At 46.4% G+C, this 576,716-nt stretch overlaps 2 protein-coding genes across 5 annotated transcripts; both read right to left on the bottom strand.

Annotated features, from left to right (window-relative positions):
• Nucleotides 1–76,440: 76,440 nt before the first annotated feature.
• On the bottom strand, nucleotides 76,441–104,083 carry CYP26B1 (cytochrome P450 family 26 subfamily B member 1). Its single transcript, XM_090035138.1, has 6 exons — nucleotides 103,634–104,083; nucleotides 101,358–101,582; nucleotides 87,310–87,585; nucleotides 86,044–86,199; nucleotides 83,595–83,876; nucleotides 76,441–80,985 (listed from the first exon to the last, which is right to left on the bottom strand). The coding sequence occupies exons 1-6, from the start codon at nucleotides 103,835–103,837 to the stop codon at nucleotides 80,593–80,595; spliced, it is 1,536 nt and encodes a 511-aa protein (XP_089891264.1). The 5' UTR covers nucleotides 103,838–104,083; the 3' UTR covers nucleotides 76,441–80,592.
• A 36,464-nt stretch (nucleotides 104,084–140,547) lies between these two features.
• Nucleotides 140,548–571,558, bottom strand: EXOC6B (exocyst complex component 6B). Of its 4 annotated transcripts, none has more exons than XM_090035133.1 (23): nucleotides 571,440–571,558; nucleotides 498,642–498,807; nucleotides 493,041–493,088; nucleotides 490,844–490,934; nucleotides 490,713–490,758; nucleotides 482,208–482,412; nucleotides 371,845–372,021; nucleotides 363,741–363,809; nucleotides 324,848–324,931; nucleotides 324,647–324,693; nucleotides 322,770–322,890; nucleotides 319,655–319,726; nucleotides 318,806–318,903; nucleotides 317,764–317,869; nucleotides 316,556–316,665; nucleotides 306,347–306,458; nucleotides 300,080–300,214; nucleotides 298,469–298,648; nucleotides 289,285–289,314; nucleotides 261,111–261,252; nucleotides 245,462–245,535; nucleotides 151,760–151,872; nucleotides 140,548–146,304 (listed from the first exon to the last, which is right to left on the bottom strand). In XM_090035133.1, the coding sequence occupies exons 1-23, from the start codon at nucleotides 571,535–571,537 to the stop codon at nucleotides 146,178–146,180; spliced, it is 2,451 nt and encodes an 816-aa protein (XP_089891259.1). In that variant the 5' UTR covers nucleotides 571,538–571,558; the 3' UTR covers nucleotides 140,548–146,177. The 4 variants fall into 4 exon arrangements, with proteins under 4 accessions (XP_089891259.1, XP_089891261.1, XP_089891260.1 ...); XM_090035135.1 differs by having other exon boundaries at nucleotides 371,920–372,021; XM_090035134.1 differs by lacking the exon at nucleotides 289,285–289,314.
• Nucleotides 571,559–576,716: the final 5,158 nt, after the last annotated feature.

Genomic DNA, 576,716 nt, shown 5'->3' with positions numbered 1-576,716 from the left:
CACCCTGATTTATTTCCAAGACGTGTAGAAAAGTGGAGATGTTTCACAGAAAGTCATTGCCATTTTCTGACCGGCCAGATATCCGAAGGGCCTGCTGTGGCTACTCTTTTCCTTGGTCGCTGCTACAATGGCAAGGTGATCACTGCAGAGAAAAGTGACGTGAATCCATTACTCACAAGTGCTGGAAAACTTGCCATTTCTTATTTAATTTGACAGCAGACACTCACCACCCTTCTCTGAGCTTCTTTTACAGGGTGCAATTGAAAAAGGAAAGGAAAAAGGCTCCAGGCCTGTGGAGCTGGACTTGGCAGGGCTCAGCGTCTTTGTAGGCACATGATACATTCACCTCCACCCCACTGTAAATAGGAGGTGCCTTGCTTTGGCCTGGAAAATGAGTTGCCAAGCTGACTTCCAGTTCCCAACGGCTGCATGCAAACCATCATTAGATGGAGAGGGCGTGTGGAAAGTCAGTTAAATATTGGATAGACTGGATGTTTCAGCATTGTGCTGACCTGCTGCATCGTTACTGGGTTTGACAAGGAAATATAGTAAGATACTCAAGGGAAAAGAGCGTCTATCTGGGTGCAAAGTAGGCATTTCCTCTTACTTTCCCTGTCTGCGTGACGCAAGGATGTTGCCGTCACTGCTCTGAAGCACGGCCCCATGATGATCCTAGAAACAAGACAGAAGATCATAGATTCAAAGGAAATGAGGGCTTGGAGGGAGCTCAGGGGGTCACATCTAGTCCAGCCCCCTGCTCCAAGCAGGACTAGCCCCAACTACATCATCCCAGCCAGGGTTTTGTCTAGCTAGGTCTTAATCCCCAAGGATGGAGACTCTTCCACCTCTCTAGGTAACCCAATTCCAGTGCTTCACCACCCTCCTAGTGAGAAAGCTTTTCCTAATATCCAACCTAATCCCTGTGCTGCAACCGGAGCCCATTGCTCCTTGCTCGATCATCTGCCCCCACTCACTCCAAACCCGTAAGCCCATGCCCACCTGCTACGTAACCAACCACTTGGACACAATGCCAACAGAAAAAACAAGGTGCATGCATTGTGTAAACTCTGCTTTTATATGCAATCAGGACCTGCTCTTCATGAAAACCAGAATATCTGTTGTAAAATGCAAATCCAAGCCTGGACAAGCAGGTTTTAAAGATGGTGAAACCACCACCCAGCTGAAGAAGAGCCCAGAGTCTTAGCACACAAGGCCTGCCGAAATGCACAGCCGGAAAAAGCACAGCGCGCCCGCAGCCGAGATCCTTCGAGAGGCGCGATTCGGACCGGTGCCGCCGGGCTCCCCGTCGGGCGGTTCTTAGATGTGGGACCGCTCGGCACGTCAGGCCGAGCCAGGCCAAGAGCGAGTTACCAGCATCACAGCAGCTTCCCCAGGACTGGCCGTCCCGCGTGGGGCAGGAAGCTGGGGACAGACGACGAGTGTCAGTTAAGGTCAAGCGGCTGTGGATTCAGCAAGGACCAGAGCTGGTCAAAGCTTTCTGGATGAATAGTTTATTTGCTAAAGAAAAAAATAATAATAATCAAAATGTGGTTATGGGTCGACCCAAACGATGTGCAAACTCAGCAAATAGTTTGGGCCAAAAACACGTCAGAAATGCTCTGCTTAGACATTTTGAAAATGGCTCCGTTTCTCACAAGGGATGTTTTCAGACCCGCGTGCCCGAATGCAAGAAAAATAACCCCAAAAAGCTTCGTTTCAGGCTGGATGGCCGCCCCCTGGGTGGGAGGGATGTCTGCCAGAAAACCAGAACAGCTCTTTGCACAGCTCTGGGAAGGACTGGTGAGACTGGCTCAACACTGGGGTGCCGGGGCTGCTGGGTCAGTGCAACATTGAGGGGAAGGACCGATGCAGCCCCTAGAAATGCAGTGATCCACTGCATTGCCAAAAGCATCTCACAGCAGAAGCCCCCATCAGAAAAAAAGGAGAAGCCCACAGGGGTGGGTATGAATTCAGCGGGGAGGCATGAGATTGAGAAGCAAGCAAGAGGGCAAACAGAGTCGAGGAGGAGCAAGGGGTAGGGAAGAAGCAGCCGTGAGCTAGTTTAGGGCTCCACTAAGTGGACAGCAGCTGAGGAAAACTTGCAGATGACTTAGCTGCCTGCACCTGAGGACACGATGAGAGAAAGGAGCCGGCTAGCAAACCATGAGCAGAGTCCCCAGGAGCTCAGGCGAGGCAAGAAGAAGCAGCCTGAGGTCAAGGACAGCTCCTGAAGGTCCCCAGAGATGTTTCTTGTTGAAGAGGTTCGTTCAACATCTACCAAGAAGGCCATCAGCGCTTGGGAGGGCAGAGTCCTGCCGTCATCCCAGCTGCAAGAAGATGCTCCAGGGCCCAGCTTTGACCACCGGCAGCTTCTCAAGCTTGGCGCCCCTCTACCCTCCTTCGCCTGGCTTCCTACCTGGCTGCCAGCCCATCTTCTCCCTGACCCTCCTGCAACCAGCTCCGGGAAGAGCTCCTAAATCCTAAATGCCTTGCGCCTGGCATCCTCGGGGTCGGAGGAAACAAGGAAATCCAAGTGGATGCAATCTAGCATTTCTGACCTCGGAAAACGGCGTCTGTGCATGTGGGTTATCTCCATGCAGTCGGGGGGTTGGAAGCAACCCGATCTCTATCTGGAAGTTCAAGAATGTTGGAGTTGGCCACAGAGATGTTTTGGACGTGTGCAAGTGCACACACACACACACACACACACACACTTCTATTCCTTGACTGTCCAGACACAGAGGGAAAGCATGGGACGTCGACACATAAATCAGCACTCAGTATGTTTGGCAGCTCTGCATGCCAAGAGGAACACGCAGCGAATCCGGCAGGAAGTTCACAGGCTGAGAACGGTTCCAGTATCGAAGCCCAGGCCACCAGCAAAGCAACTGCCAAGAAAAGAAAAAAGTTGGGGCGGGGGGGAAGTTTTTGAGATTATTGTGCTGAGATTTATGTAGCTGGAGCGTCGTGAATATGTCAATCCCTGCAAGAGGCGGGGAAAAAATGGGAAAGGTTGTTTGAGTAACGGCCTGCTTGAGGCTATGTTGGGACGAAAGGGCCACTGCAGGCCTCTCTGCTTCAGCATGCAATGACCACCACACGGCAGGATCCAGCACTGCGATTCTCCAAGCAAAAACAGAGATGGCTCTGGAGTTCCTTCCAAGCCCTCTCCTCGCAGGGCTTTAGTCCCTAGGGCCAGATACTTCCTTCCCATTGCATATTGCAAATGCCACGCCGGTGAGAGCTGCCACTAGCCAGCAAGTCTCCCGAAGCTCCCCACTCATACCTGGTGGTCCTCTTCCTTTCCACTTGCCAGCTGCTGCCCCAAAGCTGCCATAGATTCCTCCTCCTCTTCAAGAGATTCAAGCCTGTAACAGTCAGCCTCCAAATCACAGTCACCAAAGTCTGGGGCTGGAAGGGACCTCGTGAGATCATGGGGTCCATCCGAAAGACTGCGGGAGTCAAATCACCGCAGCAAGATGTGCGTCCAGGCTCCTTTTGAAGATCCCCGGCGTCGGTGCCTGCACCACCCCCTTGGCTCGGGGTCTATTCCAGAGTCTGGGCACACGAACCGTGAAGAAGTGTTTCCTTATATCCAGTCTGAACTCTCCTTCTAGGAGTTTATGACTGTTGCTCCGGGTTATCCCCCAGGGCACTTGGGTGCATAGTTGCTCGCGTAGCCCCTGATGCTCTCCACCGATATATTTGACACCAAATCCCCATAAAGTCTTCTCTTTCCTAGGCTGAGCAGTCCCACTTCTGTCAGCCTTTCCTCGCATGGCTTGCTCTTCAGGCCTCTAATTATACAAGTGGCTCTTCTCTGGACTCTCTCCAGCTTCCCCGCATCCTTCCTGAAGCGTGGCGCCCAGAGCTGGATGCAGCGCTCCAGCCGCGGCCTCACCAACGCCGAGCAGAGCGGGAGAACGACTTCCTTAGTTTTGCTTGAGAGGCATCGGTCAGTGCATGCCAGCGTATCGTTTGCTCTGCTAACACTGGCATCACACTGGTGGCTCATATTCATTTTATAGGCAATTATGACCCCCAGGTCCTTTTCGGATGTGGAGCTAGCTAGCGTAGCACCACCAGGCCTGTACATTTGCTGTGGATTTTGCCTCCCCAGATGGAGCACTTGACACTTCTCCGGTCCTGGTCTGCCCATCTAACGGATCTGTCCAGGTCCTCCTGGATACGCTGATGCACGGCCGCATTTCCCCAGAGCTTAATGTCATCGGCAAACTTTGCGAGTGTGCTTTTCACCCCCTACAAACTCAACTGTTTGCATTGCCATGAAGCCCGCAGCCTGACACGAACCAGGGCACAACTGCACAAGCAAGGTACAGACATGGAGTAAAGCTACTGTGGCTGCCCCGGAGCATTTGCAGTCTAGCAAAGAGCCACCTCTGCTGATGGTTATTGAACTGGAAACCCCCAAGACTATGCATTGAGCTGTCTGGGCTGACTACACAGCAATGCAAGGTAGAAGAGGCCTGCGGGCAATAAGGCCTGCACTGCACCATCACACTGGGTTACTGTACAGACCCAGAAAACTCAGGTAAGATTTGGGGAAGGAATCATAGAGAAGTAGGGCTGGATGGGACCTCCATGGGTCATCTAGGAATGTGTTTCTGGGATGCTTTACCCTATGCAATCCTCTCCAGGGACTGAGACTTTGTAGTGGTGGAAAGGCTTGCATATCCCAACGATCCTCAGAAATACGTCATGCAGAGTCACCCACGGTAAACAGGCCTGAGGGGAGGCTCCAGTCAAACTGCAGCCCAACACCAAATCCTCAATGGCAGACCAGGCAGATGTCAGGCCTTCAACTGCTGGGAAGGCAGAGGAAGCCTACAGCAAGACAGAGGTCTCCTTTCATCTAGGATTCTCTCTTCCCTTTGGGTCCAGATCCCCTCCTTGCCAAGATTATGGGGTTGCAGTTTCCATGCACCAGCTTCTGCACATGACACACAGTCGCGTGCAGGTTTCTACCACGGGGAACAACACTCTTCCATACCAACCTCCAAAAGCCCTATGGCAATGGACCGGTGGTGACAGACACAGGGCCAGCAACTCCAGCAGCTCCCAGCCACAGATCTGCTTGCAGGTGGTGGCACCTTGCTGGTTGCCTTGCACTTGGTTGAGACAGGGGTGCAATTTGGCAGCTGCTACCATTACCTGCAGCTTTTGTGGATGGATTCAACTCAAAACCAAGCAATGAGTCACATCAGAGAATCCAGTCATCCTCAAATCGAGGTATTGCCTGTGCAGAGCAAGTTTAGCAAGACAGATCATACCTCCCATCTGTGACCCTGTTGGGTAGCCATCTCTCCACGGATGGTTTAGGAGCAGCACAGTTTCTTTACAAGGGCTACATGACTTCCAGGTGCCTTCCAACCCTGTGCTTCAGGCTGACAACCTGTCTACAAGAACAAACAGGTTTCATTTTGCCACACAGGGCTCTTGCCTGTATCATTCATGCGAGGTCCCTTCCAGCCCCAAATGTCTCTGAAATCTATTCAAAAAGTCCCTATTTGGAGGAAGGAAGAAATAAAATCAGGACCTTGTCCCGTGTTGCACTTAGGGCATGTCAACTGCACTTCAAATGTGAGTGCCCACGCATTCAAGCGGGACCACGTGGGCTATCATCGTGTGCTAAGTGTGATCGCATTGTTGCAAAATTAAACTTTTCAAGGGAGGAGTATCTCTAGGTCTTCTTCATGTGTGTTCACTTATCACCTGACCAAGACAATACCAGCACAGCTTGCTGGTGGTGGTGCCAGCCCTGGCACTGTGTTGAACCAGCTCTGGCACCATACTGGAGGGTTGAATCAGCTCCTTACTGGCTTGCATTGTGTCATAGGGACTGCCATTCACTGGATCAAGACATAGATCCACCTTGCCCATCTCCCAACACACAGAGGCCGAGAGAAGAGGCTGAGAAGAAGAGTGAACTGGGTCTGATCACAGTTTTTCCCCCCTCACTGTTCCTCTCTCACTTTCAGCCTCCAGCATTTGAGGTCCAAGAAGATGACCGTGACCCTGACTCCCCGGCTCAATAGCTACCGATGCCCTTTTCCTCCAAGAATATGTCCAATCCCTATTTTGAATCTGGCTAAACTGTCAGCTTCCTCCACATCTGATGGCAACGAGTTCCACATCTGAGTGACAGCCTGCATGGAAAAAAGTTTCCTTCTGTTTGTTTTAAACTTACTACCTGCTAGTTTCATGTGATGACCCTTAGTTCGTGTACTGAGAGGCAGTCAATAATCAATCCGTATTTTGTAAACCCTTCTCATGTCCCTGCTCAAGCATCTCTTTTCTAAACTGAATAGGCCCGGCTTCTCATAGACACATAGACAAGGAGGGCTGGAAGGGAGCTCAGGGGGTCACATCTAGTCCAACCCCCTGCTCCAAGCAGGACCAGCCCTAGCTACACCATCCCAGCCAAGGCTTGGTCTACCCAGGTCTGCTCCCTCCTGGGGTCTCTGGCGCGCCGGCTGGAGGAGCTCCAGGCCACAGTCCAGAGACTGCGCGCCATCAGGGACTGCGAGCAGGAGATCGACTCCTACTGCCAGGCCCGTCTCCCCCGGGAGCCGCAGGGGAGAGCTCCGTCTCCCTCCAGGACTAAGGAGGACTCTGGGACCTCCCGCTCTGCCCAGTCAGGGGCACGGACCAAGGTGGTCAAGGGCCCCAAGGCCCGCCGCACCAAAGCCCCCCCTCGCCGGAGCGTAGCAACAGGTTCGCCCCTCTTGCAGCCCCGGCAGAGCCCACGCAGTTCCCAGCTCCTGCAGGCAACCCAGGCTCGACCGCAGCTACCGGCCCCGCTCTCCCCAAGACAAAGCGAAAGGTGTTTGTTGTGGGAGACCCCGTCCTGCGGGCACTGAGGGGCAATCTGCCGCCCCGACCCCTTAGCCCGGGAAGTCTGCTGCTTCCCGGGGGCCCGCATCTGAGACATTGCGGAGAGGATCCCGCAGCTCCTCCGGCCCACAGACCACTACCCCACGCTCCTTATTCACGTGGGCACCAATGACACGGCTCGGCGCACCCCCGGCCAGGTCATGAGGCGCTACAGGGAGTTGGGAGCGGGGCTAAAGGGTCTGGGGGCACAGGTGGTGTTTTCGTCGATCCTCCCAGGCTCGGGCTATGGGCTGAGGAGGGAGAGGAGGATCCACGCGGTGAACCAAAGACTGCGGCGCTGGTGTCATCGGGAAGGCTTTGGCTTCCATGACCACAGCCCGCTCTTTGGCGAGAGAGGCAGTGAGCTGCTGGGAAGAGATGGCCTCCACCTCTCCCCCCTGGGGAGGAGGCTCTTCTCAGCCAGGCTGGCTGACCTGCTCCACCGGGCTTTAAACTAAGCCCGCCGGGGGACGGGGGGACTACTGCCACTGCTGACCCGCTGAACGGCCCTTGCAAAGCCAGCGGACCAAGGCACTTAAGGGGGCACTTAAGGGGGCCCACCCCTGCCCCAGCCCTGGCACAATCTGTGGGCAAGGCAAGAGCCCCCAAGGGCACACTTGCCTGCCTGTACACTAATGCCAGGAGCCTGGGCAACAAGCAGGACGAGCTCGTCCTCCTGCTCAGTGCAAAGAATTATGACGTCACTGGGATAACGGAGACCTGGTGGGACTCCACCCATGACTGGACCACGGGGATAGAGGGCTATACCCTGTACAGGAGGGAGCGTGTTGACAAAAGGGGCGGGGGTGTCGCTCTCTATGTGAAGGAAAGCTACATGTCCCTGCAAGCTGATGTTGGCGACCGGCATGGACAGCTAGAGACCCTCTGGGTAAAAATTTGTGGCGAATATGGCACCAGGGTCACAATGGTGGGAGTCTACTACAGACCTCCCACTCAAAGTCCCGAGCTTGACCAGGAGTTCGCCCGGGAACTGACTGAGGCCGCTTGCTCCAGGACCCTGGCTGTCATGGGTGACTTCAATTACCCGGACATCTCGGGGGAAGATCACTCAGCTAAATCCGAGCGGGCGCAAAGCTTTCTCTCGTGTGTGGATGACCTCTACCCGACTCAAGAAGTGTATGGGCCAACGAGAGGCAAAGCGCTGCTCGACCTGGTACTGGCTACAGGGGATGACCTAATCGGCGACCTAGTGATCGATGGGAAGTTGGGTGACAGCAACCACGAGCTGATCACCTTCACCATCCACCGTAAAGCTGGCAAGTCAGTCAGCAACACGGAAGTCCTTGACTTCAGAAAAGCCGACTTTGACAAGCTCAAGAGGCTTGTCGGTTAGGCCCTCAGGGACCGTGACCCCAGGGAGATGGGAGTTCAAGAAGAGTGGTTGCTCCTCAAGGGAGCAATCCTCAGTGCACAAGCCAAATCTATTCCAACACGGAGGAAAGGCAGCAAGAGGGCACAGCAGCCCCCCTGGCTCTCCAGGGAGAGCGGACAGGGCTCTCCTGGCTCTAGCGGACCTCCTACGGCTAAAAAGGAAAGCCTACAAAGGATGGAGGACGGGATTCACCTCCAAGGAGGATTACGCCGCGCTGGTCCGGTCCTGCAGGGAGCAAACCAGGAAAGCCAAGGCTGCAACTGAACTCCAACTAGCTTCAGGCATCAAGGACAACAAAAAGTCCTTTTTCAGATATGTGGGGAGCCGGAGGAAAAGCAAGGGCAACGTTGGACCCCTGCTAAACCGGATGGGGCAACTGACAAAGGACACCCAGGAAAAAGCCAACCTATTAAATAGGTACTTTGCGTCAGTCTTTCATCAGTCACACGGGATGCCCATGCCTGCTATGGGACAGGGAAATCTGGGTGAGGGGGATCCCCTACCCTCCATCAATGCTGACCTCGTGAAGGAACACCTTGAGAAGCTGGATACCTTCAAGTCAGCCGGCCCTGACAACCTGCACCCCAGGGTACTCAAGGAGCTGGCGAGCGTCATAGCCCAGCCCCTGGCACGGGTCTTCGAGAGCTCCTGGCGCTCTGGTGTAGTGCCCGAAGACTGGAAGAAGGCCAATGTGGTGCCGATCTTCAAGAAAGGGAGGAGAGTGGATCCGGCTAACTACAGGCCCATTAGCCTGACTTCTATCCTGGGGAAGATCTTAGAAAAATTTATTAAGGAGGCCATCCTTGAGGGACTGGCCCAGGCTAACATCCTAAGGGATAGCCAGCACGGGTTTGTTGCGGGTAGGTCTTGTTTGACCAATCTCATTTCCTTCTACGACCAGGTGACCTATCACCTGGACAAGGGAGAAGAGATTGATGTCATATATCTTGACTTCAAAGAAGCTTTTGATCTGGTATCCCATGATCACCTCTTGGCCAAACTGCCCAGTTGTGGCCTTGGGTCCACCACGATCCACTGGCTGGGAAATTGGCTCCGTGGTCGGACCCAGAGGGTTGTGATTGATGGCAGTCACTCATCGTGGTGCCCTGTGACCAGTGGGGTCCCTCAAGGCTCTGTCCTGGGACCCATCCTGTTCAACATCTTCATTAACGATGTGGACATTGGAGTCAGGAGTGGACTGGCCAAGTTCGCCGATGACACCAAACTTTGGGGCAAAGCATCCACGCCAGAAGATAGGCGGGTGATCCAGGCTGACCTGGACAAGCTCAGCAAATGGGCGGACGAGAACCTCATGGTGTTTAACACCGAAAAATGCAAGGTCCTCCACCTTGGGAGGAAAAACCTGCAGCACCCTTATAGGCTCGGCAGTGCTACGTTGGTTAGCACTACAGAAGAAAAAGACTTGGGGGTCATCATTGACCACAAGATGGACATGAGCCTCCAATGCGATGCTGCGGCTAGTAAAGTGACCAAAATGCTGGCGTGCATCCATAGATGCTTCTCGAGCAAATCCTGGGACGTCATTCTCCCCTTGTGCTCGGCCTTGGTGAGGCCACAGCTGGAGTGCTGCGTCCAGTTTTGGGCTGCACAATTCAAAAAGGACGTGGAGAAGCTTGAGAGAGTCCAGAGGAGAGCCACGCGCAGGATCAGAGGTCAGGAAAACAGATCTTACGATGACAGGCTGAGAGCCACGGGACTCTTTAGCCTGGAAAAGCGCAGGCTCAGGGGTGATCTGATGGCCACCTATAAGTTTATCGGGGTGACCACCAGGATCTGGGGGAACGTCTGTTCACCAGAGCGCCCCAAGGGATGACGAGGTCGAACGGTCACAAACTCCTGCAAGATCGTTTCAGGCTGGACATAAGGAAGAATTTCTTTACTGTCCGAGCCCCCAAGGCCTGGAACAGTCTGCCAGCGGAGGTGGTTCAAGCACCTACACTGAACACGTTCAAGAGTAAATTGGATGCTTATCTTGCTGGGATCCTATGACCCCAGCTGACTTCCTGCCCTTTGGGCAGGGGGGCTAGACTCGATGATCTCCCGAGGTCCCTTCCAGCCCTGATGTCTGTGAAAAATCTATGAAATCTATGAATGGAAGCCACGCCATACTTTTTCCCACGTTACACTTGGAAATCATTGAAAACTTTGTGCAGAACACGTTGCAGCTCTTAACATGGCCTGGCAAATGGTAATGCGTGCTACTGTCCGAATCCAACACATGCTAAGCATCCCATGCAACAAGGGCCTCACATACCCAGCCTTTTTCACACGGTAAAGGGAAGTTAAGGTTTCAGAGAAAGTGTCTCATTGACCAATTTGTCTTCTCCAGTGAATTAATCTCCTGCATGAGATCCCATTCGTCCCTGGCCTTGGCTCTGCCTTTCTCTTCTGTGCCTCCAGCCTGCAATGGGTGTCGTCGGAGAACCAGAACCAAACCCTGAGTGCTGAAAGGTAGCATCTGCATTGCGCCAAGGGTTTACAAAGGCAATGCAGGCGGCATTAAAAATGTTTTTCGAAGGCAGAAGCAGGGAGTTGGGTTAAGCTCGGGCTGTTTCACATCAAGTCCCAACAAAACGCATGGAGCAGAGGAGACCAGTCCAGTTGCTCCATCGCTCTTCTGTTCCAGGACCGTTTGATTGTGGGGCACTCCTATCATCCTTGGCAGAAGCAGCCCACTCTGCCATTTCCTTTCCAAAATTGTGTCCTGGAGAGCTGCCCGTTCAAGTCGGTTTATGTGAGCTGAGACAAGATCTGATAATGAGTGATTAAGACCGAGATACAAATAGACATCTCCCTGACAGGCCTAAAGACAGCTGGCAAAGATCCCCGAAACATTCACCGAGGCTAATGCTTGCAGGTGCATACGCTAATATTTGCTATCAGCCAGCTGGATGGCAAACAAGGCATACCTGGAGTAGATAATGCTACACCTGGGAATGGCTCTGATAGACACAATTGCTCCCGTACTGCCCCACCGCAGCTGAGACAAGAACGGCAATGGAAATGCAGCTTATAGTAAAACAAGGTGAACAGGGTATGCATCAAGGTCAGCGTCCTAGCCAGGCTACTGAATCATCCCCACCCTCCGGTCAATGAATATTAAGCATCCCCAGGAGAAATGGAGGTGGCCCATGCCATCAACATGCTAACCTTCACCGGGGGCACCAGAAAGCCCAGTTCAATTCCTATTCGAAGCAGTTGACTGCCGAACTACGGGGTAAAAGCAGGACTGCTCCTCCTCGCTGGCTTTGGGGACGCCAGTCAAGACCTTTGCTTGCATTGCTTTGCTTTTGAGAGAGGCCCGAAATGGAGGTGCCGTGTTTTGTTTCGGAGCAACCCGAGCAGGCAAGATTTGGGTTTGACGTTATGGGTTGATCCAAACTGGTTTCTTTCTTCTCCTTTTATCCATCTGGTGGCTGAATGAAGAGACAGAGGAAAGCTGCGCAAGTAGCTATCTGCACGCTTGTGTGTCCGTTTCTTTCTAAGCTTAGGCAGTTGCTAGCAGTTTTAACCCTTGGGCTTCACGGCACGATGTCACCTACTATAGTTTTACCCCAATTACAATTAAACAGAAAACAAGCAGAAATAGCTTGGGCTTTCAGAAAAGAAATCCTCCTGAACACTTGACCTCAGGATTTCCCACGTTAATTGTGTTACAAAAGAGTATTTATGCAGTTTGCTGCTGTTTAAATTTCATTGGTGTCCCATTATAAGGGAGACTTTTCCTCTTTCAAGCTCATTAGTTTTCATATCTGTCCCCTCTTGTTCAATCTTTCCTACGTTACAGTCCTATTTAGTTCCTCCCTATCTTAGCCTCCTTGATGCTTTTCTTTGAACATGACTCCTGATACGATTTAAATACCCCCAAAGTCTTTGGGGAAACATTTGTGTTACAGCAGGGCCCCAAGATACAGCAGAACAGAGTCCAGATCTTGGCTAGGAAACTCTTCAGCATAAGCACAGCAGAAACACAGAAAGACAAAACCCCCAGAAGTCTTTGACCAGTGGTTCAGGTTGATCCCACGCCCATTTCACAACCTGGTGGCACCGTTAACAATTCATCTCTTTCCTTAGTCTGCAAGAGAAAACCCAATGTATAGTCCTTGCCCCAAAAAGTTTACATGCCAAATGAGACTTGAGCAGAAAACTTACTGCACCTATTCCAAGGGAACCCAAGGCCAGATCCAGAAAGGATGACATCCCCCGACTCAGAGAGGATTCAGATGATTTGCCTAGATGCTACGGTGATGGGTAAAAGGAAGAGTAAATTGTTCAACAACTTTCCTACTTACGTAGAGGGCAAAGCTGCGATCCAAAAAGAAGAAACACCAAGCAACAACGCAAGAACAGCGGAGAGGATTAAATTCAAAAGGTGAGAATAAAGGAAACTTTACAGCCGGAGACCGTACAGCTCTCTGGATTCAGCTTACTCCTATTTGTGTGACAAATAATGGCCCTTACACAGATCAGGTCTTCATTGCACTGCCAACACATACGTTTCTATTAACTTCGCAGAACTTACTCTTCAATAGACAAGACCAAAGGTGGGTGGGAAGGCACAAAATGACTGGACAAAAGCCACGTGGCAGCCTGATAGTTTCTTGTTCAGGACTCGACGATATGTCAGCAAATGCCCAATTCAAGGCCAGAGGCTCAACTCCCCCTGCCGCAACTATAGTATCCCAGGGTGCAAACTATCAAGGATGCTTCTAGGGCAGTGGTTTTCAACCTGTCATCTGCAGACCCCGGGGGGTCTGCCGACTATGTCTAAGGAGTCCGCAAAAGAGGACTATGATCCATCAAAAGTATGTGAATACCCACACTTAAAATTCAAAGGGGTTTGCACCTACATCCAAAAATTTTTTAAGGAACCACAAATGAAAAAACAGTTGAAAACTACTGCTCTAGGGTGCAGGGATCAGAGCAACATTCAGGAATGGGTGGGACTTAACTTGTGGGCAACCTTTTTGGCAGGTGTGCCACAACTGCATTAGATATTGTTTCCTCCATGTCAAAGATTGGCTTCATAGAAGGCAGCAGCACAGGGATACTGCTAGAAGCAAGTGCTGGGAAACCACCCAAGTATGATGCATACAAAAATATTAAACACCAGAACAAAAGGCAGCTAGAGGATCCTAAAAGGCATCCTTCAGATTTGCTAACATGTAATTCTTTGAAAAGGTAAAAAATGTTCAAGGAACAGAAAGTGGACAGCTTGGCCAGGAGGACCCTGGCTTAAGCTAATAATAAGCATATATATGCTATATCTAGATATATACACATACACACGCACACATTAGATAGATAGATAGATAGATAGAAAAGTAGCATGGTGGTACATCTTATACTACTATCTATATCTAGAGAGAGAGAGAGGATATCGGTATACTGCTGTATCCATAACATTGGTCTGTATATATAGGATAGATAGATAGATAGATAGATAGATAGATAGATAGATAGATAGATCTGTATATACCTATGTCTCTATAGATTTCTCTCTCTGTGTCTATATATATATATGACAGAGAGAGATACAGATATTTATATAGAGAGAGAGAATGATCTATATATAAATATATCTATAGATATCTCTCTCTCTATAGATATATCTATATATCTCTATATCTCAATATCTCTATATCTAGAGATAGATAGATAGATAGATAGATAGATAGATAGATAATCTTCCAGTATAGATAGATAGATAGATAGATAGATAGATCCAACTTTTTAACTGAAAAGATTTTCCAAAGAAAGTATCCCTGATCCATATTTGTGAATAAGCAAAGGAGTGACTGGTCTACATACTTTTAATGAGAGGATAAAAAACAGTAAAAGGAAGCAACGTTCATTAATAACAAGGCCAATAAATACACTTAATGCTCACTCCAGAAATATGCAAAATTGATGCTTTTTAGAAATTTTCTTTCCACCAGCCAAGAATGATCATTGGGAAGTATGATTATAACAATAGCCAGTGATAAACAGGAGATGTTTAGAAACTGTTCCTGCTCACCAGGGCTGGACTGGGTATATACAGCAGAAGCGAGGTCAGATCCAAACTGTGAAGCTCCTCGCAGGCCGGATCTGGATGCAGCATTGCCGGGGCAAGCCAGGGCAGGACTAATGCAGCTGCCAGTCACTCCAGGCAGCTAACATGTGCCCCACTGGGCTCTGCCCTAAATTCCCAACCTCTGGAAGCTGTGAAGGCCAGATATTTGACACCTCTGTCCTAAGCAATTAGGAAAGTTAACAGGAAAGTTAATTAGCAAAGTCCACCTTCGTAATTTGAGAAGGTGAAAGACACCAGGTGGGAAAAGAAGGGAAATTAGTTATGATGTTAAAGGAAAAGAAAGAGGACACATTGTTTTAACTCAGTATACAAACACACAGAGAAAGAAGGAGCTGGGGAGATGCTGAAGTGGTCACTTAATAGTGATCCTATGACCCCAGCTGACTTCCTGCCCTTTGGGCAGGGGGCTGGACTCGATGATCTCCCGAGGTCCCTTCCAGCCCGAATGTCTATGAAATCTATGAAATAGTGAAGTACAGTATATGCGCATAGCCTGTGATGTGTCAAAAGGGCTGATTCTTTTTTTAAATGACTAAGAATAACTGAAAGAAAAGAATTAGCCAGAAATTAAAATAGCCAAAAAAACCCTATAGTCCCACAATCAACTTGTCCAAGGCCATTTGGGTTTTGTGGCAAAATGAATGCAGTCATCAGGAAAAATGAAAATAGACATAAAAATATAAACATCTGAAGTCCTGACATTTAAAAAAGATTAAGACAGGATGGTAAAGACACTAGGGAAAGATCCACAGCTGGCAGCTGAAAGGAAAGTAAGGAAGAGTTTGAGTTTCTTTGGTTTAGAAATGAAGAAATGTTAGCAATGGCATAGGCCCAGCAGTAGATGCAGAAATTATTATGATTCAGAAAAAGCTAAAGTGTCCGATATCTATTTCTACTGGTGTTTGGAAACAACCTACTGTAATAATAAAAATATACTAGGAATAAACTTTCTAAGTCTTCTGGACCAGATCACATGCATCCCAGGATCCAGAAAGAACTGGATAAGAAGATCTCAGATCTAACAACATTAATTTTTAATACATCCTAAAATAAGGAGTGCTAATTTTGCACCAGTATTATAAAAAAGGACAAATGCCAGAAAGTACAACTCTAAGCTAGTTAGCCTGACATCAGTGTTGGGCACACCAATAGAAAGGCTTATACAGGTTTCAACTGATAAAAATAGGGATTTAGTGCTTGTGATTCAATATGTACTTATGGAAAATGAAGTCAGACCCGCTCAATAAGACCTGCTTTTCATTCCTTGAGATTAAAAGTTAGGTAACCTAGCAGATGTTAGATGTATAAGGTAGCTGACTACGCACTACACATTCTTTAAAAGAAGTTAGCACTAAATAGTATCAATAAATAAAGCGTTAAATGGCTTAAGCTAACAGATGTCATGCATTAGTCATTAGCTGGGAAATCAAAGGAGGGATTATGCAGGGATCAGTCCTAGGCCCATCACCAGTCAACATTTTCAGCCCTGACCTGGAAGTCCGTCACCTCTGATCCAGTTAGCACATCACAAAGATGTGTGGAATGATAATGACAACGCCTGGACAGTCAAACACAGCAATACAGAGTGCACCAGGGCATGGGCCCATGCAAACCAGATGCATCAAAATACAGCCACAGGCCAAGTTAGGCATTTAGAGAAGAGGAATGCAGGCCATACCTAAAAAATGGAGGGTGGGGGGCGCTGTACTTGGGAAAGTAGTGAATGAAGAGGCCCTAGGAGTCCTAGGGTGTATTTACACATGCAGATTTAAGGTGCATTAAGGGCACAGGCGCACACCCTTAATGCGCCTTAAAAATGGCAATTTTTAGACTATTCACACCTAAATTGGATACCTGATAGCTATTAAGCTATTCACACCTAAATATCTAACCAGCCAAGCTTTTGCAGGTATCAAAAAGCAAAAGTACCTTACTACACATGGCAACGAGGTAAGGTGCATTAATGCTGTGTATGTTGACTGACTTGGGACTAACCTGAGTCCCAAGTCAGTCCGCACACCGTGTCAATGTGCCTTAGCACGTGCACATGTAGATGCATGCCTAAATCACCTTAATGCGCATTAGGCAAATACGCATTAAGTTTAGACACACGTAAAAGCACGTGTGGATACACCCCAGTCAATAATTTGAGAGCCTAGGGCAATGCCACAGGCAGACAAAAAAGACGAAGTCAATGCCAGAGGTAAGGCAGATGTTGGGATGCTACGTACAGCTCTCACTTTTAAAAGGGCAGAGACATGCTTGATAATCTGGTGGTAGCACCAGACGACAACACTAATCTCTTTAACAGATTCTTTTCTTCCATTTTTCTGAGCAGGGACAGGGACATCCCCCCCCCCCCAAACGGGATCCCAGACAGACCCAGGGGAGGCACAGTCAGGCCCAGGATCAGGGAGGACCTCGTCAGGGAACTTCTGGTGGGACTATATGTGTTCAAATCAGCAGATCCTGATGATCTCCACCCCGGGGTGCTGAGGGAATTGGCTGAGGTCATTACGGGACCCCTGGCATGGCTGTACGAGCACTCGTGGTGCTCTGGCAAGGTGCCAGAGGACTGGAAAAGAGCCAATGTGGTCCCCATTTTCAAAAAAGGGAGGAAGGAGGACCCAGGAAACTATAGACCTGTTAGTCTTACCTCGGTCCTGGGGAAGCTCTTTGAGAAAATTATCCTGGCGCATGTCCGCGAGGGGCCACCCAACATGGGTTCATTAGGGGCAGGTCATAGTTTCACAGCTGCTAGGGTCAGGAGGGACCTGAACAGATCATCTGGCCTGACCCCCTGCCACAGCAGGAATGAATGCTGGGCTCACAAGACCCCAGACAGGTGATCATCCAACCTCCTCTTGAATTTGCCCAAGGTAAGAGCAAGGACCACTTCCCTGGGAAGCTGGTTCCAGATTTTGGCCACCCTAAATGTAAAATATTGCCTTCTGATCTCTAACCTAAACCTGTTCTCCATCAGCTTATTACCATTGTTCCTCGTCACCCCAGGTGGTGCTGGGGAGAAAAGGGCTCAACCTGTTTGCTGATGATCTCCCCTGATGAGTTTGTAGGCAGCCACCAGGTCCCCCCTCAGCCTCCTCTTGCTGAGGCTGAACAGGTTCAGGTCCCGTCGCCTCTCCTTGTAGGGACTGTCCTGCTGCCCTCTCACCAAGCAGGTGGCCTCCTCTTGACCCTCTCCAGGCTGCCCACATCCCTCCTGAAGTGCGGTGCCCAGACCTGGACACAGTACTCCAGTACACCACCAACCTGGGGACCTTCTATGACCAGGTCACAAAATCCTTAGACACAGGTGTCATGGTGGACATAGTCCTTTGGGACTTTCAGGAGGCCTTCGACGCTGTCTCTCACCCCGTTCTTATTAAGAAACTGGGGGCTGTGGTGTCGACACCCACACAGTCAAATGGGTCGCCAACTGGTGGGAGGGCCGCACCCAGAGGGTGGTGGTGGATGGGTCATATTCAACCTGGGGGAAGTGGGCAGCGGAGTCCCCCAGGGCTCGGTCCTCGGGCCCGCACTGCTCAACATCTTCATCAGCGACTTGGATGAGGGGGTAAAAAGCACCTGTTCAAATCTGCTGATGACACTAAAATGTGGGGGGATGTGGCCATGCTAGAGGGGAGGAATAGGCTGGAGTCAGACCTAGACAGGTTACAGGGGTGAGCGGATGAGAACAGGATGGGATTCAACACCGACAAGTGCAAGGGGCTGCACCTGGGGAAGAACAACCGGCACCATACCTACAGGCTGGGAACTCCCTTCTCATCAGGGCAGAGGCAGAAAAGGATCTTGGAGTCATCATTGATGTCAAGATGAACATGGGCCGACAGTGTGGGGACGCGGTCAGGAAAGCCACCCGCACCTTGTCCTGCATCCACAGATGCATCTCGAGCAGGGCCAGGGAGGTGATCCTCCCCCTCTATGCGGCACTGGTCAGGCCACAGCTGGAGGACTGCATCCAGATCTGGGCGCCGCACTTCAGGAGGGATGTGGCCAGCATGGAGAGGGTCCAGAGGAGGCCACTCGCATGGTCGGGGGCAGCAGGGCAGGCCCTATGAGGAGAGGCGACGGGAGCTGAACCTGTTCAGCCTCCACAGGAGAAGGCTGAGGGGGGATCTTGTGGCCTGTTACAAACTAGTCAGGGGGGACCAGCAGGCACTGGGGGAGTCCCTGTTCCCCTGAGCACGGCCAGGAGTGACCAGGAATAACGGTCACAAGCTGGCAGAGGGTAGGTCTAGGTTAGATATCAGGAGGCGCGACTTCACGGTCAGGGCGGCTAGGGTCTGGAACCAACTTCCAAGAGAAGTGGTGCTGGCCCCTACCCTGGGAGGCTTTAAGAGGAGACTAGATGTACACCTTGTCGGGGTTGTTTGACCCCAGTACTCTTTCCTGCCATGGCAGGGGGTCGGACTCGATGATCTGCTCAGGTCCCCTCCGACCCGACCAGCTATGAAACTATGACACAAAAGAAAACCACAGCAACAAGTCTAGGGTGGGAGAAAACATTTTGCAGCAAAAGACTTGGAGCTCTCAACTGCTCTGACTCATCACAGAGAAGACTGAGGGATGGATTTCTTATCTCGGATTTACCCAAAAAACCTGGTCCGCTTAGAGAGAAGATAAATTCCCATATGGGGAAAACATCCTGCGTCCTCCAGATCTCCAGCCTGGCAGAGAAAGCCAGGCCAAGAACCAGTGGCAGGAAGTGCAAGTCAAACCATCCCAGTCTCAACATTGCCAGTCATGAACTTGGAAGAAATTCCCAAGGGAACCTCTTGGCATCTCCAAACCCAGACCAGATGCCTTAGGGGAAGTGATGCATCAGCCTGGGGTTAAGTGGGGAAGATTGAAGGGCCGGCCCTATACAGCAGGACAGAAATGATCTCATGCTTCCTTCCAGGATTAGACTCGTTGACAGTCCTCTCTGCACTCAGGGCAGACTGCTTTTACCTGCCCGCTCACGCATTGTGCATGAGCCTCTACTGCCTCGCGCCCTGTGAACTCACCCACCAGCCTACCCTTGTGATACAGGAGAGCTTACCCCACGTTGGACAGGTCTAAGCACCACCCCAAGGGGTAAGGACGTGGAGAATGCAGCTTTCCGTGCACAGAGGCACGACGAGACTGAAAGGGTGCCAAGTTGCACCCTCCCCCCAAGCATGGTGCAAATGCAAGGCAGATATTGCCTATGTGTAACCCACCGCCAGCAAAGGGGCTTGGGGTTCCCAAGTGGAGCCCCGTAGCTGCTCCACTGCAAAATGCCCCAGCAAAAAAGGTAAGCCTGGCCTCTAGATTGAAGGCAACTGTTTGGGGGCACCAGTGCTTCTGATCGAAGTCAATGGGTGCAATTTGCGTTCTGCTCCAGAGTTGCAAGCCTATGACTACCGAGCCCCAGGTGTGTGTGCCACAAGAGAAAAACCCATCCTGTTCCTCAGACCACAAGAGCTTTGAGGGATTTCATCACCAGGCTTTCCACCCCTGGTGAACTGGAGAACAATGCAGGCCAGGCAGGTTGCAGGCTGAGTCAAGAGGCGAGAAGAGGCAGTTTAGCATTCCTCTAGTGCTATATGAAAGAGGAATCTGCCACAACAACCCCGGCATGTTTTTATTTGCCTTATAATGCTGGATGGTTTCCTGAAGAAGGCTACCAGGGCTCATGCCTGGCACTGCAGTATTTGAGCGAGGCAAAGATGGACTATCAAGCCCATTTTGCAGCTTGGGAAAACAGAAGCCAGGAAAGCTGAAGCTGCTCACCCAAAAACAGGTTTAGCCACTCACCCAAGGTCACCAAGGGAAGTGTGAGAACTGACCCTAGGATGCCCCAGCTTCCTAATCCAATGCCTTAGCCTCCTCCTTGCTGTTATTACCCTTCGGTATGTCAACAGGAAGCTGCTATGTGCTACCTTGGAAAGCAGGAAAAAAGGTGTTACTGCTACAAAGGTATCAGACCCACTTCTGATGTGGTGCAAGACTTCACTGCGTCACACACACGAGAGGTGCTAAACCCTCCTGGTGCTTTCCTGGGTGAGGTCTGCTGACCCATTATGCAAGGAGTTAATGATCCAGGCCCTTCCTGGCCCTGAAATGGATGCAGGAGGGCTAAATGATTCCTTCCCCCAGCCCCCTCAAGTCAACAGCTCGCCCAGGGTCATCTCCACACCTCCCACCTTCAAAGGGAGCCCGTACATCCTGTGTCCTGCAACCCTCCCCAGCACCTCCTATCTGACATAGCATGCTATCCAATTAACCCTCATAGCTCTGTGAGGCTAGCGAGGTCCTGCCTCCTTTACAGCGGATGGGGAAACTGAGGCACAGAGAAGGGAAGCCACTAAGAAAGCAACACGGCCGCGCCATTGCCAAACTTGGGGTTCCCGAAGAACTGCTCCTAGAAGCCCACTCTAGCCCTTGAGCTCTAACCATTAGCCCCTGCTGCTCTCCTCCACCTGCGGTGCCCTGAATGCGGCGCTGCGAAGCGTCTTTTCACCCGCCTCTGCTGCTCCCACATCTAACCCAGCAAGCAGGAGCGGAGAGGGAAGCTTTATAAAATACAGCTATTTATTTCTCTCTCTCTCTCACTCATTTTTTTTTCTTTTAAATTAAAATAGCTGTAAAGAGCCAGCGAGTCCAATGCAGCAGAGGATGTAACAGAGCAGTAAACATCTCCCGTAGCCATAAACACCTCCGCCTGCTGTGGCTCCGGTGTTTACGAGCGCTGCAGGCTTTTCTGGCCGCGTGCATACTCTGCTACCAGCGGCTGGTTATCGCCGGAGCAGCCAGCGCTAGGAAGGAAGAGTCACCCCGGAGCAGAGGCAGCACACAATGCCCGAGCTTCACCTGGGACTTACTATGCCAAGGACTGAATTACACCCGGGGTAATTGCAAAAGGCACGCTGGCTACAGCACGGTTCTCTGCCAATGTCAAAAGACCTTCACCATGATTATAGAGGCAGGTAGAGACCATGAGGGTTGGGAGGGACCTCAGGAGGTCACATCTGGTCCAACCCCATGCTTAAAGCAGGACCAGCCCCAACTACATCATCCAAGACCTCCAGATTATTGCAATCATTGATCATAGAAAATGAGGCTTGGAAGGGACCTCAGGAGGTCACATCTGGTCCAACCCCCTGCTCAAACCAGGACCAGGCCCAGCTACATCATCCCAGCCAAGGCTTTGCATCTTAAAAACCCTTAAGGATGGAGACTGCACCACTTCTCTGGGTAGCCTGTCCCAGTGCTTCACCACCCTCCTCATGAGAAAATTCTTCTTAATAGGTATAATATATATAACCTCAACTTCCCTTGCTGCAACTTGACCCCGTTGCTCCTTGTGCTGCCACCTGCCCCCACCAAGACCAGCCCAGCTCCATCCTCTTTGCAGCCCCCCTGCAAGGAGGTGAAGGCTGCTAGTCAATCCCCCTTGGCCTTCTCTTCTGCGGACTAAATAAGCAGCAGTAGGATATCACAGCAGCAGCGATAGTGTTAGGATTGTGCCCACATTTGAGGTGGGTGGTGCTTGCCTACTTGCTGACAGATTATCAGGAAAGTGAATGGGTCATGCACGCTGGGTGTAGCACAAGGCTGTATCCCTTGCCCAGACTAACGTGGCCTTGGGGATGGCCGCCAAGATTTTAGTTAAAGTTTTAGGCAAACATTAGCAAGCTCCACATCCCCTAAGGGACTGAGAGACAAGGATATTGTGGAGGGAAGGGGAAAAAATGGTGGAGCTGAGCTGAATTTTTAGCAAGGCTTAGCTTGGCAGGAAGTGCCTTTCCCATCCCAGGGCTTTTGGCCATTTCAAAAACTTCCCTTTTGTCCATTCAGATGTACCAAAGACCCTTGAGAAGGCTTAATGGGAATGAGAGAGGAAAAGTGCCTACAAGCAGATGAGTGGTGTGGAGAGACACCCGAAACATGAAAGACCCACGTTGAAACCCCTGCTCGGTGCAATTCAAAGTAGAGGCTTGAACCTTGGTCCCTGACATCTCAAGGAAGGAAGGGCCTCTCTCATTGCATGGTTGGTTATTCTTGTATTAGGTAGGAAAGGAGGGTAGTAAAACACTGGAGCAAGCTTCCCAGAGAGGTGGGGGAGTCTCCATCCTTGGAGGTTTTCAACAAAGCCTTGGCTGGGATGATGTAGTTGGGGCTGGTCTTGCTTGGAGCAGGGGTTGGACTAGATGTGACCTCCTGAGGTCCCTCCAACCCTCATTTTCTATGACTCTGGGCCTGGCCTCTGCTCTTAACCAGAAATTTCAACCTAGACTCAAGCTTTCCCAACAAACATCCGAATCAGCATATTGCCACCCCAAAGAAGGCTTTTGTTTCAACATAGCCGCATACCCTCTAATCCTCCCCCTAAAAACAGGAATTGCCAGGCAGCTCTTGGAGCGCTGTAAGTAACAACATGGACGAAAGGAACCAGACCTTAAGCTAAACACCAATCAGATGCCGGGATCCCTATGGATTTCACCTCTATACACCCATTTAAAGGAAGAGTTAAAAACTGACCAGAGATGCCCCAACCTGCTAGGGTAGAAACCAGGGAGCATGTCTTTATGCAGAACTGCCCCAACAGATGGGAAAAAGGCCAGAACAAAAATGAGTATGATGCTTATCTGAGAATAGGCTCATGTGTTGCACCATCTCCAAGGCTTCACGGGCCTTGCCTCTGGTCTCCACTTCGTACCACTTCCTATGGGAGTAATGAGCAATTGGCTGCACCTGAGGCTCTCCCAGTGGTCAATAACCATTGGTATCACCCACTCCCGGGTGCACGTGTTTGGCTTTGATTAGCCAGACCTGTAAAGCAAACCCTGGCAGGGCAAAGGACAATAAAAGCTAGGCAATGTCTTCCACAGGGTTTGGAAGGGATCTCAAGGGTTGCCAAGCCCTTGCAGAGCATCCTTGAGAAGTGTCTATCCAGGCTGCTCCAGAAAACCTGCAGTAAAGGAGATACCTCAGCCTCCCTGGGCAGCTTCTTCCATAGTCCCACTGCCCTGGCAAGTAGGAGGCTCCTCCTGCAGTTTAAACCCGCTGCCACATGGCCTGTTGTCTGGGACAAGGAAGAACAATGTCTCCATCTTCTTTACAGCAGCCTTTCAAACACGGGGAAAGTGCTATCCTGGCCCTTCTGAAACACCCTTTCCTCCAGAAACCTCCTTCAGCCTGTCCTCATAAGGCTTGCTGCGAGCGGGATAACTCCTGAGGGTCACAAGCTGTGGGTGCCTGTCACCCCAATCTCTCCAACAAGGCAAGGCCATCCAAGTAGGTTGGGAATTAGGCACGCTTCAAACCCACAGCTAGGTTCATCCTCTAGTTACTGCTGCTACCAGGTCTGCAGGCAGGTCCCAAGACCCGGTGCATGAGTTAAAAACCAACCAGGAAGCAAGTGTCTCTGCTTTGAAGGACTTGCCATCAGATGCACCAATATTTAAGATCAGCAGGGAGCTGGCACAAAGCCTAGGCAGCAGGTTAGGCTCCATTTTATGGACCATTGTCACCGGGGGGGGACTTTTAGGAAGTCTTCACATGATCCGAAAGTCCAGCCTTCGTGCCAGCAGCCCACGTGGGCACCGACTCCAGACTCCACTTCTCGCTGCTCCTTTGTTGCATTCAATTTTCCAGTTTCATCTCCAGTTTAGCCTACACCGAACCACAGAAGAGCAAACACTGGCCACCCCTTCTCCCCCTCGGGAGCTCTAGCTTCTATTTATGGGTCCCCGGGGGAGAAAACAGTCACGGCCATTGTATTTGTTTAAGGGTTTTCTGTAATTTCCTTGGGTTTGACCACAGCCTCTGAGGTTAACCACAGCCAGCTATTGTGGCTGAAGACATCATTCGCTATTGTTCCACGCTAGGTGGCTCTGCCTCGTTTTCTTGGAAGGTTTCGAGATGGTTTGTCGTTTCTGGCCCGGCGTCGAAAAGAGACCGTGCGGCGGGGGGGGGGGGAGAAAAATCGCTTCTTCTTTTTTTAGGACTGTGGGTTTCTGAGAAAGACCAGTGTCACTGCCCAGAGAAGGTCAGGCTGAGGTTGCTGCTGGTATTTGCAACAGCGAGAAGCTGTAACCGGCTTTCTTTGTTGATAGGATTCCCTTCAGGCTTCTCAGGAGATATTTGAACCGTTCCCATTTTTTGGCCTCTTCTACTGCGCCGCTCCAAAAAGTTTGACCGCTGCAGGATTAGCCACATTTGTCCTGACTCCTGACCCTTTGCTACTGTAACTCGGAGCCTGTGAGAGGTTGCCAAGAACTGATCCTATTCCTGGCTTCTAGTCCCGCTCCCTTATGGGAGGACACAGCCATTCTCTGGCCACATAAGAGACAAATTCTTCCCAGCTGCTCCCTGTAAGCCTCCAAGACTGGAAACTTACCTCATCTGCATGGACACATCCTGCAGCCAGGGCCTTTGGAGACCGATTCAGGCCTGGGGGGACTCCGTTGACTTTGCTGGAGGCACACCAAAACTGGGACCAGCAAGGCAGTCAATCTGGTGCATGCAGTGGTGGCCTTAGGGTTGTTGGGGCTCTGGGCAAGAGTCATTTGGGGCCCCTTAGAGGCTTAATTTGGATGACCTATGAGCAGGTCGGACATTTTCCATTTCACTTTGCCCTATCCACGAAACTGCGATGAAAGTATCTTAATGCAATATTGATAATACAAATATTCAATGCAATTCATTTGTACTATTATAAAGTGTGGGGCCCCAGGCAGTCGTCCGGTTTGCCCTCCCCTAAGGCTGCTACTGGTGCATGGGACACTGAAATGGGCATTAGAAGACCTGGGATCTAATTCTGGCTTCCCTCTCTGAGTCTTTCCCTCTCTGTGCCCTCACTTTCCTTCATTTAGACTGTAGTCTTGGGCTCGACCCAGTGGACCATCTCCCTCTGGGTGCCTGGTGCTTGCAAAACAAAGCAAACTTTCCTTTTCACCAATGAGTGAGTGCAAAACTTTCCTTTTCACCAGAGCTATGGTTACTTATGCCAGCTAAAGGTCTGGCCCATGAGGATGAGATGAGGAGCTGAAGAGTGACAGGGGAAACACAAGCCCTTTTTTATGAATGGTAAATGGTTCTGCACAGGGACTCTTATGTACTCTGCAAGGCTGGACAGACAAATGGTTTACCTCTGGGGGAAAAGGGCAGGGCTTGACCATGCTCTGGTTGCTCCCAGAAATGTATGGTTGGAAGGGACCTCACGGGTCACCTCTCCAGCCCCTGCACAGAGGCAGGAGCCCATGTTCCTGTTACCAAAAAAGAGCTAAACCACATTAGACCAATGTTGGTCTAATAAAAGATATTGGATTTACCCAAAGAACTTTGTCTGCCGATGTCCTTAGACCAACACGGCGATAACCTGCACCCCTAAATCATATTAGAGGGAGGTGTAAGGCCTTGTGGGGTAAGCTTTCACTGATTCCCAGGGTAACAACAGGCATATGAGCACTCACCATGGAGCAGCTGACCTGTTATAAAGCTTCATCTCCTTTTACTCCTCATTACATTGATCATATAGGTCCATGCACTTTATTTGGGCAGCGCCAGCACAGTGGGTCCAAGATCCTAACTGGGGGAAACATTGCCTTGCAGTAGTGCCTGATAACGGAGGTGAGAGCAACTTAATTTTCATGCATCAGATTTCTTTGCTGAAAAAAATGAAAGATACTCAACTAAAACAGAGCTCTTGGGCAGGGAGCCCTGGCTGGTTGGTTGGGCGGGGATGTGGCATATAACAGTTCAATTGAAGACTATGTATAACCCACCCATTACAGAAAAAGGAGGCTGCCAAATTCAGTAGTAGTATGTCTTGATCCCCTTGGATCTGGTTGGATAGCCCAGGCAGTGGTCAATTAGCATATTAATTACATTTTGTCACGGGGCTGGTTAAAATACCCTAGACATTGTGCTAGGTGTTTTAGAGTACAAGTAGACAGACACAGAGTCTGATTGCTCTTTGCACATAGCAGAGACTCATCCAGCATCTACCAGGGATGGGTTAGGAACAGCAAATCCTGCACTGGTGCAGATGCTGCCGTTTCCTATGAACTCTTCTGGCTTTAACTCCATTGACAGCAAAGCAAACAGGAGCTGGGACTGCAGGTATAGGAGCCAATGAGAGGGGAGTCGATGGAGATGACAAGTGAAGGAGGAGAAAACGAATCTCAAGTGGAGGTGGTCAGAGGATTTCCACCACAAGCTGTTTTTTGCATTAGAGCAAAGTGGGAGATAAGTGATTCATGACATAGGGGTGGCAGGGCAAAGCTTGTAGCTGAGCAGAGGTCAAAAGGAGCAGAGTGTAGGACTGTAAACCTAGGAGATTTGGGAAGGCAGGCAGTCAGGCACTAGAGCAGCAGTTTCCGGCACAAAGTCCTGAAGTACACAGACTAGCTGCCTTGAAAGTCCACCAAAGTCAACAGTACATAAGAGGATCACGTGGCGAGTTTCACATCCACCTAGGCCACTAAATCCCCATTTCAGCTGGGCTGGTGGGCAACAGGCTTAGGTACAGAGTCAGGTTTGAGCTCCTGTCTGCAGATTCATAGCAAGACCATGTCAATGCTCTGCCATCCCACCCTAGCAATAGCATTGGAAGGAAGATGCACACTCACCTAGTCCAACCCCAGGCAACCACCCCAGGTAGATGCCAGCCCAGGTCTTCTCAAAAATCTCCAGTGAAGTCGGTTCCACAAATCCCAAGCATGTGATCATTGTATCCTAAAGAAGTGGGCCTGGAAGAGACCTCCAGAAGTCCTGTCCAAACCATCCCATACAATCCATAACCCAACTCTTCACAACATTACCATCAACCCTGACACAGCATGTCTTTCCAGCCCAAGTGCAGAGGGACTGGACTCCATGACCTGTAAGGTCCCTAACAATGACGAAACATAAGACATAACACCTTAACCTGCTACAGGTAAAGCAAGGGGACCACAGCAGCCAATGCCCTGCTCCTATAACAGTTTGCTAATATATGCTCAAGAGAGACCAGATAGAGGGCTACACCATGCACTGCAGAGGAAGACAACCCACTACAGTCGATACCGGTCTAATTGTTGGGTAAAAAAACCCATCACTTCTTTTAGGCTGAAAAGAGAAATGTTTTAGGGTGCATCCACAAGGAAGCATGGTGTATTTCAGCTCTTCAGTGGGCATATATCATCACTCCCCTGAAAGCAGCGGAGCAGCACAATTTATACCAGCTGAGTATCTGGCGCAGAATCAATCATCCCCAGCAGGAGTCGTCAACGGGGGAGATAAAAGCCCCATAATGGAAGACAGAGCCTTTTGGCACAAGGCCATGGACTAACATTGAACCTAGGTATGGCATTAACTATAGGTCGTTCCCAGTGAAGACCTGTACGTGAACTAACAAGGTTGATTTCAACTTTTGCCTATTTCCACATTGTAAAAAAAGGCTGCAGTGGGCACTAGAGAGCACATCCGCAAAAGAGCTCCGCTCGGATTTGGGCACCAAAAGCCATGCACGGCTGATTTTCCCAAAATATCTGAGGAGGATGAGTGGCCACCTCGACCTCTGGGATCCCTTAGCAAGCAGGGATTATCGTGGGCTCTGAAGACTTGAAAAATCAACCCTCCAGTCTTTTTGGTCCTAAGTAGCTAGCTCAGCTCCTATAGCTATAGCTACATTGAGTGTCAGAAGTTTAATCGGGAAAGACTATTAAGAGGATATCAAGGACCTTAGGTTGGAAAGAATGGCTCATTTGCCAACTTCAGGTCTACCCAGTGAGATAAATTGCAACCCTGAAAGCAAGCCAAGAACATGAATTGCCCAGTTCAGGGTCAACTTGGGAACACATGAGCCAGAGAAGTTGTGGACGCCCTGTCAGTACACGCTGGTCAGACTAACATTAGCCTAGGATGCTCTGGACAGGGATGTCCTTCCTTGAGCAGAGGGTTGGCCTAGAAGACCTCCTTTGGGCCCTTCTAGCCCTATTCTTCTCTAACGATGCTATACCAGTTCAAGAAACAGCTGAACAAGGAGGCACTTAATTTAAAAGGACATGTTATTTTCATCCTGCGCCCAGCGTCAGGGCGTGCTGCTCCTGGGAAGCGGGGGGGATTTATGCCGGTGAGTCTAACTACTGCACAGCTATGCTGGATAAAAATGGCTATTAAAGCAAAGCTGATGAGTCGCTCATCTCAACCTTCAAGAGCCATCAGCCCTGGCTGCGTAACAAGCTGTTGACATACCACTGGGAAATGAATGTTAGCAACAACAGCCTCTCGTCTCTGCCTCAAGCCCCCTTGACCCTGCTTTGAGATCTCACAATGGCCTAGGAGACATATGAAGTCAATTACCTCCGCCTGACGCGGCTTCGTTCCAACATACACTTTTTTCCCTTCTGCTCTCAAGCTTCTGAGTGTCATTCAAAAAAAATCCAGCATGACAAAGTCCACGTTTAACAGCCTGAATGATGGCCAATGATCACAAACTTCGCAATTAACTGTGGAAACAGCCACCGGCCCGCAGTGCCTTGGGAAAGGGAAACCAAAATTGTGGACAGGTGTCAACGTGGGGTTAACTTAGTTTGGGGGCCCCTGTAATGAGAAGTGCCACTGGGTTTCACCTTAACCTTCACAAAACTGCTGCACGGGTCAACACACATGGTGGTTTTCTTGTCTATAGAAGACCAAGACTTGGGTATGTTAAGAAGGCCACATTAGTCAGGCAATGAATCCTTCTAGCCCAGTATCTGTGGGTGCCAGGGTGCAGCTTTCTTCCTCCTCCTCAGACTTCTTCTTGAGGTTTTGGTTGTGCTTTTCCTCATGCCATTGGATTTATGCATGCCCCATCCATAACCCCATGAAATCTCATGTCTTTCTGGTTTACCTCCTACTGGCCTTGGCCAAGCTGTCCATCTTCCAGACCGAGAAGGAGTCGCTGGCCAGAGGGAACCAGTGACTCTCTTCCTTTCCCTTGTCCATGCACATCTCCAAGCAGAGTTGCACTGGGTGGCATCCAATGGCTCCTTAGATGCCTTCAATGAGCATTCAACTTCTCAACTCAATGTCCTCCCTTGGCACCTGGGTGATTAACCTGCAGCTTGCACTACCCTTCCTGTTTTGCCATTTGCTGTCCCAAGAAATCAGTGGTTGTGCAGCTGGTGACCTCCCTGTAGCCACTGATGGGAGCTTGTAGCTCCTGGTGAGCCTAGTATCTCATGGTAGCACAGCTTGGATGCTGTGGGGAAGGTATATCTGCAGGACCTATCCACCCTGCCCTTTTCCCTCTTCTTCCCTGCCCCTGTTGCACTGGAGCTGAAACCCTGGAGAGGGGAAACAAGGTTCATGCAGCTACAGGGCAGGACTGAGATGCATCATTATCATCAGGAGAGGATTTGATCATGGCAAAGGGTGCTGCCGAGCAGGCTAAGAGTGCATTGGTAGGGTGGCACTGAAGTGACAGACCTTTGGGTTGAAAGACACAGGCCCACCAGGACCTAATGAGTGCAAGTTCATTAGAAGTGACGTGGGAAAACCCTGCAAAGCTCCCAGTCCATATTGTGCCACCATCTGGACTGCTCTCGCTTTCATGATCACAGAAGTTACATTGCCAATTTGCGGGGATGGGACTTAATGCTGAGCCGGGCTGAAATGCCCTGTCTGAACTCTGTTCTCACACACAGGGGCCCTATGCCCCTGGCTTCAGTGGAGTTACTCCGGACTTATACCAGGCTCGTTAAGGGAGAGACGAGTCCCCGTGGCTCTGCCTCATCGCATGCAAGAACAGCAGCTGCACAAGCTCTTCCAGTGCTGCCGCGTGCCAGGGAAGTGGCAAGGGATCAGGGATAAGTGGCATTGGCAACCCCGAGTGTTTTCCCAGCTTGCACGGAGGCTGCTGCCAGCCCCATTAACCCCTGATTTCCTGCATGCTGCAACCCCCGCCAACAGGCTTGTCACTACCAATAAGTCACCCACTTCCTGTATCTCCAAAGGGCCAGTCATCCCCACATCACAGGCGCCACATCCCTTCTTCAAGAAGAGGGTTGGGGCGGGGGGAGAGAAAAAAGACGACTTAGTGTGAACTGACAGTGACCTGCTAGAAATATGTTGTATTAAAACTTTCCCATAGAGCGCTGAAAATTTGTTCCTTATTAAAGGGGGGGCGGGTGACGGCATATCCAGTTCAAAGGAGAAGTTGGAGCAGAAAAAAATTCTGTGGCTACTTTTGTGGTGTATTTTTTTCCATTCTCCCTACCCCCCCCCAACCCCAACTCCTTTACGGCCGCCCTGAATGTAATGATTTCTATCCAGTGAAAAGAGGAGGGAAAATCTCCAATTTGTGGGAACGGTTGGTGTTGTAGTGGGAAGGCAGAGAGGCTTTGGGACTTTCCCATGCTTTTCGCTCAAAACTCTATTTTTACAATTGCCGTTTTAACATACAGGGAAAAAAAACTGAAATCAGTGTTAAAGAAATAAACAAACCTGAAAAGTCACCGAGTCAGCGGCTCACGTGTTTCGCGAGGCTGGCTATTATTGTTAGCGTTCGTATTGAGGGCTTGGTGCCCCTCTCAAGGACCAAGGCCTCGTTGTGCTTGATGATGCACAACCACGAAGCAGAAAGACGTCTGTCCCGAAAAACTTACAAGCCCAATATTTGTGGCTGATGGGTTTTGTTTCTTCCTGAAACAACCGGTGGCCCATGGGCTACATCTGCCCCTGAGGGGTTAACCTGAGACCCCCAGAGGCCTGGTCCCAGGCACTACTTCCACTATGGCTCCAGCTCCTACTGCCGTCCCCATCCCACCTCTGACTTTTGCTTCCTGCCCCCACCCCCAGAAGAAAAGTTGGGATAGAGAGGTGAGGCCAAGGGTCACATAGCCAGGATGCTTGGAAGCCCTCCCCCGCTCCAGCCCCATGCAGCAAGGTGTGGGGGGGCACTGGTATGGTATAATAGGCTCTCGCATCCTAAAGATACAGAGAGGGAAGGACAAAGATCCTCTTACAGGTAAATCTTGTATGAAAAGCCATGAGCTGCAATAACTGTCCTATACTCTGACTTATCCCAGCTGTAAGAGATGGTGAGCAAAGGGAAGCTCTTACATGTTCGGAGCCTCGTTATGCATCTGAAAAGCACCTGGCAAGGACCATGTGTTAGTAACCATAATCATTAGCATTATTGCAAAAATCATCATTACAAATAGGTTCAAAAAAAAGAACAACTCCTGAAATATCTCCATTGATGTGCTACAGGCAGCCCTGCGAGGCCAGCGCAAGAGGATTTTCAGTACAGCTAACTGGTCCAAGCTGAGAGGAATATGAAGTTATCACTGAAGAGCCCAACTGAAAGGGTTGCACGATGTACAATTTCTGTGCAAGCACTGTTCCTGGTTTCCCTCTCATTGTCGCACAGCAATAAATGCTACACCCCCACAGCCAGGCAATGGTAAGGCCCCGATCCAGCAGTGTATATTGGCACATGACGTGCTAAAGTTACATACATGCTTAAGCATGTTCTGAGGGTTTCATCCTGCAGGCCTCCGCTGCCGTTTCTGAGCACCTTCCATGGAAAACTGAAGGGCAACAGCGAACTGAGTTTTATGGGCCCTGGCTCTTCTCCCCTGAGTATAACAGCTCTGGTTGTGATAGAGTTATGTGTTGGTTGGTTCATTTAGGTTTTGTATATCTTAGCTTGGTAGGAAAGGGTTGAATTTTAGAGGATGAATAGGACCGAGACAGGCAGTGTCAAAGTTGAGACCACCTATCCCGCTATTGTGGAAAAGCACTGCCAAAAAAGTAGAGTTTGCAGCATCTCCTAAAACTCATCAGATGCCAGGTTCACCCAGTTTCCTACAGAAACTGCTTCCAGGATTGGTTCCCTTTGGCCTATAATTCCTTTGGCCTTGACCAAACCTTGACTGGGATGATGTAGCTGGTCCTGCTTTGAGCAGGGGGTTGGACGAGACGTGACCACCCTCATTGTCTGTCTCTCTATAATGCCTTGTCCCCAGCTCTCGTTAACTTCTTGCTGTGCTTTATGATCCAAAATGAACATGAGCCACCAATGCAATGCCATAGCTGGCAAAGTGAATAAGACACTGGCATGCATCTACTGATGCATCTCAAGCAAGACTAAAGATGTTATCCCTCTGGTGTCCTGTCCACATAATCAGCTTCAAATCAAAAGAACCCAGCCAGGACCTGACAAAGAGGTAAATCACACTAGCCAGAAAAAGTTTCCTGGTAAGCCATAGGTGTAAATAATTATTTTAAGGCAATGCGGTTACCAAGCTTAGTCAGAACTCAAACAGGATCCTCGGGCCTCACACCACTTTGATGACTGGGAGCAGAGTCCTGGGCAATTCTTCCAAGCTGTCTCCTTTTCTAGCCATCATTGGGAACGGAGCATGTTTTCCACCCCATCCCCAGACCTCTCCAGGCAACTGTTCCCCATTTCTCAAGTGAAGATAAGAATCCTTCCTTCACCTGCTTTCCTATTCAGGTGGTAACATTTTGGGGCCGAGGATCTCCTCTCCCTGTGCAAATATAAAATAAAGGCCCACTATGGTACCACTCTTACAAATATGATACGTGCTGAGAGTCAGGTGAATCAATGATGACACTTATATGACTAGTACCAGGGCATTTTGAAAGAACATAAGGACTTGCATTTTATGTCTCACTAGATGTGGGCGCACAACTTACCATGAGGCAAGCTAGGGTATAAACTTACAAGGCAGCAGCTTCTCCAAGATAATTGCTTGCATGCACATTCATAGTGAGCACATCTACATGTGCAATTAATTCATATTATGTTTACTGTGCAATAAAAATACTGAGCAGGAAGGGAGTACGTCTACACATGTTCCCCCTTGGGAGCAGATTTGCTCCCAATGGAGCAGCCTGGAGAAGTCTGCTCCTACCCTGCTCTGCCCCCCTGCAGCAGGCAGTAGGAGCTCCAGGCTCCCCCTGTGTGCTAGCCCAGGGGCTGGCAAGGAGCTCGGGGCCAAGAGACAGCTCTGTCCTGGCCCCATACACATTGGGAAGGGTCCTGATGCACACCGGGTGGGAGAGTGGATGCTGAAGAGCTCTCCTGCCCCATGCACATGAGGACAAGTCCTGCACCCGGCAAGCCTTCCCCATGAAGCCTCAGGCTGGCTGGGACCTTCCCACTGTGTGGCAGGTCCCAGCCAGCTCCAGGCTGCACAGAGACTGCTCTACAAAGCCCAGGGCTGACTAGACCTGCCACCCCCCACAGCTGATTCCCAGCTAAGTCTCACTGCTAGCTGCCCAGTCCCAGTGTGCTCAGCTCCCCACTCCTGTGTGGAGCCAGGAGCCCCACTGCACCGAGACAGGTGGGGGGCAGAGATGGACCCAGTCCCCGCACTGGTCAGTTCCTGGAGGAGGAGGGCTGGTGTGCCTAACTGGGAGCAAATGTGCAGGTACTAACTGCACAGTAGACTAATTTGCTGTGCAGTAGCTTATTAGCATGGTTACTTAGTGACATTTTACTGCACAGTAATTTAGTCTGCTGTGCAGTAAAGTGTCTCACGCCCTCTCTGTGGTACATGCAAGGAACCTTCTCCTACTTTCGCCACACTAGGTCATGGATGGCCAGGTCTGGGGCTGCTTGGGGATCAAGGTGCCAACTGGGGTTGGGAGAAACAAGCAGATTCCAGGGACAAGCTAGGTCAGGAAGCTAGGAGGTCAGTCTGAGAACAGGGTCTAGGAACAGGCCAAGTCAGGAAGCCGGGAGATTGGAGCTAGTCGTAGGGTTGCCAACTCTGATTGAAGCTATTCTGAGAGATTTTTTTTTTCCAACATGATGTAATGTCATTAATTGTAATTCAGCCCGTTCACAGTATCCATCTCCCGGATTGCTTTCAGTAGTCACCAGGAGATCGATGCCGATTCCGGTAGACTCCCAGCCAATCCAGAAGGGTTGGCAACCCTACCTAGTAGAGTCAGAATACAGGCCAGAGAGAAGAGCAAGGTAATCTGGAATCAAATTCAGCCCCATTGCCCAGACATTATCTATTCCCAGTCAAGGGGAGGGAACTGGAGGGCCAGCTGACCCTTCACAGCCACGCCAGTGTTGGTGACTGGGTGAAGGGCTAGTTTTTGCTGGAGGCTTCAGGATAGCCTTGATCAGTTATAGGCAGCAAACTGAGGCCCCAAGTTCAAGGCTGTAATCAGACCACCTTCCCTGAAGGAGAAGCTACCTCAGTGTTTTACTAATAATGTGCACACTTGCTATTCCCACAACACGTTCAGTCCATACACTTGCTTACTTCACAGAGACCTCCCATCCACACCCCAGTCCTTCTTACCTGAGGGGAGTGAAGAGACCGACAGCTCACAGTTGCTTTTCCAAGTACCAGGAGGAGGCCCAACAATGGTCAAGGGGGTTCATGGTGGACAAGGGACGCTGAAGGATGACATGACAAAAAGTTGGACCCTCGGCTAAGAGAAAACATCCCTAACTTCCCTGAGTTTGACAGAGCTGTGCTGATTCACACAGCTGATGCCAGCCGTGTCTCAAAGCCAGGAGACTGCCCACGTTGGCCATCCTGCTGCCCTGCATAGCCTGGCCCTTGTTGCCCATGCCCGCCCCCTCTCCACTGTCATCTATCACACAGGTCTTATCTAAGCTAAGAATAAAGTTATAATTTCACGCACATCAATTAAAATATGTTCAAGCCCTACTGTAGACAAGCCCCTTTAGTGCATGTCAGTTGGTCAAGGAAAAGAGTATTAGAGGAAATGACCTCCTTTGCACTACAGATGCATGGGATCCGAGTCCTGAAAACTTTCTTCTGTGATCAGACTGGAAAATTTCTGCAACATATCTGTAAGCTCTTTGCAGTAGAGGCTGCATTTGCCTACAGGTTGGTGCTTTGCCTAGCATAACAAGGCATCTCAAATGAGTCCCTTTGGCATCACCATGGATAACCATCAGCCTCCCAACAGGCTACCAGCAGTAGGAGCTGACTTTTGAGCCGTTCCCAGAGCCTGAGTTCAATGAAATATCTGAAAGAGAACGTGTATTGGCAGCATCGCTCCATCCATGTCTCAGGGGTAGCACTGAAACCATATTTCCACCCCACCCAGTGGAGAAGGCTGGAGGGATTTTCTCATAAACAAAGAGCTGGGGGCTATGTCGCTCTCGTCCTCTTCCTCTGGGAACATTGGGGACTGCATGTGCTCTGGGTACCTCAATACCATTAGTATTTCATCAAGTTTGGAGGGAATTCAAGGCAGGACAGTGAGGATGATTAAGTGGCTGGAAGGATTGACTTATGAGAAAAAAACCGAGGGAGCTAACTATGTATAGCTTGGCAAGATGACAACAAAGGAAAGCAAGGACAACTGTCTGTGATGATTGGATGGGTGTACATGCCAAGGAGGGAAAGGAATTGTTTAGGTTAGCCCAACAGGGGAATAACCAGGAATCACAAGATGAAATTAAGAAATGGAAAATGCAAGCTGAATATCAGGGGAAACATTCCTAGCAGTGAGATCTACCATGTCGGGCTAAGGAACATCCTCCCAAGGGAAGTGGTGGAAGCCCCGTTGTCTAGGACATTTAAAAGTGGATGAGAGAACAGCCTGTCAGGAACAACCCTTCCTTGACATGAGATGGATTCAGAATTGGCAAACCATCTTCTGCTAAGACCACAGGGCTTTGCACCCATCTTGGTCCAAGGGAGCCTTAGGCCTGCGACCTGCAGGGACTAAGGAGGTGGTGCTCTCCCCTACCTTGGGGGTCTTCAAGAGGAGATTGGACAAGCACCTCATTGGGGTCATCTGACCCCAGTGCTCTTTCCTGCCCAGGGCAGGGGGTCAGACATGATGACTTACTGAGGTCCCTTCCGACCCTACCCTCTATGAATATCTTCATTTTCAGATGCTTGAGAAGAAGAGGCACCAGGGAGGATCGCGATTGTAAGAGTGGGACACTGTGCAGGAGAATGATGGGGGTCGAAGTGTATTATCATCCAGTGTTGCATCCAGGGTGGGTTTTTTTAAGTTATGGGCCTGAAGGGTATCCACGCACAGGTCCTTTAGCGCCTCTGCAAATCTGAACAAATATACGACATAATTAATCTTTTCTGGCTGAGGGTCTCCAGACTGTGCCAGCAGGTCAGACTAGACGGCCAATATGGTTTCTTCTAGCCCCATAGTTCTGTTCAATGGGTCCTGACTCCTCCAGTCCCAATGATTCGGAGAAGAGACTGGAGGGAAAGCAATATACATCATCATAACTGAAACCAGCTGCATATCTTTGCCATTTCTGACCTTGCTCCAATACGTATATAGCCTTGGGTCTTTCTTCAGCACCCCTGGATAGGCTCAGGGTATCTGGGTAGAAATAATCTGCTGAAATAATCTGTCTATAATTTGGCTGTGGCACCAGCACTGACCGTGTCATTTTTTTTCCCTTCTGGCCCTTGGCTGATACATATTCAGAGCATGCTTTCAATGCTGCGGGAAGCATTGGCCTAAAAGATCTCACCTAACACAGCCAGGGTTTAAAGATGAAATCTGAGAAAACCCTATCTGCTCCCTATAACTTACCCCTCAATGACCAAGAAGCTGACTACAAGCTTGGTCAGGAGTTGTGCTCAATGGAGATCCTATTCTTTTTTTTCCTCCCCCCATCTCCCCGTCTAGTGGGCATCACAGTCCTGAGGCCCACGCTATATTGTTCAGGGCTGGTGAACATTTCTGATTTAGAGGCTGATTCAAAGCCTAGGCCAGCACACAGGCACTGGACAGCAGATAGAAAGTGGGGTGAGTTCAGGAGTTAGCATATGGTTATCTGAGAAACCCCGGATTAGGAGTCCTAAGAGGACGGATGTATTTCCTGATGGTTTTCCATGACTAGGGAGCACAAGAAGCTCTGCAGAGCAGTCTCTCGATGAAGCATGAAGGAGAAACTATAACAGGCAGAGCTGAGATTAGGGGCATTAGCCAGGGCTATAACTGGTTCTTACTTCTAGGTCCCTGGTTGAAACACTGGGGATGGAGCATGAGATGTCTCCTAGTGTCACACCAGCTCACCCATACAGCAGTCTATGACACTTACTTATCTGCCCCTTATTGTCATAATATCAGAGCATCTCACAATCTTGAATGCTTTACCCTCACCTCAAATATGAGCTTTCTACCCAGAAGAACTTTTATAATCTTTTCTCCTAGGCCTGAAGAAAGGTGTTCGTGCCCAAAAGCTGGCAATTAAAGATTTTTTTTTGTTTTGCAAATATCTAGTTGATCTAATAAAAGCTATCACTTCTACCATGAGTCTTGATGCCTTTTACCCTCACCAGGCATTGTGAGGATGATTTCCATTTTACAAATGAGGAATTGAAGCACACAGAAACTCACCTGAGGCCACACAAGAAGTCTCTGGCAAAGAAGGGACTTGAACCTAGTCTCCTCGAGGCCTAGGATAATGTCCTAAATACTAGGCCATCCTTCTTCTCATGTCAGCTTCCAAACAGTCCCTTCACAATGAAATGATCAGGCAATTCTTCTCACCTGGCTGGGTGCCCCAACCACCTGGGCCAATATCACAAAAGCGGCCATATAACTAATGGTTTGTACTGAGCCGTCCATTGTAGAGTATGACCTACATAGGTGTGACAAAAAAGTAGGGCTGGAAAAAGACTTCCAGAGGTCACATCCAGTCCAACTTACTACCTGAAGCAGGATCGTCCCTCCCCAGATCCTCGTACACAAATCCGTTATCAAACCTCTTAGTAAAACCACACCTTCAACCATGACACAACCGCAGGACATAACCAGGGACCTACTTAACTTGCGGCGAGACAAAGCCATTCTTATGGCTTTGGCGCAGCATAAAGAGCCCATTTTGGCTTTAACGTATTTCGTAATGCATTTCACAGCAGACCCACCCCTTGGTGCTGATTGGCAGGAAGGCCCTGATTGGTGGAGAGGCCCCAGGAAGGAAGAAGGGACAAGGGGGCAAACCCCATCTTGTCCAGCCCCACCCCTTAGCACTGATTGGTGGAGAGGCCCTGGGGAAAAGAAGGGAAGAGGGGTAGCTGGAGCCCTCCGCTCTTGGGGAAATAAAATTTGTTTGTATTAAATTTTCTTTTTCATGGATTTCATGGGCAACCCTGGATTTTGTGTGCATCTGCCTAGCCACAATTTAGACAGGTCCCTAGACATAACACCCAAACCCACCCCCAGTAAAGCAGGGACACCGTGGAGGCCAACATCCTGCTGCTGCAAAAGTTGGTAAAATACTCCCAAGACAGCCAAGGCAGAGGGCCACACTCAGAAGAAGGCAAAAAAAGCTTACAGTCCATATCAATCTGACCATGGGGTAAAATTCCTCCCTGACCCTAAACATGGTGATCGGACTGATCCTGAGCAGAGGGGCAAGACACTGGGTGTCCTTCCCAGCAGGAGCCCAGCAAAATCCCCAGTTTTGGCTGTAGCCAACACCCAGTACTTCTGAGGATAGTTAAAAAACAAAAAAAAATGATGCATGTAGCAACAGGAGGGGGAAAATATTCCTTTCTGGCCCCAGAAGCCTGGGAAATATCCCTAGTAGAGCATAGGCATAACTACTCCTAGATCATTCCTGTGCCATGATTATCCAGCCTCTTCTTGAACCCCCCGTTTTGGAGATCCACAACTTCCCAAGTGCCTATTCCTCTCCATCCTGCTTCTGACGGTGAAGCGGTTGAAGACCCAAGGTCCTTTTATGTTCTGTATGGCCTAGTCGCCATGCACAGCAACACTACCCAAGAGTTTAGCACAGGAAGTGGGGAAAAAAACACAGAATCCGGCTCACCAAAATCTGCCCTCTTTTGCAGTCACTTTTGTCCGCGCAAAATAAAAATCCTGGAAGGTCGGAAATCCCAGTAATATTTAATTAGAGCTCCTTGTAATAAATTAAACGAGAATTATCTACATTTTCTACACAAAAGGTATTGCACCCACCATGAGGGAACTCCATTTGGGACAACGGTAAAGACAAATTAGTCAGTGCGCAAGAAGTGGGCGGTTGCCCCTGAACTGGTGCTTGTAATCTCATTATCCACGTGGGAGTTCATAGTTATTTTTCTGTATTTTAATCAAAAGCGGCATAGCCCTGACAGATTTTTAATGTAAAAACAAAAGTTAGAAAATTGTATATACAACTCTTTAAAAAAAACACAAGTAAAGGCCTCCCACAATGCCCATCGTGGCACAAAGCTCCCAGGTGTCTTCTTCCCCATCTGATAAAATCAGGGCAGTAATTTGACAGGGCATCGATGAAGATACATGAATACTGCATCCACTTCGGTGTCTGTGCTTTAAAAAAGAAGTTTAAACACTGGAAATACATAGAAAATAGCCGCATGACGTTTCTGAAGGCTGGAGGAGATGCCTTACAGTGACAGCCTCAAAGAACGTAGTCCATTTAGTTTACCAAAAAAGAAGATTAAAAATGCAGTGTCTGAGCACAGTCAGGGAAAGACAAATCCCACGCATGAATAGGCTCTTTAATCTGGTGAAGAAAGACTTAACAAAGACCAGGAGCTGGAAACTGAAGCCAGACAAGTTCAAATTAGAAATAAAACACCACGTTTTTTTAAAGTGAAGATGATTAACCATTGGCCCAGACTATCAGGAATGTGATAGATTCGCGGTCTCTTGTTATCTTTAATCAAGACTGGAAGGTACGTTTTAGCCAAACACAAGGTACAGAGATCAAGTCGGAGGCAATTAATTCAAATTTGGGGTTTTAGGCTATACCAGATTGTCTGGTGGTTCGTTTTACCTCGTTGAGTCTGTGATCAAAAATGCCAGCAGAAAAGGATGTGTTGCATGTATTTTGTGTCCCTCTTAAAGAACTAAACCAGTTCAAACTCTACCTAGAAACCCTGGAAGAAGCAAGGCACCATCTGTAGGTGCCCAGATCCACTCATAAGTACTCTGAGACTTCCTAGAACAAACAAGGAAACCCTTATTTAGGGATAGGGGCATAGTTGTAAACTTGGGGAAAACATGCAGCTAAATACGCACATGCATATATTCCCATATATGTGGCCGCATCTCCATGAGATGCTGATTGTGCAGCAGCATTGCGTGGCATGAACCATGACGCAGTACTAATGAGCTACTACATCGTCAGCATCACCAAGAAGCCATGGACTCGATGATCTTCCAAGGTCTCTTCCAGCCCTAATGTCTATGAAATCTATGAAATTATTGCTCGGGCATTTAGCACTTGTGTATGCAAGGATTAAAAGACTGTGCAGTGACAACTGTGCAGTCAGCACCTCGTGTAGACGCGGCCTGAATATCAATGGCTCTCCACTTTTTCAGTAGAGGAGCCCCTTGATAGACTGAAGGCACCCCTCAGAAAATGTCAGCATTTCATTATAGAAAAAAAGCATTTCCCTATAGAAAAAAAAAAAGAGCAATTGTTCTGTCGAAAAGAACTCAGAAAGACCACAGCAATGCAGAACAGCTTTGAGACTATGGATCCCTGTTTTAAATCTCTGTGAATCATGTGTACCTGACAGTGTACAGGAGCCATAAAAGGATCTCACAGCACCCTGGCTGAGAATCACTGATATGCATACACGGCATGAGGAACTGGGCTGACTGAGTCTGCAGAAGAGAAGGCCGAGGGGGATTGAAGAGCAGCCTCCACCTCCCTGCAGTGGGGCTGCAAAGAGGATGGGGCTGGGCTGGTCTCAGTGGGGCAGATGACAAAGAGAAATGGTCTGAAGTTGCAGCAAGGGAAGTTGAGGTTGGATACTAGGAAAAACTCTCTCAGAAGGAGGGTGGTGAAGCACTGGAGCAGGCTCCCCAGAGAGGCGGTGCAGTCTCCATCCTCGGGGGTGTTGAAGACCCGGGTAGACAAAGCCTTGGCTGGGGTGATGTAGTTGGGGCTGGTCCTGCTTGGAGCAGGGGTTGCACTAGATGTGACCTCCTGAGCTCCCTTCCAGCCCTTGTTTTCTACGATTCCAAGTATACATATAAAATAAATACCTGAAAATAAAGAACAAAATACCAACACGCAGTTTTTAGGCAATAAACAACTTAAGTTCCTTCTATCAGTAAGACTGTTGCACAAATAATAGTCTCGTGGCCACCCCGCCTCACCCATCCACACCGTCACAGCTGGGCTCTGTGCATAGCAGCAGTCCGAGGGCCTGGGGACCTGCCTATAGTATCACAGTATCATGATTTAGTCTGTGGAAGAGAAGACTGAGGGGGACTAAATTGCTTGCTGGACCCCTCTAGAGAAGCCAACATCTAATCCAGGTTGGTGCTTCAGCTTCATTACAGCATCACCTAAGTCCCTGCAGCTTTGTAAATCCTCTGTGCCACTTCACACTGGGAAGCCCTCCGAAATTGTCCTTGCTCCAAAGCCCTCAGTCTTGTCCTCCGGGTCAAGTCGCACCGCAAAGCCCTTCATCGGCACCCTCTCTCCAGGCAAAGCCCTCATTTAGCACCGCGTCTCACAACAAAATCCCCACAGGAGAAGAACCAAGACGACTGACAACTCTCTGTCAGAGTCCTAGCCAGCTACTTCCAAACCAGCTCTCCTTCTCTTTAGTTTAATTTGTTCTGTTGAAAAAGCAGCCAGCTGTTATAAGCCTTTCTGGAAGTCCATTCATTCCCCCAAAACACAAGTCAAGGCCCACGAGGGTGAGATCTTGAGTGGCCTTGGAGGAATCGTGGCTAGGTAGCCTATGCAAATATAGCTCTCCACATCAACAATATCCTCCTTCGACCGCAGAGGAAGTAGGGAGCTTCCAGCCACAGGACTCGTGTAGCTGCCTTGTAAAGGCCCTAATTGCTGCGTTATCTAAGGGCCAGTGCAAAAATTCAAATGCCCACCAATTTTCCTAGCAGATTTTCTGCAGCCGGCTTTCCTCCCCTCTCCCAATGCTTTTGAATGAAGAAGACCAGAAGCTTTCCAGTGGAGCATTTTTCCATCAGAAAGTGCCCTTTCATCTAAAATTGAAACTTTCTGTGGGAATGTGTCCATTTCAACAACAGCGACAAAAAAATCCATTGAGCAAAACATCAAAAGGAAGGATTGGTTGCTGCTCAGCCTTTCCTGCAGGGAACATTTTTTTTTATTTCAAAATTCATTTGGCTTTTATAAGATATGATATGTTAATAGAACAACATAAAGTTCAGAAGTTGGCATGATGAAAACGCAGTGCTTTGATTTGACCTCAAATTATTTATTTATTTTTTTAAATCGTGCTTTGGAAGAAATTTCTACAAGCAGAAAAATCTCTCAAGATCATCACGGCACCAAATTTCTGCAGTTACAGGGATCAGCCTCGTAGCTAGACAAGGCTGGTCACTGGAGCCGAGTATCCATGAAGAATATCACAGGGTCTCGAACTGCCTTGGCCATTGATCGCAGTCCTACTACCTGCTTCAGGACGTCCTCTGCTACAAGTCATAATTTCTCTCCTATCTTGCCTGGGCTGAAGGTAGTCATTTCTCACTTCTATTAAATTTGCACTGCTACTACCAGGGGAGGATCTAGGATTTTGAAAGCAGTGGGGCAGGTGGTATGGTGCCTCATCACATATAACACAACACATTTTTCTCCAGGTAAAAATAAATGAGAAGCTTTACTAATACAGTAGGAGTCCAAAGCTGTCTTATTCACTTCAGCTTTCTTAAACATCTTGGCAGTGCATCCAGTGCTTCACTGAAAGGTATTTCTACACCAGAGTTAATGTTCACCCGAGTTAACATTTGAGTTGATGTTTTTAGCTAGTGCTAAACAGTCTGCAGGGCTGTGAAATAGAAGCTACATTATCAGAATCAGCTAAGAGGCAGCAGAATTGCAGATGAAAGGATAGCTTGATTAGTGGAACATCAAGACCATTGAAAAGAAGATTGGATCATTCACACCTGTTAAATGAAGGAATTAGGTGGATTACAGTGAAGCATGAAGTCAATAGACTCCTTCACTGCTGCCTGGATAGAAACGCTGCTGCTACTGCCAGGCAGTTGGTTTTAAATTTTGGGTAGACCAGGAATCAGGGGGTAGGGGTGCAGCGACACCACTTTACCCTTCCTCGATCCACCCCTGACTACTACTGCTAATAGCAGTACTATTAGCAGTACTATTAACAGTACTACTACCTCCAATGCAGGAAGAACGTTTCCTACCCTCCTGTACATTAAGTTACCGTATTTACCCACATACCACAGGCTCCTAAATAAGACAAGCACCTTCTTTTGGGACAGCAGAATGAAGGAAGGAGAAAAAGATTTTTCTTTTTAACTGAGCAGTTGGGAATCTGTTTTCTTATTTAAAACATTCACCCCAATTTTCAATCTGTAATTAAAAAAAAGGTGACTGAGTGTGATATATAAATAAATAAGATATTCTGTCCTCGGTAGGCCCTAGGGGGCTAAATAACCCTGAAGCAGAAAGCTGTCAAGTAGGAATAAAACTGAAACTGCCAGTTCACTTCACCACAGAAAAGCTATCAGATACTAAGATCAGAGAGTCTCCATCAGCTAAGCCATTTTCTAAGCAGTGATCTATAACAGCGATGTCCTGGAAGCTTATGGCCAAACTCCTGAGCTGTTCAGACCAAACTATTTAAATATATTGTGGCTGATCTGAGTGGGAATAATAAATGTACCAAGGGGCACGAACACACAACCACAAACACACTCGCACAGCCCATGCAACACCCCTTTGGCATCAGACACGTACTTCAGCTGCTCTGGCTGGTGCCAGTCCAATTTCTTGAGGGTTGTTCAGTTGAACTGGCCACCTTTGCTTCTCCTTTTCGTCTGTTCTTCTCCTGCGCTGTGATGACCAGGCTTTTTAATTCTGAATTCGTTCTGCGGGGGCAAAAGGGGAGCAAGAAGGTGTTGTTGTTCAACATGTGGTAACAATAGGTAGGTGAGAGAAAGCCTATTACTGCCAAGGAACACCAGAAATAAAAGTGTTGAACAAGTCTTTGTGAGCAATTGTGGTAACAAAAAAAAATTCCGCTTACTAAAGATGCAGAGCATAAAAAATTATTGGTCTGCTGCTTCTCATCCACCATCTCTGGACCTGGATTAGAAACAGATTGGGGCAGTCTGAGAAAAGGGATTCATATGTCCTAATTCTCTCATTAAACGGTAGGCGGTATGTCTTGCCATGTGTTGGATATCATCGGGCTTTGTTTCTTCCCGTCTCTTTTGATGTGTAATTCCCCCACCCCATCTCAGCCGAATTCCCAAAAGTACCTTCTGCTTGTGTCGGTCACATTTTCTCCTCCCCTTTCAGGGTTTTAAATCATAGAGTACAACATTGCTGGTTGCTGTAACACTTGTGGCTAAATTTTTTAATCACCTTAGCAATTGGAGGATAGACAGTTTCAGAGTGGGATCACAGTCCCTGCTTGTTCCTCTGAGTGACAGTACCAAGTTACCTGTGCTTGTAAGAAAAGTTACTGACTAGTAATCACCAACACCAGGGCCTCTTATACCAGGGACACAACCACGATTGTCACATTTTAATTTGGTTATTTTTGTTGAAATTTTAAACAGATATTGGGATGGGTTGGGGGAAGACACTTTTTTCCAACATGTCACAGTCTCAAGATTTTTTTTTTTAATTCTAATGATGCAAATAAAACTGGAAAAGAAAATATGTAGTGATTTTCCTTTCTCCAGTTTTCCTGGGAGAGTCAGAGCTCTGCAGCAAAACGGGAGATGGAAATAAGCAGGTCAAAAAGAAGGGGGAAAAGGGCAAATGAAAGAAGATTGAAAAACCCAAAGCGAAAGCCATGAAAACTGTAAAAAGGTCAACTGAATGTGTTACATATAATTTTGCAATTTTTTTGGAAAGAAAAATGAAACCTTCTGGTCTGAAACCTGCTCATGAAAACAACCTCTAACATTTTCTAAATTTCACCTGCAAAATAGTTTCCATTTTTAACCAAACTCTACTCACAATATTTTAACTTTCACCCCAAAAAGCTTTACCAGCTACATAGACACCGCCTGGTCCCAATCCCAGTCTTTCCTTTGTGTCTGCCACGCTGGTGGACAAGAAGAGGGTGGATCTTTGAGTCTGCTTCTCACAGTTCACCAGCTGAGCCAGCATGGATTGAAAAGCATGACTGGGCGCATCTACATGTGGCTTAGCCTAAAATCACCATTTTTAGGCACATTAAGGACATGTGTCTACATGTGCACACCATTAATGCACCTTAAAAATGGCACTTGAAGGCTATGTGAGCCTAATTTGATACCTGCATAAAGCAGGTATCAAATTTAGGTGCAAATAGCAAAGTCACATTAGCACACATGTAGATGCACTAATGTGCATTAATGCAGCGTGCACATAATGTTAATGTGCATTAGCACATCTACACATGCACTAATGTGACTTAGCTATTCACACCTTAATTTAATGTGCCTTAATGCACATTAACAGGTCCACATATAGACGTATGCCTAAATTGCCTTCATATGCCTTAAGCAAATGTGCATTATGTTCAAGTATGCATAAATACACCTGTGGACATGCCCAGTGAGAGGTAACCTGACACAGGTAACTTTCCTACCCAATCACAGTATGAACCAGGGAGCAGAGGGCAACTTAAGAATCACAATCCAGTTCCTGGGCTGCCTTGGGATAATTAATGTTTCCATTTATTTGCTGCCATTGACACAGAGCTTGCAATAAGCCCCCCACAGCATCCTTAGATATGAAGTCTCTCAAGGCAGCAACTTGTAATCTCTTGTTTATTGGCAACAAAGAAGTCACCCCAAAATATGTGATCACTTTTGGGGTGGAGGGCAGCAGCTGAGGAAGCATTAAACACTGAATCCATGACTGCAGAGGAGCAAAAGCCTTGGCACAGGATGGTAAGGCTGGCACCTGGCTTTTGTAGAAATCTTCCCAATACCACAAAGAGTGGGCAAAAGTTCATATTTACAAATAGCTAAGAACACTCTGTGCCCAACTTAGAGTGCTTGGAAAGGGGGTGAGCATTCAGAAATTGCAGAAAACCCAGACTCTAAAAATCAGATCCTTTGAAGACAAGGACTCAAACAGAGTTCTGCAGCACCCTGGTGTGCTGAGAGATCCTTTTAAGAGAGGTGTGGGGTGCTGAGCAAGATAAGCACTGTGAAGTGTGCAAATACCTACATCAATTCACAAGACAAATGCAGAGATTTCAAATGGGTATCCAGTGCACGTGTCCACACACGCATTGACGCGCTTTAAATAATGTGCATTAAATTTAGTACCTCCATGGTCAGGTACAAGGAAAATGTGCATTAACATGTCTTAATGCACATAAACTAAAAAGCATAGTTTTTAAGTGACACTTAATGCACATTAGGTTATTTTAATGTGCATTAAATAAATAACACAGTTTTTAGTGAGCTTTAATGTGCATTAAAATAAGCTAATGTGCATTAAAGTGCATGTGTAGATGGACCCAGTGTGTCAGAAACATTCTGACCCATTGTGGTCTTGCTGATTTCTTTGCAACAGAAGAATTGATCCAGTATTTTTCTAGATTTTTCAAAAACCAAGGGAAAGCTAAAGACTGGCCCTTTCCAAGGGCAGCCTTGAGTCTAAAAAGGTTGATAGCCACTGCTTTAAGGCATCAAGTTCAGGCCCAGAATTTACTAGCTACTTTAAAAACCTGTAAGCTATATGCCACTGTCTCCTCTGAAAGAGCAAACTCCCTTGGACAGAAGTCTAGGGGCAGCCAGGTATTTCAGAGGTGACGGTTAAACCACAATAGACCAGGGGTAAGATACTCCCCTGCCCTCCAGCAGACACTTTACAGACGTGCTTGCCCTCACGTGCTGCCCTTTCATCGTGCATGAATGACAGCAGCACATCAACAAATACCGAGAGCTTAGCGAAACCAGCCTGGCGCGGGGGGAAGCGGAGTCCCCAAGGAGCTCATTTCAGAGTCATTGAGTCCATCTCTCTAAACCCGCTTTGGGAAAGCGGAGCCGAATGACAGGCTCCTCTTCCTCTTCTGGCCAAGCCTGTGGTTTTCCGAGGCTCAGGGAGGAGGGGACACATACCTTTAGAATTGTCTTTATGGATGGGAATTCATCATGGTTTATTTTCTCAAGGCTCATGGCTGGTCACAAGTCCTTTTAAAGTCATGAGGCCGGAGGAAGGGTAGGGGAGAACAGAGGTTTTTTGGTCTTATTTTTATTAAAAATAAAAACAGTAAGTCATTCCCCTGCCATAAGTGAATCATTATAAAGCCATAGCTTTTGGATTCTCTTGCTCACTGAGGTCTGGAACAAACCAAGGGAGACAAAGGCTAATGGACAAAGGTCCCTGATAACTTTGATGCCTGCCCATGTATCCTCTGCCTCCTGCTGCTCCTTGGAGATTTTTTTTTTTTGAGCCTTCATGATTCCTTGTGTATGCACATGGCACCTCCCAAGACCCATCTCCTCCCAGTTCACCCTCACCCAGAACTGTGTCATCATTTAGGGCAGACTGAAGCACTGCAGAATGAGGTTCCCCCACCCGCTCTGCCCAGTGCAAGTGGTTGGCAGTCTCTTTGCCCAAGCGTAGATGATCGCACAAGGTACAAAGCAGCATTGGACCCGCAAACTATTGTTCTAGCTGCTTGTGTTGATTCAGCTCAACTGGCCCGGTGTTATGGTGGAAAGTAAGCCCCCTCACAAGAGATAACAGGGAACAGAGAGCAGTCTAGTCCCTACGTCTTTGAAAAAGGATCAGTAGGGCAGTATTTAACCGAAGACCAAATCCTGATGCCTCTTCTTATTCATTGACTGTAGGCAAATTCGGCTCCTGACATATTCCATGCCATTCCATTACCTGTCACGTAACCCAAAGTAAAATATGTTCTCTCTCAAAATCACATTACCCCAAATGTTTGATGGTAGAGTCTTGCTCCTTGCCAAAAAATGTATTTTAACCTAAATGTATTATTAAAACATATATAATATAATATAATATAATATGATATAATATAATATAATATAATATATTTGCTATCTTTAAATGGTATGAATATTTCTTGATTATATATTTGTTATAGCAAATCCCTTTTGGAAGTGATGTAGGGCTTAAAGGTGATTTTGGTGGTCATTTTTTGGATATATGGTAATATCTAGCTAAGAAAAAGTCCCTTCATGTTAGAAGGGTGAGGGCAGTGGAGCAGCCTGCCCAGGGAAGTTATACAATCACCTTTTGTGGAGGTTTCCAAGAAGAGGCTGGATTAGGACTGAGCAATGAGGATTTAGGATTGGTGCAAGGGGTTGGCTCAGGTGACCTCAAGGTCCTAGGATTCTTTGATTCTTTTGGGGGTGAAGAAGAAACCGGGTTATCATCTAACTGCCTGTTGTAAGATTACTCCCTACATCTGGCTATAGGCCATACAGGCCAGTGTGGCAGCTCTCATACTCCTGCCAACACCTCCATGCTCACAGATTAATATGATACCACAGCTCTTGGTAGAACGGGAACCTTAATATATACCACACCTGCAACCCATGCCCATTGAAGAGCACGGGCTTTGTCCAACACCCATGGAAGTCAGCAGACTGAGCCCTTTGGATGTCTCTGGTCTTTGGAGAAAACCCATGATGAAGAGTAATACTGAAGTGCCTCATTGGACGTTACCCACCGTGCAGTATCACACCCCTAACAGAGGCCATATTCTGAACCCCTAATTCATATTGAATCCGACTGCCTCCTTCAAGCAGTGCCACTTACTATGAGGCTACTCAGGAGGGAGTTTGATACAGGGTCAGTGATGGTTGCAAAATCAAGCCCAGACTCAGAGCAGATGCCCTTCATAGCATCTGACATATTAAACTGCTGCTTATGAAAGCTCATGCCTCCATAGACCAGACACATGCTGCCCTGCCCTGCCTTCTGCTTGACTTCAGACTAACAAGGCTCACCACCTCTGCGTTTCTGTTGTTTTGCTCTGCTTGGCATTTTATTCTGTGAGTTAATTTTTTGGAGCTCTTCCCTAAAAACCTTCCATTTGCAAGTCAACGTTGTCTCTCCCAAAATCATAAGATTAGCTTAATATGCATGGAATAACACATCTGAGGGCTCTTCTTTTGCCTTCTGGCTTTTGAGCCTGTAGGATTTATGTTTGCAAACTTTGCTCTGCAATCACAAGGGTGATTCTTTTATCACGGGGGATGGTCGATTCTCATAAATTCCATGAGTTCTTGTCTGAAGAAAACACGAAATAATGCAAAAGACCCCTGATAACATTGTGAGAGCTGGAAGCACTGGTTTTCTTTTTTCAGTGCCTGATTATAGAAAGATGATGGTAGCCGTCATTCTTTTCCAATGAGGGTTACTTTGATTGAGCAAACAGTTGCTGCAACGAGGAGTGCTCTGTTAATCCATAACAAACAGCTAGATTAAGACCCTCAATTGCAGCCTTTATAAGGGGCCAGAAACTTGCTCTATTGCTCTAGGAAAAGCCGCAGGGATGACCCAGAGGGTCACGATCTTTACTCCAATTCCCAACTACTCAACAGGGTGTGTCTACACAGTCATTAATGTGCTTTGGCTAATGTGCATTACATTTAGTACCTCCATTGTGAGGTACTAGAAAAGGCCACATTCACTTATTTTATTGTGCATTAGTGGAAGTGCACTGGTTTTTCTGTGACCCTTTAATGCTCACTAAAATAAGCTAATGCGCATTAAAACGCATGTGTAGACGTGCCCACTGAGAATTTGCCACAGCCTTTTACAGTGTGCAGTGAACTTCCCCACTTTGTCTCAGCTCAGCAGTACCAGTCCAAACTCTACCTTGTTCCCAACCCTCCTCTCCCATCTGCACAAGGAAGAGTTGTAACCCTGATTTCTCCCCCTACCATGGCTGATCTGAACAGGTTACAGCTCAGGGAAGAAGAAGAGAGTGCCTACGGCATGCCCCCTTACCACCATGCGCCAAGGCCTGAAATAAAGAGTGGGAGATGTCACGATGCTTTGAAGCAGGCAGTTTCTATGTTAGCATTGAGGAACCCAAACTAGCAATTCAGAAGCCTCATAGTCCATTTCAAAGGAGAACTGTCCCTGTAATACACTTTTCAGCTACCTAAAGGATCAGCTCAAAATACCTTCTACTGGATACCCCTAACAGGTCATCTAGCATATTCAGCTATATATGCACATACACATATACTGTCACCCAGCATCAGAGCAACCCAACTGACAAAAAAAGAGCAAGGCTACACTTTAATGTATGGACCACACAGGAATCAGGGTTCAGGGTCTGGGCAGAAACTCTCTTGTAGCCGCTCCCTTCTGTCTTCCCAACCCAATACACTGTCCCAAGCCACTGACAAAATGGCCTGATATAGCTGTGAGCCACACTGTACTACCCAGTTCTCCATTATCCTGCCCCAGGACACATCTTCCAGTAGTGACCATGCAATAAGGAGCACAGCAGTGTGCTCATGTGCTGGCGAATGGGACGGCCGGTCTATTTATATTTATAAGTGGAAACACATCTCCAGGACCAGACTGCTGGCTGGCATCCCTGCCTCTCTCATCCTGCATTTTCATCAGTGATGATAGCACCTCAAGGCATTCCACATGAGTTGAATATGCAGTACAAAACTGCAGAGAGCAGGGGGCAAAGAGTGCTTAATGTCTTGTGCCTGTGAAACTAGGATGGAAGTCTCCCAGCCACCGCCTTTCTGCTAAGAAGTCCAGACCTCCTGCTCCCAGATGGGCTGACAATACCATGAGGATAACCTTTCTTGTGGCATGGCGATTTCTCAAAAACAGCAGAAGTAATATGAACATAAAAAATAATGAACAGAGCTCATCTCAGATGTGATTCAGCTCAGGTTTGGCTTGAGTTTTCAGAGCGAGAGTTAGCAGAAAGGCCTTGTCGCAGCCAGTCAGTTTGCCAACCACGGGTGGTGCAGGGAAGAGGGTATGAACAACAGGAATGGGAAACTAAGGGGGGATTTAATACCAGCATTCAACTCCCTGCAGGGTGGTTTCAAAGAGGATGTAGCTGAGCTGTTCTCAGTGGCGGCAGATGACCGAACAAGAAGCAATGGGCTCAAGCTGCAGCAAGGGAAGTTGAGGTTAAATATTAGGAAGAACCTCCTCACTAGGAGGGTAGTAAATCAGTGGAACAGGTTACCTAGAGAGATGGTGCAGTCTCCATCCTTGGAGGTTTTCAAGACCCAGGTAGACAAAGTCCTGGCTGGGAAGATGTAGTTGGGCTGGTCCTGCCTGGAACTACATGCAGCCTCCTGAGGTCCCTTCACCCCTCATTGCCTGTGATTCTGTGAATAGGATGCAATTAAGGGAAAAAACAGATCTTAAAGCCAGAAGGGATCATTATCATTTAGTCTGACCTCCTGCACAACACAGGCCAGAGGAGATCACCTATCTGATTCCTACCTTTATCTTCCAAATGGGCTGAAGATGCAGTTTCCCAGCTCTGGCCCACAAACCACTAGTGATCCCTGAAGCAATGGCGAGTGGTTTACAGTTGGCGATTTCCATTTATATTGCCTTTAAAAATACTTATGATTGACAGTTTGAAGGGGCCTGTTGAGCTGCAAGAAATTTTGAGAGTTGAGAAAATTTAAGCATTGGAGTGTGTCTTTCAAGAAGACTCCCAGGCATCTCTACACCACATGGGAACAGGCTAGGGAATGTGGTCATGGAAACATGCCTCACCCAGTCACTCTTCCTCCAAACACACCCAGTGCTGTAAAACTATAACGTGACTGCTTTGAGGAATATCACCAGGGCACACCAAGTCTTGGCCATGCTTACTAGTACACACCTAGAGCCTCTCTAACAACAGCATCACAGATTTTCAGCATGTGTAGAAGGTGAACTAGTCATTTGGGTGACATGCTCTATTGCAGTCTAACGTGGCGTAGACACACCTAGGAAGTAACAGTAGATTCACCCAATGCTTTGATTAAACAGCTTGAAAACCACAACTGCAGAAGGTGGAATAGTTTCCCAAGTGCAAGGGTAGAAGATGCATCTCCACACCTTTACTAAAGGTCTCACAGGGAACATAGGACAGGTAGCAGACCGAGTCACCTAATGACTAAGTATAGACAGCCAACCACCTGGGCGACAGCGATCATCGCCTGCTGGGATCCACCATCCAGCACAAGGTGGCCAAGGCCTACAGCAAGGCAGCGGCCCTAGATTTCAGGAGCGCAGACTTCAATGAGCTACGGAGACTAGTCGGGGAAGCGCTGAGGTCCTGGAGGGGAGGGGAGCTGGGTATCCAAGAAGAGTGGTCGCTTCTTAAGGAGACGATCCTCCAAGCCCAAAGGGAGGTAATCCCAACACAGATCAAAGGGGGCAGGAGGGCGCAAAAGTCCCCATGGCTCACCAAAAGCATCCAGGAATGTCTCCTAGCTAAAAGGGAGGCGCACCCCCAATGGCAGGGAGGGGTTATCCCCAGGGAGGACTATACTGCAGCTGCTTGGGGCTGCAGGGGGGGTCAGGAAGGACAAGGCGGAGATGGGACTGGGACTAGCGACCCGGATCAAGGACAACAAGAAGTCATTTTTAAATACACAGGGGGCAAAAAGAAGGTACCGGGTAACATGGGGCCCCTGCAAGACACGCTAGGAAATCTGGTCGTCACACCAGACAAAAAAGCTAACCTATTTAACAAGTTCTTTGCCTCCATTTTCCTGAGCAGGCACCAGATCAGCCCCCCTCAGGCCCCAGGGGAGGCACACCCAGGCCAAGGGTAAGGGAGGATCTAGTCAGGGAGCGTCTGGAGGGACTGGATGTATTCAAGTTAGCTGGTCTGGACGATCTCCACCCCCGAGTGCTGAGGGAATCGGCTGAGGTCATTGCGGGACCCCTGGCACGGCTGTACGAGCACTCGTGGGGCTCTGGTGTGGGGCCAGAGGACGGGAAGAGGCCAACGTGGTCCCCATCCTCAAAAAAGGCAGGAAGGAGGACCCAGGGAACTATAGGCCAGTTAGTTTTACCTCAATCCTGGGCAGGCTTTTTGAGAGAGTTATCCTGGCACATGTCCATGAGGGGCCAGGGGGAGAGATTATGCTTAGGGGCAACCAACATGGCTGCATTCGAGGTAGGTCCTGTCAGACCATCCTGGTGGCCTTGTATGACCAGGTCACCAAATCCTTAGATGCAGGGTAGCAGTGAACATAGTTTTTCTGGACTTTCAGAAGGCCTTCAACACTGTCTCCCACCCCATTCTCATTAAGAAACTGGGGGCTGTGGTGTGGACACCCCACACAGTCAGATGTGTCGCCAGCTGGCTGGAGGGCCGCACCCAGAGAGCGGTGGCGGACGGGTCATGTTCAACCTGGAGGGACGTGGGCAGTGGGGTCCCCCAGGGCTCGGTCCTCGGGCCCGCACTGTTCAACATCTTCATCAGTGATTTGGACGAGGGGGTAACAAGCACCTGTTCAAATTTGCTGATGACACTAAGATGTGGGCACGCTAGAAGGAAGGAATAGGCTGCAATCGGACCTAGACAGGTTACAGGGGTGGGCGGACGAGAATAGGATGGGATTCAACACCGACAAGTGAAAGGTGCTGCACCCGGGGAGGAAGAACCGGCACCATACCTACAGGCTGGGGAACTCCCTTCTCGTCAGCACAGAGACAGAAAAGGATCTTGGAGTCATCACTGATGCCAAGATGAACACGGGCTGGCAGTGTGGGGACGCGGTCAGGCAGGCCAACCGTACCTTGTCCTGCATCCACAGATGCATCTTGAGCAGGTCCAAGGAGGTGATCCTCCCCCTCTATGCGGCACTGGTCAGGCCGCAGCTGGAGGACTGCGTCCAGGTCTGGGTGCCGCACTTCAAGAGGGATGTGGACAGCATGGAGAGGGTCCAGAGGAGGCCACTCGCATGGTCAGGGGGCAGCAGGGCAGGCCCTACAAGGAGAGGCGACAGGACCTGAACCTGTTCAGCCTCCATAAGAGAAGGCTGAGGGGGGACCTAGTGGCCTGTTACAAACTAGTCTGAGGGGACCAGCAGGCATTGGGGGAGTCCCTATTTCCCCCAAGCAGTGCCAGGAGTGACTAGAAATAACGGTCACAAGCTGGCAGAGGGTAAATTCAGACTAGTCATCAGGAGGCGTGACTTCACGGTCAGGGCAGCTAGGATCTGGAACCAACTTCCAAGCAAAGTAATGCTGGCTCCTAACTTGGGGGGCTTTAAGACAAGGCTTGACAACCACCTTGCCGGGGTCGTTTGACCCCAGTACTCTTTCCTGCCATGGCAGGGGTCGGACTTGATGATCTGCTCAGGTCCCTTCCAACCGTACTAACTATGAAACTATGAAAAAGTCTGAGGCTGAATCGATTCAGTCTTTGAAGGTTAGTCTAAGATGCAGAGATTAAATTGAAACAGAAGTGAATAAACATTTACCTTTGATCAAAATGCAACCACATACCTGCAGTAGTTAAGGCCAGAAGCTGGGGGGCACAGCTCTCTGGCTGTGTGTTCACTTCCTCTTCCTGCTGCCCCCAAGGTCTCTGGGAGTTGCAGTCCAGAATTACAGCAGCAGGACTCTGCAAGGTTGCTCATCACTTCCACATCCTGCTTCCAGGTTCATCTGGGATTTGTAGTCCACAGTTGCAGGCAGCAGTAAGTTTGAGTGGGAGAAGGGGTGTTTAGCACCTGCTCCCTGGCCCCAGACTCTAGCTGGGGTTTGTCTGGGGGTGCAGTCCATTTCCCACCCCCCACAGACTGGGCTGAATCCCCAGCCAGGCCTGCCCCCGCTTGTCAGTCAGTCCTCACTGCTCCAGCTAGGGACCAGAGGGGCAGGGTCCGGCCTGCTGTCTGGACAGACAGCCCAGCCCAAGGCTGCAAAGCATGCTTGGATGCTGGGGGACTGTGTCTTAACTTGAACCTGGAAGGGGTCTGGTAGAGCAGTTTCATAAAGTGGTTTGACCCAAATCAGTGAAGTCTGATACTACTTCACCCAGGTTTATCATAGAATCATAGAATCATAGAAGTTGGGTCGAAGGGACCTTGTAGATCTTCAAGTCTGACCCCCTGCCTGGGCGGGAGAAAAGACTGGACTCAAATAAGTCCAGCCAGGTAGGCATCAAGCCTCTTCTTAAAGACCCCCGGGGTAGGAGCCAGCACCTCTTCCCTTGGAAGTTGGTTCCAGCTCCTAGATGCCCTAACTGTGAAGTCGTTCTTGCGGATGTCTAATCTAAACCTACTCTCTAATAACTTGTGTCCATTGTTCCTTGTCATGCCAGGGCGTGCTAGGGGAAACAGTGTCTCCCCCAAACCCTCCTGGTCCCCCCTAGTGAGTTTATAGACAGTCACCAGGTCCCCCCTCAGCCTTCACTTGTGAAGGCTGAACAGGTTCAGGTCCCGTCACCTCTCCTCGTAGGGCCTGCCCTGTTGTCCCCAGATCATGCGAGTGGCCTCCTCTGGACCCTCTCCATGTTGTCCACATCCCTCCTGAAGTGCGGCGCCCAGAACTGGACGCAGTCCTCCAGCTGCGGCCTGACCAGTGCGGCATAGAGGGGGAGGATCACCTCCTTGGACCTGCTTGAGATGCATCTGTGGATGCACGACAAGGTGCGGTTAGCCCTGCCAACTGTGACCTCGCATTGTCGGCCCATGGTCATCTTGGAGTCAATAATGACTCCAAGATCCCTTTCTGCCTCTGTGCTCTCAAGAAGGGAGTTTCCCATTCTATAAGTGTGCTGCTGGTTACTGCTGCCCACGTGCAACACCCTGCACTTGTCAGTGTTGAACCGCATCCTGTTTATGTCAGCCCACTCCTGTAACCTATCCAGATCTTGCTGCAGTCTTTCCCTCCCTACTAGTGTGCTCACCTCATCCCAGATTTTGGTATCATCAGCAAATTTAACCAGGTTGCATTTCACCCTGTCATCCAAATCGCTGATGAAGAGATTGAACAGTGCGGGCCCGAGGACGGAGCCCTGGGGGACTCCGCTGCCCACTTCCCCCCAGGTTGAATATGACCCCTCCACCACCACCCTCTGAGTGTGACCCTTCAGCCAATCTGCAATCCATCTGACTGTAGGCATCAATGCCACAGTCGCCTAGTTTTTTAATGAGGATGGGGTGGGAGACGGTGTCAAAGGCCTTAAACCGGTTGCAGCCATTTTGAAACTGACTTATGTGCACTGAGCTTCTGTTCTGTTACACCAGTTTCTGAGCACTTAAACTGGTTTATGTGTAACTTCTGTCCTCAGCCAATGAGACTTTTTTTGTTTCTTTTCAGTGCAATGATGTATGGCCTGACCTAAAGTTCTTTGAAGCCCATGGCCGTCTGCCCCATCACACTGACAGGTATTTTAGCAGACCAGCTGATCCCAAAATCTGTCCACTCCATCCCAAAGTCCCCTGTTACCGTAAGCACCTTAGAAGCAAGCACAGCCAGGCTGTGAAAACTTCCAACCAGCCTAGTTGGCTCATGAGGGTTGATTCTCCTTTTTAACTACCCAAAACCGCAGGATGCCAACTAATTGCTTCTTGAATGACCCCAGTGTTACCGACTCAGCCACCATGGCTGGGGGGGGGGGGGCTTTCCATGTATTTACGGTGCCTTGCACTTCCTGACATCTGCTTTCAATTCACTCTCGCTTCAGTTTCCATGGAAGGTCGAGTGACCTCTTACCTGTGCTAAGGTATAAACAATATGTAGCACAGACATTATCCACAGCATACCAACCAGGGCTGCTTCTTCAGCAAGGATCTCGGCTCCCTCAAATAAGAACCCCAAACTTAGCCCTGCAATCTGCCAGCTCAAGCCAGCAGCTACCCTGACCACCTCCGTTCAAGGCACACCCTGCTAGCCCCATTCCCTGCCTACATGGGTCTATCATCTCCTTATGTGGTCCTGTCACCATCATATCTGATGACCAAACGATCTTGAATGTGCTTGTCCTGACACACCCAGTATTCCCATGGTACAAATAGGGAGCTGAGATAGTCATAGAAATGCAGGGCTGGATGAGACCTCAGGAGATCATCTAGCCCAGGGGTGGGCAAAATGTGACCCGGGGACCGGATGTGGCCGGCCAAGCCATTCTATCTGGCCCGTGGGGCCTCTAAAAACTTTAGAAAATTAATATTTATCTCCCCCTGGCTGCCTGTCATGCGGCCCGTGATGGCTTGCCAAAACTCAGGAAGCGGCCCTCCGCCCAAAATAACTGCCCGCCCCTGATCTAGACCAACCCACTGCTCACCATGCCTGCGATAGAGCAGGGAATTAAACCCAATTCTGGTTCCCTTAGTCCAGTGGTTTTCAACCAGTGATCCACAGACCCCTGGGGCTCCACAGGCTGTTTGAGGGGTCCACAAAAGATTACTATTAAATTTAGTACCTCCATTGTGAGGTACTAGGAAAAGGTGCATTAGCTTATTTTAAGGTGCATTAGTGAAAGTGCATGGGTTTTCTGTGACCCTTTAAAATAAGCTAATGTGCAGTAAAGTGCATGTGTAGACACGACCACTGACAATTTGCCACAGGCTTTTACAGTACGCAGTGGACTTCCCCACTTTGTCTCAGCTCAGCTGAGATGATCAAGCAAAATTATGAGAATTACTACCCTTACATTTGAAAGGGGTCTGCACCTCCATTCAAAATTTTTTAGGGGTTTACAGGTGAAAAAAAGGTTGCAAATCACTGCCTTAGGCTGTCTTTCCATTCTCCCTATTTTGCTGCCATCTCTCTGGCTATCTGACCCCACTTCACTGACTCTATACCTGCACCCCAAGGCCCGCAGTCAGTTCCCATCTAGCTCGTCGCCTTATTAAACGCTCCACTTCTGTCCTTGTCTATCATCTTCAGTCTAAAATGGAGGCATTTGCAACTTATGCCATCAGGGCTGTTTCTTATGGCACTCCCTTGCACTGAGACAGAGAGCTGCTTTAGTGCGGACTCAGATAAAAGCAGACCCCGCGCACACAACAAATGTCTCACGCATGTAAGCGCAATCATGTGGTTCAAAGTCCTTAAGAGCTGCAATGCAACAGGGAATGGAAATTGAGCCAAACCTGGGTGTCTGAAACCTGGATGCCCTGGGTGTCATCTTGCAAGGCAAGAGCACAAGATCGCAGGGCTCCTTTTTTCACTAGAAAAGGGAAATCAGCCTAGTAATTAGGTTCTGGGCTTACCATTTATAACAACGTGTAACATGTCTTGCAGTATATTCTTCAGCTGCTAGACATCTCTGTGTGCTGCCCAGAGTCTCAGACACAGCGTAGGCTCTAGCATATGCTGGGAATAAGGTTGGGGATGGAAAGCTGATGCTCCAAAGAGACTTCAGACATGTGGCGGACACCTTCGACAGACATGCACACATGGGTGCATGCACGCACACACGCAGATCCATGATCTCCTTTAACAAACACTTCCTAGTTTGTTCACACCATTCAGGCCTCTGCTACTGACTCTCCATGTAACCTGGGATAAATAGTATCACTCAGAGTTATATTCCCATACGTGAAATAGAAACAATAATAATAATACCCACTGCGGTCAGAGAAGAACTGTGAATCTCGATGAAGCAAGACTGGTAGAAGGGATTGAGATATTTAGGTTAAAGGTGCCAAAGAAATGCAAAATGTCATCATTTTGATGCCTTTTTAAAGAAAAGGACATTCAGCCCAGATGACTGTGGAGGGACTGGAGTGTCCCTGAACACTTGCCTCTGCCTTTTGCTTTTCTGTGGTGCATCTAGAGCCCAACCCAAATCTGGGATTTAGTTTTTTGAAGCAATCTGGATTCCATCCACTCATCTGCTCAGCAGAGCCAGGGTACCTTATTACCTCACTCCTAAAATCATAGAAAAGTCCTTGTTGCCTCAATCATAGAATCACAGACAAGGAGGGGTGGGAAGGGAGCTCAGGAGGTCACATCTAGTGCAACCCCCTGCTCACAGCAGGACCAGCCCCAACTACATCGTCCCAGCTAAGGCTTGGTCTTAAACACCGCCAAGGACGGAGACTGCACCACCTCTCTGGGGAGCCTGCTCCAGTGCTTCGCCACCCTCCTAGTAAGAAAGTTTTTCCTAATATCCAACCCCAAATCCCTTGCTGCACCTTGAGCCCATTGCTCCTTGTTCTATCATCTGCCCCCACGAAGGAGATCCTTTCTCCTCTCTAAATCCAGCTATAGGGACAGGATGCACACAAGACCAAAGAGTTGCTTACTTTGCAGGAAACAATGAGCCTCCCACCTCTCAGCCACCAGGTATCTATGTACTTACACTGAAGTCAACAGGGAGATATAGATTTACGCTGCCTACGGACCCGGGCCAAAGGCAGGCTGCAGGAGAGGGAGACTTACGTGATCATTTACTGAGAATAAGTCTGTCTGCCCACCATGAGCAACATCCAAAGCCAATACTTTTTTTTTTGCCCACAATTTAGGAAGAAAGCAATTAAAAAAACTAGGGAGACACAGGTCGTATTCCAGGAGAGCGCCCCGCAGCAGAGCCCTCTACGTAGGCATAGAGCTAGATGCGTGCACACCCCCACGTGCACACGCACACATCGAGCCAGCCAAACTCCCTCAGCCTCTGCTTGCTTTGCAGAGCTCCTTGGGTGACTCACATTTCTCCATCCCACACGCTCCTCTGACAGAGGCTTCTGCCAAAGTCATCTCTGGTGCTGCCCAGCTCCACGGTCAGCACGTCCCTTCGAGGCGGGCGGTGGGGAGCGCCCTTTGGCACAGATGGCTCTGTCTGCGCTGGGAACGTGCAGCAGAGGAAGGCTGGATGAGCCAGTGCCACACAGCCCTGGGTTTACAGCAACGTCAAAGACTATTTAGTGCTGGGCAGCTGCACGTTCCTGGGGAATGGAAGTGGCAACTGAGGGCCAGGGAATTTGCTTCCTATATGGGATTTGGCTGCTGTGGATCGACTTCTGCAAGGCGTCTTCTGCCGGCACAAGCAGCGAGGCCGCGTCCAGCCTGCAGGCGGCAGCATGGGAGCACAACCGACTGATGCTCCGAAGAGACTTCAGATGCGTGGACACCGTCCACAGACATGCACGCACATGCGCACATGGGTGCCTGCACGCAGGTGCATGCACACAGGCGCACACATACACCGTAGTACACTTGGGCACGTACCTGCACACACGCATTGGCAAACGGGCAACAGCAGGCGCAGCGATGCACACTGGGATGCGCTCGCCTACAGGGCGGGAGATACATTTGTGAGGTTCACACGTGCACCAGAAGCCTTGCAGGGGGGAGGCCCACCGGTGTATATGTCTGGACTATCCACTAGCACGCACACTTGCACAAGGCCCACAACCTAACCACAATGGCACACAGAAGTGCATGAAAATGGCTCACACAGGTGGGCAGGTTCAGGAACGCAGGCAGAGGTGAGCACAAATATGGGCACACACATACACATGCACAACCAACAGCATGGTGTGCCAGTGGAGGGTAACAGCATACTACTGCTGCCAAATGACCCCATCAACTCCACTGATAGAGCTCTCCTGGATTTGATGGTTTCCAGAATGAGAATCTACAGGGGGGCAGGGTATCTCCCCCAAAACGAGCTCTGAGCAGTGGGCATCCATGCCTTCTGGTTGGGAGACATTAAAAAAGCTCAGTAAAGTTGCCTGCTCAACCATGTAGTATTAACATAGTCCAATTGCCACATGGTTGACAAGGACGTACAAGTAGCATTGAGCCCCAGAGGCAGAAGTATAGGTACCTATAGCCTGAGCTAAAGAGCCCTCATCAGGCATCGGAGGAAAGATTGCAAAAGTTCTGGGTAGAAATCTTTACAATCTTTTCTCCAATGCCTGATCGCACTGCCTCGCCGGACAAGAGATAACCGCTGCCTGGCTGGACGTTTCCCTCACTGCAGAGAGAGGGAACTGTTCAAATCCTCCAAACTGGCAAAACGGCCTGAAGTCCTCCCAGGATCAGTGGCTTGACCCTTTGGCTTCTGGATGGGACTGAAAAGGCAGCCAGCACAATGAAGCATCAAGCTAAGCAAGTGCCCTTCGGCTTGGAAAGAAGGGCTCGTGGGAAGTGTCATGGGATATGCTCTCCAGAGCTACCTAGTTGTTCCAAAATTAAGCCAGACTTCAGTAGACCAAGCCTGCTTGTCCTTGAAGGCTTGGTCCACTGAAGTCCATCCTGGGGAACCGGAGACAGTTGTGGACCTCAGGCTCCTTTCGCAGCCCCAAAGACAGCCTTCACCCTCATCTCCTTTGGCGGAGGAAGTGGCAGGAAGTACAAGTGACTTTGAGTACGACAGTGGAGTTAGACAAGTATCAATGAACTCAGCATCAGAGCTTTACCTCCCCGGCCACACCAGAATAACTCCACTTATTTCAACAGAGACATGCCTGACTCACTGGGGTGGAGAATTAGTCAGGAAGGTCAAATGCAGAGCCCGAGCCAAGATCTAAGCATTGGTCCGGACCCATTGCTAACTTTTATTGCGCCCCTTTTGCCAAAGGATCTGACACCCACCCGTTTTACAGCTATGACACCACAAGTTTCTCTCTGCCCTTACTTATACCATAGCCATATTAGCCACATTAGTCTGAAGTCAAGTAGACTAACCAAAGTGTGCATATAGGTAAAGGTATAGGCATAGGTATAGGTATTGGGTGTATATTGTGTGTATACAGCACAAGCTTTTGTGAGCTGTAGCTCACTTCAGATGCTGATGCAGTGAGCTACAGCTCACAAAAACTTGTGCTAATATCTATAGATTTGCACCTCATCGACTAACCAAAGTCTGATGAAAGTGAGCTACAGCTCACAAAAGCTTGTCAGATATATATATATAGGTGCAAGTCTATATATATTAGCAGAACCTTTCTTCACCTGTAGCTCATATATACACATACATTTGTATACACACACACACACACACACACACACACACACTTTGGTTACTTTATAAAGTGTAAATCTACCCTGCTTTCTACTTTCTACTTACTTACTTTGGCATAAATCACAAGCAACACCAGTAACATTAACTGAGTTACACCAATGAAAGTGAGGAAGGAATAAATATGCCTGTGCAATTAGACAGAAAGAGTAAGGACAAGCCTCAGGAGTTTTCCATCTATTGACTCCTCTGTGAAATCCTATGAAATACAAACTTTCATGTCTACCCAGGAGAACTTCTACAATCTTTTCTCCTATGCTAGAAGAAGGGTGTTTGTGCCCAAAAGCTGGCAATTAAAGAAATTGGTTTGCAAAACTCTTGTTGGTCTAATAAAAGATATCGCCTCTACCATGCATCCTGACTAACTGGATCTCTCACATGCAGAGAATTAGGATGAAAGGACGGGCTGTTGGCTTCAATTTCCAATTCTCTCTGATTTTACCTGAGTCACCAGCACCACTGGAACTGCCCACAAGATGTGCTGCCATTTCCACCTCTGCTCCCAGTGCCTGAGGTTCATGGGAATGACAAATGATGGAGGGAGCGAAGTATTACCCCAAATATTTCTCTGTATTGAGTTCATATTTGAAGTGAAGGTCCTTGGTGGTAATGACATTATGTGAACTCAACGATGCATCTGCAGTTTTCTGCAGGGCACTGTGCAAGTGCTCAGAAGTGCTGCAGCTTCGATTCTGTTCTCTTTTACATGGGTATAAATTGGGAGTAACTCCCCTGACAAGAATGGAGACAGCGACGCTGCCGCTCCTGAAATGCAGCTAGTTACTGGCCTGGAAAGTGGTGGCTATTTTACCGCTGACAGCAATGCTGAAATGGTTTAGGAAAAAAAAAAAAATGGGATTATTTAATATAAAGGAAGCACTGGGGACAAGAGTTCAGGCTCAGCACCAAGCACTACAACCAGTAACAGAGGGATGGGATAGCACCACTCCTGAAAGTGGCTGGAGGAGGGACCGAGGTTCCCCCCGTGCCACGATGACCCTCAGCAAGATGGTCTGCACCTCCGTCTCCCCAGCTGAAAAATGGAGATCACAATCCCTTCCTCAGGGTGCACGGATGTTTGATTCACTCAAGCCCATAAATAATGTGAAGACCCTCAAACTAAAAGCCCTCTGAGAGCAAAGCATTGCAGGCTATGCATGCGGTGAGTGCTGTGTCAGTGGCCCATCAACAAAGATGTTTGGCCGTGATCCCAAGGCTACCCACGAGGTTGATCCTTCCCTAGCCGGCGGTCGGTACAAATAGAGAGAGAACCCAAGCGGCCTTTTCTTTCCGAGTCTGCGGCTCCGCCAGCTGTGGAAAGTTTCCCGGCTCGGACGGCAGCACCACAGCGTAAATAAACCACAACCGGCGAGGGCAGGAAGTGCCTCGCGTCCTGAACTCACTCTTGAGGGCTGGGCTGGTGCTTTTCTTCGTCTGCTGTCTGCACCGGGCAGCCTGGTGATTTCGGCAGGCATTTCAGAGGCTTGGAGACAAATGACCACGTTCGCTTTGTTTAGCTGTCTGCGCGGCGGACCTCACCACGGCTGGTACCCCAGAGCCCTGCTCTTTTAATAGACAGAAAAGTTGCCCGTGATATAACGTGGACATTTGAGCTGTACTGGCAGAGCAGCCGCTGTCCTTTCCGACCCGCCGTTAAAGCAGCGGTGTTAGCGAGAGAGATCCTCAGGACAGGGACTGCGTCTGTATTTTTACGACTCCAGGTTCAGTTTGGTTCTCGTGCTGATTCAGGCTACTGTCATGCAAAGCTGTCATGCTGATGTTGGGGCAGACTGGATGCAAGGGTTGGACTCAGCCCTGTGTAAAAGCAGGGGCCAGTTGCAAAACTCAGTCCTGGGTGTTCAAGACTCGGCCTGTCTCTACCACAAAGGGCCAAATCCACCTTCCGTTCACACCCGTTGAACAATTCGGTTGGTGTCAATGCTGCCGTCGCTTGGTCCACATTGGGGTAACCAAGAGCATCATTCGGTCTGACAGAAAATTCACTTCGGCAGTACTTATGCCATCACCTTCCATGGACTTTTTGCAGAAGGACGCAGCTTAATTTTCCATGAGGATTTACTCTCTAACCCAGGCAGCATGGCCTCCCAGGGAAGTGTAATAAAACAGTCAAAGCACGTCTCAGCCTACGTGGCTCAGCCCTAGCCAATGCCAGCTCTTTTTAGGAGGCCACACTGGGACACCTAGCTAAGTGCAGCTGGGGGAAGCCTAATGTATATACGGATACAAAATGCACCCCTTTCCTATGAGATGGTCTGCTTTTTCCAGCCAAAGTGAATCAAGTCCAATCTCTCAACTTTCCTCTTCTCTCTGTGTCTCTCCCACACATCTGTTGGCTGTCATGTCATACTGGCTTTGTTCCCCGTTGGGTATATGAGAAACTCTATACCGGATTGAGTGCTTCAGAGGAAGATGCCCAAGCTCTCACAAGAGCAGGCGTGGGATGATGTGGCCTCATGACGGTCTCATCTTGCTCCTCAAGACTGAGAGATTAATTTAAATCCTGAAGCACAAGGATTCATCTCCTGTGCTATGAGTGAAGAGCAGAAGCGACCTTCTCCAGACGGGTCATTATTTTAAGTACTTCCACCCTCTCTTAGTCATTCCCATCCTAAGGTACACGCTGGCTAGTCCTTTCAGAAACTTTCTTCCCAGATTTTTTCTTGTCCTTCTCCAGGAACAGCACCGAATCTCATCTAACTCTGCAAAGTCCTTTCTGAAGCATAAATGCAAAAAAGGCAAGCCCCATCTTTTCCCTTCCTCATTGCAGAAAAGACCACCAGGAAACATCTGTACCATAAGCCTAAGACATATGAGTTAAGGACAGGAGTGATATAAGCACTGGGCTGATGCCTTCATGGCAGCTAACGACGATTGGCATTGAATCATTCCCGTTATTCCTGATGCCGCAGCTTGTTGAAACCTCAAGAGCCCATTTAGGGTACAAATGTCACAACTTGGCCCAGATCCCTTCTTGGTCTGCTGTGGTGGGACCCTGCTGCTGAATGCCACATGCTGCTAATCCCCCTGCGTCTAAGGAGAGACTGACAACTGTTCCTGGGTCAGGATCATTCATGTCCACTGCAGGCCCCATGCTTTGATGTCCTTCTTGGGCAGCTGGACCTGCAGGCTGGCCCTCAAGAGCCCAGAACTGACTGTTGGACCCTCTACAATTGCTTAGACAAATCCCTCCCCCAGTGCAGAGTCCACCGGACAGGGACAGTTCTGGTTTTCTAATTACACCCTTCCACTTGGCAGCAAAGCAAGGAAACAAAGGCTTAGCAAACATATGTCTTATCCATACACACCTTGTCTCTTGAAAAGCACAGGAGAGATACAGATCTCTTGCAAATCCCTGCTCCGGACTGCAATTACTCTTAGTGTCTCCACCACCCATTTAAATCCTGGGGTTGAGCCAGCATACTAAGGAGAGACCAGCTTGCACAGTGGCCTCCAAAGTGGGGTGCGCACACCCCAGGGGGCGCACAAGATGATCCATTGGGGTGTGGGAAGAAAATATTAGAATTTCCATTTATATTTATATAAATATACATATATTGGGGGTGCGTGCTCAAAAATTTTTTTACTGATAGGAGTGCACAATCAGAAAAGTTTGGAGACCACTGCATTAACATGTTAACATAACTTTTACCATGACACACTAATGCGCAGTAGAATTATTCTACTGCACATCTAGCATCTCGTGTAGATGCACCCAAGGGCTCTTTAATCTAGTAGCAAAAAGAGTAAGACAAGAATCAATGGGGGGGGCACCCACAGAAGTTGCCAGCAGCATCAGCATTAGTAGACAGCCCTGTCGGGGGGGGGGGCATATGCCCCCCCATACTCTCTTACCAGTTGCCTATGCTTGGCTGGGATGATGTAGTTGGGGCTGGTCCTGCTTGGAGCAGGGGGTTGGACTGGATGTGACCTCCTGAGCTCCCTGCAACCCTCATCGTCTGTGATGCTATGCTTCTGTAAACTCTTTTTCACATTCAGAGATTGGGAATTTTCTGGTGATCTCTAGACTTATAGTGTGCTAACGTATCTGTATGCTATTCCCTAGAAGGGAGAATTTTGTGTGTGTGTGTGTGTGTGTGTGTGTGTGTGTGTGTTCACCACCGCTCCTTGATGAATGGATTCAGATCTTGAATCTAGCAATGTCTTTGCAATTACAGTGGTTGTTAATGGAGGTCCTTGGAATAGATAGATGTTCAACTACCACAGTCAAGAGGAAGCTCTTTTATATCCAGTGGCGAAGGCTGTGTAGACAATGGCTAATTCTAGTCTGGTTCCATGCAGCAATCAAACTAAGTCAGTTGTTGCCTACAAAAGTTTCCACCTGTCCGAACCAGTTCTGTGCCACATTGACCCACCTTCTGCCCGACGTCAGACCAACACAGCTGACCGCTTCTATGCAGGAACGCATCACTTAAACATTTAAGCACAGCAACTGCCTACAAGAATGGTCTCGGGTATCGCATGACACAAAAGGATGCGGCAGTAGCAGCACAAACTACTATTGCAACGTTGCAAGGCCTGTAGTAAATGCTGGATGCTTAATCTGTCCGTCATGGCAGACAGGGAAACAAAACTATGGAAGCTGTCCTATGACATTTCAGAATACAGGTGAAATAATGCTGAAAGCTGAGAAGGACCCATGAAATTTTGGACAGGGAGTGATGAAAGGTGGAATATATCCCATGGGGTTTAATAAACAATGACAGCCCCCTGAACTTTTGTGAATCAACCTATCAGATTTAATGAAAAACTGTGCTTTTGCTATTGAATTCTGTAGGATGATTTGAGAAAGTTGTAGAAAAAAACTTTGTTCATTTCTATAGACCCCGATGGACTCCATCCTATGAAAGGTTATAGGGCTGTTCTGTAAAAAGGGTCCCCAATCTACAGGTCAGACTTCAAGGATGAAAAATAGCCTGTCCCTTCTGAGATCATTTATACAGCTCCCAATTTGCAGAAGAGCACTCATTAACAGTCCGAGAGTCATTTCACGCATTTATTTCAGGATCTTCCTAGCTGCTGATTCGCCCACAAGACTCATTGTACCACTGAGTGTCATCCACTCAGCCATTAACATCCAGCAAAGAAAATGTTCTGCTTTATTAATAGATGCGATAACATCCATCCTAATAAGACTCCTGCAGGAGTCGTTCTGATACACAAGGGGGTTGCTTGGAAGCGAATTTGCCCGGTAGGACCTGGCTGACTCAAGATGCTTAGCAATGACGTTTGGAGAAATTCATTTCTACCTCATGGGTTGGATCACTGTCTGTCTAGGTTCTTCCACCTCCAGGTGAACATCCTTCCCTCTTACATATGGGGAGTTGTGTATAGCCTACATGGGTAAAATCCAGTACCCGGTCATTAGGGACCAGAAGTCATCACCATGTGCTGGGTCTCCATCCCGTCCCAAAGGGACAGGCATCACCATCACCACATACAGGTGTAACCCATCATTTCTCTGTGTTATGCACCCTGTGCAAAGGACAGGGCTCTAGAAGAGCAACTAGCTCGGGGTGCCATGAGATCCTCTTAAGGGTGTTGCAAGGGGCCACGCAATAATGGCACCGTTAGGTGCCCAAATGCCTACACATCGGATCATAGACGGATATGCTTGATTCACAAGTTACACCTAGAGATTTCAACTAGGAAACCCTCGTGACAAACCACTGTGACCTGCTGTGTCCTCTCGAGGCCTTTGCAACAGAATCATAAAATCATAAAAAATGAGGGTTGGACAAGACCGCGGGAGCTCACATCTAGTCCAACCCCTGCCTCCAAACAGGACCAGCCCCCAACTACATCTTCCCAGCCAAGGCTTTGTCGATCTGGGTCTTAAATACCCAAGGATGGAGACTCCACTGCCTCTCTGGGTAACCTGTTCCAGTGCTTCACCGCCCTCCATGGGAGAAAGTTTTTCCTAAAATCTAACCTCAACTTCCCTTGCTGCATCTTGAGCCCATTGCTCAAATCGCAGCTGTGCCCTAGCTTCAGACCACGCGGTCACCACCCACCCCAGCCCCCGGAGCAGCTCCCACCCTGGCAGTACTGCTGGGACTGGTTTCCATGGAAACCCTGGTCCCACACTGTCACAGCCCCGCAACTCCTGGGGTCTCCACGGAAACTGGCAGCAGCGACACGGGCAGGGGCTGCTGGGAATGGAGTCCAGTGTGGGCCTGATCCAGACCACAGGACGGGCTTTGCCTGCCCCTGGTCTAGCTCCATCTTCCTGGGAACTACCCTGAAGGGAGTTGAAGGCTGCTATTAAATTCCCCCTTAATCTCCTCTTCTCCAGACTAAATCAGCCCGGTTCCCTCAGCCTCTCCTCACCCGGCCTGTCCCCCAGCCCCCAAACTATTTTCGTTGCCCTTCATTGGACCTTCTCCAACGTGTCCACATCCTTTTTGTAGTGGGGGGGCCCAAAACTGGACACAGGACTCCAGATGTGGCCTCACCGGTGCTGAATAGAGGGGAACAATCACTCCTTTCCATGCGCTGGCAATGCTCCTACCATATGCACCGGCTTTTATTTTTGCTAGGGGAAGCCTAAGAAGATGGACATATGGAAAGTTTTAAATATTTCAGGTGCTAGCCCTCTTCCCAAGGGGGGTTAGGGCCCTCGGGCCCCCACGTACTCGGCACCTCTGTCTCTACTAATACAGCCCAGTATGTCATAAACCTTCTTTGCAACAAGGGCACCCTCTTGGTTTGTGTTCAACGTACAGTCCAATGTAACACCGAGGTCCTTTTCTGCAAAAAGAAATCTGCAGAAGAATTGGTCTAGCATTTTTTTTGGTGGTCAAAAAAGGAATGAAAGCTCAGAGCCAGATTTCCAAGGGGTGCAACAAGTCTAAAAAAAGTTAAGAACCACTGGTCTGGAGGCTAATACTCTCTGCTCTAACAAACCCCACTAGTAGCCAAGATGCCAGTTAAGAATAATCCAGGATTAATAAGACTCTTCATTTTATATTCCACCTTTCATGCAATTCACAACCCACAAAGCCAAAGACATTTCAACAATTCAAGAGTACCTGAACTGCATTTCTCCACTGATCTCATGTTATTCTACGTAATCCTTCACCACGCGCGCATCCAAAAATGCAATGCTTTCCTACGGTGCAGAATAATGCCACGCAGGCATAATGAGACAAATATCATTAAAGGAAAAGTTGTGTGTGAACACAGACTAAACATAGCCCTTATGCCAGATAACACTGTGCTCCTTACACTGAAAGAGGAACTGTTCGTGCCATAACAAGCGATCGAACACGATACGTCAGAACAAATATACACACATGCTCTATCCATATTCATAATGTTGAAAAAGCATGGCGGGTCCTGATCCAGCTTTCAACAAAGCTTGGAGACAGACTCCCATTGACGATGTTGAAAGCTGGGTACGGCCGTAAACCAGTAACACAAGCCGAGGGGCACAGTTAAGGTTGTTTGGACACTGGTCTTTGAGAATGTGTCTTTTATGGGTCAATGCGAGTGAATTGGGGTCAGAGTTATTTCTGTGACGGCAGCTTGCAAGGGCCACGTACTGTGAGGCTTGTGAGATTTTTCGGATCGGTTCAATGTCTGATTTGAATTTCTTGCACGGCTTAACAACACACTTTGTTAAATAGGTATATATTACTTGAATGAAGTCAACATGTGCTCTGTGCTGTACAAACGTACACCTTCTGCGCCAAGAAGCTGGCTATTCAGTTTAAATATGGAGAATATGGGCTGCCATCTGTCTTGCCCATAGCAGAACAAACCGATGATCCTCTTGGACTCAAAGACTCATCTTTGCATTACTTCACTCGGTATTTTAAAACAGTGTCTAAATCACGTTTGATGCCTGGCAGAGATTTAAAAAAAAAGAAGACATCTTTTTGCATAAAGATTATAAACCCTGGAGACAGAAGTATGCTGCTTGTGTGGCAGATGGCAGGACAAGGAGCAATGGGCTCAAGCTGCAGCAAGGGAAGTTGAGGTTGGATATTAGGAAAAACTTTCTCACTAGGAGGAGGGTAAAGCACTGGAAGTGTCACCTAGAGAAGTGGTGCAGTCGCCATCCTTGGAGGTGTGAAGACCCAGGTAGACGAAGCCTTGGCTGGGATGATGTAGTTGGGGCTTGGAGCAGGGGGGTGGACTATATGTGACCCCCTGAGCTCCCTTCAACCTTCGTTTTCTGTCATTCTAGCCACAAAGCAAGTATTAGAGCAGGTAGCATCTCTTGTGGGAAGACAAATGGTGGGAAAAATTTGAAGACAATCTGCTATTATGACTCACGATCATAGACTAACTGTTTTCTTTCTTAGGTCCCAGAACAAACACCAGGCCCTGCGCTGCCCAATATCTGCCCACGAGCTATCTCCCTGCCTTAACCCGAATGGCACAATCAAGGAAGGAGCCCATGGGCCGAACATAAAGACTAATTTCAGATGCCCAAAGCCAGTGTGTCCAGAGCAGAGAGGTTTGTTTTGAATTAATCTCTATATTGATCACTTTAAGAAACAAAGCTGCAGACCTCTTGTCCCTCTTCCCCCACGACGCCCTGTTTTAACCCCCCAATGGTCACTGGGACCATTTCTGTGGGTAATATAAAAATCCATCTCTATTGAAAGCTACTTAAAATCTCCCCTCGTTCCTCCCAAAGAGCATACTTGAGAATGGAGGGTGGTTCAAAGTGTGGCTGGATACCCCGTAGGAAAGGAGGGAAGCGTAGGAGGCCTCTGAAGCATGGCTAAACTGAGCTCCTGTTCGACACAGCAAAGGGAAATTTAGATTGAAATGGAGAAATATTTTCCGAATGCTGTAAGTGAGGAATTGCCTCCCCGGGGAAGTGGTGGGAATTCTGTCACCAGGGTCATTTAAAATGGATCTGGCCCTAACCCTAGCAAATATGTTGCAGAGAGTTGATCTGGCCAAAGCTGACTGCGTCCAGGTCTCTTTTTCCTCCAGCAGCACATCCATGCTTCTTTTGCCGACCTGTTATAACAGTTATTTCTTAATCACAGCGTCACAGACAATCGTTTTCTTTCGTCTCGCGCATTTTTAATGGACTCCTCAACTGTACGTCGAAGGCAGAATTGCTATTGTTCGTACCATCAGCTGCAGCTGGGGTATTACCGTCAGGGCTGCAGTGGATGTGCTTTAGAAATGAAAAGAGCAGATCACAGTTTAAATCCTTCAGGACAGGGTTCAGCTCTTTGCGACATGTTAGCCCAGAGCACACGATCATAAAGCACTATAACAATTCAAACAATGAAAAATAATGATTTTCAGATCTGCTGCGGGCAGCACCGACAGATTTTTAAAAAAAATCATCCTTTGTGCTTGAAAAGTTCAGCAATCTTGCAGTGAAATCGCTGAGAGGAAACAAGCAGAGACACTAGGGCATTTCTAATTAAATCGCTTTTCGAACAGTAACCCTTTTCACGTCGCAGGGATACATCCATCGGTTGCTTAAAATACAGAAGTTCCTCCCACCCCAGTCCTTTTCGCATCCGTGCAAAAAAGCCTATTGCTTTTAGGTTGTCAGATCCAGTCTGAAACCCAGAGCTTTTCACTAATCAGGAATGTACCATAAAGTCATAAGTCAGGATCCAAGCATTTGGGCAGGGGAGGTGAGCCAAGACAACTCTTGAGGTCCCTCCCAATGCTATGATTTTTAGGAGTCTTAATAAGCTGTCCTTGATTCAAATCTTCATTTCAGGCTGGAGTCGGTGCTGGAAATCTTTATGCTGGGGACAGGAAAAATGACGTTCCCAAGATAATCCCCCTGGCCATTCACTTGTCATTTACTCTGCTTCCTGCTGCGGTTGATTAATCTTAGCAATGGGAATTTGATGACGGTTGTGGAGAATATTCAGGTATCATAATTAGTGGCACAACTTTGACGGGGCTGTTAAACTTTGTGCTTATGCCAGGCTCTATGAGAGACTATCGATGAGCAAATTATCTAATGTCTTGCTACACCAGTAGTACATGGCACTGACCACGGGCAGGACAGGATAATGGATAGGATCAACTGAATTGTGTGTCGCACCTAGTCAAAAACCCAGAAACCACCAAAGTTGAGAAGCACCCTACTGAATCCAACAGTACTTGTGTGACAACTCTCAGGCTAAGTCATCAGTGGGCACATCTACACAAGACACTTAATGCGCAGTAGCCTAATAATACTGTGCACTGGCGTGCCGGGCAAAAACCATGCTAATATGCTACTGCATAGTAGTATTAGTCTAGTGTGCAGTAAGCGTCACCAAAAAAAATGTTCGCCGGCACTACTGTGTAGTAACTCCACATTTAGTTAGTACTTATTTAAGCAAGCACTAAATTAAATGTGCAGTAACTACTGCGCATTAATGAACATGTAGACACACCCAGTGAGGACTAAATGGATGATCTCCAGAGCTACTATGTGCCTCAACCAACTCCTGTAACTACCAGCTCCAGCAAACACCTGAACTCGGTGGCTCAGGCATGGAGGGAGGTACCTGAATCACACAGGGCCAAAGAGCTCCTAGGAGCTACATTTAAGTTGCAAAAACAAACACAGTCAACCCAAAACCCTGCGCTTGAAACCGTTGCTGTTGTTTTTTTAAGTTGTTCCTCGACGCAGTTGCTTAGTGAAACTCTGGCCCTTCCTAATCTGCCATTGTCCCTTTAAATTTGTCCTGCTGCAGTCGTCCCTGGCTGGGAATGTCATGAATAAGCCTGGAGCCTAAAGCCTATTCTTGACTTGTAAATTAAAGCCATACCTCAGCCAGAGCAAGGGGAAGCAAACCTGCTCCCGCCGCCCGGCTCCTTTCACAAGCCGAAGGCTCTCGAGGGGCCACGTTCAGAAAATACCCTTTCTCCACTCTCAGACACACACACACACACACGCGCACGCGCGCGTGCGCGCACACACGCATAAACCTTTCAAAAGAAACCTTCCAGGAGTTCAGCTAAAGTTAAAACAAAGTGAGTAACGTGAAACTCAGTCGGTCCCGGAGCCGAATGGAAAGTACACTTCGCAGGACTGACCTGCCGTGCCATATGGAAGCCCCCGCGAGACCAAGCTATAAAGCGCTGTGCTTCTGTTGGAGCAAAGTTAGCCACATCATCTCTCTCCAGGGGTGGTGCAGCTTTTCAGTAAAGCCATAAATAAAAAATAAATAAAAACGAAGGGGGAAAAAGAAATCCCAGAGAGAAAAGGCCAAAAGGAAATGACCTTCTCCTCTATTAAGTAGGTGACAGACGGGTATTATAAACGCATCATGGGCTGGAAGGGAAAAAGTGCAAGGAGGTGACACACTGGCCCCTTTCAACTTGGGTAGAGGCTGGGAGTTGGATCTAGCTATGAATGAGTAAAACCTTGGGCTGGTTCTTGGCGGCGGATGGAGCGGGTCCTTGAGGTTCATCGCTGGCAGGATGCTTCCCTAACGGGCCTTTGCTCGGCAAGAAAGCTGGGACTCAAAAGCACTGAAGGGAGGGAATGGAGCCTGGGATTGTCTGGCTGTGTTCAAGGGGCACAGTCTTGGGAGGCCTGGTCATATTTTCCAGTGAACTGTAAAGGGCTCTATTAATTCCTGAGGACTTCTCTTTCTTTTGAATGCAATCGTGGCAAAGAGCAGCCTGCTGGTTTCCAGCCCTCCCTTTACGGGCAGAGGCAAGGTCAGAATCCCTCTGGCTTTCATCCGACTCTGAATACACACCTAAAAGCATTTCTAACACACCCAAGGCCACGTTCCTGTTCGTTAGGTGTCAGAAACACTTGCCAGGACCTTTTCCACAGCACCCTCCACCTGAGGCATTCATGCCTAATGGTATCGGTTACCCACCGCCTTGTGTGGGGCCATCTACAGCGGGTCAAAGCCAGCCGGTTCTGTGGGTGGCTCTCACACAGCTTTTTTGGGGTCAAGTTGGGAAAAGGGGGAAGCGATGCAGGGACAATCACAGCTGGCGTCTGATCACACTCACCTTGCCTTTGCATGTAATGGTCTGAGAGCTGCTACGTGGTTTCCCCAACCCTACTGCTCTGAAGCACCCCATGGTGCTCAACGATATCGGCATGTCGGGCAGAGATGACCCAGTGTCAGCACATACAAACACACCTGGCCCCTGACCACCACCCCTCAACATGCTCAGACAGACTCACCCCAGACCTGCTAGGGCCTGTGTCAGGCCAGAGAAGAACCAGAGCCAGGGCAGGAGGCAGACAGGAGGGACAAACCTACTGACATTGCAAGGGTGAGGGTGGGTTGAGAGTTGGCCAAAGGAGGGAACACGAGAAGCACAGGTGAAAGCAAAGGAGAATACCTCTCCTCTACATCATCTCCCTAACTTGGTTTCACCTCCAAATAAAAATAGCCGGTATCTCTGCCCCTTCCCTCCTCTCCGTAGCTGCCCCTGCGGCTCAAGTGGTAGAGCATTGGTCTGCCAATCCAATACACATAAAGCACCCCCACCCTCAGTTCTCCCATGGCTGGGCTAAAAAATGCCCCTCCTCCATGCACAGCTCCCCACCACCACCCCATGCCAAACAGCTGCCCCATGCATCTCCCTTCTGCCCCAGGTGGGCTCCCCAGAGCCCTACCCCATCTCATGCTCCAAGGAGTCTTTGGCAGAGCCATCACTAGGCCCTTGGCCTTTGCACTTGGGCCTGAACCAGCTCCTCCTGCCATCACTGGGTGCAAAGGAGGGGCAGACACACTGGATGCATCTACACATTGCCCTATGGTGATGTAACGATGTGTTACGGCACTGCATGGCATGCTATGGTGACATAGCCATCACATGCGTCTACACGATTGCCAGCTACATCCCCATAGCAGTGTGCTTCCTGGGCATAATGCCCCGCTACGGCAACGTGGCAGCAAAATGTACCTGTGCACCTTGCAGTAATCACCCATACTTATGCTGTGCTTCCAAAGGGCAGTACTAAAGCATGGCACATAGCAATGTGCCATACGGTGACGGGTAGACATGTCCACTAGGTTGCTTCTTTACAGCTTGGGAGGACTCCAAACCACAAAGATGCTCCGGCCCAGAGTGCTGAACCAGAGTATAGCCTTCACCCACAACCATAGAGATGAGAGGTTTGCAAACACCCAGAGCGGCCCGGCAGAAATGACCATTTGAGCTGTTTCTCTATGGTTGCAGGTGGGGTGGAGGACCATAGCCTTGGAAAAGCTTCTGTTGTCATTTCTGGAAGTGGGATAGGGGTGATGTGGGCAGGAGCGGGCCAGCCGGCAATGGGGAGTAAGGGGCTTTTGGGGTGATGAGGAAAAGGGGAAGGGGATCTGCTAGCCAAAAGGAGGCGTCTCTGTGTAGAAGGGGGCAGCCAGATAAAAGGGGGGACATGAACAGACAAAAGATGGGGGGAGAAAGGACAGATGAAAGGAAACTAGGGAAAGAGTATCCCATAGTGTGGCCCTCTGCAAGGGAAGGGGCAGGAGCACCCAGCCCAAGTGATTTGGTCGGCGGTGTAGAGGGCACAAGAAGGAGCTCAGCCAGATGTGGGGGCCAGCTGTCAGGGAGGACAGCCAATCCTATTGTGGAGGGGTGCCAAGCTCTGCTCTGGTCATCCTGGAGTGGGGGGGATGTCCCCATCACAAAAACCAGTGTTTCTACCACAGGGGCCACAGGTTGGGTCAAATGAGGCTGAATTCCCTTCTCCCTGGCGGGCATCCCTCTGGGTGAACTGAGTGGGCAAAGGAGTTGGCACTAGCAGTGCCCATGCTGGGCCTGTCCCAGAGCAATTCAGGGCACCGGGGCGGCCAACTCCACATCGTTCTCCAGCACCAAAGAGTGGTGCAATTCAGAAAAAACCTTTGCACTTGTGTACAGCACGATTGAGGCTCAGTAGGGAAGGGTACAAGGGTCTGACCATAGGAACAGGGCCCTTGTCAGGAACATAGCCTGGCTACAGAGGAATCGAGTTGCCAAAAGGGATCAGACACATGGTCCTTCTCGCCCAGTATCCTTTATCAACCATAGCCAGTTTCAGAGAGGAGTGCAAGGAACCCCGAGAGCAGACAAATTATGATGTAGCCCTACCCCGAATCTTTATAGGGTGGCAGAGCCCCTAGATGTAAAGGGCTTCTATCCCTCGCTAAAGAGGTGTCAGGCAGACTCGAAATAAGAGACAAATGTCTGGAGATTCAACTCTTTTTATTATGGAAGTCTATAAAATAGCCACATCGATTATTTTTTAAGATCACAAAATACACAACATTCATTTTAATATGTGACACATAATATTATATACACATTAAAAACCACATGACTGAAACACATGTTCACACAGCACCACTTTCATAACCAAAAAAACCCCACAAGTGCTTTTTTCTTTTTTTTTAATATTATGAATGACTGTGATAAAAACATATTAATATTTTTTCCAGACAATGTTTACAATAGAGAAAAAAATTCATATTTTACTAAATAACAAATATTTAACAGCAAAACTTTATACTAAATATCTATTTTGAATTATAACAAAAATAGTACTTATAATAGTTTATAAAGACAGACCAAAAAAAAAAAAACTTTGTGTATAAAATAATATTATAGCAAATTGGACTGTGCTAGGAAAAAAAAATTCTGAGATTCAAAGTGCTTTATTCTGCAAACCCACTGCAGCAACTTTTTTTTTTAGTCAAGTTATATTAGTTAGGAATGGTAAATCGAAAGCATGACCTATTTATGTCTAGATAAAATACACACACTTATGTGTATACCCGCACACACACACACACACACACATGATAGACGTATGCATCTTACATTCTCTCTCTCCATCGGTCGATCATTCAAAAGCCTGTTTGGTTTTCTTTTGTCATGAAATTTAAAAAGCAAAAATTAAAACAAAACCCTTCGCTGAGTTCTTACCAAACCAATTAAGGGCAATGCCCTTCTAAATGGATCTCCGACAAATTTTGCTGATTTTTTTTTGATAGGGCTTGATCCAAAGATATTGAAACCATTGGAAAGACTTGGACGAGCTCCCCATCCTTCCCGTTACCTATGTTCTCCACCACTACTACTTTTCTTTGTCCTGTTCTCCACCAAACAATGTTTTATGATGGAAAAGATTGAGAGTTCAACTGGATTTTTTTCTGGAGAGATTTGGAAAACAGAAGTTAACAAGGCCGGAAAAATCAAATGATCCAACCCTTTAGGATTATATAACAAGACAGTGGTTCTCTAGATTTTTTTCTTTCTTTCTTTCTTTTTGTCCTGTAGACTGATGCCTTTGGACAATTTTCCACCCCAAACCCTGTAATTTTCAGTGTTTATTTTTGTAGCTCACCGGGAAACACGTTAAGAGACGTGTACAATGAGACACGTTTGCCCAACCTAGGAACAACCCTTTCTGAAGGCTCTGCAATGCTCAAATCAGCGCCATCCCCTTCCCTACCCAATCATTTGTACTCCCCAGATTCATCCTGCCCAGGTACCTATAAGCCAAATTTATCCCAGAGAAAAGTCACATTTCCATCAAAAATGCAAGCAGTGTGTTCACGAGCCTGGATCTGGGATGTTCCCATGAAAGGTCTCAGACCACTGAAGACCCAAACCCAGATTGCAGATTTTGCTTGTGAGACGTAGGTCTGAGGGGTACAAATTCTAGCTTGGAGGGATTTCACACTGGGTCTTGGTTCATACGGTCATAGAGATTATGGATCAGCTGCGAGACCCAGAACTGGACTGGAATTTCCTTCCCCAGATCCAGAACCCTGACTGACATGAAATAAAACCCTTCTACAAAATGGACCACAGAGAGACAATATAACGGCAAGCCTCAGAAACAACGGGCCCTCCCGTGGACTCGGGAAGCACAGCGGGGGGTCTGTCTATCTATGCACGGCTAGAGGAATCCTGGCTGCTGGATTTAATATATTTAGGGCTTCCCCTTCCAAGGGGCTGCCAAAGTCCTGGATGGATGAAAGGCTGGCAAGTGCTGCCACTGACATCTTTCAATCAACACTTCCTTGGAAGTCCAATGAGTCCCTGCAACCCCTGGAAAACCTGGTGGGAATTTCATTCCTTCTGACTGAACTTCCTCTGACTTACCCCGACCTCAAAAGAAAGGAAAAACCAAGCAGCCTTACTCACACGTTGCATCTACCGCCACCATCATTGAGAAAGGCCTTGGTTCTGGTTGCGTGTTTGCCTTTCTCTGCCTGTCACATTGCATGAGGGGCCTCTGTTGAAACGGAGGACAGAGAGGAGATGGTTGCAGCCACAGAAAGTCTGTTTAAACTCAGTTCTTGGAGCACAGATGAACAAAGATGTCTCAGACAGTGCTGAAAGAGATTTCCCTGATCTCACCGGTCATTGATTGCTGCTGCCCAGAAGTAGCGGCAGTGCAGGGGGTTTTCCAGCTACCAGCTATTAGCTACCGGGAAAGCAAAAGGAGATGCAACCGTTCTGGTTGAGTGTAGGGCTCTCTGAAATGATGCACCCGCACCCTGCCAGTCCAAGCAGCAAACCCTGCGTGCTCAGCATGTCTGAAGACAAGCAGACCCTCTGTTTTTCACAGCAAAAGTGGGCCAGAAACAAAACACACATAGAAGCTGTATCGACATTTAAACCCAAACCCTGCAGCACAGACCCCCAGAGGAGCACACCCATTCCAAGCTTGCCCTTGGCAACCTGTGACCTACCAAATTCCCAGTGAGGGCTGCACTGATGGTTGGCATGGACAGACATTCACTCTCCCAGGAGAAACTCTGATTTAACCGTGGTTATTTTTCTCCTGGAGCAGCCATTTTTACTCTGAGAGAAAAAACCTGAACATGTGTGCATGCACGGGTTTCTCTTGAGAGTGTAGCAACTCTCCAGGGAGACACTGAATGTCTGTACAAGGCCAGCATCTGGCATCAAATGCTCACCTAGGCAAGATGCTGAGGATGGAAGGGTGAACTCGGAAGGCACCTTAAGACTCATCTTCCACCCTCCAAGACCTTCCCACCTCAAAAAAAAAAACCGAAGACAACCCATAAATCTTTTTGTTGTTTTTTGTTAAAAGAATGCCTTTAATAGAAGCAGGTGAAGGGTAAGGGACAAATGCAGGGGAACTCAGAGTGGAGCTAAAGCGTTTTTTTTGGGGAGAAGGCTTAATTGTGTAGCTGTCCCAAGCACATAAGGCAACTAGCCACATTGCGGCGTCACCTGCCTTGGCAGGACCCTGGCACAGTTTGCAAAATACATGCGGTTCAGAGATCAGTGCACACGCCAGAGGGCCTGAGAGGTCCAGAGGGAAAGCAAAACCACACGACTTGCTGGAAAAAAGCAGTTGTCTGGGTTTTGACAACAAAAAAAGAGAGAGGAGAAGAGGAAATGAGCAGATACACACAGGCCACGTAGCAGCAGAAGCCAACTTCAAGGACGTGTCAAGGACCCTGGTCTGCTCTCTGACGTGAGGGCAGCTCTCATCGAGGCTGATGAGAGACCGTGACCCAGATCAGAGAGCAATGCTTGGCCTGGAAATTTGCCCCACCAGGCTTCCTTCTTCATGAAGCAAGCACCCGGTCCAGTCAGGCCTGCCGGCCTGAGCAGCCTAGAGCGCACTGCAGCAGTGCCAAGGTCGTGCCAAAGCCATGTTGGCCATGGGGGGACTTTGCATGCCATTCCCCACCATGACAACCCCGGGCATGGGGGAAAAGGGGCGGTTTCCACCTGGACACCAAATTCCAAACCACCAGGAGATAAATCAGAGTTGGATACAGCTTGGAGGGGTCAGGGGGTTGAGGATAGGGAAGAGATGGGTTCCTCATTCTCCCCGTAAGAAAGCAGAGGGAAAAAAACACTGTTTTCACCAACTAATTTAACACTGTTCAAAAAGATCAAAGGCCACCCGAAGTCACAGCCTGCCATCACCAGTTCTTGCCCCTGCCTCCCGGCCCATGGAGCAGACAGACCTTGGGCTACCAGGTGATTTCCAAAGCCCTTCCTACCAAAGGCATCCTCCAAGCTCTCCCTGGCAGCAGAAATAGATAAAGATTTAAAATATTCATATACTGTGTACGGTCAGACTTGGAATTCTTCGTTTAAACAAAAGCATCATCAGCAATGCATACACACCCCTCAATCTCCTTGGACCTCCCCCACAGGAATAAACAATTGTTTTGGCAGCTTCGTTGTCGGGGAAAGCCTCGATCTGGAGGTTCGGCAAAGTTAGCGTTGTGGAGAAGCATCTTCTTGGTGTGGTCTTCTGGCATCCTTCCCCCTGCCCACCCCCACCCCTCGCCCCCATCTGCTGTCCCCCCAGCGGAGGGCAGGTGCGAGCAGGAGTTGGCTTACACCGTTGCCCCCAACATGGCTTCTGTCTCCGTCAAAATCTCGTTCTGGTTGGAATCCAGTCCGAAAAATTTCACCTTGAGTCCATCGACTGGGTGGACCACAGGCACCAGCATGAGTCTAGGGAAAGTCCTGGTGACCAACTCGAACCGGCTTGTGCTAGCCAGCTCAATGGCTAGTGCCTTGAGGAAAAGCTTGGCCAGATGCTTGCCAAGACAGGTCCGTACACCCCCTCCGAAGGGGAGGTAATGGAACCTGCCATCTTTGTCTTCAGTGCGACCCTGCCCAAAACGGTCCGGGTCAAAAACGTCCACATCCTTGAATACCGGGGCAGTGTCATGGGTGTCCCGGATGCTGTACATGACACTCCAGCCTTTGGGGATCTGAAAGCCCTGTAGAGAAAGGGAAAGAAAGACAAAAAATGCATCAGCATCACGTGGCCATCCACAGAACAGATGTAAAGATACTAAAGAGAAAAGAAATCTCATATCAATCCCAGTTGCCAGAAAAATCAATAGAGCCATTTTTCTGCTGCAAAGAACTCAGCCAGCCCAGAACAGGCCAAGGCATTTGTAATGCTCTGGGCTCCTATTTAAAATCTCTGTGTTTCTCTTGTGAATCGTTTGTAGGAGTTTGCACAACTAACGGTGCTAATATTGTGTGGCTTAAAGGACTACTGTGGCACCGCAGGGTGCTGGGGTGCCTTGGTCAGGACTCACTGCTCTGGGCACGACCATAATATAAAGGGTGATTTATCTGTAGGTTAGGCAGCACCTTCTGCAATCATTTGTATTTTGTCCTTGGGATAGCCAGCTATGCTCCGATCCGTTTATGCCCCCACAAAATCTTCTCCCCTGCCTAAGCAGCCGCAGGATGTGAATCTTTGTTTGTCACTTTGCTTTTATGGCTCTTTCACAAGAAGCAGGAAAGGCGAAAAAAGCTAAGCTTTCCAAAACAAAACGGCTGGAAGGCTGTTGTAGCTGTGACAATCCAGGAAATATATGAGACGCAATTAGCCCACACCCACTTTGTGCCCAAAAGCTCATCGAACATCTCTCCCAACTATGCAATCGGTCCAATAAAAGAGGTCACCCCCCAGAAAAACCCACCCAAAACACCCCTTACTTTTCATAGAAATGGCAAACCCTGCCTGCAAAAACACAAAGCATAGCCAACCTGGGGGGAGGTGAGGCAAGCTGGAGACATGGAAATATTCATAGCTCGGTTTTGTGAGTTGATCTAGCGAGTAGATGTCATCCCTTTAACCCCTGCCTAGTCTATTTACATGAGTGCAACTTGAAAGACTTCCCTTTAAACCAGTCAGAGACCTCAGCATCTAGACCACCCGATGATGCAGGAAAATACAGCTTTCTCCCACCTCTGCTTTCTTCCCGCTTGTCATTCAGCCCTTCCCATTGCAATGTCCAGACAAGCTATACAGGCGGCACCGGCATCCCTCCTTCCCCTACACACGTAACAGCATACGCCCATAATGCGAATTAGTGCCCAGGTGTGCAGGGAAAGCACTGGTGAGTACGTAGAGCAATTTATCCTCCCCTGATGACTTTAAACAGTATCTGACTCCAATCCAGACATTAGTGGAGATTTGCTGTGACAGCCGGGTCTCTCTCAACATTTTGTTTTGCCAGTAGAAATTTCCATCCATTGTGGTGAGTCACCAGCCCATCATCCAAAAGGCTGTAGCTGCCCTTTGCAATAACCTTTCCCCCGTCACACCCCAATTTAGGTTTTGGCTTCAAAGCCATCACGTGTTTCTCTTTCGACATTTAGACTTTTCTCATCTTTGGCAGCCTGGAAGATTTGATGCCAGGTCATGGGCCACGTTGTGAGTCAGTTGTACCATGGGGGACACGGAGCAATTGCACTGATCTCCCACCAGCAGGACTCTATTCATCTTCTCTCTGGGTTAAATTGCTATGTAGGTATCGAGCCCCATGCAAGCTTCTCTAATTGCGTGAGATCCCTTGTGCCCAAATGAGGCTGTGAACATGCACGAGTGCGTAGATAAATGTTAATAATCCCCCATGCAACCGTCAAGAGATGGTGCACTACCTGATCTCCTCCTAAACCACATATTTCACCTGCCACAAAAACTCTTTGAGAAAGCCTCTCAGCATAAGTGAGACTCGCAATACAGAATATACCCAGACCACCATGCCAAAACAATACCCTCAGGAAAGCTTCTACATGTCCTTGTTTGTATGGCTGTGCAAAATTTATTCCCCCGTCTCAGTTATGTAGGAAGGTTCAAAAAGGTCCTTTTCCATATTCTGCATCAACAGTCAGGTCATAGAAATCATGGAGAAGTCAGGTTGGAAGGGATCTTTGGAGATCACATCTCACCTAACCTCCTGCCTGAGATGGGATCAGCCCTGGCCAAGCCATCCTATACAAATCCATCATCTAAACTCTTCAACCCTGACGCAACACAAGACATCACATCTGAACCTGCCGCAGGTAAAGCAGGGGGACCGAAGTCCTGCTTTTCCACCCCCTGCAAAATGCTAGCTCTGAACTTCTACTCCTTTCTTGCCTACAAAAAAGATAACAGAGCAATTCTTCTGTTGCAAAGAAATCAGAAAGACCCCCAATAGGTCGAAATAGGTTTGATCCAATGGATTCCTACTGGAAATCTCTGGATTTATCTCGTGACTCACATGCAGGTGTTTGCACACCTAACAGTGCTCATATTGTATAACACCCTGCATCCCCCTTAAAAGGATCTCACGTTACCCTGGTTGAGAATTGCTGCTGTAGTCTCTAAGGTCCTCCACCCTCTATGTCCATGTGGACCTGGCACCCCTTCCTTGTCCCCAAAACCCACGTGACCCTGGCACACACCATCCTAAAACTGTCCATATGGACCTGGCACCCCTTGCTTGTCCCCAGAGCCCAAGCGAGCCTGGCACACACCATCCTAAAGTTGTCAGGTCCCACTGGGAGGCAAGCAGCAAGATGCACCCAGAGCTGAAATACTCACATCCAGCTCGAAGGTTTGCAGGACTGTCCTGTACCCTCCAGAGATGGGAGTGAAGAGACGCAGCACCTCCTTGATCACGCAGTCCAGATACTGCAGGCTGCTGATGTTGTCGAGCCGGAGGGATCCCTCGCAGATGCAGCCGTTGTGGAGGATGCCCTTGGTCCGCAGTTCCTCACGCAGCTTCTCCAGGACCCGGGGGTGCTTGAGGAGCTGCATGATCAGAGAGGTGCTGGCACTGGCCGTGGTGGCGTAGGCGGCAAAGATCAGCTCCAAGGTGCCGTCCTGAAAACAGAAGGAAGCCCAGGTTACATGCTGGAAGGACAAAACACAGCTGACTATGGAAGGTGCTGCCTAATAGACAAATAAATCACCATTTGTATTACGGCCGTGCCCGAAGCAGTGATTCTGTACCAAGGCAATACAGGGCTGCTGCAAGACATGCACTGGAGCAGGCACTGGATGCAGGGAGGCAATACAGGGCTGCTGCAAGACATGCACTGGAGCAGGCACTGGATGCAGCGGGGCAATACAGGGCTGCTGCAGTACAATCCTCCTACAGCTCTCGCCTTCCACTCACTGGATTTCACAACTGCAACGAGCCCAGTTCGGTCTCAGCCCAGCCCCCAAAGAGAACATCTGCCCATCGTGCACATTGGCACAACTGGCTTCTGCTGCCAGGCCGAGAAGGAGGGAGTCACTGAAGAGGTCAGGGATGCTTTCCAAGGCAAGGGAGAGACATGCCCCTGTGTGCTGTAGGGTGGTTGGGGGTGGCCGTGTTTGCTTCCCCCGCTGACGCAAGCACATGCACACATATGCATGCACACACGGCACTGCAGCTCTGCAGGGCTTCCCCTTGCCTCTGCCACGAATCCCAGCAAAACCACCCGGCTCCCCCACCCCACCCCGCCTGTCCCCAACCTCCCAGCTGGTCCCCCAGGCACTGGGAGCCATATCCAGATTGCTCCTGACCCCAGCCAGAGCCTGCTGCCTGGTCTGGAGGTGCAACAGCCCAACTGAGTGGTGGGCAAGACCCACGGGCAAGAAAGTTTCTCCTCTCCTTCACCCCCTCCCTTGTTCTCACCCTCCGTCCCCCCCAGAAACACCACCCCGGGGGCTGAAAAAGCATCTCCATTTTCCATGGCAACGTGCCCCCTCTCCTGATCCACTTGACAAGGATGACAACAGCAGGTCTAGGGGTGTATTTGGTAGCTGTGTGACAAAAGAAATGCAAAAAAACACTAGAACTCTTGGTTCGGAAACGATACCTTTTATTAGATCAATAATAGGTATTATTACCAATATTAGACTGAGTTGGTCTAATAAAAGATATCGTCTCTGAACTTATATGTTTACCTGAATCCATACCTGCCATTGTTTCAGCAAATGGGGCAAGTACCTGTCTGCTAGGAGCCGGGCTGAAGCTCGCCAGCTGCTACAGATAGCAATGACAACCTGAGCTGGGTTTCAACGGGTGACCCATGCTCCAGCCTACACACCAGCCTTTCCTTCCCGGCTGCAGCCATGTGCCCAGCTGACGGCCCTGGAGATTTGCAAGCACAAACCGCACAAAAGCCACCCACGGGCCAGCTCCGTCTCAAACAGACTTAGCAAAGGACAACAACGGGGAGCCCTGTGCGAAGCGCGGCACAGCCGGCAGCAGCCCCGCTTCAGTCATTCCCGTGTCCCCGTGGGATGCCTTCCCTCTTCCTCTCAGCACCACCCGCGCTGCTAAGTTTCAGCTACTTGCTGGGTCCGAGCCAACGAGGGCCCGGCTGCAGCGTGTTCCCGGGAGCAAGAGCAAGACAGATGGAGCCGAGAGCCCGAGACGGGGTGGGCACCCCCCGGGCACACACGGGTGCAGGAAAGTCCCCTCCCCTGTCGCGCCGAGAAGCAGGATCGTGAGCGGTCCCGGGCCCGGCGCTGGGGTCCGTGTTTGCCGCGTGCCTGCAAACAGAGAGCAGCTCTATGCCGCAGCGACGCGGTTCCCAGAAACGCTCTTTGTGGAGGCCTGGATAGGATCGCTAAATAAACACGGCTCCTGGGGAAACACGCCGCTCTGGGCCTGCCCTTGCAGGGCAGCTGATGGAGTGAGCTCAGGCTCCTGAAAGCTCATTTCTTTCCCTCCAATTTAGCGAGTCTACAAGGTACGAATCCACCCTGACGTCAGGCTAACGCAGTGAATGACCTCTCTGTGCTCGGGGGGAAACGGCCGGGCTGCCGAACCGCAGCGTCCCGGAGGGGCTGAGAGGCAGCTTTGCCAGCACGCCCATGCGACGGCAGCCCCTGGGTCTTACTTCTTGCTGGCTTCCTGCTGCCTTGCGTTCGAGCTGCCTGGGGATCGTCTGGGGAAGGGGGAGAAGGACCCAGGCAGCAAGCGGCCCCGCGGCAGTGAGTTCGGGGAGGTGGAGCAGCTGGAAACAGCTGGAAACACCTGGGAGGACGGCCTTACCTTCAGCTCCTGCATGGTCAGCTCTTTGCCATGCTCCTTGCCACTTTCTATCAGGATATCCAGCGCGTCGGCGTAGTCTTTGCCCTGCGCGTTCTGCAATTTCTCCCGAATGGCTTTCTCCAGCCCCTTCTGCAAGGTCTCGCGTGCTCTGATTCCCTAGAAAACGCCAAGCCATCAGCCTGCGAAACGAGAAGCCGGGGCATCGCAGCTTCTCATCCACCCAAGGGCACCCAGAGGCAATCAGCTTTAAGGGGCCTACAATTTGCATGGGATGGCGAGCTGTCGCAGTGCTAGAAAGAAGTCCTGGGCAAACGTCCTGGGACATCCCCAGTTCACACACGCTTTACCTCTCCGTCCCGTGTCACATTTCCTCCCCTAAAGGAATCCACCCCATCCCACGGGAGGACTCCTCTTCCCGTGAACGCAATGTCAGTCCCCAGCTGCCTTCCCAAAAGCAATGGCAGGTTTGCAAGAGCAAGGCTGAGGCTCCTAGCTAGCACCTTGTTCTGCAGAGGATCTCAAAACCATCCCATCCCTGGAGCACCACTGAGAGGAGCATCCCTCCCAGAAAGCTGGGTCAGAACAGGAGGAAAGTTTGTAATGGGGGTGGGAAAAGAATGGAAAATAAATTTTTCAAACATCTGCTGCTCTCTGAGGTCGCTGGGTTCAGGACAAGAATAAAAATTAAACGTTTTTCGTTTTCCAAAACAGCTGACTTTTCGAGCCTTCCATCGAAAGATTGGAAAGAAACTAGAAATGAAAGGAGAAGCCGGTTTCCGGGTGCTTTTCAAGCAGTCAGATATGCGAGTAAAAGCCGGGCACGGAGAGTTGATGGCGGTCGAGTGAGGTGGTACGAACAAAGAAAATCCCCTGCTAAAAAAGCAGCAAAATGCCACCTAATCCTCCCTGTGTCAGACTGCACAGGGCCAAGGAAGCAAGAGCGGGATCCCTGCGCTTTTCTGCATCAGGGACTAGAGAGCAAACACGAAGGCAAGGAACAGGCATCCTGATACCTTTCCACCCCCATCACCTAGGCACGGCACCGATTGCTTTATAGCCTCAGCACTTCCAGCCATTAATGGGTTCCCCCGTGTGATGCAGGGGTATTGCCCCCAATATACAGATGCAAGCTGAGGCGCCGGGTGGGTTAAGCAACTCCCCTAAGGCCACACAGGGAATCTGTGGCAGAGCGAGGAACATCTCCTTAATCCCAGACCAGTGCTGGACGCCGCGACACTGGACCCCCCACCCTAGGCAGCCTCTTACCCTCCTGTAGCCGCTGAAAGGCAAGTCCAGGGGCAGGGAGAAGACGTTCTCCACGAACTGCTGGTAGACCTCGAAGAGCTGGCCGAGCTCCTCGTCGGGGATGCGGAAGCCCAGCAGGACCCGGATGGCCATGCGGAAGGTGAGCTTCTGCGTCTCGTGGTAGACGTTGATGGGTTCGGGGGTGCTGCTCCACACCCGGAGCGTGTCCTGGATCACCAGCTGGATCTTGGGGAGGTAGCTCTCCAGCGCCTCGTGACTGAAGACTTTGGAGAACACCTGCAATCAGAACATGCCTGTCTTGACAGCGTCCTCCTAAAAGCCGAGCAGGATCTGGCAACACAGCTAGGGAACCCTGCAAGGTACCGCGGGCATCCCTGGAAACACAGAGGGCCTGAGCTCAACAAAGCGGGTGGGGAGTGGCAGGGTAAGGGACTTGACCAAGGTCGCCCTGGTCAGCAGCGGCACAGCTAGGAAAAGACGCGAGCTCTCCTTGTTCCTGGCTGGATCCCGGGACCCCCGAGTGACCCTCCAGGCTTAAAACCAGCACACAGGCAATCCTGCAGGCAGATAGCAGTGGCGCTTGCAAGAGACCCTACAATAACAAAGCAGCAGAGGGGTGCGAGGAATGAATCCCAGGCGACGGAGAGCATGCTTTCCAGCTTTACGAGTAAGCGCAGCGCTGGCACGGGCAGGCCTGGCTCCCAGCCCCATCCCCCCCCCGAACCCACGCCCGCTCCCGCGGCCTGGACGTTGCGCGACGTTCCCAGCAATGCGAGGAATGCCCCTGTCCTCTGGCCCTCGCCTCCTGCCCAGCCCTGTAATCCCCACCGGCTCCCTCCACAGCACAGGCTTTCATGCTGTGCCCCCCACCCCTGCCCGCCGCGCCGGGGCGGAAAAGCGCTGTTTGTTATTTCTGATTAACTCCCGCTCGCGCGTGTGCACACGGCCGCGCTCCGGGGCCCGAGAAACCCTCGTGCAGCCAAAGGCAGCACGCAGCCGCCCACCTCCATCAGGGCCACCCGGCAAGGGAGACAGCCGGTCCCGTCGCCCCCACCCCAGCAAAATCAAGACGAGGCAAAAACGTCACCTTTGGAGCTGCGAATGTGAGAATTTCCTCCGCCCGCAGCACCAGGAGGGGAAGGTAACGTTTTCCTGGCGCCTGCCCCGCGCTACTAATACAGCACCCGGGCAAAATAACGCCTTGGCCCCGAGACTCAACAGTTGCTGCTTCGTAATGGGTTCATCCTCCCCCGCAGCCTGACCGCACCATCGCTCTCTGCCCCCAGCCCGGTAAATAAATGCATCCTCTGAATATTACGCTCTACGAATATCCAGCCTCGGTAGGTAAAAATCACGCGCAATGGAGGGGAGAAAGGGCAACAGAAGAAGAGACTTCTCGTGCGGGGATGCATGCAACTCCTCTATTTTTAACGACGCCACGAGACGTGCGTGGGTGAGGGAAAAGCTCGTTGACCCGATGATACCAAGCCCAGCCACCGTGTCCCCCCCGCAAGGACGAGGCCTGCCCCCAGAGCCACTGAGCCCGGGCCGGTTCCAGTAGCTGGGAAAGAGACATTTCCGGGACATCGGGCTTTGATACGGCGCCAGGTGCACGAGTGGTTGTTGGCACCCAGGAGCCGGCGCGGGGCGGCTGCCGCTCGGGGGTGGGAAAGAGCCGAGCGCTTGTGCCAGGCATGGCGCGGAGAGGCCGCGGGCTCCTGACCGAGACGGGCAGCGCGTCAAGTGACTTGGCTTGGCCGGGCCCGCGGCCCAGCCCTCCTGGCTCCATCTCCTGCAGCAACCTCAGGCCAGCCTGGCTCCTGCGAGATGCGCGGCAAGGGAAGAGCAGGGTGAAAGGGAAGAGCTTGGGCTGGACAGACGCGCCTACGCCAGGTAGACACAATCATGTCCCTAACCCAGCCTCGGTTTCTCCAGCGGGGCCAAGGGAACAATACCGCACTGAAGCAACCAAAAGGAAGGACGTCACAACGGGGAAAGCACTGGGTTCGGACTCAAGCCACCCCCCTCTGCCATAGACTTTCCTGTACTACACTTGGCGAGTCACTTCACCTCAGTGGTTCATCCGTAAAATGGGGATAATGGCATGTCCTTCCCCTGCCCTTTCCAGACGAGTTAGGAGTGAAGAGCTCTGGGATTGGGACTTCTCATAACACCCCGGGCATCTCAGTGCTTCTGGGGTACAGACACCCACCACATCTGCCACTGTGCGCCAGTGCCCTTTACTGGGTGGGACTGGGGTTGCCTAGCTCTATAACCCAACCCGCTACAGCCACCTGATAATGTACAATTTACCTCCACCTGACTCCGCACGTGGGAAGGAGCGGGAAGACCCCGTTTCTACCCCGGCAGTCAGCGGGGATAGTGACCACCAGAGCACTCTGCTGCGCCTTTTTCCCATTTCACAGATGATCCACTGAGGTTAAGTGACTTGCCCAATGTCATGCGGGAGGGTCTGTGGCAGAGCTGGGCAGGCCTGCGGCATGGCCTAGACTTACACAAGCCAGCTGAGGAAGCAACCACAGTCAAGCTGCAGTAAGAGGGACCAAATTTACCCAGTGGCCTTCACTGTGTAGGAGCCAAAAGGTGCTAAACAAACCTTCTAGGGATCCCACTGACTCCACCATCCCTGGGGAGATGCAGAGCTCCCTCCTGAGACAAGGCAGAGCTGCTGGGAGATGTTTCCATGATGCAGTATTTGGTATCTTGCGAGTCACGCCGGCAGAGAGACCCGCGGGGCACAGACACAGCTCCCCTCACCCTCCCCGAGGTGGCATGTGCCCGACCGCTGTCCACGTCGTGCCCATGGCATAGCTGAGGTGCCAGGCACCACGACAGCACCCGAGGGACGGCAAAAGCACCACGCGAGGTAGAAGGTGCAACTAGAACGTGACGCACGTGTGCACAACAGGCCCAGGCAGAGGTAAACAGGGCGCGACCTGCAGCTCCGGGGTTTGCAAAGGCCCCAAGGCTCCTCCCCTCTGGGTCCATTGGTCTTCACCTGCATTGAGATGGGCCATCTTCCACAGGCATCGTCCCAGCACCTCCACGGTATCTGAGCACCTTCCTATGACCCAGGGAGGCGATGCAGGGCTGCAATCCCCCCACTTTACCGGAGAATTGAAACAGCGAGGCTAAGTGACTTACTCAAGGTCGCAGAGAAAGCCTGTGGCAGAGAAGTGAAGCACGCCAACACCTCGCTTGGACTCGACACCTACTCCAGACCGGTTTAAACCCCTCAGCCCCATCACTCGCCACCCCAGACTTTCCTCTCCGAACTCAGTCACCTCCAAGGTCTGCCTCTCCTTATTGCCCCAATCCGGACCCCTTCCCCACAGCCGGTTCCCACCATGCATCTCCCAATGGCCAAACTCAATTTGCTCCAAAAAGCACCTCTCCTCCGGAAACACATTTTCTTCCCGCTTCTGGAGTCCGGTCTAAAATCCCTGCTCCCTCTAGCGAACACTTGCTGAATATCTCAAGCCTCTTCCCTCCAGGGCTGGGGCGGGGGGAAGAGAAAGGGCACTTCAAAGGCCAGGAGGAGAGAGCAGCTGATGAAAGGGCTGTTTGGGCAGATGTGATAATCCTTTATTAGACCCACTAAAGGTGCATTTTTTCAGGTGATCGAACAAGACGAGCTTCCCAGCAAGGAGAGGCCATTAGGATGCAAAAAGCCTCTCCCGAAAAGGCGAGGAAACCCTGCTTGCAGAGTTCACTAAGGCTAGAGCACACGGGCTCCCCCCGGGCAAAATTCCTGCAAAGCCGGGACGAGCTGGATGGGGGGAGCGAATCTCCAACGGGCTTTGATGATACCTGATGTAGCTAGCTCCAAACTCCCCCCAGCCCTGCCCCTTTCCTCACCTGCAATCCACACTGCGCTTCCCGGAAAGGTCGCGGGGGTTTACCTGCTGATTTATGCCCCTTTCTCGTCCCTGCTGGGATCCCTCTGGCTTGTTAGCCACGACCTGGCTGCCTCCGAGGGCAGAGCCGGAGACGGAAAACCACGTCGCCTTTGAAGAGGCGACTCGACGCGTGTGCGCCGTTTCTAAAACAACTCCGTGCAGACACCCGAAAAGGAGGCACCGCCACCCAGATCGCAGGCTATCCGGCCCCGTCTGGAAACTTCTCTTTTTGCAGTGGAAACAGGATATTTAAAGATTTATGGTTTTCCTAAGGCAAAAAAATGCCTTCCCGGTGTCTCAGCTCAGGCCCCGCGTGACAAGGAGCGGCTCCTCTTCCCGGCTGGGTGTGAACTCGATAGCCCCATCATGTTTCAGCTATTCCTGGAGACACATCAGAGGGGACAGCAGCCAGCTCCCCACCTTTCTGGCTTGTACCGACAGTGCCCCGGCGCTGACCGTAGCGTGCACGCGGCGCGCTGGTTTTGGCAGGCCTGGGGAATGAAACCCTGCATTTCTCCAGCACCAACCTGCCCCGACAGACTAAGTTGGGGGGTTCCCAGTCCGTTCTTGGCCTCTTTGCCGCAGCTAATAGCAAAGGGGTCTAGGTAGTACCCGTACCGGTGGTAGGTTATACATACAGCGCACCACCTTTCAGGTCCTGGAGAGAAACAGATGGTCTCCTCTAGCTGCCCGGGCCTGGAGAGGAGGGAACAAAGGATGCTCTCTTTAGCTGCAAGAGCGTTTCCTCCGCAGGCTCCAGGAATAGACTTTTCCCCCCTCTGCGTATCGGTGCAGCGTTCGCAGGACGTGACCGTGGACCTCCAACTGCAACGCTTGCTTTAGTTAAGCAAACTTCAGTATGGGGCCATGTTCCTATTCCCTGCCTCTGCCACCTCCAAGCGCCTGGCCCGTTCCTAGAAAGCAAACAGCACGCTCGCGGTCAGCGGTCTGCTGGCAGGCACTGACCTCTAACGGCCACTTCGGCTTTGGCGGGTCCATCGCGGCTGCAATCGTCGCGCCCAGCCCGCGGCGCGAGTCAAGGACGGAGCTTCTCACATGCTTCGAGGACCAGGCCGGTATTTGCCGTGACCCTGCCCTCCCGGCCGCAGCCACATTAAAGCGGTCCTCCTCCTTCCTCTGCCGCACCAGGCCGCTGGAAGCAGGATACCCCAACGGGATGGTTCGGTGGTCTCATAAATCTTACGTGGTGACGAATTTGGGAGCCGGCGGCGTGGGAAAACGTTGTAGGACCGCCAGCGTGAACATACAAGCCGAGGCGGGTAGGGACTGAGTGCGTACGGACTTCACCGAAGAGCCAAGGGTGTTAAAATAAGGTGCCTTAAAAATAACCTTTGCTGCCGCCGTCACCCTTTAGAAACAGGCTTTGCATTGCGCGTGCACACTCAAAGCAAAGACACGGGGTGGGTTTCTGCCTTCTCCACCTGCATCCACGCTGGGGAAGAAATCAGCAAAGACCACTGCTATCTGGGCTGGGATTTGGGCCAAACACGGTTAGGGCGGCACTGCAGGGGGAAAGGTGCCCTGATCCGGTCTGTGCTCTACCTGCTCAGTGGCTCGATGCATGCTTTCCGCTCCCCGGGGCTCTCCTTGCGTGCCTTCTCCCAGCCAAATGCCTGAGGGCTGCTAGAGCACAAAGAAAATCAAAGCCTTTCTCTGCTCAAGTCCAATAAGCCCAAACGTCGCCATGGCCTTAACCTCACTCAGGTCCTAAGTTAATCCACCCTCGAGCCCTCCGCGTATAACCCTGATGGTGTCAGTGACCCGCGCTGCAACGGGCTCCTGGCTCTGCCAGCTGCAGACACACCTGTGGCTGGGAAAGCTAAATTAGCTGATCCTTGGTCTCGAGCTGGAGCTACGGGGCCTCCACCCGGACGGGGTGCGAGATCTCCATCCCACAGCTGGCTTCAGCAGCTGCATTCGGATCAAAAAAGTTTCCACTACTGAGATGCTGGCCTGGGAGGGAGAACAGCTCCATTGAGAGCATTGGGAAAGATCCCACAAAGCAAGCAAGGGGCGGTGCCACCACTGAAGCAGGGCACAAAGCAATTAACAATTTACCCCAAGGTCTGCGGGGGAGCCAGGCACCGAAGCCCAGTCTTGTAAGTCCCTGAGCAGCACCTTCCCTTTCAGACCCCCCTCCCTGCCCTTCAGTCCAGGGCACAGGCTGATGTCAGAGGAAAATCATTTTTTGCACAACTCAAGCGATGGCATTTCTCACTGCGACGCACTGGATGCAGGCAGCACTGTAAGGCACGGCAGGCAAAGGCAACAAGGGCAGCGAGCACCCGGGTGGCTCACCGGCATCCAAAGACACAGCGTGTCGCCCATCTCCATCTGCAAGGAGGTGGATTTCATTGGCGAAGGACCTGCCAACGCTGGCAGAACCCGCTGTCCGCACCAGCCCAGCCCAGCTTTTGCTGGGGACATGCCAGGACTTTGCATGAATGGCTTCATGCAATAAAAAACCAGTGCCACCACTCAGAGTTAAACATCTATGCCAGAAAAGACAAGCTAGCTTACAGGAGCTGGAGAGATCTCACTTGCCTAAAACTGTGGGGGGGGCGAGACAAAATTGCTGTGCCTAGGCATGGGGGCATCGGGGGCAATACAAGGTTTAAGGAAGAAGGGCTGATGGAAGCAGAAGTAATGGCATGAAACCAAGAATGGGAAAATGGAAGCAAAGTCTCAGGGAAAAGCTGGCTGTCAGCTGAAGTCATGAGAGCAGAGCAGCGTCCAAAAGAAGAAAAGCCATTACCCTCATACGCTGGTTCTCAACCTTGTGGTCTTCAAGCCCCCCTCAAAAAATGCCACTTCTTGGCTTGCACTTGTTTCTTGACTACGGGGGGAAAAAAATCCTAGAGCAATTCTTCTGTTGCTTCCCAGCAGAAATCTCTGGGTTTATCTTGTGCATCACACACAAGCATTTGCACACCTAACGGTGCTAATACCATGCGGTACTCTTACAAGGATCTCGCGGCACCCTGGTTGAAAATCACTGCCCTAAAACCAAAGACCCGGACAGGCACCCAAGTAACGAACAACCTGAATGGACCAGATGACTGGAGATGCTCTGCTCTTCAACGTTACGTACTGAAAAAACAGAGGATGCATTCCAGTAAAAGACCAGAAAAATGATTTGCAATCACAGGATTTGCAAATGGCCTTCTTCAAGAACCACCCCGCTCCATTAATACTTGTGGGACCGCCCCCCCCGACACGGCTACCTTTCCACAACAGGTAGAGAACGACCTTAAATTCCTGGGATGATATCAAAAACCTTGAGATTAGCCAAATCCCAGCTCTCAGGATACTGTGAGCATACCCTGACTTTTAGCAGCTCACACTGTAAAGTGCATTGAGAGCCTCCGAGGCTGAACGGGGCTGTGAAAACACAAGGAGTTGTGGTTAGCCCACACTTTTTGCTTTAATCTGTTGGAATTAATCTGGATTTGCGCCCACAGAGCAGAGAGGAGGGTCTGGCTTAAACCCAACGCGCCCATCGCAATGGCAGATCTAAGGGCACAATCACGAACTCTTCGAAGCCAGCCAGAGGCTGCCATCAGGTCCTTTCGCCCATGAATGTACCCCCCCCCCCCCGGGGCATATCCTCACATGGAGTAAACGCACAGCTCCACTGAAACCCCAGCTAAAAGAGACCAATGGAGCTACGCTGGTTTACAGCAGCTGTGGGGGGGATTGGGCCCCGTGTATTTGTTGACACAGGATGGGAGGGAGATGGTTTCCTTCCCACTGTAAGATTTATAATCCACGGCAACAAGGGCAAAAGGGTTCAATGGAAACATAAAACCTTTTAACGTCTTGGATGGGAGTTTTCGTAATGCAAAAGGTGCATTTCTTCCCCCCCTCCCCTTGCCCCTGCCCACAGCAGCTGGTTTGTATTTGGTTGCAAATTTATGGCCTCTTTTGTGTTTTTAATCCCCTTGCAAACTATATTAAAGCTTCAGCCCTTTCTACTCAGTGCTAATAAGCTCAACATTTGTATGCCTCCAAGGCAGACCGTTAATTGTAGCGTGTTAATGAACGTTGTAGTTTTGGACCCTGGGTCACTGAGACAAAGCAGGCCACTTGGTCAGGCCACAGTTTGTTTCCTCCAGAAGTCCCCCAGTTTGGGATTTCTACCCAACCTGGCGGGGGTTTATTTGCTGAGCCGGCTGCGTCTGCTTTCTGATGCCCTCGTTGGGACAGACCAAGGGCCCGTCTAGTCCAGCATCCTGGTCGCCAATGCCAGAGGCCCCTAAAGAAAGCATCACCCTCCATCCCTTGCACACACCTTCCTGCTCCTGTCCTGACAACACCGGAAAAAATGACCCCAGGTGGGTGAGTAGTCCGTGCCCTGAAACATGAGGCTCATGGTTGTTCAATCTGGCTCTTCTTATCCAGAGGAAACGTAGCCCTTGTCTTCTTTTGCTGACTTCCCCTAGCTGGATGTCCCACACTGTATAAAGCATGACCCCAGTTCCCCGGCATCCCACCTCACCCAGGAGAGCAGATGTTTCTCCTCACTGGGCACGATCCCAGCCCAGACTGCACAGGGCCGGATTCGGTGCATGCTGGTGCACATCTGGAGGAACGGCACCGACTTCCAGCGAGTTAGACAGGAGACACAAATCGGCTTCACGGCCACCGAACAACTCATAGTTTCATAGTTTCTAGTTACTCAAGCACGTAACGCTGCCCTTCCTGCATCGTGCCTAGGACTCGGCACTGCACTCGGGAGTGCAAAGGTGCCAGTAAATTAGGAGCAATTTACTGCGACGTAAGAGGCCGAGAGGACAGACTCGTGCAAAGACACGGGATGTCAGCAACGACAACGACGCAGGCAGCCTGAGAGCAATGGTACCACCATCGATGTGCGGGGTGGCCCGTGTAATATCAGGCAGATGTTTCAATCGGCTGTCTAAACCCCTTGAAACCTTCGGGGTGCGATCAACACCCATAGCTCCCGGGGTGGGGGAGGTGTTTCCACACCGTCCCATGCAAATATGGTGCCGTGCCTCTGAAAGGAGCTCCCAGCACCGCGGTGGAGAATCGCTGGGTGAGAAAATGCACCAGCAGTGTCGGTGCGCTCTGTCCATCCAAGTTTCCTGGAGAAACTCGCCGGTGATGATGTGTTTTAAGAGCCAGCTAAGACTCGTCGGTGACTTCGGTGTAAACCCGATAGCTCACAACCTCCAGGGAAATGTTTGTCTTTGGTTAGCAGAAATGTCCATGGTGCTTCCACGGACCCTGTCCGGCTTCTATTAACTTTGACAGCCTCCCGCAGAGGAGCTTTAGCTATACATAGGAGGGGGAAGCAAAGGGCTGCTTGTTAACGTGGCTTTGTTCTTCCCACGCACCTTACAGCCAAGCATCTCAAAGTGCTTCCTAGGGCCTGAAAGGGTTAAATTCCAAGCCGCCCTGTGGAAGATGGGAAGTAGCTACCCCATTTTATGGAGGGGGAGACTGAGGCCCAAATAGCAAAGTGGCTTTTCTCAGACCACACGCTATGGCCAAGCTAGCATTTTTACATTCACAGGAATCACCGTGATTCACACCACCTGGGCATCCGTCTCTGGAGCCTAGAAGAGCGGCAGGCTCGATCCTCCATCCTTCCTGACACCTGCTGCTATCTCACTACGCAGGTAGGCTCATGCATTTCGAACAAGGACAGGGAGACAGGAGCTGGGAGGAGGAGGAGGCCTGCTTAGCAGAAGCCAAGAGGGTCTTGCTAAGAGCAGCAGACCGAAGATGAGAAACATTCAAGATGAACAGAGCTGGTTCAAAATCTAAAAAAAAAAAATTTAATTTTCAACTTTTCAGCAAGAAGGGATTTGCACCAAACACTTTTTGATGCTTTTCCAGGCAGCTTCGAGAGGGGGCAGGTATCTGCTCCTTTCCCCCGCCCTGCAAGAATGTGAAATGTCAGCAACAACAAAAAATACATCCCCCCTTTTATTTATGATCAGCCGCAGGGGTGACCATCACAAAAGAGGGTGCTATCCATCAGTCTGAGGAGCGAGCTCTCATGGGACGTTCTGCAGCATTTCGATCTGGACTGGTGGCAAATAATATAGGGAATGGGCGTGTCTACACGTTCATTAATGCGCTTTAGGTATTGCGCATTAAACCTAGTACCTCCGGGCGCTTCTTCACACGTGTGGATTAACCGAGTCCGCTGGAGCGTGGCAATTACCGCGCTGCAGCAGCCTCCTGCGTCTCGTGCATCAGCGTCCCCCCGCTTAAAAATGGCAGCGGAGGTGCTTGAATTAAAGCTCGGTGAAGAAGCTTTAGATCGAGCGCTCCTGCTGCTATTTCTAGGGGTAGAGATGCTGATATACGAGACATGGCGGCACTTCAATTAGAGCGGTTCCTGGAGCCACTCTAATTAAAGCACCACCCTCCACCCCCAGAGCACGCATAAAAGTGTCCTCCGTTGTGATGTACTAGAAAAATGTGCATTAGCCTATTTTACCGCAATTCGTCAAAGAGCATGGGGGGGGTTGTGATGTTTTCACATGCATTAAAATAGGCTAATGCACATTAAAGTGCACGTGTAGATGTGCCCAAACAAGCCTTAACTTGGCTTGCCAAATAGATTGGAGTTGAGGATGGATCAGATGGTTTACCACACAATTCCCTACCAATATGGGACACGAGGAACCATACTGGTCAGGCTGTCCTAAGTCTACGGTTTTGTCTACAGCAGGATGCAAACCATTTGTTCAAAAGGAAGCCTGAGAGCTGTCCGAGACAGGCACCTGGCCCGGTAAAGCAGCAAGCTGGTCCTCGTCCTATCCACACCAGCCAGAGAGCAGCAATGCGGCCAAGAACAAAATGATCTACATTCTCCTGATTTGAAACATGTTTTGCTTATTGCCGAGGAACGGACTTGGAGCTGCCTCCGTGCGTGGAAAAGAAAGATTCGAGCCCCTGCCAGGTGAACAGGACCCGTAACGCGTAGAAATCTGCCTATGCACAAACACCCGAGGATGCGCAACACGCCAGAGGCTGAACCTCAAGTAACAATAATTAAGATGAAACCAAGCGAAGGAATCAGCCTAGCCTCCTTTTTCAAAGAAACCTGAGCCGGCACGCTTAGCCCGCTCGACAAACCTGGATGTCGCTGAAAGAGAAAGCTTAACAGTTGCTGTAGGAAAATACCATCATTAAGAATGATTCGCATGCTACAGACTCTCGTTCTCTCCTCCTCCCCCTGTCTCCTAATCCTCAAAAATGGCTCGTGCTTATTTATGATGTCAGCCAGAGTTCAGACTGGAAGTGGAGGTATGCTAGCTGAGCACACAGCGCTCACTTAGGGCTGGGGGCTGGCGCTGGATGTCAGGGGGAGGGGAGTGGCATCAAACTCTGAATCCCATCACGATGTTGGAAATGAGAAAAATCGCTGTTCTTGTGAGGTCTCCGCTATGTCCTCATCGGGAAGCAGATGGGATCAGAACCAAAACCATGGGGCGGGAGGGGGTCAGATGGGGAAATTCAGAAGTAAACCTGCCCCCTCTCTCCCAACTCACAAATTTCGAAAGCGTTTGGATTTCAGATCCCAGTTCTGGGACGAAGGGAGGACAATGTCACTCCCCTTCTGCCCCCCACAGTTAAAAATAAATGAACTGGGTTTGGGTATCAAGAGAGAGCACAGAGTGGAAAACTCCCCTTGTTAACAAATGCTTCTCATCGGAGTTATGAAGCGAGCACAAAGCCCCGCAAGTCAAGGTACAAATTCTTAGTCAATCAGCAGGGCGCTTGTGTCAGGTACGAATGCATTTGAAGCATCTTCTCTTTTCCGTGACCTCGTTCCTATACCCCACTCTCTTCCCCACTGCCTCTTTCTTGTCCTGAGGTCTAAGACGAGGTGGTTTTTATTAAAACTGTCCTCTCCTGAAATTCCCACCAAAGGTTTCTCACTCCCCCTCGTCTGCAGGGAAAGAGAAAGATCTTTTCCTCCTGACGGGGTACTTAGATGCACCTTCAAGGAATTGCCTGGCTCTGCTTCACTTCCTCTTCTGCCGCCCAGAAGTGAGCACAGCTTTTTCCAAATCCCCTCCTATAATAAGCCTTCCTCTCCTCTCCCGCCGACACAGCCCTGTCAAGGAGAGAGCTGAGCGCAGGGACATCCAGCAGCTTAAAGCCAACAGCAGCGAGGACGCGTCACAACTGCGAAAGGGCAATCTGATCCAGTGAATTCTGTTCCTTGTACCAGACTCATCCCCGTACTTCTGAGCATCTTCCAGGCGTGCATTAAGCAATGTGCCTTAACATCTGCAAAGCACTGTTTGTTCTCTTGTCCTCTCCCCAGGGAGAAAAGTGTGTGCAGCCGAGTGGGGGTATTATTATTACTATTATGACACACACACCCCTGCTGCCTTGTACCTACATCAGGCTCTGGGAAGACAAACACATGCCCCCCACATCATCTAAACTGCTTTTGATATGCTGGTGGGAACTAGTCTGGGGGTAGGAGCAGACATGCACCTCTCCCAGGGCACCTTGCTATTATCTGGCAGGGGAGCAGGTGACGGCGGGTTTGCCTTTAGCAAACAGATACCCCAGGATGGATGCTGACAGACGAGACCTAAACTGGGGTATCTTACGCTGGTAATTTGCCCCCCCGTCATTTCTTCCAGGGGTACTGCTGCACCAGAATGAGCACATGGTAACAGCTGCAAGACGCTGGCTGCCAAGGCCCCCCTGCTTCATCTGCGGTGAGGGTGCTAGGCCTTGTGTTGCGCCAGGGGTGACTGCAGTTTTGCTAAGACTAAGAGGCTACACAACGGATTTGTCTGGGATGGTTTGGACGGGGCTGATGCTGCCTCAGGCAGGGCTTGGACCAGACGCGACCTCTGCAAGTCCCTTCCAGCCCCGCTGCTCTAAGTTACCCTTGCTCGGCAGCTGATTGCTCTGGTGCGTATACGCCAGTGCAATGCCACTTACGCAGCCACGATCACGTAAGGCGTCAGAGTGCTTTGAAAGACGGGGTCCATAAACTACCACAGCCCAACCCGGCGACCCGGGATGCTGCACTGTCGAAGCCTTGACACGACTGAAAACCACCAAAGCGGGCCATCGGCCCTGCTTCCTGCACCGCCAGTCTGCCCTGCCTCCCCAGCAGTGCATCGTCTCAGGCCAACACGGTGTGCTTGGGGCTGCCAGTGGTGCCCACGGCTGCCCCAGCCCAGCCAGGAAGACTATGGTAACCCCAGAAAACCCCCAAACGCATGGGAATAAGGATATGCGTGACTTTCCTCCCCTCCCCACCCATCCAGTCCCCTCTCCGGCACCCTTAGGACGCTCGCTGCAGCTGCCGCTGCGGGCCCGATCCTTATTACACCGGCACAAATACAGAGGAACTCCATGACCATCGCCAGCCTCCCCCAAGACGCTTCCTAGCTACTCCCCCGTCGACTCCGCGCGCATGCCTTACGTGTCGCGAAGCCAGGCCGCAAACAGCGCGGAGGCGACAGCGCAGAGCCGGGGTCTGAGCTCAGATCTGCCCAGACGCAAACCTGCAGACCGACGGCGCGATTTCAACTCGCCGGCAGCCTCTGACTCCCTGATCAGGATACGGCCAGGGGTCTTCCCTGGAGTCCAGAGCCAGGCTCCGCACCAGACCTACGGACCTGCCAGAGCCAAGCGCGGGGGAGGCGGGAGGCGAAGCCATCCCTGGGAGCAGGGCTGCACCCTGCGGGGCCCGGGGCCGGCTGGAGGTGGGTCCATCCCAGGACAAAGGGCACCGCCCCAGCCGCGGTCACCCCGGCTGGGGGGGCGGGCAGGGCCCCTTTGAGAGCGCTCACCGCCCGCGGGTTACTGCGGTTCAAGCCACAGGTGCCCCCCCTGCGGGCACCCCCCACGCCCGCGGGGGCGAGGAGGGGGGTGGGGGATGTCCCACCCCCCGCGCCCGCAGCCCCGCGCGTGCCCCCCCCCCCCCCCGCCCTCCATCGCCCTTTTAAATTCCTCAAAGGCCCGGCGGGCGGGCGCGCGCCAGGCTGCAACGGCGGCGCGGCGCGCGGAACGGCGGCGGGGCGCGCGCAACGCTCGGGCGGCGTTGGCGCGCCGCAACGGGGAGACTCCGGGCGCGCGGCCGCGGGCACTCACCTTCCGCTTGTGCCGGTGGATGTCCCCGATGGAGTTGGCCACGGTGTTGGGCCCCAGCAGCATGCGGGTGCTGCGGGGCCACTCCGTGCTGACCAGGTGGTGCTCGCCCATGAGGATCTTGCGCACGTTCTCCGCCCCGGTGACGCGGATCAGCGGCCGGCCCAGCAAGTGCGTCTTGAAGACGTTGCCGTACTTCTCCCTCCGCGAGGACTGGAAGCAGGAGCCCTAGGGCAAGAGGCGCACAGGGTGACCCGGAGGCTGGCGCCCCCCCGCCGGCAGCCCCCGCGCCGCGGCCAGCCCGGAGCCGCTCCCCCGGGTGGGAAAGCCGCCCAGGCCCCCAGGCCGGCAGTGGGGGGGGGCCCTGACCGGAGCGCGGGGGGGTCCGCTCCACGCCACGCAAACCGCGCAATAGCCGCGGAGCGCTGCGGCGGCCCCGGCCCGGCGAAGGGGGGACTGGCCGCACCTGCCACGCGGGGCCGCCCCGCAGCGCTGCAGTTAGTGCTGGAGGAGGTCCGGCCGCTGCGGCGCTGGTCCCTACCCGGCCCGGGTTGGAGCGGGGCCCCGGGGCACGGCGGCGGCGTCAGGTGCCAGCCCCGTGCTCCACGGGGGGGGGGGGCTGCCCCCCAGGCTGGGCTGGGATGAGGGTGCAGCTCCCCCGGGTTAACTCTGCCCCCATCCGCGCCCACCTCAGCCGTCTCCTCTGCCTCCCGCCCGAGAGCCCTGCTGCCCCCGCAAAGCAAGCGGCAGGGCAGGTAGCGAGACCCCCCCCCGCTTAACTGAGGACCAGACATTTAATTGTTTTAAAAGGCGGGGGGGGGGGGGGAGTCTTCTCACGACAGCGGCTTGAGTGGACCCGGTGCGGATCGCTGACAGGATCCTGCCTTCGGCCCCCAGAGACCTGCCCGCCCCCCCCCGCCTTGGGCTTCCCCAGCCTCGCAAAGCTTTTAAAGCTGCCTCTTTATGGACCCTGAATTACTTTAAAGGGTGTAATTATCTCGGGCTAAGTAAGTCTGCAGATTCGGGACTTTTAATAACTTTCCCACATGTTTCCCGGCTCGTTTTGTTAGAGAGAGAGAGAGGGGGGGGGGGGCATCAGGCGGTGTGAGAATGGGCTGAAAAGGGCATTGGAAATGTATGTGCGCGTGTAATCAGACGTGTATATACGGATACACACGTGTATTTGCATATCTACATATATATGGCTGTGCCTGTACATGTGCAGATGCCTAGAGGTGTGTGCACGCGTATGTGCATCTCTACACGTGTGTGCGTATTTATGTGCGTTCACAGGCAGATACACACCTACATGCGCGCGCGCGCGCGCGTGTGTGTGTGTGTGTGTACGCTCCATTTCTTGCACCCCCCAAAACAGGGGAAAGTCCCCGAGGGAGCTCTGCTCTCGCCCTTTAAAGAGACACCCGCCCCGGGGCGTTTCTCGCCGCCGTGCTAGGCGGCTGCACGGGCCGGAGGGGCTGCGAGGTGCGAGCGTGTGCGCGCGTGCACGCGCGTGCGTGCGTTTGTATTTGGAAACAAAAGCGGGGTTGTGCGTTTCAGATGTTCAGGTGACCCCGTGTCTTGATCCGCGTATATATAATTAACGTCCTTTTTGTGGCATTAATAAAGACGTATTTGTACAGCATTTCCACCGCCGCACAAAGGCCACCTTTATGTGGCTGCACGGCGAGCCCAGTCCAATTTATACAAAATTCTGTATTTTTAGCCCGGGACTCTGTTTGGATGGAGCCTGTGGAAAAGCGAGAACCCTGTGCTGGTCCCCCTGTAAAAATCTGATAAATTTCGTTCAAAAATAAAGCGCTATTGAGAGCCTGCCCTTAACCCCTTCGCGGCGGCGCGGGGCCACGGGCGGGGGGCGCCTGCGGGGGGGGGGGGTGCTCCTGCTCTGCTGCGGCGCTCAAACCGCCCGGGACGCTTGCGGAGGCTTTAGCCAGGGCAATCCCGGGTTAAGCTCCCGCGCTGCTCCGCGTTTCGCCCCGGATCTAACGGGGCCGGCCCGGCGCTACCTGGCTGCCCGGCGCCGCGCGGAGCCGGCCGTTAAAGGGGCGATGGACACGGCCCGGGGCCACGCACGGATGCGGGGGCTTGCAAAGCAGCGGGGGGGGGGGGGGTCCACTGTTCCCAGCTCAACTTCCTCCGGCGGGGACAAACCCCGCGCTCAGAGGGTGATCGTGCGGAGGGGTCGCGGCTGCAGCACCCGCACGCGTGCACCGCCCCGGCCCCGGCCCCGGCCCCGGCCCCGGCCCCGGCGTGCGCCTTACCTGCAGGAACCAGTGGAAAGTCTCGCCGACCAGGGGGAAGCCCATGGAGCCCTTGGGGATGGGCAGCTTGCAGCTCTTGTCGCGCGTGGCGGCCCAGCGCAGCTGCCACAGCTGCTGGGACACGGCCAGGAGCAGCGTGACGGACACGAGGCAGCCGGCGAGCGTGGCCAGCGCAGACACCAGGTCAAAGCCCGCAAGCGGCATGTCGGGAGCGGCCCGCGCCGGGCACGCGCGCCTGCTCGCACGCCCGAGCAGATCCGGAGTAGGAGCCCCCGCGGGAGGTCCCGGCGGCGGGCGGCACACGCGGCGGCTCCGGGGCCCCCCAGGAGCGCCCCCCTGCCAGCGGGCCCCTCCCCGGCCAAGCGGGGGCAACGGACAAAGTTAGGACAACTTACGAAGGCGAAGCAGGCACAGAAAAAGGGGGTTACGGAAGTGAATTGAAATGCCCCCCCCCCCAAAAAAAAAGTTTTTTGTAAAAAGGAAACTCGGTCAAATCCTCCCCCTCCAAAAAGTTGAGAAAATGTCCACAGGAAAAAGAAAACCGGCCAATGCCCCCCGCAAGCTGGGATTTCCTTTCGAAAAGGAGAATCGGTGCCCCCCCAAAAAAGGCAAGACAGTTTTAGAAGGCAAAAGGAGATCTGCCAAATTTGCCCCCTCTCCAAGTGAAGACTTGGTTGTTTAGAAACAGAAAATCACCCCCCCCCCCCAAAAAGTTGATGTTTTTTTAAAAAGAGAGAATTCTCCCCCAAAAGTTGATTTTTTTTTAAAAAAAGGCAAATCAGCCAATTTCTCCCCCCCAACAAGTTGATTTAAAAAAGGAAAAATCAGCCTATTTCCCCCCCAAAAAAGTTGATTAAAAAGGAAAATCGGCCAATTCCCCGCAAAAAGTTGATTAAAGAGGAAAATCGGCCAATTTGGCCCCCCAAAGTTGATTAAAAAGGGGAATAAGGCAATTTGCCCCCCAAAAAAGTTGATAAAAAAAGGGAAATAAGGCAATTTCCCCCCAAAAAGTTGGTTAAATGAGGCAATTTGCCCCCCAAAAGTTGGTTAAAAAGGGAAATGAGGCAATTTGCCCCCCAAAAGTTGATAAAAAAGGGAAATGAGGCGACCCCCCAAAAAAGTTGATAAAAAAGGGAAATAAGGCAATTTCCCCCAAAAAGTTGATTAAATGAGGCAATTTGCCCCCCCCAAAAGTTGGTTAAAAAGGGAAGAGAGGCAATCGCCCCCCGAAAGTTGGTTTAAAACCCCAGCCGACTGCCTCCCCCTCGAAGCAAGCTCGGCTGTCGGCGGAGGAGGACGAGGCCCCCCGGCTCGAGGTGTGTGTTGGGGCCGGTGCAGGACCCCAGCCCGCGCCGGCGGAGGCGGAGGCGGAGGCGGAGGAGGAAGGAGCGGGTGCGGGGAGAGAGGAGCGGGCCGCCGGCCGGCGGACGGACGGACGGAGGATGGACGGACGGACGGAGGATGGAGGAGGCGGAGGCGGCGGCCGGGCCGCACTAGCGCTGGCGGAGGCCGGCCCGCCTCGCAGTGTGAGTTGGAGGAGCAAAGCCAACGTGTGTGTTTATATAGAGGCGGGAGCACCGGCGGCGCGCAGCCAGCGGCGGCAGCCTCCACCCCCCGCGCGCCGGGGCGGCGGGGGCGGGCGCCGGCGCGGAGCGGCGCGGAGCGGCAGCAGGAGCGGCAGCCCGGGCGCTGAAGCGTGCGAGGTTTGGCCCCGGGCCCGCGCGGCGGCGTCCGGCCGGACCTGGGGGGACACAAACGCGGGCGCTGAGCCGGCCGGGCACGCGCGGGGGGGGGTGCACACGCGCGCAGACAGGTACACCTGCCCCCCCCCCGCACCCGCCCGTGGGGGACGCGTGGGCCCGCGCGCACCCCCCCCCCGCGCCGCCGCCGCCGCCGCCGCCGCCGCTCACTCCCTGCCCTGCGGCCCCCCCCGGTGGCCGGCGGCGGAACTGCAGCGCCCGCAGGTGGCCGCGGCCCCCCCCCCCCCCCGCCACGCGCGCCCCGGGGGCCCGGCCTTCCACGCCCACGTGCACACACATCCCCGGGGGACGCCACACAGAGCCCCCGTGTCCGGGACACACACACACACACCCCAGCTGTTTGGAACACGCTGACACACTTATGCACACACGCACGTACACGCACAACCCCGGTGTCCAGGACCCCCCCCCCCCACATAAAGAACCCAGGCGTCTGGGACATGCTCACACACACAACTCAGGTATCCCTGACACATGCACACACAAAACCCCGACATTTGGAACACACTTATACACACGCGCAAGCCTGGTGTCCAGGACACCCACACACACAACCCATGTGTCTGGGACATGCTTACATACACACACACAACTCGAGTATCCCTGACACATACACATGCCAAATCCAGGCATCCAGGGGACACACGCGCGCACACACACAAGGCAGGTGTCTGGGACATGCTTATGTACACAAACACACATGCAACCCAGGTATCCCTGACACACACACACACACACAAGACTCAGACATTCAGAACACGCTTATACACTCACGCAACCCAGGTGTCCAGGACACACGCACACATATACACAACCCAGGTGTCCAGGACATGCTTACACACACACGCACACATGCAACCCGGTTATCCAGGACATGTACATGTGCACACACACGCATACATATGCAGGCCCCAGGTGCCTGGGACACACACACACACACGTGCACACACACAGAATCCAGGGATACGTGTGCACGCACACCCACCCAGGTGTCCCGGACACACACACACACACAAAACTCAGACATTCAGAACATGCTTATACACTCACAGAACCCAGGTGTCCCAGACACACACACACACACACGTGCACACACACAGAATCCAGGGATACGTGTGCACGCACACCCACCCAGGTGTCCCGGACACACACACACACAAAACTCAGACATTCAGAACATGCTTATACACTCACACAACCCAGGTGTCCCAGACACACACACACACACACACGTGCACACACACAGAATCCAGGGATACGTGTGCACGCACACCCACCCAGGTGTCCCGGACACACACACACACAAAACTCAGACATTCAGAACATGCTTATACACTCACACAACCCAGGTGTCCCAGACACACACACACACACACACACACACACAAAACTCAGATATTCAGAACATGCTTATACACTCACACAACCCAGGTGTCCAGGACATGCTTACACACACACACACACACACACACACACGCAACCCGGTTATCCAGGACATGTACATATGCAGGCCCCAGGTGCCTGGGACACATGCACAGACGCACGCGCACGCACGCAGAATCCAGGCATTTGGAACGGGGACATGCACACACGCACGTGCACCCCCCCGGTGCCCCGGACACACATGCACACACTAAACCGGGTGCTGCTGTGGCCTGGGGCAGCCCCGGGGCCTTCCCTGCTCCTCTCCCACCCGCAGGCTGCGGATCGCTAGCGCCCGCTGGCCCCCTCCTCCGGGGGCACGCCCCACCCCCCGCCTCCGGCAGCAACGCGCCCCACGCTGCGGGGACAGCCCTTGTCCCCTGCCAGGTCTGCATCGCGCGGCCTGCTCCTTGCGTTCCCCGACCCCCGTCCTCGCACGGCAAGGGGGTCGATCCTAACCCCATCGATTTTCTCCTCGCCCTTCCGTATTTCGGAAGCCCTGCTCCCATCTCGCTCTCAACGGCCCCGGGGTTTCACGCTGGCCCAGAGGGGACGTCTCAGCCGCACCACTGTTGGGGTGATCGTTAGCCAGCTCCCTGCGCCTTAATGAGGCGTTTTCCCGTTTGCCAGGCAACCATGGATCTTCAGTTTAAATAAATGCCCTTAGAAGGTCCTTGGCATTGGGTGTGTTTCAAGACCCCCGCAAATAAAACCCAACGGGGTGGAGCGTGTAAGGGTAGATGCTACCCCCATCAGCGCACCAATTTCTGCGGGACGCTGAGGGCTACATCCAGCACCAGGGGCTGTCAGCTCCCCTTTCGCACGGGGCCTGAACACACCGCTGTTTAACTGGGGACATCCAGGATGTCACAGGAGCCTGCTCCGTCCCGTATCCCCTGCGTGCACCCCGCTGCGAGGTCCTGGGCTGGCTGATTGCCACCTCCACCCCAGAAGCAGCTGCATTTCAGCTGTGACGTTGAGCACCAGGACTGATAAAGCGGGAGGGCGGCTGTTACATTGTGGGGTGATGCGTGAGAATGAAAAAAATAGACCGTTTACATTCATTTCGTATCCCCCCTCCCAGAAACTAAATGGGTGGAAAAGGGGAGGTTTGGCCCCACTCTTCTGCCGTTCACTGTCCTGCAACGCTTGTTTCAGTGACAGTCGCGGTCAGAAAAAAATGTAAAAGGTTATGCCATGGGGCAGCTGTGGGGAAGATGCCCATCCTCCCTGCAGTGGGTTGAGCAACACCCGAGGCATGCAAGTTTTAGGGGTTTGTGAGGACCCGCGGTTCAGCCTCTGAAACGGGCCAGGGTCGGACCGGTCTGTGGGGAGTCATAGGGTCGTAGGAAAGTCCGGCTGGAAGGGGCCTCACGAGGCCGTCTTCGTCCGGCCCCCAGCTCAAAGCAGGGTCGACCCTAACTAAACCATCGGAGCCAGGAAAGCTCCTTGTCCCACTTTAGACGGGAAGAAGGAAGGGTCAGAAATTGCCAGCGTGATCGCTGGATATGAGGAAAGACTCTCTCCCGAGGCGGGTGGTGAAGCGCTGGACCAGGCTGCCCAGAGAGGTGGGGGAGTCTCCATCCTTGGAGGTGTTGAAGACCAAGCCGTGGCTGGGATGATGGAGTTGGGGCTGGTCCTGCTTGGAGCAGGGGGTTGCACTAGATGTGACCTCCCGAGCTCCCTTCCACCCTCCTTGTCTGTGATTCCCCAAACCCCAAAACAGGACACACACACACAAAAAAAATCAGATCAATGGCCCTCCTTGCCAGACGGCTCCCGAAGGACGGTTGCACGGCTGCATTTACAGCACATCCGCCCTCCTTTGGAAACCTGGGCGCCGTGCTACACTGACATCCCAAGCTCCCTGAAAAAACAAGGGGCTGGTCCAGCCTCTGGAGACAAAATCCCACTCACCAGCCCAGCACGTGGTGGAAGGCCGGTTTCAGGCCCCGCTCTCGAAGCACGCGGCGACTGGTTGCTGAAGGAGGTTTTACCTGCCTCTTGCGAACAGCATCCCTGCTAAAACAACCGTCTTCCAAGGTCCCTTCTGGCCTTGCAATGTATGAATAACAAGCCCAAAGGGGAAGCCATTCTTATGGAAACGTTTTCCCTGGGAAAACATTGGAGAATTGGGAATTTGGGAATGATGGCACAGTTGGCATTAAGGGAAAAAAAAAAAAAAAAAAGTGATGATTTCTATCAAGGATCTCGCTCCAGTTTGTTTCTTCTCCTGGAAATAGGGAGTCGCAAAGTAGCTGCAGCTGGCTCTGGTCCCCTTGTGACAGTGGGGGGAGCAGGGGTGTAACAAGCCCAAGGCCATGCATTGAGGCAGTGGCGGGGTTGAAGGAAGGCACCACAGACCCCGCCACTCCCTGTCCGCCCTTTCTGCCCCCACTGCTGTGCTTGGAGCTAATTTTTGCTGCCGCCCAAACCCCAGACCCCTTTCCCCCAGCCCAGGGTTTGCAGAACCGGGGGGTTGGAGGACTCAGCAACTGGCTTTGTGTCAAATCTGCCTTGCAATCAGCTTTGCCATTGATGGTGACAGGGGAGGGGACGCTCCCTGGCACCGACGACGAGTTTCGGTTTCTGCATTTGTCTCTGTGGGAGCCCGTCGATGCCGACCGCTACTTGGGTCCATTTTGGCATGCCACAGGGACCCCCAGGCCCCTCTCTGGGGCCTGGGCCTCGTCCCTCGAAGCCTGCAGAATAAATGCATCCCACAGAAACAGGGGCAGGAAACAGGCTCAGGGAAAGGTGAAGTGACTTGGCCAAGTCATGCAGTAGCTCGTTGGCAGAGACAGGAATAGAGCGCAGGCCTGGCGCTGTACCCACTACCCCGCACTGCTGGTCCTTCGGGGGTGAAAGGCTGGCACTGGTGGGAGGCAAGGGCCTAACCCACCCCCTGCTGTGACTGCCCCACACTCCCCTTCCCCATTGCAGAGCAGCGGCAGCATTACCCTGCCCCTTGCCTCATGTCTGGCCCAAATAGAGACACTGGGCCTGATGGTGTTTCACCCCTTGGCCCATGCCTGAGCCCTTGGCGTGGAGCCCCTCGCCTGGGGGCTGAGTTAAGGGGATCCCAGGGCAGATTCAGAGCCGGCTCCCCAGCCCTGGCCCCTGCTTTAGAGGAAAATGCACGACTCTGCAGATTGTCCTTCCCTTCCTTTAAACGCCCGAATTTGCCGCAACCGTTGCAGGCGCCGCTGCAAGCCTCCAGCAAAGCAAACCCAACCCACGCTGCATATTTCCTTCGTGGGGGCCACCAAATAACCCGGAAGGGTGCACAGACATTTCTAGGAAATCTGTGTTTGAAACGGAGCGTTTGCTTGCAAATTTGCTTTGAATTTTATCTGCGTTTGCGGCTTTGGCTTTTTTCTTTTTGGCAGGGGAGATCCTGCCATTTTTTTCCTTACCATGCCTATTGTTTCTGCTCATACTTTCCCCACCAAGGTAAAACCCAATAAATAAAGACGTCTGTGGCTTGGAAAGGCACACTTGCTATTTTTGAGGCTTGTATAACCCTTTAAGAAGTGGCCCTGTTTGGGACTTTGGCTCGAACGGCCCACAAAGCTGTGACCACATTTGTATTTGATTTAAAAAGTCAGGTTTCAGCAACAAAAAAAACCCCAAACCCCCAAAAACTTACTGCTTTGGACAGCTCTTTGCTGCCGTCCTACCCCGGTCAAGTTGGATTTGGTTTTACACCTCGCCCTTTCTTTTTCTGTATTTCGATCATTTGTTTGATTGCATCTACGCCTGCCTTTTTCTCCCCTTCGGCTTTTACAAAGCATCTTTCAGGCGAGCGGCTCTCGGAGCGCTTTCCAACCTCCGACCGACCGGCCTCGACGCACCACAAATAAATGCGGGGAACGCGAATGTAAACCATGCGTCCGCTTTCGGCACGGCAGATGGAATTCGCGACAGATTTACATTTCACTTAAATCAAATCTCCAGTTTCTTTGTAATTTAAGTATCATCCCTGCCGAGTTATTAATTTAAAAAAACCACGAGTCTGCAATTTAATTTCCAACTGGCTTTCTGATCAGGGCTCCCCCCCCCCCCCCCACACTCCTTTTAAACTAAAACCATTCTGAAGTTTGCAGGCTGGATGCTCAGCTGGGATCGATCGCCTGGCGTAAATCCACCAGCATTGCTGCAAGCCCACCAGCCGAAGGGGCAGCCGACAGAACACCTCCGATTTACGCTAGCTGGGTATTTGGCCCTGCATTTTTAATACCAGGCAAGTGACGGCTTGCGCTGAAATTTAGTGGCTATCACTGGTTATATTTCACTCGCCGTCTAATATTAAAAAATAAAAATCTCACTTTTGCTAAAGCGGTCTAGCAAATTGGGGGCAAAAGAGGAGAGGGGAAATGTGTGACGAGCACCCGGATTTTCCCCCCAGCCCCGCACACACCAGCCGTTTGCTCCCAGTAGAAATGTTTCCATAGGAAGCTCAAAATCAGGAAAACCGTTTTCGAGACAGGGAGGGGGGTGGAAATATTGCCACTTACCAGACCTTAAAGTCCACCTTGAACTTGCCTGACCGGTCCCCTCTCCCCACCCAAATCGGGAAGTCCTACCGATGGTCCCCCACACTAGGGGAGCCAGGAGGGTTTTATAAACTAAAAGCGGGGGTGGTATCCGCCCCCTTGCACGATGCCTGAACATGAGTATTCATAAGCATTTAGGAGCTCTGAGAATGAAAGGTTTCCTACCCCGACACATGAGTCTGCACATTTCGGATCCCGGCATAAACTTTTTCCTTGCTTGCTGCTGCTTTTTCTCTCCCCCCCACAAAGGAAAACATTTTTTTTTTTTTAAATGGTCAATTGAGGCTCTCAGATTTCTCCCTCCCCTGACATACCCCCTTCTTTCTCTCCCCCTCGCCGTAACAGTTTTTGAAAAGACTCCGAAACACAGTATGTTTCTGCAGAGAGTTTATCAAATTACATTTGGTGACAAAGAGCTAAAGTGCATTTTCTTGAAGGCTTGACAATTGGGGATCCATCAAGGAAATCAAAAGAATGACAGAAAACCAAGGGCTTTTGTCAGACGTAGAAACACCGGCGAGAAAGGCAAGGATTTGGGGCTCTTTTGGACGCTTTTCCTTTATTTTTGTTTTGGTGGCGTTGGGTTTTTCTTTCAGTTCTAACGTTTCTTCCCGAGTGTTACAATTCGAGCAGGAAGGGTCGGGGCGGCAAGGACATTTGGGGAGCTTAAAACGGACGCTCCGTCGTCTCATCGCGAACAAAATGTCAGTGTTTAAAAGGAAAACAGCAACGACAAAAAAAAGAACCCCTTTAGAAATGCGAGGCTCCCGAGATAATGACTCTGATCTCTCCAAGATTGTATGGGAACAAGTGATATATTTTTCCCCTCCTTTCTTTTTCCCATCAGCCTTTTGTTTAATATGATACTGAAGAGAGAAAGGAAGCAGATCATTTCGATATTCGCTTTTTTTGTGTGCGTGGCTTCTCCTGAGAAAAATGAGGCTTGGTCCGATTCCAAACTTTATTACGGACAGCGACTCCAGAGATAGGACAGAAAATAACCTTTTTCTTTTTAAAAAAAAAAAGAAAAGCCACAATCCAGGTGTCTTGCTTTTTTCTTCCCCCTTGCTGGGACGAAACCTGCTGTGAGCGGCCAGCTCTCGCTACTCAACTTTAAATGGAGCTTTTCAGAAAGTGACTTTGGATAGGCTTTAAAAGTGGAGCAGGGCTGTTGCCCCTCAGAAGCGGGGATGCTCAATGCTCACGTGCCCCGAAACCTTTTATCCGCGTGTAAATATATGCGGTAGATTATAATCTGTGCCCAGCATTAGGCCTTCTCGGCCGCTAAAGACCGGTGCAGGTCTCCCGATTTCCATTTAGGTACACATGGAAATCAGACCCTCAAACCTTGTTCCTCTTGGGGACTTCCAGAGGTCTTAAATCCCAGCACTGGGGATGGATCTCATTCGTGGGTCCCTGTCGCAAGCAAACTGAGCTCAGGGGGCTCTCAGAGTGGCGCACGCGCAGCGAGCCCTGCCCTGGTGCGGATGCACGTGTGCTCCCGTTGCCGTCGAGCACCGCCGACCCCATCAGCCCGAAGGCCCGGAGCTGGCCCCGTGCGCTGTCCGTGCACCGATCCGCTCGCTGAACGGCATCCGTCCTCCGCTCCTGTCCCCGCTGCGCCTCGGGCCCTGCTCTCCGCACAGGGAGACACTTTGAAGCATCTTTTCCTTTCTTGCTCCATTAGGAACATCTTGCACCTCTCGTCTCCAGCCACGACATGCTGCAAATACCTGCAGCTCCGGCTCCCGGCAGCTGCCAACCAGGAGCAAAGCAACGGCCTCTTGTGGCCTTTGGCTCCGATTAACCTCCATGCTGTTGATAATCCCGGGTACCCAAAGTCCTTACTGAAAGTGTCAGGGATGAGAGGTTTTCGGGGGGCACTGTTTTCTTCAGCCGTTTTTTGTGTTGAGTTCTCAGCTTGCATTCATTCCACATTTTAACTTTTTTTAAAAAGAAAAAAAACTTTCTGAATCTAGATTTTGATGCCTTCAAAAGCCAAAAAGACCCCCAGAAAGATATTAATTCTTGTCCCCGCCCTGCAATGACCTTTCCTTTTATACCATCAAAATCCTTCTCACAAATATCAGTCCCTCTTTGCAAACCATCTGGCCTCCCCTCTCCCCAGATCCTCTGCCGACAGCAGATAATTACTAGAAAGGGTCCTCTGCCTTCAAATGCATGCATCGCTGCAAGCATACAGCCGCTATTCTTCCACATGCCCACCGAGCCTTTTATTCGATGAAAAAGGCATAACAAGAAACATCTTACCCTGCTCTCGAAGGAAAATAAATTAGCTCGAATCCTCCCGTTCATCTCAAAGGAAAATGTCAGCGTAATCTGAGACAGGGACTGCAGGGAGAGGGGTAAGTGTGTGTATATATAAAGAGATGATAGTTTGAAGATGCTGCTGAAAAACTGTATATACATGTATATACCCCAGACCTTTTAATGTAAAACATTGCTGGAGAGGGGCAACTTCAAAGACGCAGTCGCAACAGCGTCAGAGGAATGCAAAGTTTGCTCCGACACTCCCGTCTGCACCCAGGTTTTTCTGGATGACAAGGGCTGAAGCGTTGCTGGAGCCGGGATGCTCGTGGGAATGTATGAGAGGAAACAGGGGGCTGTGGTATTTTTTATTGGACCAGCCCATCCAATAACAGATAACACCAAAATCCCCCCCAAAAAACCCAACCCAAAACAAAACGCTTTGCTCTAGATAAAATCTGATTTAAAACTGGGGCTGGCCATTAATTACCATGCTAACTTGCAGAGTTCTCCTGGTTTTCAGCCAGCCCCTTCTTTTATCGCCCCCGCAGGGATCAAAACCCCTTCCCGGCAAGGGAGAGCAGGAGACCCCGGGTTTTCCTTTCCGTCCGAGAGGCTGGTCCGTGGCAGTCGTGAGCCCAAGTCGGTGGCGACTCGGAGGGGTCAGAAGAGAGCACCGAGACCCGGGCGGTTTGTCAACACTAACCCATCCTCCAGGGACAAGCCAGCCCCTCCGGGCTCCAGGCGAGCATCTCTCCTGTCAGGCAGAAATGCTGTGCGAAATTTGCTAAACAAACCAGAAAAAAGGGTTTAAAATGGCCATTTGTTTACAAACTGTGTGGCTTTCTTAACTTGCTGTTTTCAATCAAGTCCAAAAACAAAGGTCTTGCCTTTTCCCTGCCTTCCTCACCAAAAAAGGGAGGATGGGAGGAAAACACATGTGCCATCATACTACATCATCTTCCTTTCCCGCAGCCCCCATGGTTCGAGTACGTGCTCCTGTATTTATGGATCAGAAGAGATTTTCCCCCCGGAGGAACCCCAAGCCAAACCCTAGTGAGGTCTACCGGTGCAAAGTGACACGTGTGTCTGCTCCCTGGTGCAAAGACACGGTGTGTCCAAGACTGCAGGTCTAAAGCAAAGTACTTGACCCATCCCCCAGCTCAAAATCAGGGAACGACACCCACGCCTGGCATTTTTGGAAATCAAACTTTACACCGAAGGAGCAGCTCTGGGCACTGCGAAAAGCAGCCTGGATATTTCAAGTAAAATCATTCAGTCGGTGAAAAGAGCTGCAGAGACCCCCTCTCCATGCCTTCCCGTAAGTCACTCGCTGTGCAAACAGATGTGCAAATGCGTGTGTTTGCATGAGCTTTTAAGACAGTCTCCCTCCTCTGACTGCCCTGGTGCACACAGCCTCTATCCTACTCTTCAGACAGCAAAAACTTGCTTGTTGCAAAGCTACTTTTTCCTGTGGCATCCGGCAGGAAGGAGAACAGGTGCAGAAATAGCAAAGGGGCTTGCGGCTTCGCTGGTGGCCCCCCCAAAATCCACTGGGTTTCAAAGATAGACAGTGTATTTAATGTGGCTTCACCGTGAGCCAGCGGAGGCTAATTTTCACTAGGCTGCTTCTCATTGTTCCAGCCTGGTGGCTCTTTTCAAAAAAAAAAAAAAAAAGGAAAAAAAAAATCCTTCCTGAAATATTTATTAATAATACTTTGCAGCTGAAGTCCTCAGAGCACTTTCCATTAAAGCTTCGCAGCCGAGCCTGTGGAAAACTGAACCAGGAGAGCTATCGATGAGCTGCACCCATTTCTACGGCAGTGAGCAAAAGATGCGCCCGATGGGAAGGGAATATTATTCAAAGCCGGCAGGCCGCCCAGGTAGAGAGCGGCAAACATTTTGGCGTGGAAACGTTTCTATTTACCCTTTCAATCTGGGCAGCGCTCTTATCACGCAGACCCAGGCACGTGAACCATCACATCTGAGAGCAGAAAATGCTCCCGTGCACCGCAATCGAAACCCCTTTTACAGTCATTAAGGCCAAAACCGGGTCCGGCTCTATTACGGGAGAGTCTCCCCCGCCCTGCTCCACCCAGGTCCACTTACCCGCCCGGTTGAAAGGTTTCTCTCTCTTTCTCCTTGCTGGAGCTCCAGGGATTGTGCCGGCCCCACCTAGCTATCAAGTGACACATGAAATAATTAGCTCTGAAAGAGGACGCATCCCCAGGGCCATCCACTGAGGCCTCCAAAGAGGCAGCTCCGCTCCGAACAACTGGCCAATTCCGGCGCTTTGCTCTGGAGCAAACCCTGCCGCCAGATGGGGTTTACCTGCGAGTGTCCGACCGCAATGCCCCTTCCAGCCTTGCAAGGCCACTGAGAAACCACCTTCTTTTGGTGGAAAAAATTCCCCCTCCAATACAACATACATCAGACCCCCTTTTTTTCCCACGGGAGGTCCAAAACCTATGTGAAACCCGGTCAGACCGCTACCCCGGTGGAGGGATGTTTAAGAAAGGCGAGGGGGATAACTAAGGCTAAATTAGGCCGGGGAAAGCCTCAGTGAGACTGCGGGACACGTATTAGTGGAGAAAGCGAACACCCAGCCTCGGAGGGGGTAAGGCTAGGGAGAAGACGACAAGGAGGGCGGTATCAGGAGCAGGTCAGGTGAGACCTGATGTGAAAAGCGGCTTATTCCCTACCTGCACACCGCAAAAGTCTTCAACCCGCTTCCGAAACCTCTGGACGTTGCTTAGGATAGGGAATATTTTGCATCTCCACATGCCGCGGAGGAGGCTAGCAGGGCTCCCAGCAGCTCCCAACCGCCTGAACTCTTCCTCGGGCCTTTTTTGGGTGACCCTGGACAGGGAAGTCCATACGCCTGCCTGAATCAAAGGCCTGATCCTGACCGAGTTTGCCCAGCGCTGCAGACTGTGGAAGTGCCCTTGCCTGGCGGCGTTCACAGGCTCTTGCCCAGAGCAAACCCCTTGAACTGGCACGGATGCGATGAGCTGCGGCAGCACCGCTACTCCTCTCTGCCAGCCAAGGGACAGGTCTGATTTTAACGCCTGAAACTTTCCTCCCCCGGCTCATCCTATAGCAATTCCTGCTCCCTGCGACGCGGGACTTAAGAAGAAGAAAAGTGTTGCTCGAGGCTAGCCGCAATGCAAACACATCTGATGAGCGTGGTCTCCAGAAAGGCTTGTCTGTATTTCCTTAGAGCACAGGGAAAGGATGGGCCGGTGCTTCGGGAACCTGCTTGGGATTCAGGAACAGAGGCCGCCATGCCACAGACAACCCGCGTGGCCAAAGGCATGTCACGTAACCTCCCCACGCCTCCCTTCCCCAACAGGAGTAGCGCACAGATAAACACACCGAGCACCACAAAGTCCTTGCACGCGCACACGTCCCCGTGGCTGATGTGGGTGACCCCGGCCCTCGGAGCAGTGTCTTGCTGCTGGGGGCTTGTTCGTCTGTTCGCATTTTCCACCTCCTTGGCCCTACATGGTTCTGGTTAAACGTTGTAATTGCTGTCCCATAGGAAAAGAAAATGAGAAAAATTAAAATGAGCCAGGACCCCCCTCCACGCAGCCCAGGGAACGAAGCTGGCTTCAATTTCTTCCCCTTTTGTTACTGGAGTTCAAAAATCCTCTCTTGAACGCCTCTTCCCACCCTCCCCTCTCTCTCTCCTGCTCGTCTTGGATAGGAAAATTCCCCCTGGGCTCTCTTATTTTGCCCTTTGTTTTCCATCCCGCTTCCGTCAGTTCTTTTTCTGCCCACTTGCTTGCTTATTTTTTGGCTTCTCCTAATCCAGAATCCATCATTTGCTGCGGTTTGGTCCCTAATCATTGTCTCGTCTTTGCAAGGGCCTGGTTTCAAGAACATATCCCCATCGCTTGTGTTCAGCTCCAACCTGGATCAATTAGGTAGATACAATTTAAAGCAGGTTCTGCTCTCATATGTCCTGGAAAAAGCACAATCCTGTGGGCTGGATGGACCCCATCGGAGTAGGGGTAACACACTCAACCCCAGCAGGGAGGAAGGCAATGATCCCAACCCCTCAGCTAGTGTTAACTGGTCCAGCTGCTGCAAATCCAGACTTTGCCCAGAGCTAACCACCTGCAAACCCACCCTGTACTGTCCATACTGTAACAGGGAAACAAAAGCCCTGGCTGGGACGATGGAGTTGGGGCTGGTCCTGCTTGGAGCAGGGGCTGGACGAGACGTGACCTCCTGAGCTCCCTTCCCACCTGAATTTTCTAAAATTCTTTGACTCTATGAAAAATGTTTTACAAAAAAGATTTAATGCCAGCTTGCACATCTAGCACCAAACGCTGGTCGAAAAGGTTGAGGAAAACAGGTTTGGGGCAAAAACCAAAAAAAAAGGCCTCCATATCTATATCTATACCTATATCTATTTCTATTCCAAATGGGGAAAATTGGTCCATATCTTCAAAATGGTTCCTTTGGCTGAACTTTGCCCAAAACTTTCTGGAGGAGGGCATTCAAACGAGTCATACTTTCATAGTTTCCCTGCCTTCCTCACCAGAAAAGGGAGGATGGGAGGAAAACATATTTTCAGCAATCTGTGCCATCGACTACGTTGTCTCCCTTTCCCACAGCCCACATGGTTCGAGTACGTGCTCCTGTATTTATGGGTCAGAAGAGATTTCCCCCCCGGAGGAACCCCAAGCCAAATCCTAGTGAGGTCTACCGGTGCAAAGCGACACGTGTGTCTGCTCCCTGGTGCAAAGACACGGCATGTCCAAGACTGCAGAGTCATTAGATTAACTTGTTGAAAACCAATAGAAACTGGATTGTCTCGATCCCTGAAGCAGAACCCACCTCAAACCTTTCCAAGGCGCTGAGATCTGATCAATACATCTGCACTGTGCCCAGCAGACAGCAGCGTACCTAGACTTATAGTATGGGGCCCCCTTTCTCCAGAGATAATGATAATAATAAAAACATGACCATTTGCGGACTCCTTTTCTGTCCGGACCCCAGTTCGCCCATGCCTGTGTCCGGCCCTGCCAGCAAAGCAGGGTCCGGAGCGGATCAGGGGCTCTTGGGCACCTCTGCAATGCAAATCGTCATTGTGATGTTAAATCACTGCGCTCTTACCTGCCTTGGTCAGAGGTTGGGTATCTCTACAGAGCAAGAGAGATCATGGTGAGACACATCCTAAAGAGGCGGTTCCTCCTGAACTATATTTTGAGGCACCCCCCTAGACTGCATGTGGCTAAATGGCCGCGGTACCCACCTTGGAGAAGCCCAGCAGGGCGCTCCTGACGGGAGAGGAGCAGGTAAGGGGGCAGGAGCTCCCATTCACATGGTAAAATGCTCATGCCGTTGAATCCAGAACCGGGCTGAAAAGTATCGCTGTGCCTTAATAGGACACAGAGGGAGGGGGCAGCAGGGGAGTGTGTTTTCAGATTGTTTTTTGATACACAGCCTAAAATAAGGCACAGAGGAACTTCTTTTAAGAATGATTGCACTAAAATAGCCCTCTCCATTACACAGACACTAATAGAGCCTCAGTCCATTATTCCTATCAAAGTGCAATTTGCATTTACAAAGGGCTCCTGGGAAATGATGGATGGGGAAGGAATGGAGAAAGCATTGTACAGCTGAGAGTGTTCGGCTGGGAGTACATTTCAAGTACAAGGCGTTTTTTCTTACACCTTTCCCTCCCAAGAAACTCGTGACGTCTGCTTAAATGAGCATTCAGATTCTAGCCTTTCACCCGCCAGCCCATCAATAAAAACCAGGGGATCCGAGGAGGGAGAGATCCATTTATCTTCATTAGGACTCTCGCCAGCCCCTCTGATCACAATGTCAAAGTGGCTCAGGAGAGAAAAAGCTACTGTTCAGCTCGCTTGCTTTCGTACGCGCACACACAACTGTGTTTGCAAATATTTAGGGATGGAGAACCTGCTTTTCACATCACACCACCTGCCCGGAGCACAGGGAGAAAGATAAATTCATCAGAGCACGACACTTCCCCCCATCCCCAGTCTCCAGGAGGGAAGGGGGAGGAGGGGGAGGTTGAAATAAAAAAGCAAACAAAGATTTATGAATATGAACCCTCCATCCATCATCTCTGCTTGATCTAAAACCAGATTAAGGACAGAGGCCCCTTATTAACACTCATGTAGAGGAAATATAAAACCTTCTATTCTCATCGTTGTTATCAGCACCCGTAAACACAGAATACTTGTCTTCACGTTCAAGATCCTTTCCGAGCGGTCCACGCTCCGTTTGCCGTCTCTCGTTCGCTCTCGAGCGGTCGGCTTCGACCGAGGAGTCGCGAGAACGCCTCAGAGGCTGGAAAGCTGCTGTGGGGCAAGAGAGGCGAGGAGCTCGGGCTTTTCGCCTTAGCAAAACGTGAAGGGGAGGCTTGGACATCACCCACAAGTGCCAGGCTGGAGAGCTCCAACCCTGATAAGACAAGAGCTCTTCCAGCCAGCAAACTTGCGCAGGTTTAGGCTACAAAAATGAGACGCCGTTCTTTTTAAGGGTAGGATAGAAAGCCATCGGAGCCATCTTCCGAGGGTTTCCAACTCTTCACGGCTGGAAGTTGTCTAACTAGGGTTAGATATAGATACAGATATAGATATCGCTCTGTATCTAGAGATAGTTCTCTCTCTCTGAGTGTGTGTGTGTGTGTGTGTGTGTGTGTGTGTGTGTGTGTAACTATATTTATAGGGCTGTTTGTGTGTGTGTATATATATATAGAGGGAGAGAGAACTATTTCTGTCTATAGGTATCTATACAAATATTTTTCTCTATATATAAACTAGAATTCTCTCTCTTTTTATATATATAATATATATATATATAATCTAGAACTATATATCTCTAGAACTATCTATCTATATCTAGATAGATCTAGAACTCATTCTATATATATATACACAATCTAGAAGTCTCTATATATAGATATATACATAATCTAGAACTATATATATCTATATATAGTGATAGATCTAGAACTCTCTCTCTATATATATACAGATATATATACAATCTAGAATTATCTAGAACTATCTATCTCTCTAGAACTCTCTCTCTCTCTATCACCAGATAGATATATATTGTTGGATCTATACCTATAGATCCAACCTCAGTTAGACAATTTCCAGCCATGAAGGATCCACCACAAACCTTGGAAAATATATAACACATACATTAGAAGATGTCCTTTAGTTCAGGCCCAAGTGTCGAGGGAAGCCTCCCGTGCCGTGGTGCTGAGCAGAGGTCAGTTTGATGATCACACCAGTCCTTTCTGGCCTTATCATCTCCGCTTCTCGGCAGCAGAGTACGTTACTCCGCGCTGCGCCGCGTGCTGCTGAAGGATGCACAATTACTTCCGCACACCCAGGACTCGTGCTTTCCTCACCGTCTTACAACGGCAAAGGTTTTATTCAATACCACCGGCCTCTCTCCCCCGTCCAGCCCCAAGCTGCCGAACTACATAACGTAATAGGTGTTTTCCATTCCTGAGCTCCGGGCACGCATTATTGCATTGCTTTTTTTCCCCTTGTGCTTCCCGACGAAGCGTGCGTTTGAGCAAAAGAGAAATGACCTTAGGGTCAAGGACAGACAGATACGTGGCTACCCGGGGTAGCTCGCACAGTGGGCGGCTGCCATCGGGGGTGACAGGACACGGCAGAACCAACTTCCCTCTTGTGCACAAAGGATGTTCAAATCAAGCCCTGGGCTCATAACCAAAATCACGTTGGTTACGAATGGTATTATTATAAATCAACATTTACAATGATACCATTCATAACCAACATGAATCATGTGAATATTAATACTCAACACCAATACTAATCAACATTAATAATATCGCCGCTTTCAGCTGTTTTGTTTTAAAAAGCCATATCCTATTGAATGCAAAAGGGCGCCCAACTATGGGCGATGAAAGTGAATGCCTTTCTGACGTCAGACGTCAGGAATGAAGTCGGGTACCGGATCACGTGCACCGTTGGCTACACAGACAGCGAAGGAGACAAGGAGCCGGGATCCTTTGGAGAAGCCCAGTGCTTTTGGGTCAGCACGGGCAGATGGGACGCAACCCCCAGGTACTGAAGGAATTGGCTGAGGTCATTTCAAAGCCTTTGGCCATCCTTTTTGGGAATTCAGAGAGATCAGGTGAGGTCCTGAATGGCTGGAAAAGGGCAAATGTAGTGCCCATCTTTCAGAAGTCAGCCTGGCCGTGATACCTGCCAAGAGCAAGCGTGCCCGATCAATCATTTCCTTCTCCGATTGCATGACACGCTCTACAGGGATAGGGATGAGCTGCGGATGCAATCCACCTTAACTTTAGCAAGGATTTTAACACCGTCTCCCAAAACACTCTTGTTAATGAGCTAAGAAAATACAGTCTAGATTAAAGTACTGCAAGATGGAGACACAGCTCCTGGGATCATCACACTCAACAAGCTCAGGAGGCATCGAGGAGGAGGCATCAAGTTGGGCTCCCCAGGGGTCTGCCCCAAGTCTTAACAACTTCATGCATGATTAGGAGCATGGGATCAAGTGCACACTTTGCAAATTTGTAGATGGCACCGAGCTGGGTAGAGCTGCAGACGCTGTGGAGGGCACGGGGAGGATCTAAAACGACCGGGACGGACTGGAGAAACGTTCCCTCTTGTTTTCTTCCGCGTTTTCTTGCAAGGGAAAACATTGTACTCCTAATTAACGTCATCTTCCTCTGCTGAATGCTCATCCTTGAGGTCATGGTACTCAGATGCACCCGTGAATCTTTTCTCAGCTGAAATTTCCTTGTCAGGGTGAGGAAAAGGGAGCACAAAGGGCTGTAAAACGCAGAACGGAGCCAGCCAATCTAGGTGTGTCCCAAAGAAGTCCAGCAAGGCAAGTGTGTTATTCAGTGACGCGTGTACAACAGGACGGGGTCGTGGTGGTGACTCCGGAGTTACCTATGTAGTAAGGCAGTTTTTATTATGAGCCTGATTTTCCCACGCGCTCAAACTTTCTTCAAAAAATTAGTTCCCAGTAGACCCAGTCAAAAAAAAAAAAAAAGGACATTTCTCCCCCGCTCTCCCTACCCAAAAATCATGATCCCCCACTGAGATTTTAAAGGTTGATATTTCTGGGAGAAAATGGTCAAACTGCTAATAATTTCCGTCATAAGCTGAGTTAGACTCATAGACAAGGAGGGTTGGAGGGACCCCAGGAGGTCACATCCAGTCCCACCCCCTGCTCCAAGAAGGACAAAGCCAAGGCTTTGTCTAGAGATGATGTGCAAGGGCCTCCCCAGGGATGAAAATATCATAAATAAAGCAGGGAGGAAGGGGGAATGGTCTTCGTAGGGTTATGGAGGTTGGGAAGAGTTCTCTCTCGTCTTAGCACGAGGGCACCGTGGAGCCAGGGAAGTGATACGACACACGCACCCAGAAAAGGTTGCACGCCGTGTATTGTAAGAAACTCCACGTGCAAGAGTGCATCGAGCACGAGCCCTTGCGGACACACGAGGGGAGAGGGACAGCGGGCTCAGACTTCCTTGCATCTGCACTCTCTTCGAGTGCACAAGGACGCCGCGGGGCAGAGGACGCTGTGAAACGGCGCCAGGTCTTGCTGTCCGATGGCCCCAAGACAAGCAGACCTGCAGCAGGAAGGCACACCTTTCCGGCAGGATGTTGCTCAGGCGGCTCCCTCCTTCCATCAGAAAGGTAGTTGCCCGGGACCGTAGCCGTCAGACGCTTGTCTTGAGATTGCTCAAACAACGGAGGAAGACCGTGCAGCCCCTTAGTGCTGAGGCTCGAGTCCTGGGGGAGCCGCGGGAGAGCAGCGCTCAGCTCCCAGCGCTACACCCGACTCTTACTTAACCCCCAAAGCAAGATGCAGCGTGTCTGCGGGCTTCAGGGCCACGACAGTCAGCTAGAGCTGGACCTTCACCGCAGCACGGGCATGCCTTGGAGATTTCCTCGTGGTCAGGAAAGGGAAGGGAAAGACCGAAAGGAGCAACGGAAATGCCTCCATCAGACCTACGGTCCATCAGAGGTCAGGGGGCACGTCACTTAGGGGCGGTTTGACTCCCTCTTCTAGAGGTCGGCGTGCATCTTAGAGCTGTCCCCCCTCCCATGAGACCTGCGATGCTGTGGCGTGTGTCCCACGGGAGATGCCGAAACCCCCCTTGCTTCGGACATTTCAACCTAGCAGGGCAGGAGCACTCATCTGTACGGCACAGTGCCGGGGCAAGCCTGTCTGGGCTGGGGGCAGAGACTAGACCGACACCCACGAACTCCTGCAATTCCACCCAAAACAAAAGCCGGACCAGCTGCTTTTTCAGGCTGCTGCGTAGTCCCTGATGCCGTCTGCCTTCCCACGAGCCTGCAGGTGTGAGCGCAGTCGCGGAGATGAACCAATCGCAAGTAGGGATGTTCAGCTACAGGAATTTCACTGACCAATCAGAACCTTCCTTTTACAACACATTTGAATATGGCTGATTTCCAGTTCCCACCAGGAGCTCTCTGGATCGTGGTCATTCTCTCACCATTAGCACAAGCTGGGAAAACTTCCTTCTGCTCAGCATGGGCCTCTATTATTTGTTACGTATAAAGTATGTGATATTTAATTAAAGGCAATAAAACAGGCCAGCCCTGACCAAACCATCTCAGCCAAAGGGTTGTTCAACCTTTCCTAAAAACTTTTAAGGATGGAGATGCCACCACCTCTCTGCTAGCCCGTTCCTGCATTGAACCACCCTTCAGGTAAGAAAATTCATCCTAACGACCAACATAAATTCTCCTTGCTGCAAACAAAAACCGTTGCTCTCCTTGTCCTGTACCCTGTAGCAGCCATCCTCTGCACAACCATCACCATCCTCTGCACAACTGTCACCATCGCCATCACCATCCTCTGCACAACCATCACCATCCTCTGCACAACTGTCACCATCGCCATCACCATCCTCTGCACAACCATCACCATCCTCTGCACAACTGTCACCATCGCCATCACCATCCTCTGCACAACCATCACCATCCTCTGCACAACTGTCACCATCACCATCACCATCCTCTGCACAATCATCACCATCCTCTGCACAACCGTCACCATCACCATCACCATCCTCTGCACAACCATCACCATCCTCTGCACAACTGTCACCATCGCCATCACCATCCTCTGCACAACCATCACCATCCTCTGCACAACTGTCACCATCACCATCACCATCCTCTGCACAATCATCACCATCCTCTGCACAACCGTCACCATCACCATCACCATCCTCTGCACAATCATCACCATCCTCTGCACAACCGTCACCATCACCATCACCATCCTCTGCACAATCATCACCATCCTCTGCACAACCGTCACCATCACCATCCTCTGCACAACTGTCACCATTGCCATCACCATCCTCGGCACAACCGTCACCATTGCCATCACCATCCTCGGCACAACCGTCACCATCACCATCACCATCCTCTGCACAATCATCACCATCCTCTGCACAACTGTCACCATTGCCATCACCATCCTCGGCACAACCGTCACCATCCTCTGCACAACCATCACCATCCTCTGCACAACTGTCACCATCACCATCACCATCCTCTGCACAACCATCACCATCCTCTGCACAACCGTCACCATCACCATCACCATCCTCTGCACAACCATCACCATCCTCTGCACAACTGTCACCATCACCATCACCATCCTCTGCACAATCACCACCATCCTCTGCACAACCGTCACCATCACCATCCTCTGCACAACTGTCACCATTGCCATCACCATCCTCGGCACAACCGTCACCATCCTCGGCACAACCATCACCATCGCCATCACCTCCTCTGCACAACCATCGCCATCCTCGGCATAACCATCACCATCCTCTGCACAATCATCACCATCCTCTGCACAACCGTCACCATCACCATCCTCTGCACAACTGTCACCATTGCCATCACCATCCTCGGCACAACCGTCACCATCCTCGGCACAACCATCACCATCGCCATCACCTCCTCTGCACAACCATCGCCATCCTCGGCATAACCATCACCATCCTCTGCACAACTGTCACCTTCGCCATCACCATCACCAGATCATTAGATGCGGGGGTAGCAGTGGGCATCGTCTTCCTGGACTTCCGGAAGGCTTTTGACACGGTCTCTCACCCCGTTCTCATTAAGAAACTGGGGGCTGTGGTGTCGACACCCACACGGTCAGATGTGTCGCCAACTGGCTGGAGGGCCGCACCCAGAGGGTGGTAGTGGATGGGTCCTTCTCAACCCGGAGGGACGTGGGCAGTGGGGTCCCCCAGGGCTCGGTCCTTGGGCCTGCACTGTTCAACATCTTCATCAGTGACTTGGACGAGGGGTAAAAAGCACCTGTTCAAATTTGCTGATGACACTAAGATGTGGGGGGACGTGGGCACACTGGAAGGGTGCAACAGGGTACAATCAGACCTCGACAGGTTACAGGGGTGGGTGGACGAGAATAGGATGGGTTTCAACACAGACAAGTGCAAGGTGCTGCACCTGGGGAGGAACAACCAGCACCATCCCTGCAGGTTGGGGAACTCCCTTCTCGTCAGGGCAGAGGCAGAAAAGGATCTTGGAGTCATCATTGATGCCAAGATGAACATGGGCCGGCAGTGTGGGGATGCGGTCAGGAAGGCCACCCACACCTTGTCGTGCCTCCACAGATGCATCTCGAGCAGGTCCAAGGAGGTGATCCTCTATGCAGCACCGGTCAGGCCGCAGCTGGAGTACTGCATCCAGTTCTGGGCGCCGCACTTCAGGAGGGATGTGGACAGCATGGAGAGGGTCCAGAGGAGGCCACTCGCATGGTCAGGGGCAGCAGGGCAGGCCCTACGAGGAGAGGCGACGGGACCTGAACCTGTTCAGCCTCCACAAGAGAAGGCTGAGGGGGATCTAGTGGCCTGTTATAAACTAGTCAGGGGGGACCAGCAGGCATTGGGGGAGTCCCTGTTCCCCCGAGCACCGCCTGGAGTGACCAGGAATAACGGTCACAAGCTGGCAGAGGGCAGGTTTAGGTTGGATATCAGGAGGCGCGACTTCACGGTCAGGGCGGCTAGGGTCTGGGACCGACTTCCAAGAGAAGTGGTGCTGGCTCCTACCCTGGGGGTGTTTAAGAGGAGGCTGGATGAACACCTTGCTGGGGTCATTTGACCCCGTACTCTTTCCTGCCACGGCAGGGGGTCGGACTAGATGATCTGCTCAGGTCCCTTCCGACCCTACAAACAGTGAAACTATGAAACTATCCTCGGCACAACCATCACCATCACCATCACCATCCTCTGCACAACCACCCTTCAGGTATTTGAGGCCTGTCATCAAATCCCCTCTAGACTAAATGCTCCCATTTCCACGCACCTTTCCTAATCAGCTTGCTTTCCCAGATGTCTACTCATTTCTGCAGCTCTCTACTGGACTCTTTTTAAATCAATCCACGTCTGCCTTGAAGTGCGGGCCCAAAGCTGGACTTAGGACTCCAGGCGAGATTTATTTATCAAGAGTAAATTGGATGCTTATCTTGCTGGGATCCTGTGCCCCAGGTGACTTCCTGCCCTTTGGGCAGGGGGCTGGACTCGATGATCTCCTGAGGTCCCTTCCAGCCCTGATGTCTATGAAATCTATGAAACCAGTGGTAAACAGAGCAGAAAAGCACCTTCCCCCGATTTGCAAGCGCTCCTATGAACACAGCCCAGAGTGCCATGGTGCAACGAGGATGGTAAACCACGAGCGGCCAAGAAGGTGCGTGTAGGCATGCGACTGTGTGACCCATCCGTGGGCAGGACAGCCCGTCCCCGGGGAGGAGGTATAACGAATACAAACGAGCGGGCCGTGCCCCCGCCGCGGGCCCATTAACACGTCACAGCTCTCCGCGACATTGAGTGATCGGTGTTTGCCGTGGGCCTTAATCACCCTACCCGCCTGGCCACCCCGCCCCGTGACGGCGACACGGAGATGAATGGGCACTCCAGCCACCCGGCCCGGGGATCATTTTTCATCTGCGGTGTCGCTTAACCTTTGGCGAGCAAATGAGATTGATTTGCTCCTGGGCCCCTCCAGCCAGGGGAGCAGTGCCCAGGACGGTCCCCGCTGGGCCAGGGAGGGACGCGGGTGATGAATGTCTTCTCCCTGCTAATCAGATTCTCGGCAAGTCGGCTACGGATGGGCCCTCGCCCGTGATGGACGGCTCTCATGAGCCTTCATGCAATTACTCCCCCACTTAACGCAATTAGCCGGGCCGCAAAGCCACGTGCGCCGCATGCCTGCCCCGTCACAGCACGCTGCCCAGATGAAGGGGAAGCCACCGGGGAGGGTGGGAAAGAGCCACCCGTTCCCTGCACGCACCGGAGGACGGGAGCAGGGAAAGGGTCTTTCGTGCAGTGCCGTGACCTCTCGGTGCCTTCCAGCCTGCCCGTCGCTCCTGCACGAAGCGGCCGTTCCCCGCCTTGCAAGTGGCAATAACGCTCCCGTACCCGACTTGTTCCCCCCGACGGGCCCGGGGTCCCGTCCTCAGCCAGCTCCAGGCCCTCCCTTGTGTCAGCCAAGGTCCTCTGTGCCCATCGGTGCACGTGCACTTTCACGGCTTCCCCCCAGCCTTGTCCGACTCCCTCGCTGCTTTATCACCTGTCGCCACCCGAATCGCCTTTGTGGCTGGCATGCCCACACCCACCGCTGCAGCCTCATTTGGTTGGTTTTCCACTTCCAGTTTGCATGGAGACGGCACGACTGCCTTCCAAACTCGTCTCAGTCGTTGCTAGCTCCGATCAATTGTGTGAGCATTAACCCGCTGCGTTGTCTTGAGGATGGGTGTCACGGAAAGGGGGCGAGATGCCATAGCATTTAGGGGTTAGCCAGAGGAAACTGCTGCTGGAGGCTGGGAGCTCATCAGATGGAAATGACTAAAGGGCGAGAAAAGCCCGGTATGTTAATCGAGGACTATAAGCCATTAACACGAGACAGCTGCAGAAAAAGGTCAGCACGGCTCCAGGAAGTAGCTGGCAAGGCATTTCCAGGAGACAGAGAGGAAGCAGGGATTGCAGGCACGGGTGAGACCGAGTTTGAGAGAGATTTGTTCAACCCGAAAGAAGTGCAAAAAGGGCCGGGGGAGTGAGCAGGGGCAGGTCTCGTGCTTTGCCTTGTTCCACCTAGGACACAAAGGCAAAAAGGGGATGCTTTTATTCTCCTGATGCATTTCCAGACACCAAACCCCAGCAAGGAAGAAAAACTTTTGGCACAAAGAGGAACAGGGAGACGCCTGCAAGGACTAGACTTCACCTGGAAATGAGAAGCCAGTTTCTAGCAGCCTGTGGACAGGCTGCCTCACAGGTAGAGCAGGGGCAAAACCTCCTTGGGTTTTAAGATGCATCTTTACATGAGTGGCACATATACCCAGGTAAGCAACAGGGCCCAGGGCAATGCCGTGATGAGGGGGCCAGTGCACACATCCTCAGGAGGCCTCAAATGCTCGTAGTTGGGGACACAAGCAGGAGGAACTCCCCTCCTGCCAGCTGACACCAACCCGGACACAGCGGGGCTCGCTGAAACGTGGTGGGACCCAGCGCACGACTGGGCGGTGATATCAAGGGCTATGGGCTGTACAGGAGGGACAGGACGGGGAGGAGAGGCGGGGGTGGCGCTCGACACCAAGGAGGAATACACCTCCTCCCCAGGTAGCACGGGGTCAGAGGAGGGCACTCGGAAGTGCTCTGGGTTAGGATACAAGGCAGTCGAGGGGAAAGAGACTTAACGGTGGGGGTCTACTACAGACCCCCTGACCACAGGGAAGAGCTAGACCAGCTCACGGAGGTCGTTAGGTCAAAGGATGCGGTCACGGGGGACCTGAACGTCCCGGACATCTGCTGGGAGGAGCAGTCAGCCGGGGCTGACCGCTCACGTCGGTCCTTGGCCGGAGTGCAGGACCTCCATCGAACCCCGGAGGTGCCCAGCCCCACCGGGGGGGACGCCTTGCTGGACCTGGTGCTGGCCACGGGCGACGACCTGGTGAGGGGGCTGCGGGGCCTCGACCCCCTGGGCGACAGCGATCATCGCCTGCTGGGAGTCACCATCCAGCGCAAGGTGGCAAAGGCCTGCAGCAAGGCAGCGGCCCTGGACTTCAGGAAGGCGACTTCAACGAGCTACGGAGACTAGTCGGGGAAGCGCTGGGGTCCCGGGGGGGGGAGCCGGGTGTCCAAGGGGAGCGGTCGCTCCTTCAGGAGACGATCCTCCAAGCCCAGAGGGAGGTCATCCCAACATGGATCAAAGGGGGCAGGAGGATGCAAAGCCCCCGTGGCTCACCAAAAGCATCCGGGAGTGTCTCCTGGCTAAAAGGGGGGTGCACCCCCAATGGCGGGGAGGGGCCGTCCCCAGGGAGGACTACACTGCGGCTGCTCGGGGATGCAGGGGGGGGTCAGGAAGGCCAAGGCAGAGACGGGACTGGGACTAGTTTCCCGGATCAAGGACAACCAGAAGTCCTTTTTTAAATACACAGGGGACAAAAAGAAGGTACCAGGTAACGTGGGGCCCCTGCAGGACGCGCTAGGACATTTGGTCGTCACAGCAGACAACAAAGCCCGCATATTTAAAAATTTCTTTGCTTCCATGTTCCTGAGCAGGGACCGGATCAGCCCCCACCGGCCCCCCCAGGCCCCCGGGGAGGCGCGCCCAGGCCCAGGGGCAGGGAGGATCTAGTCCGGGAGCGTCTGGCGGGACTGGACGTGTTCAAGTCAGCGGGTCCGGACGATCTCCACCCCCGAGCGCTGCGGGAATTGGCTGCAATCATTGCGGGACCCCGGCACGGCTGTACGAGCACTCGTGGGGCTCTGGTGTGGGGCCAGAGGACTGGAAGAGGCCAACATGGTTCCCATCTCCAAAAAGGCAGGAAGGAGGACCTGAGAAACTATAGGCCGGTTAGTCTTACCTCGATCCTAGGCAAGCTGTTCGAGAAAATTATGCGGGCACACATCCAGGAGGGGCCAGCGGGGGACTGCATGCTTAGGGGCAACCAGCACGGGTTCATCAGCGGCAGGTCCTGTCAGACCAACCTGGCGGCCTTTTACGATCAGATCACCAGATCGTTAGACGCAGGGGGAGCAGTGGACATCGTCTTCCTGGACTTTCGGAAGGCCTTTGACACCGTCTCTCACCCCGTTCTCATTAAGAAACTGGGGGGCTGTGGTGTAGACACCCACACAGTCAAATGGGTCACCAACTGGCTGGAGGGCCGCACCCAGAGGGTGGTAGTGGATGGGTCCTTCTCCACCTGGAAGGACGTGGGCAGTGGGGTCCCCCAGGGCTCGGTCCTCGGGCCCACACTGTTCAACATCTTCATCAGTGACTTGGACAAGGAGGTAAAAAGCACCTGTTCAAATTTGCTGATGACACTAAGATGTGGGGGGATGTGGGCACACCGGAAGGGAGGAATAGGCTGCAATCGGACCTGGACAGGTTACGGGGGTGGGCGGACAAGAACAGGATGGGATTCAACACAGACAAGTGCAGGGTGCTGCACCTGGGGAGGAACAACCGGCACCACACCTACAGGCTGGGGAACTCCCCTCTTGTCAGCACAGAAGCAGAAAAGGATCTTGGGGTCATCATTGATGCCAAGATGAACATGGGCCGGCAGTGTGGGGACGCGGTCAGGAAGGCCAACCGCACCTTGTCGTGCATCCACAGATGCATCTCGAGCAGGGCCAGGGGGGTGATCCTCCCCCTCTGTGCGGCACTGGTCAGGCCGCAGCTGGAGGACTGCGTCTAGTTCTGGGCGCCGCACTGCAGGAGGGATGTGGGCAGCATGGAGAGGGCCCAGAGGAGGCCACTCGCATGGTCGGGGGCAGCAGGGCAGGCCCTACGAGGAGAGGCGACGGGACCTGAACCTGTTCAGCCTCCACAAGAGAAGGCTGAGAGGGATCTAGCGGCCTGTTACAGACTAGTCAGGGGGGACCAGCAGGCAGTGGGGGAGTCCCTGTTCCCCCGAGCACTGCCAGGAGTGACCAGGAATAACGGTCACAAGCTGGCAGAGCGGAGATTCAGGTTAGATATCAGGAGGCGACTTCATGGTCAGGGCGGCTAGGACCTGGGACCAACTTCCAAGAGAAGTGGTGCAGGCCCCTACCCTGGGGGTGTTTAAGAGGAGGCTGGACGAACACCTTGCTGGGGTCGTTTGACCCCAGTACTCTTTCCTGCCAGGGCAGGGGTCGGACTCGATGATCTGCTCAGGTCCCCTCCGACCCGACCAGCTATGAAACTGCGATATCCAACCTCAGGTTCCCGTGCTACAACTTGAGCCCACTGCTGTTCAGAAGCAGCTTTCGGGCGTCTGGGATGCTTTAAACCCGGGCTGGGATGATGTAGCCGGGGCTGGTCCTGCTTGGAGCAGGGCTCGGACTAGACGTGACCCCCCGAGCTCCCTTCCAGCCTCCCTATGCCTGCCCAGCGGGGCTCTCTCATGGCCCCCCATGCTGTTGTCCCAAACCCGCCAGCAGTCATTTCCCCCTCCGAATTCCCCCAGGGCAGGCCAGCCTGATGCTTTGAACGGCGCTCTTGGAGCATTTACTTTCCCCTCCTTGAGGCCTGCTTTTACCGCGGTCCACCTCATTTCTTCCTCCCTCCTGAGTTCAGCTGAGGGGAGCGCGCGGGGCAGGAACGGGCCCCGCGGGAGCCCCTCACGGCCGGCAGCTGCGGCGAGCCCGGGGACGGCAGGTATCGAGGGGCGAAGCAGGGACAGGAGACAACAAGGGACCTCCTGCCTTCGGGATGCCATGCCCTCGTATGCAGCAGCCGGCCACCCCATCAGACCCTGCTCATTAGCTGACCCAGCTCCGTCTCAAAGGCTGTTCCCAGATCTCATTCCTCTAATGGTGAGAAGCCTTTGCGTTTCCAGCCATCGCGTGCTACGACAGACAGGCACGCGCCGAGAAAGCAGCGAGCCCGCGTTGTGCCCGGCGTCCCAACCCTGCCGCCACCAGGCTGGCCGCACAAGAGCATCAGGGCTGTTGCCGACGTTGCAGAGCACGCTGTGGGACCTGCAAGCCAGGCCGAGAAAAGTGCTCATTAGCAGCTCCCAGCGTGCTTAAAAAAATCCTTTGAGCTTCCCTTTCCATTTGCAAGTCCTTGGGAACACTTCTAGTCGCGGCTCATTCACCCACAGCGCAGCGGCTCAGGACAGCAAGGTGAGTGCCCACACCGCGGACTTGGGAGACCTGCCTTCAAGTCCCTGCCCTGCCACAGCCTTCCCAAACACCCTTGGTCGAGTCACTTATAGCGCCTCAGTTCCTCCACCCAGGGTATTGTGAGGATACACGCATTAAAGATTAGGAGGCGCCCCGGTATTATGGCAGTGGAGAGCCCTGGAGCAATCTTACATGGGTAGATCGAGCACACAAATAAATACCAAGTGCACCGATATTTTTAGGGTCTTGTGGAGCGGCCTCCTGGGCACCAGCTCCACTCAGCCTAACGAGGGAGAACTGTAACCACCGTTCAGCGTGGCAAGAGCAGCACGTGCCCACTGAAGCACAGTAAAGCCAAGCCTCCTTGTCCTCCTCCGACGCCCTGAGGCCCAGGGGAACGAAAGGCGCTGCCCAGAGTCACGCAGAGTGACAGCAGCTCAATTAGAAAGAGAGCCCAGGCGTCCTGGCCTGCTGCCGGCCTGGGCCATGAAGGAGGTAGCATTTGCATGAGCTGTCTGAGTCTCTGGCAGTCTGAGGCCATCCATCCTCGTCTGGGGGAAGATGGGGAGCATACACTTGGAATAGGATTAAGGGACTTGACAAAGGTCATTCAGGGAGTCGGTAGCAGAGCTCTTTACTGAACTCCTTTCCATCCCTGCAGATGTGGTGCATCATCCCAGCCCCCGAGCTGCCATCTGAACACAGCCCGAGAGTGATGTGGATGCTGCAGTGTGTGCCCCATCCCCCCCCCACACACACCCCTCTACCCCGGGGCAGTGGGAGATGCCCACAGAGCAGCGCCTGGCGGGGGAGGCTGCTGGCAGAGGAGCAACCCCGCTCCCAGCTCCCCACCCAGGGCAGAGGTGCTTTCACCTGAAAATAGCGCTGCAGCCGGCAGCTCGGGGAGGGGGGGACACTGTGATGATGCACAGGGATATAGAAATCAGCCCACGCAGGAAGGATGCTGAGACTCTGCTACCGCTTCCCTGTGTGATCTTTGTCAAGTCCCCTAATCTCACCCCAAGTGTCTGTTCCCACGGATGACCACTGGTTGGGGATGATCTAGGCATAGCAATGCTTGCACCCTACTTCCCCACCGCACCTGCAGACCAGATATTGGGCAGACTCATAACTTTACCCAACTATCCCAGGCCAGAGCCATTACATGACACACCAAGGCTTGGGGCATCTGCGCCATTAATTGCATAATTACTTTGCATGTCTGCGATTAACCAGTTAATTGCATAGTATATGTAATGTGTAGCAGGGGTCTAACAGTCCCCCAGGCCAGCAATGAAAGAGCTACAGACTTCATCTTACTTGGGGATGACTGCCTGCCGCTCCACGAAGGGCAATGAAGGCAGGATCGGGCCCCTTGTAAATGGGGTGTCAAATTAGGACTAGAAACTCGCACCTGTTGTTAACCACCCTCTTCCAGCCCTGGGCCAGAAAGAGTCATTTCCACTGGCCCAGAAGGTCACGGTCTCTCTGGGCCGAGGCAGGATCAGGGCCGGTCCGCGGGAAGGGAGCCGTGCCCGCACCTCAGAGCAAACACGACCGGACAGGTGAATCCCCACCGGCACTCAGGCGGGCGCCAGGGCCCTGTTTGCCATCTCTGGCATCGAGCTGCGCAGCCATGTAGGGGCTGCTCTCCCACTTCCAGGTGTCTGGCCTCCGTGAGCCGACGGCCGGCGGATTCAGCAACGGCCCCCGGCTCTGAATTGCAGAGACCAGAGGCATCTATTAAATGAAGAAAACATGCTATTTCCAATGAGGCTGGAAGAAAGCATCGTTAAGAAAGAAGCAATCAGGACTCCAGGTAGAGGTGATATCTTTCATTAGGCCAATTGGATTTTTGCCACAAAAAAAAAAATCCTTTAAAGAAGTTCACTGCCACGTGCAAACGGTTCATTACCATCCCCTGTAAGCCTTAACAGGGCTTTGTTCAGTATTGTAGGGGTCTATGTGGTGGTTTAGGGGGCAATGAGCAGGTCCATGGATCTCCCATCCAACAATACCCAAGCTCTCCTGAGAGCTATCGAGCCACCGGACACTTTCTGCCACCCAGCAGGTGTATAATTATCCCATGCAATGTGGAATAGGGCTAAAGGGTAGGGAAAGGGGTCAACCGGACCACCAACAGCCCGGCAGGGACAGCATGCTCCCGGGAGGTGGGAGATGTCGCATGGTTTCCAGATGCAGGGCCCTGGATGCGGGCAGGAGAGCGGGGAGGGATCAGGCCTGGGAATCCCACCGGGAGGGAGCCCGAGTCCCTAGCGGCAGGGCCTTCCCCGCAGCGCTCGGTGCAGGGGCTGGGGTGGACCTCATGCCTGGGGCAGAGAGCCTGGGTGCCCAGCATGCAGCTTTGGCAGCCAAAGAGGAGTGGGAAAAGCCCTAAGAGTGAAGTGCCCAATGTCCCCAGGCCCGAGTCCTTTGGGGGGCCAATTTACACCACAGCAGGAAGGTGTCTCCGGTGGGACGACCCACCTCCAGATACGACCACGGGGCTTCTCCCCGTGGCTGCGGGAGCTGCCGTGCCAATGCAGCCAGCACCCAGAGAGATGACATGCTGTTCACCTCTTACTTGCCACAGATGTTTCTGGCTTTTGATTGCTCTTTAATTGTGCAAAGTTGGCAGCAGGGCAGCAAATGGGGGCAACTGCAGCATTCCCCTCTGTAAAGAGGCTGGGACAAGGAACAGCTCTGGGGCCAGTTGTCCAGCTCATGAGAAGCACGGTGGCCTGGATCTCTCCTCCCCCCTCATTTGACACCTCCAGTCTAGACAGACTTACTAGATCACCTCGCATAACGCCTAATGAACTTGCTTTGGTCCTAATCCCAGCCCGCTGTTGTAACAAAGCACACTGTGAACAGCATTGCTCCCCAAGAAAGTCTCCCCGAGGGCATCTGTTGTCCCAGACTCATAGAAAATTTGGGTTGGGAGGAACCTCAGGAGGTCACATCTAGCCCACCCCCCTGCTGCAAGCAGGACCAGCCCCAAGTACATCATCCCAGCCAAGGCTTTGTCTACCCAGGTCTTCAACACCTCTAAGGATGGAGAGTCCACCACCTCTCTGTGAAGCTTGCCCCAGTGCTTCACCACCCTCCTCGTGAGAGAGTTTTTCCTAATATCCAACCTCAACTTTCCTTGCTGCAGCCTGAGCCCATTGCTCCTTGTCCTGTCGTCTGCCCCCACTGAGACCAGCCCAGCTCCATCCTCTTTGCAGCCCCCCCGGCAGGGAGATGACGGCTGCTATTCAATCCCCCGCGGTCTTCTCTTCTGCAGATTAAAATATTCAGTCTCCAGCCTAAAACACCTTCACAATATTCCTCCCATTACACACAGGGAAACTCAGAAACAGACACGTGACTATGATGAAGTCCCAGGTGGGACCCTCTCCCCTGTTAACCAGATGTAGTCTCCAAGTCTTATTTTGGATGGAGTAGCACCCCCCTCATCTCTGGGGATCGATGAGGTGAGCAAGGCTGGACGGGCCGGCTCCGAGAAGGGCTGGGCTAGATGCAAAGGTGCTCGTTTATGGGGGAAAACGAACAAAGAGCGGACAAGGGAGGAAGCAAAACTCGGCTTCCACCTGCAGCATGCATTCGATGGGGTGGGATAAAGAAGATCAGTGCTTTCATTAACAGGTCGTTTCCTCTTGGGACCAGCAATAGAAAATAGTCTTTACAACAATTATGAGTTTCTATAACAAAATGAAGCAGCGGGTAAAAATAATCGCCTGGCGTTTAAGGCCAGACTTGACCACTACCTTGAGTTTAGCAGGCCCATGACTGATGGCAGAAAAATAGCCCAAGCAACTCAACAGGACGCTCGTGTCCTTGCAGTGTGCACTCAATCGGAGCGGGTGCACATCTGTATGGTGAGGGGAATAAGAGAGAGCGAGGTGCTGCCTGAGACCCAAAGGATAGCCTGGGGGAAGGCGACATATTGCAGAAACCAGGAGCCGATTCTGGGGATGCTCATCATGAGGAGGACTGATGGGCACAGTTCGATGGACTCTCAGCCGGGCACCTCAAGGTAGATCTTCTCCAAAGCTAGATGGCGATTGCTATGAGTCTATCCCAGGCCAGTAGCGTGCCTCCCACGGTGGCCAGCTCGCTGCAGAGGTACAAAACCTTGCAGCCGGGGCTAACCTGTTCCATCCTTTTGTCAGTCCCAGCCCCATCAAAACGCAGCACAAACCAAAGGGGAAGAAATAATCCACTTACTGTGGAGCAACGTCCCCACGTTACAGCAAAGGCTGCGACCGCATTTCCATCCGCGTCCCAATTTTGCTCCAGGTAAGCTTGCTCCTTGATGCGAAGGAAGCAAGATCAGCATCTTCCCTGAAGCAGGAAAACTTCTTTCCGAAGCTCTCGATAAAAGCGTTGTGTGAACGATGTTGGAGGGCTTCGTTCTCCACACACGCTGAAGGCCCTTTTATAAACCCCCATCAGGGGTTGGGTTTCTATTGCTCGGGGGGTGGGGGGCAGACCAAAGCCACGGAGTTTGGGTTTGGAGCTGAACTCCGGCTGGGCTCTGATCCCGAGTCCCCTCTGGGGCAGGGGAGGAAAGTGTTGAGATCGAAGGTGACCTGGAAGAAGAGGGTTTTTCCTTCTTGGGCACGGGTAAAGGCAACTTAAAAGAGGATCCTCCTCTCCAGATAACACACTCCCCTTACTTTTTTTTTTACTTTGAATAAGGGGCATCAAATACGGCTTTCCCAGAGAGCCTCGGTAGTGTCTGAAAACATCTACTGTAGACTCTTGTACCTTGGAAAAAGTGAAGGTTGAGTCTTTAATCAAGACAGCCTCTTTTCTAAATGTTAAATATGCACATGGTATGCATAAAAACAGGCCACAGCTCTTTTTAAGATACTCAGCTTCCAGTCTGATAATATCATCGTTTCATGAGCTGTCCGGTCTCCACAAAGGCGTCCGAGGTAGACGAGAGCTGAATCTCTCAATGAACAGTGGGTTTAAAACCCACATTTTTTTTTAGGCCATCTTTATCTGGGAAAACAAACACAAGGATGACCTCAGCTCCTCTCCCCCATTGCAGGCATCGCCTTTGATGTGGAGCATTGAAGCTGGATCTAGTTTCTGCACAGGGCTCCGCCCCAGACCCATTTGGGACCCTGGGCAAGTCACTTAATGTCCCCTATGCCTCACCTCTCCCTCTGTAAAGTGGACATAATGACACCTCCGCAGTTTGTGATGCTGCTTAAAGGCCCAGGTAGTCTTTGGGAACTGTTGTAAGACCCTGGCAAACTAGACAAGCGCTGTGGCAAGATTTCACTAGTTTCAGTAAAATGCGAAAAAGCCGGGGGGGTGGATACCATTCAGATAAAATAAGTGCATGATGCTGTTTGGAAGCGACTTCCTGCTACCATGCAGCCCCACCGGGTACCGCTCCTGCAGAGCCTGCGATGGAAATCCAAGAAACAAGCCCGCGATCCTCCGTAGGGGCCACGATCCCCCCGTGTCAGCTGAGCTCCCGCGTCGGCCAGCCCTGAATTACCATCGCACCAGCTGCATGTCAGAGGAAGACGGGGCAGACCGAGGGCAGAGGCTTTTAGCAACCCCGGCACAAACAGAAGGGAAACCTGAACCCCGCTGTCTACGGAAGAGATAAGAGGATGGAGAACAAGACAATGCACGTGGGTCTCTTGCTTCTCTTCTCTCCTCCTCCTGGCCAGACCTTGGGATCTTTGTCCTACTTGTGAGAGCGTCTCCAATAAAGAAACATCCATTAGCACAAGGGAAAAAGGAGGGAGGGGTGGAAAGGATGAGGGCGGTTAGTATGACACCAGGAATGTCAGAAGAAAGAAACTCGGAGGTATTAAAGGCTTCCCAACCATCCTTGACCTCACCGCCCCCTCGCTTCATTATTGGGAGGACTTTCAGGGGACTTCAGCGTATGCTGCGAGGGAAGCGTGCCCTTGAGAGTGACGGGCTGAATAGTGCTGGTTTGCTACTCTGGACAGATACATGTTTGGGAGGAAAAAGAAAATTGGAGAAAGCAAGCAATGGGAGGATTTTTTGCCGGGCACCTTGCATAGCTGGAGAAGTTAGCAGCAGGCGAAGTGCTGCATCGCACAAGGTTATATTTCTAAGTGGGGGTCTACGTGCAACTGCATAGACATGGAAGAAAAAAAAGTAGAATACAGTTTTAGGAGTTAAAGGGAAAGATAGAGAGGTTCCCTGGTGCAAAAAGCCCTTGGGTTACTCATCATCTCTGCTCCTCTTGATACGTCTGGAGTCAGCTGTGATCTGCAGCTGCAAGCAAAGGCTTGTGCTAACTGCAGCTAACGTTTGTCCATGCCTCGAGCAGCAGCAGGACCGCCGCGTCGGGGAAGCTGGCATACATGTCCTCTCGCCAAATAAGCGCGGCGGCATGGCTTCAGATGGAGTGAGCCACCAACCAGCAACCAGGGCCCCTACGCAGCCACGCCGCAGCCTGCCGCGGCGTCTTTGCAGCTGCTGTTACCTGCACCAGGCAGAGCGGGTACGTACCCATGCTGCCACCGTACTTTCAGCAAAGCTGGAGAGGACTCCAAGAGGACCTGGATATTCATGTGGAGGGCAAGGCAGCAGGATTAAAGTTTAGAAAAAAACCCAAACATTTTTATTTATTTTTTACCATTTGATTCAGGAAGCACAAACCAGCTGCGGATGCTTCCTGAGCCTGACGAAGTGTATTTGTACCTGAAAGCTTGCAAAAAAGAAGTTTTCCAACTATTTCAGTTGGTCTAATAAAAGATATTGGATTTACCCAAAGAACCTTGTCTGCCTGCATGCTTAGAGCAAGTCCGCTATAACCTGTACCCCTTAAAAAATGATACTATTGCAAAGATGACCAAACTGGTTTCAGAGTTCAAATGCAACCTCTTACGACTCCGGGGTGTTGAGCTCTTTTGCATCTGCCTACTGCAAGGGTCTCACGTCTTCTTCTGAAGCAGCTGGCACTGCCCAGGGTTAGAGACGGGACAGTTGGACCAGAAGGAGCCTGCTTCTCCTTCAGCCTGGAAATCCTCACTTTCCCAACCAAGGTGGACTCTATTCTGATGCCACCTTGCTACTCATCGAGAAACTCAGTCTGCAAAACAGCAGGTTAAACTCGCATCCGGTCCTGAAGCAGTGTTAGTCATTCATCTGGGGCAAGAATTGCGTTCCTTGAAAGGCAGAGACAGAGACATGGGTTCAGGGTAGTAGCTGGGAATAAGGCAATGGATGGGGTTGCTGGGTACTTGCGAGCCAGCGTAAGGCTGACAGAGGAGACGGAGCGGGCGCAGGCTCCCTGGCACTGGAGAAGCCATGGAGAGCGCTCCGGTTGTAGGATAAACTCCCTGAATGCTGTCAGACGGGGTGGCCTCGGGGTTAGGACACTAGCCTGAGACCTGCAGGACTGCCAGCAAGATCCCACCAGCAAATGCTTCCTGAACCCCCTCGCCCCTCCGTCTCACCATGTGTAGGCAGAGTTTTAACTCAAAATGGTTTCTTTAGGACAGGAGCAGTAGCCAGAGCTGAGCGCATTTCACCAGCACGCAGGTAACGCTGCAAACCTCTCCCCACGACTACATGCACCCATCAGAGAGGGCGGATGGGACAGGAGGGAAGTCCCTGCCTTTAGTCCACCGCCGGTTGCTCCCCATCCGCAGCGATTCAGACGCACATGGAAGGCAAGCACGTATTTAGCCAGATGTATGCGATGTATTGTTTTAATAGAAGTTACAATAGGATAGATGTACAGTCAAAATCAACATGCTAAATTTCTAATGCAATTTTATCTGTAAACCATGCAGTCCATTTTGAATCAGTAGCTCCGCTAGTGTGTTTTAAAGAAAAAATAATAATAATAATGTTCCCTTTAAAAAGTTAAACCTAATTTACTAAATAGTCCCGTTACTGTGCAATGACTTGTGCAAAAAAAAAAAAAAAGCAGTTTTCACCACGTTAGTTCACGAAGGATCCCCTCCCTCCCCAATAAAATACAAGCAGCCAATGGACACCGGTGAGGGCGGGCACATGTGTGTATGGTGGTGGGGAGGGGGAGGTCAAATCAGGACAAGCAAAGAGAAAGCAATTCAGTGCAGACGCCCTTCCCGATTAAAGTAGAAGCACTATGTTGGCAAACACGGAAGTATCTGGAGCGAAGGGTTTGCCCTGCCGTCCCTAGAAGTCCCTTTCAATCCAGAGGAACTGGAGTGCAGGTTTGGAGACGTGCGTGTCTGTGTCTATACTGAAGCCCCTTCCCATCTCTCTAAGAGCCACGAGGGCTCGGAGATAACAGAGAATCAGACCGATGGAGCTCCTTATGATCGAGCCCAGCCGGGAACCGGGTCTAAACCATGGCTAGCTGCCATCCTGCTCCTCACATGTGTCCTTGCCTATGTTGAGCGAAGGGCCCCGACGAGCATCGTGCTTGCTACGCTGGATCTCCATTGCAGCGTTTCCAAGATGGCATTTGTAAGCGGGGCTTTGGAAGTTGGGGGTGGAAAAGGGATGGGTGGCTTTAAAAACGCACAGGAAACAACAGCGAGCGTCTTCTGCAGGTGAAACCTACTCTAACCAGCTTCACCCCTTCGCCTTGTGTTTCCTGACTTCATCGCCCACGTTAAGCCACGCCAGACTTAAGAACGAAACCCATGAAAAATCCTTCGCGGCTCACAGCATCGAGGGCCTCTCCCCGTCATGGATCTATTTGTCAGACATTCAGCGAGAGGGTTTGATATCAAACCAACCCTTTGCCTTGCAAGAGCTGGGATAAAACTCAGTTTACACTCCAGCTGCTCCAGGGTGGGGCAGGGGGGCACAAGAGGCCTTGCAGGAGCTCTCTCTTTGATCAGGTGCGTGTCCAATTAAACGGGCCGAGCCCATTGAGCGGGACAAACGAACTCTGCGGTGTCATCTCTTTGCAAGTCCCACCTATTGGAACCACTTCCAAAAAAACTAGATAGCGAATAAAAAAAGGGAAGCCCCCCAGTAAGACACAAGTGATAGGGAGAGGGGAGGAGGGATGGAGATAACACAGCAGAATCTGTTACTGCTTAAGAAAAGGAGATAAACGCCCCCAAGCCTTTGATCAGCATGGTTTCCACTGGGACAGCTGAAAGTGACCCCCCGCTGCAAGCGCACTGCCGCTTGCCCACCTCCTCCGCAATTGCACCTGATGCTGGAGAAGTCCCGCCACGCCAGGGACGGCTTTGCTGTGGAGCGGGAAGTCTTGTTCTTCTTGGTTTCCACTGGTGACAGCACATTTCAAGGGAGCGATCCAAAGGAGGCCAAGGTGACCAGTCCCAGCTAACAGAGGCCTGATACGGCGACGTATTCTCCTCCCCGCACGGCTGTCCCCAGTGGCACTCGCAATGCTCTGGGCATCAGCACCCTCACTTGGCACCCTGCAAACCATTTCTGAATGGCACGGGAACACCCGAGCCATGGCAAAAAGTGATGCTGGAGCCCAATTTAAAAGAAAAAAAAGGAAAAAAAAGAAAAGCAAAAACACAAAAAACCGCAGCAGGACATCAAACAACGCCCTGGACAACATACCCAGCGCAGAAACCATGGCTGGATTTAAAACAAAGTGCAAAATCGCCAAGAGCATCCGACAGGAGCCCCAGCACCGGAGCGAAGACGCACAGGTGCTGAAGTCTAATTCTGCCTGCTAAGTTAGTGCATTAAAGACTCGAGCCATCCCCAACAGGGAGGCTGTCGCCGGTTTAATTTACACGGCCGCTTGAAGGTTACAAAAGGAGATACCTGGGCACTTCTGAGCAAGGGGAGCCGTCTTTCACGGATGCTAAGTCAGGGTGGGGGGAAGGCGGAGAATGACTCTAGCTCAAACTGTCGTAAAACTAGGCAAAGTTCAGCTATGTACACGGGTGGGTTAACAGCAGCATCGTTTGTTTAAAGTGGCTTGGGGCCTATTAATTATGGTGATGGGTGCCACCCCCGCCTCCTGATCGCACAGCTATAACAATCTTTCCCTCCTAAGCAATACCATCCGTATCAGAGGATACAAATCATTAGTAAGAGCGTTAGAGGGGATTTGACATGTCTTCCAGGGCTTTTTAAGCAATCTGTTTAAAAGATTAATTTTATTTTGAAGGGACAGGGCTGCATCTCTCGGAACAGAAAGTTAATTGGGAACAGAGCACCGAAATTCCATTTTTCATCCCTGTTATGCGACTTGCGGTTAGGTGGGTGACCTCCCGAAACCGGAGCCTCACTGAATCTCCGACTTGGCGGGGGCTGCGTTTCCCCACTGAAAGTCCTGAAGGCAAGAGCCAGAGATGGTTCACATGATCCTGGTTCAGACATGTTGCATGGCCTCTCCGAGCAGAGCTTGCGGAGAGAGAGGAAATCAATCCCGTGCAAGCCTGGCAATCCCATTTCGTTCCTCTTTAAATTTAGCTGGTTGGAGACGGGACAGAGAGAGCCTGGATTCAGGGCACGGAGGGTCCCTCACTCTGCTAACGATGTGTTTTCGTTCTGAATAAAACGATTAAGCAAACTGATCGCAAACCTTTTCCCAATGAAAAAATGGAGATGACTCTTGGGAACAAACTCTCAAGTCTAAAGCCTGCAGCAGGATCTTAACAGCTGGCTGCCTTTTCACTGCTCACCCCTCCTGCGGCACGATAACCCTTCCCCATCGTCCGGGCTGAGCCAACGCAAAGGTGCCTGCACCTCGGAGGGCGTTTCCCACTGCCCCCCTCCCCCCCATCCTCTCTCAAGGACTGGAGGAAAATATAAGCGCTGCAAAGCCACCACCCTACCCAGCAGGGAAGTCAGAGGCTGACAAATACGATTAAAAATTGTATTTGACAGCTTACCCTCCCACTAATAAAATCTGGAAATGCCAGAGCGCCTTCTTTGTCATGCCTGCTGATGCTCAATGATAGCGTTGCCAGCAGCTGCAGCAGTTCGGTTCTGCAGTATTTTAAAGTGCCTGTTACTCTTTGTGGCCTTTAGGTATCTAGTGGACTCAAACCTAGTAGTCACGGGACACAGCTCTGCAAAAGCAGGGACAAAAGGATGCCGTCTCCTGAACTAGGGAAGGTGCGTGGCTGGGGACTGGGCGGATGATGATGAAGCTGTCGTGCTGGAGGCGGCATCGGGTGTGAAGAGCCAAGCCAGCTCCCGCTCTTCTGCTCCTGCTTCGAGGAAAGCATTTACTTCTTTGGTTTTTAGGTCCCCTCAGCTTATGTGACCACTGATCCCTTCCCATCTGCATCAGACACTTGCCGGGTACCCACTCCTCCACTACCTACTTGTCCCATCACCTGGATGTAGCCAGGACAGGGAGGCAGTGATAGAAGTTTATTGCTTACAACCCTGGCTATTAGCCTTTGGAAAAGTAATAGGTGCCCTTGGAAAAAGTGTGCATCGCTGAGAATATTGGGGTGGCGAAGAAATTACCATTGCTATAGACATATGCAAAATTGTGCACCTTGTGCAACTGGTGTGTAAATAAGTGGCACACGGTAGCAAGGAAATGCAAAGACATCAGTCCACCGATGTGCACGGTGGAAATAAAGTGGGCTGGAACGTGGGCCTGGAGAACCAGCCATCCACACACCCATCAGGGACTAATGAGCGTGTGGAAGAAACGGGATGTGAACTAGTGCCATCAGCACAAGACTTTTGAGGAAAAGGCAGCAAAAGGAAATCTCTCTCTCGGGTCAGAAAAGGGGCTTTGGCTTCCAAAAAACAACAGTCGTGCGAGTTAAAAACAAAACAAATAAATCCCAACACATTTACATAAGTGTAAAAAAAAAAGTGCTAAGCTTGCTTATGTGTCGAAGCAGCACTACTGATGTGGATATGTATATATTCAAGACCTTATTGGTTCCCTTTCTATTAGTTGTAGATGAACGTGGAGCTTGGCATGCCTGCTTTTATAGAAAAAAAATGACTCGCTAGCGCTAGAATAGTTTGCATCTGGACTTGATAGGAAAGGGGGAGCCCTTAGAAATGCTACCCCTAGAGTAGTTACACTTAAGAGGGTAAATACAAGGCAAGGGCAAAAGTCTCTTCTTTACCAGGCTGAGTAAATCTCTCTGTACATAGCACGCCAGTTGGCTTCCCTGGCACAGGAGGGTATATATGGAACTGATTCTTGCTACAGACAACAGAGGAGAATTTTGCTCTTAGGCACTTTTTACCCAGTGAACTGTTGATCCAGTGGGTTGCTTGAGAGCTGCACGTGGCTCCGGCGAGTCCACGAGAGTCTGTTCAGGTCTCCTCTCGGTCGTGGACAGAGTTACGCTAGCAGCAGCGCTCCTGTGCTCCATGGATCGGGCTGGAGAAGCACTTAGCAAACAGACTCGAGTCATTAGGATCTCATTGCATCCCTCCAGGCGTGCAGACCGGGTGGAGAGCAGAGACCAGTTGAGAGGAGAAACCCAAAAACCAAAAACAAAACAAACAAAAAAATCACGCTGCAATGTCCCACTTCATCTGTGCAATGCATTTGACTGGGTTTCCCTCCCCCACCTACTGCTGCCGACATCACAGGACTATGCTGAATCACAGTGAAATAACTTCCCATTGCAAAAACAGCTCCACGAGGACTGGATATCCTAGCAGGCCTGTTCTGAGGCTGTCTCCATTTCCAGCTGACGACGGCAGGGCACTCAAGTCGCTCTGGGCTGAGTATCATTGACAAAAACAGCAGCAGCCCAAGCGTTATCCCCAGTGACAATGCCTGTCCCTTCTAGACCCACCACCAGACGTGACAGATCTGTTGTGTGCGTTTCTCTGGCTCCTACCTGCAGGGAGTCTGCCAATGCAGCACGACGCGAAGGGAACAGTTTCGCCTCTCTTTGCCCTTTTCCCCTAAAGATGCCCAACGTGCAAGCTGCACTCTTTCATGCCTAGCAGAATGACTGAAGAGCATGAATAGCCTCCAAAACCACAACACTCCTTATTTCTTTTTTTCCTTTCCTGCTCTTAAATAAGTTAAAGTCAAACTGATTCTGTGAATGTGGTTAGTAAAAAAATTCATCTTGGAGTGAACGTTTACCTCCACCTTTAGTCTTTAGGGTCAAGGGAGAAACCCCTGAACATAGGAGCTTGCAGTGGAATCTCCTGTCATCACTTTTGCTGCAGCCGTGAAACCCATGCTGCGATGCGATCCCTTGATTATTTTTTTTTTGTCTAGCAACAATTTTTCTGTCTTCGGAAGGGTAGGTTTTTCGAATACTATACATGTGAATAAAAAAATACATATATTCTCTTGGAACATGAATCCCAAAGTCCTGGCGCCTGATGGCCACAGTGCAGAGACTGGCACGTTCTGGAGACCCCAGAGTTTCATCCCAAGCCTCTGGCTCTCACAAATGGTGGCTATTGATCAGACTCCGGAGCTGTTTAGCCACAGTGTCTATCAGCTTCTGCTTGTCCCTCTCGTTCTTCCGGAACTGGGCAAAGACGTTGTTCTTGCGGCTGGTGTCTTTCATCCTGTGCGGAGAGGAAAGAACAAGTCAGGACACTTCCAACACAAACCCACCTCAAAATCACAGAGCCACAAGTCTGCTTTCCAGGATAGTTCAGTTCAGAGAGTAGCTTAATGTCTGATGTGTCCTCAGGGCAGCAACGATATCCTTGTATTGCCAGAGGGGTGGCACGGGATCTAGACGGCCTTTCCTATCGCTTACTTGGATGCCCTGCGTGCTAATAAGAGCATGCAGCCACTGTAACTAACACCATGCATTACAGAAACGATCTGCTCTTTGGCGCTTTCCTCCGATTGCGCCGCTCAATCTCCTTGCACGATGCTGGCTTATGCACAACCAATAATGCCAAAGCGCTGTCTAGGTTTGTGGTTCCCCAAGCTATATATATCTTCCGCGTCCTTCCTCCCCACCTCAGCTCTGTTTGTTATACCCATAAAGGCCTGTTAAAGTGTTAGTGATCATACCGCAGCCCTAGAGCTGCTGTTTCAACTGCACGGGGGTCAGGAAATTCAGAAACGAGGTGCACGGTGTTAACATTTATTGCTTAAAATGTGCCGAGTTACTAAGCTAGCGGGAGGACTGTGACGTTCCCGACTTGCGAGTTTAAAATATTAAGATGCAGTGTTAGTCATGGAGCTCCTGCATGAGCTTCCCTGATCCAGAAATATGTTCTCAGCTGCACCGATTAAAAAGTCTGAATATAAACTGCATTAATAAGACGGGCAAGGATTTCTTAGGGTGATATCTTTTATTGGACCAACTGTGTAGCAGGCTTAGACAAGCACACAGTTGGTCCACTAGAAGATAACACCAAAGCACTCTTTGCCCCTCACATAATTTCTGGCCCATCGCAGCTACAACATGACTCTTACACTACCAGAGGGACAAGCACACGCATCAATGCCAGGCTCCTTGTGACACAGGGATCTGATGCATTAAAGACGTGGGGAGGATGGACAGGTGGGATCAGAAAATGAAACAAATGCAGCTACGTTTCTTTCCAGCATGCGAAGCTTCAGGTTCATGCACGCTTGCAGTGCGATATGCATATCTGGGGGGCGCCACGCCTCGTTACAAAACATGGTTAATGCGTTCACGACACGGTTTACTGCAGATAGGACAGCGGAGGCCGGTGCCAGCTAAAGTCTGCACCCTACGGGACCAGTCAGCACCTGATGAACAGAACGCTTCAGATGAAAACCGACCGAATAAAACCCAGCCTGCTAGGTCTGAGAAGCTGCTGTTTTAGGAGAACATCCCCCTTTGTAAACGACGTTTTCCCAACCCAGCTTGCCAAAGCTTGGCACCTGTCACGGGCCACATCACCTGTTCTTACTTCTTTTGGACTTGGCTACGTTAGACACTGCAGTGACTGGGAAACAGGGACTTCAGTCACTGGATTGCTGCCACTTTTCCAAATTTCTAGGGTTTGAGTTATTGAAAACACAAACCAAACCTCTGAAATGTGCCCTCAGCTCTTGTAAGCTCCCTGAGCGATTCTGCAGCTTTTTTATGAATTCAGTGGGTTTCAAGACCCTTTACAAAGCAGTCTGCTTTATTCCTTTTATTTTACAGGTGGGGAAATCAAGACATGGTGAGGTGACGTGACGTGACGTGACGTGACCTTCTTGGGGTTACCTGAACAGGCCAAGGGCAGGGTCCGGCACTTCGAGCGCTGGCCCAACCCCTCTTCAGTAGGCCACTCCGCCTCATTTATTTTGGCACCAAATTACCTTCAAAGTGTTTCCAAACTTTTTATGCCCAAGGGGACTCCAAGAGCTTGCAAAGGACAGCGGGCATGAGTCAAATTGCTGGATCAGGGCCACCATGGGTGAGTGGATTAAATCAGTGCATCAATTTACACTGCGATTGCGGTGGTGAAGACAGATAAGCTGGAGCTGCTATGTTTGGAGCGAGGTCAAAGCTTATCAGAAATTTGGGTGGGGGTTTGGAGGGAGCAGTCACCAGGATCTAGGAAACCCTGTTCAATATTTGCCAATAACATGGGTGTTAGCAGGTGGAAGGAACTAGCTCCCTCAAGAAGTAAGCCAGCCATAGGAATGGGCGGCAGCCGTGCCAAAAATCACAGGCTGCTGACAGCGTATTGTGCAGCACTATGGCAAAAGCCGTGGCTTGGGAGGAAAGCTGAGGGACCGTACCGGCACAGGCTATTCCAAGGTATGCCATACGAAGCAAAAAAAATAAAAGGAGACTGCATTTTTCTATCTGATTACCAATCCTGGTACCCAAGCTGGGTTGACAGGCTTGAGCCATTGCCATCATGCCGATATCAACTGGAGGATGGGAGTTTTAGATGTCTGGGGTATTGTGCAATCAGCACCAATTCCAGCAGCTGTGTAAAAGTATAGTGGGACCCCCTGGCTGATCTGCACGTGCTCACGGTGCAATATGGTATTCTGGGACATCCTTAGAGAGGTGACCAAGTGGCATGGTTTGGACAGTTTTATTCCGGATATGGTATCCTTTACAACCACAGGAGGATGGGGAGGCAGGATATATAGGCAACAAGATTCAAAAAGAGACCAGACAAATTAAAGGATGACAGATCCATTAATAGCTACTCGACAGCACAGTCAAGGATGTATCCTCTGGCATCTCTACGCCAAGCGTGGCAGATGCCAGGGAGGGCATGAAAGCAGATCGATCGCAATGCTCTCCTTCTAAAGCATCCCTTCCTGCCGCTGTTGGAAACGGGATACTGGGCTACGCAGCCCATTAGCCTGCCCCACGCAGCCCATTAGCCTGCCCCAGTGTGGCACTCCTTATGTTCTCATGTCAAGTTTAAGCTAGAGCCTACATCACCGCCTGAAAGTAGCTGGGTTCCTTGCCCCTGGACAGTTTCAAAGCTCTAAACTGAAGCACGTGGACCAGTGTAAGTGGCCTGATCCCTATTCATCTCTGTGCACAAAATCATTTTTGCTAGGGGGTGGCAAAACCCGTATTCATCTGTTGTTAAGAGCTTTCTTTCCCAAACTGTTAAGGGTGAAACCTCATCTTTGAAATACGCCTTCGAAGCTCCAGAGCTCGTCAGCAGCATTCACGCCAACACCGAAGGGCACAACTTAGTCCTAACAACAGGTTATGAGCGTTTATTCCCATTGAATTAGGCATCGGCATACTGAGGAGATCACAGAATACAGGGTCATGTCCCTTTATTTAGCTCCATTAGCATCAGGCTAAACAAAACGGCTGACCTTGGAGTAGCCCCTAAGCAAGAGGATGGGTAGGATTTTTGGAGCTGGGTGATAAGAGGAGCTATATGCCCTTTGGAGCACAAAATGTCTTTATTATGTTACTGCACCACTCCCAGCACAATGGAGCCTCTATGCACCAACACAATGGAGTTAAAAAGGGTAATAAAGGAAAAGTTAAATGTGGAACCCGCCCCCGCCAACCACCACCTCAAATTGAGTCAAGTTTTGCTGAAATTAATCTATTAAAAAAAAAAAAAAAAAAAAAAAAAAAAAAAAAAAAAAAAAAAGCAACACGGCAAAAGCTTCTCTTTTAGTTGTAATTAGTGCATTTGAGACGATAAAGTTACAAGAAGGAACGGTTTCAAAGAGAGTTTGCATTTAGGTCGTTTAGTGCTCCATTTAAATCAAACAATAAAAGGATTCATTGCAAGGTGAATGTAAAAGCCCAAACGAGCAGCATACTTACACTCGTGATATCCTATGAGAGAGGTGTGATTAGGAAGAGAGATAATCATGAAAACAAGTTAAAAAAAATAACCAGTGGATCAGACTTTCATGTCGACTTGTTGGCTAAGCTAGGCACGTACAGATAAGGTTTGGGTTCTGGTTTTGGTGTCTAGGAGAGGGGAGGAAGCTTACACGCGTGAAGTCAATGAGGGGTTCAGCACTGAAAATCAGCCTGTGGCATTGTGAATGCAGGCCTTTTTGGAAAACAGAGTCTAATGGTACGAGGTGGATTTGGTCCTAAGCTACACTGAGGACCCAGGAGACACCGAACGTCTGATGGGGGCATGAATGAGGCTGCTTAAAGGTGTACCTGAACACCAGTGCGAGCTTTACAACAAACTTAGCAGAGACGCATGCTGAACTAGCTACTATTCTTCAAGCGTCTCTGCTAAAGAAGTGGGACATGTGAGATTTGATCAGAATGAGATACGTTATGCGACACGGGCAGGGGAAATTTTTTTTGGCAGCCTTTCAAAAAAAAAAAAAAAAGTTAGATTCCCTGTGGGCGTCTAACATTTGAGGGCAGACATATGGCAAGTGCCAAGGACAGATCCATCCTTCCTTCCCCTCCCAGGGTCTTCCAGCCTGGCAAGACCCATTAATGAGCGAGCAGGATGAGATATCCCATCTGTCTCAAAGCTCAGTGGCATTCTGCTAAAGCACCGTGTGGATCAAGCAGACAGGTACGATGCTCCAAATAACACGCAGCACTTGCATACAAGGGGTGTGCAAATCCAAAGTGTTTTTGAAACATCAGCTAATTGATCCTCCTCATTTCATAGATAAATGGCATCAATATGGCATGAGACAAGGTGGAATTCGCTGTTCTCTTCCACAGGATGCCAGACAGGGTTTGGGGCTGGGTTTTTTTGAGGATTTCTGTTCGTTGCATCAGACTGTGGAATCCAATATGCAAAAATAAGATAGCTTCCAAATATGCTGGGGATATACAAATACGACACCAGCGAGGAGTCTAAATGAACGTGCTGCCTAATATACATTACCAGCAATTTTCAGCATGGGGGACAGGTGGGAGATGTGATTTTCAAAAAAGCTTCAGGGAATTAGGTGCAGCTAGCACCACCGGCCACAAAGGCTGCACATCTAGACGAGCAGTGTGCAGGGTTATCCGAACCAAGCACCCCGTGGAATAAATACCCTGAAGCAGCACTGTCTATGCTTGTGGAAGAAGGGAAGCTGGGGCTTTTGTCACACAGCCCTTAGGCCTCCTTCAAAACACAAACCTCAAGGCCAATCCACTGAGGACTCCAGCCCTCTCCCATAACCAAACTCGGCATTGCAAGTGTGCAGTTCTCTTTCTAATAGAGCCACCGCAGTCCATAAACACATCATTGAAAAGAAAAGCCATGAAAGCCTGCCAGGTGTCAATTTACAGCAATTTTTGGTGCCCCTATTAGACATGTCTATGCGGCGGAAGTTACTTGTACTTAGCTTCAAGGACACTCTGCCTAGAAGAAAGCAGAATAAGTGTTTTATCTAGCTTCAATGAAATGTGGCACAGAAAATGCAATTCCTGTTATAGTGGTAGGTACCCCGGTGCCAAAAAAGATGAAACCTTTGAATGGAGACATACATGTCAGTAAGCAATTTTTCTCCCTCTGAGACTGCAAAGACTAGGTAATGCAAACAATGAAATACATTGCTGGGAACATGCTCGCTTGTTAAAGTAAGTAGAGGACCTGAAACCGTTAAAAGAAAATCTGGATCTGCACTTACTTTTCCAAGAGGGTCAGGGCTGTTGTTGGGTTCACACGAAGATACTTGCAGGTGGGTTGCCCATAGTCAGCCAGGTATGTCGACCAGTCCCAGTGGAGGAACAGGTCCAAAAGCTGCAAAACAAAAACCCACAAGTGATGAACGTACTGGCATAGGCTATATAAAAAGCAAAACAGATGGTGCACCCAAATGTCAGCAACGCATCACGGCAGAGCAATCCCTTGGAAAAGACGTTCAAAACGCCTTACACTCATCAGTTAGCTTGCATCCCTATCAAGCTAGGTAATCAAAGGGGAAACCGAGGCACAGACTGGTTAACTGACTTGCTTCAAGTCTGACAGGAGGTCACTGGCACTCAGGAGCAGGATGCAGATGCCCTGGTGCACTCACCACAAGATGCCCTTACGCTCCTGTTCAAAATAGTACTGTGTTTCTCCCATCTTCAGCTAAGCCACCTGCTGCTTCACTCATACTGGGCCAGAGACGATGCTTGCTGCAGACCACTTTATGCATTCAAAGAGCTTTACAAAGCTTCAGACCCTGGTAAGAGAGGCACTCGGGTTTGAAGTTGTATTGAACACCAAACCCGTTTACCGAGGAAGGCTGGATGCACGCATGTTTTCCGGCAGTCCTGTTTCATGTTGCAACCTCCCCTCGGTTCCATAAGCAGTTCTAGCTGCAGGCCACGGCCCTGGAGCTCTGGACAAAAGGTGGGAACAGCGATCATCTCTGAACCACCTCACCCACCCACTGCACCATGCACCCCCGCTGTACACAGTCACTCGCTGTGCTACGAGCACTCTCCAGACTGCTGGTACCATGGCTGAGAGCACCAACAAAGGCCTTGCTACTATGGATTTGCATGGGGTATAACCAACATAAGGAAACATGAATTTCTTCTCACCTGGACTCAGAGGAGCATGTTCAAAACCTCCCAGCACTGCAAGACCAAGCAACTAATGGAAAACACCCGGGTTTTTCCCCTGCTCTCCCAGCTTGGACACTTATGCTGCATTGTTCAAACATCTGACATTTTTGGTCACCCACTTGGGAGACAGTGCTATGTCTTTCCTGGACACAAATCTGACAGAGTGCTGTAGTCCCTACTTGATGACACTATAGTTTATCCAGGACGAGTATTAAGGTTGTGGCATGCAATCAGACTCTTCCCTCACACATGAGCATCTTTAAACTTCCCCCTCTTGTTCTGCATTTGGATTCTGCGCTGTCCTTTTAAACCTGCCAATCTCAGATAAAGCGGATGCATTATTTAAATAGAGCTGCTAGCACAGGGGTGGCCAACCTTGGGCATGTGCGCTGCAAGTGGCACGGGCAGCCTCTGTGCATGGCATATAGCAGACCATGGAGAGGGCAGGCCAGGCAGCACTGAGGCAGAGAGGGCAGGGAGCAGAAAACTGAGCAGGAAGCATGGGGCAGGAAGAAGAAAGCAATGCAGGAGATTAGGCAGGGCACGGGCACTGGAGAAGGACGTGGGGCTAAGGTGTAGCATGCCTGCCAAAGAGGTTGGCCCTACGGTGCGAGTAGATTTTATATCACAACTACAGCAAGATAGCAATAACGAGAGAACACCCAACAGCTAATCCGCACCACGTATCAGCAAGCTGCAAAAGCAAACCTGCCAGAGAAACTGCACCAAAAACTTGTTTCCTTCATATAAATCAGGTAAAAGATGAGAGGAAAAAAAAAATCATGTTCAACCTAGAAGCTGCATGTCAATGATCTTGGTATAGTGGACAGTTTTTACTGTACCTTGGGATGCTTTACATAGGTCAGAAAACTTTTATTAAATAAAAAGTTGCCTAAAGGATGGGACTATCTGTCAGAGTCCCATTCCGACTGTTGCAAATAGGGGGAAAATGACTCAAGTGTTTTTAAGATCAAACTAGTATCTTCCCTTCCCTTGCCCTGTTTCTCAGGAGAGCCAATTATTTTAGAAGCACTGGGGCAGTGGGTTTCAATCTTTTTCATACTGGGAGCCTCCTTTTTTAAGGAAATTCCACCCCGTACAAGAGATTACCTACCCCCGCCCAACCTGCACGAAACTTTTACCTGTACGGAAATAATAGCACGGTGATTATGACTCCCCGTTCAAGAGCCGCCATCTTCAAGAAAGGCATTACTGTTCTCCAGCTCCTGCAAAAGTTCAGGTGCTTGCCAACTATGAATATTAGGGATGCCCTGCCCCCCCGCCACTTCTTCTACCTTCTCTCCCCAGGTCCCAGCACCCTTGCAGTCACGGCAGAGCCCATGAGAAGAACAGCACGGCTATTTTATCTAGCGCTTAATGTCCAGAGGTAAAAATTGGGACCATAGAGAGCCCTTTGTGCCAGCATCTCCATGGTTTTGCTCCAGGCTCTAGTCCTGTTTAACAACACAGCCCACCCCACAAAGAAGGGATTTGCCTCCATGAGGACCTCAAGGTACAAAACAAAAGTGTGCAACAAGATTCTGTTTGACGATGTAGGTCACGGCAAAGAAAACAGGCTGCAGGGAACAATCCCGCACGGGCAGGGGGGACGGATTAAACTGGGACCTAAGAGGGCTTTTCCATCTCTCAATTCTATCGGGCATTGTACGGCAGGTCAGCCCCGGCCCATTGTGTTAACTGCAAAATGAAGTTCAACATCTTCTGTAGGAGTTTTTCCAAAGAGATGCATTCAAAAGGCCTTAAAGAAACAGATGCTTAAATACGATCCCACGTTCTCTTTTCATGGGTTAACCACAAAACAGGGCTCACGGCCTCCTCATTGGGTCGGTCGATTCTGCCAGGAAATTTTACAGATATTCTGCACAAGCAGAACACAGTAAATCCTATGAGGAGCTCTTGTTCCTTTCTGACCAGGAAATCTCTTGCTATTTGAGAGAGGTTGCAGGAAAAAAAAACAAACAAACAAAAAAACCCTTTAAAATTATTTTCACATATACTTTTAACGGGAGGGTAGTTGCACCGTATTAGACCCACTGAATTAGTGATGCATGAGCTTTCACGGGCACATCTCACTTTGTCATCTGTGCTCAAGAAAACTTACGTATACATCTCTGATTCAATTAATCTAGAAGGTGCAACTCGACCCTGGCTTTTGCCTGGCTTCCCATTGACACAACCATCTCCACACGTACTTGTAAATTATTTCAGACTACTTTAAGTGCCATCTGGCTACGGACTGGGGAAACCGGAAGTTAATCGCAAATTAATCAGAAGTAGAAGGGAGTTCTTCTGCAGGGCACAGCAGCCATCACGCCTGCTGCCGTCCTTTATCTCTGAAGGAAACGGGTTTAAAGTTGCAATGGTTTTGTAGCGCCAGAGCACCCAGGGGAATGGCTGCATCATGCAGCTACCTATCGACTGCATGCTTTTATAACCGCCGGTCTCAACGAGCATGGTGCTTTGCTCTGGGAACAACGGGCTGCTCACACTGCCACCACGCAGTGCTTCCTGCCCACTTCCTAGGCCTGTCCGGTCCCAGAAACGAAGCGATGGAGAAGCCTTAGAGAAGCTGTGGGCACGCGTGAATAAACACACCCGAAACAGAGCTCGAGTGGTGGCGGGCCTGTGCCAGGAGCCGCTTGAAGGCCAAGCCGCTACTTTCCGATCAAGGTTTGGTGCAAAAGGACCGGGAAGAGGCGAGTGGGGCGAGCTCCACAGCTACATTCCCAGCCTTGGTGCAGAGAGAGAATTGACAACCCCTTTGGGGTGACAGCTGGTTTCCTACAGATCGCTGGGCCAGGCTGTGACAATCTCAGCATTTAAATAAAGGCCTGCAGCAGAGAAGACCCAAAAGGCCTGACCCAGGCTTTTAAAGAGACTTGACTGCGGAGGCAGAGCCACGAGGGGAGACCGTTCTGCAGAGCTCTTCCAAATGACATCTGTAGAGCATGCAGCTGCTACCTAAAGGGTCATGAACAGAGAGCAGGACACAACACGAGGACAGAGACAGTGGATTGGGGTATAAACCAGATTGGTGGGGTATACAGCAGATTAAAGACCACTGAAATCACCCCAAAAAGACTCGCCTTATCTGGCCCAGGGGCATAAGACAGGGCTGCAGCAAGTGCCCACAGGCATTCGAATTGAGGAGGGGACGTTTCGTTTCCAATGGACATATGAGTAGGCAGCGGAGCTGTGCGAGGCAGAGGTGATGTACGCGGACACAGAAGTATCCGGCACAACCTGGCTTTGAAAGGGCTTGTGCCTGGCTAGACCTCCAGAAAGGACAGCATCAATAGGTCCTCTGGGTTTTTAACTAGCATGTCAGTGATGAGAACCACTTCTCTGGTCAGGAGAAATGTGGTGGCAAAAGGAGGTGAACTTCATTTTAAGCATAGTCAAGTCTCCAAGCCACAGTTGGATGCACGGGACCCTTCTGTAGGAAAACACATATTTAGTCTAAAAAGGTCTTAAAAAAAAAAAAAAAAGGCCAGACTTCTGCCATGTTAAGGGCATAAGAGATGCTTCCACGGTGATCAGGCCTCTCACAAAGGAAGATCTTCCTCGCTAGGGTTTCCCATGACCAGGACCTGGCTGCGAGACAGTCGAGTAGGGCAGGACCCTGACAAGACAGAGGCGAGGAAGGCTGAGAGGTCACTGCAGATAGCTCCCATCGTGGTGTTGGTTAAAAGTGCACAAGCCAAGACTGCTCTTCGCACTTCAGTGTGGACAGATGGCAGACTTTCCCTTCGGGTGCCGTGCGTCGCCTCCATCATCCATCCTGTGGCAATACTTCTGTGCTGTAAGACTGAAGATCGCTCTTGGATTTCACGAAAAGGGCCAGCGGCTGACCTAACGGCATGTGACAAGACATGTAGCCTGCACTGGTTGCTGCTTCACCTCTGGGTTCAATTCAAGGGCCCAGGGTCAAATAGACCCCCTCCCAATGCCTTGAATTGCATCCAAGACATCCGAGCTAACAATTGTCAGAGGCAAACAGGGGGCATTGCCGGTATAAGGCCTTCACCGGGTTCAAAAGACAACTTGAAACAAACCTGTCTGCTTATGCCGGTGTCTCCCCGATTGGGTGGACTGGGGTTTTTTAAAAGTCAAATCCACGGTGCGATACAGGAATCCACAACTGCATGCACCCTTTAGAGAGCAGGGTCAGCACATTTTGGAAGAATCGAAAGAGACAAAAGCCATTCTCTGTGCAGTCAAACACCACTGCGAGGTCCAGACCTTCTGCCAGCGCTCGGAGATCGCGGTTCCCAAGAGCCCAAGCGTGACAGTGATGGATAGCCTGTGTATTTTACAACTGTTTACCCACATCAATCTTGCCAGATAGGCAGGCCGGCGGATATGTGGGTTGGCCAAGCCTGCACCTTTGGACTCTGGCTTCCTCATATCATGCAGCCTGCAGGTATGTGCGGTGTTTGCTCAGTCGCCCGGCCTTGCAGTAAGGTGGACTGCAGGACCGTTTCGTGCTCCTCCTAGGGTAGGAGGGAGAGAGGCCTTGAAATAGGAAGACTGACAGCGAAGGGCAAGCTGTCTTGAGACGATTTATCTGTCACATAAATGTGGTTTTATTGGCTTTACTGTTTAAACTTTTCACCTCTGCTGCTAAATCTGAAAGTAAAAAAAAAATAAAGGATTGTGCGCCGGCATTCATGCTGCACAGCTCCGCGAAGAGTTCAGTCTGTGCCTTCTGGGGGAGATTCCAAAATAAAATATGCAAATACCATTAATTCCTTAAACTAAAGGAGTCTACTTCTCAAGTCTATAAATCACACTCGACAGCACACACACGGGGAGGCAGGGGGAAGGGAAAATGAGCATTACAACGAAGCTGTTAAAGTGCATGAAACTCCGAGTGCTGCCTATGTCTCTGGGCTACATGCAAGATGACTGGCGAATGCAAACTTGCAGCTCACAATGGTCCGCATGCATGTGGAAGCACATGATCTCTCTGGGAAGAGTTGCTCCAAATGGGTCTGTTTGCTTATTTTTAAGGAGCAGTGGGGAGATATAGAGGTTTAAGTCCTAGAAACTTAAGACCAGAGGCAACACAGCTGCAGTAGGAACCTCCTCATCCTGCCTCGCTAGTAACTCTGATGTACAGAGATTCAAACCTCCATCATGCCTCTGAGAGCAAGGGGTCAGGTCGATACCGAAGCTAACTCATATCCCACCTCTGCTATGAAAGAATTTAAATGGAAAGGATAAAACAGGAGGCAAAGAAACATGAAGGGTGACTAATTTCTTAGCAGGACATGAACCGTCTTAATCAGATCCTCTCTTGGAGGAGACCAGGTTTTGGGGACCACATCTTAAGAGCACTGAGGTTCATCCCTTGCCCAGAAATAGATTTGTCATATGATCTTTCAGAAAGGTGCGGTTTCTGGGCCTTAGTTTCCCCATCTGTACAACAAGGGTACACCTCCTCCTCTTATTTGTATCGTATGTTTAGGATCAGAGCTCTTCTTTTTTGTCTGTATGACACCTATTACAACAGGGCACCGATCTCACCTGGGATGAAGAGGCGCTACCATGCTACCAAGCAGTGATTTTCAAATTGGGGTATGTGGCACTTTGCCAAGGTGCCTAAATTTTAATAATGGTGCCGTAGCTTCCGATCAATCAAGGTGCAGTAACGACATTGCTGTGTATTGATATCCACAGACATACAAAACGTCAGTGAATGCACAGGGGATAGGAACAGCAACGTTTTGTGGGTAACAGGGTACACAGCCAAAAAAGTTTGAAAACAGTCTCAAGTTGCAGCAAGGGAAGTTAAGGTTAGATATTAGGAAGATTTTTATCACGAGGAGGGTGGTGAAGCACTAGAACAGGTTCCCCAGAGAGGTTGTAGAGTCTCCGTCCTCAGAGGTGTTTAAGACCCAGGTAGACAAAGCCTTGGCTGGGATGATGTAGTTGGGGCTGGCCCTGCTTGGAGCAGGGGTTGGACTAGACGTGACCTCCTGAGGTCACTTCCAGCCCTAATTTTCTGATTCTATGAAAACCCCTACTATACAGTAATAGCTTTAGTTGCTAGGAATAAAATATACCATATTTGCTCAAATATAAGATGACTTTGAATATAAAGATGACGTCCCATCATTAGATTCTACATATGGAAAATTTATAAATTTGCTAAAATTTTCCAGGCATAGAATCTAATTATTGGAGGTTTGCTATGAATTCATCCCCCATATAGCATATAGTATCCATAGAATTAGTTCAGCCAGAATTGATGCATTTTACCTGTTTTGAAACTGCTTCAAGTTTTAGCACAGATACCCCTGTAAACAGTTTTAAGCAATGCTTTTGTACTGACTTATATACAGTATGAACTATGATATTAGTCCAAAGGCTTACAATTTACCATGTGGTTCACTGGGCTGGGCCCCAGCAGAGTCGAGAGCATTTTAAGCCATGGTGACCCCACAACTCATTATGCACGTACCCCACCAAAAAGGATCCACATGCACCAAAACCATGTGAAATCAGCAGGTTTCTGCACAAGCCCTAGTAATGTTCGATAGCCTTGGAAGATCTAGGACCTGAAACTCCAAGCAGCATGTGGGCATAGGATCCTCACATGGACTCAATTCCTGCAAGATGCGGCTATGAACCACTGAAAACAGAAGCTGTTGAGTTTCATGCAGCAACTACTAATACTACCGAGTCCACTCAAGAAGATTTCAGGGCTGGATAGAAATAAGATTAACCGTGCTTCCTAAAAATGGTCTAAATGACTAATTGACTTTGATTTGTTCCAAAGTCAAGAGGTAGAGATGCGGGGAAGGCTATGACTGAAGGGAAAGGGCAGAACTTGAAAACAACAGAGCGATATAGCAGACAAATATGGGCTGTGTTCAGTGTGACCCCCCCCCGGTCATAGATCTGCTGCCAATTTAAATTGCATCTAGAAGCCTTCTTCCAAAGAGGGTTATTTTGATTTCGAAACTGCCCAGACCAATCTGTCAGGACAGTGTACAGTATTTAAAACCACACTACCAGAAAGAAGCTGGCCGTCACGGGCAAAGAGACATAGCCATACTGGAATGAGAAAAAAAATAAGCAAAACAGGGTGGAGGGTTATAGCTGGGGTAGAAAAGGGAGGTCCACAGGTTCTAGGATGAAACGCAATCTCTACAGAAAGGCTGCACTTCACCTACCGAGAGTGGTAGATATGTGCAAGGAAGGAGTTTCAAGAGACATTTTCCCCCCGCCAGTCCAGGAGACATGTTTAAGATAAATCTGGCAGCTGGATATATATTATTATATTCACCAGTATTTATGTATTTTCAGCTAGTGCACTTCTGGAACCCAGCTTACTCAGACTCCCTCTCGCCTGAATCCAGTCCCGCAAGACTTTGGGGAAATATTTTTTTGTTCAACTGGAGCCCGACCACCACCAACCATCGCAAAGTTAACATGGATTCACAGCAGGAAATGCTACTGACCTTCTCTTGCTTCTCACTGAAGAAGCCTAGCATGCTTTATGAACAAGTCCAAAATCTTGGCGCTGTAGCTGGATGGCAAGGAAGTTGTCATATCCCCATTTTACCAATGGGGAAAATGAAGGAGCAGCTAGGTGAAAAGCCAGGTACTGTTTGCATTAAGTAAAAGGCAAAAGTTCACCGAATCCAAAGTGAGCAGGCACACAGCCTAAGTGAGCTGCCCAAAGGGAGCCCTTGCCACTGGATTCCTTCCTTTGCCCAGCAGACCTTCCTCTTCCGCAGCTAAGAGGACACCTTTATACAGCCTGTCTGCCCATGTGGGTCCTGCAGGAGCTAAAATAAACAGTCGTCTGTATTTGTGTTTCCCCTGGCGTCCCCCCTCCACCCCCTCCTCTTTCTTGTAGGGTCTCGGAGCTCTTTACTCGGCCAAAACAGCAGCAGACCTATCTGCATTTGTAACATGCCCATCACTGGAGCACAGCAGTGCCAAGGCTCAGTGGCTGCCACGTGGATTTTCAGTTGCTAAATAGTAGGGAGGAAAAACATACTCCTGAAGACCAAATCTTACTTTATTTCAAAGAATCATAGAAAATGAGGGTTGGAAGGGATCTCAGGGAGTCGCATCTGGTCCACCCCCCTGCTCAAAGCAGGACCAGCCCCAACTACATCACCCCAGACAAGACTTCATCTACCTGGGTCTTCAACACCTCCAAGGATGGAGACTGTACCACCTCTCTGGGTAACCTCTTCTACGGTTTTGCTATCCTCCTAGTCAGAAAGTTCTTCCTAATATCTAACCTTAACTTCCCTTTGCTGTGACTGGGGAATTCCGATTCCATACAATTAACCTGAGGCCCTTAAATCAGTACAAACACACATGCTTAATATGCTATTTCTTTTCAGAGCAAGCAGCAAGATCACTGGACTGCTTGAAAAGAAAGTCCTTTGCCAACAGGGATGCAAAATATAACTGCATCCACCAACCACAGGGAGGGGAGAAACGGATAATAAAGGTGGAAACAAAACTTCCCCTTTGAAAAGGTCCAAATTAGGGCATTCTAGTTTCCATACTCCTACCACCCCTCCAGCCATTTGCCTGTAGGCACATGTACCACAGGAGATACGTATGGGCTTAAGCTCTGTTAGGAGTTTGTTGATTTTCCATGGTGCTCAGGAATTACAAAATGTACTATGCCAAAGACAGACGGACAGTCATGCTCATGAACATTATTCCTTTAACTGCAATTAAAAAAAAAAAAAAAAAGCAAACACGCACCATCAGGGAAAAATACACACACACACAATGAAAAGGTAAAGAAGAACATAGACCATTAACTAGCAAATCTTTTAACCTGTTTAAACAAATTTAAGCGCAATTATCCTGGATTTCTTACATTAAGTGGAGCTAAAGGAATTATAGTTAACGCACTGCATCTTCAAGCGAGAGACAGTCAGGCGTCTGGGAGAGCTCGGCCAGGATCTAGGTGGTGCCAATAATGGCTCTTTGCAATCCTTCCCCAGAACGGGGTTTTCTGGGGTCCAACTCAGGGCCCAAAAAGATAAGGTAAAAAAGGGGCAGCTGTGCCAGAGGAGTTTGTCAGCCAGCAGTTTCTTGAACATTATCAGCGTCTTCTACTTACTCTGAATGCCAGGGCTCAGATTAGCACACATAAAGCCCCATTAGTTTACTGTATTTTAGTATATTTTTATTTTTTTTAATTTATTTTTTATTTGTTGTTGTTGTTGTTGTTATTTTGTTTCTTTTAGCTGCAAACAACACTCATACATTGGCTCTTGAATCATAAACTTTAAACCGGGTCACTCAGCCAGCCCCCTGCCTCTTAGCTTTTTTGCAGGGAAGAAGCTAGTAAGACATCAGAAGTCTTCTCTACACTGAAGGAACCTGTGCGTCTAGGTTCAAATAAGACTGCTTTAAAAAGCTACAGCATCTCTGCTCCCACACACACTCGCCATTCTGGGAACCCATAAATGGCACCTTCTTTTGCCCCGAGAAGATCCGTCAAGCATCTTTACTCCTTGCTGCTAGCAGCCGCCATACACAGATGCTTGCTTGCTGCCTTCTATGCACCGGTACTGATTTTTGTCTGACCCCTCCTGAAAGACATTCCTAAATGTGGCTCTGTCCACACTGAGCTCCACCCTTACTACTACCAGTAAAGCTCCCTGATGAGAGCAGTGCAAATAAAGCATGCTCATTTTTACCCATATCATCTAACCCTCCACAGAGCTGGGTCCAAATGGAGTCACAGAACATCCCCGTAAGACAGCCTCGTCTACACTATTAACACCCCTTCTGCACACCAAGGATGGACGCAAGAAATGCAGTGGCATCAGTGCCAAATAACGGTTTGCCCCTCTCTCTGCTTCCAGCTACATTCAACATTGCTTCAGCAGCATCTATTGCTAGCAATATGTAATTTCGGTAGTGCAAAAAAGCCCCAAGAGGCTCCAAGATGAGCGCCTACAGACTAATAAATGCAAAAATTTCGTTAAAAAAAACAGGATTGCATGATCATATCAGGAGAGAAAGAAACACTCCTTTACTGAAGGACTGGCTGTGTGTGTGTTTGCACAATATTATGACCAAGATTAAAAGGAAAAAAAAAGAATCTGACAACCCTTGTTCATTCACTCGCTTGTGACATGGTCCCAAAGAAGCCGGCGTTTAGTCACCGATTTCAAATGGTGCCAAGGCCTCACCTACAGTACCAGCCTTTCGTATTTTTATTCACCTTTATGACCACAGTCACTTTGCAAAAGTCTTTTGCAGTAAGAAAGTGCTACTATCCCCATCCAACGGAAGGGAATCAAGGTACGGCGACTGAGGGCTTACGTATAACGCAGTGGCAGCATGACCCAGGTGGGACACTCTTGATTGCACCCTACACAAGCATGGGAGTGAGGGGGTGAAATTTCACTCTCACACTTGTGTAAAGTGCGATCAAGAGTGTCCCTCTGGGACGTGCCTCGGAGACGGCGCTCAACACCGACCGCTGCAGACAAACCTGGAGCTCCTCAGCGGCAAGTTTCCACACCTAGAGGCATATTATCATTTTTGGGAGTGGATGGGGTGGCTGCTGCAACACTACAGATGTGTCCTACGTAACCTGCTCAAGGAAGCCATGAAACTGTACCCGTGTTTCCTCGGGTTCACCCTACTGCTCTGCCTGGGGAACGTTTAGGCGAAGGACACGGTGTTCTTCTTCCTGAATTTTAACTGGAAAATTGGACCTATTCGAGAAAGTCTGGATGTTACTTTTATAGTTCTTTTTTTTTTTTCCGTCTTCTTCGCTGTTCTTCAAGGTGACACAATTCTTGGAAACAGCAAAAACAAAAAAAAATGCTGGACGGTTTATGCAGAAAGGACCAGATTGAATGGAGCAAGGTCTGTGACTGACCACACCCAAAGCCCAGATTGGATTATTTTTGGACTCCTATTATAGCCTGTTTACAGGCTTTTGTATTCGTTAAAACTGGGCTTCCGGTGGGAAGGACTCCAACAAGCTTTTTTCATTTGCAGTTTTTGTATACAAAAGGGCTTTATATTCTTCCATCTGTAAAGGTTGATAATTTATTAGGAAGACTATCCCTAGATTTCCATTTACTTTGAAGTTACAGTGAAATTACACTGCAAGATTCCCTTTTCCCCAGATGTACATAAAGAAGCTTGTTAAAATTTTACAGCTATGCTGTACGTGTATCTGACTCACTGTATTTCTGATTGTAAACTATTTCAGCGTTCTCTGAAGAAAGAACATTTTTGGTTAATATTCATTATGGAGCACCAGATTCTTTAAAAAAAAAAAGTCTGCAAAAATTTAGTCTGTATGACTAAACTGGCAGCAAGCACTACAACTATCGCCTGGAATTCAAGGAGTTTGATGCAGAGCGGTGCAAGATGCAAGGGTGGGGCTGGATTAACTTGTCATGTCCCAGTGGCAGTCTTGTAGGCATTTGGAATCCCCATAGGGCTTGATATGTTGCCAATTTAAGTCAATGATGAAGCTGCCAATTACTTTAATGGTGAAGGATCTTAAAAAGTCATAGAAAATGAGGGCTGGAAGGGAGCTCAGGGGGTCAAATCTAGTCCAACCCCCTGCTCAAAGCAGGACCAACACCAACTACATCACCCCAGCCAAGGCTTGGTCTGCCCGGGTCTTCAACACCTCCAAGGATGGAGACTGCACCGCCTCTCTGGGTAACCTGTTCTGGTGCTTCACCACCCTCCCAGTGAGAATTTTTTTCCTAAGACCTAACTTCAACTGCCCTTGCTGCAGCTTGAAACCATTGCTCCTTCTTCTGTTATCTGCTGATTGGGGCCCTCGGTCACTAAGTCACTGGACTGGATCCAAAGGGAAAGCTAAACTGAATTCTAGGGAAACTCCAGGGCTCCAGAACCTTTATACAGCATCTGCAAGAGGAGGGTGAAAACCCTGAGGATGTTTTTAAAAGAACATCTTAATGAAAACTGTAATCTCAAAGCTTGCAGACAAGCTGGTTTGGTACAGTGACAACTGATCGGATGAGGAACAGGGGGTTACCAAGAATGACCTACACACTGCACAACTTCTTAGCCACCTTGCATACTCTGAACTAGCTATTCCCCAAACTCATAAGCTCAGAAGAGCTCGCAAGAGTCATCGCAGTTCTGCACAGGGAAGATAAATAGATGCAATATAGGCCAACAAAGATGTGTGGTGTTTTCCAAGTAAAGAAGAGGATAACATTTCTGCCCGAGACCCTAAAGATGACAGATTTGGGGATGGAAAGAGAAATCAGAAAAACCATCCTCGGAAGAATGCTATTTAATAATACTTTACATAACGTAATACTGACTGAGAAACATTAAGTGACTGGCAAAAATTTAATTTGGTTTCCTGTAAGGTATTCTTATGCCTCGTTTATTCCTGAACTGACTTCACAGGAGAAGTAAGTGAGGAACTGGGAAGACCCTCAGCACTTTAACCCACGTGGGACTCCAGGTGCTCTGCATTTTCCCCCAGCCAGAGGTGGGGGAATGAATTAAGCCACCGTACAGATTAAGGTTCAAATGTGCTGCAAAGAACAGAAGTTGTAAAAGGCAGGATTTGAAGAAAGGAGCAAGAATATCATGGGGAACATCTTCAAGAGGGTTTTTTTTTGTGTCTTTTGTTTTTTTGCTTCCTTCTCATTCTTTCAGTATTTCCCCAGGCTTCAGCAGCTAGGGAGTTCTCAAAGTCTGTCTCTGGCTTTGGCAAACCAGCACCTGCAGCTGTCAGCTGACAGACAGCAGCTGAGTTCTCCATCTCAGCCACCTTTCCAGGCCTTTTTCTATGGAAACAGAGGCCGTGTCGGCAAAAATAAAGCAAGAGGTGGAAAAAAACAACTGACAACACTTGAGACAAAACCTTTCCACCCCTTCCCATCTACCTTCCTGGCTTTACCCAATTCCAGGCCCTGGCACACATCATATTTAGGATGCAATTAAGGTGTGAATGGTGCTGTAAATAGTAACTTTGCCACATGTTAAAGCCAAGTTCTGGCATGAATGATAATATAGCAAACCAGACACAAAGTTATTCCACATGCAAATGTGTAACATTTTTCTGGCTTGTCTGTATCGCACCTTAAATGGAAAGTGCAGCATGCTGGGGTTGGTCCATGACAGATCCTGATGCTCGGCTGAGCTTAGGGATTCAGCCTGGGGAAGCCCCAAGGCCTGGGACACATCTGTGCCCAGAACTATCAGAGGGACTGACCTGGGGGCAGCCCAGAGTCCTGGACCCAAACCCCTGCCCAGGTCCCCGGCGGCAGTATCCCTCTAGTCTCAGGCTCTCCTGAGCTCTCCTTCCCTAGGTCAAGGGAGCTTTAAAGAACAAGATGAAGCAGCTTCCTCCGGGCTTCCTTGCTGGGGGACTTCAAACCCTGTGCTCAGCAGCTCTCCCTGGGGTGCCAGAGCATGGGGGACAAGAGATTCCCAGTGAGGTTTAAACTCTGCCGATTAAGCCCCCTGGCTCTTCCCCCAGCCTGCCCCTCTCTCTGGGAGCCTCTGGCAGCAGAGGCCCCTCAGCCCACAGAGCTGCTGAGCGTGTGGTCTTGGATATCAGCCGATTGCCAGCTTGATCTGGACTAGCGTCATCTCAGATGGCGCCAAAAAAAATTCAGATGACTGTCATCTCACTGGTTTCGGAAATTCAATCAGCTGATCGTCAGTCCCTGGTCCCAGACCTCATGGGAGCTGGTCCAAGTCTCTAGTGTGGTCCCAGGGCCGGATCCTGACTGCAGCCCCAGTTGGATCTCCAGGCACTCCTCTTTCAATCTGTCAATGCAGGGCAAACCTGGGATTAAGATCCTGAGCATCGGCGAGTACTTATGGTACAGCTGGGATCCGATTCCTGATCCAACAGCTGTGCCTCCTGCCATGCAGGAGGCAGGATCGTTGGGACTGGGGATCAGATCATTAAACAAGCATGCACAGGGGCCTCACATTTCCATACCAAGAGGTTCGAGAAGGGCACCAGAAGCCAACAAAGAAAGAACATCTCTTTATCGTTTCAGCTGCTAATCAGAGCACATTAATGGCCATAAGCTAGCAGAGAGCAGATTTAGACTGGACATTAGGAAGAACTTCTTCACAGCTAGAGTAGCCAAAAAAGGCAGGAAGGAGGACCCAGGAAACTATAGGCCGGTTAGTCTGACCTCGATCCCAGGCAAGCTGTTCGAGAAAATTATGCTGGCACACATCCAGGAGGGGCCAGCAGGGGACTGCATGTTTCCCCGAGCACAGCCAGGAGTGACCAGGAATAACGGTCACAAGCTGGCAGAGGGTAGGTCTAGGTTAGATATCAGGAGGCGCGACTTCACGGTCAGGGCGGCTAGGGTCTGGGACCGACTTCCAAGAGAAGTGGTCCTGGCCCCTACCCTGGGGGTGTTTAAGAGGAGGCTGGATGAACACCTTGCTGGGGTCATTTGACCCCAGTACTCTTTCCTGCCTTGGCAGGGGGTCGGACTAGATGGTCTGCTCAGGTCCCTCCCGACCCTAGAAACTACGAAACTAAAAAAAAATTCTGGAATGGGCTCCCAAGGGAGGTGGTGCTCTCCCCTACCCTGGGGATCTTCAAGAGGAGGTTAGATAGATATCTGGCTGGGGTCATCTGAACCCAGCACACTTTCCTGCCTATGCAGGGGTCAGACTCGATGATTTATTGAGGTCCGTTTCAACCCTAACATCTATGAAGCTATAAATGTGAAAGAGGAAAATTAACTGAAATTTGTTGTGTCAGAAAGAAGGGAAAAGGGTCAAGGGAGAGGGATTGAGAGCTGAAGACTTCAACCCAAAAGTCCCTGGGTGTGGTGCAGATTAGAAACCAAAAATTAATACAGCAACAAACAGTCTTACTCTGCACTTGTGCACCATGAGGATCGCCGAGCCCATCCAGATGCTTCTAAAAGCAAGTCAGTCCTCCCAGCCAGTCCTCTAAAGGTGGGTTTTGCTATGTCTACATGAAAGACTGAAAGCACAAAGATGACAAACGACTTGTCCAAAGTCACAAAACACATCAATGGATGAGGTGAAACTGGAACCGCTAATTGCGGTCCCATGGTTTCACCATTAGACCACACTTGCTATCAGAATATCTTCTTTCCTATTACACTAAAAAAAGATCTCACTCTTTTCCATGCGATGACCTTTGGTTTGGGACTTCCCTACCTTCTAGCTATGTAGAGCTAGAGCGTGGCTGCTATCCCCGGGATAAGAACTCGCGTATCAGGAAAATCATTTACATTCAACTCCAAGAGGCTGAAGTGATTTATGGGAGAAAGTTACACATGCAATTTTAAATTACACCATTAGGAAAGGAAAAACATTTTCTTCATTAGATAGTATTGGATGCCTAACATTTTCTCTTCAAGGAAGTAGTCTGCATAACCATGCTTGCAATGCATCTGCTGCATGAGGATTAAATGCTCCTCCAGAGCTAGCTTCCAGTGTACTCCTAGCTCTATTCACACGCCCCCATGAATGTCCATATCAGAGAAACTACTTCTATGGCAATCCTCATGACAACCTCAACTGGCAATTTCCACAGAGGCTTCCAGAGACTAACCACCCCTATTTTCTAGGTGACGCTGTTGACACAAGACTGAGCCATGCCGGTACGCAGAAAACATACTGCTATTGCCTATATTTGCTTTATATGAAGAATATCAGTCCCTAGAATGGGCAACTCAGCATCGTTCATCAGTGCCAAATTCATGTGCGTGATAAAATACCCCTGAAATCATCACGACGCAATGAGGTTTACTCCTGTCCTGAGCACTGACACGCTTCATCTTGGGGCACAACGTTTGTGTAGGGTTGTCAACTTTCCCAAATTGGCTGGGAGTCCATCAGAATTTGGCATTGATCTCCCAATGGCTATTGAAAGCAATCTGGGAGCTTGATATTGTGAACGGGTTGAACAGTGCAATTAATGACATTGTTAAGTTGGATAAAAAAAATTCCCAGAATAGCTTCAGGCAGAGTTGGCAACCCTACGCCCATGGGACACTTGAGTTGTAGAGATGTTGGGTACATGAGAACAGAACAATTTGTCACAGGTTGTCAACTACAGATGTTGACTTGCGACTGAAATGCACATATCAGAACATGTAGCACCCTGCCAATATGGTTATTTGCACTATTCAACACTTGAAAACTGAGACTTTCTGAGAATGAATACAAGCAAAAAATAGCCCCAAACAGAAGACTACAGGCTGCCTACCATAAATGCCCCCAAACATCAATTTACCTACAGATTCATGCATTTTATATACTTATAAAATCAAAGTGGATAGAAATGTAGCTGCTCAGTTTACTTTCACTGTTGTTTCCTTTAGTAACAAGGGAAAAAAAAAAAAGTATTAAGCTTCCAGGGAAGAATAGTCTGGGTTCACCAACACCTCCCAAACGCTAGCATCACAACAGCTTTTGCATTAGGGGATGGTAACTATTTCATCCTGTTCTGTTAGTTTGGCACTAAATCCAAGATGCAGGCCTGAGCCACAGTCAAGTTCTGCACAGACTTTTTTGGGAGATGGGTGGAGCTCGTCTCTCCAATTGGCATTTCAATGCTTAGCGGACAGGTGTAGCCATGGCTTGGTGCCTGGATGCGTAGGCAAACAGGCTTTGGAAGACATCTACTCTCACTCATGCTGGAAAGTCTCCGTGACATGTCCCAGGGGCTTCCACACAACTACTCCACAAGAAACCTGGAGCTGACAGGAGCAACCGAAGGCTGAGAAGTTACAGCTGGGTCCAGCAGTTTCAGCCCTCCTTTCGGATAGACGAGAAAGCAGAGACATGATCGACGCACCCAAACTAGACTACTCTCCCGTCTCAAATGTGACTGCTCTTCCACTCTCAATCTGGGTGCACCTACCCAGGTGAGTGTTAGGACCGGCGGGATGCCAGCCCATGCGGTTAGGGCAGCTAAGCCGCTATTATTTTCCTTGTTGTCAGGACTATGCCAAGTCCATTGCAAGTTGCATTTTTCTTTTGTTTACACATTAAAGGCAACAAAAAAAAAAGAAAAAAATAGGCGACCTCTCGCTAACCCCAGCCCGTCTGTGAGAAGCTGCTGCTGCCTTCACCTCTGAATGAACTTTCAGATTATCTTAGACGAGATTCACCTTGCATTGAACTTTTACGCGGCTCTAAAGCACACAGTCACGTAGCATTGATTAAACATTACAGTGCAACGCGGCTATAAATTTAAATGAGCGTTATTGGTGCCTTTTTCGTTCCTGGAGAGAGAAATCAAGCAACATGAAGTGGTTTAAAAAAAAAAATTGGGAGGCTTGAGGAATCGGCCTCTTGCAAGGTCCCGTCTCATGCAAGAAGCCTGGACAGGTGCAACAAGAGGACGCTGCAGATGATGAGGCTAAAGCTCTGCAAAAGCAAACGAACACTGGTGAAACCCAAGCATTTTAGAGAAAATAAAGTGGAGAGCTGGATTCTGGGCTCTGCGTCTCTCCCAGTGCATCATTCAGCTTATGCATGGAGCGGGGCAAGCTGTCCCATGTTTGCTATCTCCGATATTCCCCGTGGTCAGCCTCCAGCCATGGCAAGTGTGCTATGTGAGCCGTGGGAAGGCTACTACATCCTTGGTTGTCCAGAGTGGTTTTATGGGTCTCTGAGGGAGCAGTTATAAGCTCAGCAGAGCTTAGAACTGCCTCTAGGCTGCTCTAAACTCTGCTACAAATTGAAATAAAATTAGTTGCGGGTTCAAGGAACTGCTACTGGTTCACCAATAGGATGCTCCTCCTTAATTCTGCGCTGATCTGTTATTGTTTGAGAGTTTAACTCCAGGTGCTAATGGACAAGTATACACACCACAAAAGACACTGCTGCCACCACCACTACCTGGGAATCATTTAAGGATTTGGCTCAAAAAGACTAAGCTGTTTTGAGCTTAAAAAGAAAGTGTATTGCTTAGATAACTGAATGTAATACACTGGATCAGCTCCTCATTCATATGTATTGATAAGGCTTCAGGGAAGTTAATGGACCTAACAACTTGGATCTGCTCGGGAGCTGACTTTCTGCCTTTATGCAGCTCGCCTGACCATCTCACAGGGGCAACAATTGAATACTCTCACCCAAATGTGATTCAGGGAGTCATATAAAATGACCTTGTTCTTTCAACCCAGCCTCCTGAGGAACAGGTTCTGCACTGGCAAACTTGCAAACAATGGTGTCTACTTGTCTGACCCAGAGGGACAAATGAGAGACAACACTGGGATATAGTGGGCAGGGACATCAACACAGCTGCTGTGTTATACTCTTGGATCATGTAGAGACATTCAGTTTTTCCAGGGAGAGTTGCTGTTCTCCCAGGAGAGACCGTGAGTGTACAGATGGTCAAAATTTTTCTCCCAAAGAATGGCTGCTTCAAGACAAAAGTTACCTTGGAATAACCAGGGTTAAATAACTCCCAGGAGAATTTCTCCTGGGAGCGTGTGAACATTTGTACACATTTTTTGTCAATCAACTCTGCTATCCAAGGCCATCAGTCCATTTCATCACACTAAACGGATGGCTGGATTATTCCCCACGGATATACAAGTTGGAGGGGCAAATTCTAAGCTAACCAAACCAAGCGAAGTCATCCAAGAACAACCTCCAAGACTAGGGGAGTAGCATGGTTGGTGTATCCTACTTAAGAAAATATTAAGAAGGAAGGAGCACATAAAATAAGCAAGGTAGCTCAAGGAGCAAACCTCCCCCATACCGGAATAGCCAATGAAGCCAGCCTCATCATTTATGGCATGATTACACTATAATAAGGGGTTATGACGATAGAGCAGCACACAGCACATTTTCACTACCCTTGTCAGTCTTTGTCTTCTTCTCAGAGCTCTATAGGCCATGAAGCAGGTACTCAAGCACAGCCTAACCTGGGATTTCACTGCGTTTCTCTACCTGAGCTCCCACTACTTAGATTATGGGACTGAACTTGAGAACAAAGCCTGAAGCTACAAGGTTAGAGAGGCATGTGGATGAGATGTTCGCCAGTTAAAGCAAGTCCGGTCTGGAAACAAATACGATAAGAGGAAGAGAAATGCCTTTTGTCCAGAGAGATTACTTTAAAAAACAAACAACTAACAAAATGTACAAAAGCCAGCACATGAAGGATTTATATGGCAGAGGAGAGAAGGGAACAATGCTATGGAAAAAAAAGCAGTACTTCCCAAAGGCGAGGGCAATTGGTACAGTAGCCAGAGGAGCAGTGTGAAAGGGAGTTTATGGTAACCCAGAAGGAAACCTTTTTCATGACATATCCTCCTAAACTCTGGATGGCCTCTCACACATAATGCGTTATTGAATGACACCGCATAGCGATTTTTTTTTTCATACAAATACTCAGTGGGAGGCAGGAACAGTTGTGTCCCCCCCACCCCCCTCCCTTCTTATAGATGACACACAACTAAAAAACAGCAAAATACTGCAAGTTTAGCATGCACGCTGTCAAGAGAGATTCATGCAGGAAAGGTCACCTAGCAGTTAAACAGGATAGCGTCTGGGCAGTGAAATAGATATGCTTGGAATCTTTACTCAAGTTCAAGTGCCTGAAATACCTTTTTATTTTTTACATTCACTTGGAGTTCATATATCTGCTATTTTTCCATGATAACTTCCTCCTCCTCGTTCTGTTAGTTTTGTTTATTAAAAAGGATTATATCCATTGTTCTTTAACTAGCCCTGCCCTGGGGTCCAATTTGACTTCATTCGCATTTTTCTGTGTGCAAGTAATCCAATGCTTATTTCCTTTATTTATATTTTTTAATATTAAAGCGCACTGCAATGCCCTAATGTGGATTGTTAGCGAACAGGATCTAACCTGGGACTTCTGAGGCTCTACTAGTCTGAGTTAAAGAACCCGGGACTTATTTGAAAGGCTGGAGCAGACTCAAACCTCTACATACTCTCAGTGCTAGTGAGAGATTGGATTAGAATGGGTTAAAATAAGGAAAAAGTCTGCATGGTCTGGTTTGACCTGACTCTGGAACCACATGTTCTCCGTCTAGATCTGCTGCTGGTTTGCTAGCGACTCTGAATGAGCTCTGTGCAAGCTTCTCCATCAGTATAAGCAGGGCACTATGGGTTACATAGGAACAATTCTGGATCCTTATTAGGAACTATTTCATGCACTATTTGGTTTGCTTGACTGAAGTCTCTCATGCCATACCACTCAGTAACAGATTCCACCAGCAAAGCATTTCACCAGCATATGTGGTACATGCAAAGTTTACTCTCCTTATGATTTACCCGAGCTCTTAATGAATTAGTATTTTGAATTACCATGCCAGGAAAAGTCATCGAAAAAGCAGCCTACTATACCTCCAAAAAAGCCAAGTACACAGGACGCCTAGTTGGTGCAACAGAAACTCCAGTAAAATGCAAATTACAAGAGAAGTGAACACAAAATTACACGCGAGTAGTGAAGAAAGAGGCAACTTTGGCATTCCTCTCATTCTTGAAATTAAGCCTGAGTATGAACTATCTTGCTAAACTGCAGCCTTAAACACGAAGGAGATACTTGCTCAACTACTCCCTTCAGGCTATGGACAGAAGTTACACATAAACTGGTTTAAGTAATCAGATACTGGTTTAAACCTGTAACAGAACATACATTCAGTGCACATAAACTAGTTTCAATATGGCTGAAACTGGTTTAAGATAAACCTGGTGGAATATAGCATCAGACTTTACTGATCAGAGTCAAACTGGCTTATGCAATGTCCGTCCTAGACCACGAAAACAGGACCTCATCTCCTTCATGCATTTTGGAGACAAAAATTTAAATTGAACCTAGTCGTTCACCTTACAGGGTACAGCAATGACAGCTTCAGAACAGACCTCAAGGATCACTTAAGTCCAACCCCCCCCTGCACAGATGCAGGATACACTGTTCCTAAAACATCCCCTGGGAAGAGATTTTAGTGATGGGGGCTATTAACTTGGAGAGGAGGTTAATGACAGGGCCATCAAATAAAACTCGTGACCTGGAGGAGGTAGAGGCAGAGCACTGCCCACGGGAACAAAGCTAATAGCTGAACCTCCTTACATCAGCAGGGCAGAACTTGTTACCAAGCAGCTCTCTGTTCTTATTATATGATGCCCCCAAGTCCTGGAAGGAGAGGTTTTAATGACATGCCATGTCATCACTCCCACCTTGACAGATCCAGCATCATTTACCAGCATCACGCACGTGCAACCTGCCAGGAGTCCAGGTGTCAGATACCTGACATTTCTGCGTGACTACTCAAATTATTCACAACATTAAAATGAATATCAGTACAGATTGCAATACACATTGCATAAAAAACACTGGCATTGGGTAAGTCTAGGCAGCAGACAGACAGTGTTGGGGCTTTGTTTTGTTGGTTTTTTTAATCCTCCAGCACTTGCAAGTCATGCTGCCAGAACACACAGACAAGATACCATCGTCTTCGCCGGTTTCCTCATTGCAACATGCCAGGCAAAAGGGAAAACCCAAAGCTGTTTCCCCTCCCTCTGCTGCCCATTCAGTGAAGAAGGAACGGCTGCCCACTGCAGGGATTTTCATGTAGGACTTCCCAGGCATGCACTTGTCAGTCGGTGCATGTCAAAGCGAGCAGCAGAAGACGGCAAGAAAGAGCACAGGGCCAGCGAGGAGACAGCAGTAAGTCCTGATTGACACGCACTGAATGAGGTATTCATAGCAAGAGACCTGTTCCTCCAACACGGTGGTAAACGGCGACTGACATGTATGTATGCCTAGTACCAAGCACTGATGCTCTTGGTGCATTACTGACCTCACGGCTTACACACCGTCCTAACAGCTAGGGGATCTGGGTGCTCTCCTCTGCACCGGGAGCCAGTCATTTTTTTTTTTTTAAATTCAAAACTGGGAAGTTGCTTCTCCACAGAGACAGTACTTTATTTTGAGGGAGTTAAACCATCTTTCACCATTCGCGACTCCTCTGGGCCTCAGTTTCTCCATCTGTAAGAATGGGAATGAGTTTGCACAGCAGAGCACTGGCTTCCAGGAGGCTCCTCAAAGCAGCAGTTAGTTCCTCAGACTCACAAGTCCAACGTGATCCCCTTAGCTCCAGACCAGGAGGGTACCATGGCCTAAGGTCTCTGGAACAGACGCTGAGAAAGGGGCAAGGCTGGGGGGGCATTTAGTGAGTAAGCAAGGCCACTTGCCTGTATAGAAGGGGCATTTGGCAGGCTGAATTAACACTCAGAAAGCACTTTGAGTTCTAGGGGCAGGCAGAACTAGTGACAGGCAAAGTGCTCTCCTCCTGTTAAACGTCATGTACAAAACTAACTTAAAATAAACCCACCATTTGGGGGTTTTATTCAACCTATTTATAAGGCTACTTGATCCACATTTCCAGAGATAGAAATATTATTTGGAAAACAGCAAGAGTCATCTAGAGCTATTCTATAGAGAGATAGGCGCAGAAGCAAAATGGATATTTAAAACAGCTGGAAAGACAAGACTGGCAGGAAATATTTGGCTAAGAAATAAAATAATTTTGCAGAATAGGGAGACAAGGTTAAAAAAAGTCAGTGAATTTGGTAAGAGGCCCTTTTTAAGGAAAAGTTTTTAGTTCTTATGCTTTCCAGAGACTAATAAATTACGATAAAAATGTAACCCCCTCTGCTAGTTCCAGATTAGACTCCATCTCTTCAAATTCCTTTTTCCATCCAGGCACAAGCTGTAGCATCTACTTTCAGTCTTTGTATTAGAGACTAGCAATGCCCTCAAATCTGTTACCTAGAAGCCCTGCCACTTGAACAGGATGGTATTGGGAGGGCTTAATATTATGTGTAATATAATATAAATCTATCTATTTATCACTTTATATTAATATAAAGGAGTTTGCATTATTACACAATAAATGTATATATTATGTGTGTATAAAATATAAATATATACATTTTATAAAGCAGACAAGGTTCTCTGGGCGAATCTGAGATCTTCTATTAGACCAACTTAAATAGTTGGAAAAAAAATTTTAGCAAGCTTTTGGGTTTAAAAACCCTTCCTCAGCCTGAAGACAGGTTGGTCTAAAATATTTAAGTTGGTCTAATAAAAGATATCAGATTCACTCAAAGAACCTTGTCTGCCTACACCCCTATATTTATATAATATACATAAATAAAGGACTTTATAGATATTTATAACCATACATGTTATTTATAATAATTTATATGTATATATTTGTTAATAAAGGGAGATATATCTTTATATAAAGGCAAGTATTGAATGAGGATGTCCTCCACTAAAAAGAACCTTAACAGAAGGAACTGTGAAAATTAAGCAGCTGAACAGATGTAGTTTGATCCCCACCCCGTGTGCATTTTGCTCCCTTTGGGATCTACACGGGGAAACAGTACACAGGTCCTCCACGATTTCAACTGAACGATGGTCTGAGTCACTGAAACATCCTGGGTGGAATTTAAACTCACTCCAGGGCTGTGTATCCTATTACCTAGCTTCCCCAGCTGAGCTGCGCTGGTCTAATATACCAGGGGAGCTTGGAGGAGCCCAGGTACCCCAGGAAAGTTGTGATCTCTACTGCGCAAGAGGCCACAGAGCTGCACCAGGACGACTTTCAGCCACAGAAAGTGTGGCATTAATGCTTCGACACAGAGGCTGTAGACCCCACAGTGGGAATGAAGGCACTGATGGCATCAAAACTCAAGACTAATGACAACTTGGGCGAATACCCCTGTCCCTCTCCACCCAGCCCAACCAGGATCATCTTTCTGTGCAAAGTTAAGATCCTTTTGAAGAGACTACTCTAAAGGAAAGGAGGTCCCTTGCTGAAAATGCTTTTTTAATAACAAATGCTTAATTTCACAGATAGCATAGCAACCTTCAACTGTGATCTACCGGCCCGCTTCTCCACTCAGGCTGGTACCCTGCCTGTAGAAGTTGCCAGTAAATTGAAGCTTTAAAAAAAAGACAAAAAATTACGTGAAACACAGGGTGATATCTTTTATTAAGCCAACTAAATAGTTGCAAAAATGTTTTTTTCTTTGCAAGCTTTTTTGCAACTATTTAGTTGGTTTAATAAAAGATATCACCCTCTACCCCACTAGTTTTGTCTGCCTATGCCTTTAGACCAACAAGGTTACAACCAATATCCATGAAACACAGATGCTTGTGAAATTGTGTCCTAGGCAGGTCTAAAGGACTGCATTTGCAAACCAAGTTTACTCCTCATGTTCTATAACAACAAAGAAAATACTGAGATTATTCAACCTCTGTCTTGCTTATGGTTTGTGGAAGATTTTGGGGGAAGGTTAAAGTGCAGGTTTCCCAGAGGAAAGCATAGTCTTGCTGTATGGCAAGAATACAGGTCTCCTGAATATACCCAGGGTAACTGCAGCTCAAAATAAATCAAGTCAAACTTCTCAAAGAACATGTTTTACTGTAACTTAAAACAACTTAGCTCCCAGGACCAGCATCAGGGCGTGGGGGATGATGGATTTACAGTTAAAGTAGCATAAGTGATGGTAAAGCATTTAATCCTCATATTGTATCTTACTCGGTTTGTTCCTGCAATGAGCAGCATGGAGTGGCCCTCCTGGCACCAGGAGAAACAACAGGATTTATGGCTATTTGTTGCAGATTAAAAAAAAATTACAGGAGGAATCCAAAAACAAAGTGAGAACTTTTCCTTTATGCCATGCAACACTAACCTCTGGATGGCCCCGCACTTATTGTCGCAGCCTTGGAAAGGTACAAACAAAGTCAGATTTCAGATGCCAAGAACCGGGCTCGGCTGGCCAATGAAGAGAAGAGGAGGAGACCGTACAAGCATGCCGAGTGCCTGAGAAAACTACCTTTGCAGTGACGCGAGCCGTATAAAACGGATCTCTATCTAGGTTTCCAGCATACACAAAGAGTTGCCTCTACAATACGAAGCAATTTCCCATGAAAGAAGTGATAATGGAAATGCCAGCCAGCTTCCAGGCCAAGAAAGTACCATGACACCTGTAGAGACTGCTTTCTGGAAATCGGCTGGGCTCAGAGGTGCAACAAAAACACAGCATATGGTTTGAACAAACCCAGTGCAAGTGGTTTTCAAATGCCAAACTGCTCAAATCACCAGGAACAAGACTGCATTTAGTGGCTTACTTCATCCGGGGGAAAGAAATGGGTATGAAATTCACCAAGTGCCTCCCTAGTTTGTGAGCAAGTGCTCTGCACCGCTTGGTGCAAGAGTAGCACTGCTTGGATTGGTTGGCGATGTGAAAGTAGTCAGAAGACTATTTGATGGACTGAGTCCTTCAAGCCCATGGTTTTCAGCCTCCAGGGCTCCCCATAGATCTAAGGGAGCAGTGATCTTATTTATTGCTGCCCCATTGATGCCAAATTTCCACTAGCATGTGGGGTTAAGCTAGTGCATACCTGCACTGGGCACACGGGGTTGGGGCACCACTCGTCCAGACATTGTGGGAAGTCTACAATGGCATTCGTTGCCTTGACTAAAGGCTGAGTGCCACAGCAGGTCTTCAAAATCAGCGTCTTCACCCCCAGTAGTGGCCTAGGGGAGGGCAAACTGCATGACTGCCTGGGGCCCCACGCTTCATAAAAAATATAGAAATTAATGACACTGAATATCTGTATTATCAATGTTGTACTAAATACTTCCACTGCAGGTTCATGGACAGGGCAAAGTGACACTGAAATTGAAAGTGTCCAACTTGCTTACAGGTCATCCAAAGGTACGAGGCCTTGGCGACTCTGCAGGAGATGGAAAGGGAGGAGGAAACCCTTGGGCAGGAAGAAATGCCACATTCTTCACACTCCAAACAGATCAAGAGATCCGAGAGGACCCAGAAGAGGAGGAGACGCGTGCTCGTCATAGGCGATTCCATCCTGAGAGGTGCGGAAGGGCCCATTTGTCGCCAGGACCCTTCAGCACAAGAGGTCTACTGCCTGCCTGGAGCTAAGATTCAGGATGTGACGGAGGTAATCCAGGCCAGGATCAAGCCCACCGATTACTACCCCATGGTCCTTGTCCATGTGGGTACTAATGATGCGGCCAGGAGAACCCCCGATCACCTGATGGCGGACTACCAGGCTCTGGGCGGCGTGCTGAGGGAAGTCGGCGCACAGGTGGTATTCTCTTCCATCCTACCAGTGAACGGACGCGGAAGACGGCACGAGAACTGCATCCGAGAGACCAACTGGCGGCTTCGGCAGTGGTGTCTTGAGGCAGGCTTCGGCTTCCTGGACAATGACCCACACATTACAACGAGGGACATGCTCAGCTGGGATGGGCTTCACCTGTCCCCCAAAGGTAAGCGTGTGTTTTCTTCCAGGTTGGCGGATCTCCTCCGGCGGGCTTTAAACTAGGCTCGTCGGGGGGAGGGGAAGATGAGGGCGGGGGAGGCTGTGGACCACCAAACCAGGTGGCACCCACAAGGACAGCCCAGCCTGAAGAAAGAGAGCTTTGGGAACGTGAAAGACAGGGGGTGGACAGCAATACGGCACAGGTAAGGAACGGGAAGGTTAGAGACAAAAAGCCCTTTAGGACTTGGAGCGAGGGGGTAGCAAAAGCACCAGTCACAGGGCTCAAGTGCCTATATACTAATGCTAGGAGCATGGGGAACAAGCAGGATGAACTAGCGCTCCTGGTTGCACTAAACAACTACGACTTAGTGGGGCTGACGGAAACCTGGTGGGATCCATCCCACGACTGGGCGGTACATATTGAGGGCTATAGATTGTACAGAAAGGACAGAGTGGGGAAAAGGGGGGGAGGGGTTGCGCTCTATGTTAAGGAGCAATATACATCAACCCTCATCAAGACAGAATCAAAGGATGAGGAAGTAGAAGGACTGTGGGTTAGGCTACATGGGGGGCAAGGAGAAAAGGATTTGGTGGTAGGGGTCTGCTACAGACCCCCACATCAAGGGGAAGAAATAGATTTGGGGCTCCTGAGGCAACTCTCAGAGACCATACAAGCTAAAGAGGCGGTGGTCATGGGGGACCTAAACTACCCGGACATCTGCTGGGAGACACAGACAGCAAAGTCCCACCGCTCACGCAGGTTTCTAACCTGTGTACAGGACCTCCACCTGACGCAGGAGGTACATGGTCCCACTAGGGGGAATGCCTTCCTGGATCTGGTATTGGCAACGGGGGATGACATAGTAGGGGACCTACAGATCGGTAGCCATCTGGGGGACAGTGATCACCTAAAAGTACAATTCAACATAAGGCGTCGAGTGGGTAAGGTAACCAGTAGGGTGAACGTGCTGGACTTTAGGAAAGCTGATTTCAGCGAACTCAGGCGATTAGTGAAGGATGCACTGCAGAGTAGTAGTTTTGAAATGATGGGAGCCCAAGAAGGGTGGCTGTGCCTTAAGGAAGCTATCCTTCTCGCACAAAGCGAGACGATCCCCGTGCGAGGTAAAAGAGGGAAAGGGGCCAGGAGGCTTCCCTGGCTGACCAGAGAAATCCAGGGCAGACTAAGGGCCAAAAGGGGAGCACATACAAAGTGGAAACAGGGAGAGATCACCAAAGAGGAATATACCTCTTCTGCTCGTGCTTGTAGGGAGGCAGTTAGACAGGCCAAAGCTACCATGGAGCTGAGGATGGCAACCCAAGTAAAAGACAATAAGAAATTGTTTTTTAGATATATAGGGAGTAAAAGGAAGGCCCAGGGAGGAATAGGACCCCTGCTAAATGGGCAGAAACAATTGGTGACGGACAGAGGGGACAAGGCTGAACTCCTCAATGAGTTCTTCGCCTCAGTGTCCCTAAGCGAGAGGCACGACAAGTCTCTCCCTGGGAGTGTAGGGAGGCAGCAGCAAGGCACCAGACTGCCATGCGTGGACCCTGAGGTGGTGCAGGGTCACTTGGAAGAACTGGATGCCTTTAAGTCGGCAGGCCCGGATGAGCTCCATCCGAGGGTACTGAAGGCACTGGCCGACATCATTGCAGAGCCACTGGTGGGAATATTTGAACGCTCGTGGCGCACGGGTCAAGTCCCGGAGGACTGGAAAAGGGCCAATGTGGTTCCCATTTTCAAGAAGGGGAGGAAGGAGGACCCGGGTAACTATAGGCCAGTTAGTCTCACCTCCATCCTTGGCAAGATCTTTGAGAAAATCATCAAGGCTCACATTTGTGAGAGCCCGGCAGGATAAATTATGCTGAGGGGAAACCAGCACGGGTTCGTGGCAGGCAGATCGTGCCTGACCAATCTAGTCTCTTTTTATGACCAGGTCACAAAACGCCTCGACGCAGGAGGAGGGGTGGATGTCGTATACTTGGACTTCAGGAAGGCCTTTGATACGGTATCCCACCCCATACTGGTGAACAAGTTAAGGGGCTGTGACTTGGATGACTGCACAGTCCGGTGGGTGGAGAATTGGCTGGAGGGTCGCACCCAGAGAGTCGTGGTGGAGGGGTCGGTTTCGACCTGGAGGGGTGTGGGCAGTGGGGTCCCGCAGGGCTCGGTGCTTGGACCGATACTCTTTAATGTCTTCATCAGCGACTTGGACGAGGGGGTGAAATGTACTCTGTCCAAGTTTGCAGATGACACTAAGCTATGGGGCGAAGTGGACACGCCAGAGGGCAGGGAACAGCTGCAAGCAGACCTGGACAGGTTAGACAAGTGGGCAGAAAACAACAGAATGCAGTTCAACAAGGAGAAATGCAAAGTGCTGCATCTAGGGAGAAAAAATGTCCAGCACACCTACAGCCTAGGAAATGACCTGCTGGGTGGCACGGAAGTGGAAAGGGATCTTGGAGTCCTAGTGGACTCCAAGATGAACATGAGTCGGCAGTGTGACGAAACCATCAGAAAAGCCAATGGCACTTTATCGTGCATCAGCAGATGCATGACAAATAGGTCCAAGGAGGTGATACTTCCCCTCTATCGGGCGCTGGTCAGACCGCAGCTGGAGTACTGCGTGCAATTCTGGGCGCCGCACTTCAAGAAGGATGCGGATAACCTGGAGAGGGTCCAGAGAAGGGCCACTCGTATGGTTAAGGGCCTGCAGGCCAAGCCCTACGAGGAGAGATTAGAGAAACTGGACCTTTTCAGCCTCCGCAAGAGAAGGTTGAGAGGCGACCTGGTGGCTGCCTATAAGTTCGTCAGGGGGGCACAGAAGGGAATTGGTGAGTATTTATTCACCAAGGCGCCCCTGGGGGTTACAAGAAATAATGGCCACAAGCTAGAGGAGAGCAGATTTAGATTGGATATTAGGAGGAACTTCTTCACAGTTCGAGTGGCCAAGGTGTGGAACGGGCTCCCAAGGGAGGTGGTGCTCTCCCCTACCCTGGGGGTCTTCAAGAGAAGGTTGGATGTGTATCTAGCTGGGGTAATGTAGGCCCAGCACTCTTTCCTGCTTATGCAGGGGGTCGGACTCGATGATCTATTGAGGTCCCTTCCGACCCTAGCATCTATGAATCTATGAAATTAAGCCTCTAAGGGGCCCAAAATGACTCTCTTGCCCAGGGCCCCAACAACCCCAAGGCCACCACTGTTCACCCCACCATTAGCATCTGAAACGCAATAGCCTTTTAAACTATGAACTGCTCTTTTCAAATGCACTTCCCCAAACATTTCCACTCAACTTCTGGAAGCAAAAAGCAGACAGCTTGGCTCTGTACCGCTGTCTGTACCTATTGGACTGTGTGTACATCCAGGACTCATTAACTGCAAGCTTTCAGATTCAGCTTGGGCTGCATATAAAATCAGCAGCCATTTCATCCCCATGGGTAATTTGTTTGGGAAAGCTTCCAGGACATATAAGCTGACCCAGGTCCTAAACTGAAGCTAAACTCCACACCCCTTCCTATTTGTGGAACTGCTGTTTGGGTTTGAACCTATACTGTTCCTGGTTCTGATTTTAAACTGGAAGAGTCTCCTAACCATTTCCTGTCGTGAAGAGGCCCAGGATGGTGGGTATTTTGCAAGACCCCGGTCACTTGAGATTCTGGGAGTTAACCAGACTTGGATGTCATCAAACCTAAACTAGCTCAACTGCAAAGTTCGTACGTCACTTAAAACGGAGGCTTAGCACCAATGTGCCTCTTTGGCCATATGTTGGTGCTCTACAATACAGCATTGCATAACTTCCTTCTATTCAGTCCATTTATTTTTCTCAAGGTTTCTTAGACGTCAGGGTTTACACATAGGTATGCCCATTTCCTCCAGCATTTTGCTGCTTAGTTGACTTATTTCCGCAGCTTCATCCAGGATGTGCATACGGTCTTATAGGCAAAGACAACTCAAGTGGGCCAAGCCGTCTACTTTCTGCTTCCTGCAGTTAAGCGGAGGTGCTTGGGGAAGAGGAAACACAAAACCATGTCATCCTATTTACAGAGTTGTTTACTACTTTTTTTTTTTTTTATTGCTTAGTACGAACATAAAGCAGGACCCCAAAAGATCGGCATCAGAGAGTCTCAGCTGAAAGGACTTCTTGCAAATTTCCTTTTTTGTTGTTGCTGTAAACCGTCCTGGGGTTGTGAACTCTTTAAACAAACAGCTGAGGTCACTGTTAATAAAAAATGAGACTAATGTTACAGCCACAGTTGAAGCTATTCTGGAGGGAAGGGAGGCAAGATGCTGTATAACGAATCCGCTTCCAAGAGCACAGCTATTGAAATACCTCGTTAATCATAAGAGTCAAGACATTTGCTAACCAAGAACAACTATATGTATCCAACCTATGTCTGTCAAACGACTTTTGCTCCTTTCTTTTCCATGGTAAAAAGCATGATGCCGACAATAACATCCTGCTCTTAGAAAACAACGGGATCTCAAGTGGGACTCCAGGTCTAAGCCCTCTCATACTGCAGAGAAATGGTTAAATCCAGATGCAAACTGAGAAAGAGCAATCCAAAGAGGCATGGATAAAACGCCTCAGATGCACACCCTCCTATGCATCATCAACACATCCCCAAAAACTGAAAAAGATGCAAAATGGTTAGCCTTGTTCATAAAGAGCTCACTGCTATAGATCAAGTAGGAAGTATAGTCTAAGAAAATTTGGGGGGGGGGGGGAAGAGATCTGCTCCCCCATTTTCACCTATCATAGGATGATTGATAGTTTCAATCCTGCCAGTCTCAGAGTAAAGACAAGAAATGTGACGGCCAATAGCCTCTTAAAATTGGATATAGATGCATACGATTTCAAAATTAGGGTGTAAATTCTGGCTAGGACGGAGATTTTAATACTTCTGATGACTCACAAAACTTTGCATGTAATCTGCTGCTGGGCAATAAACACGTATATGGCATAGTCAGCACCGCCCTATGCTGAAATGAAATGAGGGTGCAACACTGCAGGTGTTTAAACTCTGAGCATGAACTATTTAGGAAGGAAGTGAACAATAATTACAGGGAAAAATACCATGACCGGGGCAGGATGCAATCAGCTAAATCAAAAGGCAAAGGATGACTAAGAGATGCTAACAAAGAAAACACTGAAATCAATAAACCAAGTCAAAAAGAAAGACCTGAAAGAACAGAGAGGGGTAACGGGACGGCCAGGCCTCCTACTCTGACCCGACAGCTATAGATGTAGGATATGGGCAGACAGATTTTTCCTCTCCCCGACCTACTATGTCATCGCTGGATCCATACGGGATACAAATCACGTGCGCAGTCCCAAAGGCAACCGGGTGCAAGGCTTCATTTCAAATTGCCAGAGATACCACCATCTCCACTCCATGGGATTGCTCTTGCCCTTTGTTTTTGAAGCCCCCATGGAGAATCTGCAGTCACACTGTGCGGGAACAGCAGAGACAAGCTAATGGATAACTATAACAGAGGCTACCTAGAGTCGGCCTCAAGGGGCAGCAAGGTACGAGGAGATACGAGAGAGACACTCCAAACAACAACCATGGAGAAGTGCCCGGCAATTCAACCTCTTATTTCTGCCTTCCAAATCCTACAAGCTAGGTCTTGTTGGTCTTTCTGCTCTCAGATCCTTTTGTTTCTCCCAGGACAAACAGCTGGCCTCCTGAGCTTCATCTTTCATTCTTGCCATGGTGCTTTTTGTGGCACTCCTCAGGGAATCCTCTCTGCGAGCAGGTCAATTATGTTGGTTTCCCCCTCTTTCACATCACTCTAAAAAAGGCCTAGGCAGGTCCGGCCCTCCCTACTGAGAAGCAGGAATAAGTTGCCTGGCCAACTGAAAAATCACCTGTAATGAAAAAAAAAAGTAAAAAAGCCAAACAGAAAACTTGTGGCACCAGCTTTGCATATGGTAAAATTCCTGCTCTGCTCAAATAAAGTCTCATTGCATCCCCTTACTCAGCAGTGTCAAACTCACCCCACTGCTCAGGGTTGGATCCTGACCATGGTGGGGCTGGTAGCTACCGCAGGGTCTAGGGGTGGGGAGCCAGGCGGCTGCAGGGCAACCGAAGATCAGCGCACAGCCCTTGCTTGCTCCCCTTCACCAATGGCCACATCCGGTGAGGGCCAGGGGTCCTGAAGTCTGTGGCAGCCTATGACCCTCCATAGCCATGCCCCCAACTTCTTTGTAGCCCAGAAGGAATGGGCTGGGGGTCAGATCCAGCCCGTGGGCCATGTTTGACACCTCTGCAACCCATTTAGACTGTAAGCTCAATGGTTTAGTGATCTTAAAAGCCCTGATGGTGATATATAAATATTAATAACTGAGAAGTGTTTGCCCTCTCTCACAGTGAAAGAGAAAACAAAATCTGTATTCAAAACATAATAATTTTAAATGCACAAAAAGGAAATGCATTTTTTTTTCTTTAAGAGCAGCATATACTTAACCCTGTGGGATGACTGAATTCAACACAATTAAAAAAAAGAGAGACTAAGGAATTTATATGACAAAACATCTAAGATTCAAGTCCTGCAGGACCTTGATCATCTGTATTTTTCAGGTATATCTACTGCTTACAAGAAAAAGTTAAAAGAAACCAGCACACATTACAAGTAAAACAACACTGGCTGTTAACGACCCCGGGAAGTTAAGGTGTTTATATATTGGCATGCAATAAAATACTTTGGTACCCAGTATATATTGTGTGCGTGTATATATATAAGGTATATAAAATATACCTAATAGATATATATTAGGTATGCATGTGCACGCACACACACTTTGAAAATGCATTGGCATGTAATAAAATACTTTGGTACTCAATACACTGTGTGTGCATGCGTGCATCCAAAATACACCTTATGTTAAGTACATAAGGCTGCTGCGTGCACACACATAAAATCTATTGAGTACCAAAGTATTTTATTGTGTGTCAATGCATTTTGAAATCCCTACTGGGAACTGATCACCAGGAAGAAAACACTGACCTCAATGGTTTCAAATCAAGAAGTGGAAGAGAGCCGCGAGGTCATAATTTACCACTGTTTTGTGCAGGGTTTGTCACTCGTGCACCTTTATTGCCGTGTGGTCAAATATTAGCTTTAAACAACAAGTAACAAAAAGTAGCGTAACCACTTCCTTGGCTGGATGCTCTCAGTAGGACTCGCTGCGCTGTTGGGTACTCTACAACCAGATATGCTCTGAAGCATCCTATCAGAAATGGACCGGCGGTGAATGTCTCTATGGCAATCCCTCCTCTGCGTTGGAAGATAAATGCTGTGCCTCCAACTGATCTGATTCACGATGCCACGTGTGTTATGCGAGATAAAGCAAGAATTTAAGTTACCAGTAATTATGATACAAGCTGCTACAATTAGCTGAACAGAGGGGAGTCCTGGTGCTGTCTGCTCCCTAAATGACTCATTTTGCTTTAGTGATCAATGATTAATAAACTGCAGCTGGAAATGGCAGCGCTCAGTCAAACACAATAGTCCGTCTGCTCTCAAGTCAGAAACAAGCCTTTGAGTCTCTGTGCTGCACTTGGGGAGTGAACAGCACAGGAAAGACAGCTCCAACTATTATAAAGGAGCAATGTGCAAAGCACTGCAGTAACCCAGTCCTAGTTACTATTGCTGTCATCATTATAATACTACTTTACACTCAGACCTAAATGTTCACTTAAGGATTTTGTATCGCTTAACAATATATTAAGTCTTAAAACAACCTGCATGGTATAGATGCAGAAACTGAGGCCCAGAATATAACAGCCTGATTTCTTCAGAGGTGCTGAAAAAAATGAGACCATAAATGACTTGACTCAAAGACTACAGAGGAAGTCACTGGCATGCAAAAAGGGCTGAGTAATAGCAATAGCAATAACTACCACAATAACATCATGGCCTGAAGATGAATAATATTCTCAGGATCTCTCATAACTTGGATACAACATCCTTCCTACAAAATTATATCAAAAAGGGCTTTGTAGGCTAGCTAAAGAGTAAAATAAGAAGAGTGGAGGACAGAAATGAAAAGGTGTCAGCAACAAATGTTTGCAGCTCAGACTTCAAAAGGGCATGGAAGGTGGATGAGGTGCAAATAAACAGGATACTCCAGAGGATGAAGAGCAGAGAAGACTCGACTCTTTAGACAAGCATTTGTAGGGGATGCTTTGGATGTGGAGGTTTTTGCTTTGAGCAGGGGGCTGGACTAAATGAGACTTCCCAGTGTCCCCTTCCAGCTTGACTTCTCCACAGTACTATGATTTGGGTCCACAGTAAATATACATGCAAAAATGACATGAGGAGATCGAGAAAATGCTGATGTGAAGCAGGAGCAAATTAGAAAAGGACCAGTCTATGGAGCTTTAGCAACACAATTTTAGACCCGCATTGCGCCCTGAGAGCTGAACCTGCAAGTGCTGAAGCAGACACGGTCATGAACTGCAGAGATCCAACAAGCTCACTGGAGCTAAATTTATGGTTGTAATTAATATTAATTAACAGAGATTTTTGGAGCAGAAGAGCGATCCATTCTTCTAGCCAACTCCCCCCTCCCCCCCCCGGTTGGAAATGAATTAGCTATTTGGAAAATGCAATGGAAAAAAAATATCAAAACCTCTCATTCGTTTTCAACCCATCCACCGAAATGATTTAGCTCTGGGAAAGTGTGCAAGCCCCGAGTTACGAGTATAATTTACAGATGATAGAGATCTGACCCATCCTTTGCGGTTTACAGATTATGAAACAATCCAGTCTCCCCTGCCTGCGTTCCCCGTGCCTGCTCCACTGCAGACGGGGTAAAAGGACGGGTTTGCGTCTCTGGTTACTTTGCCTTCCCTCCCTCCCTCTCTCTCTTCCAAGCATCATTGTAGAGTTTACAATTTAATTTTCTGCCCTTGTAATCTGCAGCCCTTGTGTACATAATGTCTAATGAAAAGGGTCTTTTTTAAATTAACGTGGTATTTGGAAAAAAACATGCGTTTCTATTTCATTATCAAGCTACATTTATAAAAGGAATAAAATGCACAGGGTCGGGTGATCAGGTTCAGTCAGGAGGAAGCTGAAACAAAGAGGAGAGACGGTCACACAAACACCTCTATCTAGACTACCAAGCCAACGCAGGGTAGGATCCTGTTCTTGCTGGTAGCCGTCAAAGTCTTCCAGCAACACGAAGGATTTCCAAGGTGTGCATCAGACCCCGGCTCTCTCCCCACAACGTCCCCGATCGGGTGGAGCTCTGCCTCCTTCCCACAGCTGCATGCGGTGTGCACTAGCTGAATTGCCACGTCCCAAAAGGCAGCTTCTTCCAGGAATTGATGCAAAAGTCTCACGTTACATGATGCCTAGTAGATAAACAGCTGGACTTGCCAGATTTCCACCCCCCCACCTTAATTTTTTTTTTTTATTATTCTGCTTTGCCTTGATTTCTTCTCCCTCTCTCTCCATCTCTTAGTTAAGACAGGAATGTAGAAAAGTCTAATTCAGAGATGCACCAAACTTTCCCATTTCTCACTGAGCTTCAGGAGAAGCTGCATGTTCTTGGTGCCTCTCAGAAGCTGGCCGTGGCACTTTAAATTTACAGGTATAAGCCACACGTGGCACAGACCGCTCACGTGACTGAGTGAATCGAGGCTTTCTAGCTAACCCCATCTACCATGCCCTTTAAGTGATTTTTTTTTTTTAAATTTAAAATAAAAGAGACAGGTCTTTTAGCAGCAATTTACATTCTTTGCATAACAGAAATCTTTGAAATAATGCATCAAAAGGAGCAGGTTGCGCTGTCTTTTCAGGATACCGAAAGCTGTTAAGAGAGGTCTTTGCGAGACATCACAGAGCATTAAAAACTGGCAACACACCAGGTCTCAAGTTTCTCGGTGTCAAGAAAGATCAAATAAAAAGCTGGTGTCTGCTGCACACAGACCAGCAAAGGTAAACCACGAAGTGCCCCGTCACAGTCCCGCTGATCGAACAAGAGATGAAGAGGGACATTCCACAAATTTTAGTGTCTAGTCACATTTTTTCATTCCTCTCCCCCTCGCGTTGCTGACACCGATGATGCCTGATAAAGGGTATATATTAGACATGCCTATGGACCTGCCTCCTTGCAAATACTTCTCTTTTCAGGAATTACAATCAATCTTCTAATGTATTCTTTTTGCATATTTCTCCTATGACAGTTTTCCCTGTGCAAAACCAGGCAATAGCAAATGGTGCATCCAGCCACCCCAGACAGGATACTAGCCTTCTACTGCTATAAGAGAGGTCTGATGCCTGGAGGGAATCACAGAAAAGTAGGACTGGAAGGGACCTCAGGAGGCCACATCTGGTCCCTCTGCCTGCTCAGGCAGGATCATCCCTGACTATGACATCCTGGACAACCGACCGTCTACCCAAGTGTTGGGAACTGTAGGAACAAACCATCCCACAACTACTAGGCACAATGCTTGAAGCATCCAAACACGTCTCTAACTTGCTGTTGCTTCTTTCATATGGCGTCAGATATCAACGTCTAAATCCATCTGGTATCGTCACTCAGCGTGCCGATTCCATTTGCCCCGCCCGGGCATTTGTAAAGACTGCAGTTTTTGATGAAGTGCTGTGCTGTTTCACAGACGGTGGGGTTTGAAGGGACCTCAGTAGGTCATTGAGCCTGACCCCCAAATATGTATGGCATGCTGGACACCGCACTCACATGGGGCTAGGACACTGCCAGTGCCTTGCCACTAAAAGGCCAGGAAGGACTTTTGGTACAATACGTTCAAGAGATCCAAGAAGGAGGACTGCACTCTTCCCCCTGCTTCACAGAGGCGGGCGAGTAGGGCACCCACTTCTGCTTCAGACACCGATGAGGAAATCAGAAGAGGCACTTAAAATTTCTCACGCAGAACATTGCACTGGATGAGAAAGTAACTCAATGTCTTGTCACATGCAGATTTTACCAAATTCTCTGATTTGATAAGATCATAATGCTGTCCACATGTGTCAGCTCTTCCCCACTTTCCAAAAATTCTGCCTGGATAAAAATTATAGCTCAATTTGATGAGGAAGAAGGGGGTTGATGTTAAAAAACACTGGGTTACAACCTCAGAAATCAGAGTCCCAGGTTCAGATTTCCTACAAGCGAGGAAGAGTCAGTTTAACATTTCTTTGGCCTGGTTCACAACCTGGTAAGTGGCAGTAGCAATATTTCCATCTCCCTTCACTTTGTCCATCTTGTCTGTTCAGACTGCAGGCTCTTGGGGGAGGGCATATTATCAATAGGTGGGCACAAAGATTTCAGCTGAGGTTTACAAGTCCTACTGTTATGTAATGAAATGGATAAATAATAAATGTTAGGACCTGCCTTTTTCTTCGGCAGGATGGCTCCAATCCAGTCTACATTTTTTTTGTGTGTGCATTTTTAAACAAGTGACCTGTGATCCCCATCCCTTCCTTTCAGGCCCCCGACTTCAGGAATTGGTGCTAGAGAGCTGTAAGTCCAAATGCATAAACCATCACTGATCTTGCCCAGGTTTGGATTCAGGGAAGTAGCATCTCACCTAATGAAACGGGGAATCTAATTGACAGTCGTTTCTCGACACAGAACGCTTGCCAATGACCGAGGCCGAAGGACTTTCTCCAGACAAATCCCCAAAGACACATCGGCTGCTCTGCAGAACAGACTTCCCCGGCACCGGCACGTTCTTGGGCATGGATCCCCTCTGCAGATTCAGGCTCCGGGCTCCTCCCAGGCCCCCACCGATGCGGGTTTCAAGAGGCATTTCTTGATGGGGACTTGTTTGTTCCCTCAAGGATTTCCACTGGATCACAGGAACTCCCCTGAATTCAGGACATCCTTCACCCCTATTGTTTCATCCTTTATCGTAGCATCTCAAAGGGAGTAAACTACTTTGCCTTCTCCAATCAGCACCACAGATCTATGGCGTTATCTGCAATAAAAACTTCTAAGAGTGCCGAACTATTTTGTTTATAAACGGCGTGACCATCTCAATGGTTTTCACCATCAAACGGCCACCAGCAAGCTAAGTCTTCTTAGCTTTGCAGCCTTTCTATGAGATCACCTTGCAACGACTTTCCTTGAAAGCAGAAAACTGTTTCCTTGCCACATTTCTGACCCAGGCAGCCTCTAAAGAGTTCGAAGTGATCAACTTAACTGCATGCATTACGTTTCTACCTCAGCTTTGATTCGACTCCTGATAGAAACAGCCTTCGAGAACAAAAACGGGTTCAAGAATTCCTTGATTTTTCCTTGCCCCTGCCCAAGTGTACCTTGTGCATTTTGACAGCCTTTACGCTGTTTTACTGCTTCCCTCGAAGTGTCAGTTTGCCACGATATTTATGGCTCTTGTGCACAGACAAGGAACGGTAAGAGGAAGAGGATATTTAAACAAAGAGAAGTGCCACTGTAAAACCAGAAGCAACAGTGGATGCTACCTGAAGCCCTTAACTCACTGCTTGTTGAAAGGACGACAGCATTTTCTGAGCTTGCAAAGTAGCTACCACAATCTAAATAATAAATCACCTGCCACCCTTTAAGAAAGGAATTTTGTCATTGAAAAGTCACTAGGTGATTGTACAATGTTTATTACCAAGATGACTAAGGAGTCATTACTTTGGTCCCATAAATTGTAAGACGGAATCAAGGAGTGGAAAGTCCGATTAGATCTCCCGGCCCTGCCAAAAGGAGGAATGTCCCATTTCTGTGCGTGTAGTACCATTTTGCCCAGTTTAATTCTAAGCCTATTAAATAACAGAGCTTCTATCATCCTTTGGGGATTTCCATGCGATTAAAAAAACCCTAGTGAGAAAACTTCAGTGTTTCAATCTCAATTTGTCAATCCCAGGTAGCAATCTTCCCCCATCCCTCCTTGATCAGACTAATACTTCTTTGACCTAGTGATTCTCACGCTGTTTCTGATACCTGCGGGGTCCACTTACACCACAGGTAGTTGTGAAGAACAGGACGGAAAAGAAGAGTACATGCAGATCAGGGGACAGGGCATCGGTTTTAAGTGTTGCACACACAGACTTGCAGGTCAGTGATAAACTTGCAAGAGAGGAATGAGTGAACTCCAAATGACCAGCTACAGTAGGGAAAACTCAGCAAAACAAGAATTACTGGAGCATGGTGGAATGAGAGATGCAAGCGGGATGTTATAATGCACGGCTATAAACTAAGCTGATTAGGAAAGAGAGGTCAGGGAACTGCATGAAGCCTCAAAGGAAAAGGCTGTTTGGAGCAAGGGCCGTATCCTCTATCTGGGTGCATACAATGGCAAGGCCGGCAAGGCCTGTGCTGCTTGGGCAGTACAAGTGATAAAAGACACAGCACAAAAAAAGAATTAGAAACAAAACATTTCATTCTTTTGTCCTAATGCCAGGGGTAATGATGGTTTATTACAGACTCTCAACCAAGGTCAGGGCGCATTGTGTTGGGGGGTGTACCTACACCTTCCAGCCCAGACAATATACAATTTAAACGAGAGAAAACAGTAGTTTGCGGTGTTGGCCCGGAGCTAGGCAGAAGGCAGGGCAGCGGGGCACCCTGTAGACCAACTCGTTCAGAGCAGCGTGTGCTTTCAGAGGCAACAGCCCACATTCAAAGCATCTGATCAAGTGGGCCGTCGCCTACGCGAGCTCACCTGATCCGATACTCCAAACGGACCGAAGCAGCTCGTTGCTTACAAAGACCATGCCTCTCTCAATGGATTAGTCTACAAGGTGCCACCTGCCCTCTTTTCTGCCGAACAGAGAAAACATCAGAAAGGAAAGAGGCAGAATCATCCTGCCCCACCCCCCTCTTTTTTGTAGAAGGGAAACCGAGGCACAAAACTTAAGTGATTTACCCAAGACCACACAGGAAAACCAGCAGAGCCAGGAATACATAATATATAATAAACCCAGGTTTCCTAAACTGCAGTTCAAGGCCATCCTTCCTCTCCCTGGGATTTTGGGGGCATCTCAGTCTACTTATTGTTCTTCAAAAATAAGGAATTTAAGTGCTTCGGGGCTAAAGTCCTGAGACCCTCCAGTCCCCTCGTGGCAAATTTAAACACACTACACAGTAACAGTGCAAGCCAACAGAAGCCTGGGCTCTGAATTTCCTTGATTTTATCTGAGTCAGTCAGACTAACATTATTTTGAGATTGCTTTTGGTATTTAATACTATTTCAACACTGGATCTGACCTCATGGAAGTGTGAACTGTAAACTGAGTGTTCCTCTGAGGTTACGGCCTTGAGACAGATGGGGCGGAGGGGGGGCATGAGGCAGGTGGGGAGGAAAGGCTGTAAGGGAAGTAAGGCATACGTTTTTGCCTTGCAGCACTTGTGTAATCCTACTCAACGTACTTTATTAATTGTTCTTCCAATCTCTCTAGAATATTGTGTAACATCTTAAACGGGAGTTACGTAGAGGACACAGGGAACAGCATCCCAGAGGCATGTAACTTAGTACTCCTGGCATTGCGAAAACACAAAGATCACAGACTACAGGAAATTATGGAGACTGTTCGCTGTTGGACAACGCACCAGAGAGTAACAATGCAAGGCCGTAATTTTCAAGATCAGGAGCATCGTATGTAGACCCTCGTACTTTCGCACCTCAATTGAGCGCTCTGCTTTTCAAAATGGTAAAAAACAACGGGGTCCCATTACCTCAAGGAGAGCTATGCTACTCATGTCTCAAGCCATGCAACATCTGAAATTCAAAATCCCAACATTCCTGAAAGGGCCCAGCCCCTCCATGCATATATACCTCACCCCTGGAAAAAAAAAAGGTGCCTGATTTCGTACATTGACCCATTTTTCATGATTTTTCACCTTGGGTAACTGCAGATCCTTCCAATGGTCATAAAGTCAAACGGATTTATGTACTAAATCCAACCGCATTAGTGACTCTTTGGGGTCTCCTCCCCCAGTGCTGAATCCCACAAGTTGACTATTTACTCTGGAAAGAGCATTGCTCTCTGCCTCAAGTTCACAGCCTTTTAAATGTCATTCAGCTTCCTGGATTGTCACAGGATGGGGCAGAATTACGAGCAGAGACTGACTGGCTTTTTTCATTATGCTGTTTTTGGTGCAGCTCATCGTCTTGCCAATGACGGAGTAGGAAAATCTCTGCCATTTCACGCTTCACAAATCTCCTGGAAGTTGTCACTGCAGGCTACCCCTCCCTCTTTTCCATTACAGCTTACGTAACCTATCTGTATAAGCAACAAGTGGCAAGACTGCCATGAACTGGACTGAACTTGCATCCTGAAGTGGGGTTCCTGTTGGGCCAAATATCACAACTTGCTGATGAAGGAAGCCAGGAGTAACAGGCAGAGAGAGAGGTCTGGAGCCAACTCACCAATTTTCCTCTTCATGGTTTGAAACGTGCATGTGTATCCCCTTGGGATCCAGCAATCATCCCACTTTCCCTGGAAATCAGTAAGTAGGTGAAAAATGCACCCACCCCACCAGTTTATTACCGTTATTCTTTGTGGGTGAGGAGCAAAAACCTAGTAACTAGTTGCCCCCTCCCTGGTGTGGTAGATTCCCCAAGAGACATCAATGCAAAGGCAATGCTTGTCGGTGGGGATGCGGTCAGACCTTTCAAGCCTTTCTGACGAACGCAGCCAAGCCAACGGTTCAGCTTCTGACTTTTATGGCTGGCTTGATACAAATTTCAGTTCTTTTTCTCTGATGTGTCCCAAGACACTTTGCTGCAGCTTTACTTAATGATTCCCTTGTCATCAAAACAAACCCAATCATTTTCATTATGCAGTCTAACAAAGCATTTCAAAACACATTATTGCGTGTGTTTATGAAAACTAATCTCATTTGAATGGCCTGCCTCACTGAACAGATTTTGCTATGATTTCATACTTGATATGTTTGGCCTAACAGATGTCTTAGATTTTCCTTCTTATTTTATTTATTGATCATATAACATTGATAGGACATTCTAGAGATAACTGCAAACCAAAGCAATTAACCGGGAGTTGAACTTTGGATCCAAAAAGAATTTGCCTGCGAGAATGAATCCAATTGGACGCAAGATCTTTTTGTGGCTTTTTGCCGTGTTGTTATGCACCAGTGTTAATAAACCTGATGGAACAAAACTCAGCACCCCTCAGACGAATTTTCCAATTTGATCGCCTGAATTTTCCAACTGGATCACCTTCAGCAAGCCTCACTCAAAGTCCCGTACCCTCGCGTAACCAAATACATGTACACGAACCGACGCTGTCCGTAACCCTAGGAGCAAGCTCCAAAACAGGCTGAACTCAGACCAGTTCCCTCATGTTGAAGGACGCAGCATGTTGCAATGTAGTAGGTACCCTAAATTCACAATGGGGAGAGAAGAGAAACAGCAGGGTAATCCTGTTCCCCCAAACCTCCACGTTCAAGAGACTGACTTCAGGTCTATGCTGCAACTCAAAAGGTGCTACCGAGTCTCCACGGAGGCATGTCGGGCTTCCTTTAGAGTAGCTAACTAGAGCAACCAGTAGCAGTCTACCCGAGAAGCACAGGTGTCCCTGCTCCCCTACAGAAGCCCAAAGGGGACCCTAAGACCTTGTCTGCTCTGCATTGCTTCTACTGCCAGAAGTTGCGCGAGCACAGAGCCACTGCTGCAGGGGAAGGTGCAAGAGCTTGCACACTCCTGTGGTTCTGGTTCATCTGCTGTGCTGGCCGAAGGCCCCGGTGCCCTAGGACCACTGCAGCTGGCACAGGGCACGGGGACAGAAGCCTTCTTTTGTCCTGCCTCCACACAGGAGTTGGGAGTGCGGATGCACTGACAGTTTTGCTGGTAAAAGTTGAACTCTGCCAGCATTACTATGTACCGTATTTTCCCATGTAAAACACGCCCCTGACAAAAATACACACCTTGGTTTTGAATGGCAGAAGGGAAAAAGGAAAAAACACCTTTCCTTGAAAATATGGTAAGTATGTGGAGTCGGCTGAGGGCCCACGCAGCCAATTCGGCAGCCAGGGCTCGTATCAGCTCAGCTCCTCTGAGTCAGCAGCAGCTTCTGCAGCAAAAGCCTCTGCTGGGAGGGAAAGAGAAAGTGTTGACAGCCTGTTCAGCACATGAAGCGTGCCTTTCTTTCCCCCAGCAGAGGCATGAGCTGCAGAAGCTGCTATCATCATATTTTCTTGCTTAGCATGCACATCCTAATTTCCAAGCAGCCTTTTGTTTTTTTCTTTTTTTGGGAAGAAATCATGTTTGTTATACATTAGAAATTACAGTCGTATAGACCAGGTGTAAATATTTAGAGATGACCTCAGTTCACTGCAATTGTACCTGAACTAGCTTTAAACTAGCTAGCAAGGGTACATCTAAACAAGCTGCAAGCGCAACTCTGGGCTGTGGTGTAGACGTACCCTGAAAGGTAGTACCCCTAAGAAAAGAAGTGGTGAAAATAGTCTAAAGCTAGTTCAAATACAGTTGCAGTGAACTGTCCTCATCCCAAAATTTAGTGTAAAAAAGAGAAGACTCAGAGGGGATTTAACAGCAGCCTGCAGGGGTGCAGCAAAGAGGATGGAGCTGGGCTGTTCTCAGTGGGGGCAGATGGCAGAAGGAGCAATGGGCTCAGGCTGCAGCAAGGGAAGCTGAGGTTGGATATTAGGAAACACTTTCTCCCAAGGAGGATGGTGAAGCACTGGAACAGGCTACCCAGAGAGGTGGTAGACTCTCCCCATCCTTGGAGGTTTTTAAGGCCTGGCTAGACAAAGCTTTGGCTCGGATGATCTAGTTGGCGTTGGTCCCACTTGGAGCAGGGGGCTGGATCCTGAGGTCCCTTCCAGCCCTCCTCGTCTGTGATCCATGTCACAAAAGACTTGCATGTTGTACAAAGCAAGCCCCCAGCAGAATCCAAACAGAGGTACTGACAAATGATTTCACAGATTTCATAGACATTAGGGCTGGAAGGGACCTTGGGAGATCATTGAGTCCAGCCCCCCACCCAAAGGGCAGGAAGTCAGCTGGGGTCATAGGATCCCAGCAAGATAAGCATCCAATTTGCTCTTGAAGGTGTTCAGTGTAGGTGCTTGAACCACCTCCGCTGGCAGACTGCTCCAGACCTTGGGGGCTCGGACAGTAAAGAAATTCTTCCTTATGTCCAGCCTGAAACGGTCTCGCAGGAGTTTGTGACCGTTCAACCTCGTCATCCCTTGGGGCGCTCTGGTGAACAGACGTTCCCCCAGATCCTGGTGAGCACCACTGATAAACTTATAGGTGGCCATCAGATCACCCCTGAGCCTGCGCTTTTCCAGGCTAAAGAGTCCCATGGCTCTCAGCCTGTCATCGTAAGGTCTGTTTTCCTGACCTCTGATCATGCGCGTGGCTCTCCTCTGGACTCTCTCCAGCTTCTCCACATCCTTTTTGAATTGTGGAGCCCAAAACTGGATGCAGTACTCCAGCTGCGGCCTCCCCAAGGCCGAGTACAGGGGGAGAATGACGTCCCGGGATTTGCTCGAGAAGCATCTATGGATGCAAGCCAGTGTTTTGGTCGCTTTACTAGCCGCAGCATCGCATTGAATGCTCGTGTTCATCTTGTGGTCAATGATGACCCCCAAGTCTCTCTCTTCCGTAGTGCTGGCCAGTGTAGCACTGCCAAGCCTATAAGCATGCTGCAGGTTTTTCCTCCCAAGGTGGAGGACCTTGCATTTTTCTATGTAGAAAAAGTGACACTTTTTCTGGCTTTGTTACTTATGCTTTGAATGGCAATTACGCAAAAGCTGCTCAGAGATCTGAAAAAGACAGATCTTCAGAGCAAGAGATATTTCTTTTACTTTTCCATAAAGTAACATGCACATTTTTTTGGCACTGCAGAAACAAGCAGCAGCCCCAGTGGAGGAAGCATAGGCTTGTGGTTAAGATACAGGACTGGGACTTGAGACTTCCAAAACACACAAACCCATTTAAAAACTAAACCCCTGACCACCTTATGCCCCTCTCACTGAGGGCCCAGAGCAGTTCAGTAAGGTGAAGGTGGAGGTTTTAAAGGGTTTTATGCAGCTGTCAGATTTCTAATGGATCACACGGTACTTGCTCCTTGTCCTAGGTTTGCCTCTGAAGGTTCAGCCGTACAAATTACATTCACAGAAGGGAAGGAAGCCGGACTGCTAAAATTAGATAACTGAATAAACCTGCTGTTGAAGAAAAATACCCAGTTGAATCCAAAGCGGAGATCAATTTTTGGTGGTGACAACTGTCATTTAATCAATAGCATGTGCAGCCCATTATTCTGATGTTTGACATAAGCTCTTAAGTGCTGTGTTAACAAGGCCTAACGTGGGAGACCTTACATTGCACAGGTTTGCCTGCTACTGGGAATACTTATACGATACAGTCTGTCAAGTCGGTGGAGCTGGGATGACATTTTTGATGATCAATGAAGTGTGAAAACGTTTTGTTCAGAGTATTCTCTGCAGCAGAAGGTCTGATTGATAAATGACCATCTTATTGCTAGGGATTTCTTTTCTTTTTTGCATTTCTATTTTTTTCTATTTGCAGTGGGACTGCACAAAGGAAGTTTTACGATGCTTTTAGCAACGCTGTTTATTTAAGGACATATTGCGACTCCTGTAAAGACCACTTGCTCTGCTGGTATAATGTCACTGGCTCCCCCCTCCCTCCCATCCCTCCCCCAGGAATACTCAGAGCAGCGCAGTAATTAACTTTAAACAAAAAGACTATTTAAATATACAAAAGGAAGAGAACAATAGCTGCATTAAATTATCTAACAAGCAGCCTGTTTTCCAAAGGGAATTCCTTAGGAGAGAATTGGTTCGGGCACATCCAAAAGAGGCAAAGCAGTTTATTTCTTTTCCTGGGGGTGGGATTGAGGGGGAGAAGGGCTGCAAAGAGCTGTGGCGGCGCCGAGAGGGCCGAGCAGAGCCTGTTATCGTGGGGAGGGATTGGAAAGATTAGGGCAGCGGGGAGGGCAGCACGAGCCGTTACAGAACAGACAAAAGCTGCAGAAGAGCTGGGTGGTAACAACTTTGACAAATTATGTATCACTCTTTCCTGTGCGATTGTTTTGAAGCACACTGGCCGAGGCAGGGAAGTTTCCAGCAGGTCAAAGGACTTTTTAAAAATGTTACTTGGTTCCTTTAATAGCACCCCAAAGCCTTGCTTACACAAGTGACACTGGTTGGACTCTGAAGCATTTTAAATGGCCTACCATGGTTACCTCACCCTTGGAGTCCACACTCGTTTCTGGATTAGTTCCCCACCAGCGCTGCGCAGGTTAGGTTCAAGACACGCTGGTTCAAGTCAGCTGTAGGCCAAACCGGCCTGGATCAGAGTGGATGAAATGGTTTGACTGGTCTCCCACAACTGTCCTGATAGGCTTGGAAAAGGTCTCGTAGAAAATACTGCTTCTAGCAACTCAGTCAGGGCAGAAAGAGATGCCGAGAGGCTATCCTGTAGGCTGCGTGGAGTTAAGCTGGTACCAGTAATCCTACTGTGCTTCTCAAACCATTTCAGCCAGATACAGATGGTCTCACTCCATCACCTGTGTCTACACTGGCTCAGTTCAGGTCTCTACTAAAAGACTAGGCCAAGCAGTCCTGGCTGCCTCAATGTGATCAGAGGGAACTCCTACCTTGAAGAGCTGACCAGCTGGTTCCTGACATAATGCAGGAAGCCAAACCCTAGGTGGGATATTGCACAGAGGCAATGCAAGAGCTCTACAGCCACTCAGCCAAGGCTAGCATGGGGCCTGCTGAGCACTTTTCTACGAACTGAAAGTAAGTGTAAAGCATTGCCTGGCTGGTTTCTTGCAGGTGCTGTGGTACAAGCAGTTACTAAGAAGGGATAATAGCTGCTGCTTAGCCAGTTGGGCCCAAGCCTGTTGCGGTGCATGGGATTTTGAGGACGCAACAATCCCATGTACCAGTGCAGGCTGGAGACCAATTGGCTAAGCAGCGGCTCTGAAGAAAAGGGCCTGGGGGTGACAGGGGACAATACGCTGAATACGAATCAACAGTGTGCCCTTGTCGCCAAGAAGGCTACTGGCATCCTGGGCTGCATGGGTAGGAGCGTTGCCAGCAGATCGAAGGCAGTGACTCTTCCCCTCTATTCAACACTGGGGAGGCCACATCTGGAGTCCTGTGTCCAGCTGTGGGCCCCCCACTGCAGACAGGATGTGGACACACTGGAGAGTCCAGGGGAGGACAACAAAAATAGTTTGGGGGCTGGGGGACAGGACTGGTGAGGAGAGGCTGTAGGAATGGGGCTGATTTAGTCTGGAGAAGAGAAGAGAAGACCGAGGGGGATTGAATAGCAGCCCTCAGCTCCCTGCACGGGGGCTGCAAAGAGGATGGAACTGGCCTGGTCTCCGTGGGGGCAGATGATGGGACAAGGAGCAATGGGCTCATTGCAGCAAGGGAAGTTAAAGTTGGATATTAAGAAAAACTCCCTTATTCGGAGGGTGGTGAAGCACTGGAACAGGTTACCCAGGGAGGTGGTGGACTCTCCATCCCTGAAGGTGTTTAAGACCTGGCTAGACAAAGCCTTCGCTGGGATGATGGAGTTGAGGCTGGTCCTGCTTGGATCAGGGGTTGGACTAGATGTGACCTCCTGAGCTCCCTTCCAGCCTTCATTGTCTATGATGCTATGATAAGGAGAAAGAAGTCAGTGGACCACTTCTGGCTTCCCACATGTAGAAGGGAGGCACTGAAACAGGGACGCTGATACCACTGGCAAGGTAGGTGTGAAGTGGAAAAATGTATGACCAGATAAAAGTCAAGGGAGATGCATTTATACAAGGCCTTAAAGGCATGGTCAGAAAAATTAAGCCTGAAAGGTCAAAGCCAGCTGCTGGATTAGGTATTACAACTGCCTGGCAGGACAAGAACACAATCCTAGTGGCCATGGTATGAAGGAAGCCATGTGGATGGCAGGGAGCTGAGAGAGAAAGAGGCTCCAGTATCAAAGATGGGATGGGAAAATGATCCGGATGAGAACTTGTGCTCTGCAACTGTGCACCCCTTTGTACAGCCACCGTGCAGCCTGCTAAGATTCAGACGACCCAAGCGCTCTTCCAGCGTTGAGCAAACTGTACAACCACTGCCCGTGGAGAACAGGGATGCCAGGAGGTTTCCAGGCACCTGAAACCATAACCCAAATTCTTTCTAAACTTGCAACAAAGGCCCCATACAGGCAACAGGAAATCACATCACTGCAGAAAAAAACAGAAAAATGATAGCAGCAGTTATTTTCCCTTGACTGCAATGTCCGGCATACATATCTATCATTGCCACGATTAAATTATGCAATCTCCTTTAAACACAGTTAGCTGCTGTTATTAAATCATCCTTTAGCATCTGTATAGTGCATCTCAGTAGTATCAAGACACTAAGTTGGTTGGGCCCTGCCCCAGCCCCACGGAGCACGGGGAATGAGCATCAGGATAAAGAAGCAGGATGGACACAGGTGCTCAGAGATGAGGTTACAACTTGCTAAACTGGACATCATAGCAGGGCTGATGATGTTTTTAGATTATTAATGAAAGTGTCACTGCTGGCATGGCTGTTTCTTTCTACAGTCCCTTTCACTGAAAAGCCAGAGAAAATTACAGGGAATGCACTACTATGAAACTGTACCTGCACCCCGGATTTTTTTCGTCTTGAAAGTGCAAATGATGCTAGCCTCCACGAGGACAGATTGTCCCGCCCCCCCAGTCTGCCGCAGCAGCCAGCGCACGGTCAGCGTTCAACAATAACTAAGTTCTCTTTTTGTATCTGCACTGCCTTGCAAACAGCAGATGTCTCTTACACTCGTAACAACAACGTTTATTTTGTATCTGCAAAGAGGAGATGCATCTCTTACATTCACCATCACATTGTAACAATACTATTAGAGACAGTCCATTTATTATGCATCTATTTCAATCTACTGCATGCATAAAAAAAAAGAAAAAAAAATCAAAAAGCCCCATTGTAATAGGGCAAAACCCAATTTTATCTGTGACCCTCAACAACAAACCAGAAGATCCAAGATTCATCCATGGTTTAGTTGCTAGAATCCCAAAAACAATTTTATGGGGATTGAGTTAAAACACTTTATAACACTTACATATACACACATATACACACACACACATATATATATGAATGTACGACATTTCAGCATGAAATACTTCATTCCAAACAAATCTTCTCATCCTTAGTAGCAACAAAGTGTTACTTTGCACTAAGGTGACTTGAAGCATTGCATATTTTCCCCATGTGTTGGACAAACCACAGGTGGCTGAGAATTACAGTAGATACGTATACATGATTTCTAAACCCACCTGCTTCAGGGTTATAAACCAACCTCTATGAATTGGTGGTTAAGAAGGAACTTTCATGGCAGGCAGATTACTCTAACTGTTTCCAGGGGTTTCTTAATTCTACCAATGAAGCAGCCAGTATTAAACGAGGTCAGGCCAGAAACGAGATCAAGCAGAAGTCTGGTCCAAGATGACAAGCCTTTTATTCCGAGGCATAAAATTCAGGCCCCTAAACCTCGAGTCTTTTCCCCCAAAATGCTCTAAATTGGAGATGTATAGATCTCAGCACCTTGACTCGTGGCAATATCCAATAAAAAAAAACAAAACCCACCACCACCACCCAACATATTAAAAGCAGCTTTTCATTCCATTTATGAGATGCTCAATTTTGCACACCGGACTTTCCAGGGCACCAAGTTTACACACCAGACTTTCCAGGGTGCCAAGCCTCTTAGTCATGATGGTCATCTATGACCCTATTCATGTGGTCATCACCTTTAGAAAACCAGAGCTTGTTTTACCCAAAAATTAGTTGACACTTTTGAACATGAGGGTCTACCCAACTTGCTTGGGGCCATACTCAGTCAACAGCAGAAGCAGCCAAGGCATTAACCCCATTCTCCCCTTGCTCTTCGGGAATGGCCAGGAATATCCTCCCCACCCCCCATGCACATGCACCCCACACACGCGTCTGTGTAAAGCAGCTACAATATTAAAACTGCACCCGTAACACTCAGCACACTGTGACGTACAATTGCTTTCTAGAGCAATAGGCTGAATTCACTCTGTAGCAAAGTAATGTGAAGGGGGGGGTAGAGGGGAAGGGAAAAAAAAAGTTGAAAATTGGCAGGTTTCCCTCCTGCCTTGGTTTACTGCCAAGGTCACAGAAGGGTCAGGCAGAGTTCTTGGTTTGGCCTTTTGTGTTTTCTTTTTTCCCTCCCTTATGTACACACTGATATGGTTTACAACCAAACCTCAACAGTGTTATCGAGTGGGGTTTTATCAGCGCAGAGTTCAGGGAAAGCAGGAAGAGAGGTCAGGTGCAGGGCAGGGTGTGGTGTTGCCCCACTGCCTTATCAGCAGCTAAAGAAAGTGAATCCACCTGGCTTGTTTCTGGCTGTTAAGTGCAGCAAGGTCAGCCAGCATGCGAGAGGGTCACTCGAAGTTCACTTTTATGCAGGCCTTAGTTATCTACAGGATTTAGTTCATCAACTTTTCCAACTTGCAAAGACCAATTTCCTGCGCAGGTCCTCCCTCCCCGTAATCTAAACAGACAAGCCTAGAGTTCAGCCCCAGTTCCAGTCTTGAGCTTTATTTCGGGATGCAATGGTGGCTCCTATGCCTGCCTTAAATGAATAACTGGAATAAGGGCCCATTGAGCAAGGCTTTCATGAGGCAGCTTCAGCTGGTCTCTACTGCCTATTCATGCCTCAAGAGATCTGGAATAATAAGCATTTCTACCTGGCATCCTGAACTTGGTACTCCAAGAATTTATGCATTCAATCCAAACAAATCCCAAAGCTGCAGCCATTTCAACGCAGTATTATAGCAGCAAAACCATCCGCTCCATCAGGGTTTCCAGTGAAATGCTCAGGTCTCCAGCAAAAACAGGACTGAGATCTGAACTGCTCAAAGTTCATTTAGTTCATGCCCGTCTTCTGTGCATCTAACTCATGTTTAGTGGTGACAAGTCTCAGCAAAAATAGCAACAGCAGGAACAATAGCTCAGCTTGGGTCTCTGTATGAAAAACTAGGAGTTGGTTTTCACTGACCATCAGCCCTGCGTAAGTTAGATAAGGTTCTGGATATGCCTTGGAAAGGGCAGCATCAAAAGTGCCCAAGAGGCCTTTACCATAGGCCAAGAATGACAAAACGGACCTAGTCTTATTGAGAAATAACACAAAGTTGCATTGAAATGAACTCTCCTCCCTGCCCCACGGCTCAGCTCACCCAGAATTAACATCTCTAATAAATCAGGACTAAGCTTGGATGTGCTCAGCCTCTCTACACATACACCGGCTTCATCTGGAGCTCTGTCTGGATCCTTACCCAAACGAGGCTAACATGAAAGGTGCAGTAATGAATGTGCAAGATGAGACATTTTGCTCCTATGCAGGGTATACCCAGCACATGCTTTTCCTGCGAGTAACTGTTCTCTGGTGTCCTGGAGAGAATACCTGCATGTACTCATTGCTATTAGGAGAAGACTTACTACAGCGTTTGTGGGCTGGGTGGAGAAAGCTGACAAACTTCTCCAATCCCGAAAAATCTGCTTCACATTTTGGAGCCAGTTGCTTTGCATCTTAAGCCTACGGACTTCACAGAAAGTGCACTAATGAGATGGCAATGATCCTACTAATGGGATAATTCCAGCCAGTTAAACCCATCACAGGCAGTCACTTCATTTATGAATCCCCGCACGGTAGAAGATTCAACCAGGCTGTCAAATGACCAGAGTGAAAAGTCAGTTTGTTTAGTCTAATGATGAGCTATCCAAGCCAAAACGGAAGGGAAACAAAACAAGCCTTTGTCCCCATGAATGTGCTTCTCAAAAGACACCACATAAGACCGTGGGTGTGCTCTGCCCAACATGTGATGCGACTGCTGCAACCAGTTCAGACCATTTCATGCGTGTCAGCCAGTTTATAATTTCTTCACTAGCACCCATTAGTTCTTAATGAGACCTTGCCCACTCAGCTTTTTGCCCAGACATCACTACATTTTTGCTACTAGCATTTCACCTGCGTAGGTTTTCAGTTTGTTTTGTTTTTTCGGTGCCATTCAAAGTCGGTTCAATCAGCACTTCAATAGACCACGAATAGTTCAGGCACCATCTCACAGCCCTCAACTGCAAAATTACGATTTCTCTCAAAAAACACAGATTAAATATTATTTTCTGTTCTCAACCATCTCACCAGGCTGCTGTAACATCAGGCTCACCTCCCCGACGCGTACTTCAGGAATCAATTCATTCTACGTGGTCAAGAGGAATCATTTTCTCTGCAGCTTTAAACAAATTGTTCGACTTCCTGCTGCAGCGCAGAGCCAAAGCTCATTTTTATTTTCCAATTACCGCTGTTCAATTAATCCCACTCCCCCTGTACCCAGAGTTAATCTGCTCTAAAAAGGCTATAATCTCCCCCCCTCCCCCCGCCAAAGTAAAAATTAGTCCTGGATTTAGCTCTGATCTTCACCTGTTCAGGGTCTTGCAGGATGCAGAAAGGCAAGTTCAACCAGCGTACCAAGGGACCATGCAGAGTTCAGACTAACACCTCCACCATCAGCCGGTTAATTATAACTTCATTTTCTCACACACACCCACACACACTCACTCCATGCTTTCATTCAACTCCAAATGACCTCACCTGCTTAATTTTTTTTTTTTTTTGGTCTATGTAGAGTAAATTTCTTGTCAACAGAGCTGAGAGGCCAAGCAGAGTTCATGGTAACAATTCACATTTTTAACAGGTTGCCCAGGACTAACTCCTAGTCTTAAACACCAAACATTCTTTGGAATATACAGTAGCTTTAAGCAAGGAAAAATATAAATCCTCCACCATTCTAGCATAGGAAATAATAGTACATCAATGCCTCTTGGGCTGGCTTCTACAGTCTGCAGTCGTCCGTCAGTCAGCCAGGAGCACCTCATCTGCTGGATATTTATGTGATGCTTAATTGCAAGAACAAAAACAACTTTCCAGACTGAGCCTGTATTACACTGTGAAATCATCACAATGGTGGTTCTGAGCATCATAAATTACACCTGTACTTTTTATGGAGCAGAGCAATAGGCAACTCATGTTTCATTCTGCTTTCACACAGATTTACTGCAGTTGGGATGCTGCAAACGATCTAAGATATCACCTCTCTCTCGTTATCCTTGTGTGTCCCATGTACAGTATGCACGGTACCCTATAGAAAAGGCTGCACAGGAGAATAAAGGAAATAGCTGTTAAAAATACCGCTCTGGTTGGTTCTGGGAAAAAAAGAAAATCAAAGATACGGCGGCTGCTTAGTGGCTCAGGGGACAGGAGTGCAGGTGTGACATGCCTAGTACATAGGGATTCAGGCTGCAAATTCCTACATGATTTCTACCATCCAAGGGGTTTTAGATGTTTTAGGACATGGGAACCAGACCAACTTCTCATTCTGGACTGCTCATGTCAGTGGGATTTGGATTAAATCTTTTCCAAGGTAGGTCCTGCTGATCAGGTTGTGCCAACATACGGTTAACCTTGCATTGGCAGCATGGACTCTGCCTATTGCAGTCAGAGACAAAATTGACTTTAAAAAACCACTTTAAAATCCCAAATGTTATAAACCGGGGAGAGGTGCCGGCATGATCCTGCTACCTGTAAATTTAAGTCACTGTAACGGACTGAAATAGGAAATCATTAATCAGTAGGTACACGATGACTTGTATTAAGGTAGGCTCAAAGCTCCTCTGAAACACGGTGATGAATGGCCAATTGAAATAAATCTACTGCCTCGTGCCCACGCGTTGCCAACTTTCTTCCATTCCTGGCAATTGCCTCTGACAATTTGACATTACAGGTTTTATGTTATTTATTCACCTCCCCTTAAGATATTTCTTTTGACTGGTGATGGCTGATGGTGCAACGACCCTTTTAAAACTTGCAGATGTCAACTGCAGGATCATGCCTGGGGCACTTGTCAGCACATGCTGCCAAGTCATGTAGCCTTTTTTTGGTTATGTAATACGATGAGGCCAATCCAGCAATATCCTGCAAAGGGGAGAATTAGCAGCATAAAAAGTGAATGTGGCACTACTTTCTTGCATTAAGGGACTCAGCTTGATGATTAGAATATAGACCTAGGAATTGGGACTTTAGAGTATTACTCTCCTCTTCCAGTGGATTTCAACCTAAGGCACTTGACTTTACCTTCTGTGTCTCAGTTTCTCTCTCTGTAAAATGGGTATGATAGCACAAGACCTATTTACCTGCCATGATTTTGAGGAGACTTAATGTTTGGGCATTTTTTTTTAAAAGAATTTTGGCTATCCACATTAACTGCAGGAGTTTATTACCGTGATAACATATGGGAGGTAAGCACATGCTAAGTAAAAACTTTCAGTAGTCTAGCTGTAATGTGGCAGATGCATAAATCATCTCGAAATGGATTAAACACAACGTACTATATATATCCACATAGAAGAAAAAAAGCAAATCACCTGCACTCAATTACAGAGTCAACGCCATCAAGGAATTCCTAAACCATAAGAACACCAGGATCGCCCCACAAAATTCTTTCCTTGAAAGTCATAGATCATCAATTATTTCCTGTTATATACATGCAGCGCAATCTTCATAACCTAATATTTTGCAGGCTTTATTAGCTTTCTAAATTACCAAGGCATCTTACAAATATATAGAATGTCCCTGAAAATTGGCAAATTATTTACTTTAGTAGGAACAGTAGGAGTTTAAATATAGACTCCCAGAGACTGCATATAACCACCGACAAATGTAAACTACCACCATATGATAAATGCTTCTCTGAAGCTCAAAAACAGTAGCCCACATCCGTAAATATGCCGTCATTCACAGACTTTAAGACAAAATGCTATACGGTTAAACTTTCTGCTAGGTCTCCCAGCACGTCCTGTGTTCTCTCTCTGGGATAGGAAACCTGGGCCAAGTGCTCGCTGATTGTAATCAAGCTGAACACCATTGTGTTTGCTACAATTTTGCTTGCTGATGCCAAGGAAAGAATTTACCCTCCCTCTTTTTTTTTTTTTTCTTTGCTTCTGGATTATAATCCAGAAAACAATGTCCATTCTCAAGCAAGGTATAACATCTGGTATTTAGTCAATAATGTTCAAAAGGTCTTAAAGCATTTCCAAAAGCAGTTTTTATCCCAGACTCTGGATGGAGAAACAGAGGCAGAGACAGTGATTGGGCATCAGATCACAAAGTCTGCTGAGAACTGGGATCAAACTCAGCTCTGGTTTCCTTCAATACGCCATCCAAAGGTGCAAGGCATGCAGCTTGCACAGGACTCTGGTTATTTTGTGAAGGAGCAACTGAACAGCATCGTTCTTACCTGTTCACCAGTTTATACATAAGCAAAAAAGTCCAATAGCCAGTATATGCCTCAGGGGTCTACCACGACTGACAGCAGGGAGGGGAAAAGCGTCACTCAGTTCTAGCCTTTTCCAGCCACTGATCTCAAAATGCTTTACAAACACAAAAGGATTAGGGCTGCACACTCCTGAGAGGTACATATCAGTATTAGTACTCATATATTTATTTTACAGATGGGAATTGGTCATACGCACGTTAATTGACTTGCCAGGTTTACTTAAAATAACTCAGTGGCAGAACCATGAATTATATCCAGGAGGCCTCACTCCCAGCCTCCGTTAGTCACTTGACAGGACTTGCCTTCCATCTTTAAAAAGGGAAAGGCATGCATGCCAACTGTAACCTTGTAATAAATGACATCTTACGTTTATCAGCGTAAGGCAGGCAACAGGTGCAGTAGAATATGGACCTGGGAAATAAAATAACTGATCATTTTTCTTTCACATCCAGAACCATGTAGAGCAACCCTATGCACACAGAATCAGAGAGAAGGAGGGTTGAAGGGACCTCAGGAGGTCACATCTAGTCCAACCCCTGCTCAAAGCAGGACCAGCCCCAACTACATCATCCCAGCCAAGCACAGTTCAAATATAGCATCTGCGTTGTTAGGCAAAGTTCAAATGCAGCATCTACTAAGTATGAAAACGTGAATATTTGCACCTTTTAAAAAGTCTGGCCAATCTTCAGCAGAACTGCAATAAATCATTGGCGTCAGCCTGGAAAGCATTTCTCATTTTCATATACAAAACCCTCCTTCAACTTCCAACTCTTAACCTCTTTCAACATTTGGACTGATTCTCCCACATGATGTTAATGAAACCTCTTCAGGCACGATGGTCTGAATCAACGTCGGTTCGAAGGTGATGTCGGGGCGCCTGGCTGAGAACGATGGGCGCAGGAAGACACTGGGTGGCAATGCACGGGGTTGTATGTTTCCAAAAGATAGAAGTCACAGAAGATGAGGGTGGGAAGGGACCTCAGGATGCCACATCTAGTCCAATCCTTCCTCATAGCCCCAAGTACATCATCCCAGTCAAGGTTTTGTCTACCTGGGTCTTTGACACCTCCAAGGACACCTCCCACCACCTCTCTGGGGAGCCGTTCCAGTGCTTCACCACCCTCCTCCGGAGAAAGTGTTTCCTAATATCCAACCTCAACTTTCCTTGCTGCAGCCTGAGCCCATTGCTCCTTGTCCTGTCATCTGCCCCCACTGAGACCAGCCCAGCTCCAGCCTCTGTGCAGCCCGCCTGCAGGGAGCTGAAGGCTGCTCTTCAATCCCCCTCGGTCTTCTCTTCGCCAGACTCAGTCAGCCCATTTCCCTCAGCCTCTCCTCACCAGTCATGTCCCCCAGCCCCCAGCCATTTTCCTTGGTGAGGGGGGGAATCATGATAAATTTGACTATACAGATTTGTTGTTTAAACAGACACGTTCAAATTCATTCTTTGCTTAAAACTTTGCCAGCCCAGAGGTGCAGCTGAGTATGGAGTGAAACAGTAAAGAAAGGATCTGAAGCCTGGAGCCACGGACCCTTGTCGTCTTCTTTGCTCAGAAATTTCTGCTGTGCCTCAGTTTAAAAACTGAAACTGTCTCAGATGATCCCACACTGCTTGCAGACAACAGGATGATAATCTTTCCGTCAACTGTTAGTTCCTGATCACTGGGGGCTGGATTTTATACTGCTGTAATTCCCATTTTAAAAAGTAGGTAACATTTTTAAAGCAGCATTTCATTCTGCTGAGCACTTTGCTACCTTTGTCTTGACCGTTTCGAGTTAGCTACTGATCTTTACATGGCAATTTGAGAGTGCAGCAGTTACTTGCTATATATGTTAAGCGCCAGTCATGCGCACAGGCACCCTAGGAGACAGAGTCCCTGCCGCAGAGGCTTATAGTTCAATAGCAGTGTATTACTGAAAAATTAAATGAAAAATATTCAATTAAGTAAATACCTGACATTCATCAATTTGAAGGCAGATAGGACCATTAAATCACTTAGTGTGACCTCCTGCATAATTCAAACTGTAAAATTTCATCCAGTTACTCCTAAACCGAGCCCAAGACCTTGTGCTGGCTTCAGGTACATCATCCAGAGAGAGATTCAGTGATGAATACTTCAAGAAAGAAACATTCATCAGTACTTTCAGCTACTGCATCCATGAAGTTTTTCATTCACTTTTATTCCCATTGTAGGGAAATGGAAACTGAGGCAAATAAGAAAAAAGTTAGGTTTGTACATATGTTCATTTATGCACATATCACTGTTTCACTTAACTGAAAAAATATCACACTTAAAAATTATCTGAAGGTCATAGGGAACAATTACTAAATTCAGATAGTCCAAAGGATTTTCACTGTAATCAGGCGATTGACTCCGTCAGAAGGTCAAAAACGGTTTTGAACGGAATGCTGTTCTGGTAGCTGTGGCCCAGCAATTAAAAAAAAAAAAAAAAAAAATCAGCTCAAATTAAGTGAAAGGGGTTTTTCCTTTCAGACGCAAGGATCTGCCCATCTCCACTGATCTGACTGCATGAGCTTGCATGGCAAAGACTTAGCTCCCCCCCTCCCACTTTGTTCAACAGAAACTCTCCAAAGTGCTTCAACCCTGAAGCCTCTGCCTTGATGAGTTAAGTATTTTACCCATTTCACAGATGGAAGAAAGTCTGCGTCAGTCTTTAGACAGTTAGGCACTTCTACCCCTGGTGCTAGCAACAGGGGCTTTTAGGTAATACTAACTGCCAGCTTTTACTCTTGCTAGTTGCCTTGACCTGCAATAGTTGACTGAGCTCATGAATTCTGTTATTTAAAATAATTTTTATAAAACTTTCAATATTTCTGGACAACCTTGAACAAATAATTACACAGAGGGTCTGACCTGACTGGATTCTAAGCCCCGGACTGGTGCCATTTTAAATCAAAATCCCAAGGATCTAGGGATGCACAACCTTATCATAACTTTTTTTTTTTTTTATTAGTTACTTTCGTCTCCTTACTTTCGTCTTTTACATTCTGAGAGAATCATGGATTCACAATTACGACAGACAAGCTGGTTAATGGCCAAGAGCTGTGCTATGTCCAGTAATGCCTTTGCTGGCATCTTAAAACAATAATACAGCGTTTATCAAAATTAGATTACACTGCGCTGCAAGCCTCCTGGACTAACCGCTTAATAACGACAGCTGAAACCAGCAAAATACCCTTTGGGATGTGGGAAGACTTAATTTAGTGAGCAATACCCATTATTAAATCATTTGCCATTTGACAAAACACCACTGTCTTGGCACTGGACTATATGGTTTATTTAGATGGTTAAAAACGTACCAAACTTGTACCGGGGCCAGGCCTACTTGCCAGGGTGAAATAATCCGGGCAATGCCACCTGTGCCAGCACCACGCACCCTTTAACGAGCCGCTCTCTGGGACTGCCCGAGTTGGCAGCGTGAACATGCTGTCCACAAAACTTGCTGCTTCACACATTGCAGAAACAACCGTGCGCCATTTCTGACCTATCTGACTTCAAATTGATAAATGTCGGGTATTTACTTAATGGAATATTTTTCATTTAATTTTTCAGTGATGTAGTGGCATTGCCCTTTTTGTCTTTTTTTTCTTTTTTTTTAAATCTCCTCCTTAGACCCATTCTCTTTCCTCCTGCCAGGGACCATTATCTTCTCCTGCTATTCCTCCTTGTTCTACTTCTCTTCTCTATTTTTTGGCATGCACATTCCCCCACTTCTTGAAATGGGTCTCAATCCCTTAACGCCATCTTTTCAGGCTTCTTGTTGCTGTTCCTGACCACTTGCTCCAATCTGCTTCCCTCACCCCTCGGTCCCACATCCCCCCTGCCGAAGATCAGCAGCTTCAAGTGCCGTGCTGACTCCCGAGACAAGAAAAGTTCTGCTTCAGTCGCTTGGCTGCTACACCCACCTCGTTCTTCAGTGAGGGGAAGCCATCCTCTCCATCGCTCGGCTGCCCTGTGCTTGATGCTCAGCAATAGCTGCAGTATCGTTTTAACCATTCCTCATACATTCACCCAGTTGCTTGCTTTTCGCGCGCTGTTTCACACTGAGCAGAGGACTCCCACCTTTTCTTCCGGTTGTCACGTTACACTTTACCATGAAACCCAGGCAACGTCATGGTGGTAAGACTTGCCCAAGGCCAGAAAATAGGAATTCAGTGGCATCCAGTGCTACGTGCTCATAGATAGGAAGCGGTGCATGACTTCTGGTGGTCCCCTTTTCCTCACTGAAGGGTTTAAACAGTTGTGGTGGAGGGATTACTACTTAATGCTGAAAACAACCGTATTCATATTTCCAAATGGCAGAAGCCACGATTTAGGAGCCGTGGTGACAGCACCCATTGGGTGACGTACAGAATCTTACATGGAAATATTCCTGGCAATTGCATTTTGGGGATGACTGCATAAGGATTTCTCGCGCTTACTTGCTCTGCACGCGTAGGGAGCCAAGCCCTGGGAGATCCTGGCAAGGGGTCGCTGCCCAGAGGCATGCACGGGTTAGCAAGCGTCCCCCTTTGGGTAGCATTCCTGCCAGAGCTGCACCATGACCACTGCGTTAGATACAACCCCACATGCGAGAGGCAGTAATTATGTTCTGAGACCGGTTTGGCTCACCACCGTGTCGGTTTTGAGACTCTTCGAGGATGCCAACATTTCTATCCCCTTCCCAGGTGTGCCTTCCCATGAAGCCATCCTTACCGGTTAACCCTGGGGATAGCACACAGTGTTCGGTTTCTGCCCACAATCGGGTAACTGAAATGAAATCTTGGCATTAGGTAGGAGCTCTGCAGACTGTAGCTTGGCACCGATCCCAACCAGAGATACCTGCGAGGCAGAATATGCCTCTATCAGGCATTTTTTCCTCCCCCTCCCATTCCTCAAATTTTCCCTCATCTGAACATGCCAGTTTTCTGACCACACTAAAATCTTCCTCTAAAGCAATACCAAAAACATACTTCTAAACACAGCCTTTGACTTAATATATGTACTAATGATTTTGAACATGAGAATAGCTGGCTTTTCTGTTGCACAAGTCCCCATGAGGATCCTCAAAAACTTTTTAAACCAAGCCAGCCCTGCAAAATTATACCTGAATATTTGTCTGAAGCAATTCATTTCTTATGTACTTCCTTTATCATTGACAGGGTGGTCAGCAACGGTAGGCGTGGTAGTTTGAGGTCTGGCCCGCTAAATTTTTAGGGTAATTTTGCAATGCAGCATTGAAGCCGACAGCCCCCCCCCCCCTGCAAGATGGGCAGAGGCACTGGAAAAATTAAATGAAATTCCTACAGTAAAAGAACAAATTGGATGCTAAGTCAGGAAAAGACTCCTGTTGCCCCATCTCCCTAAGAGGTGGGATTTCCAGAATATTTTGACACATTTTGCTTTAAAGTCTTGAGTGGTATCTAAACGGGCAGAGCTATTAACCCACTTCTGGTAGAAGAAGTGAGGGGTTGATATTTTAAAAATCTAAGAACTGCTGTGTGCGTGTTATATACATACATGCATACATAGACATGTGTGCATGCATGCACGCACACACTATATACAAGCACATGCATGCACACACACACGCGCATAAAACTGCTGCAGCAGACAAAGGGACCGTCAGTAAAGCCTTGGCATAGTCTCTCTGTCCCATTAAACTGAGGAGACGAGGAGAGAGCAGTGCAATTTGACTCTTTCCCAGACTGCTCTTGCTGCCAACCTGGGATGCAGGAATGAAGTGAGAAAAGCAAGACAACTTTTTAGAGCAAATGTCTTGATTTCCTGGGACAGAGGAGCAAGAAGATTTAGGACTCTTCTGAAAGACAGACTTTGGAAATCTTTGGCAAGGTAAGGGTTCAGTTCTGGTGGCCAACATAAGGTAGAAACATGTACCTTATTGCGAGCGAAAGGGTGCATGGGGGCATTAGTCAGTGTGCTGACTAATGTACAGATTGCTGTGGCAAAGAGGCTTCAATTATAGGGATCAAAAGATGAAAAACTGCTAGTTGAAACACTCCAAGAGTATGAATGCTGCCTGCCCTCACTCACAGGACCATTGTGAGGCCTAAGTCACTGATGAAGGGTAGTTATAAGGTATAATCAGTCTTTATCCAGAAGGCCAATCCTTTTGGAAAACACACTCATAATCCTACTGTCCTTTGTTCGAAGGCACTTGGGCTACTGCCAGTTGATGCTTTAGGGATGGGTTGAATACTGAAACATCTCCAGCGCAGGCTGGTCTTCCTGAAATGGATGCACTGTGGTTAAAAGTCAAATGAGTTTCCTTTGGCCTGTTCAACCTGGGGAAGATGACACAAAGTTAGCCTGGGGGCCAATCTTCAGGACAGTTCAACTGCACTAGGTGTACCTATATGCCGTGAAGCTCGATACACTTCCAATGTCTATAAAGCCACAACGAACGGAAGTACCCAGTACAGGATATGACTGTGCACTGATGGAGGAGGTAATTTATGTCCTGAGCATTAAGTGCCTCAAGTAGATGAGACCTTCATGGAATTAGGATGCTTAAAATAATTCGCCCACCTGCCCCTGCAAAAACTAGAAGTGCAAAAAAGGCACAAGCACAAAGCACAACAAAAAAGGATGACCTGGCACAGCAAGGAAAGACCATGACACTGGCTGGAGGATTTTTCTTCTCTCTCTTGGCACCTCGCCCCAGAGACCAAGTGGAAGGCAGGACTCTTCTGGGTGCTCAGTGAACATGCCACAGCATGCAGCTGGACCATTACTGCTCCACTTCATGTGTGCATACAGAACGTGCCAAATCGAAGTATTTTGCTCTCCTGCACCAGTTCGAGAGCAGCTGCTCGCTCTGCGCTAGTCCGAGTTGGAGCTCTGCTGCCGGCCGAACAGGCACTTGGGGAACTACAATTTTGGGTAAGTTTCCACCCTGTAAATACTGCGGGAGTTCCACCACGGGTCAGGATTCCTTTGCTTTCTGTTGTAACTTATTTCTTGTTCTTTGGCCAACTTACATAACCCAGAAAGAACAGTTCTGCGGACAGAGTGGGAGATGGAGAAGCAGGATGTCTGGGCTCCATCGGTCAATGCGCAATACAACTCTGTTCGTGGCCACCTTTGTACTTCGGGCAACGTCCGGGACAACAGGGACAGGGACATCGTAGGCCATAAAGACTACTGGCAAGAAATAAGCAGCCAATCTCTCAGACTGCTTTGGCATCTTTGGAGAAAAAAGTGCTAAGACACCTCTGTCATTCTTTGAGCCCACGTGAAAGAGGCGACGGCAAATAAGAAATGCGCTGGGAAAAAGCATGTACAAGTTTTGCCTCCCGACATTTGCTTCGATTGCTCCAGAAGGACAAAAAAACAAAAGCGTCTGCTCCTTGCGGCTGGAATTTGACAGGCGCAGCACACGTGACAAGATGGGGATCCAGAGCGGCGCCAAGCAGAAGCGGTGAGAAATGAGACCAGATGTCTGCTCTGACACCGTGGCCCTTCCAAAGGAGGAGATGCCGAGCAGCGTGGAAGACAGCCAGGCGAAGGAACAATGGATGCCTGCTTGGGGTTTTTCCTTGTTATTTAATAGGAGGTGAATGCTTAGCCTGAATACTCGCTCCTCTTCTTTCGCAGAGACACACGGCGTACCTCCCGCCTCCCTTTATAAGGGCACACGCTGTGCGTCGAGATGCACGGCAAGGATTTGGGAATCTTAAGTTCCTCAGTCAGCTATGCCATGTGCTACTGCCGCCCCGGTCTGGTACTGACTTCTCTAAGAGGACATCCCATCCCAAAATATAATGTTCCTTAAACCTCCTGATGAGAGCATGCTAACAGGCTGATCTTTTGAAACTCTCCCGGGTCCTCTCATAATTTATTGATGAAAGGATTCCTCACTGGTTAGGTAATATCCCTCTGGATGAAAGCCTGGCTGCGGTTCTCTTCTTTCTACCATCTTCAGTAACTTACACGTCCTTTCTAATGGCCCTCTGATGAAAAATTCACTACTCAACAGGCTGCAGCGCCAGTAGCAGTGCTGGGAGATTGTGTTACTTTTTACCTGTTCAAATTAATCAGGTTACAGCTCAAACCTGCCGACAAAGCCTGCCCTCACACCTCAACTCAAAGACCTCAACCCACTCCGAATGCACGAGTCCTGCAAATGCTGCACAGTTATGAGGATGCCTGGAACAGAGCCTAACCTGCAGCTCCGCCGAACCAATTCAAAGCGCAGCTTTCAGTTAAAAAGGAAACCTTTGTTTTCGCACGTTGACACTTGCACTGAGGCACAGAGCTGCTTTTGCAAGCTGGGAAAGCGCCAGTAGAGTAGGGCAAACACCTAAGAGCTCTGTCCCTAACCTGCTTCAGACAAATCACAGCATCTCCACAATTGTTTGCAGTCTGTAAAACAGGAATAATACACACTCCCCCAGGCTGCCAGAGCCGTCTGGAAGTTGAACTCATGTTTGCAATGTTCTGGGAGTGGCTTGTGAAGGCAAGATGGTATAGCAGTACTTATTATTAAGTTAGCAAATTCAATACCAATCTGGCATGTTTATTCATCCTTAAAAGAAAGGGCACAAGGCCAGGCACCACTTGAGGTCTGCAGAGGGGATCTTAAGCAGCTCACTGTACGTGTACCAAGCCCCTGTACAGAGTGCATCCGAACACTTCAAGAATATTCAATTTGAGAGAGCACTTAATAAATCAAGACAGCACTCAGAACTAGCCCATTTCTGTTAGTCTGATTCTGACTATGTGGGAACATAACATCTGTTTGCAAACCATCACATTAAAAAGGTATTCAAAGGGTGCATCTACATGTCGCCCTATGGTGTATAGCAATGTGCTACGGTGCGCTAGGGCGACGTGGCGATCACAGGAGTCCACACGTGATCAGCAGCTATGTCACCGTAATGGCATGCTCTCCCAGTACAGTGTGCTGCTACAAGCGGTGAGATCTGTGCATGGCATGCACGGCGCAGTACAGGCATTTACTGCACTGTGCTGTAAGTAATACTAAAGCATGATGCCGTAGCGACATGTAGACGCATCCAAAGAGGCGGAAATGAAATAGTTTGTCAGTATTATCAGAATGAACTGGTATAGTCATTCCACCCAAAAACATGTGTCATTTAGGTTGAGGGTGAGAGACAGATGCACCAGGCTGCTGTTCATCCAAAAAGAGCAGCTTAATTTTTTGAGTATATTAATACCAAACTTGGAAGCGTACATCTCTGCTGACTGCATGAAGGACATGATTGATCGGCAGCAGTTTTTATATTCTGTTAACTAACCATCTCAACACTGAGAAGACAGCAGGCATAGCTGCAATGCTTTATGCTGGCATAATCTAAATCAGGGGACCAACACCAGTTGAATTTGTATAAACCCTCACCTGCAGAGCCAAATTCATTCTTCATGTCATGCCACTGACCACGTCCCATTGTAATGTCAAAAAGAATATTAACTATCAAAAGGAAACTTTGTGGACCGTCTAACCAACTAGCTGGGAGGAGCCTTGAAGGCACCTAAGAAAATTTAAATCAAAGATTAGCAGCAGAAGTTGACAGCTTAATCCTGCCATAAACTGTCTATAATTTGAGGAATGCGATTAAATGCCCCAATTCACCTACTACATTGATAAGCAAAAACATAATGGTCAAGTAGATGCCAAATCCAGCGAGTAGCCAAAGTTTGAAAGAAGTTAGATGTTTGCTTCAGTTCAGCAGGAAAACACGGCCTTGCGGACTCTGAAACAATGACTGAGTTTCAACCAGTTTCTTAACCTTTGGAGGCCAGTGTCCTCTTGTTTGAAGTAAAAAGCATTCACATCCCCTTCAGTCAAATTAAGGCCCATCAGGTAAATAAGACTGTCTTAAACACTATGCAACCCCTGTTCTATCAATATTAAAATGTCACCGACCACAACCTCGCATTGTGCATTGCCTTTCAGCCAGGAACTGAAAAGCCAACTTAAAACCATAAATAAAATAGCACCTACCTTCTGTAGTAAAGCAAATCCTTTTAACAGCTGTGCAAAATCAGGAACCAAGGGCTTAGAGCTACGATTCTCAACCAGGGTGTTACAGCACCCAGGGGTACTGCAGGAAGCTGCACAGCATTTGTACCATAGGTGGGCAAACACCTACACATGATTCGAAAGAGAATCCCAGAGATTTAAACAGGAGTCCAGTGTCAAAAACATCAAGGATTGCTGCAAAGAACTAGGACACAACAGAAGAATTGCTCTATCATTTCTATAGGTGAAAAAAAATGAGTGAAGGCCAACAGCTGGCATTTTCTGTGGGGGGCCTTGGGCTAGGAGGGGGTACTTCGTGTCTGAAAATGTTGAGAACCACCTAGTTAGATGATTTACCAATGGTCATTATGGTTTTGTTCCACCATGAAATCACAATCTCCAGCCTCCTAGAGCCTTCCTTGTTAAAGCTGGGGAATTTTCTCCCTTGTCTCAATATACTCAGTCATACTCGAAAAAACAGATTCAGGAAGGTACACCTTTCTTCTGTAGTTTCTCATGTTCTTTAGATGTATGGTTTGGGGCTTCTGGGGGCCTTCCAACTTGGGTTCCACTATGGCGATTAATCAAGCAGGCTGATTTTTTACAATTTGCATCTCTGGTTCATTTTTTCAAGGAAGTGCCCAGAAGTGATAGTTAACCAAGATCAGGCCTCCCTGCAAAAAAGGCGACATTCCCAGAAAAATAAAAGTGCTTCAGAAATGTGAGCAATGCACGCGGACCAACTGGTGAAGGACTAATGGCTGCAACATCTGGCTTAGTTTAGTTCAAAGCCATAACCAAACCACAGTCTCCTCCACAGTGCCGGCACTGCTGTTGTAAAAGAAAAATCATATATTCTGAGATGACAGTGTAGGGTCCCAGCAGCAATGAGCAAAAATCTCTCTTGATTAGGTGTCAAGTCCAGCCATGCTCACTAAACCGAAACTCACGATAACCATGACCCCAGAAGAACACTGTTGTACCATGCAAATGGATGGCTTTGGTAGAGATGCATGCATATAATATGTCCTGGAGAAACAGGTGGTCTGAAATGCATCAGCTGAATGCCACCCAGCCTGTGACAGAGCTGGTGGAGTCCACATCTGAAGACAAACAGAAGAGCATTCATGCCTTTTGGAGTCAACATTTCTCAGGCTGAATAGCACAGGGGGACCTGCAATTATTAGACTCTATTCAAAGAAGAATCAAGGGCCCACAAACCCCACCGGCTGCAATCCACTCACTAAATACATGAATAAAAATCGATTAATGCCTGTCTTCAGGTCACTGAAGACAATGAAATTTAAGGGTGCTCAAACCCATTCCTGGCACAAGAATGACCAACACCATTTTTTTAAAGGACAAAAGCAGTAGCTTTAAAAGTCACAATAAGCTGGTTGAGGCATACATGCTAAGAAAATTAATCATGGTATTTTGCAGCAGTGCCTTGTGTTCTCCAGTAACACCTCCATGTAGGTAGCATGCAGAAGGGAAACATTTTTTAGTGCGCGCTTGACAAATTTTATTATGCCAATAAAATAATCAGAAAGCTGACCAAAACATGGCATTAAGTGTCGCAGACCATGCAAATATATGTTTAAATGAGAGAAAAACCTGCCTGGTTGCTGGAACTGTAAGACCAAAGGGAAAAAAAAAAGAAAAGTGAGTAGATGTAGGGACAAAGGAACATAACTCCAAAACCAGTCCATAAAGCTGCCATGATTGTCCATTCATTCACAAAATACAATTTCAAAGGTGGTTCACACACCTGGGACAAAGCCTAGCTACACTGCTTGTTACTTCAAAGACGCAACACGGGTGGAAGTTTGCAGACTGCACGTTAAAGGGCAGAGGCTGCGCACAGCTTGGGTGGGTGCTCCGCAGCAATCTTTAATGCTAAATTGCACATGGGAATTTTGAATGCAACTTTGAAAGTGCGGCGGGCCAATAAGGGGAGCTCCTGCACCGAGACACCCGCCTCACTGCGCCCTACCAAAACCCAAGCTTTGGATGCCTCCCCAGGGATGCCAACTTCTGATCAATCCCCTTCCTGGGGCACACCCACAAGCCTGGAGTACTGCTGCCACCACCTGCTCTCAGGTCTGTGTGGGCCCCGTGCCGTCCAGAATACACAGGCCCTGTAGACCTTGGGATTCTGGGATGCTTCTATTAGCTGGAAGCATTCACCATCACCCTCCCATGTGGGAGGAGAGTAGAATAGGTGAGCACACCTTAAGAGGGAAGGGGCCCGCTAAGGCCCACAGCGAAGCATGCTAAAACAGATAGATTTATTGATCAAAGTGGGATGGAGAGGAGAATGAATACCAATAGAAAAATACAGAAAGAAAGTCATCCTGAGCAAATCTGCACGGCTTGTCCACCTTTTGCCACGCAACCAGATTACAGTCAACTAAATTCCTAGTTAGGTTTCTGGCAATTTACTCACTTCAGCATCCTGGGAGCGAGTGAGAGTTGCAGAAGTTCAAGCTGCAGTGTAAAGGTCCCCACATGGCTCTGCTTCTTCCTGGAATACCTCCCCTGACCTCACCTTTCAGCCCCAATCAGGGACAGGTGTTGTTTGAGGCTGACCAACCAATTTGAGAAGCATCACACCTTGGCCAGGACTCAAGCCACAGCTTCCCACAACCAGGTCATGAGCCCAGGGCTCAAGACAAAAGAGGCTAGGTCTCCATCCTCCCACCGGTCTCAGATCACGTATGCTGTAGCCCAGGTCAGCAGACAGGTGAGAAGACCGAGACAAAGGAAAGGAAAAAACGCCCTTGCAAGCTGAAGGTTGGAAGAGGATTCTTCCACAGGAGGTACCAAGCGCCATGAAGTAAAAGGCAGTTCTCAGTTGGTGCATTTTGCCTTGTGCTTTCAGGTGCCCGGCTCAGCACCAATCCGGATGATAAGCAGCAATCACTGACTCTCCCTCTTCAACACCGTGGCACTGGTGTGGTTTTGCTGTAGCACGAGAGCACGGACTTCCACAGCACAGAGCTTGTTCAGTTGGGGTTGGGGAGCTGAAGGCGTGCTGGGCATGGATCTTACTCTGAGTGGCGCCCACAGACGTCCTTCTAGGGACCTTAGCGAGCCATGAATACAGCTCTAAGAGGAGAAGGGCAGTTGATCACCCACTCACTCCAAACCTCTTTGTACAGCAGAAAGGAGGGTAATCTGAGCTCAGGCACTGAACAGCGACTTCACTGCAGCTCCAACTCGTGACCTGGCTGTTTGGAAGATGCAGGCCTCGTCGCAGCATCAGGTGCAAGCTCTATTTATTCACAAGGAAAGTACAAAATCAGCAGCAGTGGAGGCTCTCAACGCGACTCAAACAGAAGTGTGACCGGGGGGCCCGCTCAGCAGGTGACAGCCGATTTCACACTGCAAGTCAATACACTTGGCCTCCTTGCCAGAGGCCCTCAACAAGAGTGCCCAGGAGCAACGACTACAAAGAGGTAGGTGTTTTTGTTGGTTTTTTTGTTTTCTTTGTTGTTTGTTTTTTAAAGGAGCACACATGCTTCCCAAAAACTAGACTCCAGTAACGGAGCAGGCCGTTACTCGGATAATAAGCTTCGGTCTGTTGAATCCGAACCACTGTACTAGAGCAGGCTTGCCATTTCTGAACGTCTACCAAAGTGGGAGAACTTACTGAGGTCACCAGCTTTGTCACCCCATCATTTACCAAATCCTTCTCTGGCTCAATGTAGGGATTTTTTTTTTTTTTTTTTTTTTTTTTTAAAAACCCTCCCGCTGCACATTTTAAATAGGCTATTATCCACTGTAGTCTGTAACCTTTGTACATGAAACCTTCAAGGGTTTTGCAAATAGAGCGAGCGAGAGTCAGTTTTGCTCAGTGTTTTGACAAGTTTATGTAATGCTGGATGCAGCTGACTCATTAGTTACAGAACTAGCCACAAATCTTTTCAATAGCTCACACAAAGTTGAATGCAGACAGACGGTGGAAAATATGTGGACAAAAATCCAAATTTAAAAAAAAAAAAAAAGGCAGGGAAGTATTCAGAACTGTGCTGAATGTTAATGACTGATCATTTTACTTATTGTCATCTCCAAGCCCCTCATCCAACACCGGAGTGTTCTCCGCTTCGATTCCAAGCAGTGATCCATGTCATTTTTCCTTTGCAAGGGAGTCAGACGACATTTGGTGTAACAATCTGTATTGGTTGTGGAATATACTGAGCCAATACCACCAACAACACTGGCTGGTCCACACAAGATCAATAGGGCTTTTAAGTCAGAAACCTAAGTTTTAAAGAGTTGACTGACATCTTGCAGGAGAGAACATCCTCTCTCCTAAGAGTGAAAGGAGGATTGTTTCTCCATTAATACTTCACTCTTATAACACCAAGGAGTTGCATGTTTCCATGCATTTTACAAATGGAGACCTGGAGCATTACCTCCGTTTTACAGCTAGAGAAACTGAGGTACGGAGATATGCAAGTCTGCTCACGGCACAATAATGCTAGAACAGGGGTCAGCAGCCTCAGTCCCTGGAAAAATCACCGAGCAGGTCCTCAAGAAATCCATTTCTAAGCATTCGGAGGAGAAAGTAACCAGGGACAGCCAGCATGGATTCACCAAGGGCAAGTTATGCTGGACCAACCCGATTGCCTTCTGTGACTAGATGACTGGCTCTGTAAATGTGGGGAATGGAGTGGACCCAATAATATACCTCGACTTTAGCAAGGCTTTTGATATGGTTCCCACAACATTATTGCAAGCAAGCTGAGGAAGTCTGGGTTGGATGAATGGACTATAAGATGGATAGAAAACTGCCTGGAGCATCAGGGGGTAGTAATCAATGGCTCAATGTCCAGCTGGCATCAAGTGGAGTGTCCCGGGGTCAGTCCTGGGGCTGGTTTTGTCCAGTATCATCACCAACGACCTGGAAAACAGGATGTGGTACACCCTCAGCAAGTTTGCAGATGACACCAAGCTGGGGGGAGTAGTAGATGGGCTGGAGGGTAGGGAGAGGATTCAGAATGACCATGACACATTGGAGGACTGGACCAAAAGACATCTCAGGTGGTTCAATATGGACAAGTGCAAAGTCCTGCACTTAGGACAGGACAAACCCACACACCGGTAGACTGGGGATCGACCAGCTGGGCAGCAGCTCTGGATAGTAGGACACGGGGGCTACAGTAAGCTGAATATGAGCCAACAGTGCGGTCTTGTTGCCAAGAAAGCTAAACAACATCCTGGGCTGCATGGGTAGGAGCGCCATCAGTAAATAAAGGCGGTGATTTTTCTCCTCTATTCAGTACTGGTATTTTTATTCCTATAAATGATCCCATGAACTGTAACCGTGGCTCTTTCCTTCTCCATGGTTCAGTCTCTGTATCCATCGGATGGGAATCTTTTACTCTTCTACTTGGTGAAGCTATTGGGAAGTTCAACTACTTTCTGTAAAACACAGAGGTCATCACGGAAAAGGTGATCCAGAAAAGACGCACTATTCATAGACACACTTCCAATAGCATAAGTACTAAAAATGTTATTCTCCAAGAAAAATCCCCAGTAACAACATGCTCCAAGTTGCACAGAGAAGCTCCTTGCAGATAAACTTGTCTATGGTTAGAGTCGACTGAAACAATCAAAAGCTGCTTCTGTCAGCGAGAGAGACATCCGAGTCGAAAACAAAATTTTCTTCTGAAAGCATCGGTTTCTTCTCAGGAAGCCAAACCTCTAAGATTTCTACAAACTGTGTTTTCTTCAAAAGTGTTTTCACAGGAAGGAAAACAACCTTGCTCGTCCACTTGAAGGTATTCTCTCAAACCAAACAGTTCAGTTTTGTTACCGTTCACAGTACACGTTTAGTACCTACATGGTAACACTTTCTACAGTGGAATACACCTTCAAAAGAGTTCATCTGTCATTTCATCTTTAAGAGCAAGTCATCAGATGATTAAAATTAAAAACTGGTTTTCACACAGATTCACCGAAGTTTAGGGCTGGAAGGGACTTTGTGAGATCATCGGTCCAGCCCCCCAGCTCTGGGCAGAAAAGACTGCGGGGGTCAAATCACCCCAAGCTAGGTGTGCACCCAGGCTCCTTTTGAAGATCCCCAGGGTCGGTGCCTGCACCACCCCCTTCGCTATTCCAGGGGGTCTATTCCAGAGTCTGGTCGCACAAACCATGAAGAAGTTTTTCCTTGCATCCAGTCTGAAACATTCTTGTAGGAGTTTCTGACTGTTGCTCCAGGGGACTGGGTGAATAGTTGTTTGGCCAGCCCCTGATAAATTTGTAAGCTGCTACCAAATCCCCTCCAAAAAGTCTTCTCTTTCCTAGGCTGAGCAGTCCCACATCTGTCAGCCTTTCCTCGCATGGCTTGCTCTTCAGGCCTCTAATTATACAAGTGGCTCTTCTCTGGACTCTCTCCAGTTTCCCCGCATCCTTCCTGAAGCGTGGCGCCCAGAGCTGGATGCAGCGCTCCAGCCGTGGCCTCACCAACGCCAAGCGGAGCAGGAGAATGACTTCCTTAATTCTGCTCAAGATGCATAAGTTGATGCATGCCAGCATATTGTTTGCTCTGCTCACAGTGACATCACACCAGTGGCTCATTCATTTTATGGTCAATTATGACCCCCAGGTCCTGTTCAGACGTGGTGCTAGCAAGCATAGCACCACTGAGCCCGTAAGTGTGTTGTGTTTCATAACTATGCCTGGCAATCAGGCATCGTAAATGGAAGTCACGTGGGTTCAAATTCAGATCTGCTGCAAGGAAGAACACACTGAACAAAGGAGTCATAAAGAGGGAGAAAGACAAATGGGGATGGGAATGGAAGAGAAGCAAAGGGAGAAATGCCGGTGCATTTCAGAGATTTTCCTACAAAGTGAGGCTAGATGCACCATTTGCAAATAAATATAACTACAGAATTAGTTACTAAGTAAAAGGCCAGATTTTGCTCAGTTTTGCTCAAATCCCCACTCCCCCTAGTTTTTTCTGAAACACACCCAACTGCTTCAGGTCCTCTTCATCTTTAAAGGAAGAAATAAGAGGCCATGACTGCTAATACTATACCCTCATTCTCGTTCTCAATTCCCATGTCTGGACTTCTTCACAACACTGCAGGGAGAGAAAAAAATAGTAGTCCTACGATTTACATTTATGTCTGGTCCACAGACCATAGCTAAAAATGGAATGCGATGTTCTCCACCCAATGAATTTGGTGTCCCTGTTGCATGGTTTCTTGTGAATGCTTGACTGTTGGAGAAGATTTTAGATTTTGATTTGATTAGAACACACTGAAGTGCTTGTTTAAGGGGAAAAATACACCCAAAAACTCTGCTAACAGGCACAATTAAAAAATAAGCCTTCCAACATTGGCAGCAAGTCCAAACATTCTTGTGCTTGTAGATTAAGTTGTGCAAATACTCTGCATGCATCCTTCAAAGTAACATTTAATGGGGAATCAGCAACCCCACCAGCTTTAATTCAAAACTTTCATTTTGAATTAACTAAAATGTACAATTGATTCTTTTTTAAATCTGGAACCTGAAGCTTGCATTTGGGATGCCAAGTTCGGAGACACAGTTTGATGCCTACTCGCCCAAAAGAACTCCATCTTCTCTCTTTAAAATTGGGCTGGTGCTACTACTGTTCTTGTAGCATCCCCTCCTGGCAGAAAACCTTAAAGTCATATTTATTCTTGGGTGCAAATTAGAAAGAAACAGAGATGTGCATACAAAAACCACAAACCTGTAAACGTGTATATCCCCGACAGCAACCCATCTGCAAAGTGTGGTAGGTTACAGGTTAGAAGCAAAAAAGATAGACTATTAAGGAAAAGAACCACATCATTTCAACTCGCATAACTCCTTTACATTTTTACACTGCTGGACTTAATACTGGGTTTTTCACTGCACAGGTGAACAAGTTGGTGATTTATTTCTTAGGCTTAACAAACTCATTTTTTTAAAAAGCGACTGTCCAGAACATAACAAATAGAGAAGTGGATACCGTTACTGCGTGCTTGAGTAGCAGAACTGCCCACTTTAAACACAGCCCTTTCGTAACTACAAGTCGAGTGACTGATCGTTCTGTCACATGAACCAGGCAATCCTGAAGCAATTTACAAAGGAAGGCACCTTCATTTTATACATGGAACAGACTTCAGAGGAAGACTCATTAAAAAGGGTTCATCCCTCTGCGTGCATCAAAAAGGAAGAAGTGACGAAATAAAGAAATAAAAAAGGGAGAATGCATACATCTGGCTACAAAAACGGGATATTCGGTTTTTACTGTATTCAGTCTCTTCCACTGCAGAGACCTGTCAAGCTGCTGCAAGCTGTACCCAAGCAGCACTTACGAAGTACAGCAAGCTCCGGGTGAGGAGCATCCATGAATTTGTCTAGTCCCTTTTTGAACATGGCAACATTTTTTGCCTCTCCAAGCTCCTGTGATAATGAGTTCAAGGTAACTATGTGCTGCATAAAAAAAGGACTTTTTCTCGTTAGTGTCAAACCTCTTTTCTACAAATTTCAGAACTTGAACCTAGTTCTAGTGTTCTGGGATTTGCAGACTAACGGGTCCCTATTCACTCTGTCCATCCACTTCAGGACTTGTTATTTCATGTTTTTGCATTCATCACTTTGGAGCAGAAGGTTCTTCCCCGTATCTCCTTGATGCCTGTCACGTTCCCCACGACCAGCAACCCAAACAATCCCGGTCAGGCCCCTGCTCTTGAGTATAAACTGGTGTGGTGTGTCCAAATGTGAAAGTATTGCAGGACACTAGCACGCATCCACAGCAGGAGCATGTTCCCGGGGTATTGCTTCAGAGGGAGGAGAGTGCCACCTACTGAAACCACCAGCTCTGCTTCTTGCTGCTTGGGGAGTCTCCTTTCTGCATTACTGGACCAGCAAGAGGCAACTGCCTTGAACAGCACAGTGCCTTGATGGGAAACACTACCCTGTCACAGCATCTGCCTCGTTCAGCTCAGGTCACCACAAGCTCCAACTCTTCAGACTTCCATCTCCTGCTTATAAAAGTTGATTTTTAACCCCTCCCCCATGCACACACACATACTTTTTTTTTTTGGTCTTGCTTAATGAACTGCTGAATCTACTCAACACCTCCAAGCCATGACAGATGGCTCCACATGCTGCTGCTAATGTGCTGGAAACAGCCAATGGATGCAGCTCTCTGCTTGAGCACTGTGCGCAAGGAATCTGAGAGCTTTAATAAAGTGGTTTACATTTCAATAGATTTGTGCCTTTTTCCACTATTTATATCATAAGTGTGATCAGATGAACGGAGGAATAAAAAAAAAGTTAAGTCCACAGCCCATTACATCACCTTTTCCTCCTTGAAAGACATTTATTTAATTTTTTTCCCCACCAAAACTAAAGCATTTCTGCCATAAACAGAACACAGTCTGAATATATGGGGCATACAAAAAGTATACTCTCCTTGAGGAATACCGGACTGCAAGCAACAAGCGTTTCGTTTCATACAAATGTATCCAGAGGTTATCCGTGCAGTGGTTACATGTAAATACCTGAACACAAATATTCGTCCCTTCAGGTTTTCCATCCAGAACACTTTTTTTTTTCTGGTAGGCAGGTATGGCCTTGGAGGCATTGCCAGAAAGGAAGGCATTCAATGTTACAAGTAGCCTTCAGTTTCCCCCCGATGGTACAGCCAACATCAACTCCTATCTTTAGATCATTATGAGATGCCAAAGCGGAGTCAGGGACAAATAGCTAGCGGTGTTTTCGCTCTGTAGCCCACTGGTTTTATGAGACTTAAAGCAAGAGGTCAGAATAGGAATCATGTCACTTTACAGGGTTGGTGCTGCTCCTGTTGAAACTGGGATTTATGTTCAAAAGAAAAAGAAAAAAAGAAAAAAAAATCAGTAATAAAAGTCTTCAAAGCAGTGAACTGCTTGGAATAAGGTGAGCAGGATTTTACTCTAAAATTCCTACGGAGGGTTACAGTCCGCCCCATTGTGACAAAAGCATGGGAATGTCGTGCCTGTGGGACTGCGGTGCAAGTTAGGGGCCTATGTCATTGCTCATAATCATGCCTATTTCTAACGAGGCAGGGAAGACAGTCGAACAAATTGCATGAACGCAATTTGACCTTAAAGAAATCCCTTAACCTAAAAATATAAAAGACAAACTGTTTCCACTGAGAGCTGCTATATAAAAACCACCCTCAATAAGAGTGCCGGACTTCTTTCAAACTAACCTCAAACACGAAGCAAATTCCAATCTGCTATTTTCTTCTGGCATCCTGGAATGTAAATCTCAAGGACAGAACTGGCTGTTCAAATTAGTTCCTACTCCTGCAGAAGCAATTGTTTTCAAACACTTTTGAAAAGTAATTTTGCATGGGGTATACATTCTGGGAAGAAATGGCCTCAACAAAGAGCACTCTCCTCCTTCCTCCCCCCGGCTCATACTTTAGGCATTAGGAAGAATAGAAAAACAGACTTTGTACAAATCTGTTCAAAGTTACCGGATAAAAGATGCATTCGTTTTTACTTTATCTTGTAATCAAAACAACAGCACGGCGCTCACGACCTTTTTGGACTGGGTCTTGCAGAGTTCAGCCCTATGTTTAGATGAGAACAAGTCGCTCCGTCTAGAAGAGGAATCGACCTTAATTAGCAGGTTTTCACTGCGAGTCAGTGCTGAAGCTCTATTTCAGGTGACGTGACACACCTACCAGGTTTCTCTCTTCAAGGTCTCTCAATCTTTAAACAATGCAATCGTATCCATTTCACTTTCATTCCTGATTGCCACATCAGACGCGATGTCAGCAACCATATTAAGGTATTAAATTCTGGCACATTTATCACAATTAGCTTTGAGAAACATTTACTCTCCTGCTTGGATGGACGTGATTTCTGGTGTCTGGGAGTCTGGTAGCCTGCCAAGCAGAACCCAGCTTGATATGCAATGTGGTTTCTTCTCTTGGGGGTGAGCTGACTCCATTTGATGGAAAAGCTGGAATAGCTTTGGCTACAAGCTCGCTTCCAGCACGTCTTGAGGAATATCTGCCTCCAGTCCATTAGATACTGTTTCACACAACATGAGCACAGATTTTCATGCTAGGAACCCTTTTCTAAGGATTTTACTGCCCCAGTCCTAGGGGCTGCCCTGCTGCAATCAGACCGGAGGTCCACCGAGTCTACGGTCCTCTCCCTGAAAAGCCATCAGCACCAGAGGCCTTGGGTGTAGATGATGCGTGTCCCGTGTGAAATCTGGTCTTGGTTTCTAAGGGTTATAAGACGGGGTCCAACTCCAGAGTGCAAACTTGAATACCCTTTCCGTCTCTGTGCATCAGGTAACAGAAACCTCGTGACTTTCGCGTACCATCCAAGCAACTTGAATTTAAGCAGCTTGGAATTTTCTTAAAGTTTTTCACCAAAATTCAAAACTTCAAAATCAACAGCAATGGACAAAGTGTCATGGGTTTTTTTTTTAAACTTTGTTTTTCAACCAACTTGAAGGTAAGTGTAACCTCCCCTCCCCTTCAGCAACTTTAACCCTACAATCCAGTGGGAGGCTGAAAAAATTTGTTCCTTGTGTATCCTTTTCCAAGGATTTCAACCTTTCCAAGGAATGCAGCATTTCAGGCATTCACCAAGCCAGGGGCTGGAATTAGACCTATACATGTGGGGCAAAGGGGCTATTAAGGCTTAGCACAACCTGATTGAGAACAAAGCATATCCTTGCTTTCTACGGAAAATAATGCACTTGTGTGAGAGCCTGGATGTGGGGGAGCACTATTACCAGGAGCATTTCTCTTTCAGTTGATATAGCAGAGAGAGGGAGGGAAGGAGGCTGCAATTTTGGAGGCAGAAATCTAGGTTCTGGCACAACACAATTTTTAGCAATCCTGGTGCTCAACAGTGACAGTCACGCAGTCTTCAGTAGAGCTCAGACACCAAGCATCAAAAAGTGCCCAAAGTCTGCCTCTTAATTCTGGCCTTGGAGATCTCAGAAAGAATGGTGCAAGCCCCTTTCACCCAGTGCCCTAACAGATGAGACGGGCTCAGATCCCATTAGCTGCGGCAAGACTTTTCCAGTTAATGGAAAGATTATTTTTGCAAGAGGTTGCTTTGCAATGATACAAAAGGATGATGCAGCAGCTCCCTGAAGCTGTCTTTAATAGATCAATTCAAGCAACAGTCTCGCTCTGCAATTAGCGTGCCGATCCGCCGGCCAACTAATGTGCTTGTTTACACTATCTGGCAAGCGGCAGATCGAGTGTCATTTCATCATCAGGCTTCTCGCGCCTCAGCCAAGACCAACAGACCACAGTGGTAACTTAAACACTGAAAGCATGCACAGTATCGATCCACAAGACATGACGGCAGCTAGCTGTTACGCTAAAACATAGCGCTGACGGGATCTGCCGTAGGGAAGGGCTGACAGAAAGGAAGAATTTCTATGAATGACTGGGAGGACTGCTCAGGAGACTAATACGTATGAGCGCGTGACCCGAATAATGCGTCATTTCATGGGGGTCAAACTTGCAGACACGAGTTAAAATTTGTTAGAAAGAGCAGGAGGGATTACGTGGGAAAATAAACACTGCAAAACATTGCTGCAATACCTGTCTGGCACGTGAAGTCTGCTTCCAACTGAGGCAGACAGAGCGCCTGAAAATGCTTAAATGCACCTAGAAATGAACGCCCTTTCTTGTAATGTACCCGATTGAAAAGCACAAGGGTCTAGGGACTTGTAGGAATTGCTCACCATTTGCTTCTCAAAGTAACATCAGGTTAATTTTATTTTCAGTGCTGCACAAGCGAGTCCAAGTGTAGTTTCTACTTTGAAAAAAGGGACCTTGTCAAGAGGATGTCACAATTACAAGGCTAATGGCAACTCTGCCTCCATTTTTAACAAGTGCATATTACCTTCTTACCCACAGATCTGGAAACTTAAAAACATACCGCTCAGGTCTGGACTCAAGTCTACCCCATCGCATGCACACCAGCTCCCTACTACTGAGGAAATTCATGTTAGCTTGGAACCTGCTTCCTCCCCCCAGCAAACAGTGATACTACCGTGAGAGGGAGGAAACGAGGATTTACGGACTTCAAAACAAACTGTCGACGTGCATATTTTGCCTCATCTAACCTTACGCATCCTGACATGTTAAGCAGGGTAAGCTACTCTCGTTCTTTCCAAAAGAAAAATCAACTCACATTATCTACGAAAGCAAAGATCTTCTCAGGAACAACCCTGGTCATAACAAGATACAAGTCCTGTCGTTAAGATGGGATGTGATCCCGATCCCAAGCACAGCGCCTCCTGCCACACCATACATGCACGGCAGGATGCATGATTTTGGAATCGGGGATCTAGTCCCAACTGCACCCGACTTGCTAATGCAGGGGGGCCCTGAGGTCACAATCTGGGGCTTCCCCTGCGCCACCAAGTTGGAAGCTGGGTGACCAACGCTCAGCTGAGAGCCGGCTGGCTCCGGGACCGTACCGAGGCCCCAGTTTGGCCCAGTGCCGTCCCCAGAGCACGATGGAACCGACCACAAAGAGAGCACACATTTTTCGGGTAACGTTTTTGTGGCTGGTTTTACTTTTTGTGGCCCCATTAATGCTCTGAACACATATCCAGGTTACTATTTAAGACACGATTAGCAGTGTAATTGCATTTTGAGCATAACATCTGCCAGAGGCCTTAAGCTGCATGTTATGTAGCTCACATGAAGTAGTCTCAGTGTTAGGAGCCTGTGCGGCCTGCTTTTAGTGTAGTCTTACACAGCAGTCAAAGGACATACATTACATTTTGGACTGCAGTTAGAAAGTCAATAATTCTGTTGGCACATTGGCCAGAATAAAATCCAGCTCTTTCTCCCATTACTCTTGCTGGCAGCAGAGAGACACCACCTCCAAAATGTATTTTTGTAATTGCAGCAAGAAGATACAGTCCTGAATACATTTGCTGAGAAAGCTTTAGATCTTAAAGGAAAGCCAAAAATCAGATAAGCGGCTTAGGAACAACACCCCAATTTCCCAGAACAACACCCCAATTTCCCAGCTGAGCTACCCTCTGCTCAGATAACAAAATGATACTATGAGAAACGGATGGAGCTTTTTGTCTGGCCTATTAAGTTTAACTTGTCTAGGGATGCTTCTATTCCTTGATAAAGAAAAATCCAGGATTAACTAATATTTTGTGAAATACGAATAAGAGCAAAAGAAATGCAAATGATTTATACAATTACCGAATGGGAGACGTGGAAAAGGGGAATATGGGAGCAGGACATCACTGGAAGAGAATTTCAGTACAGTTTGCTGTAAAATCTGCTGTTTTATAGTGCCACCTTGCTGTCAATTAATCAATAAAAATTGATATTAGAAAAGAAATGCATAAAATTGATAAAAGAAAAGAAATGCCTTTTTAAAAGACATGCTGTAGCTTAAGCTAGACTAGACTTAAACCAGGAGTTACTAGGTGTAGCCCTACGGCCTGTGCTGTCCTGAAGGTCAGACTGGCTCACACTAGTGCCTTCTGGCCTTAAAAAATTAAGAACATTTTATTTAGACAATTACTGCGGAGCTTTAATACTTCAAAGACTTCAGCTGCGTCCCTCTGTCTTGCAAGCTCCCCAGCAACGCAACAGTTCACTTAACAGATGACCCTGATATCCTAGCCCTGGATTTGTGGAGACCCTTGTACAGCCAGTCCCTTTCTCCTTTAGTATCCCCTTCTGGCTTTCCAACCTTGTCAGCACTTCCCAAATTCTCTCACTGGCTTGCTGTCTTTTAAGGCATCAAGTTCAAGTTCCCACTCCTCAACTTTTGCCTACATTTCACATGGCCTTTTTCTCTTGTATCCTGTTCTCCTAGTCCGCTTGTCCTATCAATACAATCTCACCTTCTCAATGCTTTAATATTCTGTTTGTGCCTTCTCCAAGAAGCTCTCCATAATTTCTTTTTCCTGGACTGGCTCCCCAATATTTTCTTATGTTCATGCTAGGCTAAGACTTCCAGACAGGGGCTGAGTCTTTTTTGATCACCTGTAAAGTGCCAGTTACATCTCTGGCACTAAACAGATCCTTAAAATAAGGCTTTGGTTTAGAGGAGAATCCCTGGAAGACCATGACAATTCAATAGTTATCAAGGAAGATATTTCTGGAAGATCATGACAACTGAAAGGTTTTCTGAAGAACTGCCTTTGGAAATCTCAAAAACAATTCACAATTTCTGAGAAATGTGGTACTCCAAGGCCAAGAACAATGCTGGGTGGTTAGGCTGGTAGCTTTGATGGAAGAGGACTACAGAAAGCTTGCACATTCTTAGCACATACGCACCACTCCACCTTCAAGATACCAACCACAAAAATCCCTGCCTCATGCTTTGCCTAGACTATCAGAGCTACAACACCCCTCCACCAAAAAAAAGACCTAACAAAAGAAAGAGTAATAGATTCATAGATTGAAAGGCCATTTACTAGGTCAGAACCTACGTCCATCCAGCCCTGTGTCCCGAGACTGAGGGAGAGCATAAAAAGGACATGCCCAAAATTCACCATCCTCTACTCTTCTCCCAGATGGGGTAGGCTTTGTCTGCCAATTTGCTGGGTTTTTGGTTGTTGCTGTGTTGATCTAAGGCAGTTCCAACTTTTCCCAGCTACTCAGCTGGTCTAATAAAAGACATCATATCGGCCCAAAGAACCGTGCCTGCCACCAGTTTGCGTATTTCAGCATTTCACCTATTCGTAACCAAACTCAAATGATAATCTACCTTGAAATACGGGTTGTTCAACTGGACGACCACACCAAGAGTCCTTTCTCGAAAAGGGGATGTGCCCTTACGCTAGGATGACAAAAGATCAACTCCACTCACACTCTGAAGGGGAGAAAGCACTTTGGAAAAAAAAAATATATATATATATATGGGAAACCATTGCCACACTACTTTTGTGATGATATAGCACTGCACCACAGCCCTGACTTACCCACCATCAGGTCCAGCAACGCCGGGGTGGAATTTCACTGTCACTTCCTTGTTTCGTGAAGTAGTAAGACAAGTACTTTTAACGACAACCCTACAAGGTGAATCTAAGACACCAAACGATGACAGTTCAATAAAGGTTTCTTTATGGATGCAGCCTGCACTGTTCTCCTAGACAGGTTAAGAGTGACAGCTTCCAAACATGCATTGCTCACGTGTGTATATTGAGTTGCATAGGCAGGAATCCTCCGGAGGTTAAGGGCAGCCACCTCTGGCCCTCTCTAGCCACCATCAATCCTGCCTCAAATCAACAGGTTAAAGGTGAAAGTGGGCCTTCTGACTCAACCGGTGTCCATTTCCCTCATTAGACAACTGTCTCCTGATCTCCCACAACTCCAGAGCATCTGCAGTCACAGCCAGGAGAGGTTTGCTGTTACCCCCCAACTTGCCAAGAGCATCCAGCTATTGACAGTCGCGGCCGCTCACCATAGCAGATGCCTGCAGTGACGGTTTGGTTTCAGGAAGGAAGCAACAGCCAACACGTCAAAAGGAGGTTTGGCAAAACTCAGGATCAGGTTCAAAAAGAAACTTTCCCAGTCCAGATGCAGCTTCCCCATTCACCGAGGTTTTCAGTAGAACCAGTCTTTCCCGACTGAATATATTGCTTATTCCATCATCCAAGGAAAAACAACTCACACTAAGACACAGCAAACTAAAATAGAAATGGGCATTCTCATTACACTTTTCCTCCTGTACTGTTCTCACAACTCCACCTGGCAATATTGGAAAGAAAAAAAATTCACGATCCTCCTCAAAAGCTACTCAGCACTTACACTGTACCCAGAAGTGGACAGCTTGAACAAAAATAAATAAATAAAATAAAATTGAGGTTACAGCCAAGCACCACAATACTAGAGCTAGTGGGTCATAAAATGAAACCATTAGGTAGCAGGCTTAAAACTAACCAAAGGAAGCTCTTTTTCATACCACATGCAATTACCTGGTGGAAATCGTTGCCACAAGATGTGGAGGCTTAACGCAGTTCAAAAGGGAGTTGCGCCAACTCCTGGAGGAAAGTCCCAGCAGTAGGTACTGCAGAGTTGGAAGGGATATAGACCAATTGCATAACTGGTCCAATAAAAAACAATATTACCCATAAAAATCCTTTCCTCTCACTTTTCTTATGTTCCTAACTGATCTTTCCAACACCCGGTGCTGATACATTTCAACACATACTGGCCGCAGCAATCCCACCGATTCCCATTAGACCTTCTTAAGAATCAGACCATGAGATGGAACAACACAGGAAGGACTGAGACTGGACAAGAGGCCAGATTTTGAAAACCATTTTAAACACCTTGATTTCAGTTAGTTAGACGTGTCAGTGCCCCACAAAAACCTGGCCCAATGTGGTTGTGCAATAGTTTGAGTAGGTTAAGGGATAAAGAAGGTAGCAAAATATCGCCCCCCCCCCCATTTCATTTCTTTTTAATTTTTTTTTTATTTTCTCCTTCTAATGACAACATTTCTGACTGAGACACTGCCCTCCCTCCCTAAGCATGTCGACACACCAACAATATCCACAGCTACACCCTAATGAAAGAAATCCAGGCAGATTTTCCTCAAAGCAATAGAAGCGCTAACAGAACGCGCCTGCACTCCTGATTTTTCATTTGAAGGGTTTAAGGAGCATCCAAGCTCCCCAATTCCTCAGCATGCCAAGACATCTGTCCTGGAGAAGGGGCAATGGCTTCTGAGGGAGTCTAAGCAGCTGAATGGAGCAAGAGTTGTGTGATCTTTATGTAACTGAACTCCAAAAAGTTGCATTTAAAGTCACATGAAGACTAGCTTAAACCCACCCAAAGCAAGAAAATGCAGAGTCAAGGCTGCATATCCAGTCTGAACTTGTGGCTTTTGTACCTTTTTTTTTGACCTCCATTTTTTTTTCTTCTTCTGGCAGAGTAAGGGGAGCTGCCTACTGTCAGTGATTTCCAGCAGAAACGCTGAACCATCCTTCCTTTGTGAATCCAACATCTAGCATTAGGCAATTCATGCTTTTCAAAGAAAGGTGCCCTTTGCAAGATAGCTAGTTTTTCGTACCCCAAACCCTTCTTGGAGAATAAACATGTCTATGCAGGTGTTAGCACAGAGGTGCACCCAAGGGAGCAGAGAGCCATCTCTGTGGATCATGAGACTGCATAGGCTGGAACACACTTTGAGTGGGGTACACAGAGAAGAAACTGGAAGGCTGAGCAGTCCCTGAGGCTGCTGTAACTTAAATCACAAGGCTAGATCCACAGTTCAGAAGTTTAAATCCCAGGAGAGGCTGGGGAGTTTGGTTCCATCCATGTCCATTGAGAGGTGCAGTGCTTATTCAGAGTCCTGGCTCCTGCAGAGAACGGTGCAGGGTCTTGGTTTTATACCATTGAAATCATAGAAAAATGAGGGTTGGAAGGGAGCTCAGGAGGTCATCTCTAGTCCAACCCCTGGTCCAAGCCCAACCAGCCCCAACTACATCATCCCAGCCAATATAGCAGGATGAGTAGGGGAAAAAAGGACAAAAAAAGGATTAGGTGACAATAAGGACTGAGGCAGAAGGACTAGGTGACAATAAGGTGAGGAAATTAAGGATATACCTATCATTGATAAAGATCATCATTGTTTCTTCTCTTTTTCTCTCTCCCTCCACTTCTCTCAGCACTCCAAGTGTAAAGGAGATTTCAGGGCCAACAGGACTGCAGAGGGCATCTACAAGCACAGAGGGTACTGTAGAAATAGTCCTGGCATATCCTGGGTCAGTGGAGCAAACAGAGCCGTCTCATGGTTGGACCATAGGAAATCAGTGATTAGGATCTGCTAGGTTTTACACCTGGTTTTGCCAGCGATACGCTGAATCTCCCATGACACCAGACTCTTGGTAATTTAAATTTGCTGATGGGTGAAGTGGGTATTCTGCCATTCAGCCTCAGAGGCAAAGAAGTTTAAAGAGACCCTGCCTTGGAGAGCATTTCCTAAACCCACGATCCTCAGCCAGGATATCACAGCACTCTAGGGTGCCTGGAGATCCTTTTAAGGATGCTGCAAAGTGCCATGCAATGTTAGCAATGTTGGGTTTGCAAATATGGTTCATGAGATAAACTAAGCTATTTCAAACAGGAATTTTAGTGTTAAAAACATTTGGCCCTGCAACAGAAAAATTGCTCTATTATTTTTTCCCTAATCAAATAATGCGTGCAAAGTAAGAGCTGGCGTTTTCTGAGCCGCGTCTTGAGCTGAACAAGGGGCGGGTACCTTAAAGAAGGAGTGTCCTGAATCTAAAACAGGTTGAGAACCAATGACCTAAACCCCACATTTAACTTTTCAGAAGTCTCCTGTCGGGTCAGGCGATCAACGCAGTAGTTCTAAATACAATGGAGATTTATTGAAATGGATTTTTAAGGAATCCATGACTTTGCATAAATTGTCCTACTTTCAAATAAAGGATTAGAGGATATATATCTTCAAAAGACGGGCACCTGACCCAAAATACAGATTTGGAAGTCTGAAGTCAGTGCCTATGTTTGAAAATACTGACCTGCAGGCACGCTCTATGAAATTAGCATTGGATTGTCTGATTTCAGATCATTTTTGAAGGGAAAGTAAATGTTGAGGAATCCAGGAAGGCCCACACGCTTAAAGAGCCCCCGGGCTGATAATACAGCACAATTTTGATATGTGCTTCTCTAATACATTTCATTGAGTATCAGAGAAGTCGACTGGAAGGGACCTCCACAGGTCATCTAGTCCAACTCCCTGCCTGAGGAAGGATCAACCCCAACATGATATCATAGCCAATGCCCTCATAGCCAGTACTATCCAAGCCATCCTATGCAATCCATAATCCAAACTCTACCCAAGATGACCAACAACCCTGACACAATATAGACACAATGCCCTAGTCTGCCACAGATAAAGCAGGGGAATCAAGGCAGCCAACATCCTGCTTCAGTGATTTAGCAGTAAGAGAAATCTGTGCAATTTTGGACTTCATAAACCAGAGGCATTAGGTCAGAGGACAAAGGCAACTGAATCGTTACTATACAAGCCCAATGCAATTGCCCCTTGTAAATCCTTTGGAAAGCACCATCACCACCAGACTGAGTGCTATACCACCAGATATTAATTATTAGGAAATATCCTGTCAGCTGCAGGTTGTATCCATTTCTTTTTGCCTGTGCTGCCTCTTTAGATTATAAACTGATCTTCAGGGTAGGAATTATGTCTTAATCTGTGTTTGTAAGAAGTATGTAGTGCAGCATGTGCCATTCTGAAGTGGCTCTTGGTTGCTAACAAGATGAACACGATCATCAACCATGAACATCCTACTACTTTAAACAGATGTTGACCAAATGGAGAGAATCCAGGGAAGAGTAGCAAAAATAATTAGGGGTCCAGAGGTGTTATTTGAGCACAACTGAACTCCAGAAAGCTATGTTTGAGGTAACATAACTATCTTAAACCCAGCCAGTCAGGGAACTGCAGAATTAAGACCAGAAATCCTATGCTGAAATATCTATGATCAAATATAGGTACAACTACACCTTGATCATCCCTGACCCATGCTTGTCCAACCTCTGTTTTCGAACACCTCCAGTGATGAAGTCCACTGCTTCCCCAGGCATTTATCCATGATCAAATATAGGGAGGCAGTGGAATATTTCTCATGCTACTATGATTTGCTGGTTCCCTCACAGGACCAGGAAAGAATTTTTTCCCCTCCTGCAGATACACGTCAGAGTTTTCTTTTAAACCTTCCCTCAAAAGCACTGGGCCCAGGCTGGGGAATTCCACTACATTGCACCAACACTGCTGCTGGGACTTAAACCCAGAGGTTCCTGGCTAGAGGGTCACATCCCTCAGCTTAAGGTCAGATTGATCACTGTATCTGGCGTCAGGAAGGAGTTTTACCCCATGGTCAGATTGGTACAGACTGTAGAGGGCTTTGCCTTCCTCTCTGGTGGGGGGACATGGTCCTCTTCCTGGGATCTATCCAGCATATTTTAGCAACTTTGCATACATAAGCAAGACATTGCATGCCGTGATCCCCCTGCTTTACCAGGTGAGGGTGTTATGTCTTGTGGTTGTGAAGGTTGACTGCATAGTGCTGCTAAGAGGTTAGCGCAATGGATTTGTATGGGATGGTTTGGATAGGGGTGACCCTGCCTCACAGTGGGGAGTGGGCTAGATAACCTTTGGAGGTCCCTTTCACCCCTGCTTCTCTATGACTCTATATGTATTTTATCAAAGAAAGAATTAAGCTGGTTTTTGCATGTAACAAGTGTTTTTATACATCACCACATGTTTATCTGGAGAGCAGGGGCCCCTATCAAGGCATGGCCCAGGGCTACAGGCACATAAGTTTCCACATGGTAAACCAAATTTACCTACAAGAAATGGAAGAATCAGGGCTTATTATCCAAGGACACACTTTTGCATGGCCATGGCATTATGCTTCTGTCTTTCAAGGGCAGCTGGGAGCGCATTTGCTTCCACCACAAAATTGACCAGCAGGACCCAAAGCAGAGAGCAGGGAAGGTGAAGAGAGCCTTTTAGAAAAAGGAGAAGCTAAACCTGCAAATATTTAATTTGATCAGATTTTAATATAAAGCTTCTCCATGACCATTTTAGACTGGACATAAAGAAAAACTTCTTTACTGTCCTAGCCCCCAAGGTCTGGAATAGCCTGCCGCCGGAGGTGGTTCAAGCACCTACATTGAACACCTTCAAGAGACATTTGGATGTTTATCTTGCTGGGATCCTATGACCCCAGCTGGGGTGGGGGGCTGGACTCGAAGATCTTCCAAGGTCCCTTCCAGCCCTAATGTCTATGAAATCTACAAAAATCTATGAAATCTATAAAGAGGCTAAACTGGAAATCTATGCGTTTCAAAATTATTGCTTTTCATCAAGTAACATTAGAACGACCTCTATCTTCCTTTGCAAGTGGCCAACAGGTTATTTAGAAGTACAGGCAGTCCTCAACTTAAAACGTTGCGAGTTACAAAGAATGGCACTTGAGACGTTTATAAACTGCCACCCTGTTTCGACTTTCTGACGTTAGTTTCAAACTTTACGACGCTTGATCCAATGCCATACCAGCGAACAAGTTGGCTGCATCGCCTGTCTCCCTGGAGAACATCTGTCCAAACTTTCTTGGACACTTTTAAGAAAGCAGACAAGGCTCCAGAAAAACCTGCAGTCAAGACTCCTGAGAAGACTCCAGCGAAGAGCCCTTCAAAAAGTCCAGCAAAGTCACCTCAAAGAAGTCCTTCCAAATCAACGTGATTGCTATTTACAATATAAATACATTCATGTAGCTATATTACTCATCTATAAATTGATTGAGTACAAAATTCTGGGTTGCTTTTGATGAAAATAGGGTATTGGGCTTTGGTTCAAGAACCAGTCCCCATTTATAACATTGTTCCTATTGGGGGGGGCGGAGAAATCGGTTCCAAGTTGCAACGTTTCGATTTAAGATGCGGTTTTCAGAAACCAATCGTGTCACAAGTCTGAGAACTGCCTGTATCCCATTTTTAACTCATTACATGCTTCTTGCACACACAAAAAAGCAGCTCACTGATATCTCTACAGGTAACATGGAAAGACGGAGGGGGGCAGGGAGGAAACTGTATACTTGAGTGATGCATTCTTTTATTGTTAAGTATTTGTATGAGAGATAATGAGAAAAATATTAAATACATCAGAGCGAGACCTCTGATTGGTCGCTGGCTGCCATCCAACACAAACCCACAATAACCACAATTGGCTTTGAAACACAGTAAAAAGAACATATTAAAATGTTTGCCATGTGACAAGTGGTAAGCAAAATGGCAGTTATACCCTCAAAGTCAGAAGTTGGCTAGCATTCAGCCCACCAAAGGGATTTGAAGAGGTGCCTTTCAAGTTCGCAAGCTCTGCCAAGGAACTACTGTTGCAAAGGATACAAGTGACAGAAGCACTTCTCCCAACACCCTAAAAAACCTTCAGAGTGAGCAAAAGAGTCTTCCTGCGAGTCCACACCTCCACTCGATAGTTGACAGATTTCAAAATCTACTTGACAAATGTAAGACCCTGCAGTGAGGACCCCTCTGTAATCTGGGTAAGATGGTTACCCTTTGGAGCCCAGAGGGAAAAAAAAATTGGCAAGTGCAGGAGACAGTCTTCTTGGAAACTGGCCACGACTGCTGAGCTGGCTTCGAGGAAAGATCAGGATAGCCCCAGACAGCAGCAGCTTCGGAGGAAAATGTAAAACCCTCTTCTCCAACCAGCCTTCCTACAATAAACCCATTAAAATGAAAAGCTAAAACACTTCCAGCTGGCTGAGAGATGGAGAGCGCACAGTAGCGAACTTCAGCCGTATGCTCGCTTGGGGCCGACACCAAGTCTTCCAGGAAGTCATCAACGCTTTTTTAGACTACTAAAAGCCTACACCACTTTCGACGAGGAGACCTGGGAACCGAAATCACTTAGTCAACTTTATCCAATATATTTTCAGAACCAACCACATTTAGGGAACCAAATTTCAGTCCAAGGTTTGCATAAAATGGGGATTAAGTCTGCTTTTAAAGTAAAAGGAAAAAATCTTCCTACACTTTCCTCTTTAAAGACACAAAAACTTGAGTATCTCTGCAGGGGGCAGCCATTATATAAAGAACATTTTGCAGCAGGATGAGCTGCATCTGTTTACCTTATCTCTAGATTAGAGGTGTTGATAGATTTAAAACTGTCCCTGCATAGGAGGAAAAATCAGTCATGGGACTGAAGTTTCAGGCACTGCTTCTGATTCTCGTTACTAAGCCAGAGCCTTGAAATCAACCTCTGGCAGCAACAGAGCAGCAGCTCAGATCAACTCTGCCATGCCATGCAGGGGTGAAGCTGCTCCCGATTCCCTCCAATAAAGGGCAGCATCAGGGCCCTCTCCTTTATAAAGGAAGAACTTACTCATTTAGTCAGAGTTTATTGCATTGGAATTAACAGGGACATTGTTCCATTCAGGCTATGATATAGTCAAGTTTAATGTTTTTCTTACAAGGATTCATATCCGAGACGTTCATTTATTCATCTGCACTCAAGTTCAGCTGTTGCACCAGGAAATGCATTTATCAGCCATTCATTTCATGGGACTTAAATCTCACATTGCTCTAAAACACTCTTTCTACCTTCTATTGTTTTGCAACAGCCAAGAACTACCATTTTTGAAAGACTTGGATGAAAACACGGCGATTCTCAATCTGCCACTTTACTTTGGACAGCATTTCGTAGAGTCATGTTTTCCCCTTCACAGTGAATTAGTGAGTTTCCCTTATTTGTGCCGTTCTTTCACTCACCCACAGAAGACAGGAACAGCATTTGAAAAACAGGTAATGTCACTGTAAAACCACAAGTGTTGGCAGGACAGCTCAGAGGTAGGTACAAGACCTGAAACTACACTTTATTTTTATTTTTTTATGAAAGGCTAAAAGACTTTCTAGATTTTAAGTTGGCAGCATCCCTTTAAAAACAACAACACTGTAGTTCCTGAAAACAGCAGAGTAGGTCGAATACACACACACTTTTAACTGGTATCTTCCTTCCCTTCGGTGTTGTTTAAAATCAATATTGTGTTAATGGTAAGTGACTTGAGAAAAAACAGCCAATGAAGAGAAACAAAATTCACTGCCAGACGAGCGCAGCTTAAAAAAAAAAAAAAAAACACCGGTCTGTATTTGTCGTAACCCTCATGCATCCTTTCTTCCATCTGTTTTCCACTCTGTTGGTTGGTATGTCCGATGGTCCTGCAAAAAACACTCTGGGCTGGTGCCTAGCCCCGGAGAAGTAGTCCTAGCTGCAAGGAGTTAGCTACAGAGAATTTATGAAATGATCAGAATCTCAGTGAAGTTGCAGAGAGGACAGAAGAGACACAAGGAACTTGTCCTGTATTAAAGAGTCAAGCATGTACTCGTATAAAAAAAATAAATAAAAATCAATTATAGGCCAGTTCCAGGGGTCTCAGAATGACACACAAGGATTATCTACTACTTGAGCAATACCCTCCTTGTATCAGTAACTCATGAAGCTCATAAGATAATGGGATGCTGCCTGACCTGAATATGAAGACTTCATTAGGCAGTGTAAGTATGTCAAGATTTTACTCTGTCCCTGGCTCAGGTCAGTTTGGACAAAATCATGAAAAAAAACTTGAAGATCCAAATTTAAAAAGACATCACTCTAGAATCATAGAAAATGAGGATTGGAAAGGACCTCAGAAGGTCATGTTTAGTTCAACCCCCTGCAATGCAGGACCATCCCCAACTACATCATCATCCCAGTACTACCATACATGAAAAAAATATTGGGCATACACCTTGGAACAGGAACTCAGACAACAAACCTAAGTACTCTCCTCTACATCAGTTTTCTTAGTCATGAAGGAGCAGAAACGCTGAGAAGACCATCCTTTAGCTACCTCCTGGTTCAGATTGGATTCAGTGGCCTGCATTTTATCCTTAGGAACCATATTAACCTTTCACATGCACTGGCTTGCAGCTAACACTAAACCTCTGAGAAACATTTTGAAGGCATTTCATTCTTTGGAAATGCCACAACCTCCCTCTGCAAAAAACCCCTTATTCATCCTTACACATCTGGAGAAGGACCAAACCTTCTAGATTTCCTAATACATCAGGGTCATGCACACTTTAAAGACAGCTCCACACTGCCAAAATGCCATATCTAGATAAAAGTATCAGATACAGGAATGGCAATGCATTTCTATTCTGTGTAGCATCTATGACCATTTTGCAAACGGACTTTACATTTCATGGCATGCCCAAGTACCTTATTGAACAGGCCCGGGAACCACAAAGAACTGAACTTTGAAGCGTAAATGAGTTCATGAAGTCCTATTACTATTATCATTATTATTATGGAATCTAATGCAGCTTTGCACAAGAAATCGCAGGAGGACAAACTGCACCAAGCATCAATCCAAGTTGGAGAAGAGTCTCAAACCCATTATGAGGGAAAAGCTGTTCCAGCATGAATCAGAGTCACGGTGGCGAGATCATAGATCGAAGGGATTATGCAGATGTAAGAAATAACCCGTGCGTTTGAACATTTTCAGAATGCAAGCTACATCAACCCTGACAACAAGAGGCACTGCATCATTATGGCAGGACACACAAAGAAGAGGGGTCTAAACAGACAAAAAAAGATTGTTTTAATAGGAGAGAAGCATCAGTCATCGAGTCTTACTTCATTCAGACTTTCTATCCAACCCCATCCATCTTCGGTGCCAAGAGATGACAGGCCCAGCTTACTTTTTTCCCCCTGCCTGGTATATCAGTAACGCCCATTTCTATCCAGAACAAATGGCTTGCTAGAATGGGCCTTTCCCCTAAATCGGTCTGCCAAGCCCTAGCAGTGCCTCGGTACCTGCTATGGTCAACACGGCTATAGCGGGGTCCCTCGGGAGGCAGGCATCAGTGGGCGGAGCCTTTTGTAATCATCGTCATAAACAGCCACTTAGTCATTCATGGCTGGGGACTGTCTGTGAAAGAGGGAGTCAGGGAGGGGGGCAGGGAATAAAGAGAAAAAGAAAAAAAGACAGACACATAGACCCTCCCCGCACAACCCAGAATGCAAATTCCTTCGCCCTCCTGAAATGCTTCTCCGGGCATTATCTGCGAACAAAAGTGTTCCACGCAGGCGGTCTCTGCATCACTGCTTTCTCTGTTAGCAACACCTGCTTAGTGTCAGCTTGGAGAGCCTCAGAGCTATCTTTTTTGCCATGTCTACAGAAGCCAACGGCAGCACAATTGGCCATCGCCTAGGGTCACTCGCGTCTTTCTACCTCCCTCGCACGCCATCGGACCTTTTCACCTCCGCCATCCCAAGGACCCCAGATAGCTAAAGCAAGGAGGTGGCCTCGAGCGGGGGGGAAGGGAGAATATAGGTCTCTGGCGTGAATCCCCAAATGCCGTTTCCCCTCCCCTCCCTTTTCCTTAAGACCTGATGGTCTTCAGTCACACATCTTAAAAGAAAAACAAAAAACAAAAACACAAAGACTTACTTGTCTCAAGTCGATGAAGGCCAACTGCAGCGTGTCCCCTTGGAACCCAGGCACTGGCCCGGATCTGGCAAACTCTGTGGGAAAGAAAAGAGGATAAAAAGCGCCTTTAACTAACCATGGACAGGGAGATTGGCAGACGGATGACAAGGAAGACAAGAGAGACTGGGGGAGAGGAGGACCGCGCTTCTAAGGAGTCATGTCTCCCTCCCTTCAGCTTCTTTGTTCGCCCTTCAAAATTCGTGTCATCAAAACACCATTAATTCCACCGTCCTGACAGCAAGGAAACTGTACTAATTCGACCTGAAATTTATTCCCATGAGCCGCACTGGGCTTCAGAGTATTTGTTTTGTGAATGGACAAACAACTTGCAAAGAAGAAAGAGGGGGTGGGGGTTGAAAAGTTTTTCCTCTCAACACAAAATCTTCAGCTGTGAAACTCTTTTCAGTTCCGAAAGCTATTTATATTTTAGGGCGCTGAAGGAATTTTCTAATTTCACGCCTGTCACCAGGTTCCATAAGCATTCATCAAAAAAATATGCCCAGCCGCATCATTAATTATTCTGCGGCAGATTATCTGCGTTATCTGGTATGGTGCACTACTGCCAGTATACGAGCCCCCAAAATGGGAAGAATCGCTCCGATTATGTGGTTTATTTATTCATTTTGGATGAGGACGTTTGACATCTGAATAACGTTGACTCATAAAGCAAAGAGAACATTTCCAAGGCCGTGCTTGCCTCTTTCTGGTGTAATCTGGCCCCAATTTCATACGCACTTTGTTTATTTTTCTTCCAACGTATTGTTTAAACTCAAGCCGAAAACCGGCAACAGGGACCGTGCATTATGATCTCAGTGTAGCAAACCTTGGCTGCAGCCATTTAACAGCTCAGTTGAAAACTGCCATGAAGCAGCTAATAACCATATTTCGCTCTGCTGAGCGTGCGTGTAGAAGTCATGCTTGCAACCATCTGAACTCCCCCAACTTCATCAAGCCAAGTGTTCAACATTGATATAAAATCAGGGCTTCATTTGGGCATGGCGGTAATGGCCCAGAGTGCCAATCTCAACTCAACCCCATCATAGCCAGGAGGATGCGGTCCTTGAAAAGTCACTCGGAAAGACCACGCACCAAGAGGCCATCACAGCTAGAGCGGCGTTTCATTGCGTCCGTTGGTTTACGGCACGTCCAACTCATGGACAGCTCATTTCTAAGAGCCGATGTTTATTTGGTGTCATAATTGAGAAAAAGAGGGGAAGAACAAAGAAAATACTCTGAGTCTCATGTTTTAAGCAAAATCATCCCAAAGCCCACTATCTATGAGTCTCTTCAGGCCAGTTATATATCATGCACTGGCAGTTGGGCCAATGTCCCCAGTACCACACTCGTGCCCCTGGGAAGGAAGATGCTGAGCAAGCAGAACAAGCTTTTAATTCCTATCTGCATCTTCAGATTCGGTTCCTTGTAGCAGCGGGTGAGGGGTCAAAGTGGCAATTTCGAGGACTCCTATGGTTAAGGACTGCCTGTAAATGCAGAGCACTGGACATGGTGGCCCCAAAAGCCCTCCCCAGTCCTGTGTTCGTTACTGGAGAAAGCCCCAAGGGTTTATGCAGGGTTTACTACAAAGCCCTTAGTGCTTACGACTTCCCTTTGCAGGCCCTTTCCCTTGAAAGTCTCCCTCCATTATTTGCCTTAATCATATGAGAAGTGCCGCATGCTGGTAGGGCAACATGTGTATAAATGAGATGCTCAGGATACTGCACTTTGGCCAAATTCTGTGGTTTCTGGCATGAACACAGAAGTTGCCTATTGGTTCCCTGATCTTTACAGTAAAATTTTGGAGGGAGCATATCCTAAAAAAATGGAGAGTATATCTTTAAAAAAAAAAGGATGACAGCTGGTGGTCAGGTGTCTCATATTACTTTACAATGTTTTAAAAACACCAAAAAAGAAGAGAGTTCTGGAATTAATAATTATCTCTGTCAATCCTTGCTTAAGCAACTGTTACTGTGGTATGGTAAGGGAATAAAATATTTTCTTTTGGAAAATTAAACCAAGTTCCTTTGTTATCGAATTCACTCAGACACTCAGGTTAACAGACATGTAAACCAAATCAAATTTCCTTACTTATGCTACTGATAGAAACCCAGATAATTTAACACAATATTGTTTTTATTTTTTTAATCTAAATTTAAATGACATCATTTAAGCTGCCTGGCAGCAAAAGGTTGGTCTTTGATAGTACCTAAATATGAATCTGAAAGCTTTTAATTTAGCATCCCAGCTTGAAGAAGGCTCTTGATTACTTATATACAACTTGCAATTTCAACTGAAAATAGGCTGCTGGGTTTTCGTTCACTTTTTCTGAGCAGTGCTGCCATGCAGGGGCTACAAACTGCCCCAAAGAAAGCTAAATTTATCCTAATAAATAATTTAAATTGATTCTTTGTTAATAATTATTTCTAAAACAATATTCTTACGCACTTTAAAAACATTAATGTATTTAACAGAGTAAAATTTATCCATGTGCAAATGGCAGACACAACATCCAGAGGTGGGGAGAAGCGATGCATAGGCCTTTTTGCAATAGGCAAATTTCACCCTTGCAAATCTGTCCTATGATCAGCACTGCAGCACCTGGGCACGCTCGTGTGAACCCCAAACCCAAACAAGCCTAAAAACATTGATCAAATATCCAGCTACGACAAAAATCTAAGATATAGGAAAAAGCCTTCTGGTTTCCCATGCATGTGTGAAGAAATATCATCACAGAGGGAATTATCTAAAAATCCTATGCATCTCCTACAATGAATATGAAAAGGAAAGGGTCCTGAGCAAGCCGAGGGTATGTTATCCCCCATTCTGGACAAGAGGAAATTTGTAATGCAACTATAGCTGAGCCAGCATTCAAAAAATGTGAGCACCAAGTCACGAAAGCTCACACTCTCTCTCTCTCTCTCTCTCTCTCTGCTGTACTTTGTCTACAAAAGGTACAAATCTACCCTGCCTCCTCCTTTGAAAGAAATTGGATTTTGAAGTTCAACAGTTGCTAGAAACTAAGCAAGAACTGTACATTCAATTAGAAAATTTGCAACTGGCACAAATCCATGGATATCAACTACTCGTGCTTTACTATCAGAGAATGATCTTCATCATATCTGAAAGTGTCATCGCTCTTATTCAGGGACACTTCACAATGCCCCGCGGTAATTCAAGTAAGCACTCTCGGCTCTAGCTGGATTCATTTAAGAAGCTTATTATGACTATCTTTAAAGGGGTATAAGAGTTCAATGAAACAGCTGTCACATGGGTATGATCTCTAGGATTTGTGGAAATCCAAGAAATCATGCATGGGTATGATTTCTATTATGCTATCCGAACAGACAGGAGAAAACTATGCAATAGCACTACTGTAGGAAACATTCCCTTTGTTGGCAACCCTTGTAGCGTAGACTAGTTTACATGGTTGCTATCACAAAGCAATGCTAAGGGGCATACCTTACACTAATAGTGCAGCCTGATGTCCCAGAAGTGCAATGGCCTAGGAGATCATCATGGCTGTGACTATTCATATGGCCACACACATGAAATCAATAATATTGCTTATGCAATGGAAGAACGGGTACCGTGTAAACTGACTTCCAGGGACCGGAGCAAGAATGAACCGGGTGTTTCACCACCGTTACTACATGGGGCGGCAGTGCCTTTGGTAATCGTAGGTCACATTTTACATACTAATGCTGCAGACTTATTTGAGAAGAGGAAACGCACAAAGTCCTTAAAAAGAAAAAAGAAAGAAAAAGAAAAGAGAAGAAAAAAAAGAACAACTTTGGGGGGAAAGACACAGCCAGTTCTTCTTGGTTTTAATCTCCTCAATCAGATTTCAGTATAATTTTCTCGGAACAACCAAGCGTGGTGGTGGCCTCGGCACTGTCAGATTCGTTTATTGTACTTTCTCCACTACCAAGACCAGTGGCGAGATAGAGCAAGCCACCTACAGTACAGCCCCTTAAGCAGAAAATCACCAGAGAATAGAGCAGATCAGTATGCGGCTGTTTGTACAAAGCATTTAGCCAGGCTAAAGGTTTGAGAGACTTGTGTTCAGGCCAAAAAAGTAATGTCTTTGCAAGGCCTACAGGCTAGGGCCACCCAGGGCAAGTTACAGAGGGACTCTAACCTCTCTTCCAAAACATTTCACCGATGAAAGAATCGAGGGACAGGAACCGTTAAGCCCTTTACAATGAACAAAGAATAAAGAGTTCAAACAAACAAGGGAAAAAAGCATCCACTGTAAATTAATTACACAGAATGACGGATTTTTTTTTTTCCAGACCCGGTACACAGCAAGTATAGGCAGACTCTCCTCTATATTGAGAAGTTAAAAGTAAACACAGCTGGCTACTTTATTTCTAAAACTATCTGTTTTAATGGGAAGGCTTTTCTAATGTATGTGCCACACGAAGACTATGCAACGGTGTGGGCGAGTTGATAAGGAATATATTGGTATACGTTAATGATAAAATCCAATATTCACTCATGGATTATATCCACTGAATAAAAGTAGCTAGCCAATAAAACTTTCAACGAACATTCTTGTAAACTCTCATATAAATATTTTACATACACTCTCTCCTCATCCCACCCCATCTGTCAATCTCGATTCCCACAGAATTTAAGTGTCTCTATATATACACTTGCATAATAAACGTGTGAACACATGTATGTATAGACACGCATATGTTATGAAGTATAGTGTGTGTCGGGGTAGGTATAGTCACACACACACACACACACACACACACACACACACACAGAGTCAATTAAATTTTATATATAGTAACACCCCACCACTTGCAAACTCCTAGTATTCCCATTTCCCCAGACTGTTCAATTTAGACATTTTTTCTTTATTGTAAGTGAGGGAGGAGATTTTGCACCGAGGCTGGCAAACTTTCCTGCCAGTTTTGCAAAGCAGATATATATCTGCACTTCACAGCTACACGTTTTGCATTGTTTCAAGTGCAGAAACACATTGGTAGGGCTGAAGGAAGAGGTGGCTGTGCAGAAAACATGAACGAAGAGGAGGGTTCTCTGAATGCCCAGCTGGGAGGTTCACGTGGTGGCACCAAAGTAGGGTTTCCAATTTGAGCCACCCAAGATCTCCCTCTCCCCTGCTTTGGGAATGTTACATCCAATGCTGCTACGGGTCTTTTTGCCAGGTATGGGGACTATGCTAAGCAGCAGAGTTAAAAACAAAAACACAAAAACCCCCAAACCCAGGCCCCAAAGGCCTCTGGGTCCCAACAGGAATAAGGAAGGGCAGTTTTCCTGTTTTGGAGGAGAGAGAGGTAGCTTAATCTGAGAAGCTTAGAAGTCTGGATTCAAATAATAATGGAAGGAGAAGCATCTCTCCCTCTTCAGCCAGCTCCATACTGTGAGTCACTGGGCGCAAAGGAAGCAAGAGGTAGCAGGAAAAGGAATCAGCCATGAGGAGTTGGAGGAAATAGGATAAAAATTAAAGAAATTGTACACAGGAGAGAAGCAAGTTCATCTGGCTGGGAAAACGCTAGGAGGGGAGGAATAGCTGGGTAGGTATTTATAATAAGAAAGCTGGAACAAGGATAAAATTGGCACACCTGGAAGCAAAGGAGTAGTAGAAATGAGGTCTTCCAGCCCAGACAGCAACTCTGCTGAGTATTGGATAGGAGTTTCAGACCCCACAGTGTGCCCACAAACATAACGCGTGCTGCTCACGGAGGGCTCTGGTGATCTGAGGCCAACAGGTCCAAAGCAGACATTTGGGCAACAAATGCAAGAGTCCTTCTTTGCCTTTGCATCTCAGAACTGCTAGTGAACATTTTGGATGGGAGCATATGCAGTAACTGTTAGGGACCTAGGTGGTCCGTCCTAATGGCTGAGGGAACGCAGGGGACAGGAGTTGGGTCAGAGGTGAGGAGGCAAATTACCAGGTCTGGAAAGAAATCCAGGGGCAGGCTCCAAAACACAGGGCAACGGCTGGGTCCAGGAATCAGATGCCAGGTTACCAAGTTCAAGATCAAAGTCTGAGATCAGAACCAGACTGGGGTCAGGAACCAGGAAAGCCATCAGGCACAGGGACCAGGAAGCTTGCCAGACCAGACTTGGGTCAGAACGGCTGGCTGGCCTAGGAGTCGGCTGCCACGGCTGGGACTAAATGGATATGCAGCACTCCCAGGAGCCAGGTCATTAAATGAGGCAGGGCTCATTAGCCAGAGACAACACAGGTGCGGCTACTTGAGCAATTAACCCCAGCTGGGCTGCCTGATGAGGGTTCCCGACAATAACTGGAACATCCCACTTGCTGGCACCTGGATGAAAGATGTCCAAGGAGCATCTGCCCGGTTGAGTTTGCTGCGAAGCCTGTGGTAGACAGGGCAGTTTTCTTGGGGAGAAGACTGACCTCCATGTAGGACAGTTGGGATTTGGCTTCTGTGACGAGATCTGGTGTCTCCTTTCCATGGTGTTCTTAAATGGCTGATGTTTCTTTGTGATGTTTTGCTCTTCCGAGTGCCCAACAAGTCACAAGCACCATGTTCCCCAGTACAATCACCAGAACAGGGACTAATGTTCCCACACCAAGAGCAAGTCATATCCTGGCTTTTGGGGGAACTGGAGACCAAACTGTCATCTCTAAGGAAATTGAATATACCCATCTTAAAATGCTTTCTCCTTAAAGCAGGCTCTGAGCAGATTACTAATGACAGAGGCCTCCAAGATTTTCTGGGCCACTGAAGCAACTAGAGCAGCACAGTCAGGGCAAAATGCAAAACTTTTGAGACCTGGGGACCCTCAGGAAAAAAAGAGGTAAGGAGCCATGATGGAAAGGTTGATCAGGGGCCTGCAGAATAGGCATCTGGAAATTCTGCCAGATGTATGAACATCCCTCTTCACAATTTTATTACTGACCTTTAATTTTTCTTGACAGCTTTCCAATCCAACATTTTGAAAAAATTCTCTCTGCAACAGCTAAAATGTTCAATGTTTCATCCAATATTTCGAATTTTAGGGAATTCAATATACACAAACTGGATCAGAGTCAATAAAAAACACCCCTTCCTCTCACACCCCAGAACAAAAAGAGTCTGCATCTAGTCTAGTCAAGAATAAACCTACTAAGTGTTGTAAAGGTGTGCCTTTGCTTTCTGATGCCAAGGGCTCTGAATTGCATCTGCAGCAATAGTGAGCAACTCCCTGCTAGATTGGCAGGCATTTTAAAGCAGAAGAAATGAGTTTATTTGCAGGTCGTGAAAAAGTTGCATGACAAAGGCTGGTCTGTCAGCAAGTGAAAGTTGACATGCGGCCAGTTTACAGACAACAAAGTTAAGAAATGTCCAGCGGTTGCTTTGCAAAACCCAGAAAGGAAGACAAGCAATGGAACTCACCAATTCAGGTGCTAAATATGAGGAAGACCTGAATGAGTTTCTGTAATGATTATCTACTGCAGGAGGAAGAGGGGGAAGAATGAGGATTTGAACAAAGATGGAAAAACAGCAGTGGTGTAGACGATACTGCTTACATAGGGGTGACAGAAGAGAATAGCTCATACATGTAAATATAAAGGCAAAGGAGAGAGAAAATGATTACTAGGCAGATGGAAGTTGGAAGAGGCAAGGTCAAGAATTGCATGATGGGAGCCAAGCAAGGGGTCCTGGGTGAGGCAGGAAATGAAACTACTGATGAGAAACTCACTTCTCTCTCTCTGACAGTCTGCAAAGCTCCCAAGGCTTGCCCGAGCCAGGCCCATAAGGCTTTATGAAGTGCTGTGCTAATTTAGAGAGCCATATAAATGTTTCATCCTAACAAACAAACAAATGGATACATTTTTGATAGCTCATAAATAGAGTCATCAGTGCTTTTACATGCACTAATAACCCATGGAATCATTTTCATTGCCACTGTTACTCATTTATAGCCTTTAAAAGAGAGGTCATAAGAGGGAAAGGAAGGCAACACTAAGAAATTCAGGGATATGCCGCTGGACACAAATTCATGCAGGGGGAAAGAAAAAGGAGAACAAATACAAGCATCAGAAAGCAGCACAGGCCGAAGGATTCAGTTTCTGCTCCCACTAATTCCAGGTACCCTAATTTAATAGCCGTGTACAAGAATGCCTCTGTTGTCAAGTTTGGATAGAAAGATAACTTTCAGTGCAAACTATTTTTAATACCCTATGAAGCCAAGTTGTTTTTCCACACCGAGCTGACATCTGATAGATGAGATGGTAAGAAGGGAGAGGACTTGCTTCTCCTTGGTCTTCTTGCTCGCAAGAAATCCTCTAGCCACAGGTGCCAAGAGCAGTCCCCTTTCATTATACCCGTGCTTGCTTTTGTAGCAACTTTCTCCGTTTTGCTTTATTGTTCCCAACTTCCTGGCTCTCTGTCACCTAGGAATAATGCCCCAACAGATGGGGCTGACATCCTCCCAGACTGATTATTAGGTGAAGTGCTGGTACAACAACATTTGGATTCAAACTGCATTCTCCCACCTTGGTAGTTTCAAGCGAGGGTGAGCTTCATTTTTAGGGATCAGTTTACAGAAATCTTTGGGGAAGAAAGACACGGAGAAGTTGAACAGATTTAAAGAAAACAAAGTCTTATTAAGCTAACTGAAGAATGAAGGAAGCCCACAATACTACGATCAGATATTGCTAGACAGTTGGCAAATTAAAGGCTTCCCCTTATCATGCAAAAACATGATTGTTGCACTGGTGTTTTGTCCTTTTCCCTTCTGTTGGCTTACTCATGCGTTTCATCTACCTGCAGCATCATAACCATAGACTGTGAACTCTCTACAGTCCAATTTATTTCATCAAACTGCATCAGATGTAACAGTCAGAAAGCTGACATCAGTTAGGTGGGGATTTGCACATAGAAGTGTTTTGCTCAAACCCTTAGATCAGCTTCTTTCCACTGGATGTAAAGAGCAAAAAAAGGAGCAAGAAAGAGTGTATTAAATGTCCCGCAATTGCATGGTTAGCTAGGAAGGAAGAAGTTAGTATTGGTCTCCATTCATGCTGCAAAATGCTTTGTTAATCTCTGTTATTATCAATTAATAGAAGTATGCAATGTCAAAAGATTAAAAGCACATCGGGCGGCTGGCTGTGAACTTTGCACGTTACAGACGTTGGCAACCTGCACCCGAGCAAGGGGAGGATGCACACAAGATTGTGGGTGAAGGCTGCAGTATTAAATGAATAACGGGATTTCCGTGTGAGAACATCTCTGAAGCCAGCAAACGTAGCCAAGAATGAGGTGGTAAACAGTTGCGCTGGGACCAATATAGGCACATTCTGGCAGACTTACTTATTGGGTTATAGTACTCCTCAAACTGGTTAACACATCTGTGTTTCTTACTGACTACACCCATGAGCGGTTTGAATGAAAATGTGGAGTTTAATGAAATTTTAAATATAATTTTACTGCACTTTTAATTTCTCGTAAAACAGCAGTTAAAAGACTTTAGAGATTATGGAATTGCTTATTTTATGATCTAAGCACTGTAAAAACAATCTGCTTTAAAAACCACTGGAATCTGTTACACTGATGTAAAATACTTTTCTAAGAGTAACAGCAGCCTTCTTTTCTTTCCTTTCCCTTCTCTCATAACATCCAAATTTGGGTTGTTATACTTGTTTCCAGCTATCTCTGAGGGACACAAGATTTGGAAAAATCTCAGAAACAGGAGGTCCTAAAATATTTTTAAAAAAGCCAAGCATGGAACTAGGCTAAAAGCCACATATCAATGAAAGAAGCACATTAAACATTATTAAATCTCAGGTTATTAGAAAGTTTTGAAGACAGCACACAATCCTTTCTTTAAATACATTTTCCCTAAAAATACAGCCATCACTTTTTTGAATGCGGCCCCACAATATAGTGCATATACTGCTTAATTTCCTAATTTAATAGAGATGCTTTCGCTTTGGAGTTAAGAGCAATGCACTAACCCAGACTTCTTGGAATGAATTTCAACTATCACAGACTTGTTGCATCTCCCTGGACAACTTAGTCCTTCACTCTTAACCTACCATACGCTAAGAAGGTGCAAGTCATAGATGCTTCTCACTGTACTACCCGTAAGGGTCTTCTACACCTGCCTGGAAAAGGATGCTATAAGGCTGTAATACTTGTCACTTGTCTGTTGTTTCTAGTAAAGACTTACTAACACTTGAAAGGGCATCTATACATGTGCTCCAGGGTGGAGAGGACTGGGGAGCTTTAATTGCTCTCGGAGAGCCGCTCTGTCCCGTATATTCAGTGTCCCGCACTTCAAACCGATGGAGGGGCGCTTGAATTAAAGCTGATTGAATGAGGTTTAGTTCAAGCGCCCCCACCACCATTTTGAAGTGCGGGAATGCTGAACAGATGCAACACGGAGGCTGCTGGGACATGTTAATTAACACGCTCTGACAGACTCAATTAATCGAGCACGCGTCGCAGCAGATGTCCGGCACAAGTACAGGTGCCCAAGATGACTTGTGCCTCTCTGCAGGTGTCGCACAAAACAAAGTGTGTGGGAGCTGCTGTCACTAAATGCTAAGGAGGCCAGTAGTATAACTCAGCTAAAAAAAATGTATTAGATAGATGGGAGGAGAGGTCCATCAAGGGTTATTAAACTCGACGATTAAGGACATAATCGAGAGCTGGAGACCGGCAGGGTGGGCTGGGAATGGATCACCATCGTGTTTCTTACATTCTTCCTCTGAACATACCGCAGTTGCCACCGCTGGAACTAGGAGAGCGGGCTCGATGACCCGAAAGCCCATCCTGAGCGAGACCTGCATGTCCAACATCACGCTGAAGACAAAAGCTGAACATAAACAAGAAAAATCCATTCAAACGTAATGCATCTCTTGGGAAACAGCTTGGACTTGGAAGAGAAGCCCATCCACCTTTATGTGCAGGGCTGGCTCCTTTTTTCTTCAAAGCTCTGTCCAGCCTAGTTTTAGACGTTTCAAGCAATATGGTTCCTTCTTTCCTCAGGGGGGAAATTCCACAGGAAAACAGATCTCATTTTTCACAGGTTTCTCTTCAATAGTTAGCCTAATACATTTTTTTAAACAAGCTTGCAGCTCAACTCCTGCTTGCCTCTCTCACATCACCAAGCCAGCTGATGTTCATTGGACTACCCATGTGAGGAAGGCATGCAAGATTTAGTCTTTAATGTTTATTTAATTTACCACTTCTCCCCAGGCCCCAGAATGCTTTCTTTGTGACGGTTATAAAATGACTGAATGGTTGTACATAATGCTTTGAATATACACAGCACTATCCAAAAACTGCTAAGTGTATTACTTCTGAGGAAGAATTTATAGAACAGACTGAGGAGTCTACGATGACCATGCCCTTCTCCCGAGTGTCAAATACCCGGGCTTGGTGCAATGACTGTACTTGGATCCAGGCATCTGCTTGATTATCAGTTCTGCAGCCCAATTTTCATAGACTCATACAAAATGAGGGCGGGAAGGGACCTCAGGTCATACCTAGTCCAACCCCCTGCTCCACAAAGGACCAGCCCCAACTACATCATCCCAGCCAAGGCTTTGTCTACCGGGGTCTTGAAAACCTGCACAGATGGAGACAGCACCACCTCTCTGCTTCAGTGCTTTACTATTCGCCTCACGAGCAAACGTTTCCTCATATCCAACCTCAACTTTCCTCGCTGCAACTTGAGCTCATTGCTCCTTGTCCTGCCATCTGCCCCCACTGAGAACAGCCCAGCTTTGCAGGGAGGTGGCGGCTGCTATTCAATCCCCCTCAGTCTTCTCTTCTGCAGATTAAATCAGCCCAGTTCCCTCAGCCTCTTCTCACCAGTCCAGGCCTCCAGCCCCACAACCGTTTTCATTGCCCTCCGCTGGACTCTCCAATTTGTCCACATCCTTTCTGCAGTGGGGGGCCCACAGCTGGACACAGGGCTCCAGATGTGGCCTCCCTTGGACTGAATAGAGGGGAAGACTCGCTGCCCTCGATCTGCTGGCAGCGCTCCTACTGATGCAGCTGAGCATGCCACTAGCCATCTTGGCAACAAGGGCACCCTGCTGGCTCAATTTTCTTTCATAATAATTTTCCTTCCCCCAGAGCAGGTCATATGGGAGAGTCAAATGGGTTCTACTACATCTACCAGCTAAGGGCAGTGGGTAGTCCTGTTCGCTTCAATCTTGCATGGTTCCCATTGCTATGGCAAGGGCACCAAATATATTTGTAAAATAAACCAAAGCACCTGGAAAAAAAAGGGAATCGCTGGTGCAGTACTATTGCCTTAACCCACCGTTATTTAACCATCACAGTTGGTTGCAATTTGGTGTATTAATTCTTTTTCTTGCAAAAAGGAATCCACTACAAATAAAAAATGCATGTTAGCTCGCAGGTGCTGGTTTCTATGCAATAGTGTGACACAAACACTACAAAAAGGTGCAGAGAACTACTAAGCTTTCCTTTAAAAATGCTCAGGTAATTAAGGATTCATTTTATTTTTTTTTGCAAATTTCTAGTTGGTCTAATAAAAGATATTGGCTCTACCACGAGTCCTGATTCCAGGTAATTAATGAAGCCTCCTTGGTGGGCAAAACATCAGGGAGCGAAGAGACAGGGACAGAGCAAAATAAAATCCACTGCTAATCATAACACTGAGGCAGACAAACGCACACCGGGTTTCGTGGTAGAGAAGCTGTGCAGCGGTCGACGTATTTTCTCAGTCCGCCGGTGCACCTAGTGATGGGGTTGTGTTTGTTTTTAGCACTGCATTAAGATCCTGACGTGCCGCCCCTCAGGAAAAGGATTCAAATCATTCACGCTGTCAGCAAAGCCACCAGACAAACAAGCCGGGGAAGAGCGCTCTTTTCTGAGAGTTGAAAAGGAAGAAAGGACTTTGTCTGCGTTTACCATTCTCCGCGGCAAACAGCGGGGTTGACAGTGATGAATAGGAAGGTTAGAGCAGCAGCATCTGTCTCAATTTTCCTGACAGAGATGGCATCTCGGGCCTTGGCTGGGTGGAGCAGGTCGCCTGCCCCTGCTGCTCAGGTTGGCGGCACCTGCTATTGAATGTCTGAGTACCCCTGATTTTTGTCTCGCACAACAATTGCCTCCAGATCTCATGGAATTTAAGGCATCAGGCTTTTAAAACCTATATTAAATGTCATCCATTTTACTTAGTGTTCGGGGTTTTTAGGAGAATAAATAGATGCTGCTTAGTGACCCATGTTACCAATGCAGGGGGAATCTCGACAGGGTTACGAAAGTCTGTTTTCAGCCAAGCAAGAAAAAACTAAATTATTATTAATGATGGACACTTCCCATTATTTTCGGCTGCACAGGCTGGTCCTCCATGGATGCAGATGGAAAGCACAGCTGCTGCTGGAGCCAGAAGATGCTGATGGAGACAATTTTCAAGCCAGAGAATTTGGGACCAGAGGCACTTTTTTTTTCTTAACCGAAATAAGATGCGACCTAGCTTACCGCATGTGATATTATCGCGTAGCTCCGGTGCAGTTCACACTACCCACTCGGACCCTACTCCCAGAGAGTTCAAGAACTTTGAAAATTAGGGAAAGAATAGAAGGGCTGGGTCCTACTAAAGGAGAAATTTAATCAGGTGACCTTCCCGAGAACTGATCTAACCTTTGGATAGGAAATGTCAAAGGTTGCTGCTTAATTGAAACAGCATTAGTTACACCTGGCACTCAACAGGGACACATTTTGCCAGCATCAAGTGGATGAACGATGCTAACTGGATGTTAAGAGCAGTGACGATTAAAAACACGTTATAAAGCTAGATTATAATCAATGTGAAATGCAGCACATGGTTTCAGGGCCTGATACTGCTTGACTCAAGTCGGTGACAATTTTGCCATGGAGCTGAATGGGAGCAGTACCGGGTTGACAGTGTCCTGGTCTAATAAGACTGGGATACAGTTTCCTGCCCCAGCACACTCCAATCAGAAAAGCAGAGGTGGGCATTTTCAGAACGCTACAGTTATTTGTTTTCCTGAAACTGTTTCCTATACTGTTTTTCTGAAACTTTTTAAATGCCTATCAGCCCATGCAAAGGAAGTTTCATCATCATGCAGTTCAATGTTTACTGTAGAAGTGGGTCAGGATATAAGAAGGGAACAACAGCTTGATTTTATATGGTGAAATTTTAGAGAAAATTAGTCTGAAATGTAGAATGGTCTCTTTTTTGTGTGTGTGTGTGTAAATGACATGAAAACAGCCTTGTCACTTAGCAACATGCTCACTGAGTATGCACATAATATTTGGGTTCTGTAATAAATTAAATAAAAATAACTCCATCAAATTTGGACATACCTATCAAGCCCTCCATATACCAGGATAACACGTAATGTGGCTATATATGTCCATAACTAGAAATGATGCATGAGATGGAAAGAATCTGTATTGGGCATCACGACCCAGGTGAGGCTCTGGGACTGGCAGCAGGAAATTTTTAAAAACTATTCACTGAGCAAATCATCTCCCCAAATCAGCAGAACCCAATGATTAATCCATCTGTTAATTCAATGAAAAGTTTACTGCCACATTAAGGTAGAAATGCAAAAGACACGTTATTATGCTTTGAACTAACAGTATGGTCTATGCCAGGGGTTCCCAAACTGTGGTACACGCACCCTTCAGGGTATGCAACACATCTCGAGGGTATACAGTGGAGAAGTTGTGTAATGGCAGATTTAATTTTCATAATAATAAGTCTAATAATCCAATTATTAAGGGTTTAAAATATAAAATGTACTGGTAGGGGTACATGGGCAGCTGGTAAATCTGGAAGGGGGTACGCAATAAGAAAAAAGTTTGGGAACCACTGGTCTATGCCTTATCCTACTGCCTCCCCATTGGGTAATCAATCAATTGTGAAGAATAATTAAGAAAAGCATCATAGCCATTCACTGCAGGAAAATAAATGTGTGGCTAACATGATAAATAAGAGATGTGTGCCTGGTATCACCAACTGTGGTGCCATTCAGTGATTTCAAATGGAAGTTTCTTGGACTTACCTAGGCTAAAAATAAAAACAGACCTATTAGAATACCAGTCCATTTTTCGGCTGCTGCAGGATTATTCCCTAAATATAATCTCTAGATTTTTGCCTAGTCCTGCTTTAAATAGCCCATCTAGTGGGGTTTCCACCACTTGCCCTTCAGAGAATTACGCGCCCTGCCTAAGGAACGTCATTGTTGATACTGCTTTTGACTAGAGAGAAGAACTGGAGAGATGCGATTACAGAAATTAAATTCAGATTGTACAGGTTACACCAGAAGACATGCCTGGGATGTGGGGAACCCTACTACAGAAGGTGTCCCAGTAAAACAATTTTCAGTGCAAGCCTATCAAGCCTCTTGTTTTAATTCTGCGTTATACTCTCTCCACTTGGTCCTACTGTGGAACACATAGTCTTAAGGGATAGGGACCATCTTTTACTGTATTTGGACTACACAAATACACAATAAAACAGTAACGAAAGAGTAAAACTTTAAAGGAGGAGTCATTTGGCTTTTGTTCAGCAAGTGTTTGCAATCAACCTGCTGCCCGCATAGCTGGTCCCAGTGCTCGCACAACTACCCAAGGTGAAACATGATGAATGGAATGATTTTGTCCCTTACGTTCACACTCTTCCACATCCAAGTTGAACTGCTGCAAGGCCCCCAGTGTCAGCTGCCTCACTTCAACTTCCAGCAGCAGCTGCATCAGCGAAGTGGATAAGTGTTTGCAGGCCGACATACATGCAGTCTGAGCCACCTTACCCTGGAAAATAAATGGGAAATTAAGGAAAATGCACCATATACCAACAAGTCGTGTCAACAAACAGTACCACCCTCTTTAGTATGTCCCCTCGGTTTGTGGGTGTTGGTATGGCTCCCAAAATGTATGAAGCTTTGTTGCAACCATCCTCATTAAAAGGATTTCCTTCTAGCAGGACTAGAACCTGCAAAATGCACAATCCCCCCCCCCGAGAACAGCTGCAAACCCCAAATTCTTGGGTGTGGAGAATACTAACAAGCACCAGGGTGATAATACTTAAGTAACAGGCTCAAGTTGTAGGATAATTATTCTGAACATGTAGTTTCATGAAAAGTGCATACCTTAGAGGTCTGTCTTAGTTTGCAAGACAAAATAGTATCGTTATGTGCAGTCATATGTTCTACAGGCCCAAATCAATAAATGAACCAAAATCTGAAGATTTTCCAGGATTTGACAACGCTTAATATTCTGACTCTGCTCCCATTAAAAATCAATGGGCGTTTTTAAATCACCGATGACAGGAGAAGTGGAGTCATCCCTATTTGGGATGCCCACTAGGACAGTAACATTAGGTCTGAAACATGGACTTGCTAGGTCAGCTCCCTGGCATTGGTTGGATTAGAAGTGGGGTGGGTACGAATACATTTCCCACTTTGGGCTATCCATAGTTCTCTTGCATGGAGTTGGAACTAGCACATTTGGGGCTCTTTGGCCTACTCCTAATACCACATGGCACCTTCCAGACACAGCAAATGAGCTGAAGGAAACGTCCTTGAAGTAATAAGGTAATTGAAGTAGCCATGGCTATACTGACAGAATCTCTCCTCGGCAGGGATTCAAGTCTCGGAAGCTCATGTCTGGTCATACCACGTGGAATGAGATCAACACTATCCTCCCCTCAAGCCATACCCAACTCATCAGTGATTAACTAGTGAAGCCTGCAAGAAGGAAGAGCAGCTCAACTGCTATCACATGCGAGACATTATAAAATGTTATTGTAGAGAAAACCAAAGCTAACTGGACTGGATGGACACCTGAAGTGTGTGCCAATACCAACTTCTGCAACCTCTCCCTGAAAAGAATAAAGGAATTCAAGTAAAATTGGCCAAGGATACACCAATAGGGATGATATACTGACTGCACATACAACCATCCAAATTTTATCAAGCAACTACTTCTTGTGGCCCAAAAACCAAAATCACCATTTACTTGGTTTCCTCCTTGGAAGATTAGGAGTAGGCTGACGAACACTTGTTTAGGAAGGTTTAGACAGGGATGCTCCTACTTTGAGTCAGGAGATTGCCAAGATGACCTCCTGAGAGCCCGTCCAGCCCTACTTTTCTGAGGCTACAGAAGTTTGCCAGAGCTTTCCCTAAACTAGGGCCATGTCACTCAAGGAAGCATACCAGTATAGCCATGGTAGTTTCCCCAAGACCAATTATGTTATTTCATAAGGGGGCTTCCCCATGCCCTCCTCACTTTAGCTAAAACCACTTCCAAAAAAAGACACTGGCCTTTTACGTCTCAAAAGACAGGTGTCATGGAGTTATGTTGGGCTATACATAATACAGCTACAGTGGTACAATTTATTTATATGCAACAATCATCATTAATGATTCGGATGCTAGAACAGACAGCTTCTTGAGTAAGTTTGCAGATGTGAAACTGGGAAAGGCTGAGCACACCAGAGGACAGGAGTGCAACTCAGAAGGATCTTGGCAGCTTGGAAAGCTGGGCTGGAGCTCACAGGATGACGCTCAGTGCTAACAAATGCAAGGTGCAACACGCTGGGAACAATAATCCAGTACAAAGTGGGTGACACCTGGCTGGATGACAGCACTACACAGAAGGATCTAGGAGTCCTAGTGGATCACAAACCCAATGAGTCTGCAGTGTGATGTTGCTGCACAAAAGGAAAGCAGTTTTGGGCTGCATTGCAACAGAAGCTTTAAGTGCAAGGCATGGGAGGTGACAGGGCTTCTCTACTTGGCACTGGTGTGGCCTCATCCAGAGAACTGCGTGCATCGTAACACATTGGAAAAAGGATGCGGAGAAGTAACAGAGAGGGGCAACAAAAATAACAGGCTTGGAAGGCAAATCACATGAGGAGGGATTGAAGGAAACAGGCATGTTCAGCTTACAAGCAGACATAGCAATCTTGAAACATCTGAAGGGCTGCCGTAAAGGAGGATGCAGAAGGATGGCTTGATGTTGCAGCAAAGTAGGCTGAAACTGGATATCTTCTTCACTGTGAAACAGCGAGGCAGTGGAATAGACAGCCTAAGGAAGTTGTGGGATCTCCATCACTGGAGGGTGTTCAAGAAGAAGTTGGACAAACATGGATCAGGGATGATGTAGGAGTAGTTATGCCTATGTTCTACGATAGGTATTTCCCCATGCTTTTGAGCTTTGCCAATTGCCACATAGGGATAGGAAGGAACTTTTTCCTCCTATTCCTGTAGCCAATAAATCAGACAATGTATCATTAATAGGTCAAGTAAACAACAGAGTGTATGAGTGTGGTGTAAAGCAGCAGCAGATGGCATGAAGACAAGGGAACAGACAAAGGAAAAGTTGTGGTGTCAGCAACCAGAAGCAGGCTGCTGAAGGCCAGATGTCTGTGTAACATCCTTGGCAGGAAGACCGGTTTGGGCTGGCTAGATAAGGGGAACCTTTCTATGTGATGACCAAACAGCGCATGCCCTGGGGAGAGGGTTTGAGAAACCTTGCCCAGAAACAAACTCTATAAAAAGGGGGCAAGAGAAGAGATGATGTGGGAATGCCTCGCCACCAGAGCCTGCGCCTGTGCATGCCAGGTCGGACACCCCACTCCAACAACAGATAGGGACTGGCCTTCCTAACTGCAACACCTTTGGGATTATATAAGTGTGTCATCTGTGAGAGAGTATGGGTATATGCGTGTGTGAGCATGTGCAGGTAGGGTAGTGCAATTTTTAATAAGTTAATGGTCTCTCATAAGTGTACAACTCCCCAATACCCTTTGCAATAAACTACCCCACTGAAAAGAAACCAACTCTTGTCATTAGTTCAATTTCCGGGTTACATTCCTACATGCGTCAGGGAGAGCTAGGAGGAAAGAGGGCTTCACCTTCCTCAGAAGCACTGGGTGCAGGCCACAGCCAAGGCTGGGGATTTTGACTGGGATGCACCAGTGCTCCTGCTGGGACTTGGACTGGAGGTTCCTGGCTACAGGGTCTTGTCCCTCCACACATGGTCAGACTAATCGCCATATTTGGGGTCAGGAAGGAAATTTCCCCCATGGTCGAAGTGGCACAGGCTGTGGAGGTTTTTGCTTTCTTTTGTAGTTGGGGGGTTATATCCCTCTTCCTTGAACTTCTTAAACATATTTTAACAACCCTTGTAGCAGCAGGAAATGGGCTACTATTGTCCCCGCTTTACATGTGTCACATTAGGGTATTATGGTGTTGTGGTTGCATCAGGTTTGACTGTAGTTTTACTAGTAGGTTAGACATGGATCTATAAGAGATGGTTTGGATAGGGATGATCCTACCTCAGGCAGAGGGTTAAGACTAGATCGACCTATCGCCCTGTATGTGAACTAACTATTACTATTTTAAGGCATGCCTAGTCACAATTAATGACAGCTTGACACTTCCTTCCCCCTCCCAACTACACACAACTTTGTTAGCCAGCACAGCTTTGTCAATGATACTGCACGGGCACAATTGATGCCATCATCCAGGTGATAAAAATCTACTATTGAACTGAAAAGGTTTGACTGAAAAAAGATTACAATAGTTTCGAGACAAAAGCAAAACAAAAAAAAGTTTTGTTCTTTCAACAGGAGAAACCAAAATGTGACAGACTATGAATACCAGCTGGCAAACAACCACAATATTTAAAAGAAAACAGTGGCAAGGAAGTAGACTGAGACTATGGTTGGGAGGAGATAAGGGAGAAGAGAGTTTTACTTAAAGAATTTAGGGTAGGGCAGAAAAACCACTCTTTTTTGATTACAACAGGTCACTAAGACCTGAAGTTCACCCACTCATTCAGCTGAAATCCCAACAGACGAGACAACTCCCAGTGCAGAACGTGCTGTAAAGCTGCCCAGCCAGCAGCTAAAAAAGGGTAAAGTTTAGCTAAGCTTTTAGAAAGGATTCTTCTAAAAGCTAAATTAAGATGCTAAACCTACAAAGGAGGGTTCACGAGGACAGATGGTGAGAAGACCCATGATGAGCACAACAAATGTTCCCAACCATTAAATCGGCATTAACTGCTAAACAAACTTCCAAGGGTGGCACCCGGGAGCCCCAGGCTCCGACTTACAGGGCTGGAAGGCAAAGCTAACATCTGCACGTTGCGCCACCAGTCACTGCTGCCCCTGTGCGTCCCACTGCCCCAGTGCCTGGTGGCCTTGTAACACCTCTGGTGGGGTCTCTTAAAGTACAAGGCAGCCAGAGCTGGTAAAGCCAGCATTTCCTTTGCCTCATTACCACGCTTTCCCTTCATCTCTGTCCACATTTACCACCACCTTGATCTACTCCACTTTCCCTTGAACAGCTTTAGTTCATAATCTATCCAGTCGCAAGCAAGGAATCAAGTGTGTAAGCATGGTCTTCATTCCACCTCGTTCGGTGTCCTGGAGAAAGCACAGACCTGGAGAGAGGGGAGAGGAAAAGACCACCCCAAACCTCCAATCTGACATGGCATTATCTGGGAATCTGACACGAAGAACAAAAGATCCTTCTGATACGTTTGGACTTGCTTGTGTTACTGCAATCTATCCTGCTGCGGTAGCTGGCATTCAGGACACGGATCACTTAAGGTCATTAAAGATTTCATGGCATTTGTCTGCCTATCTGAATCCCTCCACCATTTTCAATTGCTTGCAGCATTTTTCTTCATTGCATACTTTGTAGTACCCCTATGTGTTGCCCAGGATTTGCTGTGTTCCACCCAAGAGGTTACTAAGGTTTATATTTTATATCCGCACATGTTTTTAAGTACATGAATACTTTGGTGTGAGAACGTTGCATATACACTTACTATAATTACCCATGCATGTGCATGCAGGCATGTGTGTGTGCGCACGTGTGTAATTTTAAGGTTGTTTCCAGATAATTAAGATAAACACATAAGCATTAATATCAGTCAACTGGGTTAAGAAGCATGAACAAGGATAGTGAAAACGAGGACTTCCTTATGCAACAATGTGTTATTACAGGAACTTACAACATTCACCTCCGGTGATTTCCAACCCGTGTGCCACAACACCCTGGGTGCCTTGAGATTGTGTCAAGGGTCTGTGCGATTCATAGATGCTAGGGTCGGAAGGGACCTCAATAGATCATCGATTTTGAGGATGAAGGGCTGCCGTAAAGGAGGTCTTTCCACAAAAAAACCCTGAAAATTAAGAGCTGACATTTTCCAGGGGTTGCCTTGGGTCTACCGAGGGGTGACTCCAGTCTAAAGAAGCCGAGAACCACTCTAACATTGAATTGGGAGAGGATTATTTTATGGCTGAGCAAAATATAAAAGGTTTTTTCCATTATTATAGTAAGGAACAAGTAGATTTTAAGGCTGTGCTAGTAAGCTGGCAGGACAGTTTTACAAAGCTGTTTTAGAATAACTTCAAAATAAATCAGTGTCAGTTTAGTATATCTTAAATAAAACCTACCAATGGTTTTAGTTGGCATCTTCTACAGTATGGGATTTTCCTTCTTATAAAGATGCAGATCTATCCATTACAGGGAAAATATACTTTGTCTCTCATCATGAATTGCAATAAACAATATCCATGAGCACTGCCTCAAAACAAACAGCTTTATTAAAATTAACATGAAACATGGGATCCATTAAGCCTACCATAGCCACAGGCTTTTTACATTTTATCATTTACTTGTACCCTTTTGACACACCGGGTTATTTAAACAGCATTTATGCCAATTTTTCATTTCCAAACATAGTGGTAATCATAAAACTATGCCCTGGTAACTTGCATGTATTGGTTTGCAATTTTGTACAGATCCAGCCAAAGCTATCAAAAACAATCATTAGCATAACTGGGGTGGGTGAGTGGCACCGGCCCCGGGCATCAGTTTTTCTAGGGGTGCAAATACAGATGTCCCCAGGGACCTTACGTGCCACGAGCAGCAGATGATGTGCAGGCCCCAGGAGCTAGGGAAGCTGCGACTGTTGAGTTTTGGGTAAGACAGTCCCTTGCTCAGTGCTAGACTCAAAAACAACTCAAAACTCTTACAAGAGGGCAAGATTAGGGAGAACATTACAGAGTTTATCTGATGTACGGAGAATTTACTAATCTTGCCCAGAGCTGCACAGCAAAGTCTGTGGCAGGACTAGGCACAGCACCTAGGTCTCCTGAATCTCAGTCCCACTTTAAATCCCTTAGACCAGTGAAACCCTTCTATCAGACATGTCATCTTTCATAGCATCCCCATGTTCGAAAGCTGGTTTGAGGACTCCGTAACCTATTCAGATTGCAAAAGGTAGATGTGAATAGCTCATGACATGTTCATCAGGTATTCTGCCCTCAAGCTCATCCTTGTCAGCTGCAGCACTAATCATTTATTGCTATTATCTTATGGCCCACAGAACTGTAGGAAGCACCGACAACAGCTCTTCTTTTCAAGAGATATTGAAACCAAGGTTGTTACTGCTCGTATTTCTCATAGAAGGTGCAAAAATCAAGGTCTCAACCACTTTTGAACAAAGTCCTTGTGCACTTTGCACAACAGGGCTGCACCAATATTAAAAACCAGCTGCGGACCGACTCCAACAGTGCCACAACCTCAACCAAGCAGCAGCCTGCTTTGAGGTAGAGTCTTGTCCCCGGAGTAGAGAAGAGAGCATGGAGGAGGGAAAAGGAGAAATCCCAGTATGGCCTCCTCTCCCCCAAGGAAGGAAAGATCTGCAACTTCTCAAGCTTGATCTGTGGCTCAAGGATCACACTCTTAAGACACCTCAAGAGCCAGGGTAGAGATCATCCTTGAATCAAAGGATTGCCGCTGCTGCTGCCGATATTGAAAACTAGCAAACTAAGTTCCAGGTCCGGCAATCACTACCTGCCTCTAAATTCCCTTTGTAACGTCAGCTGGAAACAACAGGTCATACTTCACAACGCAAGTGGTTGTGCGCCAGTATGTTCAACAGCTGTCGCATCCCACCTAAAAGAGGGTTTGCATTTCAATACAGGCAGTGATCCTTGGGCATAACTTGTACCGGTAACTTAACCGGTTTAACCAGCTTTGGCGACTGAGATATTTCTAAGCCATAATCATCAGCTTTCATGCCCATATCAGCACAACTAGAGCTCGAAAGAGCAGAACAGGAGATGTTGGGCAGGTGGCTGTGGATTCCAGGCACACGGGGGGGAAGTCGAGCAAATCCCCACCTTGGCACCGCTGAGGTTCTGGCTAGGAACATCCTTCCCACACATGCATACGGATCACACAAAGGGAAAGGCGCATAAATAACTTGCGTGTAAGTACGGTACTGTGAAGGCAGGCAAAAAGAACAAATCACTATGATGAAGTATCAAGTTAAGCTTGAGCTATTTGCCTGAAGCAGGCAGTGAGCTGGATGAGGGCAAATAGACTCCATGCTGTCAGCTTTCAGCCATGTCTCTTGGAACATCTTTTCTTCTACATTTGGCCTTCCCAAAACAAGGGGCACAGCTTATCTGGGGACATACAGTCTGCAAGAAAATGCACTAACAATTTTTTTCCATAATTAAAAAAATCCATTAACACAATTATGAGCAATCTGCCCTTTGTCTGCTGGTGGACTAAAGCTTACTATTTCTCTCCCTGCCTCCCCTTACATCTATTGGGTCCAACACTACTGAGCTACAGGCATGCAGAAGCAGCCATACTGGATCACACCAGTCCTCAGTGTACTCCCAGTATCTGCCTGTAACAACACTGGAAGATGACAAAAGAAAGCCTTCCAGTTATGGGATAACCAGTGGATCTTTCCTCCTATTGCCCATCGACTATATTGGCTCATACCCTGAAGCACAAAGGTTTTTATCCTTTCCAAAAATTGCACGTTTTTATGATTATGAACCTAAACATGCCTCTCTTTCTCTCTCTCAAACACACACACACGCTCCAGGTTGTTTAAGTTTCTGCTTGGGATATGTGCAGATGCACAGACATGAGCTACACTAGTAAGTGTCTCTCTTCCCCGCCCCCCGGGCCAAGCCTGAAGCTATTTGTTCATACATGTTCACTAAGGAAGTGAACTTGCCTACATTCACATACCCCTCCCCAAACTCCATGTCCCATGCACCGAGTGCTGTGCAAAGTGAGTACATTCAATCCAGAGGGAGGAACGTACTCTCTTTTCCCTCTCAAAGACTCTCCTGGACAAACAGTCAGTCTGTGCATGTCATACACAACTGAACGTGCTTCAGTTTCTGGAAGGGTAGTTTGTTTGTTGTTTTTTTGGGGGAGGGGAGGGGGGCAGGTTTAATGGCAATTGGCATGGTTCTTTTAATGCAACAGGGGTAGATCTAGGGGTGGCATTGCAGTGCAGCCACATCCCCTCCTGGGTGCATGCAGTGAGCTCCCAGAGCTCACAGGCCTGTCAGTGCAGCTACTGTGGGGAGCTCCACACGTGCTGCGAACACGATGAGCTCACCAATATATTGAGCAGGCTCTGCCTGGAGTCCTTGCTTTCAAGCAGCTTTGGAGCCTGCTGCCCTTCACTCTTCCCAACTCAGCAGTAAGGGAAAGGGGGGAAGGAGGAGCAGCCAGCGTGCAGGGCTCCAGGGGCTCCACCCTGCTACTGCTCATCCCATCTCCTCCTTTCCTTCCTAAGGCCGTGGCAGGGCAGGGGACACAGCAGGAAAAGCAAAAGAGCAGTAGGCTGTAGAGCTGCTTGCAAGCAGAGACTCCAGGAAGACCCCGCATTGGCGATCTCGGAGCTCGCAGCACACGCAGATGCCGAGAGCTCGCTGGCATCCAGGATCACAGCAAAGGGCCGCGGCCCTATCCCTTTCAGCTTTGGCACACACACAATGAGCTTTCTTCTCTTTGTGCATGCAACACCGCCAAAAGAGCAGTCACACTCCCAGTGCAGCACTGCTGGGTTTACCCACGTCTCCCAGCCTCTTCTGACCACTCAGCTAGATTTCACCAACTGCATCTGCCCTGTTAACAATAGCCATGTGTGCTTAACAGCATCAAGGCCTTGGAAGGGAACAGGATGCTTGAGAGTGGACCTGGGGCAGGCAGACAAGGTCCAACCTACAGCCATTCGTCTCACCGACTCAGCAATGGCACTAACAGACGGCAGAAAAAGCCCCAGATTGTCTCCGCACTTAACAGGGCAAGTTAAGCCTAAAGCGTAATCTTTTCATTCAGATGACAGTGTAGCAGATCCAAGATGTGATCAGTAAGGTTTTATGGGTTAAACTCAAACCTTATCCCCATAATTCTCTGTAGGGCAGCTGTACAAGCTGCCTGAGGAATAGTGAACAGGTATTTCATGGACACCAGTGCCTCCCCAAATCCTCCAACACATCCAACTCAAGATCAAATCTTTTCTACAAGATGGGCATGGAGAAGGAGTATAACCAATGTGGTGCCAATCTTCAAGAAAGGGAGGAGAGTGGACCCGGCTAACTACAGGCCCAGTAGCCTGACTTCTATCCTGGGGAAGATCTTAGAAAAGTTTATTAAGGAGGCCATCCTTGAGGGACTGGCCCAGGCTAACATCCTAAGGGACAGCCAGCATGGGTTTGCTGCGGGTAGGTCGTTTGACCAATCTCATTTCCTTCTATGACCAGGTGACCTATCACCTGGACAAGGCAGAAGAGATTGATGTCATATATCTTGACTTCAAATAAGCCTTCGATCTGGTATCCCACGATCACCTCTTGGCCAAACTGGCCGGTTGTGGCCTTGGCTCCACCACGATCCGCTGGCTGGGAAACTGGCTCCATGGTCGGACCCAGAGGGTAGTAATTGATGGCAGTCACTCATCATGGTGCCCTGTGACCAATGGGGTCCCTCAAGGCTCTGTCCTGGGACCCATCCTGTTCAACATCTTCATTAATGATGTGGACATTCGAGTCAGGAGTGGACTGGCCAAGTTCGCCGATGACACCAAACTTTGGGGCAAAGCATCCACGCCAGATGATAGGCGGGTGATCCAGGCTGACCTGGACAAGCTCAGCAAATGGACAGATGAGAACCTGATGGTGTTTAACACTGAAAAATGCAAGGTTCTCCACCTTGGGAGGAAAAACCTGCAGCACCCTTATAGGCTCGGCAGTGCTACGTTGGTTAGCACTATGGAAGAAAGAGACTTGGGGGTCATCATTGACCACAAGATGGACATGAGCCTCCAATGCGATGCTGCGGCTAGTAAAGCGACCAAAACGCTGGCGTGCATCCATAGATGCTTCTCGAGCAAATCCCGGGATGTCATTCTCCCCCTGTACTCGGCCTTGGGGAGGCCGCAGCTGGAGTACTGCACCCAGTTTTGGGCTCCACAATTCAAAAAGGATGTGGAGAAGCTGGAGAGAGTCCAGAGGAGAGCCACGCGCATGATCAGAGGTCAGGAAAACAGAGCTTACGATGATAGGCTGAGAGACATGGGGCTCCTTAGCCTGGAAAAGCGTAGGCTCAGGGGTGATCTGGTGGTCACCTATAAGTTTATCAGGGGTGACCACCAGGATCTGGGGGAACGTCTGTTCACCAGAGCGCCCCAAGGGATGACGAGGTCGAACGGTCACAAACTCCTGCAAGACCGTTTCAGGCTGGACATAAGGAAGAATTTCTTTACTGTCTGAGCCCCCAAGGTCTGGAGCAGTCTGCCAGCGGAGGTGGTTCAAGCGCCTACATTGAACACCTTCAGGAGCAAATTGGATGCTTATCTTGCTGGGATCCTATGACCCCAGCTGACTTCCTGCCCTTTGGGCAGGGGGCTGGACTCGATGATCTCCCGAGGTCCCTTCCAGCCCTGATGTCTATGAAATCTATGAAACTTGGACCCTGAACTGTCTAAATGAAGGACACACACACACACTCAAAATAAAAAATCTCGTCTTGATCAAAGTTACCAATGGGTTATAAAATAACTTGACAGAAAACCGAGGGGATTAAAATATTAACAAACGTTTCCAGGAAAAATCTCTTTCTAGTATCTATTGTTTATTCAAGACCTTTATAAACCTCATAAAAAATTAACTGGATTTGAGGAGGAGAACCACAGGTCATAGGAGAAGGCTTACAAAAGCAATGTTTGAGACGCCTGCATGTCTGTCCCTTTTGCTTTCAATACTCTGCGCATTGCATAGTTACTAAGTGGTCAATACCCTAAATAAAGCACTCATCTCCCAGACACATCATTAAAGTGGGATTCATGGGCTTTGGTTTTTTGAAACTTGAGTCATTTTTAGAGCTGTTTTACTCTTATTTTACATTCAGTTCATGGCTTTAAGTGCAACCCATGCATCTCCAAACTACGTCTCCCCCTCTGCAGTTGGGGTTTCCAGGACTCTCAAGGGAGAATAATTCTCCTTCGTGGACCTCTCGCTGGTTCCTGGATAGGCATCCAGTACGGCCCACTGGAAATGTGCCAACAGATCAGGTGCAAGAACCCAACTTTCCTTCACCTCCTGGCACTGAGCCTTCTAACTATTTTGGATATAAATACAAGACAAGGTGAGCCTACAAGAGTTGCAATTCACAGTCTACCCCTGTACATGCCCTACAAATCCCTGCTGAGTCAATCATGTTTCAGGAAATCAGGCATGAAATCATCTAATTTCATTTGTATTTCATCCTTGGCGGTAGATTAAGCCCTTCAGGTCCCAAGAGGCAGAATAGCCACCACAGGGAAGGTCAGCACGGTAACTGCAGAACGTCTGCATTGTTCATGGTAGCATATTTGTTTGAAAATAGCAAATATGTTAACAATTAGGGAAGGGGAAAGCTGAAAGGCTGCCTTGTTAATTAAGGAACTTGCTATCAAAGGACTCATTAAAAGCTACTGAAACTGGACGGCTGTTAAAATAAATACCCATTAATCTTAACATGCAATCAGGAGTATGTTGCCACTACCTACATCACTGCAGGGGAAGGGCAAGGGTTCCTCACATACACACCTAACACTGTTAGCAAGCCTAAATATTTCTATCAATCATGTACGATGAAGCTATGGCTTTGAAAGTCCAGAGAAAGTCTTCCACAGGTTATTTTAAGACTTGTACAAAGCCACAGAGGTGCAGAAATAAGTGTTTTTGACTGGCTAGTAATTTAGCGAAGAAAGTGCTTGTATAACATCTGCTTATCTTCCGGGTAAAGATATAGCAGACTTCTCAAAAATGAAACTCAGGCCACTCAGTGCTAGACACCACATACTAAAAATGCTAATATACCATCGGTTCGACAAAGGGACCCATCCACAAGTGAAATAAGGGCAACATTTCATGAATACAATGCCAGACTTGACAAAGTGGCCTCAGGATTTCCATTTTGATCGCTACCAAACAACGAAATGTCTCTGGCTCATAACAAAGGTTAGGGGAAGGCGAGTTTTAACGTAGCTTCACCCTGTACTGCGTGTGCCCCTTTCAAGCACAAGACAGCAGAAGGGCCGTGGATCGACTGCCCAAATTCACTAGTAGTGAAAAGCAGTGGGACTAGGACTGGGCCAAAATGCAGCCAGTGGCCGTGGAGGAAGTGGGCCCAGTGCAAGATGCTACTGGAACAACAAACCCCGAGAAGCAGACAGAAGCACCAGCCAACTTATTTTAAAACCTACAACATTCATTTCCACCTGAAACGTGCACAGAAATTTCCCCAATGTACACATTGCTATGTCCCATGCAGGCATCACAGGTAGGCGCCATGGTATTGTACAGCAGGCTGAAGCATGGCTGATATGCAGATTTCCTATTTCCCAGCAGTTTCTTGCCTTACTGTGTTAGCCTTGAAATCATATTAGTGACCTGTTCCACATTTCTGTGAGGTCCTTGATCCTAAAATCGACTCGCCTGCCTCACAACTTGTTTGCGCCGCGTTCTGTAGCTCCTCAAAAATTTAAAGGCCTTCATCTGGCACAATGGTGCTTATTATACTATTGTGCATTTAGAGACACCCATTGAACAGCATGCCCATGTAGAAGCAACTTGGCCTATTAAGGTGCTTCTATTAAGGGAACTTGAATGTTGATATCCTGACTTCTCCAAAATTAAACTCTGATTTTAATACAAGGCAATGAAATAGCCATCTTTACATGGCTTTACATTAAATAGCCATCTTTTTCTTTCAAAAAAGAATGGAAGAAATGGTGGGGGAGGAAGGGAGAGGGATGATTTATGCCCTTGAACTAGGTGACCATAGAGATGTTTGATAACATCTTGCACTATCAGGCATGTGCTCACCCATATATAGTATATAAATTAAGCATTACTGCAGAGCAATTGCAAAACTAGGAGGGCATCCCAGAGCTAAAGAACTTGGGAACTGCTGGGTAAGTGGTCAAGAGATCAAGTCATCTTTGTGTCTGATGCCAAGTGCTAGGTGGGCATCATGGATCCAAACTCAGATGGTGCAGGAGACCAGCCCACACCATTTCCTGGTCTTGGGGCTGACCAAGCATAGGCAAAGGACTGAAGCACTGAGCAGAGAGCTCAGCAGAAAGGGATGACCAAAAAAACCTGTTTTTCAATCCTAATGACCAAAGGAGTTGCACCCAAGGAGACCACCAGAACTGCCTGAAGAGATTTCTGAACTGTTAAATGTCAGCCATGAAAAAACCCACCAGGAACATGGTGGAAGTTCCAGAGGAATGGAAAAAAGCTCAAGTTGTGCCAATATTTAAACATGGGAAAATGAGACAATTTGGGAAGCTTCACAAGGCTTACCCTGACGTCCGTCCCAAATAAAATCATAGGAAAGGCAAGATGGGAAACAATTAGTACAGAATTAGATTGTGGTGAGCATAATTAATGTCCAAGCAATGTACTTGTATGGAAACTAATCCCTGTTGAAAGGAACCTCATTTTTTTAAACTGAAATGACGTGTTTGATGAAAGGGAGCTGTGTCAGCATAACGTATTTAGACTTCAGTAAGACTTAGCCCCTGCTTCCGCAATACTCTTATGAAACTATGAAAGTTAGCACTCAAACAACAGAGCCCACATGAAATAGATTTAAAGCTGGTTCACCACCTGATCTCAAAACGTAATGGTAAACAGGGCATCGCTATCCAAAGGGGCATTTCTAGTGCAGTCTTATGGGGAACGGTTTCCATCCTAGTACTATTCAATAACCATAACCATCTTTTGAAAGAAAAAAAAAAAAGCAACAAAAATTATACACAGGAACATGCCAGCTAACCAAACCAATCGCAATCACTTAGGAAGGTGAGCTCGCTAAGTAACCATTTTAACGCAGCCAAATACAACATCATGCACCTAGGCATCAAAACCATTCTGAAAAAGGTCTTGGAGCTCATAGTACCTAGATAGCTAACCAAACGCAAGCTTGCAGTGCAATGCTGTATCTGAGACTATGAATGCAATCATTGGATGTAAAAAGCAGGGAAGTATGGCCTCCAAAAATGAAATGCCATAGCAAGTCTGGATGTTGACAAACCAAGAAGCTTTACAAAACAGCTGGGAAATGATTTCATGGCTGGAAAATATACGTTACAAAAAGGTGACACATAAGAAAGACCTTCTGCTTGGGGCTGGAGTACAGCGAAGAGGCCTGGCTATTCTGAAGGAAGTAGATCACGCTAGTCTCAATTCACCCTTACTACACCTTTGGGAAGCCAAGCAACTTGCTGTTTTAGTTGCATAATCTAATCTAAACTAAACATGTCTTAAGCAAACACGTTACGTTTTTCCATTTAACAAATGCCACTACTTTTATTTTTTTCACACACACACACACACACACACACACACACACCCTCCCCCCCCCCCCGATAAGCCAGTGATACTCAACCGTGGCGCAGTGGCACTCTTGGATGCTGCAACATGTGAGGAGATAAAATGTAGGCTCAAGCTCATTCAATGCCTGGTCCCTCTGCAAAGAGGGGAACCTGGGAATAAATATATTTGTTTTAGAAATGGGATGTTGCTCAATTCACAAAACTTTATTCAGGGACACCACAAGTCTAAGAAGCTGGAGAACCACTGGCTCTAGGGTGACTGCAGGTCCCATGTTCACCGGGACAGTCGCAGCCTAAAAGCTACCCCTAGGCAACCTGCTGGTTTCATCAAATGCATTGTTTTGTCCCATGCTCAGGAATCTGTTTCAGCTGAGACCACATTCAGAGACAACCAAGCGTGCTGGAGAGCCAAGGAAAGGAGCAGCATCCCATTCGGCGATTGGGGGAATATGGCCAGTCCTAACACAGAGCAAGTGAATGCAATATGGTCCCATGTTCTCTGCTTTACATTGAGAGGACATGACACCTAGCCGCTTTGCTTTTGAGACGTTTGTTCCGCTCCAAGCAACCCACTTTTGCCTTTCTGTTGGTCACCTGTGAGCTTGGAATAATATTAGCCATCCTAAATGGGCACTCAGATGCATTCCTTCAGTGACTGAAAAACACTCGGAGATCATTTGGATCCCACACCTCAAAAAGGAGATAAAAGAACAAGAGAAGGTTCTGAGAAGAGCAACACGGATGATTAGCGGTACAGGGGGGCTTTCATACGAGGAGAGACTACATTATAGGCCTATTCAGTTTTAAAAAAAGAAACCCTGGGGAGGGCGAGGGGGGGGGGGGGCGACATAAGGGTTTACAAAATGTTACGTGATGGGGAAAAAAATAAATGGGAATTTATTATTTACTATCTATCTGTCTCACAATACAGGAACTAGTGCTTCAATATAATACAGGAGCTTCATAAAATGAAGCCAGCAGGTAGTAAAAGTCTAAAGCTAACAAAAGGACGTTCTTGTTCATACCTTGTGCAATTGCAGCATGGACCTCATTGCTACTATGTGCTGTGGCAGCTGACAGTTCAGCCAGATTCAACAAGGGGCTGGACAAATGCCTAGAGGACAAGTGCATCAGTAGCCGAGTGTCGGGAGCGAGGGGCACAGCCTCTGAACCACAATTTCCTGGACCTTACATGTTGGGGACTGCAAGCATGAGAGGAACAGGAAAAAAAAACAAAACAACCACAACCTTGGTCATCCCCTGTTTCCCCCCTTGCAGCATCCACACTCTGCCACTATGCGACAAGATACTGGGCAAGATCGACAAGTAAATAGTAGTCTGTATGTTCTTATTACACAGAATGACATTGTCTGCATTTTAATTTGCTGCCAAAGTGGGGTTTGAATAAGTATTTAGCCACTAACATACCAAAATGTGGCATTTCAATATATTTTTTCTTCCTAGAAAATCCCAAACCTGCCAAAAATGGCTTTCACAGTAAACGTCTCCCCACCATTCTAAGCACAGGTCTGAGAGACAAGGATCCTTTTATACCCATGTGATAATTTAGAACAATTAACAACAGTTAACAAGATGAATCACTGGTGTGGACCACGCTCTAGCATGCAACACTAAAATATAAAAAGGTTATTTTTGACAGGTATAGCTTTCACATGAAAAATCTAAGGTGGTGATCAACACCCTACAGACAAAGGTTGCCTTAAGATGTGCTCGTTAACATACTAATTAGAGTCTGCTCTGACATGTTCTACTTCACGTTCTAATTTGAAAGCTCCAGCGTCACCTCACCATCACATGTATTAAGCCCCCCCCACACACACACACTTCAAAACGGAGGGGCAATTTATCTACACCTCGCTGAATGAACTTTAGATAAAGCTCCTTGCAGCCATTCTGAAATGCACGGGGGCTTAATACACATGACAGTGAGCTGTTTTAATTACAGCAGCTGTCTGGGAACTGCTCTAATTAAAACAGCCCCCCACCCACACATCTAAGCAGCTAAAAGGCCTGGAAAAAGAGGACTACTTGGCCCTGATCTTTTAAAATCCATTTCAGGAAAATTTAAATTTCCCTTTACTAGCATTAGACATATAAACTGTGCCCCTAACGAACACATGCACTTACTACAACTGTGTGTGAACCAAGCAATGGCATGAACAAATGTCCAGTGCTGATCAGGACAAGCAATCACCAGTTTCACACGCAAAGCAGTTGTATATATAAAAAATTGGGATCACAATTGCACAACAACAGTGAGAAATCATGCCCCAAAATATTTGGTTTCACTGGTCTGAATATTTGGTCTGAACATAAAAATGCCCTAATTTTAGATGAAGGCCAACAGCATGCTGGGAATGGTGAAGCCCTGAAATCCACAAATGGCTATAAATCCTCCCACGCAACCTCATCAATTACATCATAGCACACGCAAGTGCATTTACAAATATAAAGTTGCTTGTAGACACATCAGCATTTCTTTTGCCTTAGAACATTAATTCCATTTACACGGCTGAAGGTTTGTTTTGTGGTGTTTTCACTGAAAAAGGGAAAAATGTTTTCTTTCAAGATTATTTACATTGTGAAAAAAAAATTGCAGGGTGGTTAGCTGGTTTCAGGAGGGGAATGTGCTCTGGGTTAAGACACATCTCTCTTCATTATACATGACTGAGCAGGAACTCAAAAGGATGAGATGACTGATGTGTGACTTCATCAAGCAGGAAGATTAATGGGCACTTCTTGACTTCATACCGAGTCAAGTTCTGTATTTGATCTGGATCTATGTGAAATGATCACACAAGCCCAAACACTGAAGCCAGTGTGTTGAGTACAGACTTGGAAGAGGAGAAGGACTGGCACAAAACTACAAACTACACAGCGAAGTTTATGTGGTTTCGAAAACTGCCAAGGATAAGAGGAGGAAGCTTTCTAGCCATTAAATTAAAGGTAGTGATGGACAGTGTTTATACACCACGAGGGTTGTGAACACAGAGCAACTCCTGTTGGGTTAATAGCTACCACTTAATCTGGACACCCTGTTAGGTCCATCGCATTTTATGGCCATGATGAGGTTACCGGTATTCTGGTGCCCAGATTTACAGAAGTCCAGGAGAAATAGTAACAACTCAAATAAACCACTACTTTTAAATAACATTATGAAATGAATTTAGGGCTCTGGGCACAACTGCCGACTCCTCGCTGGAATCTGTGATGTCACCCTGGTGTCAATGATCTCAGTTATAAACCAGTGCAATACATGGCACCACATCACAATGCAGAACATACGAGTCTCTGAAAGCCCTTGTTTATTCCTAACAGGATGTCACCTTGTGCTCAAAACTCTTCCATTTGATGTTGGTTCGGGTTCTGGCTACCTGTGATATTTCCTTCCTTCCTACAATGTAGATGTGATGGGAGAGATGAGGGTCCTGGTTGCAAGAGAAAAAGGTGGTTTCTTCCACTGGTTACTAATCTGGAACAAGGCCTCTCATCACCTGTGGCTATGGAACCTGGCATAGGGGAGGATTTAGTCCTATGGCTGAAAACATGGCTTAAAAAGAGAAGTTAAAAAGAACCAATGCCCCCCCAAGCCTAAAATCCAGGTATGGCCATTAAGTTTTACCAGTCTCTCCTGATTTGGTCAGGAGCTCTTTTCTCCACCTCCTCATTTCTGCTAATCACCTGTGCCCTAAATCAATACACAGCATGGGTCTATAAAAATACAGTTCTCAAACTGTAGCATCTTCTCTATTCCTACCCCAGTAATTACCACATTTACTCAAAAAGATAACCCCCCTAATGATTAAAATTATATATATAGAAAAATTATGAATTTGTTATAATTTTGCAGATACAGATTCTAATTATTGGAAGTTGCTTTGAATTTATCCCCCTCCCCTTGCTGCAGCAGAAAAAAAAAATTTGGAGAGTTGCTCTCTGCTCCCCTCCCCCCACAACTTTTTTTCCCCCTGGCAGCTCCTTCCTCCTCTCCATACTGTCACACCCTGCTCTCCCTGAGCACATGGAAGTGAGAAGCAAATTTGAAAACAGTAACTTTGAAATTGAAACATGGCTGTAACAATCTGTATACAGTACCCATGCATTTAGTTTATCTAGAATTGATGCACATTACCTTTTTTTTTGAAACTGCTGCAAGTTTTAGCACAGGTACTCCATAAACATTTTTGAGCAGCACTTTGGCACCTACTTATCATGCACTGTTTGTGCTATGTATATTAGTCAAAAGCCAAAGGCTTCTGGTTTACCACACAGTTTACTGGGCTGGACCCCACCTGAGTTAACAGCATTTCAAAGCCATGGTGACCCCACAGCTCAGCACTGCTCAGTACGGGGGTGTACTCAAGACACCCCCCACAAAGGATGCATGTATTAATTAGCTCATATTCATGACTGGAACTGGGTGTTCTTGTCACGAGTCCTGGGATGGAGAGGGATTCTGGAGGAACCGTATGCAATGTTGTGGCTCACCATGACTTGACAAAGAGCTGCCAGTGAGGGAGACTGTACTTGATAGGTGCTTCCATGTGTCTTATTTAGATGGGATACACCGAGTTATTCTTGTGGTGGGTTCCCATTAGCAATTAAACTGATTAGCACAGATTGAATTTTATTAGCAGATGTTTAGGATTGTGAATCCAAAAAGATGACAAAGCAAGTAGGGAAATTCAAATTGCCCAAACGAGGGACTACACTTGATCTTAGCCCACAAGAGGTCAGCATGTTTGCCCAGTGTGGGCCATGTGTCTTATAGCCATGCTCAGTGCTGGCTACATTTAATCATCTTTATCATTGGTTTCTACTACTGAGCACATGCTGCTTTTGGCAGCAGTTTAATGACAGAATGTATTTAGTGAGATTCCCTTGTATGTGATTATAAGACAAGGGGCCTTCCCCTCCCCTTCATTCCAACTGGGGCAGGGGGAACTCATCTTGTGTTTGAGTAAATATGGTATGTTAGTAAGCACAAGGAATCATAAAAAGAGTGCTGCCTAGCACAATTTCAAAGTAGGGGCATTTCAGAAACTCGCTCACCTCAAGTTTGCATGTCTTCTGCATCTCAAAAAGCAGACCAAGAGCTGGATACCTATATCATATGGCAGGACAATGTCCTTGGACTGTGTAATTGCTTTCAAAGATGTGCTAAAAAGCCAATGAAAGCCCACCTTTAACTGACTCCCACAAGCCACATAAAAAGATGAAGGAGATGCTGCCACTTTGGAAGTTAACATTTGCCACCACTTATCTACGCCAAGCAGAAAGTGAAATTGTATGGTCTCACATACTGTGACAAGGCAGCAAATGGCAAAAACACTTCTGGCCAAGGCAAGAAGCTTCTAAACAAGTGAAATAAAAAATAGCAAATACTTCAGTTACCCCCAAGTAGCAAAACATAGCAAACGAAACAAGTACACAGCCATCCCAGATATCAACCCTCACACCTCTTGTGGGAAAACTCAAGTTATTTGATTAACCCTGGAGAATGTCCAAAACCAACTCATTCAGGATATATTTTCATAGATTTCATAGATTTCATAGACATTAGGGCTGGAAGGGACCTCGGGAGGTCAAGTCAAAGGAGAAGCTGCGTTTCCAGAATCAAGGTGCAATCACAGTGGACATTACGTCAGGAACCAGATTATAAACACACAAAAAACAGGCTGAAACAAGGACCAGCAGACTTTCAGTGCTACCCAGGCGTTGGCCAATAGGTTTGAGCAAGAGCAAAGCTAAAGAAAGAGGCACGATTTCTTAAATCAGAAAAATGCACCAACTCTTGGAAAACTTCCCCAATGCACAACATAGGAATAAAAGGGATCCAATATCCAAAATCCAGTATGAACTAGAGATTCAAATTCTCTAAGAACAGCCAGAGTTTCTCCATAATGATCATGGATCTACGGGAGAGGATCCAGGATCTAGCAAGGACATAGAGAGAGGATTTATGGGGGTTTTCTTCCTTGCATGTTGTGCTGTATCAAGAAAAAATGGAAAATAAAAGAAAGAAGGGGAGGGAAGTGCTGTGGAATGTGAATGTCACAAATAACCAAAGGACCATTTCTTCAAAGCATTCCAGATTTATATATAAATATGTACATAGACACAGTTATTTCTCTGCAGGTAGCCAGTTCAGTATTTTGCTACAAGTTGTAGGTTAAAAGCTTTTAAGGCTGCCTAGATAAAATACACAGTACAAATGCATATTTTCCAAAAGCCGTGTTATTTTCCTCTTACAGCGTATGGTCCTTCATACAGATCTAGGTCCAGAATCTGTTTTGTTTTGTTATTAATCATTTTTTGAAAACCAGGTACCATGAATCTACTGAGCACGTATAGTGAGTGGCCCAGCTAGGACCTGGTCTCCTAGGGTGACAAACAGCAAGCACTTCAGCAACAGATGCTAGAAACTCCACTGCAGACAATCATGGAGTAACCTGGTCCTTCCAAATTTGTGTTAATTGGCACGCTTTGAAAACAGGAGGTATTGGCCAACCTAGGAAATGAGACTTACCTTTATTCTCATTTATGAGACTAGAGAACCCCTTTCCAATTCTGCACTTCCAGCAATACCTTGTGGCAGAAAATTCAACCCATTATCTATTCCCTTTAGCAGTTTTGAATTCACTGCCATGGTGTTTTCCTTAATGGTCCATTTGTTGTTATATTATGAGAAATGACCGTTTGGTCCTTGCTACCTGCCTGTTCTCAATCAGTATATATTCAGTACACCTAAATTTCCAAATACAGCATGTCATTCTGCCCTGTAATGAAACTGCACATCCAAAGTACCTATACTCTAAATTAATTTCTAACTTCATTTTCCCTTGCTGCAACTTGTGCCCATTTGCTCCTTCGTGTCATCTGCCCCACTGAGACCAGTCCAGCCCCATCCCCTTTATAACCCCCTTGCAGGGAGTTGAAGGCTGCTATTTCAATCCCCCCCAGTCTTCTTTTCTGCAGACTAAATCAGCCCAGTTTCCTCAGCCTCTCCTCACCAGTCCTGTCCCCCAGCCCCACAACCATTTTCATTGCCCTCCGCTGGACTCTCTCCAACTTGTCCACATCCTTTCTGTAGCAGGGGGCCCACAGCTGGACACAGGACTCCAGTGATGCACATGGATCCAGAAGGGAGGCCCAACAAAGCCTTCTCAGTGGAAAACAGAGAACCTCAAGAACTGAGGAGAAAGGGAACAGCAGATGAAAATAAGTAGCGATTTAGGTACAGAACCACAGAGCTGGACAAACGACTATGATTTTCTGCATTTCTTCATCTTTGATACCGTTGGCTATCAAAGGACTTAAAGGCTGAATCAAAGGATTTAAATTTAATTGCTTAAATAGGGTTGGATGGATTGAAAACTTAAGGCACAAAACCTGCTTTCTGAGGCAAGTCCCACCCTCTACACAGCACCACACCTAGACTCCTGGCAGCCCGGGGCAAACCCCTTTCACCGGAGAGAGTGATGACGATAATATTATCATTATTAAAAATTACCATTTTCAGTCCCCCTTTTTGTCTGGGCTTCAGGCAGCCACCCGGCTCACCAGTGCCTGTGTCCGGCCCTGCCTCTACAGGAAGAGATCACATCAGAAGTGGCACCGACTGACTCTTATGGGAAGTCTTAGCTGAGAACCAAATGCCAGCCAGCCACAGCAATAAAACTACCTTCTTCTCCAAGTGCTGTATCTAGAAGAAATCGGAGCCCCGCTGCAGTAGTAACACGAGGGAAAGTTGTATTGACAACTGGACTGTGGGGAGAGAAGGGATTTCTGAGCCAACGGTTTCCCACTTTTCCATTGCACTGAGTTTTTATACAAAAAATTAAAAAATCTTTAAGAGCAGTTGACAATACAGGTTAATATAGTTTCAAACAAGGGTACAACTGGCAAAAGACGGATGGTACTGCGGATTGGGTACACATCAGAAACTCAAAAAAAAATTTAAAAAAATAAAAAAATAAATAAAAAGGGAGTTCAATCCCCATTGACCAGACTTGTGTAGACTTGGCACATGACAGCCTTTACATTCTTCCTTCCATTTATATTATATCCTCATGATATTTGACCTCTCCCCACTGAGCAGGATGAGAAAAAAATTCATTCATGTTTACAAAATACTTCAAAATCCTGGGATAAAAGATGCTAAGGAATGATGGAGAAACTTGGTGGTCCAACCACTAGGGTCTTCTGCCACCCCCGACTGAGGAGCATCTCGAATGAAAAGTGAGTTTGTTTACAAGTATGAGCCACCCCTACTTCTCCTTCAAATCAGGTTTAATGCTACAGAGAAATCTTTTGGAGGAGGAAGTCTTTCCATGCTCAACTAGACGCCCTCTTGTTCTTGAAGTGCACAGGGCAAGACTTTCAAAATTATCTGAAATAAATCAGACCTGCTGCCCACCAATTACCAGTGAGCATTATTCCAAAACTGGGACTTGGGAAAAAAAAAAGATGGCATTTTCATGCTGCTCTTTTGTGGCTTTTATTTCCTTCTGTTATTCGCTTTGGGAATAGCATTCTTTCCATTGGGAAGAGGCCGATTTTCCATTAAATATAAAGCAGCTGCCATATTGGAAACAAAAAGTTGATTAAACGCAGATTTTTTTTCCTAACATATACTCAAAGAGCTAGAGCCATGTTTATTTTTTAAAAACTACCCTTATTACCTTAATTGGCAGATGCTTTGCCCCAAGAAACCAGCAGGAAGAGATTATACAAAATTGCAACATCTTTATTATAGGATCTTAAACAAAAATCTATGCATTAAGCACAAGGTGAAAGACTGACAGCATTTGAGAACCACACTGTGTACCCAAGCCACACAGCAGACTTTTATACATATGAAAATATAAGCGGTGGCACCAAAAGTTTCCTCATACGTTGCTGCTGCTAATGTGACTAGTTCAACTTTGCTATTTATTCAGGTTTACAGACTGTTTGCTGAGACTACCGAACACATCGCAGTGTAGAACCACAGGCTCCTGGAAATGGGGCTATGACCTGGACTTCAGTCATTAATGTAGAAGTGACTCAAACTGGTGAGTTAGCAGAACCCCCTCTCCCCCCCAATATCATTTCCAATCCCAGATGTCAGGGGACTTGATTATAAAGAAACAACGACCAGCGTGACAAGTGCACATGTTGGCTCATTTTGCATTTGTTGCAACACCCAACACACAAATTCAAACCCATCTTAAAACATCTAAGGGTTAGATGGGAAAGCAAGAGACAGCTACTGTCATTAGCAAAGGGATTTAGCCCGGTGTTTGATAACACACTGGTTCTGTGTTGCCACTTCCAAAACACGACAATTAAAGGTCTTTAATCTTGAGAATGGAGCTAAATCTGTAAGGACCTGTACTTAAGGGCTTTGCATTTGCCTCTATTGATGTTATTAAGGCCTATCAAGACTATACGTTGTCTGAAGAATGGAATTTTTAGGAAATGCCATACACAATGATGATGCTTTATGTTTAATTGTAGTCATTGCTGTAGAGCTAACTAGCATTGTATTTGAGCACTCAGACTGCCGTTGAAAAGAATTCAACTTAAAAATAGCAAAAGCTCATAACATTTCCAGTGCAGCTGCAACTCGCAATACTCGGAAAAGGGATTCCAGAAGTAGCAAAGGTAAATCCGTCGCATTTGAAGATTTTTGCTCCTTCCTTGAAGGCAGGTGGGTCTGCTCTTGCGGTTACATTAAGCAAGGCAGCGAGGGGCCTTTGAAGCAGACGCGGTGTTAATCAGCATTCCTTTTCACAGTCACAAGTTAAAGAGGAGACTTACAAGATCGAAATGAAGGAAAAGCACATAATTGCAAAGTCTATTGTACTTGAGCCTAAAGGGAAAACATGCTTTAACGTCTAATAGGGCTCCTGGAAGGTGCCTGCTGGAGCTTTGGTGCAGACAGTTTTCAATCCTTACCTTTACTGATGGGCTTTCTAGTGCCAATTTCAACGCTCCACGCAACTGCTTTTTTTCCCCCCACCTCCTATTGCAAAGGTTTCAGCGCATTATAATTTTTCTAAATCCAAGCCTGCAGAGCCAACCTAAAGCCAAGCATGCCAGTGTAACCAAAGGAATAGAAGCAACACCTAGGTGAGTAGGCACATGCTGGTTTAAAGGATTTATGGCACAGGGCATGTTGGCTTCAATTACTTTTCAGAGTGTTGAAAGCACACAAAAAGCCATGTAATTACAAGGTAACTCAGCTTACCCAACCTCTAGTTAACCAACCCTCCCCTGGGTTAACCAGAGGTCAGGCTCCTCACCAGTCAGCAATGCACACCAAGCATTAACATCTCTGCTGCCCTTCATGCTTGTCAAGGTTTTGGGTTTCGAATACTCTCCCAAAAGCACAGGGAAGTAAGGCACAGCCATCAAACTAGCACAAGGAAGGCAGCCCGGGACAGCATGTCCATGCAAGCAATCCTGTCCCCGTTCACCGCCTCGGTCTCTCCCGTCTAGAGCCGGCTCGGTTTGTCCAAGCTTCTACAGGACTGGCTCTGTACCATTATAAGTCAATAAGAGTAAGATTAGGCCCAGCAGAGAAGTGCTATGAACACAGCAGAGATTTCAGGAACAGCTCTTGGTCCCATTTTCAGTAGATTAATAAATCACAAATTATAAATCTCATTTTTCCATTGCTATCAGTTGCACAAACATGTTATATTCAGGCTATAAAAACCACCATATAACCTAGCTGGTAACTAGGTTAAGGCATGCTTTTTTCCCCCACCCCCAATGGGCAAGAAGAACATTTCTAAAGGGATGGCTGGACCACAAATATTACCACTATTATGCCCTTACACTTTAAATCTGGTTACAGTGTCCTTGTAGCGAAGCAACTTTGTAGTATCGGATTTCATTTAAGAAAAAAAATGAATTAAAAAAAAAAAAATGCACAACGTGATCCACTTGACCGATTTGTTCAAAAGATGTAGGGGACAAAAAAAGGATTAAAATGAAAATAAAATCTGTAACAGTTTAAAAAAAAGGCACTTGGGAAAGTCCCGCCATAAAAAGGGATTATTTCACTGCTCACACTTTCCAGGGAACCTACAGAGATTATTTTTCACCGATTTAGACCAACGAAACAAATGCACCCGTCTCCATAGGAAGCCGACTCCATGTCTAGGCACTGGATTCAATTAAAAACAAAAACAAAAATACTAAAAAGGTACAACTGGCTTCTGGATTGTGAAAGTTGTGAAGAGTCAGAAGCCAGACTTCTTTTTATATTCGTGTCCTTCACAGTGTCCTGAAGATAATCACCCAGGAAAGTCCAAATACACGGCAGGACAATGTCCCCGATCCCGGGAAGGGGGGTGATAATGCAAGGCACCCCTGTCCTGCAAAAGGCAGAGCATGCAGCTTCCCAGCACTCGCACTCCCTGCCAGCGCCGAGGGAGTGACTGGGTCCCGGAGCCGAGCCATAGCTTTGATGGAATCGAGCCTCAAATTGCTTTAACAAACCGCTTTCTTTTCAGAAGCTGGCATCAATTTGAGACCTCGATGTTGACTTAGAAACCCCCAGGTGTCTGAAGCCTGTACGCACCGAAGACAGCGCTATGCTCAGTTTCCAGGAAAAGGAATATGCACACCCGACTGCATCATGAAAATGTCAATACTACCAAAACAGCCCCAGAGGCAGCTTTAATAAGGAGCACGGGTTAAATGCAGAAGCTTAGAAGCCGAGTTAAATGCTACAGATTAACATTTACTATCTCGCACCAGTAGAGCAGAATTGAGTCTACAGAAATGAGGTGCACTTGTTAACACGTGCCTTGGCTTGCAGACACTGGAGTAGAAAAAACAAGGTAGCTAGAGTGTACTTTGTTTGTGATCTATCCATGAAAATGCCTTAGCTTTTCTACTGAACATGAAAACAAGCATAAATGACGACAATTAGAGGCATTCATTGAACCAGAATGCAGGTCTGCTTTGCGTTCTTTGGACTAATTGCCTTAATCCAAATAGCATGATAGCAACATCAAGAACTTGCACTACTCACTGCGAAACTATTCCAGCAGTACAGCCAGAGGGGAAGGCTGAACGGTCTAAAGCATCAGATTTGGAACTGGCAGAAGGAACCTCAGGTTCAAATCCCAGCAGCGCTAACTCAGCCTATCAGCCCCAAGAGGGAGAAGAGTTTGAGCAACACGCTGTTTGCAGGGTACGCAGGAGAGGCTCTTTCAAAAGATCTCAACTAAAGCCCCCTCTGCTCTGAGCAGACTGTCAAAACCCCCTGGTGCTTTGCTTTCCCTAACGACAGGAATTTGTCCCCGTTTCTTTGGCCAGATGCTGCCGATCACCATTACTGTGGAAGGGAGCAAGTAATAGGTGCACCCCAGGGGTGGCCGCCTTTCAGTGGCACCATATAATTTATACAGCACTTAAGGATGCATGGGAATAAGAGGCATGATTGAAAAGAAGATTATTATTATTAGCTCAACAGTTCAAAATGCACTTGCATGTAGTATGATGACCCTGCCCCTTGGTGCCAGTTCCCTGTACTGCCGTGACCCGTTACACTGGGAACAGCAACCAGGACAAAACTTGGTCTTTTGCTCTGAGCTCAAAGGAGCTGACAGCCAGCCTCCCAATACATGCCAACTCCAAGCCACGCGGATGGGCTCTGGAGCAAACTGCAGCTGATACGCCTTGGCTAGAAGGTTTGCTATGGCTTTGGAAAAAAAGGTAAGGGATGCTGACGGACTAGATTTAATGGGCGATAGCTCGGAAGTCGCTCTTTATAAAAAGGATACTGCATCAATACTTCACACACTTAACAGAGAGCACCTTGCCTGTTGGGAAGCCTGCTTTTCCACAGCACCCCTGGACGCTCCATTTACTACTTTTCTTTTACTTTTCTTTTGGAAACTGGTGGAGGAAAGGCTGTACGTTCTACCAGAGTCAAAGGGGTTAAATGTCTTTTCCAAGACATTCAGGTTCAGCTTTCTTCCCTGTTGCTTCCTCCCTTCCCAGAATAAAGACCTTTTCTGGTTCAAATAACCCTCTAATATTTGAACTGCGAGCAGAGCATACCGAAGGCATACAACACACAGTCATACTCACCGACATTGTAGAATGGGCATCTACATCCCCCTACAGAGGACAACACAGGGAATTCAAATCAGAAGCATAAGAGAGCGAAGGAACAGTGCGAAAGGTAGGGAGGAGAGAGGAGTTCAGTAGCACACTGGTTGGCACTGATAAAGTTTACTCTTTAAACAAGACTGTCACGTGTTGCTCGAGAACTCAACAGTGCATTTAAGTAGCTGGATACGATCTTTTAAAAAGGACTCTCCTTTTTCCCCATGGCAAGTCAAAAACAACTTGTCAGGTCAGCACAAGGCAAGGTACCAGAAGATCAGACTTCTATTCTGGGCAGTGAAGTTAACATACTATGCAATCATGACAGTCACAGCCCATCTGCCTTGGTTTCCCCATCTGTAAAATAGACGCAATGCTTACCATCCTCACAGACACACTTTGAGACTTAATTTTCTGGTGCTTATTTAATGGCATACTGGTATTTGGAAATCTAAATATTGAGCTGCAGCTTACCGAGATGGTAGACGTGGTGTTTTACTTTCCTGCTTGATGATAATCTTCTCCACCCCCCCCCCCCGGCTAAAATAAAACTAAGCTTCCTGACCCAAGCAGCGAACACCTTGGTTACTGTAAAGCTCTGCACCATTTTCCTTCTTTTAACATGTCATGGAGGCAATGTTTCACCTTACTAAAGACTCAACACAGGTCAGTGTTTTCTTTAAAAAGGAAAAAAACCCCAAAACAAATCCCAACATTTCTATTAAAGCTTGCTCACAAATACATGAGTCGTCAGGGTCACTGTGCTTATTTGCAACATTGAAGAGATGTCAATACAGTTAATAAAGCATTGGGCAAACCGTTTCAAGGAACAAATCCTTGGAGTTTACACAGTTCCAGCTGAAATCTGTGTCTGCCATCTGGCAAAAAATGAGCACAAAGGAAAAATCTCCCTGTGCAAAAAGTTCATGCTCGAGACGGGAGAGGTTCTACTTTGCCCGGCCGCTAAAAGATTACTTCCCCTTCCCAGGTCACTGTAACCTCTCGACCTCCCCCGATTACCTTCCAGAAAAGGTTATCAGGATACAAGACTAACAGAGGATTAAAGGAAACCTAAAATAAAAACAAAAGCACACCCCTTTCCCCAACTCTTCCCCCTCTCCAGCTTTCGCTCCCCCCTCACCCTTCCCAAAACAACATCCTTGCTTTGTTAACCTGACAGTTCACGGTAGGTGTTGACACAGCTCTCCATCTTTGAAAAGCTTAAAGTCAACAAATCACCATGTTTGGAGTAGCCTTGTCAATGCAATTTACATTAACTTGTCCAACGAGAAATAGAAACAACAGTCAGCCATCGTGGACAAAAGGCCGTTTCATTCGCTCCCTTCCAACCCTCGTGCACCAATTATTAATCTATCCCAACCACAGCCCTTCACCCACCGAAGAGCAAGGAAGAGCCCCTTTCCTTTCTGATGCACTCAAGTTCTAAGTCTCCGCTGGCAAAGCAGGAGAGCACGCTGCATTTTAATAACGGGACAGCAAATTGCACTTGCTAATTCAGAAAGGAGAAGGCCACAGGGCCTCAGGTCTGCCATGCTTTCCTCTCCAGTAACACGCTATTTGTTTTGAAATGCCGTGAGCACTTAACAGACCATTTTTTTAATTGTGGCTGTAAACCACCAAGAAAGTTTTGTGCAGCAGCATAGTGCTACAGTCCCATTTGTTTAACCGTGAACTCTTCACCCTGAAACATGTGCTGGAGGTATGTTGGCGTTCTGGATCCAATATGCAGCCCTAAATTTGCCATCTTCCCAAACGAGCAGCAAGTTAGGAAGAACCGCAGAGACCTCTTCAAAACAGCCGGTCTACCCTGGCCATCAACCTGGCAATTAGGGCTATGAAGCCCCCATGCAAAGCCAAAAGTGTGTTAACTGTTGAGAGAGAGAAACTAAAAGAAAATTCAAGGATCTAAAAAAGTGAACAAAAAACTGCTTTTTTCCCCACAAATAAACTACCCTTGTTTCAGGCCCTCTTTGTCCGGATGGATATTCAAAACTGCTACCCACAGAGGTCCAGCTTTTCTCCTGGAAAGGAGAAGGGAAGGAACATGTTTCGAATGTTTGGAAGCCTCTTGCGTCTCCAAGCATGTCGAGTTGCATTAACTAGGACTATTTCCTCACATACCACATGCACCTTTCCCCAAAAACGTATCTTCCAAAATGGGGGTGCATGTCTTAAGTAAGAAAGCCGATGCTTTTCTGCCCGGAGTAGAAGCATGAAGACACGGTCACAAAGCTGCTGCTGCTTTTCCTCTCCCGCACGTCCCTATTCCCTACTCCCCGAGAGGGACGAGTCCTGTCTTCAGCATCAGCTGTCCTTTTAACACTTCCACAGCTGAACTGCAGCAGGGACAAAACCTCATCTTCAGCTCACCCTGCCTTCCCTGCTCGGGGGAAAGCAAACAATTCAGCTGGGAAAAAGTTCAAACTGAAAGTTTTTACCTGAACAGGAAAGGGAGGGGAAGTGAGCTGAAGATCAAGCTCTGCCCCATGCAGCTATAAAAGTCTGGGGGAGGGAAAAACAAATCTTCCTTGTCCCTTCCCCCAAATAAGGTGCGTGTTTTATTAGAAGGTGCGTGGTATAAAGAAAATAGGGTGATAGTTTGGGTCGATATTGGAGCTCGCTTACAGCTACTGTAAAAGCACAGCTCTCGGCACTCAAAAACAAGGAGTGAAGCCAGAATCCAACTTGAATCCCAACTTACCCTGCGCATCGTGCAAAGTTACTATCCAAGTTTTTCTTTTCCCTCCAGGGGAAATTCTACCTCGAGGCACTCGGATCCTTCAAGGAGATTTGATCTACCTGACCAGAAGCCTTAACCCTAAAGACCTCTGCTACTGCCCCATTAAAGAAGAGAGGACTATGTTACATATATTAAATTACGCACACCTTCTCAGGCTCAAGGCTTTGGTCTCAGAGATTTATTATGGGACGGACCAGCTTTCTATAACTAGCATGGCCATGCAAAAATCCATAGGCCTAGGCAGGCCAAGCATTTTGCTTGCTGGTCATAGTCATCATTGGAAGCAGCCCATAAGTAGCCCCAACAGCTCAGCTGGTGAACTTTTGGGACAACACACAATGCTGCTTTAGTGTGCATCATTTAACCCGTTTCTTGCTATTTTAAGGATCTTGTGAGTTTGACAGATCGTCCTCTAGTGAACTTTTGTGAGTTAAAGAAAATCAAATATCCTCTACAAACTATTTTGAGCGAACAGAGTAACTGTGATCAGCAGTCTTGGAAAACAACGCAATTGTGTATCCAGAGGAAAGAAACAGGATGGGTGGGAGTGATGGGGAGTTTTTCTGATTAATGTCTCAACTCTGGTTTGCAGGAGCCATTTCAAGGAACAAGAGGACAGCTCACTCTGCATGTACCCATCCATCCTTTGCATCTTAGGTTGCCAAGTGAACAAACCATGGGTTTTGAAAACAGGACTGAGACTTCACCCAATGCAGCTCGTCCCGTATCAAAAGTCTTCTGTTACTAATAGTTTCATAGTTTCATAGTAGCTAGAGTCGGAAGGGACCTAGGTAGATCATCTAGTCCGACCCCCTGCCTTAGCAGGAAAGAGCACCGGGGTCAGATGACCCCGGCAAGGTGCTCATCTAACTTCCTTTTAAAAATCCCCAGGCTAGGAGCCTGCACCACTTCCCCTGGAAGCTGGTTCCAGGCCCTAGCCGCCCTGACTGTGAAGTAGCGCCTCCTAATATCTAATCTAAACTTACCCTCCGCCAGCTTGTGACCGTTATTCCTGGTCACTCCTGGCAGCGCACGGGGGAACAGGGACTCCCCCAATACCTGCTGATCCCCCCTGACCAGTTTGTAGCAGGCCACAAGGTCCCCCCTTAACCTTCTCTTGTGGAGGCTAAACAGGTTCAGGTCCCGTAGCCTCTCCTCATAAGGCCTGCCCTGCTGACCCCTGATCATACGAGTGGCCCTCCTCTGAACTCTTTCCATATCGTCCACGTCCCTCTTGAAGTGTGGCGCCCAGAACTGGACGCAGTACTCCAGCTGCGGCCTGACCAGTGCCGCATAGAGGGGGAGGATCACCTCCCTGGACCTGCTCGAGATGCATCTGTGGATGCATGACAGGGTACGGTTGGCCTTCTTGACTGCCTCCCCACACTGCCGGCCCATGTTCATCGTGGAGTCAATGACGACTCCAAGATCCTTTTCCGTCTCCGTGCTGGCAAGAGGGGAGTTCTCCAACCTGTAAGTGTGGTGCCGGTTCTTCCTCCCCATGTGCAACACCTTGCACTTATCAGTGTTAAACCCCATCCTATTCTCATCCGCCCACCGTTGCAACCTGTCAAGGTCAGCTTGTAGCCTATTGCACCCTTCTAGTGCACCCACATCCCCCCACATCTTAGTGTCATCAGCAAACTTGAACAGGGTGCTTTCTACCCCCTCATCCAAGTCACTGATGAAGATGTTGAACAGTGCAGGCCCGAGGACCGAGCCCTGCGGAGCCCCACTGCCCACGTCCTTCCAGGTCGAGAAGAACCCATCCACTACCACCCTCTGGGTGCGGCCCTCCAACCAGTTGGCGACCCATTTAACCGTGTGGGCATCGACACCACAGTCTCCCAGCTTTTTGATGAGGACAGGGTGAGAGACAGTGTCGAAAGCCTTCCGGAAGTCCAAAAAGACTACATCCACAGCAACCCCTGCGTCTAATGATTTGGTGACCTGATCGTAAAAGGCCACCAGGTTGGTCTGACAAGACCTGCCACTGATGAACCCATGTTGGTTGCCCCTGAGCATACATTCCCCCGAAAGGCCCTCCTGGATGTGTGCCAGGATAATTTTTTCAAAGAGCTTACCCGGGATTGAGGTAAGACTAACTGGCCTGTAATTTCCCGGGTCCTCTTTTTTTCCCTTTTTGAAGATAGGGACCACATTGGCCCTCTTCCAGTCCTCCGGCACCTCGCCAGAGCACCACGAGTGCTCATAGAGCCGTGCCAGGGGTCCCGCAATGACCTCAGCCAGTTCCTGTAGAACCCTAGGGTGAAGATCGTCCGGACCAGCGGACTTGAACACGTCCAGCCTCTCCAGAAGTACCCTAACTAACTCCTCGCTAACCCTTGGCCCAGGCGTGTCTCTCTCGGGGCCCGAGGGGGGCCCAGCAGGGAGGTGGCTGAACTGGTCCCTACTTAGGAAGACAGAGGCAAAGAAATCGTTAAATATGTTAGCTTTGTCATCTGGCGTGATGACTAAGTTGCCCATCGTGTCCTGCAGGGGCCCCACATTACCCGGGACCCTCTTTTTACCCCCTATGTATTTGAAGAAGGACTTCTTATTGTCCTTAATCCGGGAAGCTAGTCCTATCTCCAACTCTGCCTTGGCCCTCCTGACTGCCCCCCTACATCCTCGGGCGACTATAACATAGTCCTTCTTGGCGATGACCCCATCTCTCCATTGGGTATATGCCTCCCTTTTAGCAAGGAGACATTCCCGGATGCTCTTAGTGAGCCATGGGGGTTTATGTGCCCTCCCGCTCCCTTTGACCCTTGTTGGGATTACCTCCCTTTGGGCATGGAGGATCGCCTCCTTAAGGAGCAACCACTCACCTTCGACATCTGATTCCCTTCCCCTCTGGGTCCTCAGCGCTTCCCCAACGATCCTCCTTAGCTTGTTGAAGTCAGCCCTCCTAAAGTCTAGGGCTGTTGCCTTGCTGCAGCCCTTTGCCACTTTACGCTGGATGGTGAATTCCAGCAAGCGATGATCACTGTCTCCCAGGTGGCCCATCACCCGCAGCCCCCTCACCAGGTCATCACCCGTGGCCAGCACCAGGTCCAACAAGGCGTCTCCCCTGGTGGGACTGTGCACCTCCTGGGTTAGATGGAGGTCCTGCACTCTGGCTAAGAACCGACGTGAGCGATCAGACTTGGCTGACTGCTCCTCCCAGCAGATGTCTGGGAAGTTCAGGTCCCCCATGATGACCACATCCTTAGCCCTCACTGCCTCTGTGAGCTGACCTAAGAATTCCTGGTCGAGCTCTTCTCCCTGGTTGGGAGGTCTATAGTAGACTCCCACCGTTAAGTCTCTCTCCCCTGGACTGCCTTTTACTCTAACCCAGAGCAGGGTTGGAGTCAAACCAGCAACCTAGAGGCAACAAGTGCTGCTCTTCTACCACAGTGCCATAAATATCTTTTCCTATGTGCTAAAGTTTCATAGTTAGTCTTCCTTATTTCTGTTTCCATTGCCTGTCAAACCTTTTCTGCTACTCGCTTTCACACTGCTTCAACAGACTGTTTTTATAAATTCCTATGATCTACAATGCTATAGGTAGACCGGGGGTTTTTCGAAGGAACATAACTGAAGTTTTATTAGCTGAATACAATATAGTCAGACACACACAAATTATAGGATCAATCTATGAAAGACTGCCAAGCCTTACAAGAACAGGGACAGGGAGTGTGCACGACATGGGAGTTTAAATCAGCCCTAAATTGAAGCGGTGTTTTTTAAAATCCACTGCAATAATTTAGGGCCCCCTTTTTGTCTACACACGCCCCAAGAAAGTAAACTGACTGTTGCAATTAAGCAAGCAGTATTTTTTTGTTTAAAGCCATAGTGTCACAGTTCTTCCTGGCCTTAGGTTACATAGGAACCCCTCAACAATTTGGAATGAGGGTGCATTTCCACTGTTCTTCTACAAAATGTAGCTTTGATGCATCCTAAAGTTTAGATTTATACAAATAGTTTAAACCAGATCCACAGCCTTAAACATTATTCTTTAGAATCTAATAAAATGACCCAACCTACTCACACAGTGGTGCTGGGAATTAAGCACATGTACAATGTTTTGAAGCTAATATTCTGAACTTATGGGACCTGCGTAGCACTGTTGTGTGTGCATGCACTAGCTCGGCATCATTAACCTGGGAAGCCATCACTAGGAATAGGTGGAGCAGTTTTTGGAGCAGTGATGGATTGTTAAAATTTTTTGTTTTTTTTAAACCGGGGTTGGAACAGAGAGGTTGCTTCCAGGCAGCACAATCTTTTTGGGGGCTAAGTAGCTGCCTTTCCCATTTCCAAAACAATTTTGATTAATTTGAAAAGGAAACGTTAATGTTTTAAGGAAGATAAATCACCCTAGGTCCATCTCATAAATCACTGTGGGCATGTCTTTCCTCTTTCACATCTCCATGTTAGCTATGCTTCATGCTTCAGTGAAAAGACACCCTGTCAAGCAGGGGATAGAGCAAGACTTCACAGAAGCAGAGAATGAACAAAGAGGGGATTTCTACCCTTACTGGAAAGGAAGTGAGAGAGAGAGAGAGATAGAGAGACAGACACAGAGTGAAAAAGAGAGAAAGTGGGTGAGTAAGTGAGTGTGCGTGGTGAAAGAAGAGAATATGTTGTAGTGCTTTTTTTTTTGGTTTGAAGTGTTTGATTTCCAAATATATATTCATCTGTATTTCAATAAACTGCCTCCCCTTTCATCCTAGGCTTACATGCATTGAAATAGTCACTACATCACCCAAAATGACCTGGTGAGAAAAGCATGAATTCCACTTACGCTACTGCACAACCTCTGCCAATTGTTATATTCATAAATATCTTTGGTTTAGACATGGTACTTCGAAACACTGCTCAAGGAACACTTAAAACTGCGTGCATCCCCTTTAGTAGCTGATCCACATAAAAGACAACAACCTACTACCGTGACTAGCTTAGCTGGTCATCTGATTCAAACGACCAGATTAAAAACCTGCTGATGCCCCACGGTGGCAGTCAGACACCAAGGCCCAACCTGGCCCTGTCATCTCACCGACCTGTGCTGCACTATGGAATACAGCTGGTTTGGAAATGCACTTGACCCAAAGCAAAAGTCACCCAACCATTCCGATCCCCCCCAAAAAAGTTATCTGTGATACACGCCAGATTCAGGCCTGTACTCCCTTTTGCAGTTCAGCCTCAATGGCGGACTCAAGTATGAAGGACTGGAATCAACTTCCCAATCTCACCACTGGCACTTCAGCGTCCCCCAGCAACCAGAACTAGCCTTCTTGCAACTGTCAAATCTCCTTGACATCATCAAGAGGGCTCTTGTGGGGTCCAAAATGCCATGGATGCTGGATTTCCTAAATGTACCACTACCACGTTTAGGAAATGCTTTAGCACTGGCTCTCTGACACTGCTGAGGAGATAAAACCTTTGCAGCAGCTCAGTCACACAGGTATGGACAAGAGGAAAGCAGCAAAGGCAGACAGAACTGCAACTGGACCAGAACATGCTTTGTCATCTGATTTCAAAATGGCCAAAATTTACAATGATGTGCACCCATGTATCGCAGCATTGGAAACCTCATATGAGGAACTAGCAAGTTGTGCAAAAAAAGCAACTAGTCATTATTATATGCTGTATAAATGCCGTCTTCAACGTTATATCTTTCCTCTGCAAAATTCTGAAGGAAGATACTAATACGTACAAAATCTATGAGACCCAAAGTAAAAAAGAAAGGAGATGCTTGTGGAGAAGTGAAGTGAAACTGCCTGATGAAGATGTACTTTTACTCAGTGGGATACTACATTTCACCTAATCAAAAACAGATGAAAATGAATAGGTGTTTTTTTTTCTAGGAACAACCAATAAGAAAACTGCAGGCATATTTTAGATGGAGAAAAACAAATCTCTACTGTAGGATCCAAAGTTGTAGTTTGAGCCAGGGTTTCTGGTGGCTTTACGAGCACATTTGGGACATAAATACAACTCAGAATACCCAAAGGCAAAAATACATCCTCAAACTACGCACCGTTCATCGTAAAAAAAAATTTTTAAAGTTTAATGCCATTTAGAAAAAACCTCCTACAATCTCAGATACTTAAAATAAAATGTAACATGAATACATAATCAGTTATGTCCCTGACTTTCTTATCACTGATCTGTACATTTCTCCCAGGCTTTCAAATAAACAAGCTAATTCAGGAGAAGTTTAAGGAAGCTTGACTTCTGATAACACCCGATAGGATATACTAGAATAAAACCATTCTGTTCATGACCTCTGTCCCCATAGGGTATTATTTATAATATACGCTCCAAGAAAAACAAGGTTAACTAACAGCCTGAAGCTTCAACTGTGGCATCAAGCCCTTCTCCCCTTTCAGCTTCTGTAAATCGGGTCAGGCTGGCACTTACAGGGAGGTGTGTGAACACGGCAAAGGTGCTGCGCAGGAAGGCAATCAGATCTATAAGGTAATCGCTGGCTCTGCTGCCCGGTTCTGCTGCCATCCAATCATAATCCACCAGCTGCAAGAATTGGTCGATCTTCTGGTTCAGATTGGTGTAGATCTCTTCCTCTGCAGCATGGCGGGCATCCTAGAAAACATGAGAAAGGGACTGTGGAATATGGTCCAAAAGGAAGTCATGCCTCCTAGCCTAGGCAGTATGGGTGATACTAAGGTATAATGCAAAAAGGTTGCACTCTTTGCTTGTTCTTCATTAACTTCCTTTTCCATCCTGTGTGTTGTGTACTAGAGCTCCCTTTTCTCCATCAGTCAAGCCAGAAATGCCTGGTGTAAGAGGTTGATCTAAGCCCGCTGAATTCATAGAACATTAACTCTTTCTGAAGGGTCAGACCCTTCTCTCTCTCTTTTTAAACTCACTTACTCCCCATGATTTTCTATCTATAAAATATCATAGTTTCATAGTTTCTAGGGTCGGAAGGGACCTGAGCAGATCACTGAGTCGGACCCCCTGCCATGGCAGGAAAGGGTACTGGGGTCAAATGACCCCAGCAAGGTGTACATCTAGCCTCCAATTAATATCAATCAATTAGAGCTTCTGATTAAGTTTTTCCCAAGAAAAAGAGATTTAGCCATACAGCTCCCATGAAAATGAATGCATTTTGTTGTTAAATTCCCTTGCCGTCGCAGCATTTGACTCTTCTGCTTCAAACAGAGTCAGCACTGAGACGGTAGGTTGGCATTGTCAGCACAACTTAAAACAGTAAGTAGGCCGACACAAATCCCTTCCTTCCATCAAAAAAAATAGATGACTTGTCACCTGAACTACACAGCAGTCTCTTGCCCCATCTCACTCCTACAATTTTACCATCCCTCCTTCTCATAGTCTTATTAGAGCATCGTTCATATCCCGTGTCAGAGTGAAGTCCAGTTGTCTCCTCCTGCCTATGGCATCTCTCTGCTTGTTAAAAATTGCTACCCAGAAGAGACGAACTTGAACGTTTCCAAAAATTGCTATGAAGTAGTCGCACTCTCCCTCTTGTTCGCGTCTGCTTGTGTTCTTTTTGGGAGGTAGTGTTTTCTACTATTTGCTTGTGCAAGGAACTCGCTGGTAGATGCACTGATGGTGGCTGCAATAATGCCCCATTAGTGATATACACAGTGGCCTGGAGAGATGTTGGTAAGGTAGTTTGGTGGTATTCAGATGCCATGTCAAAACGTAACTTCAGTACACTCAGGGCACAAACTAATGAGCAAGTACACATAAAACTACCTTTTGGAACACAGTCATATATACTGTACCTTATTTCTCATTGGTTTTCCTGGCTGCTTCGCTTCTGTTGGGTAATAAGCACCAGCAATTGCATGTCTTTTTAAAAAAATCCCAATTTAAAACAGTTCAAGAAAAAAAGCATGTTGAAAGGACATTGCAGATTAAGAGATGCTCAGAATTTCTGCATCCGTGTTGTTAAAGATATTTCATACAATAAGAATCTGTGGAGCATGAACAGCAGCTTATCCCCCACAAATCATAGTCTACAAGAAAACAAAGGATATTTCTCACCTTGAATGTGGTGGTCCCGTACAGTTTGGTCGTGTGGACCGTCTCTGGGAGTACATTGGTTATATTGGTTATGAATTCCTCTAGGAACCGGCAGGATTTCTCCAAATGGGTTGTATTAATGATAATTTGCACAAGCTGTAAAGGAAAAGGAATACGTTCAGATGTGTCTCATGTTCTAAAAGGCAGGTCATGTCAAATGAACAAATACCAATTTATAAGGGGCTTTTGTTACTTTTGACACTGTCAAAACACACTATGCCCTGCTGAAAGCTAAAGGAGGATTGTCCTGTCTTAGCAACATATGAAACTTAGGCGAGATCACACTTGGGAAAGTGTTAACGTGGCAAGGATTTTATGAATTTTGTGAATTCAGCTGTCAATCATTGCTCCTTTCAGGGCACTTCAAACACCCTCAAAATGCAAGAAGGTTAGGCAAGGTACCAAATCCTGACCAGAAGCATAACCCTAAATAACCTGTATTTCTGAGTGACAGCCAACAATATCACACAAGGGCATTTAAAAAATGAAACCACAGACAGTTTGCTGGTAATCATGAACTGGTTTTACTTCACTACAGGTGGTATGAGCCACAGCATTCCTCGGCCTCCTGTCTTCGAGCATACTAGGCCTAACTTTTGTGGCTTTATTTATCTTTTGTTTTCGCTGCTTCCTTCATGAAGTGAGCAAGTGGCATGTAGACAGGATAATAGCTTGTGACATTACGGATAACTACAAAGCAAACACTCAGCTGGAGTAGATTCAAGTCAAGTGTTTCAAGTCCAGGGCAAGACAGTCCATGCTTCTGCTAGGGAACAACTTATTTAGCTATTGATTCAGATTACTAATTTCTCCAGCAGGAACCCTGTCTTCTTGCAAATCACCTTGCATGCTACGGGTATAAGACAAACAAGAGAATAGCTTCAAGCAAGACACTTAATCTCCATGTGGCACTAAAGTGTCCTCAGATTGTGGGGCTGATTGATGGATTAGACTACTTGCAAAGGGAACTGCACTTAAGGCACTGGGAAAGAGACCAAATATATCGGTGATATGCTGTCACGTGCAGCATGAGATCTCCCATAAATACCACCCAGAGTGAAGTCCCCCATGACAATATTTTTCCTACAATTTATAGGATTCATACAGAACATAAATTCTTTATGTCTGTAACCATCGAGTTTACTATTCCAAGCATACAAATCCAACCCCCAGTTACTGAATACCGATGTGGACATGGGCCAATCTAGGATTTTGAAAACTGGGGTGCAGATGGTGAGGTGCATCATCACATATAAAAAAAACCATCTTTTTCTCCAGTTAAAAAGCTGGAAGCTTTAATCTGCTAGGGGCCTCGGGCTATATTTTTCAGTTTAAGGTGGAAGCAAAAACAAATATAACTTTACTGGAACGAGTTCAATACAGTCCACAGGACTGTGAAATGGGAGCAATGTTACCAGGAGCAACTAGCAGGCCGCAGAATTGCAGAAGAAAGGATAGTTTGATTAGTGGAACATGAAGACCATTCAAAAAGGAAAAAGAGTCATTAACAACTATGAAACAAAGCAATTAGAAGGAATCAGATGGATTATAATGAGCTACGAAGCTAAACGAGTCCCTCATTGCTGCCTGAATAGAAATGCTGCTGTCACTACTAGGTGGTTGGGTTTTAAACTTTGGGTAGAGCATAAATCAAAGGGGGAAGAGGGGTCTAAGTGCATCCCCTAGATCCACCCCAGAAGTGATCGCATTTATGTTCACAAATGAACAATTTTAGTTCCTTTCATCTAATCCTCAGGCTCCTACCAGTGGTATAGAGGCAGTTAAACTACTCTATCTTCTCGTATACAGCATGCCCCAAAATAAGATATACACCTGGTTTTTGAAAGGCAAAACGAAGGAAAGAAAGAAGTCTTTTCTTGCAGTAAATGAGTTTCTTGCATTTACCTGGGGAGCTGAGCTTGCTCATTGCTTTGTTCCCTGTGGATCGCATACAGACTTTACTATCTTTTGTCCAGTAATAAAACAAACTCCTCTATCATATTTCCTCACAGATAATAAACACTTTTTTGGGAAAAGATGCAATGTTGTATACAAGAAAAGGTGGTACTTCTCTGCACATTCCTCAGCACGCTGTTCTTGAAACCTCGATTTTGGGCTTGATGAGTGCTCATTCATTTCCCTTTTTCGATTTCTGCATGTTGTTTTTATAATGCCCTCCTGATTTGGCTTGCGAGCTTGTCCCTTGGAAGACTGATTCCCCTTCCAAAACTAAACACCCCCTTCCAGAAGTGGACCAATGCTCCACATAACCAAAACCAGCTTTCAGCACTTGCCTAGCTAGTGGTTTCTATTTCCTGTCTAGCTGGGGGTTCCTCTTCTGTCCGTCTCAAGGCAGCAGGCTGAAGGATGTCCAAAACAGACTGCACATACTTTTTCAGCACCCTTCTTGGCTGCCCTACATCACAATAGCCTGAAGCATCCTGAAAGGGAGTGCCATTAGTGTGAAAAAGCAGGCAAGGTTCTTTGAGTCCTTTTATTAGCTAAAAGATATCACATTTACTCAAAGAACCTTGCCTACCTGTATCCTTAGACCAATGTAGCTACCAGCAAAAACCTAGCATTAATGTGAATGCCCAACATCGTCCCAAGATCCTTGCTCAGGCTTCAGAAACCCGCCCAGTTTCATCTCGTGCCCTGGTGACTTAATGATAGAGGAGACTTTCCCACCTACCCCTTGCACAAATTTTTCAGACACATTTTCTGCAGTTGACATACCTAGAACCTGCTAACTAGCCACGCAAAACTCCTCTTGGCCTTCCTGTCTGTAGTAGCCATAGTCTGCCCATGCCAGCCACCTCCAACCCCACATGCCAACTGGTTCTCTTGCCACAAACCAGCATCAACTGTTTAAACTCTCTCTGGCTCCTTGGTACTTGATTCCTCTCCTTCTCGACGCTGGGGTACAATGCTTCTGCACCCAGCAGCCCAAACAACTGGGAATTTTTTTTTCCTTCTCCTGCAACCCCCCCTGTGCCAACACTGCATTAGTTTTGACCCTCTCTTCCTTGTTAATGGCTATGCCATACTACTGTGTCTCTGGATGAGAAATTGGGATGCATCTGGCTGAAGATGTGATGTGCAAATTAGTAGATGGGAAAATTCGTTGTCCCTGCTGCAGCACACTTAGTATTTAGATGATGCCGATCTACCAGATCCCACAAGCATCTAGCAAGTTCACATTCAAAGTGTTTCTAGAAAACAAGAGCAGTTGCTCATCTCCCGGTAACTGTGCTTCCCCACTTCTGTTGGAGAATTATAGTTACTGTCATAATTAACTATTCAAGTCTTTGTTCATGCGGGTCCTCCTCCTAATGCTTAGCTAGCAGTTCTCAGACTGACATGATGGAGGGCTGAGCAATCATTACAGCTAACTGAATAGGGATTGCAGAACTGCCCTCCTGAGCTTGCCATCTGATCCAATCGCCAGACACAGGGTATAAATCCTTAGTAAAAAGTACAGGCTAAGCCTCTAAGTAAGTTCACAGATCTTATCTATAGGAAGACTTCTGCGGATGTTGCCTGAGCTCTGCTTGAGCAGGGGCATTTGTTATCTGCTACCTGGTCACAAATTCTAATCCACAAGGATAATATTTGGGAAGAGAAAGCTTGACCTTTCATGGCCTTCTCTCATACCACAAAAAAATGGATGATTTCCTGAAAGGATTTTTTAATTCTGTCTAAAGGAAGGCTCCTAGTGAGAAAACAGAGGTTGGTGGTCTACTTTAAAGGAATATTCAGCAACCACTTTTGCAGGAAAACCAGAGTGAGGTTTCAGGACTGCCATGCTCCTGTGAAAAACTAGCATCAGGTGATGTGCCATGGATGCTTAGATCTTGCCAACTGTCAGAGTTAAGATAACAGCAGCTAGGAGAGTCTGTTGATGGATGAAGCACTTCCACAAGAATCCCAAAGGAGAAGACTTTTTATATATACATTAGAGAGAGAGAGCGAGCACTATCCGTATTTCTCTACCTAATCAGTGGACAGATGTGGACCAAACTTCAGAAAACTGTGAAGTGTAAAATGCAAGAACAGCATGGAAAGCTTGCACTGGAGGTAGCAAGCCAAGTCCTGTATCTTGAAAAGACAGATATAGTTGGGGGGGAAACACTGGAGATGTGGGTGTCTATAGGGTTGTCACTATGTTAAGGATACTCCCAAGCCATGTGCTCTGCCCACTTTCCAGTCTCTTGTGTGCTCAAGGAGGAGCAATGTTTGTGTCAACAGCAGATTCAGGGTGAGGAGGGAAGCTGAGGACATGGCCTTAAGCGACACGTGAACATACAAGGTTTTAACCCTTGATCTGGCTCTGAGATGCACATTGAGAATGCGTAAAAAGGACTTCAACAGCCTCAAACGAGTTCAGCAAGCTTCTCCTTTTAAGATCACAGGCCATTGTTTGCCCTGCACAAGAGAGATCAAACAATCGATTTTTGTTTGCAAGGTCTCATCTTACTTGCTCTTGACTAAATTGGAAAGGAAAGTTACTCATTTAGGCCAGTTTTAAAATTTAAAAGTAGAAACATGCTGCTGAAACTGTACATTTGTAAGCAATGTGGAGCCGGATGGAGAAGCCAGGCTTAATCATATGAAAAGAGCTGCAAAGCAAAACACTGTGGGCAGGCACCTCCTGACAAATTAGACCTTTGTTTTAAACTGGAGTCTGAAATGTCATGACCTGTCGGCATTTCCTGCAGGATCCTTCTTCAGCTCCAGAGCAGCAGCGCCAACGCAGCTGAACAAACCCTCCACCTCCGCATTCTCCTTAGCCCATTATTTTCTTCTTCTAGCATCACCTTCCCTCCCAGAGTGAAACAAACACTGAATCAGGCTTATACTAAAAAGTAGGGCTGAGCAGCTACCATGGTAAAATTATGAAGTTATTAAGAGCCATTCACAAAGTTACTAAGAATTTGATTCTTTCTGTATACTCCATGAATTATTTCTAAAATGGGTAGAACAGGGTAGCGATGTCATTGCATTGCTTACTGCCAAGGATCCCCAAGAGGACCGGGGAAAGAAAAGAAATATGCCCCCCAAGAACAAATGTACTCTGAAGACTCCATCTATTGACTCCTCTGTGAAATCCTTGGAAATATGAACTTTCACTTCTACCCAGAGAACTTTTACAATCTTTTCTCCAATGTCTGGTTTGTGCCTGAAAGCTTACAATTGAAGAATTTTTTTTTTGCAAAAATCTAGATGGTCTAATAAAAGATATCACCTCTACTACGAGTCCCAATTGCTTTTTCCTTTAAACCAATACAGCTACAACCTGGATATTTCACAGTCTGAAGAGCAGGACAGGGTTGAATCCCAGCTGGAAACTAGAAGATACCTACATGGGAGGTCTTGACGTGTTGCAATTCACATCTTGAATATATAAATGTTCCTAAAACACTAACAACTTTCAAGGTAAAGCAAGTTACAGCTTCCTCTTTTGCTTTGTTTCTATTAATTTTGCCTTTTACTGTAAAGCTGCCATAGAAAGGCCAGCACAGAACTCGATTAAATAAAAGCAAATGTTGATCAGGTTTCATCTTAGTATCCACAATCAGTAATTATACTGATATTAGTACTACTAGCATGGATATTACAGAAGCACACATTGTCTCTGATTATGAAGTCCACTGGCCTAGGTATGGTACACATGTGTATGCAGCTTATAAATCTACAAACATTCAACTGATTTAACTTCTCAGAAAGTCACCTGCAAACAACACATGCCAACCCGAAAATTGTTGGCTCACGACCACTTTGAAAAAACTGTCAAGAATGGCATCTTTCATATAGGAAGTTACTTCTACATCCCTGGACAGGAAATAATTTCTGGAACAGGGACGATCTTTTAAGGTCCATGTTACTATACCACCTAACCCAATGCTGTTCTGATCACACACTACAATACCAACTGGCTGCCTGAATATAAATGCTAGGTCTTTTTTTTAACCTTATTTGAATTTATCATTGCCATATGTTCCTTGTTAAACTAACTAGCTGAGAACTGAGCAAAGATATTCTCTCCCCATGCACAAAGCTCAGCAACACTATAGAGCTTCCCCATAGGATTTAAAAGGTGAACGCTTGACAGCAACACCAATGCTACGCCATTAACAAGGCACCCTCAGTGAGCTGTGAAGTCAATACAAAGATCACATAACCTGAAACGTGATGAGAGGATTTTCCTGCTGGGAGGGAAATGCTTACCTCCGTCAGCCCTATGTTTCTCCTCTTAATAACAGTTTGTAAACAGTTGCTGAGTGTTCGAGTCAGGAGCAAGTTGGTGGATTTTCTAATCATGTCGTCAACCTCGGTGGAGCTGGAAAGCAGAATTGAAATAAAACGATTTGCAAAATGCTTTAAATCCAGGAGAAGGAGATCCCAGGTCCCCTCTACCCAGTATGAGACCACCTCAAAATCTTTAGCACCTTCATTCTCATCATTGGCCCTGCCTTCCAGGAGAGCGAGTGACATACCCCGTGTCCGTGTCAAGGAGGAAGGACCTGAAGTCATCTCTTGAATCCCAAGCTAACACCTTGAACTGACCACCCTTCTGCTTTAGATCCCAATATCCAGAGGTGCCATTACATGCAGGTCCCACCCCCTTCAAACTGGAGCCGTGGAAACTAGGCACTTCTGTGAATCAACCCCACAGGCCCCGTGCCCGTTTTACAGTAGTGCTACATACGTGTATTTTTATACTGTGACAAATCAGATTTGGGAAGATCCCTCAGCCTGAACAGCTGTTTATACAAACAATAAAAATGCAGAAGTGCAGCACTGTCTGCTAGGCCGATTTTCAATGCTCTGCCTGCCAAAAGTCCCCCCACACCCAAGTGCAGCAGTGTCCCAGTGCATGGTTAGAAGAAGGTCCACAGAGCTGGCCCAGGTCTCCCCGCTGGGGTTAGTGCTCCCCCTCTGCTCCTCCATGCATACCGAGGCAGTGCAGAGTAGAGCAAACCTGCGGAGGAACCTACCGTGAGGAGGGAAGGGCCTGAAGAGGAAGAAGGAGCCTAAGGAGGAAGCTGCCCCCTGCCCTCTGCTGTGATCTGCAGAAGAGGGTGTGGGAGGTTAACGGTACCCCTCACCCAGCTGGCGTGCACTTTTCCAAGCCAAAAAGCATAGCAACCACTGGCAAGGCAATGCCTGGTTCTTGCCATTGCAGGGCAGGAAGGACTTCAGTCCCGCTGAGAGCGCACAGCTCTCCAGTTTTACTGGGACAGATCTCGGAGATAACCGTCCTCGAACGTCCCAGGGCAGAGGCGGGGAAAGTCCAGCCTACGGCTGGTTCCAGCCAGCAGCCCCTGCCCATGCAGCTGGGGCCGGTTTCCATAGAGATTCCAGCAGCAGCCATACTATGATGGCACAGGGCTGGGGTTTCCATGGAGACCACCCCCAGCCGTGCTGGCAGGGCACAGGGCAGGGCAGGGAGCTGCTCGGGGGCTGGGCTGGGACCGTGCCACCTGCATGCTCCAAGCAGGGGTGTGCAGGCAGAGGATTGCGGCTCTGGATCACGCTATCACCGTTGCAAGGAGCCAAGGCAGAGCTGCGATCCGCTGCCTGCGTGGAGCATGCAGGCTGCAGCTCTGCCCTGGCTCTGGACCACACTGTCGCTGCCACAAGATCCCAGCCCAGCTTTGTGCCCTGCCACACACCCTGCCAGCACTGCTGGGGTCTGTCTCCATAGAAACTCCAACCCCCCCCCTTATCCCAGCACACAGCTGCTGGGGTCTCCATGGAAACTGGCCCCAGCCATGCAGGCAGGGGCTGCTGGGAAATGGAGTCCGTCCGCCAGCCGGAGCCACCATTGTGCCTTGGCATGCCACAGGCCACCAGGCAGAGGACAGTGAAGCAGCTTTGGGGAGGGACCCCTTCCTCCAACTGAGCTGCAGAAGCCTTCCCAGTACTTCACCAACCTCTGCATGGGCCAAGCCTTTCGTATTAATTGGCATTACAACGGCAGATGCAGCCACACAGCAGTAATGGGAATACTAGCTCTTCAGCGGTGTGTAATCCTCCACCACGCATCCCAAGAACCACACTGGTGTAGCACAAGGAGACAGAATTACACTGGCTTTCAAGCTAACTGGGGGACAGAGGCCTGAATATCAAAGTCACGTGTGTACAAATGCACATGTTTACAGCTGCCAATTCTTGCATGCACCGATACCTACCACGCTAATAAAAGTTGGAGTTTTTCACACACGTGGACTTGGTATGCGAACAGTGAGGTGCATCCGCACACGAGCAGAGCAACACTGCTCTCTCATCATCACGCTGCATTGAAGGCTCTACTGAAAACAGCCCCAAGCTGCTACACTTCTATTACTATAATTGATCTTTTCCTTCAAGCAATTCATAGCTCCACCTGGTCCTAAAGATCCCATTTCAAACCTGGTTGATTCAGCCAAAAAAACAGGGGCCAGACCTTCAAAGTAAGCATTTGTGCACGTAATGTCCCCTCTTCCCCATCATGGTACCAGTCTCCTACAACTGAAAACATGCAATCCTCTGACAAAGCTTTAATAGTAGGGGAGTCAGCACTGTCTGGATTTTGGGAAGGGATGTTTGAGGTTTAAAAAGTTTCTTTTCTCCATTCATTAAAAAGCTAAATCGAGGCCATTAAAAGAGGCCACCTTTGCAGGTCACCTAAAGTACTGCTAGGGAAGTTCCTCTGGCCAGCAGCCCTGCCCTCTCCCCCCAGTTAGGTGCAATCCTTTCTTTTTGAAGCAGGTTTGGGAAAGCAAGTGAAATGCAGGCTCCTTTGATCTATCGTCGGCAGCACATTAGGCCTGAAACGACAGAGCCTTTATCTCTGAGAGCAGGATGACAGGCAGCTGGATGGCAAAGAACATTTCAGACTGGAAAGTTCAGAAACATTAATAACTTTAGGGCTCCTGGTAAATCAACCCTGTGACCTTTTGCTCCTTATCCTGTTTTACCTGACAAATGGCGAGATTACAAAGCAGAGAACGACAGGGTAAACAAAAGAAAGCCTTCAAGTTATCTCCAGCCACTTGTGTCTGAGGCAGGCTTGCTCTGTGCTTAGCTATCTAGCATGTCAGCTCCCCAAAGCCTGTCCTGGCAGCGGCTTGGCAGGCCCCTTCCCACCCCACAGCTCCCAAACCCACTGATGAGTGCGTGTAGTTGCCCTTACCTCAAGTGGGCTCAGCCACCACACTCCAGGACCTGTGCCCACCCACAGATCACCCCCTTAAATGCCCCTTTACAATTAGGGTCCCAATTCCACTAGACTCTAGGCACTTCAATCTCTTATTTCTGTCAAGGGGAGTAGTCAACAGTCAGCACCCTGCAGGAGCTGGCTCTTGACATTTTTAAATGGCCCACGACCAGCTGAAGCCTCACCCTAGGTCCCTCTGGCCACAGTGGTAGGGCTGCTCTTTCTTGACCTTCCTTAGCTGAAGATGGTGCTTTTTGTTAGTGTGGGATGGTGCCTCTCAGACATTGCTTGATCTCTTCTGGCTGGTTCTTTATATGGCTTCTAGCATATTGTATTTCGAGTTTGAGCTGGGCCATAAACCACAGCCCAAGGAGCTGGTATTTGGACATCAGCCTCTGGTTGGATGCTCCATTCTTGACATTCAGCGGTGGCTTATTTCTAAAGCTCTCCCCATCTCCCCTCCCTCGCCCACCCTGCTCAGAGTTACTTATTGCCAACAAAGCAATAAAAAGGTTAAATATAGCCAAAGCATGAAAGAAGCCAGACCTGTGAAAATTCACAGCCGGTAAAAGCAAACGAAGGTTGTAAAAGACACCACTGCCAATGGGAGTGAGGCACCCCTGCTCCTTTGATCCCAAAGTTTCACTTTGCCCTAGAAGAGCTGGAGCAGCACAGGGACAGCAAGCATGGGGAAGATGTGGGGACGGAGCCTGCACAGACGAATGGTGAGAAAAGGAAGATGCACATTCAAAATGAAAAGAAAGCAGGTCTGTTATATGCATGAACAAAAATGAAGTTTGCAGCAGGTCCCGCCAGCCAGAAGCCCTTTTGTCCTGCTGGTGAATGATATAAGGCAATCATGAGATCATCCTCTCAAGCTTTTTAGGTCGTCTTAAGCATAGAAGGCATTTTAGACTCCTACAAGAGTGGTCACTCCAGAGACCAGAGAACAGCAAATCTCAATCAGGATGCTGCAGCATTGGGGTCCCATGAGATGCTTAGGGGTGCTGCAGGGTGGTTATGCAATGTTAGCACAGTTTGGTGCGCAAATACATACATGTGACTCTCAAAAACCCAGAGATTCATAGATTCACGACAGCCCTGAGAAAAGCCAGTTCAAAACTTTCACTCATTTTTGGACTATGGAAAAATACTAGAGCAGGAGTTGGCAGCATATGGCCTTGTTGAGCCCCTGGATGCAACCCAGAGCCCAAGGGCTTTGGCTATGCCCCTGACCAGCTAAGCTGTGAGATGGTGTGCCAGGGCTGGGCAACTTCCAGCTGCATCCCGCTTCTCCCCCCTGCAACCTCTCCCCAGATGCAGCATAGGTCCAGCTTCCAGACCCCAGGAGCTGCACTGGGACTTGGCGGCTGGAAGCTATGTCCACACAGCTGCTGCTTCTCCTACCCTCTCCCCCACCTCCTAGCTGCACTATGGAAGTGGCAGCAGCGTGGACATGGCTTCCGGCTGCCCAGCCCCGGCACAGCTCCCCGCTGGCTGGGATCTGCATGCATGCCCCAGACCTCAGAAACAAATGCTTCCGGCAGAACAGGAAAAGCTGGTGGTATGTGGATGCTCCTCTGGTGCAGATGGTGCTTTCTGCAGAAGGTTATTATACCACCCTCCTCATGCCGTCTGGAATAAAAGGCAGAACGCTCCGAAAATGGAGGGTTTACTTTAGACTTTAACTTCACCCTTAGAATCAGCAACAACATTTTAACCATAACAGCGATGAACCACTGATGCTTAATGACAATGCTCAATGTTGCCAGTGTTTTAGAGCTTCAAAGGGCTTTCTTTTTCAGCTCCCTGATATTATGCTGTCTGGCTCCAGACTCTCCTTTAATGCATGAATACATCAATTTGTGACACAAATAAGGTAAGTGATGGGTTTCCATATGGAGAATGGCATCATTTCCAAAGGCTTTTAAGTGTTGCTTTCTTAGTAAGCAACGTGACCCACTGCATTTTCCAGGCAGAAAATCAGCTTCCCCACTTAAGACATGCACTGCAGTTTTGGGGGCTAACTTCTGGGGAAAAGGTGCATATGCTATGCAAGTAAATACGATATTCAAGTATTTTACTTTTAGTTCTATGTTTGGATAAAAGGTGCTAGGTGACCACTGGGCAAGTCAACTAGGGATGTATATACGAGACGTACACAGAATAGCTATTCGCACAGCCTGCACAGGGGTATACGTCAAACTCCAAGGTGGGTTTATCCACAAAACAGGTAAAATGCAGGCAGGATTCCTCACACTGCCCAATCAAGAGCCTTTAGTCATGACCTCCAGGTAGACCTAGACTGTAGGGACAAGTCAGGAGCCCAGGTCCCTCTGACTGATTTGGTGCTGAGCCATGATGAGAAGACTTGCTGACAAAGAGCCAATGCCCATTCATGGGTCCTGGTCACTTGTGACACGGAATGGACAGGGAGAACAGATCTCAGTCCACACGTCAACAATTAATTGGTAACAACTTCTGGTCATCGTGGACCTGGGTACTCAGCATAAGTTCCTGAATTATAGCATCTACTGTTAATTCTCTCACGTCACCAAGAATGAAAAGATTTCCCTCACTTCCTCTCATACCCTGGAGTAGGACCATGGTATTTATATTTACTATATTAAGGATTTTTAACCTTTGGTCTCATCTGAATCCCAGCTACAACTTGTTTGAGGCTCTTTATAGCCGTGCCAATCACTGCAGTATCAATCCTTTTGTTCTCCCCTTTCCAGCAGCACAATATGCTGACTTCTCATGCATACCTGAAAAAATCAATTTAGAGACTGAGAAGCAGGATTTCCAAAAAAAGGAATTGTTGGTCCGAATTAAGCCATGGTATAAAGACCGACTATTTCTTGTACTGCAGATCCCTGCTTAAAAATGGAATTTCAAATGATTTAGGTGCACAAGCTTCACTGACTTCAGTGACTTACACTTCTAAACTTCTTTGGCACCAAAAAAAAATCTGTACTTAAGTTTTTGCAGAGATCGGGCCTTATGTTGGTAAGATCAAAGTGCTGTTAGACATAGAATTGACACATTTAATTTTCCACCTACTGATTCCAAGAGGAATATCTTCAAAATGAGAAATTCCTCTGGAGCTGGTGGAATCTTTCCAACAAGCAGAAATTTTTAAGGGGAGCTACTTGGGAGGAAACTTCAGGATGCATCTTATAAAAACCTGTTCCAAGGAAGAAATACTTAAAAACTGAAGGGGTTTTTAAAATCAAATTAGTCAAGGAAAATAAAAAAATGTGCATGTGTACACACATACAGACACACCATTTAAAACAAGAATTTAGTTTAAATACTTTAAACATCTTTCATAATCACGTCAACTTAAAAGGAGAATATTTCTGTCCAACAAATACAAGGAGCTGCTTTAGAATAATAACTTAAAAAAATATGAGCCATGTTTTCTGCCGTAGGGCCTATTCTTCAGGAAAAGACTGTAGAGTATTTAAGAGAACTGTCTGTATTAATGACAGCTGATGTCCCATATCCCATAGCAGTAGCCATGACCTTCATGCCTACTGTGATTGACAGCCTGACCCCAATCACTCCAGGGTGCAAGGTAAATGACAACCAAGGAAGAAAAAGAAAGAGAAAGAAAGAAAACTTGCTGCCGGCTTTGTAGCCAAACTTCCTAATAAAAACTAATTCAAACTGTCAGGATGAAATGAAGAAAGTGTCAACAGGGGTTTTCAGAGAAATATTCGGTGCGTTTGGCTGGAAAAACCCAACAGCTCAGCTCCCTCCCCCCGACCTACCCCAACTCACCTCTCCAAAAAAAGGCTGAAAAATCCAATGTTGAAAGGAATGTTAATAACCTGTCCATGGGGAAGCCCCGAGGTGGGACCCAGGAGAACACTTTTCTTCCATTCTCTGACAAACCTAATCATCTCTGTAATGGTTAAAAGCATAAAGCTCTTAGCTGTGCTCCAAGACAAGCACGGCTGGAGGAGCGAGATGAATCTGACATCTCTATGAAACGGAACCATCTCGCAGAAAGAGCAGAGGGCAAGGTGGCTTCGGAAGCCAAAATATTTAATGGCGACCCACGGGGTAAGACCCTAGGGGCCCACCAGTGAGAATACCCTGCCATCCACCGCAGGATGATTAAATGCCAGTACTGACAGTGAGAACCCTCCCCTGGATCTTAGCTTCCATGGCAGAAAAAAGGTGGACTTCTCCAACAGCTTCCCTGGTCAGCAAGGAAAGCAAAATCAATGCTTACGAAGCATTTTGCACACTCTGGGAAAACTTTAAGACACGGGCACCCCACAGTCCCATGACTGCAACACCTAATATCAGACCCATTGATACGCTATCCAGCCTCCAGCTACAGTCAATAGCTGAAGCTACACATGGGGAAGACAGTCAAATGCAGCAGAGTGCCTAGCTAGCTGTCCATTGTACAGACATAAGGGACGGAGGGCTCCTCCTCCTCTGCATGAAGAAGTCACTACTTGTTAAAGCTACAACCAGAGATTTGAAAAGTCCCACCTTGTAATAATTAAATAGTATAATTGTTCTCCAGGCTTATCACACACTTGCACCTTCTTGTGAAAACTGCATCAGAGCACCTGGGCAAGGAGGAAGGCTAGCAAACAATAATTTTCTTGCATGCAGCATGCCCAGAATATAAGCATACCCCTGGTTTTTAAACAGACAGCTTGAAGAAAAATAAAATTTTTGCCTTGTAGTACAGGTAAAGGAACAGAGCTAGTGCACCAGGTCTGGGGCTGCATGTTGGGTCCACCCCCGCATGCCGGATCCTGGGTCACGTGCCAAGTTTAAGGCCATGTGCCGGATCTGACCCTACACACCGGCCATATCCAACACGCCAAATCCAGCTGCAGCCCCACCCCATGGGCAGGCCAGATCCCGCATGTGGATCCACATCATGCAGCGGGATGGGGGCTCCCCAGGGGTCCAGACATTTGGCAGCAGAGTGGCAGTAGCATTAAGGGCCATGGGAGCCAGGGCAATTAATCTGCCACCAATCCTTACTGTCAAATTTCCACATTTAATAAGGACCCCAATTCCACCCCCTCCTTCCATCCCCCAGCTGGGTTGGGGGTAGGAAGGTGCACGTTTTATGCAAGAAAATACAGCATTTAGGATTTTTGAAAAACAGATTCAAACCTTGTTTGCTTTATTTATAAAAACCCCAAGGAAAAAAAACAAACCAAGATGTTACCTATCTAGAAGGAGCTGGAATTTCTGGAGCCGCAGAGCTCAATGAAAACAATGCTCCGACAGCAGCCGAGTACTTAGCAGAGAGAGCATGCGATGCAAGTGACAATTCCAGCCCTTCGGTTTCCAATCTTGGTTTCTATTCCTGACTTGGACAATACTATGCAACCCTGAGCCAGTCTCTTGACTGGTCTGGGCCCGAGTATACATGCTACACACCTACCTCACAGGCTGGGAAATGGGGAGGGTTGAACAGGAAATCTCTCCAGCTGTTTAACTCTTTTATTTTTTTAAATACTCTTCTACCAAGCTAGGCCTGTGGGTACACTTCTCCCCTGCCAACAAGTGAAGGATCTTGAATCCTTTGGCTGAAGTCAGCCCCTATATATAAAGGGGATTATGGTCTTACCCTTGCCAAGTGAAACTTTAGGAGTCCTTCTCCAAGACTGTTTCATGAAATTCATGAATTTATTGAAATAGCCAGCTGGAGAAGTTTCTCCTTTAATCCACGTAGTGGAGGCCTGGGGTGGTAGCGTTTTGGCTGTCCTGAGCTTAGTTGTCCGGATGACTGCCCTTGGCCTTAAACCAGTAACTCTCAACTAGGGTGCCACGGCACCTGGGGTGCTCTGACATCCTTTCAAGGGTGCCACACAACATTAGCTCAGGTAGGTGTGCAAATATGATTCATAAGATCAACCCAGAGGTTTCAAATAGGGGTCCATACCATTAAGACCACTCAGCCCTACTGTGGCCTTATACGGAGTTCTTTCAGCAGAAGAATTGCTCTGTTTTCTGCAGGCCAAAAACAAGTGAAAGCAAAGAACTGACGTTATTGGAGGGGTGCCTGGAATCTAAAACAAGGGGATACCTTGAGTCTAAAAAAGGTTGAAAACTACTGCCCTGGACAAACTGGTTGCATAGCCAGGTGCCTGCAAAACTATTCATGACTTTTCTAAGACCTCTTTAAAGCAGTGCAGATGTTTGCTGAGAGGGTCTGTGGGGAGGCCCCTGTTCTGAAGAGGCACAGGTGGATATCTGATCTAAATGGGGAGAAGGGAGCTGTGCATGGACACTGCCAGTATTAAGGAGCAGGGCTTCTTGCTGTCTTCTCATAGTGCACATAGGACCAAGAAGGGATGGTTTAGTCATTGACGATCCTGCCCTGAGCAGGGGGCTGGACTAGATGCCCTTGAGAGGTCCCTTCCAGCCCTCCTTTCCTATGATCCTGTGGTGGAGCACACTCCTGGTTTTGACAACATGCTTGTAATGCTACATTGCCATTTTCACAGAGCCCAGTGGGGAAAGTGAAGTCAACAAAGGGAAAGGAAAGAGGAATGGCCTGAAGAGGAAACCCTGTCTAAAAGCATCCCTTGGAGCAGGATAAGTGGGGCAAGTCTGAATTTTCAGGAGTAAAACCATTATGCAACATCCCCTTGGCTCCCAAAGAGGTCCCCTTGGGCCCCCAAAGAATTCGGGGTGGAGCTGGTTGACCTGCAGGTTCCCAGAAGAGGAGAAGAGTTTCATAGGCCATCCTCTGTACTTTCTGCCCCTGTACAGAAGAGGATACCCACATTTTTAGCTTCAAGAAGCTCCTGACCATCCTTTCAGAAGCACTTTGCAAGACAGATGCTCAGCGAAGTCTCAGCCTCCATAATGTCTGATGGTCGAAATGGCCATGGTTACCCCTCTCCAGTGGGGTCAAGCTGCACACTGCAAACAAGTCAGAGGAGGTATCCCAGAGGAAACACCCCAATTTTTTACTAGCCACTGAGGAAGCCAGCAAGGTACTGTGCTCTTCTATAGAAAGCAGCAGGACGCTTATATGTACAAAATCTCATATCACAACAGAGGGGAGTGTGCCGTCTCCATCCTTTCGCTTAGAGGAGGGGGATCCAAGTCAATTTGACTGACAGAGGATTAAGGAAAGAAATGTTTATAAAGCTTTGTGAGATTTTCCAGCAAAAAGAAATAGAAACTACAAAGTTATCTTTGTATTTCCGTGAGTAACTGCGGGTAGAGTCATACTTTACCTCAGATGAAGGTCTTCGGAGAACTTCAGACAGGCGTAGATGAATTCCTTAATCTGACTGTAAACTTTAGGCACAAACTCGGAAAAGGGGAACTTCTTTGGAAATGGTTGCTGTAAAGTGCAAGAGAATTCAAATAAGCCCCAGAGCAGATACTCAGCAGAGAGAAACTCCTCACGGCCAAGCCTGGCGAGGGAGCCGCTTTCCAATAACGCGTTCCAAGTATTCAAATTAATTCTAATATTCAGCTAAGTTGAGCAATGAAACAAGCAGCCAGCATTTATTGTATATTGTATAAGCTGTTCAGCCAAGTAAAAGACCAGATAATCACTTACAAATGGCGTAGTGGTGTGTAAAGGATTTGGATTCTGAAATGGGCCTGGAAGGGAATGTGAAGTTCAAAAGGAGCAGGCGGAAGAAAACTACCCCCATGCCCATCTCCCGGATCCATAACTCGCACTGGAAGACCCCACAGCTTGGATTTCCCACTGTGCCCCACACCAGACACTTTCCTCAGTCTCTTTCCACCATTTCTGTGTTTCTACCACCAATAGCAGAGGTCTTGTCCTTGCAACAACACCCTCCTTAGCTTGGATTCAACTACAGCACAGATGGCCCTGAGAGGGAAAGAAATTCAACCCTAGGTTGGAGGGGGAATGGACTTTTTAAAGCCTGAATGCTTAAAGAGGATTGGAAAAAAATATCTGCCATTCATAATTATGTTGCCCAGGCTGGGATCATGCTGTCTACCAGATGTTGAGTCCACAGCCAAGCACGCTTTTAAGAGACACTGGTTCAGTCAAATTTGGCCCTTCTTTCACGTTTTGTGAAAACAAGCTTTTACAAAATCCAGGATGTAGCTCGCTTAGAAATCTGAAGAAATTAAAACAAATAAATAAGATCAATCCAAACATTTCCTTAAAATTAAAGTAAAATTCCAGTGGGAGCAGATATTTTTATAACTCCCTTGTCTTATACTGCAAGCGCCACAGAGCAGGGCTTGCACATAATGATCTGAAAGCAAAACTGACTAGACACTAACAAGTTATTTTCTTCATCCAAACCAACAAAAACAAACCGGGGAAAGTGCACTTGAAATGCTTCCCACTTTAGCCTTAAATGTTGGTAACAACCAAGAAGCAGCAGCTGATTTTTAATGGTACACAAAGGAACTTTTATCCCGACATGGGCCTGTTATAAGCTTTCCTTACCTTTTCAAGTTCTGCATCCTGGAAGGGGAATTGCCCTACAATCTTCTTATAGATTTCTTCATTAGCTACTGGTATAGGACTGTAGTTATCCGAATCAAGTATATTTCTGTAAAACAGAAGAACAATTACAGTGAGCCTCCATGGGGAAAGCATCTAGTGGTGTCAAACGTGACTTTGGGTGGAAATTTGCTCCTGTGCAGATGGGCCAGCCTCACCAGCAGGACAAACAGATGATGGAGTAAGTTAATGGTAATGTTGCAACACTGTACTATGATACAAGAAACAGGTGCCATGAGTTGGCTTGTAAAGGCTTAATTTGAAACAGCTGAAATAGGCTTAACAGTCTCCATGGCCCATGATTATGGGTATTGTCCTTACCGAAGAGGTAGTCTAGGCCTTATTCAGGTCCCTTCCTCCTGCCTCCAAACACACCCCTCTGGACCCAGTTTGGGGGTGTTTTGGACCTTGTGAAGTTAGAAGCAAAAGCCCAAGTAACATTTTCCCCAAAGATGCAAGCTAAACCGTTGAATACTGTAGTCCTCCAATGGCCATTCATAGAGACCCAGAAAGACAGGCAAATTCCCCCACAGATTGCTGTAAATGAATTGTCAAGGGGCTCAGCTTATGGCACCACAAACCATCATAGGATACATTCCCAGAGTTCTTCTGATGCCCATTAACGCATGCGGCTCTCCTCCAAGCATAGGAAGTTGGGTCTGACTTGACAACAGGCATGCTTGCTCCTGGATGCCAATTATGCAAGTCTACACTATAGTGAAGGTATCCTGTGTAGAAGGTGGTCCAGGGTACAGCATAAGTTGATGTCACACAGTTAGCATACCCATCTATGAGATGCACACCATGGTGTTTTTGTATTTTCTTTCCCTGTCCCAAGATGATCGTTCACAGCTAGTTTAATAGAGGCCAACATTTATATGCAAGCATGTAACAAGTGCTCCTTTGAATAAGAAAAAAAAAATTGATACACATGTAACATCCGTGTGCATTATTCAGCGTATTTTTTTCTTCAAAAGTTTCTTACCTGAAAACTCCTGACCATTTCTTAAGGAGCGTCTCACTGTATTGGTCTCTGATTTCCAACAGCATGTCAAATAGCTGGTTTACGGGGAAGCCATATCCCTGCGATTAAAAAAAAAACAGCACTTAAGTTCAGTGAAGAACTGCCGACACGGGAATTAGAAAGTCGATTCTGCTCTTCTCAAAGTCACCAAATTTACACTACTCTAAAGACTGGATGGCCCAGGGACATGGAAACTATGCAAATTACTTTCATTCCTAATAGCCCATTCAAATTCAACCCAGATTTGTAGTGGCTGAACACCACTGGCTTAAGAATTGCCATTTACTGGGTCATACCATAGGTCCGTTTGACCCAATATCCTGTGTCGTGCAATGGCAGAGAATGAATGCTGAAAAGGAGAGTGAACAGGGGATGACCATGTTTTCCCCCCTATTCCTCTTTCACTTACAACCTCTGGCATTTAAAGTCTAGGAAGTTTCCATTCAGAAGCCATACTCCTGCCTTTAGTTAGACAAGCTTTAGTTAAAGCGCCTCAGCTCGTTTTGAAATGTGGGGATGCTGAATCCACGCAACGCAGAGGCTGCTGCAGCACACTAATTAATTGAGTCTGCTCCGACATGCTAATTAGCATGAATCGGAGCAGAGGTCAATCACGTGTATAGCTTCATGGACACTGCCTGCAGGTTGTGCACCCCGTGAGGAAAGCAAGCTGGCTTCCAGACTGTCAGTCTGGCACCTGAATTCATCCCTCACCAAATGCAGAGGAAAACAAGCTGACACGGCAAGCCGACATCCATCATCAGGTTTAAATCCTTTCACAAGAATCACAAACAAGAGAGGGGCACATACCTGGAGCGTGTCTGCAAACAGCACTATGAGGTTCTTCAAGTCTAAAACCAGGTTCGGGTCAGAACAGTATGACTAAAGCAGGGGACAGGGCGAAAACAAAAACCGGTTTTAATTTCTACAAATAGAAGTTGGAGTAATTCTTTCAGTAATCCCTCATCGCAGGTGATAATGCCGAGACATTTGATAAGGCCTGTCTATTGGCAGGCTTTTAATAATGTGTAATAAAGCCTTGTTATGACAAATCACAAGTTACAAATACCGATACATTATTTCGTTCCACAATAGGTTGCACCTGGGACTCAACATGATGAATAATCATCTAGGATGGAGCATAGCTGCCCTCGTATAACCTAAAGTACCTAGGAGTTCCAGTTTTCAAATCACAGGATTAAGGAGGAAAAGGTTAAAAAACAAATAATTATGCTGACAGACCAAAGGGAGTTAGCATTACCTACTACTGAATATTAATTGCATTGCATTTAATGTTAATAAAGGTATTGCAAAATACACGATACCCCCCCCCAAGCTCCCTTTATGAAGAGGATCGTCATTTTTAATTGGAAGGTTCTGGTGGCATCAGGAGGGAAAAAACCAAACTGCTTGGCTATTAAAATTAATGTCCAGATTTTGATGCAAGCAACAAGGGTCTACAGCTCTAAGATCTCAGTCTAAAGAGCATACAGCCCACTGACAGTATATCGCCTACTGACACAGATCAGAATCACAAAACATCTCGTGTAACACTGCACATCATTTTTACACTAGCAGACAACTTTACTAAAAGGTGAAATATGCAAAGTTTCAGACTCTTACCAAAAATAGAACCACTATTCATACGCTGGAAAAAGAAACAGAGATTTAGAGCCCATTGGAAACTCGAGAAGGAAGGACTCTATTAAATCATCGTGAAAGATTGAAAGAGACATTTTCCATTTCACTGTCCAAAAAAAAGAAAGAAAGTCAAAGAGAAAGATGGTGCCCTAAAGCTATCAGGAATGATAAAAGATGTCCCACTGAAACGCAAGGAAGAAATCCAGGCAGAGGTTGGCTGAACAGAAATATCTGAAACAGCCTCACCAATGTGACAGTTTCCCAGCAAATCCGAGTACCATGCGACGGACACGATGGGTCTTTATGCACACTCCTGTAGTCATGTATAAATGCTGGTGGACTGCACACAACTCTGACCACTAAAGACCTCTTTCTATTGCAAATTAAAATTCGACAACTCCAGTACAGCTTGTCATACCACCAAACTTACTAGAATTGAGAAGAGAAGCACTTTGGTTTGCTTCACTCTCACGGTTTGCACTGCCACCAAAAGCCCCCGGATTAAAGGGAGCATGGATTTATATTAGTAATATTTGCATCTATTTTTCTCTCAATTTCCACATTAAGGGAAAGGATGTTAGTGCTAACTGAAGAGCTCCCACAACATCCACCACACCCAGGTGAACAGAGGTAAAACACCCTCCGGTTCAAGAGGGGAAAAAAGCTGATGGGTACAACATTTACGGATGTATGGCAAATTTCCAACATTATGGCACCCATATGCAGCCTTGCCTTAAGCACATTTATTATGAAATGCATGCCATAAACCCTTGGAAACCTCACACCGCTAGCATTTTCTGCAAAAAGACTTGTGTTAAGAGCCACAGTCTGAGCACCGCTGGCTTATCCACATCAAAACAGTTACCATGCTTTGGAAACATTTGAGGACCATAGGGAGATGCTGTATTTATTCAAGGGCACGTTGAGAGCAACAGGTCTGTAGCATGGGTTCCCCAGCTATGGGGAACCCATGCTACAACCACGCTAGCAAAGCCGGACTGCTATTTTATAATGCAATTCAGACATGACCACTAAGATCAAAACTAAGTGAATGGAAAATGGTTTAAGAGTAAACAGCAAACTGTGCCCTGTACACTACACACTTTTGAGGCTTTCCTCTCAGAAAACCAGTGGACCTAAGAAATAAGCCGGAAGCCATTCTGAAACACAGGGGGCTTAATATATGTGACAGTGAGGCATTTTAGTTAGAGCAGCTGTCCAGGAACTGCTCTAATTAAAACACCTCCCTCCCCACCTGCAAGCACATATACAGGCAGCCTATATGCAGCTGGATCAGTAAGATGTGCCTGCCATAAACTGACTCGAAACACCTTCTCCCCATTTTCAGAGCTCACCAGCTGTCACTGAGAGTAGCTGAATATTATTTTACTGTTTCACCCAGAAGAGGCTGTTAATTTTAAACCAATTTTAGAGTAGCATGGGGGGGGGGGGAAGTTATATATCAAAAGAATTGTAAGGAACCTAAAAAAAAAAATCTAGATTTTTCTTCTAAAACTGTAGACCAATGGGAACTTTTTTCCCTTAACATGCATGGAGACACTGAAAAAATTCCCTTTTAAATGTTTGCAACTGAAACAGGGCAGCATTATGTTAGCACGAGAAGAAAAGTAAAACTGATTAGTGCTCGTTTTGCCCAAGGAGACAAATGCCAGAAGTATAACTGTCGCACAAGTGGTGAAAAGTAAATTTAAATTCTTTTAAATCCCTTCAATTTTAATCATCCAAGACACTAACATAAGAAAGGAAATCTACATGTTTGTTTTTAAAAAGCCATATGATTTTTAACTTGGCAGTGTCTTGAGCTGGCATTGATTTGAAGGGAATACCAAACCGGTCTGTATCTCAAATAGAGACATTAGTCAAGTAGAGAACAAGCTGGGGCCCTCTGCTGGGGTCTTTTAAAATGACTGACCAAATAATGAATTAATGATTTTTTTTTTTTTTGGCAAAAATCTAGTTCGTCAAATAAAAGATAACACTTCTACCATGAGTCCTCACTGCTTTTGACCAAATAATGGAGAGCTGAAATGAGGACCCAGTCTTCTGAACAGATGAAGCTTCATTGCAGAAGATCCTGGGGGATCCAGGGTTCACAGAACCAAAAAAAAAAAAAACTTCCTGAAGACACCACCGGTATCTCCATCCCAAAACACCCAACGAACTGACTAATGCACCCCGAGCAATGCTACAATAAATATAAAACCTTCCAAAGCATCGGGTCATACTCACAGCAGCAGCCGAATAATTGGTAGCTTTTACTTACCGAATGCGTTCTTAGGGCTGCAATGGTTTTTGACAAAGCCAGTTCCCACAGCTCATCAATATAGGCTCTGTTTACCAAGCCCTGGGTTGTATGCAAGATGTGATCTTCAACTACAAAAAAACTAACAGGAAAGAAAGTGGCAGAGCAGTCAGAGCTTAGAGTCCATGACTTCCATGTGGTTTTACAAACATTGCATGCAAATGACTTACAAAACGAGCAAAAAACCTCAAATCACCAGCTGTAGAGAGAAAAGAAATACGTAACTAATGTGCAGGCATCTCTCCTAGCCATATTACTATTTTGTTTTACGACAGTGAGTTATTCAGTCCTTCCAAGGTAAAGTTGTTCTCGTGAAATATTGTTTTTGCATTTGGACTGTTGAGATGGGTGAACTGTAATAACCTTGCCCCATTTTACTCTGGCTTTTTAAAGTTATCTTTTAATTTTAGACACTAAAAAAGCAGTTCAGAAAACAAAAAATGTCACTTCCCAGGAACAGGATTCTCTGCATAGAGAGGGACAGCGTTTTAATTGAAGTTATCTATCCAGTCGCTTAAGATGTACTGCTGATTAAAACAGCATCAGTCCAGCCAGCAGCAATCAGAGTATAGCTGTGTCACTTCCAAGACACCTCTGTTACATCTTTCTTTTACTGGCATTTCTTCTAAGCCAGCTGATATCTGTGAATGCAGTAGAAAGCTCAGTCCACCAGAATAAAATAATTATCTCCATTTCTCCTGTTACCAAACATGGTAGCAAATCACAGCAAAATTGTGTATAACACATTAAAAAAGGCCAATGTACAGAATCTAGACTGTAAATCTCTACACAGTGGGGAACATTCAGCCATAAAGCAGGCATGCTCAAGGTATGACATGTGGAGCCACGTGATCTGACCAGCCAGGCTCCCCATGGGTCTGGAAATTTGGGGGGGGTCATGGCAATTAGCACTGTCACCACCTCGTGGCCCAAATGACTTGACCCTATGCACAGGGGCCCGACCCAGGACCGTGGGGCTGTGAGCACAGTGGGATGGTGGGGACCCACGCAGAGTGCACGGGGCTGGGGTGGCAGGAGGCACCAGGGCTCCCACTCAGGAGGGCTGAGGGAAGAGGCTAGTGGGCCCCATCCAGGCCCAATCCAGCTGCAACATGGCACGTCAGATCAGGCCCCCAGACTGGAGGCAGACCCTCCCTGCACCACTCTTCCAGCCTGTGGGGCCAAAAGCTTGGGTACCACTGCTCTAAAGCAACAGCCAGGCTTCACCGTACATTTCATTAATGCTGACTACCGAGATGGATAGAAAGTCATTTCCAATCTTGGTTGATTAGCATTTCTCCAGGCCACCCCATTTGTTCCAAAACAGTCGCCCTAGGTTCTGTTCACTTGAAGTTTGGCTGGTTTTGAAAGACCGGGCCATACACCAGGCTGCATCAGCCAGGAGTTTTCTGTACCCACAAGGAAAGAGGCTGCACACTTATGCCCACGTCACCAACTCCTTGCCGACCTCCCTCAAGGAAAAGTCTCAGCATTCAGACCAAGATGGTGACACTGTCAGCATAATCCAGCGTGACACTGGCTTGTTCAGCTCATCCCAGTACTCAGCTGCCATACACGGTGCACAAGCCATGTTTACTCCCACATATGCGAACTGTGCAGAATAACTGGTAAGTCTCTAAACTGCTGGCACCGGTGACAAAGTTTACGGATGCACTAAAACGCCTCTCCCTCAGATGCTTCGGAAGCACAAACCGCAGTTTTCCTGCTTTGGCTCTTTAAATGAATTGTCAAAAAGAGGAACATTTCCTTTTTTGCTTGCCATTCAACAACACAGCACACACACATTTAGAGAATGTGTATATAAAAAGAATACCTACCCTACAATTTGATTAAAATACTTCCTGTAGCCGTCTAATGTTTCATGCTGCAACAAAGAAAAGTGAACAAGGATTCAAACAAAGGAGGACACTGAAACTGGAAACAAACAAGAGACCACACACGTGCAACAATGTGGAGACAACATTTTGCTGCTTTATCAAGCAAAGCAACTGTGATGGCTAAAGCTATTACAGGCGTACCATGTTTGAAGGGGGCTGCAGCACCAATCTGGCCTGTTTTCTTCTCTGTTTCCTGTAATAGTTCTCAAAGGTTTCTCGGGCACCCTGAAAAACAGATCAAATTAATCTAAACCACCGGCAACAGCATTAAATCCATCCACCTCCATACAAAACTCCTGCATCCAAAAGTTTAAAAATGTCATTTGCTTAATTTTTTTCTGACCTCAGTGCCACATTCCCTTACAGAGTTCAATGCAAACACTAAATGTCAACACTTTGCTCCAAGTACAATTACAGCTGCATATTTTGCCACAAGAACATTTTGAGCAACCCTGTTACGTTCATACGTTCAATCTCTTCCAGTTCTACCGTGCAGAAATTGTGCGTGTTTCTATGTATAACTCCCACACTTACTGGACTAGACTGCCAATAATACCGTCAGATTTTGTACAAAAACCTGGCAATGGTGGAAAACAAGAATGTTAAGTGCTAACAATGAAGAGAGAGAGAAGGGGGACCAATCCTGCAAAAGGTTACAGAAAATTATTCAATTATTCCTTTATTTATCTGGACACTGGTAGCATCAATATCTGTCTGAGCAACTATAAAAAGCACACAGATCAACAAATCTCGGAGTAGAAGCAGCGCTTGCAGCTCCAGATACATGGGGCTCTGACCCTTGAGTTAAAAGGAAGGTCCCAATTAAAGCTACAAGAGCTCCTACTATGAGCTCTTCCACTGATAGCACTTGGCAATCACCTCATTTTGTCTACCTTTAGAAGGGAGAGACTTGAAGCATCCTCAGTTATTCTCACTGATAAGATAAAGACACTGAACTCCTGCCCGAGCACCACAGTAACCATGTTAGCCTTGCTTGTTTTATCCACAGCCTTTTCTTCTTATACCATTGCTACTTCTCTTCCCCTCCTGCCCCATCTATCGGTTTATGTGCCTGAAATGAGTCTACAAACCATTTGGGGAAGGAAAGGAGACACTCTATTTGAGCTCTGATGAGCCAAGCACTTTTTAGATCCCTTGAAAGGACAACAAAGACCTTAACAGTAAGTGTTACCAGTCTGGGAAAGGGAGAACGAGAGCCTTGGGTCCATATTTAAAGTGGGAAAAGCTAATTAAAAGAATCTGACAATGGACTCAATGGAGGTCTCCACCCATCATGAGTACACAAATATTCTGACTGAACAGGCCCTTTATTACAAAAGTTCTTGGGAAAATTCTGCAAACAACACTTTTAATCATAGACACTCCTCTTCCTCCTCCAACAAGAGATGACAGGGCTCTGCAACCATCCGCATACCGCAGCTGCACTGGGTACTGTCAGGGTGCTATTAACATTTATTATCGAGACTCGAGGCAGATTCGGATTTAGCATAAGCTCCTGTGAATTTGCTGGAGTACAGCTTGAATTCAGCTTTAAGTCCACAGGAAGCCTAATTTTTTCAAAGCAGCATTTTAGGTGCCACAAGCTGCTTAGGAATGGGGCGGGCACGTTGGAAAATCCTATCATCTATCTTCTGATATTGCTCCTGTGTGACATAACCCCTCTACTTCATCATCCAGTGCAGGTAACAGGATTGCAGGGCAGAGATTCATGTATTCACACAAGTTTAGGGCTGGAAGGGACCTCATGAGATCATCAGGTCCAGCCCCCTGCTCTGAATTTGCAGATTTTAAGGCCAGAAAGTGACGTGCAGTCATCTAATCTGACGTCCCTCATAACAAAGGCCACATAATGCCAACAAGCAGTTCCTGCATCAAGCTGATAAATTCTCATTGAATTTTTCCTCATTACCCCAGGTTTTGGTTTGAAACTCTCCACATTAACCACAGCCTTTTTCAAAAGGAAAAAGCCATTTCTCTATAGATGGACACCCAGTTTGAGGGCTCAAGGATTTCTTCTTTGGTCATCACCAGTGAAAACGCAAGGTTCACAGTCCAACGTGGACAAGAGACCAAGCTGGGAAATTCCGGAACTCAATGCAAACCTAAGCACATTTATTTTTTGCAAAATTATTCTGTGTGAAACATGCAATTTGGAAATTTCTTATGGCTCATTCTAGATTATTAGAACAAGAGTATTTTGTGGTGAACATAGAGGTAGAAAGCTGTGTTAGTCTGAAGTCAGGTAGAAAAAAGGGCAAGGTGGCACCTTGGAGACTTACCGGTTCAGGGAGGCATTTTTAGTTTCATAGTTGGTTGGGTCAGAAAGGACCTGAGCAGATCATAACGTCCGCCCCCCTGCCATGGCAGGAAAGATTACTGGGGTCAAAAGACCCCAGCAAGGTGTTCATCTAGCCTCCTTTTGAAGACCCCCAGGGTAGGAGGGAGCACCACTTCTCTGGGAAGCTGGTTCCAGATCCTAGCCGCCCTGACCGTGAAGTCGTGCCTGCTGATGTCTAGTCTGAATCTACTCCCAGTCAACTTACGGCCATTATTCTGCGTTACTCCTGGTAGTGCTTGGGGGAGCAGGGTCTCTCCCGTTCCCCACTGGCCCCCCCCGGCAAGTTTATAGACAGCCACTAGATCCCCCCCTCAGCCTTCTCTTGTGGAGGCTGAACAGGTTCAGGTCCTGGCGCCTCTCCTCGTAGGGCCTGCCCTGCTGCCCTTGACCATGCGAGTGGTCTCCTCTGGACCCTCTCCATGCTGTCCACGTCCCTCCTGAAGTGCGGCACCCAGATCTGGATGCAGTACTCCAGCTGTGGCCTGACCAGTGCCGCATAGAGGGGGAGGATCACCTCCCCGGACCTGCTTCAGATGCATCTGTTGGCCTTGCTGACCGCATCCCCACACTGCCGGCCCATGTTCACCTTGGCATCAATGAGGACTCCAAGATCATTTTCTGCCTCTGCCCTGCCGAGAAGGGAGTTCCCCAACCTGTAGGTATGGTGCTGGTTCTTCCCCTCCCGGGTGCAGCACCTTGCACTTGTCAGTGTTGAACCCATCCTATTCTCATCCACCCACCCCTGTAACCTGTCTAGGTCTGATTGTAGCCTGTCCCTCTCCTGCAGTGTGCCCACTTCTCCCCTACACCTTAGTGTCACCCGCGACTTTGAACGAGGTGCTTTCCACCCCCTCGTCCAAGTCGCTGATGAAGATGTTGAACAGTGCGGGCCCGAGGACCGAGCCCTGGGGGACCCCACTGCCCACATCCCTCCAGGTTGAATAAGACCCACCCACTACCACTCTCTGGGTGCGGCCCCCCAGCCAATCTGACACCCATCTGTGTAGGTATTAATGCCACAGCCGCCTAATTTTTTTTTTAACAAGAATGGGGTGAGAGACAGTGTCAAAGGCCTTCCTAAAGTCCAGAAAGCCTAAGTCCACTGTGACACCTGTTTCCAAGGATTTTGTGACCTGGTCGTAGACAGCCACCAGGTTTGTCTGACAGGACCTGTCGCTAATGAATCCGTGTCGGTTGCCCCTAAGCATAATCCCCCCCACTGGCCCCTCACAGATGTTTCATAGTTTCATAGTAGCTAGAGTCGGAAGGGACCTAGGTAGATCATCTAGTCCGACCCCCTGCCTTAGCAGGAAAGAGCACCGGGGTCAGATGACCCCGGCAAGGTGCTCATCTAACTTCCTTTTAAAAATCCCCAGGCTAGGAGCCTGCACCACTTCCCCTGGAAGCTGGTTCCAGGCCCTAGCCGCCCTGACTGTGAAGTAGCGCCTCCTAATATCTAATCTAAACTTACCCTCCGCCAGCTTGTGACCGTTATTCCTGGTCACTCCTGGCAGCGCACGGGGGAACAGGGACTCCCCCAATACCTGCTGATCCCCCCTGACCAGTTTGTAGCAGGCCACAAGGTCCCCCCTTAACCTTCTCTTGTGGAGGCTAAACAGGTTCAGGTCCCGTAGCCTCTCCTCATAAGGCCTGCCCTGCTGACCCCTGATCATACGAGTGGCCCTCCTCTGAACTCTTTCCATATTGTCCACGTCCCTCTTGAAATGTGGCGCCCAGAACTGGACGCAGTACTCCAGCTGCGGCCTGACCAGTGCCGCATAGAGGGGGAGGATCACCTCCCTGGACCTGCTCGAGATGCATCTGTGGATGCATGACAGGGTACGGTTGGCCTTCTTGACTGCCTCCCCACACTGCCGGCCCATGTTCATCGTGGAGTCAATGACGACTCCAAGATCCTTTTCCGTCTCCGTGCTGGCAAGAGGGGAGTTCCCCAACCTGTAAGTGTGGTGCCGGTTCTTCCTCCCCATGTGCAACACCTTGCACTTATCAGTGTTAAACCCCATCCTATTCTCATCCGCCCACCGTTGCAACCTGTCAAGGTCAGCTTGTAGCCTATTGCACCCTTCTAGTGCACCCACATCCCCCCACATCTTAGTGTCATCAGCAAACTTGAACAGGGCGCTTTCTACCCCGTCATCCAAGTCACTGATGAAGATGTTGAACAGTGCGGGCCCGAGGACCGAGCCCTGCGGAACCCCACTGCCCACGTCCTTCCAGGTCGAGAAGAACCCATCCACTACCACCCTCTGGGTGCGGCCCTCCAACCAGCTGGCGACCCATTTGACCGTGTGTGCTCCTGGATAATTTCCTCAAAGAGCTTCTCCAGGATTGAGGTAAGACTAACTGGCCTATAGTTTCCCGGGTCCTCCTTCCTCCCCTTTTTGAAGATGGGAACCACACTGGCCCTCTTCCAGTCCTCCGGCACCACACCAGAGCACCACGAGCACTCGTACGGCCGTGCCAGGGGTCCCGCAAAGACCTCAGCCAATTCCCTCAGCACTCGGGGGTGGAGAGCATCCAGACCGGCTGACTTGAATACATCCAGTCCCTCCAGAAGTTCCCTGACTAGATCCTCACTGCCCCTGGGCCTCGGTGCACCTCCCCTGGGTCTGTCTGGGATCCTGGAGGGGGGAGGGGGAGGATGCCCCGGTCCCTGCTCAGAAAAATGGAGGCAAAAAATTTGTTAAAGGAGGTTAGCTTTATCATCTGGTGCAACTACCAGATTTCTAAGTGTGTCCTACACGGGCTCCACGTTACCCAGTGTCTTCTTTTTTGTGGGGAGAGGGGTGTAGGTGTTAGCTGTGTTGGTCTAAGGACACAGGCAGACATGGGTCTTTGTGTGAATCTGATATCTTTTATTAAACCAACTCAAGTAGCTTGAAGAGTTAGTAGAATTTTTCAAGCTATCTAAATTGGTCAAATAAAAGATATTCTGTGGGGAGAAGCACTTTTTAAACGCTATGTAGCAGACTTAATCGGAGTGAAGGATTCACAACCGGTGTCCCCGCTTCACTCTCTCAACTGACTCTTCCACATCCTCTGATCTCCTGACAGGGAAGAAATGGATGGAAATGAGATCAATGCCCTATTCCCAGCCCTTCTGCCAACTTACTGAATTACTTAAGACATATCATTTAACTTCTCACCTTGGGCTTCACAATTTCTATAAGCAGCCTAATTGAATTGCCCGATGTACAGGTGTTTGCAAGACTGGTCCAAAAACAGCTTGAGAGCCTTAGCTGAAAGGCACTACCCACAACGACAAATTGCATTTGTATATAAAAAGTGTTTAGAAACATTTTCTCTGTCCAACATTCAGGGGCTGTCAGTACTCAATGATTAAGAGCACCAACCGCTCAACAGTGCTTTCATTACAGGCCCAATAAAAAAAAAAAAATTCCATTCCAGGCAAATAGAGCACTCATCTTTACATTTATCTTTGAATTTCTACATTGTATTTAGGGCTGCTGTAGACTCATCTTTGAGACTGAAGTCCCCGTTGCATCCATATGGCAAGCAAAGCACTAGCAGGAGCCGTGCGGGACTCTCCGTAGTGCATCTTCCAATGTGCCTCATTCCTGCGAGCTGCTCAAGTGTCTTCACTTTTACCGCTAGAACTTAGTGATATCAGCTGTATGATCTTGCATTTCTTAAGGTGAAATATTAAACAGGACGGGGTTTATGCCAGGTCTGGTTGCTAGGCCCTTCAAGAGTCAGCTTCCATCATCCCATTTTAGATCCATCATATTTTTCCCCTCGACAGGGAAAAAAGTTCAATGCACAGGAGAGTCTCCATTGGGAAAATGGACTGAAGAGAAGTAGTCAGTCATGTTAGTCTGAAGTCAGGCAGAAGGTAGGGTAGATTTGGACCTTATAGACTAAACCAGAGATGCACTGAGTTTAAGCTTTCATGAACCCAAGCTCACTTCATCAGATGCTGTGTAAGGACATGCACAGAGCAAACGGTATGCAAAATGAAGAGTGATTTGAATACAAAAGACAGGAAGAGAAAGAAGGAGGGGAGAGGGAGTAGGAAGGGCAGTGCTGGGAAAGGCAAACAAGCCAGCAATAAACCCACAGGAACAATGGATTCAAAGCGCTAATCCAGGCAATAGGGGAAGTACCTGTAGGCCCAGTTTAAACCATACTTAACATACTCCTGTCTGCAGATGATTTCTTTTTCTGCAATTTCCCATTCAACCCTTGTTTTTTAGGATTTTGCTACCCAAGAACAGCCACAGAGGGGTCAGCAATGGAAGATCACAGGCCTTTGCGTCTTTCTGGAAATGTCAGATCAGTGCAAGTTCATTTTTATGTGCAGGGATCACTTGGTCCATCCCACACAGATGGCAGAGGGGCATCAAGCAGGTATGGTGTATACAACATTGGCATGTACAACCTTGGATGTTCTAGCTCACGTTATTTGGTCCAGTGCTGATGCATCTGTATCGATGAGGAGGCACAGCTGACATCTCGGTCCAATGCAAGGCTGGTGTCGCCGTGAGTATCCGAGTCAGGTAGCCTGTTGCTTGAGAATGAATGAGATTGAGGGGGGGGCTGTCTAAGGCAGAACAGGTTTCTTGCGAATGGCTACTTTGAGAGGGCTGTCCTTTTCCAGGAGGGCCTAGAGGTCATTAATGATGCATCTTAAGATGTCCAAGCTGGGGGTTGTAGGTGACCAGAGGGACTCTGTTGTCCCTGTCCTGGGGTTGGCATCATAGCAACGGAGCAAGGTCCGAGTCGGACTTGGTTGATTTGAGCCATTACCGTTTGGGGCTCATACTGTAATTGTAGAAATCCCTGTTCCAGACCCACTGGTGTGCATCATCAGACGAGATAAAGCTGTAACAAGGGGGGGGTACACACTAAGCAGACCACCACACAGATCAGTGGGGGGCCAACCTTTTCAGCAGGTATGTCACAAACTAGCCCTGCACCCTCCCCGGGCCACTCCAACCCTCCCTTCCTTGCCCAATATGCTGTTCTGCTTTCTACTCCCTGTCTGATCTGCTGCTCTGATTTCTGGTCCTTCTCCTATGCTCCCTGCCTGATCTGCTATTTGCTCTCCTTTTCCTCCCTACCTACTGTTGTGCTCCCTGCCCCGCTCCCTGATCTGCCACAGGCCCCAGGCAGAGGCTGCCCATGCCACACGTGCACCCCAGGTAGGCTACCCATGAGGGATGATCTTCCAACTATGATGGGATGAAGGCCTCCTTCAGTGAAATACCAATCTTGCCTTAAGGGTCTGGTGAGAACCTTACCAGGCACGGCCAAAATATAGCTGGCAAGAAAACCCTACCTCCTAGGCTGAACATGGCAGCAGCTCCTCTCTGGGAGCATCATTCAGATAGAGTGAAACCGCTCGGACGAGCGCGGGGCAGTCTGCTGTTACCACTGAATGCGTGGTGCGGGCTCCCGCCAAAGCCTACTTTCCACTTCCAAGAAAAGCTGCCAGCCCATCGCTGCAGGCAAACTCCAATGACAAACAGCAGCCTCGCCGGCAAGTGCAAACAGACTGGGGTTCAGCGCCGTCTTCTACGCGGAAGAGCTCACACGCCACTGTGCTGACTTGATGCAATATCTTCTGGAAGTCACAGGGTAGCTCGTTCCTAATTATTTACTGCACGCAAAGCCTGCCATCCCACCAAGCTACATAGGCGAGATTTTGTGGTAACATCAAGGGCTCGGTGGAGACTTTGAATGCGACTAACTAGGAGCGTGGTGCCAAGCTAAAACTGATCAGACATCTTAATGCTACACTGTCGTTCCAAAAACAACTTGGTAGATGACACGTCTTGCAGTTTGGGACTAGCCTCAACACTTCAGTTAAGATTAAGAAGGACAGATGCCTCCATTCGTCCCACAAAAAAAAAAAACCCAAAACATTTCTTAACCCATTAAGGACTCTTCCTTTTCTCACATGCATTTCAAAGAGATTAAGATCAGAACACAGCCCTTCCTCCTACCATCCCTTCAGCTGCCAGTAAACCTGCCAGCTTCTTCCACCTTCCTGTGATCTAGCATCCACTCTACTAGTTGTGACTACCCTGTATGTATTACTGGGCTTATGCTGGAGCACATCATGGGCACGGGGCATTGGACAAGTGGCAGGCATCCTGCAACAAAGAATAAAAGACCCCACATGCAGACTATACTACTGAGGCTGCCAGCTTCCTACGCCCCTTTTAGGAACGCCTGCTGGCCATCAGGGATTTTCTTCTAAAACAAAATTAAAAAAGGGGCAGTTCAGAGAGAACGCTTTCTAAAAATGAAACATTTGGAGCAACTTTAATAATGTTCTCTTGCTTTCTTTCCAAAGTAACCAGAGTCCAGGATCAGCAAATACTCTCGAGATGGTACCAGCAAGAGCTGCTTGGATTTAAAACCTGGGATGGAGACCCAAGCCTCTCAAACTATTCTCTTCCTTTCGGAACGAACCCTCTTCACCCCCACAACTTCTGTTGTTTCACAATTTCTGAAGCACAAGTTCCCCTTTATCATTTTCCCCCCCCAAAGTGGGAAAGGGGTAAAGGGGAATTGGCACATGAAGACACAAAGGAGTTCACAGATGTTAATGCTTTCTATTAGACAGAAAATCCCCTCTGGTTTCTCCCAATGACCTCCCTAGCCATGCCACATTATTCCCCAAAAGCCTTTTTGGGGGCAATTTGAGATATTTAACAAGAGACTACACAAAAAAGAAGAAATTATTCAGAGACATTATGCCAGTCCATAACACGTTTGGTCATGAAGTCTTTTCTGGCCCTCCACCTATACTTTAATTGCTTAGTTACAGCCTGGTTTCCCGATTCTGCTCCCCAGTACCTCTCTAAAGCAGTTCCTCACTCATTGTGCACCCCACTCCGCACATCACTGGAGCAGCCTGTTTTCCCTCAGTTGTTGCTTAGTTATCTAGTTTTGTTTGTTTGTTTGTTTTTGTTTTTTTTAAAGACAACCTAATTTATTAATCCTCCAAAAAACATTCCTTTTCTGTGAACACCAAACATAACCGATTCCTCTGTATAACAAGGCAAACAAAAATGAATGTGGTCATCTAAACTGTCAAAATGAGGGAGTTGATAGGAAGGCAGAATCACTCCTGGCAATCAAACTGCATTTCCATATTATTCTCTTAGAGATCGCCACACAACGCATCATGAACCGTTCGTGTCAACACTTTTCTTTGGCCCTTAAAACCTGCACTCCATCTCAGCAGGCTCACAAGCCATCGGCACATTCGGTGTCGACCAAGGAGCCTCTAGGAGATTTGTGGTGAGCGCTGCAGGTCAAAAGAGAAACGCCTACAGTAGACGGCATTTGTACCATGACTGGCAGAGCTAGAGAGAGCCTGTGCCGCGTTATTCCCATCTTCAAGAAACACCGGCACAACACAGTAAAATGACTCCAAGCATTTTCTGCAAAAAGCCACAGGTAGCCTTTAAAGGAGCCACTCTGGGGGCTTCAATATGAGTCTCCTTGCTTTAAAGCATCATTAATCTACCTGCCTTCCCTATTCACTCTCAGGCTCTTGCAACAAGTCATTTCCCTGGATGGTCTCCACATCCTCCTGACTGGTGAAAAATCTTCCAGCCTCTTACTAGCTACTTCCCTAGAAACCAACCGCTTCACTTGGCATAAACTCAATGATCAATCGCAACAAGTTTCAGGAAATGGGAGGACTGGACCAAAAAAAGAGACCTCAAGGGCCGTGGCCAGGCGAGGGTGGCGGTGCGGTATGTGGTGCTGCAGACACGACTATGGCGTCACATGCCGCACATTCAGCTGTTCTCCATGCTGCAAGATAGCAGCGTGGGCTTTGTTTTATTCTTCTTCTTCCAGGATCTCCCAGGGTAAGAAAAAAATTAAATAAAATAAAACCAGTGCAGAGTGGACTTGCAGGGTAGTGTATACCACCCAGAAGTGGAGCCTGGCCAGCTGGAGCCACACTTCAGCTGCTGGCCAGGCTCCAAGATCACCACTGCTGCAGCCCCAGGAGAACCCTGAGGATGCCAGGTAAGGCTGCTGGAGACAACCCAATGCTGGCCCCAATCTCTTCCACCCCTCCCGGGGTAACTTCTGTGTGCCAGAGGGCGCATGGCACAGGTGTTCACCAGGGACAAGTAGCAGGCTCACAAGGATGCAGATGCAGCCATGAGGTTCAACAAGGACAAGCAAAGTCCTGTAGGACAGAGCAATCCCATGCACCGGTGCAGGCTGGGCAGCAGTTCTGCAGAAAAGGACCTGCGGGTGACGGGGGACAAGAAGCTGAACAGGAGCCAATGGGGTGCCCTTGTTACCAAGGGCTACCGACATCCTGGGCTGCATGGGGAGCAGCATTACCAGCAGATGGAGGGCAGTGATTCTTCCCTTCTATTCAGCACTGGGGAGGCCACATCTGGAGTCCTGTGTCCAGCTGTGGGCCCCCCACTGCAGAAAGCATGTGGACAAGTTGGAGAGAGTCCAGTGGAAGGCAATAAAAATGGTTGGGGGCTGGGGGACAGGACTGGTGAGGAAAGGCTGAAGGAACTGGGCTGATTTAGTCTGCAGAAGAGAAGACAGAGGGGGATTGAATAGCAGCCTTCAGCTCCCTGCAGGGGGGCTGCAAAGAGGCTGGAGCTGGGCTGTTCTCAGAGCGGGGCAGATGGCAGGACAAGGAGCAATGGGCTCAAGCTGCAGCAAGGGAAATTTAGCTTGGAGATTATGAAAAAAACTCACTAGGAAGGTGGTGAAGCACTGGACCAGGCTCCCCAGAGAGGTGGTGGCATCTCCATCCTTGGAGGTTTTTAAAGCCTGGTTTTACAAAGCCTTGGCTGGGATGATGTAGTCAGGGTTGGTCCTGCTTAGAACAGGGGGTTGGACTCGATGTGACCTCCTGCAGTCCCTTCCAGCCCTCACTGTCTGTGATTCTATGATATGCCGGGCATATTTCTAACTAGAAAGACTTGCATTAGTAGCACAGCAAAACAAGAGTCGCACTGAAAGTGCCACGGCGTCATTCATCTCCTAACCTCTGTTCGCTGCTTAATATCTTGAATCAACTGAGAGCTAAAAGCGGGTAGTGTGTGTGGTTTCCAAGATGTCTAAGAGGATCTGTAACGTACTCGGCAGACTTTCCACCTAAACAGTCTTGTCTGTGCAAATAGGCTTTTATATTTCACTGGCTGTCTCTCAACAGAGTCTCCAGAAAAAAAGGGGAAAAAACCCACACACACACTTGCTCATTTATTAAGATTTATTTGATTGGAACATATTTCTCCCCCACCCTGTCCCCTAGTACTCAAGTAAGCAGCCAGAAAGATTCAAAGTTTGTCAAACTGCACATTTATTTTAATCACTGGGCCAGGAAAAGTCATCAATAATGCCATATGCTTTATAAAATTACTGGGCAGAACTTTATTTCTCAAATTAGCCTTGGAGCATCCAAGGTTGGCAGTGACAGCCAGATGATTAAAGCTTCAAGAACACCACTTCAGCTGCCATCAGGGAAAATGGAATATAATCACAAAAATTCAAATGAACATCAATGAAACCAAGTAAAGTCTCCTAGCTCAGGGGCAGCAGACAGCTGAAAGTACGTCTAGTTATGAGCTGCATGACAGTTACTATAGACTTCATGTTCAAAACTGAATATACAATTTCACCTATTTTAGCATCATTTTCAGCAAATCTGCTGCACAATTAAGAAGAAGGTTCACAGCTATCAACCCAGAAAAGTATATTTTGGATCCAAAACATGCTGAATACACAGCATCTCACTAGGTTAATAAAGAGGTTTAGGCATTACTAGTCTTGAAGCAGGGAACTAGCCAACGTGCTAATAATTTTGAGAACAGACTACTGTTGTGTAAAATGGGGCAGTGATCATTCCTTGTATGGAGGTATTAATCCCCGCTGAAGACACTGCCAGCATTTCACAATCCTTGTAACACAGGTAGAAGCTCTGTAAGCTCACATGTAAAAGGTCCTTAATAGAAGTAACCTCCATCATACACTATTTATCCACCTCGAAGCACAGTATTTGGCTCAACCCTGCTGGGATCTGAATCTATAGGTCAAAGAAACCAGGTATTTCAAACCTGAAGTCTCAGCATAATCCTGGGAGCTAGGCTCAATTAGTCAGCTTTCAGGAGGTGCATGGTGTAGTGCCCGAAAACTGGAAGAAGGCCAATGTGGTGCCGATCTTCAAGAAAGGGAGGAGAGTGGATCTGGCTAACTACAGGCCCATCTGCCTGACTTCTATCCTGGGGAAGATCTTAGAAAAGTTTATTAAGGAGGCCATCCTTGAGGGACTGGCCCAGGCTAACATCCTAAGGGACAGCCAGCACGGGTTTGTTGCGGGTAGGTCTTGTTTGACCAATCTCATTTCCTTCTATGACCAGGTGACCTATCACCTGGACAAGGGAGAAGAGATTGATGTCATATATCTTGACTTCAAAAAAGCTTTTGATCTGGTATCCCATGATCACCTCTTGGCCAAACTGCCCAGTTGTGGCCTTGGCTCCACCACGATCCGCTGCCTGGGAAACTGGCTCCGTGGTCGGACCCAGAGGGTTGTGATTGATGGCAGTCACTCATCGTGGTGCCCCGTGACCAGTGGGGTCCCTCAAGGCTCTGTCCTGGGACCCATACTGTTCAACATCTTCATTAACGATGTGGACATTGGAGTCAGCAGTGGACTGGCCAAGTTCGCCGATGACACCAAACTTTGGGGCAAAGCATCCAGGCCAGAAGATAGGCGGGTGATCCAGGCTGACCTGGACAAGCTCAGCAAATGGGCAGACGAGAACCTCATGGTGTTTAACACCGATAAATGCAAGGTTCTCCACCTTGGGAGGAAAAACCTGCAGCACCCTTATAGGCTCAGCAGTGCTACGCTGGCTAGCACTACAGAAGAAAAAGACTTGGGGGTCATCATTGACCACAAGATGAACATGAGCCTGCAATGCGATGCTGCGGCTAGTAAAGCAACCAAAATGCTGGCGTGCATCCATAGATGCTTCTCGAGCAAATCCCGGGATGTCATTCTCCCCTTGTACTCGGCCTTGGTGAGGCTGCAGCTGGAGTACTGCGTCCAGTTTTGGGCTCCACAATTCAAAAAGGATGTGGAGAAGCTGGAGAGAGTCCAGAGGAGAGCCACGCGCATGATCAGAGGTCAGGAAAACAGAGCTTACGATGATAGGCTGAGAGCCATGGGACTCTTTAGCCTGGAAAAGCGTAGGCTCAGGGGTGATCTGATGGCCACCTATAAGTTTATCAGGGGTGACCAACAGGATCTGGGGGAACGTCTGTTCACCAGAGCGCCCCATGGGATGACGAGGTCGAACGGTCACAAACTCCTGCAAGACCGTTTCAGGCTGGACATAAGGAAGACTTTCTTTACTGTCCGAGCCCCCAAGGTCTGGAGCAGTCTGCCAGCGGAGGTGGTTCAAGCGCCTACATTGAACACCTTCAAGAGTAAATTGGATGCTTATTTTGCTGGGATCCTATGACCCCAGCTGACTTCCTGCCCTTTGGGCAGGGGGCTGGACTCGATGATCTCCCGAGGTCCCTTCCAGCCCTGATGTCTATGAAATCTATGGCCGATACCCGGGTGCACGCACACCTGTGTGCATGCCCTACGTATCACCAATGCTGGGGCTCAGTCGAAAGTAAACGGGTGAACAATATTTTCCGTCTCCCACCTGTTTGCGATAATCCTGAACCAGAACATATTCCCACCTGGATTTACTGGGGTATTAGTACACACTACTGCTCAGCCCAGGCTTTTTCTTAAAAGAATTTTTTTGGCTTTTTGTGCTCTTCTCTAGACCTTGTTCCACGGAGGTTTTTCTCAGGCACCTGCTGCTTCAAGAGCCTGCCCCCATACTTTTCTTTAGAAAGATAGCAAAGATTCTTAGCTTCTCAGAAAAAAAAAAAAAAATCAAAGCTGAAAAAGCATCACACCCTTTATTACACACCCCAACTCCTGCCAGGAGTTTAAAACAGCCATTCACAACAAGTGTGTATGGGGCGCTTTAGAGGATTTATAGACATGCTCCAGGGGAGTGCTTTAAATTAGCAAGCTGTGCTAAATTAAAAGCACTTGAGTCAAGTGCATCAGCATGTAATGGTGGCAGGGTGCTTTGAACTAACGTCCACTGAATGACTGTTAGGTTAAAGTGCCCAGCTGCCATTTTTCAGGGCAGGGATGCCGATTCACGCAATGCTGAAGGTTGTCATGTCTATAGGATTAATCAAAGTCTTGATTAAATCGAGTCTGCTCTGATGCGTTGGATTCACAGCATGTCTATAGGAGCCCTTAGTGCTCACACAGGCCTGCTTGCTAATTGCTCTTAGGTCACAAGTGGAAATTAATTCCATGCTCTCAGTACAAGGGGCAGAAGACTAACACTGAAGCCAATAACAGCCTCCCCTGTCCCCCTACCAAGCATGCACCTTACAAAACTATGCTCAAACATCTTTATCACATCTATTCATTAAAGACCTCCTCATGCCACCTCCCTGCAGTGGTGCAGCTTAGGCTGACCTCCAGTTCTGGGGATTACATTAGGGCAAAGTCAACTCCACCAGTCTCAACTAGGTGCACCACACACTTCTTATATCTACCCTTTCCTCCACACTTGGTGTTGACTCGGTAGGAATGGCTGCTGTTCATTTTAATTAATATATCATACATTTGTAATAACACAACATTATGACTGTATACATATTAATAAACAACTACTAGAGAACAGCGCAATTCTGACCTCGCTCCTAGTATAGGCCATGGGTGGAAACAGATGCTGCTTCATTGCCTTTTTGCCACCAGAAAAAGATTTTATGGCAACACAAAGGCCAAGTGTACAGACACCCGTGCCCCTTGTCGCACCGCAACTGCCCAAAATGTTCAGGTGCGACAAAGGTGGTGTTAATTTGTGCCACTGTTTAGTGATGAATGTCTGTTTGCTTTCTGGCATGAGAGCGGAAGCAACCTGGATCTGCTTGCACTCTCCAGCTGCCCCAGGAAGGTGCTCCGGGGGCTGGCTTTTGTCTCTTACAGAAATGTGCCCTCTGCAAAACTCCAAGGGTGTGTTTACACATGCAGGAAAGACTGGGGTTCCCTTCTTTGTAGAGAAACATCCCCAGGATCTCTAGGGCGCATCTGCAGAAGTGGGGAAATCAGTTTCCCTGCTTAGAGATGCACCCCCCATGATTACCGGGCCACATTCCCATAAGCACAGGAAGTCAGGCAGGTGTTCCTGAGGCTTAAGGGGCCTAATCCTGTGTGGAAATTTTTAGTGCACATGGGACCAAGCCCTAGGAGAACATGCTGCCCATTGATGCTATGGTACCCAATGCAACAGGTGACGTGTTTCCCCCAATAAAAGCAGATCAGTTGTCCCAGAACACATCCCAGTACAGCTGATCCACTTAACTTGACTACATCTATTTCTAGCCCATAGTGTTACTTCTCCCAATTTTCTCCAACAAGCAAAAAAGTCAAACCCACAGTTCCTTCTCCAAAGCTGTTTAAGTTTACAGTAGTGTAACAAGGAGGTATTCCGGGGCAGGGCTAACCACAGGCTCACCCAAGTGTCTTAGGGCAAGCAGCCCACCTCCTCTCCTGCCATGCCTTGATGTTACTAATTATCTGATGTTAATCAGGCAGGAGGCTGCCCATTTATCTGCCCTGATGACAAGGGCCTATCTATACCTATCTCTCCCTCTGATCATCCCTTATCGTATCCCATGCCTCACAGATGTTTCTTCCAGCTAGGTAGCACCGGAACTCAAGTTGCAGAATCTCACATGAGACTCACTCCCCACCAGCGCTCAAGGTCCCAGGGTTCGTTCTTTACACACACACACACGCACACACACGCACACACACGCACACACACGGCTCCAAGCCCACACACTCTTGGGACTCCAACCCCTTCTCTGGGATCAGGGCTCTGAGCCCTGTCCCCAAGCCCTCCCTGGGCTATCCCCAATCCCTGGCCGCAGGAGCTTCATTAATAGCTCCAAGGCTCAGAGTTCCACCACCCTGGAGCTTCGCGCTGGCTCCTATAAGCAGCCTCAGACCTCCACCGAGAGTTTAGGCGCTGCCACAGGTCCCTCCACCAGCCAGGTCCCTGCCTCAATACTCTGGGTGAGTCTGGGTTCCCCCTGCTTGATTTCACCCACCAGGGATGTGGGGCTGGGGCTAGGTGGTGCCCCATACTCACCTTTCACCAAGGCAGTAACTGGCCTGGCACTTCTGGTAATCCTACCAGGGCACCCAGCAGGGTGCACTTTCTGGTCATTCCCAGGACCATGGGGCCTTCCTCCTTCCCCACAGCCCCAGCCCTTACCTCTGAGGGATGTTCTGTGAGCAGCAGCTCAGCCATGTGTTGTTCCTTTGGTTGCAGCAGCAAACTGCTGCCCCTTTGCAGCTCAGTGCTCAGCTCTTAGAGGGCACAGCTGGGCACAGCTCCCAGTCAAGCAACTCTGCCTAGTTGGCATTGCAAGCAACTGCAGGCCACCTAGCTGCCACTCAGGCCCCTGCATATAACAGAGCACCCTATGCTATGTTACAAGTAGTAATCCAGACACTGTATACTCTTGTAAGAATAAGAGCACAGGTCCACCTAGCCCAGCACTCTGCATCTCATAGCAGCATTGAGCAGGTGAGGGTACCAGTCTGAGGTAGTACAAAAATTCTGGAATCTCATGGATTACCTCAAAATGATTGGTGGAAGATAGAGCATTTTGAAGTGGTATGTGAAGAGGTTCATGGTTGTTTGGCACTTAGAAATGCATAGAGCAACGTGAAATAATTTGCGAAGCTGAAAGGTAAGTTTGTACGGTGCTTGGAAACCCTCAAGACAAAGCGACATCATTAGTTGACGGGCACCACAAGGAAACAAGGCCCCGGTCTAGAGTACGGCTCTTACGCAGATGCACAAGTGGCCCTAAGTGAAGCACACAGGGAGACCCTTTAAGCTTAAGTTAAGCACATGAAGTGCTCTGCTGGACCAGAGTTCAAGAGAAGGCCTTTGTCCAGCTCAGACTGCAGCACAGGACAGCAACATTTGAATATATTAAACATGTTCTGATGGGGAACAGAAGACGACAAAGGAAGCTAACAGAAAAAAAAAAACACCCAACCAAAAGCTCATAATAAAGTTCAGGCCCCTCATGAAGAAAACCTTCCCCTCCAATATCTAGAGCTGCACACAGCTCATTAGTGCTCACTGTAATTTCTACAACCACTGCGCACTTGGAACGATGCACTGATGACAACAACAGCGAATGGCAATCCTTCTGCCCTTTCATCGTCCTGAACCCCTCCAGCATGAAGGGACGGCAAGTCACCTGGATCCCACAAACTTCAGTTTCTTATGTGCTGGACATTACAACTAAACAGCTTTCTGCTTGTGGCCGTCTCCTTCCCCCATTCAGTATTGTTCAATTATTTCTCTTCCACAGGTCAGCTTGACTTGATGGCACTGAGGAGGATGGCAAGAAGGGAAGATTTTTTTTTTCTTTTTACCATATTTCATCATCAGATCTTCAAGTGAACAGCCACAAGCAAAGATGCATCACTTGGGCTTGAAACAGAAGCTCTCTTTATCCACAAAACAGGTAGACGGCATCAGCTGAAGTTTCTCACACTGCCTTCCTCCCCTTGCAAATACATCCAGCATAGTGGCCACAGTGCAAAGTCTTCTAGGTCATAGCATATGGCAAACTCCTTTCCCACACCCCCATTTCACCCAAGTCCAACAACATAATATCCACTGTTAGTCCCTACCAAACCAGGGTGGATTCGATAAGATTGCCCACTAGACAGAACTGCTGCATCTCATTTCAAATCCTCTAAGCCCAATCAATCCACATCCACCACTGGGTTTCAATACAACACAGTAAATCTGTGCATGAGGAGTTTAACCCCTCCAGAGCTTGTAGAGAACAGAGCATGAAAGGGAACCTGTGGATTTTGTGGCTAGCTATTCAAAACACCTTGAAAGCTGTGGCCAGAACAGGAAGCCAGTGTGCAAGGGAAGCAGCATTTAGAGATCACTTGACACCTCCAGAAGCCAAAATTAAAGAACTAGTGAGATTTCAAGAGCAGCAGAGAAAAGCAACCCAATGAGCATTTAAGACCTCCGGCTTTTGCTCACTTTTTACTTTTAAACCTAAAATGTAAGGAAGTGAGGTCAGACTGAAGTAAGTTCTTTGAAATCCATGCCCCACAGACAGAAAGGCACTGTGAGCCAGTGTTAACCGGGGGAGGAGGGGAGCAGTAAAACGCACACGGCATGCAGCTGCCAGCCAGCTGGAGATGGGCCGAGTAACACCAGCTTGCCTCCCGAGGACAAAGGTCTGAAGATTCAGAGACAAAGGTCTTTCCAGCCCCCTCCAGATGAGGCTCCACCATTCGTGTAGGTCTCAGCTAGCTTCAAGCCTGGTCTGGTTTTAAGCACTGCTAGCACACAAGCTCCACCAAACTGACATCAAAGAGGTTTTACTAGAGAGTAGGATGGACAAGAAGCTGGAAGCAGGCCGAACAACCATTTCAGGAGCAGACACGTGTGGTGGTTTCTCTCATACGCCATTACTGCATGGCTGACTGCTTCCGTCAACTCTCGGATGCCGATTTGCCTTCCAGAACCACAGAGGTAGTCACGATGGGGTTAAGAATATGTACATACCCTTTTTATTTATTTATTTTAAAGGATTTCCCCCCCTCTTTGGGGTGTTTTCACAGCAGCCACCCTCTCTAAAGGGCCTGGGCTCCCTCCTCTGCGAAAATAACAGCATTATCCCTCCTTATTGATCAGGATGTCAGTGCAGCATTGTTCTTTCTGCTTAGTCTATAGGAAGCAATATCTATTTTCCATTTAGGCATGGGTAAAGCCTTTAATTTCACCATCCTGGCTGCAGCTGGAGTTCCCTTTTAACTGCCTGGCCATGGGAGTGAAGACAGTTTTATACGGGGGAAAATGCTGAAAAGGCCACTTTAATATGTTTGCATGTGAAAAGGGGAGTGCTTTTCCTAGTGCTCAGTAATGAGGGTCAGCGGGATATTACACTTCGCCATATGGCTAATTTGCACAGCAGGTCAAACGCTCTATTTGCTTTTTAAAAAGGCAGCCCTATAGATCGGGCTGCACTGAAACATGACAAAGAAGCACGAGGAAGAGATGCCCCCTACCGGGGGAGGAGGGGAACGCCAAGGAGGAGATGCACACACATCTGCACACACAGCTGCACACACACAGCCAGTGCCTGGAATCCCAGTCATACCAACAAACGTGACTTCCACAGGGTTTTGCATTTCTGCATTTGTTTTCCACGAGGTAAGGACACGCTGAAGATGAATTAGCAAAGCCTTCCAGTAAGTAAGGCGGCAGGCAGAAAAGGAATGCTGCTTCAGGGAATCCCAGTGTTATCAATCCGTTACTATCCACCGAGACACTTGCCAAACGGCGCAGACTACTCAAATCAAGCTTTCACTCAATTTGCTTGCAATATGAACCTGTGCTAACTCTTGTCCCTGTTCCAAGCGGTTGACGAGCTGCCTGACCTTCTGACTAACGAGCGCTGTTTATTAGCGTGATGGCCCTTGTAACCCATGTTTGTCTTGGCACTTCCTCCTTGCTGTGTCCCAGGCCTGACCCAAAGAAGAACTTCCCCTGCAGGGGCCAGCAACAGTCTGCGGTACTGAGGAAAGAAAAAAAATCTGATCACTAAAGATTATGGAGCAGTGGGGCCCAGGCTTTTGAAGAGAGTAAACATTATGATTAACAAGCCTGGCCTTTGTAATCCACTCGCACCCCTCCCCTCCAGACCCGAGTGTTAATTTATTAAATATCTTAACAAAGGGCCTTTATTAGTGGCCTTGGCTAGGCTGGCTCCTTTCAGAACATGACCAGCTACATCTAATAAAGCTTTAATTGACTACTACTTTTCATAACCTCTGACCTGGGATGACAAACAGGAGGACCATGCCAGTGAAAGGGTAAACCCCCAAGGAGTTCCCATCCTGACCACGCTTAGCAAACCGTGCATCTATTTGCTTGAATGAACACAACCAAACCAAACCAAGGATGGGTCATGCCCATCATTCATACTCTGGTCTTGAGAAGTACTTCTCCCTCTTCCAAGTTATTCCTAATTGGGAACTAAATTTATCCCTGCGATACCCGTTTTAGGTAGACAAGTATTCCCATTTTCTAACCAGGTAAGGAATGGTTGTTCTCGTCAGAGACCTGCTGCCACTCAGTCAGAAGTGATGGGCTGGACAAAGGAGGTGCTGGGTAAAATGTCAGGTCCCATATTATGCAGAAGATCAAATTGGCTCATAAATTTTAAGTCGAGACCAGTACGATCTGAGGCACAGAACTTTTAAATCATTTGTCCAAGGCTATACAGCAACTGTATTAAAGCTAGAATTAGAAATCAAAAATTAGTGTCTCCCAGTCATGCACACTGGCTTTCAACTGAAATGGCTAATTACTAACCATTCCTCCCCTGCTCTCTCTCCTCTTTGTAGGGGAACCAACTCAAAAAAAGGAAAGGTGTGCATGGGGAGGAATGCAATTATAAACAAGAGGAAGCCTGAGTTCCTTGAGTATTATCATCAGAGGGCTGCATTTTCTGCAAGTACGAAGTGTACAGCACAGTCATGACCAAGCTTACCCAAGGCAAGGCCTGCCCTTGGCAACCTGCTGGGAATCTGGGGCCTGCCCTCATTAATCTGATGTGTGACAAGTAACCAACACCTTGATCATTCTTGGAACAACTAAAACTTGCGGTATGCAGTAATCTGCCCTGATAAAAGCAACTAGTTCACCACAGGCTATTACCTCCAGTGGCTCCCCACTGCACCCAGGAGTCAAGCACAAAAATGAGAAGAAATCATGGCTTTGGTGCAAGCATCTTTTAGATTAAGAAGAAAAGTCACCGAAAATACCCATGTGCACACACACGAGATAAACCACTGATCCTTCTAAGGCTGCCCCACCAGATTAATGCTCGATTCACAAGATAAACCCAGAGATTTCAAATAGGAATCCAGTGTTGAAAACAAGTTGACCCACCATGGTTCAAGTTCTTCACAATGGAAACTTTTTCCATTAATTTTTCCAAAGTCAAAAAATGACTTAAAGCTAAGAGCTGGCATTTTTCCAAGGGCTGCCTTGGAAAAATGCAGTTAAAGCCATTGGCCCATAGCAAATTCTGAAGAGCACATATGATTATAATATTTTTCCTTAGCAATCCAGACTACCAGAAGAACATCTAACCCGTCCTCTGCTCATTATGCTGACTTTGCTTTGAACATCAGGGTGCGAACCTCGTCTTTCCAAGAGATAGCTGGGACACAGCATACTGAAAGTACTGCTTGGAGAACCAGAAAAAGGGTCCTGGCAGTGGAGGTGCTCCTCTCTAACCCGAGGTATCAAAAGAGTAAAGTTCTCCTGGACAGGAGGGATTTTACTTTATTTTATTTTTGAAGAGTGAGGCTTGTGGTCAGAGAGTGTAAAACAAGTTTTCACAGGAACTCGAGTCCACCCCAAACCTCACCACCTCCGCTCCAAACGCACGGCACAGCAAAGGTAGTTGGAGGGCCAGCCATCACCGAACGGCGGGTACACAGAACACCCCAAAGGCATGGCATACGCATTCCCTGCTGACATGAAGATCCAGAATAACAGATTGTAGCCATGTTGCTTGACTGGAAAGGGTTCGGATGCTGTGATAAATAACAAAGGTAACATTAAAACTTAGAATATAGAATAACTAGTCCCGTCAGGAAAAATTAGTTCTTTGCTTCCATCAAAGCATTTTACCAAGCAAAAAACTTATTGGCCAGGCACAGACATTCAGGAGGTTAAACTGGGTTCCAAATGGCTCGCCCCCGTCTCAGTGACCAGCAATAGGTCTAAACCTGTAACTGAAAAGAAATCCTGTGGACTTGAACTGGTCTACAAACTGCAGAACCTGGTTTAAGATAAACTTGGATCTATGCAGCATCAGACTCATTCGATTTAGGTCAAACTGATGCATGACACTTCCGCCTACTGCCCTTGAGCAGCCCTGGGGCTGGGAAAACCTACCCACTGGCCCCAGCTCCAGGGCTACTCTTTTCACACCCCCCACCCCCAGCTCTTTGCTCCCCATGCGGCCAGCGCTCTCAACCCCCATCCCACAAGCTGCTCCAGGTGCAGCCGCTTTTATCGGCATTCACCACTGCCAGAGCCAAGCAAGTAAGTCCCATTGGGGAGAGAAGCGGGAAGGATGGGGGTGTAGGTTTCCCAGAGGGACCCCATCCCCTGCACGCAGTCATGCCCGCCCCCTCCACCCCAATCGATCCCAATCCCCTCCACCCCCAACCTCCCCGACTAACTCCCCTCCTCCCATCCCAACTTACCCGATATCAGGCAGCCATTTCAAATCAATTTAACCTGTCCCTAACGCCCCCAAACATCTGTATTAAGCCTTTAAGCTTCAATGGATGGGAACAGGAATGTTGATACACTGCCTTTCACAACCCATCTGATCGTCTTCTGTTTTCCTGGGCTTGCTGGCCTCCAGTAAAAGTGTAATATTGCATCATGGGAGCAAAATTAAGATTCACTGTGAATTTTATTTAATGCTTGGAATGTAGCTCTGTGAAACTTTGAGACCTGTGACTCCTTTACTAAGGCACAGGATGCTGGCTTGTTGAATGCTTTCATTAAAGCATTTCTCTAAAAAAAAAAAAAGCAAAGCATAACTATTAAGAGCCAACCTAGAGTTGTCACGGCAAGGGACTGACGTCAGAAGATCCGGGATCTCTTTCCAGGCCTGCCAGTGAACCTGGGGAAGTCAGCTTCTGCATTTCATTCTCTCTGCCTGTAAAATGCTAACCTTGCAGCAGAGCGGTGAGACTCAATTCACAAAGGTATAAAACACGAGCCGGGAATGTTTTCCTTTGCATATAAAAAAGCGACTGAAAAAAATCTATTGCAAGTGTCTACCACTCTTTGGTTCCTTGTTCAGTATTGCTGCGTTTATTCAGCCCCCAATATGCCATGCAGAACCACAGATTTTCAATTTATCCAAAAGACGATTTCTCCACCTTCCACCACTCTTGGTTAAGTGTGGCTTCTGTAACGTTTACTCAAATCTAGAAGAGCATACAACCGAGTGCAAACTTTCTTCCCAATCCCACGGCACTTCCAGGACAACCCGAATAAATCACGGGCTACTTTGGTGCTCACAAATTCTGAGTGATGAGACTTTCAAAGATTAAGTTCTGGTATTTAAAAAAAAAAATCTACATATTTCAATTTTTTTTTTTTTAAATTCTCTGACACAGAGAGAGAGGGAAATACCCTGGGCTTCTACCCCCACTAAACTTCACAACTTCCTTGTCCAATTGTTTAAAAGACAGCTTAAGGAGGGAAGAGCACACAATCTGGAGCTACTGCAGCTGGCAAATGAACTCGATCATTATCATGCTGATCTTTAAAAACGTGAGTGAGAAACTAAGTTTTTCTTTGTTGATAGCTTTGGCTTTCACATTGCTCTGCAGCTAATACTCCTCAGAATGGGTGGGGAAAAAATAATGTGCAAATTAAGATGCATTGGCAGATCTAATCCACTTGACTGATTAATAGCCAAAATTATCTCCAACTGGTAGCCACCACCCAGGAGTTCAAACACCAGAGCACACACAGGAAGAGTGCCCAGTCTTCATATGATAGCCAATTTTTTCCTTAATTCAATCACTTTCATTGGTAGGATTTCTCAAGTGATGAAGTGTTTACTGGGGCACGTTTAGGGTGCATGTCTAAGTGGCCCCGTACACACCCCTCGTCCCATGTCCGCTCCCACATCCGATTCATCTCGCCCGAGGAGTATGCTAGAGACTGAAATAGTCCAGATTCCTTCTCTTTACAATCAAGGAAGTTGAAAAGTCCATTTTAATTCAACTTGAGCTTTAAAAGAATTTTCCTAGACCGACTCATATGTGCATTGCCCTCGCTAGAGCAATCACTCAAGCCGACTGCTGTATCTCTGGCCTTCCTCACAGCCCTACCAGCTACCCCCCACGTAGCAACCTGACTGCGCTTGGCTCCAAACCTCTCCGAGGCAAGGATCACGAGTTCGAGTTTGTTTTGTAAAGCATCCAACACACTTTAGGAACCTCAAGGGGCAATAAATACTTTTAGATGGTGCAACATGCCCACAGGCCAGCTAGAAAGAACAGTGTCTCCCCAGGCATTTGCTGTCAGGGTTATCCAGAATTATAGCCTTGCTTTCTAGGAGTTGGCAGAGCTCTCTGGAAGCGGAGGATCAATTTGGGGGCAGAGAGAGGCATTTAAAAGATATTTTTAAACATGCATTTTGGACTAACCTGCTTTAAAAGTGCTACCAATAAAATGAAGCGTAATGACTCTCTCTTCTACATTGTTTTTCATCCTCAAAAGTTTTGCCAATGCACTGACTACAAGCTACAAAAATATGGAGTCAGTGGCAGCATTTTGGTGAAATGAGGCCATCTCAGAGTGCACACAGCAGCACTGACCCATCGTCTAGGACAGAGGCTCAGCAACCTTTTACCACTGCAAGCGGGAGCTTGCAACTTAGCTTCCTGCCACTGATCGCAAATCTCCCCTCTCCCCCCACACCAAAGAGCTCTAGCTGCCTGTACTTACCCTCATTGCAGATTTATACATGTTTTGTAGACATTAAGAGCTGGAAGGGACCTCATAAGATCATCGGGTCCAGCCCCTGATATCTGCCCCTCTCCACTGAAGGCAAGTTCAGACGTAAGAAAGCAGCAGGAAGGGCTGCAAAGAAGGGTGCTGCAGAGGAGACAGGTGGTTTGGTGCAGCTGGGTGCCACCCTGGTGTGGGTCGGAGATTCCTGGGCCAGATCTGGTCCCTGGTCTAAGACAGGAAGGGTAGAAGGACTGGAAAAGATCTTATGGTCAGGGTGCTGGCCTGAACTTGGGGATCTGGATTCAGTGTCCTTCAGTTGAAGACTTCCGGTGCAAATTTGGATAAGCCATGGGCATACTAACAAGTTCCCAACAAGGGTGGGAACCACTAGGAATAACTAGCAGTTAGGGTATAACTGCTCTTCTCCCGCTGCAAGTGGGGCTGGACCCGATGATCTTGCAAGGTCCCTTCCAGCCCTAATGTCTATGAAATTTATAAAAGTGGGGGGTAGATAACTGATGGGGTTGAATCAGTCTGCATTATCGCAAACCAAGAGTTGGCAGATGCTATGGAGCAGGAACATGCCAAAGTTCACACCGGTGCCCTGAAGCAGCCTGTTGTACCCCCATACCCTTTGTGTCTTGGCTCAAGTTCCCCATCTATAAAACAAGATAAAGGCCACATACAAACCTGGAAGAGAACACCATTGTATCGACACAGCAGGAGAAGCCACTGTAGGAAGGTCATAAGCTAAACCTTTACAAGGCTGAGAGAGTTGAATTCACATTAAACCATGCAATAAGTTTCATTTGAACACATTTACTAGGGACCTCATTCTGCTGGAAAGTGCCGCTCCCAGCATCAGTGAAGGACAAAGGAGCACATGCCAACATGAGACGCACTTCTCTAGACTTCAATAGCTAAAGAGGAAGCCACATCCATTTTCAAGTAAACTTCTGTCCTGTATCTCTAAGAGGAGGGCAAGCTCTGACTGATTAGACCTTTACAGGTTAACAGAACGTGAGCTGGAAGAAAGAAACCAAGCTCCAAGACAAGCACTGGGTAACGTTTTAAATAAATGGCTGTGTTGTAACAATGGAATATTTGTCAAAGTACAACTTGATCACCAGAATTCATCTGTTTTTCATAACTACATTTGACCTAAGCTGCATTGACTGAACAAGGTAGCCTGTGTTTTGCATTCTGCAAAATATGGCTTCCCTCAGGTTCCTCCCCCCTTTCACTTTTAAGACCTCGCTAGAAAAAGCATAGTTTTAATGCGACTATAGCCTAGAGAAGAAAAATGTAGTAGGATCTGGTCAAGGATGATGCAGAATATTTCCTCTTTACAACAACAGCAGCTAAACATTTTCAGGTCATCTCTTTGGCAATCTCCCATCAGTTTAGGTGTCCTACACAGTTAAGCCGTGGTGCATCCGCCTTGCGTGTACTGTTTTTCATATCTGTCTGCACTACCAGTCTTCCTTTCCGTTTCCAAGACTATTCCAGCACCTTTATTAAGTCCCAGTGAACTGACGCAAGTGGAAAAGATTTACGGTTAGCATCCATTTCATACCGTATTTTAAGTTCATAGAGCTTTAGATTGGATACTAGTTAGACATGAAAAACCAAGAGACAACCGCTCCTCATAAGGTCCCAATATACAAAGCCTTTGAAGGCAATATTGCTTGCAATACAAGCTTTGTACAGAAGAAGCTGGCTACGTCTCTTCTGGAAAAGAAATCGGTGCTAAGAATCAGCAATGAAGGATTCATTCACAGGAATAGCACCTTACTCTGTTAATACCGCCTTTCCTTTCAACAGGACTACCTTAAAGAGCATGGCGAGAGGTGCAGAATTGCTCCCGACTGAAACAAGACCATGGGGGCAAAGAAAACATGAAAAGAGGCAGACAAAAGGCAGCAACAAATGTGGTGGGGGCAGGGAAGAAAGAAGAAAAAGCTTTTAGGAAAGCACTAGCTGGAGAAGAATTCAGGTCGTTTATATTTTTCCTGTTTTGCATTTTGCCTTCTTAATCACTACCTCTTAGTACAGAGCTAATAATCACTGACAGACAAGTACTCTGCATTAATTGCCTGGAAAAGGATCACAGGAAATATGCCACTTAAACGGGAGACCTTCACATTAGAAAAAATACTATGCCATTACACTAAAGATGGTATTATTATTGCTCTCCTTGGCAATAAGTCTCTTCATTGTACCCATTCAACTTCAGTACTTAGAAGTGACAAAACATATCCACCCTGCATATGACCTTAGCGGCAAGTAAAAGCACACTGTGCGTTGCTAGGGCTAAGACTGTTGTGGGGCATTTTAAGTTTGGGGGGGCGGGGGGCAGGAATTAAGGATAACAAAAAGTCCTTCTTCAGGTATACAGGGAGCAAAAGGAAGGTGCAGGGCAGCACAGGACCCTACAGGACAGACAAGGGCAGCTGGTGACAGACAGCGGGGACAAAGAAGAGCTCTTCAATCAGTTTTTTGCATCTGTATTTCCTAGACACAGACCAAGACAAATCTCCCAGTTGAATCAGACACAGGAGGGACACCCGCGCACCAGCTGTTAGCACAGACTTAGTGAAGGGGCACTTGGAGGGGCTGGATATGTTCAAATCAGTGGGGCCGGATGAATTTCACCCATGGGTGCTGAAGGAATTGGCCGGTGTCATAGCAGAGCCGCTGGCACGCCTGTTCAGGCACTCCTGGTGCTCCAGTCAGGTCCCAGAGGACTGGAAAAGTGTCAGTGTGGTCCCTATGTTCAAGAAGGGGAGGAGAGAGAAACCAGGAAACTATAGACCAGTTAGTCTCACCTCGGTCCATGGGAAAACTCTGGAAAAAATCATTATCACATTTGTGGGAGCCCGGCAGGAAAAATAATGCTGAAAATCAGCACGGGTTCACTGCAGGGAGATCCTGCCCGACTAACCTTATTTCTTTTTATGACCAGGTCACAAAATGCTGAGACGCAGGAGTCGAGGTGGATGTCATCTACCTAGACTTTAAGAAGGCCTTCAACATGGTATTGCATCCTGTTCTCATAAATAAACCGACAGGCTGAGATGTAGATGACGACACGGTCGGGTGGGTTGGCCCTGGACTGGGCTCCAAGGGAGGTGGTGCTCTCCCCTACCCTGGGGGTCAAGAGGAAACTGGACAAGCACCTACATGGGGTCGTCTGACCCCAACGCTCTTTCCTGCCCAGAGCAGGGGGTCGGACTCAATGACCTATTGAGCTCCCTTCTGACCCGAACATCTATGAATCCATGCATCTCTTGCCAATAAGTGTCAGGCTTAGCTCCAGTTACTGTGATGAGTGCCATATGCAACAGAGTCACTCTTTCCACATTTTTAGGGTTTAGTTGTAGCCTCAGTTTACAGACTGGGTAAATCAGTAGTCATCCACTTTGTTAGATTCGAGGCCCCCCCTTGGAAAATACAGCCCTTCACTTGCACTCATTTCTTGATGATGGAAAAGCAAAAGCAACTATTCTTCTATCGCAAAGAAGGCAGAAAAGGCCACAGCAGATCAGAAGACTTTTAACCCTATGGATTTTTATCTGAACTCTTTGGGTTTAATCTTGCAAGTCACACATAACTATGCACACTGAAATATAGCATGGGAACCTGTGGCACCCCCAAAATGATCTTGCAGTACACTGGTTGGGAATTGCTAGGGAGAAGCCTTTGTTGCAGGAAGGAGGTGGTGATTTCCACCTTTACAACACAACCCGGAGACCGTCACTTTTCAGCCACTACCGAATCCTCTGCAGTCCAACTGGCAACCTACGTGCTCCACAATTCACTGCTGGCTGAAAAAGGAGCCACATGTGGCTCTACCCTGAAAAACATCCATCACATCTTCAGTCAGATGCATTCAATCAGCTCCACTTGCTTTGCTGGAGGAACCACTGCCACGTTTTAATCCCGTCAACATGGCAGAAGTAATATGGCTTGTGGGCTTGGGACAAACAGTGCAGGACTTCAAACTGGACAGAGGGGAACAGAAGTGCGGAGGTGGGTTTGAATCAATTCTTTGTAGCCTGACGTGCGTTAAAAGACAAATAGATACATGCTTCTATGAAATCAAAGGGCACGTGAGACTAGCTCAAAATGCAAAGAAAACCTGGCATTCAGCAACAAGGCTGTAAGTGCCTCCATTCACCTTCCACACAACAGCATTTGTAGGTAACCTAGCATTTGATCCTTCAGGACAACATGGGGATGACAATAACTTGGGCTTGTGGAGGGCAGATGGATCAGGAACCCCAGATTCATAAATACAGCAATCACTAAGGATGGGTACCATGCACATACACCCTCGCACCCTCCCCCTGATACTCGGGTCACTGGGTTGACACGACTTATTTCAACTCAGGGCCTATTTACCCAATTAAATTTACAACAGCTCTTTAGGGAAGGGACTCTGCTTCACGATCTGTTTGTATACCATCACCACAAATCTCACCATCCCACAGCATAAACACTAAACAATTAGGCCCACCAGCATCACGCAAATGAGAGCTGTTTGGCAGGAGAATCTGAAAGTCGGCTTAGGTGCCCCTTACTTGAAAAGGAAAAAAAAAAAAAGCCAACAGAGCACCCCAGATGTCCGAACATTTCTCCAATAATTCACATGCTAAAATGCAAACAACAAAATGGCATCTGATTTTCCATGCAGTGGCTGTGTAAGATGCAAACCTTGGGACAGAGGAGCTGCATTAAAGTCCTCAGTCTACAACTCCAGACATACCCTTTGGTTAATATTTGCAACAACTATTAAAAAAACCAGGAACTGTTTTTACACTGCATTTGCACACATCCAGATAAAGAGCCGTTCAACTTGAAGGTTTCCAAAGCTCTTCAAACTACATCTCTACAGCAACACCGAAAGACAGGCGTCTCTGACGTGAGACGATATTAGCCAGGATGGAGGCATGTGGTCAGGGTAGCACCACTCTACACAAGGGTACCACCTGCACCCCTGATCTACTGGATGCTCAGCCTCTATGAGCAGCCTTTGGGTCACTGGGTTTTTAAGGTCTGACCCAGGTAATTCAAATGCAGAAGGTTACCTGAAGCTTGCACTTTTAACCCCAAGGAGGCAAAGAAATGAGTCAGTCTGGGCCAGACTTTAGATTCCAGGGAATCCAGGTGTTTACAAAATGGGAGTCAACCACAAAAGGTGCTGTGTATATGTTGTTAAACATATCACATACACCATTGCATATACCTAGCATTTGTTAATTTGCATCTCAAATCTTAGTTTTTGCTGCATATCATCCATGAAACAACCAAAGCAGACTGGCTGCACAGCCCCTTGGTAGTGGTATTCAGCCTGTTACTCAATGTGCCAATCTTCCTTTTTACTGTTAAAACAGCGCCATTTCTTCAGACAGCAAAGCTTAGGTTCCCCTATTCTCAGACCACAGTGGCACCGCTTGTCCATTGTACAGGCTGTGCCTTGTTTCCACTTGCCTTGTTCTCCTGAACAAAAGAACAGGCCCCTGCAACAGTGGGCATATGCGTCATAAGTCTGTCCTGCACATTGCTCACCCTTTCCTGCACAAATATTTGTAAACAGGCTGAGAATTCATGTTCAGCCAACCAAGACCTTTCATAAAAGGAGGGCCTTTATTAAAAACAGGATGATAAATCATTTCCCAGCTACAGTACATATAGGCATTTAAACTGTAAAACACCATGCATAGCAGGAAAACAGCAACCCCACAGCTGTGCAATTCAAAGAAACACGGTGGCTTATTTTACAGCCCTTCTTTAGAAAGGGGAATTTCTGGTCCACACATGACAATTCTCTTAGGATCCATTTAGGTACAAAATATGTTGCTGTAGTATCAGAGTGCAAAAAGTAGCATGCAAAATATTCACAACTTCCTTTGCAAGTAGCTTTTTAAAAAGCACATACTTTGTTCGTTCCGCTGAATAAAGAAAACCACCTCAGGGCAAGCAAGAGTGCCAAAACTTTAGGTATTTCAAGGAATCTAAATAAAATATAGATATCAGACCTGTAATCAACATTGCCTGATACAAGACAGAGGGAGCCAATTCAGTAGGTAGAGTACCAGAATCAGGACATGGGGGTCCAGCAGAAAACTCTGCACTTCCATGACATACCTGGAGCAGTATCCACACCAGGTACACTCCTAAAAATGTCAGAGGGGGCTGCATTGCTTCATCAATGCCAAGTTTGCCCCTTGAACATTGGTACCAGCATCCTGCTCCCTATAAGCACAAGGCTGATCACAACAGAAACCAGAGGCTGTAAAGACCAGTCAGCCCCCAGATGGCATGCCCCCACAGTCCAGCTGTGAACTAATCCCAGCTGCAAAGGGAAGGCAGCTGAAATTCTCATTGCAGCAATATTAGAAAAGCATCATTTACAGGACCATAGACTTTGGGGAGAGTGGAGTCTAACAGCATTATCTGCTAGGGCAGCAGAAACCTGTGGCCTCAAGTTTCACCTGAGAATATACTAACTTTGCTGAGGCAGGCTTTGTTGTGGTGGGGTTGCAGTACTCTTCCAGACAGACTTAGCAGATCTGTGTTCCTCTTCAACACTGCTCCCATCACCCTTGATCATCCTGAGATGTCATTGTACGAACACCTTCAGTACCGCAGAAGTACTCCCCAAACTCCCAAAACATTTCTGCGGCTCTTTTGTCATAGCCACCCTCAGGTGTTTAATTAGGGAGAGAATGGATTCAGCTAAATCAGGAAGATGTATTAAAAGGTTACAGGGACTGGTAACATGCAAGTCCATACGCAGAACTCAGCAAGGTGACTGCATGCAAAAAATAAAAATGGGTGGATGTTCACCTCTAAAAACCATCCTCTGCAATCTGTCTTCCAGGGACAAGGAGCCTACATTGGGACTATGGTGGGAAAGAACCATGGATTTCATCCTAACACATCTGTTTTTTAAGCTGAATAGTTGGAGAGCCAAGGCTGTCTGTGATCATATCTAAGCAGCCTAGAATGAACACTGATTTCTTTGCTGCTTCTTTGACTGGAGCCAAGTGGTATCCTCCTGGGTAACAAGGTCACAGGGTTAAAAGAGCAATATGACAATTACAAAAAGTTAAATCTATGACCATTGCAGACAGACATACTACCCAGAGTCCATTAGCACGTAATACAGAGTGGTTATCACAGGTCACTGACACCAGTTCACTCTAATGGCTTTTCCTGTGTCCTTATCAATCCGGTGCACAAAGTATCTCAACCTCAGCCATTCCCTATGATCTCAGTACAGTGTTTACAGCTATCTAACTCCACCAGGCACCGGTGGGTCAGCCAAGTCAGCAGACGGGGAGATATGCCACAACAGAACGAAGGGACAATCTGTGAAGTGTCTCAGATGAACTAAGAGTTACCAGAGGTTTCTAGAAGGAAAATTTTCCACTCAAGGAGGAAAAAAAAAAGTTGAGATAATTTTAAATAGCATTAGGTTCCCGAGGACATGTGGAAACACACTTTGCAACCCTGGTTTTGAAAGAAATTTGCCACAAACAACCCAAATTGCAGTTTGCATTCCAGTATTAATGAATTTCAAATATTGCAAAAAAGGGGAAAAAGCAGAACAGTTCACAGCAAAGATGCATCTGGGCAGCTGTTTGACTTACTGTCATTTCAATAATATAGACTATCAGCTCATACAGGGATAAACACATTATTTTATTACCATCTTGGTGCTGGGCAGTGACGAGAAGAAAACTAACAAAGATCTACTACGATCATCAATAATGGCAGACAAAGCAATAACTGGCAGCCTGCAATGCAAATGAAACATTGGACCAGACATCCCAAGAGGGGGAAGATACTTTGAAGCAGACGGCAGAAGAAAAGGGATCTAGGCTTGAGGAGTGACATTTAAGGGATGGATATGGGGAGAGCCTTGCAGTGCTCCGTGTTTATGGGGTCTTGAATTCCAGATTAAATCTGGTCCATTTACAGACAAGGAGACTAAAAGCCAGATTTACAAATGCAATCTGGATCCTGAAAGTTCCCGGGGCTCCCCCGTGGTTCGTGAAACACTACCTCTAATGTTACCTGCAATCAAAATTTAACCAACAACCCTATGGACGAGTGACCCAAACTGGACTGAAGCTCCCTCTCCCAGCCAGTGTTGGCTTTGCCTGGGTGACAAGTAAAAACTGTTTAAAAGATACATTAGTCACTAAAGCAAGGAAAAGAGGATAACCAGACAGGGAGACCTGAGCAAGAAGGGGAGTATTTCTATAGTTACCTCTCAAAGTAGGACTTGCTTTGGACATCGTAAAGTGAAGGAGAAGCAAGGCAAAGATGTAAACAGGAGCAGAGCTCTGTAGCCTTAAATCCATGTCTATGTTCAGTTTAAAACCAAACAGGGTAAAGAACAAATGTCCAAAGATGTCTAACTCAATCCTTTTGGAGCCTGTATCAAAGCACGGGGAACATCCACACTGGACTTCACAGACTCGTTAGAAACCTCAAGCTAGCTGGCAGTCAATTAATATGAGGTTAAAAAAAAAAAAACTTGAGAAGACAAATCTCAAGACAACATGGGTAGGCCATTCTCACTGCCTGCAAAGAGAAGCCTTTCTTCTTCAATTAACATTCTGCAGCCTCAAGTCAACAGTATTAAAATATGTCTACACTAAGAGTTTCAAATGAACTGAAACACACTTTTCCCCTCTTTTCCCTTTCTACACCAATATATGGGGATCACCAGACAGATCTACACCACAGAGCTCTGCTGCTGGAGCGGTGCTGGCACAGCCCCCATAGCCGAGGCAGCACATGTCAACAGAGGGGTTTTCCTCCACGTAGCTTGGCTCTACCAGCTCCTTGAGTGGCATGAGCTAAGCCAACGAAAGGCCTCTTCTGTAGGTATTGCTGTGTCCTTGCCATGGCTTTTGCTGGCATGACTTTCATCAGCTATGTGCATGTGATGTCTGTGCATGCCTAGCCCACTTTGCAATGCCAGCAAAACTTCACAGCGAGCCCAAACCTCAAGTGTCACAAATTCTGCTGAAACTACAGCCCAGGATCCACCGACTCTTGTTTTTGACTTGCGCACAGCTCTTAAATTACTGTTGTTGGATGAGGTTCCTCTCCCTACTTGCTTTAACTTATGGGAAACATGAAACAAAAACTGTTTTTCATTTTACATTATGTAGAGCAAAGCAATTCCATGTCTTGGCCTTGAAATACAAGACACGCAACAGCTGTTCAGAGGCTCCACCAGATAAACCATCTGGCCAGAAGCTCACCTCTCCTACTTTATTTTGGGTATAGATCAAAGCAGCTCGCATGCTCCTTCAGTCAAGGAGAACCTAGAACTTAAGGATTCAGTGGCAGAATCACAACCCAGATATGCTGTAACTTGTTCTCAACTTTATAAAAAAACCATATAGCTCAATCCAGCATACTGCTCTACTGTTGCTAGAAGCAGATATACATGCAAAAGCCCAGGGGGCTAACCAAACTGCAGATTCACATAAGAATTTTAGATGAGCGCTTTTAAATAATGTACTACTGCAAAATAGGAACTGGGTATGTACTGCTATTTATATGCAGCTCACTTGGCCTAATGGCAGTGAAACCATCAGAGCAGAGAGAGGCTGTTGGGGCTCTGTGGGTTAGGTCTCGGCCCTGCAAGCGACTCCCAACATTACTCAAGGCAGGGCATCAGCAACTCCCGTTTCAAAAGCAGTCCCAACCAAAACCATGTCAGGTACTACAACGAGGAGTTCCATCAGGACACCAAGCATGTGTAGGTGATTGTTCCAAATGAAACTAATAAGCCGGCATTAATGAAAAAAGATGCATGTCCTATCAAGTCCGATTTTCCCCACACGATTCAACATATTGTTGTAATGCTTGTTGCATCCGGAGAACACAATCTGGATAGAAACCCTATTGTTTTAGATGCCGGGTGAGGAATGAGACGACCAAAATCCTCTTCCACACAGCTTGAGTGTACTACAAGTCCCCAAATGACAGACCATGAGGGTTGGAAGGGCCCTGAGGAGGTCACATCTAGTCCAAGCCCCTGCTCAAAGCAGGACCAGCCCCAGCTACATCATCCCAGCCAAGGCTTTGTCTACCCGGGTCTTTGAACCTCCAAGGATGATGGAGACTGCACAACTTCTCTGACCAACCTCTTTCAGTGCTTTACCATGCTCCACATGAGAAAGTTTTTCCTAATATCCAACCTCAATGGGCTCCCTTGCTGCAGCCTGAGCCCATTGCTCCTTGTCCTGTCATCTGCCCCCACTGAGATCAGCCCAGCTCCATCCTCTTTGCAGCCCCCCTGCAGGGAGCTGAAGGCGGCTATTCAATTCCCCTTGGTCTTCTCTTCTCTTCTCCAGACTAAATCAGCCCATTTCCCTCAGCCTCTCCTCACCAGTCATGTGCCCCAGGCCCCGAACCATTTTCATTGCCCTCTAAATCCCTTAATCTAGTCTTTTAATTTGAAAGAGCTGCATAGCACAGATACATTTGGGGGTTTTTTTTAATTGCCGCTATTTAAAAACGCCATCGTTCTCCCTCTAATCCTTAGGCCACCGTTGACTGGCCAATATTTTTACAATGAAAGGGAACTGCTGACGAACACCGCCATAAAGCATCCCTATCAGGGCCTGTCTTTCCTAGTTCTGTTACAAGTCAAGGACCAAAGCTCAATTAACCACAGGCTGACCCTTGTTCACTTTCTTTCCCTCTCCTTTGCCCTTCCTGCAAAAGTTCAGCACTTCCTGGAAAAGTCTCCCTGCCTGTTTGATATTGTACTTCGCCTTAGTTGCTGAAGGAAGGATTTACAGGTGCCTGGCCCTGTCTGCAAGACCATGACCGAAGGCTGACCTCGTGTTACAATATGTGAACTTCTGCCCTGCTGATAAGGCTGGCAGATATGAGTAGGATTTTTCAAATAATCCTTTGGGAATTTATAAGCAGCACAGCCATAAAACCGAGGTGACTGGAAGGTCGATTTCACTAAAAATAATAAATATTGCAGTGTTTATTCAAAGTGTGCCTTTTTAACTGCAGGCCAAGCATTTAGATAACACTATTGTAAATGACAAATATTAGGATTTTTTTGGTAGCTATTACATTATGATCCTTCCGTCTGACATTGATGTGACCATTTCCCTCAATGCTTGTCTGATCTTCGACATTGTTCCACACTAGCTGGGCCCAAGCAAGCCAGCTCCGGATTCAACCACAGGTCAGGAAGAGGGTAACCAGTCTCTCTGGAGGGCTCTACATAGTTGGGCGCTTTATTTCCCTGTCCTTGCTTTCCAAACACATCTTGAAGCGTCTCTTCTAACTCTCTTGCTTATTCTGGGCTTTCTGGCCAAGGCTCGGTATTTTGTGGGGTTTGGTCACATGGTCTCAGCACCAGCCTACGAGACGGGAACTCCTGAATTTTAACCCATTCACAAAATTTCCCCTATGACTTGCCCATATCAGTGTTTTCACACCCCAAATCTGTCAAACAGGGACCATACCCATTTCTCTATCCCACTGGGGTACGTGTTTGGAAAGTACTTTCCACCTCTATAATGCTAGGTAAAATGCTGAGCCCCAAACAGCTTGTTTCAAGCTTTTTAAAGTACCTTGCTAGCATCTCCACACCCACGTGTTGTAGGTAGAAATAGTATACTTCTGCTGGGGGACTGTATTCTACCCTCAGAAGAGGGACAGATTTGATCTAATGCGACTTTTCCCATCTCTGGCTAGTTTTTGAGTATATTAGTGAGGCTCCAGATGCACTCTCTCCCAGGACATATTGGCTGAGCTAGCACATTAATTATGCTTTGCTCCCAGCTCCAGCAGAAAAGCAATCAAATCCAGATCTGCTGCATAGCAGTGCACAGCATTGGCCATGAAACCCGTTTGCAAGAGGTCTTGTTTTTTTAAATATACCATAGTGGACCACACAGCCAAGGGCTTTTCAAGACAACGAATGAACAACAAATGCTGTAAGCATTATGTAAACCAGAAAATAATATCATTGTCTAACAGCAAATATGTACTATAAACACTATTACTCTGAACACCTACTGATGGGGAAAACAAAAAACAAAAAAACCCTAATGTCCCATTTTCAGCTCTTACATAATAGCATTACATATGCCCTTCCATTAAACAAATATATGCAAGGTTACAAGAACAGTCTCTGATTTTGCTTTAATTATACAGATACATCAAAGCTCTTCCAAATAAAATGACACTGAAATCTAGTGAGGGCTTCAGACCAGCTGTAATCTCCAATTAGCACACTCCCTGAATCAGGTTTCCAACACAGTATTTTAATAAGAGGCTTTGTCCAAGACAAATACAGCATGAGTACACTCAATGCAACACATTCTGGGTAGGTTAACTTTTCCATGCCAATAAAACATCACTGCAATGTAGCCAAATTATGTAATTATTAACAGATGAAGACACACAAAGATTATATATACATTTTTATGATGATTCCTTTCCCTCCGCAAACTCATTTGTACGTATTGCTTGGGGAACTGGCTTGAGATCTACCATAAAAGAAACAAGTCTCTCTCAAGTCTGGCTTCAGGGTAGCAAGCAAGTTTAAGCTGCTGAACTGTGCACTCATATGTACTGCCTTGGCTTTCGACTGACCAGCCGCTTGCAAAGAGCCCTCTAAAAGGTCTCTGCAGGGGTTTTAATTATGTGGGAGGAGTAAAGATTGAAGTGTCACTCATGAAGGTCATCTCATCTGCTCTTATTGAAACGGAAATTCATTTTTATCTAGATACCTGCAACACCCATGCCTGGGTCAGCAATGGAGAGGAGCAAGATGTAAATTTACATCATAGGGCTCTCGAAAATATGACCTAGGCCCACTGGTCTAGGCAGATTGAGTGTTTCGATTTCTAGGCTCCTGGACGTCAAGATGTGGATGGAAACTTAACTGGATCTCAAAACACCAAGATGTATGTTAGGAGTTTTATACTGCCACCCAGAGTATTTGAGAGCAGTCCAAGAAAAATCATTTGCAACAGCAGAGACCCTGAGGGCATCATAGATCCTCTGACTTTTCAGGGAAAAAGCTCTGCCTGATGGGATGTTTGGTGAGGGAAAGGAGTGAGCAGATTGGGTGGTTTATTAGTTACAAGCTATTATCTCTACACTCCTTTTTGTTTTTTTGGGGGGTGGAGGGGAGGTTTTTGGCACATTTCTACCCCTGCTGTGAACCTTAGTCTTCCTACAGTGGGAAGGCTTTTCCGCCATCATAGGTGACCAGCAAAATTGAACAGTTGTTATAAAAATTTACCCTAACAACAAAATAGTGATCAACTAACTAAAAGAGGAGCACAAAATGGTCTTTTTACTTGAACAATATCAAGATCTGTTGGGCTAAGGAAGACAAAGTAATGTAGACCTGCCAAAAAACAGAACCAAAGCAATAAAACTGCAAATTGTTAGGCAGCATTAAATGCCTTGATACTTTAATGAGGAAAAACTCTCCCTTCAAAATGGGAGAGGTGAAATAAACAGCCAAAAGTTGCTCTTTCATGCTTACTCAATACATTGCTTTGCACAGACTACAACACTTATTCTGGTTAATGGAGAAATCTTTTAGGGAAATAATGTGATTCAGAAATATGTATTTGGCTCACTAGAAACCCAGGAACTGCAAGGGTAGGAGAAAGTTTCACTTTATAACTTTGTGGTCTGCTAATATAAATTAGCAGCTGGCTTTTCATTCAAAACCCTTCCTCCACTACAGCCTTCCAGGTATTGCCTTATTTCCCCTTAATCACATGCTTCTAATTTGAGAAGGCAATCCATTTTCTATCACGGTGTATATTAAAAACACCCACGTATTAATTCACATTATGCAACAACTTTTCCCCAAGCATGTTGAGGTGGAGCTGCTCCCTATCCACACCATTGAAAGCCAAGTCACACTTCAGTGCCACTAACACACACTTACCAGTACAGAATATATGTGCAAGCATCGGTGCACAGGGGAGAAGTCCACCAAGTCCTGAGCGCCAGGCACCTACCAAGACACCAAATTGAAAAAGGAAATGATTAACATAAAATGGACAGACCAGTGGCAGCAATAACAGCATACTGTACATCAGTTCAGCTACACAATATGGAAGGGACTTGGAGGATTTCGTGTGTATTCAAACTTCAATACTGTATAAAGATTTACTTCTTCAAGCTAGTGCTACCTGATAAAGTTTGGATTTATGCTACATCTACCGTTCTGCTTCTTCCCTTCTCGAAGAAGTCAACTAGAATCACTGGGCTCTTTTGTTAATCATTCAGCAAAGAGTGGAAAATGCATCAACCCAGGATGACTAAAATAGCCTACAAGTCGCAGAGAGCTGAGGTGCACAGCTAGAACCTGCTACTAACTGTGCTTGGATATGGTTGGAAATTTAGCCTCCAGTACTGCCAATCTGGCATTTTCACCAACTTTAACACTGATGTAAAGAACTGACTTCACCATTTCTCAGTCACGTTGCAAATCCAATCTAGGGCTGGGAAACTACAGAAGGGAGGACAAGAAAATAAGCCACAAACATGACATTGGCTGCTGTGGCTCCCCTAGATTTCCCCCTGGATTTTGTGGCTCCCCTGGATTTTTGCAGGTTCGAGTGTTAGGTCTGTGTTGCAACAGGGCTGATGGCACTCTTAGTAGAGTTTAAATTATGGTTTGTCTGGGGTGGTTAGGACAGGGATGATCTTGCCTCCAGCAAGGGATTGGACTAGATGTGACCTCTGGAAGTCCCTTCCAGCCCTCTTTCTCTAGGATTGTACTTTTGCACGTTTTCACCACATGATTATGGTCCAGGTCAACAGGATATGATCACAGCAGGCTTAAGCAGAGATTACTCTCTCTGGCTAAATCCCCTCTTTTAAAGCAAAGATTAGATTTGCTAGTTCTACATGCATGCACAGCTGTGCAACTATGCATGTCTCCTGCCCCATTCCTTCCATACCCAACCTCCCTTCCAAAAAGCTCTTCAGTCTTAAGTGATCTTGACTCTAGACTTAAAACTAGGCATGATTTAGACTGAAAATTCTCCAGACAAGACCCTTTTCTTCTGATGTGACACTCCAGTGCTCCCAACAATAGCTCCCTAGGGGCAGAACAACAGAAATGAGAGCTATGCTCCACCTGCCTGCAACACAAACTACCACCAAGACACCCAATGATTCTCCATGAAATAGAATATAAAAGCAAAGAAGTTTCTTTTTTCAATGTCAGCAAGGGTGAACAGTGGTTCCCAAAGCTACTGCTGTTAGCCCCACGTGACATCCGGCAAGGAAGGTGCAGGACTGGGGGAAGCAGGAAAGAAGCTGATGCTTGAGGGAGCTCTCTTACCAAGGAGTGCATAAGATTTTAAACATGCTTTACTACTGAAAAAATATTAAAGCCAAACAAAGTTACACAATATACCAGACAGTGCTTTAGAACCAATTAAGACCTCCAGTTGAAACCTTAAGCTTTAAATGGCTTGCTTATTTAAAGCATTTCCAGACACCCATGTACAAGTTCTGTAGAACATGCATTAAAACCACCTACACGTACTCGAGCCAAGTGCTCAAAAACTGTACTAATATCCAGCCCAGGGTTGAAATGTGCTTATGAGCAAGAGGAAGACCCCCTTCCCTTCACACACATCTATAAGTTTGATTGAAACACCACACCCCGTCTTTGGGGCTGTTTTCAGACTCCACCCTCTGCACATACAAAATGCTGGAAACAAATGACTGCTGTAAGTTTTTAAAACATTGCCCAGCTATCTTCACTGTCCCTGGACAATGGAAAACAATACTTTTATTGGTAATTCATTAACTTTCCTGGTTACTGCTGAGTAACTTCCACCATGCACTTATCAAAAGAAAACGTTGTCAATTAAAGTTTTGTATCAAAATCCCACAGGGCTGGCCCATGAGAAATACCATAAGGACTGATGTCAGCATGACACATTTCTTATGAACTTTCCATTCTGACAAGCTTTGTCTTCATGTTGTAGGGTGAGCATTAACAGGAAAAGGGCACTGGAGGGCACAGGAAATGAGGCACCCTTGAAAGCCAGTGTACTTCCACCCACAACGATAACTGAGGCCTTCAAGAGAACAGACATCACCAACACACTTTGACTGTAAACCTTAACCAATCTCTCCCTGAAGCACTTGTCTTACCCTCTTAGCAAAAGCTTTTTGGCTTTGTGTTCAAGGACCAACAAAAGATTTTTCTAAGCCAAAAAGGAGAGGAACCTATAAAGCCTCTGAAGTGTTCTGGGGGTTTTTGGGGGGGGGGGTTGTTTCCTCCCCCCGCCCCAAGGTGGGGGTTGGTGGAAAACAGCCAATACTCTGCTGTCAGCACTTCTACTAATTCTTCAACTTTAAGTACAGAAAACATTTCCAGCCAACCTGAAATTCTCCCATCTTCAAACAGCAGCAAGTCCTCAGACCTTAACACAGGTCATTATCAAGTGCACATCACAAAAGCCGAGATGTCAGTCCAAATCTCTCCCTCTGAAGTGCATTGCCAGCTAGGATAACTTCTGCATTAGCAAGATGATAGCTCATTTAGCCTTTAAGATGTGATATCTTTTATTAGCACAAGTAGCTGGAAAAAAGTTCTTAGCAATTTTTCAGTGATTGCACCCAAAAGCTTTCCTAAATTCCAGTGAGGAAAAAATCCCATAGTCCTATAGATACTTTTCAGTGCCCATCAATTTGAGTCCTCTATTTTTTGTCCTCCTCCAGTTAAACATGCAGTAAGCTCCTTCTGAAGACCACTTCTAGTAAGGCTTTAGTCCAATGCATAATATTTAGCGAGCGTGGAAGGGGCTGCTCCTCATCTCACCATGTCGTGCAGAGGTTTTCTTGGGCCAAGCATCTTCACTGGCTTTAAAGAATAAAGTATTTGTCAATGGAGGAGCTCTACTCCTGGCTTTGCACATCTCCAGAATACCTCATTTCATCTAGCTAGGCATTAATGACACTGAAGTTCTTTTATCCCCATAGTGAGGGATTACACAAAAGAATCATGCTCTAGATCTGCTGCATCTTCTGGCGTGGTCTATGCATACTGAGACTACCTTAGGGCATGGCACACAGTAACCTACAGATAAAAGCTTGCTCTCCTGGCACCACCTTATGTATGCAGTAGTAGTTTAGTGGATAATCCTTCAAAATTAGACAGCAAATCCTGGAAAATTAGACCCTGAGGTTAGGGACACATGAAGGCCGCATTCATTAGCTGGAAGCAGAGCATTCTTTCTCCGATTAAAATGACTTCTGCATAATTGTGAGGGGATACAAGGATTTTTTCCTCACTGGAAGCCCTGTAGATCAGAGAGAGATGATCATGCAATGTTTTCCTGGGAAACCAGTTCATCTCTAGATGCAGGGTTATCTTTAAGGCGGTCTCTCCCTGCTCCCAGAGTGCTGGATAGAGCTGACTTGGAGTGCTGTAGCCTTCATTCCCACAGTCGGAGCAACCTGAAAGAGCGCCAGAGCTTGACAAATGTAGGCTACGCCTAACACCTGCTGACATCCCGAGTGCCAGACCTTTCCCCAAAAGGAAGAGTTCTTGGATTCTGCCGATTTCTTCTTGAAGGTCAGTAAGTTCTTACTCAGAGTACCTTTTCCTTTTCAAATACTCCCCCCGCACCCAAAAAAAAAAAAAAAAAAACCAAACCCTAAACAAACCAGGCCATCAGTTCTAGCCTGTCTACTTCATAGGGAAAATGGACTCAGAGATGGCAAGTCCTTCTGAAAGGGAAGAAAGATGGGGGCTGGGGCAGAGAAGGTATCATCCCTGTAGTGCTCAGCAGATCTAAATATGAATGCACAGACATCTTGGCAAGATCAGATAAAGCAAAGAGACCCCTTCTCTTGGCCTTCTAGATAGTCCTGTCAAAGGACAGCTGGGGACTAGCAACAAAGAGACTTTTGGCCACAAAACCCAACACCTGGATCCCTTCTTCCAGAACTGAAGGACATCCAACTTAAAACCTAAAGTTAGATTTCTTCCCCTCCCCACCCAAATTTATTGTATGCAAATTGAGAGGAAATATTAATCAAGTCTTAAGACTCAGAGGTAGACCATTACTCCCTGGTTTAATCTGCTTGGTGCTCCTGAATGAAGAGTGAAGAGCCAGCCCTGCCCAGGCTGCGACATTCATGCACCAGTCTGGTGAAGAGTCCAAAATCCCCCTAGAAATATCCCAATAAACATGCCTGAGTGGTCCTAGGCCAACACCACTCCTCACTACGGTAGGTAGGATGAACGATTTCCTCCTAATAGAGGACAATCCTAGGAGAAGCACAAACATCGTCCTTTTCCAACTGTGAGGAGGAATGCATGAATAGCTGGGGCTGGATCCTGAAGCCCTTTCACTGCTCTTCTGTTCACGGCAGTCGAAAGCAAGAGCACAAGCTGGCAAAGCAACTGGAGATCCACACTCAGCTTTCCTGCTGACTTGTGGTCAACAGCTGTGGTTGCTGAAGGACACTTCCAGAGCCCGTTGGTCCATCTGCCCTGAGGATGCACCTTACAGAGGACTTCAAGGATTTGTGCCAATCGCGTTTTCTATTTCATTGCGAGGTAACCCGGGATAGTTCTTCTGGAGAGAAAATCATGGCAGGGTACCAAAGAGACAGGCCTCTATGCTTCTGTAACCTGCGGCATATGAAGGGTGAGAAGACGACGCTCTCCTTTAAAGCTATTTCCTTGTCTGCTGTCAACCACAGCTCCTTCCTTCTGAAATCTAAGCACCATGACAGTAGCTAAAGTTAGAAGCCAGTCCCTTCCCCACCCTGAGGTATTGTAACTGCGAAGACCACCGGTTTGATCAGAGCTTGGGAAACTATTAGGTTTCTTGGAGACCAAGGTCTGTTGTAGCGCATCTAATTTCTGCCTCCTCATCTGCCACTAAGACGACAGCAGATGGGTAAGAAAACGGGAATCTCCAAGTTTAACAAACTCACTCGAGGTGAACTTGACCATTGCCTCTGAAGCTGCAAGTAAAAAGGTTAATACCGTACTTTTCCGTACCGTTCTCTAGGCCACTAATAGCTGCATTTCAGCATGCTCCCTTCCGGATGATAGCAGATACATTTGCACTAATAAATGATTGTTTCCTTTCCTCAGAGCCCCCTGACCCCCCAGCCCATGCTCCCAGGAGACAGAAATACGATCAAGACAGTTAAACGCTTCCTTTGCCATCAGGAACAAAATGTGAGAAGGTATTTCACGCTCGTTTCAAGGAGTTAGTGAGGAAACAAACAGGAGCTGCCTTTTCAATTAATGCATTCAGATTTGAAGCGGGCTGAGTAAACATTATTTCTGCACTTGCTAATGACAAGATGCTTAACCCCTGCCATCTTCGTTAGTGCTCCCTCCGGACCTGCTGCAGTTTCACGGCGGATTTCATCACCAAGGACAGCAACTGCTCATTTCGGGACGGACTCCTGTATTTGCAAAGACAGCTCTGTTGCCAGTTGAAACCATCCATTTTCCAGGAGGTGCCATTAAGACAGACATGAAAGTGTCTCTAACTGCCTAAGGAGCTAGGGATCGCAGAGACTTCTTCAGTCGTCTAATCCATCATCCTGCCAACACAAAGCTATTCCTCACCATGCGGTTGATTAGCCTTCTGCCAGCCTAGCTCTAACTATGCCAAGAATCGGGGCTGCCATACTTTCTCCAAAACTGCTGACAGCTCGATAAACCACACCACTGGGATACTTCTCCTAAATTTAGCCTAAAATACTCTAGCTTCATCTCATTTCTCCAGTTCGCTGTTCTAAGTCATTCCTTTCCCTTAATACTGGTGCCTTTCTGCTATATGCAGATTTAACAAGCCCCATGTAACCTAAAGCACACCCCTATATTCACCAAGCAGGCCTCTCCAAAGGGCATTTTCACCTTATTCTGAAGCAAGCTGGACATAACGGACACAGACTTAGTCCTGAACACAAGGGGGACTGGTAAATTAAAATATAATCCAACCATTAATAAATCCATACTATTCCTCAGGAGGAGACATTCCTACCCTTTTTCTATACACTTCTGCCCAATTTCAGGTTTACGGGGGCGGGGGCCAGGGGTGGGAGTAGTCGTACAGCACAAACACATTCAGTGAACCAAGCTGAAGTACTGAGAGTCACCATCACACCCCAGCACCAGCAGGGTCAAAAGGATGAGCCCTGTCCCTCCTTCTGGCTCTGCTGCCTTGAGGTGATCCAGTAGCAGGAGAAAAAAGAATGAGAAAAGTGATCATGAGAGGAAGGTACCAAGCAGAGAGTAAGAAGCTGGCTGAGCAGCACACAACTCTGCACTCTCTCTATAGCAGCACGGGGTATTACACCCACAAGCCTGCCCACTGCCTCCTACCCTGGCTTCCCACAGGATGTCAGTCAAACTTTAGGATACTCTAGGGGCTAAAATATATAGCTCCAGATTAAAAACTGGGGTCAATTAATTCCCTTGGCACAGTGCTACTCTCTAACCTGACAGAATGAACTCATCACCTAACAGTCCCTAACCTTGCCCCCTCTATACTTCAGTTTGTCTATTAAAAAAAATCCAGACCAAAAACATGCACACTCAAAACAACCAACCAATGCTTCATAACACAGATCTCTCTCACTGGGGAGTGGATGAGAATAATCAATCATGTTAGAGATGCTAATTATGTCACGTAATGCATTAACAAACGATGATTAGATACCATGACAATGGGTACAGTATTACAAGAGATACTGAGCACAATAGAAGCAGATAATATGTGGCAGGGAGTCAGGCTGTGCATGCAGGAATCTAGCAATACGGCTAGGAACAGATGTTGCATTTATCCCTAGGTAAGTCGTGCCCATTTGTCCCAAAACAAAAATATCCCAGGATTGGCATGTACACACATCACCCTTCTAACTGGGGCTTAGTGAGCAGTTGAATACAGTGCCACTTTTCTGCCATCGATTCAGTGATGAAATCCTAGGATAACTGTACAGACATACACTGCAATATCCCAGGATAAAGCAATTATTACCTCTTATCCAGGAAACCTTCTTAGGATTTATCCCAGGAAAAACGGGGATGGCATCTATACAATTTCACTTTGTCCCAGGGGAGAAAACTGGTTTATCCTGGGATAAATGTGATACCCATTTGCAGCCTAAGGCTAAAAACAGTAGTTGGATTCTTCCCAGGACAAAGTCTTTTACTTTGGGTGCCTACAGACTGTACAAGCACATTGTGCCATCTGAAGTACCTGTAAAATACCAAGACAACCTTTTCCCACCCCAGCAACTGGGATTAACTTAAGGAAATTGCCATTCAAATTGCATGTGTAAATGACTGTCCCCTGAACCTGCTCTGATGCATGTCAAACCTTGGGGCAATCAGACTGGGGATAAACCAATGTCTTTTTTTAGCCTAAGGGTCAGAAAAAACACGCTGCACACACACACACACACACACACACACACACACACACACACACACACACACACACATTACATGTTGACTACCAGCATACCTCTTGGACTTCAAGGGAGAAACACAACCAGAGAATTTGGCCCTGATCTGGGGAGCATTCTTAGCATAGCAGGATTTAAACCTGAACCAATGCAGAACCAGGTATTTAATGACCTTTATGATCAGTCTGAACCAGAGATGTTCATTCACCATCAGCCAAATGTATGCAAAAAGGCAAAAAGAGCTCTGATGTTACACAGGCTTTTTTCTTCTTTCAACTTAAACACCCATGAAGGACATCAGATTGCCATCCCCAATACAAGAGTGCCAAAGAAAGAAATCCTGACCTGGTAGAACCACTGGTTCTGGTTCATTTTGAGGCTGCCAACAAGATGTTGACAATAGCTCACAAGAGTCTATGCAAGAAGTATTTGTTCACTTATGAAGTCCACTACTCAGCTTTCGTCAGATAAAAGCCAAAAAAGGCCAAATGCAAAGTGGTGAGCTAGGTGAGAAGTGCTCTTTGCCCCATTAGCAATCCCCCAAGATATCTAGTCTCCTGGTTTCCACTTTATACAGTTACCTCTTCATCCTCCTCCTCATCTTCAACATCCAGGATACCCGAATCCTGCTCAGACATGGGGCTAGTGTTTTTTACCTCCAAATCTGAGCCTGCACAGACTTCTTTCTTGGATTTCTTTCCACCGCCTATCCTGGGATGCTGAGACACAATGTTATCCAGGTTTCTTTGCTGCTGAGCCTAGAACCAAAGCAGATTAAAAGTTTTACGTTAGTTTCTACATATTTATGACTTGGGGACAAAAGATATTAACTATTCAGAAACTACTATAAAAAAGGGAGAAATTATGGCACACTTTCAACTCTGCAAAGCTATTTCACGTGTTTATTAACCTAGATATTCCAAAGAACCAGAAGACTCGTTTGAAAACCATTTGAGAGATTATACAGTACAACAACTAAAAGTATATCACAACTCCTTACAAATCAAAATACCATCATCATCAGGCTGCCACACTGATCTATTTACAACACACATGCACGGTATATTAGACTATAGGCCATATGGTGACTGTCACAAGATTAATTTAAAGGACCTATTAACTCTTGGATATGTTCCTCTTTCCAACCCATGTCAGCACAAAGCCTTCCACATCTGGAACCCAGAGATTCCTGAAAGCATTTTTGTGGTATCCTGGGAGAACTTAGTTGTACCGTGCTGATCTGTGTGACCTATTGAAAAAGGTACTTTGCCAAAACTCTTGCACTGGTATTATCACCATGATTCAGGGAATGGAACAGGTAACGCAACAGAAATGTCATCACACCAAAATTATTGTATGGGCCTCTGGTCTTGATCTTTGTTTCTAGGGGGAATTAGTAGAATTGCTCTGTTGCAAAAACTAAAATTGGATTTTATTACTAAAAACAGGACTGACAGACGGGAGAATTGCCTAGATTCAAAATGCCACTGTGCATCTTCAAACTGAAGCGCAAACCTGGAAATGTATGCAGATGCTACTGTCCTAACCACAAATGCAACCCAAGGCAAACAGGACAGGCTTATTCTGAAGCAGAACCAGTGCTACGCACAGGATAAGATTCACTTGGATTACATCATGTTTTATATTTGTCAGTGATGCTGAGGAAGGAAAGAAAAGAGCTTGAAAACTCCCATTTAAAGGGGTAAACTCATGAATGTATTTGGAGGGCGAGTGGGGGGAGTTGATGAAAAGAAATGTTTGCAAGCATGCTTTCTCCTGCTCTGTTTGCAATCTAGAAACTGTGATATTGCACTACCATGGACAAAACCTGGAAGGGATGGGAACTAGAAACCCAAAATTTTTCATTCCCCAAATTGAGGAACAAAATATTTAAACAGTGAAAGGAAATCAGAGGTCCACCTCTCCTTTTGTTGTTTTAAACTTCCAAATATGTAAGTCACATCAAGGTTGACAGCCGCTCTTTTAATATCAACTCCTTCTTAACACTTGTACAACACTTTGCCACAGGCAGGGTAATCTATCCAGATCACAGCTACAAAGGAGCTGTAAAGCTAAGCTACTAACACGATTTGTTAACATGCATTTGATGCACAAAATACCCCAGGACCTGTTATGCCATAAAACCAGTTGTGTTCAATGTATTCATCTTTAATTGAGAAATGTTACAGTCACATCAAAGAACTTTAAAAGGAAAAGATTAAGGCAATAATGACCAGCGTCTGCTGTAAAATAGACTGATGGAGATGAACGTGAATCAGTTTGAACGGTAAAGGCCAATGAAGCTACTTATTGTACTGTCAAAGCACAATCTTGACCTCTAGTGGTTGGAAAGCAGTAGAAATAAGAGTAACTGTGTCTTTAAATGATGAGAAGGGGGAAAATAACGGCTAAGCAACAGAATTAGCAAAAAGATCCCCTCCTAAATCCTCCTCTCAGCAACAGGGATTTAGGACAGAGTCCCAGGAAAAGGTCAGTCTACCTGCATTGCAGAAGAGAAGTCTTGCTAACACCTGCCATACTTTAAACTAGGAAACCTAGTGGTATACCCTAGATTAGAGTCCAGGAGCTCAACTCCATAGAAACCTGTTGCAACATCATAAAAAGGAGAATGATGAGTTAAAAAATAGTAATAAGTACTTGCTCATTTTGCAACCCAGAGATCTTGGGCTTGATTCTGCTCTCAGCTACACCCATTTACATCATCGACTACTCAAGTGAAGCAAAATGAGGCTGTAACAGTGAATCCATTGTAAACCATACCAAAACAAGCCAGTGTTTCCCTGAAATCTCTTTAGCTTATATAATCATGTTTCCACTTGCCCTTTTCAAAGAGAGAATAAGCAGAATTGTCTCTCAGTGGACTCTCTCGCAAAGTTTTCCACAAAACAGTCTTTAAACGGATCATTAAACAGGTTGTACAAAGAGAACGTCTAGAAAAAATAAATGAAAGCAGTCATGGGAGAGCAGAGCCTGACTCGGTGCAGCGAAGATGCTGCAGCTTAATCTGGTCTTTCACTGCCCAAGCTCGAAATGTAACAGCCGCAGCAAATCACGCTGGAATACAGAGTCAAAAGGAGGAGAAGAGAAGAGTCCTTAAGCACGCTCAAAACATCAGAGCAGAGGTAAGGTTGTGCTCCTTCCCGTGTGTAGATTAACACCTTGCTTTTGTCTGGAGGCAATACGCTCACCAATTCAGTTTGTTCTTATGTACACAGTATTAATAGCAGTACCAAAAAGGTTTTGAACAACAGAAAAAGATCGGAATCAACCCCCCCCAATTGAAATACACCTCTAACAGCCAGAAACGGTGCACCCAGATCAGGGCATTCAAAACCATGATCTCATGGTAAACCTTCCTGAGGTTGAGCTAGTCTGGATTCACCCTGTTAAAAGAGAAGGGAATTTCAGCAGCAAAACCAAATCCAAGCCCCTCTCTGAGGTTTATATTGTGGTTTTAGTTCAAGCCCATCTCCATTAAAGATTATTCCTCCTTATTTTTTCTATCCCACCACCCACAGATCTGTGAAAGGCAGTTAGAGAGATTCCCATGATGACTTAAAGCTTCTCACTATGCAAAGAACAGCTGCACACTTTTATGAACTACAAAAACGTCCCCAATAATAAAATAAGCCCCTCAAGCACGGAATTTCCTAAAAAGACAACATGCATCTTCGTTTAGCTCAGAAACTGCTTAAATTATGCCTAACAAAACCAACACAGCCATCGTTTCACTCTGGAGGAGGTTCTCACACCATTTGAATGCTCGGTGTTGCCAACGAGGTAACACAACATTATGGCAGCTTGCATTTCAGCGACACTACACATCCTCTCCTGCAAGTGTGACAGCAAACCGGAGGAGTAGTCCGCAAAGCCCAGATCTAGCAAGAAGGGTGCAATACGGGTTGATTTGGTAATCCAGGTATTGCATTGAGCTCTAGTGGTGGGGAAAAGAGCGGGATTGATTTGCTATTAGTTGTAGGTTTGGGTTTCATGGGGTTTTTTTAAAAGCTTGGCGAGAAGCAAATATGGACTAAAGTATCCTGTAAGTGAGAAATATCAAGTTTTCTTCAGCTTCAGCAGACTTGGGTGAAGTCACTGGAGTTTCAGTTTCACCGTGTGCAAGAGCGAGTCGGGGAGAGGCCCAAAGGAAGCAGCACGCATTTCACCGCCAGCCAACTCCCCCTTGCCTGCACCTTCCAAGCCCCCTTCCCTTCTGGGTTTTGGCAAGGGGAAAGCTCTGCAATATGTTTGACACTGCACATAAAGAATGAAAAATGACCTGCGGAGCAGGCACATTTGGATTTTAACATTCTGTTTCACATAAAGGCATCTGTAGGAAGCCCAGAGAAGAGGCCACATCAAAGCCCAGGCGACACTCCTGCCTGCCCTCGGAAAATAGAGTAACCTGGAGCTGAAGGAAGGAGGAAAGCCCTCGAGGGACAAAAAATATATATATAAAAAAAAGCCTTTACCTTTTGGTGTGGTTTACATGAAAGCAAGTGCATTTTTCTATTATTCTGTAAAATTACTTCTATTATCCAGGACTATCAATCTTTCCAGGCTCTGCTTAATGTGACAGTAAAAGAAGGAAGTTTAAAAAAAAGAAAAAGGCTGTTCATAACCGACATTATATTTAACAACAGGACATGAAGTGTTCGATTCACGTAGCTTAAATTCCCTTTAGGCACAGCCATTTACATATGCCCATAGGGTAGTGGAAGGACAGGCCAGGTTGAGACAACCGTCTTTCTCCAAAGCCACCCTTTGGGGTGCGACGGGGAGGGCCGAATAGCTCAGGTTGCAGGATGCAACCTCCAAACTGCTGGTTCAAATGCAGGTGGGTGATGATCTGGTCACAGTCTACAGCTGGCTGGTGGTTTCTGTCCACTCCCAGACCTGGTGAGCACTCACCTAACCAAAACCCCCAAAACAGCTGTTCTGCTTGATGGCACTCTCAGACACCGCGGACTGAGGAAACGACCAGAACAGGCTATTTTCTCTTGCAGCACACAATCAACATTAGCCAAAGTCCCGCTTGCAAATCCTCATTTTGCCATTCCACCCTTGTACTTTTGCCTCCTTGATCAAACACTGGAGAAAGAGAAGAGCAAGACCACAAAGATGGGTCACTAACCGGGTGGCAAAGCGAACATGATTACTGGGGATCATGCTTTATAGGTCAAGGGAGCCTCCATTTATTCTTGGTGGAACAAAGCCCGCTCAAACAAAGTCCTCATTAAAACGTATCCTCCTCCTCCTAGGCAACTAACAGTTTTACAAAAGCAATGCAAAGGTGGATTTTTTTTTCTATCAGTTGCAATGCTGAGGGCAAGCACATGTCAGATCTTCACTCCTGGCACCCCTCCCCTGGCCACGAGACTGACAATATTTACTATAAAAGAGAGATTCTAATTAGCTCTTTCCTGATGAGGCAGCAGATAAGAACAGTAAAGGAAGATTTATGATTTAAACAGGACTGAAGTATTGCTGTGGTTAGCTTTGGTGGTTTTGATTAGTTACTGAACATTTGCTGCTGTGATTGTTTTATGGACCCTTCTAATGGACTGAGACGTGGAACTTTAAAATATTGTTTCACAATATCCCTAGGAATGGAATACATATTCCTTAAAACAATATTACGAAAAGCAGACTGGCTATGGGGGAAGGAAGAAGAAAGTTAATAAAAAATGACAGTGCATCTGGCTCCCTGCCAAAGACCCATTTGAAAGTTATAAAATCCCTCTCAGATCAGATAAAAGTGTGTATTATTATTGTAAGGTGTAAACGCAACACACTGACACAGCTTCTGTTTTAAGTTTTAGTTAAAACTCAGGCACTTGTCAGGATGATGAGGGCTTTTGCCAATCTGCTCTCTCAGCGTTAACTCGTTATCATGGGGTACAATTTGTCAAAACTGAATCCAACACAGTTCGCTGTCAGTGCAGGAAATGCGGCCCAAGGACATGATTTTTACTCGATGCTTGGTCTTAAAAAAGCCTGAAGGCGTACATCTCTGAAGAGTTAATACCTCTCCGACACTTCCAAGTTAACACCCAGGGCAGAGTCCTGAGAGCATCTATTCTCCTTTCCCAAGGAATGACCTAACCCCTCCACACCCCGGCACTGGAAGCCAGGTTGTGAACTTGAGCTAATACAAATGATGGCAAATACCAGCTTGCTGTAATGCAGACTTACTGGACAAGGCACAAAACTGTGAGCCAGGAATTCCCGGTGGTACTTACTGCCTCTGCCCTGGGGCGAGCGATTCAGCCTCCAAGACGCGTCTGCCCCATCTCCGAAACGGTCACCACTATATGCAGCCTGCATCCAGGTTTCGCAGCAATTAACAAGTTTACGTTCGGTCAAGGTCTAGACATTTTGACGCCCTTTATACAAACTATTAATTACTATTATTTTGACAGGTTGTATGACACTTGCTACCAGGCAATGATTAGCAAGGAAGATCTAAAACTTGAAAATGATTCTTCAGGTTCAAGGTGTGGTCTTCAAAATGCTCCCAGTTAAAAACTTTAGCCAGTCAAATGAGGTGGGTCAATTATTTATTGCAGAATAGGGCTTAAAGACATTTTCGGGGGGGGGTTGTTTTTTTTAGTTAGCTTAAGAAAGTCTCTTTTCATTGCAATATGGTCCTAATAAGACCCCTGTGCACGCATACCAGAAGTGAGCAGACGATGGTATGTAATTACATGATTAACAGTTTGCATTTCTCTTGTGTACACAGTATAGAAAAGCTGAGAATTATTCATTTTACTGAATAAATGAGCAGGCCAAAATCAGTTGCAGCAGGAATGCCCTATTACATTTCCCAAACACCATGCTTCAACAGAGCAGAAGCTGGTTACCCAATAAAGATCTCAAAAACTTCAAAAAACTTCAAAAAAGACCAAAAACCATTCTAACTGCTGCTTTATAATCCAAGGCAAAAGTAGGTGATTGCTCCTACTCTGATAGCTTCATACAGCCATCAATTCCCACTAATTCCTATTCAAAGAAGTTTCTGATTGTAAATATTACACGCAGCGTCCTGCCATTCACAGAATTGCACGCTCTGCCTTTTTTTGTTTTTTTGGTTGTCGTCTTTTCATTGAGCACTGAGGCTATAAACGATGCACAATGTCTTCGTTGAAATTTAATTATGCCTCCAGGCAGAAGTGGAAAGTCTTAGACCCCAATTTCAATTCCAGTTGCATTAATCCCACTCAAAGTCCTGAGCTTGACCAGGAGTTCGCCCGGGAACTGACTGAGGCTGCTTGCTACAGGATCTTGGTTGTCATGGGTGACTTCAATTACCCGGACATCTCGGGGGAAGATCACTCAGCTAAATCTGAGCGGGCGCAAAGCTTTCTCCCGTGCGTGGATGACCTCTACCCGACTCAAGAAGTCTATGGGCCAACGAGAGGCAAAGCGCTGCTCGACCTGGTACTGGCTATGGGGGACGACCTAAATCGGCGACCTAGTGATCGATGGGAAGCTGGGTGGCAGCGACCACGAGCTGATCACCTTCACCATCCGCCGTAAAGCTGGCAAGTCAGTCAGCAACACAAAAGTCCTTGACTTCAGAAAAGCCGACTTTGACAAGCTCAAGAGGCTAGTCGGTCAGGCCCTCAGGGACCATGACCCCAGGGAGATGGGAGTTCAAGAAGAGTGGTTGCTTCTCAAGGAAGCGATCCTCAGTGCACAAGCTAAATCTATCCCAACACGGAGGAAAGGCAGCAGGAAGGCACAGCAGCCCCCCTGGCTCTCCAGGGACCTAGCGGACCTCCTGCGGCTAAAAAGGAAAGCCTACAAAGGATGGAGGACAGGATTCACCTCCAAGGAGGATTACTCCACGCTGGTCCGGTCCTGCAGGGACCAAACCAGGAAAGCCAAGGCTGCAACTGAACTCCAACTAGCTTCAGGCATCAAGGACAACAAAAAGTCCTTTTTCAGATATGTGGGGAGCCGGAGGAAAAGCAAGGGCAACGTTGGACCCCTGCTAAACCAGATGGGGCAACTGACAAAGGACACCCAGGAAAAAGCCAACCTATTAAATAGGTACTTTGCGTCAGTCTTTCATTAGTCACACGGGATGCCCATGCCTGCTATGGGACAGGGAGATCTGGGTGATGGGGATCCCCTACCCTCCGTCAATGCTGACCTCGTGAAGGAACACCTTGAGAAGCTGGATACCTTCAAGTCAGCCGGCCCTGACAACCTGCACCCCAGGGTACTCAAGGAGCTGGCGAGCGTCATAGCCCAGCCCCTGGCACGGATCTTTGAAAACTCCTGGCGCTCTGGTGTAGTGCCCGAAGACTGGAAGAAGGCCAATGTGGTGCCGATCTTCAGGAAAGGGAGGAGAGTGGATCCGGCTAACTACAGGCCCATTAGCCTGACTTCTATCCTGGGGAAGATCTTACAAAAGTTTATTAAGGAGGCCATCCTTGAGGGACTGGCCCAGGCTAACATCCTAAGGGACAGCCAGCACGGGTTTGTTGCGGGTAGGTCTTGTTTGACCAATCTCATTTCCTTCTATGACCAAGTGACCTATCATCTGGACAAGGGAGAAGAGATTGATGTCAGATATCTTGACTTCAAAAAAGCCTTTGATCTGGTATCCCATGATCACCTCTTGGCCAAACTGGCCGGTTGTGGCTTTGGCTCCACCACAATCCGCTGCCTGGGAAATTGGCTCCATGGTCGGACCCAGAGGGTTGTGACTGATGGCAGTCACTCTTCGTGGTGCCCTGTGACCAGTGGGGTCCCTCAAGGCTCTGTCCTGGGACCCATCCTGTTCAACATCTTCATTAATGATGTGGACATTGGAGTCAGCAGTGGACTGGCCAAGTTCGCCGATGACACCAAACTTTGGGGCAAAGCATCCACGCCAGAAGACAGGCGGGTGATCCAGGCTGACCTGGACAAGCTCAGCAAATGGGCGGACGAGAACCTCATGGTGTTTAACACCGAAAAATGCAAGGTTCTCCACCCTAGGAGGAAAAACCTGCAGCACCCTTATAGGCTCGGCAGTGCTACGTTGGATAGCACTACAGAAGAAAGAGACTTGGGGGTCATCATTGACCACAAGATGAACATGAGCCTCCAATGCAATGCTGCAGCTAGTAAAGCGACCAAAACACTGGCTTGCATCCATAGATGCTTCTCGAGCAAATCCCGGGATGTCATTCTCCACTTGTACTCGGCCTTGGTGAGGCCACAGCTGGAGTACTGCACCCAGTTTTGGGCTCCACAATTCAGAAAGGATGTGGAGAAGCTGGAGAGAGTCCAGAGGAGAGCCACGCGCATGATCAGAGGTCAGGAAAACAGATCTTACGATGATAGGCTGAGAGCCACGGGACTCTTTAGCCTGGAAAAGCGTAGGCTCAGGGGTGATCTGATGGCCACCTATAAGTTTATCGGGGTGACCACCAGGATCTGGGGGAACGTCTGTTCACCAGAGCGCCCCATGGGATGACGAGGTCGAACGGTCACAAACTCCTGCAAGACCGTTTCAGGCTGGACATAAGGAAGAATTTCTTTACTGTCCGAGCCCCCAAGGTCTGGAGCAGTCTGCCAGCGGAGGTGGTTCAAGCACCTACATTGAACACCTTCAAGAGTAAATTGGATGCCTATCTTGCTGGGATCCTATGACCCCAGCTGACTTCCTCCCTTTGGGCATGGGGCTGGACTCGATGATCTCCCGAGGTCCCTTCCAGCCCTAATGTCTATGAAATCTATGAAATCAGAACTATCAATCAAGAGGAAAAGTTAGTGACTTTTCATTTTAATCATGGAAAAATATGGATTTTGAGTTATTTTTAATCTGAAAATTGGGGATTTTTGTTTTTTAAAATAAGAAAAAACCAGGATCCCTGCTCATTAGCAAAACGTTCCACATGCGCATGTCCTTCACAGGACTGGCTGCCTGTTCTCAAGGGGACAGCCAGCCTTTTCAAACTTGGCAACCCAACTCACCAGTCCTTTTCCTTTCTTTAGAGGTCAGCCCTCTGTTTGCTAGCCCATCCATGCCTCCCTCATGAAAACTAGTTGCTAGCTAGCATAGCTATAGCAGTTTGACAAGAAAAACTCTTGGAACAGCAATATCAAAAAAGTTTGGAAGATGTGCATTTGGAGTACAAACTGCCTTTCAGTACACGTTTTAGTATGCCTAAAATAATACGCCACGATCCTGGCAAGACCCTTGTGAAGCTCCTCTTACACTGACTGTTACTATCGATTGATACCCCTTTCTTCAGAGGGGAACTGGAGGCACAAAAACGTTGAGTAACACGACAGGTCCATGTCAAAGCTAGGATTAAGTGCCTGGGTCTCTGCCCTGGCATTACTTCTCTTAACTTGGATACTTACTAAATAACTGGAAGACATTTTTGAGTGGCTTTCTCCAATTTTGGCCCCAGCTGTTTTCTTTTCAAAAAGCCATTGTGTCTGTGGGAGCTTCAAAGCTGCTGCGCTTCACAACACACTCTACCATCCCTCATCTAGGACACCATAGATAAAAGCAGAATCTGGAAAGGAAGCTTGTTTCCATTTGCCAATTGGGTTTTGTTTTCTGTCTGAGAAACAGCCCACTGGATTGAGAGAATATTCTGAGCACCTATCTTAGACAATCATGATTATCCGGGAGCATGGGAAGATACGGAGAACTACTCAAGGATGCCGCCACAGAATCTTGGACAAAATATATCATTTATGGCCTTCTCCCAAGCCAGCCTGCAAGTCTGATTAGCTAGTATGAAATATCTGGGAAGATGACAGCCTTAATATCAGTCAAGAAAGAGCTCTTGCTACACAAATCTAGACTGAGTCAGATCTTACACAATGATCTGAGATAACAGGTCCCACAGCTGGTCTTCGACAACTTCAAAGCTATCTGTAGTCTTCCACGACTTGGAGCAGATGAATGATGTTCCCTTCTGGCCTCTCTCCATGAGAAACAGAAGGATTCACTCCTTAACTAGGTTGTGCAGAGAACCACTCATGTCTTCCATCACATCTGCACCAACGGTTCATCAGGTCTGGGAACTTACCAGTGCCCCAACCCGCTTGTGCATCTCCTTCCACCTGCCTTTAACTTCATTGCAGGTGGCACACGTTCAGCTCTCAATGGCCAGCATCTCAGCAGTCAAAAAAGGGTGGGTGGCCATAGAATCACATTAAAACGGAGGATCTGGAAAAACTGAAGGGATTCCCCAACACCCGACTCAGCTCTCTCTCTACGTGGGAGCTGCCACTCACCCCTGCAGAAGATTCCCTTATTTGCACAAGGAATGCCCAATTCCCTTTAGTAATGATGAAGGTGGAAATCATACAGCCTACATCCCAGCTAAGTTGCAGCAGTGGCATCCATTACGTATCAATTTATACCGTGCCCACAGAGTTCAGGTAATGAGCAGAGGGACAATGGTGGTATTGCTTCTTTCTTTCTGCATGGAGATCCCCTCAAAAATATCAGAACACATAAAGCTCCCACCAAGGAACGTTTCCTATTGCTATTTCTACTTAAGTTAGCAGTTTTGCTGACAGCCCAAGCAAGACCTGATCACGTATCCCAAGCAGATCTCTAGTCCTAAAGTGAAACCCCAGCCTTGTCCACCCATAGATAGAAACCCAAGGACAAGTGACCAGCTTCAAGGAGTACAACTACTGGACTAATCTCCATAGCAGGTCTTCCTGTAGTGGCAATTCTCAGCTAGGGTGTCTTCCTGTGAGATCCTTTGAAGACTGCCATGAAGTAGGAGGAGATAAGCAGATATGCACAGGATCTTGTCCCTGATCCTCCCCAAGCAGTGTGGGTGGGGGTAAGCACTGTAATATATTGATTTGGTTTTGAAATTAGGTGCCACTGAATTCCCAAATATTACAGAGGCAAAGCCTCAAGTCCAAAACAGGTTGAGAACCACCTGCCTACAGAAAGGAAAGTCACAACTCCTTCCCAAGCATCCAACTCAATTTAGGCACACTTCTTAATTAATGAGGATTGGGACTAACAAATTCGTATTTTAGGAAAAGCCCACAAAAAGTCGCGAGGGCTATTCTGAAAGAGTTTATGCTGGAAAAAAGTCAGAGCTGGAAGCCTTGAAAAGAAAAAATCCTTTAAAAAAAAAATAAAATAAAATAAAAGAGTCAGAACTATTTTAGCACTACTAGGCTCAGAGACTTCACTGAGATTATTAAAAGCAACTTGAAAATGTCATCTCTGGAATCCTCTATACTCTTCTGAGACGGTAAAGACTGGCCGAGATCACAAGTCCTGAGAGACCCATCCACCCTTCTGTGTCTCAGCCACACCAACTCTCTCATATTTTAATTCTCAACTAAAAACATTTTCTTTTGCTTATACATAAGATTAACTCATCACATTTCTGATAGCTTATCCTGTACTCACACGAACATTTGATGTGTGGACATACCCTCAGAATTAGCATTATACCTTTTCTTATTAAAAACTTCTATACAAAAGTGACAGAAAGGATGATAAAAATACAACTGCCACTGCTCCTGAAGTGTCCAAGAATAATTCTGTCCATCTCCTAATTTCTCCAGGGAGGAAAATCCCATCGGAGGGTAGGAGGGAAAGAAAAAGCAGAGGGAATAAGAAAGTCACCCCTACTTCTGCAAGCACATCATCTATAATGGATACTTAAATGCATATTGGGCTTTTTTCTTCTTTTTAAAGAAATCATATTGTATAGAAACTACATATGAATTTTTTTAACATCTCTTTCACTTAGATTGCGTTGGGATTTTAAATGCAGGATGTAATACCCTATTGATAAGTACACCAATTTTTCAGCATCTATTCTGCAAGGTTTTTGGGGGGGTTTTAAGAAAGATTATGAAAAGAAATAAAAAGGAGAGGACTCCTATATAAATCCACTCTCTCAAAACTATCTAGACAAAACAAACTGATCAAAAACTGAATTTATCAGTAAATATACTGAACAACTACCTCCTTCTTCAAAGAACGTTCCTAGGACAGACTTCTCCCCCCCACCATTGTGTATTATTTGCATTCCACTGTGATTTTTTTTCTTCTAATCATGCAGTACTGTAAATACTCCAGGCTGTAACCAGAGACTTGAAAGTAGCTCTTAATTCCCATATAAATTAACTTCAAATTTATCATGGTTAGCAGTCTCAAAATGAAGAGAAACACTTCATGGAGATTTAAAAAATATACACTTAAGTTTCAGTAATTCGTGTGCAGAATTATGCCGTAAAACCCAGTGTTATTTATTGTACATGCTCTGCCCTCTACAGGTCCATGTGGAAACTACGAAGAAAACTGTTTTTTAAATGGTTTCTCAGCATCATAGGTGCATGGCCTGTTGTCCTGAAGGGTCAGAAGTTGAACCCTAGAAGAGGAGTTTAAAGGGGTGTTATACACATCTGATTTTTTCCCTGCAGGACTGGTTACTTGCCTTTGACCATCACACACAAGGGAACTACAACAATAACTTCCGTTCCATCTACCAGGTGATCAACGAGTCAATAGTTTCTGTAACAGGGATGAAACCCTGGTTCTGCTGAAGTCAATGGGAATTTTGCCACTGACTTAACGGAGCCAGAATATCGCCCCTTATACATGAAATAGAAATCAGATAAGATCTGACACTGGACAGATTCCCATGTGCTTTACAACTTGACATTGTGAAGATAAATCCCCCTTTTTCAACACTCCCACCCCCTTCACAAATACAAAAGATTGGCCAGGATAACCACACAAATCTCAATGCAAAATACACTTTTAGCAAACAGATCTAGGATTACATTATTTTTAATTCTAGCAATAAGCAAGATCTTATCTTATAAATATCCTAGCAACTGACCTCAACAGTCTCCCCATTTTGGCTAAAACAGACAAGTCAGAGCCCACGGCTGTTACCATTTACATTATTTATTTCACAGAAGTATGATATGCATTTCAACCCCCCTACCACTAGCTCTTCTAAACTGAGGAACATCAGCAGCATAACACAGTCGAGCCATTTGATCCGGAGGATGCTTTTCCTCGGCCAAACTTAGCAATTTCCTGACAGCATCGCTTAAAAGTAAAGAAAGAAAAGATCAACATTAGTTTTAACAAAGTAATGTATGTATTGTTATTTCATATCTTTTTACCCTAAGAGAGCAATCACCATATATTAAATATATTCACACAAGTTAAACCTACACTAAACATTCTCATATAACATGCTGCATTTTTATATTATTCACTGCATGGCACTAATAGCCCAAGAGGGGAGGGGGTTAAAGCTGTATCAGTCAGAGATTGATCACTTAAAATCCAGCATAGCTGTTCTTCACAAAAAAAATACCCACTCAGCTGGAAATGTCCTCGCCTTCACTGTTCCCATGCAACATGTGCAACTCAGCCCCCGGGATACCAATAGCTTCAGAGTCAAACTGGTGCGCCTGTTTTTCAAAATCTACTGATGGGCAGTAAGAGTAGCCCAATTTTGGGGTATCCTGGATACCTTTAGTTCTCAGCTAATGGGAGTGGAATATGAAAAACTCAGATTGCTTATATTTGCATGTCTTAAAAAGGAGATTAAAGGCACCTTGGGGACACCACAGCAGAAAATTCTGGCCTACGTAGTTTCATAGTTTCATAGTAGCTAGAGTCAGAAGGGACCTAGGTAGATCATCTAGTCCGACCCCCTGCCTTAGCAGGAAAGAGCACCGGGGTCAGATGACCCCGGCAAGGTGCTCATCTAACTTCCTTTTAAAAATCCCCAGGCTAGGAGCCTGCACCACTTCCCCTGGAAGCTGGTTCCAGGCCCTAGCCACCCTGACTGTGAAGTAGCGCCTCCTAATATCTAATCTAAACTAATCTAAACTAATCTAAACTGTAACCACCCCAAGGAAGATTAAAGTACTTGTCATGTTCGACACTGAATGTACGTTACTGCTTAATGTGTTGTGGTCACCCAGCCTGAATGCAGCCACTATTTCATCAAGTGAATTCTGCAGAGACTGATGGAAAAAAAAATATCTTAAAGCATTTAAGAATTAGTAGCAAATTTTACTGACAAGCTTCCTTTACAGTAGGACATGTCATATGTCAGGATTAAATAAGGAAGTATTTTTCAAAGTGGTTTTTTTTTGTTTTGTTTTTGTTTGTTTGTTTTTACAGCAAGTAGGAATTGGGGTAACTAGTTTCAAATATGGTATTTTTGCATACTTGTAAGTTACCTCTGATGGCTTAAATTTCTAATAGATGCAGTAATCAATATTGCAAAAAAGATGACAAAGAAAAAGAGACACAGACTATATACCGACTTCTGAAAAATAATTTTCCAACCCTTTTCATTGCCCTAAGTTTGCATTACGAAGCTGAACTTGAACAACATACTGGTCCTACATACAAGATAGGCTTGTCATCTTCTAAATACTAAACATCTTCTCTAAAATGGCTTTCACAAGGCCTTCCTGTATTTTGATGTCCTGGTCCACCATTCTGCTTAGCAGGGTCACTCATGGTATTACACTGGCCCAAGTTGAAGTAAGGCTAACCAAGAACCCTGTCTTGTTAGTCACCTGTCCCTCTAAAGAGCACTTAACATTTCACAACTGCCCAACTGCTAACACCAATTAGCATTCAACTTTTCTGCTTACCAAAAGGTTGAGCACACTATCCCCATCTAATAGTTATGACTCTTGAGCATGGGTTTCAATTCCAATGGCAAAGCTCCCCTTGATTTCGCATGGGACAATTTCATCTATGAAGACCCAAACAGGTACCGACTGATTTGCTCAACCTTCTCGCAACCAAATTCTTCTCCCGCAAATGTGAAGCCCATTTTCTGATCACTAGACACCACTCTCTTGCCAGTGGCTAGGAAATGCCAATATATTTCTGCCTACAGACTTGAAAACCAGTCAAACTGAAAAAGACCAAAAACTTACAGCCTTCACAAAAAAGTGCCATTACAAAGTTCACATTTCTTTGACTTCTCTCCCATAAAAGAAAGAAGTTTTATAACCCTCCTACATATGGCATTCAGGTATAACATACAGCAAAGAATAATGCCCTCGACTACATTTCATCAAATGTAGTAATGTTTCATCATTGGCAAAGATAGCCTGGATCCTATTACTAACTTTTTTCCATTTTTAAATTTACTAGCTAATTTTTATAGAAACAAATAAAGGGACCTGTATATTATAGATGTAATAACGATAAAAAACACAAGTCTGAAAGAACCACAAGGAAAATCTCACCCTTTCCAATTTTAATTTATAAGCTATAAAAACCAGCATGCCACAGTTGTGCTGGGTGTTTTCCCCCTGCTTGTCTCCAGTAGCTCTCTTTCAAGCAACTGGCACACATGCAGCCCAGCTGTGCGTATTTAAAACAGACAGGTGCTGGAATCTGGATTGCTAGACAGCACTTAGAGGCAATGGGCAAATGACACACAGCTCTCTCACAGGTAAATCCACCCGCTCTTGATAAGTAAAAGATTTTTTATTTTTTTTTAAACAGGCAAGTTGTCAAAGCATCACCAAGTGAGGATAACAGGGAAAGCTGCAGGAGCCAAATCAGATATGGCTTACAAAAGATGTAATGGAATGATGCATACTTTTTCGAGAGTGCAGTTTGGGCCCAGAAAAAGCATAAGCAATTGACTGAAGTTCTAGGTCAAGAGACATTTCTAGGATAAAAAATAATAAGGGTGGAACCCCAGAAGGATAACACTTCACCAGCAGCAACTTTTTGGACAAAAAGAGCAGGGTCTTGCTACAACAACTTGCCACAATGAACCTTAAAACCAGTATTTAACACAAAATAGTTGGCCTGGTTAATCTGACCTCATCACAGGATAAGAGAAAGCCCAGAGCCATCTCTGTACTTCAGAGCACCAAGAAATGGAAGTGGTCCACCAAACCCTTAAGAACTAAGGCCGACTTGGCTGTTACTTTACTTCTGAACTCTTCTCCCCTCCAAGGCGTTCCAGGAAAACATTCCTCGTCCCAAGATGAATCTGGCCTGCACATGGAATACGGATAAAAGGTGGTGGTGGTGGTGGTAGAGGACAACAACATGGCCTTCAGCATGTTTATGGGAACATCTTCAACGATGCAAGTCAGCATGGGGTGGAAGTATGTTGTGAATTCCAACCTAACACTGGGAAACAAACAGGAGACATTGCCAACACACATGCTTCTTTTTTCAGAATGTTCCACCTTTCTTGACGTCTCGGGACAGCTAAGAAGCTGTTTCTGACTTCTACAACTGTTCCATTTTTTTATTTTTTTTTCCCCAGTTCATTGTGTTTGTCAAAAAAGAACAACGGTAGTGAAAGGCAGCAATGGTTATGACTGCTCATCTTTATGATCCATCATTCACTTCCTATCCTTATCGTTTGAATCCAGATTTCAATCCTTACATCTTCAGGCATCAGGTTTCTTCAGCTGATACTGTGCAGAACCCTTCATAAACAAGCCAGGATATGTATTTTAGTTCCTTTGCTGATTGAAGAAATACGTTAACAAGCTGGAAAGCTTATGCATCGGGCAGTCTGCCCAACAGGTCAACATACAATCATAGAAAATGAAGGTTGGAAGGGACCTCTCAGGAGGTCGCATCTAGTCCAACCCCCTGCTGAAAGCAGGACCAGCCCCAAGTACATCATCCCAGCCAAGACTGTCTACCCAGGTCTTCAACACCTCCAAGGATGGAGAGTCCACAACCTCTCTGGTTCTAATGCTTCACTACGCTCCTTGTGAGAACATCTTTCCTAATATCCAACCTCAACTTCCCTTGCTACAGCCCGAGCCCATTGCTCCTTGTCCTGTCATCTGCCCCCACCAAGACCAGCCCAGCTCCAGCCTCTTTGCAGCCCCCCTGCAGGGAGGTGAAGGCTGCTATTCAATCCCCTTGGTCTTCTCTTCTGTAGACTCAATCAGCTCATTTCCCTCAGCCCCTCCTCACAAGTCTTGTTCCCCAGCCCCCGAGATGCATTCATTCCCCTCCACTGGACTCTCTCCAATGTGTCCACATCCTTTCTGCAGTGGTGCGCCCAAAACTGGACACAGTACTCCAGATGTGGTTTTGCCAATGCCAAACCGAGAGGAATAATCACTTCCCTCAATCCGCTGGCAATACTCCTACTAATGAAGTCCAGTTTGCTGTTAGTCTTCTTGGCAACAAAGAGCACACTGCTGGCTCATATTCAGCTTATGGTCCTCTATAACCCCCAGGTCCTTTTCTGCAGAGCTGCTGCACAACCAGTCGGCCCCAGCCTTTCCCAGTTCATGGGATTGTTCCATCCTAAGGGCAGGACTTTGCACTCGTCTTTATTGAACTCCATGAGATTTCTTTTGGTCAAATCTTCCAATTTGTTGAGATCCCTCTGAATCTGAGCCCTTACCTTCCAGCATATCTACCACTCCCCGCAGCTTGGTGTTATCTGAAAACTTGCTGAGTGCGCTGAGTTGATGGAGATATTGAACAAAATTCACCCTAGGACCAACCTGTGGAGCACTCCACTTGATACTGGCTGCCAATGAAACCTTGAGCCATTGCTTACTACCATTTAAGCCTGACAATCCACAGTTTTCTATCCAATTTAAAAGTCCATTCATTCAATCCCTACTTCCTTAGTTGTTTTCAAAAATATCAAAAAAACTTGCTCAAGTCAAGGTTCATCATGTCCACAGGTCTCCCTGCATCCACAGAGCCAGTCATCTCATCGTTGAAGGCAATTAGGCTGGTCAGACATGCCTTGCCCTTGGTAAATCTAGGCCAACTGTTCTTAATCACCTTCCCCTTGCAGCACTTTGAAATGGATCCCTTGAGGATCTGCTCCATGATTTTTCCAGGGGCTGAGGTGGGGCTGACCAGTCTGTAGTTCCCTGGATCTTCCTTCTTCCCTTTCTTAAAGATGGGCACTATATTTGGCTTGGTCCAATCTACTGATTGCCACAAATTTCTCAAGGTAACAGTCAGCAGCCTCGTAATCACGTCAGCCACCTCCCTCAGCAATCGTACAGCTCTTTTACATAAAGTGCAACTTCTCTTTTTCTTGCAGTCGCTTTTAATCTGCTCAGGGTCACCCCTGACAGTATCATTGGTACCCACATGAATGGGCAGCATGGTATAGTCATCAGACAGCCATATGGTTCTCAGTAATCCCTCCATAACCTCTCAGATCCGAGTTCCCAGCAAACAGATAACTTCTTGAGACAGATCAGGCCAACAAACTCTTCTGCAAAAAGGAGTCTCCAACCACCACCACCCATTGCTTCCTCTTGGTCACAGCAGTCTGAATCCTCCCAACCTTGGGGATGACTGGCCTGGCCTCTTATACCAATGAAATATGCTCCTTCTCCTCTGTTGCGAGGGCTCCATATCTATTCTCCAGGTGAACTGGTTCAGATGGGGATGAAGACTTCCGCTTGCTGCCAGAGGTCACAAGCTTCCAGCTTCCCCCTTCCTGGGAGCCCATGTCCTCTTCCTTCTCTAGCAGTCCTTCCTCTGCAGTCCTAGGAGGTCTCTTCCAACATCAAATAATTGAAGTCCTCATGGCGAAGGAGGCTTTGGAGCTTATTCCAGTCTGACTGTGAAGAAGTTTATCCTAATGTTGAGCCCAAATCCAGGAGTTCGCGGACATTACTCCTGGTTTTTCCCCTCCAAGGGTGCCCTAGTGAACAGTTGCTCACCGAGCCCTTGATGTACTCCCCTAGTGTAGCAGTAAGCTGCTACCAAGTTCCCCCTCAACCATCTCTTCCTCAGGCTGAAGAGTCCCAGCCTTTTCTCATATGGCTTGCTATGTAAGACTTTGATCATACAGATGGTTCTTCTTTGGACTCTCTCGACCTTGTCCATGTCTTTGTTGAAGTGCGGTGCCCAGAACTGCACACAGTACTCCAGCTCTGGTCTCAATGCCAACTAGAGCAGAAGAACCATTTCCTTGGCTCTGCTGGAGATGTATCGATGGATGAATGCCATAGTATTATTTACCCTACTGACTACAGCATTACACTGATGGCTTATGTTCATACTGTGGTCAATTATTACCCCCAGGTCCTTTTCATTCCTGGCGCTGGTCAAGTGGGCACTGCCAAGCCTGTAGGCATTTTGGGGGCTGTTTGTCCCCAGGTGGAGCACTTGACATTTCTCAAAGTTAAACCTCAGCTGGTTCCGATCCACCCAGCTTTTCTAGGTCCACCTGTATCTGCAGCCTATCTTGATCATGCTTTCCTATAACTTGGTGTTGTCTGCAAACTTGCCCGGTGAGCTCTTTATCCCCATGTCCAAATCACTGATGATGATGTTAAAAAGCACTGGACCAAGCACTGACCCCTGAGGGACACTGCATGCCACTTCTTGCCAGGACGAGACAGATCCGTTCAGTAGGACTCTTTGGGTCCTACCCCACAGCCACCTTCCTACCCACCTGTCTTGCAGTTAAGACCACAACCTCCAATTCTCATGAAAACATCGTGGGATATGAGAAGCTGGGTGAATGGAGTCACCGCCAAAACAAAATAAACAAATAGAAGTTCAGTTTTCATGCCCATTCACTCACTGGCTTATTTTCTGCTGACAGTGACAAGGAGGTGGCTAATTAGCATCAATTTTACCCTGACGTTGTGATAGGAATACCTGCTTCCTCAGACCTGGGCAGACTGCCAAGTTCATTTCACCAGTGCCTGAGAAGAGACAGGATTTATTTGTGCCATCAATGGGCAGTTAAGCAAGAGGGTAACAGTACAGAAATTGATGCGTCATTTTTCAAACCACAGTAATTTAGCAAAAAAACCATGAGTGCTCTCTAAAATGCAATGATTTCATCAGAGCACCAATACTGAGCACTAGATTACATGAAACTGTGGACATTTATGACTGTTTGGTGCGATGAGTAATTTTAGAATCAAATTTCTAGGTCAGTGCCACTATTGCCTCCACCTTTAATTTAACTCTTAAATTCTGATGTTACAATGACTATGCAATATCTTGATAACTAAACAAAATATGCAGTACCTAGTTAGGGTCTTTGTAGTACATCATCTACCAATCCATGAAACAAGGGGAAAAGGAGCAAAAATACCAAAATAAGATGTTCCTGGCGTGGCAAGGAATAGAAGTGTGAAACTTCCTCATGAATGTAATACGACTTCTTTCCTTGTGCCAACAGCTCATAACAGGCTGGGCCTGAAGACTGCTGGTGGTCCATAACTCTAAAGAGACCCCATCAGCAAAGGCAGTAAACTGTTTTCTAAACCATTGGGGATTTTTTTTGTTTACTAGTGAAAGAAAACTCCAAATCAGGTTAGGACTTGGCAAGAAGGAGGTTTTTTTTTCTCTTGTAAGTAACTGGATGCAGATACTAACTTTTAGCTGGAAGGATCTCAAATGAGTAGGTTAGGCCTGCTGGACCTCGGAGAAATCCCAAATTAGGTCTTCATTTCCCTATCATTAAAGTGAATACAACAAAGCTTTCCTCTCTCAGAGAACACAAGACCCTGAATTCATTCAAAATGCTTGAGATCCTTTCACAGAAAATACTAGGGGAAATGTTAAATAATTTTATTGTTCATCTGGTCCTCAAGTACCTAATGCAAACCTGCTTCTATGCTCCTAAATCTTCTTACCGGTACGTAGATGATGCTTTTTTTGCCCACAATGCCAAACAGACTTCCTTAAAGTGAATTTTATAGGCTCTGCATGGGTATGGAAGAGCAGGATGGATGGTAACACCATCAGACATTTCAACACCAAAATTCATATCCCTAGCCACTGGCAAGATGGAAAAAGGAGTTAATCCTGACTTCCAGTTCCCAGAATATGTTTATAACCCCACCACTAACAGAAAAAAAAGAGAGTCATCTGAAGAAGTCTGCCATACAAATCATTAAAAGGCAGCAAAATATTCTGTTTTTGTTTTTTTTTTTTTTTACATGCAGTAGATACACTCTTTGAGGATTTGTACCGACTTTGTAGAAGCACTGCAACTTGTTATAAACTATTCAGTGAGCAGGAGTGGGGGGAGGGGGCTCAGGTCTGATTCCATACAATGCGGAGAGGATACAATCATTGCTCTGCTAATAGCTGTACAATTCAAGCCAGAATTAAAACTTAGTGTGTGGCTAGTAAAAAATGTCTCATTCTTTTCCCTTTTGCTGGAGCGTTTTTTAACAAACAACACTATAAAAGTTAGCATCATGCTTTGGAAATGTGTCTAGAAACCACTATTTTAACAGCTGGAACATGACTGTGTCTAGAAATACATATTAGCTTCCTACGCCTATCCTGGTGGTCATAAAGGTGATTTTTTGTTCCCACACTGGAAAGAGTGGAGGGCAATAATAAGAGGGCTCATCCAGCTTGTGGAGGAAAAAAGTGATTCTTTATGCATTTCTGAGGGAAGTTCAGAAGCTCCTGGTACTTCCCACTCAACCTCTCACAAGCCACATGGAAAGCCTAGTACTCTCCCCGTGCAATAAAAAGATATTTGGCGATATGTTAGTCTTCTCAGTAAGCATATAAGGAATAAATACCCTTCGACCCTATAACATCTCTCAGCATCAAGGGGTCCCAAGGAAAGGAAAGCAAACGCATACAAGGTTGGTACTCCAATGCACAGAGAGCTTTATGGGACGGGAAGGCCCAGGTGAGGGAAATTCCTTAACCTCCAATGCTGACCTCGTGAAGGAACACCATAAGAGGCTGGATACCAACTTCAAGTCAGCCAGCCCTGATAGCTTACACCCCAGGGTACTCAAGGAGCTGGCTAGCATCATAGATCCGTGCCAAGGGCCGGGCTTCGAGAGCTCCTAGTGCTCCAGTGAAGTGCCCACGGATCGGAAGAAGGCCAATGTGATGCCCATCTTCAAGAAAGGGAGGAAAGTGGATTCGGCTAACTACAGCCAGACCTCTCTCCTGGGGAAGGTCTTAGAAAAAATTATCAAAGAGGCCATCCTTAACAAAACTGGCCAATGGCAGCATCCTGAGGGATAGCCAGCATGGGGTTGTTGCGGGTAGGTCTTGTTTGACCAATTTTATTTCCCTTTATGACCAAGTGACCTATCACCTGGACAAGGGGGAAGACATTGATGTCATATCTTGACTTCAAAAAAGCCTTCGATCTGGTATCCCATGATCACCTCTTAGGAAAACTGGCCAACTGCGGCCCTGGCTTCACCACAATCTGCTGGCTGAGGAATTGGCTCCACAGTAGGACCCAGAGGGTGGTGGTTGACAGAAGTCAATTGTCATGGTGCCCTGTGACCAGCTGGGTCCCTTAAGGCTCTGTCCTTGGACTCATATTGTTCAACATCTTCATTAATGATGTGGACGTCGGTATTAGAAGCAGATTGGCTAAGTTTGCCGATGACACCAAACTTTGGGGTAAAGTGTCCACACCTGAGGACAGGAGGGCAATCCAGGCTGTCCTCGACAGGCTCAGCAAATGGGCAGACGAGAACCTGGTGGTGTTCAACACTGAAAAACGTAAGGTTCTCCACCTTGGGAGGAAAAACCTGCAGCATCCTTATAGGCTCGGCAGTGCTACGTTGGTTAGCACTACAGATGAAAGAGACTTGGGGGTCATCGTTGACCACAAGATGAATACAAGCATTCAATGTGATGCTGCGGCTAGTAAAGCGACCAAAACGCTGGCCTGCATCCATTGATGCTTCTCAAGCAAATCCCAGGACGTCATTCTCCCCTTGTACTCCACCTTGGTGAGGCCGCAGCTTTGGGCTCCACAATTCAAAAAGGATGTGGAGAAGCTTGAAAGAGTGCAGAGAAGAGCCACGCGCATGATCAGAGGTCAGGAAAACAGACTTTACGACGATAGGCTGAGAGACATGGGGCTCCTTAGCCTGGAAAAGAGCAGGCTTGGGGGTGATCTGGTGGCCACCTATAAAATAATCAGGGGGGTTCACCGGGATCTGGGGGAATGTCTGTTCACCACAGCGCCCCAAGGGATGACAAGATCAAATGGTCACAAACTCCGCCACTACCGTTTCAGGCTGGACATAAGGAAGAACTTCTTCACTGTCCGAGCCCCCAAGGTCTGAAACAGCCTGCCATCGGAGGTGGTTCACGCACCTACTTTGAATGCCTTCAAGAGACATCTGGATGCCTATCTTGCTGGGATCCTATGATCCCTGCTGACTTCCTGCCCCTGGGGCAGGGGGCTGGACTCAATCTTCCAAGGTCCCTTCCAGCCATAATGTCTATGAAATCTACTCTCGTATGGAGGGAAAAAAAGTGTCACCATAGATGCTATAAGCAAGTCTTGCCATTCACCCCATATTTTGGTGAATCAGCTACATATGGACTTAAGAGGCATTTTGCTATTACTGCTTACTGGAACAGTAGGGCCAATCTGCTGAAGCAGGTTATCAGCCCATAGTGATCCAAACCTGCCAGGAGCAGGTAGTTTGCCTGGAGCTTCAAAGTACTGCAAGAATAACTTTTTTTCTTTCCAGTTTGTTCATACAGAAAAGTGTCTCAGGTGCCTTGATCATTTGCTTTTCAGGCAGCTCCAAGGAGACTTTTGTGCAATGTTAGAGTCCCAATGGGACCTGACAGCACAATCCACTTGAGGTGGGCAGGTTGGAAGGAGGAGGCTTCATGATGGTCAAAGAGCTTCTTAGGGGTTTTCTTTGGATAACCTTGGCTGACCTTAGCCTGGTGCTCTCAAATGCACCCTCAGACAGGAGATCCTGTCCACTTCACCTTCAGGAGACAGTGACTCTACTTCAACAGCAGAGGCCTTGAAACTCCTGCTTGCTCTCGCAAAGCTGGTCAGCAGGTTCTCCATGCTCCTCAGATCCCAGCGGTCACTGAAACTAGAGACTCAGGAGGCTACATCACAGTTAAAGCAAGGAGACCACAGGCTCTGCAAGGCAATTACTAAACCAGTCACACTACTCGGATGCAGCAGAAGGTTCATACAGATCTACAAAACCCAAGAAATATTTGTATGCAACAAACTTCCTTTCCAATGTCTTCATCAGTGTTGAACCCTGTAGGTTTTGGTCCTTCAAGGATCCAAAAACCCAACCCATCCTCAAACTATTTCTTACCAGTAGTCTTCCATGGCCCACAAACGATGAGGACCGAAGGGGGAGGGAAGGGAGGGTTTGCTTCTGCTTTCTTGTCTGGGAACAGGCACTCCCACATGATTTTTGGACTGCACCTCTCCTGCCAAGGGTCACAGGTAGTTCAGTGTTCCCCACTGGGCTCTGGGATTCAGTCATGATTTACCATCAGATGTAGAAACACCAGGCTGCATTATGAACACTAAAGTCCATATTAGTAGGATAATTCACTGAATATTTAAAAACACTTGAAAAACTGTATTATGCAGATACTTTGACTCGAAGATCTGTACCAAGATACTAAAGAGAAAGGAAGCTTGGGGCAAGTGAGATTACCCTAAAGATCATCCTGAAGTGTGAAAATCAGCACCAAAAGGAACAATCGCAGGGAAATTTTTCCATTCATAGATGCTAGGGTCAGAAGGGACCTCAATAGATCATCAAGTCCGACCCCCTGCATAAGCAGAAAAGAGTGCTGGGCCTACATTACCCCAGCTAGATACACATCTAGCCTTCGCTTGAAGACCCCCAGGGTAGGGGAGAGCACCACCTCCCTTGGGAGCCCGTTCCACACCTTGCCCACTCGAACTGTGAAGAAGTTCCTCCTAATAACCAATCTAAATCTGCTCTCTTCTAGCTTGTGGCCATTATTTCTTGTAACCCCCGGGGGGGCCTTGGTGAATAAATACTCACCAATTCCCTTCTGCGCCCCCCTGATGAACTTATAGGCAGCCACCAGGTCGCCTCTCAACCTTCTCTTGCGGAGGCTGAAAAGGTCCAGTTTCTCTAGTCTCTCCTCGTTGGGCTTGGCCTGCAGGCCCTTAACCATACGAGTGGCCCTTCTCTGGACCCTCTCCAGATTATCCGCATCCTTCGTGAAGTGCGGCGCCCAGAATTGCACACAGAATTCTATACACTCTACTTTGTTTCTGATGCTTGTGCATTTTCTCTATGACCATAAAGTATATTAAGATTTTTTACAGTTATGTTGGCCATGCTGACACAAGTGCACATCAGGAAACACCTAAAGAGAGATCTTGGTTTATCCTAGGGCTGACTGCCCTATGCATACAGCTCGATAACAATTCACTCAAATTATCCACTACTGTCCTGGGACAAAGTGGTAATTTGGATTAATAAATACTTCACACACATACTTAACGTAGGACAATAGGTTTATCCCTCTGTAGGATCCCAGGATAAAAAGCTTTGTCCTGGGAGAAATCTGATATCCATCTGAGGCCAGTTTTTAGCCAAAAGAAACCACTGCACGTAGGCAACAGTTGTGTACAATTGTAATACATGGAAGACTTGCATTCTTTGCACTCTCAGCCTCCTTAAAAGGAAAAGCTTCAAACAACAGGGGATGACTTCCTGGATCTCTAACATGTCCTACATTGCTCTTGCTCCTCAGCGATTTAAGGTCATACTCCATGTGCTTTAATTTTCTGTTCCCCTTAACCCCAACCAGTCTCATATAGAAAAAGTTCACGTTTCTAATATTTTTCTAATCTTAAGTTTTTTGCTCTCTTGTTACTGGGTCATGTTAAAAATAAGCAGAACTGGCAAGTCCTACTTAACGTAAGCTTTCAAAATGTTAAGTGAAGAAATGAAGAAAAATCTTTTCTTCTTAAATGGGCATGGACTGGTTTAAGAGTTTAAAATGTGACTAACAGTTTTCTAGTAAAATATCTTTAAATTATTCTTTTTTTTTTTTTGGTTTTGAGGCATGTTTTAACTTGCTCTTTCCTATGTGGGAACAGACCTACTAGAGATTTAAGGTTTTCTACCTTCTCTGGTCTCTCTTTTCAAAAAGCACTGTTTTCCTCAAGTGCTGACTCTTGAACCATTCAGCCTTGTAGTAGGATATTTAACAGGCAAACTTTTACCAAACCACTTCCCTATCCACCCCCACCAAAAAAAAGTTGCTTTAAAGCAAGTCTATCCTTTCTTCCCCATAGACCAGTGCTTTATATTCAGTACCAAAAAGCCTATATCAAAATACCTTACCTAAAACCTCTCTGCTAAAATCAGAACACTGTGATAGTCCTCATCAACCAAATACTGTAATTAAAAAATTGAGGTCAAATCTCAAGAGATGCTGAAGCTAGCATATTAATGCCAACTATAAGTTTCTGCACTGCAGTTACCTGTGTAAAAGTTCCCTATAACTGCCTAGAAACTGAGAGTATATACCATACATAGAGAAATATATAAAAAACACACTGGGAGAGCTTTGAGCAATCTTTTTGAATTGGGAAGCCAATATCAAAACCAGAAGTCCCCAAGATAAATCAAATGGTAAAAATATTTGGACATCTCTGCAAAAATATTCTTACATTTATATATACAGTAGGTTTTAATTATATGGTAATAAGGAGCTATATGCATGCACATTTTTTTCTGATTTACTAGATCACTTTTTTAATTATAAGTCAGGTCATTTTAAAAAATTAAATAATTAAAAATAGAAACAGCACTGTGGCAAACATTTGGAAAAATTTCAGAATCAAATGTTTATTGGGACTCCAACTGATTTTAATGAAAATATGGTTACAATTTAAAAACCAGCACTTTTATGTATTGCATAAGAAAGGTCCCTACAACACAACCTCCAGGGCATTTTTAAAAATCCTAAAATGGTCGCAGGGTTCCCTGGCCAAAAGCCCTAAACGAAAACCAAAAGATGTGGGTTGCAAACTATTCCAAATATCCACAACAAGTGAAACTGGATGTAGAAAAATATGTTCTCAACATTTACTTCTGTTTATGATGAAACTGGAAACAGATGACCACTAACAACATATTGTGTGAACAGGTAATTAACCAGCTGCAGATGGAGCACGGCTGCTGATCATTACATTCACTGTCCTGAACATTTCCACTCCACTCAAGCAGAAAGGTTAGTGAAAGGGTAACCTGGGATGCCCATTTCTGCAAGATGGGGTCTACGAGGGCGAGAAGAGGAGGAGTTGCACTTGATGTAAAAAAGCCATATGATTGCTCAGAGCCCCAGTATGAAAGTGGAGAGAGGCCTGTTGAAAGTCTCTGTGTTAGGGTCAGAGGGGAGAGCAACAAAGGTGATGCGGTGGTGGGGGTCTACTATAGACCACCAGACCAGGAGGATGGAGGTAGATGGGGCTTTCTTTGGACAGCTAGCATTAGTTTCCCTGATCATAGGCCCTGGTTCTCATGGGCGACTTCAAATCACCCTGGTGTCTACTTGGAGGGAAATACACAGATAATCCAGGAAGATTTTGGGAGAGCGTTGGGGACAACTCCTTGGGGACAAGTGCTGAAGACAGCCACTAGGGGCCATGCTCTTCTTGCCCTGCTGCTCACGAACAGGGAAGAATTGGTAGGGAATGCAGTAGTGGATGGCAACTTGGGCAGTACTGACCATGAGATGACCGAGTTCAGGATCTTGAAGAAAGGAAGGATGGAGAGCAGCAGAGTAAGGACCCTAGACTTGAGAAGAGCAGACTTCGACTCGCTCAGGGAACTGACGGGCAGGATCTGCTGGAGGCCAGTCTGAGGGATGAGTTCAGGAGAGCTGGTTGTGCATCTGTGATTCTATATGTTCTGCCACATTTTGGAGATAGCATGCTTAAACCAATGAGTGTCGATTGGAAATGAGCAATGCCTTTCAGACTTGTTTAAAAAAAAATCCTTTTGTTCTTCCAACAGGTTACAACATGAAGGTCAATTTTCAGTAAGACAGTTCATAGGTAGTACAATACCTTTCACGACTGCTTGGCTGACCAGAAAAAAAATGAAATGGGCATCTACTTCAGTGCTGATACCACGCAGCACATGGAGAATGCAGCTCTTACCAATGGACCTATTTTTTCTTATACTAGCTCCCCCCAGTTTTTACATAACAGCTTGAGATCTTATCCCCTTTTCTCCCCCACAAGTTAGTACTCTGGCTTTTTATTTCATTACAAGCTTTAACCCACTGCCGGGCTTGTTTGATTTAATCTGCTCTTTCCCTTTACTCCAAGATCTTTGCAATGCCAAATGGAAGAGTCGCACTGGCTCCTTCATTACCTCCACTGATCTCCCACGCAAATTAACTTTTCACCTCCTAAAAGCTTAGGAAGATCCAGTCTCTGTCCACTGCACCATGCTAACCACATTTCTTGGGGTCTATTTCTGAGATACTGTGCACCTGATGTGCACTTGCACTATTTGCTCTCAAACCCACTGCCTTATGGGGTTATTCCTCACCCTCCCCAGCCTTCAACTGTCCTTTAGGCAATGTTTATTGGTCTGGTGTGTGTTAACTATTCTTATTCCCATTAGAAAGAAACACACAGCAGTTGTTGCATCAATACAGGGATTGCTAAAGCTCCAAAAGCACTCTTTTCACTTTTCAAGTAATTTAGGAATAAGCAGAGAGCACTGCCTCTTGCAGGTGGCACCGTGTTACACAGAGATTTCAGTGGAAGTGGGTGGTTGTGAGGACCATAAAGAAGTACACAAAATAGAGAGGGCAGTTCCTCCTAAGCATCTAATGACATGAACCGCTGTTTACAAAAGTAGGGTTGGGCATTTCATAGTTGTTCGGGTCGGAAGGGACCTCAATAGATCGAGTCCAACTCCCCGCCCTGGGCAGGGAAGAGCGCTGAATAAAGTTCAGGCAGTTGACCACTCAAATTTTGGTCAAAAATTGTAAAAAAATTGCCAATAGATCCATATAATACACAAAAAGCACACACTTGCCAATAAAAAATTGTCAAGATCCATTTTTAAAGCCATATTTTGTGTCCAGAAAACTACAAAAAAAATGTAGGTTTTTTTCTCCTAGGTTACTTTATTTTAGTAAATCGGTCAAAGATTAGCATTCAATTGACTGGTCAATTGAATAATATTCCACCAGTGAACTGACTAGCTTGCCAACCCTATAAAAAAAGCTTATGCATCTCCAATTTACTTAGCCTGTAAGGTGCAAAATATACCCTGCCTTCTGCCTGTCTTCAGACTAACATGGCTAACTACCTCTCTCAAGAGCACAGAGAAGCAAATTTTAAATAAGGAAGGAGGTAGGACATGAAATAATCTGGCTACAGAAGTTATATTGCTACTAGAAATATCATCAGTGGATGTCTAGCCAAGTGCTCCATGTTTTATTGCAAGTTCTGGCACAAATTTGACGCCTACATTACACAGGTTTCCCCCCAGCTTTGTAAAACGGAAGATATGGTACCAGACCCACTTTTGTGATGGCTAAAATACAAGTGACCAGGACTTGATCACATCTGTTACATAGAAAAAGAATAAAGTCCAAACTAGTTTGTGCATACTTATGTTCTCTCTCTCACACACACACACACACAGCTTTAAAAGGGGCCAACTTCACAAAAGCTGAAAACAATTATGAGCCAAATCAGTTGGGAGAAAGAATTTAATCAGAAAAATGTGAAGGCTAATTGGGAATAGCTTACAAACACTTTACTAGATGCTCAAAAAGCCACAATCCCACAAGCAAAAAGGCAGCCACCCGAATTTAAAAACCAACCTGGATTAGAGAAGTTACAGAAGCTGCAAATAAAAACATATAAACAAATGGAATAAAGGGAAATGCTGGTAACAGCTATAAATCACAAGTTAGAAACTGCAGAAAACACACACAGAAGCAAAAAGACAAAATAAAAATCTGTGAACCAAACAATCTGAATATACCAGGAGGAGAAAAAAATCTTTCGAGGCACCTTAGACACTAACTGGGTCAGAGACGCTGCAGACTAGCACAGCTAACTGCCTCTCCTAAAAAAAATAATCAATAAATACGATTTTTTTAAACGGTATGCGTCCATTACTAGATGGAGATGGCAAAACTTTCTGGAATCCTGGTTCTTATAGCAATACCAACAATTCAAGGTAGGATACTGAAAAAAAAAAAGACTTCTTGAAAAGGAACCAACACCTATGGCAAAGAATTGAAAAATATACTACACATTTTTAAAGAGACTCAAAGTAGCTCAATTTACTTAATGTAACCAGAAATAAAATTTGGTAAAAGGGGATGTGGTTAGAGTCAATAAGTCCCTACAAGGTTGAATAAAACATTGGCAATGAGCAATGAACTTGTTGTTCTTGGCCACACACTCAAGAACAACAAGGTCCAACAGCTGGAAGCCAAAGCTAGATGCATTCAGACTAGAAATAGTGCCTTAAAAACTCAAAAATACTGAGAATAAAGGAAATGGAGTGATAAGAGCAAACTCATTCTGAAGTAGGAGATAGCAGGAGATTGCGCAATCTAAAGCAAAAAACTCTTCGAAGTCAACACCACAGCAATCAACATACACTCAATGCATCTACAATTCTTCAGAAAGCTAAGGGACAAAGGCTGGAGAGAGGGGAAGAAGATAAAGAAACAGATGAGCAGGATAGGTCAATGAAAGAGAAGTCGAGTCATTAACCTGATTCTTGAATAATGGGAATCCAGTAAAACCAAATGGTGGATGTGTAAGATGAAAGATGGTCTCAGACAGAGCCCATGGGAGACCTGGCGTCCCCCCACCCCCGGCCTGCAGGAGTCGCCCAGCAAGGCGGGGGGGGGGGCCGGGATTGGGGATCCCCACACCTGTCCTGCAGGTGCCCACCTTAGGGCCCTGGAGGTGCAGGTGAGGGAGCTCCAGGAGGAGGTTAGCAGGCTGAGGGGAATCAGGGAGATGGAGGAAGAAATCGACGGCTATTTCCTTTCCCTGCAGGGCCACACACCCAAGGAAGAAGCACCCTGGGGAGTGCCCTCCACTGCAGAGTGGCAGATGGTCACCTCCAGAACCAGGGCTGCTTGTAACACAGCAGTACCAGCTCCTCCAGTCCAGCTGCAGAACAGCTACGAGGCCCTGACAACTCTGGAGAAGGAAGGAGAGGAGGCAACACCACACTCTCCAAGACCTGAGCAGTCCCAGAGGAGAAAGCGTTGAGTGATCATCATAGGCGACTCCATCCTGAGAGATACAGAGGGCCGCATCCGTCGCCAGGACCCCTCAACACACAAGGTCTACTGCCTATCCAGAGCAATGATTCAGGACGTGAAGGGGATGATCTAGGCCATGATCTAGCCCACCGATTACTACCCCATGGTCCTAGTCCATGTGGGTACTAATGATGCGGTCAGGAGAAGACCTGATCACCTGATGGCAGACTACCATGCTCTGGGGGGCGTGCTGAGGGAGATAGGTGCACAGGTGGTTTTCTCTTCTGTCCCATCAGTGAGTGGACGTGGAAGATGGCATGCAACGTGCATCGCAGAGACCAGCTGGCAGCTTCAGGAATGGTGTCGTCTTGAGGTGGGCTTTGGCTTCCTCAACAACAACCCGCACATCACGACAAGAGACATGCTCAGGTGGGATGGGCTCCACCTTTCTCCTAAAGGTAAGCGTGCATTTTCTTCTAGGTTGGCGGATCTCCTCCAGCAGGCTTTAAATCAGGCTCAATGGGGGAAGGGGAAGATGAGGGCAGAGGAAGCCTTGGACTGCCAAACCCAGCAACACCCACAAGTACAGCCCAGCCTAGACCGACGAGCAGAACATATACACAGGTAAGCAACAGGGGCCAGGGCAATGCTGAGATTAGGGGGCCCAGCAGGGAGGTGGCTGTTCTGGTCCCTACTTAGGAAGACGGAGGCAAAGAAATCGTTAAACATGTTAGCTTTTTCCGCCTGGTGTGACGACCAAATTTCCCAACACGTCCTGCAAGGGCCCCACGTTACCCGGGACCTTCTTTTTACCCGCTATGTATTTAAAAAAGGACTTCTGATTGTCCTTAATCTGGGAAGCTAGTCCTAGTTCCATCTCTGCCTTGGCCTTCCTAACTGCCCCTCTACATCCCCGAGCAACTACAGGATAGTCCTCCCTGGTGATGACCCCTTCCTTCCATTGGGTGTAAGCCTCCTTTTTAGCAAGGAGACATTCCCGGAGGCTTTTGGTGAGCCATGGAGGCTTGTGCGATCTCCTGCTCCCTTTGATCCTGGTTGGGATTACCTTCCTCCGGGCTTGGAGGATTGTCTCCTTAAGGAGTGATCACTCTCCTTGGACACCTGGCTCCCCCCCCCGGGACCTCAGCGCTTCTCCAACTGTCCTCTTTAGCTCATTGAAGTCCGCCCTCCTAAAATCTAGGGCCGCTGCCTTACTGCATGCCTTTGCCACCTTGCGCTGGATGGTGAATCCCAGCAGGCGATGATCACTGTCGCCCAGGGGGTCGAGCACCCGCAGCCCCCGCACCAGGTCATCACCCGTGGCCAGCACCAGGTCCAACAAGGCGTCTCCCCCGGTGGGGCTGGGCACCTCCTGGGTTCGATGGAGGTCCTGCACTCTAAGAACCTACATGAGCATTCAGACCTGGCTGACTGCTCTTCCCAGCAGATGTCCGGGAAGTTCAGGTCCCCCATGACTACCACATCCTTAGCCTTCACCACCTCTGTGAGCTGACCCAGGAATTCCTGGTCAAGCTCTTCTCCCTGGTTGCGGGGTCTGTAGTAGACTCCCACCGTTAAGTCTCTTTCCCCTCGACTGCCTTGTACTCTAACCCAAAGCACTTCAGAGTGCCCCTCCCCTGACTCCTTGCTAATTGACGAGGATGTGTATTTCTCCTTAGAGTGCCACGCCCCCACTCTTTCCTATCCTGCCCCTCCTGTACAGCCTATAGCCCTTGACATTCACCGCCCAATCATGCGTTGCGTCCCACCACGTTTCTGTGATCCCCACTATGTCCGGGCTGGTGTCAGCCAGCAGGAGGGTGAGTTCCTCCTGCTTGTTACCCATACTACGAGTGTTTGCGTAGAGGCATTTGAGGCCTCCCGTGGATGTGTGTACTGACCCCCTAGTCCCAGCGTTACCCTGGCCCCTCTCTCTTACCTGCTTATTCGCTCCGCTCGTTGGTTTGGGCTGGTCTGTAGTTGTGGATGCTGTTTGGTCTGGCAGTCTGATGTTTCCTCTGCCCTCATCTACCCCTACCCCCTAACCAGCTTCCACTTGGGAAGGTCCTGGATGATCATCTCCCACAAAGTTGATATTACATTTTTTTCAAGTTGGCCTTGAGGATGTCCTTGAAGTGCTTTCTCTGCCCTCCTCTTGAATGTATACCTTGACTAAGCTGGGAGAAGAAAAAATGCTTTGGGAGTCTGGAGTCAGACATCCAAATGATATGGCCGGCCCAGCAAAGGGATGATCATCCAACATCAACTCCGATGTTTGCGGTGTTTGCTTGAGAGAAGACACTAACACTGGGACATCTGCCTTCCCATTGGATTTGAAGGCTCTTCTGTAGGCAGTGTTGATAGTATTTCTCCAACAACTTGAAGTCTATCCTATACTTTGTCCACATCTTAGCTCCATACAGGAAGGTGGGGATCACGACTGCTTGATAAACCATGAGTTGGGTTTTGATTCCAGTATTGGGATCTTCAAAATACCCATTTCCTCAGGTGTCTTAATGCTGTACCTGCATTTTTAATGAAATGTTGGATTTCTTTGATGTCAGCCTTCTGCAAGAAATAGCTTCTCGGGTATCAGAAATACTCAACAGTAACCAGAGTCTTGCCATGAATCTGAATTACTGGAATTGCGGGCTTGCTCATTAAGAGCTTCCTTAGTCTTCTGAATGTTAAGCATCAGTCCCATTTTCTTGTACGTCTCAGTAAAGACCTCAACAGTTGCCTGAAGGTCTGCTTCTAAGAAAGCGCGCATTACAGCACTGTCAGAGTACTAGAACTCAGTGACTGAGGTCGAAGTGGACTTGGTTTTGGCTCAGAGTTGACTGAGATTAAACAGCTTACCGTCCAGTCAGTAGTTTAGCCCCACTCAGACAGGAAGCTTGTTGGTGGTTAGATGTAGCATCAGGGTAAAGAATATTGAGAAGAGTGTTGAAGCGATGACACAGCCTTGCTTAGCTCCCAATCTTAACCTCAAACAGATCTGTGATAGATCCATTACGGAGAACCACCTCTCACATACCATCATGAAGCAGGTAAAGAATGGCGACTAATTTTGGTGGGCATCCATACTCCAGAAGGATGCCTTCCACCACACTTCTTGGTTGACAGAGTCAAAGGCTTTCATGAGGTCAAAGGCGCCATTTAGAGAGGTTTATGTTGTTGCCACCATTTTTCCTGCAGCTAAAAACACTAAACCAAATCTGTTTTTAACCTAAGAGATTGCTTACTGTGACCCAAAGGGGAAAAAAGGCAAAAAGGTAATCAGAGAGCAAGGTGATTTGTATAAGGCCAAAAAAAGAAGCAATATGGGGAGGCTTAACAGTGTTCTCAGACAGAAAGTAGCAAGACAATATATTGTCATCTAAAACATGTATGCACTAATGTGGGAAGCACAGGGAGTAAGTAGAAAGAAATGCAAGTCCTACATCATACTGCTTTGATGATGCTACCTGGATAGTAAGGTGGCGCAGGGGGGAGACTTTGCATAATTGAAATATGTTTTCATGAAAGGGTATAGCTTGGGGCTCAGCAACCTATGGCCTGTGGGCCAGATCCGGCCAGTGAGCTGACGGATTTGGAGCTGCAACAAGTCAGGAAACGAGCAGAATATTCCAGCCAGAGCAGCAGAGGAGACATCTCAAAGGTCCTATTTGCCTGCCAGGTTCAGTTTATTCTCTGCAATGAGGGGGCAGGGAAGGAGTATCCCCAGTGTCTTAAAACTTGCCTTTTTTTTTTTTTTATTTCCTTAACTGCATCTGCCAATTGCAAGGTGGTGCAGGGGTGGCCCATGGCAGGAGCTGGGTTGCAACCAGCAGCCTATGGTGGCCAGAGGTGCCAGCCCACAGTGTAACTTGTATATGAAGGATAGGAATCACATTTAGTACCATCTGTGTGATACCCGTGTTGCCTCTTTAGCTGTAGGACTTCATCTATCTGCCTAGACCAGTGGGGGCCTTTTTAGCAGGTGTGCCATAAATTAGACCTTCACCCTCCAAGTGCCACTCCAGTCCTTTTCCTGCTCTGTTTTCAGCTGCTTCCCCCGTGCTCCCTGCCCAATCTGCTGCTCCGCTTTTTGCTTCCCAACTGTCTACTGCTGCGTTGCCTGTCACCTTCCTGATCTGCCATGTGCTATACTCAAAGGCAGGACTGCCAACTGTCTGGCAGTTTACACACAATCTGCAGAACAAACAACAAAAAAAGCGTCTGTAAAGTCCGTAGAAACACTGATCTGCTCATAAACAAAACAAACTATAAAACTATGAGCTCAACTAAAGATACATCATCAGACCAAGGCTGGATGCAAGTGCTGATGGGCAGACAGAGCAGAGCAGCACCACCTTGTACCCGAGGACTGCAACTTGTTGTCCTGAGAGAGCTCTCCATCACAGCCCTGTGGCCCACTGAAGCCTCCATAGCCCCCTCCACCCTAGCCACATGCTGCCACTGCATCCTGTTGGCCACTGCCTGCCTGTAATGGCTGATCATCTTGAGGGCAGGCAGGTCTGCATAGTCCTGGGCAGTCTGAGGCACCTGGCAAAACAGAGAAGGGTGAGAAATGAACTGTATTTGCCCAGGTTCCCAGGTGTGGGCTTGAGCCTGACTTAGGAAGTTGCTGTTAAATTCCTAAATTTGAACTCAGCCCTTGTTCCTGCAGTCTCGAGCCTGGCAGAAAGGTTACATTACCATCAAAGTAAAACACACTTCAGAAAGAAAGTTTGGCTGTCAGTAAAAAGTTTGCAGATTTGTTAGTAAAAAAAAAGTTACTGGGTTGGCAGCCCTGCAGAGGGTACTCATGGTATGTGGGACACCCACACGCTCAGATATCCCAGTGATACATGCAGTATAAGAACACGAACAAAAATAACAAAACAAAACACACCCACAGAAGCTCTGGTATTGAAAAAAAGGCATCAAAAATTAAATCCCAATTTGTCTGTGCAGCAATGGCCAATTTTAATGCTCAGCATGAGAAATGTAATGTAACAGTATTCATCAAGGTGGAGTTGTTTTTCCATCTCTAATGAAAGATACAAAACCAAAGTTGAGTTTGAAATTTTAATTTCAGCTGGTTTTATGTTTTGTAACCAGGGACGAAGGGACAGTTCATGCTTATGCAACTCAAAATAACTGATATTAAATTTTCCAAGCCAGCTCTCCTTTGGGTTGAAAATAAGCAGGCATGTCTTAAGCCTGAAGTCCTTTATTTGAGAAAGTAGTAAGAAGATGAGAAAAAGAAGGATAAGGGGACCAAGACCACATCTCATCTTTAACTATAATATTTGCTACGGGGGAATGATAACAAATATAAGCCAAAGACCATCAAGGAAATACTTTCCAAGTAATCAAAACTCTGGTATGTATAATTTCCCCTGCCACCAAGGTCAGTCATCCTCAATTGAGGCAGACCTTTATTCATTTTCCCGTAACACAGCAAGTTTAACAATCCAAGAATTTTCTAGTGTCATCAAAATCCATAAAACACATTTTATTCTATCCAGAAGAACATTGAACTTGGCGGGACAGAGTACCACAGCAGTGGCCCCAGTTCAAGAAAAATCCTCTTTCAAAGAATCGAAAGATCTTCTAAGATGGAAATGAATTAGGTCTGGAGAAGTAAATGTGTAATCTAAATAAAAACACTCTTCTCCTGTAAACAACAATACCCAAGATGTACTTCGCCTTTCAATTACTTCACAAATGGCTTGTTTTCAGATCTTCGTAGGACTGGGGCTGGCAACCTTTATAAGCTGTGAACTAGAACAATGCAGCCCCAGCCTGGAACAGGTTGGGTGGCTTTGAATGCGCATCAGTGTGGGCGGGGGGGAACAGGGCGGCCTGTGCCTGTGCTGCTGCTACTTCCCCAGGCTCCCATTCCCCAGCTGGGGTTCAAAACCGTTTCCATCTGATGGTGAACTGAGCCAGGGACGAGCACCAAGAAGCTACACCTGCCCTGCTGTCACTTCCCCCTGCTTCCCCTCCTTGCCAGGAGGAGCAGTAGCGATACAGGCACAGAGTCCAGCCAATGCAGTCAAAACCCTCCATCGCAGACAAGACCCAATGGCTTCATGGGCTGGACTCAACCCGTGAGGTTTTAAATGCTGCCTTTCAGATGACAAACTAAGAGCACAACTTCTAGTCATTAATGAAGGTCTCATGGTGCTATAAAAGGTGAGGAGGTAAAGGAACATGGAGAAAATCCTTAGGATTAGGTCAATTTATAAAATTCACGCAACAAAGTTCTGCTTTTCTCATAGCTGTGCGCTAGTCTACTTCTAAAACTGCAAAAGGGACAGCAGTGTTTTAAGAAGGAAACTGCATTAAAATATGGAAAGTTAAAATCAAGTCCCCTGCTGAGGGGAACACCCCAAAACACTCCTCTTTCAGTTGCCACGGGCAGATTAGGTCCATCTGTTCCCACACAGGTTTTGGCAAAAACAGACATTCCTGCAGGACACCCTGAGGTCCATTGGAACAGATCCCACATCAAACAGCTTTAAGTTTATAGGCAAAAATGGAGGCACTTCTTGGAGTTGGGTGGTCTCAAACTCAAAGGGCCTATGGAATCACTCAATACATGGCTATTTCTTCCACAGAAGTAGATTTGTGACCAAAGTCCACCATGCCTCGTCAAAACTCAGCTTATTCACTGCATTCTCCTATGGCAGACTGGAAAAAGAAAGCATTCACCCAACAAACTGGCATGCTACAGCAAAGCTGTTCCAGACTAACGCTATGTACCCATGGCCTAGCAGACAGCACTCGATGACAACTCAGCAAATGCACTCAATTCCCAGTGCTCTGGCTAACTTGCCAAGTGGCTTGGGGCAATTCACTTCACCCCCCGTGCCTGTTTCACTATATGCAAAGTGGAGAAGGAAGCTGACCTTCACAAAACACTTTGAGATCAGCTAATGAAAAGCACTATATGGAAAAATACTTCCCATTCATCCTATATAGAGGGGTGGATATAAATCAAACAGCTAACAGTCCAAGAGGAATGTGTGATAATTGACATATGCAGAAAAAACACTACGGACTCGGTGCATCTTGCTTGATAGCAGGATTAGGAACAGAAATAGCGAGTGCCAGAGTATAGAAACAGTAGATGTCCACAGCTTTGCTCTCCCGTTTTACACACAGACTGAAAGGCCAGTCTGTACGCATGCTGTATTCCAAGAGAAGTTATATTCAACTTCAGCTCCAGTGTTTTTCCCCCACATCATTCTATTTCTAGAGAAGTTCCAGATTACTTTGAATTTCCTTGGTCCCAATCCTTACCTGTAATTATATGAAGGCATAACTTCCAAGTCTATAAGAGCAACCATAGTAAAATTTAAGAGTTTGAATCATCTCCCTTTAAGTGATTTTCAGTAAACAAAAAACCTGTGCAAGGGGGTAAAAGGGAAAGAGCATGCAAGGACTGGGTAAGCAATCATCCTCCTATCTTCTGTACCCACTTTTTTCTTTCAATTCTTCAGGTCGTGACAAAAACCTTTCTAACCTGCCATTGACATCTCATTTACCATCTGGAATAAGAATTTTTCCCAAATCCCAAGCATGCATCAATAAAATGCTCCGTACGTCATGAATTACCTCCGGAATCCTGCAGGCCAACAGACACAAAAATAACCAGGCTCAAGTCAATTCAATTTTTAGACCCATCTGAATGACTCGTGCATCTCACTCGACTGCAAATCCACCACAGGACAGATTTCCAAAGACCCACCTCCAGTATACAATGACCTGACCTATGGTTCACATTTGGTCAGCATTTCCAACACAGTTTCCAATTGATTTTACTGCAGTTTCCAACTGAACTAACATTTTCCAAACCTTCAAAGAAATTAAGCCCCCTCCATGTACCTGACAGTCTTGAAAGCTTTTGTTTTTTGTTTTACCCAAGACCTGATTCTACAGGAACCCTTCTCATCCATCAGTGCATTACTGGAACAAGGAAATATTTTCCACCACATTTTTATTAAGGCCTGGAAATAAAATTAAGGCAAAAAAATTACATCAATCACTGCAAGGAAAAGTTAGATAATGCACTAAATGCTTAAATAAATCAGGCTTGCAATACTGATCATGAAAACTCACCAGCTAAGAAAAGAAGGTCTGCTCCATCCTAACCGTGACAAAGAAAGAATTCTTTGAAAATGCAGCCAGAAAAGCAAAGTTTGTTCTAGGAAAGCATGAATGAGGAGAACATTGCATACGTAAACTGTAGCAGCGCTTTTCAAACTATGGTTTCAGAAGTCTCTGTAGTAATCCACAAACCCACCAGAAAAGAGACAATCCTGGTGAAAGACGAATAGAGGTACATCAGATTCAGTCTCACTTCGAAGAGGTTCAACAAGATGAAAAGCCCGTAGAATCAAGTTCACAATATTTCAGTAGTAGCCCAGGGAAACAAACCCACCAATGAGCTTTCTTGCTGATCAGCTTTGCCAAAACAAGGCTTTGATCCTCAAAACTTTGATCCTGTAGGCATTGAAGCAATATTGGTAACGAGGTCTACACCATAGGAGCTTGCAAGAGGGTTTTCCTGAATACTGCAGTAGGAAAAAGTTCTTGAGTCAGAGGTGATATCTTATTAGACCAACTAAATAGTACCAAGAAAATTCCTCTCTTTGCAAGCTTTTGGGCTCACACACCCTTCTTCAGGCTGAGGAAATCAAAGATTGTAAATGTCTTACTAGGTAGAAAAGAAACTATTTTGCACAGGGGAGGTAGAGGGTGGAAATATATTCTCCTGGATAGCTCCGAGTCTGTTTGTGAGAGTGTTGCTCTGCGATGTGCAGAGTAAGCCATCTTCTTCCCTGGAGATGTCTGATGTCAGAGTCAGACAGGGACTTCCTCAGTTAGCAATGAAGTTTACTTTTCCAGACGACTAAAATATGGTATCTTCCATGCAGTAGGAAAAGCTCTTTTAAAAGGGCAATTTACAGCTCAGGCTGGGAGTTCACTGAAGGTGGATGGCTCAGTCCAACAATCAGTCGATGCCATGTGAAAGATGTTGTAGCTTGTCTGCTCGCTGAAAAGGTACTAAAAACACTGCATGCTCTACTCAGTTCTCTGATGAACAGAATTTTATTTCAAGGCTGCCTTCCAAAGTCCTGAGTGGTATTGGCTGAACTAGCCCAACAGCCATCTCTCCTTGCCCCGGCACCTTGTATGATCACATATGCCACTGATAAAAGAGTATTGAGAACAAAATGGAAAAGACTTATAGATGAAGGAACCAGATTCTTTCATACAAGTGAGGGAGGCCCAGGCTAAAGAACCTGGCACCCAATTAAATAAAAACCACTGTTCAGCACTAAATGTACAACCCAATTCACTTTGGCTTTGTTTTTCTGCATTTATCCTCTCAAATGGATCAGAACCCTTACATTTTTACCTGAAAAAAAAACACAACTCACAAAGTCAGTGTTTTGAATGTATTCCTTCAACAAAGCTAGAAGGGAAAAAATTTTATTTATGTGGTTTTGAATCTTTGTGATTCTTTCCCCAGGAGCAGCACTCGGCTGTACCATGATGTTGGAAGATGATAAAAAAAATCTAAATAAAGGCCAGGCGTATTTTCTGTCCATATGCACACCGCTCTGGGGCTTCACTGGGATCATACATCATTGCAACACGGTACATTGCTTACCAAATGGCAAGGAGATGCATATTTTACTCTGAAGTTGTACCATCTTGTCAATCAAACAGCTAGCCTAGTGATAACGGAGATCCTTCAGATGGCATATTCAGATGAGGAATAATGGCGCCTCTCTCTCCATAAATCTAAAATACTGCAAAATCTTTCATGGAAGAGAGTCATAGAAATAACTAATGTGCTGTCAAAGAAAGTTGGGCTAAGTGACTTATTTAAACAAAACTATTTAAGAGAGGCTGTATGATGTAATGGACTGAGCATAAGACTTGGAACAAGGATCTCAGGGCTACCCCAAGCTATGCCACTCTACATACCTGAGATATAAAAGAAACATCTCATTCCTCCCACCTCTCCACTTTGTGATGAGGTCAACTGGAGGTTTTCATTCTTAACAGCAAAGGATCTATATGAGAATTCATATTAAAGTCCTAATGCTATATAAAAGATGACTATTCACTGACAGACCTATCAGAAGGTAAGGCAAGAGGAGAGGTAGGCATTCAAGTCTTCATCAGCGAGAGCTACATATATGCAAGTTTTCAGGAGATTGTGCTAGTCCACTAGATTGCAACAAGTCCAGAAGGCTCTGCTGTGCAAGGGAATAATATTTATATCCAACATAAATCCTGAGCATATCAACACAAAGAAAGAGAAAGGAAAGACAAGAGCAAGAATAAATACCTTTTTACAGTTTAACAAGGCAACTGCATATCAACAGATCCATCTAGTGAGATAAAGTGATAAAAAGAAGTTTAAGAGATATTATTGGCATTAAAATTGAGAAAGAGAGCCTGGCATATAGGTTTAGGAAAGGTATGTCACAGAAAAGGCAGACAATAGGAAATTCCACAAAAAAAAAAAAATGAACAAGAATTGAAATAGTAATAAAATCTGAGGGAAAAGGAGGATGAATTTTAAATGTGCACCATAAAGTGTAAATGCATAACGAGATCACAAGATGGAAGATGCTGTAGCATTGCCATCTGCCTTTCCCACAGGGATGTGCAAAAAAAGACTTTTTGAATATGCAATTAATCATCTTCAAGGCAGGTGATTCTTACACGAGCACTTGCACTGCAGTTTATCTTCCTGAACACTAACTCAATCAATCAATCCACCCCCAGAGCTAAGTGTTTTGTCTATTTTCAGCCTGGGGCAGCCAGTGAAAGAAGTTTTGGCCACAGTCATCTAGCAACCTTATCCCCATTTCCCAGCCAAAAGGCTATAGTGATGATTAGCAGCTTCAAAGTACCTTAAAAAAAAGGAACAGAGCAGCAGATTCAAAGAGATCCATGTTTTACAGAGTAAGCCTACCTTTTAAGAGGCTTTTCAGTCTTTAAAAACGGTACCCCTTTTACACACTAAAAATCACTTGTCTTGGGAGTCTGTACAGCTTGATCTGATTGTCAAAACCTTCTGCTCTACAAACTGTAAGTTATTACAGAATCAGGCAGGATCCTTTGATGTGGCATTAGCAGAGAGAGGCCCATCTAACGTGAGGAGCATTTTAAACATCTTGGGTTTTGAAATCAATTGCAGAAAGAAAGTGTGTTCTCAGTTTACCCCAACTCGCTGCAGCATGAGAAGAGATGGGCAGCTTTACGTGCTTGGCAACCTAAGCAAACGCCATCTGAAGGAACACTTGTGTCCACCTTTAGCAAGCTTTCCAGGAGTGAACCAATTTTCTCCTTTGTATCGTGCTTCTTTGCAGGTTCCTCAGGAAGTAAACACTAACATTTTAATCTTAACAAGCGAGTTTGTGCAACTCCCTCCCTTTCCTCTCCCCCAGCCAATATATGCAAAGGAATTTTAGTAGCCAGAAATCATCGAGGCATGAGGATCTGGCAAAGACACTGGCGTTGGAGAAATGGCAAAAGTTCTTCAATGCCAACACACAAGAAGGACCTTGGTTTTCAGTCGCATTCAACAAAACCCAAAACAACCCTCAGAAACACTGCCACCCTTCCCTAGAATCCCCCCAAAAGGGTGCAGACAACAGAAGGGACAAAACCAACTACCGATTCTCTAATCAAAGACCAAGAGGCGAGCGGAGGGGGGTTGCACTGATCCCACTGAAGAACTGAACACACAAGCACGTGTGCACATCACGTTTAAAATGATGGGGACCTGAAATGCAGGCAATTCTTCTCTGTGCGTGCATCATTCAAGGAAGAAGGTGCAACCACATATTAAAGGGTTATTTAGGTAATGCCTTGGGCTAATGAAGTTTTTCTTCACTGCACTTTCTGATGTGGTGCCCAATCTAGCTTAAGGAAAACCCAACAAGGAGGATTGCACCGCCTTTGCTGGAAGATTATTCTACTGCATAACACAAATGTCTATCAGGATATTGCCGTTGATATCTGCATTTTCTCTTCTCTAATTTCATTTCACGGGCACCTAGCCATACCTCCCTATGCCTCTTTTTTTTGACAAAAGGTACAACATTTGAAGGCTCTCAAACTCAGCTCTCATGACCAAAATTAATAGTTTCTGGAGAAAAATATATGCTGTTAGATTGCTCTAAAATTTAAATCAGTTTTCTTGATAACATGACACCTGTAACTAAGCACAGTAGTCTACATGCCAGCAGAGGTGCATCTGAAGGAGCTCATTTTAAATGTGCTCCATGACAGGATGCACCTACAACTATAAGACATCTGTTCTTCACTGCATTAAACCAATTTCTAGAGTTGTTTGCCCATCACTGTACACTATCCTCTTCTCCAGCATTACTGCCTTTCAGATTTTCCCATTATCCTCAGTTTTTCTAGATTATTTTTAATTGAATCCCACTTTGATATTCATCACATGTTTCTTTGAAGACCTTGTATCAAGGTTAATTTCCTCTGTGCTTCCAGCTCCTCCTGCTGAAGTGTCATCTGAAAGTTGTACTTCATTTAGGTCATCAGTTAAAACATCAAATTAAGATGCAGGCTAACCAAGTAATCGTTTCACTAGACATCTCCCAATTTACTACATTCCCATACATAATTAACCTTTTCAAATACACAGCAAGCCATTTTTCTGTCTATCGAGCAATAGCTAATAACTGGATCCAAATATATGGAATTAATTGTGTAAATAACCACGACAACAACAAAAATGTTATTTAGCTAATTAACGTGCAAATTTAAAAAATGAGACATTCCGAATATGCTGCCATCATTCAGAACCACAAAGGGACCGTATTTGCTTTACATTACCATGGCAGGCATTTGCCTTTTTCCACATGCAGTCTAAAAAGATGGCACTGATGCAAGTAGCAATCAGCAAGATGAATCACAACTGGTTGTTTCCTTGCAGCTCTGTTGGTTAAAATAGCTGGTCTTTCATCTCCAATTCTGTTTGTGTTGGAGGTATGTAAATCAAGAAAATATGGAACTAGAGAACAATAAAAAAAATGCAGGGATACTGATTGTTCCGGTACGTCTTCCAGTGCTTCATGTCCTTCCAATGAAGAAATGCTGAGTAGTCTCCAACACATGGTGCCTCACTCTTGCTATGTCCTGTTAGAAGTTGTACAGTAACAGAACCATGCCTTCAATCCATTTCTCCAGGAAGTAAGTGGCATTTCATAAAAGGGAAATCAACCAAGCGGAAAGGGGACAAGCCAGAGGCCATTCAATGTAAACCCTGGGGTCCCTACAATAGAGAGTATCATTTTATTTCACTAATTTCCACAGGCCCCATATAGTATCATAGACAATGAGGGCAGGAAGGGGCCTCAAGAGACCACATCTAGTCCAACCCCTGCTCAAAGCAGGACCAGCCCCAACGACATCATCCCACCCAAAGCTTTGTCTAGCTAGGTCTTAAACACCTCCAAGGATAGAGATGCCACCACCTCTCTGGGGAGCCTGGTCCAGTGCTTCACCACTCATGAGAAAGTTTTTCTTAATATTCAACCTAAGCCTCCCTTGCTACAGCATGAGCCCATTGCTCCTTGTCCCATCATCTGCCCCCACTGAGAACAGCCCAGCTCCATCCTCTTTGCAGCCCCCCTGAAAGGAATTGAAGGTTGCTATTCAATCCCCCCTCCATCTTCTCTTCTTCAGACTAACTAAAACCAGTTCCTTCAGCATGTCCTCAGAAGTTGTGTCCCAGCCCCTGAACCATTTTCATTGCTCTCTGCTGGACTCTCTCCAGCTTGTCCACATCCTTTCTACAGTGGGGGGCCCAAAACTGGACACAAGACTCCATATGTGGCCTCCCCAGTGCTAAATAGAGCGGAATAATCACTTCCCTTGATCTGCTGGCAATGCTCCTACCAATGCAGCCCAGGATGCTGTTTGGCTTTCTTGGCAACAAGGGCACACTGCTGACTCTCATTCGGCTTATTGCCCATTATAACCCCCAGGTCTTTTTCTGCAGAGCTGCTGCCCAACCAGTCAGCCCTCAGCCTGCACAGAGGCCTGGGATTGCTCCCTCCTCAGTGCAGGACTTTGCACTTGTCCTTGTTGAACCTCATGAGATTTCTTCTGGCCCAATCCTACAATTTGTTGAGGTTACTCTGAACACTAGCCCGACCCTCCAGAGTATCTGCCACACCACCCCCAGTTCGGTGTCATCTGTGTACTTGTTGAGGGTGCAATCCATCCCATCTTCCAGACCATTAACGAAGATATTGAGCAAAAAAACTTTACTTACTGATTGATTACTGAAATATCAACTGGAAAACTTTAATTTTAAAGTTATACAAATTAGGCAAACCAACTAAAATACATGCATTAAATGCCAAGCAAAAATTAAAATTCTTACAACATACAGGGTCTGCCACTATTTTTCCCCATTGTTATTTCATGGGAGGACACCATGCTGCTACACAAAAGCCTTGTTACTATTCAATCAAAAATTGGCTATTCATCATTTCATCCAGATGCTTATCTTGCTGGGATCTTTTGACCCCAGCTGACTTCCTGCCCCTTGGGCAGAGGGCTGGACCTGACAAAGTCCCTTCCAGCCTAATGTCTATGAAACCTGTAACTGGATGAAACCATCCAGGGGTCAAGGGACATCTAGATCAAACATATCACAGGCTGTTGCCAGTATGAAGATGCCTGACTGAGAATCCACCAAAAACAAATATGTGAAGGGACAAACTGACCCAACCCCCCACCCCACACACACACACCCACCTACAAAGACTGACTGCCATTGAATATTCCCCAGCCCAGCAATTATAAACCACATGCTAAAACCATTGTCAAAGAACAGCCTACCATCTTACAACTCTGTATGGTGTGGTTACCATGTGCAGGGTCTTCCCCCTTTTCCTATCACTGGAGCTTCTTAACCATTTACCCTAGGCTGTATGACTAATTGCATGCTCAGATTGCAACAACACATCAACTATGCACCCACATAGCTACCATGCCAGGGTCCTTTACAAAGCCAGGTAAATAACCAATTAAATGATGAGACCCAACCCAGCTGGGACAAAAAAAAGAGACCAATGTCATATACCAAGCACACAACTTTGTCTCCAGAACTTGACTTCTTCCTTCATTTTTTCCACCCTCAGAGTACAGGTATAATGGTAGTTACAGCTTTTTATCTACACCTTGTGAATCAGGATATCAAATTTGTCCAAAAGCAATGGTGTTTGAATCTCCAAGTCCATACCTACAGTTTTGCAAAAGGAAAAGACTTGATAAAGGGGCTCACTTACTCGGGTCCTCCTTCCAAGACCCACTGGTAACACATGCACTTTATGTAGTCATGCTGCAGATGCTGTGCACTATCCCATTAATGCCCTTAAGTTTGAGGAGTTTAAAAATTAAATCAATTACAATGATTTTGAATAGATTGTAAAAACACCCCAGAATAAGGACCTGGCCCCTAAACATGCTATTCCAGCAGGGCCCAGACCCCCATCTAAACCTTCGGACACTGCTGCAGTACAAAAAATAAACAATTTTACAGACCTTAATTTAATCCCCTACATTCCTGTGAGGTAAGTATTATTAGTCCTCTTTAGTAGATGAAAAAATTGTGGGAAACAGAAGGATAACGATTTGCCAAAGCCACCCATCAAGTCAGTGCTAGAGCTGGAGCTACAAGCCACAAGCGGCTAAATGAACTCCCTTCTCAATTATAGGGTTGTATTTAGAGAAAAGAAAACCTACTGGAGGTCATTTTATGCATCTTCTCATCCTTGCCTCAAAAGACAAACTCTGAAGGCTTGTTCCCTACAGAAGATTTCAGAGTTTTGTAACTGAGGACTGAGATCCTGCAGTCAGCAGGCAGCTATGGACAAGGGAAGAATGTTTAGTCTTTTTCAGCTTTAAGATTAAAAGTTATTCTAATGAGTGGAAACATTTCAGTGTATTAAACACCATGCTTTTAATACCTCAATTCCTACCCTTGTTAAAGCCCCACATTAAAATATAGCTTCACAGGAGGTGAGGGAGAAAAAAAAAAATACACTTTGCTCTTGTTTCACAGCCTAAATTGAAACTCATGCATTTTCCCACTGCTTTATTTAAACCAGACAGCCTGCCTCGTAGAAACACAACAGTAGGTGCATCTTCATGTGGAATCTGTCTCTTGCAAAGCTGATCATAAACCAGCAATGTTAGGAAAAGCAAAAGATGATGTTGCAAGATGTTTTTACTACCACCAAAATACATCCACTTCCATTTGATTTGAGTGGCTTTACATGCAGCCGAGAACATACAGGTTCTCATGGCAAAAGGCCACAGGTTACTCAGCTGCAAAGGGCTGAGGAGGCCGATTAGATGGATTAAATGAGCAGTACTGACATAGCAGGCACTCTTTCCCTGCAGGCTCTTCTCAGAAGATAAGCAAGGAAAGCAAGTGGTAAATGTAGTTTAGTGAATAAAAGCAATGAATTACAAAATCAGGACACCTTACTTCTAAGTTTCCCTCCAGCACTAACTTGCTATGAGACTTTGGGAAAGCCGCTTCATCAGTCTGATCATTTCACCATCAATTGTTTCACAGCACATCTGTGCAGCATCTACCATAACAGGGTCTTAATTACCCTGATCAGCTATATTTGAACCAACTACTATACTGCGTGCACTGCTATACACGTGTGTTTAATCTGTGAGTGATCAGCACTGTATACAGTTAAACAGCAAACCGTCATAAACTTCACACACGAGCATCTGGGGCAGCACATTTAGCAGGGGGCTCCCCCATTTGCACAGCTGGCTAGTAAAGAGCATTTCACAGGGGCTGTTTCCCCTCTTCTGCTCATGTCTATTGGCAGAAAGTGTAGCATCTTCTCCATGCCCTCAACTCTCATGGCTTTAAACAGGTGCAGGCCCACTCGGCCAGGTCCCAAGCACTTTCTTCAAAGAGTCGCTCAGGTTTGGGCCTTCTGGGCTGGCCCCAGTTGATCCCAGATAGAAGTCACGGTTCTTAACTGGGCCCAGACCCAGTAATCCAGTGCTAGCTAATCCAGCTGCCCAACTGCTACACGGAGAGTTTTGCACTGTAGTGGGCTACGTTGTTCTTCTACCGAGCTACACAACCAAACACCACAAAGCTATGCTCCTGGATGGGTCAGCCTCATTTTCCCTAGGCTTCTTCTCCGTGCATCAAAATCTCACTTCTGCCAAGAAAGTTTTTATTTAATGTTTGCTGCTCGTTGTAGATCTGCTGGTTTTCTTCTCCACTGGGGACAGCCTGAAGACCTTCAAACCAAATATTTATTTTCCTTTAGGTTTTATGTCCCTAGCTTAGGATGGATTTACTATGGATGGATTCATTGTGGATTTGCCCCAAGGAGGTTCCTACCTCACTGACACTGCAGCCCACACTGTCTTTTTATTCTGCATTCAAGTCAAAAGGTCATCTCAATCCAGCCATCCGTGACCCAAAGGCAACCCTTATGTAAGCTGCCTGTCAGCGTGCACATGCTGGGTGGTCTTGAATTGACCAGCACTGGCAGGATAGTGTTTCATTCAATATTTGCTACTCCTTTTTGCATGAAGGCCCAGCAACTGGAGGAATCTGCAGCGACACCCAGTGCAAGACCTCACCAACTGTGGATGCCAAAACACAGGTATCCATGGCTGGAAAAAAAACAAAAAAAAACACAAAAAAAAAACAAAAAAAAAAAAAAAACCCAACAACTGCCTGTGTTACACAACCTGGCTATCACAGCACGTGGAAAAATGCAAGTGCTCCAACTACGAGGGGGGCAGCTGACAGTAAAAAGAACAGACAAAGACAGCACCCAAGATCCACTGTGGTGGGTGCTACCGAAACACCTGAGATCCACATCAAATTCTGTAATGATTTCCTGCCTATCCTAGCTTTGGAGCAATGACCAAAATGGACCCTGCAACACTTGGCTTATATTCTGGTATTTGGCAACAGCTAAAAAAAACCGGTTTTCTAGCACAAAAAACACTTCCATTTGGGCCGAAACATCTACCGGACATCTCGACGGGCCAAATTCCCAGAACAGAGAAATTGAAACCTCCAAATGGGGGGAACAGGCTAATTACCTGCCAGCAACCTCAGGAGAGGAAAGCCAAGGCCTTAATAACACAGCATGTTACCATCTGGCTACCACACAGTATCTGGGAAAATGTTATTGTTCTAACTGAGTTTGATTTACTTGTCAAGATAATTGTTTCAGTATTAATTAAATGTTTCTTTCTGCAGCTGCAGGGAAAGCTCGCATGGATAACGCACCGATCACACAGTGCACACTTCCCTTGAATCAGAGCTGAAGCATATGGCATCCCCAGAGCAGGTCCGTTAAATATTTTGCCTTAATAATTTTAACTGGAGAACTCCATACCACTCGAGTACCCACGGGTGAATTCGGCATTGCACACAAAAGTCCAACAAACAAGCTTTACAAGAGGAATAAGCAGTCCTCTGCTGAAACCTCAGTGCACAAGTCCCTACCATCTGCATGTCTCATTTATGTCCAAGAATAGCACTGACTCAAGACAATGGTACTTGGCTCCCAAACAGTGTTTCTCAACTCCAGAACTGAAGGCGCTTCAAAGCTATCCTGCCTCCCAGAGGTACCCTGGGGCTATCTCCCCCAGCACGCGGTGCAGCATGCCTCAGCAAGCACAGCTTCCACCGCGCTTGGTCTTCTGGATGGTCAACTCGGGGACACTGTCCGCAGGGTTGGTTTATGTTTTCAGTTCATTATTTTAGGTATGTTTTTTCTACGAAGACACTCAAGAAAGCCACACGGACTTTTGCAAAATGAAACCCATGCTACGATTCACTTCATATTTTTTTATTTTTGTGTATTGCTCATACTGACCACCGTGTTGGGTGCTTTTTAAAAGAACACAGAAAGGGACCATACCAACACTGAGGAGCTCACAGGTGGACAGGTAGGCCGATAAAAAGGTACGGCAGGAGTTCCCAGTCTGTGGTATGGGTACCACCAGTGGTACATGGACAGCCTGTCAGTGGTACACATTACAGATTTATTATAATTACTTCATATGACAAAAATTTGCTGGTGGGACTCAAGGCTGCATCGCTTTAAACTGGTGGTGCACAACATCTCAGTTAAGGGAAGGAAAAGAGAGAGGGTTTTTTGAATGGGAATTAGTTATTTCGATGCAAATTGGCTAGCTGAGTGGTATAAGCATATCATTCCTCAAAACAAAGATGCGTGCACTGTCCTAAATCAAACTCTCGACATTCTTTAAACTAAACGCATAACAGAGGAGCCACCAATCTGATACCTTGCCAGTCCCAACACCACTTTGGCCTATCATCCCTAGGAGATCCATCACACTGAGGCACTTGCTTTTTCAGCACTTGCCCCATTATACAGTTTTGACCAGTCTGAATGCTGTAAAGGCATGCTCCTCTGATGCCATTCTGGCTGCACAGAATCATGACCTTTAAGCATATAGAGCTCCATGGCTTCACTTGCACAATTTTCCATCATTTTGATAAAAGCAGCTAACAGCTTGCTTCTCTAGATCTTCCATTTTAAATGCTAGAAGAGATGGAACAAATTTGAGGCTACATTCCTTTGGCCCCATTCACCCTTGTTCTGGGTTCAATTTGTGACCACGGCATTCGGAAAGAGTTGTGTTGACTAAGTATTAGAAAGCATCCACAGCTTCTCAGAACGGATTTTTACTTTGTATTTGCATAATTCTATTTCTTCATTGTTAATTATATCAAGGCATTTTTCTATTGAGATTATAGGCTGTGACACTGCCTTTGCAATGTGTGAAGTCTCTCCAAAACCTCCTTTAATTGCGTTAGGGTAGCGTCTCTCAGCAGAGTCCCATGCTGTGTACATTTGTGCTGTGTTTTGATCAAAGTCCTTTTCATGCTTGGTGCAAATTTCAACACTTGCAGTAGTTGGACTCTCTAAACCAAGTGCAGGTCTTTGCCTATCACCACTAATTGCTCCCTGCAACTCCGGGGAATGATTAGACACTGCTCCTGAGTGAAGCTGACGTTAAAAAGGCTGCCTGAAGCGCCATGACTGGTAATTATTAAACCCCTACCTGTTTAATTAGGACATTGAAAATGCTTAAATTGTAGAGAGAACTCAGTACCCTGTTCTCCAGCTAACCTAGTCAGTCAGTCTCATAGAATGAGAAGAAATTTTACTGTTTTTCAGATGAGCATGAACTAAGAACTCTAACAATTGTTAAAGAAGAATAAACATCCATTAAATGTTATAGTTGGGAGATGCCATAAAAAGAAATCAGCAAATTCTAGGTATTTAACAATCAATGAAGGTGATCATCACTACACCCAGAGATTTTTTTTGAATCTGCCTGATTTCAGATGGTTTAAGATAACAAAACTTCCTCTGTATCCAGAGACCTCAGGGTTCAAATTTAGTATACATGCTGCCGAAGGAACAGATCGACTTTTATTAGTAGATGTTTTGGATGGGGAATCCAGAAAGAAAAGATGACAAAGCTGAGATGGAAATACAAAGTGCCCGAGCGAACATTAAATCGGATCCAAAATCCCTGTTTGCTACAGCTTGAAAATCATGAACAAGATCACTTGCCTGGGAAGCCTGGGAATGAACCTGCTAGAGATCATTTACCATCTCACAGCTTAAGTCCTGCCACAGGTGAAGACCGTATGGCATTTGCCATTTCCAGATGCAGGGGTTAAGACAAATCTACCAAAACTGATTTACAACAGGTGGGGATACTTTAGGATGCAGGTTCCCCTCTGCTTAATACACTTTCTGCCAGGTAAACTGTATCATTCATCTCCCCTTAAAGATTAGCTACTCTCTGGGGTAGGGTTGGTTGTTTCCTTCCAAATTAATTTATATTTATAAAAATCCCATTATATGACAATAACCAGAAAAGAGTTACATACAGAAGTAATGGTGCTCCAAGACCAGGGTGCAAATAGTGGGGGAGCTCAGGCCCCCCCCAAGAAATGTAAGATCTGAAAACCATATGGGGGGGGCTCCAATTACATTGCTCCTTCCAATGAGCCTGTTTAATTTTTTTGTATACCCCCTTCCCACCCCCAAGAGTCAAAGTGCAATTCAAACGCTGCCCAAGACTGCAATGAATCCTTGCATTCTCAGCAATTAGTACCATCCTCTCACTCATTCTGATGCCCATTCCCTGGATTTAACAGAGATCTGAAGGAGCCCCTCCATTATCCAAAGTGGCGTCTGACACGAATTCTCTCATTGTGGACCCCCTAAAAAATTAATCTGATCTTCTGCATTCAGCAACTGAAGGAGTAAAGCATACACCAGGATCTTGATCCCTGCCAACTAATAGACAAGACACAATGCAAAGGCTGTAACAGGCGTTCTTGGATAGGTCTCAACTTGTGATCTACAGAAGTAAGCTTGTAGTAAGATGAGCATTCTCCACAGGCTCCAATAAGGAGATTTTTGTTTCTGGTAACATGACCATTTTTCCTTTATGACCATCTTCATATTCAGGAACGCTCTTCTGAGATGAAGCCTTGTACCCCATAGCATTAAGCTGCATCCAACTGCTGAAAATCTGGGGCACCCCACTTATCTGCATGAATCCAAATGCAAAAACTGTCTCAGTTACTCTCCATCTAAAGCCCTGATTAGCAAAGTTGTCCAGGAAGGTGAGAAAAATGATTTCCTCTCCTTAAAGCCACATTCAGACTCCTGCAATCCCTGGAAAGACACTACCACAATCCTTCAAATCAAAAGGCGACAATCAAAGGGGAAAAATAAAAGCTGCTACATGCAGAACAGAAGAGCCATGGGTAGAATGGCAAATGTGAAAAGAAAAGAAGAAGTCTCCTTCAGGACCTTAATCTACACGGAGTCTCTCTCTGCTGGCTAATTTGGTGTACGAAGAGCTGACTCCCGAAGTCTAGAAACAAGAGGATTAAGAACCACTCCAGTCTGACAGATGGCTGACTTTCATTCACAACTTCAGATTTGTTCCCAAATCTCAAAAATAAATAAATAAATAAATAAATAAAAATAATAAATAAATAAAAATCAACCGACAGACAGAGAAGTTGCCGTGTTTCTTGTACAACTCCATGGGTGCCTCCACCCCCAATAGACCCCACACTTTTGCTCCTAAATTGTAGGACCTCAGCATCATCCAAGTTTTACTCAAAATTGCACAGACAGCACCAAGGAGATGCATACCTCTTCCTCAGCACCCTCCATTTGCTCTAGTTACCACTTGCAAAGAACAAGCTTTTTCAACCTCCACCAACCTGTATTCTTTTTTGTATAGTATCTGGCAAGAGCCATAATTAAGGACTTTTCCAGCAACTCCAAGTAGTCTCAGCTTTCTCTAAAGCAGAAGCTATGAAAAATAACTTGGTATTACTGGACGGTGACCAGCACCAGCAGCCAGAAATGACTACCTGAATGTCCCAAGGCTACGTGCAAGTCCCCATGTCTTTATTAAATGCTACAAGTACAAGTACACATAGGGAGGGATATACAGCTATTGTTTTCCTACAACAGTCATCCTAATCATAGGATCAATACTTTGCCAAAACGACTCATCCAGTGGGTTGTTTGAGGTCTCTGCTTTTTGCACATATTTACGTAAAAATTTGCCTTAAATCTGCCGGCCTTTATCTGCCAAGAAAATAAATTGCTTTTGTTCATGTGCAGTACCTGCACAAAAGAATCAGTCATCTTTGCACGGTCATGCAGTGCTAAATTCCACTGGAATAAACAAAGTGGGAAAAAAGCACTAAGTTTATTCCCCCTAAAGAACATTTCCTTTATGATTTCACATCAGAGGCCTGGGTAAAACAGGGCCTAAACATTTCCTCAAAGTTATTGGTAGTGGCTCATGCAGTCTTTGACCTAAGAAAAGCTGATCTTGTAGTATACTCTCCGCTACAGGGGTTCTCTTCTGGGTCTCTTAAATACTGGCTTCGGATGCAAGAGTGATCTTTCCCCAAACTCTATCCCATCCCCACTCCCCCCAAAGAATACATATATGGGCCCAACTCCCTTGAATGAAAAGCTCACATGCGACACACAGCACATTTAAGTGTTTTTCAGAAGGGGGAAGGATTTCTGTATCCAGACCTCAAACAGTTTTATTTCAGGACTTTTAAAAAACTTAAAGTAACTTATGGTTTCTCTTCTAACCAAAAATGAAAAATTAATATGGATGCAGTGGTATTTTTCTTGGTAACTGTCATGTTTTTCCAGTTCTTTCCATGTTATTGCACTCCAGTTTTATATATAAGCATTGTTTGTTCAGCTGATCCACTTCAGTTTATCCCATATGATTAAGACATTCATTTGGAGTTTTGGACAATGGCGACTCCTTTTTTCCCCTTTCAGAAATCAGGAGGGATTTATACTCGGTACACTAGCTATTTTTACCACAGAAGACAGCTTTAGAGTTGCATTGATATTGGATGATGTATCAAATTTGAATAGACTTGTTTTATACCGTGCCATCCCTTTGTATCCGAGCCTCTGCATAGTGCAAATTTAGACAAAACAGATTCTCTACTACAGCCTCTTAAGACGACTGGCTGTGGAGACTTAAAGGCATTAATTCCCCAAATTTTGCAAGACCAGCTTTAACTACAGCAGGAGTTATGCACGTGTAAGCAAGGGCAGAATTTAACTAAATGGCCATGGGATATAGGGCTAGTATAGGCACATGATGCAACTAAAGCCCATCAAAAGAAAGAACATGCTTACACTTAAAAGCACGAATTCTTGTTTATACGATTTTTTTTAGTCTCCAAGTGACATCTTTCAACATCATTCTGATTGGTTTCTGAAAAAAAATGACTTCAGTCATTGGCAGCGGAGCTTGGGGGCAAATGCAATTGGTGTGGTTTTTATAATCACTTCCCTTACGCCCCGTTTCCAAACCCGTTTCTCTCGCCTGCTGCTGTGTCCGAACGGAGAACACACCAAGCCGCTCAAGAGAAAGGGAGGGAGAGTGAAAACCACCACCCATAAGAGGACAGAAGTAAACACTGATATAAACTGTACTCCTCCCAATCCCGCCTTCACTCTTTTCATTATAGACATTCATGTGCTTATCTAACGTGCTCTTAAACACAACTCCAAGGCTGGAGTCTCCACAGCCTTGCTGGGCAATACATTTCAGTGAGAAAATGTTCTGCCTAATAACTCACCTGCTGCAATTTAAGACGGGGACTCCTTGCCACAAAGAACGGCCTATAACCACCCTTCATGTATCTGAAGATCATTATCAAATCCCACTTCTCTTCTTCAGACGGTTGCTCCAAAACTACTATGGTAACGAGGGCCATATGGACAAAGGTGCTGATTGCACCGAACTACCTTGGACAACTAGTCACTCCCCTTCAATAATGCAGCATTGGTTTCTACAGCATCATATTGGAAGCCTTAAATCAGGTCTAGGCCACAGAGTACTGGATACCAAACGGTCGCTGTCCTGAAGAGCTGACGTTATCCAGACCTGCGATGACTCCACTGTGAAGTGACCCAGTCAGCGGCTTTTCTACCAGTTCCAATGCTCTGCTCAGTACCGCTGCCCAGTTTTGGCCATCGCATTTTAAAAAGGAGGTAGAGAAATGGGAGAGTATTAGGCATGCACAATAAAGATGGCCAGGAGACTGGAAAGCAAGCAGGACAGAGTTTGAAGGCATGTTTAGTTTGGAGACAAGGAGATGGAAGAGGGGACACGATAGCATCTCTCAAATATTTAAAGATCTATGCAAAATTCAAGCCTGCCCCATCAGGTCTGTGTGATGGAGTGGCGGGAGAGAACAAATAAGATAAAAAGGTGCAACACATGCTCTACAAGGAATGAGTCAAACTCCTCAATCACAAAAGCCCCAAGCCATAGTCTGCACCACCACCACTGGCAGTTTGCAGAGATCTAGCTAGACACACAGCAACACGTCTTCCAAACATCCAGCTAGCACCGACATCAGCATTAAACTGCAGCTGCAATGCTGACAAGTAACGAACCCTTGTATGGGATGGTTTCGACAGAGATGATCCTGGTTTGAGCAAGAGGTTGGACTAGATGACCTCCAGAGAGCCCTTCCAGTGCTTCTTTACTGTGATTACTCAGCCACAGAAGTGGTCGTGGAATTGCAAAAGAGACGAGAGCCTGTCCATATGACTAAAGGGGAAGGCATAAGGTGCATAAAGCAGCCTCTTTATTAAATTGCTGCCTGTGCTATAAATGTTTGGGTACCCCGGACTTAGAGCTTGAACCTCCTGGAGACTTCTCGCTGCCAAAGAGCATGCCTGCAGCAACAACGAACACAGACTTACTAGCTTTCCCCTAGACAAGTCACTCAGCAAGAGCACTCTTAAAAACAGCACTTTTGCAGAGAGAGCTGTATATTCCCCGATGGTAAAGACGCGTGTCTAAAACAGCTCCTGAGGTTAATTTACTAATTTTGCTCTGGTTTTCAGATTAGCTAGGTTAACCAGTAAAAACCCAAAGGAAATTGTCAACAATCACTTCTTTCCTGGGGGGCAAGGAGTTAAGACTTGTATCCCGACATGTGGAGCCTATGTCTGGTTTTACACTGTTGTTTTTGGCTCTTCAAAGGAAGGAAATTAAATGAACAAGTTCATTTTTATCCTCCCTGAATGCCTGAATGTTTAGATGCAGAGCCCTGGCACTGGGATGTATACATACCTCTTTCTTCTGGCCATGCCTTTTTATCAAAGCTGTTAAAATTCAGGAGTCCCTCCAACATAATCCCCTGCAATTGTTATCACCCACACACTCAGCTCCCAATAAATGCTCCAGCCACAAGTCTGCCTTGGCAAGATTAGTAGATCGTAGGATATTACAAGCTAGTAACCAAGGCACATGGATAGGGCACTTCCTGGTCCTGTCCAGCCAGGATCTAGTAGACTGTTTGAACAAACCCATTTCAGCATTAAACTGTTCATGTGATTTGGCTTTTAGGACCTGTGCACCTCATCCCTAAAAGGAGCATTGCATGAGTTACAGGAGGCATCTCTGGAGAAGTCACCAGCCTGTCCGCACTCTATAATCACACCCAAAACTGTCCCTGCTCCAAGCAGCCTACAACTTAACTCAGACCCCGAACAGCTCACTCTCCTGCACTAAAAGTGCAAAGGAAGGAATAGGAATTGCAGCTTGTGGTAGAGGTGATATCTTTTATTAGACCAACTAGATTTTATCAAAAACATTCTTTAATTGCAAGCTTTTGGGTACAAGCACCCTTCAGGGATAGGAGAAGAGACTGTAAAATGTCTCCTAGGTAGAAATGAAAAGTTTATATGTTATAGGAGAGTTGAAGGTGTCGTGAAATCTCCTTTTTGGAACAGTTCATCTCATCTGGAGATTAGGCTCAGACAGAAGTTGAAATAGTCTGAATGGTGAAGAGTTGAAATGAACAGTGCCATGAAGACTAATGGGAATCAAAAACTGGCCACAGGGGGCTGCTACCAGTGAGAAGCTGGTAAGACAACATGACCTGGGTCAAGATTAAAGCTACGGAAAACAGAAGAGTTACTGGGGTTTAACAAAAGATTCAGAAACACTTTTCTTGGGAGGTTCTTCCAGGATAAGTGAATGAAAGCATAAGGGCTGAAGAATTTAGCTTTTAACACGGGAGTAGACAAGCGCATACACCGAGGAGACACAGAAGCTACTGTTTGTCAACCTTATTTCTAGAAAAAGGTCGACAGCCAGATTTTAAGTGAGATGTAGGTGCCCAATAGGAAATTAGTCAAGCTGTAGGTCTCCTAGTCCAAAACATCCCAGCACAGTAGCTGTCTAACCTATGGAGGGTCCCATCCCACCCGGCACCTCCTCTTTGGACCTAAACTTCCCTATGCATTGGTTGCTCTGCTTCTGCATGTGCCCAGAGCTGCTCCAGCCTGCAGGAGGGTTAGGGGGGTGTGGCACAGGGCCTGAATCCCCTTTGGCTGGAAAGAAACTGGAACTAAGGTCTCTCACTTCATAGACAAGTGCTCTAAACATTAAGAAAACTGCACACAAGGCAGGCAGCATGATCACCCATGGCAGATGCAGCACTCCTTTAAAGCCCTGCTCAGTTTGAATGAAACTCCTATCCTCAAAAGATGACCCCAGACTGGGTCCCAAGTGGGCAGAGGCATGCCCCTTGCAGCACTAAGTCAGGCTCCTCAACCCCAGAGGCACCCTATGCTCAGCCTCCAGCTTTGCTTTTTGCTTGCCCTCCCATTGTCAAAGCACCTAAGCATGGGTTTGGGATCCTGTTTTAAGAGCCTGGCACCTCAAAGTTAAGCAAGGCAGCTCAACGCTCATAACTGTAGGCACTCAAGTCTTTTAATAGACTTGGCCCTCTGCCTTCCTATTCTCTGGGCCCACGCTTCACTTTGTTTCTATTCCTCCCATGTTGGCCTTCTTCCCACAGTCTTTTCTTGACCCTTGTCCCCTCTAAAACACTCTCCTTATTTCACATTGGCAATTTCCATTAAGAGAAGAAAACAGAAGTAGTGAGTGACTTAAGGGGGCGGGGGGGGGAAGAGAGTGCGTGCACAAGAGAAACAGGAAGAGCTTTAAGGATAGGAAACCAAAGGAGGGGCTATCAAAAATAGAAGCTGACAGTGGCTGCTAAAACAAAATCTGGAACAAATTGTGCCCATTCCGAGACTCGAAACTGCATCTGACTCATTACCCTCAGCCACCCTCCTTCCCCACAGTATATCACTCATTTGTTCAGCCTTTGCTTAAAACCAGCTCAAGCTCACAACCGGCATTGCCCTTTCACACATCTGTTCAACAACTGGCTCACGGGGGTCCTCCATGCGACTACCGCTCTGGGGTGTCACTAGTCTCTGGATTACTGAGATTCAGCTTTTGACACTACCACCTATCTACCGAATCAGCTAGCCTACAACAACCCATCGTGTAATTTTTTTAGGCTCTACAAATACTTTCTGGCTCATAACCCAATACAGGAGGAAAACATAGTATAGAAGCAGACCATAACCACCCAGTCAATCCAAGCGAAACCGAGCTCTCATTTTGTAAATACCAAGGGAAGTCTCCCTCAATTGCCATGGTTTTTTAAGTTAATTTTTACACCAGAATTGAGACATTAACCAGCTTTCCCCGAAATGCTAGCTTAGAGCAGCCCGATTCTGCCTCCAATTAGGGAGTTGAAACTCGCTGCAGAGACTTAACAAGAACTCGGTATTTCTGAAGGCAGAGTTTAGAGACAGCGTTTCCAGCAGCCACAGCTGCCAGGAGCAAAGTGCTGTAATGCACAGATTACAAGAAATAAATAAAATAGTTAATACCTAGTGAAGTCTCTCAATAAAGCAAAGACTCTCTCTATAATTGCCCCCTGGGGGAGCGGAGCAAGAGCAGGGTGCAAGAGAAACCATCAGAGCTGGAGGACAAGACTGGCAGGTTAATCTAGGACGAGGAGAAGGTAGGGGCAAACCAAGTGGTAGATATGGTGTAAGTCGCATTACATTAGCCAAGTGAAAAAACGCTCCTTGGGCACCTCACTCTATAGAAACAAGGGGATGTATCCCAGGAACCTGAAAGACTACACTTGCAAATGAAAAAGATATTTTAAACAGCCATAAATGTGTAAGACTTTGTGGGTCTCTCCCCTATCAAACACCCCGAGGCGGAGAACAAAAAAGGATTGCAGATGTGCACAAATGACAACATCCACTTCCTTCCTTCCAGATCTCTTTTATATACATATACATACACACACGCTCTCAAACTTATATCACACTTGGCCTCGTTAGGAAAGATTATTCTACAGTTGTCCACCATGAGGATTTTCACATGTTCTTCTGAAGTACGTAATACCTAGTGCCCATTCTCAGACTGAGGATGACACTGGGTAGAGTGGTGTCATCTGGAAGGGCAGTTCCTACAGATAGCATGCACAGAAGTTTATTATATTTTTAGGAAGACAACAAATAAAATGTTATTACTTGGATAATTTTGGCAAATGTCTTCCCAATGATGAGCCATGGCTACAGTCATGTGAACCGATTACAAGACATGGCACAGACATATGAGGAAAGAGCAAGTTTCTTTTCAATCTCCTCATGCACTGCTGCATTTCTTAAAAAAAATACTCTATGCTCAGCTCCTTAAGTCTTTAAACAAACCTCATCCCTTTAGCCCTTACAGAAACGTGTATGGGTTGCCTCCAGTCACCTTTGGGATGGTTTCCATATAATCTGTCTGGCATTAATGAACTCCAGTGCGTACTCAATGATACTACCACCTAACAAGGATTTTTTTTTAAAGTCCCCAGTGAATTCACAAAGCATTAACAGATAAAGTGATACAAGTATTCTGTAGGCCTGGAAGAACTCCCAGACTTCTTTTAATAGGGTGGAAACTACTCAGGTCATTCTGTTTGTACAGCCAATGATTTTAAAGTTTATTCTCCCCAAAATAAAAATCAAATGAATTCCTTCTGGAAGATCGGCAGCCTTGTAAGCAAGTCCAGCATGCTAGATCTTAAAAATCAGTAAACAAATACTTGGCATCCAACATCACAGCACTCTTACAGAACTTAAATCCAGGCCACTTGGACCTTCATGCTGGCTGCTCTGCTGCTCATCGTGCCCGTTCTGAACTTCACATGGGAAGAGAGAAATCGCTTCCTCCTGCTACGAAGGCAGTAGCCCTCTACCCCTCTTGAGCAAAAGGCTTTCATTAGAGAGTGCTCCAGAGATGCCGCTGAGCAGTCCCAACATTATCCAGTAAAAAGGGGAGGGAGGCGCGCACAGAACCAGCTCGATAAACCAGAAACCGTTCATCATCTTTTGTAAAGCAACATTAGCCTTCCTGCATGTTTGCTTTAAAGATATCAAAATTAGTAACTCTAGAAAAAACACAGACACACACATTAGGCCTAAAGAGCAATGATAGTATCGCACATCAGAGTTAAAGTTCCTAAGTTTGCTCTGGCAGTGAAAGGCACTAACCATATAACACCTACATAGCATGTCTCTCAGTTGACAGGCTCAGTATGGACCGACTGTCATTTGATCCATACCAAGCAAGGTGCAAGACAGATGCAAGCAATAAGAGGTCCCTTGCTGACAAAGTGAGATGTGTAATCCCAAACCAACACCTGTCGCTCCACCGAGCAATACCAAGGCAAGCTTCTTTTTCGTCATGTCCCCAGTCCAACCCTCCTGTATGGTCTGCTCCTATTATTCTGCGCAGGCCGCTGCTTCTGGTGTGAGTGTTGCAAAACCTTGAAGTGCTATAGGGCATCTCAGGAGACAATCAAGGCAGGCTATGCTTTCCAGCAAGTAGAACAGGGACCTGAAAGGCTGGACACTCCTCTTCAAGTCTCAATTCTTCTTTGAAGTCAGTGAGCGACTGAGAGCTGCAGCACATGAAGGAAGTCCAAGAACCTCCGAGCTTCACAGAACAGCTCCAGAAGCATGCACCTAAATCACACTAGAAAAATGATCCAGAGTGGCCAGTGACACTGGTTTCCAGACCTCTCCTCCAAACCAGCACGTCAGGGCAATACCTCACTCTCCCTGAAAATACCAGTTGTTCAGCTGTTTACATGGGCCTATGCGATTCAATCTTGGGCAAGATCCTCTGCTTTGGCTGCTCAGGGGGCACCTCCTCTTTATGCATTGCAGCCCTGAATTTTATAGGCAAACTGTTCAAAAAGTCTCAGCCACCAAACCTACAAGAAAGAACACGATCAGTGCTAAGCATGCAAAGAGCAGTCAAATGTACCTTACCATCTCAAAAAGCACCTTCATTTGTTTCTGATCACCCTACTGGTCTGGCTCCATTCTTTCTATAGCTAGGAGTCAAGTGCTGCACCAGCGAAACATTCAGTTTATTCACACTAACTAGCTCTGTGCAAACTTAGAGCCCCTTCAGATAACACCAACATGCTTTACAAGAAAAAGGCATGCAGCTCCTAAATGAGCCAAACTGCCTGATCAAGCATCCCTCAGCAGAAAGATGCCTATTCTATTCTCTCCCCCTCTGTACAATTTTTTTTTTTTAATTGATGTTCATCAAGTTGTAAATGTTCGATTGGTGGAAGAATGCAGGGTGCAGAAGGTAAAATCTGATATCTGAGTAGTTATCGCCAGAAACTAGCTTCATTTTTTCCAATCTGCTCTGCCTGCTTGAAGCCCTTCTGACTACACTAAGTGCTACATGTAACGCAGCCGAGCAATTTCTACAAGTGTCTCAAAGCCAGGTAGGAGCAAACAGGCTGCAAGATGATCAGCAAATGGTCACACGCACTTCCAACACGAGCAGTGGAGAAGGTTCTTTCCATGGTAGGGAATTAACTGTAATTTTAGTGTCAGGACAACTTATTGGCTAGGGATGAGGAGGAATGGACCTTGAGTTTCCACAGGTCGCCCCACCCACATTGCAAATAAATCACTGCTGTTGTCACCCATCCAGTCCTGAAGGCCCATGCCAAACCCTATCAATGAGGCTTCAGCATGCTCCCCTCTGACCCTGACCCTCATGAGCACAATGGTTTCGACAATCCTTGCACTCATCCACTTAGTTTGGGGTTCCTGTTCACTCCCCGATGTTTTACCCGTGAGAAAGGGAGCAAGAGAAAATCCGTTCACAACTGCATTTCATTTGAGTCCCCCGCAAGCCTCCACAAGGTTCTTTATCTTGTTATTCTAATGCAAACAGACTTCTGTGATTTTTTTCACATCCAAAATTTCACCATTGCAGTAACCGCAATCCTGGCAGCCTCTCTCCAGCCTGGAAAGGGAACAAACTTTCAAATCATTTATAAATAACCATTTCAAGAACACAGCTTTTATTCTTTCATCCCACAAAAGGCAGAAATTTCGCTCGGAACCACAAGCTGTCAACTTCCCAGCAAACCCGAAATCCTACTTAACTCTCTATTGTAAACAGTGTAGTATTGAGCTACCACATCAATAAATAAAATTCTTGAAGGAATTATTTCTGCGTTTGATTCACATTTGTTCTGCATATGCCACTGAACCCAAGGTATTCATAAAGCTCGACTCCTAAAAGCCTCCGCTTTCAAGAAGGACCATGCAGAAGGGGAAAGAAATAGCCTTCCCCAATCCTATCATTTTAGCCTCACCCCAAAAACCAAGTAGCACACCAGCAGAGAGGAGGTTCATCTTCTCAGTCTCCGCTTGAATATGTTTCTTGGGTCAGAGCTGAAGGGATTGAAACATCCCATCAAAACTTGACACCAACAAAATCTCCCTGGGTGGGCAAACTGATCCAATTATACTTGATCCTTCAATCTGGAGTCCCCGGGTTTTTGGGGTTTTTTTGTTTTGTTTTTTTTTTTTAAAAGGAGAAAAAGACGCACAAAACTTTGGCTTTGCCAACCCTTTCAAATTTGCTCCCTGATATCTGGTAGAGATTTTACAGTTCACAACCTTTGTGGAGAAAGGCATGGGTTGCTCTTAGAAAGGAAAGCAACCAAGGGAAAGAGTGACTCATTAAGCTTGTGCCGTCTAAAGACTGAGACAACCATTTTCGACAGCTGCCAAGCCATCGCCCAGCTTGAAAGAGCTGGGCAGCTATACCCGATTTAACAGCTACCTAAATTCACTCCAGAGGTGGCTGCACTTCAGTGATGAGTGGTGCAATTCCCAAGCAGCTTCTTAATGGCTTTGAAAGCCTTCAAAATGAAAGGTGATGAATCCAAGACAGATATAATGAGGAGAGGAATGTACTGTAATTACATGAGTAAAGACCTGGGAGCCAAGAATAACTCTGGCAGCCTCCCACCGGGGTCAGGGTGGGAAAGCTCTCCTTGCAGCCCTGGGTGAGCAGCTGCACACTAGGAAGGTGATCCTCTGCAAACCCGGTTGCAGCAAATTAGGCTGGGCCATCTCCCTTTGCACCCAGAAGGACTATGTATGCAGCAAGCACCGACGCTGAAGCAAGCCAGGGAAAGAAAAACTTCTTAATTGGGACTGGTGAGCGGACAAGTCATCCTGAGCAGCATTATAATTAGCTAAGATTTTTAGCAAAAAAAATCCCTTAAGCAAATGCATATCATCAGCCTTCATTGGCATTCAATAGCAGGAGAGCATACGGGCTGACCATTTCAACTTTCTGCAGTGGGTGTCTGGTCTCCTTGAAGTAACAAAGAATTCCTTGGGAAGATTTCGGAAACAGAAGGATTATTTAGCCACCCACATACCGACAAAATTAACTAGTCATGGAAATTCAAGATAATAAATGCCATAATTTTGCCTTAAACTTTGCGATTTTTTTCCCCCTTCAGAAAAGCCTGTTTCTAATTTATGAAGAGAGGGAAAAAGCCTCATTAGTTTGTTTTTCCGTGGACCAGAACTCCCAAAATATAAGAAAATTAACACACTTATCTAAACACACCACCCGAGCCTGGTCTTCTACTAGCGCTGCAGGAACAGAAGTTACCCAGACAAAAAACAGCCTCTCTTCACTGCTGAGAAGCCTCAAGTTGAAATCCTGTTTATCCAACTTGTATTTTTTAATAAAAAAAGTCCTTTATTTTTGTATGCACACACTTTTAAAAAGACAGGACTAAGTAAATATCACAATTTAGGAGAGGAAGGAAGAGCTCAACTTCAGCACATTTCGAAAGCTAAGAAAGTCAAGAAAGAAACAAAACTGAACAATTCTGGCTTTCTACACATTGCACGTTAGGTCATCATTTATATTATTAGGCACTTTAACTAAATCGTGCTATGCTCCAATAGTTAGAGTTCTTAACGGGGCGGGGGGACGCGGACAGTAGCACGCACTGCCAGGACCTCATAGAAGCATAGCAGGATGCATACAAAATACAAGAGCTTTATTTTCAGGTTTGCTCTAAAAATTTACATTCTAACTAGTGAAAGAAAAAGCAAGAGGACATTTACGGTCGAGGCAGCCAAAGTCCTACTACATGCTTTCTCTACAAGACGACATGACTACTTCAGGTGATTAGTCACCTTAGTACAGGGGACCCTAACAAGGCCCAGGACATCCCACAACCTTGCAGTAGCGCAGTGGAGAGAACGCTCTGCAAAAGGTGGCTGAAAGAGGCATGGCCCACATGCCAATGCGTACCAAATGGTCTTGAAGCAGGTGGGGACTGGCTAGGATAACAGTGATGAGGTTGTGTAAGCACCTGAACCTACATCCTCAAAAAACACTTGCCAGGAGGTACAGCAAAGCCACCTCTGTGCCTACGTGTTAGTTTTTCTAAATGCAAAAGGCGTCCATGTTCTTGGGACTACAGCGGGTAATTTTAATATTAAACTTGTAATGGGACCTACCAACATTGCAGGCTTTGGGCAGTTCATAGGATGTATGCTTACGCTCCTTTTTTTTTTTTTTTTTTTTTAAATATAGTTTATGATGTTTGGGTCCAGGCCACTTTCTTCTCCAAGTCTACATGAAGTTGAACACACACCAAATGGGGTTACAATAGTTTTTAGGGATTGTTTGGGTGCTATGTAAAAGCTAAAATAGAAACTACATAGCCATCCTTGAGGGATGAAAGCATGCGACTTTTCAAAATTATTAGCTATTAAAACACCAGTTGGAAGCACCTATTCCGTCCTTTTCATTTACGGGACAGTGCACCTGACCAGAGGCACAGATGAACCTGGATCATTCATATCCGAGTGGTTTGCAACCCACTTAGTTCGTAAAAGGTTGCCAATGAAGGACAAGCCCCTCAGTTATTTGCTGTAGCATTCACTTCGCAAGGCACTGCTCCTCTGATCAGCTGAAGCCCATCAGCGGTCCCACACAGCCGATCAAACAGCAGCACCCTTTGAAGTAAAAGCCACAGCTAACAGCTGATGCACCTTGAGCCTTTGGTGCAGCTCAATAGCCCCAGTTGGCTCAAAGCCTCACCCTCACATTGGGGTAAGGAACCTAACCTGGCATAATATCCAGATTGTACTGTAACATCAAGGTACATGCATGGTAAACATTGCGCTTCTGTTAGAGCCATGATTCTCAATGGTGGTGCTGGGGTGCCACCAGATCCTCTGAAGGGTGCCTTGTATGTGTGACAAGATAGGCAAGTTGTAACGAGATACACAGGTAAGTTAAACACAGGCTCAGGCCAATCCCTGCATGAACGATGCCCCACCTGTACTGCCCAGCCCCTCTGCAAGGAGGTAAGCACTATACTATATAAATTCATCGTCGAAATTGGTGCCACAGCTCACAGACGTTATAAAAGGTGCCTTGAGTGCAGCGAAGGGTGTTGAGTCCAAAAAGATCGTCAACCGCTGTTGTACATGTAGAAAGTTGACAGGGCAGGGAGGGAGGGGAAAGGATTGGAACAAAAAAACAAGTGACACCAATCTCTCTTTTTAAAAAAAAAAAAAAAAAGAGCTTTTATCCCCATGCAAGGTGCAAAGGGCTATGGAGCTCTCTGCCACAATGCAGCAGATGACTTCTTCAGGGTTCAAACACCCCTCTGCCCCCCAAAAACACACACCACAACTTGGATGTTTGTTTATTCGGACACTAAAAACATCCATAGTTACAAGACTAGTGAAGATTAAAGCAAAACCACCAAACCAGAGAATCTTGGAAAGGACAAAGTCACTGCTTTAGAGATTACAGACACTAAAGGGGATGTGGCCGGGGGAAAGAGGGAAAAAACCTTTCCCCATCACTTACTGTAGGTTTTCTGAGAAGCAATCCAGAAGTCAGTGCACAAGACTGAGATTGGACATCTGGGTTCAATTCTCAGATCCACTAATGATCTGCTGCTTGAGCACGAGCAAGTCTTTTTTACCTGCCTGTACTTTTGCATTTCCCTTCTCATTTGGTCTGTCTTCAAGATTGCAGTGGTTTCTTTTGTCTCTCTCTACAGTGCCTAGAATAATGGGGCCTGTAGGCCATACGGTAACAAATAATAGTTCATGCACCATACTTTGAAGCAGCTCACCTGGGAATACTGTAACTAGACAGACCAGATTAAAGATACGAAACTTTCTGTAAAAAACCCCAAAAATGGACACAGTGAATTAGACGCACATGTACGACCCCTCAGAATTATTTTTAACTCATTTTTAAATGCTCCAGTTTCAAATTGATTGCGTCCTTTTAACACAAAGCCACATTTGTTTCTAGCTTCTGTCTGTGCAACATGAGCTTTCTGTGGAAAGATTCACTTCCCTCCATTCAGAAATGACATTACAAACAGAATCAAACTATTTAAAGTCAGTTGAGGAAAGCCTTTACTCTCCAATCTTTGGTGAAATGGGACATAAGGGATTGATTGCTCAAGTTTGAAAGTTACTTGGGCCTCTACTGAGATAATCTTTATAGATCACAGGATCTATTGAAGTGGTTTCCAAGAGTTAAATCCTCAGATCAGCTTGTCAAACTTTGGGGCTGGTAGTCAGAGAAAGAACAAAAAATGGTAAGCAACTGCCTTCAAACGTAGGGCGCACGTACACACACACACAACACCCCACACACACAGCAGTACAATTACGTCCTGCTTTTATGCAACCTTTTCCATAGCAAAGTCCCAACCACACAATTTCATTATTGCTGCTGAATTCCTTTGCAAATGAAATAGTGCGGTGGAATGAGGATACTTCTCACTCTCATCCTAAATACATCTAACATTATAAAGAACCCAGACAGTTGTGACAGCCACCAAACCAAATGCTTGTAGCCTAGCTGTGAGCAGAGTGGTTTTTTTAATGAAACACTAAGAAAGCACAGCAAATATACAGGGCATCTGTAGACTGGTACCCAGTCAAGAGGACATACAGTACACACAACCTATGAAGGAGTCACTGGTTAAAAGGTCAACTTAAATATGTCGTGCTAAGTAGGATTTATAGAAGGGTAGGAGGTGTGAAAGGAAAGGAATTGGCATATAGGGAGGAAGAGGCTGATCCAAGTGTCAGAAGCATAAAAGGGAAATCATAGAAGTCGAGTCAGAAGGGACCTGGTAGATCTTCAAGTCCGACCCCCTTTCTGGGCAGGAGAAAAACTGGGCTCAAGTGATCGCAGCCAGGTAGGCATCAAGCCTCTTCTTAAAGACCCCCACCCAGGGTAGGAGCCAGGGGGCACCAAGGAAAGGGAAGGGGGTGGAGAACGAAAGTAAGAGTCAGAGATGTCCGTGAAGATGGATTTGCAAAGACCCCTTCAAGAAGTGGTGCAAGTGAAGAAATACTGTGTTTTATATTTGGTTCAATTTGACTTTAGAGGCAAAGACGTGTTTTTTTAACCTGTTTAGCTTAAGCTTATTACAACTCATTCTGAAACATTTTATAAGAGAGACGTTCTGGCATCTGCAAGCCCTCTCAAATTGATGTTAAAAGGACAGCTCCAGTACTAAAAAGCATTTCTTTTGGAGAAATGCATTTTACAATACCTATTCACGCACTCCCCACTGGATACAAATGTCAGAGACATGTTGCAAGCGCTATCCCCTGCATACCAGAGAAGAATTTCGATTTGCACTTCACATTTGTTTCAGCAGCATTGTACTCTTTTGTCTGGAAAAGTAATTTTTCAAATGAAGTGCTCAATCCTTCATCCCTCAGTACAGTACAGCAAAAAACATCTTTCATGCACAGTATGGTACACAATAGGCTTTGTCTTGTTAAACAAAAGAACATGGACTTCCTCTCAATTGTTTCCAGCTGTTTGATCAAGGTTTTATGGGATCAGAAGTCGAGAGCAATTGGCATCTGGATACCTGCATAAAAGTTAGCATTGAAATCTGAAGAGCTCCATAAGATTAACTGATCCAATTATTACTCCAACAAAAAAACAAACATCAAATAGTGTTTCCTGAGAATAGAAAATACTGGTGAAATGCAATGTTTGTGCACTTGGAAGCAACCAAGTGTTATGCCATTTGCTATTGTGTGGGATTGTTTGCTTTCTTCACTGAAGACATGAATGTCTTGACTGCAATGTATCCCATATTGCTTCAGAATCAGGAAGCGCATCTGAGCATCTCTGACGGAGGAGCAACTTCCAGCATGCAAAAGTAACAGCCAAAACTATAGTTCCAAAGCCACAGGCTCAGACGGGCTTGCTATTTGCTTGGACTGGATTTGTAACTGGGACTTCTTGACTGCTGAGTATCAGGATTGTAAAAAGACCACCTGAAGGGAGAACAAGCAAAACCACAATCTAAGTCATTTTGTCCTAGCATATTTAGCAGGAAGAAATTTTGCTGAACACAAGGAAGTAAAAAAGGGCATTCATTCTTACTGGAAAAAAAGGCTTCCACATAAAATAGTTAACCTTTTGCATAAGAACTACCCAAGATCCCCACATTCTGAAGGGCATGACTACCCCACTTGTCCTGCCACAAACACGGATTACACCATTTCACACGTTCTAACTTCTATTCCAAGTGTCATCCTACATATTACAACCTCTCTTACAATTCTCTCCCTATTAATATATCTGTGCACATATATGCAAGATGCATATATACACATACACAATGATCACTGTATGTGTAATCTATATCTATTACACATACAGTGATATCTCTCTCTCTATACATATCTATACATCATCATCCTGAAAAGCAGCACTCTGAGGTGGCCAAGGCAGGCTACAGTCTGGACCTTCTTCACTCTCTCAGATGATTGCCAGTGCTGTGCCTCTCCACCTTTGATATTTCGGGGGTGTTGGCTGTTGCCGCGTTAGTCTAAGGACATAGGCCAACAAGGTTCTTCAGGTAAGTGTGATCTCTTTTATTAGACCAACTAAATAGGAGGGAAATTTGTTGGGTTTTTTTTTTTGCAAGCTTTCAAGCACAAACACCCTTCCCAAAAGCTTGCAAAGAACAATTTTTCCAACTGTTTAGTTGGTGTAATAAGATATCACATTTACCCGAAGAACTGTGCCTCAACTTTTGACGCTTATCCCCACCACACCCTTGAGAGGTTGAAAAGTGCTATTCTCCTCATTGTGAGGAGCAGGAGGCAAAGAAACTAACACAGAGACCCCACAAGAGGTATTTAGGCACCTAATTTCTATTGGTGTCAATGGGAGTTAGCTGTCTACTTGACTTTGAATATCAGGGCCAGTAACTTGCCCAAGTCACAAAGCAAGTCTGCAACAAAGAATGGAACGAAGCCACTCTCCAAGTCCCAGACTAATCCATTATCCACTGAACATGGGAATTAATATTTTTCATGTACTGCGCAGGAGACTGACTAATACATTGCTTATTAACTTGATACTAACTGTATATAAATGGACTTTACTGAAGGCTTAGTCCTGGGCTCAAATACAAAAAAACAAAACAAACAAAAACAAAACAACTCGGAAGAGATGGACACAGTTACTGGACTGGTTCTTCTAGATTCCCCCAAAGACCTGAAGAAATCAGTATCTCGTGGAAGCAAGAGCTATACTCACTTTAGAAGCTGCACCAAAATGAAAGCCTGAACAAATTTTCAAGTTCTAGTTTATAATAAACCATTTCTTCACCGTTCCTAAAAATCAAAGATGCCTGGAATAGTAAAATGACTGAACTTTGTAACTAGGTTATGGCTAAAAGATGCAAGTATAATCAAATACTGGTGTTTTGCCTCTTGCAGCTCGTACTCCATTCCCTGGAGCATCCAGAGGCTTTAGGTCAGATAAAAAAATCCAAGTCACAGCTGTTAATGTTTTACTTGAAATCCTGTGAAAATACATATTCATTCATAAGCAGCTGTTCACACTTTCCATCTCCCTCATACTGAAACCTGGGTCGCTGAACATCTGCAACTCAGTCACCCGCTACTGTCTCAGAACATATCTTTGCCACCACTTCCCTGCAATCCGATTTCATTGCCCAACCTACCTTGACCCATCCACGTGAAGAGCTACAACTGGAAAGCAACAAAACACGGGAAAGGCTGCTTTAAAAAAAGGCAGTTGAGTGCACTAGAGAGTCATTCTTCTGTCAGCTTTTCAGGTAACTTCTACATACAAATGGGTATTTATTTCCCTGGCATTACAACAGCTAATAAAGGATTACTGTAAATAGTAATGACAAGAGAAGCTGCTAAGAGGTGAATATTTTGCTAACTCATTTGTGCCTAGGAGGCTAAGACTGGGATTGAACCATGCAACAGATGCAGTAGAAAGAACTTAAAATACCCAGTGACAATATTAGGGCCCAACCCTTCAGGTCAGTGTAACCCCAGTAAAACCCACCACAAAATGCACTTGTTTCAAGCTTAAGGCACACACATGCACCTCTAAAGCATGAGGAGATTGCTAGTGAGGAAGGATAACATGGACACTTTGCTCCACAAGAAAATTTAAAAGTGGGCTCAGAAGGATATGCGGATGTAGGGCTCAGAGAATTTAAAAGTGGGCTCAGAAGGATATGCGGTTCTGCAACAATGCACGTACAACAGTTAAGCCAGCACAAGACATCATTTCTGTAACCGTTGTCTGCCCAGCTTCCCATGCTCCTCAACAACCATTTGAATAAAAAACAAAAAAAGAACAGAGCCTGGAAGATGGTAAATATTACATTACTGGAGATTTCATCAGAGAGGGATCCTATCTTGTAGAAGAAAAGCCAGGAGTTGGAAGCTCCCAAGCAACTTCCAGAACTGGGAATCCTGCACCGGAAACTGCATGCCTGGAGCCACCTCTTACTCACACGAAGGAACGGGGAAGTTCTTAGCTACAGTACCTCACTGTCATGGTCACAAGTGAAAAACAGAGGTACCACGCAATTAGGAGCAGAGGAAAGTAAGGCTGGAAGGGCCCTCGCAGGTCATCTAGTACTCATCCAGACCCCGGCTCAAGGGAAGATCATCCCCAGCTACGCCATCCTGCTCTCGACAATTTCCAGGGATGGAGATTCGACAGCTTCTCGGGGCAGCCTGTCCCAATGCTTGACCACCCTCAGAAAAGTCAGAAAGTTCCTCACAGTCTCCATCCTAAAATTTTCTCTGCTGAAGCTTAAGGCCACTGTTCCTAGTCCTGTCCCTTTACAGAGAAGAGGGGACGGGACATTCTCTCTATAACCGCTCTTCAGATATTTAAAGACTTATCAAACCCCTCTCGGTCGTCTTCTCCCGAGTAAACAATCCTAGCTCTTTCAGCCTTTCCTTTGATGTCTTGCTTTCCAGGCTTCTAGTCTTTTCTGTCACTACTGGACTCTTCTCAATCCAGACTAGTGTTCTCAAAGCACTGGATGGGCCAGTTCTTCCTCATGTCCAGAAGCATTACCTTACTGAAAGGAAAAGACAAGAGCTTCCCATTCTGCAGCTTACATAAAGGTCTTGGGCCTTCATCGCTATTATTCAATAGCCTTCAAGTATGTTGGCCAGAAAAGAAGGACCAAGGAAGCCGTTGAGCCACTGTTACCCAACCAGGGGAACTCCTAGCAGAAGATGCAAAGAAGGTGGAGCTACTCAACAGCTACTTTGCCTCCATCTTCACAAAAATTTAAGCCACAGCCAGACACCTAATAAGGATTATCTGGATAAGGAAGAGAGCAAGCTGCAGGATGAGATTAAAAAAAAAAAGTAGATGGTCAAATTCATTCAGTCCTAGCAAGAGCTGTTTAAGTCAGCAAGGCTGGATGAACTTCCTCCCAGGGTACTGAAGGAATGGGCAGAAGAGATCTTGGAGCCATTGACAGTGATCTTCATGACCTTGTGGGACACAGGCCAGGTATCGAAAACTGGTAAAGGGCCAGCATAGGACTCAAGGAGCTACAGACCAATTAGCCTCACCTCAATGCCTGGGAAGCCACTGGAGCATATCCTAAGGAAGGCTATTTGTAAGCACCTGGAGGAGGAAAGGCTGATCACAAGCCGCCAGCATGGATTTATGGAAAAAAAAGGGTCAAACAAACTTGATCTCCTTGGACAAAGTAACTAACTTCGGTGGATGAAGTGAGTGCTTTGGATATAAGATATCTGGACTTCAGCAAGGTTTAAAAGGTTGCATATGACCTCATAAACAAACTGGAGAGGTGGGGCTGGACAAAACTGCAACAAGGTGGACAGGAGCTGCAAGCAAAGGGTAATCATTAATGAATCCATGTCAGAATGGCAGGAGGGTTTTAAATGGACTCCCTCAGGGGTCTATCCTGGGCCCAATGCTGTTCAACTTGTTTATTAATGAATTGGGTGCTGGCATAGGAAGTTGAGCAAGTTTGCAGACAACAAAACCGGGAAGGACTGTGAATATGCTGGAGGATGCAAACACAATTCACAAGGTTCTCAACAGATTGGAAAGCTGGTCTAGAGCTGACAGGATGAAGCTCAGTGTGGACAAATACAAGGTGCTACACCTTGTGAAGAATAATTACACAAATACAAAATAGGTTAGACTAGGCTGGATGGCAGCACTATGGAACAGGACTTGGGAGTCTCTGTAGATCACAGACCCAGCGACCTACAGTGTGATCCTGCCACACAGAAGGTGAACGCAGTTTTGGGTTGCATCAAGCAAAGCATTAGGTGAAAGACGCAAGAGGCAATCGTGCCTCTACCAGGCGCTGGTTAGCCCTCATCTGGAGAGCAAGGTGCAGTTCGGGACTACATATTTTAAAAACAAGATGTGGAGAAGTTAGAGAGGTTTCAGAAAAGGCCAACAAGTTACTGGACAGCAAGTAATACAAGGAAAGGTTGAAGGAGCTAGGTATGTTCAGCTTGCAAAAAAGGCAAGTGAAGAGGAGACAAGATAGCAGTCTCCAAATACTTGGGCTGCCATATAGAGGGAAAGCAACTTTCCTCTCTTGATGCAGAGAGAAGGATGTGGATCAGTGGCTTCAACCTGTAGCAAACTAAGTTTAGATTGGATATCCAGGAAAACTTCACCGCTAGAATAGGGAGGCGGTAGAATAGATGCCTAGGGAAGTTGCAGACTCTCCATCGTTGAAGGTGTTCAAGAAGAAGTTGGACAGTCCTGGGTCATGGATGATCTAGTTGTAGCTATGCCTATGTTATACAGTTGGTATTTCCCAGGTTTCTGGGCTTTCCTGGTTGCCCCTACTCCACCCTTTCTGTACATGTCAGGGTGTTTTTAAGCCTCCCTCAAAAGACATTAGGCATTTCATAATAGGTAGGGTTGGAAGGGACCTGAGCAGATCATCAAGTCCGACCCCCTGCCATGGCAGGAAAGAGTATTGGGGTCAAACAACCCCAGCAAGGTTTTGGTCTTGCCTCCTCTTAAAGCCCCCCAGGGTAGGAGCCAGCACCACTTCTTGGAAGTTAGTTCCAGATCCTAGCCGCCCTGACCATGAAGTAGCGCTTCCTGATATTTAGCCTAAATCTCCCCTCTGCCAGCTCATGACCGTTATTCCTCGTCACTCCTGGCGGTGCTCAGGGGAACAGGGACTTCACCAATGCCTGTTGGTCCCCTCTGACCAGTCTGTAAAACAGCCACTAGATCCCCCTCAGCCTTCTCTTGTGGAGGCTGAACAGGTTCAGGTCCCGTCACCTCTCCTTGTAGGGTCTGCCCTGCTGTCCTCTGACCATGCAAGTGGCCTCCTCAGGACCCTCTCCATGTTGTCCACATCCCTCCTGAAGTGCGGCACCCAGAACTGGACACAGTACTCTAGCTACGGCCTGATCAGTGCCGCATGGGGGGTGGGAAAATCACCTCCTTGGACCTGCTTGAGATGCAACTGTGGATGCAGGACAAGGTGCGGTTGGCCTTCCTGACCACGTCCCCACACTGCCGGCCCATGTTCATCTTGGAGTCAACGACGACTCCAAGATCCTTTTCTGCCTCTACCCTGACGAGAAGGGAGTTCCCCAACCTGTAGGTATGGTGCTGGTTCTTCCTCCCTGGGTGCAGCACCTTGCACTTGCCAGTGTTGAAACCCATCTTGCTCTCATCCGCCCACCCCTGTAACCTGTCTAGGTCCAATTGCAGCCTATTCCTCCCTTCTAGCGTGCCCACATCTTAGTGTCATCAGCAAATGTGAACAGGTGCTTTTTACCCCCTCGTCCAAGTCGCTGATGAAGATGCTAAACAGTGCGGGCCTGAGGACCGAGCCCTGGGGGACCCCACTGCCCACATCCCTCCAGGCCAAAAATGACCCGTCTGCCACCACTCTCTGGGTGCGGCCCTCCAGCCAGTTGGCAACACATCTGACTGTGTGGGTATCCACACCACAGTCCCCTAGTTTAACTGTTGACTGTAGCCAAGGCTGAGGATTTTGACTGGGGTGTGCCAATGCTCCTGCTGGAACTAAAGCCAGAGGGTCTCGTCCCTGTGCTCAGGGGTCAGACCTACTTCCATATTTGGGGTCAGGAAGGAATTTTATCCCATGGTCAGACTGGTACAGACTGGGTACAGCCTTCCTCTGCAGCAGGGTGCATGGTCCTCTACCCAGGACTTCTTGCGCATACACTGAAAACATTTTATAGAAGCAGGACATTGACTACCGTGGTTCCCCTGCTTTACCTGTACCAGTTGAGGGTGTTATGTCGGTCTTTGTTGCATCAGGATTGACTGTTGTTTTATGTACGAATTGGGATGATCCTGCCTCAAGCAGGGGGACTGAACTGGATGAGTTCTGCAGGTCCCTTCCAGCCCCATTTCTCTGCACTTCTCTGAACCTTTCAGCCATATGAAATTTGCCTCAAGAGATCAAAACAGAGCCAGGTCTGCCAGTGGCGTTTTTCTATTCAGCCTTTTCCTGCAAGCATAACAAGCATCTAACACAGCACAACACTACATCCTAGCCTCCTAGATTTACAAAATATGGAAGACATTACAAGACTCACTTTCTCCGAGAAAAATAGAACATGGACCTATAAGCAATGCCTTGAGGCATTTCAGCAGCTTAATCCACATCGGGCTTTGAAATCTTTTCCCCCCACTTTTTTTAGTCCGTTTTAGAAACTGTTGGGTAGTAAATGACAAGTATTTGGCTGAAGAGGGAGAAAAAACAAATAAATACTTTTTTCGTGGAAAAATCGCTTAACATTTCCAGAGATGCGTTTGTTTGCGATAAAAAGACCGCAAAAGCTCAGCTGGACACAAGCTGTCCTGCCTCGGCGCAGACTGACATTTCATTACAGTGGCACCGTGCAGACCGCCAAGCAATGGGGGCTGTCAACATTTCCATCAGCAACAACTGCTCGTAGGGGTTTACAAAGGCAGAAGAATACATTTGCTCCAGCCTGGCTGAGGTTTCATATTCAAGGTCTCTGTCTTGGCAGAAATTAGTATGATAAAAGCATATGATCTGCAGAAGGGTTTTGCTGTTGCTGCTGGCAAAGGAAGAAGAGATATACATTAGAGTGAGATTAATGCAAAAAGCAAGCAAGCTTTGTATACAGTCACAGTATAGATAAAAATGCCATGGAACGGTGAGAATACTGAATTTGCCTTATTGCTGCCATTTTTCTACTAGAGGCAATATGTTGGGCGCTACGAGGCCACACACAGCTAGCTACGGTTTTATGACTGTCCACCAACCACAAGCTCTCAGGTAATCCATAAGAGCATAACAGAAGCCTTCCTGCGTCTATCCACGGCTACTGAGTTGGTGAAAGCAGCCACTGTTGAGAAACTCTGAAGGGCCTTTTCATTGAGGCAGGCTTTTTCAGATACCCTACATCCCATACGTATCCGAGTGTGTTCTGCCACCTCTCACTCTACTTGGATCATCCAGTCTAAAAGTCCAGACAAGTCAATGTGTTCGTAACATGCAAGACATCTAGAAACAAAGAAAGCAAAAAAAAAATTGCTGCTAGCTGAGAAGTGCTGAGAGAGAGAAATTTTTCAGGCCCTTGGACTTTGAGGCTCAGATGTAGAGTCAAGCTGTACCTCCAAAACTTGCCCTGTGCAATTTTTACCCTTCAAAACACTCAGGTGGGAAGTTTCCAAACTATGCATGCATACATCCCTCCCCTGCACAAACATATGCAAAAGATATTTAAAATTCTGCAGTAGCTATGACAAGCTATCCAAACTGCAGCTGCAACGACAGCCCAGCACTGGAAAGACGCCCCAGCAACATCTGACATATTAACTTTTTTAAAAGTCTGATTTATAGGGCCAGTATCCCCACTTAAAAATAAAACATGCACAGGTGGCTAATAAAACTGGACTTTAACAGCCACGCTTGCAAGAGAAATTTATAAGAGCCAGCAGAGCTCATAGCCTTTTAATTGCATGTCAAATATTAGGACTTTAAAAAACTAAAACTAGTTTTTGTGTTTTGTAGCCTGTGCCAAGTGCTTCTAGAGATTAGATATCTGGCATTGCCCTCAGATGGTAAAGGGTTACTGCAACCTCTGAAAGGCCACTGAAGGTTTACTAGCTTGAAGGCAATGCCACCAACACTGAAAGAGGATGAAACAAAAAACAGTGTTTTGGTATGCTAACTTGGCTAAAATGAAGGCTTTAAAACATTCCCATTTGTTGTTAATAGAAACAGTGCAAGAAAGCTTCAAGAACACTTTTCACATGCTAACATGCTAAATGCATAATATATGACAAATTTCCTTGATCCTGAGCATCCAAATTGCTTTTTCCTACAAATCCATTCATTAAATATTTCAACAAGCCACTTGTGCCACTGCACTTGACAGGACGTTTAGGGAAAAAATACCTCAGAAAACAAATAGCACTGATTTCCCTCACTTTGGAAATAAATGCCACTAAGTTCAGAGGAGAGGTTGAAAGGCAAGTGCAGCACGCTTTACCATGTAGAGACAACACGCGGCATTTCCTTCCAGGCATTTCTGTTGTACCTCAATACCAAACCACGACAAGGGAGCGGTGGTTGTAGCCGTGATGGTGTAAGACAAGTTTCTTTGGGTTGATGTGATCTCTTTTATTAGATCAGCTAAACAGTTGAAAAAAAAAAATTCTTCTTTGAAAGCTTTCAGGTATAAACACCCTTCTTCAGGTAGACAAAGCTTGCAAAGAAGAATTTTTCCAACCATTTTAGTTGGTCTAACAAAAGATACTGGATTTACCCAAAGAATCTCGTCCGCCACACAGCAAGGGAGACGTTCCCACTTGACAAAAAGGAGATTATGGCACAGAAAAATTATGCGACTTTGGCTAAGCCACGTAGCAAGCAACAGATCCAGAACATAACTCAAGACTACTGATGCCAAATCCACCCATCTAGTTAGCGGACCACAGGCTGCTTCTGCGAAGGCAGACAACTGGAAACTCAGAATTATCTTCAAGCTTCGTGGAAGGTGGGTGTCGGGGGGAGGGGGAGTACACTACTAAAATATCAGGGCCCTAATATAGCGTGCTCCATGTACAGGCATCATTGGACAGTCCTCACCTCAACTAGCACACAAATCAGGTTATGACATAATTAAACGGATGCATTACAAAACAGACTGCAATGCCCGTTTGCAGTGGATGACAAAAATCAACATTAAAGCAAACTGCTGCACATTAAATCAGAAAATTAACTGCTCCCCCACCAAGCTATGGACTGCAACAAGTTACCATCACGGGAAAGACCCTGGAGGTAGTCAAGCACTTTCCTTGCCTTTGGCCACCTCCCTCAAGAAAACAAACGTTGATAAGGTGTGCCAGCAAAGGATTTAGTGCGGAAGCACTTCCTTTGGGAAGTTATTTGGCCATGTTTTTATTGATCAGGATCTCCGGAGATACACCAAGATCCAGGTCTACAATACAATCGGCATCCCCACTCTCCTCTACAGATATGAAACCATTCATCTCTCAAGAGCCTGGAAAGGTATCATCAATAATGCCTCCAGAAAATCCCCCGCAACAAAACGGGAAGATCACCAGACAAATGCCAGCACCTTGCTGAAGCCAGCGTTACCAATATTGAGTCAGAGTTCCCCAAGCACCAACTTCACCAGACCAGAGAGTAGCGTGTGCAGATGCCAGGCCCAACTCCCACCACAAATGTTCTACTCCCAGGTTAGCTATAGTCCGAGATCTCGCAGTGGCCGGAGGAAACAATACAAAGAGACATGCTGAAGGCACACCTCAAGAAAACAGATGCCAACATCATGAGGGGGAGGAACTGGCTGCCAACGGACTCCAATGGCAATGTAACCTCAACCAAGTGGCAGTCTGCTTTGAGGTAAAGTGTTTTTTGCCCTTGAAGCAGAGAAGAGAGAGCACAGGAAGGAAAAGGAGACAAGTTCCAGCCTACAGCTTCCTTCCCCTTGTGGAAAGACCTGCAGCTTCTGCAGATGGCTCAAGGATTGAACTCAAGTTACCTCAAGACCCACCAATGCACCATGGTAGAGACCATCCTTAGAAGAAAAAAAAGGGACTGCTGATGGCAATGTAGGAAAGCAAATGCTGCTGGTGCTACAAAGAGTAGGTAGAAGTATAAGCACATGGGACCGGCAAACTTGGAGGTTTCCAGAGGCAGGTCTCAACTGGCTGCTGGGACACATGCATTCTGGAGCAAGGGCCCAGCTCTGACATGTTCATCTCACAGTCGTACGTTGAACACATTGGCCTACCGCTATCGAGAGCTCCTGTTACTACAGCACAGTGTAAAAGCTACCTCAAGGGCAGACAACCAACTGCAGGGTGCTCTTGGGACCGTCCTCATTGTCAGAGGCTCCACCTTTAGATGCTCTGCTAGCACTTCCACATTCAACATGAGAATGTTGCAAGCTCTGGCACACACAGGAAGGTAGAGGGAAGACTTGGGCTCTCCTTTTTTGTTGAAAGGGGCTAAGGGAAACAGAGAAGTTTGGCTTAGGAAGGGCAAGACTTCACCACTAGGATGGAAAACAGAAAACTTAAGCCAGAGACCACAAAGATGATCACAGACACTGTATGGTTGACAGGAACCATCAAGTTAAAGGAAACCTTGTTTAAATGCCAGCTGAAAAACATAAAACTGATGCCTCTAATCTGGTTGCTGGTTCCACTTCAGCAACTTTACCAACAGTGTCAATGTACATCCTTGAACTTGTCCATATGCCTCACCAAGGGATGACCTCATGAAAACATATTACTCTGAAGCCAGTCCATTTTTCAAAAATCATTTCTAGCATGGTGTAGCTAGCATGAGGGAGAGGACATGTTTGGCTTAAAGTAGGAACAGGGGTCAGGACTCAGTTTCATAGTTGATAGGGTCGGAAGGGACCTGAGCAGATCATCAAGTCCAACCCCCTGCCATAGCCGGAAAGAGTACTGGGGTCAAACAACCCCAGCAAGGTGTTCATCCAGCCTCCTCTTAAAGGCCCCCAGGGTAGGAGCCAGCACCACTTCTCTTAGAAGTTGGTTCCAGATCCTAGCCGCCCGACTGGGGAGGGGAGGAGGCAACTCCATGCTCACCGCGTCCCGTGCAAGCTGAAGGAGGCAAGAAGGCCAGGAGGAAGAAGCGTCGCGTGGTCGTCATCGGTGACTCCATCCTGAGAGGTACGGAGGGCCCCATCTCTCGCTGGGACCCCTCGGCACATGAGGTATACCACCTACCTGGAGCGAGGATTCAGGACGTGAAAGGCATGCTCCAGACCGTAATCCAGCCCACCGATTATTACCCCATGGTCCTAGTCCATGTGGGCACTAACAATGCGGCCAGAAGCCCTGATCACCTGACGGAGGACTACCACGCTCTGGGGTGCGTGCTGAAGGAGATGGGCGCACAGGTGGTTTTCTCTTCTACCCTGCCAGTGAGCGGACGAGGCAGACGGCATGCAACGTGCATCGCGGAGACCAACTGGCGGCTGCAGGAATGGTGCTTCGAGGAGGGCTTTGGCTTCCTCAGCCACGACTGGCACATCACGACAAGAGACATGCTGGGATGGGATGGGCTCCACCTTTCCCCTAAAGGTAAGTGTGTTCTCTTCTAGGTTGGCAAACCTCCTCCGGCGGGCTTTAAACTAGGCTCGTCAGGGGAAGGGGAAGATGAGGGCGGAGGAAACATCAGACTGCCAGACCAAACAGCATCCACAACTACAGACCAGCCCAGACCAACGAGCGAAGCGAATAAACAGGTAAGAGAGAGGGGCCAGGGTAACGCTGGGACTAGGGGATCAGTACACACACCCACAGGAGGCCTCAAATGCCTCTACACAAAACGCTCGTAGTATGGGTAACAAGCAGGAGGAACTCACCCTCCTGCTGGCTGACACCAGCCCGGACATAGTGGGGATCACAGAAACGTGGTGGGACGCAACGCATGATTGGGCGGTGAATGTCAAGGGCTATAGGCTGTACAGGAGGGACAGGATAGGAAAGAGAGGTGGGGGCATGGCGCTCTACATTAAGGAGGAATACCCATCCTCGTCAATTAGCAAGGAGTCAGAGAGGGGCACTCTGAAGTGCTTTGGGTTAGAGTACAAGGCAGTCGAGGGGAAAGGGACTTAACGGTGGGAGTCTACTACAGACCCCGCAACCAGGAAGAGGAGCTTGACCAGGAATTCCTGGGTCAGCTCACAGAGGTGGTGAAGGCTAAGGATGTGGTAGTCATGGGGGACCTGAACTTCCCGGACATCTGCTGGGAAGAGCAGTCAGCCAGGTGTGACCGCTCACGTCGGTTCTTGGCCAGAGTGCAGGACCTCCATCGAACCCAGGAGGTGCACAGCCCCACCAGGGGGGACGCCTTGTTGGACCTGGTGCTGGCCACGGGTGATGACCTGGTGAGGGGGCTGCAGGAGCTCGACCACCTGGGTGACAGCAATCATCGCCTGCTGGAATTCACCATCCGGCGCAAAGTGGCAAAGGCATGCAGTAAGGCAGTGGTCCTAGATTTTAGGAGGGCAAACTTCAACGAGCTAAGGAGGATAGTTGGAGAAGCGCTGAGGTCCTGGAGGGGAGGGAAGCCAGGTGTCCAAGGACAGTGGTCGCTCCTTAAGGAGATGATCCTCCAAGCCCAGAGGCAGGTAAACCCAACCAGGATCAAACGGAGCAGGAGGGCACACAAGCCTCCGAGGCTCACCAAAAGCATCCGGGAATGTCTCCTTGCTAAGGAGGCTTACACCCAATGGAAAGAAGGGTCATCACCAGGGAGGACTATTCTGTAGTTGCTCGGGGATGTAGGGGGGCAGTCAGGAAGGCCAAGGCAGAGGTGGAACTGGGACTAGCTTCCCAGATTAAGGACAACATGAAGTCCTTTTTTAAATACATAGCGGGTAAAAAGAAGGTCCTGGGTAATGTGGGGCCCTTGCAGGACGCGTTGGGAAACTTGGTGGCCACACCAGACGGCAAAGCTAACATGTTTAACGATTTCTTTGCCTCCATCTTCCTAAGTAGGGACCAGAACAGATCATTAGACGCAGGGGTAGCAGTGGGCATCGTCTTCCTGGACTTCCGGAAGGCTTTTGACACTGTCTCTCACCCCATTCTCATTAAGAAACTGGGGGCTGTGGTGTAGACACCCACACAGTCAGATGGGTCACCAACTGGCTGGAGGGCCACACCCAGAGGGTGGTAGTGGATGGGTCCTTCTCAACCTGGAAGGACGTGGGCAGTGGGGTCCCCCAGGGCTCAGTCCTTGGGCCCGCACTGTTCAACTTCTTCATCAGTGACTTGGACGAGGGGGTAAAAAGCACCTGTTCAAATCTGCTGATGACACTAACATGTGGGGGGACGTGGGCACACTGGAAGGGTGCAACAGGCTACAATCAGACCTGGACAGGTTACAAGGGTGGGCGGATGAGAATAGGATGGGATTCAACACTGACAAGTGCAAGGTGCTGCACCCAGGGAGGAACAACCGGCACCATACCTACAGGCTGGGGAACTCCCTTCTCATCCATGCAGAGGCAGAAAAGGATCTTGGAGTCATCACTGACTCCAAGACGAACATGGGCCGGCAGTGTGGGGACGCGGTCAGGAAGGCCAACCGCACCTTGTCATGCATCCACAGATGCATCTTGAGCAGGTCCAGGGGGGTGATCCTCCCCCTCTGTGCAGCTCTGGTCAGGCCGCAGCTGGAGGACTGCGTCCAGTTCTGGGCGCCGCACTTCAAGAGGGATGTCCACAGCATGGAGAGGGTCCAGAGGAGGCCACTCGTATGGTCAGGGGGCAGCAGGGCAGGCCCTACGAGGAGAGGCGACGGGACCTGAACCTGTTCAGCCTCCACAAGAGAAGGCTGAGGGGGATCTAGTGGCCTGTTATAAACTAGTCGGGGGGGGATGAGCAGGCATTGGGGGAGTCCCTGTTCCCCCAAGCACCGCCAGGAGTGACGAGAAATAACAGTCACGAGCTGGCAGAGGGCAGATTTAGGTTAGATATCAGGAGGCGCGACTTCACAGTCAAGGCGGCTAGGGTCTGGAACCAGCTTCCAAGAGAAGTGGTGCAGGCCCCTACCCTGGGGGTGTTTAAGGGGAGGTTAGATGAACACCTTGCTGGAGTCGTTTGACCCCAGTATTCTTTCCTGCCATGGCAGGGGGTCGGACTCGATGATCTGCTCAGGTTCTTTCCCACCCTAGAAACTGAAACTATGACTGTGAAGTAGCACCTGCTGATGTCTATCTAGTCAGAATCTACTCTGTCAACTTATGGCCATTATTCATTGTTACTCCCAGTCGTGCTTGGGGGAACACCGACTCCCCCAATGCCTGCTGGTCTCCCTTGGCCAGTTTATAGACTGCCACTAGATCCCCCTCAGCCTTCTCTTGTGAAGGCTGAACAGGTTCAGGTCCCGTAGCCTCTCCTCATAGCGCCTGCCCTGCCGCCCCCTGACCACATGAGTGGCCCTCCTCTGGACCCTCTCCATGTTGCCCACATCCCTCCTGAAGACTTGAGTCCCATTCTCAATGCTGCTGCCAAGACATGGAAAAGGCACTGGCCCAATCTAGTCCAGCTTCCTCCTCTTAGCAATACCAGCTGCAAAATGGAAGCACTCACCTTCAGCCACTTCTGACAAAACATTAGTCAGGCACTTAGAGCAACTGGAAGAAAGCACCGACACACTTAAATCTCTTAAGACTTTGCAATCAGGGTGCATATGTGTCAGGATCAGACCTCCCTCAATTAGACACCACATGTGATGATCAACTGCATATAGTGATATCATCCTCTCCTGGAGAGTAAGTTGAGCTCTATCTCATCAGTGGATCTACGAGCACTTGACCTTGCTTGCGCTCATTTAATCTCTCACTTTTTTACATATGCTCTGAGGAAACACAATGTTGAAGGACATGATAAAAAACCCTATTATTTCCATATGGAGTTGAAAATAAAGGGCTTTAAATTAAAAGACCATCTGAGGAAAGGGCTCACACAGGACCTATAAGCAGTAATATGCATAAGTGCTCAGAGTTGCTTTTTTCCCCTCTTCGATGCTCGATTCTGCTAAGACAAATACTCTAGCCCCTATATTATAGCAAGACATTTCTTTGCATGTCATTTGGCAGATGCAATTGTGGGGCCCTGCCAATTCACCCTGAAGCCCTCCGTTTTAATCAGTATCACATAAAGTTTAACACATGCTTTGAAATGTGCACCAGATTCAAAGCTTCGCCTCAAGGGGGTCCTGCTGAATAACACATACCATCCCGGCCGCTGCTCCTCTAGCAATTATCTTTCAACTTTGGCTGAACCATTAGAACTGTCAACGCCAGCACGCTGCCAACCAGAGGAAAGGTTGTGGGGTCAGAGCTAAAAACAAGACTCCTAAAGGCTGGAGTGCGAGGAGGATGGTATGGGGTGTTTGTTTATATTGCTGTCTGCTTATAAGAAGAACTCCCAGGGTGCTTGTTTTATGGGTTAGCAGAACTACAAACAGTGTTAAGAGGGGCTGAAAAAGGTTAACAATGAAAAATGAGTGTCAGCATCCGCTAAGCCCCCCTAGAAGGCAGAGAGGTCTGGGATGTTGCACGTCATAATAGGCAACAGTGTCTAGGGGTCAGAAAACCGAATGAGCCAGGAACTTCCAAATTCGAATCCTAGAGCTAGGGCCAAGCCTTTCCACGGCCCTGGCTGAATCATGAACCCTCCTAGCATCACTTCTGCTAACGCTGTTGTAAATTGCAAACCATACACACCTACTTCCCGGGAGCATTGAGGATTTGTGCTTGTTAAGTGCCAAGGAGATATAAGAGCAGTAGGTAGTCCGATGACTGTGTGGGGATTATGGTTTAACAGAGCTGGAAGCAAAGCGAGACAGAGATTAAACAAACAGAGCCTCCATGGCTGGCAGATGGTCAGTACTGGGATTAGGCAGCTCCCTATACAATCCCAGCTGGAGCGGTGTGGGTAACTCAGGCCGCTGACAGACACTCAGTTTAAGGCACAACGGGATCCAATCTACGATTCCAGCAGTTGTGTCCGATGCCCAGGACCATGCTCCCAGGCTCCCCCTGCACCGGAAAGTTAAAACCTGGGTGCCAACAGTCAGCTAATTTGTCAGATGGGGCCAGGGAAGGAACCAGCATCTAGAGCTGGCTCCAGTTTGGTCCCCAGCCCAAGCCCCAGCAGACAATCAGCTGATTGTCAAAACCCCAACTGGAATTTTTACAGGTCCCCATCTGCCAGGAGGGGAGCACGCAGGATTTTACATATCCTGGCACACAGGGACCCCAACATCAGGGAGTCTCCCCAGTCCTGGAGTCCCATCACACTAGGGCCTTTAAAAACTGCGTGCAGCTGCATGTGTGGCTTTTATGACATCCCCAGTACACAGGGACCCTGGATTTGGGAAGAGGTGCCTTGATCCCAGAGTCCCTCCATATGCCAGGAACAGCAGAAAACTACATGTTCAGCCCAGCTGCACAAATGGGTGCAATGAGCCCAAGACTGGGAAAACACTCCCTGACCACCACACGCCCTTCCCCCGCATCTGCCTCCAAGAGTCATCTACAGGCCTGGGGTCCAGGGACTGATCTAGTCCCAACCCAAATGGGTAGGGGACAGCTGTGTTGCCCCAGGCTGGATCCAGATGCTCAGCTGAGTGTTGGGCTCTATCATGGGCCAGCCCCAACCACCCACACATTTAATTTAAGGTGGGATAAAAGGAAAAAAAAGCTAAAAGTTGTTACCCATTATACATGGAATAAATTTGTGTCTCATTTACTGTATAATCATGCCTTAAATTCACTCGACTGTGTGACCAGATTACTATTTATGGCAGTGGTTCTCAACTTATTTGCCATAGTGGGCCACACTCACAGCTCTCAATGTGTTGTGGGCTGCACCCACGCAACTTGCTTCCTGTGGATTCGTTTAAGAAGTGTTTTAACAGGATGTTACATGGGCTGCAGCAGTGTGCTGAGGGGACCACATGTGACCTGCAGGCTGCAGGCTGAGAACCACTAATTTAAGGCGCGGTTAACCTAACTGGATCTTGAATGTAACATGCGTCAGGGTCAAAGAAGGAGCCTTGCCCCACTGCTTTGATGCTCACGGCTAGGCAGGTGCCAAGATGGGACTGTCGTTTATTGTACAAAAGAAAACAAACTTACTCTTTTCAACGTTACTTCAGCATGTTCCTTCCTACTGTTGCATCTGGCTATAAAACGAGACCAAGTATTTTGGGGCATGCCCGCACAGTCTCCATCAGAGAAAGACAAATTTCTCTATTTACAATACAAATACATATTAGGATTTTGTTTTTCTTAATATACAATTTTTCGGTCACTCCACTGCTAACCTGTTGGGCCTTGTAATCTCTCTTCATACGAAGGACCATAGTGTCATCTAGGAGCCCTCTGCATAGATGCAGATGTAGGCTTTGCTCCTAAACTTCACCAGGTTCATACCCATCCAGCCTCTGCTTGAAAAGGAGATTAAGCAACAGGCTACTCAGAGAAGCTGTGGAGTCTCCATACCAAGGGACCAGTTGTCTCTCAGGAAGGAGGGGGGTGCCCAGGGCTCCCACAGGGAGATTAAGGTGTCTCTTCACTAATGCAAGAAACATGGGGAACAAGCAGGAGGAGCTTGCTCTCCTGCTTGCAAGTAGTAAAATCGACCTGGTTGGCCTAGTGGAGACATGGTGGGATGAAACTCGACTGGGCAGTAGACAGAGGGCTATAGGTTGTTTAGAAGAGATGGGAAGGGGGAAAAAGCTGGGGAGGGGGTTATGCTCTATGTTAGGGAGCAGTATACCAGTTCCACCTTCCAAATGGGACCAGAAGAAGATTTAACTGAGACCCTGTGGGTCAAGCTCCAAGGAGGGCGAGGGGAGGGATCTGGTGGTAGGGGTTTACTACAGGCCACCACATCAGGAGGAAGAGCTGGATCGGGAATTCTCCAGGAAGCTGGGGGAGGCCGTGCGTGCAAAGGATGCTGTGGTCATAGGGCATATGAATTACCCTGACATCAACTGGGAGGAGCAGTTGGCCAGGTCTAGCCACTCACGAAGGTCCCTGACATGCATCCAGGACCTGCACCTCATGCAGGAGGTACTCGTCCCCACTAGGGGAAATGCCATACTGGATCTGGTGTTAGTCTCTGGGGACGACCTGGTGGGGGATGTGCTAGTACAAGGGAGGTTGGGGACAGTGATCATGAAATGATCCAGTCTGCTATTCAGAGGAAGGTGGGGAGGGTAACTAGCACAGCGCAAATGCTTGACTTTAGGAAAGCCAACTTCGATGTGCTCAGGGCAGTCGTCAGGGAGGCACTCGGAGCCCAGGGGGTAGCTAGTATGGGGGTCCTTCCTCAAGGAGGCTATCCTTGGGGCGCAGCAGGACACAATTCTTCTGGGCAGGAAGGCGGGAAAAGGGTCCAAGAAACCTTCGTGGCTGACCGCAGATATCCAGGCTGCCCTGAGGGCAAAGAAAAAAAGCGTACTGGCGGTGGAAGCAGAGGGCAGGGACAAAGGAGGAGTACACCTCCCTGACCCGAGCTTGTAGGGATTTGGTGAGGAAGGCGAAAGCAGCACTGGAGCTTAGATTAGCTTCTGGAATTAAGGATAACAAAAAGTCCTTCTTCAAGTATATAGGTAGTAAGAAGAGGTCTCGGGGTGACACTGGACCCCTACGGGGCGGGGCAGGGCAGGACAGGGCAGGGCAGTTGGTGACGGAGGCGCAAGAGAAGGCCGAACTCTTCAACAAGTTCTTTGCCTCCGTGTTCCCATCTGCTGACGATGGGGTGCTGTCGGGTGATAGCGTAGAGAAGCCCAGGAAGGATGCGAGTCCCCCAGCTGTTAGTTCAGACCTAGTTAAGGATTACCTGGAGGGCTTAGATGTATCCAAGTTGGCGGGCCCGGATGACCTTCATCCGCGGGTGCTGAGGGGATTGGCTGGTGTCATTGCGGAGCCATTGGCACAGCTGTTCGAGGACTCCTGGTGCTCGGGCCAAGTCCCTGAGGACTGGCAAAGAGCCAACATGGTCCCTATTTTCAAGAAGGGGAGGAAGGAAGAGCCTGGCAACTACAGGCCAGCCAGCCTCACTTCTATCCTGGGGAAGGTCTTTGAAAAAATGATCAAGGGCCACATTTGTGAGAGCCCTGCAGGGGAAGTGGTGTTGAGGGGTAACCAGCATGGGTTCATGCCAGGCCGATCCTACCCGACCAACCTGGTCTCTTCCTATGACCAGGTAACACAGAGCTTAGATGGGAAGGAGGAAGTCGATGTCATCTTCTTGGACTTCTAGAAGGCTTCGACGTGGTGTCCCCCCCAGTTCTGGTGGGCAAGCTGAGGGGCTGCGGCATGGACGAATGCACGGTCACACGGGTGGCAAACTGGCTCCGGGGACGCACCCAGAGGGTGGCAGTGGACGGGTCGATGTCGACCTGGGGGGTGTGGGCAGTGGAGTCCCCCAGGGCTCGGTCCTTGGGCCGGTGCTGTTCAACATCCTCATCAGCAACCTGGACGAGGGTGTGGAGAGCATCCTGTTCAAGTTCACTGGTGACACCAAGCTGTGGGGTAAAGCGACTACACCGGCAGGCAGGGATCGCATCCAGGCAGACCTGGACAAGTTAGAGAAGTGGGTGGATCTGAACAGGATGCGGTTCAACAAGGACAAGTGCAGGGTGCTGCACCTGGGGAGAGGGAACCAGCATTATGGCTATAGGTTAGGGGCTGACCCTCCTCGGCAGCACAGGGGCAGAGAGGGATCTTGGAGTCAGGATCGACTCCAGGATGAATACGAGTCGCCAGTGCGATGAAGCTATAGGCAGAGCCAACCACAGCCTGTCCTGCATCAACAGGGCCATCACTGACAGGTCCAGAGAGGTCTTGCTCCCCCTCTATGCAGCGCTGGTCAGGCATCTACCATACCCCACCCCCAATGCTTCTCAGCAATGCTACTGCCAAGCCAGTTATCCCCAATTTTGTATTTAGGCATTTGTTTCTTCCTCCCTATGCAAAGAGCCATATATTTATGTTTGCTGAAATTGCGCATGTCATCTATAGCCCAGTTCTCTAACTTATCGGGACCCCGTTGCATTGTAATCTTGTTCTCCACTGAGTTTTCAGCCCCTCCAAAGTTTGTCTCATCTGTAAGTCTGATGTGCATATTCTAGCCATACATCCACGTCATTAACAAGCACTAAACCACAGAGGATGCAGAACAGGCCCTTGCTGAGCTCTGTACAAGACCTGCTCCCATTCTGACATGGATCCATTTGTAGTTCTTTGTTTGCGGTTACTCAACCAACCAACTGCACAGCCATATAATGGTAATTCTGTCAAGCCCACAGAATGGCATACAAGACTGTGTCAAGAGCCATAGTAAAGTGCAGATAAATTATGGTCCAGCACATTTCTTTCATCCAAACTGGTCAAGAGAGGAAAGAAAAAAAAAAAAATCAGCTGGGCATGATTTCTTCTTCACAAATGCATGGTGACCAATAGTCACCATCCCCTCATCCCCCAGATATTTACAAAGAGAATATTTTATAATTTGCTGTAGCAACTTCCCAATAGTAAAGTCAGACTGATGAATTCTAAGGCCTTGATCCACTTTTCCCACTTTTTTAAACAATGGCACTCCTTAGCAAGATCCCAGAGGGGTAAAAAATTGGGCTACATTCATCAAGTATCTCTCACAATTTGAAAAAGGCTCCTAACTCACAGCAGGAAGTTTGCAGGTCATGACAGATATCACGCCCTGGGACAGCTTTGTGTCTGGTCATTTGGTACGCGTACCTAGTCACTGCTATTGGCTCCTCACCTTCACAGACGCAAAATGCATGCAGAGTTTAAAACGGAAAAATTAAAAGACCCAAGAAAAACAGCATTCAGCGCTTCTGAGAACTGCCCCTCCTAATCTATGTCTGCTTGTCATCTCTCTCCTTTAACAGATACCAGGACACAATCAACATATTCATTAACAGGGAGAACATGAGACCCCAATTCTTCCCGGTTTAATGAGCCTTCAGGATCTCCTGGGCAATGCAGAAAGTATTCCAGAGACTGCATTTGAAATTAATTACGTTAATACCACATGATTTCTGAAGCAAAATTCAGTTCCCAATCAGCTCATCACGGGCTTTGCTTTATGAACCAATAGAGTGATTTATTTGTACTCATCCTATCCGTATAGTATTTACGCAAGGCCATTTGGAATTTGCTACCTCCAACCAGGAACACTTGTAGCCATTGCACTGCTCTTGCTACACTGCTGCATCCTCAGCTGGTATAAATTAGCACAGCTCATTGATTTCAGTGACTCTTTATACCAATAGCCCTACACTTAACTCCCCTAGGCTTGCTTACTTGAAATAATACCCCCTTTTACTGCTACTTTCTATGGAGCCATTCCTTATTATGCTAAATTCAAGCAGCTTGTGATCATTGGTTCGGAGGCAGCTTCCTCTTTCATGCTCACATTTGCCATCAGTTACTACAAAAAAAGAGTAGCAGGGTCTCTTGCTGAACCCACACCACTCCTCACTCCTGCTTTCAGTTTATCACCTTCTTATTCTATTAAGAGTAAAAATTAATATTTCATAGTCTTCAGGGCTTCCTACATACACCCTGTGAAAACCAGAATAATTTGGATAGTAGTTCCTCCATACTGGCAAAATGTTGATCCAGGACAATTTATTTTAGTCGGCATCAAATTTTAAGGCTGTAAAGCTGTCCGACTGTGTCTTAGGCACACATCAGGTGGTGTGTTCCTACTTGCAAGTCAATGCTCTACATGTGGGTAGTTACATTTCTTTGCTTTCCAACAGAGAAATCCCTCTCCTGCTTTGCTTTCCCTCACTTCTGATGGTTCAAGGCAGATGTACGTTTTAGTTATTCCTTTGCTCTTTTCCATTCCTTGAACCTTAAAAAAAGTGTACTTCCCTGCCACTTTCCACTGTAATATTAGATTTCAATGGCAAAGTAAATCTTCTGTTAAAAGCACTATACTAACGTCTCCTGTGAAGAGGGGCATTACTGTTGACTGACATCATAACACTACAGGAAAATGAGGGAGTCTAGAAGCAAGTCCTTGGGCTCCAGTGTTGACTTGCTGCATGATCTCCATGTTACTCATTCATCCATAAAATATAAATAATACTTTCTTCCTTCACACAGTGCTGTACCAAGTACTAGAACATATTTTAAGGCTGAGAGTATGTCACCAGCACCATCATTCACCATTTTCCTACTGCTATTTAAAGAGGAAAACTAGTGCTAGAAAGTCTCAAACATTTCTCCTCCAATAAAGTGCTAGGACAAAGGCAAAAGCTGGCTTAAACAGGAATTGTACCTATTCACCAAGAGGGAAGACAACCTCCTATTTCCACCGCATTTTGCAAATAAAATAAGGTATCTGGCATAGGGATTTTAGGGTGCAAACACACCAACACAATCACTACGGAGTCATCTGCCCTGGATTTGAAGCCACAGTAAAATTCGCTTGGTAGTAAGGCACAGGCACACAGCCAGTTCCCCCCAGGTGCTATTACAGCACCTATTGCCACTAGCTGGTAGGGAGTCAGTTTGCATGGAGCAAACTGCTACCCCAGGCTGAAACTGGCCACATACATGTCAGGTTCCATGGCCTACATCAGGCAGCCCAGCAGGTATTCATTCAATAGCCAGTCTGCAGGCTCCCAGCCAGCAGCCACTGCAGCTGGGATCTCCGGGCTCGCACTCCAGCATTTACACTTCCTACCCCCAGCCCTCTGGGCAGGGCAGCCCAAGAGCCCACGCAGCAGGGCGTAAACCCGTGAAGGCCACTCAAGGCAAGGTCCAGGGCTCCCAGCCACTCGAACATTAGACAGCCCTGAAATACAGCATACTGTAGTCACATACCTAGGCATTTTCAAAGGGAAACTTTACTCTGGCTTCAAGTGATTACTATGCAGTAAATATATCATGTGTTCACGTCCTTACAACTGAAGTTGGGCCAGTAAGATATAAACAGGTGCAAGTTTAAGTGCATAAGGCAAGGGGAGTGATATTCATGAGACATTCAAGTCGGAAGGGACCTCAGCAGATCATAGAGAGTCTGACCCCCTGCTCTGGGCAGGAACCCCCGAAGTTAGCAGTATAGATTTTTTTTAAAGTTCCCTTCAGCTGCTTCATGTAATGCCATGTGGGCTTTACAACCCCCTGAGAACGGACTTTAAGGCTCCAAACCACCAAAGAAAACCTAAAATAAAACTCAAACTTGCAGATCTACGATATTGCACTAATTATGCTATAACATTTCCTTGTAATCATTCTCCAATACTCAGGGCCTCTCCCTCATGTGAAGAAAGGTTTTGATTTCTTTGACAAAATAAGCCCATGAAAACACTTTAAAAAAATTAATCAAGTGCCATTAGCAGAGCCTTTCTGTCCCAATGCCTCGCCGCACTCAAAGGCTGCAATGGTTGGGTGACTCCTGAATTCAAACAAACCTAATCATGTATCTGATGAAGACCTCCTCCTTCCCTCCTTAGGCTCCATTTCCACTTTGTGGGGAGGCGAGGGAACAAGACGAAAGTTTTGATTTAAGATTTTATTTACGAACAAAAAAGGGGTAGCTGTTCTAGATTTACAATAAGTGAATTAGAAAAGCATGTTAAGAGGCTTAAATGACCAGCACTTGTCAGCAGAAAGAAGGTTTCTGTAGTTTTCAAAATTAAAAAAAACAACAAAAAATTGTTTAAGGACTTCACTTGGTAATGTGAACGCCCACCCGTCTAATTTGTACAGCAGTCTCATTCAAAGGGCACTCAAAGTTAAGTGCTATGGAATCCTTGCCCTTAAAAAATATATATGAAACTTGACAAAAGAGTTTCAAGCATACATCAAACCACTCAACCTCTCTTGTTAAAACAAAAGAAGTCTTTAATATATTCTAATAATACGACTCTGCTTATTAGCAAGTCAGATTTTAGCGTTCCCTCTGGCGCCACCAAACTCTTCTACCAAGTTTCATGTTTCCCTATTGTGGGATCTGCCCAGATCACCAGCAAGGCGAGAACCTCAGGGCCCTCTCAAAGGGCACGCTACAACGATGCCCCGGCAGAGGGAAAACAGCATGCAGCACAAGAACTTGCAGATGGAAGTTGTCGGCTGAAGCTTCATGCACCTGTGGGCATTAGAAGACTAAATTCCAACATGAACCAGTTTTACTAGAAAGCAACAGTCTGGAAATACCTGGGGCCTATTCCTGACACCACAGCCAAGAGAGACCTAGGGATCATGACTGACCACAAAATGAACATGAGCTATCACTGCAATGCTACAGCCAGCTGGCATGCAGCAACCGACGCATCTGAAGCAAGACTAAGGCTGTCATCCTCCCGCTCTACTCTGCTTTGGTGAGGCCGCAACTGGAGTACTGTGCCCAGTTCTGGGTGCCGCATGTCAAAAAGGAAGTGGAGAAGCTTGAAAGAGTCCGAAGGAGGGCCACTTGAACAATGAGGGGTCTGGAGAGAAGGCCATACGAGAAGATGCTCAAGGACATGGGACTGTTCGGCCTGGAGAAGAGGAGAATCAGGGGGACTTGGTGGCAGCCTAGAAGTACGTAAGGGGGGGAGGGGGGGGAACATCAGGGGCTGGGGGAGCAGCTGTTCACCAAGGCACCCCAGGGAAAGACATGGAATAACGGTCATAAATTGCTAGAAGATCACTTCAGCTTGGATACAAGGAAAAACTTCTTTACAGTTCGAGTGTCCAGGGTCTGGAATCGACTCCCCCCAAGAGGTGATACAATCACCTACTCTGGAAATCTTCAGAAGACAACTAGATTCACACCTTGCTGGGGCCATCAGACCCCGGCAGTCTTTCCTACCTAAGAGCAAAGACGCTGGACCTGACAATCTCGTGGGGTCCCTTCCAGCCCCTAACATCTATGAAATGGGCTTGCATATCTAGGACAAGTCACTGAAGCACTCTGCCCCTCAGATCTCCTCAAGTTTTTAGAGTAATATCAATGTTACCCACATTTGTAAAGTGCTTTGACATCTCTATCTAAAGACTTCCACACTGATGCACAGGGCTAGATGCATGCTGTTAGCCTACCAGTTTGACATATGCTCCCAGAACCATAAATCCTCTTGAAGTATCCACCAGCAGCTTTAGCAAACGTCCACTACTGAGAAACTATAAGGTGGTAACACAACCTACACAAAGCATTTACAATTTAAACAGCAGAACAGTAAAAGATCGGTGAATTGTGGAAGTGGTTCAGCACAGTGCAGACATGCATGTAAAATGAAACGGCAGCTCTAGCTCACTTTGGTGTGGTATTGCAGATACCTGGGGCACTATCGTTCATAGCACAACAGAACAAGTTGGTGAGGGTTGTTTCCAGCACGAGAGCCCCTTGTTTCTGCTAGACTTTTTCCAACTGAGCTTGAACGTTATGACAGTCGGATTTATTTTGGGAAGCTTCCCTTGGTTTTCAAGAGTTTAAAACGGATCAAAAAAGCAACCACAAAAAAAAGCTAGTCCAGCATATGGCTGTCCTGTAGTTAAACTTTTGATTTTATGATGTAGCTTTGTCTATGAATAGTTTCACAGATCATAGCATGCTACAGGGATAGTACAGTCCCTGTGGCCATTAGTCATACGTATGCTGAAATAAATAAGCTCCATGATTTAGACGTTTCATTTTTGAGGTCATAAAAAAAATTCAGAGGAATACTCATTTTATTAATAAGTTTCTATAAAGTATAAATTTTAAACACAGACTTAAAGGCCTAGAATGCCTCTTAAACAAATAGAAAAACATTCCATTGAAAGCCAGGAAACGTTAGAATAAAAGGTCTTTTATGATAATAAGCACATTTGTGCTCTGCTCTTGTGATGTGGGAAGCAGCCGAGTTCGAGAGAAAGCGCAGGGAAGACAGACGACCTTGAACAATGTGCACCACCAGGGACAGAAACATGCTTATGTCTGCAAACATGTCTTTCACCGCCTCCCCAGCGTGGCCCACATGTGCTGCTGGCCGTCCTCCTACCTATGCGCAAATATTTTCATCCATTCGCCCAATGCCTTCATCTCCTGGACCGAGACTCCTAAAGATCCTGTTCTCCAACTCCAACCTAGTCGTTATGCTACCACTGCCACGTCTCCCCCTCAGATTTCCCTATATCATACCCCTCCGCAGCTAACTCAACAGGCTCTCCTACTTGTTTCTGGACCTACTGAAACATATCCTAGTTCTTTTAAAAAAAAATAAAATAAAATCATCATCTTTCACAATTCTGCTTCTCTCCTCCTGCCTTCTTGTGCCCTCTTCATACGAAAGCCTCCCTTTTTTGTTCTGCACACAGCCTGCATCTAATCTTCCCTCTGATCACCTGCCCAATCTTTCCCATCCTCTCTCCCAGCCATTTCTGTAAAATCTACCTAAGTGTGCTGTACAGTTTGCAGGAAATGTGCCACTCTCGGGAGGGGAAAAAAAAAATGACCCCAAAGTTTTTGTTCAAGCATGGTGCTCATGTGAAAGCAGCACACTGGCTAGAGTCCTAGCTCTAACTTTAGTACCCTGCGATCCAAACATCTGCTGCTCAGCTCTGCCAAGGTACCTGCCCCACTTCCAGCAACATTTTTTTTTCCTGGCTGTGTGTGCCTATAGCAGCAATGACCAGCTACAAGAGGCAGTTAACCCATGGAGCACATCAAGGGATAGGGCAGATGTGCTAGAACTTAGTTTGAAAAGGAAAATTTGTCATATTTTCTAGCACACAACATGCCTCTGAATAAAACATGAACCTCGTTTTCACAAGACAGAAGGTAGAAAAGATTTTTCCAGCATTCTGGCCAGCTGAGAGAGAATAAGTCCCCTTGGGAACACAGGAGGTCCAGAATATGTGACATCCCACGACAGTCTGGGTGAGACAGAAGCAGCTTCAGGCTGGTGCCATGCCAGGAAGGGCGCCAAGTCCCGAGGAAGGGACTGTGATACCTAAAAGCTTACGTCTATACCAACCATACAGTTGGTCCAATAAAAAGATAATACTCGCAACAATTCTTGCCTTTTGCCAGTCTCCTGGAGCATCATGGCAACGTCATCATCATCTCGGCATTTATACAAGGGTAACACCAGACCCTCACAAGGGCAGTAGCAAGACTATTACTGTAAGTAATTCTTTATTTAAAGTCCCTGAAATTAAGGGGCTGTTTCCACATCACACGCTTAATTAAGATAATGCCAGTAGCCCACTTGTGCCCAAAGGAAAGCTACGGTGCTCAGCCAATAACTACGGCTTTGAGAGGATTAACACAGGACTCTTTCCCTCTGCCCCTTCCACTAGCCGAGCCAGGTTAGCAGCAGCTATTTAGGCAGCTGCATGGCATGTGCAGCATCTCCAGATGTGCTTCTTTTCCAGTGAAGGAAGCAGCCTCCCTGCTTCATTACATGCACCCCCATTTTGCATGGCTGATTTTTTCTTCTTTTTTGGGGTGGGAGATGAGAGGAAGAAAACACAGTATGTGGAATCAGGAAGGCATTTCCAAGTAGTTTCCAGGAAAACAGTTTTAGGAAAGTAACTTTTTTTTTTTTATAAAGCCTCATCCACATCAGTTATTAGGTAGAATAAATTTAAGTCATCAAATCTAGTACTGAAAAGCAGAACAACACTGGAATCATTCCTAGAAGTTTTCAGGTTAATGACAACAAAGGATAACATCATCGATTTGTGCAGTAAGTGCCAACAAGCTATTTAACAAGTAAGAAAGAACGTAAATTTTAAGCATCAAGGCAGAAGTTATGAAGTAACAGAATATTCAAAGATTCCTCCACCCCCATATTGTAGTTCATAAGGCATAAAAACTATTCATTTTCTCAGGCAATTTTCAACTGGTTTGAGCTGACAGCAGGGTCCATGCCTCAGGAGTTTAGATCACTGTTAATCTGTTGCACTAGACCTCTTTCTGCATGAGCATAACTACCATGTAAAAAGCTATGGACAAAAATCATTAGGTTACAAGATTCCTTACCCTAACCCATATTTTAAAATGGTAATTCTTGAATAAACAGGTCGCCAAGCAAAAAGTTTCTTTACTAAGTAAAAAGGATGCTGTTCTACTATTATGTCCGTTCCCCATCTGTTAGTTTGGTTTCATGTACCCCCTTTTCGTAGGCCTAGACTGGAAGCCCTCTGGAGCCTGAATTAGCCCCATAAAGCAGGCCTGAACAGCACCTAGTACAATGCCACCAGTAAGTGCTATAGTTAAGATAAAAAAACAAACAAACAATTAACGGTAACTAACATAAGGGAATCTACTGCATGTATTGCATTGAGAGAGACACGTTCACAAAGTACCATATTTACTTGACTACAAACACAAGGTCTTCCCCAATCATCACAGGGAGAAAAGCCCCTCGTCTTATGATCACATTCGAGGAAACCTCACTAAATACGCTATCATGAAACTGCTGCCAAAAGCAGCATGGACTCAGCAATGAAAAACAATTATGAAGCTGATTAAATGCAGTCAACACTGAGCATTGCTACAAAATACATGTACAAATGCATTTATATTGGGCAAGCAAACATACCAACAGAAACCAGCCACAAAAATAGGTTAATGCAGCCCACCTGAAAAAAAAAAATATGATATACCCACTGAGAGCTGTGCCCCTCAGCGCCAACTCCTTTTTAAGTCATGGTGAGCCACTATACCACATACATTTCAACTTCCTCTTCATTTCTATGGCTGAGCTAGACCTTTCTTTCCCATTTCCAATGATTCCTGTTTCTTCACCAGCCTTCTATGTCTGGCAAGCATCACCAAATGGAGCCCCAAACAGTCCACCCAGAAACCCTCTACTTGTTGCATACGATTACTGTGACTCCACCCTCCACAAGGTAGAGCCACACCAAGTTGCCTCGAGCCTTATCTGCATATAAATTTTGGAAAACCCCAGGACTTATGACAAGAACACCTGGTTCCAGTCATGAGCTGGGGGCCAATTAGCACATGGATCATTTTGGAAGCAGAAGGAGGTGAAATGTATCTGGAGTACACACACATACCCCACTGCTGAGCTGTGGGCTCACCATAGCTTGAAATACTGCTGATTCAGCTGGGATCCAGCCCAATGAACTATATGGTAAATCAGAAGCCTCTTGGCTTTAAAATTAATATTATGCATAGTTTGTATTTATATATAAATAGGCACAAAAGTGCTGCTTAAAAGTGTGTTTATGGAGTACCTATATTTAAAAAATTTACTGCAGTTTTAAAAAACTGCATCAATTCTGAATACACTAAATCTATGGGAATCTCTAATAGTTTGCCTGTATGCATATAAACACACCTAAACAAACATATCTATGGTAATTTCAAGGTCAGCGTTTTGAAGTTTGCTCCTCAGTTCCACATACTCAGGGAGCACAGAGTCTAACTGTAAACAGAGTGGAAGGGCTGCAGAAGAAAAGTTGTGGGGTTCCCTGGATCCTCCTTCATCCCTTTCTTCAAAATGGGTACTATATTTGCCCTTTTCCAATAGTCTGGGACCTATCTGGATTGCCAGCATTTCCAAAGATGATGGCCAGCTGCTCTGCAAAATCACAATAGCCCAGTCCCTCAGCACCTTCGGATGCATCCTATCCAGCCTCATGGACTTGTACACATCCAGCTTTTCTAAATAATCCCTAACCTGTTATTTTGCTACTGTTGGCTGCTCTTCTCCTCCAAACTGTGCTGCCAGGAGCAGCAGTCTGGGAGCTGACCTTGCCTATGAAGACTGGGGTGGAAAAGGCATTAAGTACTTCAGCCTGTTTCGCAAATTTTTCTGCAAAAAACACCTAGAAAATTAAAACAAGTTTATACATTTTCCACTGATAAAATCTAATCATTGAGGGGTCACCTTATATTGAAGGTCATCTTGGATTTCAGTAAATATGGTGAGTTGCCTTATACTGTATCCCAGGCCAGACTGACTGGCAATAGGTTTTTTCCCCACCTCCCTTTAAAGCACTGGTTCTTCACATTTTCTGTGGGGTACCTTCAGTCTAAAAATATCAGCTCTTAGCTTTCACTCCATTTTTGACTGCAGAAAAAGAGAGCCATGCTTCTGTTGCAAAAGAACCTAGAAAGACCACAACAGTTTAAAATGATTGTAACCCTCTGGATTCCCATTTGAAATCTCTGGATTTATCATCACAAGAATCATATCTGCATACTTAATGCTAACATTGCATGGCACCCCTGAAAGGCTCTCAATTTTAAAGCTTCCTTGCTTTTATCATACCCAGCCTCACTTCCAGCAACTATAGTTTTCTGCTTATATAAAGAAAACATTTGGTGTGGGACAAAATTCAAGCATCCCCAAGAGACTCAAATCCAAGTCCTTTAAATCGGTGTTTGCCCAGGTCTGCAAAATGATTTTACATGCATGATAATGACCGATATTAACATATCCAGCCCACGTGGCAGGGGATGCTAAGATTAAAACAAGACACGCACAAAAGGCCAGGCAAAGCAAAAAGAAGTGACCTTTGGAGCCAATCTACTCCTGCCAAGAGACTGACACACAGTAGAACAAGGACATTCTCTGCACAGTGCATGCAGAGAAACGCAGTTAAATCTAATTTACTATAAAATATACACATACAAAGCAAAAACAACTTCCATATGCACTACAGAAGATTACACGAAGTTTAGAAATCTCGGGGACAACGATAATTACGAGCACTGCACAAACTGCATTTTTAAACATTTTTCTGGGCCACCGAAAGGCCAGTAATCAGGACCTGGAGTTCTAACAGCAGTCTGAGAAAATGTCATTCTATCCCCCTACCGAGGGAGGAATGGTTTGCTCATGTGGCTTGGAGTGGTGTGCATGTGTTTGCATTTAAAATGAAGACCAGGGACATAGCGGGATTTCCCAGTAATGCTGAAATTGCCACATGCCACGTCTCTACTTATCACCATCATTCTAAATAAATCAACTGACAAAAAACCAGCCTCAGATCTCTGGAATGCTGTCAGCTATTGTCAAAGCAACCTGAACCGGCAAGCCCTGCAGACCCACAACGGGGCCCAGCTGGCCCCTAGATCAGAGTCCTGAAAGTCAGGACTCTCCTACCAAGTACGACCTGCTCGCCAAGTCATCTCGACTTTGGTGGAACCATCCGGCATAATGTACTACTTGATACAAGCTGGGGGATGCTGATCTTGCCCAAACTCCATTAAGAAGTGGATGGCATCTAACCTTGCAACCTCACAATATTTCACTTGGCCAGGACATAGCTTTCATTCCTGGATACGTAAGCTACAAGGGTCATACATGCCACAGTTTCTGCAGCCAAACCCATTACCTTCCACCAGTTCTGCTGTTCCTCCTACCATCTCCCTCTGCCTTACCCTTCCAGACTCCTTGCAACCTCCCCAGGCCTGCTCCCATCTTTGGGGCTCTGGGAGCTCCCCCATTTCTCCCATACCCCAAGAGGCAAGGGTTGAGAGGCTTGCATTTATTCCCCTGCCACATAACCGGTGTTCTCCATTCCCTTTCTCCCCATACCAGAGGCTTTGGGTCATGTCCATTCTCATCTCTTCCTACACCCTATTCTCTCAAGTGATAATCCTTGTGTATACCTCCAGTGCCTGCTTGAACACTTCATATCATTCATACATTGCTTCCCTGCTCTATGCCTATTGTCAGGGATGAACACATGCCTATCCCACACAGATTTGCCCCTTATTTCTCCCTTTGCCCCTTATTTCTCCCCCCACAGAGACCTATTATGGCACATGTCCACAAGGGGCCAGCAGGAGAGATTATGCTTAGGGGCAACCAACATGGGTTCATTTGAGGCAGGTCCTGTCAGGCCAACCTGGTGGCCTTCTACGACCAGGTCACCAAATCCTTAGATGCAGGAGTAGCAGTGGACATCATCCTCCTGGACTTTCGGAAGGCCTTCGACACTGTCTCTCACCCTGTTCTCATTAAGAAATTGCAGGGCTGTGGTGTCGACACCCACACAGACAGATGGGTCGCCAACTGGCTGGAGGGCCGCACCCACAGTGGTGGTGGTAGACGGGTCATGTTTGACCTGGAGGGCTGTGGGCAGTGGGGTCCCCCAGGGCTCGGTCCTCGGGCCCACACTGTTCAACATCTTCATCAGCGACTTGGACAAGGAGGTAAAAAGCACCTGTTCAAATCTGCTGATGACACTAACATGTGGGGGGATGTGGGCACGCTAGAAGGGAGGAATAGGCTGCAATCAGACCTAGACAGGTTACAGGGGTGGGTGGACGAGAACAGGATGGGATTCAACACCAACAAGTGCAAGGTGCTGCACCCAGGGAGGAAGAACCGGCACCATACCTACAGGCTGGGGAACTCCCTTCTCATCCATGCAGAGGCAGAAAAGGATCTTGGAGTCGTCGTTGACTCCAAGATGAACATGGGCCGGCAGTGTGGGGACGTGGTCAGGAAGGCCGACCACACCTTGTCATGCATCCACAGATGCATCTCGAGCAGGTCCAAGGAGGTGATCCTCCCCCTCTATGCAGCACTGGTCAGGCTGCAGCTAGAGTACTGCATCCAGTTCTGGGCACCGCACTTCAGGAGGGATGTGGACAGCATGGAGAGGGTCCAGAGGAGGCCACTCGCATGGTCAGGGACAGCAGGGCAGGTCCTATGAGGAGAAGTTACGGGACCTGAACCTGTTTAGCCTCCACAAGAGAAGGCTGAGGGGGGATCTAGTGGCCTGTTACAAACTAGTCAGGGGGGCTCAGCAGGCATTGTGGGAGTCCCTGTTACCCCTAGCACTACCAGGAGTGACCAAGAATAACATCATAAGCTGGCAGAGGGTAGATTTAGGCTGGACATCAGGAGTTGCTACTTCACGGTTGGGGCAGGTAGGATCTGGAACCAGCTTCCAAGAGAAGTGGTGTTGGCCCCTACCCTGGGGGGCTTTAAGAGGAGGCTGGATGAACACCTTGCTGGGGTCGTTTGACCCCAGTACTCTTTCCTGCCAGGGCAGGGGGTCGGACTTGATGATCTGCTCAGGGCCCTTCTGACCCAACCAACTATGGAACTGTGTGCTCCCCCTCTATGCGGCGCTGGTCAGGCCGCAGCTGGAGTACTGTGTCCAGTTCTGGGCACTGCACTTCAAGAGGGACGTGGAGAACCTGGAGAGGGTCCAGAGGAGGCCACTCACATGATCGGGGGCAGCAGGGCAGGCCCTACGAGGAGAGGCAACGGGACCTGAACCTGTTCAGCCTCCACAAGAGAAGGCTGAGGGGGGATCTTGCGGCTGCCTAGAACCTTATCAGGGGCCAGCAGCAGGGACTCCGGAAAAGTCTGTTCACCAGGGCCCCCCTTGGAGTCACCAGGAACAAGGCCACAAGCTGAGGGAGGATAGGTTTAGGTTAGATATTAGGAAGAACTACTTCACCGTAAGGGTGGCCAGAGCCTGGAATAAGCTCCCCAGAGACGTGGTGCTTTCACCTTCCCTTGAAAATCTTCAAAAGGAGACTGGACAGGCACCTGGCTGGGGTCTTATGAACCCTGCCACCCCCAGTGCTCCTTCCTGCCCATGGTGGGGGGGTCGGACTCAATGATCTGTCTAGGTCCCTTCTGACTCAGTGATTCTATGATTCTATGCGTGTCCTCCCTACTCCCACCTATCCAAGTCACTCCCAAGGGTGCTGTGTGTCCCGTACCAAGAGCTGTATGCTTGTCTCCTTACTTAGCATGTTATAGTTTAACATGCTGACACCTGAAAGGAAGAATAGAGTAGAGTAGAGACCTGGTCAAAGCACTGTTATGCTGGAAGATACCTGCTGCCATCCACTGGCGCTCTGATCAGCAGTTGAAGAGCTGCAGCTTCCATCACCTCTGAAAAGAGGAAAGGAGCTCCATGTGCCATCAAGCTGAGGACATAGCATCCTTCGCAGTCATCATGCAAAAGACCAGGCAAGCAGATTTGAACTGAACTGGTAAAGTCTCATGACTATTTTGCAAATGGAATCCATTAAACTCTTTGGCAAACCACCATGCATAGTACTGGTGCAATATACATTATTTAGACAGTAAATCAGTGTGTCACTTGTCTGCTATTATTTATGACTTTTTTTGCATAACAGTATTTCCATAACGTATGCAAACTGGCTTTAAGAAATATGTCAATCTATACATTTGTATGTGCACGTTGAAGAAAAATGTTTTTTAAATAAATATCCATGCCTGAAGTTTTAAAGCACAAATGATTACTTATTTTGTTTAGAAAAACGACAGAGCACAGATGAGACAACCAGCCAGTTTCACACCTTAAGTCTCAGAATAGTAAGAATAAGAAGTAATAAGGTGTCAATACTATTGCTATTATGTATGGTCAGAAAAGAAGCAATACTATAATACAATAATGGTTCACAAGGCATAGCAAAAAAAGCAATACGGGGTGTTTAGCACCAAGAACAAAACCTTGCAAATCTAAAAGAAGTTTGGGACTGCAATTAAACAACAAAAATCCAAAACACTACAGTGGAGAAGTGCACAGTTGGGGCACTCAAAGAACCTTAGCTGTGTCCTACGATGATATCTTGCAATAAATGATAAAGTAATGATTAGTGCATTAGTGATCTCAAATTAATCTGATTTTAAAAGAAAATATATTTTTCTTCATGAAGTCAGCTACATCTGAGGCCTGCTTTAGTCTTATATTACAACTTTAAAAGGAAAACATTAGATAAGCAAAAGGGCAATAAGGATAGCAGCATATATTCAAAAATATTTTATGATATCCTTATCCAGATCTCAGCAAGGAGGGAAATGTTTCATCATAAATAAAAGGAAGAAGAGACTTTGTATGAATGAGTGGTTTTGTTCCTAACATGAATGAAAGTGCAAAGTACTATCAAACAAAATACCATTAATCTAAAATGAGATTAAAAAAAACTAAGATAAAGTGCATTCACTCATTCAGATGCCTACTATGTTTTGCCACTTCATAGAAAGATATGGCCCTACGCTTCACAAGTTACACCACCTCAAAAACAAAAAAATGGCATGGGTCTACTTTCATTGTTCAATTGTAATATCTGGCTTGGAAAAAAAAATAGCATCCATTGCCAAGAAAAGTAAATATTACCTTGAAAAAAAAGCAACAAGAACACCAGTCCATTCAAGCTAGTAACAAGAGATCACTACCTATTAAACATAAGCCTTAAAAGTTCATCCCACTGATGCTATGAAAAATATACTGGTTTCCATCTGTCTATTTGAAAGGCAGACTGCATGTTTTGGCTGTTCAGACAAACTTTATCCGATAATGACTTTTGGATTGGTTATTCTTGGCCCCCTGTGCAGAAACAGTTACAGAACTTGCACTGGATACTTAGCACGCAGCACCATTTCGAGTGACCTCTTTCACGTGCCTCACATATTTCAGATGTTAAGCTAGATAATAAAAACACATACCGGATATCATCAAGTGTTAATAAGATGAAATCCATCCCTAACCACCCTGCAACTAACTCGAAGCTGGAAGAAAAAAAAAGTTCATGGGGCCAAATTCCAAAACAACTTCAATAAGCAAGTGCAAGTGTTTCAGCATTGAGCGCTGTATAATTAGGAATAATATTTAGGGCAGCAGAGATTCCCACAGGATCACAAGTAATAAGGTTCAGGATTTTTTTTAAACACACATTAGGCAAAGGACTCAATAAGGGGCCGTGATTTTTTCAAGTCATAATTTCTCAATGAAGCAACACAAAAGCCTCCCATTTCCTTTGCAGGATTGACCCCAGGAACTTATCACTTGACTTCACCCCCACTGGTGGTTTCCTGTCCAACAGAGGGAGCCAACAAACTCCCAGCATCTGAACGCTGGCCAGAAACGCAACGCCGGCTCCATGCCTTCCAAGACAGATCCTTCCGATTATCGCAACGTGGAAGTTTCAACTCTTGTCATCGTCAGCCTCAGACTTGTCATGTTACAAACATTTCCTTCACCATCGGATCAAGCCCCTTCTGCTCCCGCTGGTGAAATCAAACAGTTTAAAGGGAACTTGCATGACGCTAATTTAAACTGAATGCGTATTCCCTATCCCAGTCCATTAGAGCTGCCAATCACGGCTCCTCAACGTTCCCTCAGGCCTTTTGCCAGTCCAGACTATTACAGAACGACTATCAATCAGCAATTGAAGAGATGGAGAAAGCTGTTGCGATGCAAGAACTGATACTGGTAATTTAGCAAGGGAGCGCTTTGCTTCTGGTCTCATCAAAATAACGGGAAGAGACGCTACACGGCTGGAGACGCCCAAAGCTTGGATCCTGGTCATTAAAAGGTTCGATGGCACTTTTCACCAACACACAGCACACAAAAAAAATTCCAACCGATTTCCCAATGGGAGCTACAATTACACATGCTTTGTTTGCTCCTTTCCCTAAAGCACGGTACAGTAATGTGACATTCACTGTGAAACGTGCTGGCAACTATATACTTCATACAACTCAATTCAGCAGCAAAGTAGTCCTATTTACAGTTTGCATCTTAAGGCCCCGACATGTTGCACATATTATGCAATTAACTGGGTGACTGTACAATATATTTTGCTATGCAAATTAATCACATGATAAAAAAGGCCAGCCAGCTACAAACATGGCCAACCAGCTACAAAGATGTTGCTTGAAAAGCATACAATATTTTTGTAGCTTGTTTCTATCAAGCATTAAACTGAATGTGTGACATACCACATATCTGCTGATAAGGTCTTTGCTGGGTCCTCCAGCATCCAGCTTGCACAGCCAGGCACAGGGGAAACCACTTCAACCCCAGAAGCAAGAATGGGGGTTCCCTTCTACTCCTTGAGCCAAGCAAAAACAGAGGCTGTGGGATAGGAATTCCCCCCCCTCAAACAGAGCCAGGAGCACAGGAAAACCCCTTCCACAGTACAGAACAGCACCAAGGGGGAGGGAAAGGACCCCTAGCCCTGCTCCATGCTGGACAGGACTTTTCCCACATGCCTGGCTCCAAGTTGAGAGGTGGGTTGGGGAGGGAAGGAAGGGCTTTTCTCAGCATGGGGAAGGAACCCCTAGTCCTGCTCTGCACTAGGGAAGAGCCTTCCCCGCACTCCTGGCTCTCTAAGGGGGAAAGGGATGGAGGGCAGGATTACCCCCTCAACCTTTGATTTGCTGAGCAGCAGGGAGGGATTTCCTGGTCATGCCTTTTGCTTGGCATGGGAGAGGGATTTTCCCCACCACCCTACACTTTGCCCAGGGAATCCTTGGCATTGGCATACAAGGCTCACTGGTGGAAAGGTTTGCCTGGCACTCCTGGGCTCTGCTCCAAGGGAGGAGACCCCCTGTGCTCTCTGCCAAAGTCAAGAGCCCTCACAGCTCAGGGGAGAGATTTCCCCCATACATATTCTGCCCAGCACCAGGGGAGAGGAATCAAGACAAGGATTCCCCCAGCCTCTTCCCTCACCCAACTCTGGGTGCAGGGGGGTGGGGCGCAGACTGGGGGATTTCTTCATGGAGTCCTACAGTTGTGCTGCTGACTGGCATTGAGCTCCAAGAGCTGCTAAACAGTAGCAACACAACCTAGCAGGCCACTTTCCCCACCGCCCTCTTGACAGCCTGCCCTTTGCACACGCAGCCATGCAAATGGCACAATATTTTCATGGCGTGAAAAAAGCTATGGCGCAGTTGACATGACAGCTGCCAGGGGCCCTATTTTAATAGATAGTAGAGATCTTCTGGTACGAGAAAAAAAAAATTATGAGCAGACTTTACTGCAGCCTTACACATGCAACGTTTCTCAAATCATCAATAGTGTGTGCCATGTTTTCAAGTCCTTTCTGTGCAAGTCTTTCACTCAAGAAAAAACAGATTATCTTGAACATTTTCCCCATGGAGACGCTCACATAAGGATGATCCTCTGCAATACAAGAGAGCTACTGGAAAGCCCTGTAGTTCAAAATGAAACAATTCAGTTCAGAAGCCCTTGTGATCAAAAAAAGTGGGGAATGAATAGAAAAGAAGTGCAAGATCAAGCACTATTACAGAATGAGAAGCAGCAACCAGAGGGGAGGGGAAGCAAGACATGAGAGCATCAGTCTATGGAGGGTCCACATTAAAAGGCTGAAGGTCAAATGAAGACCAGGAAGCCATGGGCAGCTTGCACCGTTCAAGTGCTCAAAATAAAAACTCATGTCAAAACATGAAAGAGAGGAGACTAGGGAGAGGAAACAAGAGTGATATCTAAGACCAAGGAAAGCATAAGCAGTTAGTAGAGCCCTAGATGATGCAGGAGGAGGGGAGAGATACTGAAAACAAGATCTAAGGAAAAGTGGAAATGGAGGAAACAAGCTTCCGGGACAATGCATGTCAGAAGACAGACATCAACACAACAATGCACAGAAGTACCAAGGATGCAATGGATGAAAAGAGCCAGGTTTCAGCAATCCAAAGACATGGAGAAACAACAGGTCAAAGAGCACTGTCGACACTCCATAAGGAGGCAGCAGAAAGAAGAGAATGAGGATGGGATTAGTTTGAGAGAGATACAAGGGGAGGCGAGAGCAGGGGAAGCCTGGGGCAGAGCAGCAGACAAACATTCTGCCCAGAGATGAGGAGACAAAGCAAAGCAAGCTATTGATTTGCAAGGACAAAGAGATGGTGTCAGACTTTTATTCTGCCTACCAATTTTATTAAAAGACAAACACTGACAAAACTATGCATGCGACTACCCTCCACCCCCAGGTCACCTGCCAAACAAAAGAAACCAATGCCTGTCTCTCGGTGAACCATGAGTGATCTAGTCTCATTCTTCCCCATCATGGCAACACAGGTGGGAGGGAACCACACAGAACATTTGCATCCCTTTTATGTGCCAATTATTAGGAAACGCTAATCTGGACATGAAGCGTATTTAAAGAAAAACACATTCTCTGTACTAGCTGAAAATAAAAAAACTCTTTTCTATGCATGCAAAGCAGCAGGAATAAAGAATGACCTTTCAAGAAAGTAAGTTGCTCTTATGACAAAAGCTAAAGCATTTCCATTAGAAATAAAAAGTTTTCTAGTAACTAACTGGCCACATCAGGTAAAATTCCTGACATCTACTAAAAGCCATTTTAATAGAAGTTTCCCTCGCTTTATGAGGATTCTGCAGGTGCAAATTGGCTCTTATGTCATTACCCTTTTCAGATAAAAAGGGGTATTATATGAGAAGTAGATTCACTCTTACACAATCAGTGTGGTGGAAGCCTGCAGTCAGTTGCTTTGTGCAGTGCACTGTGGGAGTGATACTCACCAAAACAGTCTCCTGTGTGGATCTGTGCTCCTCGCTCGTTGTCTGCAACATACATTTCTACAGTTGCCATCCCCATTATGATAGTGCCCTGTGCTTGTGGGTACTCTGCTCCTGGTGAGTACCAAAATTGTCTTGGAAAGGTGGTAGAAATGGGTTTAGGGGTCAATACAGCCAAGGTCGTGGAACGTATCCCTATTCGTTACATTGTAAAGTAGGTTCCCGTCACACGAATCTGAGTTATGCGCTGTTTTCCAGGAACATGTACAGCATAAAGCGAGGGAAACTTGTACACAAAATGAGCACTTTCCGGACATAGTTACAATGCGTCTGGGTGTTTCGTAGGACAAGACCAGCCACTCTCCATAGATTCAGATTTCAATCATAGAAAAACAGGACTGGAAGGCACCTTGAGAGGTCATCTAGTCCAACCCCTGCCTGAGGCAGGATGAGCCCTGTCCAAACCATCCTATACAAATACACTGTCTAACCTCTTAGCACTGAAGATTTGTTAACTTGATTTAATATTAGAAATACTAGTTCTGCTAGAAGGAGTCTACTCTCCTTTATTTTCAAACTAATGGAATTACAAGTAGAAAGCAGATTTTTCGATATGCCAGAGACAGATTTTTTTTTTTTTTTTTAATATCCTAAAGAGATCAACAAGGATAATAAAGCAGCATGCATATCATGAAAGACAGGTAAATGGAAATCCTCAAAACAGAAGAGACTAGAAATAATCTGTTGAACAGCATTCAAAAGAGGGAAGAGAAAATTAAAAGGGTTTCTGTGCTGCCGACCATTTCTTCCTATGTACAAGAGTATAGGTAATGAACCAGGTTTATTTTCCAAAACACTAACCCAAGGGCAGAATGGCTCTGAAACAGTCCAAAGATGTACCTAATGTTCTGAATGAGTTCGGGCTGCAAGGCGAAGTCATACTTACCACAAGCTAACATTTCACCCCTGACCACAGCAAACTGACACCAGCTCCTTCAGCTCTGCAAGTTTTCACCATGCAAAGCACAGCAGTACAAATGCTACGTTACCCCGTTAAGTAGGAGATCTGGCTTATACAACCCACTTCGGCCTCCTAGACTTTGGGCTACTAGAAATCTAGGGCAAAGTACAGAAAAACATGTCATCACTTTGCGGCTGTATATGAAACAGAAAACAGGCTCTCGCGGCAGCCATAGAACAAAGGATCATTCAGTTTCGTACAGCAACAGGACTCGCTCCATGTTTCAAGAGTCGTTTTTAACTGTTCCTACAAATCCTTAGATGCTTTGGCACAGAAATGGACAGTCTAGCATAGCCCATGTGTTTCACTTTTCCAAGACGCCATAAAACAGAACCCTACCTGTTTCATTGCCGTCTCGCCGATCTTGTCCGAGTGCTTGCGGATACTCTCCAGGAAGTCTTTGAGGTCTGACATGGAAACTTCTTTGATTTCTTCACGCAGTTTCGGAATGTTATCCACCATGACCCTGCAGAAGCGGTAGTGGCTCACCTGTGGCAGATACGTGTGCTCAAGGTGCTCTAGTGTCTTCAGTGCAGGGTAATGTCTGGGGAAATAAGAAAGCCAGTTCAAAAGTGGGCAACCTTCTTCTGCATTTCTATACCCGCTCCGAGGACATTGGTGCTGAACAGGCATATCAATATATGAAAGGACTTCTATGCACACCTCAGTGCCCACACATACCACAGTACTGCCAAGTTTCACGTTCCCAGACAGTCAAACTGAGTGACAGCAAGGTTAGAAAGTGGACACACTCTGGAGAAGTGATTACAACACTTCCTTTTTATTCAGATTTGTTCCTGTGAGCATTGAGTCCAGTCTCATTTCCTTTCCAATTGTTTAAGTGTTGCTGAGCACCATTATACTTTCAGTGTCAGAAGTGTCTATATCTACAGAGTGGACCAACTGATTGCTACATACCCTTTTGACCCCCTCAAAAGGCAGGTTGTAAGGCCTAGTATTTGCAAAGAACTTTGAGATCCTTGCATAAAAAGACCCTAGAACAGAAAAACATTTGTGCCGAGCCAGCTTTTTGTTGTTTTAATAAAATGTCCAGAGATCAGGGAGATTTCAGGCCAGGTGCTGTTTAAAATCCAGTGACAGTCCTTACTTCAAAGAGCTACACTGTTACAATCATTTTGTTTCACTTGTTCATATATGAGATGACGAGTGTAATTAAGTCTTTTTGGATGCAAGATGAAGGATAGCTAGCCATGAACAATACTGAACAGATAAAGGGCAGAAGTCAAAAAAAAGCGTGCGCCTGTGTTAACTGTGAGTCAGTGTAAGAAATTTAAGAAATTATTTTAACATGACTAATAAAGCAGCCAGTTCTCTGGTGGAAAACAAGCAATTTTCAACAGCATCCAAATGTCAGAGAGGTAATGACGAATATCGTATCCAAAAGGGAAGCGCTGGGGAGGTTCAGATTTCACAAGACCAAACACAAGACAAAAGGTGAAATCTGGCCAGCACCACCTGGAGTGAACACCCCCTACTTGCAAAAAAATGTTTGGTCATAAGATATGCACTAATGTTGCTCAAACCTCTGTTCAAAACAATGCTCGCTTCAACTACAGGCAGGTCAAGGGGAAGTTATTCTAACTTCTAAATTGTAGGGCCCATCAAGGGCTGCAGTGCACAAGTCCTATGGTTTAATCCTGTAACCCGGTCACTGTTTATGTTACCGTGAGGTATGAAAAACTATTTGCAATAAAATGTAATCTCCTCTAAAGAGAAACTTAAGAATGGACAGAACACCAGAAATGAAGCCAAAGGAATAAACACACATTGGGATTTTGTTATATTTTAGGACAATGTTTGTTGAATTAAAAGAAGCTAAAATGTGGCCTGCAGGGACAGTGCGTGTTCACTGATGAGGTCCATGACTGCCTGCCGAAAACAAAGTCTAAAACATCTGGGGCAGAGAAGAGTTCAACATTGTTCTAGTTTCATAAGGACAAAGGCCAGCGATTCCTGCTAACAGAGTAATGCAGCTTCAGCCCCATCATACCTGGAGTGTCCTTGGCACAGCAAGGCTTCCCGCTGCGTTCTGCTCCTCGTACAAGAATTGCAATGAGCCAACGTGCCAAAGTCTGAATTTCTGCATCTCTAACAACAGCATCTTCTATGACATCATATTTCACCCCAAAGGAGCCTGAAATCCTAGTCAAGCTATAAGTACAGGAGAGTGTGTGGGGGGGTTTTGTTTTTTTGGGTTTTTTAAGCCAGTGAAATGCAAGACACTGATCTCAGTTGGAAACTCCATCCATTCATTAATGTTTTGGGTTGGGTTTTTTTTAAACCAATGAAGGGATGGCAGGTACAAACAGGCCAATGGGGGACAGGAGGTTTTTTTGTTTTTTAAAATCAGGAACACCTTTGTTGGATCAGAGAGCATAAAGGAAAACATTTCTTGCCTTGTTCTTTCCTCTCCTAGTGGTTCCACAGTCCATCTCCCCTGGGGTTAAGCTGCACTTTGCTCATTTTAAATTTTCATCTTATAGTCCCTGCCCTCCTAAACATATTAATTTTCTGTGTCACACACCAATGTAACTCGTTCCATCTACCTCAAAAGTGCCTTATGGCTGGAATAGGATCCCATTATTCCAGCCAGACTCCTGTATTTAAACCTGAATTCTCCATCACAAGCTCAGCCTTCATGGAGTGTCAAGACGTACTATGTAAGCCAAAAGGAAGGAGAGTTGCAAAAATATAGTTCGTTCTGCTGGCTCTGATAAAGGCCATGACTTCCAGACAAAAACCAAGTTTTCTGATTTTCTTTAATGCTGCTCAATTTCTATTACATTCAAAATGAACTGTTCCAAGAGGGAGGAGAAGAAGGAAGATACAATCTTTAGCATCAATTCTTGGAAACACTACCCCATGAGAAGGGAGACAAATCGCCCACTTCCACACCACTATCATCAGATGCAGCTCCCATTACCTCCTCTGTTGATGGGAAAGCTCCTTGCTAGAAACAAACTCAGAGGTTGGACAAGTTAATGGGCTGCCTTATACCACACACTGACATTTCCAGAGGGACACAGATCACTTTATGGACAGCTAAATAAATCCTGTAATTCTGCATACGCCACCCAAATGTGACTTTGGAGAATGAGGCTGCTCAATTTGCCCAAGGCTTTTGAGGAGTACATGGGGTATATTTTTCCCTTTCTTTCATATCCAATTAGTTGTGTCTTAGTATTTTTGGTGATCCAATGATGGATATAGGGTTTGGTCAAAGATCTGGTCAAGCCCTTTCCAAAGCAGAGAAGGGGCCTATCTAAATCATCCCAGCCAAGTGTCTGCCAACCTGCACTTGAAAATTTCCAAGGGTGGAGATTCCCCAGGTTCTCTAGGTAGCTTGTTCCAATGTTTGACCAGCCTCCGAGTCAAGTTCCACCCAGCTTGATGTTATCCACAAATTTGCTAAGTGTGCACTCAATCCCATTATCCAAATCAATAGTGAAGACACTAAACAGGACCAGACCCAGGACAGACTCCTAGGGAACCCCACTTGATGCCTACTCCCAACTAGAGAGCCAACCACCTAATGTCTAATGGTTGAGGATGCCGATCTAGTTATATCCACCTTATTCAGACTACACGTAATTACTGTCTCATTAAACAAGCTAGTGTTATGGGAGATGTCAAAAGCCTTTCTAAAGTCAAGGTATATCACATGCACTGAGCTCTCTCCATCCACAGAGCCTGTCACCCTATCTTAGAAAGAAATCAGGTTGGTCAGCAATGCTGGCTGTTCCCAATCATTGTCTTGTTCTCCTCCAGGAACTTCACAGTACATTCCCTGAAGAATCGCTCCAGGTATTGAGGTCAACCTGTCTGGTCTGTAGCTCCCCAGGTCTTCTTTCAACCAATTCTTAAAGATGGACACTAGATATGCTCCTTGTCCAATCATCCCAGACCTCACCCAACTTCCACAAGTCTTCAAAGATAGCTAATGGCTCTGAAATTACCTCAGCCAATTCCTTCAGTACCCTAGGATGCATCCTATCTGTCCCCACTGACCTGAAGGCATCTAAGCTTCTCTAAGTAACTCCCAACACCTGTTCTTCTACTACTCCAGGCTGTCTGCCTCAGTCCCTATTTTTGCTGCCAATTGCATTCATCATCTAGTAGATGCCTCCGTTTGTGAAGACTAAAGTAAAAATGCATTATAACCTCAGCCTTCTCTGCATTACCTTCTGTATGTCTCTAGGGACCTATGATTTCATTTGGCTGTACTCTTATTTCTTGATATATTTGGGAAAAAACCTTGTTATTGCCTTTTCTGTTGCATCTCAGATCATGCCTTGGCTTTCTAACTTTTTCCCTGTACACCTGTATTATGCAATACCCTTATATTCCTCCCTAGTACTATAACCAACTTTCCATTTTTTGTAGGATTCCTCTGGGGGTTTCAAGTCACTGAAGAGAGATTGCTGTCTAGCCAGGCTGCCCTCTTGTTGCACTTCCCATTCTTCCATTGCATCACCATAGCTTGCTTCTGCACCCTTAAAAGGGCCTTCTTGAAACACAGCCAGCTCTCCGGGACCAATTTATCCCTCAGACATGCCTCCAAGCGGATCCTTCCCACTAGTTTCCCAAGTCTACTAAAATCTGCTTTTCTGAAGTTCAGTGTCTTTCCTCTGCTGCTCACTGTCCTTCTTCCCCTTAGGAACTTGAATGCTATCGCTTTGTGGTCACTGTCAGCTAAGTTGCCTTCCCCCTTCACATTCTCAACCAATTCCTTCCTGTCTGTGACAAGAGGTCCCCTCCAACTGGCCTGTTTAACATCTGTATTAAGTATTAAAAGTTCCCCATGAGAACCAGGTTCTGCAATTCGATTGTTTCCATCAGTTGTTTAAAGATGGCCTCATCCATCCCTTCCTCCTGGTTTGGTGGCCCGTAGCAGAAACCCCCCCATAACATCTCTATGTCCACCTGGACATCTGCACAATACACAAGAAGGAAACCCATAATGTTCAAGATACAGAAGGATTTAGTTAAGTACACAGATTGTTACGGGATGGAGAAATTACCACAGCTCAGAGACAAAAGGGAGTTAAATCACCAACAGGAGAGTAAGGTCCTGGCCTTGATTTGCTGGAAACAGCCTGAATGTTTCCAAAAGGCAGCAGGATCTGTGGTATCATTACTGCAGGAAGAGTCAGCTAATGAAGAACTACAGGTAACTAGGATGTAGGTGACGGCTGGGCTGCAAAGCATATGCAGGCATAAAGACTTGATCAACACCACACAGATCCATCCAGGATGGAGGAAACCAGTTGGCTTGGAAGAGCTTCCTGCAATGCTGCTGCAGAACAACTACCCAGCTCACTACCACTCCACTCTGCTTATTTGTGTGCATGAATAATGCTGCTAATATAACCGCAGCCAGATCAGAAGCAAGTGCAAGGCTCTGGATGCATAACTGACATAGCTGGGACACAGGCAGCATTCTCACGTGAGATTAACAGTCAAGAGGGATAGACCAACTTATCAGTTCACAGAAGATGTAGATGGAAAGGCTGTGGTTAACCCTCGACCATGCAAGAGTGTCCTTTGAAGGAAGTACAGAAGAGATGGTCCCTTCTAACAAAGGAGAAAAGGATCTTTGGAAACCAATTCACAAAAATGTGCAAGCATCCTCTAAACTTAGTTTGAAAGGGACTGGTGATGAGAGCCCAAAGGGAAGAAAAAAAGTGACTTGCCTCAGAACTATAACTGGCCCAAAAAACACAGCTCTAATAATCTAGACAGATGCAGAAGTATGGAGAAATAAGCAAGAACCAGATACTTCTGTACACATCCAGAGTTGTAACAGTTGATATCCCAGACACTGGTGGGACAAATTATAGGACTGGAGTATTTGCATAGAGAAAGTATCATTTGTTTGGAAGAACAGATGAAAGAGAAGAGGTACTGCTTTGATATCTAGAACATATGTACTTGCTATAAAATTTAGGGAAAGTATAGACATAATTTTGTTGAATGTCTCCGAAGATAAAAGGGAGTAATGTCACAGCAGGGGTCTACTACAGCCAACCTGATAACCAGTAGGAGCTGGTGGTAGATGAGGACTTCTTTTGAGTAACTATCAAAAGGACAGAGACTAGTGGTAATGGTGGACTTCAACTCACATGAAAAGGGGAAAAAATGAATATGGCAGGAAAGAGATAATGATGTTCTTGGAATATATTGGAACGATTTGGTCCAGGAGGTAGAGCGGCCATTTTAGATTAGGTTTTTTTTTTTTAGCTATAAGAGAGGAACTGACTGAGAATCTAAAAAGGTAGAAGGATATCTGGGGGGAAGCGATCATGAAATTAGAGCTTACTATTCCATGGTGACCCAAGACCAGAAGGATGATAAACTTCAGAAAAGCAAAATTACAACAAAAGTCAAAGAAGTAATAGGTACGGTCTCCTGGGGAAAATACTCAAGGACAAAAGAGTGTAGAAGGCCTGGCATTTGCTGAAAGAAACTAAAATAAAATGTAGTGAAACACTATCCCAATGTGAAAGAAAGATCAGCAATATTGGTTTCTTTCAATGTGACTGCAGTGGGAGCTCTTCAGGGACCTGAAAAAAATAAATCATAAAAAAAAAGAAGTGAAGGTAAAGGGCACAACTACAGATGAGTATAAAGGAATAGTACAAACATGGAGATAAATTCAGAACAGCTGTGGTACCAGCTGAGTTTAAAAAAAAAAAAAAAAAAAAATCACACCTTACTGTGCTGAAGAAATTAGGCAAAGTAATCTCTAATCATTAACAATTATCTTTGAGGACTCTGCAGAGCACAGAGGAGGTCCCAGAGGATTCAAGAAGTGCAAACATAGGGCCCATTTTTAAAGGAAGAAAGGAGGATGACCTGGAGAATTATAGTCCAATCAATTTAACTTCAGGCCCCAGAAAGATTCTGGGGATAACAGTTAAACAATTAAGGTGGTGATTTTTTAAACAAAGAAATAAACCAAATCACACCAACCAACTTATACTTCCCTCTTCACAGAACAGCTGTCCTAATGGGTAAGAGAAAAGTAGTAAACGCAACCCATCAACTTTGTTCATACAGGATAGAGTCAAAATTATTACTCTCAAATCAGCTAATGAAGTACAGCTGAGATGTAATCCCAGTTAGGATTACAAACAGTCCAACTGGAATGGCACTAAGTGGGGGCCATAGGATCTGTCCTGTATTATCAGATCTCTAATAAAGGGGAAGAACTTGATAATGAAAGTGGGGGCAGGGGAAAGGAGGCAGGAGAGAATTTATAAAATTTGTGGGGGACACCAACCTATGTGTTGCAATTGCTTTGAAAGATCAATTAGAGGAATGGTCTAAAGGGTGGGGGGAGGAGCTGGAAAGTGCTGCATAAGAGAAGAAATCAAGTACAGCAGTAATGCAGAAACGGATCCGAGGGTTATAGTGGAATTGTGAACTAAATGAGTCAACAATGGAGACAATGAAATGTTGATGAAAAAATTGAGTTCTTATTTAGGCAAGCTGGAGAGAGCCCAAAGGAGAGAAGAGAAGCAAGAACAAATGTCTGGAAACTGCACAGCCTATGTGGAAAGTTGGAAGAATTAGATCAGTTCTCTAAAAAAGAGGTGGGTGGGAAGAGAAAGATTGGAGGTAGTTTACATATTGGATGACAAAGCTGTTTATTAAAAAAGTGACTGTGATCAATTGTATTCCATGTACACTGAGGGAAGAACAAAAAGGGAAAAAAAAATCACCTTAATTAGCAAAAGAAAACTTAAGCTGGATATTATCAAAGGACAAGAACAGGCTAGTGAGAGACAGGAGACTGTGAAACTCTTCTGCAGCAGCGGTTTTTAAAATACAGATTAGATAAACATCTATTGAGCATACCTGACCCTGCTTCAGAGGCATTTGAATTAAATCTCAGGGTTCCTTATAGTCCTGAAGTCTGACACTCTAGGCTGCGGGTACTGAATAACCCAAAAAATTGTGAAGTTTTCAGAAACCCTGTACATCAGAACAAAATAAGGACACCTGCATGCATTTCTTTGCCTCCCTACTTCTGAAGCAACCTCTGATTTGGGGTCAGGTCCTGTGGGAGGTCCAGGATCTTTTCTGCAGCCTATGGTTCAGTCTGAATTATGGAGTCCCTTCATCTCAGCTCACCTCTGATCTTGATGTAAATCTCAAAGCTAAAACAGATCCCCACTTGCAACAACACTTGACTCTTCCCTTCTGCTCAGTGCTTCTTGGAGGGGGGGTGGGGCCTGGATTGTTACTCTTGTTGTTATTTCTGCAAATATTTTTGGCTTCTTTGTCATTCCCATGCCTTTTCCCTGCCTGGAAAGAACGTTTTTAAATGGATTCACCGTTCTTGGCAGATTGTTTTCCAGAAGGCAAGTCATAAAAAGTTAAAAATTGTCTCTTGTCCCTTGCATGGTAGATGTGTGTTACTAGTTTTGTCAGCAAATGGAGGATTCTTTGTGAATATGCATGTGTGTTAAGAAGATGCACTTTTAAGAAGTAACTTTCCTCTGACCAATCGCACTGAGGTTTATTTAGCATGCATCATAAATATAAAAACAACCATGAATTGCTAGGAACCTATCACTAGAAAATCTGGGTAAAAATGAAGAAGTGTTGCAATTTGCATTCTAACCTCCACCTGTACTAGACTGGAAGATAAACTAAGACACACGTAAAAAACTCAGAGAGATTATTTTAAAAAAAAGAATATATATTTTTTTTTAAAAAGAGCAGACTGATCTCTACCCTTGGGACTCCAGTCAGGCAAAAACTACTTCAAATGGCTGTTTGCAGCATATACAGACTAGTGATTCTTCAATAACTCACCGTTTAGATTTCATCTGCTCTCTCAGTTTGCTGTACATCTCCAGAACTGGGGAGAAGGAGGACAAAAACATTAAGGCAGAATATACAGAAATGAACTCTAAATGAAACTGCACAACTAATCGTTTCCTCACCAGGAAGACACAGCATTAGTTTATCAACTGTAGTGGAAATATTTCTCTGTTGTAGTCGACATTGTTTCAGCTCTTCCATTGCTATTATCAACTGTAAGAAAAGAAACCAAGTCAGACCAACAGCGGTAGCTCATATTTTTGTACTAAATCTCTCCCCAAGATCCCAAAGAGAGATCTACAGTCTTGTGCTCCAGACCACCAGGTAAGTCAGCATTCACTCGAGCAGTGTTTTGCAATGTTATCTTGGTAGAAGGGAGTACATTTTGCTCATTCAATCATGCAACTCAAGCAAAACAATTAAGCAGCAAATCTGCAGCAGTTGGAATTCCTGAAGCCTCAGCAGGTCTTTCATTTCAAAAAGTGATTTTCCCCATTCTCCAAGTGTTTCAAGAGAGCCTATTTCTGAAGGGTTTTTTGCAAGCAATGAACAATGACTCCCAGTAGCTTAACCCCCAGTGAAAGAGCTATACATCTGCTTGATAGAAGCCAAAAAATGACTGCGAGTCTGAGGGATTTTTACTACAGTCCATCACCATAGTATCTGAACAGCTTCCACAAGACCCAGAGCCATCTTGTTTTGTGATTTTTATAAAATGCACACATACACACACTCAAGTGTGCATGTTGTTACATTTTTTTTTTTTTTTTTTTTTAAAGCAAGGTCAAAAGGCATGCCTTGAGCCTCAGCAAGTCATGGTGAAATCTGAGACAGTCCTTGACCCAAAAGAGTTTGTTCTACAGTATTGGGAAGAGGCCTCAAGAAAGCCACCTTCTGCACAGAGGAGATGTAACCTCATCAAAGTTCCACTGTGTCCGAGATCCAGAGATGTCCCAGGCAATATTTGCCTCACAATCAAAAACCTGCATTTCCTTGCTGTCAAGTCTGATTTGCCCTTTTTTAATTAAATCCCTTTACTTCTAGCTATCTCCAAGGAAACTAACTCTTCCCTTCAGTGGCATGCTATGCTATGGGTGTCAAACTCGCCATGGGCAAGATCCAGAATGCAGAGGCTCCTCTGGGACTAGATCCAGGGGGCCATATTTGGGCAGCAGCGTGGGTCCAGGGATACACGGTTGCATGGAGCTGCATTCACGCAGCATGGAGCCAGGGGCACATGTCCATGAAGAGCCAGGCTCACATGGCAGTGCAAAGTCAAGGGGCAGTGCATTTCCAACAGCCCACTGGACTACAGATGGGCTGGATGCCTTGGTTCTGAGCCAGATCCAGCCCACATGTTTGACACCCTGTTCTACACCATTCAATTACTGGTAGAATTGCATCTTCTCGGTTGTCATCAACAGGTGCTGCTTGGCTATTGCAAATCATTTCCAGAGCCAGTTCTAGGAACGTGCGAGCAGCGCGCTCATAAGCAGCATGCAGTATTTTCAAAATACTAGGAGGTTGGGAATAATCCAACATTTGCAGGGAAATAAGATCTCTGAAGCATCTATGACAAAAGTATTTAGCTCAGAAGTGCAGACAAAATAATGAATTCTGTCTTCCTAGTTAGCAAAAGAAGCAAGATGAGCAAGTTTACTGTGGAAGCAAAAGGATGAAGTGGTATGAGACTCATAGGATGATCAAGAAGATGCTACAAAGATAAAGCCTGTCAATGCCTCTAGAGCACCAACAAACAAGCGTCAAATTTCCTATGTATCCCACCTCTAATATTAAAGGAGATGAATAAGACTGAATACAGGTCAAGCAAATACCACCCCTACAAATAAGGTAACTTCCCACGCCATGACTTTATGCCTCCACACATATATGATTCAAAACCTGCACTGACCCGAGGTGCTGCCATACTCCTGATCCTTCCAGGTTGTGCGAAGGCAATTACTCATGTGAAGCCAGACCAAAGGATTAAGCTCACAATTTGACCATTAACACTTCAAGTCTCCGTGCTTTTTTAGGTTTTTCCCCCTCCACTGAGTTTTTAGCTTCCAATTATAACAAAACTATAACAAGTCCTCTATTCAACCCTTGCTGCATACAAGGAAAGGGAACTGTGAGTATCCAAAATATTGCACACATTAACAATATTCCCTGCAGAAGAAATAAAAAACCCATCAAATGTTGCCTGTGCAGGCTTTTAGCTTTGAAGCCACACCACACAATCCATCAACATAACACAGAAATAAAAAAAGTACACAAAAAACCCATCACATCTTAGAATAAAAATAAATAAGGGCTTACTTCTTTCCCTTCATTCTGTAGTTTTCTATTTGTGTCTGTCACTTGATTCTGCAGAGGTGGGGAGAAGAGAAAAAAAAATTAAATTTCAATATTTGCATGTAAAACAAGAGGTTCTCAGGGATGTGTGTGTGTAAAGAATATCTGTTATGGTTTTACTGGTTTCCATGCCATTTATTAACATTTGCTCCAATACACCACAAAACAAACACGTGGTTGATTTGGCCAATTGCTCAAACAACATTAAGCAGGTTTTTCTGATACAAAAGATGTTTAATCCTAAAAGCAACATGGGCAATATGGAGATACCTGGTGGCTAGAATATTGTGGCAGCCAGAAAATACACCCAGGATTGATGCAACTTTGTACTTTCCACAAATCAATGGCAGTTGGAGAATATGGTTCTGTATTGGCAGAGAAGGTGTAGGCAAAGGAGCCACAATCTGCTCCCCAGTAAGATCACGTTTTAGTTTCTAACGAAAAGTGTTGGGGGGGGGGGTTGTCATCAACTGCACACAAAGTTAAGGTCTTCTGAGGCTTTTCTGAGAAGAGACTGAAAAACTTGCACATTCTTTCGAGAATACTATTGTTCGTACACATTCAAGTATACTCAAACAGCTGTCACTGGATTTCAGCTGTTTGACTTGACTTATTTCTGGTCACTGAATTTATTTTTTTATTTTTTTTTAATTCTTCAAGAACTTTGGAAAAAAGGGGTAATCACAGCCCCCTAAGCCACCATAAGGAACAAAACTACATTCATTCATGAAGAGACCAAATTAGTCCCATTCTTACTACTGTTGCTGCTACAGGCATGCTTAAAAAGGGAGCTGGAGGAAGGTGTGGAATCAGAATTAGTTCAGCTTTAATGAATTTAGCATTGTTGAGAGTGTCAAGCTGACGGACACTCCTGGTTTTCTACCTTGCACTGTAGGGATGGGACATGCAACAATGAAAGCTCTCCATATAACATTGTCCCGTTAAGCACCTCAATCCTTCCTTGGAAAGCATCAGCCTTTAAAAAAAAAAAAAAAAGTCAAAAAGTTTCATGGCTTCAGTCCTCTGCATCCAGGGTACCAAAGGAACTGGCAGAGGTGAATTCAGAGGCTTTAGTAATAATATTTAAGCAGCTGTTGGAGACAGGATATACCAGAGAACTAGAAAGGGAAATATAAAAGCACTCCTCCTTAAAACAGCAAAAAGGAGGACCTGCCTGGGGTACTATAGACCAGTTCAATACCTGGGAGGAAGTCCAGTTGCAAGTTTAGGGAGGAGGAAAGGCTGATCATAAGCAGCCAGCACAGATTTAGTTAGAACAAAGTGTGTCAAACAAACCTGATCTCCTCCTTTGAAAAAGCAACACCTTGGGTGAATGAAGGGAATGCTATGGATATCACAGTTTGTAGGGTCAGAAGGGACCTGAGCAGATCATCAAGTCCAACACCCTGCCATGGCAGGAAAGAGTACTGGGGTCAAACGACCCCAGCAAGGTTTTCATCCAGCTTCCTCTTAAACACCCCCAGGGCAGGCGCCTGCACCACTTCTCTTGGAAGTTGGTTCCAGATCCTAGCCGCCCTGACCGTGAAGTCGCGCCTCCTGATATCTAGCCTGAATCTAGCCTCTGCCAGCTTGTGACCATATTTCTAGTCACTTCTGGTAGTGCTCGGGGGAACAAGGACTCCCCACAATGCCTGCTGGTTCCCCCTGACTAGTTTGTAACAGGCCACTAGATCCCCCCTCAGCCTTCTCTTATAGAGGCTAAACAGGTTCAGGTCCCGTCGCCTCTCCTCGTAGGGCCTGCCCTGCTGTCTCTGATCATGCGAGTGGCCTCCTCTGGACCCCTCTCCATGTTGTCCACATCCCTCCTGAAGTGCAGCACCCAGATCTGGACGCAGTACTCCAGCTGCGGCCTGACCAGTGCTGCATAGAGGGGGAGGATCACCTCCCTGGACCTGCTCAAGATGCATCTGTGGATGCATGACAAGGTGCGGTTGGCCTTCCTGACTGCATCCCTACACAGCCGGCCCATGTTCATCTTGGCATCGATGATGACTCCAAGATCCTTTTCTGCCTCTGCCCTGACAAGAAGGGAGTTCTCCAGCCTGTAGGTATGGTGCTGGTTCTTCCTCCCTGGGTGCAGCACCTTGCACTTGTCAGTGTTGAATCCCATCCTGTTCTCATCCGCCCACCACTGCAACCTGTCTAGGTCTGATTGCAGCCTATTCCTCCCATCTAGCATGCTCACATCCCCCCACATGTTAGTGTCATCAGCAAATTTGAACAAGGTGCTTTTTACCCCCTCGTCCAAGTCGCTGATGAAGATGTTGAACAGTGCAGGCCCGAGGACCAAGCCCCGGGAAACCCCACTGCCCACATCCCTCCAAGTCGAAAATGACCCATCCACCACCACTCTGGGTGCGACCCTCCAGCCAACTGGCGACCCATCTGACTGTGTGGGTGCCGACACCACAGTCCCCCAGTTTCTTAATGAGAACAGGGTGAGAGACAGTGTCGAAGGCCTTCTGAAACTCCAGGAAGACTATGTCCACTGCTACCCCTGCATCTAATATTGTGTACCTGCAAAGCTTTTTACAAGGTCTCCAATGACCTTCCCACAAACAAGCTGAAGACACATGGGCTAGACAAGACTACTATAAAGGGGGAGATGCCTGGCTCAGTAGCCACATGCAAAGGGTAATTATAAGTGGATCCACATCAGAATGGCAGGAGATTGAGTGGAGCCCACTGAACTGAGCTTGGTGCTGTTTGCTGTGTTTATTAATGATTGGGACACTAGCGTAAAAAGCATCTTGAGCAAGTCTGTAGACAACATGAAACTGGGAAGGACTGCAAACACATTGGAGGACAGGAGCATAATTCAGAAGGACCAAGACAGATTGAAAAGTGGGGCTGGAGCTAGCAGGATGAAGTTTAATGCTGACAAATGCAAGGCGCTGCCCCTCAGGAAGAATAACCAAAAACACAAATACAAAGTAGGTAATACCTGGCTGGATGGCATCTCCATAAAAGGAGGATCTGGGAAGTTCGGTAGATCACAGACTCAATACGAGTCTGCAGTGTGATGCAGCTGCACAAAAGATGCATGTGGATTGGGGATGCAGCAACAAGGGAATTAGGTGCAAGACATTGGAGGTGATAGTGCCTCTATTTGGCACTACTTAGGACTCATCTAGAGTACTACATGCAGTTTAGGGAGCCACATTTCAAAAAGGACATGGAGAAGTTAGAGGAAGTCCAGAGGTAGGCACACAGATGATCAAGGGCTTGGACAGCAAGCCATGTGAGGAGCGGCTGAAGAAAACAGGTATGTTCAGCTGGTGGAAGAGGGAACATGATACCAGTCTTCAAACATTTGAAGCCCATGCTTCTGGGTTTTGTTGGTTGCCACATGGGGCTAGGAGGAAATGTCTTTTCCCCTACTACTGCTACATGATTTTAAGGGGGGGGAGGGGACTTTTTTTTGTTCATTTGAAGTTTTCTTCATAACCATTAGATGGTGGCTGCAGCTAAGGCTGGGGGTTGTGACCAGAATGAGCCGCTGGGTCCTGCCGGGACTCAAACCCATAAGTTACTAGCACCTGCCTCTCCACTCGGGTCAGAGTGATCACCATACTTAGGATCACGAAGGCCTTTTACCCCACAGTCGTACCAGTATGGACTGTGGGGGTTTTGCCTACTTCTGGTGCAAGAGATGTGGTTCTCCTCCTCAGATCTCTCAAGTGTATTTTAACAACCTTGGCAGACAAAGTTCTTTGAGTAGATGTGATTTTTATTAGACCTACTGAGTAGTTGGAAAAAAAGTTCTTAGCAAGTTTTTGGCGCAATCACCTTTCTTCAGGCATAGGAAGTCTCTGCTGAGACTCCAAGGGTAAACTGCACCCAAAAGCCTGCTAACAATTTTTTTCCAACTACTCAGTTGGTCTAATAAAAGATATCACCTCTACCCAAAAAACCTGGCTTGCCAGTGTCCTTAGACCAACACAGCTACAACCAAAAACCCTTTTAACAACCCTGAAGCAACAGGAACTGGCCACCATGATCCCCCTGCTTTGCTTGTGGCAGATTTGGATGTTATGCCTTGTGGTTGTGTCAGGGTTGACCACGGCATTTTGTTAACGGGTTAGACAGTGGATTTGTATAGGATAGTTCAGATAGGGGTGCTCCTACTTCAGAAAGAGTTGGACGAGGTGATCTCTGCAAGTCCGATATTGGGATGCGTGTCTCCAGAAGGGTTACCTAAGCTACCTTGCCCCTTGGCTTCCAAAACGTTACACTGCTCCCATTTGTGACCAGCAGCCCGGTATGTTCAGAGAGGAGGATTCACCTCAAGTTCAAATTTTTGTTGTTACCGTTTTGGGTTTGTTTGGTTTTTATTAAAAAGACACTACCACCAGAGCATCTGCACAGTGGTACCCCGCCTCCTGCAGCAACTTCTGCTCTCCTGGCAGACCGCCCGCCCGCCACAAAAACTGCTCATTTCCTTTATGATGCACTGACATTTTACAGGCAGGAGCAAAGCACCTCCTCTGAAGATTATTTTATTTCCCTATGCCCTGAAAATCCCACCAACAAAGAGCGAGTCCATGCAGTGCAATTTAAAACGGCTCCCAATATAATGCCAATTCCATACAAGACCTCCATTAAAAAAAAATCCCACATCTATCTCTACTAAACAACACAAACAGGGATATATGCTGTCCCTGCCTGGTTTTGAGGATTTTAGAACTACAGCCACAGAAAAAAAATTAAATAAATCTATTGAGTCAGCACAATATGATTTCTACATCAAATCTGATGTGCTCAAAGCTTTTCAGCAAAGAATTTATAAATCCGTATACAAAGCATGAAAAGGGCTGACAATAATAGGCAGGTCTGCATGAAGAACAAGAGGGGCTCACGAGACTGGCTTACAGGATGCTCAGCTTACTACTTCATCCTTTTATTTATGGAACGTGGTCTTTTTTTTAAGTTTTTTCTTAATTAATCCTTTACAATTTAAAGGGAGACAGTCAAGGTGGAGGACAGAAGTAGACAACAGAAGTCAGCCTGGATTGATAAAGGAGCTGGGGGATCCAGACAAGGTGTAAGACTTGCTTCGAAAGTGCCACATTCTCCACACCACATAAGTGAAAGGAAGAGCAGAAGTTTAAATACTTCTATGGCTTTCTTCTGATGCTCTGCTCCTACATATATGCCAAAGATGTAAAACACACACACACACACACAGAGTTTTTACATTTTTGGCAAAAGCATACTTGGTGTTATTATTAGCATCATAAAGGAGACTATGACGAGCCCGTGTCCCAGGAGGGAAGTGTACCGCTAGAGATGAAATCTTCTGGCTGAGATAAAAACCACGTGCCTGGCTAGTTACTAACTTTAATATCCCAACAATGCAGCCCCCCAAAAAGTTGAAGGACTTTAACTTTCATTGTTCTGATCAGGTTCCAGTTCTGACCCTCTTAAAAAAAATCCAACCATGCGTCTACACAAGGAGGCCTGGACACCTTAGCGCTGCCCCTGTAGTTAAACTTCTTACTCCTCACCGTGTAGGGAAAGTTACCCCTTTACAAAAACTCTCACCTTCAGCTTCTGAGCTTCACCCCTAACTTTCAGCAGCTCCGTGATAGAGTCCACAAAGCCCTGGTAATGGAAGTTGCACATTTTCTCGATCTCCCTGTCGTGGTTTCGGATTCGGGCTTCCAGTTTTTCCATGAAACGGCCATGCTCTTCGCCATCATAAACCGACCTAAAAGAGAATTTGCAAATGCCTGGTCACCCACTGATGTCAGAGAGAACAGACACATGAAGTTCAAGTCTTTAAAAGCAACCTCTCACCTCTGTATAGAACAAGTCAAGAAGCCTACTTTTTTGAAACCCCTGGGTGTGAATGTTTCTGGCCCCATATAGTCTTTTCTTTTTTCTTCCCCTACCAGCCAGGCATTTGGATTTCATTAAAGAATATTTCAAAAGGTTAAACACATAATCCCATTTGTAACCGTATAGGGAGGCTTCCTCCTTTAGCTGGTGCTCAGTCACATCAGCAGTTGACTACAAAGGGCTATTAATTCAGTGGCATAAGGTTGCCTTTATAAAAGTAAAGGAGTTTAAATCCAACTCCTGTGCCAAGGACAGACGATCAAAAAGCCCAAGGCTGAATCAAATCAATCTTTCCAGGCTAGTCTAAGCTGTGTAGATTAAACTGATAAGCAAGTGAACAGACATCCACTTCCGATTCCAGAAACGCAGCCACCTGCCTGCCATGGCCCAGGCCAGAAGCTGGGGGGTGCTAAAGCATGCCTCCCTGCTCAGGTAAAGCAGATAGTTTGGGTCAACAAAAGCCCACCCACCCTTACGAGAGCAGGTTTGCATGGGAAGTGCAAAGCATCCTGGGATTCTACGGGACTAAGTTCACTTGACTCTGGAGGGGATCTGGGACAGAAGTTCAATAAACCAATTTAACCTAAATCAATGAAGTCTGATACTACATCCACCTAAGTTTATCTTAAACTGGTTTCAGTCGTTTTGAAAGTGGTTTACGTGCACTAAATTTCTGTTGTGTTACAGATTTGAACTGGTTTCTGATCACTTGAACGAGTCTGCATCTAGATTTCTGTCCCTAGCCCTAGTGTCTTTGTAAATGTAGCCTTCCCACTATGTCTGCTGTCACAAACTACACAGTCATCTCTGCTGCCAACATGAACAAAGCATAAATCCCTGCCCCGTTAGCACAGAAGTCCTTCCAAGTTCAAAGCAATGAACACCAGAAGGGGGTTCTTTGGGGGAAAGCTTTAACACAGCCATCGCATTACAGACAATCTCCAGATTGATCAATTAAATATTTTCCCTGAATTCACATACATAGGAATGAAAAGTGTGCAAGACTTCCACATGCCTCTGCATGGCAAACAGAGGGTCTCAATAGCCAAATAAGCAGCTGACATTCCAGAAAGATTGAGGTTGATGATGCAATGTATGAAAGACTTTTTCTTACAGTAAATTACAATCATTTTCTAGGGCATGCAGAATAATAATAATAATCTAAAAAAAACCTTCTGTAAAACTGCATAATGCATAGGACCTTCCTCTACGAGAAGAATCTAAAATTCTAAGCCTAGCTTTGATGGATTCTCTTATGGTCAATTTTTGAGGACTCAAAGCTCCTAGTTCGCTAAAAATTAAATTTCAGAGACCCCAGCTGCTTTAATTACAATACTACTCTCCTAGCTTTCAAGCATAATTATCCAAGATGAAAATATAAATCAAAAACAGGCTATAAAAATATAGAAGCCTTTCCATAGTGAACAGATATAACAAACAACCCTTTAGAGATCAGAACTAAATAGCTCCTTGAAGGCATTTTAAAGTTATTGTGGCTCATTTTCAAAGGTACTAAATTGATTTAGGGTTAAAAGTCTGCTATCCGATAGACATTACTTCTGACCATTTCATCCTCTGCATTCAGAACGGTCTCCACAGTAAAAAAAAAAAAAAGCACCATGGACAAATTGGGACTTAGTGCTGAGGGCCAAACCCAAGTAAAAATCTTTAAGAAAGTCTGTTCTTACAACTTGAGTCACACACCTACAGTCACCGGCATGAGGGTTCTTTCCCTACTTGCATTAATTAAAACTTTAAAAACTAGTCCAACTTCACATACTGCAAGCAAACATGCTAGATCAGTCAAAAGGCAAAGCCAACAGGTCACAATATATCTAGCACTGAGGCAGAGGCTAATTTCTTCCATTAGTATAAAGCACCTGAAAGGGACCAACTTCAAACTTATAAAAGCTGGGATACTGCCACAGTATCAAGGCTGGTAGGTTTACTGCATAGTAACCACCTTCAAAACTTCAACTATAAAACTACTATTAAAGCTGGAGATCGACTGCCATCTAGTGATGGCCAGTTTGTTTGCAACATTACTTCTATAAAATCAATATAGGTCCTTACTACTGACCTCTGCCTAATTAAAGCCAAAATGCATATATAACACATGCTGTATTTGGTTACATGTATTGATGAGGTTTTAATACTCAATTTTAAAGTAAAATGGAAACACTAATTGAAAAAAGTTCCAAGATGACATAATATGTTCCCACCAAAGGAAAAAAATTCTGTTGTACATTTATATAACACCCATTATCCAAGAATCCCATCATGATTTATGAACATTAGGCAAGCTTCACAACTCCCTCATTTTACAGATGGCCAAACTCAAGACACAACGGTCCAATGACTTGTTCAGGGCCAAAAAATGAGTCAGTGACAGGCAACACCACCACCCTGGAGACCGAGATGTCAACCATCAGTTTAAACTTCAGGCAGTTAAAAACCAAGCTCTACTTCCCTTCCCAAGTCTTCTCTGTATTCCACACTATTTATACTGCTATTCCCCACACCCCCCAGTCAGTATACCCAGTGTCATCTTGGATTCCACTCTTCCTTTATGATACAAGCATCCAGGTCACATCCAAATCTTCCTGGTCTTGCCTTTACATCCCCACCCCCAAGACCCAGCACATTTGGAGTTCGTAGACTAAAACACTGACCGGCAATAAAACTCCACGTAGGCAAACTATGGCCCCGTACTCTGGCTTAGTAGTGTCAATGAGGACTCCAGATGGGCGCACAGGATCACTGCAGGATTCAGGTACAATTCGTTTTTGGATGTGTTCAAAGTTAAAAGACTTTGTCCATAAAAGTAAAATCCATCTGCAGCCTTTAAAACCGGTTGAGACCTTTTTAAATTTTATTCTGCCCACGCAAATGACGCATTTCATTTCATCTGATTTGCTAGTTTAAGAGTTGCTGCCACATTATTTCAATTATTTGCTACCACTTCCTGGATATTAAAAAGTAAAAACATACCATTGGGAACACCTAGAGCCTTCGTGACATAGCCTGTCCACCAACCTTTTTGGCAGGCATGCCATAAATTAAGCCCCAAATCATGCCCAAGTGCCACTCCAGTCCCCTCCCCAATCTGCTGCTCTTCTGTCTGCTCCCTGACTTACCAGTCATTGCACTGCCTGCCTCCCCCCAATGCCATGTGCAACACCAGAGCTATTTGCGTCACATGTGCCACAGGATGTGACCTAGTCGAACTAGCAGTACAGACGTCCACAAAACCCCACACAGCAATTTCTACCCTAAACCTTTAACTCCTGTTTGAACAACAGCATACCCTTACAAAGCTATCCAGTCTCAACTCTGTTTCTTCCAAATTTACTGCGGTCATCTTGACCCAGCAACTGCCAATTCTGACTTTACTTGAAGTTCAATTCTCTGGTGTTCTGCCCAGCTAACTGCTGCCATGAACTCCTCCTTCCCTACTTGAAATTAAATTTTAATTTTTTTAAATTTAAAAGTATTGAGCCACAATACCCAATACACAGTAATTTAATTTTAATACTTTAATTTATTGCACCGTTTCCTGCTGCTATGCATTCCTCCAGCATATCCCAACCTGCACTTTTACCATCTCTCCACCTGTCTACATCCCTTCTCTGCCTGTTCCTTTGCCCCCTCACCCTCATTTCTTGTGTCCTCTTTGCAGACCTCACACTGATTTTAAGCCCCACCTGACATTACATTCACACAGCAGGGTTGCAGAGCACTTTCCATCCCAAGGATTTAACATTCTGCACAACTGCTAATAGACAGTTATACAATCAGTAAAACAGCATTGAGCAAACAGATCCATTTACAAATGAGAAAAAAAAAAGTTAAGACTACCGGCATCATCAACTGTTTCATAACATCCATGCTCATTAAAAAAGTCAGCTTTCATTTTTCAAAGGTCAAATGGAAAAAAAAGCTTTGAGAAGAGTTATAACAATAAGCAAAAAACATTATTATCTTGCTTCCAATATAAAAAGGTTTATTTCATGGAACAGAAGCAACCAAACTTTCCCAACCCGAGCAGTAAGGTGCAGTGAGGTTTTGGGGGGGTAGGCAATAGCCACATTCAAGTGAGAAATGGCTCTGGGCCACCTTCAGTCTTGAGGCTATTTAGAGCCTAGACTACATTGCTCTAGCATTATCCCTTCTCTCCCAGAAGACCAAGCTGTGACTTCTGTGTCTCTGCAAGCATCATCCCCCTTTGTACCAAGACCCAGGTAGAAACAACCTGTATTTGGACTATCAACTGGATATCCAGGAGGGACGGGACGGGACGGGACGGGACGGGACGGGACGGGACAGAGGAAATGTCAAAATGCCTCTTTAGACCTACAGTTGAGCAAGACCATGGGAAGGGGGAAGATGAGTGACGCTGGCTGTTGCCTTATGGCTAGAGTACAAGACTAAAACTGTAAAATCCCACATTTAGGTTCTGTTCTAAGCTCTGCCAGAAAGACTTAGTGTGGCTGAAATACTGACCTCCTCAAAATTAAATCACTCTGCCTATCTGTGAAATTGGGAGACTACAAGGCAGGTACAGAGAGAGACTACTTCCCAAATCTCACGAGAGGTGTTGTGATGATTCTCTTATTAAGATTTGGAAATGTCTCCAACATCCTGAGATGTGAACTCCTCCCTGTAGCACTTCCTAAGGAGTTATTACATGCAAGTATAACAGACTAAATTCCGTTTGGAGACCGTGCTTCAGGTCTTGTCAAACTAGAGTTCATATCTCCAAAGAAAGCCTTTTCCAGGTTTAGTCTACCTCTTGAAAAGGTTAGCTACAACAGCGCACTAAGCAATGTCTAATAACAGCAAACTACAAACCTGACTCTGTCCCAACGGAGACTTTTGTCTGCTTTATGACTGCAAGATTGGCTTTCATAAGAACTGAAATAAATTAAGTTAAAACTGCAGGAGGGAGGGGAAGAAAAAAAAAAAAAGGCGGCGGCAAACTCTCCCAAGGAAATCTCTGCGGACAAAATGAAAAAAAAAGATCTGGAACAATGCAAGGACATGCTGGGGACAAAGAAACAGAAGTGTCTGGCTTTCTGTTTTCAATTAATATATGGAACAAATTCCTGGGTTTGTTCTGGACTTTAAGTTTCTTGCTTTGCCCCCCCGCCCTCAATAAACTTCTATAGTGGTTACAGCCTTAAGAAACATTTTATTCTCATTAGGCTACATAAAAGCATTAGCATTGTTGTTTATTACAAAAGTTAAAATAAGATGAAACAAAAATTAACTACCAAGTAACATTAAAAAAATGTCGATTGGTGCAACGTGCCTAGAGAAGAGGTCAAAGAAAGTTTGAGAAATGCATCATTCCTTAAAACCTCAAAATGAAATATTCAATGGAGTTCATCACTTCATCCTCTGGAGTTTCCACCAAGTTAGGAGTACATTGGTGTTCCTACACTACACACAATTTCTGACTGATCACAAGCATCCGAAACCATTTTGAGAGAAAATTGTCAGTCTGAAATGTGCTTTTTCAGCTTTACATCCACTTCTATTTTACAGTTTAGTAAGTTTGTGTCATGCAGCTTGATCAACCCATCGATCCAGTGTTAGGTTTCCCTACCTAGCAAAAAAGTGTCCTGATGCTTGAGTGGCAAAAACTACAAGGAAAAGCACAGCACTCTTGCAGGTTATATCCTAATCTTGCAGGTTATATCCTAATCTTGATCCAAAAAGGTCCTATGTTAGTATTATTAGTTAGAAAGAGCCCCCTTTACTTGTGCTGTACCACACCTGTATTTTCAGCCTATTTTCTCTTTAACAGCAACAAAGCGCAAGCAAAAATACTAGGAAAACTGAAGTTCCATTACCATTAGGTGCTATAGAAAGAAGCAAATGTGGAAAAGCCATGCTCTTCTCAGCATAACTAGTCTAATGAATTAACAGGACACGGCAGATGTGCTCTACCATCCCTTGAGTAAGGCTTTTGATAGTCCTACGTGACTTACTCATAAGCTAAGTAAATACAGTCTAGAATCTAGACTGTAAATGAAACTGGACGGTGAATGCACAACCTGCTAGAAAACTGCTCTGAAGAGTAGTTATCAACAACTGCTGATAACCTAGAGGAGCATTTCAAGTAGGAGGCACAGGGGTTTGTACTGAACCCAGTTTTCAATGTTCTCCCTAACTACTTACCTGGATGATGTATTAAAGTGCACCAATAAAAATCAGCGAGTGACACCAAGGTAGATGTTATCAGAGTTTTGAAGAACAGGACCATCACTCAAAGTAAATAGTGATAAAATCAACCAAAAAACATATGAAACTGCATGTCTTGACTGAAACTGCTAGTCATAGGGAAGAGACATACAATGCAAAAACTGAAAAAGAGAATATCTGGATAAGCCATAGGACAACCAAAGGATCTGAGGATTACGATGCATCACAAACTAAAATGAAGTAGTGTGATGCTGTTAAGAGGCAAATCTTATTTTGGTAGGCATTTAAAAGGAATGCAGCACACAAGACACAGGAGGCAATTACTCAGCCATATTCAGTGCTACTGCAGCCTCACATTGAGTTCTGTTCCCAATTTTTTGCACCACATTTTAATTAATTAGACAGGCCAAAGCGTCCAGGGAAGAGCAAGGTTTATAAAAACACAGCGTGTGAGGAAAGGTTGGTTTGGGTTAGTTTAGTCTAACAATTTGAAGACTGAAAGAGATAAAGGGTCTTCCAATACAGAAGCAGTTGTTATAATGAGGACAACAATCAAATCTTTTCCCTGTTCCTAGGGGAAGCACATGAAGAAACTGGCTTACTTCGCAGAGAAAAAGTTACATTCTTTTTCCTCATGGGAGAGAAGGGAGATTGGGGGAGCAAAAAGGGTAGTGAAACAAGCTATTAAAAATTGTGCCAGCTCCTTCAGTGGAGGCTTTTAAAGAACAAGTTAGATAAACGGTCATCAGAGATCAGTCATACACTTATCCTGCTTCAAGTCATGCCCCAGGTCTGAAGATGACCCCTTGGGATCCCTACAAATTTGAGGAGTCCACAGTGGAGTTAAACTCCAAGTCTCTCTTTAAAAAAGAAAGTAAAATAGCATTTAAGAAATGTAAGAACTACCACCTACTAGATGGTCTGACCCAGCCCAGTATCCATGCTGCCATGTGGCTTCTTGTCCATGCACATCTCCAAGCAGACTGTCACTGGACAGCATTTGAATGGTTCCCGAGATAACTTTCAGGGAGCAGCAGGCAGGCGTCTTCACCTGGCACCCTGGTTTTTAACCTGTAACCTTCACTCCCATTCCTGTTTCGTCTTTTGTGGTCTTGTGCAAATCAGGGGCTGTAAACCTAGTGGCCCTCCTTTCGCCAGAAGGGGCTTGTAGTTCCTGGTGGGCCTCTGTCATTGTGCAAGTAAGCCAGTCTCCAACAAAGGAAGAGCATGAATGCCAAGGGAGAGAGAATAGGACATATCCAGATTTCTCCACCATTTGCTCTGATCCCAATGCAGCCAATGGGTCCACCCTAAATGTAATCCTATCCCCTACCCCACCACTTTACCTGTGCAGGTGAAGTTTTTTGTAACCTTCAATACCAGGGATGCCCAACCTCATAAAAGCAGAATTTCTTCAGCAGTCATTTTGATCAGAGATTGCTCCAGTGTATGAGGTTTTGTTACAGAGAAATAGCAGGCAAAAATAAATTGGACAAGCTAACTACTGCAAGTACACACAAAATTAAATGCAATGCAACATAAAGGCAAATTCTAGAGACCTTCTATACATACCTGGGGGTTACATAATACATAGGCAGCTAATGTAACTTAATACTAGGATACTGAACACACCAGTAGGAATTGGGGCAATTATCACCTCTGTGGATGGAGTATGCTTATAAAAACAGAACCAAGTGGCACATAGCAGTGTGAATCCATTTTAGGAATTAGAGTCACAAGATCACTCTTTCCCTAGTAAAATGTTTTGCATGATGGAGCTTTACAGGTCATCATTATCTAATTACCTTGGAGTGCTAGTCATATAGACCCAGACCCTAGTAGGCCAGGCACTTGTATACAGAACAAAAATTACACACACACACGTTCAGAGTTTGTATCTAAAATGCCAGGAAGCAGCAGGGCTGGGTAGCTTCAGACTAACACAATTGACTACCTCTCTTTGATGAGTGCAAAGGATAACTATGGATCATTCCTCCTCTACTTGGAGTGGATTAAGCTAATCCACAAAACAACTTTTGCTCTGTGAGCGCACACACACATGGAGTTAATACAAAACAGCCATTCTGCTTTCAAATTCACACACACACACCCTTATTTTGGAGCAACTCATTTGTATGTGGGCCCAAGCCCATGGAATTGTAGTCTTCTGTTCTAAGCATTATGTTCTCTTCCCTTGCTTAAAGTACTAGGGGTGACTTGAACCACTGTTTATGCTAGCTTTCCCCATTACAGGGGCTTACGTACACTTAAGAAAAAGTGTGTCAGCAGAGACAGGCAAAGGCCTAAAATGTGTTGCTGCAATTCAAATGGCTTTTTAACGTGCATTAGTGAACCCAATTTGGAAGTCTTTTTTCCCCAATGTGGGATGAACTTACCCACAGCAAAGCAGTCACACCCACATCCTGTTGGGCATCTGCCAGGACCTCCCACTGGTAACAATACCATTCTGCCGGCCATCTGGGTTGGTTGCCTGCTGCAAGGTCATTATAACCGGATATCAACCGACTGCCAATGACCATGCACAGCCAAGTGTCATCCTTTACAAGAGCAGCTCACGAAGAGTTCACGAGCAGGCATCTCATTCTTCACTGATTACTGGTTGTGCCTAATGCTACTATGCCACGGTCCCATACGGAGATGCTGAACTTCACCAGCCTCTGGAAAGGGGCTTGGTTTAACTCATTAATCCACCAGTAACTCCATACAGATATACAAGTAGGTATCGCAGCAAACACAAATTAAGGGGCACAACTGGAAAGCTACTAGTCTTTAGACACTCAAAGTTCAGAGAGGTGCAACAGCCTGCAGTTACAACGGGGAGCTAGCACACATCTCCATTAAATGTGCCACAGGCTATGTCCACTGAGCCAGTCTGTTAGGGACACCCTGTGGATCCCAGCAAACCAGTGAGCCCACTAAACGCTGTACCAGATCCAAAGCGGTATAGGACTTTCCAGTAGATTTAAAAGCTGAATGATGAAGCCGTACCACAGAGCCCTTAAGTGTGACTAGTACCAATGTCTATAAGCATTAAGTTGCATTCCACCACAACATTTAACAGGAGGGATTGTAGGGAAGCAATGGCCTCAGGTACACTAAGCACACTACTGCACTTGTCTAAGTTTTCGTTGCCTTTTTGAATCATGGAAGAATAGAACCAGAAGGGCCCTCAAGAGGTCACATTAGTCCAACCCCTGCTTGAGGCAGGATTGCCTCCATGTAAAACTACCCTAAATAAAAGTTCGCCTAACCCAGCAAATATCAACCATGGTGCCATGGCACCCTGGGGTGCTACAAGATGCATTTCAGGGTGCTGCCACACAGTATCAGCACCTAGATGTTCAAACACCTACACATGATTCACGAGATAAACCAAGAAGTGTCAAATAAGGATCCATAGCATCATAAACGAAGACAAAAAAACACAGTCGGAACGAGTTTTTTGCAACAGAAGAATTGCTACAGCATTTTTCTCTAGACAAGAAGTGAGTAGAAGCTAAGAGCTGCTTTTTTCTGAAGGGGGTCTCAAGTCTAACGAGGTTGAGAACCAATGCTCCAACTTCTTGTTTGACGTAAGGGCAGCACCAGAAACTGCACAAGTTCTCATTTCACTTTTGGGGAACGTTGTTCTATTGCATATTGTGATGTTTTGCAGACTGTCTCTCAATAAAAATCAGGTAAGGACAGACACACACACAGACACCCCTCTTAACATAGGCAGCTTTCAACTACTCGCATATAAAGGATTCTGGAATGTTAATATTCCAGTCACTGCATCCTTACAAAACAAAACAAGCCAAATGAGCAAAACAATCCAAGCCTAAACGTGCAGTGACATTACTGTTCGATGAGGTTGTGCGTGCATCTGCTGAAGGCTCACAAAGTGCATCTTGGTGCGTTGTTCAAACAGCAGGAAGTTGAAACCCCTCTACATTCCTGGCCGTGCATTTTGGAACCTTCTTCCCACCATGAAGCACAACTGTCAGAAGCATCCCACCACCATCAAAACAAATATTACATGGGAAGCACGGCATTACCTGCCATAAAAACAAACATCAGATGCGACTGACAACATGAACATGTCAAGTATGATTAAATCCTTGCATTAGCAGACAGAATGACATGTGCAGTAATCTTAAATGCCTTACATAAGCATATATATTTCACACAGACAGCCCCTAGGCTCCAAGGAGAAGCACAACGCATCCCTCACTCCACGACCTCAAATAGCTGCTTTATTCTGCAGAGGGCTCCTCTCTGGCTGAACCTTTTGAACAGTTAAGTACCCACCTCTTGCATCCATCTACATGCACAGCTCTGTCCCTGGCTCTCAAAGGTTGAGGCTTAGGTTTTCTTCCTACAATAGAAAGATCTCTCATCACCAGTCCACCTTCATATCAGCATCCTACAGTTACTCCTCCATCTTCCAGATGCACATTCCAGTCATTCTGCAACTCCATAGGGTAACATTATCCTATTCCTTTCACCTATAGCCAGTCCAGCAAAAGATTTCCTAAGCCAGGGAAGCAAAGGATCTCCCAGAAAGACAAACAACAGTAACACCATCAGTGTCCGCACACACCACCTATTCTCAACCACAGTGCCGTGGTTCATGGCATGATGTGCAAGATAAACCCAGAGTTTAGTAGTAGATTCCTACACAGGAATCTGTAGTGTTAAAAACATTCTGACCCATTGGGATCCGATTTCTTTGCAGCAGAAGTACTGCTCTTATGTTTTGCTGTAGTCAGAAAGAGTGAAAACTAAAGAGTTGGCATTTTCCCAGGGGTGTCTCAAGTCAAAAAAGGTTGAGAACCACTGATGTACACCATCCTTGAAGAAGACTCCAGACCTCAAAATCCAGGCGTCACAAACCTTCCCGGTCCACCTTAGAAAAACTAGAGAACCATCCAAGTGACGGACCAGACCTTACAGCACCTAAAGCAAGTGTTTTCTGCTGACTGACTCCAAAACCTAGGAGAAGGACCAGAGGGGTTGTTAAGAGGCACATGAAGACCCTTTAACTGCCTCAGTACTGGACTGGATGGACCACTGGTCTGACCTAGTATGGCGCTCATGTTTCTGATACAATTAGAGAACACTGCCATGTAAACCCATTAATGACTTCCTGAATGGTGCATAATCCCATCACCTGTGGTACAGCACCAATGCACACCTTTATAACAAAATGGAAACAAGACCTGATCTAACTGCTTCACAACCAGACTGGAAAAATGTGGGTAGTGATCTTCAAGAAGGGAAGGACCATGCAGTCCTCCATCCCACAGGTGGTTTGCTGCTATAGCTGCAGGGTAAGTACTGCAGACTTCCAACCAGGTGGCCTCTGAGGCTCTGGACTGCAGTCACTCACTATTAGTCATGACAGCTGTATGGTATTATCCTGTGCCACAAGTAGGAGCTGGCCAAGCCCAAAACCAGCATCCCACCAAGCAAGTCAGCTTCACGAAAGGAGATGCAGACGTGCACATTTACTCTCATCTTTTCCGAGTGCCCTTTCACCCTGTTCTGAAGTCACTACCTGACATTAGATATGCTACGCACAATCAGTTTTATATTCACAACCATGAAGATCACAACAGTCAGCGTTTCCTCCACTGAAAGTGGCAGTGGCGCACAAAGGAAGATTAAGAGGAGAAAACCTGGGAATCGTTCTGCTTGACCTGAAGCTTCAGAATTTAAGTTGGCCTCCTACTAAAAATCAAAGGCAACCTACAGCAGAACAGTGCACTTACCTGCAGTCATTGCTATTATGTAGGGCCATAAAGATACAAGGCTATAGCATCTTGATTGCAGAACAAGTGTGTGGTTTACACATGCTACTACCCACACAGTAACCGCTGTAAAGCCTGTAAGGCAGATAAACCAGAACCCACAGTATAAAAGTGGGGACCTGCCTTACATAGGAAGGATGGTGCTGCTAATGCCATACGCTCTCAGATACAATACCACAGACAAAGTTTAATGGATCACTGTTCAGCAGCAGCAGCAACAGCAGCAGCAGCAAGGGTCAATTTAGGTGCCAAATTAGCATGCAAACATTTAGCAAGACATCACAATGAAGTTGCCTACAGCACATTCATGCCCTTCCAATTGCTTCAGGCAGCTCCACTCAGCAGCCGTTCCCTACAGCAGGAGAGCCCAACCACCGGCCTGCAGCATCATGTCATCCAGCACACCAAGCTGCTCCCCACAGGTCTGAAATTTTTGGCAAGAGGGGAGCAGTGGCACTGCTCCCCTGCTGCCAAATTTCCAGATCCATGGGGAGCCCCAAGCCCCATGTACTGGACACGGTACTAGATCCCAGTGCACTGGGCTGGACAAGGGCAGTGCTAGACCCCAACTCCAACATGCAGGAGCAGGAAGGGATGGCACCAGAACCCTAGGGCCCAATTCTGGTGCACAAGGGACAGGAAGGGGATGGCACCAGACTCCCAGGCCCCGATCCAACCTGGGGACCAGTCCCACACCACTCATGACCCACAAGGCCAAAAGGCTGACCACTGCCCTACTGTACAAAGTACATCCTGAAAGGTGCCAGAAGGCAAACAGACCATGGTGGAGGGAGAATGACATGGGAGTCTCCACATATACCTGCAGCTGGCTGCTGGTTCTTTCATCTGGCGTTAAAAATTGGAACAGTTTTGCTACATGTGCATCATTCCCATCTCATCCACACCTACCAATTAGGATGCAACAACCACTCCTTTTTTTTAAAATGGCTCCATATGGACATGTGTCAATATCCTCTATAATGCCCTTCGGTTCCTCTTAGTTTTCAGTCTCTTCACACAAGAACAGAGTCAAAGAGCATCCTGTCCTTCCATCTGCCTTAAGTTACTGACAACTCACTTGCAGCATTAAATCAAGATTTGCAGGTGATAAATGTGGCTTTTTAGACTTTCCATCTACTCTGGATGATTCTCATCTGCCTTTCCTTGAGTCAGAGACCAGAGGCCACCCATTTCACTTTGCACGGCTGATATCATGGCTCAGCCTGCAAAAAGGCCGTTCTCTCCCTTTCTTGCCAATCAGACTTAACAAGCTCCTAGAGCACAGGCTCTTCCTCTTGCTCCTTGGTTTCTTTCCTCAAAAAGCAAGCATAGCCCAAAAGGCTGCATGCACCCATCATCTCCTTTGCACTCAGCAAAAAAGAGAGAGACCAGCTGTTTGCCAGCTACACCTGCCTGGCATAAAACAAGTCAAGCTTCTTAAAGCCTTCCTGTTGGAACCTGCATTGCCTAAAGCTAAATAAACCTGCAGGCATTCACATGTCAGGCAACAGCTTTCACCACCTTGCCAACTGAATAGGGCCCAGACTACATCCTAGTAGAAGAGCATCTTAAGTGCCTAATATTTCTTTGCAAGGGGGAAAAAAAAAAAAAAAAAAAAAAAAAGAAGAGGAGGAGGAATTAGGCTGGCTGATTCCACATCTCCATTTGACCTTGGCCATGAAAGCCTGGTAGTCCACAAAACGCATTCCTCCAAATGAACCGCACTATCCCGGAACACAGTACCAGAGAGAAGTGCCCCTCTACCTACGGCTGTCTGCCTTAGCAAGCTCTCATTGGGAAAACAGATATGGCCACAGGGATGGAGCAGCTTGTAAGTCAGCACAAGACTGCATGCAGGACAGCGAGAAAGGGACCGGAATGTGCTCTCCCCTTCCACATCCATCTTTAAATGGCCAAAAAGCTAGTGTGACATTGGTCACAACCAGCTAAGAATTAAGGCAGCAAATATACACAGGTGGCAGCTTTGGCAAGTACTGTACTGCTCCAATTATAAGCATCCCCTTGTCACCTCTGCTCCAAAAGGGCCATTAAAAAGACTCATTACTTATGTGGGGTCAGTTTATAACCCAGGCCCCTCCAGTCTCAACTTCTGTCACTGCAGCATATTTTTGCATGCAGTGAAAATACCAAGCCAAAATTTTCAGCAGTTTTACTTTGTGGTTTTTGTGCACATTATCCTTTGGGTGCTTTTCTCGATTACTGGGTTGTCCTCAGGGATTTTGTAAAAGCAATAGTACAATTATAGAAAGTTAGGGTTGAAAGGAACCTCAGGAGGTCACATCTAGTCCAGCCCCAACTAGATTTTCTGAGCCAAAGCTTTGTCTAGCAAGGTCTTAAGCACCTCTAAGGATGGAGAGTCCACCACCTCTCTGGGGGGCCTGTTCCACTGCTTCACCACCCTCCTCATGAGAGTTTTTCCTGATATCCAACCTCAACTTCCCTTGCTGCAGCCTGAGCCCATTGCTCCTTCTGTCATCTGCCCCCACTGAGACCAGCCCAGCTCCATCCTCTTTGCAGCCCCCCTGCAGGGAGGTGAAGGCTGCTATTCAATCCCCTCGGTCCCTTCTCCAGACTAAATCAGCCCAATTCCTTTAGTCTTTCCTCACCAGTCCTGTCCCCCAGGCACCACTCACCATTTCTGGTGCTCTGCTGGACTCTCTCCAATGTGTCCACATCCTTTCTGCAGTGGGGGGCCCACAGCTGGACACAGGACTCCAGATGTGGCCTCCCTAGTGCTGAATAGAGGGGAAGAATCATTGCCCTCCATCTACTGGCAATGCTTCTACCCATGCAGCCCAGGATGCCGGTCGCCTTCTTGGCACAAAGGACAAACTGCTGGGTCGTGTTCAGCTCCTTGTCCCCGTCACCCCCAGGGCCTTTTCTGCAGAGCAGCTGCCCAGCCAGTCACACACACACAACTCCGCACCAGTGCATGGGATTGTTCAGTCCTAAATGCAGGACTTTGCACTTGTCCTTGTTGAACCTCATGAGATTCCTTTTGGCCCAAACCTCCCATTTGTCCACGTCTCTTTGAATCCTAGCCTTACCCTCCAGTGTATCTACTACTCCCCACAGCTTGGTGTCATCTGCAAACTTGCCACGGGTACAGTCCCTCCATCCCGTCTTCCAGGTCATTGATCAAAACATTGCACAAAATTGGCTCCCGGACTGACCCCTGGGGCACTCCACTTGATACCGGCTGCCAACTAAACATCGAGCCATTGATTACTACCCTCTGAGCCCAATGCTCCAGCCAGTTTTCTATCCACCTTCCAGTCCCATTCATCCAACCCAGACTTCCTTAGCTTGCCAGCAGGAACATTGTGAGAGTAGTTTGAGGTCTCTCTCTTTAGTCACTGACTTATTTTAGAGGGGCGGGGGTGGGAGGGAGGGAAGGAAGGAAGGAAGAGAAAAAGGGTTTTGCCCTAACACTGAACCTGATAATGTGGCATTATATGAAAGTCTACTTATAAACCACAATACAACTTGGTCTCCACTGGGCTCTGTACAATCCTAAGAAATCCTAATTTTGCTTCTACTGAAGTCAGGGGGGAACCTCCCACTTGTCTCAATGGTTGGGATCAGGTCCTTTATTAATATTTATGAAGTGCTCAAAGAACTACTTAATCACTTGTTTACAAGAACAAAGCAATCCAGACTGTGAAAACGGAGGAGAAAAAACAGACAGCACCAAAAGAGAGCCACTTCTGGGGTGAACTAAATAAGGCTGTTGTGTGCCAACACATCCCAACAAGATTGAGAGGAAGTGAAGAACAACTGCAATTTAAACTGATAAAATAATCTGGCTACAACGTTTGTACTGGAGAACAGCTTCAGATGATGAAGAGGCCTACAGAGAAAAAGTCTGGAAAAAAAAAACGAGCGTATAGCTGCAAAAAGTGCCAGGAGAGCAACCCCAAAGCCAGGCAACGAGAACAGCTATCGCCAACACAGATCCTTCCCAACCGAGGCAAACATGGAGAAAACTGGCCATAAGCACAACTTTTTGTATCCCTCCTTTTTGAGAGCACAATGGAAACAATTCCCCAAGAACAAAAGCGATGCGTCAGCAGAGTCCTACCCTCTCAAGCTCTTTCAAGTTGGAAGGACAGTTGATTTGCACCATGTGTCGGACAGGAATGTTATAGCTAGACCCAAGCAAGATAAATGTCAGCCCCTCCAAGCTGGTAAATATTAAATTGAGATGAATCATCTTCACAATGACTGTAAACAAAACACATGGGTTTCTGCAAAGGAAGGGACTGAAATGGTGCGCCCCACTCGCACTTACTTTGCAGGAAGTCTCTTAAAAATGTTTACATATGTACCATTGCTGGAAAAAAAAGTGTCGAAATCGGGGGCAGACAAACCCACAGAGCAAGAGGACGCCAAGCTAAAGCCAAAGCATTCTTTACTCACTTCCACTACGCCTACCGCAGTGTTCCAGTAAGTTCGATCCTTTATTAGGGACAAAGCCAGGGGAACATTTACAACCATAGCTAGGATACAAATCCAGATGCCATTATATACAGGCAGGAAGGTGTGCTGTAGAGACATCAGTTTTCTAGCTCTGATATTTAGTAAAATGACATGCTGCTTTTTTTTTTTAAAAAGAGATGTGGTCCTTTATGCTCATTGGAACTTGATTCAAATTGCATCCCAGGTATAAGGGAAGTAATGCTGGAACACGATGTTGGTGGGACTGATACCGAACATGTGCACACAGTTCTGGGATTCACATTTTATGGGCTTTTTCTTTTTTAGAAGTCAGAGCACTGGACAAAGACAGTGCCTTGCATCAAAAGCTTAGAGGTCAAACTGGTTTAATCAGAAAAGTGACTGAGAAGTGACTGATCTTCACGGGGATACCACAGTCACTAAAATACCAGAATACTAAAAATTCTAACAAAAAAATTTTTTGAGAGAGAAAAGCATAGCAGGATACAACACTTGGAAGATGAAGGCAGACGTATCCAAGATAGAAATAAGTCACTTGTACACAGACTGAGTGGGTCCCTAGCCCACCCCCACCTGCAATTGCAGTAAATGGTGGATTTATTCTCAAGGTCTTAAAAATATCAATACTATTCTCAGAAAAATGGATTTTAGCCAAAATGCTTTACTGGGGTCTATACAAAGTAAATGGGTGAAATAATGGCTTGAAATGCACAGAGTCAGACAAGGATTTAAATGGTCCCTTCTGGTCTTATACAAGGGATCTATGAACTGAAGTAGTTTCTGGAGGGAGACAGCCTTCCTGTACCTGGACCTTACTGAATTTCCATATAATTTAAGTTTCACACTAATGCTCCTCCCCTCCCACTGGCCTCACACACAATACAGAAAATGAGAGCATATGAAAGAGAAGTGCTATGTAAGACACATACATACAAGGGCTAACCCGACTTGATGGATTGTCAGAATGCTTTACCCCCTACTCTCAAAAATTAAACAATGTTGTCAGGAAAATCTCCACTAAATATAATAGCATTAGGGTACCCAATCTATTTAAATAAAGTTAACCTTCTGAGGATGGGCCACAAATCCCAAGAGCCTGTCAGACATGCATTCCCCCTTGCAATGCAGATCACAGCCATGCACAAAATACAGCTGCAGCTGGGGAAGAGCCTCGAGATGACACCCCTTTCCTCGGAGAAGTTACTTCTTTAACTCCTGTATAACAAGCCATGTTCTCTTCAGTCTGTCAAAAGGGATGGATCTCTTTACCAAGTTCAGGGATGCCATCAAAACTGTAGAAGAGGATTTAGCCAATTGATTTATGCTTCTCTTCAATAGCTGAGCACAGAAAATGAAGCAGACGCCACCATTCTTGCTTGCAGCATGCATGAGAAAGGAAAGTTAGATTCATTTAAATCAGTTTATTAAAACAAGCGTATAGATGAAGCAGGAGCTCAATTCTGTTGTCAAACCTCAATGTGATCCAACAGTTAAGACTAGAATTTGTACTACTGTATCTGTCTAGTCTGCTCTAGAAAGTTTTGTGGAAATCACTCCTTGCAAAGACAATGTATACTCACCGCTGGAATGCAAACAAACACATACAGCTACATGCCCTATATAAATTGTTAAGTGCTACAGTGAAAAGATTGGTTTCAGCTCCATGTAATTTATTTTTATTTTTTTTATATATAAAATTTTAAATAAATAAATAAAACCAAAGACAAACATGCTTGGTAAAAATACATTTTTGGTTCTGAATACTAAAAACTGAATCTATTACATCTTAAGGCATTTATTCAAGTCAGTACCATCTTTACAAAACATCAGAACAGCTTCTCTGATGGGACAACATCAAAAAGGTGGCTCGTAGGTGAATACACAAGGAAGAGAGGGAAGGTGGGGGAGAACCCACACAAAAAAACAGGAGACCCAAAGTTAGTCTTAGGCCAGGTACACACCTTAACTGCTAGAAATGATCAGAAACCAGACTTATACCCAAAACAAGTTCAGCACACACTGACTGATTTAAAAATGGTGGAGCCCGATCTAAGATTTCCCCTACCCCAACAGGCAAATGCGTTTTCTGTTCACTACCAATGTAAACCATGCCATGTAAAGAAAACCATGCAACTTAGACTCTGCCTCAGGCTGTTTGAATGTCTGTATCTAGCCTTAGTTCCTATTTGTCTTCCAATTTGACAAAAATCCCCTGGCCCGTCAGCCTGGAACAGCAGGAATACCATTACCTGTGCCCAGGACCACCCTCTTAGTGGAATCTGTACAAGGCCAACACTCAAAGCAAGGTCACCACCATGAATTAGTTAGCAGACACAGATTGCAAGTTTCCTTTAAATCACAAAAACCAGAATTTGAAATAAGAGCTGCCAGTGAACCCTTAATTATTCTAGTGCTATAATCTGCCCTACCTGCAAAACACATTGATGGACTCAATCCAGTTGACTTGCACATAAATCAAGGCATCCTCTTCTGCTTCACCATTCAAGTTGCATGGCAAGTAAAATCTTATCTGGCAAACAACCAATACTCTTTGCATTTCAACAGCATGCAAAGCAACCCAAAACACCAACCAGGACCCCACTGTCACAGCACCATCTTTGTACAGTGCCAAGCAATCATCTGTCTCGCTCACGCCAGCACCCAAGAGGTCCGGAGCTAGCTTAACTGGTTGCAAACTCAACAACTAATTCAGGACGTTTAAGACGTTAGTTTCTGATGATGATTATATATATTCATTTTTGATAATGATATAGCAAGCAGATGCAATATCCTACAGCAGCAAGGTCAATAGTATCATTAGCTTGTTATTGGGAGGCTTGCAAATGCAGGGTGACAATTTTTCCCAATATGCTATTTAGCATCTTATCCAACTCCTGCAAGAGATAAGACTGACCATAAAAGCTAACCACACTTTCAAAACTGAACCTTTAACTTTGAATTTCCCCCAGCTTTCACCCATGCAGCAAAGATCCCAGAAACTGGTCAATGCATTTCCTCCTTCTCCCAGCTAGAAGGGACTGGTATAAATTTAAAAAATACACAAGGGTAACACTAGAGGGAATGCAAGTCATGGCTTCCTTGGCATGACGTGCTGCCTCAAGGCCATAGACCGCAAGGGAGAGGATGAAGTCTGGCCAACACCTGCAACAGAAAACCCTCAAAACACCACAACTCAAGTCAGACACACAGTGGTGAGGAACCACAGGTACAGAGAGTCTCTGGCTAGATGCCATGTTACATGGCAGATTAACAGCTACCTCCTGGGGTCAGGTGCTCCAGGTCACACCAGAGAGAAGTGCCAAAACAATGCAACGAACTCATTAAAGGATTTTATTTTTTTTAACCATGAAAACCAAGGACAGTGCAATGGAGGAAACCACTGCCACACAAGGGAAGTCTCGGGAGGTTCTCTGCACCCATGATATCCTCAAGTATCTCAAGACCCCAGTCAACAGCAGAGCTCCATTATGGTTGTGCAAGATCCCTTTCCAAGACAGCTGGCTCATTTTAAAGCAACTCTTGGCTTTAAAACATAAATAGGAAGGAAATGTAAACAAGGAACAGTAGCAGCAGCAGGTATATAGTGACAAAGCTTGGCACGTCTGAAAGTTAGTGGAATTTTTGAACTACATAGATACCAGCCATTTTCCCAATGTTCCTCCCCAGCTACGCACAGCTCTCTACAGGTGTCAACATTAGCCATGATTTATGAGAAAGTTTACACAGAGGATCACAGGTGGTTGGATCTCAAAGAGTCACCTAGGTCCCTGCTCAAGAGAGGACCATCTGACTAGACCATCCCAGCCAAGTTTCTTCAACCTGCTCTTGACAGTTTCCAGGGATGGAGATCCACAACTTCTTTAGGTGCCTGCTACAATGCCCAGCCACTCTCATAGCCAGAAAGTTCCTCCTAAATCTCCAACCAAAAATTTCCCCTGCTGCAGCTCAAGGCCATTGCTCCTAGCCCTGGCCTCTACAGCTATACAAGATACTCTACACTCATTATCTCTATAAACAGCCTTTGTGTAGTTGAACCCTTGATCTACTCTTCTCCATACTAAATAACCCTAGCTTGTCCAGCCTTTCCTCATCATTCTTGCTTCCCAGGCCACAAATCATTTTTGTTGCTCTCTGCTGGACTCTCTCCAAACTGTCCACAAACTTATAGATTCATAGATGTTATGGTCAGAAGGGATCTCAGTAAATAGAGTCCAGCCTCCTACCCTGGGCAGGAAGGAGTGCTGGGGTCAGATGACCCTAGCCATGTTCATGTCCAGCCTCCCCTTAGAGACCACCCCCCCCCCAAAGTAGGGGAGAGCACCACCTCCCTTGCAAGCCCGTTCCAGATTTGGCCAACCCTTACTGTAAAGACATTCTTCTTGATATCTAACCTAAATCTGCTCTCCATTAGTTCATGGCCAGTGTTCCTAGTTATTCCAAGGGGTGCTCTATTCCTTGCTGCACCCCCCTGCAATGAATTTGTAGGCAGCCACACAATCCCCACTCAGTCTTCTCTTGCAGAGGCTGAAGAAATCCAGGTCCCTCAGTCTCTCCTCACAGGGCCTTGCCCACAGGCCCCTAACCATACAAGTGGCCTCCTCTGGACCTTCTTAAGGTTGTCCACATCCCTTTTGAAGTGTGGCACCCAAAACTAGATGCAGTACTCTAACTGCCGCCTAACCAATGCCACATAAAGGAGAAGTATCACCTCCTTGGACCAGTTCATCATGTGCCTGCTAATGCACAATAAAGCGCAGTTGGCTTTACTGATCACTTTGTCACAGTGACGGCTCATATTCATCTTGGAGTCAACAGCGGCTTCAAGATCCCTTTCTCCTGCTGTGCTGCCGAGGTCATTCCCCCCACCTGTAAGCATGCTGGTGATTTCTTGTCCTTAGCTGCAGCACCTTGCACTTGTCCTTACTGAACTGCATCCTATTCTGTTATGCCCACTTTTCCAGCCTGTCCAGCTATGCCTGCATTCGCCTACCCTCTGGTGTGTTAACTTTGCCCCATAATTTGGTATCATCTGTGAATTTGGACAGAGTGCTTTCCACATCCTCATCCAAGTCACTGATGAAGACGTTGAACAGCACCAGTACAACGACTGAGTTGTGGGACTCCACTGCCCACATCTTTCCAGTCAATACCAACCCATCTACCACTACTCTCTGGGTGCAACCCCTAAGCCAATTTGCTACCCACTGCAGCGTGTCATCATCTACATCACAGCCACCAAGTTTACCTATGAGAATGAGATACCGTATCAAGCCAATTTGCTACCCACTGCAGCGTGTCATCATCTACATCACGGCCACCAAGTTTACCTATGAGAATGAGATACCGTATCAAAGGCTTTCTTAAAAGTCCAAGTAGATAACATCCACCTCAGTTCCCACCTTCTCAAAGTGTGGGTCCCAAAATGGGATATAGTACTCCAGGTGAAGCCTCAGTGCAGGACAGAGCAGAAGAATCACTACCCTTGGTTTGAGAGCCACACTCCAACATCATGTTGGGATGTATTGATAGGTATCGATTACAGACCATTTCTCCAGCCTTGCCAGGTCACTTTGGATCCTTACCCTGCCCTCCAGCGGGTCCACAGCTTCTGCTACCTTGGCATCATTTGCAAAATTTGTTAAGCATGTACTCTATCCCATCATCCAAATCATTAGTGAAGATAATGTTGGACCAGTATCAGACCCAGGACAGACCCCAGGGGGAACCCCACTTGATGCCTCTTCCCACCTAGGCACTGAGCTACTGAGAACTACTTGTTTTGAGCACAATCCAACTAGTGACATATCCACCATATAGTACTTTTGTCTGGTCTTTAGTTCTTTAGCTTGTTGATGAGAATGCTGCAGGAGAGAGTTTAAAAGCTTTAAAGTCAAGGCCTAATTACATGCACTGCTGTCTCCCCATCCACACAGCCTGTAAGCCTGTCATAGAAGGAAATCCAGTTGATCAGGCATGACTCTCTTGGTGAATCCATACCGACTGTTCTTCTGTGGTTTCCTAATCACCTTGTTCTTCCTAGGGCTTTCACAATGAATTCCTTGAGAGTCTGCTCCATGATCTTTCCAGGTAGCAAAGTCAGGCTAACTAGTCTGCAATTCCCCAGATCGTCCTTCCCCACCCCACCCTTTCCCAAGGTTGGGCACTTGATTTCCCCTTTTCCAATCATCTAGGACCTCATCCCACATCCACAAGTCCTCAAAAGATAAACCAACACTGGCTCTGAAGTTACCTCAGCCAATTCCTTCCATCTTGGGGCATATCCCATTTGGCCCTGCCAACTTGAAAGCATCTAGTTTCTCTAAGTGAGCCTTACTGCTCCAGGCTATTTGTCTCCTTCCTTATCTTTGCTGCCAGCTGCACTCATCATCTGATACCTGCCCCTCTAAGACCAATGTAAGAAAAGGCATTAAATAATTCAGCCATCTCTGCATCATCCATAACTAGATTGCCTTCTATGTTCCACAAGGGTCCTATGGCTTCTCAGGTCTACCTCTTGCTTTCAATATACTTGTAAAATCCCCTTTGATTGCCTTGCCAGCTGCATCTCAAATTGGTACCTTGGCCTTCCCAACTTTCTCCCTGCACATCCATGTGATACTCAGATACTCTTCCCTAGTATTATGACCAAGCTTCCACTTTTTGTAGGATTCCTACTGGGGTTTTCTTTTGGGACTACTGTCTAGCTAGGCTGGCCTCTTCTTGCACTTCCCATTCTTCCATCCCCTTGGCATAGCTTGCTCCAACACCCTAAAAAAAGGCCTTTTTGAAGTACCAGCCAGGTCTCCTGGCCTCCTTTCCCCACCCACCCCAGACTTGCCTCCCAAGTGTTCTCGCCCACCAGCTCCCTGACTCTGCCAATGTCCGTTTTTCTGAAGTCAAATGCCTTTATTCTGCTGCTCTCTTCCCTTCATTCCATTAGGATCTTGAACTCTTAATATTTTATGGCCACTGTCACCCAAGTTAGGAGTTTCATACATACAGGACAGCACAAAAGAGTAAAGGACACTTGTGGAAGAAGTGGGCATGTCTACAGAGCAAGATAATTCAATGAGATACAGTACTGATGGAAAGAAACTCCTTAGAAAAATTAGTCAGTCAACTAGGTCAGCCCACACTTCAGTCGGAACTGACATTTAAAGTGACACCACCACCTAGTGCTGCAGGCATTGAATTGCATTGAGTAAAAGCTCTTCCCGCAAATAAAGCAACTGCATTAAACATGTAACATGCTTTTCAACATGAAGGCAACTAAAATGAGACCAGATTCATTATCTGGAAGGCCTTGCACTGAACTCTGAGTACAGAGAGGCTGAAGCCAAGTACTTCAAGCTGATGAGCAATCCAGACTCCAAATGTACCAAATTTTCATGAGTTTAAGTCAGACATAGAATCATCAAGAAGAAAGTCTCCTCAGACGATTGAAACTTGAACAGCAGAGTTACCAAAAACAATTTGGAAATACTATAATCACCTCTTTGTTGAACAAACTACTAAGATTACCACTGCACAAAAGCAAAGCTTTACTGAAAAGGAAGACCAAAAAAACCCACCAAACAAACATTGGGTCTTGTCTTTAAGGCATGTCTGAAGGATGTTTTAAGCTCTACGTATCTTAAAGCAAGTGCAGAATTGTGTGCAAAGCTGAAGAGTTTTATATCCACCCAAGAAAAAAAAAACACTACAGTGGAAAACACAGTTACTACCCTACATTTAACAATCTTCATAACTAGATACCTTCTTCCTTTCTGGTTCCAAGTTACATGTAGCATCATGCCTATTAACTCAAAGAAAGCCATCCCTACCTGCCACTGTGCACACAAGATAAGAGCTGATGAGTGCATTATCTCCCTCCATTACAGAAAGGGCCTCTAAAGCCTTATCTATGCTAGGAAAGTGGCCTCATGCTGAAACACGATAGTCAGCAATACATCTCTTTTTGGAAATAGTGCAGAAAACCAATGTCTGATCTACACAAGGGATTTAAACTGGCTTTCTGCTGTGGTTCAAAAGGAATGGATTGCTATCTACCATTTTCAGCAACGAGGCAAATTTGGAAACTAATTAGCAAACTAGGAAGTGACGAAATTTGGTAGTCACACCAGATGACAAAGCCAACATATTTAACGATTTCTTTACCTCCATTTTCCTGAGCAGGGAGGGACCAGAGCAGTCACCCCCGCACTGGGCCCCAATCAGGCCCCAGGGGAGGCGCACCTAGGCCAAGGGGCAGTGAGGATCTAGTCAGGATGTATTCAAGTCAGCCGGTCCGGATGATCTCCACCCTAGGGTACTGAGGGAATTGGCTGAGGTCATTGCGGGACCCCTGGCACGGCTGTACGAGCACTCGTGGGGCTCTGGTGTGGTGCCAGAGGACTGGAAGAGGGCCAACATGGTTCCCATCTTCAAAAAGGGGAGGAAGGAGGACCCAGCAAACTATAAACCAGTTAGTCTTACCACAATCCTGGGCAAGCTTTTTGAGAAAATTATTCTGGCACATGTCCGCAAGGGGTCAGCAGGGAAGATCATGCTTAGGGACAACCAACACGGGTTCATTAGCAGCAGGTCCTGACAGACCAACCTGGTGGCCTTCTATGACCAGGTCACCACATCCTGAGATGCAAGGGTAGCAGTGGACATAGTCTTCCTGGACTTTCGGAAGGCCTTTGACACCGTCTCTCACTCTGTTCTCATTAAGAAACTGGGGGACTGTGGTGTTGACACCCACACAATCAATTGGGTCGCCAAATGGCTGGAGGGCCGCACCCAGAGAGCGGTGGTGGACGAGTCATTTTCGACCTGAAGGGATGTGGGCAGTGGGGTCCCCCAGGGCTCGGTCCTCGGGCCCGCACTGTTCAACGTCTTCATCTGTGACTTGGACAAGGGGGTAAAAAGCACCCTGTTCACATTTGCTGATGACACTAAGATGTGGGCATGCTAGAAGGGAGGAATAGGCTGCAATCGGACCTAGACAGGTTACAGGGGTGGGCAGACGAGAACAGGATGGGATTCAACACCAACAAGTGCAAAGTGATGCATCTGGGGAGAAACAGCCGGCACCATACCTACAGGTTGGGGAACTTTCTTCTCGTCAGGGCTTAGTTTACATAAAGATGTGAAGGATTAAAGTATGAGGATCAGCAACTGCTATTTGCTCTACGTTTTAGGGTATAGTATTTTCAACACAGGGCCCACTTACACAAAAACTAAATTAAGTTGTCAACTCACCTATTAGTTAGGGCTGAAGACTTGCATCTATAACATTATACATACCAGAAGAGGGAGCTTTTTCAGTTAGGGAAGACTTCACTCTACTGATTGGGACAAAAATATTTTAAAATACAAGTTCAAAACTATAGACCTATTATAAAATAGCCAAGGATGCCCTTGTATGCACCTGAAACTTGATAAAACAGGAACTGCTAGGGCTATTAAGGAGAAAATACGCAATCAATCCAGTTCCATCTTCATCAAGACTGTCAGCAACACGGCAGGCACACGCTCTCCACTTTGTCGTCTACTGTCAGCCTTGCCACCATATTTGTATGCAATCCTGTCCAACCTAAACGTATATTCGCAGAGACTGTTAGTGCACTTTTAAAGCAGTTGCCCTGGGAATCCTCTGTTTTTTCCATTTTGCCTCTAAACACACCGCTTGGCCTTAGACAAATCCCAATAGTCACTTTAACCATTTGTGGAAATGGTTTCAAAATTAAAATTCCCCAGTATCCACTGGTTTTGATGCCACCCTGTCTGGATTCTTAACCATAGAAAATAAGGGTTGGAAGGGACCTTAGGGGGTTACATCTGGTCCAACCCCCTGCACAAAGCAGGACTAGCCCCAGCTACATCAATTCCATATAGTTTCATAGTTTCTAGGGTCAGAAGGGCCCTGAGCAGATCATCTAGTCCGACCCCCTGCCATGGCAGGAAAGAGTACTGGGGTCAAATGACCCCAGCAAGGTGTTCATCCAACTGCCTCTTAAACACCCCCAGGGCAGGAGCCTGCACCACTTCTCTTGGGAGTGGGTTCCAGACCATAGCCGCCCTGACCGTGAAGTAGCACCTCCTGATATCCAACCTAAACCTACCCTCTGCCAGCTTGTGACCATTATTCCTGGTCACTCCAGGCGGTGCTCGGGGGAACAGGGACTCCCCCACTGCCTGCTGGTCCCCCCTGACTAGTTTATAACAGGCCACTAGATCCCCCTCAGCCTTCTCTTGTGGAGGCTGAACAGGTTCAGGTCCCGTCGCCTCTCCTCTCCTCATAGGGCCTGCCCTGCTGTCCCCTGATCATGCGAGTGGACTCCTCTGGACCCTCTCCATGCTGTCCACATCCCTCTTGAAGTGCGGCACCCAGAACTGGACGCAGTCCTCCAGCTGCGGCCTGACCAGTGCCGCATAGAGGGGGAGCTAGGAGCAGCGGGGAGAGGAAGGACGTGTCTTACACACGTGTGTCCCCTTACCGAACAAGGCTTTGTCTACCCAGACAAGGCTTTGTCTACCCTGGTCTTCAACACCTCCAAGGATGGAGACTCCACCACCTCTCTGGGTAACCTGTTCCAATGCTTCACCACCTTCCTAGTGAAAAAGTTTTTCCTAATGTTCAACCTCAACTTCCCTTGCTGCAGCTTGAGCCCATTGCTCTTTGTCCTGTCATCTGCCCCCACTGAGAACAGTCCAGCTCCAGCCTCTTTGCAACCACCCTGCAGGGAGTTGAAGGCAGCTATTCAATTTCCCTCAGTCTTCTCTTCTGCTCAAGGTCAATGTCAGATGTGAGACAAGGTCTCATGTCAAATGAAGCCATAGGTGCTCAGGTCTTCTGAAAGCTATGCCTAAAAAAGGTGCCAGAAGGCAATTCAGTGTCTTGAGAATTATGGCAGGTGCTGTACAGACTTGATTATGGCTGCAGTTTTGATCTCACCTAATGTTACACCTACAACTCACTATTAACATAGTGAATCAGGAGGTCATCTAGTGCTACCTGCTGCAGGTTCAGGATTCACTCTCCCTGCATTATATGACTCTTGTTCGTTACAACACACTTGATTCTGAAAAATCAAGAATACATTTGTGTTTTTACTTGAAAAAAGGTAACATATTAAACTGACATTGACCAAAAAAAAAATAGGTACCTGGTCATTCAAGTTTTAATGAGGTCAGTAAGGAATTAGGCCAACTTAATGAACTTCAGTAGAGTTATTCCAGGGCTGAGTGCAGCCAAGAAGTGTAAAACGTATGGATCAGATTTAAAAAGACAGAATGGGCAAATGAGATATACAAGCCGACTTGTAGAAATAAGCCTCTTTCCCCCTCCCCTCGCAGGGCTGAGCAAGTGAAAGTCACGCAACAGCAGGAATCAGAAGACCGTGCTATCGCTTGCTTTCTTGTGATCTTCAGCACACTGCCGAGGCATTTGTACCAGTTTCCCTGGCCTCAAGATGAAGATAAAAATTGCTGGTCTGTAATATGATAGTGCCCAGAGTCTACCCTTAGTTGTATTTCACACAAGAGGATCAAATTCCTTAACTCTTGAAAAATACTCTCTCTCTGTATCACAAATAAAGATATCATATTGTGGTGCAGAACAGAACTGAATGTAAAGAACGGCTGCATCTTAACAGAAGTCCTGCACTATTTGTACCTTTGCAACCATTTTTTTGGGCATGTTGTGAAATTGAGCTCAACACTGTAGATAAGTCACTTTACAACAGGTCAGAAGTTCCTTTTAAAACAAACAGGCAGTCAGCAACACAGCACAAAGACCAAACTGTTCTGGACTTTAGGAATCAGAACGTGCCTCTCAAGCTGACCAACTTACAACCAACAATACAATGGGAACAAAATCAGAACACCAAATACACCGTCGAGTCTCCAGATGGCAGCAGAGTGGAAGATTTCTTTTTGGAAATTCAGGGCAAGGACAGAGAGTATAGTGCAGGAGGGGAAAAGTAAAATAAAAATCAAATCTGAGGTGCACGCGTGCCAGAATTATTCTATGAACTTCCCACCACTCCAGCCCCAATGGTGGGAACCCTAGTGCAGACAACCCCACATTTAAGTAGTTATTTTGAAGAAGCAACTGATGATACAAGGCCTTGCACACAAAAGGGAGTGCACCTTCAGCATGATCATCTCATCGCATTAAAGCCTAAAACCTTCAACATGACAATTAAGTGCATTTCTCAAATTTCAACTTTTTAAATAGCACGGCTTCAGAAATGCCGCCTTTGCCCCCTGCTCCAAGTCTCCTCCCCTGGGCCCGACTTCTCCTGTGCTGCTGCGAAGTCCCACTCCCCCCCTTAGGCAGCTAAGCCAATACATTTTGGGAGTCCCTGGCTATGCATCAGGGCAGACTGAGGGGCTAACCCAATCCAAGGAAAACAACAAGAGCACAAGTCAGCAGAATGGCAACTCCCGTAAAGCAGAGCACATAGTATATTTCTGTTTCCTTTAGGTTAAAAGCTGAACACATTGAGATGGGAAAGGCAGCTGGTTTTTCAGTAGCAAAGGCTCATCTGTGAAAAAAAACAGAGACATATAAAAAGAAAGAGTTTTCATCAAATGATGACTCTTGACAGAAAGTTTTAAAATCCATTGTGTTAGGCTAGGTTCAAAACACCCCTCAAAAAAGGCATGCTATGCTGTCCTGCATTCAGCTATGAATGTGTGTTATCTAGCAGTATCCAAGTCCTAGACAAGAGCACACTGCTAAAGTCAGTAGCAGCCTGGCTAGGCTAGCATGCTCCACCTGCATGGGCAACACAGGTAACAGCCCAACTGTGGGAAGTGTTAAGAGTGCTACTGGAAGTGAAAATCAAGCATTATGAGGGGACAGGCTCCACAAATAGGTCAAGTCAGCAATTTGATCAAGAAGAGGCAGCTAATTAGGTTACTTCCAAGAGAAACAAGCAGAAGTGCTAATCCCTAAAGAGATGTTATGCCTTAATATTTAAAATCCAAGTGTAATAAGTATTACTAAAAGACAGTATTATACTGTGCCATTTTAAAGTATATTTGAAACTCTTCATGCATCTGAAACAAGTTCTGGCCTCCCAAGAAAGGATGGAAAAGATAAAAAGTTTATTGCCAAAACTCTCTGTATCCAAGGTGCTACCTTGAGGCCAGGTTTATCAGAAAAGAGCAGCACAGTCTAAACTACACGACGTTCAGATCTCACCCCGGTCAGAACTAACATCCCCCTAGACTTTAGGTTTTCATGTCCAGGGTATGCGTTTCCCCATTCTGTGCCCACAGTACTTGTAAATTCAGGGCTGATCCTTCCCCTCCTGCAGTGACCTGCCCCCCTCTCCTCCCTTGTCCCAAAACATACCTTTGCCTACGAATTACAAAGCACAGCTCTTAACAGAACTGTGATAACTCATCACAAAACTGGTCCCTAAAAAAGACCACCCAGCAGATATCCATACCCAATATCTTTAGATGCTTCAATTTTTAGACTGGTTCTCAACCTTTTTAGATGGCAGACACCCTCAGAGAAAAAAGTGGCAGCTCTTAATTTACACTTGATTTTTTACTACAGAAAAAATAAGTTAAAAAGAAAAAAAGCAATTTTTCTGTTGCAATTCAGAAAGATCCCAGCAAGTAAGAATGCTTTCAACATTACAGATTCCTGTTTGAAATCCCTCGGTTTAATCTTGTGATTTGTTTGCATATCTATTTAGTAGTGCTAACATTGCGTGGCACCCCACAGCACCCTAGAAGGATCTCAGGGATCCCACAGCACCCGAGTTGAGAGTTACTGTTCTACAGCAAGTTTTAAGAAAACTTCTGAAGAAACTGTACTCCAGTTTCTACCAAGGGTTCATCATTCTCCCAATAAAACTTTCATACAAGTACTAACTTGCCTCCCTTACAACAGGCTCCATGACTCAGGCCGGGATGAGGAGCTTTGCACAAAGGTTCAACCTTTGTTGACTCAAGGGGAACGCCTCCCGACCTCAGGTTGGGGAGGACCGGGTTAGAGAGCTTCTGGAGGGGCTGGACATGTTCAAATCAGCAGGTCCACATACTCTCCACCCCAGGGTGTTGAGGGAGCTAACAGGGGTTATTGCAGGGCTCTTGGCACAGCTTTATGAGCGCTTGTGGTGCTTGGGCCAGGTGCCGGATGATTGGAAAGTAGCCAACATGGTCCCCATCTTCAAAAAAAAGGGAGGAGGGAGGACCCAGGCAACTATAGGCCCGTCAGTCTTACCTCAATCCTAGGGAAACTCTTTGAGAAGATCATCACAGAGCACATCTGTGATGAGCCGGCCTCAGGGATGATGCTCAAGGGCAACCAGCACAGTTTCATTAGGGACAGGTCATGTCAGACCAACCTGATTGCCTTTTATGACCAGGTCACAAAAGCCTTGGATGCAGGTGTCACCGTGGACGTAGTCTTTCTAGACTTCAGCAAGGCCTTTGACATCGTCTCCCACTCCATCCTCATTAAAAAATTGGATGACTGTGGCACTGATGCCTACACAGTCAGATGGATTGCAGATTGGCTGAAGGGTCGCCCTCAGAGGGTGATGGTGGACAGGTCATATTCAACCTGGGGAGAAGTGGGCAGCGGAGTCCCCCAGGGCTCTGTCCTTGGGCCCGCACTGTTCAATCTCTTCACCAGCAATTTGGACGATGGGGAGAAAAGCAACTTGTTTAAATTCGCTGATGATACCAAAATTTGGGGTGAGGTGAGCACACTAGTAGGGAGGGAAAGACTGCAGCAAGACTTGGATAGGTTACAGGGATGGGCTAGCAAAAACAGGATGCACTTCAATACTGACAAGTGCAGGGTGCTGCACTTGGGCAGTAGTAACCTGCTGGGCACACTTATAAGATGGGGAAACTCCCTTCTTGAGAACACAGAGGCAGAAAGGGATCTTGGAGTCATTACTGACTCCAAAATGACCATGGGCCGACAATGCGAGGTCACGGTTGGCAGGGCTAACCGCACCTTGTCGTGCATCCACAGATGCATCTCGAGCAGGGCCAGGGAGGTGATCCTCCCCCTCTACGCAGCACTGGTCAGGCTGCAGCTGGAGGACTGCGTCCAGTTCTGTGTACTGCACTTCAGGAGGGATGCAGACAACATGGAGAGGGTCCAGAGGAGGCCACTTGCATGATCTGGGGACTACAGGTTAGACCCTACAAGACTGCAGGATCTGAACCTGTTCAGCCTTCACAAGAGAAGGCTGAGGGGGGACCTGGTGACCGTCTATAAAACTCACTAGGGGGGACCAGAAGGGTTTGGGAGACCTCGTTTCCCCCAGTGCCCCCCCACATAACGGCCACAAGTTGTTGGAGAGGAGGTTTAGATTAGACATCCGCAAGAACTACTTCACAGTTAGGGCGGCTAGGATCTGGAACCAACTTCCAAGGGAAGTGGTGCTGGCTCCTACCCTGGGGGGCTTTAAGAGGAGGCTTGATGCCTACGTAGCTGGGATCATTTGAGCCCAGTTTTTTTTTTTCCTCCTGCCCTGACTGGGGGTCAGACTTGAGGATCTAAGGTCCCTTCTGACCCTACTTCTATGATTCTATGAACCTTTTTACTCCAGTTCCTAAAGTTGCAGCATTTATTTGAGGACGGTTTCAGAACAGTCAGGTAATCCTGTCTGTGAGTTGAAAGCGATTCTTTGAAGAAATGCAAGCATCCCAGGAGTACACATTACCTCCAAGTTACTGAGATGTACTCTCTGCCCTAAACCCCATCTTCACACAAGTTATGCCTGGGAATTTATGTTGCTAACACACCTGTCAGTTAAACAAGTTGGCAAATCACCCCCACACTGCAAGGGAAGTATACGGGCCAAGAAGCCCTGCCCCACAGGGCTAAACACTAGCCCACCACCAGGGACAAGTCAGTAGCCCATGTAAAAAAATGCACTTCTTTTGAATTCTTCCTGAGCATTTCATAGATTGTAAAGGGCCAGAAGGGACCTCAGAAGATCATCGGGTCCAGCCCCCTGCATCAAATAGGAAAGATAACTAGGGGTCAGGAGACCCAGCAAGGTGGGCACCTCCAGTCTCCTCTTGAAGATTTCCAGGGTAGGCAACTGCACTACCTCTGGAGGGAGCTTATTCCAGTCTGGACACCCTGGCTGTGAAGAAGTTTTTCCTAATGTTGAGCCAGAATCAGTCTTCCAGGAGTTTGCAACCATTACTCACGGTTTTCCCCTCCAAGGGTGCCCTAGTGAACAGTTGCTCACCAAGCCCTTGACGTACTCCCCTAGTGTAGCAGCAAGCTGCTACCAGGCCCCCTCCCAGCCTTCTTTTCTTCAGGCTGAAGAGTCCCAGATCCCTCTGCCTTGCTGTGCAAGACTCTGATCATGTGGGAGGCTCTTCTTTAGACTCTCTCGACCTTGTCCACGTCCTTGTTAAAGTGCAGTGCCCAGAACTGGACACAGTACTCCAGCTGCAATCTCACCAATACTGAGGAGAGCGGAAGAATCACCCTCGTAGTTTTGCTGGAGATGAATCAATTGATGCATGCCACAATATTATTTGCCCTACTGAGTACAGCACCACACTGCCAGCTTATATTCATACTGTCGTCTGTTATTACCCCCAGGTCCCTTTCATTTGTGGTGCTGGTCAGTTTGGTGCCGCCAAGCCTGGAAGTGTGTTGGTGGTCACTTGTCCTGAGGTTCAGCACTTTACATTTCTTGACGCTGAACTTCATCAGGCTCCAATTCACCCAACTCGCTAGCGTTGCTACATGCTTCCCACCCTCTACTCCCCAAATCAGCTGACACCTGCACCTCTAAGTTACAGATTTCATTTATGTAGAACTAAAGAGATAAGGAGAATCTCCCTAAAAATGAACGCAAATTGTACAATATCATCCAAAATCATGCCAATGCCAGCTCTACATTTCAAGAGGTAGCAAGATTTGTTTCTGTATTGGAAGCAGCCAAGCCACATCAGCACATAGCAGATCAGTGATGTGCACACCCCAAAACACACCTCAGGTAAGACCTGCCCCCAGTTCACAAAATGGTCCTGGCTGCAATGCAGCATACAAGGGATCAAAATGTGATGAAAGTAGGAAGCCAGGCAGGTCTCCAACCTCTGCATGAGCCTCCAGCCTGCAGACTGGACTGGCAGGATCAGAAGTGCAGAAAACAAAGAGCACTGTCCAGCCTTTTCACATCATGCAACTACTTTCTTAGTCTCCATCCAGCAACTCCTAGTTTTATCCTTGATGGCCACCTTTGTTACAAAAGCCTCATGTTTTGAGTCTTTTCCATTCTCTCTTCTTTTTCTTTTTTTTTTATTGGAGGAAGCTTGAAGCTACAGCCATTTCAGAGAAAAAAAAACACTTGAATGAAGATGTGCATTGGATAAACTGGAAGTATTAGGTCACTTAGTCATTCCACTTTCCAATTCAAAGTATTTCCTGATCATAAACTAGATTGGGCAAGCCACTTAAAAAGCACTCCCCTGACCACCCCCCCTAGAAGTTTTAGATGCACAAGTTTCTCTCTCAAACAGCCCACTGCTCCTAGTAGCATCCCCAGTTTCAGACAGTACTGAGCTTTGCCACTTGATGGCACCAAAACAATCCCCAAATCCTCAGAAAGGAAGATGCAAAATGTCAGATTTACAAAGCTTTGCTGGGATGAAGCACTTGAACAAAAACAAACACACACACAACCGCCCAAGGGAACCATTAATAATATAGCACTTTTTTTTTTTTTCCAAATAAGAAGTTAAAACAAGTTAACTGCAGTATTTAAACAGTATGACACAAACTGCCTGCGTGATAGCCATTTTGCAAGGATTTATAGGTAATTTTCACGTGCGTCTTAAGACAACATTTGACCCACGAGCAGGCCCATGCATTAGCGCCGATATCCACAATACTACATGGAAAACAGCAGGTTCGCACTATGGAAGCCACTTTGCACAAGACGAGTCACAAAGCAATAACTCAAAGAAATAAAAAATAAATATAGGCTGCAACCTTAGCAATAAGACCTTCTGCAATTACAGTCTTAAGGCAACACTCACCTCTTGTAAAACAGCGTGAAAACAGCATTTATAGTAATAAGCCTTGTATTTCTGTAATGCCTCAATTCCCACAAGAAGAACATCTTGCATTTAGAAGCTTGTCCAACTATCCCAACTGTGAGGTGGGTCCAATAAAAGATAAAGAGCTGCATAGCAAGGGACATTTTGAAATGTGTGTACAGGAGATTCAAACATCTAACTGGCCTGACAGAAGCCCAACAACAACAACTGCACCAGTGCTAAATCCAAGTCCCAGTACTGCAGTCCATACTCAGGCAACGTTACTTTGGCAAACAACGGGCCTTTACAGGGGAACTGGAAGTCAAGTAAGCCAGTATTCAAATTATTGAAAGCGCATCATAAAAAGCCCTTCCTCTCAGAAAACCTGATCTTTTAGTTGCAAGTTTCCCAGAGGGTGCATATAGAATGAGTTACAGCATCTCATCTGCATCTTCCTCTGTAGAGAGGACCATTGCCCCAAATGCTCATTAGGCACCTTACAGGAAAAGTCCATAATAAGTACCCTTGAGGAATTATATAAACATATTACAGCTCTCCTCAGGACTCCTATTACATAACTGCCAGGGAAGTCTTGCCTGAACAGGCTACAAAGGAAGAAAAACTGGTTTGAGGCTTACCTCTTAATATCTAACTTCTTCTGAAATATGATCATTCCCTACCTGTGCCAAGCACTAAAAAAAAAAAAAACCACACAAAACACACACACACACACAAAAAACCCCACATTCACCTTTTAATAGACTGTTTCTCAAATACATCCATAATATTTCAAAAAACACAAAGCAATACTAGAATTTTCCTTGAAAGTGTATAATCAGTCATTATTTCACTGGATCTTCTTCCAAGGGAATAATTTGATTTGATGATATGGGATTCTGATTAAAAGTTAAGATCACAAATACAACCCCAGTCCCCAGAAAGCAGCCAAGCGTATCACAAAAACACCGTATCAACCAAGATAACTGGTAGAGTGACTCAGAAAGACAAGAACAGCACAGACAAAAGGCTGGAAAGGCAAACCTGGCCAAATTAATTCTACAATGCAAAGTAAATCTGGAGCACAGGGTACACAGGGATCACTAGAACATCTTGAATTTAATGGACTTGCACACATTTCATCTAGGGACCAAGAATCTAGGCCATCCTTCCAGGATGAAGGCTGTATTTTGGAAAACAGAAATTCAAAAAAATTCAGAGTTGTGGATACACAAATGACCATGTGCTTCCAAGGCAGTGGGGTAGCAGAGCAAAAGCAAGGGCACAAGCACTATCCTCAAATGCATAAGCAAGGGAATACTGTCTAGATACAGGTAGGAGGGATTACCACAGCGCCTACAGCATTAGCAAAGCTATTAGAAAAAATGTTGCATTTAATGCTGGCATGAACACTTCAAAAGGGATGTTGAAATAGCGGAAAGGGTTTAGAAGAGATGCAAGAACTACCTGAGCTTTGCACAGCCTGTTTTTACAAGCAACAAAGTTCAATCTATTTAACTTAAAGAAAAACAAAATAAGATGATTTGATCACTAAATACCAGTATAGTATTTTCTCCAGAAACAAAGCTAGACAAATTCAGCCTAGAAATGAAACTGTGACTTTTTTAGGATATGGGTAATAAACTGCTACAAGTTTACCTAGGGATAGAAAAAAGAAAAAAAAAAGAAAAAAAAATCAGTTGTGTCACTTGGAGTCTAAAACAGACACTTAGTCTTTATTTTGAGATGTGCTCTCAACTAGAAAGTCAGGGGCTTGATGAATTCCCAGAAATGGTCTGTATAATACAGCCTTAAACTATAGTAAAAACTGCCAGTGAAAGCAAAGTTTCACCAACAGCTACAAGGGAAATTACAGTGCAACTATATCTCCAGTCTGAATTCTGATCAGATCACACTACCCAAGAAGAGACGAGCTTAGTTCTTTGAACCAAGTACCAATTATCTGTTTAATACATGTATAGGCTGAACATCAATGCAAGTCATAAGAACCTCAGAAGAACTGGTATCAGCTATATGGCAGGTGACATTTTCAGCACTGACCCAAAGTAATGCTCACTAGTGATATTTGTCTGTTTCCAGCCACACAGGTATCAGAGGCAATAAATCCAGTGACGTTGCTGAAAAGAGAAGTCTGGGGATCTTTAAAATGAGCATACTTCATGATCCAAGCCAGACTTTAAGCTTTTATTTAAGGAGAGACTAGGGAAGAGAAGAAAATGGAAAATTGGGGAAATGTATTTTGTAGCTGTGTTGGTTCGAGACAAAGAAATGCAAAAAAATCTAGAGCTCTTGACTCAGATTATACCTTTTATTAGATCAACTAAGAAAAAAAAAAAGAAGTCACAAAAAAAAAATTGTCTTGTGCTGCAAGCTTTCAGGGTCACACACCCTTCATCTGGACCAGAGGGACAGACTTCCATCCTCAACTCCCTCTGTGCAAAACTGAAGTTTACTTCCTACCTAAGGGGACTTTTTACCATCTTTAAATTTTTTCCTAACCCAGCTGAAGGGCATGCAAGTCCGAAAGCTTGCAGAAAGATTTTTTTTGTGATTTCTTAGTTGGTCTAATAAAAGGCATCATATCTCTGAACCAAGGGTCTAGATTTTTGCATGGACTCGAGAACAACTTTGGGTGACGAGTAGCATGGAAATCAAAGAGCCACTGGTATTTGCTGGGGAAGAGCAGAGGTCATAATCAGATTCATGGAATTGTGGGCAATAAAAATAAGCTAATTACTCAAAAGCAATTACTGGAGAAGGGTCACCACTTTAGGCAAGTTCCCCCAAGCTAGATCACAACCTTCTTGGACTTTAAAGTATTTAGGTGTTTTAAAATTTAATCTACTAAGCAATAGTCCTAGACTGCTCAGAAGTCCAGATTTTCATTCTTGAATTATTACATATCATAAATCAAAAACTCCCTTGTAAAACAACTTGACAGTTTGCTAGAAGCACTTTCCCTCTCCCCAGTATTAGCACAGCATGGGTTAATCTGATCCCCTTGTTCTTATTTTACTAGGTTGATATTAAATCATCTCATGTCCAAGTTTCCAAAAACTCCAATTCATTAAACTTGTGCAGGCCATGTGGGTAATGGTAAGAGAGGAACTAGATATTTGGCTATAAATCGACCAGAAAACTATATCAGGGTAGGTAGCAGTAGAGCAAGTAATTTAAATACAAAATATTAAGTTTATGCAAGTAGACTGCAAGCACACCTACTGAAAAAAGCTCCCTTGTTCCAAGCCAATTTTATGGCAGTAGCTAACTTTTCCCTCCAAATCAAGTCCACGAGGTCAAGTGGGAGCCACAAGCACCAAAATTCCCTATATTCATAGAAATGCAGAGCCCCAGATCTGATCTGCTTATGGTCTAGGGAAAGATGGAGAAGCCAAGTCCAAACCAAAAGTCTTGCTCTGCAATAGCACCCAGCAGCAAAACGACACTTCCAGATCAGACACGGGTAGGTGAAAACTGGCAGTTGTGCAAGTCACTCAAAAAGGTTCAGCACTGCAAGAAGCATTTTGAAGAAGTCCACTTAAGATGTGCAATTCCCCTGATGAAGGAGGGAGAACTTCACCCAATATTCCCTTACAGCAGAAGAACCCAAAGTAAGGAACAAAATGTTACGGCCAGCTTTATAGTGCAAAAGCAATATTGTAGCCACAGCGGTCCAGAAATTATGCCAGAGGCAAGGATTTCTTAGGATGATATCTTCGATCAAACCGATTACATAGCTGGATAGCCCAAGACAATTCTAACCAACTACAGTCAGTCGAAAGAAGATACCACCCCAAGAAAAGATCCTCACCTTGAGCCTAACTTGGGAAGAGGGCAACCAAAATGGTTATAAAGGCTGTGCACCACTAAAAAGGAAGAACCAACACTGATTACATTAGTCAACACCACAAATGCAGGTCATGTGAATTAGGAAGCAACTGGTGAAGCCTCAAGTTCAGATGTTGTGTGTGACCTGCCTTCAACCTTTTTTTTTTTCCTTTGGGGGGGGGGGGGGGGTAGCCAAAGTTTCCAGCACTGAGGTGGGGGGAGAAATTATTTACATCTCCCCCCCTTTGGGAAGAAAAAGAAGGGGAGGAGGAGGAAAAAAGAGGAAAGGTGGGCAGAGAAAACAGTCTTTAAATAAGCACACAGTGCCCTAAATCTGCTTAATTTCTTCAAGCAACCACTTACGTTAAATCTCCTCACTGGGATACAGGCTCTATGCTCAGGTGTCTTTCAGGTGAGGCCAGCTTAAAAAAAAAAAAAAAAAAAAAAAAAGATAATACCTTTCCTCTGCCATGATGCTGACATGGCCCATCTTATCCTTAGACTATTTCAAGGGCAGGGACTCTGCTTTTGTTCAATTTATACTGCACCAGCTACAGTGGAATCCCTGGTTCACAACTAAGGCTCGCTAGGTACAACGATAATGCAAATGAATATTCGAGACAGCACAAAAGCTTAACTTATACTGACAGCCACATGTCAAGTATTTAAAAAACAAACAAATCCCAAGACAGCCAGACCCCGGAATCCATCAAGCTATTACAGCCAGCTCATTTTTAAAAAAGGCAAAACCCTTAAACATTCATATGTTTAAAGTTTAACAATACAGGGAATAAGAGCAATGACAGCCTTTCGCATGCAAAGAGCACAAAGGTTCCCAAGAGAGTTTTCCAAACTTCAGCTTCAAATGAAAACCGAGTTCACAGTCTACTCAGACAGCCGCAGCTGGAGCAAAACAAAGCAGCACCACACATTTAGGATGGTTATTTAGGACAGGAAGTAGATGATGCTGTATTCAACTGATAGTCCAAGAGCGATTTTAAAAAAGGTAATTACTTGGGCCCAGGACCAACATGCTTCAAAAAGGTCTGGCTGCCCCCAAAGTGGAATAAAAAACAAAACCAAGCTGAGAGATTTTTTCACTTTTAGAAGAGTGCTTTGTATCCAAACACCAGCCACAATGCTTGGAGCATTGCTCGTGGTCCGTGCATGGAGTGGCTGCGTCCCACCACGCACCTCTAGTGACCAGGGACAGATAAGTGCACATAAAATCATGGAAGTAAGCACACACAATGCTGAAAAAAGGACGACTACAATCATCCAACCTCTTGCACAACACAAACCAGGGGATTTAACCCAGTAATTAAACATAGTTGAACTTGAAACATGTTAGAATAGCTTCCCCTATTTTTTGTCTCACCACATATTTAGTAGTATGCAAGCTAGGATGTTTAAAGCTGCATTAATTTTCACTAGCACTAGGAAAACATTTATTTTTCTTGCCTTACTTTATACTCACAAAGCACCCGCTCTCAAATACATATGAAAGGCCATGCATTTTTCTCCGCATTCTCTCACTCCCAGTAAATTGGTAGGATGTGAAAACCACAGCTCACCCAGCAATTTAGGAAAGTGTTTCATGCTCCCCTTCAACACAGAGATGAAGGGGACTGAGGGGTGTAAATAAGTGTGTCTTTCAACAGAATTTTAGAATTCTGCTGCGAGAGGAAAAAATAAAGTCCTATCTTTTTTCCTGGATGGAAGCATGCAAAGAGAAAAAAAAATAGTACACACTGCTTCAATACAAGAAAATGACACAGGATGTGTAAAAATAAGGTTCCTGATTAGATCAGGACAATCAACTATTTATGAGTTCCACCTCCTCCTTGCATATACTTATATCTTTCTACCCCCACCCCACACCCTTTATTTCCAGCATCCACCCAAGGTTATAGCTACAATAAAGGGTTTTGAACATTTCACATGGAAAGCAAAATGGAAAGCCAGAGATTTGCACCAACTCGATGGGGGGGGGAAAAAAAAAAATGGAGTTTTTAAATGGATGTGTCGCATTTAAAAAAATCCTCAGTCACCATGGCTAAGTACAGACAGTCAAAAAGCCAGAGGAACAATCAATTCAATCTAGGCAGCTTCTCCTAAACTGCAGAGGTTAAACTGACATTCAGTTTTCAATTAGGAAAGGCAGGGGGAGGTCTGCACAGACCCAGGCTAGTAGGCAGCGGGTGCTAGAACACGCGTCTCCCAGCCTGCTGGCCATTGCCAGCCTAGCCAAGGGTCCCCAACCCCCTGCAGTCCACCCATAGGGGGTTAAGGAGCCCCCTGTATGGGTGCTGGCCCATCTTGGTGGAGCCTCCCTGCAGGGGGTTTCTCCCAGCCTGGGTTCCCCAGCCCAGGCAGCCAAAAAAGGAATCCCCCCCCTCCCCACAACTGCTTCAGCTGCTGCCCCAGCACAGGGAGAAGGAGTCCTCCAGGCCAGGTGCTTGCCCATGCAGCCCAACATGTAAGCACTGAGGAGCCCCCATCTTAGGATGCTTCCCCCCACCCCAGCCTAGGGCAGCCCCAGGAAGCCATGGGAAATTTCTTCTGCTCCCCTGCAACTAGCTTTGCCGTGGGCTCACAGCAGCCGAGGCAAAACTGTCTGTGGAGAAGCAGAATTCCCTTCTGCTCCCTGAGATTCACAGGGGCTAAGACAGGCAGCTCTGGGGTCCAGGAGGGGAAGAATTCCCCTTAGCTCCCTGAAGCTGCCCCACGCTGGGGGACCCTGGGCTGGGGTGGGGTGGGGTGGAGGGAAGCCCCTCCCCTGCCAAGGCAGAGGCTTCCTGGTACCCCCATGCTGGGCTGTATTGGGAGGACTTCTCCCTCCCCCCTGGGGCAGCCACTGAAGCAAAAAAATCAGCAGCTGAGAAGGACTAAGGGCCAAAATGCCCCCACCACAGGGGCTGTCCCTCCACCCACATGCTATGTAGACCCTGGCTAGGGGGGCTGCGGGGCTGTTCCTTGCCCTCCTCTGGGTTCCTATGGACTGATGGATGCAGCCAAGAAGCAGGCAAAGGAGCAGAGGGGTGAGACAGTCCCTGCTCCACTGGAGCAGATGGGATGCTGGAGGACCGAGTTAACTTGAACCAGGAAGGGATCTGGGACAGAAGTTTCATAATCTGGTTTGACCTAAATCATAGAATCACAGAAGTAGGGTTGGAAGGGACCTTGTAGATCTTCAAGTCTGACCCCCTGCCTGGGCAGGAGAAAAAACTGGTCTCAAACGATCCCAGCTAGGTAGGCATCAAGCCTCCTCTTAAAGCCCCCCAGGGTAGGAGCCAGCACCTCTTCCCTTGGAAGTTGGTTCCAGATCCTAGCCACCCTAACTGTGAAGTAGTTCTAACGGATGTCTAATCTAAACCTCCTCTCCAAGAACTTGAGTCTGATACTACATCTATCCAGGTTCATCTTAAACTGGTTTCGGCCATTTTGAAAGCGGTTTCTATGCACTGAACTTCTGTTCCGTTGCAGGTTTAAACCAGTTTCTGATCACTTAAACTGGTTTATGTGAAACTTCTGTCCCTAGCCTACGTGGAAACACTAGAATTGTTTCAAGCCTAGTTTAAATATTAAGCTCAAATGAACAAGCTGGGATTTAAATTATTTCCAGAAGCATCCACACAACAGTTACCAGCAGCTTAATAATACTTTCAGTTGATTTCAAGCAGGTAAGCTAATGCAACATATGAAAGACCTAAAATCACATTATTCATGGTTTTTAGTTAGAAACAAATGTATAGGAAAGTATTAATTTCAGAAAAAGAGAACAAGCACTATTATAGCATGGAACTTTTCCTGATGACTGCTTGCTGCATGACCTCAAGTACGTGACTTACCATCTCCGTGTCTGTGGCAGATAAATCCAGGAACTTCCAAGCTCTAATCTTGCATCAGCTCCCTTCACGGACCCAATACCCTACTTCTCTCATTCCTTTTCTTTTTAAAAGCATGTCGGTCTCTAAAGGATGCCCCCAAATCATTTTGTGTTTTATAACGCACTTATAACCAGACCACATCTAACCTATGTGTAATTTTCTAATGAGTTCAGCACACAGACACACCCACCCTCCCCTGGGAAACTGCTATTTTCAGCAAGATCAGGCTATGTAACACACTCAGCTAAGGAATGATCTTTATGCTGCTGTATCTGTTCCAAGCATGAGCTGATCTAAAAATACAAACCATGTTAAGGAGACACAAAAAGCATGCCAAGAGCTCATTACAGAGCAACGGGAAGTCTGTTTAAGTGAAGAACATGCTTCCACCTGAGCATCAGAACCTTGGAAAAAAATAAAAAAATTAAGGGAGAGGGGGAAACATGACCTTTGAAAACAAAAATGAAGTCTAATGAAATCTCGCAGGTAAAGCCACTCTATCCCTGGAGACAGGAGCAGGACCCAACACCCAGTACAAGCATCAAGTTTTCTATAGCTTAAAAGACAAGAAAGAGGAGGGGTAACAGGTTTTCACATCTATAGAATGCAAGAGTCACATCAAACAGATGGAAACAACCAGTCATGGATATTGATTAAATACCATGTTATGCAGCAGGGGAGGTACAGAAGGTGCAGCATTACAGTGAAGGTCATGATGGCATAGGGCTGATCCAATGTTCCCAAGGTTTCATAAAATGGGAACAAAACTGATTGCTCCTGAAAGGGGTGGGAAGAATCCTAGAAGGCATAAAATGAAACCATGCAGAAAAACCTACTGGGACAGCACATGGGAATTTGATTAGCTGTGGGACTGCAGAGAACATCAAGAGCAAGTTAAAGCTTGGACAAGGGCAGAAACAGTATGCAAATTCAAGAGACAACAGTTACTGGATTTCTTAAGACATTGGCACTTCTAAGGCAAAGAGAGAGTGGGAGCACTTAAGTAATTTTGAAGACATCACAACAACCAGCTAGTGCTTATTCTAAAAGCCTAAGTGAATAATGTTTGACTTGAAATTTAATATTTTTGCTACAATGAAGTCATATAATCATGGAAAACAGATGGTATTGATCTGGACTTCCTCCCTGCAACAAGGATAAAGCAGAAATATCCCTGCCTAAACCACCCCAGGAAAAAGTGCATCTAATCTGCACTCTAGTGCAAAATAACATTTCAAGTCACTTACACGACAACTCTTTCTGGAAGTAAAACTGAAACACACTAAAAGAAAATAATCTTCGGTTTATAGGAACTGCTAGAGTGGATGTGGCCAGAGGGCCTCTGGTCCAGAAGCCTGTCCCTGACACGGGATGCAACTAGATGCTTCGGAAAGAAGGTGCAAGAAGCCCTATAGAGTGCAGAAGGTCTAAAAACCCTTTTCTTTCAGGAATTCAAGACCTGAAGTAGAAAGTTTTCTACCTCCCCAATACTCAACAACATAAGCCATTATAACCTTGAGCAATCTATTTCTATTGCCAGCAAGAATATTCAAGGAGAAGAGGGGGAAATAGCTGGACAAGAATGGAGAACAGTTCTCCTGATCAGAGAAATTAGTTTACAAGATGAGGTTTAACAAGTACTCTGACAGGGATAACTGCCTTGTAACAACTTTGATACGGTTGGTCAAACAACAGAATTACTACTTGCTTGCTCAGACTAGCAGCCAAAATGATACCCTACAAGCAGAGGTTAGCTCTCCTTTTCTTTACAAGAGTCTCCACATGCTCATTGAATTTTCAAGGACCAACATATAGATCACTTTCCTCTCCTGACTGTGGGCAAGAAAATAGACACTTAATCTTGCATATACCTGAAATGCAGAATAAACTGGATTACTGCAAAAGTAGCACATTGCTTAGCATAAGAATGGCACCTTCCCACTCTGCAGGAAGTAAATTGTACTGAATGACTGCATGGGTGGAGAAGACCCCAGAGCTAAGGGAGAGAAAACTCATTTTCTTTTTTTTCTTTTTTAAAAGAGACTGCAAGTTGTAGGGCAAAATTAAGCCTTTGCTTATACTTGTGCAACTCAAGTAGGCACTCAAATCAGATGAAAAAACTGCACATCCCTACATTTAACTGTTTCTAAAAGCCTCTGACATCATTTTTAAATCAGCTGTTATTTGAACTATGGTAGCACAGAAACAATGTTTAGGACCAGGGCCTTGTCTACAGGCACTGTACAGTTCCTTAATGATACTTCCCTGCCACAGACCTAAATCATTGTTATCAAAATCCATCGTGAATTTTGGAATAGGAGGACAAGTAAGAAACCCTTTAAATGTGTTTCGGATACATGAAGTGCAAAAGGAAAACCACTCCTTTTAATAAAGAGAAAATCTGTTAAACCCAAGATCTTTGTTCTCATTAGCAGCTTTTGAAGGTTCCTACAATGAGATGTGTCAAACTTAGTGACACACTAAACTGTTGTGGGAAAATCCTTTATATAGTACTGAAAAGTGCCAGATATAAAACTTTCCTTATGTTTTGAAATGCATGACAAAGAGTAGAATACAAGCTACAGGTAACAGTAAAACAAACTGCTTGATTGAGGTGTTGAGTTGTGGTCATTCACAAGAGCTGCCTCCTATAAAAAGATCATCCCAACCTCTCCAAGTAGTTTAGTAAACACTTACCCTTGCTCTTTTCCACGTGATGTTCCATATGTTCGAGAAGGCAGAAAACAGGATGTGGGAGGCTCACCTGTTTGTAGTCCTCCACATCCTGGAAGGAAGAGCCCTTGTTTTCTTCTCACTGCTCTGTTCCTTTCTTGAACTGTCTCCCATTTCATCTTGCCTATCAAAGTGCACTTCCTTGAGGAGGTCAGGAAGTATCTTGTACTAAAAGTTTGTGTATCTGTCACTTTTCAACACTGTATAAAGGATTTTCCAGCAACCATTTAGTATTTCACCAAAATCTCATATCACAGAAGTCTTCAGAAGCTGTTACTAAGTACAACGATTTTGAGTTTGACAGATTTTCCCTTTATATTATAAACTCCCCCACCCCTCAGCAAAATACAGGGGTGAAATTGCACTCCAAACATCTGACACACATTAATGGGTTTCATACTCATGAATTCTGGACTATGAGGACAAATGGATTTTGACAACACTAAGCGATTAGATGAGAAATGTTCCATTCAACCAAATATCTTGGCCATCAGTAATTCTGGGAAGAGAAACCTGAAATGATTTCACAACACTGAAAACAGGCTGCTGATAAAATGTTATGCTGTTCAGTGACAACCGATAATGAAAGAGCACCATTTTCCGCCTTAAGGTACCTTTAAAACCACCTCTGGTTAGTAATGCACAAAAGATTTTTATCCTACGATTTACAGGATTTTATTCCAGTCCCTAGCAAACAAGAAACCATTAACAAAAGAGTGCAATGCTAGCAAGAGGGGGCAATTTTTGCCAAGCTCATCCAAGTACTGGGCTCCTCTTGCCCCCAGCAATAACTCTGGGTTGAGGAGCACTGATTTGGCAGGGTCAGGAAGTTTGCATGGTTCCTGTCGCTGTTATTTCTGTTCTGCCGATAATAAGAGTTTTTCAGCCAGCAGCATTGTTAGTCTGGCACCTCTCACCAGCCCCAAATTCATACAAAAGACTTAAGAAAAGAAACCATTACACAGCATTTTGAAATCTGCTTTAGCACAGTAATGGTTCTTCAATATATTTAGCGAGCTCTCCTACAAAACAGCAGCAAATGAGGACATTCACATTATTGGCGGAGTTACTAGAATACACAGCCGGTTTTTTAATCGACTAAAGCATTCCACATTCTGCAGGACTGTTCCTTACAGAATGAATTGCAACTACTTAGCCTGAAAGTAAATTAACATTTTCATCTAAGCTTGCAAATGATGGATATGTATGCTACAGTCAGTCAAGGTGAGCCTACTTAACAGAGGGCTTCTGTCAGCTGGCTGCCTTTCATCTAAAATCCTGCAGAAGCTAAATTGTGGGCCTTTCCGTGCGCTGTGGTTTCAGTCTGCTTTCACTGTTCCCTACTTGGCATTTTCTCCGTGGCCTGTGAAGCACATCATGAGCAGCGCCTCCACCCACTCTGCAATTCCCTCCTGAGCTTCTCCATTCCTTGTCACCACTAATGCCTCCACACATGCTGCAATTCCCTCCTGCTGCTTTTCTCCTTGGCAAAAATCAGGCTATGCAAGGGAAGGCAAATTTTTAAGAGGATAGTAGTTGAATTTCTTTGGTCTGTTTACTGCATCACTTTTAATTAAATATTAGCAGATGAGAAGTTCAAACAAAGCCTCCATCTTCAAACTGAACAGTTGGTTTGTTTTCCCAGGGTCTCTTTCCTTCTCTACTCCAGCTTTCAGGGACCCCTCCACCAACCTTTCTTCCCCCCCCACTGAAATAAGGTCAGCACAGCTCGAGCAGCATCCGAGGCAAACAGCACAAGCAAAACCAGAATCAAATTAAGCACGTAATGAATTTCACTTCCTGCCTTTAGGGAGAGTGCAACTGATACATCCTTTGTAAACACTGCTGCCTCCCGTCTAGCATTTCATTCCTGTCCTCTTGTAGAGGTCTTCCCCAGCAGGGTTTGTCCTGGAAAAGAACTCTGTGCATCTGGGGGAAGCAACTGCAGGAAAACACCAGTGTCCAAGCCCCTACTGAATCAATTCCCTGGTAATTACATACAAGTACAGGTCTGATTTAAATCAAGGAGACCAAATTAAATTGGACAAAATTTTAAAACCTGATGCAAGGGTGGCAGCATACAGCCCAGTCATTAGAGCTGGCAGCCACCAGCATCCTGCTCCAGTGATGGGTTAGGACCGAGATGTTCCTTCCTTTGCTGCTATTAGAAATCGAGTGGGATATTCCCAGGTGAGTAGGACCCAGACTGTAGTCTAGACGAGAACACAGGAGATCCCGATTCTGCTCTGGCTCTACCACCATCCTTCGTGAAGTCACGGACAAGTCACACCACCTTACTGCTGTGTGCCTCAGTTTCCCCGTCTGTAAAGCATAGACAGAATTCTACAAGTGCTTTGAAATCCACAGGTAAAAACGCGGGATGTGCGTTTACCACTATTTTACACTGCAATCTCATATTGAATTGGCTTGCCACCAACACACACTCCTCATTCTTAATGTTTTTCAACTGTCCTCTTCCAATTAAGCCCCTTTGTTTGGGATGATCTTGTTCTTCAGGGCTGGGGGCAGTTTCTGTGCAATCTGCCAAGCAGGCTGGTAGATATATAAGATTTGAAAATAACTTTTAATACAACTTGCCCCAGGACAGGCAGAATCTTATTGAGTTATTCCCACCTCATTTCTAGCTTCAGTCAAGATCAAGAGCAGAATAAAAAAGGGACCGGAAGTTCTCTGCCATTTTAAAATTAAACTTTGAATGCAACTGCCTCTTCCAGATTAACGACTGTAAATAAAACCAGACATTAATCTCAATTACTACAGCACCCCAATTAAAGCACTTCATTCCCTGTCCTTCCAGTCAGTTCACCACCATTCATTTGGCTTTGGCTGAAGGCCTATAAACAGTTTTCAGTCTGAACAACAGAATTCGGACCTAATCCAGCTCGATTTCCTAAGCAGTTTTTCCTAACCTATATTTAGAAGAGGGAAGCAAGAACCACTCCCATATTAGACTCCAGGCAGACAGGCATCCAGGTTCAGATCTAATGCTTTAAAATGTTGATTGAAGAGGAAGAACCGAACAATAAAAACCCACATGACCAAAGCAAAAAAACAGATGATTCAATAGGGCTCTGAGGGCCAGTTCTGTCCACACGGAGAAACCCGAAGAATCAGGGCTTTGAAGTCTAAAGCTTACCAACTGCACATTCAAACAAACAATGGCAAGAAGTTTCTGGCAGCATTTAGAAGTTGGTCCATTTTTAAATATCAACATTTGAACTCCCCCAAGAGACATGTCATTTTACTTGAAAGAAAAAGTCAGCCCCAACTACTTTTAATTTGAAGCAAGAAAAGGCAATCACAGGACAAGTTAGTTTTGTTCTTGCTCTCCCTATTTTCCAGGGGGTTTTGTTTGTTTGGTTTTTGTTTTTTTTACATATGCCTGATTCTAGTTCAGAGATGAAGCAAATTCATCTCTTTCCAGAAGCCAGTTTCACACAGCAGTTCTAGTTTTTAACTCCTGAGATTATTTTTGGAATGGTCTAGCTTTCTAGCTAGGAGCAAGACGCAGCGTCTTTGATTTATGAGTGTTTGCATTTTTTTAAAATGCCTGAGAACTTTTACCAAATCCATGGATATTTCATCTGCCATGCTTCTTTCAGACACCAGTTTAGTCATCCCATCTAAAGAAAGCAAGTGCACATTTGTTCAAGATGATACCAATGAGCAAAGAGGGCTTTTAATGGATATTTCCAAACAGAAGAGACAATCGGGACTAGTACATCCCAGCATATGAAGCAAGATTTGTAAATGGACTGTAATGACTAAGGGCTCCTGGCTGTGCAGTGTCATACCACTAAATCATTGGGTCCCAATTCACAGCTGTATCTCAACAGGGGTCAACATCAACTCCTGAACATTTCATATTAAATAGTGAAGACGATTTAACACTTATGCCAATTACCATATTGTCTTACATATCACATACCCTCCAAATAAGACATGCACCTTGTCTGGGGGAAGACAGAATGGAGAAACACTTTTCCAGCGTTATGGCCACAAAGCAGAGACAGAGCCTAATCTTCAAGTCACTCACCTTCCCATTCCTAATAGTGGTAAATCTTTCACAGCTGAACTGTCAGCAGTGCTTGGCTGCTTAGCAGCAGCTACAGTTTCAGCTTTCGGCTGAAGAATGGCCTCCATGGGTAGATCTAGGAGTTTGAAAAGAGCTAAAAAAAAAAATCAGTCCGCAGGGCTATGAAATAGAAGAAGAGGGACTAGGAGTAGCTAATCTGCCAGTTCTTTGGCAATTGGCCTGAAGAAAGGATCACTAGATTAGTGAAATATTAAGATACAAAGGAGAACAGGTAGTTAGCACCTGCTAAGTAAAGAGCAACTAGCATCAAACAAGTAGATGATTATAACAACTCATGAACTCAAATCAACTCCCTCAACTGTCTGAATAAAAGTGCCACTATCATTATTTTAGACAGAAAAAAAAAAATATCAGCTCTCTCAGTAAAGACATGCCCCATTTTTGGAAAGCCGTTTTTTCTGGGAAAAGATGCATAGATTGCGTGAGTAAGTAGAGTAACCTCATATATGCAAGAGCATTTGTCTAGACAGTCACTGCACTCTGGAGCTTACACTGGCAATTTCTTAGACTGGCCTATAGACACATAGAATATTTATATTACATTAGCATCGTGTTTAATATCTATTCAAATTTTATTTTATACTACAGGGCTCAGCAGGGTCTCTTAGACTGACTTCAGAAGTAAAGCTAGCTCTGCTAGTTACATGCCTTCCTTCCAATTACAGCACCGTCAGTTTGTTGCTTAATGAGACTCCATCACTAAGCTACAGCATTAGAAGCAACTGAATAAGACATTGCAACCACATCTCCTTTTCTTGCAAAGGCCTTGGGTTTCATATTTGACAGGAAGCATCTTCCTAAGCAGATGTGTGCTGCAGTGTCATGCTAGGGTGTTGATTTGATCCAAGATTAAAACTAGCAGATAAAACTGTAGAGCTTTGCTGCTGCTGGGTTGCAACCACACGTCCTGAGCTGACAGCAACTGCAGAATACACAGAGCTTCAGGTCATGTTGCCTTGTTCCCACAATGCGACTGTATACAGCAAAGCTTACCCCACACCTAGGCTAGGGTTTTGAAGAGTGCTCAGACTTGGTCTAATTCTGCTCCCAACATTCAACACTGAATGTTTTCAGAAGAAACTAGCTAGACCAGTGTCAATTCAAAAAACTGAAGGGAGCAGTTGGACATTACAGTAAACCCAAGAGACAGCAATTAAGCCAAGGAGGGTAGTTGGGAACACTGGGGATCAGAATGTTGCTCAATCTCAGCAGGATCAATTAATTCACTTTTCATCCTTCCAAAGCCAGGAAACAGTTTCATGTCACATACCGTAATGAACCTTTGGTCTAGGGACAAAAGACAAACCGGTATAAGTGATCAGAAACCAATTCACATCTGTAACACAACACAAGCTCAGGCCACATAAACCGCTTTCAAAATGGTCAAAACCAGTTTAAGATAAACCCGGATGGATGTAGTATCAGACTTCGTCGATTCAGGTTAAATCAGTTTATTGAACATCTGCCCCACATCCCATCCAGATTAAAGTGAACTCAGACAGTCCCCCAGCATCCCAGGATACCTTGCACCTCCCCCAAACTCCCCCCTCACAGGGTGGATGAGCCAGCCTTGGCCCAAGCCATCTGCTCCAGCCCAGCAAGGAGGTGTGCTCTAGCATCCCCCTGGCTTTTAGCCTGGGCCACTACAGGCAGGTGGCTGCATTTCCCAAATCAAAAGTGAACGTCTGTTCACTTGCTTCATAGTTTCATAGTTTCTAGGGTCGGAAGGGACCCGAGCAGATCATCTAGTCCGACCCCCTGCCATGGCAGGAAAGAGTACTGGGGTCAAATGACCCCAGCTAGATGTTCATCTAACCTCCTCTTAAAACACCCCCAGGGCAGGAGCCAGCACCACTTCTCTTGGAAGCTGGTTCCAGACCCTAGCCGCCCTGACAGTGAAGTAGCGCCTCCTGATGTCTAGTCTGAATCTCCGCTCTGCCAGCTCGTGACTGTTATTCCTGGTCACTCCTGGAGGTGCTTGGGGAAACAGTGACTTCCCCAATGCCTGCTGATCCCCCCTGACTAGTTTATAACAGGCCACAAGATCCCCCCTCAGCCTTCTCTTCTGGAGGCTGAACAGGTTCAGGTCCTGCAGCCTGTCCTCATAGGGCCTGTCCTGCTGACCCCTGACCATGCGAGTGGCCTCCTCTGGACCCTCTCCATGCCGTCGACATCCCTCCTGAAGTGCGGCGCCCAGAACTGGACGCAGTACTCCAGCTGCGGCCTGACCAATGCCGCATAGAGGGGAAGGATCACCTCCTTGGACCTGCTCGAGATGCATCTGTGGATGCAGGACAAGGTGCGGTTGGCCTTCCTTACTGCCTCTCCACACTGCCGGCCTATGTTCATCTTGGAGTCAATGATCACTCCCAGATCCCTTTCCGCCTCCGTGCTGACAAGAGGGGAGTTCCCCAACCTGTAGGTATGGTGCCAGTTGTTCCTCCCGAGGTGCATCACCTTGCACTTGTCTGTGTTGAAACCCATCCTATTCTCGTCCGCCCACCCTTGTAACCTGTCTAGGTCTGATTGTAGCCTGTTGCATCCTTCCAGTGTGTCCACGTCCCCCCACATCTTAGTGTCATCAGCAAATTTGAACAGGGTGCTTTTTACCCCCTCGTCCAAATCGCTGATGAAGATGTTGAACAGTGCGGGCCCAAGGACCGAGCCCTGGGGGACCCCACTGCCCACGTCCTTCCAGGTTGAGAAGGACCCATCCACTACCACCCTCTGGGTGCGGCCCTCCAGCCAGTTGGCGACACATCTGACTGTGTGGGTGTCTACACCACAGCCCCCCAGTTTCTTAATGAGAACAGGGTGAGAGACGGTGTCAAACGCCTTCCGGAAGTCCAGGAAGACTATGTCCACTGCTACCCCTGCAGCTAATGATCTGGTGATCACCAGTTCAATCTATGAAGCTCACACTAATGGGCAAAGATTGAATTGATCCAGCCTTGGGCTTTCTGACCATCTGTACTTAGCATTGGAGAAGCCCATGGAGTGCATTTCTGTCAACTCTAGACAGACCCTAGAAGCTCCGTCACATGTGTAAACATGCACCCCTATGGCCAAATATCCTTACCCTCATAGTTCAGCAGCATGCTGCAAGCCATAAAGTTACTTCATTTAAAGGCTTCAGAATCCTTCGGGATAAAAGCACTACACAGATGTCAATACCACAGCAAAAAGACTAAGTATTCACAAGACATCTAGCTACTGGTTACCTTTAAAGCCAATTAACTCTGCAGCACAGTACAAACAATTCACAAAGCAGGAGAGTTGCCATATGGCTGCATAGTATTGATGAGGTGCTAAGATGTTGATCCTTGGGTAGTAGGCATGGTAAAGCAGTAACTGTATGCAATAATGCAGGAACCCAGCAGCAGGAAAACTCTACAGTTCTCTCTGCTGGTTTTAAATCTTGAATCAAATCAACACCTCAGCATGACACTACAGCACACATCTGCTTAGGGAGAGGCTTCCTACCCAATATTAAACCCAAGGCCTTTCCAAAAAAAGGAGTGTTAATAATTTGGCCAAATTTCAAAATCAAGTAATCATATACAGCTCACTCCACAGTGGAATATGTGGCATAAAACTCTGTGCCTGACACCAATGTATGGTGCTGCTGTCAATGAAGGGAAAGTTTTCCATTCCTCTCAAGAAGAGCTGTACTGCACTGTCAAGTGAAGCAGTACCCCTGTATTCCCTCACTGCCTCATAGGTGCCTTGCTAATCTTAATCAGAAATCTGCAGGGAAAAAAAAGCACCTTTAGCAGTACAAAATGTTAACACAGAATGTAAGCTCTTTATAAGGACTGTTGCTACCACATTTGTGCAGCACATAAGGATCACAGCCCCGTGTGCTAACTGGGGCTTACAGCTTGATAAGAATGTGCCCTTATTCAACCATTGGACAAAAAACCCATTTTACATTCAGGGCCCAGTTTCTGTTCATAGAATTCATAAAAAGTCAGGGTGGGAAGGGACCTCAGGAAGTCATCTAGTCCAACCCCCTGCTCAAGGCAGGACCATCCCCATGGTCTATGGCACAGGAGAACAATCACAGCTTCAAAGGGTCCAGTTCATGGGTGTGAATACATTTTATCTGACGCCCAGCCAAGTACACTGTGACAGCCCAAAACAGAGCATTTTTTGACAAGGATATTACTTCATCTTTGCACAAATGGTAAACTGGTCTCAATGAAAGAACTAATGTCAAAGGAGTAAAAAACCGAAAAGGATGCGTGTTGGTTTTCTCTTTCAGACCCCTTTAACAGGGGCTGTCATCACTTTTAACATGTTGTAATGACTTTATACCACAGTATCATGGTCACTGAGCAAGCGCGTTGAAAAGGCTGAGCATGCGGTTTTGTTAATTCTCAGACATCAAGTCCTAGACAATGAGGGCTGAAGGGACCTCAGGAAGATGCATCTAGTCAAACTCCCTACTCCAAGCAGGACCAGCCCCAACTACATCATCCAAGATGAGGCTTTGTTGAGCTGGGTCTTAAACACCTCCAAGGATGGAGACTCCACCAGCTCTCTGCAGAGCCTGTTCCAGTGCTTCACCACCCTCCTCGTGAGAAAATATTTCCTAATATCCAACCTCAACTTTCCTTGCTGCACCTTGAGCCCATTGCTCCTTGTCCTGCCATCTGGCCCCACCAAGAACAGTCCAGCTCCGTCCTCTTTGCAACCCCCCTGCAGGGAGGTGAAGGCTGCTATCAAATCCCCCTTCGGTCTTCTCTTCTGCAGACTCAAATCAGTGCAGTTCCCTCAGCCTCTCCATGTCCACCAGCCCCCTCACCATTTTTGTTGCCCTCCATTGGACTCTTCAGTTTGTCTACATGCATGCAAGGAAAGCGGAGCATAAGGTTTATTTCTTAATAGATTGTTTAGTTGATGTTACGCTTCATGCAGATGCTGACAGCCAGAAACCCTTTGGTCCAGTCTCAAGAACCAGCTTGCTTATCTCCCACCCAAACCATGGGCACTGATACCTTCTTTGTCTTCTGGGTATTTATCTTGTTGCTGCTCTGACATATGTTCCTACTTCACTGACATGCCACCACCTCTATGAACCCATGCACTGCAGGCACACAAAGTTTGAACTCCTTGCCTTTGGTATTCATTACTGTTACAACACTGAGTCAGACAGGGCTGACCCATCTCCTCTGTCTCCACCCTGTTGGGGCAGGTCTGTTCCCAAAGACTTGAGAGCACTGCCAAGAAGCACACCCCACCCACCCCAAACACAGAAGAGAGGCAATGCAGCTGCCTTGAGGGGCCCTTGACCCTGTTCTCAAGTGCACTGGAGACAGAGCTGGAGAGGAGCCATGGGGGATGCCCCAAGGTGGCTGCCCCACCTCCTGGGTACATGCAGAAAGGAAACAGGAAGGTACTCTCAAGAGCACTGCAGCACTAACATAAACGTGCACTTACAGTCTGACCACAAATTGGCCTGCTAAACCATCTCCCCCAACCACCTGCAGATACCTTCCAAAAGCTCACTTCCCACTCCTTCGTAGGAGAGACCATAGAGCAAAAACAGCAGAGAGCAGGAAACTAAATTAGTGGAGGCATCAAGATACCTTACTGAGCAGCTGTGTGATTATCACCCTTGTCCTTCTTCCTTCTGCTTAAGATTTGACCCTTGCTTATCATGCCATATGAAGCTTGGATTTAGGATCTTTGAGGCAGGAACCAGGTCTGTACTTGTCCAAAAGCCCACTGCGTATACTGGGGCAATAAGCTGGGCATCATAACATGGCACTGATACAGTAAAGATACAGCCTGAATTTCAAAGGGAAACATCCCAGAAGAAAAAAAAAAATATATTAATTGTTTTAGTAGGATTATTTGGATAAGAAATGGGATAAACTAAAGGCTGAGATGGCAATACAATAAATAAATAAATTTTAAAAATCCCCACCACCAACTAGAAAACTTTTTATGCATCTGAATGAATACAAAAGTCAGCAGGGCCTGATGAACTCCATTTTGGGGTACTGAAGGAACTGGAAGAGGTGATCACATAATCCTTGGCAATAATATTCATAAAGTCACTGAAGACAAGCGAGGTAGCAGAAGACTGGAAATAAGCCAACTTAGTGCCCCTCTAAAAAAAGAGAAAAGAAGGACCTGAGGAACTATAGACCAGTTAGCCTCACCTCAATTCCCAGGTAGGTACTGCAGCATATAATAAGGTTTTTCTTCCTGCAGATGCACTTCCTATCTCAAGCACTCAGCATGGACTTACTAAGAATGAATAGTGTCAGAAACTTGATTTCCTTTGACAAAGTAATTACCTGGGTGGATGAAGGGAATGCGGTGCATATAATGCATCTGGACTCCAGCAACACTTCTGACCAGGTCCCAAATGAGCTTCTCAAACAAACAGAAGAAACATGGGCTGGACAAAGATACTATAAGGTGGATAGAGGACTGGCTCAATACCCACAAGCAAAAGGTAATTATTAATGGGTCCATGTCAGATTGGCAGGCAGTTCTGAGTGGAGCTGGGGGAGGGGGCCGCAGGAAGATGAGGAGACATCACCCGAGCAAGACAGGTAACAAATGCAAGGAGTGCCCAGGTAAGAAACAGGGGTCCAGACAGTCTCCCAAATCGGGGGGTGGCACACGCAGCCAAGCAGGGCCTTAAATGCCTATATACCAATGCTTGTAGTATGGGGAATAAGCAGGAGAAACTTGCCCTCAGAATAGCCAGTTCAGACCCAGACATAATAGGGTTAACAGAAACTTGATGGGATTCATCCCATGACTGGGCAGTTAGCATTAGGGGCTATCAGCTTTACAGGAGGGATAGAGAAGGAAGGAAAGGCAGGAGTGGGCACTCTGTATTAAGGGGCAATACACATCCTCTGCCAGCAAAATGGGGTCAGAGGAGGGGCAAGCTGAAGTGCTCTGGGTCAAGATACAAGGGAGTCATGGGAAGAGGGATTTAACAGTGGGGGTCTACTACAGACCCCCCCAACCAAGGGGAGGAGCTGGACCGGGAATTTTCGGGCCAGCTTGCAGAGGCACTTAAGGCAAGGGATATAGTTGTCATGGGTGACTTCAAATTCCCCGGACATCTGCTGGGAGGAGCAGTCAGCCAAGACAGACCGTTCCAGGAGGCTCCTGGCCAAGATACAGGACCTCCACTTAATTCAGGGGTGCACAGTCCCACCAGAGGAAATGCCCTGTTGGACCTGGTCCTGGCCACAGACGACGACCTGGTCAGGGGCCTTCAGGTCCTCGACCACCTGAGTGCCAGCGATCATCGCTTGCTGGCATTCACCATCCAGCGCAGGGTGTCAAGGGCTAGCAGCAAGCCAGTAGCCCTAGACTTCAAGAGGGCCAGCTTCAACGAGTTGAGATTAGTGGGAGAGGCGCTGGGGTTCTCAAGGGCAGGGGAACTCAGTGCCCAAGAAGAGTGGTCGTTCCTTAAGGAGACGATACTCAGGGCCCAAGGGGTGAACATCCCAACAAAAAGAAAGGGGGGCAGGAGTGCCCAAAAGCCCCCCTGGCTCACCAAGGGTGTCCGGAAATACCTGATTGCCAAAAAGGCGGCGTACACCCGGTGGAAGGGGGGGTGCTATCTCTTCTGCTCAGGCCTGTAGGGGGGCTGTCAGGAAAGCTAAGGCAGACATAGAGCTAGGACTTGCGTCCAAAATCAAAGATAACAAGAAGTCCTTTTTCAAATATATAGGAAGGATAAAGAAAGCACAGGGAAACATGGGGCCCCTGCAAGATCTTTTGGGTAATCTGGTGGTTGTGCCAGAAGAGAAAGCAGACCTTTTTAACCAACTCTTCACCTCTGTTTTCTTGAGCAGGGACCAGGACTCCCCCACCGTGATGCAAGACAGACTTGAGGGGAACGCCTGCAGACCTCAGGTTGGGGAGGACTGGGTTAGAGAGATTCTGGAGGGGCTAGACGTGCTCAGATCAGCGGGTCCAGATGTTCTCCACCCCAGGGTGTTGAGGGAGCTAGCTGGGGTTATTGCAGGGCCCTTGGCATGGCTTTACGAGCGCTCCTGGTGCTCGGGCCAGGTGCCGGATGACTGGAAGGTAGCCAACATGGTCCTCATCTTTAAAAAAAGGGAGGAGGGAGGACCCAGGCAACTATAGGCCCATCAGTCTTACCTCAATCCTAGGGAAACTCTTTGAGAAGATCATCATGAAGCACATCTGCGATGAGCCGGCCTCAGGGATGATGCTCAAGGGCAACCAGCACGGTTTCATTAGGGGCAGGTCATGTCAGACCAACCTGATTGCTTTTTATCATCAGGTCACAAAAGCCTTGGATGCAGGTGTCACCATGGATGTAGTCTTTCTGGACTTCAGCAAGGCCTTTGACATCGTCTCCCACCCCATCCTCATTAAAAAATTGGGCGACTGTGGCACTGATGCCTACACAGTCAGATGGATTGCAGATTGGCTGAAGGGTCGCCCTCAGAGGGTGATGGTGGACGGATCACATTCAACCTGGGGAGAAGTGGGCAGCGGAGTCCCCCAGGGCTCCGTCCTCAGGGCCCGCACTGTTCAATCTCTTCATCAATTTGGACGACGGGGAGAAAAGCAACTTGTTTAAATTCGCTGATGATACCAAAATTTGGGGTGAGGTGAGCACACTAGTAGGGAGGGAAAGACTGCAGCAAGACTTGGATAGGTTACAGGGGTGGGCTAGCAAAAACAGGATGCGTTTCAATAGTGACAAGTGCAGGGTGTTGCACGTGGGCAGCAGTAACCAGCAGCACACTTATAAAATGGGAAACTCCCTTCTTGAGAACACAGAGGCAGAAAGGGATCTTGGAGTCATCATTGACTCCAAGATGAACATGGGCCGACAATGCGAGGTCACGGTTGGCAGGGCTAACCGCACCTTGTCTTGCATCCACAGATGCATCTCGAGCAGGGCCAGGGAGGTGATCCTCCCCCTCTATGCAGCACTGGTCAGGCCGCAGCTGGAGGACTGCGTCCAGTTCTGTGTACTGCACTTCAGGAGGGATGCAGACAACATGGAGAGGGTCCAGAGGAGGGCCACCCGCGTGATCCGAGGACAACAGAGCAGACCCTACAGTGAGACTGCGGGACCTGAACCTGTTCAGCCTTCACAAGCGAAGGCTGAGGGGGGACCTGGTGACCGTCTATAAACTCACTGGGGGGGACCAGAAGGGTTTGGGAGAGACCTTGTTTCCCCTAGCGCCCCCTGTCATAACAAGGAATAACGACCACAAGTCGGGAGAGGAGGTTTAGATTAGACATCCGCAAGAACTACTTCACAGTTAGGGTGGCTAGGATCTGGAACCAACTTCCAAGGGAAGTGGTGCTGGCTCCTACCCTGGGGGGCTTTAAGAGGAGGCTTGATGCCTACCTAGCTGGGATCATTTGAGCCCATTTTTTTTTTTAAATCCTGCCCTGGCAGGGGGTCGGACTTGAAGATCTATAAGGTCCCTTCCGACCCTACTTCTATGGTTCTATGAGCCCACTGTCCTGGGCTCAGCACTGCTCAATATGTTTAATTAATAGATTTGAATGCTGGCATAGGGTGCTTCTTGAGCAAGTTTGCAGACAACACAAAACTGGGAAGGACTGCAAACATGCTGGAGATGGCAGCACAATTCAGAAGCACCTTGACAGATTGGAAAGCTCCATCAGAGCTAACAAGATGCAGTTCAGTGCTGACAAATGCGAGGTGCTACACCTTAGGAAGAATAACCAAAACCACAAATACAAGACGACTGACACCTGGCTGGATGGCAGCACTATGGAGAAAGATCTGGAAGTTTTGGTAGATCTGACGCACAATACGAGTCTTAAGTGCACAAAAAGTGAATATGGTTTTGGTATGCATCAATAGAAGCATTAGGTGCAAGACACAGGAAGAGACAGTGACTCTTTACTTGGTGCTGGTTAGGTGCTTAGAGCTTCACATTTTAAAAGAAGAACATGGAGAAGTTAAGAGTCCAGAAGCAGGCAACACAAATGATAAAGGGCTTGGAAAGCAAGTCATACATGGAGAGGCTGAGGGAAACAGGCATGCAGAAAAGATACTTAAGTGCAGACATCATAGCAGTCTTCAAATATCTGAAGGGCTGCCAAAAAAGAAGAGAGAAAACACCTTTTCCCCTCTTCCTGCAGAGCAGGATGCAGACCAAGAGCTTGAAGTTGCAGCAAAGCAGGTTTGAAAGGGATACCTGGAAACACTTCTTCACTGGCAGAAGGAGTGAAGTAGTGGAATAAATGCCTAGGGAAACTGTGGGATTGCCATCATTAAAGTTGTTTCAGAAGAAGCTGCTGGACAAACATGAGCCAGGTATGATCTAGAAGTAGCTATGCCTATGCTCTACTATGGAAATTTCCCATAGGGCTTTGCTGGCCACCACACAGGGATGAGAAAGAATTTTTTCCTCCTCCTTTTGCTACACATTTGGGGGGCAGGGGTGGGTAGGAGAGGTGGGTAGAAGGGACTGCACCTTCCTGCTGCAGCCCAGGCCAGGGATTTTGAGTGAGCTGTGCCAATGCTCCTGCTGGGGCTTAAACTAGGAGGGGACTGGCTAGAGGGTCTTGCCCCTCCACTCAGGGTCAGAGCTCTGGCCATATTTGTGATCAGGAAGGAGTTTTACTTTGTGGTACGGACTGTGGGGGTATTTACCTTCCTCTTTAGCGGGTAACATGGCCCTCTTCCTTGGATCCACTGAGCATATTTTAAACAACCTTCACAGCAGCAGGACCTTAGCCACTGTTCCCCCCCTACTTTACTTGTGGCAGGTGCAGGTGCTGTGCCTTGTGCTATGTCAGGACTCACCGTGTGGTTTTGCTACTAGGTTGGACAATGGATTTCTATAACATGGTTTAGATAGGGATGATCCTGCCTCAGGCAGGGGGCTGGACTAGGTGACTTCTGGAGGTCCCTTCTAGCCCTACTTTTCTAACATTTTGTGATTAACATCCTCTTAAAAAGATACAGAAGAACAAAAAGAGCTAGATAAATTCCACATTTGACAACAAGGGGTCGGATGAACTGAATGACAACAGAAAGTAAAGAGCTCAAAAGACCAAGAAGAACAGTCAAAGAAAATGAAATTTTGATTAAAAACACTTTTCTTTTACTATAAGCTATGGCCACAACCTGAAAAGCTTTCATCAGGCACTGTCTACCAGCAGATTAAACCTGTAAGCCATGAGCCCAGGCCCAACAAAGCAAATCCCTCCAGGAAGGCTCAAGGAAGAAGTGTCAGACATTCCCTACCCCTCACCCAGGAAAACCGAATAGCACTTGTCCTACTTTGGGCAAGTAACAGTGCCTTACAGCCGGTGGACAGGCTGTTGTTCTGCACTTCTGTATCCTGAGCACAAAAACATCTGGCCTGCCTCATGCCATCTGTCAGCTTCCTAGTAGATGCCACTGAGCAGCAGCAGTTGTACAGGACCTGCTTTACTGCAGATCAGCACCACTCACCACTTGTGCCCCAATGACAGGTGCAGACTTAACTCAAGATAGCAGCCACAGCTGCTATCAAGGGCTTCCTCTCTCCCCTATCCACCTCTTGTTGGTAGCAGATCTAGAAAATCTGGAGCCATTCTCCTCCTAGCAGAATGAAAAGGAAAGGAAAAACACCAGTGAACTTTGTGCTTTCCCACCTATGCCTCTGCTCCCTCGATGAAAGAGCTTCACAGAGGTTTAGGGCTGGATGCAAAGCTGATGAATCACTGATCCGCACGTGACACTGGACAATGGGGAGGAGGCTTGTTCACGGGCTCTCACTGTTAGAAAAAAACCCCAGAAAACAGGAGATGATCAAAAGCAGACAAGGACCAAGTCACAGAAGCAGCTGCATCCTCAGCCTTCATGCCTGTCAGAAGTGACATTTACAAAATGGGATGGTTACATTCTCCATTTATCAGTACTATGTAGGAAAAAAGTTTTTAAGTGAAAGAGGGGTAGAGAGGGGAATTATTTCATTGCAGACAAAAAACCACTCTGGGTTGCACAGGAAGTGCTAGCATGGGTCTGGGGGAGGACAGCCATGTCAGAAGTTGGCACACAGCTATGAATAAATCACCTTCCCACAAAAGTCATCATACAGCATCCAACACACTGGGCAGGGCAGCGCCGTGCAAGACAAAGCACCTGGCCAGCAGCCAACTACAGGAGCAAATCCAGAGAAACATTTTTAAATTTATGCAACATGCTATCAGCATTCTTTGTAAAGCAAAAAGTACCTACGGAGCTCCTTGCACAACGACTTGGCTGCATTCAGCTCTCGCTGGGCTTCTGCTCATAAGAGGAAGGGCATGAAAAAAATCATGTGCAGATGAGAGCCTGCTATCAGTTCCCCAGAACAGGCACCCACACCCCGAGCATTCAGATTGAGGAGCAGAACCATCATTGTGAAAGTCCTGCTCAGTCACAAGAGAATTAGGGCATTCACAGCCAACAATATGCAGTTTGCCAACTCAGACAGATAATCATTTTAGAGTGCCCTTGAAAGCAGTCTTCACAGGCACAATACTCCCTTACTTAATTTCAATTCACTTCAGCTGCCCTGATAACTGTGTGAAGCAGACTTGCACCCTGCTGGAAGCCAGGATGAAGGAAATTGTTAATCAGAGCTGTTAATCAGAGCTGGACAACCACCCAAAAAAGCACTTTTTCTTAGGACACGTGACATTTTAACCCTTGACTGCCTGACAGACCAAATGGATTTGCCCACCTGAGCCACAGGAGAAAATCAGAACGGGCCAGCTGTCAGTTCTCCAGAAGATGTGCCAGCAGCAAGGTCAGATTTGCTCACGGGGCACTGCTCAGCCGCTTGGACCCTGGGCTGCAAGCCTGGCAGAGACCAGAAAGCTGCACTACAGCAAGTTCCACAAGGCAAAATTGTTGTCCACCAGAAAGCCCTCCTGACCCAATCAAGCACCTTAAATTCAAAGTCAATTTGTCCACTCCTAGACAAGCTCCCAAAGGCCATGCATGTGGCATACCCAGACTCTTAAGAGGAAAAGAGACTTAGAAGACAATGCATTAGAGATATCACCAAACAATGTTTCCCAAAATGAAAGCTGTGAAATATTAAGTACTTGATCCTCAGCTCATGTTACCTGGCAACTTCAAAAAGCCATACCCCCAATATAAATAAAGAATACCTGCTACTTTGGATGCAAGATCTTTCAGGAAAGGGGCATCATCTTGCTCTGCATTTGTACAGTACCTACCACAGTGGGTCCTGGTCCAGAACTTGGACTCCTAAAATGTGGTGGTAAGTTATAGTAAGTAATAGGAGCACACGCATGGCCCAGTAACAAAAAAATAGAGAGCATGAAATGTCACTTTATACCTAGAGACTATAGGAATCCAGAAAGCTAGGCATACTACTGATTTAGAAGACCTCAGGTACACATCTGCAAGAAAAAAAATATCACCATAGAGCTTGCTTGTCCACAGGATGAACAGCTGTTGGAAGCCAAAAAAAAAGGGAAGACCAACCCCTAATTAGAAAGGCCAGGGGAAGGAAGGGCTCAAGCAATACCACTTGTTATAAGATCCTAGAAAACCAAGTCATTGAGGTGGCCATGTCCATCAGCACCCAGAAACTGCACAAAAAAGCTATTTGAACACATCTTCCATATTGCATCACCACCTGGATCCCTAAGGATCTGGCTGATCACGAGCTCAAGATGAAAGACTGCCAACCCACCAGCAATAAAAACAGACCATGGGACTAGTGTGAAGCAGCAATATAGGAACAGCACTAGCAAAGCTATACCTGTCCTCCCACCCCACCAGCACAAGGGTCACAAAAGAAATCCAGCTTGTGCGATAACTAGCTTCTATCTCAATGGCACCTTTCATCCCCTCATAGCACCCCTAAGAAGGGTAGCAATCTATATTTTAAAAAGGAAAAATGAAGCACAGCAGTGTCAGGACTATGCCAAGGTCAACCAACAAGTCAGTGGCTGAGCCAGGAAAAATGAAGCCAAACATATTTACTCCAAGTCCTGTGATTCATTTAGTTCAATTTAGACCACCACCACACATAATATAAGCAAGTCAATCAATGGTTCATGACAAACAGTACTCACCAAAAGAGAATCCCCATCCCCCCGCCCCCAAAATTAAATCTCAACACACCCACAACCCCAGAACTACTGAGAGGCCTACTTCATAGTCACAGTAATAAGACTGCATTTCTGAAAATAGTGCTACCATAGTACTAGCACCATTTGTTTTATTATAAGCAGCAAAATGCATCCAGAGGCTAACGCACAAATTAAAAACCAGCAACTCAGTAGATTTGTTCTTAAGAGAAAAAACAAAAACTCTCTGAAGAATGGTCCAGCCACTTCCAGGCCTCAAAAATAGGAACCAGTGTCTGATTACTCTCAAGGGGCAAGTTAGGCATATTACAGAGGTGACTGGTGCCAGTGAACTTAAATCTAGAAAGGAACTTGCTTTCTGAGTTCAAGGAGGAAGCTAATGCAGTCTGTAGCAAAACTAAGGTCTCAGTCCTGCAAACCGCTGTCTGGACAGCCCTCTACCCTGGATCAAGCCCCTGTGAGCATGGGAATACATTTAAAAATATAGGTTATTATTAGACAGAGAACAATTTACCAGCACAGAGGTGTCTGCAGAATTAGGACTCAGAACTGCAAGAGCAAAGGCAATTATACAATAGACAATGCTCCAGGAATAACGCTATACAGTACAAATTCAGCCTAGCCAATGCACATACATGCACTCCTAGAGCTAAAGGAAGAGCAGTACAGGTATCAGAATTAGTGCAGATGCTTTTTTTGCTGCAAGAGCATTTTGTACAGGACATTAGCAGAGTGCAATGTTAACCATCCTTCAAGTGGGCTTGCATTAAGTTGCCTTTTTTAAGGGACTCAATTATGGGCATGAGAGCACTGACACAGGCTGGAGCAGTCTCATTTTCACAAGATTACGCTCTCCCCATCTAGGCAGCAGAAGGAAGGGCTAAAAGATGTTCTCAAGGATTCTCTTCAACTTGTAACAACTGTAAATTGCCTCTCAATACAAGCAGCTTCCTGAGCTAGCTCAATGGACAAAAATTAGTGTCTAGACAGTCTGGGCTGTATCTCCATGACAGATTCCTCTAGAGGCAGCTTGTATTTTTTTTTTAATTGAAGTAATTCTGAAGGAATAGGCCTGCCTTAGCCTGCTCAGCATCACATGAGAAACATTATTCCCTAGAGTCTCAAATAAGTGGTCAGAAGATTTCCAATACAAAGATAAAAATGTTAAAGACATGATGGCTGCGTAAATATATTTTTGCTGTCTGTCATCTCAACAGCATCTGCAACCATCAAGTCACTCTCGGCAGCTTTCCAGGCCTCCTGCATAGCACAAGCAGCTGGGGTGGGTATTTCTTAGGGGAGTCATACCAGGTCCAGGCTCTACCCACAGATCAGCCCAAGGCAGGGGACATGACAGGGCAGCAGAGAGAGGACAGAGTGCATCAGCTCTAAGCTACTGTCATTTGGAGACTAGACCACCAGGGAGGACCATAACCAGATGCTGAAATAGCCCAAAAATTAGTCTGAGGGTGTCGCAGTCACTCCAACCTCAGAGAGTTAAGAGTAGAAGAGCTAGTCAAACAGCCTGTTTTTATGACTACAGCCACATTTTTATAGATGGAGGGAGAACAATTAGGCCAGTATTTTCTTCTCCAAGTTACACTGCCTCCATCCTTGACTCCTTAACCCAAGACTTGTTGGACCTGATGACCAGAAGTAATAAGAACCCATTATTCTTATTGCCAAGTTGGAGATGCTGAATACTTCCAAAAACGAAGCCCAAAAACTTCCAGAGTGGGCACCTGCAAACTGGCACACAAGAACAGAGGCCTCGTTTAATATATTTTGGTCTTAACTTGCTCAGAACCACAGAAGACACTGATAAAACAGTGTCCCAAGCCATACGACCCCTTGCTAGGGAAAAAGTATAGATCAAGAGTCTTGGGCAAATTTGCACTGAGGTACAGTTCTGCAGCCACAACCAGGCATTGCACAGCCGCATAACAAGAGGGCATTATCTGCCTCATAACACTTAGAAGCCAAGTAAAGATGAGAAACTCATGGTGGAGGGGGGTATAAGATCAGAAAACAATTATGAACACCATGATGAAGAGCAGTTCTGCCATGTCGGTTACATCCTCATCCCTAAACGTTTGTAGGCTTTATCAGGCACTTGAGGAGGATTTGTTTTAATGTAAAGGCACTTACATGAAAAAACAAATTTTGCAAGGAAAACTTGATTATAGTTGCAAGTAAAATTATTCCAGTTGACAAAAGAAACACGTGTGGACTTAAAATGGGAGGGGGGGGTACATAACCATGTAAAGCAATGGGATGTAGAATAGCTATGCTAGCCTGAAGTTAGGCAGAATTTGCTTACTAAAGCTTACACCTCTCCAAATTAGCCCATCTATAAAAAGGTACCATTCTGCCCTGACTTCTTTAACATAAAGTAATACACTGAGTTCTGAAGAGATACTAGGAACTACCAACCAGTCTTACTACTAATCCTAATTGACAAGGGAAGCTAAAGATAAGGGGAAGATGCCTCTGGCAAAGACAAAGAGATTGTATTTTAGTGGATTAAGAATAAAAGAAGTCCTAGCAATATTATAAATACTAAATCAAAATGGTAAAACACAACACGAAAGAGACAGAAATATTCCTTATATTTCTGCTGTATTTGGAAAGAAACAAGATAATGAATACATCATGAGAGACAGAGTACTTCTCGGTCATCAAGGTTGATAAGGACTAAAACATTTTTAAAGACAGTAGGCCTAAATGACTTGAACCCAGGAGACCAAAGTGAGTTGACTTGAGATTTCCAATATGCTCCTGTTAAACTTAACTAAATCTTGGAATACCAGGGAAACTCCAGAAGCCAGACAAATGTTAACATCACTACAGTAATACCATCTTAGCATATCACATTGGGCAAGGGAGAATCCAAGTAACTAAATGCCAGTTTGTCTGACACCAATCCCAGGCAGTTTCATGGAAAAGCTGATATGGGTTAATTAAATTATTAAAAATGTTTAATAGTAACCAAGATGATTTTATGTAAAAAAAAACCAGGTCTCAAACATGCATGATTTCATTCTCTGGTGACATAACGGATCTGGTTAAAGTACTGCACAGATTTAATCATCTTAAACCAGTGATTCTCAACCAGGTGCAACAACATCCCGAGTGCTTTGAGATCCTTTTAAGGGTGCTGTGGAATGCCACATAACATTAGCACTGTTAGGTGTGCAAACCTGGTTCACAAGCAACTCAGAGTTTTCATACTGAAATCCAGTGTTCAAAATATTCCAACTTGTTGTGGTCCGAGTTCTTAGCAACAAAAACCATTCTTCCATTACAAAAAGAGTGAAAACTAAGAGCTGGCATTTTCCAAAGGGTGCCTCAAGTCTAAAAAATTGAAAGCCATGGGCTTAAACCATATTACATGACATTCCAATTAAAAAGCTAATACCATACAATATCATAGCACATGATACATAGATTAACTGGCAAATCTCAAAACATTGTTGTCAACGGAACATAGTTCTAGTGGCTTTCTTTCCACATGGAAATGGAGTAGGCCCAACACTATTCCATTAATGATCTGGAGTACAAAAGTCACTTCTGAAATAATTTCCAGATGACAGATAGGCAGAATGGTAAAGAACAGGATAGAGGGATAAGGAGGAACTTCTGTCCCTGCCTACAGCGGTGCTGAGACCAAAATAAGAAAGTTTTCAGTGCTGAAGACAGAATTAAAAGTTAAAAAAATAAAATTGGAAAGGATGAACGTGAAAGCCACAAAAATAATCCAAGGACAAGTGCATTACACTGACAAAGTGCTCAATCTGTATAATTTATCAAAAAGATTAAGATGCAAACTTGATTATAATGGAGAAGCACTTTCACAGGATAAGTAACACCGATTATTGAACAGTTCTTCAGCCTAGCAGAGAAATGCAACAAAAACCAATGGCTTGGAGCTGAAGCCAAAAAATTCAAGTTGGGGGGAAAGATACTACTTGTTACCAGTGATTAACCACCTGAACAGACTAAAAGAAGTGGTGGATTTTCTAGCCCTCAGCATCTTCAAATCCAGAAGAGTTCATCTACAATCACCTTCTAAAAAGCAAGTTATTTGGGCTCAATACAGGGGGAACTAGGTAAAAGTCTACTGGTCTGTGATACACAGGAAGTCAGACTACAATGATCTAATAGTCCCTTCCAGCCCTAATTTCTATCAAACCTATGAATCATTTATTAGGAATCTAGAAGAGGGAGTAAACCAGTGATATATAGATAGATATAGATAAAAAATACTGTGTTTGGAATATGTGCAAATTATTAATAAAGACATACACAAGAAAAATAAAGTGAGAATTAAGATACAGCTTTAAAGAAAAAAAGATAATATAACCATGCAAACATACAAAAGAACTATCCAAACACATTTAAATAGAAGGGAGACACTGGGAACCCAGTAATGCCGAAAGACATTTAGAAGACATAACGGACAGAAAGTCGGGCATGAGCTTGCAAGGCAAGATGATTTTTTTTTTCTTTTAAAAGGAGAGGGAATACAATTTAAAAATCGGGATGTGCAGAGCCATCCCATTACCAGAGAGGGAGGTAGCAGTTGTTTGCTGTACTATTTTGGTGAAACTGCATCTAGATTTACCTTCCTTGCAATAAGATGGATTTACTAAAATGCAACAAACAGAAAAAAGGAAGAAGAATCAAATCAGTGCACTGATTATGGGGAAGACGTCTACGCAACAGATTAGCCTGGAGAGAATTTTAGGACAGCAAGGCATTTTACCGAGCGGGTTATCAGTCATGTAACAGTAATGGATGATCTTTGAGAACCTAGGTTTGTATGAAGGAGCATGATTAGGAGTGCTACAATATAATTAGCAAAAGGAAATACTGAGGCTGAACAGAGGAGAAACATCCCGAAATTCCTTCTCTTTATTCCAGTGTCATCCAAAGGCTCTTCAACAAGGATCTAACATGGTTTACGTTCCCTGCACAACACCCACAAAAGCAAACCCTCCAAGTCAGTGGTCTCCAAAGTGGGGTGCACCGCAGTGGGTGCACAAAGAAAATATTAGAACTTGTATTTTTTTAATCTAAAAAAAATAAGAAAGAAATTATCTTTACTAATATTTAATATACAGATTGACACTAGCACCCTCACTCAGTCTGTATGTCCGACGGTCACATGTCACATATGTACGCGAGGTATCCCGAGGGAAGAAGTGTTCATTCGCTTTCAGCGTATTGTGACATATTGCAGTTTACGTGCCTGGTTAAGTGGATTTACAGATATTATCTAGTTTTAACTAAACTAACCCTCACAAAATGGACAAGTGGCTTAAAAAGATTCCTGCAAAGAAACCACGGATTCAAGATAATACTAATAACGTGAGCACAAGCGAACAACAAGAAAATGGCAGAGCTGACACTTCTCTTACTCCTAGTAGGAGCTCTTCGTCAGCCACATTACAAGGTAAAAACAATGACAATTTAATTTCTATTTTTTGTGCATATTTTATAATGTACATAATATATTAGTACAGTAGTACATGTATATAATTTATAAATAAATATACATGGGGGTGCGTGCTCAAAAATTTTTTACTGATAGGGGTGCGCAATCAAAGAAATTTAGAGACCACTGCTCCAAGCCAACCACCATTTACATGCAGATATTAAGAAAATTATTCCTACTCTCCCCAATTCCAGCATACCCACCCCCTCACTCCCCTGCCCTCACCCAAAAGAGATCCCTGTCTCCTGCTGTGATGTCCCTCCCATGCCTGCACCCCCCTCTCCTACAGAGGGGCTATCGCTCTGCCAGAAAAAAAGCAACCCCAAAAAACCTCTCAAAGAATACACAGCTCCTCCCTCCCACACACCAACACTCACAACATTATATTCAAAAGAACCACAGCAGCCGCATAGACGAGGCAAGCTGAGCTAGCAGCTGAACAGTTCTTCTGAGCAAGGTTTTTACTTGCAGAAGTCGGTCTATAAATATTTGCAAATAAAGGGAGTTGCTCGGAAGACAGGCACACGAGAATCAGAGCTCCACTAGAAACAACTATTAAGGTACAAAAGCAGGTGGTCAACACAGATTTTGTTCTGAAGTGGTACAAAAGTGCCATCAGGTAGCTTTTTCAAAGGAATCAAACCTGTGCTGTGTCCCTCTATACTGCTGCACTGCATCCCCCTTACCTGCCAGGGCCACCATAGCAGTTGTCTCTTAGTCTGTATCATTAGAAGCAATGCTCACCTCTGATCAGTCCCCATCAGCTAATTTTCAAATAAGCGAGCAAGCATCTTTGTGTTTTCTCCCATGCTTCCCCTCACACCTGGGTGGAACTTCCCACAAACAAGTGCAATCACTCCTTATGCTCCATGAAAAAAAAAAAACAACAACAAAACAACAAACCACCCACTTTTTCTGGCCATCATGGTAGAATTTGATCATGGTAGAGCCACTAGCATGCATGGACTGTGGCCTATCACAAGGACCAATACTGTGTCAATGCTTCCTCAAATTCCATATTAAATGAGATCAGCTAAATAGGAAAGGATTACAAGCATGGTTCCTTCCCCAAAGAGCTTGTCCGATGACTACATGGCATCTAGCACAATGAGATCCGATAGTGCTTAGGAGCTAGTTACCACAACCATTCATTAAATGCCAACAAGCAGAAGCATCAGCACTTTTACACCATTAAAATTATATTCACACCAGGCAAGCATATCCTTTATCTATGATGAATCAGAAACCAGGACAATTAAACAATAAATATTGCAACTCCGTGAGGACAAGCCCTTCTTACTAGCAGGATTTCAGTGCTATTTGCTACAGCATCAGCAGAGATTCTACATCTAAAGCACATTATGAAACTACTATTCCTAGAAGATATAGTAGTCTGACTCCGGAAGACACTTCTTCCATGATGTCCACAAGAAATGAGTCACTTCATTCACATCCATTTCTCTGGGCTCCCCAGTGTAGCATGTTTGCTTTATGTACAGTTTAGACTATAAGCTCTCTGGAGCAGGGAAGCAAAATAAGAATAATAAAAAGGAGAGAAAGAAAGAAAAAAAAAATTCCCTCCCTACCTAATTAGGAAAAAACAAACAGGCTAGAATCACTTCCACACCAATCACATTTAAATAGGGAATATCAAAACTAGAGCCCTCCCCTAGCTTCGAGACCATTGCAGATTCATGTAGAAAAGTTCAAAGATATGCCTAGAGTCTGATGCCCAATTTGTCCTCTGCTGAATGCATCAAAATTAGGAAATTTAAAGTCTCCTGCAGTACATCTTACAGAGCAAAAAACCACAACTTACATCTGATGTCAACGGACAGATGATTCCTAGGCATGCCACCCTCTCCTCGTTTTTTTTGTCTTTTGTTCTGGGTTTTTTTTTTGTTTGTTTGTTTTTTTTTGGGTTTTTTTTTGGGGGGGGGGGGGGTCATTTTAATTCATTTAAAAAAGATCCAGCTCCCAGCACAATTTTTCACTTCTGAAAGGGACACAGTCAGACTAAAAATCCAGTACTTGGAACCATGTTCCTAAAAGACTGCTACTTATCCATCTAGAATTAGTTGTACCATGTAGCATTAAAATCCCAAACTCAACAGCTTTGGGCTAGTGCCCAAAGAGAAAACTGCAAGTGACAAAAGCTAGTCAGTCTCATTACAAAAGTAAAAATTAAAACCTGTCGTAAGGGTGGGCAGGTAAGAAAAGTTTTAAAAACAATAAGTTTTTGGTAACATAATTAATTTAGTTTTGAAGCTGCTAATGTTAAAAAATGTACTACCCTGATGGACCTCAACACTGTGGATAATAAATATCAGCTGCCTATTTGTATCATTAGCATCCCATGAGCTAATCAGAACAGACTTCTGTGCTCATGAGCTACACAGAGGGTTTATTTGGAGGGAGCAACTGATATTTTACTTGTAAAAATGTATGATCTGGTTTCTATGAGGCCAGGTGTGTGAATTATGTGCAAACTGGATAACAACAGGCCCCAGATGGGTATCATTTACTTGCTCTTTAAACCAAGAATATATAGAGAGAGGTGATCTCTCATGTGAAACAGGTTTTGACTTCACAGATCACTATCGTGTCTTCCAGATTAACAATGCAGCAGAAATCACTGCTGCAAAATCGTAAACTGCATCACAAAGAAAAAACTGGAAGGACGAAAAACTACACCTAGACTTGGAGAAATGAGTCCAGCACAGTGACAGGGAGTGAGGGGGAGGGCGCGCATCAATAACATCAGCACTCCTGTAACTGTGCTCATCTCCACCCGAGAGGAAACAAAAAAAGTCAGCAGCTACAATACATTAGGCAAAGAGCTCTTCCCAATGAAAGAGGGTACTCGCAAGAACCGCTGGCAAAGGGTGTTTAATAAGCGAACAAAGGCTCTATTAACCAAACAGAAGCATTAACTCATATCATCAGGATGGTAATTGTACCCATAGCCAGGCTTTGCAATTAGTCATGCCTTTTTTTTTTTCCTCCTTTTTTTGCAAAACAAAAGCCAAGACAATAGTTAAAACAATAAAAAATAACTTTCATGCAGATTCTGGGGCATGTGGTAAAGTCTCCACATCCTTCCTATTTATACATATTGTTACAAGCACCACATTCAATGTGACAGCTGGCTCCATCGAAGGACAAAATGCACACAAACACACACTCCTGAAGGGGTTGGAAGAGGCAGGCTGAAAAATATAAATCGGTTGAATCTGGAACATTAAATCGCACACTCAAACCACCCAAAAAAACCCCACTCTTGAATGCGATAAAAACAGTAATTCAACCCCAAGGACACGGACGCAGGCAAAGCCCTGGCAGGCACCTCATGCCAGGTTTGATCGGCCACTTTTGGGTTCGTTGCACCCCCAGCCTGAGGAGAGGCACTCGCATCCCTGCCACGACGGGTTTGAAGGGCGCCCGGCCCCACTCCATGGACCAGGGGGTGACTCGCACACACCCCTCGCCCCGGGCAGGGCCGGGCCGGGCCGGGGGGCGACCCACACACACCCCTCGCCCTCCAGCCCTGCCCAAAACCGGCCCCGAGGGACCGTGCAACACGAGCGGCTTCAAGAGGCCTGTCAAGCCCCGGCCCCACTGCTACCCCAGACCCTCAGGACCCTTCCTCACCACCTCCCACACACACACGGGAGCGCGGGGAGACGTGGCCCCGGCGCCCGCGCACCACAGCCCGACAAGAAGCGCTTGACCCCGCGCGCGGGGGCGGCAGGGGAGCGGTACCGGAGCGTGGGGCCGATGCAGGCCGTATCCGTGCTCTCGATCTCCCGCAGGATCCGCTCGTGCTCCGCCGCCGCCTCCAGGCTGCCCGGCTCCGCCATCTTCCCCGCCCGCCCAACCGACCGGCCGAGCCCCGCCACCCCCGCGCGCGGCGCCCGCCGGGAAATGTAGTCCGCCCCGCGCCCAGGCCCCGCCCCCCGCGGGCAGACGCGTCCAGGCACAGCAGTGCCGTCCTGAGGGGGGATGTGCCCCATCGCGCCTCCCCTCCAAAGACCGACAATGGGGGGAACAGCCCCACCCATCAGACCCCCCCAGTGACCCTCAGTGGGATGGAGACACCTCCAGTCAGACCTGCCCCAGGGTCACTGACAGAGGGAGCCCCCCCCATCAGGCCTGCGCCCAGGGCTCCTCAGTGACCCCCAGTCAGACCTACTTCGCACTGGGGAAGACTTCCCCTGCCAGACACCCCCCTTCGGGGTGGGAGAAATCCCTAGTCCGACCGACCCCTACCCAGTCCTGTCCCCAGTGCTCAGCAATGCGGGGAGGACACCCCCAGTCAGACAAGCCTTCCAGCAGCTCCTCCGTGGGGACACCCTAAAATCCCACAGGCATCAAGTGTCCCTCCTCCCTGGAAGGAGATGCCCAGTAAAATTGCCCCAGTGCCCCTCACAAGGGGCAAAACCCCCCAGCCAGACCTCTCCATCATACCTGTCCTATCATGCCTTCCTTTCCAACAACTTAATCGGCTCGGACCTGAAGCAATTCAGGTCCCTTGCCGTTGCTGCTTTGCACAGAAGATCGTTCCAGACCTTTATTCTGCTAATATTTAGAAACTTCTTCTAATTTCCAGCCTAAACTTACTTTTGATTAATTTATAGCCATTTGATCTTGCATCAGTATTATCTTTTAACTTACTGTTGTCCTCCTTTGCTATTGACCCATCCAATCCACATATATAAAATATAATTATATTCCCACTCAACCTATATTTTGCTTAGCTATGCATGCAAAGTACTTTTACTCTCCTCTCATAAGTTGTCCATTCCCCTAATCATTCCTTTAGTTCTTCTCTGCACCTGCTCCACCTTAAATTAATCTTTTTTTTTAATATGAATGACCAGAACTATGCATGGTATTCTAAATCGGAGCTTACCAATGCTTCATAAAATAGTACTAATGCTTCCCTGTCTACTAAAAATACCCTGCCTAATACATACATGGAATTGCACTAACGTGTTTCACAACCATATTACACTGGTGGCGATTGGGTTGTCATACCTTCACCCAGTACATCCAGATCCCTCTGTCCTCTCCAGTCTATGACACCCCAACTTATAGCAGACAAGTTCTTGAATGAGTCCCTAAACACATGACTTTGGACTTTTGTAGTATTAAATTTTGTACCATTTCCCTTATTCCAATCCACAAAATTATTTCATGTGGCAATCCATGCCTCCTCATTATTGGCACTACCTCCCAACTTTGTGTCATCTCCAAGTATCATAAGCATACATTTGTTCTTGCATCAAGGTCACCAATGAAATTGAAAATATTAGAGAGGGACCCAAGCCCAATTGATGAGGAGTATAAACAGTAGCCTATCTAATCTGGTTAACTGCCTTTTCAATCTAAATTTCCCCTTCCTTTTTAACCAACTATTTTATCCATCTTACAATGATAGTAAAGAACCCTACCTTCTCCACCTCAGGTAATACTTGGCTGCAAGGAAGACTACAAAATGGCAGTCCCTGCCCCACAGAGCATACACACTAAAAAAGGCATAAGTGGGTGTAACAAACAATGGACTGGGGGATAGAAAGTGAGGGTTAAAAATAACAGGAATGTAATAATACTAAGACTCTTTATGAACATCATTTGCTCTTTATTAGTCAGATGTGTGTTTTATTTTGGCTGTTTCAAATTTTAAGACATAAATTAACTGAAATATTAATAATATTGAGAGCCACTACTGGCTGTGTTCCTCCTGGCTGAAAGCCGCTGATGTGGATTTTTTGTCTTATCACCATCATATTAGATGAAAGAGCACTAAAAGGACAGTTCAAGCCACTCTGTGCATCTTCAGTGTACTGGCAGAGGAGAGGCAAGGGAAGTACTAAAAAAAACTATACATCATGCTAGTGCACTAGCTCTCTTAGATCAATTTCTAAAGTTGCCAAGTCTGGTGTCTTATGGGACCAGATGGATGTCATTCTGGATGTGCTTAAACCAGAGAAGAAATCTGTACTCCGATGGCAGTCACCATGGAGATTTGATATACACTTCCAGAGGACAAGAAACAAATAGAGATGTAAGTGATATAAGGAAAGAAGATAAAAAATAGTGAGCAAATTTCATAGTCCAGCCAACAGAAGCTGCATTTCTCTCTCAATAGGTCAGAGAAGGGCAAAGGAACATTTGGGGAAATATGTATTATACATCCCACACTAGTAGCTGGTCTGCCGAGGACACAAATCTTTTAATGTCACCAGTAAAAGAAGGCATTCCCTTGGTTGAAATAGTAGACACTCTGACTATTATGGGTTCAGTCAGTAGGTCAATATAGGATGGCAGCTTGTACAAATAGGAGCACATTTGTGAATTGAACTGCAGCTGATCGCAGGCCCCTAAGATGAGCTTCCTGTGGCCAGGGAAGATACCAAATGCACTGTTCTATGTGTTTTGTGTATCTCACTCTAGTGGTAGAGCCACAGATTAAATTTTCTACACAGTTACCCACTAAGGTATTGAATCCTTTTACTTGATTATTAGAAGTTTGCGTTTGAGGCCCAGTGCAATACTTCTGAAATCAGCGGGCGACTATGACTGATGTTGGATGCAGCACTGGAAGTCTCTGAGGTCCAACCTTTGGTGACAACCTGTGATGTTGTTTAAGATAAACATAAAAATGATCACAACATTGGATCCATTCAGAAACAACCCCAAAGTTGAGTTTAATATTTAATATGACTAAAGCTGACAGGCAGACCTAGAACTCCTGACTAGTAAGCCCATCCCACTGATGATGATGATGATGGGCAATCGCTCGTGAACGAGTAAGGTTGTCTTCCAAGGATCTTAATAATGAGTCCGCAGGTGGCTCCATAGCCCAATTCTAGACCCACGTCTTGTCGCAGTGAGGACAGGTTTTTCCAGGAGGGATGGGCTCTGAGTTGCTGCACTGGATGTTCTGATGTTCTTTTCACATGTTCCTCTTTTCCTCGTCTGCCTGTCGATGAGCTCTTTCAAAGCTTTGAGGTCCCTCCCAAAGAGCCTTCCTCCATTTTGGTCAGTCCTGAGCAAGGGTCTCCCAAGTGTTGATGCTGACGTTACACCTCTTCATGTTTGCCTCTGGGGTGTCTTTGAAGCACTTTCTTTGCCCTCCACTACTTCGCTGACTTTCTTTCAGCTGTGAGAAAAAGATCCTCTTTGAAAGGAGGGAGTCAAGCATGCAAACAATATGACCTGTCCAGCAAAGTTGGTTTTGGATGATCATGGCCTCAATGCTGTTGGAATTTGCTTTGGCCAAGATGGTGATGCTTGTGCATCCATCCTCCTGAAGGAGCTTGCAAAGGCACCATTGGTGGTACTTTTCCAAGCTCTTGTATGTGGTCCAAGTTTCCAAGCCATAAAGCAGAGCTTTGTTTCAGCAAGGATGTCATGATTTAAGAAGATGCTCTTACTCAGACATCCAAAGGTTGCTCTTGCACATTTCAAGCAGTCTTGCATTTCCACATCGATGTCTGCCTTTGCTGAAAGATGGCTACCAAGATAGGCGAAGTGATCCACATTTTCCAGCAATTCTCCATTAATTTGAATGGGGTGGGAGGCATTGTTTCTCCATTTGGAACAGGTTGGTAAAGGACTTGCTTTTTCTTGATGTTTAGAGTTAGGCCAATACTCTCGTAGACTTCCAAGAATATATTAAGAATGGTTTGGAGGAGTGTTTCAGATTAAGGAACGACAGCATTGTCATCCACATACCGGAGCTCCATTATGGATGTTGTCGTGGTCCTCATTTTGGACTTGAGTCTGTTGGGGCTGAAAAGTCTTTCACCCATCCTATACACAATTTCAATTCCAGGTGAGAGCTTTCGGTTGATAAGGTGCATTGGTGGAGACGAAGATGGAAACAAAGTTGTATCAATGACGCAACCTTGCTTCACTCCTGTTTTCACCTCAACTAATTCTGTTTGATTCCCATTACTGAGAACCCTTGATGACATGTTGTCTTGGAGATGTCTCGAAACACTGATGAACTTGTTGGGCAGCCAATATGAGACAGGATTTTCCATGGGGCTTCGCAGTTTACAGGTTTACCCTAGTGGTGTGAACATGAGAGTAGTCATAACTTCTCGGTATTTTAATCCTGGTTCCATCCTTTCATTATTACCTAGGGCCAGTTATTTCACCTCTCTTTCTCAGGTTTTTCATTCTTAATTAAGCTTCATTATCAATATTGTGACAATTAGATAAAAATCTCTTCTCAATTACCTCCTTGCAACCCCATTGTCTTCTGTGGGATTCCATACCTGCAGAATTTGCCATGAAGTGCTGCATTTTCACTGGGATTCCACTGATTTCTGCACATAGGTAAACTGGTGCATGGCATCTATCAATAGAAACTCTCCCGAAAAGGGTTTCACTGACTGCATTTACAGGAGACACTGACTGCGCATTAGGCTAATAAGACTGCACTGTAGTGTGTCACAGCACAAACCATGCTAATAGCTGACTGCACAGTGTTATTAAGTTAATGCACAGTAAGCATCATTAAATAACTGTGCACCGGCGCTACTGTGCAGTAACTCTAGGTACGGCACATTTAGTTAATACTTATTTAGTTAGTACTTATTAAGTGAGTACAAAACTAAATGTACAGTGTCTAAGGCACATTAATGAACATGTAGACATGCTCACAGAGGCACAAGCCAGGTGCAACTCCTTTCTCAGAGAGAGCAATCTAAGAGTAGGCTAGCCCAGCCAAAAAACATTGTGGCTACGTCATCAACTGGAGGTATGGATTCAAAATAGTCCCAAGACAACAAATCTGTTTCAACAGACCTCCAGTTAAACCCTCTCTGCAAATGAAGTGAAAGCTACTCTCATATAAAGACCAATGACTCGCTTGGCATAGCTACCTGTCCTCATCCTTACCTCTCCAGCAAGGATGAACAAAGCCCAATGTCTGTAAATGGTTTTGAAAATGAAAAGTGCTATACATATATGTTAAAGATTATTCTTTCATTTGGTAGTTTAGGCTAAAAACTTAGGTTTTGTAGA

This window comes from Crocodylus siamensis, chromosome 2, assembly GCF_052110815.1.
Source record: "Crocodylus siamensis isolate JL-2025a chromosome 2, ASM5211081v1, whole genome shotgun sequence".
NCBI classification, from domain to species: Eukaryota; Metazoa; Chordata; order Crocodylia; family Crocodylidae; genus Crocodylus; species Crocodylus siamensis.
Note: the sequence above shows the minus strand (reverse complement) of the source record. Positions and strands in the feature narration are given on the sequence as shown.

Excerpts from the sequence above, each read along its gene's own strand:
- CYP26B1 (XM_090035138.1), bottom strand. The coding sequence starts at position 103,837 with ATGCCGCTTGCGGGCTTTGACCTGGTGTCTGCGCTGGCCACGCTCGCC. Across the intron at positions 101,583-103,633 it reads CTTTCCACTGGTTCCTGCAG|GGCTCCTGCTTCCAGTCCTC; the intron begins GTAAGGCGCACG and ends CTCTTGCCCTAG. Across the intron at positions 86,200-87,309 it reads CTTTCAGCGGCTACAGGAGG|GGAATCAGAGCACGCGAGAC; the intron begins GTAAGAGGCTGC and ends GGCGTTTTCTAG.
- EXOC6B (XM_090035133.1), bottom strand. The coding sequence starts at position 571,537 with ATGGCGGAGCCGGGCAGCCTGGAGGCGGCGGCGGAGCACGAGCGGATC. Across the intron at positions 490,935-493,040 it reads TACAGAATGAAGGGAAAGAA|TTGATAATAGCAATGGAAGA; the intron begins GTAAGCCCTTAT and ends CTTTTCTTACAG. Across the intron at positions 319,727-322,769 it reads CAGCCCTAAGAACGCATTCG|TCATACTGTTCTGACCCGAA; the intron begins GTAAGTAAAAGC and ends CCCCTGCTTTAG.